General features: G+C 44.4%; 2 protein-coding genes across 2 annotated transcripts; both read left to right on the top strand.

The window, feature by feature from the left end:
* The first annotated feature begins 42,938 nt into the window (after window positions 1-42,938).
* On the top strand, window positions 42,939-121,480 carry CERS3 (ceramide synthase 3). The gene is made up of 10 exons (XM_030320256.1): window positions 42,939-43,111; window positions 55,048-55,165; window positions 60,442-60,560; window positions 67,514-67,571; window positions 68,460-68,510; window positions 72,975-73,067; window positions 75,947-76,075; window positions 78,302-78,408; window positions 90,463-90,616; window positions 121,195-121,480. Exons 1-10 carry the CDS (start codon window positions 42,939-42,941, stop codon window positions 121,357-121,359), a joined length of 1,167 nt encoding a protein of 388 aa, XP_030176116.1. The 3' UTR covers window positions 121,360-121,480.
* Window positions 121,481-165,977: 44,497 nt separating this feature from the next.
* ADAMTS17 (ADAM metallopeptidase with thrombospondin type 1 motif 17) lies at window positions 165,978-511,662 on the top strand. Its single transcript, XM_032593574.1, has 24 exons — window positions 165,978-166,056; window positions 166,545-166,915; window positions 178,665-178,830; window positions 229,723-229,895; window positions 240,357-240,440; window positions 241,176-241,333; window positions 248,628-248,671; window positions 301,405-301,510; window positions 339,906-340,046; window positions 342,249-342,399; window positions 369,465-369,566; window positions 370,613-370,758; window positions 377,962-377,978; window positions 378,609-378,628; window positions 385,538-385,661; window positions 393,720-393,847; window positions 406,255-406,375; window positions 423,777-423,857; window positions 433,319-433,476; window positions 436,370-436,529; window positions 439,082-439,217; window positions 492,518-492,722; window positions 497,033-497,185; window positions 511,164-511,662. Exons 1-24 carry the CDS (start codon window positions 165,978-165,980, stop codon window positions 511,422-511,424), a joined length of 3,285 nt encoding a protein of 1,094 aa, XP_032449465.1. The 3' UTR covers window positions 511,425-511,662.
* Window positions 511,663-533,609: the final 21,947 nt, after the last annotated feature.

Raw genomic sequence — 533,609 nt, 5'->3', positions numbered from 1 at the left:
CAAAAAACCCTTACAGTTAACGCCATGTATCCCGTCCTAATTACGAAACCCACTAGGATGCTTTTTTTTACGATCTGGGAAAAATAGTGATCCCTCTCTAAATTTCCCATTGACATTGAGCTATACCAAGTAGTTTGACACAAACTAATACAGTTACTTCCCACACTGGGTAAAATACATGTTTGTGGAGAGCTGGTATTGCTTGTACTTTTTTTCCGCTTGGAACTTTAGCTTTGTTTGCAAGGAAAATACAGTTGTTGGTTTTTTGTTTTTTTGTTTTTTTTATACTTAGAAGAACTGAGAAATGGGAGGTGATCAGGGTATGATTTCCTTCCTGGTGAGAAAAGTTCAGGTATTTTTAGTCTGGCTTCAGACAAGAGTCCACCTAGTCATTGAAAGCCACAGAGTTTAAAACCTGCATCTATATTAAAGATATCTTCTAATATGCTTGAGATTGTCTGCGGCTTCATGGCAGCACTTGTTTTTTTAAAGGCTCTATGTCTCCCGTCGGCATATTTCTCCCTTGAGTCTCATGAGACGAACACACCAACAGCACATTTATGATTGCTTATGACTTTGTTTTTTTAAGGTATTCAATACGTTGTAATAAGGACTGGTGGCTTTCCCAGAAGCTGAATTATTTTTATTTGCTAAGAAGAGAAAAGTATATTTTCTATCTCTAAGTTGCTAGGTGTTTTTTTTTGTTGTTGTTCATTTCTGAAAACAAAACAAAAGAGTATTATAGCTTTCTTGTATAAAATAGAATTGGAATTTTGACTGTCAAATCTCTTGTAAATGACAAAATTCTTTCTGAGTTTGCTTAATTTCTACAATAAAGATATTTCCCTTACTCTCTAGATTGTTGACAAGTAAATCATTTTTGATGTCATGTGGCATCTTTTGCTTGAATATGGCATATGCCCTCTTAATTGTGTGTCACTTTTGATATGTATAAGGAATGATTTGATGATTACATGGAAGGGAAGATAAGTGGTAAGTGGAAAATAATATTAGTTGGCAACAGCTTTTCTACCATATGGGTGAGTTTCATTGCAAACTAATAGGAGAATAAAAGTAACATTTGAGAGAAATCACAAATAGCCCAATTCTCTCCAACGTCCGCATGGGCAAAAAAAAGAACATCAGCACACCTTCAGATGGAGATTTGGAAATGGATCTTGAACAGTACTCTGCACATCCTAGATTGGCATGGAGAAAGAAGAAGCCACTGGGATTCCATCAGAAGCATTTCTTTTAACAACGTCGCAAAAAGTACATTAACAAGACTACTTATTTTGTTCTTTAGTGGTCTGTTGTGAGGGATGGAAAAGGCCCATCTCCAGTGAAGATGTGTCATTACAGTGGTTATAGGTCAGTGACAACATATCCACTGCGGGAGACTGGACTGACAAACATGGGGACATGGCATTTGGAATAGTGATACGTAGAACATATGATGCTGGAACCCTTGTGCAGTGTACATTGTCTACCTTGACCCTGCAAATTGAGCTGGGAACCAGCTGGTGAGAAAAACCACTGTAGTATCTAAAGAAAAGTGCATGGGGATCATCCAAGACCAGGGGTTTTGGATGATCTATTATGTGACCTTGACAACTAAACCTTTTGGAATGATTTCTTTGGCCTGACCACGTACAGTTGACCCTTGAACAATACAGGTTTGAACTGCACAGTTCCACTTCTATTTGGAATATTTTAAAAAAATAAATACAGTACAGTACTGTGAATGTATTTTCTCAATACATTTTCTTAATAACATTTTACTTTCTCTAGCCCACTTTATTATAAGAATACAGTATATAATACATAGGACATACAAAATATGTGTTAATTGGCTGCTTATGGTATCAGTAAGGCTTCAAGTCAAGAGTAGGCTACTATAAAGTTTTGGGGGAGTCAAAGTTATACATGGATTTTTCTACTGCACAAGAGTCAGCACCTCAAGGTGTGCTGCAACACCACATTTTTCAAGAGTCAACCATATAAACAGCAGATAAATAAATCAATTTTATAATATAAACACAATCAAAAAGTTTTTAATAATCCCAAAGTTATTCCTTTTTATTCAAAGTATAACATACATAGTTTTAACCTTACAGATGATTTTTCTTGTCATAAATTACATCTTTGCTATTTCAGTTTATTCTTCCTCGATGTTTCCTTTGTTTTTTCTTGGGTTGCATATGGGTTGTTAGTAATTTATATTTATTTGTACAAATAATTTGGATTTATGTCTTGTAGTTAATTAGAAACATACCTACTTTTTTTTTAACATACAAATCATTATCTTTTTATGCTTTCAAAAACCATGTTCGAAAATTCCTTTTTCTAGTCATCAAAACCAAGACCAAAGCCATAAGCATAGACTCCATTCTGTGTAACATTTTGCTCACTTTCACTTCCTTGCTCCTCCAGCTCTCTGGCCATTGCTAATGTCATCTGAACTCATAAACCACATGGCTATTCCCAATAAACTTTTACCCTACGTATCTTCTACAAATTTTACTTTTGCTTTTTACATTCCATTTTATTATCATTACTATATTTATTACTATTATTATATTTATCACTTAGTCTTCATTCTCCTTTCCTCTTCTGTCACAAGTGTGTCCAATGAGCTCATCTTAATTTTGATTCCTCTCCAGGTAAAGTTTCCAGGAAGGATGACTGGTGTATGGCTCTCAGCGACCGAAGGTGGGTATATTTTCTGAGACCTTGCATATCAGACCGTGTCTTTTGGTTGCCATTCCTTTTGTTGACCTAAATGACTTACCTGGGAATAGTTTTTTGTGTTGCAACTTTTCTTCACCTGTTGCCATTTTGCCTCATTGTTTTCTATCCTTAGTTGTTCTGGAGGAGAAAGGCAAGACCATCCTCACTGATTATTTTTAGGGTTAACTGTGATTTCTCCGGTGGGTGCATCCCAGATAATTTCTTGTCCTCAAAAGGTAAAAATTTCCTGAAACTCTGTCTAGATCTGGTTCTCTTTTGAGTACTCTTGTCTAGAACATGTCTTATATAACATCCTAGATATTCTTTATGTTGTCATTTGTAGATTGAGTTTCTGCTTTCTTACCTCTATGCTTATCTTCCTCCCTTATCACCTTGATCTTTGTTCTCCAGTGCATTCTGAGAGAACGTCTGAACTTTTTACATCTTTGTACCTGATCTGATTTTCTCCAATGTCAGTTCAACTCATTATCACTTCCAAAGCAGGTTTAAATCTGTGATTACTTTTCCACGTCCTTGAAATCTTTCCTCCATCTCTATTCATACGGTGCCTGTATCCCAACTCCTTGCTTGCCATTTTATCTCATCCCGAGCTCTCCTTGATGCCTTTTTATTTTTATCTCATGGAAAATGTAGTAAGACCTAACAAAACAAAACAAAAAAAGTAATAATTGAGTTACTGATTATTAAGAACATACATTTCCTAAACGTTTTTGTGTACTTAAATAGCAAAACAGCTATCATTTTCTGAGCACTTAATTTTTACCAGGTATCATACTAAATACTTCAGAGACTTTCTTTCATATAACCCTTAGGACCCCCTGCAAGGAGGAATTATTACCCTCATTTTACTCATGAGGAAAGGAACATTTTTTTTTTTTTTAATTTTTTTTTTTTCAACGTTTATTTATTTTTGGGACAGAGAAGGACAGAGCATGAACGGGGGAGGGGCAGAGAGAGAGGGAGACACAGAATCGGAAACAGGTTCCAGGCTCTGAGCCATCAGCCCAGAGCCTGACGCGGGGCTCGAACTCACGGACCGCGAGATCGTGACCTGGCTGAAGTCGGACGCTTAACCGACTGCGCCACCCAGGCGCCCCAAGGAAAGGAGCATTTTAAAAGGCTATGAAAAAGCATTTAAAAGCCCAAGGTCACATATCCCAAAGTTAGTAAATTTTAGAGTCAGAATTTGAACCCAGGGCTGCCTGGCTCCAAAGCCTTTTTTCCTAACCACTACACAATATTGTCTCCTGTATAAATGATTTTCACAGGTTCATATTTTAGTCAAATATTCAAAGAAATAATGTTCCCTCTCTTTTGCTGGAGATTTTTCATTGCTTCATTTTATCTCTATACTATGTATTGATCTATCTCTGTTAATTCAACCTTGTAATGAGAGATCACCACCTACCTGGGCTTACAGAATTATTCCAGAACTGCTTCGAGCTTCCTCGCCCTGCACCCGGAAGTTGTGGACAGTTTGTAGACCAGTTGCTACTTAATCTCTGGAGAGGTTGTGTAATGGAGTAAGAAGGGCGCCGGGTTTGTAATTATTAGAAACCCAGATTAGAACCCCAGCTGAGCTATGTACCAGCAGGACAGCTCGGGCAAGTCACTCGGCCTGTGGTACAAGTCTGTGTTACAAGGTCAGTGTGCCCATTAACAGAAGTGCAGCCCAGGTACAGTACCTGCCGTGAACCTGGCGCCCACACAGGAAGCTGTTGTCATTCCCTTTGCAGTATTCTGATGGCCTGTTGGGCCTCCCCACCCCCACCCCGCCTCCCGCGCGCCACCCGCCACCCCTCCATGGCGCCCCCTCCAGCCTCGAGGGGCCCTCGTCCCAGGATGCACCGCTGTGCTGACCCCTGGCCCTGGCTCTGCGCATTGGAGTCCCGGCTCCGAGCAGAGGAGAAAGGTGCTGGGGAACGATGTGGCTCCGGGGCTCTGGGGGTGGGGGTGTACGCGGGGCAGGCTGATCTCCCTGCCAGAGCCGATGCTGCGTAGGCTGAGCCAGGCCCCTGTCCCCACGCAGGCCGAGGACATGCCCTGGGTTCCTGTCCCCACGCAGGCCGGGGCCCTGTCCCTGTCCCCTCTCAGGTCTGAGGTCGTTCCCTTGGTCCCTGTCTCCGCCCAGGCCTTGTCCCCGGTCCATATCCCCACGCAGGCCCTGGCCCTGTCCCTGCGCAGGCCCAGGCTGTGTCCTGGGCAGAGTCGCCTCCCCATCTTGCTGCAGCCCACTGGTACTGGGCCTTGCAGAGTCAGTTAGGCCCATCCCAGGCTGGAGTGCCTTTGCCTTCGTGGGTTTTTGTGAATCGCTGGGTTGGCCCCATATTTTCTGGATATTAACCCCACCCAGGTGAATAGAGATCTGGCCCAGGTTACTGCTCTTTTCTGTGGTAGGGGGCTCAGCAGGGAGCTGCAGACACTGTCCAGAAATGGACTTGAGAGCCTAGACTTGATCCCACAAGCCTATGGCCTTTGTGCCTCTGGCCGGGAAGCCTCTTTGAGTGGGCTTGATTTTTGTCAGGTAAAAGTTATTATCCCTACTTTCAAAAAATACTGAAAATACACGTTTATTTACTCTAAAATTCAGGAAAATGTATCAAGTGTGCAGCATGTGCTTAGACTCAGTTGTAGGTTTCTCTTCCTAGTAGTCATAGCTTGGAGACCAAAATTATGAAACTTGAAGCTTATCCAAATTTGTCTTTTATCTCATCAGAAAATGTCTTTAAATTAACTGAAATGAAGGGGGAAAAAATCTAAGTAGTATGTAGAATTATAGAAAGGGTAAAGCAATCCAATTAGGTAGTTTTGGACCCTATAAATTGTGCTCTATCACCCCATAATGGGTCAGTAAACTAGTATAGTAGGTCCAGACCAGCATTTTTTAAAGAGTCAATACTAGACTAGAATAGATAATAGATAGTATGGATAAGTATTGTTTTGTGAAACTTTGGTTTCAGTTATGTATATTTGTAGGTATATTTGTGTTAGGTCATGATGTAAAAGGTATGTACAAAGGTATTGTGGGTTACATTTAAAAATTAAGTTACTGGTTTAGACCAGGATAAATATGTTACCTATACAGAAAGTATGCTTAGAGTAGTAATAACCTATCTTAATTACAATTATTTACATGATTGGAACTCTGGAAGAATCAAATGGTATTTCTGTCCTCATTAGCTCTGTGTGTTTTACATTTACTTTACATGTATTAGCATGCCATGTATCTGGGTATCCGGTCCATCACATTCAGTATAGATCATTCCTGATATGTAAGGAATGGAATGGGAGAATTGCTTCACTATATGAGATCAGTCACTGGTGGTTAGCAATTATGGGAGCCACAAGCCATCATTGTTACTGTGAAATTATGCATGATTTACACATACCTCTGTTCCTATTGTGTGACTATGTGAGGATCTTTGCTTTACATTGTCCCTGCTGAAACTCAGTGATGACCTGTATTAACAGTCCAAGAGTTTTCTCATCTGTTCTGGTTATTATGTTACTGTCTTGGAAAACAGGACCTTGATGCAGAGCATATCTGAGGCCAAAGTTTTACTGTTGACAATCAGGTGGTCTTCTTCTCAGCTTTGAAAAAAGATTTCTTAAAAATTTAACTAAAATCTGGGGCACCTGGGTGGCTCAGTTGGTTGAGCATCCGACTTCAGCTCAGGCCATGATCTCACGGTTCATGAGTTTGAGCCCCGTGTCAGGCTCTGTGCTGACAGCTCAGAGCCTGGAACCTGCTTCAGATTCTTTGTCTCCCTCTTTCTCTGCTCCTCTCCCACTCCCTCTCTGTCTCTCAAAAATAAATATATAGATGTTAAAAAAATTTTAACTAAAATCTGAAGCCCTTGGTGCTCATTATAATAATTATTTTCATATTTCGTATTTACATTTATCTGTTGAATGATTGGTCGGTTGATTTTGATTTTAAGGATTTAAATAATGAAAAGTTTGAACCAGAGTTGTTGGGGATAATTTCCCTGTATACAATTTATCCACAAAAGCAACTGATGGGGGGAAATGTATTTGCTTTAGAACTCCACCACAGGGAGTCTGGAAATGACCAAAGAGTGACCAAGGTGGTCCAATAGCCACTATCCCACAAGTAGTCAACATTCTTAACCTCAAGTCTGGGCTTTGTTTCTAGTGCCTCGTGGAATAACCAGTCTTTTGTTCATAAGCAGGCAGATGGGTGACAGTCTTGTTCATGGAAATAAGTCTTAGTTGGCTGACTTCATGAAACTTAGTCCGGCTTTTAAAAAAGTTTAGGTCAGACATTTACTTTTAATTTTTTTAATGTTTATTTATTTTTGAGAGAGAGAGAGACAGAGCATGAACAGGGGAGGAGCAGAGAGATAGGGAGACCAAGAATCCGAAGCAGGCTCCAGGCTCCAAGCTGTCAGCACAGAGCCTGACGCGGAGCTTGAACCCACAAACCACAAGATCATGACCTGAGCCAATATCAAACAGTTAACTGACTGAGCCACCCAAGTGCCCCTAGATATTTACTTATAAATGGCTAGTATTCTCTTTTGCAAATGTGCCTTGCAGACAGTTTAATATGATCAAGCAAACTATTGTTATTATAACCACACTTATAGTTGTCATAACTGCTATGATGTAGTATATATAGTATATAGTATGATGTAGTACGTACAACTCCATAGATGTATGAATGAATGAACATTATAAATTATTCATGGAAACATTCGGTGATGCATATTATTAGTTTTTAGTGAAACTTAATTTTTATACCTGGTTTTTTTAAAGAGGAACTAGGGGCACCTGGGTGACTCAGTCAGTTAAACATCTGACTCTTGATTTTGGCTCAGGTCATGATCCCACAGTTCGTGAGATCGAGCTCCGCATTGGACTCTGTGCTGATAGCATGGAGCCTGCTTGGGATTCTCTCTCTCTCTCTCTCTCTCTCTCTCTGCCCCCCTCTCTCTCTTTCAAAATAGTAAATAAACATTTAAAAGAAAGAAAGAAAGAAGAACCAACATTTGGTGTTTCTTTCAGGAAAGATACGAAACATCTGCTGTGTAAGTGAATAGAAATCATCCTATCTCATTGAACACTTTGTGGCAGTACCCAGTAGTGAAACAAGTTATGTGACATCTGAATTTCTAATTCAAAACCAGTCTAATGTAAAAGAGGTCAAAAGGGGTTCTTTTTCCTGATGTGAGGTCTCAGTAGAAGGCAGTGAAGGACGCTTTGTAATCAACTTGGTGTATATAGTATTGTGCTCATATCCTTTTAGTGTCTTCCAAACTGTTAGACCCCAGCATTGGCTGGGTAGCACCGCTGACCTGTGGATAGTCTCCCAAAGAGGGAGAAGAAATGGGTGCTGACATTCAGGGAATGTGGTTGCCTTTCCAACCTTAGGCAGAGCTTGAGACTGAGTAGCTAGAGAGCAGAGGCCATAGCTGCCTTGTTCATTGTGATTTTCCTGTTTCCAGGCTCAATAAATAATTGTTGAAGGAATGAAAATACTGTGGAAGGAGGAAGAGCGGCAGCAGAAGGTACCTATAGCTTAAAACGTAGGGGGAAGGAGTGTTATCAGATCCTCGACTAATATTTATTGAGGGTCTCCTATGAACCTGGTAGTGTTTCCAGGCTATCTGGGCTCATAGGGTGTTTACAAGTGGAGACAAGGCACATACCTGCATGTGTATGCGTGCATACATACACACACACTCATCCAGTTGTATGATGGAAGGATTTTGTTCTATACTGGTAAGAATGGGGCTGCATATAAAATGGACCTCATGGTGTGATTCAGATAAGTGTAAAGGCTCAAGTAAGAGAAAGGGTGATTCAGGTTGATTAGAGAGGCAGAATTTCCCAGAGGAAATGGAAATGGAGGTCTTGGATGAGGAGGGATTGATCACAGGTGGGATGCAAGCGAAGGTCAGAGTGAGCATAGCTACGGGCTCAGCCCAGGGACTCAAGGTACTGGAGTACAGTGGGGATGACAAGGGAATAGCCTAGGTGGGGATCCCATTTTTGAGGGGAGTTTAGGAAATCAGCTGTCATAGAAATTTAGATCAAATGTAACCAGCATAAAGATGCCCTAGATTCTGGAGGAAAGAAGTAAGTTGATAAAGGCTGTGTTTTGAGATTACTTGGTAGCAACATGCAGGAGGATGGCTCTACCTCAGGAACCAGAAAGGAAAAGGGAAACAGCCCCCAAGGATTGGGATCTCAGTACCATTCTTGGTTGTACTGGGATGTTCTGGTCACTGTGGGTGCTTTGGTGGCAAAAAAGCAGCTGATGAAGGGAAATGTACTTGGTTTAGAACTCCATCATAGGGAATCTGGAAATGACCAGAGAGTGACTGAGGTGGTCGGATAGCCACTATCCCACAGGTGGTCAGCACTCTTAACCTCAAGCCTGGGCTGCATTTCTGGTGCCCCATGGAATAATCAGTCTTTTGTTCACAAGCAGGCAGATGGGTGAGTGTCTTGTTCATGTGAATAAGTCTTAGTTGGCTGACTTCATGAAACTTAGTCTGGCTTGAAAAAAAAAATCATAACCAAGAATTTACAAGCTGAAGAAATGTGCCCATTTTGGGGTGTCTCAGGCTAGCCAAGCAGATCTTCTCCTGGTTCCTTGTTGGCAGGTAGCATGTAGGGTATGGGGTAGGAGGGAGAATAGAGTAAGGGGGCAAAGATAGATGGTAGTCTCCTTGAGGTCAGGGACATTGTCTCCATCTTTGTATGTCAAGCACCTCGTATAGTATATGTGTTGAATAAGTGATGGCTGGATGGATCAGGGGCATTTTGTTTCCCATTATCACACATAACATGGTATTGACAGCCCATGTGTTTATTGAGACACTCATCTCCCTCTTATCTCCTGTTGCTTCCTACCTATTGTTGACACAACTCATATAAGTCTATTCAAAGCACATGGACTATTTACTTTGATGCCCAACACGGTGCTGGATAAAGGAGCACAGCTGTTGAAGCTACCAAGCTGTACCTTCACAGACCTAGACAGTCAGGGGATTGGTTATTTGGGGGATGAAAATTTTATTTACCCTTCTGTCTGCTTCCTGATGCCATATTATACAGTCTTAGCTCTTCATCTAAAATCTGCAGCTTATGCTTGCATGCATGTAGGATATGAAATAGTAAATGTTTGAGAGTTCATCTCCTCTGTGGTCCCAATTTGTCCGATGCAGAGCCTATTGTACTCTGTACAACAGGTTTGTGAACACTTATGCTCATCCATATGAGTGTGTGTCTGTATCAGTTTGGGCAATCATGCTATATTTTTATTCTTGAGATCCTTAGCTCCCACAAAAGATATGATGTGCCTGGCACATGGTATGAACCCAATGAAATACTTGATCAATGAGTTAATGAATAAATGTGTGTGTTCAGAGAATGGTAATGGGTGCTACTTGGAGTCTTACTCAAGATTTAATTGGAGAATCTATGTCTATGTGCATGAAATAAAGTCTATTATAAAGTAACATAGGAATAAAGCTTATAGATGAAATAAATTAGTAACAGCAATTATAATTATCATCATAGCTAACGTCAACAGAGGTCTTACTATATGCCAGGTGCTCTTCTATGGACATTACCTCATTTACTGTTTTTACAACTCTGAGGCATTGCTGTTATTTTCCTCATTTTTCATGTGAGAAATCCAACGGACTGAGAGGTTAGGTGATTTGCCTGGAGTCACACAGCTAATAAGCATAAGATCACATAGTTAGCACAAAGTGGAAACGGGTGTAGCAACAAGAACTTTCTGGAAGAGGCAAGTTGAGATGAGGGCTGCCTGGTCACCCACAGCCACACTTGTGGCCAGGGCCATATGCAAAGACCTTCTGGCCATCTCTCAGTGAGGGCTGTGGACTGAGAGGCAGGCAGCTCACAAGACAATATACGATCTGGCTGGCAGACAGCTCCATGGCCTTCCCAGAGTATGAGCCAGATGGATTCTAAAAACCCTTTGCTTTAAGTACTCAGAGTGTAACAGACCTAAGTCTTTGAGGGAAAAATCTCCCTCTCTCCCAACAAACTCAGACTAGAACTGGCCATCTTCATGACACCCAGTACCCACCTGTAAGTTTTGAGAAAGCCCAATGAACTACCTTTGAAAAAAGCAACTGTCTATTATGGTAGATAGGAAGAGACTCAACCATAAATAACCAAATTAAGTGTACCCACTCGGCATTGAGTGCCAAGAACTGTTCTGTCCCCAGAGGACTCAGCCATGAGCAAGTTAGACAAAAATCCCAGCACTCATGGAGCTAATGTTCTGATGGGGGAGATGGGTCACAAACAAGTCAATAAGAGGTCACATGTGTTATATGATGATGAGTGTGATATGAAGAGACCTAAAGCAGGAGAGGGGAAGGAGCTTAGGGGGTGGCACTCAAGTATGAATATATGAGAACCATCAGTTCTGATGATCTCTCTTTTGTTTTCTCACTTTCTCTCAAATTATCTGCCAGGAAATCTTTTAACACTGGGCCAGGGGGAGTGTGGAACCTGGTGAGTGGGGGTAATAGAGACTCAGTTCAGATTCTATGCAGGCATACCTGTATTATTGTGCTTTACTTTGTTGTGGTTCACAGATCATGCATTTTTTACAAACTGGAACTTTGTGGCAACCTTGCGTGTAACAAGTCTATCAGCAGGCACCATTTCCCAACAGCATTTGCTCACTTGGTGTCTCTGTCACATTTTGGTAATTCTCGCAACAGTTCAAACTTTTTCATTATAATTATATTTGTTATAGTGATCTGTGATCTTTGATGTTACTCTTGTAATCATAAGACAGCGGACTTGACCAATAAATATGTGTATTCTGACTGCTCCCCCAACCAGATGTTCCCCCATCTCTCTCCCTCTCCTCAGGGCTTCCTGTTCCCTAAAATATAACAATATTGAAACTAGGCCAATTAATAACCCAACAATGCCTTCTAAGTGCTCAAGTACCAGGAAGAGCCATGGGTCTCTCACTTTAAATCAAAACCTAGAAATGATTAAGCTTAGTGAGGAAGGTGTGTCAAAATCCAACATGGGCTGAAAGCTAGGCCTCTGGAGCCAGCTAGCCAAGCTGTGAACACAAAGGGAAAGTTCTTGAAAGAAATGAAAAGTGCTACTCCAGTGAACATACGAACGATAAGAAAGTGAAACAGCCTTATTGCTGATACAGAGAAAGTAAAACTTTGTCTGGATAGAAGATCAAACCAGCCATACATTCCCTGAAGCCAAAGCCTAATCCAGAGCCAGGCCCTCACTCTCTTCAATTCTGTGAAGGCTCAGAGAGAGGAGGAAGCTACAGACAGAACGTTTGATGCTGGAAGAAGTTGGTTCATGATGTTTAAGGAAGGAACCCATCTCCATAACATCAAAGTACAAAGTGAGCATCAAGTCAAGTGCTGATGTAGAAGCTGCATCAAGTTCTCTAGAAGATCTAGTTGAGACAATCAAGGTGAGTACACTAAACAATAGATTTTCAGTGTAGATGAACCAGCCTGCTCTTGGAAGAAGATGCCATCCAAGATTTTCACAGCTAGAGAGAAGTCAGTGCCTGGCATCAAAGCTTCAAAAAACAGTCCAACTCTTGTTAGGGGCTAATGCAGCTAGTGACTTTAACTTGAAGTCAGTGCCCACTTCCATTTTGAAAATCCTAGGACACTTAAGAATTAAGCTAAATCTACTCGTCCTGCCCTCAGTAAAGGGAACGACAAAGCCTGGGTGACAGCACATCTTTTTACAACATGATTTACTGACTATTTTTAAGCCTACTGTTGACACTTATGGCTTAATAAAAAGATTCTTTTCAAAATATGACTGCTTATTGACAATGCACCTGGCTACCCAAGAGCTCTGATGGAGATGTACAGTAGGATTAATGTTGTTTTCATGCCTGCTAACCCAATATCCATTCTGCAATCAATGGATCAAGGAGTCATTTCAAGTTGCAAATCTTATTGTTTAAGAAATACATTTCATAAGGCTACAGCTGCCATAGATAGTGCTTCCTCTGCTGGACCTGGGCAAAGTCAACTGCAAACCTTCCAGAAAGGATTCATCATTACACATGCCCTCAAGAACATTGTGATTCATGGGAAGAGGTCAACATATCAACATGAACAAGAGTTTGGAACAAGTTGACTCCAAACCTCATGGGTGACTTCAAGGGTTCAAGACCTCAGAGAAGGAAGGGAGGGAGAGCAAGAATCCCAAGCAGCCACCACAGAGCTCGACACAGGGCTTGAACCCATGGACTGTGAAATCATACCCTGAGCCGAAACTCAGTGAACACACAAATGATGCTCTTTAACACTGGGCCAGGGGGATTGTGGAACCTGGTGAGTGGGGGTAACGGATACTTCACTGACTGAGCCACCCAGGTGCCCCTGCCATCTCATGATCAAACGTAACTGGATGAAAATCTGCCTCTTAAGGATAAGCAAAGAAAGTGATTTCTTGAGATGGAATCTACTCCTGGTGAAGATGTTGTGAAGATTTTTGAAATGACAACAAAGGATTTAGAATATTACAAAACTTAGTTGGTCAAACAACGGCAGGATTGACTCCAATTTTGAAAGAAGTTCTACTGTGAGTAAAATGCTATCAAACAGCATTGCAAGCCACAGAGAAATGTTCATGAAAGGGAGAGTCTATCGATGCAACAAACTTCACTGTCATCTCATTTTAAGAAATTGCCCCTGCTGCCCCGCCCTTTAGCAGCCACCACCCTGATCAGCCAGCAGCCATCAACATCGAGGCGAGACCCTCCACCAGCAAAAAGATTAGGACTGGTTGAAAGCTCAGATGATACTGTATTTTTAGCAAGAAAGTATTTTTGAATTAAGATATATACATTCTTTAGATATAATGCTATTGTACATTTAATATACTACAGTCGAGTATAAAGATAACTTTTACATGCACTGGGAAGGCAAAAAAATTCCTCGACCAGCTTTATTGAGATGTTCACTTTATTGCAGTGGTCTGGAAACCAAACCTATAATGTTTCTGAGGTGGGTCTGTAATCTATCGTCCATTGTGGGGATTTAGGCAAATCATCCAGGGAGCTTTTTACACCAAGAAGATGTAGTGTTCAAATTGAGTCGGTGTACGTATTGTTCTAGGCATTTGTGAAGACATCACCTTGTCCCATAGGAGGTTTTCCATGTACCTATTTAAAGAATACGCAGTTTGGTAGCATTTTGACTTAACATATCTGTCTATCAGAAAAACCTTTGCATTTGGAAAGTCTGTGAAAATGATAAGATGAAACATTATAAGGAAACAGTGTTTTTGTACCTAAAAGCCCAGAAAATTGGACTGGTTAGGTTAAGATCAATGTAGCCCAAACTGTACTCATTAAGTTTCTTGGAAGGGTTTCTCTCCTTTGAGGTAAAAGCAGGTCACTTCTTTTTTTTTTTTTTTTTTCAACATTTATTTATTTTTGGGACAGAGAGAGACAGAGCATGAACGGGGGAGGGGCAGAGAGAGAGGGAGACACAGAATCGGAAACAGGCTCCAGGCTCTGAGCCATCAGCCCAGAGCCCGACGCGGGGCTCGAACTCACGGACCGCGAGATCGTGACCTGGCTGAAGTCGGACGCTTAACCGACTGCGCCACCCAGGCGCCCCTAAAAGCAGGTCACTTCTATCAAACTTACATTTCCTTCTCTAGAAAATTAGGCTCAGAATTGGTTTGCAATGTAACATGCAATTTAAATATCAGAAATTGCTCCCCGTCCCTTTCCTCTGTGTCTATACCCTGGACACCCTCTGCTCCTGGCTAGCAGAACTTTGGACACAATTTCTAGTTCTGTGCTTTCCTTCTGTGGCCCAGAGTCCATTTTCCAGCGTCCTGCTTATGCTGTGTTTCTCTTGTGAGTTCCTAAGTGGCCCTCCGGACTCCTGACTAGGTTTGCCTAGGGTCCTCACTGCTCTTACCTTATCCCCCTCTCCTGTTTTACTCTTTGAAATATTCCCAGTAGGTGTTTTAGACACTCACTCACTTCAGTAACAGTTAGTAACAAGTTTGCTCTGCGTGTTAAAACCCATCCATTTTGCAATGCAGCCCCTGGCGGCTCCCCGTGAAACTTTGTCCACTAATATCAGGCTTAACTGCCCACGTTTAATTGGCAGAGGTGTGATGTTGACTTTCAAAAAGCAAATCATTAAGATTTAATAAACAGCATCTATTTATGAGGACTTAAAATGTACAACAGATTTAATGTCTTAACTGGCTTCTAAACTTTTCTCATAAAATGAGACAGTTAAGTGTTACCCAGGGAAGAGACACCCACACACGCACGTTACCTGCTTCCTGGGATTACATGCTTCCTGGGGTTCTCTCTCTTCTGTTAGCAGTGAACTGATACATTCATCATGAGGCACAAGGGGGAAAGGGAAAAGGAAAGGCATCACCTTTGGAGTCTTTGAAAGAACCATATTTGTATTTATTTGTCTTCCTCAGAGGAGTTGTGCAAAGACACACTGGGCTGATGTGCACGCACACAGCTCCCCCCATGTCACAACCCACAAACCATCAGAATTCCCCACTTCTATCCCTCTGGAGGTACCCCGTCGCATAGATTGTGCAACAGGTTAAGTTTTACCTTTGTCCCTGAAGGAAGAAGGGACTACACCCTGACAGTGACTCAGTACAGCATATGATGATGGGATTCTTCTGGTTATTGAGGAGGTACTGAGCTCTGCCGCTTGCAACCAGGAACCAGGCCGTCATCCATGCTAAGAAAGCTTACAGGGAAAAGGTAGCTGGTAGAGCTTTATCAGTGGGGAAGAGAGACACGATAAAGAAAAACAATTAGGAAGGTAAGCTGGGTGGCAGTTGGAGAATGATGGACTAGAAAGGGATAGTAGCCTGGGGTCAGGAAGACCAGGCAATTCTACGGAGTCGCCTGGTAAGACATGACCAGAATCTGAACCACACAACCTGCCTCACTTAGTGACCACTCTGCTGGGAGCTCAGCCCTCCTGCCAGATGAGCTTTAAGATTTCCGAACCCTGTCATAGCCCAAAGAAAGTCTGGGAAGAGGGGCGCCTGGGTAGCTCAGTCAGTTGAGCATCAGACTTTGGCCCAGGTCGTGATCTCTCAGTTCGTGAGTTTGAGCCCCATGTCGGGCTCTGTGCTGACATCTCGGAGCGTGGAACCTGCTTTGGAATCTGTGTCTCCCTCTCTCTCTGTCCCTTCCCCATTGTGTGTATGCACTATCTCTTTCTCTCTCTCAAAAATAAATAAACTTTAAAACAATTAAAAAAATGAAAGTCTGGAGAGAAAAACAGGGTAGGAAGAATTCAGTGAACGAGGGTCCCGTGAAAGGGCCTTCACCAATCCTCCATCTGTGAATGGAATTTCATTAGTGAAACTTGAGAAACTGTGGAGTCTGAAACTGGCCTCCCCTCTTCTCTGCCTCTAGTTAATTTTTAATTTGCTGTCATTGATTAGCTGACAGGAGAAGAAAGGTGTCTCTCAGCAGCTGAAGTCAGCCGATGGGAAGGGCCTTGAACCAGGCCCTCAGAGTAGGCGGCCCGGCCGGAACCGCCCAGGAGGTGAGGTTTGGCTACGAGGGGGTGCAAGTACCAACTTGTGAAGCTTCCTTGCTCGTCAAAGCACCTTTAAATAATCCACGCCCAGAGTTGTTTCATCTTCAGGCAAGAGAAAGTGAAAACGTCCCCAAAAGGTCTAATATCTCAAATAAACACTGTAAATGTAGGCATACTTGTCTTTGAAATTGGAGCGCCTCAAGCAGACAGACAATGTTTGTGTCCTGCTACTAACAGGTTCGTCTTTCGTTGTCTGTGACGGCTGTTCTCTGAGGCTGACGCGAATATAAACAAAGTGCATTACCTCTGACTATTCTGAAAGGAAAGGGCGGTCAGACTTTTATTTTTTGTGACGTGGTTCAAAAAGTGATATTCCTCACCGCCACCCCCCCCCCCCTTGCTAGGAAACAGGCAGAGAAGTAGTTGCCTTTCTGCGGATGGGTGGCATGCTGTTGGTGGTTGTGGTAGGGATTTAGTTAGTCCAAAGCTCCGCCAATATTCCCAGGCTTCTAGAAAGTGCTATAGCTGCTGTCAGACGCGCTCGGCGAGTAGAGTAGGGTTGTCAACAGTGTTTCAGGTTTCTCTCCGCCACATAAACCCCTTCCTTTTAACGCAAACAGTAAGACCACCTCGTTTAGTAGTTGGCCAATGACGGTGAGCACCAAAACCAACAATGATGAGGCAATCGTGCATTTGTCATCCCGTGTCTGACTGAGTTCCAGTCCTCTCCTCTCCCAAGTGGTGAAACAGGAAGCATCCTCCCGTCAGGAAGAAATTCAAGGTGCCATCCAGTAGCTTTGCCTCACGTCACTGATCGCCCTCAGTCGGAAATCTTGACTTGCAACTTTAGAGGGTGGGTCTCTGAAAGAATTTCAGAGCTTACACAGAGATGAGGTGTGTTGCTCTCTGATGAGAACGAAGCCGACTGGAACGCTGGAAATCTGCCTCTGACTGCTCCTCACAGGCAAGGGGCATCTTTTGTGGGCTGAGATTTCAGAAAAGGTAGGCACCATTTTGCTGTTGTTGTGGACGTTTGAGAGCTTTCAAACCACGTTGGCCTTGACTGTGTGTGTGTGTGTGTGTGTGTGTGTGTGTGTGTGTGTGAGAGAGAGAGAGAGAGAGAGAGAGATGATCAAAATGCTCATTTTTGGCCTGATCATTTGAATCCCATTGCTTGATGACTTTTACTTCAAAAATATTCAGTAGTGGAGAGCAAATGTTGAGTCCAGACTTCTCCTCGTGACCTGTATCACTTGCTCTCTGGCAAGTGTAAATGGATTCATTGTAGGGGTAGGAAGTGGAGTGGAATCAGGGAGTGGACTCACATGAGGCTGAGCCCTCAGTCAGTACAGCTTGGTGTATTCGGAAGGAGAAATGGAAAGGGTGACCACAGATCTCCAGGTGGCATGGCCAAGGCCATCTCAGACCATTTCGGCATGTCTTAAGTTTGGAACAAGGCAGGACTTGCTCACCTCACAGCGGCCAACTTCTCTAAACCGGCTCTATCTTGGATGAGACCCTCTCCATGCTGTGTGTGTCCAGAGGGCATTAGCTGATTGGTTATAAAACTGTCAGCCTTGGCTAGAGGAACATAATAAAATTTTCCTTTTTTCTAACTCATGTACACGTTTAGTGAGGATATTCTTTGAAACAGTGTTGTTTCCTGAAAAGCCTTATGCAGAGCAAGGGAAAGAAACCTATGGGACTCACCAGATGATGAATATTCATTTATGTGTTAATCCTCAATATCCAAGTACTTTCTCAATCACGAGTGAGGTTTCTGACTTTAAATAGCACCTTTTCCTGCCTTTTCCCCTATAAGCTTTTAAAAAAGGGGTTGCCACTTAAAAACTTCATCAGTAGAATTTGCTGAACAAAGGGGCAAATTTTTTAAAGGGGGAAAATAGATAATAATTGCATAATCTTCCCTTTAAAAATACTTCTGCCTTTTCCAAAAGCAATCAAATTAATTGACATAGTTTGGAGACAATTCTGGGTCGGTAATAACCTACATAATTCTGGGTTAGTAATAATCTACATTTATTGAGTCCTTGCTGTGCATAAATGCATTGCCCATTTAATTCAGTGAGACAGAACTTCATGTTCTGAAGTTTTCCAATGAGGACATTTCAGCTTAGTGAGAGGTATAGTAGCATAGCAGAGAAGTGAGAAAGCCCAAAGTCTATTGCACACAGAAATACATGATTGGAGCCTTCTCTGTTCCTATCCTGTTCTGTCAGCCCTTCAGAAACCTTGTCCTATAGAGGGGTTTCTGAAGCCATGATAATATGTAAATATGCCAACCTGGTATCTGATAGCAAAAGACCAAAAGTCAGTCTATAATTTGCTTCTGTTGGGGTGAAGGCATGGTGTGGTGAACAGAACATGGGCTAGAAAGGCAGACAGATCTAGATTTGAATCCCTGCTTTCTGCTTACTATTTATGTGACCTAGGCAAGCCAGTGAAATTCTTCAAACCTCAGTTTCTTTATTTATAAGCTAATTATTATAATATCCATCCCGCAGGGTTATTTGTTATAAAGGATAGAAAGACAAGGTATGCAAAGTGCCTTCCGCATGACTGACAAATGATAGGCTTTTGATAAATAGTATTCATTTCTCCAGTTATTTGCTAATGTTTTCAGTGTGCTGGATCCTGTTCTGGGCTCAGGGGTATCAGCAGTGAGCAGACAAGACTGTGCCCTCATGGAACTGACCAGTGTTGTTTATTCTATCATAGTGTCACTGACTTTCCTTGAAAACCAGGTGGTGATTATTGAGATCTTCTGTGGTGGAGCTGATCTGGCTTTGACACAGCCTATGAGGCAGAGTGGTAAACATCCTATGCAAAGAGCCCCCCAAAGCGTAGTAAAATCAGGCAAAAAGCAAGAGCATCAGATAACTCTTTTGCAAGTATCAGTTTGTTGTGCTAATCTTTGCAGAGTTAAAGGAAAGATATGTTTTTACACACTCCTTCACACACACGCACACACACACACAGAGTTCGTTTGAGTTTTCTTAGGCCCCCAAGACATTGCCCGCAGGCTGTGCATGGGAGAAGGGTCCAAGGTCTCATAAAACACAGAGTGTAGCATGGCAACCATTCATTTACCTTGGGCTCTAGGCCATCTGTACAATAGCCTTGGGCTTTCTGAGGCATCCCCAATGTGAATTTAGGGATGGAGTCCAAAGAATGAACTGGAGATAATATACCTTCAAAAAAGTGGATTTGAAGAAGAGTATTTGATTTATTTACTGGCTAAAAGCCTATAGTCACGTTCACCAAATGGGCTAGTTGGCATCAAGAATGGTGCTTTGACAATCTCTCCCTACAGAGAGATAGAAGAGAGGAACAGGGGTGCTCCCTTTGGAATCAAATGCAGGTCTCCCTTCTCTTAGAAACACCTGCACACCCAATACACCAACTTTATTGGTCCTACACAGCCCAAGTTTGTTGTTTTGTTTATTTGGTGGACTCAGAATGATTGAAGAAATCTTTGTGACAGCCCTTAAGATTGCATCTTGCAGTGGGTTTTTTAGATGAAAACAGAAATCACGCTAAAAACCTAAATTAGGGCTTAGGCATAAAACCCTAATATGGCAAGTGAGTGGAGATATTAAGAATCTTCGACCTTGTACAACACTGTAACAGCCAAAATTCTTCACAGGGCTTTCTGTTGATGGAAGACAGATGTTTGGTTATAAATAGACGTTAGCAATCACTGTCTTTTAAAGACAGTTATTTTCAAATTTCATTATTGTCATACCTTAAAGTCTGAGAAAGCCCACTAACAAATAGATGGTGGCTCTAGTGAGAAGGGGATTTAACTTGGGTGACCTTGACACAAACTTCACCTTTCCTAATTATGAGAATTGAAAATTTCTCAAGCTGTGAGTGTCTACATTCCTCGCAAATATAAAGAAATGTAAAGTCAAAGGGATTTGGTTCATTTTAATAACCATTTCTCCTCCTCCTTCTTCTTCTTCTTCTTCTTCTTCTTCTTCTTCTTCTTCTTCTTCTTCTTCTTCTTCTTCTCTTCTTCTTTTTGTTTTGTTTGTTTGTTTGTTTTTGTTTTTTCCCCCCATCTGGTCATTGGAAAGTCTGTGGAGACAGTTCATGCTGCATTCTTAAGGAGACTAAACTCAACAGACCCAAGGCCTATCACATAGCTGGTATTTGGTTTATAGAGGTTTCAGTTCAATGGAAATCTTCCTTTTTATTGATCTCCAAATTCTATCTTCAGGAAATAGCAAAAAAATGGAGATATTTAATGAAAATCTCCAAATCTCTTTAAGACTGGCATACATGGGGTAGCTGGGTGGCTCAGTTGGTTAAGCATCCGACTTTGGCTCAGGTCATGATCTCACGGTCTGTGAGTTCGAGCCCCACATTGGGCTCTGTGCTGACAGCTCGGGGCCTGGAGCCTGCTCCAGATTCTGTGTCTCCCTCTCTCTCTGCCCCCCCTCCCCCGCTCATGCTCTGCCTCTCTCTGTCAAAAATAAATAAACATTACAAAAAAAATTTTTTTTAAAGATTGGCACACACACACACACACACCACAGTCTCTCTCTTGCACACATACATTTACGTGCAGGTGCATAATATATAAAAATAAAACCAAAGGATACATATATTGTGTGTGTGTGTAACCAAGGTTTATTTCTCTTTCTGTCATAGATGGTTCTTCTTCCATCTTTGTAGCTGGGCCTTCTGAAACATGTGACATGTGGTCACTAGGACTGGAGAAGGGAAAATGAAAACAGGTCTCCAGGTTTTTAATTTTTTTTTTGAGGTATAACTGATACAGAACATGGTGTGAGTTTCAGGTATATGACATAAGAATTCAACATTTGTATCTCTTATGAAATAACCACCAAGTATATCCCTCCTTTATCTTTTAATGGGAAAACTGTGAAATTCAGAGATAAGGCATGCATTTGAAGAGACAAAATATTACATTTGGAGAGACAAAATGTTACATTAAGGGGCTTGAAATCATTTTTATTTACTATATCCATGTTCTAAAATGAAGTACTTAGGGAAAATCGTATGCCACAATCCATTTGTTCTCTACAGAGTACTTGTATGCAAGAACAAAGTCTTTTCCTCTTATTTTGATTCCCTTGCCAAACATATTTTAGTGGATAGTCAATAAATAGTTGTTGATTAGATTGATCTTGACATAAGCCGAACATTAAAATAATCCTTTCAAAATTCAAGCAAAAATTCTGAGAGCATTTTCTTCAATAACGAAGGTTATTTAACATCATTTAATAGCTAAATTGGCTTCAATTTCTTCCCCTCAAATTTTGTTTTCTTGTTTGACATCCCATTAAAACTTGAAAACCATAAAATCTGCTGATGCTGAACAAATCTCAAATTATGCAGATTAGCAATTTTCATTTGTAATGTTCACATCATGAATTCATTATCATATTCCGCTTTGGGTCAAAGTTGCAGGGTTTTATAATGAGCTCCTCCTGTCCTATTAGCTGTAAGTGGCTTTCCCTGACTTGTTTCAAATGGAGATCTGCTTTGGTCTGTAACCAATGGTATAAGAATAAAGCTTCAGAGCATTTCTAGATGACAACTATAAGATAACATGCAAGCTGAATTTTCCCAAGTAATTGGTTCACAGATTGCACTATTGTAGTAGATTTCAGACCTTTTTGGTGGGGGGGGGACATCACTGATGGTAAGAAATACTTTTTAGATCTCAATTTAAATACACACACACACACACACACACACACACACACACTGACCGAAATGAAAGTTTCACAGAACAATACTGGGTATGTATTGATGTTTTCTCTTCTATTCCATCCCATTCCACTCCATAAGATTTCTGGTCATAGCTACTAATAAATTTTGTGACCTACTAGTAGTGGTTCTCAATACTGGCTGAATGTAAGAATCAACTAGGGAACTTAAAAAAAAAAAAAAAAAGGAAAAGAAACTAAAGCCAAAGTCACAGTAGACCAATGAAATGAACTAGAGATTCTAGACATAAGCCTCCATCTATTTGGACTCTTGATTTATGATCATGTTGATACTATACAGAAGGGATAGGCATTTGAATATACAGATGGGAGGAAAAACCTAGAATCCTGATTCTAACCTCAAAATTTATGCACATCTGAATGTTAATTCAGGTGTGGCAGGTAAAACTATAATTTCTAAATCTGCATTGTTCTGATATGATAGCCACTAGCAACTTGTTGCAATTGTGTCCCTGAAATATGGCTGGTCCAGTAGAGACAGGTTATAACTGCAAAACGCACACCAGATTTCAAAAACTTACCAGAGAGAAAAAATTCATAATGTCTCATTAATAATTTTTATACTGGTTATATGTTGAGATGATAGTATTTGAGATATATCGTGTTAAATAAAATACATTATTACAATTAGTTTCACTTTTTTTCTCACTTCCTTAAATGTGACTAGGAGAAAACTTTCAGTTACATATTTGGCTCCAACTATTTTTCCACTGGACAACATCATTCTTGATGACGAAATAGAATATATTCATGACCTGGGGGCAGGCAGTGATTTTTTTTTTTTAAAACAAGACACAAAAAGTACTAGCATAATGAAAAAGATCTATATATTGGACTATCCTAAAGCGAATAGCTTCTTTCCATCAAAGCTTACTATTAAAAGAGTAAGAGACAAGCTGCAGAGGGGAAGGAGACATTTGCCATACATATAAACAATGAAGAGTCATGTCCAGAATCAGTAAACAGGTCCATTAAAAAAGGTAGACCAACACAATAGAAAATAGGGCAAGAGATTTTTTTTAATGTTTATTTTTTTTTAATTTTTTTTAATGTTTATTTATTTTTGAGACAGAGAGAGACAGAGCATGAACGGGGGAGGGTCAGAGAGAGGGAGACACAGAATCTGAAGCAGGCTCCAGGCTCTGAGCTGTCAGCACAGAGCCTGACACGGGGCTCGAACTCACAGACCGCGAGATCATGACCTGAGCTGAAGTTGGCCGCTTAACCGACTGAGCCACCCAGGCGCCCCTAATGTCTATTTTTGAGAGGAGAGAGAGAGAGAGAGAGAGAGAGAGAGAGAGAGAGAGAGAGAATCCCAAACAGGCTCCATGCCATCAGCACAGAGCCCAACACGGGGTTCAAACTCACGAACCGTGAGATTATGACCTGAGCCAAAATCAAGAGTCAGATGTTTAACTAACTGAATCACCCAGGCACCCCTGGGCAAGAGATTTGAACAGGTACTTCACAAAAGAGCATATCAAGATGGCCAAGAAACATGAAACGTGCTCAAAAATATGAAACAAGGTACTTCCCCTGATTAACCATTAGGGGGATGCAAATTAAAACCACAGGGACGTACCACTACACACCCACCAGAGAGGCTAAAATTTGAAAGACCGCAGAGGTGTTGGTGAGAATGTGAAGCAGCTAGAACTCTCATACACACATGTGGGAGTATATATTGGCACAACAGCTTTAGAAAACTATGTAACTATATGCCCTACAGAAATGCATATGTATGTTTACCAAAGGTATGTTGGAGAATGTTAACAAATAGTAGCATTATTTGTTACAGCCCCCAATTCAAAACAACCCACATTTCCTTCAACAGGAGAATAAAAAAATAGATTGCGATATAGTTATACCATGGAATACTAAACACCAGTGAAAATGAGTCAACCACTGTTACCTGCATTAACCTGGATGTATCTTAGTCATACATGTTGAGGGAAAGACTCTACATGCAAACGAATGCATTCAGTGGGATTCTGTTCATATAAGTTCCACTAGGCAACATTAATCCTTACTGTTAGAAGTTAGTCTAGGATAGTTGGAGAAAGTGGGGTAGTGACTGGGAAGGGACACAAATGCAGGGGCTAGGATGCTGGTAATACCCTGTTTCTTGGTCTGGCTGTTGGTTCTAACACAGGTGTGTTTACTTTAGTGATTTGTAACTTTACTATCCTACACTGTGCTTTAATACATATGTTTGTTAAGCAACAATAACAACAATACTGATGACAGGATGGCACCTTCAGAGATCCTGATTTATGTGGTCTAAGGGGAGAGCTTGGCTTAAAAATATTTTCCAGGTAATTCCCATAGAGAGCCAGAGTTGAGAGCCAGTGCGTTAATGGGTCACAACTGGCTCCTTCAAACACCATGCGCTGATACAAACTATAATCATTAAATGAGGCTGTGCTAGGCTCATATTATCTTTACTTGCACTGACTTTGAAGACATAGTTCACATTGATAAATCTTAGAGACATAAGGAATCACAAAGTTAAATGGCTTAGAAAGCAAAGCAGGTAACAAATTAGCAGTGATTAGCAGGGCCTGGTGATTAATCTTGTGCCTCCCTTAAGGCCTGCAGGTCCTATGATTATTTCCAGATCTTCTGGTCTTTTCAAATGAAACTATAGATCTGGATTTTTATGTGAAAATTCCTAAATTTGAAATGTTGGCTCAAATTGTTTTAAAGCGCTATGTAGGTCCCAAACTGATTGGGAGGTCCAATTCAGCCTATATCAAGATCTGCCACCGGTTTGTAACCCTGACTTAAAGTTTTAGAGTTAGAAGGAAACTTATGGGTATAATTGTGTAGACTGTTAATTATGTTTCCCTTTTCTGCTTCTGCAGGGATGCTGTGAAAGTGAAGGCGAAACTTTTATATATATATACGTATATATATACACACGTACATACATTTATAGTACGTGAGTTCCTCCGCAGAAATCTCTCATTTATACTCAAGGTAATTACTGTTCATTTTATTTGTACATTTACTGTTTAATTTATTTTACATTTTGTTTTATTTTATCTCTACTGTGTTTTCTTAGCTGTGATCTTGGAAAACTACAGCTGTGACCCAAAGCTTTATTATTGTGTGATATTGTTTTATGTGTTCTGGGGAGGAGAGGTGTCTGGGCAAGGCAAGTGCCGTGTTCTTCTGTATGAAATACTGTAGGTCCATATTCTGGTTTTGTTTTTTGTTTTTTTGTTTTGTTTTGTTTTGTTTTGTTTTGTTTTGTTTTGTTTTGTTTGGAAAAAAACAAGGGCCCAGGAAGGGCCCAGGGCAGGAGTGTGCATGGAATTAGGTGGCCCTCAGCCTGGCCCTATCCCCCTTCCCAGCCCCAAAATTGTCCTGCTGGGCTAGAAGCCCAGGGCATATGTGTGCAGATGCCCCAGTGTAGGCGCCCAAGTGTGAGTTCCTCGTCTCCTCCCCAACAGTCTCCTTTTGGCCATCCCTAGGCCTAAGGGTATGTTGTGCTGTCACTTTTTTGAAGGGTACACCTGGAGAAGTGTCCATGGAGGCCTTGGAAGTGGACTTAGAGGTTGTTTAGGCATGGAATTCTAGGGTCCTAGGCAGCCCTAGCGAGTCTAGAAAGGGGCTATGGTGTATGTGGGGGCATGTAGCCTTGGGCCTATGGACTCTTCGCCCAGTGGGAGACAAGTGTGGCCAGAGGAATGCCAGAGTGGCATCTTTTAAAATAAGGCCAGGGTGTAAGGGTGGGACTGCTCCTGGGCATGAAGCTTAGGGCCCTTTGTACACAGTTGGTGCTTAATGATATCACTAATTGATGCATGACAGAGTGACAAAGGCTGAGCGATTTCAGAATTGCCATGGACTATGTAAATGTGACTCCTCTCTACCATCACGCCCTGTAAACATCCACCTGACAGCATGGCAAAGGTTGAAATTGCTTAGATTTCATAAGATGACTGACAGCTGAGTAACATTCCCAACCTCATAAACTAGCAGGAAGAAAAATTTACTGAGAAACAGCTTCACTTGGCAGGGAAGAGAAGCATCTAGTGTTCTCCCCACCCTTGAATGAAAGGACTTCACTGAGGCTCCAATAGGGATCTCTTGGAATATTTTAAGAGACTCCACACAAGTTTAGTGTCTCTCTCTCTCTCTTTTTAATATTTACATATTTTTGAGAGACAGGACAAGCAGGGGAGGGGCAGAGTGGGGGTGGGGGAACAGAGGATCTGAAGCAAGTTCTGTGCTGACAGCAGAGAGCCCAGTTCAGGGCTGGAACTTGTGAACCATGAGATCATGACCTGAGCCAAAGTCAGACTCTTAACCGACTGAGCTGCCCAGATGCCCCTAGAGTGGTGTCTCTTTCACTTATATTTCATACACTTCTTGCACTTGGGATCTTTGCTGTTGAATATCATGCAATCCTTTCATTCACCATCTTTCAGAGCATTGCTGTCTTTCACATCGGCCTTAAGACATCCATATTTAAACTTCACTAACATGAGTGAAACAGAGGAACTCTGAATCCCCCCGTCCAGCACGTGAAGCTAGCCGCCTGCCCTGTGGGTCCTCTCTACTCCAGTTCCACCACCGTCTCTTCCCCTAGGTTCACACGTTGCCCTGCTTCACAAAATTCGGATTAGTCATCCCCAGTAGCACTTCAGCCAACTATATTTCTTGGAGAGAAAAGTCTTAGCTTAAAGAAAAAGGTCTTTAAAAAGGAAGGCTTAGGAAGCCGTAGACCTCAAATTAGGATCAATAGAGGAGTAGCTGGAAAATCACATTGGCACATGACCGACGTATGTCCCCCAGGGAAAAGGGAATTGACTGGGTGCAAGATGTGGCCTTGACATAGGGAACTCTGTATATGTTAGCACAGTGTTTTCTCTTGTTTGTAGCATAGATTTGCATTAATAGACAGAAATCAGAGACTGAAATGAAAATTATGTTTTGGGGAGAAAGTTAAGGATACCCTTTTGGAAAGAATGTATGTTTGAAAAGTCTGGTGGCTCAGTAGGCTCGGGTCATTACCCGAGGTCTTGATTTCGGCTCTTGATTTTGGCTCGGGTCATTACCCCCTGGGTCATGGGATCGAGCCCTGTGTTGGGCTTTGAGCTGGGCATGGAACCTGCTTGGGATTCTGTCTCTCTTTCCCTCTGCCCCTCTCCCCCACTCACACTCTCAGTCTCTCTCTAAAATATAAAAATAAATTTTAAAAAGTTCAAAAAAAAGTCTGGAAACCTAGGGAAATTTTTATTTTTAAATAATGTTACATTTTCATACAATATATACAGGATGTTTTTCCCTCCAGCCACTTTTGCAGGCAAAATTGCTCTAAATTTGAAGCCATGGATTTAATCATTAATCAAAAGCTGTAAAATGAATAAATGAAATATTTTCCCTATGTTCTAGACTTTGCACATGCCCTCCCTAAGTCTCTGTCTCTGTCTCTCTTGATCTCTATTGTCTCTCTGTCTCTGTCTCTCCCGCTCTGTACTTAAATTGCGCTGTGCTGATACAGTGCAGAGTCCGACTGCGGGCTCGAACTCACAAACCCTGAGATCGTGTCCTGAGCCAAAATCAGGAGCTGAACGTTTGACTGAGCCAGCCACGTGCCCCTTATTGTCCTAAATTTGTTGTGATTTCGGACTCAAAGAAGAAGGCCGTTGCGAACATGCAGTTGGGATTTTTTTCCTGCACTCCTTCACTACCTCTGGGCCCTATACTGTAAGCTTCCACACCCACCACACCTCACCCTCCTCTGAAGATTTCGAGAATCTTTGTCATCTTGTTCTTTTCCAAAGACTGCTTCATTCTGCGGGGGCAGCAGGCTGTGTGACAGGAAACCCTGCCTTTAAGTATTACATAAGCATATATTTTAAAACCATTAAAATCTGGGCTTGCTTCATCAGTGTGCCTTAGTAACCCCATGTCCTTCCCTGAAAGTAATTTGGCATCCTCCTCATCTGTGAGAGGAATGTTCCAGATTCTTTCTTGATCAAGATGGGGCCCCACACCCTCCTTTAGGTTTTACTCTCTTTCATAAAATGACTCCTTTGGTGACACTGCCCAAGACAGGTTCTAGTGAGGTAAGAAATCCCTCTGTCACTGAGGAACTGAGTTACCACGTCAAGTGACACTCATCCCTCAGAAAAGCTGTCGCCTTGCCAACACTTAGTCTAGGCAGCCTTAACACTGATGAGGGTATTGCAGGAAACCAGTGAATGATGGCTGACTATTGGGCCACCTGGAAGACCATGGCGCCATTGATGAGGAAATGTAAATAGTGACAGTACTAACACCTACAGCTTATTGAGCACTTCCTGGACACCCCAAGTTACACAAAGTGATTTAGACACATGACCTTATTTAATGCCGACTTAGACTGTAGAGAAGTAAAAAATATTGTGCCTATTTTGCAGATGAGGAATTCAAGGCTTAGAGGAAGTCATGCACTCTCCTAGCTCAGGTATCGGGAAAGGGTGACGATGAGCATTCAGAGTCCCAAACCCCTATTCCTTGGTAAGCCAATAGGCCTAGGGTTGCCCCATGTCCTGTCCCAGAAATTCTACCACGGTGTGTCGTGGTTGGGGGGGCTGGGGTCTGGGTATCACCCTAGGGGAGTCTGATGATCGGGAAGGTCTGAAATAGATGACACTGTGTAGTATTGCCTCTGCAGGACTGTCTCCAAGTTTTCTGTTTGGCAAAGTTTGTGTCCATCACATAGGCTTCCCTTACTGAAAGAAAGAAATGGAACTGGTTATCGTTTCCCAGCAGTGAGCAATGTGCAGGTTATGGGGAGAACGTAGTTGTAAAGGGGCAGGGGTGTCTCCTTACTCTCCCTCTTTTTAAAATTAGCATTTAATCCTACTGTCTAAACCAGCCTGACATCGGATTCTTGGCCAGACCCGGTAAGGGTTAAGATCATAAGATACCATGACTCTGTAACATGGGTCCAGCATTCTGCCGTGTTCAGGTATTTCTACATACCGAATCACTCTTAATCTGCAATAGGTCTCTGTGGAAGGCAGGACTGGCACCATGGAGCACATGGAGCAAACAAAGATTCAGAGGGACTGAGTTGCCCAAGTTCACTTAGTTTTAGGAGGCAGGGCTGGCACTCGAACCTTGGGCTTTCTGACACTAAAGCCATAGTTCTTCCTCAAGTTTTGCGACTGGTTGAAAGACAACGAGCTACTTGAGCTGGTGTGTGAAGCACTACATTCTTTTTTTTTTTTTCTTCTTTTTTAATTTTTGATTATATTCATCAGTTACGGGCCTGCAGTTTGTGGGACGGTCTTGCTGACTCTTCTGACTACATGGCGGGGAGGCTCCTGCAACAGCACCCTTCCGCGCCACCCAGGAGGGCTCTGCAGACATGAGGCCAATCCTCTGGTCTCTCAAATGGGAGAACTGAGACAGGACCAGGGCGTCTCCTCAGGCTCTTCTGTGAGTCACCGTCAGCGAGCTTCCCAGCCCCCTTCTTGCCTACATCACTCACTTGTGCCTGTGACTAATAACAGGGTAATTTGTGGAGCAAGATGGGTAACTGACCAGGCCAGGGAAGAGAGCTTGCAAGAAAGGACTCGGTGGAGAGGAGCAAAATATTTAATAGCAGTTGGAAAGGAAATGGTGATGTGATGTTAACTGGGTTAAAATTTCTTTACATTGCAACAGCATTGCCTAGTTACCCAGCTATTCATTTACCTTTTAGACTTCGAAAGTTAACTTTAAAAGAATGGGGGGTGGGGGTGGGGAGGAATTCTACCTTTGAAGGCAGAATTATGAAAAATCCATCCTATGTAACTTTCTCATAGATTCCCTCCCAATCATCTCTCAGCCCGTTTTCTTTGAACCCTAGGATTTACATGCTTCTAAGATCTGTCTATTCCGTAACTTTGCTTCACATCCTTCTGATTTCAGTCATACCTGCTTTTCTGCAAGTTCCTAGCCATGTGACTGGTCTCAGTAAACATCCTTGATCAGGGCCTCGTTTTTGGCCCTGAGCTGGACTTTGGCAATGTCTGTCAATTAATGACTGGAACAGAGATAAAGCAGAAATGTGATAAAGTTGAAGAGGCATCTGGAAGAATTACATTTTGGTGAATCCTGTCTCCGTAAACTGCATTTTCTCTCTTATCTTCATTACCTTTGGCATCTCAAGTCAGTTTATATAGATAGATCTTTCTACTGGCTATGGAAGCACACTCTATTTTCTCTGAAATTGTTAGAGTACAAAAGATATTCTCATAGTTAGCTTTTGCATCTTTAAGAAGGCTATGAGAAGTTTTAGGTAGGTAACAAACTTGCCTTACTTCAAATCAGCCAGTAGCTTTTGTAAGTGAAACATTTACATGAAAAAATGATTGTCTTAAAATGTTAATGTGAAACAAATCACCTTAATAACACCTTTTAGTAATGGGAAACTGTGTGTGTATTGGGAAAAAGCTGGCTTTCCTGGGTTTGCTTGGACAGTGCACCTGTATTTCCCTGGGACTCCGTTTCTTCATATGTACAGGGCTGGACTGGATGATTGTATGGTTTTTAGAACAAAATTTACCTTTGTTGATTTGAGTCATTAAGCAGAAATCGGTTATAAATTTTCCTAATATTGGATCAACAGTAACAAATTGTCAACAGTAACGATAATTTAAAATTTTCAACACCAAGAATTTTACCATTTTTTCATTCCTTCTAGTTTGCCTTTACACACACACACACACACACACACACACACACACACACTGAGATGTATATGTATAAAGTAGTATAAAAATGAGATGATATACCATCATATCATTATAGTATAGATATAATTTTGAATTTTGGGGTTTTTTTTACAAGTCTAAACACTTCTCATGTTGGTAAACATCATAATTGTTAGTCTTAGCTGAATGTTATTGCATAGAGCTAACATTTCAAAATATACTTAAACCTTTCAGATTTTTAAAAATCATTATTATGAACACTGAGACTGAAGTAGTATTTATTAACTATAGCCTAAACATATTTTTTGTCCGGTTTCACATATATTCCTAGGTAGGCTTGAACATTTTGGTGACTTCTAAACTTATTACTCTAAAGGGTGGTATCATTTATGTTTTTTTTAAATGTAGTAGTTTTAACTATATCACAGCACTGTATATTATTTTTAAATAACTTAATTTAAGAGGTGTCAGTTAAAGAATTTAAAGTTAAAGAAGAAAGTTCAGGGGCGCCTGGGTGGCGCAGTCGGTTAAGCGTCCGACTTCAGCCAGGTCACGATCTCGCGGTCCGTGAGTTCGGGCCCCGCGTCAGGCTCTGGGCTGATGGCTCAGAGCCTGGAGCCTGTTTCCGATTCTGTGTCTCCCTCTTTCTCTGCCCCTCCCCCGTTCATGCTCTGTCTCTCTCTGTCCCAAGAATAAATAAAACGTTGGAAAAGAAAAAAAAAAAATTAAAAAAAAAAAAAAAAAAGAAGAAGAAAGTTCATTTTAGCTCCTCCTCTTCAGAAGGGCAAATGATATTGAACAGCTTGACTCCAATTTATTATTATTTATTATTATTTATTTATTATTTATTAAGAGGCATGTAATAAAGTGATTTACAAACATTTACTCACTCACAGAGTACATTACCACCACTGTTTTGTAGATGGAGAGATTGACACTGACATTAAGTTAGCTGTCTGGGGGCACATAGTCAACTGTCAGAACCAGGTCTTAAATCCAGGCAGTCTGGCTCCAAAATCCATGTGCTTGACTGCTGTGCTGTATACTGACTCCCTTAATATCTATTGAGCACTTACTGTTTGTACACTTACTGTATGCCAAGTTAGGGATGCTGTTGTGAGCAAAGCAGGTGTCCCGCCTATTCTTGTGCATCTTGAAGTCTAAGGTGGGAGCCAGAATCCAATCAACATACAAACATGTAATTACAAATTTAATACAGGCTGTGAAGGAAAAGAACAGGGGGCGATGGCAATATTTGGTTTAGATTTGGAGCAATGTGTGGTGGGGGGCAGGGGTCATGGAAATCCTTGCTGGAACTCTTAGGGAGGCTTAAGTTGGGGCTTGAAGGATTAGGAGGAGAGAGTTGGGTGAAGATGGGGAAAAGGAGTCCTGGCAGAAGGAATAGTCAGTGCACATACTGGGAGGCAGGTAAGAACTTTGTGTTTTGTTCTCAAGAGTCTGAAAGCAGACCTGACTTGCGGGATCACAAAGTGAGGAACATGGGAGGCACAAGTCAGCCTGGAAAAGCAGACAGGGATCGAGTGGCCCAGGGTCATTCCCAGGAGACTATGCAGAGGTGAGGGCGGGCCATGAGGAGCTGCCTCCAAACAAAGGGGGTGCCGCTGGGACCCTAAGCCTCCGGCAGAGCCATCCCCACGTTGGGTTTTTCTGCACACAATAGCAAACAGTAAGTTGTGATTTTCTAGGAATTAAACTTCATTGGCTCAATATTTAAGTTAGGAAGCGGGCTATTTAAGCTAGGAACGCAGATCAAGGCATATTGTGAAATTTTATTACAGAGCCAAGAGAAACATGGCCTGAAGAGAATGGCACTAGGGGATAGCTCTGGCTTCAAAGAGAGCTTGACCCCATACAGATGCCAAGTGCCTAGTTGGCATTTTAGGAGTTTATTAGTTTTGCTGGGAAAATATCCCAATTATGTTTACTAAACAGGGAGAACTTATTGCCCTAGTGGAAAGTGATGGCTGCTCATGGGGACATTAACCTAAGCCTTGGAATGGAGAAAGGAGCAGAGGAGGAGAAGCACATCTTTCTGAAATCTCCAGGCATCATTTAATCTGTAACCAAACTCTACACACAGTATCAGAAGGGAAAAATGAGAGGGTTCTCCCTTCTGCTTTGGAACTTCAGAGGCTTTTTTGACTTTTTGATTTTTTTTTTTGTTCAGAATAACTTTAGCTTCTGTTAATTCATATTAGATTAAGCATACTAGATTAAAAATTGGACTTTTCCACCAAGGCAGTCTGGGCCCAATCAAGATTGGAGAAAATAAAGGATTGGCCAGTAGGAAGAACTGTATAGAATGCAGGGATCACTGCTGTAGGAAACCCTCATGACCCCTGGGGCTGAGCTAGAGCATGCAAGGAAATGCCACCCTATCTGCACCGCCCCCTCCCCCTCCGCCAGAGGCACACCTGTTGGGGAGGACACAGAGGAATTACCAGCAGAATAGGCTGGAAAGCAGCCCCCTAGAACTTGCCAGGAATCTGCCCTCCAGAATGCCGGGGAGACCTAGTCACTGGAAAGTGTCTCACTGGCAGCACTCCCCAAGTACAAAACTCCCCAGGGAGAATCTGCTGGCTGCTCAGGGCTCCTGGAGCCTTTCACTGGAGCCTTTTCACTGACTTTCACCAGAGTCAGGAAGCAAAACCCTTTCATCCTGCAACATCCCTCCACCATCCTCTATTGATAGAGCTCCAGGGCCAGCTGGCAAAGGGAAAATAGGAAAGGAAGCAGACCCGTTCACAGAACAGGCAAAAAAAAACGGTGGATTTGCAGTTGAGAGGCAATGAATTGATAATTGGCACAGGCTCCATACAAGAAGCCCTGTAGGCAGAGCAAATCCTGAGCATGCTACCCAGTAGGCAAAATACTAATGGAAATACAGGTCCCCAATTGACTTATTATTTTAAAAAGTCCCCCAGAGTTTTTAAATTATTGAATTTAAATTACTGAGCTCTTTATATATTCTAGATACAATGTTTTCCTATTGCAAATATTGCAAATATTTTCTCCCAGTCTATATAGGCTTCCTTTTTGTTCTCTAAGTGATATTTTTGTTGTTTTTGAGCAGATGTCTCCAGATTTTATAATCTACCTGGAAAAAAATATAACACAATATGGCAATATAGTTCTTATTTCCTTCTCCTTCATATTTTTCTCTATATATGAGAGTTACGGTCTGAGCTGTTAAAACAAAAAGGACCCAAAATTCAATGGTTTCTTGACAACAAGAGTTTCTTTCTCTTGTATGTAACTGTGCAGACATGTGGTAGGCCAGGATAATGGGCTAATTGGCCTCAAAGATTGCTTCTATCCTGTCATCCCTATTTCTAGTTATTAGGATGGAAGAAAGAGAGAAACAGAGACACACAGCTTGGTATTTAGGGAGATTACTCAAGTGAATTCCACTGCTGTGTCATTGACGTGGACACAGTCACGCATGGCCAAATCTAGCCACAGGGGAGGTTGGGCAGTGTCTCACATGGCAGGACAGCCACATGCCCAGGGAAAACCTGGGGCCAGGGGTATATGGGGACTGTAAAAGGAAGAATCATTGAATACCCAGGACATCCCGATACCCCTCAATGACATCTTTGAGGTGATATCCTGGTTGTGTTTGCAAATGCTCTGTATTTTTCTTTTTTTTAAGCTATAGGTCTATCTTGAATTTCTTCAAGGCTTTAAATTGATATAATGGTAAAATTTAACATGAGAGAGTTACTTATCTTATTGTAAGTCAGTTACTTCTCTACACAGAGTATAGGTTATGTTTGTTTGTTTATTTATTTATTTATTTATTTATTCATTCATTCATTCATTTTTCTCTTCAGTTTTCTCACTGCAAGCCCAAACATTTATAGGCTTTTAGTGCACTAATTTAATCACAATGAATATTCCTCAGAGGTAAGTTAGTCTATCACTTGCATTGTCTTATCCATTTGAAATGGCACAATTTATTTATTTTTAAGTTTTTATTTATTTTGAGAGAAAGCGCACCAGAGCACGCACGAGAGGGGAGGGGCAGGGAGAGACTCCCAAGCAGGTTCAGTGCTGTCAGTGCAGAGCCTGACACGGGACTTGATCTCACGAACTGTGAGATCATGCCCTGAACGGAAGTCAAGAGTCAGAGGCTTATAACTGAGCCACCCAGGCGCCCCTTAAAATGCTTTTAGAGCTGGAATTTATAGTTGGCTCAGTCCTTACGCCATTGACAGGAAGCAAGTAGCTGCTAATGTTTTCCTATGTGTTTATCTTGAAGGCTTAACCAGTTTTTTTGGCCAAGTTAGTAGAATTCATTCCAAAGAAAACACAAACAGATGAAATGTAGATAAACATATTTACCTGATCCCTTGCACCAAATTTTAAAAATTGTTTTGCAACTAATAAAAATGAGATGGTTTTTAGATAATTAAATTACATGTCACTTTTGGCTCTAGCGTCACTCCTTGATTGTTCAAAAGTCTATGCCAGCCTCGGCAAACCTTCTGTCCATCCATTCAACAAGTCCTTACTTAGTGTGTACTGTGTGGCAAGCCTCGGGTGTACAATAGTGAACAATCCAGGCACACTCTTTGCTCCTCTGGAGTTGCCTTTCTTGTTAGCAGAGGACCCTGGTCCCACTGTAATCTGGCCGGTCACCCAGTCTCCAAAGCTCTCACCAACTCTCATATCCTCCAACACTAATAATACTCTGAGATAGTGAACATCGATTCAAATGGGCCTTTCCATCACTTTATTGCTCAGAAATACACCGTAACTTCAATTAGAGTTTTCTGCCTAGTTTCCCATTTCTTGTCACTGGCCTCTGAGAACTGTGTTCTGTTCTGTAGACTCCCTCTCTTGTCACTCTCCTCTCTCCAAGAGATATGTTCTGTAGCGTTATCTCCTAAGGTGATGGGGTTACTTACAGTCGGTACTGCATGGATAATTACCAGAATTTGATAATTTGCCCAAAACTTCAGCCTAACTTGGAGTTCTCACCTCAGCAAGGGTTCAAGCGCCACATTTTTTTTAGTACTTTGCAAAAATGTTGCTTCAAATAGTGATGAACTTGTGGTCCAGATGGTTTTATTTCTTCAGTCCTAAGGTCAAATTTAATGGTGTTCATTTGAGAAAGTGGCTCAGCAGGCTTCTTTCACCCTGTTGGGGTTCTGTATCCATGAGGTCAGAAAATCATGAGTCATAAAAACCCACATTAGTTAGATTGTCTTCCTGCAAACTACTGGCAGCTGCAGCCGCAAATAGGGTTTGAAACTTCCACAGTATTGGCAGGTGGGAAAACACAGCTGGACTGTGATGCTTCCTCCAATACTGATACTTCCTCAAAGTAAAAGGAAATAAATGCAGGTATTTGTCTTGCAAATATTTCTTACTTTAAAAAAGAGCTTCAGATATTTTTAATGTAAATACTACGGTTCCTTCAGATATTTTTATATAAATAGGAGTTGCAGTACTCAGAGAATGGACGAGGGATGGGAAAGGGGGACTTTTGAGTAGCAGATGAGAAAAAAAAAAAGAAAGGCACTGGGAGTGGCCAACGAGTAAAATACATTTGCTTAAAGAGCGTACCAAGCAGAGACAGAAGAGTTGTCAACAGAGCTGACAATATTTCAGTTGCCAGAAAGGCCTAGAGCTGAGCTAAAGGAATGGAGAGGTGGGCTGCGAATTTGCCATGGGAGTCAGTGGGCTTCCCAGACTGTCCCAGACGCCACCGGCATAGAAGCCTTGAATGACAGATTCATTGTTGCCAATGCTCAGGATTGTGCTTACAGCAGTAACCTGTGTAGGCTTTTAAAAATGCAGGCTTTTCCTGGGATGCCTAGGTGATTCAGCCAGTTGAGCATCTGGACTCTTGATTTCAGCTCAGGTCACGATCCCAAGTTATGATCCCAATGTCGTGCCACATCAGGCTCCCTGCTGAGCATGGAGCCTGCTTAAAATCCTCTCTCTCTCTCTCTCTCTCTCCCCCCCCTGCCCCTCTCCCCTCCTCGAATGTGAGCTCTCTCTCTCTCTAAAATAAAAAAATGCAAGTATTCCCCCATGTCAGTGTTTTCTAATTCTCTTTCCACCTGGCTATTATTGAAATATTGCTATACTTCATTAACACAACATAAAGATATCGCTTCACTGGCTGCACAGGTAATATATCTTGTCGTCTACCACGCATCTTTTTAAGGCTGTGTCAGGGAGGCCAGCAGTCTCTTTTACACTGAACCAAAAAATACCTTACACAGTGATTATTAAAAATGCCACTGTGATTTGAAACTTAGGCAGTGCAGGAGCCAAATGGAAGAGGGAGAGAAGAAAGGGGATAAATAAGTGCTCGTTGTCTGCAAGATGAGATCAGAGGGAGGAACTGACAAATGCTACAGGCTGCCTGCCCCTAGATTCCTGCTTCTCCGTGTAAGCCCTCTTGGTTAGAGGCAACAAAATACACCTCTCTCTTAACCATCTTAAACACAGGGCTTCATTGGAAGCAGCCCACAGCCCTGAAGGAAGGCCGGTGGACCAGACTTGAATGACAGTGGAAACCAAGAAACCGGGGGTGGGGGGTGGGGTGGGGGGATGGGATCAGGAAGGCCAAAAAGCTAAGAGATGACAACGATCTTTTCAACAGCAGCGGCCTAGGCAGGATGCCATCAGCTGCCGCTGGATATCGCTGTCTGCTGCAGACTCAAAGCCCCGAGAAAAGCATCCAACTGGCCAAGCCTAGGCCATCCCAGCCAACTGTCAGCAGATGGAGAACGGTCCATGTTGGCTCTCTCAGTGGGAAAGGCAGTGCTCCGCCCCCTCCCCCCCTCCATTGGTGGTGATTTCCCCTGCTGCTCTGAGAGCCAGATGCTGGGCTACCTCCAAAATGGCATGTCCGATACACTAGGGTCAGGGAGAGGTGGCTATAAAGGAGGCCAGAGGTACTGGCACAGGCTTGTGGCCGTAGGAACAGCTAGCGGGAGGCTGAGGGACCGTGACCTGTTTCTTGCTAGTCGACCCAAGTGGCCCAGAGGATTGGAGACTGCTGGCCCCGGTTTTCTTCAGCTCATTTCTCTGTGTTTAGCCTCTGATCTCATCCTGAGAGAAGTAACAGGATGGTAGAGAGGCTGGCTGGAGGCATCGCCTGAATTTTTAAAGCCCACTGCTAGAGCTGAAATGTGGGCTTGTGGATGTCTACCGAACACCCTTACACCCAGGGAGGCGATCATCTAGGACAGCCGCTTCTCCTTCAGGGCGGTTAGTCTGTTTTGCTTTTTAAAGCATGCTATTTCTTTCCCCCAGAAAGTCATGAACTTTAAATCATGCTGAAATCTGAATCTGGATATAGTCTTTCCTTCATTTAATTACTTTTCTTGGTCCGTGGACACAAGCTTGACACAGGTGAATTTGGGAGGTAAAACATAAGCCCCATAAATGAAATAATGGGAAGCTTTAGCAAAATGAGCTCTGGGTTAAAAGGGTTGAAGCGGAGGAGGTTTCTTTTTTTAATTTTTTAAAAGTTTATTTATTTATTTATTTATTTATTTATTTAGAGAGCAGGGGAGGGGCAGAGAGAGAGGGAGAGAGAGAGAATCCCAAGCAGGCTCCACACTGTCAGTAAGGAGCCTGATGCAGAGCCTGAACTCATGAACCACGAGATCATGACCTGAGCCTAAATGAAGAGTCGGACGTTTAACTGACTGAGCCATCCAGGCACCCTGTGGAGGAAGCTTCTTTCCTGTTTCTTTTTTCTTTTTTTGTGATATAATTCATATACCACACAATTCACCCATCTAAAGTGTGCAATTCAACATTTTTTAGTATCTTCACGGTTGTGCAGCCAACACCACATTCAATCTTTGAACATTTTCATCAGCCCAAAAAGAAACCCTGTACCCATTATCAATCACTCCCCATTTCACCCCACACTCCCTTCATACACCCTAAGGAACTAGTAACCTACATTCTGTCCCTATGGATTTACCTCTTCCGGACATTTCACATAAATGGAATCATACAATATGTGGCCTTTTGTGTCTGGCTCCTTAGCACATTTTCAAGAGCCATCCATGTTGTAGCATGAATCCTTCCAATTCTCCTACATACCCTCTTGAATGCCTACATGTAGAATTGCCGGGTCATACGGTAACTCCACGGTGAACGTTTCAAGGAACTGCCCGACTGTCTTCCACAGCATCTGTACCATTTTACTTCCCACCAGCCATGTCCTCCACATCCTTGCCAACACCTGTTATCTTTATGATGATAACCATCCTACTGGGTGTGAACAGTACCTCTGAGGTGGTTTTGATTTGCATTTCCTTCATGGCTAATGAAGTTGAGAGTTTTTTTCATGAGCTTAGTGGCCATTTGTGTATCTTCTTTGGTGAGATATTCAGGTTCAGATTCTTTGCCCATTTTTAAGTCGGATTATGTGTCCTTTTATTATTGAGTTGCAAGAGTTCTTTATATAGTCTAAATACAAATCCCTGATCAGACATATGATTTTCAGGTATTTTCTCCCATCCTGTGGGTTGTCTTCTTCACTTCCTGATTGTGTTCCTTGGCGCACAAAAGGTTTTCATTTTGATGAAGTCCAATTTATCAATTATAAAAATTTTGGCATTTGTGCTTTTGGTGTGATATGTAAGGAGGCTTTGCCTAACCCACAGGACTGCATAGACCTATCTAGTCTTCTAAGAGTGTTTTAATTTTAGCCCTATAAGGGTCCATAAAGGCCTATAAGGTTTGTGCTTCATGTTGAGTTAAACTTTGTGAATGGTGTGAAGAAGGGATCCTTGACTGTTTGAAGCAGCAATAATTGATGTTTGGTGGCAGCACATAAAAAAGAATGAATAAATAATTAGATTTATTTTTTTCGCAGTCTGAGCCACATTTTCCAGGGGGCCACCCTCAACTTTTGTATTGTTTCTATTTCCCTTTAAATGTTTTAAGCTGTGGGATATTAGCATTACTATGGCTTTCAACATCTTGGTTCATTGCTTGCATATGAGGCACAAGGGCATAATTTAGAGTGGCAACTCCTAAATAGCTGTTGTAAACTATTTATTTAATTGTGTTTCACTCTGGACAAAATAATCTGTGCTGCCTGGAGTTGCATTCTAGGAGTGAGCGAACTATTTTGTATAACAATTACTATAACAATAGCAAAAGAAAAAGTAACTCAATCACCATTGCTGTTTGTTCCCTGAACCCTAGATTATTAAATTAAAAAATTTTTTAACATTGGTTTATTTTTTTGAGAGACAGAGACAGAGTGCAAGTGGGGGAGGGGCAGAGAGAGAGGGAGACACAGAATCCGAAGCAGGCTCCAAGCTCTGAGCTATCAGCACAGAACCCCACCCGAGGCTCGATCCCACAAACTGTGAGATCATGACCTGAGCCCAAGTTGGAAGCTTAACCGACTGAGCCACCCAGGCACCCTTAGACTATTAAATTTACAGCCAACAAAGTTATGAACATACTGAGGCAAAGTTTTAGGGAAAAAAAAAAATCTCTCTGCCCTTGCAGGTGTAGCTCATTCTGATGTGGTGAAGGTCAAGGCCTGGCCCAAGATTTGCCCATTACACAGAGCCTCCCATGGCCAGAGTTGGTTTCTGAGATCTGTAGGAAGTTTGAATTTCAGCTGGAGTTGGACTCAAGGCTTAGGCCTGTTCTTTTACTGAGCTGTATCTGGCCATGCATTCAAAACAGATTACCTCTCTTCATGCCTTCTTTTGGCCAGTTATGTCTGATGGCCCAGGCAACCGAGCTTGAATCACCAGTTCCCTTCCCAAAGTGTGTGACTTCCCCTTCCTGACTACCCTCTCCCCTGTTCTCACTGCCTCCCTCTGAGTCCAGAGCCACATGAGTCCTGACTCAGTCATAAGCTCCCTGAGTCCGGGATCACCCCTTTCCTTTCTGCAGCCCCACAGCCTGATAGGGAGGAAATATCAACTAGTCTTTCTTGATTATCTTCATTCCATATTTGCACAACTGCAGCTATATTCATAGGACTCATCCTCCCCCAGAGTAGAAATCAGAGTGAAATGATTAACACATGAGAAAGAAGGCAGCGCTTCTCTTTCTGCACACAAGCCTTGCAGCTGTGGGTGTGACTGAGTTAGTGCTACTTCGGATAAGCACATCTCTTAACATCAGATGAGAGACGAAATGAAGCACGGAATTATCTCAGCAGGCTTCAGCTGTTGCTTGGGGTGTGGATTTTTCAGAAGGATATTGGGGTCCACACTCCGGAATTCTTCCTCACCTGAAGTTGGAAATCTGTAACGTCAGGACTCCACCCTCTGATCCTCACCTCTGATTGAGACTTCCTGCCCTCCGGGGTCCTTAGTCCCTCCCATCATACTTGTTCTTTGACCTCTGCTTCTTGGGGTTGTCTGTTTCCCCCTTCAACCTCACTTCTCTCTTAATTCTTTGTTCTCTACCTGGTCGGGATCTCATGCGTAGTCTTATGTAGGATGTTACTATCAGCATACTCAATGCCTGATTCCAGCACTGCAGTGCAAGCCTTCCCATTTCTGACTGTACCCAGCGCTTGAAACTCCTAATAGCTCTCCAGTCTTCCTGTCTCCTGAAACGGACTCCATACCACTGCCAACCAAGTAGCCACATATGTGCCTGGCCTGGGGGCTCACGGGGCCTTAACATCCAGCCCTCAGCCCACTGGGTAGAAGGGCTGTGTCTGCCCAGAGGCGACACCATCCTCCTATCTGCAGAAAGACACCATTTGGGCTCACAGAGGACCTGGCTGCCAAGTGGCCTTTGAAAAATATCTGACCATTTTACTCCTTTGCATAATACTGTTCAGTGGATGTCATTAGCTAAAGTGCAAGCTACTTAGCATGGGTCTCACACCCTCCATGACAAAGTCCTACTTGATTCACCAGCCTTTTGATGAGAGTGACCATATGATTTATTGGCCAAACTAGAGCACTTCTGAAAGTAAGGGGGCACTATTAAGAAACGTGCCAAGGCAATGAACTTAGACTGTGGGGGCACCTGTGTGTAACCATCCCACACCTTGGATTCTTACACTGTAGTAGTACCAAACTGCTGGTCGTGTTCAACGGGAACTGCAATATTTACAAATCAAGATGTTTCAATAGAGTTACTTTGACCACCTTGTGATCAATCTGCGGACATTTTGATTCCTTTCTCTGATTAACTATTAAAAGACGAAATCAAAACATCCTCAAGGTCAATATGTCAAGACTAAAAATTGTTCATAGCTAAAACAATGAGATTAGGACATCTAATTCTGTTTTCTTCTTTGTTTCTGGTTATTTGATCATAGCATTTTTCCCTCCTTAAAACTTCTATTTCCCACTCCCATTTCCTGCCTTTCCCTGGTTTATCTCCACTATTGTTCAGGACATCTCAAGGATCATCTGTTCCAGGGATCTTTCTCTGACACTTCCTGCTGGGCTCAGTGCCCATCATCTTGTTCCAACAACACCCTGTGCCTTTTTTATTGTACCTAAAAAAGATATGTCAAAGTCATCTATATATTCAGGCCTGCCTTGCCCACAAGACTGTAAGGTCCTCAAGGCAAGAATGCTATCTTTTCAATCTTTGTATTTTTAGTGCCTAGCACAGTGGTTGACAAATAATAGAATCTCAATAAATATTTGTTGGCATGAACAGATTTGAGCTCCTTATTGTACTATAAAATTAAATATACTTGTTCTTTATTTCCCAAAGAAGTTCTCAGGGTACTAATGTAGATTTATACATACTTGGAGCTTTCATGAGGTTGACCATGGGCGTGTTGAAGTTGTAGAGATAGATTACTGTTAAATTATTTTTCATACCATAGAGTCATAGAAGAGGAAGAAACATACCCATGATATCAATGTATGTTGTGCCAAAAGTATGAACAGTGGTATGTTAAACTTCAGTTTGCCATGCCACAGCCAAAAGTGTTCTGAGAGTATCGGCAGAGTAATTCTTGTTTAATGCAATGAACAATCATGAAACCCATTGAATAATAGGATTCCATTTTGCCTTGTCTTCAAAACTCTCTGGCATAGGTATTTTGAGTAATGGTGTTCGATGTTATTTTAATTTTAAGTATTTGCTTTATAAGCCTAACATATTCTTTTTTCCATCTCTCTAGAATGTTTCAGACGTTTAAAGAATGGTTTTGGTTGGAACGGTTCTGGCTTCCTCCAACAATAAAGTGGTCAGATCTTGAAGATCATGATGGACTTGTCTTTGTAAAACCCTCTCATTTGTACATGACAATTCCGTATGCTTTCGTCTTGCTGGTTATCAGACATTTCTTTGAAAAGTAAGTAGTATTTGTGTGTCTTTCCTTCCCATTCCTCTTCTTTGCCCCAACTCTGGAATACTGGAATCTTTGTAAGAACGTTAAATAATCTGTTGTTCAGAGGTGGCCATTAATGGGCTACAGATTTCTGGGGGAGTTCATCAAATAGTATATACACCAAACATTATCTAGAAGCTGAACAAATGAAAATTAGGAGCACAATCTCCTCAAGTGTGTTAGTTTCACAGTGAAGAAAATTGAGGTCAAGAGATGTTAAGGATCATAGGACTTATTAGTGCCAGTGACAACGTGGGGACCCACTTCATCTTCCATGTCGCATGCTGTCTGACAAAGGATAAATGTTCCCAGAAGGTCAGTGCTAGAAGAGTCTGTGTCACTTTAGAATGCCTATAAAATAGCAAAAATGGCTCATTAAAGACCAAACTTAATATTTGCTTTATAGCATAATTTTAAAGGTTTACTGAAAGTTTTAATAAGCAGTCCTTCATTCCAAAGTATAAGGAAATCAAAGAAAAAATATCAATTTGCTTTCTCAGAAAAAGCAAACTTTTCTTTTTCTTTAATTTAATTTAAATAGATACTGCTTCCAACCTTTTTATTAAAACTGTGCTTGTGTTATGATAACAGGAGATAAATGTTCATCTGTAATCTCCATGGCTGTCTCTATTTCAAAAACTGTTATTAGCACATTAACTTTTTTGGAGCAAAAAGAATATTTGAATGTCAAAGTTGGAAAAACTTAAGACAAAACTTGATAAAGATCATTTAGTCCAAGACTAACTGTAATTCAGATCATATGTTTATAACCATTTGCAGGGTCCTTATCTCAAGAGTTAGTTTGACCAACTCTGCTTCATAGACTCTCCAAAAGGTTTTTGTGCAAATAACAACTTTACTTGGGCCAACAATGTGCTATTGCTATCGAGAGGAAGAGGAAGCCCCTGGATACCACTTAAACTTTAGCTGGAAACATTCGCAAATGTTCTTCCTTTTTGACCATTAATTCCACTTTTTACTCACATGTTTGGATTTGTCAAAGAATGCATAAATAAAGTAGGATTTGCTGCTGCACGTCCGATTTAGCAAATTACTTTCTACTACCCTGAACTCCTTGCTTGTCTTGCATAGCATGTGGTGATCTTTGAATTTGGCATCCAGGTCTTCTCCTGATTTGCACTGCTGATTTCCCACTTCTCGGTGGACAGCTCCATTTTTTACATTTTGATCAGGACTAGAACTAGAAAATTCTTTTGGTTGCCAAAGCAGCACAGCTGTGGAGGACCAACTTGCTCTGTCTTAGCCTAGGCTGCTCCAACAATAATCAGGAAGGAATCCAATCCTCTTGTAATTCCTAGGACCATTCTTGCTTCTTCTCAAGGGATTAAGTATGGTCTATGTCATTTTTCCAATCTCCTCATGTAGCTTTAACTCCCAATAATTCACCCTTAGCTTTTTCCATTCACTACAGAAAATGATGTGTTGGTCCACTAGCCTCACATCTCTGTTTGAATGCAATAGAAGTAAGGAAAATCTAACTTGGAAGTGAGATTATGTCTTTTGAAGCATGCATTTATATCTTTTTCAAGGTTTACCATATCATTTGCATTAGATTAAACCACATATGTCATAAATAAAATATTGCTTACACCTTGCATTTGAATAGAAACTTACAGTTTAACAAGTACATAAAATCACAACTGATGTGATCTCAGTCAAGAAAATAAGAAGTGAGTAACCTGGCCAAGATCACAGTTAGTATTCAAGGGGTAGATTTGGGACATGAACTGACATGTTATGACACCAAGTTCAGGGCTGTTGGGTTTTTCTTTTCCCATTATACCAGTACTTCTTGGACTTTCACAGTACAATACTCCTGATGGCAGACAAGAGTTAGTTAGTATCTCTTGAAAATACAGAAAAGATAAGCTAGCAAATGTGAAATTTTCTGAACTATCTTAAAAACTCATGTAAATTTGATACTGTTTCAGCATCTCCCACAATGTATTTATCACACGAAACCTTTCTTCTTTGGTCCTAGACTGTGTTTATATTACACGTACTCATTCCATGAAGTGACCAGTAGCTGTGATTTGGCTGGTTCATTTTTATCCCTTAGTGCTAGCCAGGAGCCATTTAAGATCAGAAAGTGATGTCCCTTCCTAGAATAGCAAGAACGGAGAGAGAGAATTGATAAAGAACAAAGAAGTAGATCATTTGAAAGGGACTGACATTTGCTTTGTATTTTGGACTCCTTTTCCTTCTAAGTTTTAGCTTGTGGCATATATGTATGTGCATGTTGTTGTTGCTGACTGGGGTTGGTAGTGGGGAGTCCAGCACAGCACTTTCTAACCAGTTTTTCCAGACTCTTCTATGCATTCCTTTATGTGTCTGAAAAGTGATTTAAAGGGGATCTGAGCCACTCAAATTTAAATACTTGTGGAATAAACACATTGTCTCAAAGTAAATTGTGGTCCCAGAAGGGTCAAGGCAAGGACGGAGGTGGTAAAGTCAAAAGGTAATCTTTTTTCTTTCATTTAATTGTGCCTTGAATACACTCCCCATTTCTACCATTTCTACTGAGCAACATAAGCTCATGATGGGCTAATATGTCCTCATTCTTCAAAGAAGGAAAGGTGGAATGACCCATCTGTAGCCATTTCCAAAAGTTGAAGAAGGATTGTTATTAACTGTCCTAAATTGAAATAGTCTCAAAGTATGTACATTAGACTCAAATGTTATCTGAGACTTACACTGCTCCAGATATTTTGTTCTCTCATATAAACCCCGGCTTGGGGTGCCTGGGTGGCTCGGTCGGTTGAGCGGCCAACTCTGGCTCAGGTCATGAGCTTACAGTCCATTAGTCTGTGAGTTCGAGCCCCACCTCAGGCTCTGTGCTGACAGCTCAGAGCCTGGAGCCTGACTTGAGTTCTGTGTCTCCCTGTCTCTCTCTGCACCTCCTCCACTCGTACCCTGTCTCTCTCTCTCTCTCTCTCAAAAATAAATAAACATTAAAAAATTTTTTTTTAATAAATAAAATAAACCCCGGCTTAAACTCTGTTCAAAGAGTCTTTGAATCCTTCGTTAGCAACTGGGAATCGACCATTATTATGCCAGTGGGTTATTGTTTCTGTTTAGGAGAAGTATTTAATTTTTTTTTATGTTTATTTATTTTTGAGAGAGAGAGAGAAAGCAGGGGAGGGGCAGAGAGAGAGGGAGACACAGAATCCAAAGCAGGCTCCAGGCTCTGAGCTGGCAGCACAGAGCCCTACATGGAGCTTCAACTCACAAACTGCATCATGACCTGAGCCGAAGTTGGACGCTTACTGAGTCACCCGGGTGCCCTGTTGTTAAGGAACAGTATTTAGACTTCACATGCTTAATATCTGCCTAGGGCTGCCTTCCTTTTATTCTATAAAAGAATATTGAAAAAAGGGGAGGGGGATCTCAAATTGCTAGGCTTTTGGCTCCCAGGCAACTGATGAAGTGCCAGATGAAGAGGGGGCTGTCTGGGTGTCTGCATGGGGCCATCTGAAGGCTCAGTTCTGCAATAGTAGCAAACCTGAGAGACTCATTCCTTGGCAATTAACCTAACATTGAACCGTTTACATGGGAGCAGAAGTTCGCATTCTTTTTTCTTCCTCTTGGACATTTTTTTTTATATTCCATATCCATAAAATGAAAGTTCAGGCAAGTTAATCTCTAAGGTATTTCTACAGTTAAGACCTGTCTCCCTTCTCTTTTCAGTTTATCAAATATTTTTATACTCCATTCTTTTCTCCTTTTTCAAAGCAGAGTTTTAAATTAAGTGCCTCTTCATAATTATTTGTACTTACATCAGATGAAGTGATTGATTTTCCAGATTTATTTGAAAAGGAAAGATAATGCTAAAATAGAAAACTATATACTTCCTGTGTTTCATCAAAAATGTTATTTCTGTCCTTGAAACCTGGGCATCTTAAAAAAAACGAGACCATATTTCTCTTTTTTGGTTAAATTAATAATTTTAATACAGGTGGGTTCCTCAGATCAGGAAGTATGCTATGGATATGTATATTCACCCATTGTATATATTTATCCATATACTAATCTCCCACATGACCCTCTAGAGTGGAATGTTACACTTTACTCGGCTTTGAGGTTGGTTGTATTCCTTTACTGCATAAAGCTTTTTTTGGCTCAATTCTGCTTTGCTTTTAAAATTGTTCCTAATTTCTTCATTTCTAACATTTGAAAGAGCATTGAGTGACTCTGACTGAGAACATTGCCATATTAAAACATTGTATATTTGTGTTATTCTATTAGTAAAAACAATGAATGTTTCCCTCCCAATAAAACGTTTCAACTCGTAGGTTGGACAAATGAACAAATTCCATTATTTATCCAAAACCTTGTCAAATATGTATTTGAAGACTTTGTTCGTTTCAAGGACATCTTAGTTTTTGTTTGATTTGGACATTTTATGTGAAGGGAAAATTAATCATAGTTCTCAAATCATAGCATTCTCTCTTTGGTCTGTGTAAGACCTCTTGACTGATTGATTTGAATTAACTCTTTTCATTAATTACCTTTCATCCTTGTTTCCTAGTCCCATTCCTGCCCTCTGGGTTCTAATGGATTTGATGGCTTTTTGTTTGTATGACCCAGCAAAACATATGCATAAACAAAGTGCATGTTATCGTTGGTTGACATAAACGGTATTGTGATGAGACCTCATTTTCTTTCTTCTTTGTAAAAATGCAGCCTTGTGTTTTATGATCTATCCACATTGCTCTATGTACATGTGGTGCATACTTAGTTTGTTTTTCTATGTCTTTGAAATGTATGGGCCATTTCCAGGAGAATTCAGTCCATTTGGAAGTTGGATTGGCTTATATATTTTATCAAATTGTTTTAGAAAAAAATTTATTCAACTCCCACGGTCATAAAAAAGTGAATTGAAGAGCTAAATGATCATTCATAACCAAAAATTTCTGGCGTTTAATTAAATACAGAAACCTCTAAGTAAGTACTAAAATAGACTGACCTGGCAGAAGATCGAGCCTTTGTTAGAACTGAAGAAAGAATAGGGACATATCGTTATTTTTTAAGATCAGCTTTATTGGGGTATGATTTACATATAATAGAGTTCATCCAAAACTTGATGCCTTTTAACCACTATACAGTCGTGTAACCATCACCACAATTATGACATGGAAGATTTCCATCAGCTTAGAGACTTCCCTGTACCCTGTCTGGTTTATCTTCTCCCTTCCTACTAGCCCCTGGCAATCACTGATATGCTTTCTATCAGCATAATTTGCCTTTTCTATTACTAGAAATGTAATCATGTAGATCATAGTCTTTTGTGTCTGGCTTCTTTCATTGAACATAATGCACTGGAGATTGTTTTCATGTTGTTGTATGTATCAGTGATTCCTTGTCATTGCTGGGTAGTCTTTCAACACTGATACACCACAATTCATTTATCCTTCAACTAATTGTTGGAAATTTGGATTGTTTATAGTTTTTAGCTATTACAAATAAAGGTGCTATGAATATTTGAGTACAAGAATTTATAAGGACACATGTTCTTGTTTCCCTTGGTAAACTGCTAAAGTATTTGCTCTTCAAAAGACATTGTTAATGTATGTCTATACATACATACAATGGATTTTTATTCATTAATAAAAAGGAATAAACTCCAAATATATCCCCAAATACAAATGGACCTCAAAAACATTAAGTTCAGTGAAAGGAGCCAGATATAAGCAATCACATATTATTTTATGATTCCATTACATTAAATATCCAAAAAAGACAAAGTTGTAAAGGCAGAAAATAGATTAGTGATTTCCTGGGGCAGGGGTGAGAGGGAACAAGATTAACAGTAAATATGCATAAGGGATTAGATCGGGACAATGAAAATCTTCTAAAGCTGATTTGTGGTGATGATTCTAAACTTGGTAAATTTACTTTAAAAAACACTGAATAGTATATTTGGAAAAGGTGAATTATATGATATGCAAAAATGCCTTAATGCTTATTATTTTTTTTAATGTTTATTTATTTTTGAGAGCCAGAGTGTGAGTGGGGGAGGGGCAGAGAGAGAGAGAGAGACAGACAGACAGACAGAATCTGAAGCAGGCTCCAGGCTCTGAGCTGTCAGCACAGAGCCCAAAGTGGGGCTCAAACTCATGAACCCTGAGCCGAAGTTGGATGCTCAACTGACTGAGCCACCCAAGGACCCCGCCTTTGTGGTTATTTTTAAAAATGTAAATAGAATGAAAAGACAAGCCACAGCCTGGGAGAAAATATATGCAAAACATGTATCTAATGAGGGACTAAAATTCAGAATATATAAAGAACTCTTATAATTAAATAATAATAAACAAAAAAATTACTTGATTTTTAAAATGGCAGAAGGCTTGAATAGATAATTCACCAAGGATATACAAATGGCAAGTAAACACATGAAAAGCTGTCCAATATCCTTAGTCATTAGCAAATGCAAATTAAAACCACTACACCCTGGAAATTAACAAAAATGTCAAAGTTCCTCTAAAAATTCTGTCTTCCCTAAAGGCAATCAGAAAACTAGCAAAATTGTCAAAATAAACTTTTCCGAATTCATAATTAACAATCCAGGGATTGTTATTTAAGAAAAACAACTGACTCTTGGAAGGAATAGCAAGCTTTGTGGCATATTAACTTCCCTATTTCTATCCTTCCTTTCCACCTCTGTGATAGCCTTGAAAAACCAACAACCTGTAATTTCAGTGGAAACCATCACCTTGGCAGCCATTGAAGGGAGCAGAAGAGAGTTAGAGCTCCTTCAAAGCATAATTACCAGAGAATTATCCTTACCTGACCTGTCTTGTGGTTGCCTAGAATACAGTACTTATAAGGCTGTTGTACTGGATCTGACTCAGAAAAGTCTTTCCTTGAGGGTGCTTGTCTAAAACAAGTAGAGGCAATAGTTTAACTTTGAAACTGCCTGAGGTAGTAGATAACAATTGGGACAAACAATAGATTAAGCAAAATACTTAAAAAGGAAAACTGGAAAGGTTCCTGGGTGGCTCAGTTGGTTAAACATCCAACTCTTGATTTCAGCTCAGGTCAGGACATCCCAGTTATGAGACTGAACCCCACAATGGGGTTCCCACTGACTGTGGAGGTACTTAAGATTCTGTCTCTTTCCCTCTCCCTCTCTCTCTGCCTCTCCCCTCCCCCCCGTCAAAAATAAAATAAAAATAAAATAAAATAAAATGAAATAAAATAAAATAAAATAAAATAAAATAAAATAAAATAAAATGGAAAATGAGATGTCCATAGAGGGCTTTGAAAAGATCGGACATATTCTTGGAAATCAGAAGGCCACTTGAAGTTGTAGAGCTTTGAGTATGCCCAGGGCTATCCATGTGCCCAGGAAAGATCTGAGAAGGCCCTTAGCTCTCACCTCTGGATGATCTTGAGGCTCTGTGCAAAGAGAAAGTGAAGGCTAAGGCAAAGTTGGCAACTGCCTAGCTGAGTGCTGAAGGTGTGTCCCAAAATGTATGCAGAGCTCCTTGGCAAAGACTGAGAGAATTATTGGTTCCAGGCATTTAAGGAAATCTATGTCCAATCATGAAATGATACCTAAACTAATCCAATAGAGACTCCACTGCCCAAACATGACGAAGAATACAGACTTCACAGATCAGTTCAAAAGAGGAACTAAGTAAACAAATGGACAATGATAACAAACAGCAAAACAAACAAACTCTGAGGAGAGGGACAATTTCATTTCTAGAATTGACACATCATATTATTTAACATGTCTGATTGTCAACAAAACTTATAAGGCATGTAAAGAAACAAGGAAGAATGGTTCATGCACAGGAAAAAAATAGTAATCAGTAGAAAGTGTCCCCTACAAAGCCTAGATGTTGGACTTACTAGACAAAAACTCTAAATCAGCTATTTTAAATATGTTCAAAGAACTAGAGAAAACCATGCTTGAGAACTAAAGGAGGGAATGAGAACAATGTCCCACCAAATCAAGAATATCAATAAAAAGATTATAGTTAGAAATTATAAAAGAAATAAGAAATTTTGGAGTTGAAAAGTACAATAACTCATGAAAAACTCACTAGAGGAGTCCAACTGCATATTTGAGCAGGTAGAAGAGTCATCAGTCTGAGTAAGAGAAAGGAAATAAAAGAATGAAAGAAAATGAAGAACCTTGGAGAGATGTGGGATACCAGGAAGCATAACGACATATGCATAATGGAAGTTCCAGAAGAAGGGGAGAAAATGAATAGGATAGAAAATATTTGAGGAAATATGGCCCAAAATTTCCCCAAATTTGATGACAAACATTAATATACACATCCAAGAGGCTAAACAAATTCCAGGTAGGGTAAATTTAAAGAGATCAGCAGCTAGATACATCACAGTCAAAAGACAAAGACAATGAATCTTGAAAGCTCGAGAGGAGCATCTATCATATACAAGAGATCTTCAATAAAATTAAGAGTCGATGTCTTATCAGCAACCATAGAAGCCAAAGGCAGTTGGAAGACATATAAAAAGTGCTGAAATGAAAAAAAAAAGATACTATCAACTGAACAAGCTATCTTTCAAGATGGAAGAAAAATTAAGACATTCTCTGATGAACAAAAACTGGAAGAATTTGTTGCTTCCAGAGCCATCCTACAAGATATATTAAAGGAAATCCTTCAGACTGAAATTAGAGGACAGAAGACAGTAACGTGAATCCACAGGAATAAATAAAAAGCACTTCCAGTAAAGTCACCTACATAAGAAATAAAAAGGGGGCGCCTTAGTGGCCTAGTTCGTTAAGTGTGCAACTCTTGATTTCATTTCAGGTCATGATCTCACTGTTCCATGAGTTTGAACTCCTCATTGGGCTCTGCACTGACAGTGTGGAGCCTGCTTGGGATTCTCTCTCTCCTGTCCCTCTGCCCCTCCCTGCCCTCAAAATAAATAAATAAACTTAAAAAAAAAAGAAATAAAAAGAAAGTATACACACAGTTTTAATTTATAACACATTTTCCTCCTATCTGATTTAAAAGACAACTGCATAAAACTGAAATCATGAATCTGTGTTGATTAGCATATAATTTATAAATGTATGATTTATATGATAATAACAGCACAGAGAGGGGAGGTAATGAAGCTTTTGTATATTGCTAAAATTATTTTGGTATTAATCTGAACTATGATGTTATAAATGAAAATGCCAATTGTAATCCCTAGGTTAACCACTAGGAAAAATATTTTAAAAGAAGAATATTTTAAGGAAGAGAGAATTAAAAAGATACACTTAAATATCTAACACAAAAGGAGATAGCTTATGGAAGAATAGAGAAATAACAGACATAAGATATATAGAAAACAAATAACAAAATAACAGACCTAAATCCTGTTTTATCAGTAATTAAATATAATTTGCATTAATGTAAATACTTAAGTATTTAATGTAATTAAATACTCCAACTAAAAGGCATAGATAGGAGAGATGGATAGAAATACATGATCCAACTATATGCTTTCTAGAAGAAATACACTTGAGGTTCAAGGACATAAATAGGTTGAAAGTAAAAGTATGGAAAAAGTAAGCAAACAGTAACCAAAAGAGAACTGGAGTGGCTGTACTAATATCAGACAATTTAGACTTTCATAGATTTTTAAATTGTTACAGAGACAAGGACATTTTATAATGTAAAAGGGCAAATATATCAAGATGATATAATAATTATAACCATATATGCACCTAACAACAAAGTTGTGAAATACATGAAGCAAAAACTGACAGAATTGAAGGGAGGAATAGGCAACAAATAGCTGTGAATGTCTATATCTCACTTTTTAAAATATTTATTTATTTCTTTATTTAGAGACAGCGCAAAGTGGGGGAGGGGCAAAAAGAGAGGGGGACAGAGGATCTAAAGCAGGTTCTATGCTGACAGCAGAGAGCCCAGTATGGGACTTGAACCCACAAACTGTGAGATTATGACCTGACTGGAAGTCCAACCCTTAACCGGCTAAGCCACTCAGGTGCTCCTATATCTCACTTTTAATAATGCATAGAATTAGGGGAGAGATTAAAAAGGAAATAGAAGACTTGATCAGCACTATAAACCAACTTGATCAACACTACAGACATCTGTAGAACATAGCACCCAATAACAGTGGAAGACACATTCTTCTCATGTGCACAAGGAGCATTCTCTAGGATAAACCATATGTTAGGCCATAAAACAAGTCTCAATAATGTAAAAAAATGGAAATCATACCAAGTATGTTTTCCAATCACAATGAAATGAAATTAGAAGTCAGTAGCAGAAAGAAATTGGGAAATGAGCAAATATGTGGCAATTGAACAGCATACTTCTAAATAACCAATGAGTTAAAGGAGGAATCATGGTAAATTAGAAAATACTTTGAGATGAATGACAAAGAGAACATAATATCAAAACTTATGAGATGCAGCAAAAAACAGTGAGCAGAAGGAAATTTATAGCTGTGAACACCTATATTAAAAAAGAAGGAAGATCTCAAATCAGTAATCTGACCTTCTACCTTAATAAACTAGGAAAGGGACCCCTGGGTGACTCAAGTCATGGCCTCAAAGATCATGAGATTGAGCCTCACATCAGTGTCCTTGCTGTTTTGGGGATTCTTCCTCTCCCTCTGTCTTTGCCCCTCCCCTGCTCACACTCACGCTCTCTCTCTCTGTCTCTCTCTCTCTGTCTCTCAAAATAAATAAAATAAACATTAAAAAAAAAGAAGATGCTAGAAAAAAAAAGAGCAAACTAAACTTATAGCAAGCAGAAGTTAGGAAATAATAAGGATTAGATTGGAAAGTCAGTGAAAACCAGTACACACCCAGTAGAATTGTTGAGATTGAAAAGACTGGCAATACCAAGTGTTGGCAGGGATATGGAGTAACTGGAACTCTGGCACTTTACTGGCAGGAATGCAGTGTGGTACAGCCATCTTGGAAAACAGTTTGCCAGTTTCTTATAAAGTTAAGTGTATACTTGTCCTATCAATTCCACTCTGAGATATTTACCCAAGAATCAGGCTATTTTTCTCATAAGTTGGAACTTCAGGTAAGAACACAGTAATTCTTTTTTTTTTTTTTTTAACGTTTATTTATTTTTGAGACAGAGAGAGACAGAGCATGAACGGGGGAGGGTCAGAGAGAGGGAGACACAGAATCTGAAACAGGCTCCAGGCTCTGAGCTGTCAGCCCAGAGCCTGACGCGGGGCTCGAACTCATGGACCGCGAGATCATGACCTGAGCCGAAGTCGGCCGCTTAACCGACTGAGCCACCCAGGCGCCCCTAGAACACAGTAACTCTTTAAGAGAATATCACCAAATAAAACTTTTCAGAACTGCACCTGGGTGGCTCAGTTGGTTAAGCATTCGACTCTTGGTTTCAGCTCGGACCATGATCTCATGGTTCATGAGTTCAAGCCCCACACTGGACTCAGAGCTGATGGCGCAGAGACTGCTTGGGAATCTCCCTCTCCCTCTTTCTCTGCCCTTCCCCTGCTCGTGCTCTCTCTGTCTCTCAAAATAAATAAATAAACTTAAAAATATAATAAAATTATTCATTTTAATCCCTAGGAGTCTTAAAACGAAACTCTAAGTGAAATGGCTTATCCTAATTCCTGGATCTTATAAATAAATATATTTGGGTGTACATAAAGTAGATTTGAGAACAGAATGCAACTTATTTTTTTAAGTTATTGCTTGTATAAGAGGGTCTCAAAATTTGCTCTCCTTGAACTTCTTTGTCAGCCAGAGGTTGGTTGTAGATAGCCCAAGAACAACATGACCCAATGACTGATCCTTCATTTGGAACCTAAAGTTACAGCTTGAGTTTTCTGGTGTCATTGTGGGTTCATTCTCAGATTTTGGACTTACTTTCTTTCATATTTTGTAGGTTTATTGCCATGCCTCTAGCAAAAGCATTTGGCATTAAAGAGGAAGTTAGAAAGAAGATTATACCAAATACCATCTTAGAGAATTTTTTCAAATGTTCCACAAGGCAACCATCTCAAGTAAGTACAAAGTCTTTGTTTTGGGATTAAAAAAAAAAAAAAAAAAACAACTCCTTTCTTAATGTTTCAGTCACCAGTGGTTTACCTCATCTGTACAAGATATCTGTTCCAGTTAACCATTAAATGATTTGATTCATTTGGATTTTTTCCCTCTATTGAGGGCATATGTTATATGTTTGGAATGCATTCCAGACATAATATAAAATGACAAGTAAATATTATAATATAAAATAACCAATGTTCGTAGCTGAACTATTGTGTTCAACTACAGTGTTTAACAATCAATGCCATAATTTAGGTATAAAGATCAAAATTAAATTTTGGAGGGTAGATATGCCAAGTATACTAATATATACACAAAGTACAAAATATACTTATACAAAAGTATACTAATCATAAAAGACCGTTGTTAAGGCAGAGTAGCTCCTATCTGAGACTTCTGATGATTGTGGCACCATTGATATACATTGCACACATTTTTAAAGTCTTCACTGGGATGGCTTTTGTGAGAAGGGGCACTTTATTTTATCCAAGGCCTCAACACATTCAAAAATGTGCTGTGCTCCTACGATGCCCCAGAGATAGAATTTTTAGGAAAGTCAGAATTCTATTCACAATACAAGGTGCACTTAAATGAGATGTTGTAGTGCACTGCTTGTGTGCATAACATTAAAAAAAAAGGTTTTGATGTAATGGCTGTAAAAAAGATAGTGTCTAGGCAAGTCTAGTTTCATTTTCCCACCATAGTTAAAATGAGAGATGGAATACAAACTGTTTCAAAAGTGGCACACCCTTTATGATGACTACAGACAGCAATCACCGGTAATTTTGGAAGTCGAGAGTGTATGCTAACACAATTTAGAATAGATAGATTTTTTTACAGTTTATTTATTTTGAGAGAGAGAGAGAGAACAGGTGAGGAGCAGAGAGAGAATCCCAAGCCAGCTCTGCAGTACGGAGCCTGATGCAGGGCTCGAACCCACGGACCGTGAGATCATGACCTGAGCTGAAGTCAAGAGTTGGTCAATTAACCGAGTGAGCCACCCAGGCGCCCCTAGGATAGGTAGATTTTTAAGGGTGCTGAACTTTATTTGCTGAATTCAGTTGTTTCATGATAACTGTTTCTATTGTTGGTCTGGTGGGCTCCCTGCCCAAAGAAGGCATGTGGAAGTCTGAGCACATAGCATGAGGCATCATGTCCAGAATAGTTCACAGCTAGCCAGCACTGTCTGTAACTCATTCTGCCCTCAGCTTCTGTCCTGGAACTCTTTGTTTTTTCTAAAATGAGGACAGTCTGACAAGCCATTTCCACGTGTTCTTTATTTCCACCTGCTGTAAATGACTGCTGTTGTTTAATTCAGTACTGTTGTTACTACTGGTGATGATAGTGCCCACACATCATTTCACATTTCTTGAAATGTGTTTATGAGAAATTGGGACTCTTTCAGAGAGTCCCTATTATTTTTCTCTCTTTCTGTTTGAGGACAATGAACTTGGGTAATACCTTATATAACACATAAGGAACTGTGCTATGCTACCCATCACTTGCTATATTCGTTATAGCAAAACCTTCAGGTCAGCTTTTAGGAAATTTAAAATTATGTAGAAAATTTTATCTTTATCAAGTCTCCCTGCTGTGGAGAGAAAAGAGCCATGTGACAGTTGAAGAAGTACTAACATAACATCTTGCACAATTTTCTGTGCATTGGAGGTATTGTTTTATATATCAATAAGAAAATACTTCTAGAGACTTTTGTTTGCAAGAGGATTCTATCCCAATAATATTAGAGTGTATGAAGCCAGTATTGTCAAGACTGACATTCAACCAGATTCATCTGTGCTCTAAAACAGAAAATAAATTGCTTCAAATCATGTTCGAGTGCTATTTCTAGATGCAATTTATTAAGCAGATATCTGTAGAAATGATGGGATAATAAAATTGAGTTGTTCCCAGATTTGAGAAGATTCCAGTATGAGAGCAGGGACTTTCTTTTGCTCACTGCCGAATGTCCAACATCTAGAATGGTGCCTGGCACTTGTGAATAGAGGCCCACTAAATATTTTCGAATGACTGAATATATAAAACTTTTATAACAGTCAAACTAGACCCAGAACCCTTTCAGTCTACAAGCAAATAGGATATAGTGCTGCAGCATAGCAGTATATGTCCTACTGTGGACCAACCAACAGCATTTGAAGCATGTCCTCTGTTTCGAGGAATCAATTCTTGCTTGCAAAGTATTTCAGAAGTAAAGGAATGCTTTTTCTTAAATGATTTTCAGCCCATGGTGTCCTTTCTGGGTTCAGCCATAATCTCTGGCACTGATGTAGCACAGGATAGTTTGCACAGCACGTTTTCCCTCAGGAGCCCCCAAATCCTGTAACCATCCCCGTGAGGTGATACAGGAAGCAAGCACTTATGCTGTTAGCACCCCATTTCCACAGGGGGTCAGAAGAAGTGCTCCGGGCTACCCAGCGATGAAGTAGCAGAACTGGGTCCTCTGCTTTCAGTTCCCTGTCATATTTTGTTATGGAAATTCTGTGTTCTTGCTTCCTGTGAGGGAGTTTGATGCACATGGGGCTCGTGGGTTAGGGAATCTAGACTTCCAGAGTTGTCCAGCACGAGGTCCTTGCTGTGAGAGCAGAGGGATTGGACAAAAAGGCCAAAGATGTCCATCTCCAGATGTGTTCCTACGCCTCTATTCAGTTCACACCGCAAGAGGGGGACTTAACAGTGCAAATGTCCAGTCACCCCCAAGATAGATCCCCAACAAAGCCCCCCTTGATGTGAGCCTAGCCACATTTTCCCTCCTTTCCTCTTCCTATGTTTCTACCCAGCCAGACTTCTTTCTGTTCCTCAGGCATTCCCTGTGCATCCACACTCTCATCTCCAGACGACCTCACGTGCTGGACCCTCTGCCGGGACACTTCCCTTCTTTATCCTCTCGTTCTCAGGGCATTTTTCAGGGTATGTGTGACTTCCAGGAACTGCTTACACAGAGTTAGGTCCCATGGTATCCTAATCTTCCCCTGTCTTAGCACTCTTGGTATTTGACTGGAATTCTTTTATTTTCTTACTTCCTCACCAGACAGACTGTACCCTGTGAAAGGGAGGCCCACATCAGGGTTGCTCATTTGGACCTCCAATGACTGGCACAAGGCCTGCAAGAAGTAGACACCAATCAATGGTTTTGCCAACTCAGTCTCCTCAAGAGCACAAAAGCAAAACAACAACAAAAACAACAGCAGGTGAACCCTTGGCCTATAAAAAGAATAGGTATTAGATAGGGCAGTTTACCAGAGTATAATATGGGCTATATCCTGTTTTTGTTTTGTCTTGTTTTCCTTCTTGCAGATTAAATCACAGGTAGCAATTTAGTAGGGACACAGAAGCTGCAATTAGTCTTTTGCCAGTCTTTAGCATGAGAGCTTCGTTTTGAATTTTATCTACTGTTACCTTGTGCGACTGAACAATTATGTGAATTATGCACAACAACATAGCAGAAACTGTATGACTGAACACAGACTATTGGGTGTCCTGCCACTGGGGAGGCTTTGTTCGGCCCTTGCAGTGTTGATCCACAATTGGTTTTTTTGTTGGGTTTTTTTTGTTTGTTTTTTGGTTTTTGTTTTTTTTTTTTTAATGTTTATTCATTTTTTGAGAGACAGAGAGCCCAAACCAAGTGGGGGAGGAACAGAGAGAGGGGGAGACACAGAATCCGAAGCAGGCTCCAGGCTCTGAGCTGTCAGCACAGATGCGGGGCTCAAACCCATGAACTGCGAGATCATGACCTGAGCTGAAGTCAGATGCTTAACCGACTGAGCCACCCAGACACCCCCAAAATTGGTTTTAAATTTATTTTGATAGGCACCTGGTGGCTCAGTCGGTTAAGCATCTGACTCTTGGTTTGGGCTCAGGTCATGATCTCACGGTTCGTGAATTCAAGCCCCGCGTCAGACTCTGCACTGACAGTGCAGTCTGCTTGGGATTCTCTCTCTCTCCCTCTTGTTGTGGCCCTTCCCTGCTTGCACACCCGCGCTCGCTCTCTCTCTCTCTCTCTCTCTCAAAATAAATAAATAAAAATAAAAAAGAAATTTACTTTGAGGTATTAGTCATCAACATTAAAATCCCTGGTGATTTCACATAAAAGCTCTGTGTGTACACTTGGACTCTGGGAACCATCAGCCAGGGCTTGTTCACGGCCGCACTCTTGGGGGAGGGCACGTGCTTTTCTGTCCACCGCATCTGTAGCTCCTGCTTGTTTCCTCCACACTGAAGCTGAGGGCCAGTATGAAATTTTATTTTTTTCTAGTGACGAGAAAATGGAAATATTTCTTGTACTGGTGTTGGAAAATGAAAGATCAAGAGAGCAGATGTTTCAGAAAATTACAGAGCTAATTTCTCCGTGCTGGCTGAAAGAACTGTGGGTTTAATGTATAAAACCTGCCTGTGTGAAAAGAATACAACTTCCAATCCCACCACGAAACAGACCTGGTCCACTCAATCATGTTTGTTTCTTGTCTGGCCCAAGGAGAACTTCGAGTTTATGACCTTTGGGCTAATCGATCATCCATATTATTTCCAGATTTAAATAATAATTTCTGCCTCCCAGAAGAGAAGCCATCATCACTATTATATTCTGCAATCTTTACTTTTTTTTATGATTGGTATTATTTTGGATTCATTTGAAATAGGCTTTACATCTGATTAAATGTGAAAGTGATGGCCAACACCTGTTTGTGTCTTTCCTGTATTATCTTTTGGAGCCATCAGAAAGATCGTGTGAAAGAACAGAAAGTGCATTAGCCTAAGTTCTTGTCCTTGCTTTCCTATTAACTTTAGGTCTTGGAAAACTTACTAACACCCTTGGTGTTCCAGCTTCTCATAGGAAAGATGAGGCAGTTGGATCTGATCAACATCTAAGCTATGCTTCTCTACCTGGTACCTGGGAAGCCCTCGATAAAACTTAGCTGATTGAGTGAGCTCACATCTGCAGCTTGAATGTATGGGTTGCTGCCAACTTACAGAGAATTGATCGTTTTTAGTAACTCAGAGTGCTGGGACACTAACAGCCTTTTTTTTTTTTTTTTTTTTGCTGTGTATGTGTGTGCGTGATTCCATAAGCAAAAGAGGCAAATTCACTGGCCCAAGATCTAACACACAGTCTCTCTCCTCTCCAGTGCACAAGCTCTTGTAACCCAGTTGCACTGTCTCTTGACTGCTGGCCAATATGACTGCTCTTTATCACTTGTTCATTCATTTTATCGCCTTTCAGGCTGATATTTATGGACTGGCGAAGAAGTGTAACTTGACAGAGCGCCAGGTGGAAAGATGGTTTAGGAGTCGGCGGAATCAAGAGAGGCCTTGCAGGATGAAAAGATTCCAAGAAGCTTGGTAAGTAGGACAGTTCAAGCTTTTGAAATGTCATGATTTTACATGGAGCAGGATGGTCATTTCAGAAAGAACACTGAAGTTGGAGCAGAAGAAGGGTTCGAACCCAGCTCTGTCACTGACCAGTTGGGTGTTTTAGGCTAGTCACCCATTGACCTTCTCTGCTTCAGTTTCCTTCTCCATGAAATGGGGCATGCTATGAGCTCTCTGAAATGAATAGGACATATTATGTATTCACCTTGAAGTCCAGAAAAATAATACAAATGTCTTAACTGGTGTTTATTTTTTCTAAGGTAGAGGTTGGCCCTGCTTCACAAGACTTTATCACCTGTTTCCAAGCACATTCCAATTATTATATCACATTATAAGAGCAGAAAATGAGACAGTGTCTGTTTCTCTGTCTCGCTTGGCTCCTCCCCCCCCCCAGCCCCTCCACCCCTTGCCTGTGGACTGGATGGCCAATTCCTCTGGGTTTCCCAGTTGGTTTTAGCAGAGGAGTCAGGGTAGGCTAGGGTACCAAGTAAGATTTTTCAGAGCTGGCTACTTTGAATATGCTCTGCAGGCAGTGAGGCTGCATTGCACTTATTTTTGGTTTAATTTGGGCTCTGTGTTTTTTTTTTTCCCCCTCCTGTAGAATTTTGTTGTACTTTGGGTTACTCCCTTGGTGGCAGAAATTGATACCTGTGTGAAAAAGGAAGACTAGGTCATCACTCTTACTCTTTTCCTCCTCTTTTGTTTTCCTTTTTTCTTTTTCTTGAGAGAGAGAGAGTGCATGAGTGGGGGAGAGGGGCAGGGAAGAGAGAGAGAGAGAGAGAGAGAGAGAGAGAGTTTCAAGCAGGCCCCATGACCAGTGCAAAGCCCGATGTAGGGGCCTGATCCCACGACCCTGGGATCATAACCTGAGCCGATATCAAGAGTCAGATGCTTGGGCACCTGGGTGGTTCAGTCGGTTAAGCATCCAACTCTTGGTTTCAGCTCAGGTCATGATCTCATGGCTCATGAGCTCGAGTCCCACATCAGGCTCTGGTCTGGTGGTGCAGAGCCTGCTTCGGATTCTCTCTTCCTCCCCCACTCACTCTGTCTCTGTCTTTCTCAAAATAAATAAATAAACTTTAAAAAAAAGAGAGAGAGATGCTCAACTGACTGAGCCACCTAGGCACCCCCTTTTCCTCTGCTTTGCATCCAGACAAATGCTCATTTATTGGGTTGTGTTTGATTCCACATTGTATACACTAATAGCATCCCTTCCTTCTCCCTCTTTCTTACAGTTCTCTCATTGCCAGCGATTTTCACCAGATATATTTTTTTTATTTTAATGGTGAGGTGAATAGCGACCTGATGTAAGAGTGTCAAATAAATAGAGTCTGAGGCTAAGCTTTAATGGCTTCCTTCAGTTTACCTGGATATTCCTGACTGATGTGATCTGGCTGTGATGCTGATCGTGTGTAGGAGTACAGCCCACGTCTTCAGGGTGTCTCAAAACAGTAATTTCTCATCACTGGCTTCCAATGGAAGTTCAATGTGAATGTCCTGGTTTGTTTTCTTTTCTTTTTTCTTAAGTGTTTATTTGTTTTGAGAGAGAGAGAGAGAGAGAGAGAGAGAGAGAGAGAGAGAGAACGGGGGAGGGGCAGAGAGAGGGGGAGACACAGAATCCAAAGCAGGTTCCAGGCTCTGAGCTGTCAGCATAGAGCCCAATGCAGGGCTTGAACTCACAAACCGTGAGATCATGATCTGAGCTGAAGTCAGACACTTAACTGACTGAGCCACCCAGGCACCCCTCCTGGTTTGTCTTCTAACTAGCTCTTTGATTTTTAGCTCTTGAGAGATTAATATTGTTGCCACTGATGTCAGCTTGGCATGACAGAATCTCTTTAAACCATTAGTGCAAAACACTAAAAAGTCTCATATTACGTATTACATCTTCCTGTTTGCCTACTGTCATTCATTAATTTTTTTCTAGCAAATGATTCTTATCTTAAATAAAGTCCCCAGGCAGGAATTAATTGTCTACTCCTGAGCTGGATCATGCGCCCCTGAAAGTCTGTGGTAATTTCTTATACATTACAGTGCCTTACAACTTAAATTTTTTTTTTTAATGTTTATTTATTTTTGAGACCGAGAGACAGAGAATGTGAGCAGGGGATGGGGAGAGAGAGAGGGAAACACAGAATCCGAAGCAGTCTCCAGGCTCTGAGCTTCCAGGACAGAGCCCCACGCGGGGCTTGAACTCATGAACTGTGAGATCATGACCAGAGTCGAAGTTGGAGGCTTAACTGACTGAGCCACCCAGCTCCCCAACAGTGCTGACTTACAGTTTATAAATAATGTTTCAGCCTCCCACCAACGGTGTGAAACAATCAGGAAAGGTGGAGCTAGCTCTGTGTAAGAAATGAAAATTTTTTCAACTTACACAGCGCCTTATGTCAATGAAATCTCAATAAAAATGGAGAGGAAAAAAAAAGAAATGAGAAACTACAGGTCCATCTTCTTAAAGGAACTTGCTTGAGATAACCTAGCTGTTGGCCGGGCTACTGCACTCATATCTTCTGACTCCTTTTGTGGTACTCTTTCTGCTCCATGGTACTGCCCCTTGACACCTAATGCTCACCTCTTAGCAAGGAGAAACCCACCATATCAGCTAACTGGTTGGGTCAACAAGGCCTAACACTTGGGAATCTGGCTGTCAATTAGCCTGCTGAAAGTCAGCCTAATAATTCAGGCCATGGAAGGGAATTTCAAATTGTCAACTATTCATCAGTCAGGCAAAGGAGAGGGTTATGTTGACTGTCTTCTCTGTATGCGGCACTCTCCCACATTGGGTGGAGTTCTAGATTTTAGGAGGGAAATAAAAGTGGAAGGCCTGGTCACTCGCCTTACACAGCTAATCAGGGAGACAAGACTATCGCTTAGGAAACCACAACATCCATCCAGTGATTCCACCCCGATGGTGCATGAGCCTGTATACCTGTAGTTCACGGTCATGTTTAGATGCATTGTGGGCATTCAGAGGAGATGGTGTCAGTAAGCCTGGATACGTTAGAGAAAGGGAGGTCAGACCAAGAGGAATGAGTTGGGATTTCCATGAGAAAAGAAATCAGGATTGGAGAGTAGCATGTTTCAAGTAAGGCAAAGACACAAAGCAGGAAATTCTACAATGTGTTCAGGAAGTAGGAGAGGGCCAACAAATAAAATTTAAGCTTTACCTTCTTCTTTAGAAATGTCACAAATTTCCTCTAAGTCAGAACACTGCTATTATAGACTAAATAAATAGACGAAAGCAAAATGCCAAGCTATTTAATTACACTTTATTGCACCAGCTATGGGATGTGCTATGGGAATCATAGGAAGAGATACTTAGCCCCAGGCATTTTGGAAATCTCAGGAAATTTATTTCCCAACACCAAGCTTTTACAAATTATTCTCCAACAGGCAGAAACTCCTCTATAATATAAGGATGAACACCTTAAGTTTACTGTATTGTTTCCTTGGTTACTTTCTTTTTTTTTTTTTTATTGAGGTATAGTTGACATATAATATTAGATTAGTTTCAGCTGTACAACATGGCGATTTGACATTTATATACATTCCAAAGTGATCACAACAATAAATCTAGCAACCATCTGCCACCATATAAAGTTGTTACAGTATTATTAACTACATTCCCTATGCTGCACATTGCATCCCCGAGTTTTACACACTTAATAACTGGTAGTTTGTACCTTTTAATCTCCTTCCTTTATTTCACCCATTCCCCTATACCCTCCCCTCTGGCAGACACCAGATTGTTGTCTGTATCTGTGAGTCTGTTTCTGTTTTGTTTTATTTGTTTATTTGCTGTGGGTTTTTTTTTTTTTTTGATCCTACATCTAAGTGAAATCATATGGTATTTGTCTTTCTCTGTATGACTTATTTCACTTAGTATAATACCTTCTAGGTCCATCCACATTGTCACAAATGACAAGATTTCATTTTCATACATGTTCCGCTGTGTGTATGTGTGTGTGTGTGTGTGTGTGTGTGTATATATATATATATATATATATATATATATATATATATTCCATGTGCCCATGGACACATTCCATTGTGTCCATATATATCACATCTTCTTTGTCCAGTCATCTGTTGATGGGCACTAGGTTGCTTCCATATCTTGGCTATTGTACTTGGTTACTTTTTAAAATAATGACCCCTAAGTCCTGTTCCTCAGAATTCAGGATTTTAATCCACACTGCATCCTTTATTTTTAAAGCAAATTCCATATTACCTGACCACTTTTTAAAATAAGCATTTCCATCTAGCGGTGGGAAGTTTATTATGAAAATACCAGGTAATTCCCAGTACTCAATACCTGGAGCATTCCTCTGGCTGGGTGGGCTGCCATCTTGCCTTAGCTGACGCTGGGGCTGGTCCCTGCCTGCTCCACTGGGCCTTGCCCATTCCTGAGCCCTGTCACTGCCCTTGTCAGCTTCTGTTGCCATTGCCCGAATTTACTCTGTCCAGTCCCCCTGGCTGTACTTACTGTCTGAGCCTGACCAATCAGTTTCTGGATTTCCTCCCCCCTCCCACCACCACCAAGAGATCGTTTTTCCTTGCAATTATATTTGTCTGCGTCTTTCCTGGGAGAAAGGGAAGTTTTACCAACGATTTCATCTGAAGCCAGTGAAACAACATTGGCCTTGTCATTTGTCTTATAATTAGTGAAGGGCAGCCGCTCTCAAACTTCTTGGTTTGAAAGTGTCAAAGACCACAAAGAGCATTAGCTTGTGTGTGTTATGCCTACCGATATTGGAAATGAAAGCTGAGACATTTATAAAATATGAGAGTACACAAGCACACAGTGTATCAGCTCTTAGAGCAAAGATGGCACCCCACGTCAGGTAGCCTCTGGAAATCACTGTATGCTTGTGAGGGGATGAGTGAAAATGGCAATAACACGGTGGTGGTGTTATGAAAATATTTTGATGCCAGGAATCCCTCGCACACACCTTGAAACCCCTGGGATGGTGTAATGCAACCTGACAAGACCAGTCCAGGAAAATGTTGACACTTGGGTTTTGTGCTTGCCTCTGATGGTCACTGCACAGCCTCGGAGAGTTATCTGATCTCTCCCAACCTCTTTTGTCCTTTAGTGGTAGCCACCTTATCTGCCCTTTATCCATAATGAGGAGCTAATTACCGTTCCTAGTCCACAAATGTGAAGATAGAAATGTGATAACATACATGTGCTTAGCACAGCGCTTGGCACAGAGTCAAGAGGTCAGTAGATGTTGGTATATAATGAAATATATGTGCTATGTACCCATCACGGACTTTAATTATTATCAACTGAAGGCAATCCTGTGTCATCTGTGTCCCTGACCTACTTTTCTCTCCTGGCACAGATTGTTTTTTGTGGATAAATTTTTTTTCTTTCAGTTTTACTGAGATATAGTTGACATACATCACTGTGTAAGTTTAAAGCACACAGTATGATGGTTTGACTTTCGTATATTATGAGATGATTACCACAGTAAGTTTAGTTAATGTCTGTCATCTCATCCAGGTACAAAAAAGAAAAAAAAAGTTTTTTTCCTTGTGATGAGGTCACATGACTACTGTCTTAGCATCTTGTCAGTACACCAGACAGCAGCATCAACTATCATCATCATGTTGTACATCACATCCCCAGTATTTGTTTATCCCATACTGAAAGTTTGTTCCTTTTGACCACCTTCAACCAATTATGACTGAAGATTACTTTTTAAAAAAAAAAATTTTTAATGTTTATTTATTTTTGAGAGAGAGAGAGAGAGACAGAGTGTGAGCGGGGTAGGGGCAGAAAGAGGGAGACACAGAATCTGAAACAGCTCCAGGATCTGAGCTGTCAGCACAGAGCCTGATGTGGGGCTCCAACTCATGGACCTTGAGATCATGACCTGAGCCGAACTTCAGATGCTTAACCAACTAAGCCACCCTGGTGCCCCTTGAGGATTACTTTTGACACAAATATCAGACATTATATGACTTCACTATAAATATTTCAGTATGTATCTCTAAGAGATACTCTGGTTTTTTTTTGTTTTTGTTTTTTTTTTTAAATTTTTTTTTTTCAACGTTTATTTATTTTTGGGACAGAGAGAGACAGAGCATGAACGGGGGAGGAGCAGAGAGAGAGGGAGACACAGAATCGGAAACAGGCTCCAGGCTCTGAGCCATCAGCCCAGAGCCTGACGCGGGGCTCGAACTCCCGGACCGTGAGATCGTGACCTGGCTGAAGTCGGACGCTTAACCGACTGCGCCACCCAGGCGCCCCGATACTCTGTTTTTTTAAACAAAATTGCAACACCAGTATCATACCTCAGAAAAACTGTAATAACAGTAAATATTTAATCAGTGTTCAGATTCCCTTGATTGACTCATAATTTTCTTTACAGTCTGTTTGTTTGAATTGGGATCTTAATAAAACCCACACAGTACAGTTGATTGATATGTCTTCTTAAGTCTCTGTTCATACATGAGGAAAAGATTTTCTTTCAAAATCTGCTTTTCAGAGACAAGACAAAAATCTGGCCACATGGAAACCTTTTCACTGGGGATTACATGGGGTGCAAATAAACGATTAGATTAATACTAATGTCAACCCATTGTCTATTGTGTGTCAGGAACTGGGTCTATTGTATGTCAGGTATGATACTAACGGTAATAATAGTAGTCACCTGTTGTTGCTTACTTCATACCAGATGCTTACTTTTCACAAATTAGCTTCAATTCTTTCTGCAGTTTGAGGTAATTTTTGTCATTCCCATTTTATAGGTGAAGAAATTAAGGCTAACCTACAGTTTCAGCCATTTAACAAGTGGCAGAGTCAGGATGTCACATTAGATTTGTCCGTGCATTCTTTCCAAACTGTCATACAAAGTGCGTTTCTCCTCAGATGTCAATCACCTTCACAAGATTTTTCTTTCTTTTGGCAGCTGGCGATTTACATTTTACTTAATAATGACTGTTGCTGGAATTGTATTTCTTTATGATGTAAGTTGTCTCTTTGATATTCTTTGACTGGAATTTGTCTTTAATTTTAAAAATTCTTGCCTGTGAATTCCTTGGGAAATAATATTCTCAGTAAAATAACCAGCTTTTATGCCTTTAAACTCATCCTAATGTCTAGAGAAGTCAGAAACCCTCAGGCTGTCTTTCAGAGCCTTTGTTAAGCTTTGAATTTGCAAATACTATTTTTTTTTTTGCAAACATAAGTCTTAAACCTAATCTCTCTCTATTTCCACTTGCACAACCCATGTGCCAGCTACCCCTGAACTACTAACAATCCACTGAACACACTGGTATATCCTCACTTTTGGATTTTAGCACATTTCATCCCCTTTTCCAGAAACTTCTTGCCCTTCCCACCCCTATCTACCTGCCAAATCCCATCCCTGCCATATCGAATCCCACTTGTTCTATCAAGACTCGGTACTCACTCATCAGAAACCTTCCCTTCCCATATTACCTTTGCATTGTCTGCTTAAATAGTTATTAAATGATTACCTCATTAAGTGATAGATAGTTCACAGAAAAAAAAAAATAACCAGCTTTTAGAGATTTCTTTCAAGATATTTTTATTGCTGCAGAAACAGCAATCTGGTTCGGAAGTAATATTGTTAGAGGTTTCGCTTGTTTGAATAATTCCCTGCATGAGACAGCAAGGTGTGTGGTCCCAGATTCACTGGAAGTCATGAGCATCACAGATATGTTGTATGGGAAGATGTACAAAGAGAGAGAGTTTCAGCAGGAGCAACAGTTTACTGTGCATGTGTGCCCCCATCAGTGACATCAGGAAGAGCTTATGTTTTCTGCTGAAATCTGCCTTTGACTCCAAAGACTTATTTTCTCTCCCTTGGTTCCTTTTTTTGTCTTTTTCAGAAACCTTGGGTTTATGACCTGTGGGAAGTGTGGAATGGCTATCCCAGGCAGGTAAGTCCCCTGTGATACGCTCCCTCCCTTATGTCAGCTTTGGGCCCCTTAAATTGTCCTATGAGTTAGGTCCGAGCCCCCTTCCTACTCTCTGTCCATGTCTGTGCAATTCTTTGGCTTTTTCTCTACTGAAGCTTACTCCTTCTTATTCCTTATTTACCCATCACATGTGTTTTTCCTTTAGTCCGTTTATGGTTAATGCAATTACATATTTGAGTTTAAATCTAGTATCTTAATATTTATTTTCTATTTGTATCACCTAGTGCATTTCCTTTTATTGTACTCTCTTCTTACTTTTTTATGGGCCAGTCAAGTTTTTGAAAAAAAAAATTATTATTCCACTTTTTTCTTTATATTAGCTTTTCAGTTAGCTTTTATTCTTTTAGTATTTATCCTAGAGATCACCATGTGCATTTTTAAATTAATGGATGGAGTCTAATAAAACTTCGTGCTCTTACCTCTTTCCAGCCACTGAACAGTCATTAGAATACTTTGTATATATCCCCCTCCTATTTCCTCCTTCAAATATTTAAAACCTGACAAGTCATTGCTGTTACTGTTTTGTAAATCAGTTAAATCTCCCTCCCAATGCTATGCCTTGTATCTTGCTTTTCCATGCTTCCATCTGGGATGATTATCCTTCTGGCTGAAGAAGTCCCTCTGGTTTGCTTTTCTGAGATGTTATCACTTGGCCTTCATTTTTTAGAGGATATTTTTCCTGGGTATAGAATTCTAGGTTAGCAGTGATTTTCCTTTAGCACTTTGAAAATGGCATTCCGTTGCCTTCTGGATCCCATAATTTTCTTTAAGAATTCAGCTGTCAGTTTTTATTTTTGCCTCTTTGAACAAAATGTCTTTTTTCTCTGAGTTCTATATCTTGTCTTTGTGTTTCACATTTTATTATGATATGCATAAATGTGGTTTTCTTTGAATGTATCCTCTTTAATGTCCATAGTACTTCTTGAATCTGTGGTGTGATATCTTCAGTCAGTTTTAGAAAATTCTCAGCCATTGGGGCACCTGGGTGGCTCTGTCAGTTAAGCATCTGACTGCAGCTCAGTTCATGATCTCACAGTTTGTGAGTTCGAGCCCCATATTGGGCCCTCTGCTGTCAGCATGGAGCCTGTTTCAGATCCTTTGTTTCCCTCTTTTTGCCCCTCCCCTGCTTGCTCTCTCTCTCTCTCTCTCTCTCAAAAATAAACAAAACATTTTTTAAAAAGAAAGGAAAATTCTTAGCCATTACTTTAGTTCCTTTCTCTTTCTTTTCTCTTTCTGGAATTCCAGTTACAGGTGTACTAACATGCTAGACCTTTACACTAAGTCCCATATGTCTCTTTTGCTTTTTCCAGTGTTTTCCATCCTCTTGCTTCTCTGAGCTTTAGTCTCTTGGGAGTTAATCCTCCACAGATTTCTTGCATTTTTGCATGTCAAATGAAATGAAGCACTGCCTGCCTTTTGTTCTGTGCTATCTTCTCAAGGATGTTTATATAACAGACAACCTGGGAAAATAGAAATGTCTCCTTCTGGAGCAAAGGGTAGGCATGTTACCATCTATTATGAAAGATTCAGGTTTCCTAGCTCAGTGTTCCTCTCTTGTAATACAACCCATTACATGTGCAGATGTCATCTGACCCTTTTTTTTTTTTTAGCCCTACATGAATTAAGATGGGAGAACTGGCCCAAATATTGATACTCTGGCAACTACTATTACTGTGAATAATAAACTATTCTTTATCTCTGACCCAGGAGTTTCATATCTTCAATCATTATCCATGAAACTGTGGCAAGCTATCCTGCAAGTAGGGTAAAATCTCAGATCCTTCACAGATCTGGATATATTGTATTTCGTGTCCTCTAGTTTGCTAGTGTCTTTTCTAGCAGTGTCTAAACTGCTGTTAAATATATCTTATAAATTATAGTTACTCTGTTTTCCAGTTCTCAAATTTTCATTTAATTCTTTTTTTAAATGGATTCCAGTTCTTTACTGAAATTTTCCACATATTAACCAAGTTTTCAAAGTTATTTTAAAGTCCTGGTCTGATGAATCCAATGTCTTCATCACCTATGGGTCTGTTCTATTTTCTTATTCTTATCTCCTTGTGCTTGATAACTTTCTATTGAATGATAGATATTGTATATGAAAAAGTATAGATGCTCAGGATAATATTGTCTTCCTCTTGAGAAGATTTACTTTCACTTCAATTAGTTAGAATAGAGACAGATCACCTTCATCTTATATGTGATTGAGTTGATTCAAGGTTGATTCCAGTCTTTTTGAGGGCAGATGTATTTACAACTTACCCATATTCCTAGGATATTTTCCTAGTGGTTTTAATAAAAGACTACAGCGTTTGCCAGGACTCTTCTTGCTTGGCTGGCCCTGATTACCAATTTGCATCCTAGCAGTATGAGATTGCCAAAAGTCCATTTAACTTCTTCTACTTCTTAGTCTCTGGGTCCATACTGCTTATAAATTGACAAATACTCACTAATGCTATACACAGGTGTAGTTTTCTTTGAATTTATCCTCTTTAGGGTCTGTAGTACTTCTTTTTTTTTTTTTTTCTTCTTTTTTATTTTATTTTATTTTTTTTTTAAATTTTTTTTTTCAACGTTTATTTATTTTTTGGGGGACAGAGAGAGACAGAGCATGAACGGGGGAGGGGCAGAGAGAGAGGGAGACACAGAATCGGAAACAGGCTCCAGGCTCTGAGCCATCAGCCCAGGGCCCGACGCGGGGCTCGAACTCACGGACCGCGAGATCGTGACCTGGCTGAAGTCGGACGCCTAACCGACTGCGCCACCCAGGCGCCCCTGTAGTACTTCTTGAATTAAGGATGCATTTGAAATAAAGGATTCACTTTTAATGCATTTTTCTCTTTGAACTCTTAGCTTCACAGGTTCTGGATGCCTTGGTTGCTCTTTGATGCCTTCTCACAGATATTTTTATGCATTTTACCCGGATTTTTTTTTAGTTATTCTCACTAGGAGAATTAGTCTCATAGGTGCTTGTCTGACATAGAAGAAAGCAGCAGCTGTCTCATTCTTTTATGGCCTTACTGAGGATGATTAGTTGACCAGAAAATTATTCCTTTTAATATGTTAGCTTCAGTATTAAAGAATCAAAGGTTAGACCATAAGATACTCAGGCATTATGTAGGCCAAACTCCAGTCTTATTCTTCTGCTTCCAACTTACTCTGAACTTCTTAGGTATGTTAGTTATCTATTGGTACCTAACAAACCATCCTCAATACATGTCTTAAAACAACAACCATTTATTTGCTCGTGATTTGGGTTAACAATTTGAGCTGGGCTCAACTGAGCAGTTCTTTCTGTTCCATGTTGTGTTAAATGAATTCGTGCATGCATTTTTCAATTGGTTGGTGGGTTGATTAGGGGATGGTTCATGTCCCTGGTGTCCTCATTCATATTTTTGGCAGTGGGCACCTTGATCCTCTACTTTGTTCTTATCAGCAGGATAGCTCAGGTTTCTTACCTGGTGATTATAGACTCTCTGCTTGCATCATATTTGCTTATGATCCCTTGACCAAAGCCCAAGATCAAGTTCATGGTCACACAGACTATACCAGTGCATGGATATCAGAAGGTGAAATTCACTGGAGGCATTAATGTAACAATCCATTACACCAAGTAATATATCAACTTACCTAAAATAGGCACCCCACACACATACACACACTATAACATTATTAAGTAAAATTCTAGATGTAGAAATTTTTTTTCAGAAGACATTTTTGGAGTATTTAAATAATTGTGTATATTTTATTACTGCCCTTTTTTAGAATAGGCCAATTCTGATTACTTAACTGTCACCAGTAAAGAGGTTAGGACATCAAATTTTGAATAGTATTCACGAAACATAAAACAAGGTAAATTATGGGAATAGCAGAACAGACTGGCCAATATTCTTAAGTAAAGATTTTTGAATTTTTTCCTAATTTAACTTTTAATCAACTAAAATAATGCAATCAAACCTGTGGTAGTTTTATTAACTTTTTTTTTTAAGTGTTTATTTATTTTGAGAGAGTGAGAGAGAGAGCATGCATGTGCACATGTCAGTGGGGGAGGGGCAGAGAGAGAGGGAGAGAGAGAATCCCAAGCAGGCTCTGAGCTGTCAGCACAGAGGGCTTGATCTCATGGTTCATGAGATGATGACCTAAGCCAAAATCAAGAGTCGAGTGCTTAACCGACCGAGCCACCCAGGCACTCCATAGTTTTATAAACTTTTAAATAAAACATTTAACTTGATTTTGGAATTTTTATCTACCCTTTTGGAAATAAAATGCCTTGAAATATTATCTTTGATTCCTTTTCAGAAATTGAAATCTTAAAGCATTGTAATTTTGTGGAATTAAATAGGTATAAACAATAGTTTAATGCCTTATAATGAGTTATTGATGATGCTAAAGCAGTGAATTTTTCTCATTTCTCATTTTCCTCAGCCCTTGCTGCCTTCTCAGTACTGGTACTACATTTTGGAGATGAGTTTTTATTGGTCTCTGATATTTAGCTTTGGCTCTGATGTCAAGAGGAAGGTAAGTATCTTATTTACAAAACTACTTATTGTACTTCTTCAAAAATTTTTACCCTCCCCCCCAAATCTTAGTCTTTAAATTGTATTCTTCCATGTGTGTAATTTCAGTTCATAGCATTTTTGCACTTTATATAGCACATAGATTAATGCAAATCTTGCTCATACTTCGGTGCCTTAGTGGGTTTTTGTAGTGAAACATTAGAGAAACTTTAATGTGGAAACCCCCCCCCACCCCCGCCTTTTGTTCAGTGAGAAGAGAACTCTCCGTTATGTGATCTGTTTTTTTCTTTTGGTTTGGGAATTTGATGTTCTTTAGGTCCTAGTAGTTTTAATTCTGCGGCCACATCCTTTAGTTGATTACAACCCACCTTATGTAATTCTTTGATGTACTCAAAAGGTTTTAAAAACATGCTGTCCTTAATTCATCCAAGATCTTTACAAGGGAACTTTGCTTCAGGCATGATTAGTTTTGCTTTATATGCAGGGAAATTGAGTTACAGGCATGCTAAATGTATCCTCCCACATAACAAAGTGAGGCATTTTAGGAACTGTTTAGGAACCATTTGCTGGTAAAGAAAACCATATTAGAATCTCAATGCAATCACAAGATTTCATCATCTATGTTAGCAACACATATCAAATGATACTCTTGGCATATACTTCATATGGTATACTCTATTTAAAAGTCAGTTTGTAACAAAATTTGTGTGATAAATAAAGTTAAGTTGAACTCAGTTTTAAGGAGATAAGACCAATTGGCTTGAATAAATGATGTTTGGGGGTGTGATGGTGTCCACTGTCCACATTAAGGGGTTCAATCAACTGCAGTTAACTGGAGATCTAACAGAAAACTTCTGGAATGTAAGTATAAGAACATATTATGAAAAAATCTGATAGAAACAATCTCATTCCCACACACTTAATAATAGCTGTGGATTAACTGTCATTAACTTTAGTTTGGGCTAAGAATACATCAAAATGAAATTGTTTGAGCCATTTTCTCAAGGGAGAGAATTGAAAATAATCACTTTTTAGAAGGTCTTCATAGATATACTAAGGTGGGTTGATCCTATAACGATCCTGTCTTTCTCCCACCTTTGATTTTTCAGTAGTTGGTTTCTCTTTATTACATACAAGTGCATTGGGTACCTTTTCAAAAATTAAATGTAAATATATGTCATATATTTGTAAATACATGTCTTCAGAGACATACGAGACATACAACTATCGGGAGGGGGGTAAAACACAGGCTCTGGAATTGGAACGCCTGGGTTTGAATCCGTGACTTCACCACTCACTAACATCTCAAGCTAACTGGCTAAACCCCCTGATCTTCATTTCCTCATCTGTAAATAGAGCTAAAAATAGTTCCTGTCTCTGGTTATTATGAGAATTAAGCAGATTCACCCATACAAAGCACTTCTTGGTATACAGTAAGTGCTCAATAAGTTAGGCTGTTATTAGTAGTATCATATTTACTCTTTTACTTTGGCTACAAGGAAACTGAAATCTTTAAGTTTTTTTAAAACATCTTTATTGAGGTGTCTGCATACTACAATCCATTCATCTAAAGTACATAGTTCAGTGGTTTTGAATATATCCACAGAGCTGTGCAATCATCACCATAGTCAGTACTAGAACATTTTTGTCACCCCCAACAAGAAATCCTGTACCTTTTTGCAGTCACTCCCCATTCCTCCTAACTTCCTCAGCCCTAGGCAACCACTAATCTACTTTCTGTCTTTGTGGATTTCCCTCTTCTGTATATTTCGTATAAATTGAATCATATAACAAATCGTTTTTTGTGTCTGGTTTTCACTTAACATAATGTTTTCAAGGTTCATTCATGTTGAAGCATGTATCCATACTTCATTCCTTTTAATTGCTAAATAATAGTCCACTGTATGGATATACTACATTTTATTCATCTATTTATCACTTGATGGCTATTCGGGATGTTTTCTTTTTTTGGCTGCCAGAAATAATGCTGCTGTGAACATTCATAGGCCAGTTTTTGCATGGAGATATTTTTATTTCTCTTGGGTATATACCTAAGAGTGGAATTGCTGGGCTATATGATAATTTTATATTTAACCTTTTGAGCAACTGCAAGGTAGCCGTAGCATTTTACATCCTACCAGCAACATATAAGCATGCCAGTTTTTCTACCTCCTTGCCAACACTTGTTATTTTTCTTCATCATTTTTATTATAGCCATCCTAGTGGGGATGAAGTGGTTTTGATTTACATTTTCTTGACAGCCCATGGGTTGAGTGTCTTTTTTGTGTACTTGTTGGCCATTTGTATATTTTGTTTGCAGAAAACCTTTTAAGGTTTTATGTTCAATTGTAATAGCTTTCTTTAGCCTAGATTTGCTAATATATTTGTTACACTTTCATTTGTTACTTGTTTCATATGCAGCAACTCTTATTTTAATGGTTGTACAGTTTCACTATATTGTGTATCTGTCTTTTTCCCTTGTTGGAATTAGACAGGGAATAAGTGATAGATGTAAATATACACAGGAATATACTCATGTGTGTATGTATATGGGATGGGATGTGTATGTATATCCAGTGTGAGGCAGTGGAAAGATGTTAGGAGATGTTTAGGATTTAGATGACAACTATTCAATGCTGTCTCAGAGTTCAGTGACTTCAGTGATGCAGATAATATGTGCTAGTTTCCCTTGCAAGGATTGTGTTTAAGAATAAAAGTGAAAGCATTTTACAAATTTCAAAACATTCAGATGTAAGTTACTGGGTTTTTTTTTAAATATTATTGTTGTTGTTGTTGTTGTTGTTGTTGTTGTTAGCTCTTCCAGTGATTAGGAAATAACTGCATTTGCTTAATAGCCGCTATTTTCCTCTCATTATATAGGATTTTCTAGCTCATGTCATCCACCACCTGGCTGCTATTAGTTTGATGAGCTTCTCTTGGTGTGCTAATTATATCCGCAGCGGGACCCTCGTGATGATCGTGCATGACGTGGCTGACATTTGGCTGGAGGTAAACTTTTGCCATTAAAAAAAGTAATAACAATACCACGTCCCGGGTTTTTGTGTCTCATCCCAGGAAGAATTGTCTGTGAGTGATTTAGCAGGGCTCTCTGTCGTGAAAACACCCGAAGTCTGAGGATGTCTCCGGGCTTAAAGAAAGGAAATCTTTTAGTTTTTAGTTTCCATCTTTCTCCAGGGTACTTGAGAAAGGTTAACTCATGGAATCCCACTTGCGAAAGTCGCACGCAGATACTAGCTCAGAAAGTACACTGATGTCTTCCTGAGGAAGGAATGAACTCTAATCTTTGAAAAGGAAACCTTGCATTTGTGGCATTATGGATTCTTAATATTGGATGATGCCATATATTTCCTTAAGCCAAAGCTGAACACCCATTGGATGCTTGCACTCCCCCACACGGATGGCCCTCCAGCTTTAAGGAATGAGAGCTGATGTTTATTTAAATGACATTTCTTTTCTAAGGAAGGAATGTTTTGGAGCAGGGGACATTAAAGCAAGAGTCTTCTTAATCCCAAACAACACAAAATATGAGAAACAAAACAAAATTAGGATTGTTTTCTCTACATGTTTCTGTTCTGTATTGGTTCCCGTTTGCCCTGAGGCAGTGATCCGAGGGTCCTCTTCCCGGCCAGCTCTCCTGCTGTACTTAGGGTCACATTTCCCAGAGCCACTTAGTGTGTCCTTTAAATACCTTTGCTTATAATGCAGCTGAGGAAAATGATGCCAACCCGTTTCATGTTCAGGATCGCCTGAATATAGGTTGGTATGGAAGAAATTAAATTTGATAGGATCTTGTTTTTCTAGAGCAGCGTTGACCAAACTTTTTGGTGAAGAGCCAGATAGTAAATCTCGCTTTGTGGGCAACATAGGATCTCTTGCCATATATTCTTTTTGTTTTTTATTTTCTCATACCCCTTTAAAAAGTGAAACCCATCCTTAAGGAGTGACAAGCTTTAGCCCATAGGCTGGACTGTAGTTTGCTAAACCCTTTTCTAGATGTAACCAGAAGTCATTTGAAGCTATTTTGAAGCAACTGGCTACTGTTAAAAAAATATCAGATGTGCACAGAATTTTGTTTCTTCTATGCAATTGCAGTTAGACATGTAAATCCCATTCTAAAGGTCTAGATTATTCAGGGCAGCAAATGGCTTAGCAAAAGAAGGATTATGCCAGTTTTCCCATGTATCGCTGTCTGAATGTAGCCATCTCTGTTATAATTACCTCCTTCTCTGATCATATCTCGGTAACCCTGCCTGTAAATTAAAACCATATTGGCCATGACTTAAGAATTTTATGCTACTCTGTTGCTTCTAAGCCCTCTAGCCTTTGGTGTACGTCCATTGTAAAACAGCTTCACTGTGTTGTTAAAAGGGAGTTAGCTGTTGGGACTGGGAATAAGCACTGGGCTGTCCCTGTCCACCCTCCCCCACCTTATCACTGACACGACAGAACTCCCTGGGTGATTTGGGCAAATCACTTAATGCTTTGTTTTCTGTCCTCAGCTGTAATATGAGAAGTCATATCTACCCCTTAGGGTATATTGTGAAATTTAGCTCATTACTGTTTGAAAATGTTCTGGGGTTCTTAGGTGAAAAAAAAAAAAGAACAGAAGAAAAATGAAATGTCAAACTCAGAGGTCCCTTCGTGAATAAACTATGAAAACAGCTTCATGTTGTTAGTGATCATGAATCATTTCTGATTCACAAGCCATGATCTAACATGAGGTTCAACGAGCAAGGCCAGTACCTTCCACCAGCTGGGAAGAGGCAGCATGAAGTAGTGGAATGGGACTCATTTTTTATATTTTCCAGAGGGTGCCTAGCCCACAGCTTCCTTGAGTAGTTGGTTTTAGTGTTTGTCTTCTTGGGCAAGTTCTATCTGAACCCAGACGTGGTACAACTTTTGCCCCTGTTTAGACCCTCCTAAAGATGGTGCCTATTGATCTTTCAGATTCCTCAAGAGAGCCGGTAGGTCGTTTTCTTAGCTCTTTCTTTGCAAGGAAAAATAGCCCCAATATCTATGATCACTCTTACTCAGAAGGTGCCTTTGCCTTCTTCAAGCATCTTCCTGACCCTCTAGTTTTCCACATGTTCAAGTTTGGATCCAGGACCCAACCCTTTAATGGTATCATCGTATCATTTTGTTTATGAATATTTAATTGAAGAATTTTATACGAAATCACTTTATCTGAACGCAATTGCTTTCTTTTGTTTTCAGTCTGCGAAGATGTTTTCTTATGCTGGATGGAAGCAAACTTGTAACGTGCTGTTTTTCATCTTCTCCGCCATATTTTTCATCAGCCGCCTCGTTGTCTTTCCCTTCTGGTGAGTAGACAAGGTGCTGTACCATGACTTTGGTCACTGTGCTGAGGTGGCCTTGGCATGTTGTCAAAGTCAGAGTGTTGCCCTCTCCTCCTTACACTGATGTCCAGTTGTTTGTGCCAAGTTCAGTTGGAAACACTAATGTGAAGGGGCCATTTTTATAAATAATTAAAACAACACCTTCCAGCGTGGAAAAGGGTTATTACAAAGGGAGGTGGGAAATGTGTAACCCAATGGGTAAGCAGCAGCTCTGACTCTATGTCTCGTTTTGTGAATGTGGATCTTTGTGATTAACAGCTTTTCCAGTTATTCAGTGAAATATCATTGGCCAATCAGCAGCTCTTTGAAAGAGAGGCATGTTCTATGTTAAAAATAACAGTAATTGTGGTCACCATTAATTGAATGCCAGACACTGGATTAGGCCCTTTGTATAATTTGGCTCTAGTCTATACAACAAATCATAAAGATAGGTATTACCAGTCCTACTTCACAGATGAAGAAAGTGATACTGATTTCATTCTCCATGATCACTGGCCCTAACAAAGTTCTGGATATCTTTTCAATATTGATCGGCTCTCGATCAGCCTGTTGATTTTATTTAGTCAAGGGCAAGGATTGAAGAACTTATATAGTGTCTCCCCTGACAGTCATCCCTTTGACAAGCATAATTTTCCACGTGTTGATTGACAGAAACCAGAGGACAAATGTGAGGAAGTCTTTGATGGTTTGGAAGAAAGAACTTATAACCAGCCATAGTTTGGGGCCGGACTAGGAGTTTCAGATCCTCTCAGCAGAAAAGTTAATGTCATTGAAGATCCTGGGTTGCAGGGGAAGGGGATGGAGACCCACTTCCAGGCCTGGTTCCTAGTAGGTGCACAGCATCCTTGACTAGACCCCAGGGAAGTCTAGTCAGAGAGGTCAAGGGATGCTGCCCTCCCTATGGAAACCAGCTACAGCTTTAAACATAGACCAATATCTCACTTAGACATTTTCTGGAGAGGAGCAGCAGAGTATGGTAGTTAAGTTCATGGATGCAAGTTGGGCGTGGATTCAAATTCTGGCCCCACACTTACTACCTGTGTAATCTTGGACATATTAGATATTTCCTTGTGCCTCAGTTTTCTCATATGTAAAATGTAAGTGTTGTCACAAGGCTTAAATAAAATAATACATATAAAATAGTTCAGAATGACATCTGAAACATAGTAAGGACTCAGCAAATGCCAGCTATGTTTGCTGAAGTTATTAATAATTCTCCAAGAATTTGAAGTTTCATCTAGAATCATCTAGATGATTCATCTAGAAGTTTCACCTAGAATCAAATGTGAGATCCATCTTTGAAATACTCTCCTTGGTTGAAGAATCACATTATCCTCACTTTTGCTTTGGTTGAGCAAGTGTGTTTATGAAATTATAATATTGTATGATAGCAATTATTGATAGGATAAGTATTGACTTTCAGGTAACTGTTGACTTACGGCTTTTCAGTGTGAATTTTATGATGCTATAAATCCAGCATTTGTCCATCGATTCCTCTTATTATGTTCCAAAGACACCATGCGTTCCAGTTATCTGTTGCTACATAATAAACCATCTGTACACTTAGTGGCTTAAGACAGTGTTTAAGGAGCTTTTTTGGTAAAGGGCCGTAGAATAACTATTTTAGGATTTAAGGGCTACATATGGTCTCTGTCACATATTATTCTTTGCTTTGTTTTGTTTCTTTTACACCCCTTTAAAAATGTACCAAACCCACATGATCTCACAGGCTGTAGAAAAACAGGTTGCAGGCCAGATTTTACCACCAGGCCTCAGTTTGCAGACCTCTCTTTTAAAAAAACAACACTTATTGATTATTATTATTATGACTTACGGGTTTGGGAGTTGACCAACCTCAGCTAGGTGGTTTTCATTTAGAGTCTCTTCATGTGGTTACAGTCAGATGTGGCCAGAATTGGACTCTTCTTAAAGACTTCCACACTCCACATGGTTGAGATAACACGCATAGGATCAACTGGTTGATGCTGATGGCTAGTTGGGACCTCGGGTAGGCCTGTCAGCTGGCGTACCCTCCATTGGCCTGACCTCCCCATAGCATGGCAGCCGATTTCAATGGTGAGCAGCTCATAAGAGAGCTAGGCAGATGCTGTGTGTCCTTTTATAACCCACCTGCAGAAGTACCATCATGCCACGTCCAACCTCTTGTTCTTCATTGGATCCAGGTGACTAAGCCCAGCTCATATTTGAGGGAAGGAAAATTAGACTCCATTTATCCACAGGAGTAGTTTCAAAGAATTTGTGGGCATATTTTAAAAAGCATACACCGTGGAAGCTCTCGGTGCAGGGAACTCTCTGAGAAGCTTCTAAGTGTTGCTGCTGTGGTTGGCTTTTGATTTAGCAATGAAGGACATTAACCTCAGACATTCCCATGATGTCTTAAATCAACAAGCAAGCTTACTCTTGCCCAGAAAACAACCAAACATCATGCTGGGGTTGAGGGATTGTGGAGGTGGTGTGTTAACTTTCCCACATACCCTCGTCTTTAAAAATCGTAGATTTAAGTCATTCCCTTGCCAGCATTTCTGCATTTCAAGGAGAATTAGTTGCATGTATTTGGCATTTTCTTGATCTTGATACTTCGCTGACTTCACCAGCCCACTGCAGAGGGCAGCCAATACCACGGTTTGCTGTCTTCAGGGAGTTGGATTGCAAATAAACCAGTATTAACAGACTTGACTGTAAAAATCGTTTTGCTGGTAAAAATTTTTCTGCGCTGACGTTGACTGGTCCTCATTGGAAGGTTGAGGAAAACTTCACCAAGCTATTGGAAGTTTGGGTGATTGGTTCTTGATGGTTTTTGAAAGAATCAGTTGCAGTGTGTTACTCTAGCTTAAATAGTGTTCCCATCAGCTTGAACGTGTTATACAATCATCTTGCGGTGCCAAAGAGGAAAAGTCAGTTCCTTGTTGTTAGCCTGACTCCAAGCATCTGTCTAAAATGTGTAACTGTAGATTAATTTTTCAAGGATATTTTATTAGTTCAGTTTTGGGGGGGGTGGAATTTACTACGGACCAAACAATGTGCAGATGATCGACCTATTTCCAGATTCAGACATTTTTGAGGTGCCGTGGGAGGCAGCTGGCCATCAGTTGCTCTGTTCCTACCAACTGTTTTTGTTGCACCTTTTGTGGTAAGATGAAGGGCTGAGTGGGGAGAAAGCTGACCCCTCTGAAATGTATCCAGAAACTTTGAGAGAAAGAACTAGAGCTTGTCCATTACACATGTCTTTCCCTTTCTTTCACTTTCCCTACATTTTCCCCAGCCTCAAGCATATTTGCTGTTGTCTGATCGCTTTCTCTTTGTATTAGTACAACTGTGCCTTCTCTTCTCTCCTCCTTTTTTCCGGAATCTTACTTAGCCAGTTCTCACTCAATCAGTGTCAGCAAGAAGTAATTACATTCTTTTTTAAAATACTGTTCCTCTTGGGGCGCCTGGGTGGCTCAGTCCGTTGAGCGGCCGACTTCAGCTCAGGTCACGATCTCACAGTCCGTGAGTTTGAGCCCCGCGTCGGGCTCTGTGCTGACAGCTCGGAGCCTGGAGCCTGTTTCGGATTCTGTGTCTCCCTCTCTCTGACCCTCCCCCGTTCATGCTCTGTCTCAAAAATAAATAAACGTTAAAAAAAAATTTTTTTAAATAAAAAAATAAAAATAAAAAAATAAAAATACTGTTCCTCTCAACATTAGGCAGGAATTCCAACTGGCCTTGGTCAAATTACTTTAATCTAACTGCCTACTTACCTCATTTGTTTGCATTTTTATTCAAAGCCATTTAAATCTCAGGCTTATGTTTTTTACACTTTATTACCAACTGTTGTTTTAAAATAATGACTTCTAAACTGTTGAATTATTGGATGTACCTATGTATTGGAACAGTATCCGAACACTTCCAGGGAATCATTAGGCTAGAAAGCCCTTCCTAAGTTCAGGTAAACAACTTCCCTGACTCTCGAAAATTTCCTCCATAAACAACAAGAACAGATAACAATTTAGTCCAGGCTGTTCCAGCTGAAGGAAAGGAGCTCTCTGTCTCAGCTGAAGTTTACAGGTGGTGGTGCTGGCTCACTGCACTTCTCCATTTCTGGAACTCACAAGACACAGTTCCTACTGTGCAGGAGGTCACGACGGTGGTAGAAGAGATCTTTGTATCAACTACCTCATCTATATATGTGAAGACCATTATATTATGTGATCTGTCTACTGGATGTTCAAAAAAAAAATTTCCAACAGTGAGTAATATTCAAATAAGTAACTTCCTGACCTCTAAGGGTCCACATGCTGTGGTAACTTTATATTCCCTATCACTGGCTCACTGGGCTTCAGCCTGCAGCTTTTGGTGATCTGGCTCTCACTGGCATAGAAAAATGGTACTCTGGGAAGCCTCATGTGAAAGGGAATTCTGTGAATGATGTGACGATATAAATACTCGGAATGGCTATCAGAAAGAGGACAGTTTTAAAAAAGACAAGACAAAGCTAAAAGCGTAGAGCAGTGCATTTAGCAGACACTCATCGGAGGGAAACAAGAATAAGGACACAGTGGACCTTTCCCATTGTCATAAGGCCTGGAGCCTCTGTTCTTTTTTTTTTTAATGTTAATTTATTTTTGAGAGAGAGAGAGAGCGCAAGCAGGAGAGGGGCAGAGAGAGAGGGAGGCACAGAATCCCAAGCAGGCTCCAGGCTCTGAGCTGTCAGCACAGAGTCCCACGCGGGGCTCGAACTCACTGACTGTGAGATCATGACCCGAGCCCAAGTCTGGCACTTAACCGTTTAAGCTACCCATGTGTCCCTGGGTACCTCTGGAGCCTCTGTTCTGAATGATAATGGCAGAGCATGGGTCCAATTGTGCCATGGTGCCATGCCCTCATGGGAAGGTACAGTGCCCTTCGCATAGCCACCAGAGGAAAGGAGGGACCTGTGCAATGCAAGAGTGGCTCTGCTGAAGCTGGGGCCACTCCCTTGAGCCTTCGCTGCAGATGAGTATCTCGAAACTAGACTTTCCAGTTACATACTTTATGAGGGAGACCGTGAATTTCACTGCCTGTGTTTGTTCAGTGTCTCATTCGACAGGGTACCCTCACTGGAGCTCCTTCCCTCGCACCCCACATGCTTGGCACTTCTGCTGTTCATAAGTTCATAAAGGACAACCACAGCACTCACCCTTCTTCAAATCATGGTATTTTAGAAAAGGGGCCTTTTACAGAATTTGGTCATTTATATATTTGGAAATAATTCCAGGCTTACAGGATAATTTCAAGTATGTTACAAAGAGCTTCACTGTATTCACCCAGATTTACTAGTAAGTATTGTGTCCTATTTGCTTTCTCCTCCCTTCTCTCTCCCTACTGCCCCATCACTCTAAGCGCGCGCGCACACACACACACACACACACACGCACACACACACAAGCACGTGTGTGCATATATATTTTTTCTAAATCATTTGAAAGTTGCAAGCATCATGTCCCTTTATTCTTTCGTTCTTCAGTGCGGATTTCCTAAGAACAGGGAGATCCTTTTACAGAATCACAGGAATAGTTGTCGATTTCAGGAAATGTAGCAATCTACCATCGGTGTTTCAGTTTTGTCCATTGATCCAATAATGCCTTTATTGCTTTGTTCCCTCCTCCTGGATCTGGCCCAGGATCACATTTTGCCTTCAGTTGTCATTCCCCCAGGGACAGTTCCTCACCCTTCCCGTGCCTTGTGTCATCAACATCATTGAAGCATTTAGACCCCCGATTTATTTTCCAGGTGAGGGGTTAAGATATTTCTGGGCTCACACAGCTAGTTATGAAAGAACCAAGACAAGAAACAGGACAGTTGAAACTGAGAACAGATATGTTTCAAATTAAATGACTAAACTGGACAGCTAAAAGCAGGCATAATTTGCCTTCCCTAAGTATTTATTAAGTTTTCTTCAACTACGCAGTCACTTTGAAATACAAGACATCCCTGAAATATAAGGTAGGCAATTACTCACCAGTAGAACCAGTATTTGTTATCCTGAAAATGCTTAGGGCTCACCCCCATGATTAGCAGAAGACCTTTCTGTGCATTAGGAAAATACAACTTGTGGTGGCTGCCTTATCTAGCCCAGCAAAACCAGCTACTATTTATGCCAGCAATGTGATCTTTTCAAGCCACCAAAGCTGCACTGATTGCCGTAGAGTGGAGAAGGGAAGCAGAACCAAAGCGGGGAAAAGCCAAGGTTCGCAATCCTGGGGCGTGGTACTCCTGCCACCGTTTGGACAGATTAAAGGCGGTGGACGGAACAAAGTGGCTCCAGGAATCGAGGAGCGCAGCGGTCTCGGGGCATCCCCTGTGAAGTGAGAAATTCCATGTAGCCCGGAAGGTAAACAGGTGTTGGCGTGCTCATTCATGTGCCAGCACACATGACACACATGCGTTTGGGACAAAACTGAGGAGGACAAAGTGTTTATTTTGCCCTTCCTCCCATTCTTCTTTTAGCAAAGGAGGAGAAGAAATTGGGATTGAGAGACTGGACCATCCTTAGTGAGCACACTGAGACCAACAGAAGGAGGTCCTGAAAATGTAACCACAGCCCCCAAACCTGCTGTTCCTGGGGCCACAGTGGCCACCCCCTTTGGAGCTCCTCTCCACTTCTGTCCCCTCTGTCCTCCCGCAGAGAATGTTCTGACAGCACAGGGTCCCCACTCCTCTGGAGCTCCTCTCCCTCTCCTGAGTGGCTCCCCCCTCCTCTCCCTAAACAGAAACTCCAGCCCAGGGAGCTGCACTCCCCTCCCACCCCATAAGCCACCTGTAGTGGGAACGGGTGGGTGGAAAAGCAGTCATCCTCACAACAGTAGTGACAGTAATAGTCCCAGCTACCATTTTTCGAGTGCTTCCTGTATGCTAAGCTCTTCCCATTTGTCAACTCCTCTAACCCTCACAACAGTCTGACAGTCTGATGAGGGGAGTGGTGTTGTTTTGATCTGACAGAAGAAACCATGCCCAGAGCAGTTCTGTAACTCGCTGAAGACAGCAGGAGAGACATGATCCTAATCTACCAGGTTCCAGAGCCCACGCCTTGTCTCTCTCCTCTCTGCAGCTCTCTCAGAAGGCATTTGCATTTTAATGGTAGTCTCCTCCATTTCTAGGACTCCACAGTTTGCAAAGCTGGCCGTGTGTCCCCCTGGAGCCTCCCTGTCACAGGGGTAGGGGGTGACTTCCACCCTGTCCCAGGACCAGGAAGCTCAGTGACATGTGCTCAGGTTATGAGGCAAGAAAACAGCCCCGGAATGGCCTCAGCCCGGGAATCCTGCTCTGCTGAGTTTAGTCCTAGCGTATCACTCCCCTTTCTACATCCAGCAAAGCTTCCTGATGCCATGACATGCAAGGCCAACATGAGATGGCTCCATTCACCTCTCCACTGGCATCTCACACCGCCCCCCTCTAACGGTCCTCTCCCTTAAGCTGCACCGGTCTTGTTTTAGCCCTTGACTTTTCCATGATGCCTCCCACCCGAGGGCCCTGTACATGTGGTTCCTTCCAACCAGAACCTTCTTTTCTGTGTCTTCCCTTTAAGAATAGAGAAATAGGGAAATCGCAGGTCAGTCAGAACCCTTTTTCTTTCCTTTGCATGGATCACAATGAGTAACTGCATTATTCACATTCCCTGGTAGAATCTGTAAAGTGGATGCTTTTGAGTAGTTTCCTTTACTGTTTTTGATACTGACAAATCCCTATCGGGGACCTAGTAAGGAGCAAGCCCCTGGAACAGGTGAAGGGAGGGTACAGAGATGAAGACGTACAAGCATCTATTAGTACAAGGCAGGTTGAATGAATCAGGCCAAACGCTCTAAAGGAGGAGGTAGTGGGGGAGCCTAGAGAAATACTATACATTCAGAGGTGATCAGAACAGCACCGAGACTTGTTACAGAGGCTCCCGTGCTTGCTTTGATGGGTGAAAAGAGTTTTAGCTGAAGATGGGAAGGGCGGGGCGCCTGGGTGGTTCAGTCAGTTAAGAATCTGACTTCGGCTCAGGTCATGATTCGGCTCAGGTCACCATTCGAACCCCGAGTCAAGCTCTGTGCTGACAGCTTGGAGCCTGGAGCCTGTTTCAGATTCTGTGTCTCTCTCTCTCTCTCTCTCTCTCTCTCTCTCTCTCTCTCTCTTTCTGTCTCTCTCTGTCTCAAAAACAAATAAAACATTTTAAAAAATTAAAAAAATAAAAGGGAACAGGTGAGGACATTCTAGGCTGAGAGAGTACAGAAAAAGGCACACAATTCCCCAAAGATCCAGCAAACCAGAATGACAAAGAGGCTTTCTGTACATTCTTTCCTGAAATCCCTGTGAATACAGGCCCCAGAATGTGAGCCTTAGCACTTCAGGGATTTGGGTCTGTTTTATTCATTGCAACATTCCTGGCTCCTATGAAGTGCCAAGTAGCACTTTGGTAGGTGCTCAATAAATATTTATTGAATGAATAAAGTAGATAATCATTGCTTCCATTTTACAATTGAGAAAATGCACAGAGAAGTGGATCAAGGTTACATAGAACCAGGATTTTAAGTGGTAGAGCTGGTTATGTTAAGAACATATAGGAGGGGTGCCTGGGTGGCTCAGTCAGTTAAGTGTCCGACTTCAGCTCAGGTCATGAGCTCCCAGTCTGTGAGTTCAAGCCCCACGTTGGGCTCTGTGCTAACAGCTTAGAGCCTGGAGCCTGCTTCGGATTCTGTGTCTCCCTCTCTCTCTGTCCCTCCCCCACTTATGCTCTGTCTCTGTCTCAAAAATAAACATTAAAAATTAAAAAAAAAAAAAAGAACATACGGGAAAATATAGTTTATAATGATGGAGGTGAGAAAGGCCTTTTAAAGTGTAACACGGAGGCTACCTATAAAGGCAAAAATTGATAAATTTGGTTACAAAAATATTTTAGAAGCTGATTTGCCACCCCGCCCCCCCAAAAAATAAACAAGGTTGAAAGAATGAGACTATGTGATGATATTTAATATGATTTTAAAAATAATGTTGTGCTTGATATGTAAAGAACATTTATGAGTCAACAGAAAAAGTAAACACCCCAATAGAAAAATGGACAGATACCATGAAGAAGCAGCTCACCAATGTATAAATCAAAGTAACCAAATAAAATATATAAATATATACACACACACACACACACACGTATATTCATTTCACAAGAAATACAAATGTAACTATAAACAATGTGATGTTCTTTTAGGTAGAGGCTGACAGAGTACAATGTTGCTCAAGATCTAAGGAAGCAGGTGCCCTCATACATTGAATGCAAGACTATAAACTGGTATGGTCTTGCTGAAAGCAGTCCTGTAACATATTCTAAAATGTAAAATGAGTATACTTTCTGATTAAGGATTTTAGCCATTCTAATAATCAAACGGTTCTATCAAAATATCTTTACAAGTAATTCTTACAGTATTCTCTATAATGTAATGAAACTTTGGAAACAAATAGCTATCAATAAGGGACTAGATAAATTATGATATCTGTAAATAGATTTCTGTGCAGCTGTTTAGAGGATGGCATATAGTAGGGGTTGGGAAACTCTGGCTCACAGGCCAAATCCAGCCCACTGACTATTTTTGTTAATAAAGTTTTATTGGCCCACAGCCACACCCACTAGTTGATGTATCTCTACGGCTGCTTTCACACTACAGTGGCAGAGTTGAGTAGTAACCGTAACCAAATGGCCCAGAGGCCTAAATTATTTATTATCCGTCCTTTTACAAAAATGTTTGCTGATCCCTGATATATAGATAGAGTCATTGACACGGAAATCTCCCTGTATCATATTATTTAGTCATAAAAGCAGGATACAAAATCACATGCAGGGGCGGCTGGGTGGCTCAGTCGGTTACGCGTCCTACTTTGGCTCAGGTCATGATCTCGCGGTTTGTGGGTTTGAGCCCCGCGTCGGGCTCTGTGCTGACAGCTCAGAGCCTGGAGCCTGCTTCGGATTCTGTGTCTCCCTCTCTCTCTGCTCCTCCCCCGCTCATGCTCTCTCTCTCTCTCTCTCTCTCTCTCTCTGTCAAAAATAAATAAACTTCAAAAAAATATCTTTAAAAAAAAATAAGGCTTCCGTGAATGCCAGTCCTTCTTCCAAAACAGGAATCCTGAATATCTATTTTCACTTACGTTTCCATAAAAAATGTGGAGAATGTCAAAACTGCCTTAGGAAATGTGATTTTTGTTTGGACCATTCTGTTGCATCTGAGAAGTCTTTGAACAAAAAAAAGGATATTGGCCTGATTGGAGGTTTGGCCATTCAAGGGTCCCTGGAGGTTGAGATAATTTCATGGCCATGACTTTGGGGCAGAAAGGGGCATTTTTTTCTTTAAATAAACATTTAAGGGGTACCTGAGTGGTTCAGTTGGTTAAGCGTCTGACTTCGGCTCAGGTCACGATCTCACGGTTCGTGAGTTCGAGCCCGCGTTGGGCTCTGGGCTGACAGCTCAGAGCCTGGAGCCCGCTTCGGATTCTGTGTCTCCCTCTCTCTCTGACCCTCCCCCGTTCATGCTTTGTCTCTGTCTCAAAAATAAATAAACATTAAAAAAAAAATTTAAAAATCACATGCAAAGTGTGTTTCTGTTATATAAAATTATGTGATGATGAGGAAGGGGAAAAAAGACTTAAAGACTTAAAGAATGTATTTTTAGGAGCAATGACTTCAGTTACGTTTACCAAAATGTACTGGGTTACCTGTGAGTTGTGAGATTTTAGGTGACTTTTACTTAACCTCTTTATATTTTTCTATAATTCCTAAGTGTCTAAAAATGATTGGCATACATAAAATGGATAAATGGCTATTATCTTTGTTATACAGAGTTTAGAGTTCATTTAATTACTTTTTTTTTATTTGTTTTTTTGTTTGTTTGTTTTTGAGAGAGACAGAGGAAAATCAGGAGGAGGGACAGAGAGAGAGGGAGACACAGAATCCGAAGCAGGCTCCAGGCTCTGAGCTGTCAGTCCAGAGCCTGACCTGGGTCTTGAACTCATGAACTTCAAGTTCATGACCTGAGCCGAAATCAGGAGTTGCATACCTAACTGGCTGAGCCAACTAGATGCCTCATGAATAGATTTTTTAAAATTTATTTGTTTTGAGAGAGAGAGAGAAAGAGACCAAGAGAGAGGGAGAGAGAGAACAAGTGGGGGAGGGGCCGAGAGGGGGGGAGCAGAGGATCTGAAGCTGGCTCTGTGCTGAAAGCAGAGAGCCTGATGCAGGGCTTGAACTCACGAACCATGAGATCATGACCTGAGCCGAAGTCAGATGTTTAACTAACTGAACCACCCAGATGCCCTTAGATTATTTTTATAATTAGAATAATATACTTACAAGTCAACCTATCCAGAAACTCTAAGATCATGGTAGTGTATGAAGTTTGGGAAGGAAACAGGTAGCCCTTCACACTGTAGTTATATCTGAAGGCACTGTGCATTCTGGGTCATCAAGGGCAGTTCCAATGATGTCCGGGAGTCTGTTCATGAAATCAATAAAGTATGCAGTTCACTTCAGAAAGTGGAAGTAATAGAATCATTGCTTCTTTAAAAGCCTCTCTTATTGGAAAATTTACTTGCATAAAATCCCCCATTCACCTTTGCTGTCAAATAAATGAGATTGTGTTATAAGGCAATTATAACTCCATGTAAACATGCATTATCCTATTTGTTCTACAAACCCCGGGAAGCCTAGTAGGGTTCTGTATACTCTTCTGTTTGCAAAGAGGAAACCCAGGTACAGAAACTTCGGAGTGGAGGCAGTGTGACAGTAAAAATTCCATTTGCTTTAACTTTTCTCCCAAGAGGCAGACTGTATTTTTGTGTGTGTGGCTCGCCAGTGATATAAAAGGTAATGTTAGTATACTGTTTTCCCTTGAGGATTTCCTGGACGTGGTTAGAAATGAATTAAATGTTGTATGCCTTGGGAGAAAAAGTATTTGTTTTCTCACTGAAAATTCACAAGTGCTTTTTAACGAAATACTCCTCTCTGGTTTTTTTTAGGATTTTATATTGCACGCTGATCCTTCCTCTGCACTACCTTGAGCCTTTCTTTTCATACATCTTCCTCAACCTCCAGCTCATGGTCCTGCAAGCCCTTCACCTCTACTGGTGTTACTTCATCCTGAAGATGCTCAAAAGATGTATATTCATGAAGGTAAGGGCTGTCTGAGTCTTACTGTTCTTAACGAGTGGATTTCATTGCTAGATTGAAGGTGAGGCCCAGGTGGTGGAACTTTCTAATTAATTAATAGTTAACCAGAATTCTTTATATTTTCTTGATTTGATCATTATTGATTAAAATGTATCTAAAAGGTAACTATCTTTTCCATTAAGTAGGTCTCTAAGGTGCTTTTAAAAAATTGCTTTTATTAGAAGACAAGTAATTTTTATAAAACTTTTATCCAAATATTGATTGCTGCTTCTTAATTTATTTTTATTTTTATTTATTTGAGAGAGCACAAGCATGAACAGGGGAGAGGGGCAGAGGGAGAGAGAGGGAGAAAGAATCCCAAGCAGGCTCCACACTCCGCACAGAGCCCGATGTGGGGCTCAATCCCACGGCATTGGGACTATGACCCGAGCAGAAATCAAGAGTCAAACCCTCAACCAACTGAGCCACCCAAGTGCCCCTTGGTTGTTGCATTTTAAAGAATGTCCTAATAAGTCTAAATCTGGTCTGGTTTGGGGTAAGCTTTATTGTGAAAGTTGAGTAGTATTTCACAGCCTTATGGTTACCTTCACTGAACACTTAATTTGCACATAATGCTCTCCCTCTGAGCTTTCTCCTACATCTGAAATATTGTCTCTCATTTGGCTATGCTTTTTCTCTGAAAACAGCTTCTTCTCTAAGTAATAAAAAATTAATAATACATTTTAGACAATAGAAGTTTTTGTTTGTTTGTTTTGAATTCAGTTCTGGGATTTAATCCTAGAACAGAGGTGGGGAAGGCTTCAAAAATGAGTAAGATATGATTACTGCCTTTGGGGAAACAACCCAGCATCTGGGGTGGGGGGAATATTTACCTACTAGTGACCACCTATATTGTGGAAGACAGAAACTAGTTGACTCCAGGGGGGGAACCAGGGAAAGTTTTATCGAATAGACAGAATTTGACTTGAGCCTTTAAGGCAAGTAAAAGAATAAATAAATAAAATAAAATCATAGTTCCTTCTTTGTCTGGAAATCATACTTTTTAAAAAAAATTGTTTATTTATTTATTTATTTTGAGGGAGAGAGAGCAGGAGAGGGGCAGAGAGAAAATCTCAAGCAGGCTCTGTGCTGTCTATGCAGAGCCAGATGTGGGGCTTGATCTCACAAACCGTGAGATCATGACCTGAACCAAAATCAAGAGTCAGACACTTAAGATTCAGCCACCCAAGTGCCCCTGGAAATCATACTTTTAAGGGAGTTTTATTTAAGGATCTTTCAAGGTGGAAGTTACAGTGGGCCCATTTTTGGTGTCACCGTTCATGTGTAGTATGACACTGTATCATCAGAGGGAGTGGCTTGTAATGTAACTGGTATCCTGTCAATTTATCTGATAAGCTCACATTTAGATCAAGCGTTCAATTCATTTGTTTTCCTATTTTAGTAAATGTGCCTCAAAGATTATTGAAGAGTTGACAAATGAAATGGACATTGCAATAATCGACCTCTGGGTTTTCTACCATCTCTTAGCTTCTAGATCTAGACAGAGGTATAGGAAATTGCATCTGGATTAATCTCAAACCAGATTCTGAAAGTAGTGTTTGTTTGTTTAAATAAATTACTGACTTGAACTTGTTTTCTTGAGAGTGGACTCTTTCCCTTAAGTAGGAATGCCCAGGAAAAAACAAACAAACAAACAAACAAACAACTTTCATCCAAAGATTCTAGTTTATTAATATTCTAAATAGTTTTCTCCTGACCTCTGCAAAAGTTATTTTACCTCTGAGCGACTGATAAAGTTAAAGGGACTGAGATAAGGTTAAGAAGTTGAGTATTTAGACAATTTGCACATCCAGGGGCTGGAAGGAAGGCAGGCCACTGAACTGAGCCTGTCCCACCACTGAGTCAAGCCTTCCTGGAGCGCCCGTCCCTAGGCAGAAACGGTTCCCTTAATGGCTGGTGAGTGACAATAATTACAGGCCTGGAAGGGATCCAAGCAGAACAAAACTTGGAGACCAGGAGGTACTCTTGTTTGGTTTCAGCATAATTTTTCATATTTCTGACCTCTAATGTGTTGTACCAGGCCTGATTAAAAACCCAGTGCGTTGGGGAGCCGTGGACAGGAATTCCCGATTTCTCATGCTGTACTTTGGAAAAGCTGTTTCCAATTGCGTTTTGACAGCAGTAGTGGAGGCCCCCGCAGCCCTAATCCCTGAAGTTCTTATGACTTCAGCTGGCTTGCATGCACACTCTGTTTTCCATAGCGGTGGCAAAACTGGCTGTGAAATCAGCTTATTCCTCCAAAGCCGTAAAGTGCCTTTTAAAGAATGCCATTTGAAGGCACAGTTGCATTGCAAAGGGGGAGGAGACAGATAAAGGTGGGAGTTGACATTCTTAGAGGAACAACTAACAAGCCAGTTTTCAACTCTATTTAATACGTAGTTAGCATTTAATGTACAACTCAGTTGTTACTAAGGTGACTAATTCTTGGATATTTAAAAAAGGGAATTGCAGAAGTTCTCAGGCCTCTTAAAACGTCTTTCAAATCTTATAACAGAGGTTGGGAATTTGTCTTTTTAAGCTTCCAGGCCCTTAATGAGTATTTTTGAATATGCAAACGAATACGTCATTCAAGGGAACAAACCACAAGGGCGTGGAAAGTCACAAAATTGTTTATTAACCTTTTTATGGCCTCCACGGATTTGCCTGGTAGGCTGGCAAGACAAAAGTGATTACACATCCTAAAAATAGCAATTTTGGAAATATCCATACCTTATTTTCCCTAAATAGTAGGGTCACTGCACGTGTATGACGAATGAAAACCTTCTACCGTTTGCTCCTGTTGTTGAAGACCTTAAAACAACAGAGGAACCGAAGTGGTTCCTCTAAACTGGGGGGGGGTTTGTGAGGAACTACTAACCCACACATCACATTGGGAAGTATGACGGGCTGATACATCCGTCTTGTCATTCTCTTTGCAAACACGAGAAGTGCTTTCAGAGGAAATTGGAAGGAGGGTGGCATGCTTTCGTTTAATATTACTTCAGAGAATTTGATCATCCTTCTGGTTTTATTTTCTTCTTTCTAAATATCACACTGGGTGCTGGCCAACTCAAGCATGTCTCTCTGACATCTTAGGCTGGTGCACAGCCAAAATGCAGAGGGAGGAGCATTGCACGCAGCCGTCACAGCCAGGACAGGGCAACTGGCCTCTGGCAACCTGCCCCAGCCATCTGCTCCGGACAGGCAGCATCTCTTCAGTTCAGAGATGACACTTTATGTGCGGTGAACTCTTTTAGTTAAAGAAAGGAACTCTCTCAGAAATAGGGGAAACTGAGGCCTCGACCAAAGTCACACAGTAAGTTTATGGCAAAGCTGAGACTAGAACGTGGGTCTCTTAACGTGTAATACTCTGCCTTTTCTAATTATTGTTGCTTTGAAATAACCAGAAAATTAATTTAAAATACTTGTAGGGGTAAAAAAATAGTCCATAAAACAACTTGAGTCATCAAGATAATAGAATAAAACCCAGCACGAATCCTTTAACTTGTGCTTGAACGTTCTGAAAACATAAGAACATGTTTTGTATTTACTTTTTTAGTTTCAAATCACTTCCTTGTGAAGCAGGCTCTGTGTAGATTCAAATCTCTGCTTTCTCATTTGCTGGCTGTGTGATCTTAGGGATATTACTTCCATCGATTGCCTGAGTTTCTCCACCTATAAAATGGAGGTGGTGATATTAACACCTGCCTTGTAGTATAAAGCCCTTAGAAGGGCATCTGGCACATGGCAAGCACATGATAATGTCAGCTACCATTGTCATTACCATTATTACTATTAACTCAGGTTCTTTGTGCCAAGTCATGGAGAGCCTGTGACTTCCAGGTAGCCTGGCACTTGGCTGTCAGTCAAGCCCTCCCTCCCTTCCGCTTAGATAATGCCGCAGCTGAGTCAGGCGTCAGTCCAAGGGCTCCCATGAGCCCTTGCTAAGCCGTCTTCTGCCAGACAACTTTTGGGACTCACATTCTGATGATCCTTTTTGACACACTCCGATATCAGCATGTTGGGGAAGAAATACAAAATTTGTAACATCTAGGAAACCTCTAGGTCTCTTTTCGTGGTAGTTAGCAGTGGATGTAAAACCTGCCCTTTGCTGGACAAGAGGTAAAATATCACAAAGGCTGGCAGTTAAAATAGCGTATTATAAAAATGCTATCAGTTTACATTTCCATAGTTCCAAGTATTTATATAGATTAACTACTTTACCAATCTATTGGGGGCACCTGAGTGGCTCTGTTGGTTAAGTGTCCGACTTTGGCTCAGGCCATGATCTCATGGTTCTCGAGTTCAAGCCCTGCATCAGGTTCTGTACTGGCAGCACGAAACCTGCTCGGGATTCTCTCTCTCTCCTTCTCTATCTTCCCCTCCCCTCCTCGCATGCACACGCGCACACATGCTCCCTCTCTTTCTCTCTCTCTCAAAAATAAGTAAACACTAAAAAACATTCAAAAAACCCCACAACAATCTATTGAAGAAGCAACAGTAGAGTTTATAAACTTGTAAAAAATAACCATGCAAAGTTGCTTGGCTTAAGGAATTTCAAATTTGAATCTTCTTCCACACACTACATTCAGCCGAGCCGTGAAATAGACTTGCAGAACTGGGAGAGACCACTACGCATCCACCAGGACACCATGACCCCCCTCCTCAAGTCCTTCCCACTGTACTGCAGTGTACCACTCCCTTGCACATCAAACTGTGCTCTGTGTTTCCTAGAGGAAGAGAGGGGGGTGAGTGACGAAGTTACATGACTTACCCAAGGTCACACGGGACTGGGGTTCATGCCTGCAAAGCTTGAGACTTCACAGCCCATGTTGCTCATGTGCTGTGCTCTCCTGCCTCTGCAGCAGCTCTGTGTTTGTGAACGTACGTCCTCCTAACATGAGTGATATGTATTTAATATGTGTGTGTTTATATGTGTTTCCCTGCATGTGCATTCAGTGGATGTACACTCAGTCCTCACAAATTTCATTATCTTTTTGTTTATTGTTTGGTGAGTTTTAGTAAACGTATAGACCAAGCAGCCAATACTCTATTAAGATGTAGAACATTTGGGGCGCCTGGGTGACTCAGTTGGTTGAGCGTCCAACTTTGGTTCAGATCATGATCTCCTGGTTCGAGGCTCTGGGCTGACAGCTCAGAGCCTGGAGCCTCCTTGAATTCTGTGTCTTCCTCTCTCTCTGCTCCTCCCCCACTCATGCTCTGTCTTTCTCTCCTTCAAAAATAAATAAACGTCAAAAAATAATAAAAAAGAAAGATTTAGAACATTTCCTTGACCCTATAACGTTCTTAGTGCCTACTTCTGGTCATCACCAATTCCCACATTGGCAGACACTGTTTACTTTGAGAGAGAGAGAGAGAGAGAGAGAGAGAGAGAGAGAGAGAGAATCCCAAGCAGACTCTGTGCTCAGCTCGGAGCCTGACACAGAGTTCGATCCCAGGACTCTGGGATCATGACCTGAGCTGAAATCAAGAGTCGGACACTCAACTGACTGAGCCACCCAGGCTCCCCAGAAACCACTGTTCTTATTTCTGTCCCCATAGACTAGTTTTAACTTTCTTAAACCTTATATAATCGAAGTTACACAGCATGCTGTTCTCTACATTCTTTTACTACAAACTTCATAGTCTTATCATGACTTTGCTCACTTGTCATTGTCTCCTTGCCAGTAATCCATGAATTCCTGCTCTTCATAGAGAATGCTCTTTAGAAAATCTCCCTAGGGCTATCCCCATTAGGGGATTCTGTGGCTTGAAACAATCATAAATTTGAGTTTTTAGAAACTTGAAAGTGTGGAATTGTTTAAAGAAATCAGAGTAGAACAGGCAACCATCATGGCTCTAAGGTAATCACAGAAGGGAAATGTATCCTGCGAGGCCTGTGAGCAAACCCGCCTCTTGCCAGCTCCCTGCCTCCAGCAGGATTCCTGTTGCTTCGCCCTGGACTAGGAGGCCTCGGAACAGATGCCAGGGCATAGCCAGAGCACTAGGATGGCAGTAGGCACTCAAATCCTGCCTCTCTTTCCCTGTCCCAAATATGGCCCCTGATGTTTCCTTGAACCACTGATCATATCTTGCTGAAGTTGAAAAGGAGGTGAGGGACGGGGGAAGATCTAAATAAGAAGAGATAAAAGATGCTCTGACAGCTTTCATACCTGATTTTAAAAACCATTTTACGAAAATGGAATTGAATTTTATATATTCCTGAGAAGAACAGATACTCCATTTAATTAGTAGAGAAGTAGCCGCATGCACATGCCCACTAACACATGTACACACAGAGATATCTTATATGGGACTTGAGTTTCTTCTTTTTTATTTTTAGTTTATGTGTTTATTTTGAGAGAGAGAGAGAAAGCACAAGTGGAGGAGGGGAAGAGAGAAGGGGAGAGAGAATCCCAAGCAGGCTCCATGCTGTCAGCGCAGAGCCCAACGCAGGGCTCAAACTCACAAACCCCGAGATCATGACCTGAGCCGAGATCAAGAGTCAGATGCTTAACTGACTGCACCACCAGGCACCCCTGGAACTTGAGTTTCTGTTTCCATCAGCCTAGACAAGGAGACAGGAACAATTTATGGCTTGTTAATAAATCTACACATTCACACCAGGATGTGAAAGTGCTATTAATGGGCTCTTGGGCCAGAGAGCCTGGTAAAAACAGGGGTAGGGGGAGAGGTGCACTGTTTCTGTTAATATCCCACAAATCTCTGTGGTCACACCCTCCCTGCGGTCCCCATCCCTCCCCCACCACATAAGTCTCAGAAGAGAGCTTTATGTAACACAAAAGAAACCTTACTCCCGAAGATTCATTCAGTTTATAGATAATGGGTAAAATAAATTAATTTGTACGACATTTTCATTTTGATGTATCACATGGGCCTTAGCATCATGATGCCTTTATCTATGTTCTGTTTGGGGCATAACAGGTGTGACATCCGTGGGACCCTGGACTCTCAGTGGGGGCTGTTTTCTGCAAATTGTGTCTGCTTGCCACATACGGTGGACTCTGGAAATCCTAAAGAGAGCATCACTGGACACACACACTCTTCCTGTGGTCCCACAGCCCATTTTGCATGCCAGCTCTGAGACTTTCATTTCAATCAGACCTCAGTCTCAGTGTTGTTCCAAGAGACTTGGGCTTGTATGTACACTTCTGTAACATTTTTAGAATTTCCGGAGATGATGGTCGTGTCTTTCAAGGGAATGGGGTTGGTTGTTCTCACTCCATGGTTGGATTTGGGACCACCAATCAAATCTCTAGAGCATTCCACCAAGGCCCAGCCATGGTGGGGTCACAGGCTAAAGTCAGAGCTGATCCTATAGGAGCTATAATGGGTGACTACTTATGTCATGATTTGGTAGGAGCCTCTAAATCTACATGCACATCCCCTCAGAAATCTCCTTTACCCACTTCTCTGGGCGCAAGATGATATGAAGAATGTGTGGAAAGTCCAGGCTCTGGGATGACCCTGGGCTCCTGGCTGTCCAGAAGAGAGTAACAGGTAAGGGCAAAGGTCAGTGAAGGTGTAGAGGAGATGGAAAAAAACTGCCTACATTCTGTACCATTCTTGCTTCCCCGACTCAGTTGCGTGCGTGCGTGTGTGTGTGTGTGTGTGTGTGTGTGCACATAGAGGGGGATTTCAGGGGTGCTGTGGGACTCCACACCCATGAGGGGATGAAGGGAGCTGAACTAAGCAGAGGTGGTGCTGTTACAGCAGAGGCCTCAGCCAACCCTAGAGAAAACCCTAGAGCTGGGTAGCCCTCCAGAGATGTCCAGTTGTGGCAAAGAGGCTGGACCTCTGTCCCCTGACATTAACCTATCGCTAAATGTGTGCTGCCCTGTGGGGAGGGAGCTTAACTCCGGACAAGGCAACTCTCTTCAACCAAGGATAATACCAGAGAAGGACATTCCTGGAGCCCCCAGGGCTGGGGGTTTAGAACCATGGTTCTGAGGGCCTCCCACCTCTTCCTGCCCCATCCCGAACCTAACAGGAGTCCCCATGAAGAGGACTGCGTGTACCTCTATAGGCAGACTAGGCATCGGAGAGCATGGGCTCCAAACACGTAGAAGTGAGGCCTTGGAAAAGTCATTTATTTATTATTTTACCTTCTGTTTTCTCATTGGGGGTGATAACTGCCCAACCTACTTTACAGGTTAAAATGCCAACGTGAATGAGATGGCTCTCTAAACTTCAAGGGGCAGAGAAATCTTTGATTATAACCATTGCAGTAAACATTCCATGGTTTCCTAGTCAGTCATTTCCAGTTACTTCCTGTCCCCCACCCCCCACTAGCAAGACACTTGTTTCTCTCATGCAAAAGTCCTTTCTGAGCTGTGGAAGATCAGTCACCAAGGAGGCCATCCAGGAGGCACTGAAACAGTTTGCTGAAGTGTCTGGTGAGAAAGGGACACTCACAGGTTTCTGGAGAGGGAAGGTGGGGAGGCTGCAGGAGGCTGAGCCTCTGGACACTGCCCTGTGGGGTTTGGAGTCAGGCCGGGCCTTTCTGAGAGTCTTTAGAAATGTGTCGGGTGCCAGGCACTGGAGGTGGCAGGTCTGGTGGCTCTGCGTGTCTCCTCCACTTGTGCCCCGTCACCCCTGGAGAAGGTGGCCCTCCCAGCTCCCACTTTCTACAGGCAGTCCTGGCACTCACACTTGCATTCCTCCCCAGGAGTGATATGTGTTCTGGAAGCATCTCTGCAATTGGCAGGTCTGCATCTGTCTCAGGGTTTCTCCACAGTAGCACTGGTGACCCCTGGAACCAGATGATTCTTTGTCATGGGGGCCATCCTGGGGACTGTACGGTGGTTAGCAGCACCCCTGGCCTCTCCCTGCCAGATGCTGGTAGCAATCCCATCCCTAGTTGTGGCAACTTGAAATGTCTCCAGATGTTGCCAGATGTTCTCATCCTGTTTGAGAACCACCACCTATCGGTACACATGTCCATTTCCCTTTCTGTAGAGGTGCATCATGTTTTCTTCCCCCAGCACACGGTATTTTTTATAGAAGTTTCAAAGGCTTCATTTTATTGCATTATTTATTTACTCCTGTGCTTTGTGCTGTTGTCATCATGCATTTTAATAATATATAATAAATGTCATATGTTTATATATGAAAATATACATCTACATATAAATATTAATTACACATTACTACAAATGCCATATTATGTTGCTATTTTTTTGTTTTGAACATTTAATTATTTTCTAAAATGATAAAATTTTAACTTTTTTAATATTTCCCTTTATTCTTACCATTTTTGGCTCTCTTCATATTTTTACTGGATTTAAGATACCAGGGTTTTCTTTATCTTCTTCTTCTTTTTCTTTTTACTACTTTAAAGAAGCTGCTTTATTATCTTCTGCCTCACATGCTTTCTGATGAGATGTCTGTTTTATCTTTGTTCCTCTAAACAAATATGCTCTTTGTTGCGGGGGCGGGGGGGGCTGCTTTAAAATTGTTCTCATTAGCACTGGTTTGCAGCAATTTGATCATGATGTATCTTGATAAGATTTTTTTTTTTTAATGTTTATTCTGCTTGGAGTTTGTCGAGCTTCTTGAACCTGTGGGTTTCCAGATCTCATCAAACTTAGATTTCTACAAATGTTTCAAAATTTCTTCTGTTATCCCTTCTGTTGTCCTGTTCTTGTGGCACTTGCATGACCATTTCATTGGCCCAGAAATCAATGATATTTTGTTCATTTTCAGTCTTTTTATTTCCCTTCTATGCTTCATTTTGACTAATTACTAGTGCTATGTCTTCACAATCTTTCAGTTTTTCTTTTGTAGTGTCTGATCAACAGTTATTCCCATCTAGTGTGTTTTTTAATTTCATATATCATATTTTTCATCTCTATAAATTATATTTTGGTCTTTTTTGCATCCTCCCTTTTTCTTACTATGTTTGTGTTTTTCTCTACTTTCTTGAATATATGGAGCATATTTATAAAAGCCATTTTAACATCTTTGTTTGATAATTCCATCATCTCTGATATTCTTGGTTCTGTTTCTATTCATAGAATTTTGTCTTGGTTATGTGCCATATTTTCCAAATTCTGTGCAAGCCCGGTAATTTTTCATTAGATGCCAGGCAGTGCTCACTTCAGCAGCACATATACTAATATAGATGTAAGACATTTTGAATTTTACATTGTTGGATGATGGATTTTGTTGTATGCCTTTAAATAGTATTTTTGTATGTAGTACAACTAGTGTATTTTGTTTTTGTATGCAGTCAAGGTGTTGTCATAAGTTTGATGCTTTCAAGGCTTGTTTTTAAGCTTTGTTAGTGTGAAACCGAATAACCATTGGTCGATGGCTATTAATTAACAGTGAAGTCCTTAGTGTTCTCCTTGATGTCCATATACTAAGAGTTCTTTTTGGGGCACCTGGGTGGCTCAGTCAGTTAAGTGTCTGACTCTTGATTTTGGCTCAGGTCATGATCCCAGAGTCATGGGATCAATCCCCTCATCAGGCTCTACACTGAGTGTGGAGCCAGCTTGGAATTGTTTCTAACACTCTTCTCCATTCACACTCCCTCTCTATATATAAAAAAATAATAATAATAAAATTTTAAAATAAAAAAAACATTAAGGAGCAAGTGGGTGGCTCAGTCAGTTAGGCATCTGGCTTAGGTTCAGGTCATGAGCTCGAGGTTCATGGGTTCAAGCCCTGCATCAGGCTCTGTGCTGACAGCTTAGAGCCTGGAGTCTGCAATTCTGTGTGTGTGTCTTTCTCTCTCTGCCCCTCTCCCACTTGCGCTCTGTCTCTGTCTCTCTCGCAAAAGTAAATAAACATTAAAAGAAAGAAGAATTTTTTAAAAAAATTTAAAAAGGGTTCTTTTCACTCTGGCTGCTGAGCAGACAACAAACTGCCACCCCAGTATGAGCTCCAGGGGTTGTTTTTCAACTTTTTTTCTGGTGATTCTTTGCCTGGCCTTTGGTAGTTTCCTGACATACACACATTGGTCAGTGCTGAGTCAAAGACTGAAGGGAATTCCACTAAAGATCTCTGGAGCTCTCTCTCTGCATATCTTCCTTCTCTCCAGAATTCTGTCCCACAAATACCTGCCTGGTGGTGAACTCCAATTTCTATTTCCTCAACTCAGTGGCACCATGGGGCTCTGTTTGGTTTCTTCACTGTGCTTCAGCTTAGAAATGGTAAGATGGTATGCTGGGACAGGCGAACGGCTCCCCTCCTCCATTTTCCTTTTCTCAGGAATCACAGTCCTGAGCTACTTCTTGAACAGTGTCTAAAAACTATTTTTATATTTTATCCAGCTTTCTAGTTGTTTAACATGCTAGGATAATCTATTCCCTGTTTTTCCATCCTGGCCAGAAGCAGTTGTCACAGTATTTTATTTTCTAAATAACAATAGTTTATACACTTCCTGAGATAGCCTGTTTCATTTTCAAATGAGCATAACTGTTAGGTAGCTCCTCTTTATTCCTGATCTTTCCCTCTAGGCCAATGCTGTCCAATAAAAATATAATGTGAGCCACATATATAATTTTAAGTTCTCTAGTAGTGTCATTTAAAACCATAAGAAACAGGTGAAATTAATTTTAGCAATATATTTAACACAACATAAGCAAAATATTATCATTTCAATTTTGCCTGTGGTATATTTTGCCTGGTGTGTATCTTAATCGGGGAAGGATTATAATCATATTTACAGCTAATACAGTGATTCAGCAGTCAATACAAAAAACTAGGAATGAGACCTTTTTCATTCTTTTTTTTTTTTCATGTTAAGTCTTTGAAATCCAGTGTGGATTTTACACTTACAGCACATCTCAATTTGGACTGACCACAACTCAATTGCTCAAAAGACACATGTGGCAAATGGCTACCACATTGGATGTTGTAGCTCCCAGCTCTAGAATAGCCATTGTACTTCTCTCCTCCTGCATCTGAGACAGATGGTGGGATATGTTCTCATGTGTGATCTGTTCTCATGGGGCCCCTGGTGTTATGCTCGATTATACTGTTATGCTTGATTATACTATGCTGGCTGTACCCACTACCTTTCCTTTTCCACTCAAGAAGTTTTCAGTTTGTGAGCAATAGAGGATAAAAGCCAACCTATTGTCTTTTAAAAATTTTTTTTTAAATTATTTAGTATTTATTTATTTTTGAGAGAGAGAGAACAAGCTGGGGAGGGGTATAGAGAGCGGGGAACTGGGGATCTGAAGTGATGCAAGGCTCAAACTCACAAACCATGAGATCATGACCTGGGCCAAAGTGTGACACTTAACTGACTGAGCCACCCGGGTGCCCCCCAACCTATTGTCTTATTTCTATTTCTCTTCTGTGACATCCTTATTTTTTGTTTTTTCCCTTCATTGCTTATCTCCAAGTACCACATCTTCTTTATATACCTGATTCTCCCCAACAAACTCTGCTTCTCTGAGTGACACTTCCTGTCTGGTACACTTTGGGGCTCCTTCTCTTTAATAAGGGCTATGAACTACCAGGTCCCAGCCTGTGCATTTATACTTTCCCTTTCTCTTTCTGGAGGTGATTTTGTCTGCACTTCTTCTAGGTCAATACACCCATTCTGCTCATTCTTCCAACCTTCCCCTCTCCATGTTCCCAGCACAAGTTAGAGGGCTGAGGGAGCTCATTCGAATTTGTATATATATATTTTTCTTCTTATAGATACCCAAACAGTGTTCTCTCTTCCCCAGGAAAATTGAAGGCATTTGATGCTGTATTTGTTTTTGGAAAGTGAGGGAGAAATGTGGAATCAGTCTACGATTGTTCTCCAAGCCCAGAAGTCCTCAAGTAAATCATTTGCACACAGGTGCTTAAAACGTTTTTAATAATAGACTTCTTCCTCCATTCTCACATGTAATCTTGATGATGTCTCAGTATGGAAGCTGCATTTAGCAGCACAGAACTGCATGGTAGCCATTAGATATCAACCATATGCCTTACTATCACCCGCGTGGCTCTGCTTCTGTGGATTGAACATCTCCAATTCTTTTAGGGCACTGGGTGGCTCAGTCAGTTAAGTGTCTGACTCTCAGTTTTGGTTCAGGTCATGATCTCATGGTTCGTGAGATCAAGCCCTACATCAGGCTCTGTGCTGACAGTGTGGAGCCTGCTTGGGATTCTCTCTCTCTCTCGTCTCTCTGCATCTCCTCCACTCTCTCTCTTTCTCTCCCTCTCACTTTCTCTCTCTCAAAATAAATAAATAAACTTAAAAAAATGTTTAAACATCTCCAATTCTTTAAACTGTACCTCATCCCAAGGTATGCTATTGAGCTTTTTCACCTACCTCTCTCATTTCATTTTATCCAGATTCTCCTTTAAATGAGCATCAGTTTCTACACATGGTCTAACTAATACAAAAGCAGGTCTGATGTCTCATTTTGTGAAAACTCTACTTCCATCGATGCAGCCTAGTTTTGCTTCGAGTTGCTGATAATCACATTACATTGTTAATTTATAGTGAGCTTGAAATTGATTAAAACCTCTAAGTCTTTTTCACATGGGCCAAGTCACATTTCCTCCATTTGGGGATTGTCTGGTGATGGTGGTGATTTGTGATGGAAGTTATATTCCTTCTTATTAAACATCACTTTGCTTAATAAGCTTATCATTTGAATGTTTTGCTTAAGAATGGAAAAGTAGTAGGGGCCCCTAGGTGGCTCAGTCGGTTAAGTATTCGATTTTGGCTCAGGTCATGATCTTGCAGTTTGTGAGTTCGAGCCCCGTATCGGGCTCTGTGCTGATAGCTCAGAGCCTGGAGCTTGCTTTGGATTCTGTGTCTCCTTCTCTCTCTGCCCCTCCCCCACTTATGCTCTCTGTCTATCAAAAATAAATAAATGTAAAAAAATTAAAAAAAAAACAGAATGGAAAAGAGGACATTTGGTGATGGATGCTTAAATGTTCCTGAGGACCTTTTGTCTAGGACGTCTGTTATAAGAATTCAGGAGTATTCTACATAAACCGTCTCATGAAGAAAGTCTTTATTATTTTTCCTGATATATATTTTCATCAGGTGAGGATTGTGATTATATTTAGGGAAAATACAGAGTGAGGTATACTGCTCACACTGACAAGAAGATCTCCTAGGATTTCCACTTTTTATTTCAGATGAACTTTTTACACATTAGCTATGTTGACTACACCTGACCAGAATGACCTGTGGAGCCTTTAAAGAAGGACACTCATGGCCAGGTCCTAACTCAGACCATTTAAATCAGGATTTATGAGACAAGGCCCAGACATTGGAAGTTTTTAAATGTTTATTTACTTATTTTTTTGAGAGAGATAAAGAGCAAGTGGGGAAGGGCAGAGAGAGAGAGGGAGACGGAGAACCAAGCAGGCTCCATGCTGTTTGCACAGAGCCCGAAGCAGGGCTTGAACTCACAAACTGTGATATCATGACCTGAGCTGAAACCAAGAGTCAGACGCTTAACCAACTAAGCCACCCAGAGGGCCCTAGACATTGGAATTTTTGACTGACTTCTTCCCCTGATATAAGTGATTCTGATCTGCCTCTCAGGTTGAGAGCCACTAGAAAGTCGAGAAGTCCATGTATGTGTGTATCTGTGTGTCTTCTCCACTGGTGGACAGATGTCCATGGATGACTCTCCATTTATTGTCTACTTTCTAAAAACCAAAGATAGCTGCATTTCTCCCCCACATGTGTGGAGTTTGTGGACATGACCTCAACAAATACTCCCATCTTGCAAATTTTAACAAGAGCAGCAGACTTTCATGTCACATAGGTGTTCAATGCTAAAACATTCTTACAAAAGAAAACTCAGACTATTGAAACACTTGGAGATTATTTCCTTTGTGGAAACCCAGAATTCTTTAAGTAATACATTTCTCTGGAGAATTAAAGGCCTGACTCATTTTATAAGATGATTGACTAATTATTTGTAAACAGCCATCCATTATAGGAAGTGAGACATATTGGTAATTTTTTATTGCCTTTCTGGATTAAAAAGACTCATCTTAGGGGGTGCCTGGGTAGCTCAGTCAGTTAAGTCCAACCCTCAGTTTTGGTTCAGGTCATGACCTCATGGTTTTGTGAGTTCAAGTCCCATGTCAGGCTCTGAGCTAATGGTGCAGAGCCTGCTTGGGATTCTCTCTCCCTCCCTCTATCTCTGCCCCTCCTCTGCTCACGCTGTTTCTGTCTCTCTCAAAGTAAACAAATACACTTAAAAAATTTTTTTAAAGACTCATGATATATAGATACTAAATAAATAAAACTTATTTAAAATCATGGAATTTTCAAACTAGAAAGATCCTTAGGTGACTCGCTGCACCTCTTTTCACAGAGGGCAGCAATCTAGGGAGAGTCTGTGGCCTCAGAAACAGCCTGCTAACCACAGTGGTGACTCTGCCTGGGCATCACCTAGAGCTGGTTAGAAATGCAGCTTCACCAGGGGAACCTGGCTGGCTCATTTGGTTAAGCGTCTGACTCTGGATTTTGGCTCAGGTCATCATTTCACAGTTCATGGGATCGAGCCCTGCATCAGGCTCTGTGCCGGCATCGTGGAGCCTGCTTGGGATTCTCTCTCTCCCTCTCTCCTCTGCTCCTCCTTCCTCAAAATAAATAAGTGAAAACTTACAAAAAAAAAACCCTCAGAAATGCAGTATCTCAGGTCCCACTTCTGAATGAGAGCATGTACTTCATCAAGAACTCTGGGTGATTATATGCCTATTAAAGTTTGAGAAGCCCTGGTCTAGAAAATTCAGATCCAGGTAACTAACAGTAACTGTCCCTGTGTAGCTAGGTTTGATAGAATCCAATTTAAATTTAATGCAGCCTCTTTGAGGAAAAAAAAAAAGAAAGAAAAACCCAATTGTTTTTTTCTGTGACCTTGTCATTTTGGATCATAAGAACTAATATAACAAAAAGGAATGTATTTGGGTAGTAGTTCAGAAAATTGAACTCTTTGACTGAATGCACCTCTTTTTCTTTTCATACAGTTGAAGTGAAAAGTTTGCTTTCAAAACAGCATAAAATGCTTATTATATTGTCCTTTGTTTCATTGCCAACTGTGGATTTAGATGTGGAGCCATTCAAAAAGCAGTGGGACATTATGAGTCATTCATGACCTCCTGGGCTTTTGACATTAATGTAGAACCACAGATTCCCAAGCCCAGAGTTTCCTTAAGGCATTTCAAAAACACAGCTCTACAATTTTATTGAAACCATAGCTGCAGATGTCTTTCCCAGAGGTATACGGAAATGCTATGGCAGAGATCATTCATTTACTTGAAATGAGCATTTTATCTCATTAGCATTAGCATATTTTTTCCTCATTGTCAATGTTTATTTTGCTTGGTAATCCTTGCAATCAGTTTTTAGGAAGACAGGCCAGGGCCAGATGTTACCTTCATTAACAGGGAAATCATGATTAATTGATAAAGATCTTATATTCCAGTATCTTAAAATATAAGAAAAAGTTACACGAAACAGTAAAGCCAGAAGTATAGATATCAGGGTTTGATTTACATTTCTTGTACGCCCCCTCTCCCACTTTTTTTTTTTTTTTTGGTGGATATGAAAGTGATAAGTCATGTATGACTTGGGTGGTGCTGGTTGTGTTACACACATTAATACAACTCAGATTTATGGCTACAGATGGGAGTATATTCTCTAAGATAACACAGCACGGGGAGGGGTTCTGATGTTGTGTCATATGAGGACCTGTGGGAGGAAATTGGAATATTTAGCTTGAAGAGGATTTAACTGTCTTTAAATGTTTGAAAAACTGACCGATGTTTGAAGGAAGTACACAGACTCCTTTTGGACAATTACTGTAGTTATTGGAGATGTATGAGCAGGAGTGTGGATGTGTCAACAGAAACTAGATTAGATGAGCCTAAATGTCCCTTCCAAACCGGGGGGCCGTTGGGCACTGATCTTTCTTAAGTAACACCCCTTCTGCATCTCCAGTGCAAACCCTCCAATCTGTGCCACTGCTCCCCTGGACTACAGTCACAGCCTGCACAGCCTCTACCTCTGGTGTCTCCGAAGTCCTTCCAGCCCCTTCCACACAGCAATCAGGAATGCTGTTATATAGCAACCAGCTCCCCCCATTAGAGCAGGAGTTTTCTGAGTATAGACGCCTTGTCTGTTTTGGTCGTTGCTATCTCAGATGGTGCTGCACAATGGCTTCTGGTTGGACTTAGAAGTAAAATATACCTCCTGACCGTGATCTTTGAAATTGATAATCCGGTCCATGCTCACTCCCTGACTTCATCTTAGGACATGCTCCATAGTTTCTCACTATGCTTCAGCTGCATTGGCCTTTCTGATCCCTCAAACGTGACAAGATTTTACCCCACCTCAGGCCCTTTGCACATACTATTTCTTCTTGAAACGTTCTTCACCCCACTCTTTCCTGACCACTCCTACTTACCCTTCAGGTTACAACCTCCGAGTTCCATTTCCCTGGCACAGCTACCTGACGTCACCCCATCTAAGTGAGATCCCTAATTTACACATGGTGGTTTACTCTACTTCATAGTAACACTTATAAATGTGTAGTTCTATATTTATTGTTATTTGTTTGAGCTCTTAGCATTTGGCTCTTCTAGTGTAAGTTATCTGAAAACAAAGACTATTATGTCCTTGATGCCTTGCACAATGCACTGGGCTCAAGAAATAGTTTTTGAGCCAGTTGTTCTCAGTGGGGATTTTGCCCTCCAGAGACATTTGACAATCTCTGGAGACATTTCTGATTGTCACAGCTGTATCTAGTGGAAAGAAACTAAAGAAACTTACTGCTAACCATCCTAAATGAGTAGAACAGTCCCCACACCACGAATTGCCAGGCTCACAATGTCAAGAGTGCCTAGGCTGAGGTGCCTGGAATAGATGGATGAACTTCTTTCTCTTTTGGCTGATTCCACTTTGTGGTTGGTGGTGTTCCCAAAGTATTTCTTGCTTTCCCACCTACCATTGTCATTCTATACAGAGGGAAGGTAGGTTATGCCGGAACAGCCAAACTTGCTAGTTCTTCAGAAGCCAAGCTCCGTGTAATTAGCTGGGTAGCATTTCTTCAGATGTAAATATTGGTGGTTTAAAATTATTCAAATGATAATTCCAAATGGTTGCCAGCCATTTCCTTTTGAAATCAGGCAACTGCATTGGGAAAGTTCTGATGAATGGAGAGAATAAGATTGTAGCTTATTTTTCAGTTGGAACTGGGTGAAAATGAATACATTTATAACACTACCAACTTTCCATTCCTTCATGGTCATGTACAGTTTGGGTTGGGAAGGGAATAGTGGTAGGGTTGACCATGCCAAGCAGTCATTCTTGGTTCCTTTTCATTCACTTAGTGACCATTTCTGTCTTGTCATTTCTTCTCTTCTTAACTTTGTCGAATGTTGGGTCTAAGCAGCAGAACCGTTCATGTCCTGGAAGCAGCTAATTCTCCCCTCCTGCCCTTCGCACATACCTTTCCCTCCCCTGGAATCACAGCATCCAAGTTTGAGCTACACAGTTTCCCATCTCTAGTTCAAGCAACTGTACTTAGGAGGAAGTCTTCCAAGGTTGCTACTTATTGAAACATTTCTTTCAGCCCCATACAGCGCTTCCCAATCTTCCTTCCCTCAGGGCACTGAAAGACTGATACTTGCACAGCATGCTAGGGAAAATCGACGCTACCGTCCAAAGAATGAGGAGACTGGGGCTCTGGTAGCTGCTCCAAGATCTAAAGGAATCAATGTCTCAGCATATTTTAACCTTTTCCTGGCACACCAGTTGGGAAACTCTGGTATAGAATAGCCCCACGATACTCTAGTTGCTATGGGCCATAATAATGTTATGTATTCCATTTTGAATGTGAGCTGGTGGATTGGGGTTGCCTAAGAACAAGTTGTATTTTGTCTACCACTGGAGAAGGACAGTGGTGAGATACTTTGTGAATTTTCCTTATTCAGAAATCTCAGCAACAATGGCAGCATGGCTCCTCTGAGCCAAGGCAACGGCCCTGTCCCGCAAGAACTCTCTGAAGTGGTTGTCATGAGTCTGCTGCAAAGTGCTCTAGGTCAGGAGGGGGCTCTGGGGATCCAAACCTGTGTGGCACAGCTCTGCTGACTGCTGTGCTACAGTTTGCTGAGCCCATGGGCCAAGCCAACGCAGAATCTAGATCCTGGCCACAGGGATTTGATGCAATTTGGAAATTGCTGAAGACAAGGGAAGAGGTCTGTACCAAAGAGCCCCACTGAGTGTGATGGGCTGGGAAACAAGGTCTCCCATACAGGGCAGGACTGAGGATGATCTGGAGGTTTTTGTCTGGAACAACTGAATGAATGGAAGTGCCATTTGCTGAAATAGGGAAGACCGGAGAAGAGGTGGTGTATGAGTTGACCAGCATTTGATAAGCCCATTAGGCAGCTGAGAGGAGATTGTCTAGCTGTGAGCATTTGAGTTTGAAGCCAGGGAGAGAGGTCCACACGGGGGTATAAATTTGGGAGTCAAGGTGGGGGTTTCTGCTGTGGTGTTAGATTCGTTCATTCACTCACCCATCAAACAGATACTGAGGGCCTACTGCACACTAGATGGAATCACCTAAGAGAAACTAGAAAGAAAGATTGTATTCCCCTCTCTCTCCCTGCAAAGAGAACCACTGAAGCTGTGTCCTTCCACCCATGCTTTCATATGCTTGTTAGACTTGAATACAGTCAAAAATATGGAGTATTGCTTTCTTATTTTTAAACTTTACATCTAGTATATATAATTGTGCATCTTGTTTTCTTTATCCATGACATTCACATTGATACATGTTACTCTGTGGATCAGTTCATTTAACTCCTGTACAGTTTTCCACCAATCAGATACTCCACACTCTGTTTAGCCTCCTGTTTACAGTCAATTGTACCATAAACATCCTTATATCTGTCTCCTTGGGAATGTATAATGAGAGTTTCTCTGTAGGGAGGATTCCCACGTCACCTTTACTGGATGCTGTCAAACTATCTTTCAAACCCCACATCCTCACCAACACTCACTTTTATCGGACTTTTCAATATTTACCAGTTTGATGAATGTGAGATTTTTTTTAATCTCATTTTAATTCTCATCTTCCTGATTACTAATAGTGAGCATTTTGTATAGTTTATTTGTCACAAATGTTGCCTCTTCCGTGAATTGCCTGCTCAGATCCTTTGTCTACTTTTCTGTCACATTGTGTTTTTCCCCCCTTCTTAATGGAGTGTAGAAATTCTTTGTTGGATGCTAATATTTAAAACAAACTTGAACATTTCAATTTTAATACACATTTTCTATGACTATATACTTAATCCTCCACCTTTCTATGATTATTTCTTAAACGATGCTTACCTAAATCCTAGTGGGTTTTTTTTTTCCCAAAATCGTTTTGTATCTTTGCCTTGTTAGATTGTCGAATTTCCAGGCCATAGAATCTAAAGCTGTTTCTAAAGGCCATAAAATATGGCAGTTTAGAGAATGCGCTAATTTTAATGGTTCTAATCCCCAAAGCAAATTACATTTACGAAACCAAATCATTTTCCACATCCATCGCAATTGGATGATTATGACAGAGTCTGGTACATTGTAAATTAATTTTTAAGTAATACAGAGAATATGAAAGACATCTATGGTTGTTATCAAGAACCATGCGGCTGCTGCGGGGCTGTGTCGCTCAGCTGGGTGCGATGGAGTCTTGAAGCTCTTATTTAACCTGGAAAATGAACATGTTTGACAAGACACTTTCTAGAATCCACCTAGCCCTAAAACTGACTTCTTCTCTTAGAAGCTCATTTTTCAAAGCCCCCATAAGCCTTAGAAAAATGAATTCATTTCTTAAGGAAATTAGAGACATTGATAGCACCAAGTGAAATGAAAAAAGCCATCAGTGGAAAATAGAATGCACACTTGGCCTTTGTACGACACGGGTTTGAACTGTGCTGTACTGTGAATGTATGTTCTCTTCCTTATGATTGTCTTAATATTTTCTTTTCTCTAGTTCATTTTAAGTATACAGTATATAGTACATGTAACACAGAAAATATGTGTTAGTCAACTATTCATGTTATTGATAACATTTCCAGTTAACAGTAGACTACTAGCAGTTAAATTTTTGGTGAGTCAAAAGTTATACGTGGATTTTCAACTGTGCAGGGGTCAGTGCCCCTAAACCCCATGTTGTTCAAGGGTTATATTCTAGCTTACACTGGTGAGTTGGGGCAGTTTAAAAAACAACTTTTGTGTCTGGCTCTGAAATTCAAGAGGAAACATTCTGTGTACACAGACAAGCCAATCTCAGGGTATGTTTTCAGGGATGTGGATCCAACCTCCACAGGACATAAAGGGCTAGGTACTATGTTGACTCGCACTCAGAATTATAGGCAGCTGGTGCTGTGATCTTGATCCTGGCATTCTGTGTCCAAGAGATCTGACACCAACCGAAGGTAATTACCATGTACTATTACAAAGTCAGCCAGTTTTTTGTGAGCTCCCCAAAAGAAAAGGAGACTAGCAGAAGCTGGAAGTGTGTTCATTACTTTAGGGATCAGATGCTTGAGTCTTTGGACATAAGTCAGTTCAGCTCTGTGCCCCCATTCCTGGCACCCACTCTTCAAAGGGGTATTTTGACTTCATGACTTTAATTGAGGAAGGCCATTTTTATCCCAATTTCAGAGCTTTCTTTCTTTCTTTCTTTCTTTCTTTCTTTCTTTCTTTCTTTTTAATGTTTATTCATCTTTGGGGGTGGAGGGAGGAACAGAGAGACAGGGAAACACAGAATCCAAAGCAGGCTCCAGGCTCTGAGCTGCTAGCACAGAGCCCGACACAGGGCTCAAACCCACAAACCATGAGATCACGACCTGAGCTGAAGTTGGACGCTTAACTGACTGAGCCACCCAGGCGTCCCCCAATTTCAGAGGTTTCTATTTCTTCTAGTGTATGGGATGCTTCCAAACTGACTGCCAGTCTCCCTTCACAGTGGCTGTGATTTCAGCCCATCCTCTGAACACACATCTTCTCCGCCCTCTTGGAGTGCCAGGCAGATGACATTTGCCAATATTGATGCCTTTTGGTGATGTGGGGGCTCCAGAGCCCCCATTAGAGCTAGTAACACGATCTCCGCTACATACGTAACCTGTCCCTCATTCTTTCCACCACCGTTTTGTGCAACCAAAGGTTGCTACCAGGTGAGAAGGGGATTCTTAAAAGACTTTGCAAAAATTATACTCATCCACTTCAATCGTGGAATGAATAATATTGTTAATAACGTGTTCTAGAGGGCCCAGGTCATTTCTGGAAAAAGTTCAGTTGCATATAGATATCTTTGCCAATTCAAAAGAGTGCTATCTAAAGCGATCAGATAGTGATGTGCTCCCTGTAACGGCGGCTGCTGAGACCTTCACTGAGAGGCAGCTCAGGTGGGCAGATCACGGTGAGCATGTGAGCCCATACGCTTGGGCAAGTGGGAGAACTGAACCAAGTAGCTGTGACCCTTTGGCTGCTGATCCAAGGTCCAGTTCACTCTTCAAAAGGTTCTGGGTCCTCTTTATGCGTGCATTTTCTTGGGCCTTTAATAATTTGTGGTAGGGTTTCAGGCCAACATTTGCATGAGACAAGTTCTACTAGCCCAGTGACAACTAAAAGTGTGCAGAGAACAGTGTAGGGAAAGGCAATGCAGGAAAAGAAATGGGCTGATTCCAAGAGACAGACTCAATGCTGCTGTGTAAGCAGAGTCTTGGCACTCTGTCAAAGCAGACAGGTAGTGTTCCAGAAAACACTGTGGCTTGACCTTTAGCAAGTATTTAATTCCTTGTTCCACTAGAGCAAGCTTGATTTGTTTTTGATTTCTGTTAAGTGTTGTAATTGCTGGGAAAGATTTGTAGTTGTGAAAAGGTGCTTTGCAGAACATGCATTATGGTTTGCATTTTAATATTCTCTGATTTGGGCTATTTAGAAAAACCTCTTTTTTCTGGCATACCCGAAGTCAGCTTTTTTCAAACTGTGGGTGGCAGATCAGTAATCCAGTTTCCTAGGTCTCAACCACCGTTTTTGCAATGAAACAGAACAGAACAAAACATGTCAGTGTTTGTCTCACAGAGTAAAAATAATTAATTAGGGGTGATTTTCATTATTTCCAATTTTATGCTTCGAAGTCAGTCCTGCTGGTACCAAGGGCAGAGTCAGAACAGGGTGAGGAGGCATAAGGAGACCGCTGGTGCTCTGTTCAGTAGGAAAGGAGAGGCAGCTTTCTTATGCAGAGAACTGACCTCAAACAGAACTGAGCGTCTGCCTCCTGGGTGCTCTGTCTCAAGTGTGTGTGCATAAAACTCCAGCAGGGGTCTGTAGAGCACTGCAGTTCACAGTTTCTAAGCTTAGAGTAGGGTTTTCATCCGATCTGCCTTTCTTAGCTGTGTGGCCTTCTAAGTTACTTAATCCCTCTGAGCCTCAGTTTCCTCTCTTGTAAAGTAAAGAGACTGGCTCCTATGTCCTAGGGTTACTGTGAGGAGGGAATGTTATTGTTCACACTAGCTGCTTGGTCCAGTGCTCAGCACATAGACATTTAGAGCATGAGTGTCTATAGCAGCCTTATCCACAATTGACAAAACCCGGAAGCAACCAAGACGTCCTCCAATAGGTGGATGTGTACATAAACTGTGGTACCTCCGACGGTGGAATATTCCTTAGCAATAAAAAGAAATGAGCAATTGAGCCATGAAAAGACATGGAGGAACCTTAATGCACATAACTAAGTGAAAGAGGCCAATCTTAAAAGACTACATACTCTATGATTCCAACTATATGACATTCTGGAAAAGACAAATCTGTGAGGCAGTAGACAGGTCAGTGGTCACGAGGGGTTGGGGAAGAGGGGGGAATGAATAGGTGGAGCACAGCGGACTTTTAGAGCAGAGGAAAAAAATCCCTTTGAGGTTTCCACTGCTGTTACGGTTTTATTATAGACGGCATATACAAGATAAAATTGAATATAACATGAGCTTTTAGCAATACTTTAATACCCATAATTTCCGATTTATATTATGTAAGCTTGCATAACATGCAACCACTTGTACATTCATCTAACAAACTCTCACTATCCAAAAATCCTTTCTGAGCTTGATGCATCATCTAGGGCCATGGTTCTCAATCCTACTGGACCCGTATCCCATTCGCTAGCCTGAAATTAAATTCCCAGGTTAAGGGGGCGCCTGGGTGGCTGAGTCGGTTGAGCGTCCAACTCTTGATTTCAGCTCAGGTCATGGTCCCAGTGTCATAGGATTGAGTCCCGCGTTGGGCCCCATGTTGAGCGTGGAGCCTGGTTAAGATTCTCAATCTCTCTCTCTCTCTCTCTCTCTCTCTCTCAAAATTAAAAAAAAATCCCAGGTAATATAACTCACCTATAATCATAATTTCAAAATTAATATAATGCCACAACTGTAATAGAAAAAGATATAATAAGAGGCATTTCTGATAAAACATTCATTTCATGTGTAACCTACGTGCAAAACTACACTCAAGAGGATCCTGGGGTCAACAGATGCCGTGCTTGCTCATGTGGAGACTCACCATGAATGGGGCAGCTGTAAACACAGACTGATGCAGGCATGTTGTGCTGGGACTCAACTTCCCCCCGGTAGTGTTGTGTCATCTGTGACATGGTTTTCTGAAATTATGAAGCCCTGAACAAAACAAAGTATAGCCTTCCTTTGAATTGTGTACATAGTTATGTTCCTGGAGAATTGAGAGTATATTAAAACCACACAAGAATTACCATGCTTGAATGTAAAATGGAATTAGGTTCTAGGCTTGGATGATTAAACACAGAAACACAGTTTCACTTACACAGAGGTCTGGCAGGATGCTAGGATGTCAGGCACATTGTAGGATATATGGTATCTCTAGCCACTGCTTACTGAAAATCAGTGATGCTCCCCAACCTTTGTGACCATTAGACGCCATTAATTTCCAGAAGGCTCCACTGGTCCAGGACCCCTTCCTAGAGGTAAGAGGGCTGGAGATGTGGCTTGGGGCAATGGGAAGCATCTTCTAGGACCAGTTCATATCTCAGCTGAAGTAGCTCCTTAAGTCCTGGAGAAATGGGACAGTAGATGCTAGTCTGCTTTTCTGGAGAGAAATTTATTTCTTTATTCTGACTCAAATTTCCCCTTGTTCCCTACAAAAATCTTTTGAAGAAGGAGACTCAAGGGGCGTGGTCCATGAAAGCAATCATCAGCCACGCATGATCCTTCCCTGAAGGACCCCATCTGCAGAGGGGAACAGCACTTCTGATCCCTGCTCCCAGCATATCATAAAAAGGTTGCCTTTCTCCATTGCATAACAGATGAGACACCAAGTTTATGCCTCCATGTTTACAGTGAGCCTTTTTACTTTAAGACCCTTTCTGTGTTGCGGAAAAGAACCTATCGTACTGAGAAAAGCCCATGATGTGACATTTCTGTGATTAAGGCAGCAGAATATGGGTATGTTGGTTTTTTTCAAAAGCCGTGTTTGCAGGAAGATTGTACACAGAGGAGGTATTCTGTTACATATACCCAGAGGTGGTCAGGTTTAGTCTGGAGGTCACAAAAGGAGAAAGTGACTCATATGGCTATAGATGGCATCTCAAAAAATGGGGTGTCAGGAACCAGCCTTCATCTTCCATGTTTTTTTTCTTTTTTTAAATTTCTATTCGCTTTGGGGGGGGCAGGGGGCATGGAAGGGGCAGAGAAATAGGGGGATAGAGGATCTGAAGTAGGCTCTGTGCTGACAGCAGAGAGCCTGATGAAGGGTTCGAACTCATGAGCCAGGAGATCGCAACCTGAGCTGAAGTTGGATGCTCAATCAACCGAGCCACCCAGATGCTCCCATGTTTGTTTGTTTGTTTGTTTGTTTTCTTTTCTAGTCTAAGTTTAATAGAGATGTTTGTGAACTGGTTTAGAGGGGTGCGGGGTCATGGCCAACCCTGGCCTTGCCCAGAGCCTGAGTTCTCAGTATTGTTCTAATAATCCATACCATCTTTTCTGTTTTGGAATGAAGCCTGATCTGTAGCAATGTCATTCTTCTGAGAGTCTTCCTCCCAGAATTTCTCTGAGAATACCTGAGAGAGGTGGGGGAGCCTATACCCCTTCATTAAGAACTGCCCTTGAAAGAGTCCCTGCATAAAGAAAATAGAACCCATCCTAATTCCCGACAATAAGAGCATCTTGACAACCAAAAGGCCTACATGAGTAATACTTTACTTAGCAAATGCATATTGGGAAAACCGTAGTATTTGCTATCTGAAAAGAAATACGATTAATTTTTAAACACCATTGGGAAAATTGACTTTTTCCCATCTGTATAAAGTTTGATGACTCTATACACAGGTATAGATTTGTGTAGCCATCACCGTAATGGTGCCCCTGGCATCCCTTCTCCATCCAGATAGGTGGTCTTTTCAAGAAGAGCATGTAAATGTGATCTCGCTGTTAGTGAGTTCGAGCCCGGTGTCAGTGTCAGTGTGCACTCGCACTGTCAGTGAGGAGCCTGCTTAGGATTCTCTCTCTCTCTCTCTCTCTCTCTCTCTCTCTCTCTCTCTCTCCCCCCTTCCCTTGCTCTCTCTCTCTCAAAATAAACTTTAAGAAAAATGTAAAAATCATTTTTTAAAAAGAAGAGAATGTTAATAATATTAGTATATCATATGGTAGGTATCCTTTTAAAACTAATTTATTTTCACTTAGCATAATGCCTCTGAGATTCCCCCAATTTCTTGTAAATGTCAACACTTGTTTCTTTTTCATTGGTAAGTAGTATTGCATTGTACAGATGCACCACCATTTATCCATTTACTGATTGAAGAACATTTGAGTTGCTTCCAATATTCGCAGTTATGAATAGAGATGTTATAAACATTTGTTTTTATGTGAACATAATGTTCATTTCTCCAGGGTGGATACTCGGAAATAGGATTGCTGCCATATATAGTAAATGTATGTTTAGCTTTATAAGTAACTGTCAAACTATTTTCCAAAGTGCCTGTACCGTTTTGTATTTCCATCAGCAATGTGTAAGAGTTCCTTCCAGTCACTCTGCGTCCTTGTCAGCACTTGGTATTGTCAGTAATTTTAATTTTAGGTATTCTAATGGGTTTATAGTTGTATCTCATCCTGGTTTTAATTTGCATTTTGCTAACAGTTAATGATGTTGAACATCCTTTCAAATGCTTTTTGACATCCTGTATCCTCTTTAAGGAAATGCTTCTCTTTGCATATTTTGCCCACTTTTCAGTTGGTTTGCTTTTTTCTTATTGTTGAGTTTTGAGAGTTCTTTATTATGCATACAAGTCGGCTATGAGGTTGGCAAATATTATTTCCTAGTTTGCACCTTGTCTTTTTATTCTCTAAATAGTGTTTTTTATAGTGGACTTCATTTTGATGAAGTCCAGATTATTGTTTTTTTCCAATGGAGTTTGTTGTTGTTGTTGTTGTTGTTGTTCCACATCTTGGAACCCCTCACCCAACCTAAGGTCACGGGTTTCTTCTAAAAGTTTTATAGTCTTATATTCTACATTTAGATCTATGATCCATTTTGGGTTGGCTTTTGTGTAAGATATGACACTTAGGTTAAAGTTTAGTTTTTTGCCTATGGATTTCTAATTGTTCCAACATTGTTGGAAACACTATTCTTTCTCCATTGAATTCCTTTTGCACCTTTGTCAAAACTCAATTGGCCATATTTATGTGTGCCTATTTTTAGATTCTCTATTCTGTTCCACTGATCTATGTGCTTATCCCTTTGCTAATACCACCCAGCTTTGATTACTATAACTTTATAGTAAGTTTCAAATTTGGGTAGTTTGAGTCCTCCAATTTTATCAGAATTGCTTTAGCTCTTCTAGTTTCTTTGCTTTTCCATATAAATTTTAGAGTTGGCTTGTCTGTATGTACAAAAAATCTTGCTGAGATTTTAATTGGTATTGTGTGGAATCTGTAGATCAACTTGGGGGTAATTAACATTTTTACTATGTTTAATCTTCCAATCCATGAACATAGTATATCTCTCCAATTATTTAGATCTTTGATTTCTTTCGTCAGAGTTTTATAGATTTTACATACAGATCCTATATGTGTTTTGTTAGATTTGTACCTAAGCATTTTATTTTTTGGAAACTTTTGTAATGTTACAGATATTTAAATTTCAGTTTTTAGTCAGACATTGCTAGTCATGTTAGTTTCCTGTGGCTGCTGTAACAAAACTTGATGGCTTGAAACAGCAAACTTGATGGCTTAAAACAGCAAATTTATTCTTTCACAGTTCTGGAGGCCAGAAGTCTATAATCAGTTTTGAGCTGAAATCAAGGTGTGGCAGGGCTGTGTTCCCTCCAGAGGCTGTAGGAGAATCTGTTCTTTGTCTTTTCCAACTTCTGGTGGCTGCCAGTATTCCTTTTTTGCAACCACATTACTCCAGTCTCTAACTCCATCTTAACATTGCCTATTCTCTGTGTTGAATCTCCCTTTGCCTCTCTTATACACTTTGGATGGCCTTAGGGCATTCCTAGATTATCCAGGACAGTCTTCTCAAGATTCTTAATCATATCTGCAAAAACTTTACCATATCGGGTAACAGTCACAGGTTTTTAGGGATTAGTACTTAATATCTTTGAGGACATTTTTCAGGCTACTACATTATTGTTTAGAAATGCAGGGCACCTTGGTGGCTCAGTCAGTTAAGCTTCCAACTTCGGCTCAGGTCATGATCTCGCAGTTGTGAGTTTGAGCCCCATGTCAGGCTCTGTACTGACAGCATAGAGCCTGGAGCCTGCTTCGGATTCTGGGTCTCCCTCCCTCTCTGCCTCTCCCCTGCTCATGCTCTCTCTCTCTCTCTCTCTCAAGCAATAAAATAAACATTAAAAAACATATAGAAATCCAGATTGTGTGTGTGTGTGTGTGTGTGTGTGTGTGTGTGATTTTGTGTGTTAACCTTGTGTCCTGCAACTTTGTGCTAAACTCACTTATGAATTTTAGGAGCTTTCAGTAGATTCTCTGGGATTTTCTACATAGATAATCATGTCATCTTCAAATAGTGACGCTTTTACTTCTTTCTTTCCAATCTGTTTGACTTCTGTTTCTTTTTCTTACCTTATTACATTGACTAGGACTGCCAATACAATGTTGTATAGGAGTGGTGAAAGTAGATATTCTTGCTTTGTTCCTAATCTTAGGAGGAAAGTGTTCGGTCATACATCATTAAGTATGATGTTAGCTTCTATTTCTTCTTTGCTGAATTTTTTTGATCATGAGTGGATGTAGAATTTTGTCATATGATTTTTCTTCATCAACTGATATATATTTTTCCTTCTTTGGATTATTAATAGGTTGAATTACATTCATTGATTTCTAAATATTGAAACAGGCTTGCATTACTGGGACTAACCCCACTTCATTGTGATGTATTATTATTTTTATACATCGCTGGTTTTGATTTGGACTATTGTGTTGAGGTTTTTTATGTGTATATTCATTAGAGATATTGGTCTGTAGTTGTTTTTTCTTATGCTGTCTTTTTTCTGGCTTTGGTATGTGGGTAGTTCTAGCCTCAAAATAAATTGGGAAGTATTCCTTCTTTTTAATGGAAGATATTGTGGAACTTTGGTGTTATTTATTCTTTATATGTTTCATAGAATTTGCCAGTGAAAACTTCTGGGCCTGATGATATTCGTTTCCAGAAGATCTATAACTAATTTAATTTATTCTATAGTTATATGACTTTTTTAGCTTACCTATGCCATATTGGGTGAATTTTGGTAGTTTGTAGTTTTTGAGAAATTAGTCCATTTCATCCAAGTTGTCAAATATATATGCATAATATTGCTCATTGTATTCTGTTATTTTTATAATATTTGTAGTATCCATAGTTGAATCCTCTTTTTATTTTCTGACAAGTTGTGCCTTCTCTCTCTTTTCCTTTGCTAGTGATTTATCAATTTTATGGATCTTTTCAAAGAACCAGCTTTTGGTTTACTGCTTTTTCTCTATTGTTTTTTCTGTTTTTGGTTTCATTGATTTCTTTATTATTTCCTCCCTTTTGCTTGCTTTGGGCTTATTTTGCACTTCTTTTTTCTAATTTCTTAAGGTGGAAGCTCAAATTATTTGAGACTTGTCTTTTTAATATAAACATTTAATGCTATAAATTTCCTTATAAGCACTATTTAGCTACCTTTGACAAATTTTGATATGCTGTAGTTTCATTTTAATAAAAATGTTTTCTAATATCCATTGTGACTTACTCTTTGATCCATTGTCAAGTGTGTGTTGTTTAATTTCCAACTGGTTTGAGATTTTCCTATTTTTTGTATTGATTTCTAGATTAATTCCATTATAATCTGAAATATACTTTGCATAATTTCAATTCTTTAAGTTTGTTGAGATTTATTGTGTGACCCATGATATGTTCTACCTTGGTGAATGTTTGGTTTTTGAAATTTGCATTTTCTTTCTGGGTTTGGGATTTGGGTTTTCTTAATCACTCAAGCCTCTTTCTGGAAGGTTGTCAGTCACATCCCATTCCTTTCTTTCTCTAGGACACCCACGATGTGCGGAGTGATGATGAGGATGGGTATGAAGAGGACGAGGAAGAGGAGGAGGAGGAGGAGGAAGAAGCCACCAAAGGCAAAGAGAGAGACTGTTTGAAGAATGGCCTCGGGGCCAACAGGCATCTCATTCTCAACGGTCAACATGGCCGTTAGGTTGAAGTCCATGCAGCTACCGGGTCACAGTGTCCTCTAAGGGCTGCTGGAAGCCAGAGTTGCTTCCCCCTCCACAGCTGTGGCCTACAGGAGCCACAGGAACCCCAGATTCTGCCCTTTCCTCTTTTCAACCACTACCTTCCTCTCCCCCTGAGATGTATTTAACAAAATGTTGTTAATTTGTGTTAAAATGTTAAATATAGCATCCCTATGGATTTTACTGCAGTTAGGACTCAGACTGGTCAAAGATTTCAAGGATTTCTCCAGAGGCCCATTTCAGTTCAGTTGTGTTCATTCATATATGTGAGACTGGTGGTTTTCCATGCGCTCACGTCATGCCAGTAGGACTTTGCACCTTGCCACCTTGCTCACTCTCAGGATTACTTGGGAGGTTCTAGGGGAACCCACTTTTTCAGGTGCGTTCAGCCACAGAGAACAGCTCATTGCCTCCCAAAGTGATGTAGAGGACGCAATGCAACAGTGGCAGGACCAAGGGAGGTGACCAGGCTTCCAGGGCTCACTGGCCACTTTCTGATGTGGGTGGTTTTTTTAAACCTTCCAAGCCTTGGTGTCCAGTGGGAATAGTAATATTTGCCTGGCCTACCTCATGGAGTTGGAGTAAGGATCAAATGAGATAACAACAGAAGGAAAGCGTATAACTGCCAACTGCAATGTGACTGTTACCTGACCCTGTTTTCACTATGATGCCAACTCTGGGAGACAGAAACCTGGCTACACTTGGCACTGAATAGGCCTGAACAAAAGGCACAATCTTAAAAAATTTATTTTAAATGTGTCTGGAGATACCCAGAAGTGCAAATATCCAGAAGGTTGTTTCCATTATATTTGGTAACAGCTACCCAGGGATGATTCTCAAATTCCCCCAAATTCTCTACCCCCAGGTCCCCTGGCCAGTGGAGGCAGCCTGGGCCCCAATTCCTTATTGTCTTTTGCTGGCCTCTGACTTGCTTCCTGAGAAGGAAGCTTTCCTGCCCCTGCCCCTGCCCTGAGCCCCTCCTTCAGGCTGGCAGAGCTGCCCAGACAGCAGTAGGATCCCTCTGGGGGCCTGTCCCGGAGAGTCAGACCCAGGGCAGGCTGCTCACCTAGCCATTATTTCCCAGAAAACCTGAGCCTTTGGGGCATGACATGCGTGCGAGCTGTTGACCCAAGTGAAATCTTAGAAACAGAAAGAGGATGCCACGCTCTTTCATCTCTGCTATGCAACCCAGACTGCTCAACAGTAAGACAGAACAAAACAAAAGGCTGCAAAATACCCCCTGAGAAATGTCCAAGGACAAGTGTTAGAGTCAATGGCAGCTCTTGGGGCTGCAGACCACTCAGGGAATACAGATACAGATACCAATACAGGCTGGTGGGTCAGTAGCCTGCTGGCGGCCCCCTCAGGGGGCACATCTGAGCCCAGAGTGCAGGGCAGACCTGAGACTTAGGGTTCAGCTGGCTGAGGAGAGGCTGAGCCTTGCAGAGGAAGAGCTTGAACGGAACACACAAATACCCCTCCACACACACACACACCAATCTCTCATACTTTGGGGGCCACATTTTGCACTTTTGTCCCATTTGCTTGGGGCCCCTATTATAAAACCAAGCGGGAGTTAGGGCTGTGAGGGCTGGCAAGACATCCACACAGGCCCCCCTGATGCGGGCTGCTGCTGCTGAGTGGAAAGGCATGGCCCAGCAAGGGGTCCCCGGTTTTTATTCTTTAATAAAAAGATGTTTTTAAAATCTTCAGGATGAACAAAGACAAAACTCAAAACCCTTGCTAATTCTTTCCCCATCAAGATCTCTTCCTGAAGAGTCATTAGAACAGAAAAACCTATGTCAAGTTTTCTCTGCCTGTTCTTTGCTTTTATGAGTACGACATAGGCATCATATGTACAATGTTTTAATATAAATCTAGAATGCTTCCACTCCCTTTAGGACATAGGTGTTAAATTATTAATATTATATTATATTATTATTATTGGTGGAAGAAAAATCCCATTGAGACACTATGTTTTATGTTTCCAGTTAACAGACTGTTTTTTTCCTTGATTTATTTTGGTCTTGTCTCTGTACCAAATTATCTTCTCAAGGTAAAAACATGTTTATTGGCTGCTCTAGCCTCCAGTTCTTTTTTTTTTTTTTTTCTTATTTAAATGTGAAAGGTAAACTTGATAGGCCAACTTCAGCTCTCTCTGATACAACCGGAAGCACTGAACTACCTCTGGAAAGGTAGATATGCATTTTTGTAACATCCTCTATGGCTTTTGTGGTCATTTTAAAGGTCACCTCTCTTCCTACCAGAACCAAGGGCTCACACTATGCCAGATGACTTTATAAAAACACAGTCCACTGTGCCACCAATGTTATCATAATGGTGAAGACTTACAATAAAGCAAAGACAGAATCCGGAGGAGTAGATTCAGCACACACATTGCTTGGCTTCTGAGAGATCATTATCGCTCTCACCGACAAGTGGAAAAAAAAAGATTTGCCTCTAGAAATGCCCTGCCGGAAATCAGAGGGAACAGGGAGAAGGGTAGAACCAAGTTAGGACACTAAGGCTGCTGCCTTTGGCGTATCAGACTCCAGACAAGAGGAAATAGGCCTGACAGGGGTGACCCGCTTGGCTGTAGACAGTGCGGACAGACCAGTGTGGGCTGGGGTCTAACCTGGGTCATGGCATCTGGGGCCTGTGGTGCAAGGCAATGTTGAAGTGCTAAGAAAGAGGACTGATCCGAAAGGAACTTTCTTGACCACATTTTCACTGTGACTGTAGAGCAAGTAGACATTCAACAGATAAGAGAATGTTACGAGCAACTTTATGTCAGTAAATTTGAAGGCGTGAACAAAATGTGTAAGTTCCTAGAAAAATGCAACTTGTTAACATGGGCACAAAAAGAAGTAGATATTTAAATAGCCATCTAAATGAAACAAAATTCAATCCAAAATTTTGAAATCCACTCCTCTACCCCCTACACACACAAAATCTTTAGGCCCAGATGGTTCATCCAGTGGATTCTTCCAATATTTAAGGAGTAATTAACACAGGTATTATACAAACTTCTGTAGAGACCAAAGGAACACATCCATACTTGTCTCATAAGGCCTGCATAATCTCAATACTAAAATCTGAAAAGAATATTAGGAGGCAAAAACCCAACAACTATTAGCTAAATCATTTGTGAACATAAGTACAAAATTCCTCAACACAAACTGAATTCAACAATATGTAAAGAAGAGAATGCATGACAGACAAGTTGGGTTTATTTCAGGAAGTTGTGGTTGATTTATTATTTGAAAATCAATGTTACCATTTTAAAAGAGTAAAGGAAAAAGCCATATCTTCAAAAGCTTTAGATAAAATTCAACAATTATTTATTTGAAAAAAAAACTTCACAGAAAAGTAAGAAGGAACTTCCTTAACCTGATTTAATAGCACCTTCAAAAAGCATCAAGCCAGCATAATATGATGCTATAATGGCCAAATACTGAAAGCTTTCCCCAAAGGGATGAGCACTGAGACAGGGATGTCCATTAATGATGCCCATCATCCTGAATATATTCAACATTGTATTTTTCATCCTGCCTAATGTAATATTTCAAGAAATAAAAATTGTGAGGCTTGAAAAAAGTAAATAAAAACTCATATTACAAATGAAATGCAAAACATCCCACGCATAGTGTGTGTGTGTGTGTGTGTGTGTGTTTAAATTTATACAGAAATATGAAGAAACAAGACTGGCTAAGACAATCTTTAAAATAACAAAGCAAGAGAACTCATTTTACTAAGTACCAGGACATACTACCGAAAAAGATAGTAAAGCAGTGTGAGATTGGTATGAGGATAGACAAATAGAATAAAATTGTATAAAGACCAGGAACAAACTCATGCATATATGCACAGTTGGCTATCTTAAGGATAAAAATTAAACTTGATCCTTACCTAACACCATATACAAAATAAATTCCAGGTGTTTTTGTAGATCTAAATGTGAAAAAGCTTCCAAAGGAAAACATAAGAGGACATACATCTTCATGACCTTAAGATAAGCAAAGGATTCTTAAAACAAAAAGCAATATGGGGTGCACCTGGGTGGCTCAGTTAAGCATCTGACTTTGGCTCAGGTCATGATCTCACGGTTCATGAGTTCAAGCCCCTAGTCGGCCTCTCTGCTGACACTGTGGAGCCTGCTTGGGATCTTTCTCCCTCTCTCCACACATCCCTTGCTTGCACGCTCTCTTTCTCTCTTTCTGTCTCAATAGAAATAAAACTTAAAAAAATAAAGCATTACACATAAAGGAAAACATTAACAAATCAGAGTAAATAATAATAAAGAAATTCTATTTCTCAATCGACACCATGAAGAGAGTGAAAGGGAAAGCCATAGAGCAGGAGAAAATATCTGCAATACTTAAAACTGACAAGACTCATATCCAACACATATAAAGAACTCCTACAAATAAAATCTGACAACCCAATTAAAAAAAAAATCAACAAGGCACTTAACCAGATGCTTTACAGAATACCATAACAGTTAAGTAAATATATGAAAAGGCGCTCAATTTCATTAATCATTAGGAAGGCTTTGAAAATGTTTGTCATTTCCTAAAATTGGATGTATGTGCATATTACAATCCAGCAGCTTTACTACCAGGTGCGTATCTAAAAAGCACATACATGAACCTCAAAAGAATGCATATGCATGTTCTTATCAGCAGTGTTTGTGATAGCCTAAACAAGTCATTTCCAAATACCCATTAAGAGTAGAATGGGTAAGTAAATTGTGGTAGACAGTAAAACCTTGGTTTACGAGCATAATTTCTTCTGTAAACATGCTTGTAATCCAAAGCACTTGTATATCAAAGCGAATTTCCTCATTAAAAAAAATGGAAACTCAGATGTTTCATTCTACAACCCAAAAATATTCATATACAAATCATTACAATACAGTAATATAATAGAAAATATTAAAGAAAATAGAAAATATAAAGAAAATCAAATTAACCTGCACTTACTTTTGAAGACCTTCACAGCTGGTGTGAGGGAGACAAGAGAGAGGAGGGTTATTATGACTTTCACTGTCACTAATGGAATCACTGCTATTGGCTCAGTGGAATCTTTACGTGCAACTTTAACAAGGAATCTATCCAATGACAGTTGCTTTTGCAGCCTTTTGAGGATTTCGCAGAAATGTGACTTTGCATTGTCGCTAAACAGATTCATCCCTCGCACTGCTACAGCCTTATTCGGTGGTGCTTTTCTACAAAACTTTGCACTGTCTCCCACATTTTACACATCTCCCTAATCTCATTTGAAGTGACGGATTCCTCCCCCCTTTTCTCCTCCTCCTCTGCAAACAAGATGCAGATGTAGACTTCTTATAAAATCTTGCAATTTTGGCCAGTCGCATATCTCATTCGTACTTCTTGACTTCTTAACTTCCACTGTAATCATCTCCTTCTTCTCACTGCCTTTCTTTTCAACCTTTTTCTTTTTAAACAAATTTTTTTCAGTGTTTATTTATTTTTGAAAGACAGAGTGTGAGCAAGGGAAGTTTGGAGAGAGAGGGAGACACAGAGTCAGAGGCAGGCTCCAGGCTCTGAGCTGTCAGCACAGAACCCAATGCAGGGCTCAAACCCACGAACCATGAGACCATGACCCAAGCCAAAGTCGGACACTTAACTGACTGAGCCACCCAGATGCCCCTCAACCTTGTTCTGCCTGGGGGCCATTGTATATGCTTGCACGGATGTTGACTACAGTACAGTATCAATAAACTCTTGTCATATACTGTATTTAACATAACTGGTAATAAGGTGATAGAGGAAAGGGTCTATATCTGCAGGCAGCCTGACCTAGACTGAAGCAAAGCATTCTTAAGCTCACTTTTGGATGGAAAAGCAAAGGACTGTCTATAGGTGCTTCGCAGTGACAAAAAATACACTAGTATTAGTTGTGGGCACCTTCCAATGTTCTGAAAAAAATCACTGATTTCTGCCAAACACCTTGGCCTGAGACCAAGCATCTGAGCATAGGAGACCATCACCCACATTCTCGCAGAGAGAGACCAAGAGAAAGAGAGAGAAGAACCATTGGCACAACCGTGATCAAGTGATATTCAGCATCCATACTATTCATATTGCAAGACATTGCTCGTTTTATCAAGTTAAAATTTATTAAATGTGTTTGGTAGTCTTGTGGAACAATTGCAGAACAAGTTACTGGCAATCCAAGGTTTTATTGTATTTATATTATGGGATACAATATAGCAATGGAAGTGAACTGGTATTTACAACAATGTACCTTCATCTTCCTATCTGTTTTTCAAAAGAAGCTAATGGAAAATGAATATATAATTTACATTTCCATCTTTTCATAAAGTTCAAAAACAGACAAAACTAATCTATGATGGAAAAAGTCAGAGGGTGCCTGGGTGGCTCTGTTGGTTAAGCATCCAACTCTTGGTTTCAGCTCAGATCATGATATTGCGGTTTTGTGAGTTCAAGCCCTGCATTGGGTTCTGTGCTGGCAATGCAGAGCCTGCTTGGGATTCTCTCTTTCCCTCTCTCTCTGCCCCTCGCTCATTAATGCTCTGTCTCTCTCAAAATAAATAAATAAACTTAAAAAAAGAAAAAGTCAGGATGCTCGTTACGTTTGGGGAGAAGAGAGATACTGTGCCCAGATTGGGTCAGAGTGGGTTTTAAGGTACCAGTGACTTTCTGCATCTTGACCTGGATAGGGCTTACATGAGTATGTTGAGTTTGTGATAGATCATCAAACTGTACACTTATGGTTTGTATGCTTTTATGTAGGTATAAGTTTCTTAAAAAGTTGTGAAAATGAGGGGCTCAGGTGGCTCAGTCGATTAAGCATCTGACTCTTGGTTTTGGCTTAAGTCATGATCATCTCACGGTTTGGTTCATGAGATCAAGCCCTGCGTTGGGCTCTGCACTGGCAGTTTGGGATAATAAAAACAACGTGATATAGGTGTGCCTGGGTGGCTCAGTCGATTAAGCATCTAACTCTTGGTTTCAGCTCAGGTCATGATCTCACAGTTTCCTGACTTCCAACCCTGCATAGGGCTCTGGGCTGGCAGTGCAGAACCTGCTTGGGATTCTCTCTCCCTCTCTCTCTTCCCCTTCTCCACTCATGCTGTCTCTGTCTCTATCAAATAAATAAAATAAATAATAAGGTAAAATAATAAATGCACATGATGCACATAATGTTCATGTACATGCCTTAGGTCTTTCTCCCTCCCTCTCTCTCTGTCCCTCCCCTGCTCACGCTTTCTCTCTCTTTCTCAAAATAAATAAACTTTTAAAAAATTGGTTAAAAAAAAGAAAAGTTGAAGGGATCTGTTATATTCACCCATATTGTTACTCATTCTGTTGTGTTCTCTTCCTTCCTGGTATTCTAAGTTTCCTTCTTTTATCATGCCTTTCTGTCTTGAATATTCTCTTTAGACACTTTTTTGGGGTAGGTGCTGATAATTTCTTGCTTCCTTTAGCTAAGGAGGTTCTGATTTTCCCTTCATTCCGAAAGGATATTTTTGCTGGGTATAGAATTATAGAATAAATAACTATATAATTATAGTTAGTTTCTTTCAGCATTTGAAAAATGTTTCCTTCCAGTTTTTATGGTCTCTGATGAGAAATCTGTCCTTATTTGAATTGTCTGTCCCCTATTGATACATGTCATGTGTCTCTTGACACTGTAAGTTTTGTCTTCAGTTTTTAAAAGTTTGATTATGACACATGTTGATATGAATTTCTTTGGATTTATCCTATATTGTGTTTCCTCAGCTTCTTAAATCTATAGGCTTATGTCTAACTGAATGAAGAAAATTTTCAGTCATTATTTATTTGAAGACTTTTCCAGCCCCTCTCTTTTTTTTCCTTTCCCATCTGGGAGTCCAATGACACACATATTAGCTCTTCTGTTACACTTACACAGGTCCATGAGGCTACCTTCATGGTTTTGTTTGGGGTTATTTTGTTTGTTTTTAATGTTTATATTATTTTTCAGAGAGAATGTGAGCAGGGGAGGGGCAGAGAGAGAGACTCTGAAGTGGGCTCTGCGCCAACAAGCAACGAGCTTGACATGGGGCTCAAACTCACGAACCATGAGATCATGACCTGAGCCAAAGTCAGCTGCTCAACCAACTGAGATGCCCAGGCACCGCATGTTTTTGTTTGTCGGTTCACTCTATTTTCTCAGGCTCCCCACCAGACTTAGGCTGATACACTGATGCCACCCTGGCTGGTAGGGACACCTCATTGCTTCCCTATGTGGCTTCCACTGACACTGCAGAGCAGGGTGAGTTCTCATTATTGATAGAGTGTAGTGAAAGTCCTATTTCACTCTGCCTTCTCTGACACCAGCCCAGTGTAGGGAGGGGGGCAGTATGCCTTGTTACAGCTGCTGAAAATCTAGACTTCTCCACTGATCTTTGCTGATAGAAGTAGGGGAAAAGCATAGTTTTTCCCATAGTGTTAGAGTAGAGAAGTTATTGTCATTGCTCAATGTCTTGCTAAACTCTCTTTTCTAGTCTCTTGGTTAGAGAGAATGGGGCTTTTGGAGGGCTGTCTGTGCCTGTGATTTGCTAGCTTCTCCAGCACTCAGTCCTGGATTTATGAGGTAGAAGGAAAACCCAAGGAAGTCACTACTGTTGTTCCTTGGATCTTGAGGTCCCTAGACAGTCTGCTTTCTTTTCTCCACCTTTCAGTGTCTTCTCATGTTTGCTTGATGTTTTGTATCCAGGGTTTGTAACTGTACTTAGTGGGCAGAATAGGAAGAAGTGCATTTACTCCATCTTGTCTAGAAGTCTTCTCTTGTAATAATTAAGTTTATTCCATTCATATTTATGGGTATAACACTTATATTTGGTCTAAGTTCTCTCTTATTTTCAGATTTTAAATTTCTCCTCCTTTTTATCTTTTCTGTGGGGATTATTTTGCAGTGCATGTAGGTATGTGTTTCCCTTCTGTGAATCTGGAAGCTTTACAGTCATGTTAGACTTCTGAATGGTTAACTTTATACATATTATGTGTGAGGTTATAATTTCAGATATTAACTAGAGTTTCCTAGCTTCCAGTCTTAGTAAAGCTCTGGCTCACACCAGGAAACTGGGGAGAGACTTCCTGCTCAGGGTGACCCAGACCAAGAGCTATAGATAACATTTGGCTCTGGCAGGGCCCTGAAGAAGGTTAGTTCCTCCTTTTTCCATGTTAAATGTCTTGAAAGGGAAGTGAAATCTGGTTCAAATTTCTAACATGGAAACCTTGGTGTCTACCTAATTGTGGATGTGCTCCTTTGGAAAACGAAGAGATAATTGGGGTCAACGAATATATATTTTAAATAGTACAACTTGGGCATTTTTCTTACATTTTACTCACCCTGCAACCACTTAGGAATATTTTGTGTAACAAGGTTTCATTTTCTATTGGAAATCTGCATACATTCTGGAATTGCAGAAGGGGGAAACCAAATCCCTGAGGAGGTCTGGGGATTCCGAGTCTATGGGGAGCTGGTTCCACCCACTGCCTGCTGACCTTGGGGAAGGCAACACTTTGTCTTCCATCTTCCACTAGTCCCATCAGTAAGATGATTTTATTGAACTTTCTTTTCTGTCCCAGGTGTTAAAAACAAAACAATAGGCCATTACTGAGGATCCCTGGATGGGCCAATGTTTATTTTTATTTATTTTTTAAATATTTATTTATTTTTGAGTGAGAGAGCACAAGCAGGGGAGGTGCAGAGACAAAGGGGGACAGAGGATCCAAAGCAGGCTCTAAGCTGACAGCAGCAAACCCAATGTGGGGCTTGAACTCAAGAACTGTGAGATCATGACTTGAGCTGAAGTCAGCCAATCAACCAACTGAGCCACCCAGGCACCGCATGGATGGGTCAGTTTTTAAATGAAGAAACCTAAGTCCACCTAGGAGAAGGAACTTGCCCATTGTGACTAAGTCATACTAGGTCCCATCTGGGCACCTTTTGGTAAAGGACTCGGGTCCTTTGTGATAGTGACAGAGGCCTGGCAGAACACAGAATCCATACAAAGGGGCTGAAACTTTCCCACTTGAAATCTGAACAGGAAACCCCACACCTTCCCCTCAAGACTTGGCTCTAAACCCCCACACTACAAGCAGCTTTCTTACTCTGGCAGTTTTCTTGGCTTTTTACCCCCACCTCCCCACCAGTGATAGCCATATATCTCCAGAGGCTTACCAGCTAATGTCCCTGGGTCCCTGCGAACAGCCACCATTCAGTCCCAGTACCTGTGAGCAAGTAACTCAGCCTGTCTCACACAGGCTGGTGCAGAGAACGTTAAGTCATTGGTAAGTAAATCTGTCCTATGTCCCAGTGAAGCCTAGACCTGCCTAGACCTGTGAGTTGCCATCTGGCTGCTTCCCCACATACAACCTGTTGATTTTTTTTTTAATGTTTATTCATTTATTTTGAGAGAGAGAGCAAGAGTGTGTGCCAGCCTGGAGAGGGGCAGAGAAAGAGAGAGAGAAAATCCCAAGGAGGCTCTGCACTGTCAGCACAGAGCCCAACATGGGGCTCTATCTCACAAATCATGAGATCATGACCTGAGCCCAGATCAAGAGACAGACATTTAACTGACTGAGCCACCCAGGCTCCTCACAACCTGTTGTCACTGTCCTTTGTCCTTAGGGCAAATAAAACCTTCCACCAGGTGGCCCTCAAGCTCCTGTTAAGGAGAAGGGTGAAAGTGGGTAGAGACAAAATCCACAGGCTTTTCAAGAGAGAGGGTAGGTCACAAAGAGAAAGGAATAAATCAGGAAGCCTTGACCAGGGTTGCTCTGGGAAGACATCTGTCCCTGGGCTGGTACTGTGGGTGCCCAAGCAGTTTGGGATTTGGGACAATAGTGCTTGAGATCCTTGGCCAGCCATTCTTCCACACTGGGCATCACCTCACACGTGCTATTCCCATTGGTCTCTGTAAGTGGTGGAAACATCCCCTGGAACTCACTGCCTTACCACATGAAAGAACTGGTCTTCCATGGGCACCCTTCCTTTTTATAACAATGACATCAGTGAACAAACCCGTTGATAGACAGGAGCCCCTGGGCCACATCCTTGGGCTTCTGCACCAGCCCCATGGGTTGAAGCAGACGTGGTAGAGACCTCTCGGAACAGACATGGAACGGACTGCATGCACGCCTTGCCCCCAACAGAGGCTGCTGGGTTGGGTCTCAAAGTCTCTTTGCCCCAGGCTTTCGGATGCTGCTGTTCAGAGGAAGGCGAAGGGGTAAGGGAAGGACTTTGTAACATTTACATTGAGATCCTAGGATATGAATTTGATCTTAGAAGACAGAACTCAGTGCTTCTCACTGCAGGCTGTAAATACCACTGAAGGGTCTGGATGCTGTTGGGGCTTTGTATCCAACACACTCTAGAGTAGGAGCCCTTAACCTGGACACAACCGAGTCATCCTCTGCAGAGGCAGAAGAATCTGTCCCCTTAGGCATCCAAAGACAGCCCTTCTGGGGTCAGGTTAGAGATAAGAGGGCAACAAGTCAGATGGTACATTAGGATAACTCAACAGAATATGCATGGTGGCCACCAAGGAAAGGTATGGGAAGGCCAGGCCCATGGGTAGGGCTTGCTTGGGATTTACTATTAAGGTTAAACTATGAAGCCACAGATTATTTATTTTAAAAAGAAAAAAAAAAAACGGGGCACCTGGGTGGCTCAGTTAGTTAAGCGTCCAACTTCAGCCCAGGTCATGATCTCGTGGCTTGTGAGTGCAATCCCCACATCAGGGTCTCTGCCGACAGCTCAGAGCCTCGAGCCTGCTTCTGATTCTGTGTCTCTCTCTTTCTGTGCTCCTACCCTGCTTGTGCTCTGTCTCTAAAAAATAAACATTAAAATTTTTTTTTTAAAGTGGATTCACTTTTTTATTTACATAATTTCATCTGTGATATTTCATATAATTTCACCCAAATGATGAATTATAGATCATCAGTGTGCAGATGAGGAGACAAGGGTTCGTGGGGAGCTAGGTAAAGCTGAACTCCATACAACAGAGGATGGTTTCTGGAGTCTGGTGTCCCCACTTTGGAGTCACAGCACACCGCTTATGAAATATGCAGCCTGGGGAAGGTTCTTCATCTGTGTGAACCACTATTTTCTTGGTTCTAAGAATAATGCTTTCCCCTAAGGTATGTTGTAAGGATTAAATGAGATCTCTTTTGAAATGACACAAAAATAGTACTAGCTTTGTTTCTGAAATACAGGCAGAAGTCACCCATCTTGTAAATGGCAGAGCTTAGATTTAAATCTGCACTTTTGACTGATCTCTAAGAATGATACTCTTTGCATTGACGTGATTAAAACATATTTATCGAGGCCTACTATGTGTCATTCCAAGACACACATTATCACAAAACACACCCCAACCTTGCTCATGCTAAAGAAAACAGGTGTATCAGTCAGAGAAGCACTGAAATCACTCAAGGTATTTCAAACAGAAGAGATTTAATGCAGGGAATTGGCTCTAAAGGGGCTGAAGACTGAGAAAGGCCAAAGGGACACCAAGTCACCCAGAGATAGTAAATGCAGGAAGTGGATACAAAGGCTTCTCCAGAATGTAAGTGCCTGGAGGAGAGGTCCCCCCTGGGATTAATGCATAAATTCCCAGAGAATTGACTCTGCACTGCTGGCCCCCACACTCTGGGTAGGTGATAAGTCCAGGCAGCTGCTGCTTGTACCACTGAGGAGAGGAGACCCTGTGGCCGGTTCTTGAACCTCTGAGAAGGGGACACAGTGCTGGGACCTCCATAGAGGAAGCCCAGGCTGGCAGGTGAAAGAGGCAGAGGGCTGCAGCACCTGGGTGGTTCATTTGGTTGAGCATCCGACTCTTGATCTCAGCTCAGGTCATGACCTCACAGTTCATGAGTTCAAGCCCCACACTGGGCTCTGTGCTGGCATTATAGAGCCTGCTTGGGGTTTTCTCTCCCTGTCTCTCTGCCCCTCCCTCTCTCTAAATAAATAAATAAATAAATAAATACTTTAAAAAAAGAAAGAAAGAGGCAGAGGGCTGGCACTCTGTTTCTCAAAGGGGAAGCACTTGGCTCTTGCTGGCATTTCTGAGGGGCTCAGTTGAAGCTGGTTCTGAGCACTAGGGCCAGGCTGTCAGCTGCTGCCAACAGAAGCTGGAAAATAGGGGGGCACCTTGGTGGCTTAGTCATCTGACTCTTTATTTTAGCTCAGATAATTATCTCTTGGTTCGTGGGTTGGAGCCCCCCATGGGGGGCTTTCTCTGTCTCCCTTTCTAGCTCTACTTGGGATATCCTTACTTGGGATTCTTGTTTCCCTTTCTATCTCTAACTTTCTTCTGTTCACATTCTCTTTCTCTCTCTCACTCTCTCAAATAAACAAACATTAAAAGAAAGAAGCTTAAAATTAGGAAGGAGCATCCTTCTCACTTCCTCCTACATTCCAGTTAACTAATTAGTTAACTAGTTCCAGTTAGTGCCTTCCTAAGTATTCCTATAAGCAAACCTAACAAGAAGCCAACTGGCAAGGGTCTGGGATGTGTAGTTAGGAGAGAACCGGCCTCAGCAAGACAGAGCAGAGTTTAAAAGGGGGCATTTAGAGCTGAGCGGTAATAGGTAAATAACACAGCTTCTCCCTCTGACAACTCAGCACCCACACAGGACCTTCTACACATATTTAGAATTCCATACAACAAAGATAATGTCATGCTTCTGCCTAACAAGATGCAACTGAAAAAGAAGAGATAAAAATTAGTACAAATACACACACACACACCAAGAGCAAGCAACAAAGACATTTATTTACACAGTGCTATAATCCTCATTACAGTCAAAGGACCAGTATTCATAATTTATAAATTTCCTTAACAAGTTAGGACATTATCACTCTTTCTATTCCAGAAGAATGTGTGGAAGATTGGCATTAGACCTTTTTTTTTTTTTTTTGAGAGTGAGAGACAGAGAGAGACAGAGACAGAGACAGAACAAGCCCAGGGAAGGGGCAGAGGGAGAGGGAGAGAGAGAATCTTAAGCAGATGCCACACCCAGAACAGAGCCTGATGTGGGGCTTCCTCTCACCATGGTGAGATCATGACCTGAGCCAAAATCAAGAGTCGGACGCTTAACCAACTGAGCCACCCACACACCCGATATTTTCTGCCTTTTTGATATGAGTATTTATAGGTTTTTCAACCTTTCTTCTGTCTTACTATAAAGGCTATAAATTATCCTTTTACAGATGGCTTTAGTAAAATCAGAAATTTTAATACATAGTTGTTTCATTGTCATTTAATTGAAAATATATTAAAATTTCCATTATGACTCCATTTTGGCCCATAGGTTACCCAGAAGTATATCTCTTAATTTCTAAACACATATACATTTCCTAGTGATATTTTTATTGTCATTTTCTAGCTGAATTGCACCAATCAGGGATTATGCTCTATTAGGGTTGGGATTGGGGCCTGCGTGAAATAATCCTACGACTGCGTAAACATTAAATTCAACCATCCCATAAAGAACACTGCAGTTCCAATGGCTTCATTGGTGAATTCTACCAAATATTTAAACAATAATAATGCCAGTCAATATATATACTTTTACAGAGAATAGGAAAAGAAGAATCACTTCCAGTTTCCTTTACGAGACTATAATAATCTTGATTATCTAACAAAAACATTGTGAGAAAGGAAAATTGCAGGCCGAGCTCACTCATGAACATGAATTAAAAAATCCAAAACAAATTACGAACAAACAGAATTTAAAAATTTAAAGACTTATTTTAAAATACACCATATGAAGTTAAGTTTATTCTAGAAAAGCAGGAGTGGTTTAACTTTAAAAAATTACTGTCCAACAAAGGGTGATGAGATAATTGGTGAGGCACATGCAAAAAACAAACACAACAAGAACTTGGATCCACATCTCTTTATTAACTCAAAATGATCATTAACTCAAAATGATCATAAATCTAAACGTAAAATCTAAAACACAAATTTCTAGAAGAACTCATAGAAGAATATCTTTGTGACCTTGGAAGAGACAAATATTTTTTCAGTACAACCCCAAAAGCTGGATCCATAAAAGAAAAGAAATGATCAGCTGGGTTTCGTTACAATTAAGAATGCTTACTTTTCAAAAGACATAGCTAAGAAAACAAAAAGACAAGCAACAGAGTGGGAGAAAAAATAATTTCAGATCACATATTTAATAAAGGGCTTGTATCCAGAATACATAAAGAACTCTCAAGCCTAAATATTCAGAAAACAAACAACTAGATTTCTAAATGAGCAGATCCTCAACCAAATAAGACAGATGAATGGCAAATAAACACATTAAAAAATACCCAACATTATCAGTCAGCAAACTAAAACCACACATGTTAGAATTTCTCAAAATGAAAAGACTGACCATTGTAAGTGTTGGCAAGGATTTGAAGCAAGTGGAAATCTCATCTGCTGATAGGATTGTAAAATGGTACAGCTGCTTTGGGAAATCATTTGGCATTTCTTCTTTTTTTTTTTAATGTTTATTTTTGAAGGAGAGAGAGACAGAGTGTGAGTGGGGGAAAGGCAGAGAGAGAGGGAGACACAGAATCCGAAGCAGGCTCCAGGCTCTGAGCTGTCAGCACAGAGCCCGACGCGGGGCTCAAACTCACGACAGTGAGATCATGACCTGAGCCAAAGTCGGATGCTTAACCGACTGAGTCCCTCAGGAGTCATTTGGCATTTCCTAAAAAGTTAAAGACTCATCTACCATATGGGCCAGTCATTCTACTCCTAGGTACTTACCTCAAAGAAATAAAAGCATATGTCTATATAAATATTTTTATAGGAATGTTCATAGAGGCATTATTTGTAACAGAAAAAAACTAGACACAACCCAATGTCAATGAACAAATGAATGGTTCAATAAACTTGGATTATCCATAACTAATGAAATGCTACTCAGCAACAGAAAAGAGTAAACTGTTGATACACATAACAACATGGAAGAATGAATCTGGAGCGAAAAAAGCCAGACAAGAAAGAGCACAAACTCTGATATTCCATTTTTAGAATATATATATATATATATATATATTAGATATACACACACAACACAGATACATACATTTATATATGTACACAGATATATACATACATGTACGTATATTTATTTATTTATAAAATTGTACACAACTTAATATGTGAAGTTTATTATGTGTCAATGTTACCTGAATAAAGTTTTTAAAATTTTATGAACGTTGCATGTAAAAAAAAAAAAGTCAATATTGTTCTCCCTCCATCTCTGGGTAGGATGGAGTAGGCCTCAGCCGGCTAATGTTCCTGCTGACAACCAACTAGAAAAGGTGAACAAATTTTTAAAACATTTTTTTAAGTTCATTTATTTTGAGAGAGAGAGACAGACCATGAGCAGGGGAGGGGCAGAGAAAGAGGGAGAAAAAAATCTCAAGCAGGCTCCACACTGTTAATGAAGAGCCTGGTGTGGGGCTCGAACCCACGAACCATGAGATCATAACCTGAGCCGAAATCAAGAGGTGGTTGCTTAACTGACTAAGCCACCTAGGATCCTCTGGGTGAACGCATTTTTAAATCCTGTGTGCAAAAGCACTGGGAAGCTAGGAAAACAATGAGGGCTGAAGAGAGTGGAAGTTGGGGGGAAGACAGAACCTCAGCTAGGATACTCCCCTGCCTCTCCCTGCAGGGAATTTGGTTGCATTTGCTCCTCTGCTGCCCGGGCTGCTGCCCGGGGCCAGAGAAGCCAACCTGGCTTTGGGCAGCACCCTGGAGTGATGAAATATAAAGCTGAGGGCCTCAAGCCCCTGGCTGGTGTTTCCTGGAGACATTTGCTGAATTCTGAAGGCACGCAGGCAAGAAGCTAATGAGTGAAGAAAAAACTTTAGAAAAGCAGAGAAATGGACCAGTGCTTGGGCCAGAAAAGACTCAGGAGGGAGAGAGGCCCTGGGGGACAGTAAGTAAGAACCAAATGTCCTCAAGGGAAGAGTGAGTTGATACTGGCTTGCTGAGATTAGTCTTTCCCTGGGGACACTTCTCAGTTTGGGGTGAGTGAGGGTCCCAGAATCCATGGGGAGATGCCAGAAGAGGGCTGTTTCTGTGGGACAAAGAACTCAGCACAAACAACTTTTTGTTTAGTTGGGGCTGGACTTGCAAGTTGCAGACAGATGCCCAGATGGACCCTTGAGATGTGTGTCAACTTCTGAAACCACACAGCAGGACAAAATGCAAGGACATTCCTGTAGTGCCAAGTGTGGTGGAGAAAATCATCCTCCAAATCTCAAAGGAGAGCCTAGACGGGGGGACCCAAATGCAGACTATTTCTTACCAGCTGTAAGTTATTTACAGCGATACACTTAATTTTTTTAAGTTTATTCATTTATTTTGAGAGAGAGAGTGTGTGTGCGTGCACGCGCGCCCGCGCACACGAGTGGGGGGAGGGGCAGAGAGAGAGAATCCCAAGCAGGTTCTGCACTGTCAGGGCAGAGCCCAATGTGGGGCTTGAGCTCATGAACTGTGAGCTCATGAACATGTGAGATCATGACCTGAGTTGAAATCAAGAGTCAGATGCCTAAACCAACGAAGTCACCCAAGTGCCCCTACAGGGATACACTTTAAATACAAAGATGTAGAAAGTTGTACTAAAAGCAAGGGAAATCATTTATACTTGACCCTTGAACAATGCAGGGGTTAGGAGCCCTGATCCGTCGTTAGCTAGAAGTCCACATATAATTTTGACTCCCCCAAAACTTAGCTACTATTAGCCTGCTGTTGACCAGAGGCCTTACAGGTAACATAAACAGCTGATTATCATTATTTTGCACATCGTCTGTACTATATCCTGTATTCTTACAATAAAGTAAGCTAGAGAAAAGAAAATGTTATTAAGAAAATCGTAAGGAAAAGAAATACATTTGCAATACTGTACTGTAGTCATAAAAAAATCCACATATAAGTGGACTGGTGCCATTCAAACCCATGTTGTTTAAAGGTCAACTGGACTGTAAAAAAACAAAAAAGAGAAAGAAAACAACTCTCTAAAAGCAATAAAAAACAGGTACTTACAGAACTAAAACAACAATGGACAAATTCACTCAAGTGGAAGACTCTAACCCACCTCTCTAAATAACAGAAGCAGAACATTAAAAAAGAGAAAAAAACTAATAGAGATATAAAAGATCTGAATAAGACAATCCACAAACCTGACCTAGTTAATACACAAAGAACTCTTTACCAAACCATGACAGAATTCGCATGTTTGTCAAATGCCGATAGAGCACATATTAAAATGGACTATATGTGGGCCAGAAAGAAAGCCTCAATACACTTCTTTTCAACAGGACAGAGTATGTTCTTGTCCACAGGGTAGTAAGCCAGAAAACAGAGCCATGGGAGAGTCAGAAAATTCTCAACTGCCTGGAAATTAAAGACTCTGCTTATAAATAGTCCATGTGTCCAAAGTTCCAAACAAAAATTTGACAATATTTTAGCATGAATGGTAAAGAAGAGATCAAAACATATGGGCAGTAGCTGTTAACAGTGCCAGGAGGAATTCTGACTTCATATGCATATATATACATGAAAGGCCAAAAGGCAAAAAAAAAAAAAAAAAAAAAAAGCAAAAACAAAAACATAAACCCAGTGTCATTAGATGCCATCAAAAGAGCTGTAAGCAAAGAAATCAAACTTAAGTGAGAGAAAGGAAAGAAACAAAAAAGACAAGCCAAGTATTAATGAAGCAGCAAATGGATGGGTATTAGAAAAATCAACAAAGCCACAAGTGGGTCCTTTGAAAAGAATAATAAAATTAAAATCCTCCTCACAAACTAATTTGTTATTGTAAACTTTCCTACAAAGAAAATCTCAAGCCCAGATGGCTTTCTTGATGACATTTCCTAAATATTTAAAAAATAACACCAATTGCACCTAAATGCTTCCAGATAACAGAAAAAGAGGAAACATTGTAGCACTTTCATGAGACCAGCATGATCTTGATCTCAAACCCTGACATGGGTGTTCTGACAAAGAATTATAGCCCATCTCTTTGATGAACGTAGACGAAAAATCCTTACTAAAATAGTAGCAAATTGAATCCAATGATATATAAAGAAGATAATACATCCTGACTAACTGGGTCTTATTCCAGAAATGCAATCATGGTTTGACACCCAAAATTGAATTAATGCAACTTATCACATTAACAGGAAAAAATGAGAAACAAATAATATGATGATGTTACTATATGCATTCTCAGTAGAGATGGTATTACTCCAAAAGGGATGAAAATTGGTTTGTGCACCAACAGATACACACACTATATCTGTAGTATGTATTGGTGAGTGTTGAAGATGTTCTCTCTGAGATCCAGGGTGAAACAAAAATGCCCTCTATCATTATTCCTATTCAGCATTGTCCTGGAGGTCCTAGCTAATGAATAAGTTACAATGAAAAATGAAAAGGCAGAAGAAATGGGAAGAAATAAAATAATCATTATTCTCAAATGACATTATTATATACATAGAACGTTCAAAGGGTCTACTTACAAACTATTAGAATTAGTCAGTCAGTGAATCTACTAAGCTTTCTAAATGTAAAGTCAACCTACAGAAGTCAATTGTACAGACCTGCCTCAAATTGCGTTGGGGCTACATCCCAATAAACGCATCATTAAGTTGAAACTGTACTTAATACACATAACCTACTGAACATTATAGGTTAGCCTGGCTCATCTTGAATGTGCTCAGAACACTTACAGTCGCCTACAGTTGTGCAAAATCACCTAGCACAAGCCTATTTTATAATAACGTGTTGAATAGCTCATGGAATTTATTGAACACCACCCTGAAAGTGGAAAATATGATGGCTGTATGGGGACAGAATGGTGGTAAGTATATGGATTGTTTACCCTCGTGACAGCATGGCTGGCTGGGAGCTGGGGCTCACCGCCACTGCTCAGCATCAAAGGAGAGTATTGTACCACCTTATCACTGGCTCAGGAGGAGATCAATATTCAAAATTTGAATTACTGTTTCTACTGAACATGTAAAAAATGTTAAGTTGAACCACTGTTAGTCGAAGACTGTATTTTACATACCAGTAACAAAAGATAGAAAATCAAAATTTAAAGATTTAAACCATTTACTATGACATAACAATGCAAATATATGAGAATAAAAATATAACAAAAAATTCCGGGACCTCAGTATTGAAACCATTATGACATTATTGTGGTTATTGGCTCAAGGTTAGATGAAGATACATGAAACAGAATAGAGTCTGGCCCCAGACCCACACATGCCTAGGAAGCTGACCCAAAGCACAATGGGGAAATGATGGTTATTGTATCAGTTTGTGTCCAATCAGGACACGGAAACCCAGTGACTTAAAGAAGGGAAGTTTAGTTCTTTATAACTGATTAAGCTATGATACATGAGATAACATAAGATATAAGAGGATGCTGGGGTGAGCAAGAGTACTCAGGGAGGAACAAACTTGGGAGAAGGGTTCCATTCTCAGACTGAGGCTCAGATTTCTTCAGATAAGGCATGGTTGGAGCCCCTGGATGTCAGAATTCTCTGGTTTTCCCCAACCAGAGCTGGACGACAGTTGCTGGGCAAGCAGGACGCAACCTCTAGATTGCAAGTGAGCCACAGCTGAAGGCCAAGTATATAATTGTACAGAAGGGGGCACTGGTGGAAGTGAGAGGTCGGAATGTGCAGTGCCTGTGTCCAAGGGAGCCATGGAAATTTGAGCACCAGGCTGGGCTGGTATTGCCAAGTTGCCGAGAAAGTGGGCTTATGGCTTAGGCAAACACCGCTGGATGTCCTCAAACTCACACTGCAGTCACTGAAAGCAGCAGGAGAGGTCCCTCCCCTTTCAGTGTCCCTCCAGTTCTTTCTACTGAAAAAGGGTAGCGTGGAGCTCACATAACGGAGAACTGCTTAAGAAGCTCTGTGCCCTACTGCAGAGAAGGCATTGAAATGTGTAATTGGAGCTGAGAGGCAGTAAGTTGATCACTGGCACAGTTATTTTCAATAAATAATACAGGTTCAATTGGAAACATAAATAGAAAAATATCTTTTCCCCATTTCTGCAAAATTAATTCTACAGATAATTAATCTAAATGTCAAAGATAAAATAACTCCAGAAGAAAACATAGATTTGGGGAACATTTCTAGATTTTAGAATGGTTTCTAGCTTTTAAAAATGTATTATAGGTTTTTGGAAGGAAACATAGGTGAAAATCTTCAATATTTGGCAATAGGCAAATGTTTCTTAAGTAGGACACAAAAGCACTAACAATAAAGGCAAAAATTGGTAAATTGGACGTTAAATTGGTAAATTGAATCAGCTGTGCTTCAAAAACCACCATCAATCAAGTGAAAATAAAACCAACAAAGTGGGAAAACATATTTGCAATATATCTGGCCAAAAATTCATATCCGGAATATGTGAGGAAAGCTTAAAACTCAACCAGAGAAAGAATAGAAAATGGGCAACAGACTTGAATTAGCACCTTACAAAGAAAATAGCTTAATGGCCAAGAAAATCTAAAATGTAAATTTTTTAGTTGTCGTAGACTCTAAGTCTAAAGTTCTCTTTTGCCTAGCAAGAGAGCGGACGCAGGATTAAAAAAAGAGAGATGGCTAATGTCTGGAGGAAAAAGACAAGAGCCTTGCCCCATATTTATTCAGATCAGAAGGCTTGCAAACGTGACGGGCATGTACAAAGAGACAAAGAAACTAGGAACATTAACTTGTGGATGTGAGGGGGGAAAGGGGATTTTGAAGATATACACTGTTTGGGGTTTGGGTCAATATAAAAAAAATCCAGGCGCCGGGCAGATGGGTAGATGGTTGTTAACAGCAGACAGGAGACGCCGTGCCTGTTGACCTTTGCTAGCCTAGGGGATGAGACAGATAGGGGAAATAACCTCAGAGTTAACAAGACACCTTTTCTTTTGTTAGCCATCTCCACTCCGGGCTGCTTTGCCTACAAGCCCAGCGGTCCAAAGTCCAATTCACCAATTTGCCTTATCTGGCCCTATTCTCCTATGAAAGCAGCTTTCTGCTATAGTACTAAACTTGGGGTGCTTTCACCCTGAATATCTAATCTTGTTATTCCTATGTATTGGGCACCTTTGTGCCGATTCTATTTCAGGCCTTTGCCTCTATTTTGGGGAGTTCAGCATCCCCTCCCTATTTTGGGGTGCCTTTGCACCTCCCTATTCTTGGCACCTTTGTGCCTCCCTATTCTTGGAGTGCCAACCTGGTTACCCAAACTCGGGTGTGAGCATTTTATGACTTTGTGTTTCTTTATGCCTTGTTAACCCATTGGTGTAGGCCTGGGGGATTCCTAAGTTTATCCCCCACATTTAGTCATTAGGGAAGTGGACATTAAAACCACTACTGATGTACAATTATAGATGCACGATACTGGCTAAAATTAGAGTTATTTTTAAATTTATTTCTGGGCTCTCAAGTCTACTCCCTTTATATGTCTATTCTTCCAAACGTGTTCCTTTTCAAAATTGTTCTGCTATTTGGATCCCTTGTATGTCCACATTACTTTTAGGGTCACCTTGCTGATTTCTGTAAAAAGTCAACTAGCATTCTGATAGATATTTTGCTGAATCTGTAGATCAGCTCCTTCATACAATTGACATGTTATAAATATTGTCTTCCAGTCCAGGGGCACACAAAAATTTGTATACAAATGTTCAAAGCAGCATTATTCATGATAGCCAAAAAGTAAAACAAAATGTGTACAGCCACACATTAGAGTTATTTGACAGAAAAGAAAAAGAAAAAAAAGAAAAGAAATAAAAGTATTGATACATTCTACAACATGGATGAACTTTGAAAACATTATGCTATGTTAAAGAAACATTGTCACAAGAGACTCATCCCATATACACAAAGTGTCCAGGATAGCTGAACCCATGGTGACAAAAAGTATATCCTCAGGGTAGGGGTGTCATGGAGAGAATAGGAAGTGATGGCTAATGATAACTGGATCAAGATTAATTATTCTTTTTTTATTTATTTTAGAGAGACACAGTGAGCAAGTGGAGGAGAGAGGCAGAGGGAGAGAGAGAAAATCTTAAGCAGGCTCCACAATTGGCACAGAGCCCAACGAGGGACTCAATCCCATGATTTTGGGATCATGACCTGAGCTGAAATCAAGAGTTGGATGCTCAACCGACTGAGCCACCGAGGCACCCCAAAGATTAATTATTCTAACATTAGATTGTGGTGATGAGTACGCAGCCCTGTGAATGTACTAAAAAAAACTGAACAGTATGCCTTAAAAAAGTCAGTTTTGTAATATGTGAATTATATCTGAATAAAGCTGTTAAAAACAAATTGTGGTAATTTTAGACAGTGAAAGAATAAATAGCAATGAACTGCCGTTGTACGTAGTATGATGTGTGCATGGACCAAACATGTGACTTATGTCAAAGTAGCTACATACAAATAGTGTGTGATTCCATCCATGTAAAATCCAAGAATCACAAAATTAAACTATAGCATTAAAGTTAAGACAGCAGTGATGGCAGGTGCCAATGGGGCTCCTGATCTGATGGCCATGATCTTGTTATTCTATAGGTTGATTATATGGGTCTTCACTTTGTAGTGGTTCACTGAGCCTTCCATTTACATTTTGCCCATTTTTCATATGTGGGTTATACCTTAGTAAAGATTTTTGTATTCGTATTTTTTTTAAGTTTATTTATTTATTTATTTTGAGAGAGAGAGACAGAGTATGCGAGCAGGGAAGGGCAGAGAGAGAGGGAGAGAGAGAGAATCCCAAGCAGGCTCTGCACTATACTATGAGTGCAGAACCCAACTCGGAGCTCGAACTCATGAACCCCAAGATCATGACCTGAGCTGAAACCAAGAGTCAGATGCTTAATTGACTGAGTCTCCCAGGTGCCTCTACTTTAGTAAATATTTTTAAAAGTACCTGATAAGCAAGCGTTCTTGAGAAAAATCAATGTGTCCTGATTCCAGAGTCATTATCTTCCAAGCAGCCATCCTCTCTTTGGAACGGGCAGCCCTTCACTCGACACCTGTCTGTAGGACACAACTAATTGGTCACCCTGGTGAAAGACTCCAGCCTGCCTGCTTGTCCTGGGATGGGCCACAACTGAAAGTTCTCTCTGCTACCGAGGCCCTGGATTTTCCACCAAGCTTAGCTGGACAATGTAAGTTCTCACCTATAGGTGACCTTGAGGGCTTTTCGAGAAAGAAAAGGCTGTGATAAGCCCAGATGCTTTCGAGTTGGCAAACACCCTGGATTCTATCTTTGACCAAAGGAACTTGGCTAGGTTCCACTTGCATTTTGCCAAAACCCCCTCTTATTTTAACTTGAGAAATTTCATTGAGAAACTTGAGATACTGTGGATCCCAAGGTCAGCTTCTTCCCAGGAGTGTTACTTCTTCCATTTTGCTCCCAGGGATATGGCACAGTCAGAAACCAGGAACACCTTGAGCCCACTGTGAGGAACAACACCAGGGGCCTGGCACCTAGGAAGTTCTCAAAGGGGTACCTGGGTGGCTCAGTTGGTTGAGCATCTGACTTGGGCTCAGGTCATGATCTTGTGGTCCACGGGTTCGAGCCCCACATCAGGCTCGTTGCTGTGAGCACAGAGCCCGCTTCAGATCCTATCCCCACTTCTCTGCCCCTCCCCTGCTCGCTCATGCTCTCTTTCTTTCAAAAACAAATAAACATAAAAAAATGTGTGCAAAGCGTCTCTAGAAGTGATGTCCTTCCAAGACAGTCACACTGTAGTACGTGCTCTGGTCTGCCAGCCTTGTTTCAGGATTTTCACACTTTGTGGACATTCTCTTTCTGGAAATAATTGTATCAGTCTTGGACCGGTTGATAGCTCCCTTCTTTTCTACTGTTTTTAAAAATTTTTTTTATGTTTATTTATTTTAGAGAGATAGACAGAACGTGAGTGGGGAGGGGCAGAGAGAGAGGGAGACCCAGAATCCGAAGTGGGCTGTAGGCTCCGAGCTGTCATCATAGAGCCTGACGGGGAGCTCACACTCACAAACCATGAGCTCATGACCTGAGCCGTAAGTCACCCAGGAGCCCCCCACCCCTTTTTAATGTACTATACTTGCTCTCCTTGGAGGCATCTGGTGAGAGCCTGATTGTTCAGTGGGATTTAGTGTTAATTTTTCTAACAACATGATACTTGAACTTGGACATTTTTTGTCTTCTAGGTTTTTAGAGGATGTGGGTTTTCTGAAGTTATGGTTGTTCCTCATGTTGTTCTGTATTACTTTTCCAAGGATGTGTCTGGAGATTTGTATTTAAATGGCTGCCATTACCTTGACTGCATAACTCTCTTGTTTTTAAGAAGAAGCAGCCAAAACCTGGAGATAAGAGTCATTGGTCAAAAAGTAACCCAGTGGAGTACAGCAGAGCTGGGCTTGAAAACCAAGCAGGATGTTCTTGTTTTATCTTGTAAAGCTTGTAGTGTCAAGACAACCGTATCACTATACATTTTAATTTGAAAATGAACTTCAAATGTATTTATTCTCAGGATGTTCTATTCAGCCTTTCAGTGGATTGCATGATGCCCATCCACAGCAAGGAGGGCACCCTACCGAGACTGCCAATTTAAATGTGAATCCATCCAGAAACATCCTCACAGACACACCCAGAAACAATGTTTAATCCAGTGACCCATGGCCAGTCAAGTTGACATGTAAGATTAACCATCGCAAAGGGTCTGCTAGCAAACCTGTTTGATCTTGGCCCCAGAGGAAGATATTATTTGTATTACACAGGACAGCCAACAGATCTTTTTGATACAGAGATACTATCTCCACTTCCAAGACATTGTGTCTTTGTTTCCTTGTTTGTACAAATACCCTTAAAAAGATAGTCTGGAACAGAAGTGATCAATGTTTTAAAATTCACAGAAATGCAAAAGGCCTGTGAGAATTGTCTTCCAGCAGCAACAGCTAGCCTACAAGCCGAACTTATTAAGCATCTCATTCCTTACCCTACATACTACTGAGGAAAGACCAACATCTAGTCATTCTCTGTAAGCTTAGTGAGGTAAGACTTGTGTTTCCAGGGCTTGCTTGTGATCTTGCTACGATACTTAAAAACATTTTTTTTTCTTAATGTATATTTATTTTTGAGAGAGAGAGAGACAGAGCGTGAGTGGGGGAGGGGCAAAGAGAGAGGGAGACACAGAATCTGAAGCAGGCTCCAGACCCTGAGCTGTCAGCACAGAGCCCGATGTGGGGCTCAAACTTATGAACCGTGAGATCGTGACCCGAGCTGAAGTTGGACGCTTAACCATTTGAGCCACCCAGGCACCCTGCCATGATATTTTCTGAGAATGGCCTCTTGGGAAGCTCTCAGGGTACCCAAAACCAAACTATGACCTGGGGATTCTGTTTAGCAACTTTTCTCCAGAGAGCTTCTCCCTAACAGGGGTTATTCTGCCATTTAGTTTTCTAAACTTCAACAACATATTATGTGGGGATACATACTTAGGTATGAATTGAATGTAAAAGTCCAGAGAGCAGTTGTCTATTGGGAGAGGAGGAGGTGTATGAATCTAGGGAGCATGGGGGACAGGGGCTTAGTGATAGGTTCATGGGTACTCATTTTACTATTTGTTAAATGTACGCATACCTTTTATGTACACTTCTGTATATGGGTTTTATGTACACTTCTGTATATGGGATGCATTCTACAGTTTAAAAATAATGTAAGCACAACAGGGCGCCTGGGTGGCTCAGTGGGTTAAGCGTCGGACTTCGGCTCAGGTCACAATCTCGCCATTTGTGGGTTCAAGCCCCGGGGTCAGGCTCTGTGTTGACAGCTCAAGAGCCTGGAGGCTGCTTTGGATTCTGTGTCTCCCTCTCTCTGTCCCTTCCCTGCTCGTGTTCTGTCTTTCTCACTTAAAAATAAATAAACATTTAAAAAATGTTTTGTTTTGTTTTGTTTTGTTTTAAATACAAATAAGGCACGAGTAGTAGGCACGAGTAGGCACAAGTGAGTAGAGCTTTGGAGTCAGAAACTCCAAACTCTGCTCCCCACTATCTTAGGCTTTGGTGAACTCCTCTTAATCTTTGGGAGCTCAGCTTTTTTGTAATTAATTGGGAATAATTGCAAATGCAGCAGAGGTGTGGACTTTGAACAGAGGTTGGGATTTGGTCAGGGTAAATGACAGGGAAGGCTGGCTCCTTCCCCTTCCCAGTAATGGAGTTTAGCTTAGGGTGACAAAATAGGGGGGTGAATGATGGGTGTTTTTTACTCTCCCCCCCAATTATATTAAATGGGCCATGACAATGAATTCATTACACCTATCCCTAAAAGGCAAAAAAAAAAAAAAAAAATCTGGAGCAATTATAAAGCGATATATTATGGGCTTCTGGCGCAGGATGGACATCCAAGAACACAGTGGTCAATGTGGTCACTCTGATTAGAAGTCTTAGAGAAAATGCCTGGCTGGGGTCCACCTTGGGAAGAGTCTGTGGTCTCCTGCAGAGGCCAGCTCAGCCTCCTCAGGCCCCCATAACTGGCAGCTCAAGCGCACTGCTCTCACTGGAGTCATAGAGGGCCTGGGGGGAGGGGGGGGGTGCAAGCACAGGCAACCTAGAGGGAGAGAGAACAGAGCAAACCAAAAAGAGTAAATGAGAGGGACACCTGGGTGGCTCAGTGGGTTAAGTGCCTGACTTCTGCTCAGGTCATGATCACGCAGTGTGTGAGTTCAAGCCCTGCATCAGGCTCTGTGCTGACAGCTCAGAGACTGGAGCCTGCTTGGAGTTCTGTGTCTCCCTCTCTGCTCCTCCCCCACTCGTGCTCTGTCTCTGTCTCAAAAATAAATGAACATTTAAAAATTATTTTTAAAAAGAGTAAATGAGAGAGAGGGAGAAAGGGTGAACAAGAGAGGGATGGGGTGGGAGATGGGGGCTGGGGGCGGCGGGTGAAGAGAGAGAGCAAAGGACAAAAAGCCAGAGGGCCAGAAAGAGAAAGAGGTGGGTTGGGGTAGTGGGGAGAGAAAGCGGGGACAAGGGCAGATCCCGGGAGGTGGAGCAGATCTCCAACAGAGTGTTCGAGAAGTCCCCTTCCTCCTCCCCTCTCTCCTGGCTCCTCCCAACTCAGCCCTGCCTTCACCGCCCCCTCTGCCCCACTTCCCGACGTCCCGCGCTCTTTCCCAGCCTCCCTCCCGGCTTCCCTCTCCACTTCTCCTACCTTCCAACCGCCGTCCCGCCCCCCACCATCCCTTCTCTGCACCGCTGCATTCTGTCCGCATCTCGGTGCACGGGTGGCTCTGTCCATCTGTCCTCTTGGAAGATCCCCAAGGTATCTTTGAGTGCCCGTTTGACTTTCGCTACGGGGACTGTGTATTATCACAATACAAATATTTTCGGACGGAAAAGAATGGGAGCAAGCCTCCTCGAGAGCAAGTCGCAGCGCCCGCCAAGTTCAAGGGCTCCCCCGATCCCCCGCCCGCGCGCGCACACACACACGCACCCCTGCCAGGCTACCCCAGCGGCCCGGCTCTTGGCCGGACGGTGGAGAGCTGTGCAAATGCTTCTGGAGATGCTTCTCGCGTGTGTGAACTTCCTGCTCTGCGCCCGGGCCAGGCTAAGAAGGCGGAGCGGGCGGGCGCGCGCGCGGGTGGAGACGAGGTCCCGCGGGTGGAGACGAGGTCCCGCGGGTGGAGACGAGGTCCCGCGGGTGGAGACGAGGTCCCGCGGGTGGAGACGCCGCCGCCACGCGGGGGAACGCAGAGGGGCGGCTCCTGGAGAGCCCCGGGCCAGCGCCGCGGCCTCTCCTCCCGGCGCCCGGGAGCGGCGGCGGCGCACCTGGCCTCCCGCCTCTAAGGAAGCGGTTTTGGGCAGAGGCTGGGGTTGCATCCCCGCCTTCGGTGCCCTTCTGCGGCTTTGGGGGACCCGGTGCAGCGCGCCTGACTTGGTCCCACCCTTTGCCCAACTCCCACGTCTTACCCCCTCCGCAGCTGGGGCCGGATGGTCCCCGGGGAGAAGTAAGACGGAGGAAAACACGAAATCAGGTCCAAGGGGAAAAAAAGAGAGACAAAGGGACGGATTTTCCCCCTTCTGTTCTTGGCAACAACTTCCAGAGGCTCCAGGAAAGGGGAATTTGATAACCCATGTAAGTTCACCCTTAGATGCAGCCCAGGCCTTGTCTGGCCCTTCGCCAGGGGCGTGTTTGCCAAGCCCAGCTTGCGAGAGGCCTTTCTGCAGACTCCATGTATCTTTCAGATCTGTGTGTCTGGCTGCCCCCTCCCCACCTCGTCCTCCTTTATTTTTCTTCCTCCCTGCCTTCAATTCTCTTTCTCTCCTTCCTCCCTCCAATTTTCCCTTGCACCACCCCTCCCCTCTCCCAGGACAATAGTGGACAGATTGGACTTAATCATACTCTCTGCACGGTATCATCATTGGGCCCCCCAACGCCCCTCTTTATTATTTTCTTTTTAATCCTTTACTTCCCACTCCCTGATAGAGGAATTCAATCTGCATATTTAATGTATGTCTTTCCAGCCCACTCTCTGTCTGAATTCAATACAGTGTTGATTTGAGCTTTAACTACATAAAAGTATCGTCAACATTTCATCCCATTTGTATTTTAAATTCAACATTGCTTTTGAAACGACTTTAGTGAGCTATAGTTGACATACAACAGACTGCACATATTTCAGGCGTGTCCTTTGATAAGCTTTGACATAGGTATGCATCCATGGGACCACCGCTTCAATCAACATGATGAGTATAGTTAGCACTCCCTACAGTTCCCTCCTATCCCTTTGTATTTTCTTCCATGTACCTCCCTGTGCGGACCCCTTCCCCAGACGGCAATTGATCTGTCAACCACAGACGAGTTTGCATTTTCTAGAATTTTATGTAAATGGGATCCTGGATGCTTAAGCTATGTATTGGTTTTCTATATGTGGCTTCCTCCACTCAATTATTTTGAGATTCCTTCCTATTGTCACAAGTATGAATAGTTCATTCTTCTTTATTGCCAAGTAGTATTTCATTGTGTATTGTGTGTACACGTCACTGTATACTGTGTATTCTACAATTTATCCATTCACCTGTTGATGGGCATTTGGGTTATTTCTAGTTTTTGATTGTTACGAATAAAACTGCCATGATCATTCATTTACAAGTTTTTGTGTGGAGATATACTTTCATACCTAAGAGTGGAATGACTAGGTAGGCATATGTTTAACTTTTAAAAGAATTGCCAAAATGTTTTCCAAAGTGGTTGTACCATTTTACATTCTCCTGGTAGCGCATGAAAATTCCTGTTCCTCCACATCCCCACTATGCTTGGTATCATTTTTTCTTTTTTTTGTTTTAAGTCATTAGACAGATACAGAGTTGTTATTTCATTGTGGCTTTTAATTTGCATTTCCCTAAGACTAATGAAATTGGACATATTTCAGGTACTATTCATCTGTGCTTCTTCTTTGGCAATATGTCTACTCAAATCTTTTGCTCATTTAAAAAAAAATTTGAGTGTATTAGTTCAGGTATACAACACAGTGATTTAATTTCTCTTCAAGTTATACTCTGCTTATTAATGTAGCCATTATCTGTCACCCTACAGTGCTATCACAATATCACTGACTATATTTCCTATACTGTGCCTTTTAGTCCTGTGATTTAATCATTCCATAACTGGAAGTCTGTATTTCCCTCTCTCCTTCACTCATTTTGTCTACACCAACACCTTCCTAACCTTATGGAAACCATCAGTTTGTTCTCTGTATGTGTAGGTCTGATTCTGCTTTTTGTTCATTTGTTCCTTCGTTTTTTTTAGATTCCAATATAAGTGAATTAATATGGTATTTATCTTTCTCAGTCTGACTTACTTCACTTAGCATAATACTTTTTAGGTCCATACATGTCATTGCAAGTAGCACAGTCTCATCCTTTTTATGGCTGTGTACTATTCCATTGTTCTTTATCCTTTCACCAATCAATGGACACTTCGGTTGTTTCCATATCTTGGTTATTGTTAATAATGCTGCAATAGACATAGGGATGTGTGTATCTTTTCAAATTAGTGTTTTCATTTATAAGGGATAATTACCCAGTGTTGGAATTATTGGATCATATGGTATTTTTATTTTTAATTTTGGCGGGAAACTCTATCCTGTTTTCCATAGTGGCTGTATCATCATGCTTGTAAGCCTTCTTATCCTAATAAAACTGGAGCAAGGACCCTTACTCAGGGCTCTTGTCTCCTCCCGGACATTAACCTCTTTTGCATTTTAATCCTGCCTCTGCTCTCTTGCTGGACAAGAGAGAACTGCAGACTCAGTCTACGATAGTGATACCTGCAGCTTTGTTCTTCTTTCTCAGGATTGCTTTGGCTATTTTTTTTTAAATTTTTTTTAACGTTTATTTATTTTTGAGACACAGAGAGACAGAGCATGAACAGGGAAGGGGCAGAGAGAGAGGGAGACACAGAATCTGAAACAGGCTCCAGGCTCTGAGCTGTCAGCACAGAGCCCGATGCGGGGCTTGAACTCACGGACCGCGAGATCGTGACCTGGCTGAAGTCGGACGCTTAACTGACTGCGCCACCCAGGTGCCCCGGGATTGCTTTGGCTATTCAAAGTCTTTTGTAGTTCCTTACAGATTTTAGTATTATTTGTCTAGTTCTGTGCAAAAGGCTGTTGGTATTTTGATAGAGGTTGCATTGAATCTATAGATTGCTTTGGGCAGTATGGACATTTTAACAATATTAATTCTTCCAATCCATGAGCATGGAATATTTTTCCATTTGTTTGTGTCATTTTTAGTTTCTTTCATCAATGTGTTATAGTTTTCAGAGTACATGTCTTTCACTCCTTGGTTAAGTTTGATTCTAGATAGTTTATTCTTTTTGATTCAATTGTGAATGGAATTGTTTTTTTAATTTCTCTTTCAGCTACTTCATTATTTGTGTATAGAAATGCTACCAGTTTCTGGGTATCTGTATTGTATCCTGCAACTTTACTGAATTCATTTATTACTTCTAGTAGTTTTTTGGTGGAGTCTTCTGGATTTTCTAAGTATAGTATCATGTCATCTGTAAATAGTGACAGTTTAACTTCTTTACCAATTTGGATACCTCTTTTTTTTTTTCTTGTCTGATTGCTGAGGCTAGGACTTCCAATACTATGTTGAAGAAAGTGTTGGCCATTGTTTGAAAAATTGGATGTGTGTTGTCTTATTATTGAGTTTTTTATTATTTTAAAATATATGTAACATAAAACTTATAACTTTAGTCATTTTTAAGTGTACAATTCAGTAGCCTTAAGTACATTCACAATTACCATTACCACTATCTATTCCCAAAACTTTTTTTTATCATCCATCCATCTATACCCATTGTACAACTCTCCGACCCCACAGCCTTTATTCTATATGCTGAGCTATATGGTAATTCCATGTTTGACATTTACAAATTTTTTTAATGTTTATCATTTTTATTATTTTTGAGAGAGAGAGAGAGTGAGTGGGGGAGGGCCAGAGAGAAGGAGACACAGAATCTGAAGCAGGCTCCAGGCTCTGAGCTGTCAACATAGAACCTGACGCGGGGCTTGAACTCACAAACTGTGAGATCATGACCTGAGCTGAAGTCGGACACTTAACCAACTGAGCCACCCAAGTGCCCCTATATTTGGCATTTTGAGAACTGCCATATTTTTATACAAAGGCTGCAACATTTTATTTTCCCACCAGCAATGTATGAGGGTTTCAATTTCTCCATATCCTCATCAACACTTCATATTTTCCATTGTTTTGAGAGTAGTCATTCTAATGGGTATGAGTATTTCATCATGGTTTTGATTTGCATTTCCCTAATGATTAATGATGTTGAGTATCTTTCTTTCTACTTACTGGCCATTTGTGAAACTTCTTTGGAGAAATTTGTGAAACATTTGGAGAATGTAAAAGTTCAAATCTTTACTATTTTTGAATAAGGTTATTATTGAGTTTTGAGAGTTCTGTATATATTTGGGATAGAAGTATCCTATCAGATATATGCTCTGAAAATATGTTCTCCTGGCCTGTGCCTTATCTTTTCATTCCTTAATAGTGTTTTGTGTAGAGCGAATGTTTTTAAATTTGGTGAAGTCCAGTCTATCAATATGCCCTTGGATATTGATAGACTGAAGTGGATCATTCTTTTGGTGACCTATCTTAAGAAGTCTTTGCCTATACCAAAGTCGTAAAGATTTTCTCCTGAAAGTTTTAAGTTTTACATTTAGGTTTATACTCCATTTTGAATTAATTTTATACATGATGCAAGGTATGCCTGTTAATTTTTTTTCCTATGGATTTCTGAATTTTCTAGCCACATTTTTGAAAAGACTATGCTTTCTCCACCTTTGCACCTTTTCCAAAAGTCAGTTGTCTGCATATGTGTGGTCTATATCTGGATTCTATTTTCTGTCCTATTGATCTCTTTTGTCTAACTTGATGCAAATACCATGCTGTCCTGATTAGTGTAGATTTACAATAAATCTTGAAATCACATAGCCCACCAAATTGTTCTTTTTCAGAGTTGTTTGCTAGGACTTTTGCATTTCCGTATGAGTTTTAGACTCAGGCTATCAGTTTCTCCAAAAGTCTGCAGGGAATTTGTTTAAGGATGTATCAGATATGTATATCAATTTGGAGAGATTTGACATTTTAGCAATAACAAGTCTTATGAATATTGTACATCTCCCCAGGCATTTAGGCCTTCTTTAATTTTGCTCTGTGATGTTCTATAGTTTTAGTATACACGTCTTTGGCATCTTTTTTAAGACATATCCCTAAGTATTTCATATTTTTTGTGCTATTGTAAGTGATATTTATAGATTTTAATTTCTGGTTGTTCATTGCTAATGTATAGAAATAAAATTGAAATTTAATTTAAAATTTTTTTAATGTTTTATTTATTTTTGAGATAGAGAGAGAGAGAGAGAGAGAGAGTTGGGGAGGGGCAGAGAGAGAGGGAGACCCAGAATCCAAAGCAGGCTCCAGGGTCTGAGCTGTCAGCACAGAGCCTGACACAGGACTTGAACTCATGGACTGTGAGATAATGACCTGAGCCAAAGTCAGTTGCTTAACTGACTGAGCCATCCAGACACCCCTACAAGAAATTTTTATATTGATCTTGTATTTTGGATCCTTGCTAAACATACTTATTAGTCCTTATAACTTCAAAAAATTTTATAACTTATAGCTACAAGTGTGATCATATTCTCTGTGAATAAAGGCAATTTTATTTCTTCCTTCCCAATAGAATTTTTATTTATTTTTCTTACCTGATTTCATCAGCTAGGCTACAATCAAGTTCCAGCTCAAAAGGGAGATAACCTAGCTCACCTTCTCCTTTTACAGATGAGAAAGTGGAGGATCTGAGGAGAGAAAAATGTTGCCTTAAACTATACAGACAGTGAGAGACAGATTTACTACCCAGTCATACGACCCATTCATAGGCAAGTGAACTTCCTTTTTTTTTATTTCCAGTTCCCCCCCCCCCCCCCCACTTAATGGCAGGCATGACTCTGGTGCCCCAACACGGATTCAAATCCCAGTGTTACTACTGACCTGCTGTGTGGCCTCAATGAGCACAATGCTTATTTTTATCCTAGTGCTATGGCCCCACCTGTAGTGTGGTTAATAACAGGGTTATGATGAGGCCTTTGCACCTCACTTGCTTCTTCTTGCTTTCAGCTGTTAGATGCTGTGTTGATGGTCACCACTTCCCACAGAGGAAGCAACAAAGCAGGACGGAAGTAGGAACCATATTCATCCACCGTCTCCTTGGGATCCAGGGGGGAGATTACATATCTTTGTTGCCATTATATTTTCATCCATGAAGTGGGACTCTTTACACCTCATGGGATGCTTGTAAGAAATGGTCAATGTTTTAGGAAGTTATAACTTTTTTTAATTTTTAAATTTTATATTTTTTTATTTTAGAGAGAAAGAGTGCAAGCTGGGGAGAGGGACAAAGTGGGGGGGGGGGAGAGAGAGAAGAGAGAGAGAGAGAGAGAGAGAGAGAGAGAATCCTAAGCAGGCTCTACATTCAGCATGGAGCCTGACATGAGGCTTGATCCCATGACCCTGGGATCATGAACGTGAGCCAAAATCGAGAGTCAGTTGCTCAGCTGACTGAGCCAATCAGGCACCCCAGAAGTTATAACTCTTAAGGAAATATTTTACTAAGTCCTCTTGGGCAAGTCATTAGCATTTCTCAGTTCACTTTCCCTATCTGATAATGATGAAAGATCATGTGTTTTCCCTGACAGAATTATTGTAAGATTAAGTAGTTTGTGGATATTATGTGATACAAATGTACCCTACTTGAAAACACAAGGCAATATGCTAAGTATATTAAAGGTGGGAATACATTGGAATTTTTAAAGATTTACTTTTTTTCAAAATACTATATTCAACAAAGAAAGCAAATGATAGTTCAGGAAAGTTCTTGAAGTCTGAAACAATGACACCTCCTCCAATTATATCTCCATACTCACTCCCTTTTAACTATTTCTGTTAGTTTTTCTGATGGCTTCCTTCATGTCATTAAAAAACTATTCTTGGGGCCCCTGGGTGGCTTAGTTGGTTGAGCGTCCAACTTTGGCTCAGATCATGATCTCACGATTCGTGAGTTCAAACCCCGCGTTGGGCTCTGTGCTGACAGCTTAGAGCCTGGAGCCTGCTTCGGATTCTGTGTCTCCTTGTCTCTCTGCCCCTCCCCTACTCACAGTCTGTCTTTCTCTGTCTCTCAAAAATGAATAAACGTTAAAAAATTAAAAGAAAAAAGCTATTCTTTTTTTTTAAGTTTATTTATTTTGAGAGAGACAGAGACAACGTGAGTGGGGGAAGGGCCAAGAGAGAGGGAGAGAATGAGAATCCCAAGCAGGCTCTGCACTGTCAGCACCGAGCCCCATGTGGGGCTTGAACCCACGAACCATGAGGTCATGACCTGAGCCGAAACCAAGAGTTGGACGCTTAGCTGAGCCACCCAGGTACCCCTAAAACACTATTCTTATATCAGTGTTTTTTAGATATCAAGATTAGACATACCAGTTGATTTACTGCTACAATAGATAAGGATTTACCTCACTTTTATCACATTCTTGTCCCAGTATAAGAGATTTTTACTTCTTTTATTGGTTGCCTAGGTAAATAAAAAACATATATATGTATACCTTTACTTCTTATTTTATCAACCACAGGTAGTATCTTTGGATTCTCCGCTTTGGAAGGAGAGGGTACTTGCCCTCCACACTTTTCTTCATTTTTTTTTTCCCCTTTTAACCTCCTACCTCCCTTCCTTCTTTGTTTATTATTTGTACATTTTCCAGGGTGATAACTTTTACAGTTGGTTCTATATCCAGAATGACTTATTCTGGAATTTCTTTCTGGTTGACTTGAACAGTTGAAAATCATCTCACAGTGTTTACATTATGATGACTATGCATGTATTATGGGTATATTTCCTTTGTGTATGACTCTCTCTCTCTTTCTCTCTCTCTTTTTGTTTTCAGCATTTCTGCTTATGTTCTGGGTGCTGAGACTCCCAGTTTCTCTTTGATGGTGCCAAACACATGTAGGCATGGGTTCAAGCACCCACACTGATTACTTTCCAGGCAAGCCAGTCAGTCTTGTCCTTGGACCTGGGCCAAGGCTTAGTGAAGGAGCCATGGAGGGTGACCAACCAGCTGTCTGGAGGCTCTTGTGAATGTGGTTACCCTGCTTACCCTGCAGGTTGCTTCTGGGTAGACTGAACTCCTAATGGCCACCTCCCGCATGCCACCATTGAATGAACATTTGCTTACAAAACTTTAATCTATCTTGGAGTCAATTTTAGTATGTGTTATGAATCTGTATTAGTTAGCTATTGCTGTGTAACAAATTATCCACTCTGCCCCCAAAAACTTAGTGGCTTAAAAAACTAATTATAGTTTTTTTTCTCTTGTTTTATTGTGTGTCACGGATTCAGCCAGGGCACAGTTGGGATAGTTTGTCTCTGCTCACAATGTTTGGGGTTGACTCTAAGGCTGGGGCCTGAAATCATCTGAAGGCTTGACTGAGGATGGAGAATCTGCTTTCAAAGTCGCTCACTCACATGGTTAGTTTGTTGGTTCTGGCAAGTTGGTTTCCTTTTTGTTGGGCTTTTTCACAGGGCTGCCTGAGTATCCTCATGATATAGTCACTTATTTCCACCAAAGTAAGTGATGAAAGAGAGAAACAGAAAGAATAAGAGAGAGGGAGAACAATAGGCAGAGGGTGTATTCTTTTTATGACAGAGTCCCAGAAATCACAAAGCCTCACACTCTGTCACTCCCAATACATTCTGTTAGAAATAAGTCAGCGAATGTAGCATACTTTCCAAGTCGGGGAATTAGGTTCTGTCTGTTGAAGGGAAGGGGGTCATAATTAGCCAATATGCAGTTGACCCCTGAGCAACGGGAGGGTTAGAAGTGCTGACTCCTGTGCAGTTGAAAATCCACATGAACTTTTGACTCCCCCAGAACTTAACTACTAATAGCCTCCTGTTGACCAGAAGCCTTACTGATAGCATAAACTGTCAATTAACACATAGTTTGCATGTGATATGTAGTATACACTGTATTCTTACAATAAAGTAAGCTAGAGAAAGGAGAACGTTATTAAGAAAGTCATAAGGAAGAAAAAATACCTATATAGTACTGTGCTGTATTTATATTTAAAAAATCGGCATGTTAGTGGACCTGCCCAGTTCAAAACTATGTTGTTCAAGGTCAAGTGTATTTTACAGCCATCACACAATCTAACTTGGGTTTTGTCTGAGTTTCTAGACAGCTGTCCAATGCCATATATTGTATACCGTATCATCACCACACAATTTGAGCCGTCATCATTTGCATTTATACTGAAATCAAACATAAATTTGGGTCAATTCTGTTTTTCAGCCTGTGTTGCATCACACTTTAGCCTAGCATATCAGACAAGCCGCTTTCTTGAGCAAACGGAGAACTGGGACAGAAAGAGATCTCTGGGACCTTGACGGGCAACGCTGAAAGAGGAGAAAGACATGAGAGAGGAGAACAGTGTGTTGTGGAACAATGGAAAATATGCTGCTTCTCTCGGTTGTTCCCTGGGGAGAGGAATCGGTGTCCTCACCTCTGACACTAAAGGCCCTCATTGTGCTAATTCAGACACATGGGGGCTGCAAAGTGCTGCCTTCTAGTCAGGCGGTGCCTCTGGTGATGCTCAGAAGGAGCTGGAGATAGAGTTGTCTTTTCAACAATGGGGACACCGAAAGGCTTTGATGCACACTCTGCTCCAAAAGGCAGGCTGAGATCTGGGGCACAGCCCGGGGGTGGGTAGGGCCAAGATATTGGGAATGTGTAGGGCAAGTAGCAGACCCTCACTGAACAAATAGCTAGACTAAAAAAAAAATCACTTGTATTTTTAAAAAGATGTTTATTTATTTTGAGAGAGAGAGAGTGAGAGAGGAAAACTGTGAGCGGGGGGAGGGGCAGAGAGAGAGAGAGGGAGAGAGAGGATCCCAAGCAGGCTTCACATTGTCAGTGCAGAGCCCTGCGCAGGGCTCGATCCCACGAACTGCGAGATCATGACCTTGAGCCGAAATCAAGAGTGGGATGCCTAACCCACTGAACCACCCGGGCACTCCCCCCTCAAAAAAACACTTCTCAAAGGAGTAGTAACTTGCATCTGTTCTGCAGTATCACCCTGCAGGCCTGTTTGAGTGAGGAGGAATGGAGCACAGCAGGAATTTCCAGATGGGGCCATTCCTGGAGTCAGGCAGGAATGGTCCCATGTGGGAAGGGCACTCATTCCTGGTGAAGCAGATGTGGCCCAGCACACTGGTACCAGGGAGGAGCATGCAGACCCCACAGGGAGAGGGTAGCAAGATTCACTCAGGGGATTAGGATGCTGGCTGAGTAGCTGCATTTCAGGCCAGGATCCAGGCTCAATAGGGAAAGGGTGAAATATAAATCAGAAAACCTTTGCCTTGGAAGCAGGAACGGCGGCATTTCAAACCAATTCTGGTTTAGGAAGACAAGACTGATGCTGGATGCCCCCTGCTGGAGAGGATGGGCCATCTCGTTGGTTGCCAAAGGAGGGCTTCTTGTCTCAAAAATCAAGTGAATTGAGTCTCAAAGAGGAGGTTGTAGTGTGGAATCACCTCACTTACCCTCTCTCCTCAACCCTGCCACTGCCTACTGATCTTTAGGCCTCAGGACCCTTCTTCCACCTACACACAGATCGAGTCAACACATGAGTCTTGTCCCCTGGACTCACCAACGAGCAGCTCAAGAAAGCCCTGAGTGAGGGATTCAAGAAGATCTTATTTGGCCCGAATGCCTACGGTTCTGTTTATGCTCTGCCCGGGCTGTGGCTCAGGCCCTCTATTTCTAAGTATGGGCTTTGAAATGGGTGGGTCTTGGCAGAGCCTTGCTTTCACTAACAACAACAGTGATGGTCTCTGATGCCTACCAGCATCCAAACCCGAGTGTCCACTGTGAAGCATCTGGAGAGAGGCCAAGAGACGCAATATACCCGACCTTCTGGGGGTCCGTTGCTGGGCAACATGATTGGAAAAGACCACTGTCCACCAGAATAGAGCCATTCACAAAAAAACTTGTGGACATGCTGAAAAGTTGAATTTTGTCAACTATGGGCACAACGAATTGTTCTCAACACCAGACCAGGAAGATGGCTTTCCTTACACCAGAGTCAGATCACCACTGCCACCTGTAGGCGTTTTGTTTGCTTATTCGTCTCATTTTAATCTCACCCTGAGTTCTCTGCTCCATCCAAAATGGGATTAAGCTCTGCCCTTACACAAAATTAAGACAAGGCAAGACAAGGTATGTTAAGATGAAATGGTAATGGCAATTACCAGCCAATGGTAATGGTTTCTTTTTTAAAGCATTCTTTTATTGTGGGGAAATATACATAACACAAAATTTACCATTTTAGCCATCTTAAGTATGCAGTTCATTAAGTACATTCACACTGTTGTGCAGCCATCACAACCCTCCTCCAGAACTTTTTCATCTTTCCAAATGGACACTTTGTACCCATTAAATAACCCATTATTCCCCCTGCAGGTGGTAATCACCTTCCTACCTTGCATCTCTATGAATTTGACCATTCTAGGTACCTTGTATACATGGAATTGTGTTTGTGTTTTAGTGACTGACTTATTTCACCTAATATAATGTCCTCCTTCAGATATATGTGCAAAAATGGAATTGCTGGATCACAGGGTAGTTCTATTTAAAATTTTTTTGAGGAGCCTCCATACTGTTTTCCTTAGTGGCTGATCCAGTTTACATTCCCTCCAACAGTGCATGAGGGTTCCTTTTCCTCCACATCCTCATCAACACTTTTTATCTCTTGCCTTTGTGGTGACAGCTATCCAAACAGGTGTGAGGTGATATCTCATAATGGTTCTGATTTGCTTTTCCCTGATAGTGAGCGATGCTGAGCATCTCTTCATGTACCTGTTGGCCATTTGTAGGTCTTCTTTGGAAGAATGTTGATTTGGGTCCTTTGCCCATTTGCAAATTGGATTATTACTTTTTTTTAAGTTGTGTGATTTCCCTATATATTTTGGATATCAACTCCTTACCCCATATATGGTTTGCAGACATTTTCTCCCATTTCATTTTGTTGGTGGTTTCGTTTGCTGTGCAGAAGCTTTTAGATTTGATGTAAAATCTACTTGTTGAGTTTTGCTTTGTTGCTTGTGCTTTTGGTGTCATCCAGAAACATCATTGCCAAGAACAATGCCAAGGAGCTTGCTCCCTGTGCTATGTTCCCTTGTTCTGTGAGTTTTATCATTTCAAGTTTTACATTATGTCTTTAATCCAATTCAAGTAGATTTTGGTGAGCGGTATGAGATAGGGGTCTAATTTCATTCATTTGCATGTGAATATCCAGGTTTCCTATCACCACTTATTGAAGAGACTGTCCTTTCCCCTCAAGTATTCTTGGCTGCTTTGTCAAATATTAGTTGACTGGAAATACCTGGGTTTATTTCTGAGCTCTTGAATCTGTTCCATTGGTCTGTGTGTCTGTTTGTATGCTAGAACCCTACTGTTCTAGCTATATTGGAACTGTTCTAGCTATATATATAATATATATTATATACTATAATATAAAATATAATATATAATATAGCTATATTACTACAGCTTTATAATATAGTTTGAAACCAGGAAGTGGGATACCTCCCCATCTTTGTTCTTTCTCAAGGTTGCTTTTTCTATTTGGGGTCTTCTGTGTTTCCATACGAATTTTGGATTTTTGCTATTTCTGTGAAAAAATGCCAGTGGAATTTAGATAGGGATTGCATTGGACCAATAGATCATTTTGGAAGAGAGGCTTAAACTTCCAATGGTGACTGATGAACACAATGGTGAGAGGCAAAGGGGATTCGGACTCATTGAGGCCAGATTAAGACCGTTAGAAGGTCTGTCTGTCAGCTCCATGTGCTTGCTTCTAAGTTCTGCTTTTCATTGTTGAGGATGAAAGTCTTCAACCTACGTGCCGTGGCTCCCTTATATTTTTTTAGGTTTCCTGTTAGATTCTGCCGAAAAAAGGCTCTAGCAGGAGATCAGATGGCAAGAAACAGAGATAAGGGTCTGGTGTTTGAAGTTGCTGGTGTAGCAATGGGCACGGGGGCAGTCTACTTCACACGTCTGATAGATCCAGAACCAACTGTGACTGTGTCTTCAATAGTGCAGCAGAGGCAGAGGCCCCTGGGGCTGGAATGCACCACAGGGGCAGGGGCAGCATTTAATCACTGAACTTATGATTTCAGCTCTTCCTAACTTTTGTAATCAATTCTCCATGTTAAACTCCCCTGCTTGAAATACCTACAATGGTAGCAGTTATCCCACCTGGACCCTGACATATATCCTTTCATGCAATTTAAAATAAAAAGAACACCAAACCTTAAAAAAAAAAAAGTTTGGTGTGTATCCTTCCAGACTTTTCCTATGATCTTACCATACAAATGATTTAATACTGTGTGTATTTATGGAAGTCTTGACATTTTCATGTGCATTATGCTGCAACTTGATTTTTTTTTTAATTTTTTTTTCAACGTTTATTTATTTTTGGGGGACACAGAGAGACAGAGCATGAACAGGGGAGGGGCAGAGAGAGAGGGAGACACAGAATCGGAAACAGGCTCCAGGCTCTGAGCCATCAGCCCAGAGCCTGACGCGGGGCTCGAACTCACGGACCGCGAGATCGTGACCTGGTTGAAGTCGGACGCCCAACCGACTGCGCCACCCAGGCGCCCCTTGATTTTTTTTTTTAAATTTGACAACCAGTCTTAGAGTTCTCTCCATGTTGTTATAAATATGAGATTATTGCATGCAATTGATGCCTTGTGTTTTATTAGCCATTTACGTAATGATGGATATTCAGGTTTTCAATATTTTTGCCCTTTCATAATGCACCGTGGTGAACATTCTTATATGGATGCCAGTGTTTCTCTGTGGTAGTGAACCAGAAGAGGAATTGCAAAGTTGTAGGGTGTGTAGCATTCAGATTTTACTACGGTTTGCCCAGTTATTCGTCAAAAGTGGCTGTGCCAATTTACACTCCCACCCACGGGCAGGAGAACGTCTCCAAGGCTTGATATTTCCAAGCTCTTTGGTCTTGGACAGTCTGGGGGATGGAACAGTATCTTGCTGGTGTTTTAGTTTGCATGCTCCTAAGGACTGATGCATTTGAGCATCATGTCGTAAGTTGATGATGACTACCTCAAACGGCAGAAGTAATTGTTCTTATGAAGCACAGTGGCTGCTGTTCCCTGGCTTTCAGGGACAGGTCTGCCCCAGGAGGCTCTTTTGCTAACAAAGCTGCATCAAAAAGCTCACCACGATTTCTTGTGCCATCAGCGAGGGGCTGAGGCTGCTGTCAAGGGGGAGGGAAAAAGCTCCAAGCCTTTTTTGGACAAGTGTGGACGTGTGGTACCTAGCAGTGAGTGGCAGCCTGTGGAGCTAAGTGGCTAGCAGCGGTCAGTCCCTGTGGAGGGCAGGGGTAGACAAAGCAGGAAAGGATTCTGTCAGCCATACCTTGGAGGATGCGCAGAGTAGCGAGTTTGCTACAGTAAAAGCAGTGGGCTTTATTGAGAACCAGGAACACAGTTGACTCCTGGGGTTAATTAAATGTCATGGAAGCTGGACAGTTTTCATCACTGGATTCCTTCTTTCTAAAAAAAATTTTTTTTATTAGTTTATTTTTTGAGAGAGGGAGAGAGAGCAGGGAAGAGGCAGAGAGAGAGGGAGACAAAATCCCAAGCAGGCTCCACCATCAGTGCACAGAGCCTGATATGGGGCTCAAACGCACAAACCATGAGATCATGACCCGAGCCAAAATCACCAATCAGAAGCTTGACAGACTGAGCCACCCAGGCGCCCCACCTCTGGATTCCTTCGGATAAATTTTAGATTTTGAAAGGCCCCAAGCAGAATCCACTAAGAGTGCTGTAATCTCTCTGCTTTGAGAAAACAGTAACAGGCAGGACACGGAGTGGAGGGGGGGAGACCCGAGAACGGGGAGTGTTTCAGTTAATTCTATTTTGCTTTGTTTTCTACAAGATGCTCCTTGGGAAGCTAAAGGAATCATCTTTCTTGCAAACCGCAGTTATACTCTGGTGGGAACAGAATGAACTCATTTTGTTGCTGGAAGATTCAAGTCCAGGCTTTGCCACTTTGTGCGAGTTTCCTAACCCATAAAATCGGGCTAATATGGCCTCCTGCCTGCCTTTGAAGCCCCTTGCTGTTCATTGTAAGCAGCACCGGGCTGGAAGTCAGGACTACGCTCTAGCTCCTGTTCTGACAGAAACTCACCGGGTAACTTAGCAAGCTCCTTAAGGTCTCTCTCCCTCAGTTTCTCAGTCTGTAAGAGGGTGTGATCATGCCTGGACTACTGGCTTCTGTGAGGATGAAGAGGACAGGAGGTGTGAGGGGTTTGGATAAACACCGCCGTGTTGTATGTAACCATCAGGTGTGCAAGAAGTATACAGCGGCAGACAACCCAAACTAGTTTTACTCTAGATGCGGAGAGAATATGGTTTTATGGTTGAAACCGGCCTGTCTTCTTGGCACGCGGGGCAGCAGGGTCAGAGAGCATTTTGACAAGGAGAACAAACTCTGAAGACCCAGTCAGGTGTCCTCCCAAGTCCTCCGGGCTAGCGCAGCTCCAGGAGGCTCCCTCGCGCCACCTGGTGTCCCGTCCCCGCCACTGCCCAGAAACCACGTGTAAGAAAGTGCTTACAACCTAACTACGCACCCTGGTTTAGACTTGTCCTAGCCAATGGGGAAGCGGGAGGCGGGGCAGGGGAAAGCGAGAGTCCAATCGCCCCCTGTCTTCCGAGGAGAAGGCGGGGCTTGGGATTTACCACGTTGGGTTTGTCCGCAGCGCTAATTACTTTTTCCAAAGGCTGGAGGGCTTCACTCCGGCTGGCGCCGCCGCCTCGCGAGCTCCTGCTCCGCCGCGACCTTCTGGGGGGCTGCTCCTCCCGAATACCATGTGTGACGGCGCCCTGCTGCCTCCTCTCGTCCTGCCCTTGCTGCTGCTGCTTTTTTGGGGACTGGACCCGGGCACAGGTAGCGCTCCCTCGCCCACCGCCCCTTCCTTGCTCGTGCCTCTCGCGGCCACCTTCCATCTACCCTCCCGAGGCATCCTGGCGGCCCCCGCCTGCCTGCGCGGCCGGGGTCCGGCGGTGGACCGCTGACAGCGCTCGGGGCCGAGGGGGTGCGGGCCGCGGCGGAGGACCGGGCTCCAGGCGGCTCCCGGGCGGCAGCGCAGCCGCCGGGTCTCCGGATGCCTGTGCCGCGCCGCTGGCCCCGGAGGTGCTCCGGGCGGCCGGGCTGGAGACCTTCCCCGGGTGGCGCGGGGCCCGGGCGGAGGCGCCGGCCGGCACAGAGGTGCCGGGGTGAGGGAAGGGAGGGGAGCGCCCGCCCGGGGCCGCGTTGTCCCCGCGCTGGCTCAAGTGCCCGGCGCTGGACCCCGTGCGCGGCGGGCGGCCGGAGGGAGGGCGGGCGGCCGGGCGGGCGGGCCCCGCCGCGCTGACGCGTCTCCTCTCTCCCCGCAGCTGTCGGCGACGCGGCGGCCGACGTGGAGGTGGTACTGCCGCGGCGGGTGCGCCCCGACGACGTGCACCTGCCGCCGCTGCCCGGGGCCCCCGGGCCTCGAAAGCGCCGGCGCCCCCGCGCGCCCCCAGCCGCCCTGCGAGTCCGGCCCGGCGAGCGCGCCCTGCTGCTGCACCTGCCGGCCTTCGGGCGCGACCTGTACCTGCAGCTTCGCCACGACCTGCGTTTCCTGTCCCGGGGCTTCGAGGTGGAGGAGGCCGGCGCGGCGGGGCGCCGCGGACGCCCCGCCGAGCTGTGCTTCTACTCGGGCCGCGTGCTCGGCCACCCCGGTTCCCTCGTCTCGCTCAGCGCCTGCGGCGCCGGCGGCGGCCTGGTACTGACCGCGCCCCCTGCGGGTCTGCGCGTCTTTCTGTCATGGAGCCAGGGGTGGTCCCTGGGGGAGGTTGGGATGAGGTGGGGGTGCCTCGGCGGGAAGTTCAGCCTCCAGGGGTGCTCTCCTGCCGTCCGAAGGGAACCTCGCCTCTTCCCGCCCTGACCTTTCGGAGGGTGTCTGAGCAAAGGGGTTGAGAAGGGAAGCGTCTAATTATCCAGTGCCGCCTTCTGGATAATTAGATCCAGTATTGATCCAGTAGCCAGGTAGTGAACCTCTGAAGTGCACAGGGACTGCGCTGTTCGGGGGTTGCATAAGAGGGTATGCAGCAGTCCGCTCAGGGGAGCACCGGTGTGGTGGAGAAGAAACCTGTCAGGCCTCTGGACTGAGGGGAGCACTTCACCCAGGTGTAGAGAGAACACTATTGATGTCCATCTGCACAGGTGTGTATGTGTGCGCCTCCTGGGGAACACTTTAGGTGTATATCGCATCTATTCTTGGATGTGGGGGTAGGGTAGTGAGCACTCATTCACCTTCCTTCTGTCCTTTTGAGTGTTTACCCAGAGAAGGAAAGTTTGGAGGGGTTCCCTGCCAGGTCACTACACTTCTCTTCTTAGCTGAAATGTGAGAACCAAGAGAGGGAGTGTTCATACCCTTGTTCCCTTATACCACAAGCAGCCACCCTCAGCCAGGCCTGAGGGGTGCTTACCATTGGTGATAAGACCCCCTTCCAGTCCCCAGAAGCGCCCTTGCTGTGGCAGTAGCTACCCCATCCTGGGGACCCTGCTCTGCTACATTTGAGGCACTGTGATAGTGCTCGGAGGGGCCGGGGACGTTCTTGTGCACCTCTGCCCCGCTTGTGCTCCCGCTTGCTCACTGCATGCTGGTGCCCAGCCAAATGCTTCTCAGCTCCTCCATTGTGCCCCCTAGGAGTGCACATGGCTGGCAGATGGGCTGCCCCACCACAAAGCTTGGTATCGGCTCAGAGCATGAAATGCACAAGTTGTTTCTCTATCTCCTGTCATGATCGGCCTCTGGGGATGCAGCGCCTGCTATTCTTTTGCGTCTGTTCTTCCTTGGCAGAAGAGACGGCTTCCCCCACCTTTGCCTTATCTTGCTCCACCGTCTAGAATTCTCTAGCCCTTCCCCCACACAGTATGCAACAAGTCCTCCAGAATCTGCAGCAGAGCCAGAGAGCCTGGGGGTCCAAGTCTTTATGTAAGACTTCTGCTTTCTTCCCAGCCCTGTAGAGGAACTCTGGGGGTAATTTCCTAGGATTGGCTTTCACTGATTCTTCTTGAAAGACTTTTCTGAGTCCTGATCAGCATGATCTGCTTTTTGCTGGCCTGGGAGAAATTGGCGTCTTTGGTTAAACAAGGAAAACGGACCGTGGAGGGAGCCTGTTAGGAGCTAATGTGGAACAGGGGGCAGAGAATGTGGGCTGTGGGTGAGGAGTCTTAAGTAGGAGTGAGAAAGTCTCAGATCACCGTAGGACTCGGGTCAAGGCTGTATCATGTTCTGGGAGGGACTGGAAGGCCCACATCATTTTTCCTGTTTTTGCCAAAGTGTTTAAAGTCTAGGTCACATCACTGTACTGTACATGGAAACATCTGAATCCCATTTGCTGTGGTTTAGTGAGTTTCTCTAGAGGTCAGAGTTTATACTTCTTGGTGTAAAGTTTCCAGCGAGGAGCTATCTGTGAAGGGCTGAGGGTGGAAATCTGGATACCGTGGATTCCAAATCCTCACAGAGTTGAAAGCTGGGCCCTCTCACAGGTGGCATCTGAGCTGCCAGAGAGGGTTCACTTCAGTCCTCCGGTGTTCGGGAAGGCTGTCCTTCCCTCCAGCACCATGTGAGGGCGCTGTGCTTTAGATAAAGGAACCCCGCCAAGAGGCTCAGTTCAGCGTATGCCAGCCGCCGGTGCACCTCTAAGACTTGAGATTCTAAAATTCCTGCGTGAGCAGACGCCTCTGTTGTTTAGTCTGCTGTGTTCATCCTGTTCGTATGAGCTGGATGTCGGACACTTCTTCCCAAGTACACTCTACGGAGGAAGGCTGGAGGCAGGAAGGGAGAGACGGCAGCGTGGTGACTTGGAGCGGGCCCCTTGGTTGCGGGGTAGCCCTGGAGACATGTTGGGAAAAGAGAGCAGCAGGATCTCAGGCTAACCACGTTGGCATCGCACTCTAGCTTGCTTTGATTTTGGTGCTCACGTGCACTTGAGGCAGTTCAGGTGGGTGGCAATGTTGTGTTAGTCGCTGTCGACCCTGGTGGAAGCACTGAGAAGTGGGGATTGTGGTGTGTGTGGTGTGCTCGTCAGGACAGGATGCAACAAGGTGTGGGAGAGGAGCTATTGCAAGTAGGAGATTTAAAAAAAATTTTTTTTTAATGTTTATTATTTTGAGAGAGAGAGAGCTCGAGCAAGGGAGGAGCAGAGAGAGACGGGGACAGAGAATCCGAAGCAGGCTCCAGGCTCTGAGCTGTCAGCACAGAGACTCACACGGGGCTCGAACTCACAAACCACGAGATAACCAACTCAGCCACCCAGGCATCCCTCAAGTAGGAGATTTTTAATGTCCACAGATGGGAGCCTTCCATAGCTTCTTTGTATCTAAAGATCATGTAGAGCCCCAGGGCTGGCAAACGTTTTCTGTAACAGACCAAATCGTCAATATTTTAGGCCTTGTGGGCCATATGGTCTCTGTCACGGTTAAGTCCACAGTGTCCTTTTAGCGCAAACGCAGCCATAGACGGTAAATAAACAGATGGACGTGGCTGTATTCAATAAAACTTTATTCCGACGTTGAGTAGTAATTAAGTCCTGACGCATTAAACATCTCCCAAATGGCTTAGTGTGGAGTGTTTGGTGCACAGGCGGGGGAATGTTCTGTTCCCCTCTGCGTGGCATCTGTGCTGTCTTCCGAGATGTTTGTTATCGGTTTAAGGGAAGGAGATGCATGATTAGAATAGATAATTGCTTGTTTATGGGGCATGAAGCGCAAAGCTCGTGCTCCATTTTGCCCCTCCTTCTTTGGACTGTGGGCAGAGGCATGGGCCCTGGGATGTTCTCCCTGTCTCTGTCTTATCTTGAGAAGCCATGCAGGCTGTGCTTCTTGGCTCTTCAAAGACCATAGGTACAAGTATTAATTGTTTTTTGTTTATGCTTCTTCATTTTATTTACATTTCAGGGAGTCCTTAGACATCACGTAAGTTTTTGGAAGGGTTTCTATAGCCGTATGATTTCAAAGCAGTGAACTTTGGGCATGTGAGGAAGGTATTTCCACCCCCAGAGAGTTTATGTAAGTTTGGATCAGCTGCCTCCTGGGAATCAGACCAGCTCATAGAAGGCTAGCAGAATTGGAATCAGGTTAAACTTCACCCGAGCAGGCTGCCGAGATGGAACTTTAAGGGATAGAATGAGTGTCAGTCTTTGGAAAGGCTGTGTTCCTTGTCTGAAATGAGTGAATGAAGGGGAGGACACATGAGGACAGAGAGCAGGGGAGGCGCCTGCCAGCGAGTTTGGGCTGCTGAGTGGTGGCCTTTCTTCCTTAATGGATGTAAGCTCAGGGGAGTCCAGCCACCTGAATCTGTCCATCGCTTCTGGGCTGAGGCCGTGACCTGCCTGTGGCATGCTGTGAGAAATATTGAGATCAGACAGGACACCCAGGAGCTCTGGGCTGTGGGACTTTAAGAAGCCATGCCCATTTTCCAGGCCACCCCAGAGGGACAGAGAGGTCAGGGATGTTCCTGCTTTCTCTGGAGTCACAGCCATACTCCACAGAACCCTTGCTTGGAGTCTGTTTCATCCCGGTTGGTCACTGGGGTTGACCTGATGGCCCAGTTCAACCTGGCTCTGGCTGGTTCGCTTGATCGCAGCGCAGGGGGCTGTTTTGGTAGCACATCATTTATGATCTCCGTGAGAGCGTTGCAAGAATGTTCTTCTCTGTTCCATGAGCTAGACAGATAAGGACAGAGTGGGGCTGTGGTCAGTCAGTGAGCAGGTGGCTCGGAAGAGTTGGGGACTCCATTCTCAAGAAAGCAGCCTGCGTTTGCGTGACTCCTCTGATGAAGGGGCAGGTGTGGGAGGTGGCTGCCTCTCCCTTTAGAGTTCTCAGACTCTATTTTGATTGATTATAAAATTGCCCAGCTTTTTGATACAGCACCACTTGATTGCATACAGCCGAATAGGAATCCGCCGTGGCAAAAGTTGTATGGAGACCATTCGGAAGGGAGCAAATAGCACAGAATACAGTGTCCGACATCATCCTATTGGTACAGGTGTGGGGAGAGCACAGCATCCTAAGTGATTCATCAGCTAAGATTACTGAAGAACTTATCACATACAGCATAAATGTATCTGGAAAATGCATACACATTTTTAAAGTGTTGTAAAAAGACAACAGTTGAGTGGCTGTTAGGGAAGGTAAGGAAAATAAGGGAAAAGATCGTGCGAAATTTGGGAGGCATGAAGGATTTGAAGGGAAGACGTTGAATCGGAGGATTCTGGGGCATTCCACCTCTTCCTCTGAAGAATGGTCATGTGACCTCATGGTGACTTTCTACGCTCACTGCTCACGGGGATCACCTAGGCCGCGTAACCCTCCCCAGTGTCCTACTGACGGCACGTAACTAGATTTCCCCATCTGAACTTTTGTTTAGTTGGCAACATCTTAAGAGAAAGAAGTGCAAGATGAGATGATAAACCAAAGAGGTCCTAGACTGATTGCATTCTTGGGGCTTATTTCCTGAGCTTTGAAATGCTACAGCTGCCTGGTTTGGGACGTGTGCAGCGGGGGATGTTTTTGCAGTCAGTACGTTGGAGGGAACCATGCAGAGTCACTGGCTATCCTTTCCCCCGGCACGCCTCTGCACACAGATGCACGGTCACGTTCTTGTTCTTTAGGAAATGAGGCTGCACGGCCGTTTGGGGCCGTGATCCTAAGTGAGCCACCTCCTCTGAACGTTCCCGTCTGCAGCCAAGATGACGGGTAAATAACATCAGCCTTGTGTGGCTGTTGATAGAATGAAGTAAGATCGAGTCTGTGAAATCATTTAGGGAGAGGGCCTGGCACATTAAGGCATTAAAAACAGGTTTCTTCTGTTGCCCTACGGGGCCCAGACTTTTCCAGTTATAAATCAACCAGTCAGTCAACACTGTTGCCTAAATGAACAGATCATTATCACACACCTGCCCTGTGTAGGACACTTTGTGGGGGCTCAGAGAGGAATACAAGGTGGGCCCTGTCTCAGAAGGTAATCCAGGTACGCCCAGGAAGGAAGGTGTACTGGAGCCTGCATGGTGGCAGAAGGGTGGGGTGGGGTCTTCAGGGAGAAGCGGGATTGGAGCAAAGGGGGTGGGCTCAGGTTCTAAGAGGGTGGAGACACCCCAAAGCCTCCAAAGCCAGGTTCTTCGCCAGATCAGGGGCCCATGAGGCAGCTGCAGAATGGGGGTGGGAGTGGTAATTTAAGGCGATGGTAAGAGATGAGCTGAACAGACAGGTGTGTGGCTTAGACCAGGCGGGGGCCCTGGGTACCAACCTAAGGCATTTGGAATTTGTCCTAGAGCAGTGGTTCTCAGCTTTGAGCTGGAATCCACCTTCCCTGGAGGATTTGTTACCCTGGTGGCTGGGCCCCACCGCCAGCACTCCTGATCCAGCCTGTCTGGGTGGGCCCGAGAGCTTGAATTTCTAACATATTCCCAAGTGCCGTTGTTGGTTTGGGACCACATTTTGAGGATCACCGGCCTAGAAGCAATGGGGAGCATTTCTGGCTATTGACTGGGGTCCCTGGTGATAGCGTGGAGGAGGCACTGGAGTTGGAGAGCATTCAGAGGCCCGAGGAGACAAGCTTAAGCCTTGAGTGGTGGAGATGGGAAGGAAGATTATGCAGGAGAGATTCTGAAGAAGAGCTGAGTCTTTGTGACCAACTCTAGGGATCAGAAAGAGGGAGAGCCTGGCAGTGACTGGCCCATGTTAAGGCGGGGGAAGCTGGCTTCAGAAGGAAGACCAAGAATCAGTTTAGGCACCTGGCGTTTGCAGAGGCAGCGGCTGGACTTTGAAAGGGGGCTCTGGTTGGCACTCCAGGAGAGAGGCAGTGGGACTCGATGGGGGGGCGGTTGGGGAGCCCCTCTTCCGCAGGAGCTCCTCTGAGCACCCCCTCCCCCACAGAAAGTTGGAGGCAGGTACAGGCAGCCCTGAGGTCACAGGATTCTTTTTCCTTCTTGGAAGCAGACTTGCTCACGCAAGAGGCAAACTAACAACCCCATTTGCTTCATACTCTCAAACCACCCACGCTAGCCCATGGATGGGGAGGCGGCGACCTAAGACCCACACCAGCTAACCAAGGAGCCACAGCCTCCTGACGAAAGAGCTCGGAGGGGGCTCCCCAGGTACCAAAGTTCCAGTGGGGTCTTTATGGGACAGCAAGGTCTGCAGTCACGTGGCATCCTCCCCTCAGACAGGTGTGTGCTTTGGTTCTAGAGCATCCATAGGGCACACTTTTTGGTTTTTTTTTTTTTGCATGATCTTAATTTTCTACGTGATGCTGAGAAGTTGTGCTGATGTTAGCAGATGATGAAAACCCGTGTGTCCTTCGTGCATTTTCCACGCTGTAAGGAGAGGCAGTTCTGCTTCGGAGGGTGGGGTGGAGTTCATGACACCTGATTTATAACGCTTTCCTAACACAGTGCAGAAACCCTTCAAAGAAAGCACCAGAACAAAGAGAATTGAGAAGGAGCCACTCTGAACTGTTATAATATCAGGTTATACCTGATGGCATTTTATTTGACACACATTTCTTTGGTGGGATACCACATCTTAGAAAACTTGAGATTTCTCTTTTAAGAACACCATTTCATGGAGGGTCATTGTATCCTTTAAAACCAGGCAGCCTCAGGGCTTCCAGTCCTATCTGCTACAGGCATTCCTTTACTGTGGTGCCTCTTCAGATGAAGTCCGCAGGCCTCTTTCATCAAGCTCATAACTGCTGTTTCCTTGGCCTTGGAGGAATATCCCTGTGTCTCACCTCTCAGCACAGCTGGCGACCAGAGGGTTAATGCAAATCTAAGCAGCTCTGCCCTGTTTCTGGGGCCACAGGGCAGCAGTGGGCTAGAAGCCAGGGGGCAGAGCCCCATGGTCAGAGGAAGGTCCAGGTTCATGCAGGCAGTTTAAATCCGGGCTGCCTCCAGACAACTAAATCAAGTGCATCGCCGGCACCCATTTAAAAGCTAGCACAATGTGGGGTGGGGGAGGGGTACCTGGGTGGCTCAGTAGGTTAGGCATCTGACTTCAACTCAGGTTATGATCTCACGGTTTGTGGGTTCGAGCCCTGTGTCGGGCTCTGTGCTGACAGCTCAGATTCTGGGTCTCCCTCTCTCTGCCCCTCCCCCTGCTCACATTCTGTCTCTCTCTCAAAAATAAAATAAAAACAAAAAAAAAAGCTATCCCAATGGTTTTCAGCCCTGGCTATACTTTGACATCTCCTGGCGAGCTCTGAATACCAGTGCTGGAACTCCACCCCCCGGGGATTCGGATTCAGTTGGCCTGGAGTGGGTGCTGGGCATCAGGAGTTTCCAAAGTTTGCCAAACAACTCCAGTGTGTAGCCGGGGATGAGAATCACTGAGTTAAGGAGACTACAGAAAGTTCATGCCAGTCCAGCCCATTTGATTCTGTTCCACGCCACTCACATTTTCTTGAGGAACTGTTAGGTGGCAGACACTGGAAAAATAAAGGAGGAATAACTGTGATCCTGTCTCAGAGGAACAAACGATTAGGTTGTGACAAATGCCCCATGACACAGTGGGCAGTGGGCTGCAACACAGAGTGCCAGGGAGGAGGGAGGGCTTTGGGAGGAAGAAAGGAGGAAGTGGGAAGGTCAGGAGAAGATAAAGAGGGCTGACCAGTATTTGCCCTCGGCCTAGATTGCGTGTGAGTAGGGGCATAAGCGGCACTTTTCAGCAGAACGTTTTATCATTGGTAATGTGATGGCAGGATGAGCATTAAGAGACATTTCAGGGAGCCTAGTGACAGACTGTGAGACTGGGGGAGGGGCAGGGCAATGTCCTTCCTTGTGCCCGGCTCCTTCCCTCCTGGGTGCTGGTCCAGGCCACATCTCTGCTTGCAAGTCAGGTCCCAGGCGGGTAAGTAGCCGCCAGGGAGGATGCAGTCCATCAGGCCACATAATCATCTTACCAGTGTTCCCATTTCCTCCCTTGAAGGGGTAGGAACCAGCATGTGGGCCCCTCCAAACAAGACCTGCTGAGGCAGAGCTGCAAGGGGCTAGATTATGCTTGTGTGTATGTACCTGCCGGCTTCCTCACCAATGGGCCATGCTGTATTCTTGTATTGCATTAGAACTACCTGCTAGCTGCCTTTTTTTTTTTTTAATTTATTTTGAGAGAGAGAGAGAGAGAGAGAGAGAGAAAGAGAATCCGTGCTGTCAGTGCAGAGCCCATTGTGGGCCTCAAACTCATGGACTGTGAGATCATGACCTGAGCTGAAATCAAGAGTCTGACGCTTAACTGACTGAACCACCCGGACGCCCCTGCTAACTGGCCTTTTACGCTAGCTTGTGAATGCAAACACTAGACTGGTCTGGAAACTGGCCCTGAAAGTGCTAGTCTCAAGGGGGCCTGTGGCCTCCCAAAGCCAGAGCATTTCAGGGAGAGTCCAGGTTGAGCACATCCTCCAGAGAGCACAGGGTTCCTTCCACGTGGGGCTCATCCCACGTGCTGGGCCATCCCTGCCAACTTTATTTCGACACATGGAAGTGTTTGCCACGGTCACGGAGGTGTGTGTTCTGCGTTGAGGCTTTCTTTAGTTGTAGCTGCAGTGGAGCCCTGGATACCCCCACAGCCACCTTCTGCATCCGCTTCAGTCTCCCCGAAGTATCTTCGTGAACAAATTCAAGTTTTAACTTCAAAGGAGAGGGAAGAAGGCCGTGCTTCCCTGCAGGTCACACAGTGCCACTTTAAGACAGTTTTATTTGGGCAGTAAAATCTCGGAGTTGTTCTTGGCAGAAGTTCTAATGAAATGGAAACCTTGAGATCTGTGTAGAGCTGTAAGTACGGTCTCCCCCTGTGTTTTGGGGGCTCAAAGTTGTAGGCGATCTTACTCGCTGATCTGATGTACTTGCAGAGAGGCTTGGTATCCAGGCATCCTTTCAGAACGTAAAGGAGTTCTACCATTTGGCTTGAAGGAGCTCTGTCCTTGAGACCAGAGGACTGGCTGGGAGGGAGAGCAATGCTTCTCAAAGCCTGGTCCCTGGCCTGGTGGGGTGAGTATCACGTGGGGACTACTTAGAAATGCACATTCTCAGGGTCTACAAAGACGTCCAGGTGATTTTCATGTGCAGCTGGAGTTTGAGAGCCCCCGGTTCAGTATGACTTGGCCTTTGGAGAATAGTATAGAAGAGAGAGAAGAGATGATGCTCATTTCAGCCTAAGACTGATCTGCTTGATCTACTGAATCTGGTTAGCCAAGATGGTCTTGGGCATCCACTCAGAGGAGGCACCGGGCACTGTACAGACCAGTGTGCAAACATGGGTCCTTCTCCAGCCCTGACCCAGTCGGGTTCCTTGTGGGGGGTTTACCTTGCTTTATTGACACCTCAGAAGGGAAGATAGCAGCTAGTATCCCAGGGAAGGAGCACAAACTGGTTTCGTGTCATCAGCGTTGGTTCCAAGGGATAGGAAAGTTCTCTGTACTATATATATTTATTTTAGAATTAGTATTCACTCTGTTAAAGCAGCAAACTAAAAATCCTAGGTCTTAAATTTTCCTTTCAGTTTACAAATCACGTCCTATTTAGGGGCGCCTAGGTGGCTCAGTTGGTTAAATGTCCAACTCCTGATTTCAGGTCAGATTGTGATCTCATGGTTGGGGAGATTGAGCCCAGCGTTCGGCTCTGCACTGACAGCGTGGAGCCTGCTTGGGATTCTCCCTCTCTCTCTCCCTCTCCCTCTCCCTCTCCCTCTCCCTCTCTCCCTCTCCCTCTCTCCCTCTCGCTCTCTCCGTCTCCCTCTCGCTCTCTCCGTCTCCCTCTCGCTCTCTCCGTCTCCCTCTCGCTCTCTCCGTCTCCCTCTCGCTCTCCCCCTCTCCCCCTCTCCCCCTTTCCCTTTCCCTCTCCCCCTCTCTCCCTCTCTCCCCCCATCTTTCTTTCTCTCCCCCGCCCCTCCCCTGGAGCCCATGTTCTCTCTCTTTCTCTCTCTCTCTCTCTCAAAATAAACATTAAAAAAAACAAAAACAAATCACATCCTATTTATAATCTAGCAAGTTTTCCAACGATTTTTGTTGAAGTATAATTAAGATACAGTTATTAGTTTCAGGTGTACAATATGATTCAATAATTATGTACATTTCTCTGTGCTCATCTACATAAGTGTACTCTTAACCCCTTTTATCTAGGAAGGTTTTTGCAATCCTTTTCAAGGAAGCTTTAGATAAGATTTGGCCCCCCCTTGTAAATTTGGCAATTAACAACTTTTAAACCTTTAAATCTGCATTGAGAAATTTAACATATGCAGTTTCCTTGTCAAGTTTTTTCATTGGCTGAGGAGCCCTTTGTAAATACTCAAGTATCCAAACCTAATAAGCTAGTTCTATAAACATGGGAAGTCTCAAGTTGTCTTACACATTCTAATATTGCTTATAAACCTAATAAGACTTTAAAATCAAATCTAACTCGACTTTAAACTAGAATCACAAATCTAATTCATTGGACACTGTCAAGTTCTCTTAAGCACTGCAAGTTCATTTATTTATTTATTTAGTTAGTTATTTAGTTAGTTAGTTTTGAGAGTGAGAGAAACAGAGCCCAAGCAGGGAAGGGGCAAAGAGAGAAGGAGACACAGAATTTGAAGCAGGCTCCAGGCTCTGAGCTGTCAGCACAGAGCCTGATGCAGGGCTCAAAGTCACAAACCTCAAGATCATGACCTGAGCCAAAGTCAGATGCTTAACCAGCTGAGCCACCCAGGCATCCCAAACACTGCAAGTTCTGAACAAAATGTACGAAACCCCTATCACAAAGCTATTCCTACCACAGGACTGACTCCTTTCTTCCTTCCCTCCCTTCCTTCCTTCCTTCCTTCCTTCCTTCCTTCCTTCCTTCCTTCCTTCATGTTTGTTTATTTGAGAGAGCACGCAAGTGGAGTAAGGGGCAGAGAGAGGGACAGAGAGAATCCCAAGCAGACTCAGCACTGTCAGTGCAGAGCCTGATGTGGGCCTTGAACTCACGAACCGGGAGATCATGCCTTGAGCCGAAATCAAGAGTTGGATGCTTCACCAACTGAGCCACCCAGGCACCCCAGCCATCCTCTTTAATTCTAAATATCCCCGGGAATAAGCTGCAGTTTTTCCCATTAAGGATATAACCATCATTCATTCCCAACAGTTTTGGTATTGCTTCCTCAAGTGGGCTTTTGGAGGGTGATTTAAGGAATAATTTTTAAAAGGAAGTTTCTTTTTATTAATAATAAAGTAATACATTTCTTTTGAAAGTGAACCTGGAAAGTGGGTGCTGTGGTATATATCTCTGCACCCCTGCACCGCCCCTCCCCAAACACAGCCACTGGGTGGGATGTTTCAAGTCACACAAAAGCTCGTTCTTGGGCTCGGCAAATCGGAGCAACCCTCAGAGCCAAAGCCCAGACGTGGGGACCAGGCCATAGCCAGGTGGCTTTGCTGCCCTCGGGTTGTTGGCGTCGTGGGTGTGTGTGAACGAGGCTGACTCATGTCCCGTTTCCCTCTTTCTGGGCAGGTTGGCCTCATCCAGCTTGGGCAGGAGCAGGTGCTAATCCAGCCACTCAACAGCTCTCGGGGCCCACTCAGCGGACGAGAGCACCTGGTCAGGCGCAAATGGTCCTTGACACCCAGCCCCTCCACCGAGGCCCCGATACCTGGGCAGCTCTGCAAGGTTCTAACAGGTGAGTCTGGGAAACCTCACGACTGACAGCACACACCATTCAGCACCGTTGCATGTCCCCAAATGCACTGAAGTCATGTGAGCAAGAACTCACCTTTCCCGGTACTTTGAAGCTGTTTTGTTTGTTGCCCCTAAGGCCACTTCCTTTTCCTCTTTATGTGGATTGGTGTTAGCATTTCGTGCATGATTCTAATAAGTAGCTTGGGGATGAGAACCCAGGGTTCTTGCTTTCTGTGCTTCTGTTTGAGCCACCTGTGGCTTATCAGGTGTTTAAGAATATGTCACAGTCACTGTGAAATTGACCCTGCTGTGTCACTGGCCGTCTTCCTGTGACTGTCCCCTGATGAAGATGGATAAACTGCTTGTCACAGGTGGCATTTCCTCCTTGGAGGGCATGGGACCCCATGGCTGACGTTTGGGAGTTGTGCTTTTGACATTTAAAGACTTACCTGGATAAAGAAATGTAGTGTCTTGGTTTGGTATTCCAATGACCTTGGAAATATTTATTTATTTTTGAGAGAGACAGAGTGTGAGCAGGGGAGGGGCAGAGGGAGAGGGAGACACAGAATCCGAAGCAGGCTCCAGGCTCTGAGCTGTCAGCAAAGAGCCCGATGCGGGGCTCGAACTCACAAGCTGTGAGATCATGACCTCAGCCGAAGTTGGACGCTTAACTGACTGAGCCACCCAGGCGCCCCTAAAAAATACTGTTTAATAGGAAGCAGGGGTTTGGGTAAGTTGGTTGGTTGTATGTTTCGGCTTGATGTTGGTGTGTTATTTTAAGCCACTTGACAGTCTCGGTGGAGCATTTTTTAAAAAATCTGCTTTCAAAGTAAATGTTGGTCATTCCACATCTAAGTGCACTTTCTGCTGCTAATGTGAATATATTGTTTTAGAGGCAGGGGGAATAGCAAAGGCAGTAGGACTCAGCACTGGCTGTCCATGGGCATCACCTGGGGAGCTTTAACAGTCACTCAAGCCTGGGTCCTGCCCCCCCAGAGAGCTGCTTTAATTGGTCTTGGGCACAGCCTGGGCATCTGGTGATTTAAAACCTCCCCAGGCAGTTCTAATGTTCAGCTGGTGCTGAGAATCACTGTGCTAAGGAGTATTAGACGTGAGTAATAGCACCAGTGGGCCATCGGAAGTGGGTTTTTGCAGGTGAGAACCACCAGGCAGGGCCCCACAGTGAAGTCCAAGGGCAAATACGTTTTATTCTCACTTTTGCCTCTATTCAAGTGGCTGATCTCATGGAATATTTGTCTCATTCCCCCCGTTGACATCCTCTTTAGGGGCATGTGTGATACCAAGGATTGCTGACCAAATGAAACATTGTGCTCAGGTTTGCATTTTTGTCTCTGAGGCTGGCTACAAGGCGCCCTTTTGATAGAGTGTTTAGCCTGTAATGAAGGAAAGGAACAAAAACAGGGTGGGGAGGATGTGATATAGATGAAGTTAAACTAAGAGCAGCCTTGTGAGAAATTTCTGAATTTGCTTAAAAAAATCCTCTCCCCTTCCCTGCCCCCACATCTCCCATCAGTGTGCTGTGCCGTGCCAGGCTCTGGCCTGGGTAGGTACACGGACACGGGAGAAAGGTGTGTATTTCCCTCCTGGTCCTTCTTGCTTTGTGTGAAATACGCTGTAAATTTTGTTGCTGTATTGAGACAGACAGTGGGCCTTCTAATCAGTTTAGCTAATTAACAGTCAATTAGGCCCTATCTAGTGTGAATTAACTTTCTGGGAGTTCAGAAATTTAATTTAGAAATTGAGAAAATCAATTTACTGGGAAACCAGCAAGATAACATTTTTGTTTTCCTGGACGTATGAATCAGATTAATCATCCAAGATTTCCGACGGGAACATATTCTCTAGGGATGAACATGGCTGTCAGATGTGGCATTGTGCCTTGTCTTGGATCTTGTGTTGCCCCAACTTTGGACCCAGACTGGGAGTAACCAGCTGGCTCTTGCAGGTGAGGAGTGTGGTAATTTTTCCTCCTCCGTGAAGCACTCAATTTACCTGAGAGTTGAACTGTGGTAAGCCACCCTGTTCTCTTCAGGGACAGATGGACTAGCACAATGGAGGCTCCTGGGAGGACCCACTGCCTTCTTGTAGGTACTACTGAGGTTGCATTTCTTTCTGGCAGTCTTTGGGGCTCCCAGGGAGAGGACAGTCTTATCCTATCACCTTTATTGCTCCTTATCTTTAGGACCTTATAAACTGATCCATAAAGCATCGCTCCAGGTTGGAACTTGGCATGAAAAATATGGAGTCTGTGGGCTTTTCTTTTCTTTTCTTTTTTTTTTTCATATTTTTCTTTTTTGTCACAGCACGAGTTTTTGAAGGTTTTGGGGGCTATTCCCAACAACTAAATTGGCAGTTTGGATATTTTTAAATGTGTCTCAATTTCGACTTCAAAACTTTTTGTCTTCTATGCTTATTTTAATTTCTCCATTGGATTCTGTTTAGAATCTCCCCACTTAGCATTTTCATGGACTTTAGTAACAGTTTCAATCTCTGTCTTCTCCTCCATCACGGTAGATGTAACATGTCGATGGTTGAGGTAGATGGCAGAATGTTAAAACTCCTTTGCCGCAAGGCACTGTCAGAATAGGAATCCTACAGTGTTTCGGGTGGGCTCTTTATAACCCAGATATGCCATCTGACAATGGTACCTGCAAAGACATTGATCTCTCTTTTTTTTTTTTTTTTTAATGTTTATTTATTTTGAGGAGAGAGAAAGAGAGAGCAGGGGAGGGAAGGTGGGGGAGAGAGAGAGAGAAAGAGAGAGAGAATTCCAAGCAGACTCCGTGTTGTCAGCACAGAGCCTGATGTGGGGCTAGAACTGTGAGATCATGACCTGATCTGAAATCAAGAGTCGGATGCTTAACCGACTGAGCCACCCAGGCGCTCTAGATGTCTGCTTTATAGTTCAAGTTGTTATGACTGTTTTAAAAGATCATTACAGTTGTTTTGTAGTATTGTTTGGTTCATTTATATAGCATTATAAAGTTAACTTTAGTGAGTATTTAGAGGATGCCACAAGTCTTTAGAAATTGTGTATTGCTAATTTGTGCCATAATTTGCATAACAACTGTGTTTATAATCTGCAATAAATAATTGGTTGGGGCTTGTGCTTTGCATCCATTAAGATTCATTTGGTTGGAAATGACAGAAACCAAACTGGCTTAACCACCAACACCACCACTGCCCTGGGCTCTTGGAACTGAGGAGCAGAGCAGGAGGTTGGACCTCAGGTAGGCTACGTAGGTGGGGCTCCTCAGAAGTTGCTTCTCTCTCTGACAGCCTGTCCTCAGCCAGCTTCTCTTGTAGTGACAGAGAGGCAGCAGGGCTCAGGAGGTAAACTCTACTGTTGAGTCTGGAGATGAAGTGGGTTGATTCGGATTGCAACTTGGACTACTTCCAGCTTGTCACTGGTTCACATGTCTGGAGGCAGGACCAAAAGAGCTTCGGTCCCAGCCCTCACATCACCACGGAGGTATCATTCTGCTTTCTGTCCTCATCCTGGCTTCTCATGGGCCACCATATCGGTAAAAATCTGGTGGAGTAGATTAGGGGCACCTCTACTCCAGGTCTGACCCGTCATTTCAGCTCACATGGTTGGTCAGAATTTGGCTGTTTTTTTCCCCCCACACTTCCGCAAGATCCTCTGTCTGATGCTTCTTAGCTCCTTATCTCATCTGTGGTCCAGGGATAAATGTGGCTAATGGTCTTTACTTACTTAGGAAGAGTTCCATCCCTCCGAAATTTGGTTCTACTCTAAATGTCATCAAGACCTCAGCTGCCCAAGTGGATAAAAATGAGGGGCACCTGGGTGGCTCAGTCCATTAAGCATCTGACTCTTGATATCAGCTCAGGTCATGATCTCATGGTTAGTGAGATCTCGCAAACTGTGAGATCGAGTCCTGCGTTGGTATCTGTGCCGATAGTGCAGAGACTGCTTGGGATTCCACCCCCACCCCTCTCTCACTCTCACTTTGCCCCTCCCCACTCATGCTCCTTCTCAAAGCAAATAAATAAACTTAAAAAAATGACTTCATAGTTTATACAGTATTTTGTTGTTTCATGTTCTTCTACGTCTTAACTGGAAGAAGAACCCAACATAAATGGAATTAAAATGCTACTACTTAGAGTTTCTCCATCTTAATATTTTAAGTGTTTATTTACATATAAAAACATTAACTCCAAAAGCAGACACTGATCATTTAAGAATTATGATTCCAAAGGAAAGAAAGGAGAACATGCTAGAAGCCTGACTCTGTCTTTCTTGGATGTGACCCCAGGAGAGTCCCTTGATAACTCTGTGCCTCTGTTGTAATTTGTTAGGGCTGCCAGAACAAAGTACCACAGCCTGGGTGACTTATACAATAGGCATTTATTTCCTTACAATTCTGGAGGCTAGAAGTCCAAGGTCAAGGTGTTCGTAGAGTTGGTTTCTTCAGAGGCCTCTTTCCTTGGCTTGTAGATGGCCACCTTCTTCCTGTGTTCTGACATGGTCTTGCCTCTGTGCGTGCCTGTGTCCTAATCTTCTGTTCTTATAAGGGCACTGATTATATTGGATTAGAGCCTATTGATGACATCATCTGCACTTAATTACCTTTTAAGACCTTCTCTTCAAACACTGTACTCTAAGTTGCTGAGGCTTCTAGTACACAATTCAGTCCATAACCACCTCTGTGTTGTCCTCTGTAACATTGACATGATGATACCAGTGTTGTCTGCTTCTCAGGGTTATTGCTGAAGGGGAACACGCAGATGAGGAGTGATGTTAGACTTCCAGCTGCGCTGGTGTGGGGCATATTCTTGAGAACACTCACAAATGCCTAGAGGGTAGAAAACAAATTTAGAAGAAATTAGAAACAGGCTGTGTGAAGAGACCCTTTCTATTAAGAATAGATGTCATAGTTGGCTGGTCATCTGTTCATGTATTTTTCTTGATAAACAAATACTGAAGGAGCTGCAGAGCCTCAGACAAGGTAGAAAGGATTGAGCCACTCTGACCTTCAGTCCCATCAGCTAAGTGATGCCATCCACCTCTTAGCGGTTTTGTGAGTGTTACAGGAGATAATGCACTTGTCACTTAGCCACTAACAAATTTCCACTACTGTTGCAGCCACCGTGCTTATAATTATTATTACTTGTACCCCCAGTCTCTGTTGTCAGGGGACCACTTAATGCCCTTGGTTCTGTATAAAGTGGGAGAGAAAGAGAAACCCTATAGGGCACTAAGCTAAGAGCCAAAAGCTTCCCTTGTTCTTCTTGAATCTGTCATTCTTGCCCCTTGAACAAATCCACAATGAAATCAAAGAATCTCAGTGTGTCTAGACCAGAAGTGACTCTTTGAGGTCATCTGCTTACATTTTTCCTCTTGTTTTTCATTTATTTAGCCATTAGGTATTTGTTGACCCTCTAGACACTGGGTACATTGTGGTAAGCCTGACACAGCATGGTCCCTGCCTCCGGGGAGCTTATGTTTTGGTGGAGGAGATAGGGCAGAAGGAAACAAATGTAGTGGCTTTAAATTATTTTTAGATCTGAAGTACTTATGACAGGCAAAACACACACACACAAAACCAGAAGTCCATGAACCCAGTATTCAGACTTAACCAATGTTAAGATCTGCCCTATCTGCTTCAGAACTTTTTTCTTTTTTGAGAGAAATTAACATTTATGGATATGACTGAGTATCTCCCCGGCCCCATCCCATGTCGTCCCTCTAACTTACTCCTCAGAAGAAACCACCATCCCAAGGGATACATTCAAGACCCCCAGTGGATGCCTACAACCGCAGATTGTACCAAACCCTGTACCTATGTTTTTTTCCTATATGTATGCACCTATGATAAAGTTTAATTTATAAATTAGGCATAGAAAGGGATTAACAGCAACCGTAATAAAATAGAATGATTATGACAACAGGGGTGCCTGGGTGGCTCAGTCAGTTAAGTGCCCAACTCATGATTTTGACCCAGTCATGATCTCATGGGTTTGTGAGTTCGAACCCCCATATCAGGCTCTGTGCTGACAGTGTGGAGCCTGCTTGGGATTCTCTGTCTCCTGCTCTTTCTGCCCCACTCCTGCTCATGCTCTCTCTCTCTCTCAAAAATAAATAAATAAACATTAAAATAAAAACCAAAAAACTGTTATATGGGACACCTGAGTGGCTCAGTCGGTTAAGCTTCAGACTTTGGCTCAGGTCATGATCTCATGGTTTGTGAGTTCAGGCGCTGTGCTGTGCTGACAGCTTGGAGCCTGGAGCCTGCTTCAGATTCTGTGTCTCCCCCTTTCTCTCTGCCCCTTCCCTGCTTGTGCTGTGTCTCTCTTTCTCTCTCAAAAATAAATAAATAAATAAATGAATGAATAAATGAAACATTAAAAAAAAAAACCTGATAACAACATACTGTAATTAAGTTATGGGAATGCCTTTCTAGCATGTCCCCAGTTAGGTTCCCGTCACTTTGTTGCCCTGAACTCTGTCCTTTGTGTCTTCAGGCCTGAGGACCACAGACCTCCTACTGGATTGATTATAAGCCACCCTTTATTTATTTATTAAAAAAATTTTTTTAAACGTTTATTTATTTTTGAGAGAGAGAGAGAGAGACAGAGTACAAGCAGGGGAGGGGCAGAGAGAGAGGGAGACACAGATCTGATGCAGGCTCCAGGCTCTGAGCTGTCAGCACAGACCCTGACGCGGGCTCGAACTCACAAGCTGCGAGATCCTGACCTGAGCCAAAGTCAGACACTTAACTGACTGAGCCACCTGGACGCCCTTATAAGCCACCCTTTAAGGCATGACTTTGTGGTATTCTTCAGCCCCCTGTGCTATTCTTTTCTTCCTAGCCTTGCCCACCCCCTACCCCAGAGTCTTCCTGCATTGGCTCACTTTCCAGCCCTCAGGTCATTGGGTTTTTATATTTTGTTCAAATTTATAATTGCTGTCTACAGGAGGGTTAGGTCTAGTAGAAGCTTGTTGGCAATATTATGTTCCATATGATACTGATTCTTTAGCAGTGGTTGAGATTTGCATTGTGGTTTAGAGTATAGGCATTTTTTTTGTTTTAATAAATGTTTTATGTGTAAATTTAAAAAAAGTGTATTCTTTAATTGCTGTGAACGGTGTTCTGTATATGTGTTCATTAGCTCTAACTGTTGTGATGTCAAATCATCCTGTCCTCATTATTTTTGGCTGGCTTGATGTATTCGTTTTACCAAGAGGTATGTTAAAAAGTCTCATAACTTTTGTGGTTTGGCCAATTTCACCTTTCAAATCTATCAATTTTTCACTTTATGTTATGAGGTGATAGTGTTTGACGTATTCAGGTGTAGGAGCCATATTCCTGGTGAGTTATTCCTTTTACTATCATGTAATGGGACTTTTTGTTTTTTTTTTTTTTTATCCCTAGTAAAGCTTTTGGTGTCCTAGCTATTTTTACATAATATTAATACTGTCAGAGTTTCTATTTTGGTCAATGTTTGCCTAATGTTTCCTTTTCCTTTTATTTTCAGGCTTTCTCCATAACGGTGGCTTATATGTGTTTCTTAAAAGTATTATGTGACCTAATTTTTTAAAAAAATGTCCAGTTTGAGAATATCTGTCTTTTCATTGGCAATGTTAGTGTTTTTACATTTGTGGTGTTACTGATTTATAATTAGGTTTATTTCCACCACCTTATATTTTGTTTTCGATTGACGATACTATGCTTTTTCTTTGCTTCTGTATCTTTTTGTTGTTTTTCTTTCTTTTGATTTCACCAGATATTCTCAATTCCCCCTTCTTTCTTCCATGGATGTGGAGTAGATTATAAACTTTCACATTATATATTTTTACAGTTAGAGTTACTTAGACTTATTTATATATTTGCCAATTTAATCAGTATTATTTCTTGCAACCTACTTTTCTGTGTCTAAGATCCTTCTGGAAATAACTCCTTTTTAAAAAAATTGTTTTTTACTTTTAGTTTTTTGGGGTATAGTTGACACGCAATGTTACATTAGTTTCAGGTGTACAACTTACTGATTTGACAAGTTAATATGTTATGCCATGTTCTGTTAATGTCGCTATTACAGCATCATTGACCACATTCCTTATGCTGTGCCCTTGATTCCTGTGACTTACTCGTTCCAGAACTGGAGGCCTGTAGCTCCCTCTCCCCTTTGCCCACTTTGCCTCACTTTCCACTCCCTCCCCTCTGGCAACCATCAGTTTGTTCTCTGTATTTATGGGTCTCTTTCTGCTTTTTTGTTTGTTTATTGTTTTTTAATCTTGGCGAGGGTTAAATTATTATCTTTGTTTTTCCCAAACTGCCCTGATTTCACCTACACTCTTGGTGATGATTTAGCTGAATATAGAACTCTAGGTTTAGCCTTAACTCTCATCAACACGTTGAAGATATTATTCCACTGTCTTCTGACTTCCGTTTTTGCTACAGAAGGTCTTCTGTCCATTCAAATTTAGATTCTGTGCAAGTAACCTGTCTTTTCTCTCTGCAGGTTAAATCATGTTATCTTTGTGTTTATAGTATATCTATGGCAGATTTTTTCCATATTTATCCCATTTGGGACCCACTGTGATTGTTGGATGTGAGAAATCATAGCTTCTGTCAGTTCTGAGAGAGGCCCAGCCTCTGTCTTAGGGGCCTCTTCTCTGTCATCAGCTCATTCCCCTCCTGGAACTCCTACTCAGTAGATGTGCACCTTCCTGTTCTTTCCTCTGGTTTTGTTTTTTTAATTTTAAAAAAATGTTTATTTATTTTTGAGAGAGAGCATGAGCAGGGGAGGGGCAGAGAGAGAGGGAGACACAGAACCTGAAGCAGGGTCCAGGCTCTGAGCTGTCAGCACAGAGACCAACATGGGGCTTAAACTCATGAGCTGTGAGATCATGACCTGAGCTGAAGTTGGACGCCTAACTAACTGAGCCACCCAGGAGCCCCATTTTTTTTTTAACCTATTAGGTCTCTTCTGTATTCTGGATTATTTCTTCTCATTGGTCTTCCAGTTCACCAGATTTCTGTTAAATAGAGTCTAATCTCCATTTAATCGAACCACTGAGTTTTCAGTTTTAGTGTTGAGAATCTAGACTTCTGGAAGTTACATTTTGACTCTTTTCCAGTTCTGCCTTGTATTTTTCATAGTGCCCTGTTCTTTCATTATGATTTTATCCTTCCCTTTATCAGATTGGTAATTTTGTCCTAATTACTATTATTTTTTAATGTTTATTTTTGAGAGAGAGAGAGAAAGTGTGAACAGGGGAGGGGCAGAGAGAGAGAGGGAGACACAGAATCCAAAGCAGGCTCCAGGCTCTGAGCTGTCAGCACAGAGCCTGATGTGGAGCTGGAACCCACGAACTGTAAGGTCATGACCTGAACTGAAGTCAGATGCTTAACTGACTAAGCCACCCAGGCATCCTTACCATAAGTATTTGAAGTCTCTTTTGAATTATTCCACCTTCTGAATTTCTTGGGATGTTGATCTTGCTGTTTGTCGTATTGGCCCACTCACACTTACGCTGGACCATTTTCTATGTGGATTATAATTTTATACTGTGCTCAGTGTAGACATCTATGTACCCCACTGCCCCATCCTCTGCAGGGGTGCTCTATATGTTGGGTTACGGAAAAATCTCTACTGAGTAATTTCACATGCGCTTCTGTCAGATGCCCCAGGACATTTTCACCAGTCCCAATGTGATTTCTACTTTCACGTTTTTCCTTAGGAAAACCTTGAGAGTGACGTGTATTTGTGTGTAGCACAGGCGGGGGCAGTTTGTATCTGAGACTCTGCCCGACATTCCACTGGAATTCAGGGCTGTGTACGGAGACAAATTTCTCCCAATTTCCCTGTGCCTGTGGGTGCAGGTGTCCTGCCCCTCCGGGGCCCCAGCCACATCTCTTATCTCACGGTAGCAAGTGTAACACTGGCCCCTCACCCTTAGGCCAATATTTGGGCCTGATGTCTGCTAGGTTCTCGTTAACCGTCCCAGGTATGGAATTTCCCAGCATCTCTGTGCCATTCTTGATGACAGGGACCCTTCAGAGGGGCCGTGGGGTGGCTGGGACCCACCCCCTGGGGGCCACAAGTGTGAGGTGCCTCCCTGCTGCTCAGAGAAGCCTCCCCTTTTGCTCTTGCTGCTTTGGCCCCTGCCCCTGGTCTCCAGGGCACTCCTTCCCCTGCTGTTATTCATTTAGGGAGCTTAGTTTTCTGAAACTACAGCCTGGAATGGCAGCTATGGCCAGGCGGCTTCTGCTTTGGGCCCAACAGAATGCCCGTGGCAAAGGAACACAAAGGCTGCCTTATGACAGTAGCTTTAGAAAAAAACTGCATTAATACCTAGTAAATCAGCACACCGGAGTCACTCACTGCTTTTCATGGACCGAATAGAAGCGCTGTCTCCTTGGTCAGTGTTGTTTGAAGAAGATCCTCTATGATTTTCATATTCTGTGGAACTTGAGTTTATTCCCTTGGGCCAAAAGGAGCTCCTGTAATGACCTGGCAGAGTGTTTCCTGGGCCACCTGTGGCATTTCTGATGTGTGCCCACCACCTGCTCTGGAGGGATCTGGCGCCCGTGTTAGGCTGGGCAAGGATCCGCCCTGGAAGGCCAGGGGGTCAGACAGACCCTCTGCCTCTGTTGAGGCTGGGGACCCACATCCACATCTCCTGGCTGCCTGATGCTCCTAGGGGGCACTTTGGAGATCACCAGATAAGTGTTTCTTGTACTTCAGAGCCTTCTTAGAAAAGCCCATGGGGCCCTTTGGCATCTTGAGTGTTTAGTAATAATTGGTTTTGCATTTGCTCTTGTGTTCTGACTGAGTTCTCACAAGCTCGAGGGGCAATCTCCAATCCTGCCATTTGCTTTATGTGAACCATGTGTTCATCCAAATGCCTTTGATCTCATTTTTATTTCTTTTTAAGACAAATGACTGAAGAACTCTTTTGGGTTTTTGTCGGGGCTGTTTGGGTAGCAGGAGGATGCTTGGTAATCACTTTGGAAAGAATAAAATTAAAACCCAGTAATATTGCTCTATAAAATCATCATCATCATTATACTATTATTATAATTATTGCCATTATTATTCCCTGAGGCTGTATAACTCTGTGGATTTGGAGCCTGTAAGATGCTGTAAAATGGACACTGCCCGTCCATGTGGCCTGGGAGTGAACGCAGCCAGGGGGATGGGGCCCGGCAGCTTTGGGCAGCATCTGATACTGCTTCCCTGTTAATTGCTCTTACTCCTATGCTTCCTCATCTGTAAAATAGAGGTAATATTTTTCTCAGTATCTTCATTTCACCCGGGTGCTAGGAGTTAAATGAACTAATGCCGACGGACTTTCATTGAGTAGACAGTATTCTTAAAACATAAGGTGTCTTGTCTTTATGGAAAAGGTCCATAGAGTGGGTTCTCTAAAATCCAGGCCTCAGATGAGGGCTTGAGTACAGGTGGTTAGATTGAGAGAGGGAGGAGTCCCAGGAAGCAGGAGAGAGAGACCGGGAGGAGCAAAACTTCCATTGGAATCCAATGGAAAATCCAGTGGAAGGTGAGTGTGCCAAGGGGACTGCTGCAGGCAGCGGGGCGTGGTTCCTACAGCAGCAACTCTGAAAAGTGCATGGAAGCATCCAGAGTGATCTCAAGGATGCAGATGGGGCAAAGCTTGGATGTTACCCAGCACTTCTTGTCTCCCAGATTTCCAACTGCTCTTGTGTAGGCCAGGCAGGCTTCTTAGGTATAAGAGCCTGCAAAAAAGGAGAGGCCAGGGCCATATGCTTGAGGAGGGGCGCTGTTGGCACAAGCTGACCATCACAGTGGTAGCAGAAATTGGGGTGACATGGGGTGCTGCAGGGAGGATACCAGAAGAGACCCTGCAGGTGTCCTGGCTGGGAGGCAGCATGTAGTGGGAGGGATCCCTAAGCATTTAAAAATGTTAACAGTTAAAGAAAGCTTGTTACCTTCTAAAAATTCCTATATATTCAGTTAAAAAAATTCTTCCCACCGGAATAATCAGCTGACCTGTGGTATATTCTTCCCTTCCCGCCTCCATCCTTCCTTCTTTAAAAAATTCTGGTCATTCAGCAAAAGAAGCCCCGAGATCTCCAAAGGAGTGGACAGATCATTGCACACAAGGGCCTCCTGGAGACTTGGTGAAGGCCAACTGGGAGGGAAGGCCGTCTTGCCTGGGGGACTCACCCGTGCTCTTGCGGTCCCGTCTGGAGGCTCTGATTCTGGGCTGACCAATGGAGACTCAGGGAAAATGGGCAAGCCAGGCCTGGAGGCAGTGTCTGAATGAGTCTCCGTGTAAATATTCTTTTGCTTTTAAGCTTTCAGTGACTGTGTGGATATTTCCTACAAATTGGCTTGAACATATTTTATTCTTGGGTCTCTGCCTTAAAACTTGTAACAGGCCCTGTTATCCAAGGCGGGAATTTAATCGCTTGACCGATGTTTATTTGAGACTGTGTGTCTGGCCCAGTTGTGAGCGCTGGGCATCCTGTAGTAAACAAGAGACCTTATCTGGTCCCTGCCCTCATGGAGCCAACATTCCAGGAGATGATTGCAGACACTCGAATGGCAGACTGATGACCGGTCTCATTCTGGATGTGCTCTAGGGAAGTGGGCCCTCTGTCCTCACTTCACCCCTTCCTCCTGTGCTAACCTAGGGGCTTCAGACTGGAAGGATGTTCTTATTCCCAGTGGTGCTTGCTGGGCGGGGTAGAGGGAGAAAAGAAGGGAGTGAGAACCAAGCCACCAGACTGATGTTGTGACTTCACCAACATCAAGTGAGGGGTGTCCAAACCAGGGCTGGGGGTTCGTTGAGTGGCACATTGCTCCTGAGATTGGAATCTGATACATGGGGGAGTGGGGGGAGTCATGCCTCCCGCACTACCTGCCCACCTGCTGACCTCAGGTATGGCCTTCCCAGCCTTCTTTTACTGTTCTCTGGTTTCCTTTTACCTCTGGGATCAGATGCGGTCAGTGGAACTAAAGCGTCCCCCTCAGAACCCAAGCCTAGTTCATTTTCTCAGTTGTATTTTCCCAGCATCATGGACACATTGCTGGCAAGGAATGCTCCCCCCTCGTCCGCTCTCCTGGCCTCCACATGCCAGCACTTGCCAGGGTGCACCTGTGCTCACTGCCACCCTTCCTTTTTCTCACTGCCTTGGGGTCCTTATCTGCTCCACCCTGCTCCACTACTCTCTTCCCAGACTGTGTCTTGAGCCCTTCGTCTTTCCTTTGATCCATCTACACATCTCTGCTGGCCGGCTGCTGTCACCACCTGCTCTCTGGAAGTTGGTGTTTCCCAGCCAAGTCCCTGTCTGACAATGCCCACTTGCACCGGCCTAATTCCCAGTGTTCTGACTCCCTGTCTCCAGCCATCCAGACTCAAAATTGTTTGCTCCGCTATCCCTGCCCTCTTGTATTCCTCCATATTTTTGTTAGCTGCTTCTTTTGATATAGTTGCAAAGAGCGTTGGTGTACCCATTACTCACAGTCACTGATCATTAACACTTTGTCTACTCGCTCTGTAGCTTGCTTTCTCTCTTTCTCTCTCTCACCCCCCTTCCTCTTGTCCTCCCTTGATCCCTCCCCCTCTTCCTTCCTGCCACCCTCCTCAGCGCGCTCTCCCCTACACACACTTTTCCCCCCTGAACCACCTGAGGGTAATTTGCAGACATCGTATCCTTTTACCTATAAATACTTCCATTTGTATCTTCAAACAACTCTTACTAACCATCGTATAGCTAGCAGACTTGGGATATGAACCATTGACACAATGCCATTATCTAAAGTACAATTTATATTTGACTTTTGTTGGTAGTCCCAATGAGGTCTTTAAGCCATGGTGTTTGGTGTTCTTTTCTTGCTCCAGAATCCAATCTAGAGTCACACGTGTTGTGTTTAGTTGTTGTGTCTTAGTCTCCTCCAGTCAGGGTCAGTTACTTAGTATTTGTCTCTCCTAATCTTCATGCTTCTTTAAAAAACACAAGTATAGCCTAGGTTTTTTTGTTTTTGTTTTTGTTTTTTTTTGGTCAGAGGTCTCTAAATTTGGTTTTGTCTGTTGTTTCTTCATGATTGGGCACAGGTTATGCATTTTTGGCAGGAATACCACCAACGTGATATTGTGTTCTTCTCAGCACATCTTATCAGGAGGCCTGTGCTGGCAGTTTATCCCGTTATTGGGATGTCAGCTTTTACTATTTGGTTCAGGTTGTGTTTCTAGGTGAATCTGATGTAAGGTTTTGATCTTTACATATATAATTAGCAAAATTTTGTGGGATATTTATGAGACTATGTGAATATTCTGTTCTTTAAAAAAAATTTTTTTAATGTTTATTTTTGAGAGAGAGAGACTGAGAATGAGTAGGGGAGGGGCACAGAGAGAGGGAGACACAAAATCCGAAGCAGGCTCCAGGCTCCGAGCTGTCAGCACAGAGCCTGCTGCGGGGCTTGAACCCACAAACCACAAGATCATGACCTGAGCCGAAGTCAGATGCTTAACCGACTGAGCCACCCAGGTGCCCTGTGAATATCCTGTCCTTCATCAGACTTTCGCTCACTAGTTTTAGCATCTCTTGATTCTCCACAGACTCAATTATTATTGTGGGGGCTTCAAAATGGTGCTTTTCTGAGTCCGTTATTTCCTCCACATTTTTAATCCTCTTCTTCCCCATTTATTTATATTGATGTGGGCTTGTAAATTCTTATTTTAGTCTATGGATACTCATTTATTTACTTATATTTTTTTTAATGCACAGATGGTCTCAGATTTGTCCTGTGAGTATACTTTTTAAAATTTTTTTAATGTTTATTCTTAGAGAGAGAGAGACAGAGACAGAGTGCAAGCAGGGGAGGGACAGAGGGAGAGGAAGACTCTCACAGAGTCTGAAGCAGGCTCCAGGCTCTGAGCTGTCAGCACAGAGCCTGACACGGGCACGAACTCACGAACCATGAGATCATGACCTGAGCCAAAGTTGGATGCTTAACTGACTGAGCCACCCAGGTGCCCCTGTGAGTGTGCTTTTTAAAATCAGACATGGATGTTTGATTTTCTAAAGGTTTTTACAGCACTGGGGAGACAGGGATACATGTGACTATTCTTAGATGTACTAATATGGTATATTATGTAAATTATACCAACCTTGAATTCCTGGTATAAGTCTCACTTGGTTGTAGTGTATTATTTCCTTAAAGTGTTATTGTTATTTGCTAATGCTTTATTTAGGCTTTTTGCATCCATATTTGTATGTGATGTTGCTCTGTCATTCGTGTGTGTGTGTGTGCATGCACGTGTGTGCGCTTGTGTGTGTGCACATGTGTATGCGTGCTAGTGTAGAAGCTTTCCTTTGTTTTCAGTACTCTGGAATGATTTATGCATCGTTGAGGCCGTCTGGTCTGGGAAGGCTTGGTAGAATCATCTTTGGAACCATCTGAGTCTGGTGCTTTCCTGGGACTGTAGTTCCTTTATAACTTTCCCTGTTTCTTCTATAAAAAAGTTGATGTACATTTTGTATTGCTAATGGGATCAATGTTGGTGAATTTTGTTTTCCTAGCAAATTTCGTCTCGGTTTCCAAATTTCAGTGCATCAAGGTTCCCCCCTTACTTAATGTATAAAATAGTTATTATTTCTTGTGGTTCAAACTAGATTATGAATGTTTGGTCGCAGGGCCTACTGTGACCAAAAGGTCTACTTTGGCTTATGGAACTGTATGGAATGACCCCTTTGTGTCCGTCTTTGTACTGCTCTTGAACACCCATCATATTTTTGAAGGCCCACCTTAGAGGGTACCTATTCCAGGAAATCCATCCTAATTGCCTCACTTAGTTTTCTGGAATCCTGAGGTGCTTTGTCTGTGTTCTGAATATCACCCTCATCTCTGTCCACTGTTTGTCTTAGTTGCGTCCAAGGCCCTCTGGCTAGAAGACTCATGTATTACTTTCCCATTGCCGCTGTAACAAATTACCACAAACTTAGTGGCTTAAAACAACACAAATATATTCTCTTACAGTTATGGAAGTCAGAAGCCTAAAATCTGTTTCACTGGGCTAATGTCAAGATGTTAGCAGACCTTCATTCTTTCTGGAGGCTCTAGGGGAGAATCCATTTCCTTGCCTCTTCCAGCTTCTAGAGGCCGCCTGTATTCCTTGGCTCCCAGCCCCTTCCTTCATCTTCAAAGCCAGCAATGGGCAGTGGAGTTTTTCTCATGCAGCATCCCTCTGATGGTTCTCTTCTTTGTCAAACCTCTGTCTGTTTCCCTTATATAATAACATGTGTCATTACATCAGGCCCACATGGGTAGTGCCAGATAATCTCCCCGTCTCAAGGTCCTTAACTTAATCCCATCTGCAAAGCCCCTTTTACCATGTAAGTTAACATTCACATGTTCCAGGGATCAGGCTGTGGACATCTTTGGGGGGGTGCATTCTCCACCCTACCACAATCATAAATATATTTCCAGTGTCTCTATGAAACATTTCACAAATGTGTTTCTCCCGTAAGGCTGAGCATTGCAGCATCTGCTTAGTAATTCTTTGTTTTCCTCTGTCAGTTGTCTTTTGAACATATTCTCTGAGAGAACACAGGAAAACTAGTATGGGACACGCACATCAGTCCTCTTCTTGAATATTCCCAGTACTTGACTGAGAAAGAAAATCTGAAATTCCAGCGCCAAGAAAAAAAAAAAAAAAAAGGATACCAGGGTATTTTTTTGTGCGTGTGTGTCTGAATCCTTTTTCCCACATGCGGCTCCACCAAGCAGAGGGATCGGAAGAGAAGTGTTGTCTTTCCCCAGTTGTCTCCTGGGCTCTTATGCAACACACACCCGCCCCTCCTGGGTAACTCAAAGCAGAGAAGGCCTCCAGCTTAAATAGGAAAATCTGCTTCGAGCTGCAGACGGATCAAGAATGCATAGTTTATTATTTAAAGTGCACGCTGGCTGGGGCTGTCCAGGTGGCTCAAGGAAGCTCCTGGCAGCCAGTCCAGCCCTGAGGCTGGAGGAGGGACCGTGGCCCCCAGAAGGCGTGGCCCAGGCGGCAGAGTGAGCGCATGGCCCCGAGGAGGCGCTGACTTGATGTTCCAGGGGCGGTGGGGGTGGAGATCCAGGTCCTGCCAACTCCCGCAGAAGTGTCTGATTTTTGAATCAGCAGTGTTCATGGTTCATGTTCCCTCCAAGGGAGAGAGTGGGAGAGAATGTGTGACTGAGTGAAGGAGCACGCCCGGGCTTCCCTCCCAGCAGGCAGACTCTCGGGCCAGGAAGTCCGACACAGGGAAAGGGAAGGGGGAACAGACGATGTATTTGGAGCAACTGTTTGGTCTTTTTCAGAAATGACTTTAGGGTTGCATTCCCCACCCTGCAGAAAGGTCTAGTCTTTTCAGTACACTAATTTCTCACGGAAAAGCCCAGCAAAAAAAAAAAGAAAGAAAAAAAAAAGTGTCTCATCAGGACATCTGCTGCCCAGTTTTCTTGGGTGCTTTCCAGCCACGAATGCAGTGGGTTCATTTCGCACAGCCTTCTTTCAAAGCAACGGGCAATTTCTTGTGCACGAACAGACAGGGAATTTGCTTGCTGGAACGGGTATGGGGTTGCACAAAATGCCTTCAGGCCGAAGGAGCTCTCGTACCTTTCTCAATCCATTAGCAAGTCGTAGATCAAATTCCCTGTCACTGTGTTTGGACAGAGCTGGACAGTGGGCCATAGGGGAAAAGCCCAATAAAGCTGATAGTGTTCCTACCCAGTTGAGCAGAAAATAACGGGCATCACTGGTGGGCAGCTGTGATGGTGGTGTGGATGGGACCTGGGACCAGCTCTGAAGGGCCAGAGCCCCCAGCAGGGGACACAGAGAGACCTTGCCCACGTCCCTGGGGTCCCAGGGATGCTCAGGGCCTGGGTCAGGGGTAAAGGGGCTTTTCTTCTCTGCAAGGAGACAGCCATTATTTAGAGATGGAGCTTCTAGGCCATGTCCCCACGGACCCCTTAGGTAGTCCATACTTGGCCTTCTGGGCTCTCACAAAGGGAATGAGCCTTCTTTATGTCAGCATTTAATGAACTACAATTTTCTCCCAGAAAATAAACCATTACCCATCACTGCCAAGGCCGGCTGCTACTTTTCTGATTCTGCTTTTGGGTGAGTTTTGATTTCCCTCGACTGTCTCCAACCTCCTGACCTTGACACAGTGCCTTTTCCTTGTGTGGAGCTGACAGTCAACAGCGGGGATAGCTGAGCATTTGTGTTTCATGCCTTCTCTGTCCCAGAGGGTCTTGTCTGAGTCATATTTGGACTGATGGTCCCCTTTCTGTGAAGCAGTTAATCATTTTGTTGGTGTGGAGTGTTCAGAGCAGCATTGAGGCTGAGGCCCTCAATTAATTTCTGTCAGGGGCCTTGTTGGCTTGTCTCTGAGTTTGAAAAACTGTCTCTTTCAGTATAAATACGCATTTTCCAGCGACGAGTGATATCTTGGCTGTTCTAGGGATGTGAGCATCTGCGTTTCAGGCCATTAGGGGAAGTGGTGTCCCTTGCCAGCAGGTTGTCTGTCCCAGATGCCACCCTGTCACCTTTCAGACCTGGCTCTGGTAGGGTTTTTGGGTCTCTGTCCATCCTGTACGAAGGCGGAGATATTTCACTTGATTGTCTCAAGGCTGAGGAATAGTACAGTTACTCTTTTCTCCAGTGTCATATGACCCATACCTCGTGAAGTGTTTAGGAATTCCATTTGAGAGCCCCTCTGGGGACGCCCCGAACACATTTCCTCTTCCTCTGTGTTCACATCATCCCATGAGTACCAGGCCCTCGAGGGATGCCGTGGTGGATGGCGGGGAACATTGAGAAAGAGCTTAAAGAAGCGGGCTAAGCTGCACGGAATCCGGTTACCCGACCCAAGGTGGGCACTGATGGGATGGGAAGGGGGATTTGGGAATGCTCACAGGAGCATGGGGGTGGGGGGGTGTGAGGCTTGAGCTGGGCCTTGGACATGACAGGACTTGAGTGGGTGTGCTGAAGAGATGATTCCAGAGAAGGGGAACCATTCCCATCACATGTCTCTTTGTACACTGCCAGCATGCCCGGGAGCCCGTAGGGCCTGGAAATCTCATTCGGCCGGCAGGAATTGGTCTGGAAATATGGAGAGGGGCTCATGGCAGCCAGGAGAGTAAGTGCAGAGCCTGGGGTCAGGCAGCCCTGAACTTGAGGCCTGGCTCAAAATGCATATGTACTGCGTGACCTTGAGTAGGCGTGTCTCCCCATGTGATTGTCGCCAAGGTACTGTCCCTGGCGGACCGCCGGTGTGATCCCCTGGGCTGTGGGACAGCAGCATCAGGGTGGAAGTTCTGTTGGCATGCGGCTTTTAGCTATGGTAGAAAATGGGCATCATGTGATTAAAAATTAACTTTCCTTTGGGACACCTGTGTTGTAAAAAAAAAAAAAAAAAAAATCAGTGTTCTTCCACAAAATGCCCTGTTGGCGGTAGAGACCAAATAATTGCTAGATTTGGGGACACGATGACTCAGGAGGAAACAAAAGCAGGGACTGGTGGCCCTAAACCCAGTGTGGTTTCCTCACCTCTTCTGACCAGCACCCAAGATGTGTATCCAGGTAAATGAGACTTGCCCCTGGGTCCCCGGGGGGTGGATTTTCCTGCTGCCCAGTCAGGCTCCCACAGGGATCTCACACCAGATCATCCAGTGGAGAGAGCAGACTGGGAGGGGAAGCCAGAACAAAGTTGGATAGCTAAGCCAGGATTCTGTTTTTATTTCCCATGACTTTTTTTTTTTTTCACGATTCTGATGCTGACAATACAGACTTCTTGAAGATACTCCAGTTTTAACCATATTAAAGAATAGTTACTTGGAGTTCTGATGTACCAGTAACTACCTGAAAAGGGAAAGCAGTTAGCAATAGCAAAAAAAGAAGGAAACTTGCAAATTGCAGGAAGAATGTAATTCTGATTTAATTACAGGCCGCGTGAGAGACATGGTGCTCTCTTGAGGAGGCCTGAGACTCTGACAGTGTGAACAATGGCATTTGGCCACTTGCTTTCTCTTTGGAGATTCTGTCCTGTCTTCTCCGTCCCTCCCTGCCCTTCCAGTCGTCTGTGACAAGCAGCCTCTAGCAGCCTGTGTTCCAGACAGCTGAACATCATTTCTGGCTGCCAGATAAAATAAAATGTTTTATAATAACTTTTTGACAAGGCTCTACTATAAAACATTTATGTGGTGTGTATGTGTGTGGGTGCGACTTGTCTGTGCATGTGGGGGGAAAAAAAAGTCGAGGTTGTTCTCCTCCGGGAGTGTGATGTTCTCTGTAATGGGTGTCACTGAAAAGTTGTTTAAAAAGTGAGATTTTGGCAAAGTGAAGCAAATTTTAAATTAAGTACATGAGCTTACCATTTAAAGGAAATCTGGAGCGAATCCTTCTGTAGAGGGAAGTTTTTGGCGGGAGATGTACTAGCTTCTCAGAATGTACTTGGTGGTTGCTTCTGTATTTTTCATAAAATGGCGTAATTGTCTAGATCAGATCTGTGATAATGGGGCTGCCTTAGTGGATGCTCTTATGTGTGGGCAAGACGGTTTCCCGGGTGTGGCCTCATCAGGTGTGTGTGGCTGGGTGCCAGGTTTAACTCCTGGCCCAGAAGGCAGGCTCACGTGCAGGACGGTCTGTGGGAGCTCACACTCTGTTCTGGTCCTTGGGGACACGGAGGACATCAGCCACACGCCTGGCATCATGTCAGTCACATTACATCCGTTATCTCCTCTTATCCTCCTTTTTTTTTCTAAATATAACCAAGATATTTTATTATTATTATTATTATTTTAATTTAAATACCAGTTGGTTAACATACCGTGTAGTCTTGGCTTTAGGAGTAGAACCCAGTGATTCATCTCTTACATATGACACCCAGGGCTCATCCCAACAGGTGCCCCCCTCAATGCCCATCGTCCATTTAGCCCATCCCCCACTCACCTCCCCTCTAGCAATCAGTTTGCTCTTCGTATTTAAGCTTGAACTCTGTATTTTTTCTCTGGTTTGCCTCCCTCTCTGTTTTTATCTTCTTTTTCCTTCCCTTCCCCTATGTTGTACTTCTCAAATTCCACATATGAGTAAAATTGTATGATATCTGTCTTTTTTCTGACTGACATTTCACTCTGCACAATACTCTGTAGTTCCATCCATGGTGTTGCAAATGGCAAGATTTCGTTCTTTTTTATGGCCGAGTAGTATTCCATTATATATATATATACACCACATCTTCTTAATCCATTCATCAGTCAGTGGACGTTTGGGCCCTTTCCATAATTTGACTGTTGTTGATAGAACTGCTATAAACATTGGGGTGCGGGCAGCAACGTCTTTGACCTAAGCCATAGCAACTTCTTACTCGACATGTCTCTGGAGGCATTTTACCCTTCTTTAAGTGCTCAGTTCCTTCCATCACTGCCAAACTACATGGTTCCCATTACAGCCCAATAAACATGGAGGAGCCTTTAGGAATTAGAGGCAGGAGGAGCGCAGCATTGATTGGGTCTCTTTCTATCTCAAACTAAGCAAAAAAGAAAAAGGAATTTATTAGCTTATGTGGAAAGCCTTTCAGGCGTCACTCATGAATGGAACCTGGGTTTTCAGTGATCGGTGTGGCGGGACTTTACTGCTTTCTCCTGCTGTCTCTTGCCTCTGTTTCCTTCCATGGGGCTCCAATCTCAGCAGGTCTTCCCTGACAGTAGCAAAGGAAACCCCAGCAGCCGCATCGCATGTAGCTCTTCCTGCCCAGGAACCGAGTCACCTCCGATTTCATAAAGGGACTCACAGGATCCTGCTTGGGTCACATGCCCCGCCCTGGACCAATCACTCTGAAGAGTTGAGTCCTTCATTTTGCCCACATAACACGGTCAGCATGCAGAAGCAGTGGGAGGCTTGTGATAGAAGCACCCCACATGTCGTATGGTCCCCAAAGGCAAAGAGACATTCTGTTGTCAGAACAGGGCACAGCCTCAGATGGCCCCTTAGGTGGCACAGATCATTTTGCCAATCTCTGCCTTTTTCTCCTGGGTCAGACTCCAGGGGTGGCCTTTGACAAGGGGTCTGTAAAGTGCAATGCCCTTTTTAGCTTTCCTCTCCATTCTCCAAGGGTAGTGGAGAAAAGGAGTTCTATTCATGCTGGGGGGCCATGCCTCGTGAAACACTATTCTAAGAGCAGTGCTTTGGAACGGTGTTCTTGTAGAGTACCCAGGCCCCTAAGTCCAGGTTGCCACAAGTAATATAGGTAGGCACTTTGGGCTTTGGAAGCATAGCAGGGCATAGGAGTTGGCACCATACCTAGGTTGGCACGGGAGAAACCCAAGAAATTACTCCGTTTACCTCTGCATCAGTCACTATTGCTGTGTAACAAGTTACCCTGAAGCTTGGTGGCTTGAACCTGCCTTTTTAATACACTTACAGATTCCTTGGGTCAGGAGTTCAGACAGGACATGGAGAAGATAGCTTGTTATCTGCTCCACGGTGTCTGAGCCTCCAGCCTGGGGAAGATTTGAAGGGGGGAGACAGGGTCGGGGGCAGGCTGGAGTGATCAGGAAGCCCCTTCGCTCACATCTGGCACTGAGAGTGAATCACTTCAAGGAGGATCAACCAGAGCATCTACACGTGGCCTCTGCCTGCGACTTGGCCGCCTCATGTTATGGTGGTATTCTGCTTGTTCCGTGGCCAGTCGGGGCTGCAAGTGCATGAGTTCCAGCAAACCTGCCTGGTGCTGCCCAGCCTTTTTGTCTCAGCCTGTGAAACCATAGAGCATTGATTCCACTGTGCCGTGTTGGTTGAAGCAGTCACCCAGTGCAACCAGATTTAAGGGGGGTGGGGACAGACCGCACCTATCAGTGTCGAAGAATTTAGAAGCCTTACTCAAAGCCACCACGACGCACCTGAGGTTCGTGACGCTGCTAATGATGAGGGTCCTGTTCCATTGTGCGGGGGTCACAGACAACATGAGGAGAGGTGTACCGCCTTCCTTCTTCCAAAGGGAGGAGAGAACGTGTTGGGTGCTTCTCTCTTCAGCCCTGACTTCTTTAGAAACTGTTGGGCCATCACCGGTGGGTGGCAGAGCTGAAGCAGGGCTTTGTATCAGAAGTGTGGTACTGCCCCACTGAGTATGCTTAATCAGTCAACTGATTATAGCTTCAAGTATGCTAAACTGGACGTGTGTGAAATATACAATCTGAGAAGTTTTGATGCGTGAACACACCAGTGAAGCCACCACCACAATCAAGATAATGAACATGTCCATTACCCCCTGCCAACTGTCCTTGTGGACCCTGTAGCCTCTCCCCTGTCCCTCCCAGCATTTCCCCTCCTCAGGGACCACTGATCTGCTTTCTGCTACTCGGTTGGTGTCCATTGTGTAGAGTCTTGTGTATATGGAAGCATCCCGTGTACAGTGTATATTCTCATTTGTCTTTCACTTATAGTTATTTTGAGATACACATCCATGTTCTTGTGTGTATTTTTAGGTTATTCCTTCTTATTGCTGAGTAGTATACCATTGCGTGGATAATCCAGTTTATCTGTTCGCCTATGGTTTGACATTTGGGTTTCCAGTTTTGAGATATACTATCAAGCCACTGTGAATATTTGTTTACAAGTGTTTTTATGGACCATTTTCTTTTAATTCTTGGATAAGCATATAGCTGTGGAGTGGCTGGATCATAAAGTAAGTATGTATTTACATTAAAAAAAATTAATTTAGGGGTGCCTGGGTGGCTCAGTTGGTTAAACGTCTGGTTTCGGCTGAGGTCATGATTTCACAGTTTGTGAGTTTCAGCCCCGCGTCGGGCTCTGTGCTGACAGCTCGGAGCCCAGAGCCTGCTTCAGATTCTGTGTCTCCCTCTTACTCTGCCCCTCCCCTGCTCATGCTCTGTCTCTCTCTGTCTCTTAAAGATAAATAAACATTAAAAATTTTTTTTAATTTTAATTTATTTTATATATAGATAGAGCACAAGGGAGAGGGGCAGAGAGAGAGAGAGAGAGAGAGAGAGAGAGAGAGAGCAGGCTCCATGCTCAGCATAGAGCCCAATGCAGGGCTTGATCCCATAATCCTGTGATCATGAACTGAGCTGAAGTCAAGAGTTGGACACTCAACTGACTGAGCCACCTAGGTGCCCCTTTTTAGAAAGTACCTTTTTAACAAAGTACCAGACTGTATTACAAAGGGTGTTTTCCTTTCCTTTCCTTTCCTTTCCTTTCCTTTCCTTTCCTTTCCTTTCCTTTCCTTTCCTCTTTCTTTCTTTTTTTTCTTCATTTTTTAAAAAATTATTATTCTGAGTTCCTTGAATTTCCATATGAATTTCAGGATCAGTTTCTTCAATTTCTGTAAAGAAGCCAGGTGGCATTTTGATAGGGATTGTTTCGAATCTATAGATCAGTTTGGGGAATATTGCCATTTTAAGAATATGAAGTCTTCTGATCCATGAACATAGGATACCTTTCCATTTAATTTAATTTAATTTAATTTAATTTAATTTAATTTAATTTAATTTAATTTAATTTCTTTCAGCAATGTTTTATAGTTTTCAGAGTGTAAGATTTTCACTTCTGTCCTTAAACATTTTAGTCATTTTGATGTTGTAAATGGAATTGCTTATTCATTTCATTTCTAGTTTCTTAATTGCTACTTTATAGAAAAAAATTTTCTTTATTGATCTTGTGTCCTTTAATCTTTTATTAATTCAATATCAATTCCACTCATTTATTAGTTCAGAGAGTTCGTAGTGGATTCCTTAGAGGTTTCTATGTATTAGGTCATGCTGTCTGTGAATAGAGATAGTTTTACTTCCTCCTTTTCAATTTGGATGTCTTTTATTTCTTTTTCTTGTCTCAATGCCCTGGTTAGACCCTTCAACACAATCCTGAATAGAAATGGCAAGAAATGACATCCTTTTCTTGATCCTGATCTTAGGGGGAAAGCATTCAGTCTTTCACCATTAAGGATGATATCAATTGTGTGATTTTTGTAGGTAATCTTTCGGGTTGAGGACGTTTCCTTTATCCCTAGTTTGTTGAGTTTTTATTGTGGCTGATATTGTGGTTGATATTTTATTGTGGTTGATATTGTTGTTTAGAGGTGCTCGATTTTGTCAAATGTTTTTTTCCTGCTTCTATTGAAGTGACTTTGTGGTTTTTGCCCTCTGTTTTATAGGTATTACGTTGTGTTACTTTTTATTTTTGGATGTTAAATAGATTTTGCATTCTTTGGGGAAAATCCCAATTTGTCAGGGCATATATTCCTTTTTTTTTTTTTTCTTATTGCTGGACTCAGTTTACTAATACCTTGTTGAGAATATTTACTTTTCATAAGAGGTATTGGTCTATAGTATTGGTCTTTTTCTTGTCATGTCTTTATCTGGTTTGGGTAATCAGGGTAATAATAAGTATAATAAGTGCCTCGTATAATAAGTAAGGAAGTGTTCCCTTCTTTTCTATTCTTTGGTAGAGTTTGTAAAGAATTAGTATCAATTTCTGTGTCAGTGTTTGGCAGAATTCACCAGTAATCCATCTTTGCCTGGCTTTTCTTTGTGGGTAGTTTTTAAATTACTAATTCACTCTCTTATAATAGGTCTGTTCAGATTGTTTATTTCTTCATGAGTCAGTTTTTGCAGTTTTTGTCTTTCTAGGAATTTGTCCATTTCCTCTATGTTATATTTGTTGGCATAAAGTTGTTCATAGTGTTCCTTTATAATCTGCTGTGTTTTTGTAAGATAAGTAGTAATGTTCCCTCTTTTATAACTGATGTAATGATTTGGGTCTCCACTCCTCCCCCCACCCCCACCCCCACCCCAACCAATGTAGTTAAAGTCTGACAATTTTGTTGAGCTTTTCAAGGAGCCAACTTTTGGTTTAGTTGATGTGTCTGTATTGTTTTTCTATTCTTTATTTCATTAGTTTTTTTCTCTAATTTTTGTTATTATTTTTTCCTCCTGTTTCCTTTGGATTTCGTTTGTTCTTCTAGTGTCTTAAGGTAAAGGTTAAGTTATTGAGTTGAAGTCTCTTGGTTATTATTGTTGAATTGTCTATTTCTCCCTTTAATTCTTTTTGTTTTTGCTTTGTATATTAAGCAGCTCTATTAGGTACACATATGTTTATAATTGTTTTGTCTTCCGGATAATTTGATGGTTTATCATTATAACATGTCCTTATTTATCTCTAGTAACAGTTTGTTTCAATTTGCCTGATAGTGCTATAAGCCATTTCCGCTTTCTTATGGTTGCTTTTTGCATGTTATATTTTTCTATTCTTTTACCATTAACTATTTGTATCATTTAATGTAAAGTATGTCTTTCAATAACTGCACTTAGTTGGATTTTTGAAGTCTGTTCTGCCAGTCTCTGCCTTTTAATCGGATTAATCCACTCACATCTAATGTTGTTGATATGGTTGGATTTATGTCTGCCATTGAAATTTTTGATTTCTACATGTTGTCTTTTTGTTCCTCTGTTTCTCTTTTTTGCTTTATTTTTTTATTAAGCGAATATTTTCTAGCCTAGCATTTTAATTCTATTAATTATTTCACTGTGCATTTTTAAGTTATTTTCCTAATGGTCGCCATAGAAATATCATACATTTTACCAGAATTGACTTCACATTTACTAACTTAATTCTAGTGAGATATAGAAATGTTGCTCCTATATAGCTCTATTCTCTTCTACCTTTTTTGTGCTGATATATACGTGTGTGTGTGTGTGTGTGTGTGTGTGTGTGTGTGTGTATTACATATATCACCATGTTACCTGTTTTGTGCTATTATATATATAATGTATATATACGTATATATAGATATGAGAGAGTTTATTATATCAACCTTATTCACCATTCCTGATTCTCTTCATTTGTTTTTGTGGGTTTGAGTTACCATCTGGTCCCCAAGACAACTTTCCTCTCACTCAACTCTTTTGTGCTGATTGTCAAACATGTTACATTTCTGAAAGTGCAAACTGTATACATAATGTTTTATACAGTTTATTTTTATTTTTTTTTATTTTTTTTTTTAAATTTTTTTTTCAACGTTTATTTATTTTTGGGACAGAGAGAGACAGAGCATGAACAGGGGAGGGGCAGAGAGAGAGGGAGACACAGAATCGGAAACAGGCTCCAGGCTCTGAGCCATCAGCCCAGAGCCTGACGCGGGGCTCGAACTCACGGACCACGAGATCGTGACCTGGCTGAAGTCGGACGCTTAACCGACTGCGCCACCCAGGCGCCCCAGTATACAGTTTATTTTTAAATTGGATATGAGAAGAAGGGGAGGAAATATGTAGTTATATGTCTCTTATAATTACATATTCACCTTTCCTCTTTTTTGAGTGTCTCGATTTGAATTAGTATCTGGTGTCACTTGTTTTCAGTCTGAAGAACTTTCTTTACTATATGTTGTAGGCAAGTCTTGTAGGAACAACCTCTCTGTTTTTTATTAGAGAATGTCTTTATTTTGCCTTTATTTATGAAGGATAGTTTTGAATGTGTCATCCCACTGCCTCTGGCCCTTATTGATTCTGATGAGAAGTTGGGTGTTAATTTTATTGAGATTCCCTTACACATGACCAGTCCTTTTTCTGTTGCTGCTTTCTAGATTTTATCTCTATTTATTAATTTTTTTTTTTTGGCTTTCATCATTTTCACTGTATGTCTGGGTGTGGATTTCTGTTTTTATTCTATTTGGAGTTTGTTGGGCTTAGCGTATGTAGATTCATGGTTTTCATCATACTTGGGAATTTTTCCGTCATTAAATCTTCAAAGATGTTTTTCTAGTCCTTCTACTCTCTCCTTTCCTTCTGGTATTCCCATTACATTTATATTGGTATGCTTACTGTTGTCCTATGTTCTCTGAAGGCTCTGTTCACTTTTCCCCTAGTCTTTAGATTATACAATCTCTATCAATAGGTCCTTAAATTCACTTTTTATTCTTCCATTTTAAAGATTTAAAGTTTTTTAGCCCCTATCACGAAATTTTCATCTTCGTTATGGTACTTTTCAAATCCAGAATTTCAGTTTGGTTCTGTTTAACAGAGGTAATTTGTATCTCTTTCTTGATATTCTCCATTTGATGAAACATTGTCATCATAGTTTTCTTTACTTCTTTAAGCATGGTTTCTTTTAGTTCTTTGTACATTTTTATTGTGTCTGCTTTGAAGTCTTTTATTTCTCTCATCTGGGCTCTCTCCCAGACAGTTTCTGTTACTTGCCTTTTTTTTATGTATCGGTGACACTTTCCTTTTCTTCGTATGTCTCATATGTTTTTGTTGAAAACTGTACATTTTAGGTAATAAATATAGGAACCTGGATACTGATTCTCCTATTCTTTTTTTAGGTCTTGCTTTTGATGTTGCTTGCTTATTTATTTGTTGGTGACTCAGACTATTTTGGTGATTGTTTTTTTTTCCCTGTACAGAGTGAATCCTGTTGTTTTGCTCCTCAGAAGGAGCAGGCTTTGGCATGTGTACAGTCTCACTGAGATGGCAGTGGTTTAATCAGGGCCGTCTTTGACTTTCTCTTTCCATGATCTTTCTGTTAAGCTGTCTCCCCCATTTGATATCACACCCAGCATGTAGGTTTCACTGATTGCTGGCTTATCACTCTATTATTTTCAATAGTGCCCTGGACATACTGGCTTCAAGTTTGCTCCAGCTGAGTGCAGGTAGGGGTCATTTTTGTGACAACCCTTTAAGATTTGTTCTAACTCCAGGAGGGCTGTCCTCACCTGTCTCCCCCCCGCCCCTTGATTCTCTCTGATGAACTAGGTGGCCTATCGTTTAGCTTCTGTTAGATAAAAGGAGCTTCCAGCCTCATATTTGCTTGCTACTAAAATCTGCATTGTTTCTGGAGAGTGCCCTTAGATTTGAATATTTCCACATTGTGTTTTAAATAACACCAGTTCTTCTGGGGAAAGCATGCTGCCTTTATCCCTGGGGAAAATCTCAGAGCCATTACTCTAGGCAGTAGGCAGGTTGGTAATCTATGATCTTCTCAGTTTATCTCTTCTAGCATGGAATATATGCCTTATGAGAGAGCTGATGTGAGGGTGATTGGTGCCTCTAGTATTTTCTGGGGATAGAGCCACATTCTTCTGAGTGGTGGGGGCTTGGTGAAGGAAGGGAGCCTTGACCTTTTGGACGTACTCATTAAGAATTAGACTCTTCAGTTTGGACTTGGAGGGGATGAGAAATGCTGGTGGCCTGCCACTCCTGGTGAAGTACCATACCCCTTGATTGGCAACTGAGGGGAAGAAGAGCCAGTCTTCTTGGACTCACTCATCTGGAATGAAGCTTCCATTAAGCAGAGCTAAGATGGGAGGGAGTGAGTGGCGGCTCAAATGTCACGGACTCTTGTTCCTACTGTGGTGTAGTAGATGCTCTTGAATAAATTTTCCTTCATTTCCTGAATATCCTTAGGAAAACTTCCAGAGATCTTCGAACCTTTTTAATAGTTTTCCCCAGTGAGCTCCTCATACTTTCTTCCCAGAAGTGGGACACAAGTAACTATTTCTAGCAGCTCATGGACTGAAAGAGAAAAATGGCCAGGTTGGGAACCAATGTTGTCATAAAATTGGCTCTTCTAGGCAGGAAGTCTAAGTGTCATAAATCTGAGGTTAGGTTACCCGTGGCAGTGTGCTAGTGAAGGTGATGACTTAATTTAGACAGCATTGAAGTGGATCTTCTGAAGTACAGTCTGTGATCTAATATTCCTTAAAGATTTCTCAGAGCAAGAGAGGCCCCCTGTTGGATGTGACAGGGAGTGTGGGCTTTTTCTCCTGTTGACCAGGACAGCTGGCCCTGAGAAGAGGGCATTCTAGAAAAAACTCATTGATGTCATTCCCAGAGCTGGGAAGCAGGTTGGTCATGGCAATAGCAGGTGACCTGTGGATTTCCCTGGCTGGACTTTCATCTTCTCTTGGGCAGTGTCCAGGCAGGGAGTGGGTTGATCTGCAGTGGGACTAGGGCCACAAGTGGTGAGCTCATGTGGCTTCTGTGCCCCATCCGAGGCTCCTGATGGGGACATGTAGGCAGGCATGATTGCAGATTGAGGCATATCCAGAGCTAATCCCAGACCGCTGTGCTAATTGGTGACACAGGGTGGTCACCACAGGTGAGGATCCTGCTGGAAGTGGTCAGGTTACATGGTGGCAGAATTTCATCCTGGAAGATTGCTCACTGGTGACTTTATGTTGGTCTGCTCCTATAGGCTTCTAGATCAGAAAATCAGTGTGGTTTCCAGGGATGCAAGTAGCTGGAGTCACATTAAGCAGAAACTCACCATGTAATTCATAGAGGGAGGCATCCTCCTGCAACAGAACAGTCCTGGGGCCACTTGGTACAAGCCAGGCTTGTGCAGTGAATGATTGGCTCAGGTGTGCCAGGATCAGAGCAGAAGTGATAAAAGCCTGACTCAAAAGGGATGTGCAGTAAATATGGGTGAAAGGACATGGAGGCAAGGAAGAGAGGCCATGAATGGGCTACCCTGCCTCTGAGAGATAGGGCAGGACAGTACCATTAAAAAAAGGGGGGGGGGGAGGGGCGCCTGGGTGGCGCAGTCGGTTGGGCGTCCGACTTCAGCCAGGTCACGATCTCGCGGTCCGGGAGTTCGAGCCCCGCGTCAGGCTCTGGGCTGATGGCTCAGAGCCTGGAGCCTGTTTCCGATTCTGTGTCTCCCTCTCTCTCTGCCCCTCCCCCGTTCATGCTCTGTCTCTCTCTGTCCCAAAAATAAATAAACGTTGAAAAAAAAAAATTTAATAAAAAAAAAAAAAAAAAAAAAAGGGGGGGGGGATAGGGCATGTCCTGAGGAGGTACTGGGACATCTCAGCGTCCAACACATTGCCAGCATTTGGAATTGTCATACAACAGTGTTATGCAGTATTATCTCTCAGGAATTGAATGCTAAGGCTATTGGGCTTAGGACTTACTGAGCCTCTTATAAAGCCTGTGCCACATTGCTCAGGACAGTCCACTGGCGCTTGTTATAATCTGCAGTGGCAGCAGATTGAAATAAATCCCCCTGGATATGATGACACATTCAGATTAGGAAGCCATAGAAATGCTCTCTTATTAATCTCTGGATGACTAGGGTATTACAAAGCATGCTTGCAGCATGACCTTGAGTTTAATACCGGATCTAGCAAGCAGTCCTTCCCACTAAAACCCATATGAAGATCGAAAAGAACAAAAACATATTTAGAAAAATGAAGGGATTTTTCTTAATTCTTTAAGAAATTATTAAATTTCACTGTTAAAATCAGTGAGGACCTTCCATTGACTATAAAGGATGGTGGGTCCAGATCGCCAAGGACAGTCAGTGGCCTTTTCAGAGTGGCCAAACTTTGCCTGTCCAAACGAGGGCAAGAGAAAATATTTTTCCACCTCCACTCATTTTTCCTTGGCTTTGACATTCAGGGGATTTGGGATACTTAGGAAACTGGTCAGCTGTCCTTCTTGGTTTGGCGTTAGCCGTTGTTTTGTAGCCATTCTGTAGCCAATTCCAGGACAGCCCTGTAGCAGGAGGTGTGACGCTGGTACTTCGCATCTAGAGTTGCCCTGTGGACAGAAGGAGGCCTGTAGATCCATATTTAAGTGCCCTATCAGTTCAGAATATATAGTACCAGTGTTTGGGGAGATTAAGTTACTATCCCAGCCTGGCAGAGCCGACTGTGCAGAAAGAATTTATTTCAGGGACCAGAGTAAATCTTAGAAAAGTAGTATGCCAAATGGGAAGCAAAAAGATAGGGCTTTTAAGAAGCAAAAGACTATAGAATGAGATGTAAAAACAATAGCCTTAGAATAAAAGGGGCTTGGTGAGGTAATGAAAGCTTATAAAGCTCAAGTTTGCTATAACAAAATTAAAACCCCAAGCAGAAGGCAGTAGTGCACAGGAATGACACTGCCCTTTGAAATAGTGATGCAGAGAAAAAATGTGAGATGCTTCCTTGGGACACAAAACAAAGAAAGCAGTAAGAAAAAAAAATACACTGTAGAGAAAAAAAAATGCATTATAGAAAATGGAAACCCAATTTAAGTATATCTGGAGAAGGAGTCCTCTTCCCCCCAGGTTAGATTAGGAGCAGTTAAAAAAGATTTGTAATGAATGAAGACTTTTGGAATGTTTTTTAAAAAAACCCAAAAAACGGGGCGCCTGGGTGGCTCAGTTGGTTGAGCGTCCGACTTCGGCTCAGGTCATGATCTCACAGCTCGTGAATTCGAGCCCCACGTCAGGCTCTGTGCTAACAGCTCGGAGCCCTGGAGCCTGCAGATTCTGTGCCTCCCTCTGCCTCTGCCCCAACCCACTTGCATTCTGTCTCTGTCTCTCTCAAAAATAAATAAACATTAAAAAAAATTTAAAAAGTAAAAAAAAAACAACAACTTAGTTTACAGGATAAAAGACTTTCTGTGTTCTGGTCAAAATTAATATACATAGGCCCACAGTTATTTCTCCTGGCAAAATTTGTGAATTACAAGAGTCCCAATAAAAGTTATGCCATCCTCAAGCAGACAAAATGGGTGACTCAAAAGAGACGAAAATCTGGCAGGCCTCAGAGCTGTCCAAGATACTAAGTCCTAGAAGACAATGGAACCAAGGTGGCAGTGCTGGGGTGAGAGATGGTTATGTTGCTCAGCCAAGTTGTTGATCAGGTGTGAGGGCAACCGATGGTAAGAGTTTCGAAACTCTACACCCCACATGTCTTTCTTCTAGGAAGAATTTCCTTTAGATGTAATTGCAGGTGATTCTGAACTGAAGCAAAATCGAGAGACTGGAAATCGGGAAGTCATGATGTAAAGAGTTGGTGTTGATGATTGAAACTGGCTAGAGTTAAGCCTAACTAACGGATGCAAATATAGTTGCACATGAAATGCAATAATTGAAAAATCAAGGGAAGATCGAAGACCTAAATGTGAGAGCTAAAACTATCAAACTCTTGGAGAAAAATATAGGTATAAATTTTTGCGACCTTGGATCAGGCAGTGATTTCTGAGATACAACACCAAAAAAAACCCCACAAGTAACCAAAGACAATATGGATAAATTGGACTTCTTCACAACTAAAAATTTTTGTGCTTCAAAGGACATCATCAAGAAAGTGCAAAGACAGCTCACATGATAGAAGAAGATTTCTCCAAATCATAGATCTGATAAGGGACTTGTATTGGAATATATTCTGTAGCTCGATTATGAAAAAAGAAACCTGCGTTTAAAAATGGGCAAAGGACTAGAATATACAGTTCTCCAAAGAAGCTATACAAATGTTCAATAAGCACATGAAAAGATGCTCAGCATCGTTGGACATCAGGGGAATGGAAATTAAAGCCACAGTGAGATACTATTTCACACTCATGTGGATAGCTATAATTAAAGAGATGGATAATAGTGAGCGTTGGGGGGAACATAGAGAAATTGGAACCTTCATACACTACTGCTGGGGATGTACAGTGGTGCAGCCACTTTGGAAAACAGCCTGGCAGTTCCTCAAAAGTGTAAGCATACAGTTACCATATGGTCTAGCAATTCCACTCTCAGGTATAGACCGAAAGGAAACGAAAACATTTGTCCACATAAAAACCTGTGCATGGATGTTCATAGCAGCCTTATTCACAACAGCCAAAAAGTGGAAAACAACCCAAATGTCAGTCAACTAGTGAATGGATGAATAAAATGTGGTACATTCATACAGTGGAAACTTATTTGGCAATAAAAAGGAATGAAGTACCAATACATGCTACAATACGGATGAGCCTTGTAAACTTTACTGTAAGTGAAAGAAATCAGACAAAGGACCAGGTAGCATATGATTCTGTCTATATAGAATGTTTAGAATAGACAAATCTAGGAGGAAAGAAAATAGATCAGTGGTTTCCTAGGGCTGCAATTAGGGAAGACAGAAATAGGGAGAGATTGCTAAAGACTATGCAGTTTCATTTTGGGTGATGAAAATGTTCTATTGTGGTGAGGATCGTATAATTCTGAATATACTAAGAAACCATTGAATTGTATACTTAAGATGGGTGAATTTTATGGTATGTGGATTATATCTCAACAAAGCTGTTGTGAAAATTAAGAAACAATATAAAATATGAAGTACAATAATAGTTTCATAATAGTCTGTACCTCAAGTTTAAGAAATATTCATAAATCTGAGAAGTAGAAGGAATATGGGAGAAAAAAAGAGAAGCTAAATTCTTTTCTGTACAAAGGGGAAAGCCAAAATTCTATGTTGATATCGATAATGAGAAAGCTGTATAAAGAATGTTTCTCAAGATTATAAAAGATAACTCACTAATAGAATTGCCTCCTCAGTACTAGAGATGAAAACTCTATGAAATACAGTTCACGTAGGAAAACACTGGGAGAAAAGGAGCTAAAAAGAAAACATTACTAATTTTAATAATAAATATAATGGCATTAAAATCCTCTTTTCAATGACAAAGACTCAGAAATGATACCCAAGAAATTACTTTAAGTGCATGGGTAAAGATTTAAATATCAAACACAATTAAAATGGTAACATTGAGAATATATTCACTTGTCATGGTACACATGTGGAAAATTCTTTCATTTGCTCTTTCATTTGCTTATTTTAAAGCTATTTGTAAAAAAAAGTTAGGGAGGGAGCCAAACCAGAAAAGACTTAAAAACAGAATAAACTGAGGGTTGATGGGGGGGTTGGGGGAAGGGGAAGTGGGTGATGGGCATTGAGGAGGGCACCTGTTGGGATGAGCACTGGGTGTTGTATGGAAACCAATTTGACAATAAATTTCATATATAAGAAAAAGCTATTTGTTGAACAGCTACTACATGCTAAGCTCTAGGTATCCATGATGAATAAACTGACCTAGGTGCTGTTCTCATTGAGCTTCCTTTCCAGGGGAAGAGACTAATACTATACGTAGAACAATTAAATGATTACCGGCTTTGAGAAGTGGTCCCAGGAAAAAGGAGAATGTGCTATGTGACTTAGATGAAGGAAGCCAAGGAAAGTTTTCTTTGAGGAAGTGGCGTTTGAGTTGTAAGTACCGGTTAGTCATGTGACTGTTGGTTAGCCGGAGTTATGACTTGTTCACAGGCCAGGATGTGGGAAAGAGATGAGGTGCTTGAAGTCATGAAGGCAATAATGCGGGGGCCTCCTTGGATTTTAGAGGAAGCCACAGGACAACAGAGGGAGGCTGTTGTAGTGAATTTTTGAGTTGGCCTGACAGAGGTTTCCATCGCCTCCATGGCTTCGCTGGTTGGCTCACCCTGGTGGAGCCCAAGGCTGCTTTGCATGTGGACGTCCAAGAAATGGTTGAGCTGGCCATAAGAGAACAAGTCCCCTCTGGGTGACGTGGTAGGGGCATTGGAAGGGTGGGAGCAGGAGTCCAACTAGTAAGAGTCACCCTGGTGCCAGGAGAACTGCGCCCATGTTCGGGTTTGCCCTGGAGCATCCCGGGCATTTGGAAAGGAGGCTCTTTACTTGGGAAACAAGCGTAGTCTGGTGACTGGTTCTGGGCCAGAAGAGGAGCACTTGGACTTGTTTTCCCACCTGTACATCAGGTATTTTGAGCTCTTTTTCCATGTGTTAGGGGACATCTGGAGCTTCTGTGAAACCCAAGAGGCCTTTAGAGGAGTGAATGCTGTCTCACTGCAGACTGCTCTGGAAATATGTGGGAATTTAATACATTTGGAAGAACCCCTGACACCTAAGAGCTCTACAAAGGCCAAGGAGATTGTTTTTTTCTGTCTAAGGCTCTAAAAAAGAGGGCAAAAGGATCCTTTGATCCTTTGTTCATCATTCATTCACTTCATTCTCTCATTCACGTATATATTCCAGAACGGCGACTAAAGCCTGACGGTGTATCAGGTGCCCTCTTCAGGGTGGAGATACAGAAATAAAAGGGGCAGTGTCCACCCTCAGAGCCCTGAAGCTTGGGGGAGATGTCCTACCTACCATGCTAGGGTGTGCTGAGTGCCACAGGGGTGTCGGGGGGAGGGGTAGAAGAGCCTTTTGCTTTATTTTAGTTTTACATTTGAGTTCCTAATCCATAGTGTGGCCTGCGCTTCTTGCAGAGGTGGAGGAATTTCTGAGCGATCTAAAGTTTCTTGTGTTTCCTTGTCAAAGATGAAAGACCATCTGTCTAAAGGAACAATGCCCAGGATTCCGACGGGGGAGTCCAGGTGCAGAAGACAAGTGATTTCTTTTCAGGCTTTTGTTTGCCCTGTCTTGCTCTGGTTGAAACATGAGCATGTTCATGAATTTCTTCCCCCAAGCTGTGCGTTTGGGGAATGTTCTTCTTCATCATCATCTTCTTTTTTTTTTTTCTTTTCTATCACTTTAGAAGATAAAACTGTCAAACGCCAGTAGGCTTGTGTATACACTTTCAGCAAGACTTAAAGCACGTGAGCATTCCGAGAACTTGTCATTGTTTGTTTCAGATTTGCCAAATGAATCTCCATGGACCCCCCGCAAGGATTGTCCTTGCTAGGAATTGCCACACTGTCCTGACCATACGGTTATACACGCACCAACTCCTGCAAAGGTGACCTTCCTAGTCCACACTTCTTAAGGCGGGAAAGACAATGAATATCTGTTACGGGCTGAATTCTCTCCCTGCCATGCATGTGGTGAAGTCCTCATCTCCGGTACCTCAGAATAGGACTGTATTTGGAAGGAGGGTCTTTAAAGAAATGATTAAGTTATAATGAGGTCATTAGTGTGTGTCCTAATCCAGTATGACTGGTGTCCTTATAACAAGAGGACATTTGGGGTGCCTGGGTGGCTCAGTCAGTTAAGTGTCTGACTTCGCTCAGGTCTTGATCTCATGGTTCACAGGTTTGAGTCCCATGTTGGGCTCTGTGCTGACAGCTCAGAGCCTAGAGCCTGCTTTGGATTCTTTGTCCCCCTCTCTCTGCCCCTCCTCCACTTATGTTCTCTTTCTCTCTCTCTCTCTTTCTCAAAAAATGAATAAACATTAAAACAAAAACAAAAACAAAAAAACCCCAACAGGACGTTGGCCATAGATGCTTACAGGGGAAAGACCTGTGAAATGACAGGGACAGGATGGCCATCTGCAAGCTAAGGAGGGAGATGTCAAGAGAAACCCACCCTGTCAACACCTCTGTCTTAAACCCCCAGCCTCTAGAACTGTGAAGAAATATGTCTGTTGTTTGAGCCACCCAAGTGTGTGTCACTCTGTAATGACAACCCTGGGCCAGCTACAGATCTGGGGCTTGGCTAATGCCTGTTGAATGGGAGGTCGTGTTTTCTCAGTTGGTGTAAGGTGGGCATATTAGAAGCCTTATTCTTCCTGGTTGGGAGTCTGTGGATTTCCATTTGTGAACATGATGAGAGGGAAAGACTGGTAGAAATTGAGTGAAGATGGCAGCCCTCCATTGGCCTGGGTTTCCGCATTGGATGTGCAAGTTCTTGCCATCTCAGGGAAATGGCCCCTCTATTCTAGTATATTTCAAGTGCATCCCTGTTTCTCTGCTCCCCGACCTCACCAAAGTCTGCACCATTTCCTCACCTTGCCTTCATCCCTCCCTGGTCTGGTTTCAGGGTATCTTAACTCTTCTCCTATCTTCCTCTGGTAGGTAGATTGCTCACTGAGACCTTCATGAGCCCCTCTTTTGTTCCATCCAATCTCTCTTGACCTGGCTGTGTCCTGTGTTGAGGATGCTGAGCAACCCTCCCTCCTGAGACTTTATTTTCTTGGCTCCTGTGACTCCATGCTCTGTACCCCTTGCACCTCATGTGTTCCCCCCACCCCAGCCTTTGCCCCCTGCGTGTTGGTTCAAGCTCTTCCATCCAGCCATGTAGTTTTGAAGTCCCTAAGAGATTGGTCTAGGACCACTGGTTCCTAAGTGCCAGTTGGTCTCTGATCTCACCTTGCTGTTAAGCTCCAAGTCTGCACATCCAACAGCCTCTCCACTTGGGTACTTCAAGAACATCTGAAATGTATCTAGCCTAAAACCACACTGTCTTTGTTTTTGTTTTTGATTTTTAACCACCTGACCCTGAACCAGTGGTTTCTGATTCTGTGATTAACACAACATTCAAAGTGGGAATCATCCTTGGTTGGGAATCATCCTTGCTGATTGGGAATCTACTGTGTGCCAGGCACTGCCACCATGTAGGTGACCATCTAGAAGGAACAGATGTTAACCAAACGCACAAATGGTGCATTCTCCTTCCTTCCTTACTGGCCCTCCTTCCTTACTCATGCAAATATCCCCAGTACTGTTGGGGTCACCTTCTAAGTTTTCACCTTCAGTTGCCCCCCTTGTCTAAGTGTGGGGCCCATCTCCCTGAGCTCCTGAAGTAATTCAGCCAGTGTCCCTGCTTTCCATGGTGGCCCCTAGAATCTGTTCTACCCACAGCAGCCAGGATAACACATTCAAGGGCTTCCCACTGCTCCTGGGGTGAAGAAAACCCTGAACACATGCCACACTTGCCCCTGCCTGTGGCTCAAGCCTCTTTGCCAGCCACACTTTCTCTTTCACTTGGCCCTCTGCAGGTTCTAGAACATGCCATGTTCTGACCCGAGGGCCTATGCACATGCTGTGCCCACTGCCAGGACTGCTCCCAACTTCTCTCTCTCCACCCCCATGTTAACTCTGGCCCTTCTGATCTTGGCCCATGTGGCACTTCCCCATGGAGGCGAGGCTAAATTGGAACACCCTCCTTTATATTCTCTCATGGCGTTATCTATTCTTTCTTGCAAGCATGTGTTGCATTTATAAACTTTCATACATTTGTACATTTGGTTAACATCTGTTCCTTCTGGATGGTCACCTACATGGTGGCAGTACCTGGCACACAGTCGATTCCCAATCAACACTTATTGGCTGAATACCTTTCAACCTCACCCGTAGGCAGTGGTGTTTGGCAACTTGGTATAGGACTCTGACCATGGGTCAAAGGTCCAGTTGGGGCCAACACACATTTCTTGCCCTTGGCCCTCCTGTGTCTCAGGGCACAAGTATAGCTTATACTTCCTGAGTAATGTAGGGACTGATTTTGGATTCCAAGATTGATCAGTTCTTCATTTGAGATCTTTGACACACACACACACACACACACACACACACACACACACACAAACACAACTCTTATTTTCCACCTTTCTTTGTAAGGAATTTACGTGAAAAAAAAGCCTTTTATGAAAATGACTTGGCCTTGGGGTAAGTTATTTAAAGAATTCATACTTGGAGAGAAAAAGTTTTTTTTTTTTTTTTCCCCTATTTGAAAAAAAAAAGAGCAAGAGAGAGAAGGTCATTATTTTTCAAGGATGTTGGATTTCTGCAGCTGCCGAAAAGTTCACCTGGCTGGGACCTCTTCTGCACACGTGGAACCATCGTTTCCAGTTGGAAAAGATGGCTTTTCTACAAACAGACCCTTTGCTTTGCTTGAAAAAAAAAAAAAAGTGATGGGAACCTGTTGATTTTATTGCAGAGCACAGTGTGTGTAAGTCTGTGTGTGCAGACTTCTGAAGCTACGCCTTAAAACCCACTGCTGGCTCACTGGTTGTTCATATTTCCTCCTCCATTGCTTTTCCCCACGTTGACTCTGAGTCTGTGCAGCACTGTCCCCAGGTCCTTGGTTGTGACAGTGACAGGCTGACAAATCTGTGCCATGCATCCATGTTTGTATTCCCTTCCTGGAGCCCCCTAGTGATTGGTTTTTATGAAATGGTGACTCAGAATGTAGGGTAGCATTCCTGTTCATGGCAGTGTTCTATGGTGTGGAAGTACACATCCAATCCCTTCATACTCCAATGGTGAAAAAATGAATCCTTAGTTCCAAAACGGGGAAGTGCGAATGAAATCTAGTAGGTAGTTTAAGGACTGACCCTCTCATTGTAGGCTCTATGCATTTGTGTCTAGTCAAGAAAATGGAGACAATGCTAGGTGTTCCTAACTAGAGGGATTTCACATGGAATTGGTTATAGCCGTGCCCAAGTCGGAATGAGCAGAAGGGGGAGCTGGGGTACCCAGGAAACAGCTGTTGCCCGAGGGCTGGGGTAAGAAAAGGAAGAGGTGCTTTTCTAGGACCAAAGAGCTTGGGGTAAGTGTCTGAAGGGGTATCATACCACCAAGGGGTGTAGCCAAGCTGGTGTCACTACGGAAGTACCTCTGAGGGGGTAGGGGAGCTGGGCTAGGAGTGTCCCAGGAGCTGGAGGCTGGATCCATATGGTCCAGTAGTACTGCTTGAACAGTGCCACCCTGAGCTGAGAACACAAGGAGCCTCTTCTCTCCATCTGGTCCCCCTCTGGTCTCCCTCTAGTGCCCCCTGTTGGTGAGCTGAACAGAAAGTCAACTGGCAAAGGGGTCTGGAAAATGTAGTTTGCAGGCTTTCAGCCCCAGAGCACAGTGCAGAAGGGGAGCTGAGAGACAAAAGGCAAATTACGCATGCATGGAAAACAGAGACCTTTCTATTAAGTGGCACCTTTGAGGGCATCAGGGTCAGGTCCAGGTGAATATCTGGAGCTCTCAATTCCCAACCTGAGGGTGTTTTCTTTTCTTTTCTTTCCTTTTTTTAAATATAATTTATTGTCAGGTTAGCTAACATACAGTGTATACAGTATGCTCTTGGTTTTGGGGGTAGATTCCCATGATTCATTGCTTACATACAACACCCAGTGCTCATCCTAACAAATGCCCGTCACCCATTTTCCCCTCTCCCCTGTCTGCCCCCCATCAACACTCAGTTTGTTCTCTGTATTTAAGAGTCTCTTATGGTTTGCCTCCCTCTCTGTTTGAAACTCTTTTTTCATTACACCTCATGGTTGCTCATTTTTGGAAAATGGGGCTATTGGATATACAGTTGAAACAACACATCTTACTGTTTCTCGTGCTGTAGCAGTGGTGGAATTGGTGAGGGTCGGTGTGCAGAAAGCCCGCTCGCGGCAGCACTAGGTGTCTCCTCGCAAGGAGACGGATTTGTACTGTTTTCCAAGCTCTAATGAAAAGCATTTGGTTTTCATTCTTCTATCCAATGTGAAATGTTATGAATGTTTCATGGTTTAAGTAGACAACTTCACGTAGAGTCATGTTTTATGTTCTATCACGTTTGGGATGATTAAAATATTCCCCCCTCTGGAATGTTGGAAGGTTACATTGGGATGTTGAGCAGGAGTTACAGGCCACTCCCTCACTCTTCTTGAAGCTGTTGTTTCTGGATTATTTTAATTTATTGTTGCATGGTTGAGGATAGCCTTGAAGAAATTTGTTCATGCCCCCTGCACCCAGGAAGAAATATCAAAGGCAACAAGCTGATTGATGAGTGTCTAGACTAGAGGTGCTGGTAGATGGAGAATATGAGCAGCTAGACCCCATAGAGCACATATGAGCATCCAAGTTTCCTGTTTGTTTCCAGGATCAGGCAAAGCTTAGAAATCAGCGTTTAGACCCTAATATGCGGTTAACTACCACAATAATAGTAATGCAATGCTAAAGACAGAAATAAGACTAGCGGCATGACTTGGATGTGGTATTCTATATCTGATCCCATGTTGGAGGCTGAGCACACATCTCTTAGTTACTACCCACATCCACCCTAAGAGAGAGGAGTAATTATCACCTTGGTTTATTGATGAGGGAACTTGCCCATGGTCACCCTGCAAGTCCATGGGCAGATTCCAACCAGCTCTATCAGATGTCAGAGCTGTGGGCCTCTCAGGACCAGGTTGGCCACCTCCTTCTTAGGTGGAGGAAGCCACTTTTGAGAATATAATTCCGGAACATTTATGTTAAGTTCCCTAAAAATTAATCTTGATATTAATTAGGAAGTTCAAAGAGTTTAACGAAATTCATTCAGCTAAGTATAATTCTGGAATTCCTACTGTGCACCAGACAGTGCCACGTAGGCACTGTGGCGGGTCCAGAGGGTGACGCTTGGGCTCGTGAATTCACAGTCGACCCCAGTAGGCAAGCATCGACCCTTGAGATTGGCTGACCGGATCTCCCACCAGCAACAGGCCACAGCAGGGTGGGGTGCTTTCAGGCACTCTTCGTGGACCCCAGAGCCTCACTCTCCTGCTTGATCTGGTCTGGGAGGCTCTGTTATTCCCACAGTTAGGTGTGTTCTATAGATTTGAATGAGCTTTTGACGTGGCAGTCCAGAAAATAAAAAATTAAAAACAACCTGTTCACATGTCCTGCATGGTAGCCCAGGCAGCCTACACGGGGGGGGGGAGCCACACACCCTTGGTGCCTTGGATGGGTTGCCAGGGAGACCTCTCTTGGGGCTTGTACCATCAGGCGAATGAGTGGGTCTTACCTGCCAAACAGCACCTCTCTTATTCCAGAAGCTACTGTCACCATCTTTGACCTCACACATCCTTTCTAACCCAGGCCACTTGCTGTCCTCCTTTTCTGATTCTGCCCCACTCTTGCCCTCCCCATGTTATGCTGGCTCCCCGGCCCTCCTTGGACAGAAAGACCATCTAAGGCTGCTGCCTTGGGACACAGGGTAGGATTTTTCTGGAATTCTTTTTGATGCGTGTTTAATTTTAGGCTCTTTGGTGTTGCAGAAGGTTCCTAGCCAATAGAAGTGAACAGAATTCATGATCACATTTGCCATAAGACATTACTGAAAACACTGCCTTGTGGGGTGCCTGGGTGACTCAGTCGGTTCAGCATCTGACTTCGACTCAGGTCATGGGCTCTGTGCTGACAGCTCAGAGCCTGGAGCCTGCTTTAGATTCTGTGTCTCCCTCTCTCTCTGCCCCACCCCTGCTTGGGCTCTTTCTCTCAAAAATGAATGTTAAAAAACAACAACAACGGGGCGCCTGGGTGGCGCAGTCGGTTAAGCGTCCGACTTCAGCCAGGTCACGATCTCGCAGTCCGTGGGTTCGAGCCCCGCGTCGGGCTCTGGGCTGATGATGGCCCAGAGCCTGGAGCCTGCTTCCGATTCTGTGTCTCCCTCTCTCTCTGCCCCTCCCCCGTTCATGCTCTCTCTCTCTCTCTGTCCCAAAAATAAATAAACGTTGAAAAAAAAAATTTAAAAAACAACAACAACAACAACACTGCCTTGTACATCACCAAGAGGACCCCATGTGAAGTCTTATTGGTATCTTTATCTTTATTTTAGAGGTTGGTGTTAGGTCAATACTGCTTTTCCCTGAGGAATGGTATTTTTCCACCTGTCAGAGGAGAGCGAGAAAACTCACAAGCACGCATGTTTACCTTTACACACACACACAAAAAAAAAAAACAAAAAACTTTTCCCTCATTTCAGAACACTCAGAACCAAATTCTGAGGTGGAATGGACGGGCTGGACCATTGACCCTGGAATCCCCATGAAGTGGGTTCGAGGCCCAGAGCTAGGTATTTAACAAACGTCTTTGTGCCTGGGCTTGTTCGTCTGTGACTCTGGCTGTGAGGAGAGGAAACCAGCAGTGTGGGTAGCAGTGCCTGGTGCTCTGTGTGCCTTGGGCTAACATCCCACAGTGATGGTTTTTTTGTTTTGCTTTGTTTTGTTTTTTTGGTAGTTTAGAGCAAGTTTGCAGGAGGGCAGAGAGAGAGAGAGAGAGAGAGAGAGAGAGAGAGAGAAAGAGAGAGAATCCCAAGCAGGCTCCATGCTGTCAGCTCAGAGCCTGATGTGGGGCTCGAACTCACAAACTGAGATTGTGACCTGAGCCAAAACCAGGAGTTGGCCGCTCAACCCACTGAGCCACCCAGGCGCCCCCACCCCCACCTCCGCCACAGTGATTTTTATCACCAGAGCTGCCATAGTGACCTTGTTAGCATATTTGGATTTTTTTTTTTTTGGTTATTAATGTCTCTAATTTAATTTCAATCTATTTTGGGGGTACGTCACCTTAAATCTTTTATGCTCAGCAGTAAATCGTGAGGGCGCGTAGAGTCTCTCTCGCTCTCTGTCCTCATTTCCCCCACACGGTGTTCCATCAGCCAGAGCTGGATCCTATTTCAGTGGAAGTTGAGGGAGTGGCCATTTTTATAAATTCCACCTTGGCCTATTTTTCATGCCACTCAGAGGGAGGAAACTCACCTGTCAGCCCTCAAAGACTGTGCAAGGGTGTGTTTTGCACCGAACTGGGATATCCAGGTCTGTCACTGTCCCGCTCCAGGGGATGTCACCTCATGGGGTGCTGGCTCCGCCAGAAGACCCCAAATGCCGCTTGCAGTGGACGCACCATCCCACCGTCCCACACATATCAGTTCCTCATGGGGAGTGATAGCCTGGCTCCTGGAGGCTGTGGTCGGGACCTTAGCTGCAGGCTAGGGGAGCACACGGAGACCCAACACAGAGACTGTGTTCCTTACGTGCTGGCAAGGCAAGTGTGATCTTATCTGTCCCCAGTGCTCACACTTGGCTGGTGCATTTCCTCCAGAAAACCTTCAGATGGAATAATTGCTCTCTAGGAGCCATTCTCTGAAGGGTGCCCTCGGATAGCCTAGGGCTGTTTGTTCGCATAGGAACCAGGTGTGAAAACAAGAAGGTTCTCACCAAAGTGATTCCCTGGGGGGAACCTTATCTTAAAAATCAAAATCCTCACACCCAAATTGTGGCTTGGGAGGACTGTCTTACTGTCTCAGAAGGTTTCTCTGTGGACAGTTGTGTTCCTGTGATGGTGAGCCCGGGCCTGCCCCTTCCTCCTCCTCCTAACTGCAGCATGGACTGTGTGCTCCCTCTGTTGAACTTCCCGTGGCTCCCTCATTTCCTCCTCACCAGCTTTGAGAGGAAGTCTCAGGTGACCCGCCTGGGGGGATACCCTAGCTGCAGCCTCCGCAGGCTCCTCTGTCTCCTTGAACAACAGCAGTCAAGCTAAGCTTTACTGAGCACTTACTATGAGCCAGGTGCTCTGCTAAGGGCTTACATCTGGGATCTCCTTTCAGCCCCACAGCAGCCCCTTGGGGAAGGAGCTCTGGTTCTCCCTGCTTCATTGATGAGTCATCGGAGACTAAAAGAGGGTGAGAGATTTATCCTAGGTCAGACAAAACAATCGGGGAGCCAGGATTGGAATTCATGTGTTTTGTCTTTAAAACCACATCTTTAACCACAAGGCAACTGCCCACTGCCACCATCAACATGCGCCTCATCATAATACAGGTGCCATTTATTGAGGACTCGTAACATTCCAGGGAATGTAGTAAGTGTTTCATACACATTTCACTTAATCACTGCACACCGGGGCTGTGGGTGTGGTTATTCTGATTGGAAAGATGGTCACATCAGGCTTGGAGAGAGTCTGCAACTTGCCCAGCATCCCACCCACTGGCTCCTGGTTAAGCTGAGCATGCCCTCTGGTCTGCCCCAGACCACAGTCCTCCTTTGAATTCTTGTCCTCAACTCTGTGGCCCTCAGGGAGCAGACCTCCCTGCCCTCTGTGCTCACTCTGGGCAGTGGGGCCTACATCGCCCCCGTCCTGCCAGTGTGGATCCCCCTGCCAGCACTGGAAGGGATTCCTTGCCCCAGGGCTTAGAAAGGTCTCAGCGGTTTGGGTGCAAATCACCCATCATCTGTATCTCAAGATGAGAATGAGGGGTGGGTAGCCTTCCTCTGACCACAGGTAAATACTTTGCAACATGTCACAATGGCACCCAGGGCTTCTGATGGGATTGCCTTTACCCTGTGCTCAAGAGAGCTGGAGAAAACCCGTGGTCAGCGCGGCGAGGTGAATGTCTGGTTCTGGAGTCTTCCGCTGTGCCCGTGTGCCCAGGTGCAGACATTCTTGTATCTGGACATTGAGTGCTATGTGTGGGAAAAGTTGACGTTTCTGGCTTGCATGACAACAAGGTTAAGTCTGAATCTTTCCTGTAACTCTGTAAGCATGTTGGACCAATTCCTAGCACTGACACCAGTCTCGGACTTCTCGGCCTGAAGCGCTGTCTGTCCTTGGTCTCGAAGGACCCAGTGGCCTTGGGCAGCTGCCCCCATTTCCTCTGCCATGTCTGTTTTCTCTCTAACTTGCTTCTCCTGCTGGCACAAGCTGGTTTGCCTCTCCCTTGGCACAAAGGTGACCTGAGGTCTTGCCTGGAAATGAAATTGGTAGAATCACAGAGCAATTCAGGGATGGCTTCTGGCTGTTAAACTCTCACACAGAATATTTTGTGATCCGTGTGTTGTTTTTCCTTGGGAAATACCTAAATACTCTATTTTTAAACTAAAGAAATATTTAATTCATGCGGAGTTAATTTACAACTGAGATTTTTTTTTTAGCTTGCCAAGAGCAAAACTCATAACTAAAATGACAATTTATGTATTTGCTCAACATTTTCAGTAACCCCAAATTCTTATGATAAATAGTGATGGGAATATTCTAAAAGTCCCACGCATAGAATGCCCTTTGTTTTGTCTTTTTCTCTTCCTCCTCTTGTTCTAGAAAAGACTTGGTCTGGGGGTGGGGGTGGTGCCTAGGTGGCTCAGTCGGTTAAGCATCTGACTTCGGCTCATGGTTTGTGGGTTCAAGCCCCACATCCGGACTCTGCTGACAGCTCAGAGCCTGGAGCCTCCTTCGGATTCTGTCTCCCTCTCTCTCTGCCCCTCCCCGACTCAGGCTCTCTCTCTCTCTCTCTCTCTCAAAAATAAATAAACATTAAAAAAATTAAAACAAAAAAGACTTGGAGTATCTTCCATAAGTACGTAGAATTTTCTTTTTTAATGGATAATTGGGACAAAGGGAAAATAAATGTAAGAAAAATAATATGAAGCCAGAGATTGAAAATCTACCCAGTCAGCACCAGCTCCAGCAGTGTGCCGGCAAACAAGACCACAGGGTGAACTTAGAATGATCGCTGGTATCTGTAGCAGCCCGAGAGGGCCAGGGACCCCACAGGCTGTGGTCTGTCCTCATCAGAGGGGTGTGGGTCATTCCCACAGTGGCTGGAGACGGCGTATTACTGAGCCCAGCATGGAAGGCCCCGCAGATGGCTGCATACCTGCCCAGCTTGAACTTTGACCTCTCCCATGAGATCAGGATCCAGCACCCTTGTTATTCTGAAATTGGTATTGTTCTTCTTCCTTTTCATGATGCTTACAACTTGTGAATATTGGTGTTGATGAAGCGTGTCTGTTAGGGTATATGTATGCAGTTTGTGGCATTAAAGGTAAAAATGTATTACGGTTCTGTTCTCGCTGTAGGGAAGGAATAACCATCGTGGAGCTCCTGGTAGAGTGGCTGACGAGAGGGAGGAGAAGGGAGGAGGCAAGCTTCCGTTCACCCTGCTGTTCCCCTCCGCCACTACCCCCCAGGAAGGACACGGGCATGGAGAGGGAATACAGGTCCTTGGTCTCTTATCTGCAACTCCCAAATCCAGGATTTTCGACACTCATTTTGTGGAAGGCCTGCCCTGCCCTGATAGGAGGCTATGGAGCATCTCTCCTGACCCCCTTTTTCTCGTTTCTCTGCAGAATTAATAGTGCCTTTGATAACCGCTCGCTGCCCTAGACCTCAGGGAAACTATTCAGTATGTGGCACACGCACCGCATGGCCTTGCAAAATCTGAAAAATTCTGAATTCCTGCAACCTATCTATCTGCAGGGGTTTGGATCAAGGCATCAGGCCTCTGCCCTTGAATGTGGGGACAGGACAGAGCACTGGGGTGTGTCTCTGAGTCCCCAGCCAGCCTGGCATGGTTCTGGCCTGACAGACCAAATTAGCAACGCTTGGTGAGGGGAGTGCAGGCAGCCCGGAGGGATAATTATGCTATAGCTACTGCAGGGCCTGGAACAAGCTAGAGACCATCCAAGGGGAAGGAGCACTATCGCTGAAGGCTGCTCAGAGTCGCCGTGCACGCTGTGTGTTTAGCATGCAGCAGCAAAGTCAGTTTCATCATGCTCAACACAGAATCCTTTCCCGCTAAGCTTTCTTCGACCCTCCTACTGTTATGTTTTAAGTTCAGGTGGCAATGAGGACCATGTTGGCACACATAGGCAGGGCAGCTGGAGAGAGTCAGAGCCGAGGGGGGAAGCTTTGGATTCTAGGGCCGAATTCACCACTGCCCAGTACTTGGCTTCAGCTTTGTTATGTGGGAAACAGGGATTCTACTCACTCATTCATTCATCCATACATTCATTCATTCATTTACTCACGTGTGCATTCATTCAATGACTATTTATTTCACACCAAGTCCTATGCCAGGGGCTGGGGGGGTGGGGTGGGCAATGAATGAAAGAAATGAGACCATCTTAGTGAAAATCCTTTAACAACCACAGAGCACCTGACCATTGTGTTGTACCTGTTACTTAGTATTCTGGGCATATGCCAACCCCCAGCATCGTGCCCGTTGTGACAGCCTATTTATTAGCTCTCTGTGGCCCATCAGGGAGGGAGGGGCAGGTCTTAGGAGTCCTACTTTGTGCTTGAAAGACTGATGCTCCAGTGCAGCATTTTGATCTCTTGAATGTTTGGGAGCAACCCTGCCGTTCTGGTCTGGGAGTGATGGGCTACTCTTCTTCAAGACTGTTCAGCTCTTACGTGTTTGAGCTCGCCATCTTCCAGAGAGATATTGCCAATGTGTCCTCAGGGCCACGCTGAAACTGTAGCTCTTCTCACGTGAGAACCTGAAAATATAGGACACTTTGCAAAGAGAAGTACTGAGCAGCCCACTTAGGGAGGAATCTGCAGGTGAGAACAGGAGTTGGTGACTCCAAGAGGGGAGTTATCAAGAGGGGAGTTAGCACCATGAGACAGAGCACCATGTGGCTCCTGGCCGGTTGCCTGGGAGCACGTGGGTGTGCTCGTGACAACAGAGCTCTTGCTTGGTAGCCCATCACTTCCACAGTGTTGAAATGGGAGCAAGGGGGTTTGTTGCAAATTTCCAAGTTGGACAGATTGGTCTGATCCAGGCCATGAGCACCCAGCAAGCAAGCACCCTGAGCACAGAATTTGGAGATCATGTGTGGTCCGTCTTCCTTGCATTCAGAGATGATCTGGTTGGTGAAGATAGGTATATGGGTATTGATTTTATAGATATGTGGGTATAGATTTTACAAAGAGATTTTTAACAAGCGGCCTCTTTCATTCTGACTGCATGCAAGGCAGTGCCATCTGGGACCTTGCCTGTTGACTTGAAATGGACTCTTCTTTCCCTCGTTGCACTGCTGAGGCCCAGAAGTCTCGATGGAGGTGCGCCTGGCTCTGGGCGAGGACAGACCCATCCTGTGGGGCCAAGGCATTCATGTTTTTCATCTTGTATTTCTGTGGCTAACTTTGTTCCCCCATGCCTTCTGTATTGTTGAGAGTTTAAAAGTGACCTCTGTATTTTTCTCAAACTCAACCTTGTTATTTTAAATGAATAGAGTAATTCTAGTTTATTATATACATTTGAAAACTACAAATGGAAAAGAAAAACGAAGATCATATGTTCCCTATCATTCATGTTTTAGTTATGTTCTACCCAGGTTGGTTGGTTGTCTATCTGCCCATCTGTTTATCTGTCTATTTTTTATTTTTAAATTTATTTCCTCCTCCTCCTTCACCTGAAGATACTTGTGTGCTGAGTCTTTGCAGAATTGGGACCGAACTGTATATGCAGATTTATTCCTGCTTTTCTCTACATCACTAAATCACCTTCACAAACATGCCTTTCACAGCTACATATTGTGTTCCCATTGCTGGCTCTCTCTGTGGTTGGATGTTTAGATTGCTTTTCAGTTTTCACGATTATAAATTATATCATACAGAGTATTCTTGTTTGTTCATTATGACCCATATCTCGGGCTATTTCGTAGTGTGCATTTGGGGCCCTGGAATGATCAGGTCACTTTATGAAGCCAGTTTGTGCATATGGGGCTGGGTTCGCTGCACGAAAGTTGTAGCAGGGCTGACTTCTGTATGGTTGAGTGCTAAAAATGGGAATGATAGCTAACAAATTTAAGCACTGCCTTTCTGTTTACATTTGGATCCTGAAAGTACACACTATTCATATCACACTTTGGTGTCGGTCAGAGGGGTTTTCACCAACAAAGTCTAGGTTGCCCTCGCATGGCAGCTTGAATGCCTAGACACTGCGATATGGGCTCTAATTAATAACAACACCTGCTTATCAAAGTGAGATCTTACAGGGCATCAGTTTATCTAAAGAGTCAGAAGAGGGGTCGCCTGGGTGGCTCAGTCAGTGAAGCGTCCAACTCTTGATTTCATCTCAGGTCATGATCTCACAGTTCATGAGATCTAGCCCCGTGTCAAGACAGCACAGAGCCTACTGGGGATTCTCTCTCCCTCCCTCTCTCTCTGCCCTCTTCTGTGCACACATAGACACACACACACATTCTCTCTCTCTCTCTCTCTCTCTCTCTCTCTCTCAAAAATAAATAATCTAAAAAAAATCCAAGAGTCAACAGAGGATTAATAACCTTTCCCTGTGTTGAGGAAAGGACACACTTACTTGCATTTTGGCTGGGATGTGTGTGGGATGCAATATTTTTTTCTGATTATATTTTGTTTTCCTTTGAAATAATGCTTTGTAATTGCTAATGTTTATGGCTCTTTACTCATGACTCTCAGAACGGCGGCCAGAATGTCACCTCCCTGGGTCCCAGCCGTCAGCAGCGGGTAGAACCCTTTCTATGCCGTTAACCTGAGGTGCTTTCTGATCTCTCCCCACTGGGCCTAGGCTTCCTTTTCCTCCGCCAACTGTGTCCTGCTGTCTACCTTCCTCTGATGGGACAGATTTTCTCTTCCCTGATATTCAGTCCCTTTTGCCTCCTCGGCTGTGATGTGGACAGGTGTGAGCCATCTTCTGCCCATCGGCTCCACCTGTAGCAAGTGAGCTCAGGTCCCCCGCCCCCCACCCCATGACGGTGGAGGTCCATCTCCCGGCCACTGGAGACTGATCCTTCTCTGTGGGAGGCTCAACAGAAGTCTGGCTTACCTTATGGCTTTGGAAATCAAAGTGCCAAGGACTGCATGAATGTCTCCGTTGTCTTCTAGAAAAGAAGAAGCCAAGGAGGGGCAGGCCGTCCCAGGACTGGCGGGAGCGGAGGAACGCCATCCAGCTCACCAGCGAGCACACGGTGGAGACCCTGGTGGTGGCCGATGCCGACATGGTGCAGTACCACGGGGCAGAGGCTGCCCAGAGGTTCATCCTCACGGTCATGAACATGGTGAGTCTCCAGTCGGTGTTCTGACCCAGGGGGCTCTGTTTCCTCCTGGATGAATGCTCTGTCATTGTCTTTTCCCCAGCTAAGGAAGAAGCTGGGCTGAGGGCTGGAGACACACACCACCCTGTGACCCCTGAGCAGGGAACTGAAGGGCTTCCCAAGGGAGAGGGCCCACCCATCGCCCCTGCCCTCATGCGTTGTTTCGGCGCCTGGATCTGCCCCGTGGTTGTGCCCTGCCTGCCACTCTTATCAGAGGTTTGCCAAAACCTTTGTTGAGTGCTAGACCCCCTGGATTTGAAGTTGAGTGAGTCAGCACCCATTTTAAGGAGTCAGTGGTCTAGTAGAAAGAATCAGGATCAAATTTTAATGTGAATCGGTTCTTGCTGTGTGCCGTGAGGGCTGGGGGAAAGCGCGGGGGGAGGTTATCTGTTTGAGTGTACCAGGGAAGGAGCTCAGAAGCCTGTGTCTACATCTGACTCAACGAATGAGGATAGAGGGAAATCTTCACATGATGGCTGGGCAGGGGAGGGGCTGCACTCCTCACAGTGGAGATACAGAAAGACTTTTGCATGCATCCCAATTCTACCTATCCATCCGCTCTCCTAACAAGCATCTCTGAAGACCACTGGCACTACGTTAGGTGTTGGAGATACAGGTGCACAACAGACCTGGTCCTTCCCTTGGGAGGTGGTGGTATCGGCAGACAGATAAAACACCATCTTACAGATTTATCTGCAAGGGGCCACTGGGGCCCAGGTGGAGGGCTGCTGAGCGATCATCCTGCATGATGGGCACTTTGGGAAAGAGCTGACCTTTGAGCTGAGCGAGAGTAAGGGTTTGCAAGATCAGGGTAGGGGTGACAGGTCTCGCAGCAGGTGCGGCAGGGGCTGCATTTGTGGGCGGGGGGGGGGGGATGGTGTGTGGTATGATGTGGCTGCAACAGGGAATAGGGAAGCCTTAGGGGAACAGTTGGGGAGAGCTGGTAGACATCCTGAGCAGTGGGGCCGCTGAAGGGGGAAGGGAGGAACGGCCACAGCAGCTGTGCCCCGCCTGGGGGAGGGGGGCATTGGAGTTGGAGAACGTGTAGGTGAGAGGGAGCTAGGGGGCAGGAGTGAGGGTGGAGGCGGGGGTCAGGCAGGGAGGAGGGAGGTGCTGGCCTGGGTTTCTGAGAAATATGCCTGAGTTCTTCATTTGCACAAACCCAAGTCCTCCTGGTGGCTGCTTAATGATGGGCTGCTGTGCTTTGTCCTGCCCCGAGGAAACCCGGGAGGATGGCTGGTGGGGCTGGCTCCACACCAGACCCTTTCATCTGTAGTTAATTTCATCTCGTTTATTGTTTTTAATTGTCCAGAGTACGAGTGCCAAGAGTAAACACTCATTATGGCAACTAAAGTAGTAATGAGGCAAAGCTTCTACTTTGATATTTGCTTTCATAATTTTATCGTCAGCACAGCGGCAGCTGTTTTTTTATCAAAGGCAGGGAGGGGGAGGTACGTGGCAGTGTTGCCCCCCACCCCCCTCCCCGCCCCCCAAAGCTGTAAGGCTGAAGGACAGAGACTGAGTGGTCCTCTTGCTTGGCTTTAATTCCACGGCCTTGGCTTCTCTTCCACTGCTTGTACTAAGACGTTGGAGGCTCCAGATCCCATCGCTGAGGGCAAATCTGGGGCCAGCCACATTAAATTGGGATTTAGATGTTTTCTGATGAGGCCTGCCTAATAAGAGCAGTGCCGCTGTGGTGAGCAGTGCCGCTGTGGTGAGAGGCATATGGCATGTGTATGCTAATACTGAGCCCTCCAGTCACCTCCCGTGCGGGCTCTTGGCTGGGGTGGCGAGACCAGAGAGCAAATGAAGACGGAGTCTCCTGACCCAGTCACACAGACTCTCAGCACCGAACACTGGTTTCCGTCACTCTAGTGGTGGTTAGCTCTTCAGCAAGTTTAACGACGGGTTGCATTCAGACGCTGCCCCTTGTTCGGAACAAGACCCCCCTCCACCACTACCATCCTTCAGTCCCTCAAAACCCTAGTTTTGAAAGAATTCCAAAGAACTCTGTTCTTCCTGTGGCTGTTGTAGCCAAGGGCTTTCTGTTAGGAAGTAAGATGATCTTTAAGCCAGGAGGATGGGAAAGGATTGTGGTCGGGATGAGGAACCCTGTCATTAGCCAAGCCTTCAGGTGCCGTGAGCGGGAAGGTGAGGCCAACCAGCCCATCTCTCTCCCGCCATAGTGTTTACTGTGGGGCTGCAGGATCGAAATGGCTCTGTGTGCCTAGCTTCCGTGGATTTGGGGGAGTCTGCTGGAGTGGCTGCCACCTTCCTTGCAACACGTTTCTCTCCAGGCTGAGGGAAGAGCATCACTGGGTCTCACTTGGGTCTCTGGGTAGAGACCTGCCAGTCCACGCTTGCCACTCTGACCCTTGAGGCTAAATCTAGGCAGGCTTCTGGGCACTCGTGGGGACTTGGTGTATGAAAACACGTTCAAAGCTGGGGGGATTTGGTGTCACGTGTCGACTCCCAGTTTTCATAGCGTCTCATGGTTGTGACGTGTGAATTAGATCGGTGTCCGTCAGTGGCCTGATGGCACGTGTTTGAGAGGAGGGAAAGGAGTGGATGTCCATGATGAGTGGCTGGGTTTTTTGTCCTCATCATCTGACCTGGTGGATTTCATTGTTTGCCCATCTTACAGAGAAGGAAGTGGAGCCTTACGGGGGTAGTGACACAGTCAGGGTGCATGGCAAGTGAGTGAGTACATAGCAGGGCGAGCACGCAACACCAGGGTGGAGGGACCCCTGTCTCACCTGTTCAAGGTGACAAGCATGTCTGGGGCCTGTTGTTTCTCTCCCTCTCCACCCTGGTCTGCCCATCGTTACCTTTAGCCTTGACGACTGCAGGAGCTGCCTTGCTGGGCTCCTCACTTTCATTTTCTTCCCTCTTGAATCCTTGTCCCATGGCCAGCAAGAGGTTCATCCAACAGAGTTAGGACTTTGTCACTAAGCAGCCCTAAGCCCTTCTGTGGCTTCCTGTGCAGTTGATGCAGAATGTCCCTGTTTTGCATGGCCCTCCCAGGCTGTGCAGTGGAGACCTGCCTGATTCTCCTGGACTTCATTCACTTCTCCACCTCAACACCAAACTGTCACATGGGCCACTGTTTCTCAGCTGCCCCAGGCTCTTCCCTCACTCTCTTTGGCCTCTCTTTGTCAGGAATGCTCTTCTCCCCACTCTTTATCAAGCTAGCTTCTCTATCTTTAAAGCCTCTGGGTAAATATCCCCTCAGAGGGGCTCTCCTTATAGACCCCTCTGAAAAGGCCAACTGTTTTCTTTCTTTTTTTTTTTTTAAGCTTTATTTCTTTCTTTCCTTTTCTTCCTTCCTTCCTTTCCCTTTCTTTCTTCCTTTTTCCTTCCTTTCCCTTCCTTCCTTCCTTTCTTTTTTCTTTTCTTTTCTTTTTTTTTTTCTTTTCTTTTCTTTTCTTTTTCTCTTTTCTTTTTCTTTTTCTTTTTCTCTTTTCTCTTTTCTCTTTTCTTTTTCTTTTCTTTTCTTTTCTTTTCTTTTCTTTGACAGAGTGTGTGAGTGGGTCAGAGAGAGGGAGAGAGAGAGAATCCAGGCAGGCTCCATGCTCTCGGGGCAGAGCCTGATGCAGGGCTCGATCCCACGAACCTCAAGATCATGACTTGAGCTAAAATCAAGAGTTGGTTGGATAGTTTAAGTGTCCAAGGCCAACTTGTTTTCTTTATCATAGCAGGCTGCTTTTGTACTTGGTCCTTATCTTGAGTTATAATTTCATATTTATTTGCTTTTTAAAAACCATTTTGCTGTGGAGATTTGTTATGCTACTGAATTTAAGCTGGTATAAAATCAATTTAGAGTATTATAACTTTAGGATGTTAAGCATAATCCCTACAGTAAACACAAAGAAAATAGCTACAGAATATAAGAAGAGAAAATGAGACAGGAATTAAAACAATTTCACTGTTAAAAAAATCAACTAAACACAAAAAAGTCAATAATGCAGGAGATGAGGGACAAAAAAGGCTATCAAGTATAGGGGCACCTGTTCAAGGTGACAGGCACGTGTGGACCTTTACCTAATATAATATACAAAAAATTAACTTGCAATGGATTAAAGACCTGAACATATAAGAGCTAAACTATAAAACCCTTAGAAGAAAGCATAGGGAAAAACATCATGACCTTGGATTTGGCAATGACTTCTTGGCCATGACACCAAAAACACAGGCAACAAACGAAGAAATAGGTAGAGCCGACTTCACCAAATTTAAAAACTTTTGTGCATCAAAGGACACTATCCACAGAGTAAAAAGGCAACTCCTAGAATGAGAGAAAATACTTGCAAATACATATTTGACAATATCCAGAATATAGAGAACTTCTAAAAGTCAACAACAAAATAAACAACCTGATTGAAAGATCAGCCAAAGGACTTGAATGGACATCTCTCCACAGAAGATCTGGAAGTGGCCGATAAGAGCCAGAAAAGATGTTCAGTGTCGCTGATCATTAGGGAAATGCACATCAAAACCACAATGAGATACCACTTCATTACCTTTAGGATATTTTTTATTTATTTATCTGTTTATTTCGAGTAGAGTCGACACACAATGTGACATTAGTTCCAGGTGTACAACATGGTGATTTGACAACTGGGTGAGTTATGCTGTGCTCACCACTGGTGTAGCTACCATCTGTGACCACGCAACACTATTGCAATACCAATGGCTATATTCCCTATGGTGTACCTTTCATTCCCTTGACTTGTTCATTCCCATAACTGAAAGCCTGTATCTCTCGCTGCCTTTCTATCGTTTTGATCGAGATGCTATTATTTCAAAATCTACGTAATAGCAAGCCGAGTGGATGTGGAGAAATGGAACCTTCGTGTGTGTTGGTGTCACGGTAGATTGAGGCAGTGCTTATGGGAAAAAGACCAGTGGTTCTTCCAGAAAAAAAAAAAAAGGTAAAAATAGAATTATCATGTCATCTAGCAGTTCTGCTTCTGAGTATATACCCAAAAGAAGGGAAATTAGGGCCATAGGCAGATATTTGTATGTCCATGTTCACAGCAGAATTGTTCAGAGCAGCCAAAAGGAGGAAGTAGCCCAAGTGTCCATGGATGGATAAATGGATAAAGTGTGGTTTATATGTGCTATGGAATATTAGCCTTAAAAAGGAAAGAAACTCAGACACAGGCTACGACATGGATGAATCTTGAAGATACTCTATTAAGTGAAATAAGCCAGTCACAAACACCCAAATACTATATGCTTCCACTTATATGAGGTCCTCAGAGTAGGTCAAATTCATAGAGATAGAAAGTCGAATGGGGGCTGCTGGGGGCTGCCAGGGGCTGGGGGAGGGGGCATGGAGAGTTCGTGTTTAATGGGGACAAGGGTTTAGTTTTGCAAGATGAATGAGTTCTTGGATGCATGGTGGTGATCATAGCACAATAAAGTGAATGCATTTAACACTACTGAACACTATTTAATAGTGGTTAAGATGGTAACTTTTATGTCATATGTATTGACTGCAATTTAGAAAGTTCACTCACTAATTCAGCTCTGTTTACTGGGTACTTCATGTGTGCTAGTCACTCTTCTAGGGTCTGGGGCTAGAATAGGGACCATGACAGGTCCCACTCCTATGGAGCTCATGCACTGGGACCAACAGACAGCGCTCAACATGACAAACGGTAATATTTGTGTGTGAATTTTATAAACTGCGATATGAAGATCCAGGCGATAGCAAGCGAGTGAGGAGGTCAGGACATCTCTCTGAGAAATGAGTGATGTTCCCCTTAGAAGGGAAGAGGCACTGAGGAGCCAGCCAGTGGAAGTCAGTCTGGCATTTGGGAGGCACAGAAAGAGGAGGTTTCTGGTGGGTGATGGGGGAGGGGACACAGTGAGAGGCCGTGGCAGCTGGCCGACCTCACAGTCTGGTACACCAGGGCATGGAGAGTGGACTTCGCTTCAGGCACGACCAGAAGCTACTTGTAGGGGTTTAAGCAGAAGAGTGGCATGTGCTGATTTGTGTTTTTTAAAAACCCCCTGGGGGCGCCTGGGTGGCTCAGTCGCTTAAGCCTCTGACTCTTGATTTCTGCTCAGGTCATGGTCTCGCAGTTTGTGAGATCGAGCCCTGCATTGGGCTCTGTGTGCTGACAGTGCAGAGCCTGCCTGGGATTCTCTCTCTCCCTCTCTCTACCCACCCACCCCCCCCGCCCCCCGCCCCGCTCATTCTTGCTCTCTCAAAATAAATAAACATTAAAAACAAAACAAAACAAAAAAACCCTCAGCCTGACTCTTATCCCAGGAACTGGAGTCCTGCCCCAGGCTCTGTGTCCCCAGCAAACCGCTCATGTGCACGGGTGCACATGGAGGGAGAGACCTCTGCCAGGCTGGGTCTTTCCACCAGCAGCAGGCTGCAGAGTGGTCCTCTGGACCTGGCTTTTGTCAGTTTTTCAAATGTGCTGAAGTGCCTTCTTATGTATGTATCTCGGGTTTCCCGCGGTTGGGGGTGGTAACGACACAGGAGCAGGAATATTTTCAAGAACAAATTGCCGGCGGAAGCAGGTGGCGCTGACAGCAGAAACCCTGGGTTTGGGCAGCCAGATTGGAAAATGGGGCCCCTCGACGGAGCTTTGGTTGTTTTTAGCTTCCTTAACAACCATGGAGTGAGATGAAAACCTGCGGTGTTCCAGGCAAGCTCTGTTTGGAGGAAAAATGACATCAATTTCACCCCATTACCATGTGAAACAGACAGGAAGCCTCTCTCTGGTGCCCAGAGAAACTGTCACAGTGTTAGAGCACTCCCCGGTCCTCACACGCCAGCAGTCATCCCTGAGAAGCCACTGGGGGGATTGTAAACTGCAGGTGGCCGGGCCCACCCCCAGGGTCTCTGGCTCAGTGGCTCTGGGGTGGACTTCAGAATGCATTTCCAACAAATGCCCAGGTGCTACTGCTTCAGGGACCCCACTCAGAGGCACTGTGCTAGAGAAAGAGTTCTTTACCACATGGGGGTCTGAATGGGCACCCAATGTGATTGGAGGGTGTCAGCCGCGGTCCCTGTCTGTCCTTGGGGAGGCTCCAGGTAGCACAGGTAGGTGGTGCTCTTATGAAACCCCTGCATTGGCCCTTGAACAGCTCCTCTCCATGTGTCCCCATCACCTGCTTCTTCTCTGGCCCTGTCTGCCCCTCCCTGCCTGTGTCCCCAAGTCGCCCAGGCAGGAGAGCTGCATCGTGGTGCTGGCAGTGGGTCTACCCGGCTTGGCCCCCAGGCTGCCAAGGAAATGTGACAAATGCAGTCAGGGCTCTGAACACTTGCCAGGACGCAGCCAGAGCTGGACGCCGGAGACAGAATTTCCAGACGATTGGCGGTGCTGTTCCTTTGCCCAACCAGGTGTCTCCCTAAACATCGTATGGCTGCCGCCTCCAGGACTTCTCCTGAGCTTGAATTTCCATGGGGAAAAAAAGATGAGGAGACTTCATTACATGTCTTTGGGGCCTGCTGCTTTGTGTTTGTGGCTGCCATCAGATTTTCGTCTGGCTCTCCTGGCTTGGCTCTGGGTCTCCACGGAGATCCTGTGCTCCGCTGAGCTCTGTGGGAACATGGTACGGTGCCCACCAGGTGACGAGGTGCTCTAGCTGTGGTCAGGCTCCCAGATCTGTTTTCCTGGATGTGAGTACCCTAGGCACACGTCAAGGGGAAATGCCTGCCTTCGGTCTTGCTAGAGAATGTCGCTAGGGCATGAAGTTTCTTCCAAAAAAATTAATTAAATTCCAATTGTGGTAAAATACATACTAAATTTACCATCTTAGCCACTTAAAAAAAATTTTTTTTAAGTTTAGTTGGAAGAGAGAGAGAGAGAGAGAGAGAGAGAGACTGGGGGAGGTACAGAGAGCGGGAGACACAGAATCGGAAGCAGGCTTCAGGCTCTGAGCTGTCAGCACAGAGCGGGATGTGAGGCTCTAGCCCATGAACCAGGAGATCATGACCTGAGCCTGAGATGGGATGCTCAGCTGACTGAGCCACCCAGGTGCCCCCCATCTTAGCCATTTTTAAGTATACAGTTCAGTATTGTTAAGTATATTCACACTGTGCAACCAAATCTCTAGAACTTTGTCATCTTGCAAAATTGAAACTCTGTACATGAAGCAGTTCCCATCTCTCACCCCTTCCTCCCAGACCCTGAAGTATGAAGGTTTTTCTTCCCCTCTGTCTCACATCCTTTTTACCCCATGGGAAGCGACTGAGACTTTGGGGCTTATGGTTGTACAGGATGCACAGAACTGTCATCAGCCCAGCAAGGAGGAGATGGAACGTTCTGGAGAGGCAGATTGTTCCTATGGTTTTGCTGTCCTGAAATTTGCACTATTTCATGCAGATTCTTTATGCCTCCTTTATGTGCTGTGTCTCAGTACTGTTGAGAAGTGCTTTACTGTGTCATTCCTTTAAACCTTCTTTAAACAATATCTTTTAACATCTTTGGCTGGGGTTGACATTTTAGGTGATGAGTAGATTGCACCTTGAAGCCCTGTGCAACTTGCATTTTCTCCCTCAGAACTTCAGGGTTTCATTCTTACTATTTTTTTTTCATGTTTTGAATTGAGGTTTTCCAGTTTGGGCCCAATCCTACTGCTGAATATTTCTGGAAAAATTTGAATTGCAGCCATTGGGTGGTTCTCAAAATATCAAAACAAGGAAAAAGTTATGTGTTTTCCCCTTCTTCACCCAGGTTTGGGGATAGGTAATTAAGACATGACTTCAGAATTGGCCTACAGATGGTCCAGTGTGAAAAAAAAAAGAAAAAGAAAAAAAAAAAGAAAAAAACTGCTATTTTGTTCTTGAGGGGAAAAAATGGGGGGTGGGGATTAAGAACAGAACAACTAAACGTGTTCTGTTTTTCCTTGTGGGAAAGAATATTAAATTACACAAAGATTTTATTTTGCTTTAATAATAGTTTTCAAAGAGTAAGATCTAAGCAATGAGACAGCTAATTCCTTTGTCACACAGATGCTCAAACATCATGCGTGCCTGGCTTCTGACGTTTGTATGCTAGACGCTGTGTCCAGCTTCATGTGGCCTGAATTAACGGTGACTGCCCTGTCTGCTCTGGTGCTTGCTTTATGTTGCCACCGATGTACCAAGGAACACAGTACCAGCTGGAGAAAGTTCTAATGTCCCTGCTGCAAAATTCTGCCTCCTAGATTGTGTCTGTCAGAAAGAAAACAAAGTAGAATATTCAAAACCATGTGAAATAAGAGAAAAAGAAAAACTGTATGATCTCACTTATATGTGGGATCTAAGAAGACTGAACTCCTAGATACAGAGGAAGCGATGGCTGGTTGCCAGAGAAGGGGGTGGGCAGTGGGCAAAGTGCACTTTTTCAAAAGGCTCTCCTCGCTGTTCTCTCTATATCTTAAACACCTACATGATCTACCCCTGGGGCACCCCCTACCTCCTGCTTTGTCCATGTTACAGGAAAGGGACCCACGGATACTCACATTCAGTGGGCTTTTCCCATCCAGGTCAACTTTGATTCCTCTGCCTTGTTTGAGATTTCTTATCTCTCTTCCCCTTGAAACGCTTTCCTTTGATTTTTTTTGATATTGAGGTCCTTATAATTAGGTTCTACCAACAAGAGGTGCAAAACTGAGGGACAAATCCTCTTTTATTGCTGTGCCTCTATCTCCATGACGTGCCGTGGTTGGAATGAGGACTTTAGGGAATAAAGAAGGAATATGGTCTTATTGGCTGGACAAGCCTGGATATGAATTGGGGTCATTGTTGACTGACTGGGGGTATTGAGCAGGTGGTGTTATCTTGGTGAGCTGAGGGTGGTGGAGATAATGTCAAAGAGAAAAAACTTGATGGGTTGTGATGAGGGTTAGAGATGACACAGGCTGGCACATGGCAGATGGCTACAGGCATTGACCTCCCCCCTCCCCTACATGAAGGTCCCTTTCAACCTCCTGCATAAAAGCCAAGAATGGGAGTTTTGAGTTTTCTATCAGAATCGTCTAATATCCATTCCTCCTTTCAGAATCTGCTGTCCTATATCTTTTTAACAACTGATTTCCAATCAACAGTGTGCCTTTCCCTCCACATCCTCATCAACACTTGTTATTTCTTGTCTTTTTGATACTCATCATTCTGACAGGTGTAAAGTCATATGTCATTGTGGTTTTGATTTCCCCTGATTGAGCATCTTTTCGTGTGTCTGTTGGCCATCCATATGTCTTCTTTGAAAAAATGTCTGTTCACATCATGTGCCCCTTGGATTATTTGTGTTTTTTTGGCATTCTGACTGATTATGATTAACTGAAGTCCATAGTTTATTCAGATGTCATTAGTTTTTATCTAACATCTTTTCTCTGTCCCAGGATCCCATCCAGGATACTGCTGTATTTTTGTTAATTTTTATATTTACACCACATTTCTTTTTTCTCTCTTGACAGGTGTACAATATGTTTCAGCACCAGAGCCTTGGAAGTAAAGTGAACATCCAAGTTACCAAGCTTGTCCTGCTACGACAACGGCCTGTAAGTCCCCAGGGGTGCCCTTTAGAGTGTGCAGATGGTGCAACTGGTCTTGAAGTTTCCTGCTTGCTGTTGAGAGCTCAGGAGGTTGTCAGTCTCCTCTGTGGTCCCTGGCTTTGCAGATGGCAACAGCATGCCCTGGGCCAGGGCCTGGGGATGTCCAGAGCAGGGAGGGCAGGCACTGTGACTCGAAGCTTGGTGTGCACATAATCTGCTTGGAATCTCGAGGGAGCCCTGAGCAGTGGACCTGTGCACATCCTCCCTCCACCCCTAGCACATCTCACATGTGCAATCTGGATGGGGAGGTCTTTGGAAGCCCTCTGGAGCTTCCAAATTTGGATTCACTGTAGAGTTGTTTTCTGGTCTTTCAGTTGAGTGCATTCCCATGTGATAACGTCGCCTTGCAGAGGCAGGCAATGAATTTGATAGTGGGAGACTAATGCTTGGTTGGGTACACTGTTCAGTTTGCCAAAAAAAAAAAAAAAAAAAAAAAAAGAGAGAGAGAGAGAATAATAACACGGTCTTCATTTGAACTTACAAATAAGGCCCTGGTGGCCTCTCTCTGGGTCTCTGCATCTTCTATCTTCCTACCGGCATTAGGTTTGTATCTGGAGGAAGCACATCATCGAATGACATCCCAACAAGCAGCTGTCTCCACACTATATTCTGAACATGAACTCAGGCTTCCCTGGGTGTTTGCTTCTTTAACTGCCCTCCCCCACCCCTGATTTACTTTAGGCCAAATTGTCCATCGGGCACCATGGTGAGCGGTCCCTGGAGAGCTTCTGTCACTGGCAGAATGAGGAATATGGAGGAGCCCGATACCTCGGCAACAATCAGGTTCCAGGAGGGAAGGACGATACGCCCCCTGTGGATGCTGCTGTGTTTGTGACCAGGTACAGCTGGATTTGGTCTGTAGCTGGAAATGTGATGGGAAAAAGACATTTCCCTCTTTGGAGGGGAATAAAGGGCTATTTGCTAGGAATTCAGGCTTGGAAATCAGACCTGGGGCCGCCTCTCTGAGCCTCAGTTTCCTCATCAGTAAAATGGGGATAAATGATAGTACCTACCTCTGAGTTATGAGGATTCAGTGAATGTGGGAAAATGATTTTCTTTTCTTTTTTTTTTTTTAATGTTTATTTAATTGAGACAGAGAAAGAGAGAAAACGCTAGTGGGGGAGACCAGAGAGAGAGAGAGAGAGAGAGAGAGAGAGAGAGAGAGAGAGAAAATTCAAAGCAGGCTCTGCAATATCAGTGCAAAGCCTGATGTGGGGCTTGAATTCACGAACCACAAGATCATGACCTCAGCTGAAGTTGGACACTGAACCAACTGAGCCACCCAGGCATCCCTGGGAAGGGTTTTTCACAGTGCCTGGCCCAGAGTAAGGCCATGATAAATGTTAGCCATAATTTCTGCTATTGCTGTTATTAGTATAAAAGTACTGAAATCCTGATTACCCAGGAGTCCCAAGCAATTCATCTATTACCTCTCCCCTGCACCAAATATAATGTTCACTGGGAAAAAGCTAACTTGTGTTTGAGGCTGCCTCCAAACTGGCTTAAACACACTATTATGGGGGCCGTGGATACCCCGAGTTCCTGTAGGAGGAGGTCCACTTCGGCACACGTGTGCTGTGCGCAACCCCATCCACGGGACCCTCTCAGGACAACAGCAGTGGGCGGAGATGCCTGGGGAATTCACATGGCGGTTCTACTTGAAGTAGGGAGCTGAGCTTCTTTCCAGACTACAGAGGTGGACTTTTCCAGACTGGGAGGGAAACCAGGGGCCAGCAGTGGACAACAGAAACCAGGGACAGCCTTGTTTCCACATAGGCGGCAGCAATGTTATCTTAGTCTGCCAGGACTGCAGTAACAAATTACCACCAACTGGGTGTGTCAAAACAACAGAAATTTAGTCTTTCACCGTTTTGGGGGCCAGAAGTCCAGGATCAAGGTGTGGGCAGGGCTGTGCTCTCTCAGAAGCTCTAGGCAAGGATCTTTCCTTCTTCCTAACTTCCAGTGGTTGCCTGCAGTCTGGCATTTTTGCCTTGTAGATGCATCATTCCAAACCTCACCCTTGGAATGCTAAACTTCCAAGGTCACTACTTTGAAAGTGGTTTGTATCAAAACTATATAAAATGTACAGGTTCTGATGTTCGTGAGAACTTTCCCCATGTAGTGTCTTCCCTGAAGTTTCATTGCTTGGCTGGGTCAAGAAAGCACAGGCAAGTGGTCTTGGTTTGGGAAGAGTAGCCACTGCTCCCCTCCCCTTTTTTGTCTAGAGGCAATAATAAATGTCACTGAAATCGGTGTTGACAAAGCTTCTGGATGAGCTCTTGCACAAAATGCCATCTGCAGACGTGAATGCACCCTCAGCCTGAGAAGGCTGCCAGTTAGGCTTTCTGGCTTTCTTTTCTTTTTCCTGCTTCCAACAAGCCTATTTACTGTATTGGAAATATTTAGTATAAACATGTTGGTTTTCTACATCTCACACCCATCAGGATGGCTGCTACCAAAAACAAACACAATAACAAGTGTTGGCAAGGATGTGGAGACATGGGAACCCTTCCTTGAGCACTCCTGGTGGGGCTGTAAAATGGTGTGGCTGCTGTGGAAAACAGTATGGAGGCTCCTCAAAATACTAAATACAGAATTACCGTATGATCCAGCAATCCTGCTTCTGAGTATATACCCAAAAGCATTGAAAGGAGGGTTTCAGGGGCGCCTGGGTGGCGCAGTCGGTTAAGCGTCCGACTTCAGCCAGGTCACGATCTCGCGGTCCGTGAGTTCGAGCCCCGCGTCAGGCTCTGGGCTGATGGCTCAGAGCCTGGAGCCTGTTTCCGATTCTGTGTCTCCCTCTCTCTCTGCCCCTCCCCTGTTCATGCTCTGTCTCTCTCTGTCCCAAAAATAAATAAACGTTGAAAAAAAAAATTTAAAAAAAAAAAAGAAAGGAGGGTTTCAAAGAGCTATTTGTGCACCTATGTTCCTAGCAGCATGACTCATAATAGCTAAAAAGTGGAAGCTGCCCAGGTTTCTTTCGATGGATGAGTAAACAAAATGTGGTCCATCCATGCAACGGAACATTGTTCAGCCTTACGAAGGAAGTATGTCTTGTCACATGCGACAGCATGGATGAACCTGGAGGACATTAGACTAAGTGAAATACACCAGTCATAAAAAGACCAATGTCGTATGATTCTATTTACATGAGACACCTAGAACAGTTAAATTCCTGGACACAGAGTGTAGAGCTGGAGAGAAGAAGGAATAGGAAGCTAGTGTTTAATGGATATAGTTTCAGTTTTGCAAGACGAAAAGAGTTCTGGAGATTAGTTGCACAGCATTATAAATGCATTCAACATCACTGAACTGTACACTTGAAAAACATTTTAAGAGAGTAAATTTTATGTTCTGTGTAATCACAATAAAACAGTTTACAATTTTTTTTCTGGTTAAGCACCTGGGGGGGCCGGGGGTGGTGGTCCTGAATGCATGGGGGTGGTTCTGAGTATGGGTGCTGGGGAGGGGGGGATGTCTGGTGGCCCCGAAAAGCGAGGTTCCTTCCGCTGCAGGCAGCACCAATGCAAAGGCATCCTACGTCTCGGTTCCCCGAGGCCAGCTTGGGGCTGGGATTCTCTTTCCCGGTTTCATGCTGACATCTGATGAACTACCTGAGCAGTCGAGGTGCTTCCTCTCACCTGCTTCTGCGGAGCTGCTGGACCGAGTCGGCCAGTGCCCAACCCGCTCTCTGGGTCCTCGCAGCTGTTAAATGCAAGGCCTCCCAGAAGGACAGGGGAGGCAGCGCCAGAGTCGGGGCTGGGAGCCGAGTTGGCTGCGAGGCATTGTTTAATAATTAGAGGCCGAGAGCTGCAGTTCCTAGGTTGGGATAATAACGGGCTGATGTTTTCACGTGGAAATTGGGTGCGAGACAGCAGCTGCTCTTGAGAAACAGCCCCTTCCTCCCGGAGTAATCTGAGCTGAGGATCTAATCACAGCTTGCACAGACCAGGAGGTGTTTAGGGGCCAGTGTCCCCCAGTCCTGGGACTGAGACTGGCTAATGCAAGGGTTTCTTCTCTGCTCCCCCCCCCCTTATGCGCTGTGGCTGAGCCCTAGAGTGCATTCTCCTGGACATCCACCAGCCCTACAGATGGCCAGCCGCAGAGATGTGAGCATGACATCATGTCCAGCAAAAGCTGCTGAGCCAGAAGCCACAGAAGCTGGCTTTCTGGCAGCTGTGGTCATGTCTGGGGCTAGAAAACACCTCTGAGTGAACTGAGTCTGGGACCATGTGGGACCCACACAGAGGACTGGGGTCCAGGAGGCTTCAGCACCTGGCACAACTTTACCTTTGGCCATGCATCTCCCTCAGGAAGCCATGAAAATAGGATTTCCCCCCAAACCCAGCTCTGTGCTCCTGGGAAGCACCTGGAGCAAACATGCAGGGCCAGCTTGGAGCTCAACCACAGGTACACCTCCTGCCATCCCTGAACCTTCCCCTCCATGTAACTCCATCCCACTCCCCGGGAATCGTCTTCTCTTCAGACTTTGACCAAGAGGGTCTCTGGCTGGCTTTGCTCATGGTGAGGGCTCAGTGAGTATCTGTGGAGCATCACGTTACATTTTCCTGGGGTTTCCAAACCAGGAAGCTTGCTGGGCATGTTGAAAGTGGTCTGGAAATGTATGTCTGCCAATAATAAAGGAGCCACTATTTATTAAGCCCCAACTGTATGCCAAGGCAATCGGTTATGCACAGGATTAGCTACATAAATTGTGGGGCCCAGTGCAGAAGGAAAATGCGGGACCCCACATGACAAAGACTTTCAAGATGGTGATAGCAGAACAGTAAAAACCATGTTGCAGGACGGGAAGCTTGTGAGCACACAGGCACGAAGCACACCAGGTCACAGAGGTCCACACAGCCTTCCTTCTCTTGAGGAACAAGCAGCGGAAAGGGAATGGACTAGAGACTGTAGAGTTGCGTTGGGACCTCACTTGAATCCTACAGCCCCTGAAAGTGGGTTTGGCATGAATTTGCGGTGGGAGCACCTGAATATGAAGCTGCCCCTGCAGCAACATGGCTTGTGTTTTCTCTTCTGAGAAACAACCTTGGCAGGAAGGAGAAAGAAGAGTCAAATTTTGGCTGACTCTTTTAAGCCAGAATTTTTTTTTGTTGTTGTTATTACTTTGAGGATGAGAGAGAGAGAGAGAGAGAGAGAGAGTGAGAGAGAGAGAGAGAGAGAGTGAGTGTGTGTGTGTGAGCAGGGGAGGGGCAGAGAGGGAGACAGAGAATTGGAAGCAGGCTCCAGGCTCCGAGCTGTCAGCACAGAGCCCGACGTGGGGCTCAAACTCACACACTGTGAGATCATGACCTGAGCCGAGCCGAAGTCAGACACTTAACCGACTGAGCCACCCCCGTGCCCCTCTTAAGCCAGGGTTCTAATTGAGCTTGCCTCTGTCCTCTGTGAGCGACTGCATTTCCTCCCACTTCCTCAGGTGATGCAATGGATGATGTTGCAGGGTCCATCATTTGAGATCACCTGTTTCCCTTCAGGGAAGTCATGGGATGAGAGAATACACAATGCTCCTGTCAGCCAACAGCGCTGGCTATCCCCAAGATGGCGCCCGTGAAGTGGGCACCATCTTCTTGGTTCTGTTTAGTTCTTGACTGTGAGACTTGTGGTCATGTGTGATTTCTCCTTTTGCCCAGGCTTCAATTGCTCACTCTGGGAAACCCTGGAACAAGGCATTGGGCCAGCTTGGTTATTTAAATGGAAGGGGTGTCAGATCAAGAATGTTGAGTTGGGGTCAGATCCATACCAGAGCGGCGAGCATCTATATGTCCCTAATTTTACTTGTTAGTTTTTCTCTCTGCTGCTACTTCTTGCACCTTCTACTGCCTATTACTTAGTCTTTTAAAAGGTCATCTTTTTAAAAGTTTTTGTTTTAATTCCAGTTAGTTAACATGCATTGTTATATTAGTTTTAGATGCACAGTATAGTGATTCAACACTTCCATGCATCACCCTGTGCTCATCACAACAAGTGTACTCTTCAATCCCCATCATCTATTTCCCCCCACCCCCCAACTCTGGTAACCATCAGTTTGTTCTCTATAGCTGAGAGTCTGTTTCTTGGTTTGTCTCTCTCTTTTTTTCCTATGCTTGTTTGTTTTGTTTCTTAAAATCCACATGTGAGTGGAATCATATGGAATGTGTCTTTCTCTGACTGGCTTATTTCACTTAGCATTATACTCTCTAGCTCCATCCATGTCATTGCAAATGGCAAGATTTCATTCTTTTTGTGGCCAAATAATAATCCATTTTATGTGTATACCACATCTTCTGTATCTATTCATCAACCGATGGACACTTGGGCTGCTTCCATAGCTTTGTTATTGTACATAATGCTGCTGTAAACATAGGGGTGCGTGTATCTCTTTGAATTAGTGTTTTTGTATTCTCACTACTGGGCATTTACCCAAAGAATACAAAAACACTCAAAGGTCATCTTTGACAAAAACAAACAAAAACAGACAAACAAGAAACCTCAAGGCTTCCTTTTATGGCTCTTGTGGTTATCCTCTCTCCATTTCCATGAAAGTTCCCTTGGTTTTGGGGTAAGGTTATGAAAAATGTGGGGTTTTTGAAAATTTCCTTTTTCCCTTTATTAAGATTGTTTTAAAATTGATGATAAAAGTAGAAGGTCTTGCTAGGAAAAAATTAGAAACTTGTAGTAAGCAGAACCCACGGGCGCTGCTGACAGGATTGGTCCCCACTCCTCCTCGATGTCTCCCTGGCCAGTTTCGCGGCCACACCTTCCAAGCTGCCCCAGCCTCTCCCCCAGGCTTGCCGGCTGTCTGGCACATCTGGTTTTGTACATCAGGACTCCAAGTGGAATCTGTGGGTCTAAGTAGGCAAGTGGAGTCTTTGACAAGCTTCAGGTGAGCCTGAAGCAAAGCCAGAGTCAGGAACGCACAGACTTTTCTCTGTTTCCAGGGGATCCCACACAGCACTGAGAGGCATCAGGCACGGGTTACACTTTGGAGACAGATGCAACAGAACACACTGCACATTGGATTGGGATTGACATGGAGGGAGAAGGAGAGATGACCATACAAAGTTAGGTTGGGAGAGTACCACATGGCCTTCTCTGTCATTGTGCCCTTTGTGAACAAATGGGTCAGATCCTTCCCTGAGAATAGGTTGTGACAGAGGGTAGGAGAAGAATTGAGGACACTGATGCCAGGGGACAGAGCGTCAGAAAGGGGAAAGATGGCCCAACCCAGACCTGCCGTGTTCTTCCGTAACTTGGTTTAGTGTCAACCTTATCCGGCTGGCTTGTCCGGAAGAACTTGGAAAGTGAAATGAGACGTGGCTTCAGAACACACCTTGTAAACCTGAAGGAATTTAAGGGAGTGGGTGCTTTCTCTCAGCCCTCCATGGGCCTCCATGAGAAGATGAGCACGGTGCCCTGGAGGACCAGGCCACTGCTCTTCATGGCCGGTCCCAGGCAGGGCACTGCCCCAACCGCTGGTCTGGTCAGCCCCTAACTGTGGGAACTTTGGGAAAGTATCATGGGAACTCTCTGGTTTGGGAAAAGAAGGGCCCAGACCTGTTGTTTCACACATGAGTGGCTAGAGGCCACAGCGAACCCCTTGTACCTGTGGAACTAGAGCTGGACCAGTGCTCTTCCCACACAGCCACACACCCGGGGGATCCTCGGAAGCTTTAAAGGGCATAACTTTCAGACATTACTTTTGTTGTCTTCTCCTGTAAGTGCCATTTGGTCACTTCAGCATCTAAGGCCAGTTGCTGCCCACGTCGAGGAGCTGTGGAGGTCACTACAGTTTGACGATAGTGAATATTAATCGTCTCTGATGCATGATTTGCAAATGTCTGCTTCAAGAACTTTCTCAGCTGTTGGGAGGGAGTCCTCCCAGCAACTGAGTGTTAGGTGGAGTCGTTAAGCTATAAAAGGGGGCTTTATGTGGGGAAACTGGGCCTACGAGGTGGGCACTGTGGATGGGTTACTCTTGACAGGTGGCTAATTGGTGTTCTTCACTATAAGCTGGGCCACCCGAACCAGTAACAGAGTAGGATAACCAATCGGGCTTCATTGACAGTGTTTTCTTCTCCCATTCTTGGGGGCCACTGCATACACCTGACCAGGTCTGTCTTTGTTTTTTTTCAGGACAGATTTCTGCGTACACAAAGATGAACCGTGTGACACCGTTGGTAAGTCTAGAGGCAGAATAATAATAATTTAAGGGGCTGCCACCCCCCTGTGATAATCTGGAGACTTGGTAAGACTTCTAGTCTGGAGGAACTATCCTCAGACACACTCTGCCTTTTCTGTTGCCTCTTTTCTTATAAATTAGTTCTTTGACTTTATTTCACTTCATTTTTTTTTCCTGATAAATGTTGAGGTTGCTCATGGCAGAAGGTGTCCAAACAGATGCTTAATAAGGAAGGTATGAAAAGTTAAACCATAGAAGGTGTCTCCAGGGGCTGCCTAAAGGTGACTGTGGCTGGGGACACAGTTGGCACTGAGCCTCTTGGTCACTCATGCAGGAGGGGAACCCCCCCCCCCCACCAAGTTAACACAGTTATCATGAGACAAAAGCTTACCGTTTACTCTCGTGCATGTGGGTGATCTTTACCAAGTGTCATACAGGTGACTGTATGGGGGTGAGACACGTCTCCTCTGCCAGTCTGGGCACCAGGCTCGTTTCCTTCTGGTCAAATGGTACTGAGACCAACACGTGGCGCTGACAAGGCACATTTTTCTTCTTCCCCTTCCCTCCCTTCCTCCCTCCTTCTACTTTTGCTTCCTCACTCAGCTTTTTCTTCCTTTGCCATTTTTTTTCTCTTCTATCCTCAGTTGTATCTGGCTTGTTGTTGACATGTTGTAGGTTTCAAACTGGAACCAATCTTTGAGCATAGGAAGAGGGCCCTTGGTTAAGAGGAAACCCCAAGACGGTTTCCAATTTTGACTACTGTAGCACTAACCTTTATCCACCAGGAGGTTGAAATATTGTACTGCCAAGAGCAAGATTCTGAACGTGATGTGCTTTGAATTGTAGTAAAACGGTATGGGATTGACAAATATATATTATTGTGGAATTCAAATGTTTAAAAACCTGTGTTTCCTAGGGAGTCCTGGCAGTGGGTAATCCTGAGCCTTTGGGCCACATATGAGCTGGGTGACCTTGATCATTTTAAACTAGGTGGCTTAAAAGGCCCTACAAAATCTGGTATGATGGGGGGTGCCTGGGTGGTTCAGTCTGTTAAGTGTCTGACTTCAGCTCAGGTCATGATCTCACTGTTTGTGAGTTCAGGCCCCTCGTCGGGCTCTCCCTGACAGCTCAGAACCTGGAGCCTGCTTCAGATTCTGGGTCTCCTTCACTCTCTGCCCCTCCCCCACTTGTGTGCACGTACTATTTCTCTATCACTCAAAAATAAATAAATAAACGTTACCAAAAAATCTAGTATGATGATAGCTAGCATTCATGTCACATTTTAGAGTTTTTGAAATGATTTTTTTTATCTTATATTCCACCAGTCCCCTAAACAAATCTGGGAGACAAGTGTCAAAAACTGCCCCACCAATCCATGCTTCATTGTCAGGGGCTGTCTCCATAAAGGAATCGCTATGCAAATGCATCATAAAATCGGCTCCAACAGAGGGATAGCAGACACCCGTCGCAGTCCAGTTGGGGCTTGAGGAAGACCAGTATCCCTTGGCAGAGCCAAAAAAGCATGTACTATCTCAAGGAGTGGCTGTTCCTTCCCAGCATTTGTTCACAAATCAGCTTCTGCACTTCTGCCCAGCAGGGGGTGGGGGTTGAGGCTGCTCCAGACCCCTCCCACTCCCTGTGCTAGCCTCTGAGGAGATACCCGTTGCATTGCCCTTGCCTGAATGTCTTTCCCAGAAGACTATGTACCAGGCAGAGCCAAGCTCTGCCCTTCACCTGTGTGACCTGGTACAGGGCTTTCAAGTCTTGGTCACCACTGTTGATTGATTGATTGATTGATTGATTGATTGAATGCATGCATACACGCAGATGAAGGAATTGCAGGTTTTCTTTCATATGATTTATAGCTGGCTTTCTTTTGAGTATATAATTTTCACATCAACCATCAATTGTGATTATGTACTCTATTTCAGACCCCCTGTTAAAGAGTGAACAGCTAGTTCTGTCTTCCTTCTTTCTTCTGAACTGGTTCACCTTGCTACTTAAGTCCCATCTGCTAAGGCTATTCTATTGAAGTACCATAGATTGGGCTGCTTAAACAATGGAAATTTGTTGTCTCATGCTTTTAGAGGCTGGAAGTCCAAAATCAACATGTCGGCCCTGTTGGTTTCTCCTTGAAGCCTCTCCCCTTGGTGTGCAGATGGCTGCCTTCTCCCCCATGTCCTTAGCTGGTCTTTCTTGTGTGTGTCTGTGTCCGGACTGCCTCTTTTTTTTTTTTTTAACTTAATTATTTATTTTGAAAGAGAGAAGGAGAGAATCTCAAGCAGGCTCCTCCCTGTTAGCACAGAGCCCAGTATGGGGCTCTAACTCATGAACCATGAGACCATGACCTGAGCCGGAACCAAGAGTCGGACACTTAACCAACTGAGCCACCCAGGCGTCCCCTGATCACCTCTTCTTTCACGGATACCAGTCATATACCATTAGTGCCCCACTCTCATGACCTCATTTAACCTTTGTTACCTTTTAAAAGCCCTGTCTCCCAATACATTTACATTGGGAGTTAGCACTCCAACATAGGAATTTGGGGGAGGGGGGCACAATACAATCCATAGCACTATTCATTTGACACTTTGCATACTGCTGGGGAAATCTTACGTCCTTATGTGACCTCCCAGATGTGTGTGTCTCATTTCCTCCCCAAAGTCTTTTAATTGCATGGACCAGCTGTAATAATTCTTTATGTGACAGCCAGTTAGCTCAGGGCTGAACTAGCCCCGTCTCTTACTTCCTTATTGCATGCTCTTTCCAATACCTCAGTGATTTTCAGCTTTTACAAAGGAAATGAATCCCTTCCTTGAAAACAAAAAATAGTTACATGGTGCTTTTGTTTTAATGTGTCATAATTTATTTGTACTATTAAGTCAGTTCGTAAGGACAATGGTGAGTCCAGGAAGAGAAAAATTTGAAAGCTGGGGTTATGACAGGCTTCTAGCAGTCTCATTTGATCTGTTTCTGTGCTTTTTTAACTTTTTATTTTGAAATAATTATAGAATAGCTGAAGGTTGCCAGAGTAATTCAGAGAAGTCTCTTGTACCTATCACCCCACTTCCTCCCATGGTTACATCTTATGTAACCATAGTGTTATTTCCAAAACCAGGAAATTGATTGGCACAATGCAATGAGCTAGACTACAAATTCTACTCAGATTTCACAGGGTTTTTGCATGAACCCATTTTGGGGTATGTTTTTACATATGGTTCTGTGACATTTTATCCCATATGTAGATATTCATCCAACCCCCAGGAGAGTCAGGAGCAGAACCAGTCCATCACCTCCAAGCAACTCCCTTGGGCTGCTCCTGTAGAATCTCCCTTCCGCCCTCCCTGCCTCCCTCCCTTTCTCTAACCCCTGGCTACCATGTATCTGTACTCCATCTCTGTAGTTTTGTCATTCCAGCATCCAATTTATTTTTGTATTTTGTTTTGATTCCACGGAATGGAAAAAATAATCTGAATCACATAGATATGTGGTTGCCAGTGCTAAGAGATTTTGAACAGCTGCCTTGAAATCTCAGGATCCAGCTCTACCAGGAGGGCTGTGCCCTGGGTTCTGCAGAAAATGAGATAATGTGGTACCTTGAGAAACTTAGGAAAGCTTGGGAATCGCCAGTGTTTTATAACTTGGCATATTACAGTGTTTTTTTGTGTGTGTGCTTTCTTGTTTTGATTAGGGTATAACTTACATATGGGAAAGGGTGCAAATCTTGGTGAAATTTTAAGTTATGCCTATGCGCTTTTTTGGTATTTATTGAAATAGTTTTAAAGCTGCATTTTGAATTCTATTTTAACCTATTTTTAAATGGTGGTAAAATGTATATAACATAAAACTTATACATAAAATCTTAACCATTTTTAAGTGTGTGTTTCAGTGACATTAAGTACGTCTACACTGTTGTGTGATCATATGTATGTAGTCTCAAAACCACTACTCAGATTAAGGTATGGAATGTCATCTGACCCCTTCACAGGTTCCCTCCTATCCCCTCCCAGCCACTATCCCTCCGAAAGTAACTTACTGTTGTAAATGTTTTATTACTGTCCTGTAAAGTAGCTTAAAATAGATTTAAAAGTTAAATTTGAACGATCCATTTGGAGAATCTCTGAGGTAGTTAGTAGAATTTGGGGTTCTGTTAAAAATACTTCCCCTCAAAAAAAAAGGGGGGGGCGCCTGGGTGGCTCAATTGGTTAAGCATCTGACTTCAGCTCAGGTCATGATCTCACAGCTCATGGGTTCGAGCCCCGTGTCAGGCTCTGTGCTGACAGCTCAGAGCCTGGAGCCTGCTTCGGATTCTGTTTCCCCCTCTCTTTGCCCCTCCCCTGCTCACACTCTGTCTCTCTCTCTTAAAAAATAAACATAAAAAGAAAATTTAAAAATACTTCCCCTCTACATTGTTCCATCTGCATTAGCCCATTTCAGCAGACCAGGACCCTGATTGCAAGGAGCAAGCAAAAAGGGCGTTTATCAGAAAGGGGCTGCCATGATGGTGGCAGATCTGGTGGGAACACAGCACCCTAGGCAGCCCTGGCAGGTGAGGCCATAGACACCATGCAGAGGTCAGTGTTGGGGCCTGCAGGGAATGGCCTCCATCTGTCTGCACAGCCAGCTGTTTTTCACCAGCTCCCAGGCCTGCCCTAGGTCACCTGCACGGGATGTGAGGGGGGCTCTGGCTCTTTGGGCTTGCGCAGGGGGGGCTATACTGCTTCCCACAACAATGCATGGGAAGGAGTTCTCCATGGGGAGGGGGGGTGGTCTGCATGCGTTAGCCAGGAGGAGGGATGGATGCTGGACATTCCAGAACCACCAATGTTCACTACTCCTTTCAGTAAAGATTGAAATATGAGAGACCAGCATATCTGCAGCTTACTGTCTGTGCACATCACAAGGGTCTTACTAACAGAGGCAAGGGGAGCTTCCCTGGCCCTAACCAAGGTGGTCCCGACCCCTGAGGGGGCTCGCCAAGATCTACCACACTGGATAGGGATTTGCCTACACAGACTGAGTGAACATGATTTTAAAACCATCATACCTTATGGACCCTCCCTCCCAGCTCTGGAAGGAAAAGGGATGGCACCATAGAGGTTCTGCTGATCTCTACCTTGGAGGAGGACACACACAAGAAGAGACAACTCAAGGCAGGAGGATCTGGAAAAACAGCTTCACCCCTAAGAGAAGTAACTGTCCCCCTCACTGGGGGGGGGGGTGCTTACTTTGCACATTACAGACCTTGCCTTTGTGGGGGTTGGGGGTGGGCTTTTCCTTTGTTGAATTGGTTCACCCTGAGCCATTGGCTTTGCTGCCAGCATCCTGAGGAAAATGCTGCCCTAGGTGAGAAGGGGTGAGGAGTGCTCAGGAGTGTGAAAAGGCAAGACCTCTGGAAGCCTTTGTTGGCCGTTCACATTCCCACATTCCTCTTCCCAACACACATCTCTGCAGCCTGGATGACCAGACAGATTTCGGTTCCATGGCATTTGTCCTGCTCCCACATTTAGCTGTAAACTGAGCTGTGGTGAATTTTTTTTTTTTTTTGATAGCCACCTTATTCAAGTTTCACTAATTTAATTACTGGGATTTATATTTTTCCTTGTTTGCCTTCATTTTTTTAATTAATGGAAAAGCCTCCTTTACCCGTGCCACTGCCAAGTCAAGGGATGTGATAATCCTGCACAAAGGACAATGGAAATAAATGTTCGGTGGCCTCGTGAAGTCTTTCATACACAAGGCCAGGGAGATGCTGCTGAGGGGCTCCAAGATGGGTCCATGCTCTGGGGCCCTGCTGCTCTGCACTGAGGGTCCCATGGCTATCCCTGAACTTGGGAGGAAGGAGCCCTTCCCTATGTGGCCCACAGCACTGGTGCTGAACTCCCTGATAGGTGTGGGCAGCCCAGTGGGGACTTCATGGATATGGCCACTGACCTCCACATAACAGGTCTGTCAATGAGGGAGGAAAGGCAGAAAGGGGCATCACCCACCAGGATGAAGGTTTGGGGGAATGATATTTCTGCTTTGGAGGTCTGTTTCAATCCAACCTACACAGGGCCACGGAAGGAAGATGTGCTGGGGAACCAGTGAGAGACGAGGGAGGGTGGGGCTAGTGTCCTAACACTGCACCTGTTGGGTTTTTATTAAGTGCATCAAGGAGTTCATCAAGCTCTGAACTATGTCATGTCTAAGTAGGGCTTAGGCAACTGGTGCTGTGGCTGAAAAAAGTATGTAGATCCCCCCTGCCCTCTTTTGTGGAATTTCCTTCAGAGTGCACATTCATTTTTATGTGTTTTCATGGTAGTGTTAAGTTTTCATTCTGTGAGGGTGTGTTTGAATTGTAGAGATGTCAAGGTTCTGTTTGCTGTATGAGGCTGGAAAATTTGTTTGGGATAAAAATACAAAAGTTTTACTCATTAGACTTGAGCTTTGGGTTTCTTTGTTTCTGAGAGCTTTCCTATGGGTTTGTTTGCTTTATTTTGTTATTCCTTATGACCTTACAGAAGTTAGGGTTCCATTTTGCCACAAAATTGTTTGTCAGAAGTAGTCTCAGATGATTGCCTCTGATTACCCCATTGAATGAATAAGTTCTTATGTGTTTTCCTTATAACCCCACCCCATGCTGGGCACATGTTGCTTCAGTGTCAGGCTTACCCACACTGTGTCCTTTGTGTCTACTCTGAGAGGCTTACAGAGGAGAAGGCATACCATTCAATGACATGTTAGTTGTCCCAAATCAGATGACCTTAGGTCTTCGGCAAATTCATCTGTTTTTTAGAAGTTATATTGGTATTTATAGTTAGGCTCTTGACCATGATATGTGATTTTTTAGAGGTTTTAGGAAAGGTTTCAATTTTGGAAATCAAATATGCATGCATCTAGCAATCAGGGATTCAGACTGTTTGGACAAGTGCTGCCTTCCTCATCATACAATAAAAAAAAAAAAAAAGTCCATCCCCATAAGAGGGTTAGGAAAGTTGCATTTTGTTAATGTTAGAGCTTTGCTCCTCACAAATTCAGCTTGGATTTCTCAGCTAATAGAGTTTCTGGGAAAGCTAAATAGTATATACTTCAGTAAGCTGGCTTCTTCTCTCACTCATTCAGCTTTAAATGTAGGCATAGATTGTTTTCTCAAAAATGACAACTAAGTTGTGTCTGGATGTTGGAGAGGGTCTTCTAAAAGACTTTCCTAAGAGCCACCATGCCTAAAGAGAACAGAAGTGGACAAGAACGGGGTGGCCCTGGGGAGTTTCCTGCCTGTTTACCTCTGCACAGCTATCCTGTGGTGTGACTTGAAAATAGTATCTGGGAGAATAAAAAGGTGAATGAATGTGTGTGTGTGTGTGTGTGCGCGCACACATGTGCACATACATGCCTTGAAACACATGCCTAACTACACACATGTATGGCAGAAGTGCATAGTATGTGTGCATACTTCCTGTATATTGAAGTCTGGAGGGGCTTCCTTTGTGCCCACAAAATTCTGTGAGTTCCCTAGAAGGGAGTCGCCCCAAGAAGGCCTGCCTGCCCTGGCGATAACACAAGAACCCAGGGCGGGAGCTTTCTGTTTGGGACTTGGCGGGAAGTCCACACGGAAACCAGTTGCCCCAGGGGACCAAATTCAACTTTTCTTCTTCCTTGTGCCAGGGTCATGTTCAAGGTTACATAATGGCTGAAATTTTAAAATGGTGAAAATACATGGGTCTGTTTTGCATGGGGTAGGCTTCTGCCAGCCCTTTGGAGATCGCAACTCTATTTATTTTGGAACTACACAGAGACCAACAAAACACGTAGCCATGGTTGATTGCCTTTGGGGCTGGAAATCAACAGGGCTGAACAGGAAAAAAAACCTGGCCCCTGCAGGGTTTCCAGATGTGGCCCTTCAAATGTAGGCTTTGAAATCCTCTTCTATGTTCAGCTCAGAAAGTGTGTACCTTGTGTCCTTCCCCAAGACTGCTGATTAGCCCCTTCCCAGGTTCTGTGCTCAGGTGGCTTGAAGGGGATTCTGAAACAGATGCCCTTGCAGTGACCTTTCACCTGCACATAATGTCGGTAACATTGGTGTCAGGCCACAGTCTGCCACCCTATTTATCACGGGCCTTGGCATGATATGGGCAGAGGCTGGCTGTCTCCATTGCTCCCTCTATGTCTCCATTTCTCATGGCCAGAGGAGTGCTTTATGATTAGCTTGGCATGAAGTGGGATGCTTCATCTCATTATGGTACTGCTCTTCCTCCAGTCATGCAATTCTCAGTCCCAACCCTTTATTAACTTTGTGAGAAACAATAACAACAAAAACCCTCTCTGAATGGGGCCCGGGGCAGGGAAGAAGGACAGGGAGTAGAATCATAAACAGGAAACGAGGTCTTTGTGAGATGCCTTTTGTGTGATTGTGAATCCTTGAACATTCTTGGAGCCTGCATGCCTCCTGCTCATTGAAAGCCTCAGGAGTGAGCAGGAGGTGAGGAGATCAGCTTTACGTCTGCAGTAGGTCCAGTGAGAACAAAGAATGGGAGAAGTGCTCCCACTGCTGCTTTCTTTACAGTGTGACCCTTGTGGTGGTCTCTTATATCACGCAAAAAGTCCCACCATCTTCACAGTGAGCACTGAACCATCCTCAGGGACCATGGTTGGCTTAGTGTGGTGGTCTAAGCATTGGCCCTGTAGCTAGACCTGGGTTCGAGTCCTGCCTCCACCAGTGTCCTTCCATGAGTCATCTAAAATCTCCAGCTCTGTTTTCTCATCTGTAAAATGGGAATAATAATGCCCAGGGTTATTCTCAAGGTTAAACAAGATGATTGATCCCACTCATTAGGATGGCTGTTGCCCAAAAGAACCCCAGAAAATAGCAAGTTATGGTGAAGATGTGGAGGAACAGGAGCCCTTGTATAGTGCTAGAGGGAATGTATGGTTTATCTGCTATGGAAAACAGTATGGCAGTTCCTCAAAAAATAAAAATATCATCTAGGAATTCCTTTTCTAGGTATATACCCAAAAGAAATGGGACTTGAATAGTTATTTGTATGTTCATATTCATAGCAGCATTATTCACAAAGAAGCAATTCAGGGTATCCTTTGAACAATGAATAGATAAACAGATAAATAATGAACAGATACGCACACACACACACACACACACACACACACACACGGGAATTACTCAGCCTTAAAAGCAAAGGGTTTTCTGAAATATGCTATAATGTGGATAAAACTTGAAGACATTAGGCTAAATGAAATAAGCCTGTCACAAAAAGACAAATAATGTATGTTCCACTTATGTGAGGTTCCTAGAGTCATCAAAATCCCAGAGACCATGTAGGATGGTAGTTGCCAGGCATTCAAGAGGAGGAAGGGTGAAGAGTTAGTGTTTGATGAGTGTAGAGTTTCAGTTTGGGAAGATGGAAAAGCTCTGAAGATGGATGGTAGTGACAGTTGCAAGACAGTGTTTGTTACACAGCAATGTGAGTGTCTTTAAAGCTATTGAACAGTACACTTAAAAATGGTTAAAATGGTAAATTTCGTGTTATATATACTTTATCACAATTTTTTTTAAGTGAGATGGCCAAAAGAGCTAAGTTATGAATTTTATTCACTCCCCCTTCTTCTCAAAGATTTCTTCTGAGAAAAATTAATCAGGATGGGAGAAGTACAATTCCCAGAGAAGGAGGTTCTTGTGCTTTCCTCCCTGGGAGGCCGAGTGGGAGGTGATGAGATAGAAGAGGATGAGACTCTAGGTGGGGGGAAGAGTGAAGAGACGAGAGAGAATTCTGAGCAGCATTGCTAGGGGGTTGAATTGTAGTGCCTTCATTAATATTCTTAGAGAGATGCAAGTAGGGGTTAGGAGGCCTTTTGCAAGTTTCTTGGTTGCTAGGTATGCTTCTTTGGCTTAGATTCTAGGGTCAGATTGGACCATGCAGGCTCTGAGACTTAGTGAAGTTACTGCTGATATTTTTGGCCCATGGGGCCATCGTTGTCTGTATCTGGCATTAAAGTCCTCACTTGATAGTTGAATCAAGAATTCACTTTTCAGTGACTGCTCAACTGTTGGACTCATGGTATACAGAGCTGGGGTTGGTCACATTCAAGCCATGTGGTCAGTGCTCAGAATTAACCACAGGGTAGGATGTGTGTGACCTTCCAGAGGCAGAACTACAATTTGGGGAAGAATGTTTGTGTGTTGCTTGTATATTTCAGGTAGTTTACCAGAATCCTGTGGCCTTTGTGGGCTCTTAAATGGAAGGACCCCCAATTCTCCTGTATGAAGTTGAAAGTTGGCTCTGAGGTTTCTAGCTCACTTTCTATAAATATGAAGCTTAACACTTAGGAGTGCTTCAGAACAGGAAGAAGAGATTATGTCAGGCCAGCCTGTTGGTCTGTTCTGTTGCACAGATACCAGATCTGGGCCTGGATGTTATCTAGGGTTTGGATTCAAACAACCTTTGTAATTACTGGCATGGACAACTTGGATCAGAAATTCCTGACGAGCGCTGTTGTGTGGGGGAGGGGGGGGTTTCCACTGATACATTGGAAAGGCTAGGTCCTGGCTAGGAAGGGGCTAAGTCTTGATTAGGAAGGGACTGAGCCATGGTTGGGAAGGGGCTGAGCCATGGTTAGGGAGGGCTGAGTCCTTATTAGGAAGGGCTGAGTCCCAGTCAGGAGGGACTGAGTCATGGTTAGGAAGGGGCTGAGTCCTAGTTGGGAAGGGGTTGAGTCCTGGTTGGGAAGGGACTGAGTCCTTATTAGGAAGGGCTGAGTCATGGTTAGGAAGGAGCTGAGTCCTGGTTGGGAAGGGGCTGAGTCCTAGTTAGGAGGGACTGAATCATGGTTAGGAAGGGACTGAGTCCTGGTTAGGAAGGGACTGAGTCCTGGTTAGGAGGGACTGAATCCTGGTTAGGAGGGGACTTGAGTCCTGGTTAGGAAGAGCTGAATCATGGTTAGGGAGAGCTAAGTCTTGGTTAGGAAGCCGCTGAATTTTGGTTAAGACATGTTGCTGACACGGTCCAGGGTGTTATGGAAAGACTGCTAGCTGATGTCCACACATATTTTTTCTCTCTGAGTGATTAAATTTCCCTGCCTTCCTAACAATAGGTGTGGCTAAATGACTGCCTTGTCCAGTGGGAAGGAGAGTAGAAATGATTTCTAGCCATGGCCCTTACAAATCTCTCTGAATAGTATTGGAGGTTCTTTCTCCATTGGATGACTGGCAAAGGTTCCCCAGGGAGCTGCAGCCATGGACCCTAACACATTGGATGCTATGTGAGTGAGAAGTAAAATGTGTGTAGACTCTGAAATTTGACATCTTGTCTGCTACTGCGCTTACCTCTAATGACCAAAAATGCCAGAGTCTGAGTACATATAAGACTCTGTCCTTGAGGTACTTGGCAGTCCCGATACAGTGAGGACTTCTGCTCTGGGGCACTGACAGGACAGCAGCACCGTCTCCACATTCAGGCTGGAAGGAACAAATCTGGCAGGTGTCCCATGGGGTGTGGGGAGGACAAGAGACAGAGCCCAGAACCTTGAGCATTCTTCCCATGAAGAATTAAAAAGCAGTCTTGGAGTTGGAGGGGAGGAAAACCTATTTTTCTTCTACCAGTCTTAGGTGTCTTGGCTGGGTGCCTGTCAATTTGACTGACAGAGGATAAACTAATAAGAGAAAAGCAGACAAGTTTATTAACACATGCAATGCACATGGGAGCATTGTGCAGTAATGGGTAACTCCAAGGGTAGTTAGAACTCAGGCTTATCTAGCATCTTTAAAAAAAAAACAAAAAACAAAAAACAAAAAAAAAACAAATACAGTTTTAGAGAAGTGACCAGACAGAGGCAAAGGACTTTGGGTTTCTGTAGTGACAAGTCTTAGGAAGACCTATGGTCGATAAGGGCTGGTTTAAGCCTGTGTTGATATATAGATTCCTCTGGTGCCATCTCTGGGCTGATAAGGTTCTAGGGTTATCTCTGGTGATTAACTTCTATGGAAAGGAGAAGGAGGCACCTTTACAAATGCATGTTCTGCTTTTAGGCAAATGGGGGAAGGACAGAGATTTTCTTGTAACTGCTTCATAATTGCCTTCATTCAAAATAATCCTTATGCCCAAATGGCACATTTTGGGGTGGTGTATTCTACGACCCCTCAGACTTCACCATGATCTTTGGGGAAATTCCTTCCCTTGTAGAAGGTATTGAGGGCAGAGAAGGGAAGAGAAGTGCAAAGATTGCTGTTCCTTGAGATCAGTACTGAGGGCCAGGGAGCCCATCGGTGCTGAACAACTCCTATCTCTTGAGGTGGTCTAAGTGTGGATCAGCATTTTCCCAGCTTTGATCAAGAGTCCAGAACCAGTCTTGGGCTGGAAGTAGAGCCCAGAGCCTCTCACGTGTCTGGAAGGCAGCAGGTGGGCATTGAGAGGAGTCCTGTAACAACTGGACCACCCCGTGTGAGGGGAGCAGATTCACTGATGAACCAGCATGACCTAGGGCTTTAGGGTTAGGGCATGCTGTGACTGAGGGTGAAGAGAGATGTCCAGTGATGGTTTTAACCTGGAGACCACCTCCTCCTTCACTAGCCAGGGGCCTGGGAGCCAATCCTGAGGATAGGGCATATTTCCCCAGAGGGTGTACAGTCTCCTGCCCTGAAGGTAGTAAGGCCCTGATGGATGAGATTCACATTAGATTTCTTTGTCAAGTTGAGTAAATAGTGGTGTTGTGTCCTTGTCCATCCTCTTCCTGGCCACATTGGCGTTCTCTCTGCAGTGCCCTGGTTCTCAGTCCAGTAGCACCAGGCAGGTCAAGGAACCTAGCATCTCAGTAGACATCCACATGTGGACAAGATGGCAGCCTCTGTGGTCCTAGAGCACTTCTTTGGGGCTCCCTTCTCCAGGGCTGGAGAGGGTCCCTCTTCTTTGCTCATGTCCACAAATGGTAGCCTCTTCTAGCTCTTTATGCCCTCTTCCATCTCCTGTTGGTCAAGGGCATTGTCTTCACCAGCTTGGGCTGCTGTAGCAAAATACCATAGACTGGGAGGCTTAAATACAGACCTTTGTTTTTCACAGTTCTGGAGGCTGGAAAGTCCCAGATCAAGGTGTTGGCCAATTCTGTGTCTGGTGAGGTCCAGCTTCCCAGCTTGCAGATGACCTCTGTGTCCTCACTAGTGGAGAGTGAGCCAGTGAGCCTGGTCTCTCTTCCTCTTCTTACAAAGACACTCATCCCCTCATGCAGGCTCCACCCCCGTGACTCATCTAAATCTGATCACCTCCCAAAGGCCCCCACCTCCTAAAGCCATCCCACTGGGAGTTAGGGCTTCAGTAAATGGGAAGGGGGGTGCTGCAAGCATGCAGTGCATAGCAGGCAGCAGCAGGCAACAGTTTAGCACCTCACGAGCCTGGGAGTGGTGCCAAGATCCAAGCCTTCTTTGAACTTCCCTTGGAATGTGGAGGAGCTTTGCTTTCAACAGAGCCTTCTGCTCTTCTGCTGTATCCTCACACCGGACCCTCGTGGCCAGATGGCGTCCATGCTGCTGCTCATCCTGTCGTCTGGTGGTGACAGAGCTGCAACTAGGAGCAGCTACCGTTTGTTGGGAACTTGGACATCAGAGACTTCATGCTTTTATTTTTTATTTTCTTAAGATGTTTATTTACTTTTGACAGAGAAAGAGCATGTACACAAGCAGGGGAGAGGCAGAGAGAGAGAGAGAGGGAGACACAGAATCGGAAGCAGTCTCCAGGCTCTGGGCTATCAGCTCAGAGCCTGACATGGGGCTCGAACCCACAAACTGAGATCATGACTTGAGCCAAAGTCAGACGTTTAACCAACTGAGCCACCCAGGAGCTCCCAGATCCTTCATGCTTTTAATTCATTTAGTCCTCCCGATTCTCTGAGGAAGTGCTGCTAAATTTACATATGGGGAAACTGAGGTACAAGAAGGTAACTAACTTGCCCAGAGCCACATACTGCGTGTAAGGGGTGGAGCCAACCCTTGACCCCAGACAGTTCAGCTCTAGTCTTTTAACTATATTTTGCCTTTCAATAACCTTTGAAGTGAAGTATCATTATTCCTGTGAGCAGATGGGGACACTGAGCCCCCAAAAGGATACATTTCTTGTCTGAAATTATACCATTAATGAGTGACAGCTGGCATTGAAGGAACTCACTGGAAACCCTGAGGGTTTAACTCCTATCTCTCTTGCCAGATCTGTGCCCATTTGTTTTCTTTTTCTGCAATTATCGATTGTCCATCATTATTTTTACCCAGTATGGCCTTTTTGCCCCCTGTCTTTATCATGCACTGTTTTCGGAATAGACCTGTGTCCTCGCAGACACTTGGCTTCTGCAGGCTTTGCATTTGTATATATTCATTGAGTACCTGTTGTGTGCCTGGCTCTGCTCCAGCTCTGGGGATCCTGGATGTGCAAAACAAAGGTCCCTGTCTTTGTGGCGTGAACATTTTAGTAGAGGAGATGGATATGTGTGATCTAGAAGTCATCTTAGCAGGAGTAGAGGTAATCAACAAAGAGGAAAAATAGAGAAGGGAAATGGAGCTTTGAGGAAGAGGGCCTTCAGATTTCAGCAGGAGTGAGTGGATGAAGACTTTGGAGAGAGGGTGACATTCAGAAATCAGACTCATCACCTGAAATCTGTTTGGCAGGCCAGGGCTTCTAGAGGTGTTGATGTTAATTATGCCACCAGTATTAATCCCTAAGAGCAAAGGAAGGGTCCCCAGGGTGACCAGCCATCCCCCAGTGAGGACAAGCAGGGTGTCCCCTGGCCCATTCCACCTTTGCTTTCCTTATGTAGGACTCCTGGCTCTGCTTCTTGGCCACAGTCAGACCTGAGTGTGGATCCTCATGCTGGTATTTACTTGACATTGGTATTTACATTGACATGTCACTTAATGAAGTCAGGATTCCTCATTTTCCCTGTTTGTAGGAGACCTCAACATCCTCCTGCAGGCCTGCTCTAAGCATCACATGAGAAAGTGCCTGCGGGGGACCCTAATAATGGTGCTGCTCTGAATGCCTGCTTCCCTGCCATTGGCTATAGGCCTTCCTCTTCCCGCTGTGTGGGTCTTCTGGGAAGGGTGCTGGGGCAGGGTTTCAGAGCAGGTCAGCGTGACGGCTCCTCAGGCACGAGTCACCATGTGAGCAAGGACAGTGGAGACAGAAGGGAGCAAGGGCTGATGTTTATTGAGGTTCTCCCACCTGCCAGGTGCTTGTGTCCAAGCTAACGTTCCAACAGACAGATGGAGAAACCAAGGCTGAGTTAATCTAAGTTGCACAGCGGGAGAATGTAGGCCAGCCTGACACCCAACTTGTGCTTCTGCCAAAGTGGGTAGCTGACTCAGGGGCAGGGCCTCGGGGACCCAGGGAGCCCGACGTGCAAGTTTGGATTTGAGTCCAGGGCAGGAGGGAGTGGAAGTTTCCAGCACAGCCTCTGGTTTCCCCATACCTATTTCAAATCCCAACTCTGCTAACAGTAGAGACCTGGGCATGTCTCTTGTCCTCACATTTCACTTTCCTAGTCTGTAAAATGGGCATAATCGTAATTCCTCCTCACGTGGTGATCGTGGATGAGTCAGTGTAGATAGAAGGCCCAGCACTCATAATAAATGTGCCGTCTGCGCTAACTCTGTGGGTCTTGTTTCAGTGCCCCCTGCCCAACAAGTGTCAGAAGAGGAACTGGAAGTCCTTGGTGCTGCCGTTCAGGAAAAGAGATGCTCAAAGTTAATGGTTCTTAAAGGGTGATCCCAGCATTCGGAGCACCTGGGAAGCAGGAAGGTGGTAGAAATGCAGTCTTGGCCCCATCCACGCTCTCCTGCATTAGAATTTCTGCGCAGTCTGTGTTTTCACCAGCTCTCAGGGGATTCTGATGTGCACTCAAGTTTGAGAACCACTGATTAAGCCTTGGCAGTACTGGAGAAACAGGAGGACTTAATTCTGTTGGCTCTGTGTGTGTGTGTGTGTGTGTGTGTGTGTGTGTGTGTGTGTGTATGTGTTGGATGGAAGGAACAAGGAGATCTGAGCTCAGGGAAGCTAGATAGATACCCTTAATGCAGCTGCATTAAGTTACCAGGGAAGCAGCACTGTGGACCCCCTCCCCAACGTCAGCACCGCTGGCTTCCTTCCCGGAGCACGCTCCGAGTATTCTGGCAAATAGAATTCTCTTCCTATCACTGCTGAAGAAGACACTTTCCCTAAACACGATTATACCATTTTTCCTTCTCCACCCCCGCTTCCCCCTGCCCCCCACTGAGAATCTTCTGGCTCCCTGCCTCACTGTGGGGCCATTTGGGCCTGCTTCTCAAATTGCCAAAAGGTGCTGCTTATATAGCATGCAGCTCCTTGTTTCGTTTTCCCACGGCATTCCAGGGTCGTTGTTTTTTTTTTTTTTTTTCTTCTTCAATTCTATGAAAATGATTAGTGGTTTTTGCTTTTGTTTTTTTGGAAAAGCCAATTCAACTTCATGCTTCCTCTGTTGGGTTCTCACTACTTTCCTCTTGGTTGGTCTCCTATTATTCCAGATATTTCTTACTGTCCCCTGTACCCCATGGTTACAGAATCAAACAGGACCAAATAGCTGTGCCTGGTCGTGGAGGGGCTGCCTCAGGAGCCCGCTGCTCTCCACCTTGGCCGGGCTGCTGATTAAATGGAGGGGTTCCCAGAGAGGCAGGGCAAGGGGAGCAGCGGGAGCCCCAGGGGCTGGCCTCTACCGGCTGCTTACAGCATTTCCTTTGCCACAGAGCTCCGGTTGCCAAGGTAAACATAAGTTTTGAGATAAAGTGGAAACCCCAAGAGGTTTTTATCTTGGAAAAGGAAATCAATAAGACAGTCTCGGTGTTGAGCCAAGCAGCCTTTTCCCTCCACGCCCAGATTTGCACAGCCTGCGTGTAAAAGAGAGAGCTGTGAATTTGGGATTATGTGTAAGGCCAAGGAGGCAAGTCGCAGAGCAGAAGAAGAAGGGGCTCTAGTGCGGCCCGCCGGCTCAGCTCCTCACCAGTGCGACCTCGGGCTATTCCCTTCACCCTCCGCAGCAGTGGAATCGTGGCGGGGTGCCTGCCGGCCTGGCGGTGTTGTCAGGGCGGAGGATGCGAACAAATGTGAAGCATTTGGCGTTAGGCCTGCCTGCCTCGTGGAAAATGGTGGCTGTGACCTTTCTTAGCCTTTTCTGGAAGTCAGCTGGCCGTCCGATGGTCTGTTTCAGGAGGTACCTGATACTTCTAAACCACCAGCAATTCCCACCTGCTGTGCCTTCAAAATACATTCTGAATCAGACCTCCTTTAACCATATCTGCTGTTCCTCCTTGGGGTCCAGGCTTCTTACCCCCACCTGCCGGGTCTCCAGGCCTCTGTGGTGACCTCCTGGACAGCTCATTCTTATGGGGTAACCAGAGGGTTCCTTTTAAAACATAGATCATGGACATTCCTTGCTTAAACTCCTCCAATGGCTTTGGATAAAATCCAAAGGCCCCAGAACACGTAGCCCTTGGCTCCCTTACTGACCTCACCTCCCAGTGCTCATGGCCTTGCTCACCTGTGCCTTCCATTCGTTCCTCCCTTGCTAAGCTTTCCACTGTCTCAGAGCTTCTCGCTTGTGTCACTGGGCCCCACATTCTCTCCCCCTTACGTCTTGATGGTTCACTCTGTCCCTTCCTTCAGATCCCTGTTCAAATAGCATCTAAGAGAAGCAGAAACAGCCTCTCCATTTCCTGCTTAATCAGTACCCCAGGTTGCATGGGTATCTGTGTGCTGTCAGCCTCTGCAGCAGGAGCGCAAACCCCAAGAAGACCCTTCTTTGTCTTTGTGTCCCCATTGTATTCCCAGCCCCAGCTTGTGATGGCCCCATGAATGTGTATTGCATAACCAAATAGATGAATTAAAGTGAATTTGTTGACCAGATAAATTGGTAGTGGTGTTCAGAGAGATTAGAGGTTCATGACCCACCACGAGAGAGTTTTCAGCCCCATTTATGACTCCAACTTACCATCTTAAAAAAGGATACCCAATGCAACCTTCCAGTGCGTTAATCTTCCATAAAGGAGCTTCAGATGCAACTGCTATTTGTTAAATATCTAGGTAGCTTCCACATTTGAGGACTAAAACTATGCAGTGGGCCTTGGAGGTTAAGCAGGGTGTACCTCCAGTGGGGTGTACCTGAGGTGGCCCTTCTACCTGTGAAACTGTGGGCAGTTGACTGAACACGTGCTGCCTCAGATCTTAAGTGCAAGGGAAATGGTGTCTGTGCACAGACGTGTTGTGAGTATGAAATGAGATGAAGCTGGGCTGTGTGGTCTGCGGGTAAGGCCCGCTCAATCTGCAGTAGCCCACATCACCCTTACCACTCCATGGCAGCAGGTGGTCAGGAAGTGGGCTGGGAGAGCATGCGGCAAGAGGAAGGATGCAGTTCTGGTAACTCTGGGCCTGACACTTGCCCACATAGCCTTCCATGGCCAGACAAGCTTTCCCAGCACAAGCAGGGAGGGGCACAGCCAAAGTAGCATCTATGTCCCACCAGCATGTTTTCGATCAAGAAGAGAATAGGCTTACCGGGAGCACATATAACCTCTCCGTGTGACTTGAAGTTAGTCTAGGAATACCAGAGAGTTCATTCTGTATCTGGCACTGTTTTCCTCTCCCTCAGGCTTCCAAAGCCCAGGGATGCATCCACACCCAGGACTTGAATGTCACCTCTGCCTTTGGGGAGATGATGCAGATTGGGGTGGGGAGGTGGCTGTAGGGGAGAAGCTGAGGCCCCCCCCATGCTGACTCCACACCACAGGCAGGAGGGGTCCCACCTGGAGGGATTGGCTTTCTGTGCTACTTTGGGGCTATTTTGGCCCTATTGGAGAATGTTTTGCCTTCTGAAATTTGCAGTGAAATCTGGAACTGCCTTCTGGCCAGGTATCCCCAGCCCAACCCAGCTTTTCTGCTTATTTTATTCTGAGCATAAATCCCTTCATTACTTCAGCAGAGGGAAAACAAGTCTTGACCCTGAAAGCAATTCAAGTGAGGCTAAGGTCTCCTTGATTCACTTTTGCTGACTTGCTGAGTTCTAGAGTAACTGTAATTTATAAGTAGAATGAAGGTTCAGGAATTAGACATGGAGACTAATGAAGAAGATTGGTGCCAAGGATTTTGTCTCTGTGCTCAGTCCAAATTTGGGCTCAAAAGAAGAAAACTGACAAGGAATTCCTATACATCATTGAAGTCTCTGGGGGATTACCACAAGATTACATAATATAATCGTTAGCTGAATCAAAGGCCAAAAAATGTATACTCAAAGCTCACAAGAAAGCAGCAGACAGTCGACCCTTTTGGACAAGATTTAGTGAGTTCAGGGGAAGCCTGCACCTGACCAGCCAAGCAAGTGATTCCAAATACCTCCTGCCCTGAGAAGGCCTCGGGGCATGCTGGGAAATTACTCATCCTGTGACGTCAGCTCTGGAGAAGGCCTTCTAATCCCAACTAAGAGACCAGGTGGTGAAATACTTAGAAAAATATGGTTTGATCACACGTAGTCCTTCGAGAAGGGAGCAAGGTCTCCTGTCAGTAACTGGACCCCTGATCTGATCGCCTCCCATCCCGGCCAGGCCAGCAGTGGAGAGGTGCCACTCATTCCTCTAAGAAGGCGATCATCATCTGTGCAGTTCCAGTGGCCAGTTTAGGAAGTAAGAAACTTTGGCACACTGGGAAATGTACTTTAATGAAACGAGAATTAGCTGGAGAGTTAGTTGTGTAGGGGTCATGGCCAAGAGGCATTGCACTGAAGCCTCAATTAAACTTTCCATTGGATTATCTGATGATAAGTAGTTGTGCCTTTGGGATTTTCTTGTCTTTGATAAATGGCATGAGTTCAGAATTGAACGCGACACGAGCCATAACATAACACAGCGCTGGAAATAATGAGGCACGCCATCGCTAGATACAAAGCACTTAAATTACCCTGATGGAAGTATTTATCTTAAAGACTGCTTTGGATTATTTCCCCCACTAGGATGTGCGGGCTCTCCATCTGCACTCTGATGGGGAAGGGTTTACAACTTCAAAATTCCTTTTGGTGCCAACAGAGTTCCCGGTGCTGGGAGTGGGGGGAAGAGTGGCTGCCTTCCAGGACTTACCTTGCTGAGATAATTCCCCGCCCCCCATCCCAACTCCTTCCTCCTCCCTGCAGATGGTTCTTGTCCCCTAGCTGCTGGGAGACAGAGTGATGGCCTCCTAATTGGGTCACCAGACAGAGTCAAAACACCTGTGCAGTGGTGTTCAGTGTAAACAATGGGCTTCGATTCTCCCGCTAAGATATGTTTCCGTGTGTGTGTATATTTTTAAATCTACTCTTCTAATTATCTTTTTCCTAGTGTAACTGTTATCCACAAGGTACTTTTCAAAAATTTTTTTTAATGTTTATTTATTTTTGAGAGAGACAGAGACAGAATGAGAGTGGGTTGGGGCAGAGAGAGAGGGAGACACAGAAGCAGAAGCACAGAGCCTGACGTGGGGCTCGAACTCACGAGCTGTGCGATCATGACCTGAGGCGAAGTCAGAGGCTCAACTGACTGAGCCACCCAGGCGCCCCCCAAGGTACTTTTCATGTAAACAGTAAAGCCAGTATTTCCTAACCTTTTGTTGGATTGCTACATCTGGTGGAAGTGTTCAGTATCAGTCTCTCCTGGGCTAACCCGTGGCCAGGACTGAGATGGACGTTATGAAGATGACTCTGGACCCTCAGACCCTGTGTCTTTCAGGAGCTTTTTATTGAGCATACTGTCACTATCTTCAGACCATTCTAATCCAAACCGGTTTTCTCTATACCTCCGTCTGCTCTTGAGCCAGTGCTGGCCTCAGGAATAAGCACCCCTCCCCCGCACCTCACACCCAACCACCCATGGGTTTGGGAATCACTCACATGCATCCCTGGCATAGACTGCTTCTCCTCCAACTCTGTCCATATCTGGAAAGTGTTATCTTACACACCAGGATCTGCTACCATTTCGTCTACCATTAGCCCCGGGTACTTACTCATTCAATGGGCTCTGTAGAATGTGGCAATCACTCTGAGAATGTCAGAAGGCAGTGGCCAGCAAGGCCAGGCAGCCTCGGCCCGCCATGAGTGCCCTTGCTAATGTTTCTGAGGGGTTTTGCTGTGAAAATTCGATGGTTCTCCTTACATGCCTCATTTTCGTTATACCCGTGCAGGCTTGACCAGGAAGCTTGACCAGGGCTGGGTGGTTAGAGGTCAGAGCAGAGTGATTTGAAACCCTTGAAGTCAGCTGATGGTTTGCCAGCCTGTCTGCCTTCCTTCAGTGAGGGAGGCTGATGCAGTCATGGTTTCCTTGTGTCGGTTGCTTTCCATGACTCTGTGCAGCAGTCTCGTGCTGGCTGGGCAGCCCATGTGACCCTTCTGTCTTCGCCCTGTGTGCACCTGCCCTCTGCATCTCAGCACACCACCACCTTGGGACAATTTTCCTCACATTCAGCAGAAAGCCTTTGCCTTTGCTCAGGTGGCCGGAGCTTTGTGCCGAGTTCTCCAGACTCTGTGGGCATGGTTGGGGGTTGGCAGCTTCAACGGCATGCGTGGCCTTTGAGTGGCTGCTTCTGGGACATCGTGTGGTTCTGTGCAGTCAGCGTGGAGTGGGCTCTGGACTGTAGTCCGGGACAGTGGGGCCTCTTCAATTTAGTGGGGCCAGCCTTGTTGTGGCTCTCAATCCATGGAGTGTCCTTGCACATGTGAAGTCAGTGCTCTGGCGAACAGGTGGGACTGTGTGCTTCAGAGAACAGAAGCCACCAAGCTGAGAGTGAACTGTGCTACAGACCAGGACATGAGCAAAGATTAGTCAGGACTCACGGTCCAGGTCAGAGGAGTAGGGCAGAATATGAGACCATGGGACTGGAACCTGGGCCACACTCACCAGGTCACTCAGCCCTGGGAATGGATGGGGAGAGGCACTTAGGAGGAAGGAAGGTGTTTTGATAGCCATTGTCTGTGGAATAAATGGTGAACTGCTGGGCCGCCTGGGTGGCTCAGTCACTTAAGTGTCCAGCTCTGGATTTTGGCTCAGGTCATGATCTCATGGTTGTGAGCTTGAGCCCCATGTCGGGCTCTGTGCTGGGCGTGGACCTTGCTTGGGATTCTCTCTCTCTGTCTGCCCCTCCTTCATGCATGCACACTCACGTTCCCTCATTCTCTCAAAAAATTAAAAAAAAAATGGTGAACTGCTGAGTTGGGGTCTTTAGGGCTAACACACAGTAGCCATCTTCCCCTCCCAAGTTTGGAGCCAGTGGCAGCCACAGCTCCTACTGAAGAAGGTGACTGAGGAAAAAGCCCTGAATGTCACTGAGTGTTTCACCCAAGAATGGCCAAGCTTCATCCCCTGCAGCCATCGTGGCAGAGGAGAGGCCATGCTGTAAATGATGAGCCCACCCCAGGGCCTCATTTTCCTTAGATAGAAAGGTGAGCCAGCAAGGGTAGTGAGCATGTGAACTCCTTCCCCCAGACCCTCAGGCAGGCAAGCCACCCACTTTTACTGGGTAGAACCTCACCGCAGCTGAGGTCTGTCCACATGGAAACATGGCGGATGGAGCATCCTAAAAGAACCCTAAAAGATGGAGCCCTAAAAAAAGAACACACTGAGCAGGACAGTCAAAAGTCCAAGCCTCTGCCCACCTTACGTGTTCAGTGGTTTTTTTGTATCTCACACCAAGACCTCCACTTCGGCCGACTCAGGGTCCTGGACCTTGCCTTCCTGCACAAAGTATCCTATACACCATCACCCTCGAGCCTTCCTCTTCCCCTTGGGCCAGTCTGACTTTCAAGGGCTGTTTTGTTCATTCTCTAATTAACCGTGAATTCGATAGTGTTCATTTGCATGTGCTACCTGTCAGGCTCTGAGTGCGCTCCCGTGGTTACGGTGGTGTGTAGACCAGGGGAAATTCCTGATGTCAGAACGTTTACATTCTAGTTGGGGAGGCGACATAAAAGAAATGGTCATACAGGTAGGTATACACTATAAACTGTGCTAGGGTTTATGCAGGCAAAGTTCATGGTGTTAAGAGAGTGTACTTACAGAAACTGTCTGAGTCGCATGAGGGTCGAGACCTGAAATGTGAGGAGTCCACCATGTAAAGAGTTGGGGGAAGAATATTCTAGATATGGAGACAGCCCCTTCTGAAGGCTCTGAGGCAAGAAAATGCTTGTTGCATTCGAGGGACAAAAAGGAGCCAAATGGTGACAGATAAGCTAGGAGGGAGGTGAGAGGCCATACCAAATGAGGCCTTGTAGGTGCTGTTGGAGGCTATAGATTGTATCCCCTGCAGTGATTTATTGTTAAACAGCCTCAGGCAGAATGCTGTGACCTGATTTACTTTTAAGGGGTTGGAGGTGGAGTGGTGATCAGGAGGAAGAAGTTATTGTAAGACGATGGCCGTGTGAAGACACTGCTAGCTGCTAGCTCCATGCCTAACAGCCACGCCCTCATACCTCACCTGCCCGAGTGCCCACCCTCAGGGGCTGATCCAGTCATCACAGGTGATTCGCTTTGGCCAGATAATCCCTTGTACAGCCTCCCTTGCAGCAGTGGTCCTGTGACCACATTTAGAGAAACCTACAGGAGAGCCTGCTGGGAGCTTTAGAGGAAGATTTTCTTCCCTGGGAAGCTGCTGTGCAGGGATCGTGCCTGGAACTACAGCAGCCATCTTGGGGCCATGAGGGAAAGGCCAGCAGTCACAGACTTGCCCACCCAGAGCTATGCCACCACCCACTATCTAATCAACCCGGAACTACCCACCTCCAGACCCCTGTTTTGTGCAGCGATGTTGTCTCTATGAACGAGACACAGTCAGCTAGCTTGTTTGTCACTCACAACCAAATGCATCCTAACTTATATGTCAGAGGAGATGAAGGAAAGGGGGTATCCGAGATAGCCAAATAGAAATGATTTCATAATGAATTGGAGGTGAATGGGGAGGGAGGGAGAGGGGCTAGTGAGGATTTCTGTCATGACAGAAGGTAGATGGCAGGTGGGAGATGAAGGATGAAGGATGTCGGTCTTGTTCACCAACCAGCACCTGGCTCAGCATCCAGTATGGTAGACAGTTGTTACTTGGGTCAAGTTGAAACACTTTTGATTTGGAGCTGGACCTGAGGCTGGGGTTTGGCTTTAGACCAGGAGAAATCCAGGTGGAAGTGTCCAAGAGGCATGCTACATGGACCTGCCTGAGATGGCAGTTGGGGCTTATTAGCACTCAGGACTGGAGCCATAGAAAGGGGTGAGGTCACCTGGAGGAGCCGGGGCGGGGGGGGGGGGGGGGAGTAAGGAGATGGTCAGATGCAGACACCTCTCCCCTTCTTCTGATCAGCCCTCCATTTTTTTTTTTTTAATTTAAATTCAAGTTAGTTAACATGTAGTGTAGTCTTGATTTCAGGAGTAGAACCCAGTGATTCATCTCTTACTTATGACACCTAGTGCTTATCTCAAAAAGTACCCTCCTTAATGCCCATCACCCATTTAACCTCCCCTCCAGCAACCTTCAGTTTGTTCTCTGTATTTAAGAGTCTCTTATTTATGGTTTGTTTCCCTCTTAGTTTTCTTATTTTTCCTTCCCTTCCCCTATGTTCATCTGTTGTGTTTCTCATATTCCACATATGCATAAAATCATGTGATATCTTTCTCTGACTTATTTCACCTAAGTGAATACCCTCTAGTTCCATCTACGTTGTTGCAAATGGCAAGATTTCATTCTTTTTCATCACTGAGTAGTATTCAATTGTGTGTATATATATATATATACACACAACATCCTCTTTGTTCACCAGTTGATGGACATTTGGCCTCTTTCCATAATTTGGCTATTGTTGATAGTGCTGATCAGCCCTCCCTATATCTTTAGTCATTAAATGATAAACGTTGCCTGTCACTTAATTGCATCAAATCACATATATTAGGTTGAATCAAGTGACATTGTCACTTTTATATGTCGACGCCATTGACTATCCGCAATTTCAGATGGTTCAGCCTAATGTTTCTTGGTACCAAGTCTGTACCAGATACTGTCTTCTAGGTCAAACCGACCAGTTTACCATGGCTTACTTTCTATTTAAATGTATTCCTGTCATTCTCCTGCATAAAACTAGCCCCTAGTTTCCTCCACGCCCATAGGGTGAAATCCCAACTGAGATGAATCTTCCAAGGCCTTTTATTGTTCACCCCTCACCTGCCTCTCCAGAGACTCCTCTTTTGATAGAAACCTCCTGCACTTCGCTCTCCAGATCACGCCCCAGATTTTCAAACGTGGTGATGGGATTATAGGATTTCTTCAGGGTCATATTTCCTTTGAGTATCTTGTCTTTCTTGTGCATTTCTTCATACTGCAGATTCAGCTGCACCGGAAGTCTTCTCTTCACTTGACGGTCTAGCTGTGGACGATACCAGTGTTTGCTTCCGGTGGTGACATGGTCCCTCAGACTCCACCTGTTTCCATGTTTCATGATTCTGGGGTTCAGGCCAGAAAGGCCCTGCACCCTTCCACCCTTGGCTGATTCCCTGCTTGTCTTTGGAGACATAGGACTCCCGTCTTCCTCTGTCTTTGATCATCCCTCATGGGCTGACACAGCTCCACTCTCGGCCCCTCAGGTGCAGCAGCCATCAGGTTAGGGGAACTCTTCTGGGTTCCCTTTGTACCCTCTTAGGTCCTAGTTTGGTCCGTGCCCTGGCACTTGATTGTTTTAAGGAAACCACATGCACTTTCTGCCACAAGAGAGAAATAATTCTTTATATGCCTCTCCAACCTTAAAAAAAAAAAAAAAAGATTTTTTTTTTAGATCCCTGTGTGAAATTTTTGTCCCTTTGAAGGCTTTTGCCAAGATGGTTGGACACTTTTCAACAATGGAGCAATCAGTGGCTGTGTGCTTTGCTGCAAATGGAAGAAAATTGGTTGCTTGTGGAACTCAGGCCGCAAAGGACGCGTTCTCCAAGGCTGTGAAGTTGGTGGTGGATTTTCCCTGCAGGGACATAAGAGGGATGACAGGGTTCCAGCAAGGCCACCTCTTAGACCCGCACTGCACCTGGGGACTGGGTAATTCTGGGTGCTCCTGGGTCCAAGCAGAACTTTGGTGGTGACATCTGTGGGATTCTTGAGTTGCCTGCCCAATTCTGTAGCTTCCTTTGCTGTTCCTTCCCCCCAAAACCTGTGGGTGGCCCCATAAGGGACAAAGAGTAGAACTATCCAGAGCCTGGGGTTACGCCCGTGGGGCTTTCTCTGGAACTGAAGGGAGGTCCCCTCCCTGGAATGTCAGTGCCTGAGGCAGCCAGTGCGGGACAAAGAGCTTTCTGTGTCCCTCTGTGGCTGCTTCCTAAATGTAAGCCTTCGGGAACGTCAAGGCAGATCGGAGGGGATGCTGGGAAAACAATGGCCTTTCCTGACCTTTGCACTTGGGGTAAAGAACTGGGACATCTAAGAAAGGATAACTTTTTGCCTCTTTACAATCACAAGCATTTTTCTGTCTCCAGTCAAATCCTTTTGAGTTCCCTCCTTGGAATTTGTGGGGACTGAGTAACGTTACGACAGCGTAACCGTGTCTGAATCTCAGCCAGTTCTTCCACCCTGGGGTGTCGACATCTGGCTGCAGAGGAAGAAATCCCTACTCACGAAAACTTCTTCGTCCGTGGAAGCCCCCCTCAGGTGCATATGCTTCCCCCACTGCACTCTCCACACTCGGACACTTGCACTGGGCATGTCTCTGCTGTGTAATTGCTGAGCAAGACCAGAGGGCTGCAGCCAGTGTAGACACCCTTGCACATGTAGGTCCCTGGAACAGAAGTCATTGTGATTCTTGTGAGTCTCCTTGTTTGGGAGCTGGGTGCTCTGCCCTGCTCCTAACGTCCCAGGAAGGCAGGGTCTAGCTGTTGGCCTCATGAGAGCAGCTCGGGACCAGCGCAGGTGGATAGCATGTGAAATGCTTTCACACCCCCTGCAGAAATCGCAAACTAGGTACCTAGAGGCTGCCTCTGGCCTCAAACGTGTTTTGTTTACCTTTTCTTTTCCTTCCTTCCTTCCTTCCTTCCTTCCTTCCTTCCTTCCTTCCTTCCTTCCTTCCTTCCTTCCTTCCTTCCTTCCTTCCTTTTTGAGTTTAGCTTTTCTTATTAGTTTTCCAGTATTTACCAAAAAAGAAAACCACACCGTGCTTTTCTCGTCCCTGACTCTCCGGCTTTCCTGGATAGGTTTGGCAACTCCTGGCCCACATCCTGGATGACAGCAATCTGTTCGAGCTGAGCAGTGGCTGCCCCTTTAGACAGTTTCCAGTTTGCCACAGTGTCTGCCTTGACCTCTTGTCTCTCTGGCGCTATTTGGTGAAGGGCAAATGCCATTCATTTGCAAATTTGTGCAGTTGCTTTCCTTGTGGTACAGTTAAGAGGAAACTAAAATGTTGCTTTACCTATGTCTTTATAAAAGGTGGGAAAATGAAGAGAAGGGTCAGTAAGGCTGAGCGTTTCAAGGAAAAAAATGTGAAAGATTGTATTTTTTGGTAGAGTTAAATCACAGAAAATACCCGTTTGTAGTGAAAAGGCCAGCACAGTGTGTTTGTGTCAAAAGAACACAATTCACAAGACATTTAAGGGAACCTGTGTCACCCATGGGATACTCAGCTGGTCTTCACTGGCATTTGAGTTGTGACTGTTTTTTAAAGTTTATTTATTTATTTTGAGAGAGAGCGAGCGAGAGAGAGAGTACACGCATGTGCGTGAGAGGGAGAGAGAGAATCCCAAGCAGGCTCTGCACTGTCATCACAGAGCCCGATGCAGGGCTCAGTCCCCTGAACCACCAGATCATGACCTGAGCCAAAATCAAGAGTTGGACGCTTCCCTGACTGAGCCACCCAGGTGCCCCCTGGGTTTAGGACTCTTGCCCTAAAAGGGTCACCTCTCAACTGCAGCCACATTGACATCATGGGTGGAGTAGTATGCTCAGTGTGCAGGTCTGTCTGCTTTGCTCAAGAGCATTTGGCATCCCTGGCCTCTGCCCACGAGTGACCCCACAGTCATCATAACGCAGTATTTCCAAATATTCCCCAGGTGGAGGAGCACTGACCTCCAGGGCTTGCCCCCTGGAAGGGGCCAAACACGGCAGGTTGTGCCCTGGGATAGCTGTCGACAAGAGTGGAGGGACCCAAGCCCATGAGTCTAGTGTGGGGAGTGCTCGCAGGCGGTGCAGGTGCGTGAGTCACCCGAGCGCCGTGCTCCCCCGGCTCAGTGCCGAGGCCCGTCTGAGCCGCCTCCTCCTGCAGCAGGGCCATCCAGCAGAACAAAGCCATATTGTTCTTATCACACCTTTCTGTTCAAACGTGCCATGATCCCTTTGATCCAAGTGCGCTGGCAGGAGCGTCCGGCTTGTCTGCCAGTGTGGTATTAAGAGCGATCCAAAGCCGGACGGATGCCCAGACTTAAGGCAGAGAACCGTCTGCACAAAATAGCACCTCCTCCGTGGTTACCTGACTCTTTGCTTCTTCCCGGGATCTATGTTAGTGTGTACACCCCGGCCACAGTACGTTGTTCTGTGTGGATTCGTCTCTAGGGGCTATAAGGAAATGGTCGCGGTGGAAGTTGATGGGTTGATTGCAGTGGTAGGTCAGACTACCACCAAAGCAGTCTTAAGGCTAAGGCGCTGTTTGGTTTACTAGAACAGTTTGGGGCATGTGCTAGCCCACATGGCCGACCAGGTCCCAGACTATATGGGTGTCATCTGGGCCCCGTGTGGTGGAGCTGAGAGCATTTCCAAGGCCCTCAGATAGTGCCTGCATGGTGCCTCTTGGAGACCCCAAGCCACTGTCGGCAGAGGCAGAAGAAGTCTCTAGGTCCTGCCAACCCTGAGCACAAACAGTGGGGCCTTATTTCAGGCCCTGCTAATAGAACCTAGAGTCCTTAGAAGTAGATACGATTCCGGACAGTTGTACACCAGCCCTCAGACCACCCACAAACCCCTATACCGTGACACCCTTTTGAGAAACAACATTCTGGAAAGATTTGTGATCTCCTGAGAACGATGTGGAAGTTGGAACATATACGGGGTCTTCGGCAAATAGTCATGATTGACCCAGTACCTGACAGGTTTTAGAACAAGCGAGAATATATTTAAAGGGGAACCTATAAGGATACCTTGGGATATCTGTTACCCCAGGGAAATGCTTCTGTTTCCTCAAAAGGACAACAAAAGCAGAATAAAATTTTTACGGTGTGTTATTTGTATTATTTTAATTGAGAATATTTGTATACATCTCGTAGGCTACTGTTTGAAGAACAGCACAAGCATTTGCCCATTCACTTGGCAGTATTAAATTGGAAATCAAGAAGCATATCCTGGGGCGCCTGGTGGCTCAGTTGGTGGGGCGTCCGACTTCGGTTCAGGTCATGATCCCACAGCTCGTGAGTTCGAGCCCCGCGTTGGGCTCTGTGCTGACAGCTCGGAGCCTGGAGCCTGCTTTGGATTCTGTGTCTCCCTCTCTCTGCCCCACCCCTGCTTGCTCTCTGTCTCTCAAAACTGAATAAACATTAAATAATTTTTTTAAAAAAAGCGTATCCTCCATTCTTCAAAGAATTAAATATGGAAGTACTGCATGAATTCATAAATTCATAAATTCCCAAGAGTGGACACTACCCAAATATTACATGAGTTGAGGTATACCCACACAATGGATCATATTATTCAGTGAGAAGGATTATGAATTCAGGCCACAGCAGAGATGAATCTTGAAAATGTCAAGCAGAGTGAAAGAAGCCGGGCATAAAAGGTCACATGCTGTATGATTCCATTTAGAGGAAATGTCTAGAATAGGGAAATCAGAGACCATAAGTGGATTAGTGGTTTCCTCAGACTGGGGGAACGGGGAGAAGGGAGTGACTTCTAATGAGTACAGTTTCTTTTTGGGGTGATGAAAATATTCTAAAATTAGATCCTGGTGATGGTTGTACAACTTTCTGAATATACCAACACCCACAGAATTACACATTTTAAAAGTCGAATTTTATGGTATGTGAATTGTATCTCAAAAGGGTAGATAAAGCAAATAGAAGAAAATGTCACCCGTTATTGATTCTAGTGGAAGGAACAAGGCTGATCATATTACTTTTCTTTCAACTTTTCGGTGTGAAGATTTTCACAATGAACGGTTCATGGGGGGAAAAAGCAAAGACAAGAAAACTATATGTTTCTGCTCTAGGCTACTGAGGCACCCACATTTGAGATGGATTTGAGTTGAAAAAAAAAAAAAGACACAGAAGAAACTATTCGATCCTCAAGCTACTGAATGCTATTTTGGGGTTAGTCTGACCCTGGTTGAGGAGTCTCCTGGTAGAGAGGCCTGACTTGACACACGTCTGTTGTCCAGCCAAATTGAGCCAAAGTGTTCAATTTATGAACACTTGAAGAGTGTTCAAGGCCATACTTTCACTTCATCGGGTTAGCACTCCTGGTTAAATACACGAATGAGTGTATTGGGGGTAAAACTGTACACATCAGAAATGATCATGGCAAGTGCGTCAGGAATAGGTTATGCACCTAGGACATAAGGACATGCGTGTAGGTCTCGATTTCCTCCTCTGCAAAATGGAAATAATAATTGCACCTGCTACATAAAATTGCGAGGCAGCATGTAGAAAGTGCTTATCACAATTCCTGGCACACATTATTTAAGAAGTTGTTATGTACCGAGTTCAGTGGATGGTAAAAAGAGTTGGAGGGAGATGGAGAGCTAGGGGAATTAGCTGAATGATTTCCATCTTGTTTCAGAATACTTCTGGATCTCTAGCACCCCAAGATCAGGTGATGGATTCAGTTCCACCTGGAAGGGTGACTTCCAAGGGAAGTCAGAATTATTCTTCCCTTGGCCATCTCCTGAGCATAAAGCTACCTTGACTTCTCCCTGGCTTCTCTCCTTACCTGCCTCCCCCAACCCACATTAGGATGATGACTGAGACCACCTAAAAGACATAGTCGCAGGACTTCTGGGGATGCTGGGTGCCAGTTTACTTCTGTCTGCCATCATGATCCTGGGTTTGAAATGAGAAAAGCCCTAAGGAGAGTAACATTACCTCCTTATGTAGGGGCAAGGTTGTGAGTGGTTTTTATTTTCCTGTTCCAAGTTCTTCAGTGTTTTCGAGAATGTCTGCTCTGATAAACTTTTTTTAATTAGGAAAAAGGGCAAAAAACCTTTGCAGGATAACATTTTAGAAACAGCTTTATTAAAATATGATTTTATTTTATTAATAGAGTAAATTATTTTTATTCATTAAAATATGATTTGCATACTATAAAGTTCACCTGTTTACAATGTTTAAACTTCAGTGTTTCTTAGTGTATTTATAGTGTTGTGCAACCATGACCATAACTTAATTTTAGAATGTTTCCATCACCCTAGACAAAAACTCTGGACCCATTGGACGAAGGCCATACTCCCTCCTTACCCCCCACCCCCACCAAGCCCTAGCCAACCACGAATTTACCTTCTGTCTCTATGGATTTACCTATTCTGGATGTTTCATCTAAATGGAATCATACACTTTGTGGCCTTTTGTTTCTGGCTTCTTTCACATAGCATAATGTTTTCAGGGTCTATTCATGTTTTAGCATGTATCACTTCTTCATTCTTTTTATTGCCAAATAATATTCCATTGCTTGGCTATACTACATTTTGCTTATCCACCCTCAGGAGATGGGCATTTGGGTTATTTCTCCTTTTTGGCTGTTATGAATACTTCTGTGAACATTTATGTAAGAGTTTTTATGCAGATGGTTTTTTAGGTCTCCTGGGCATATAATTAGAAGCAGCATTGCTAAGTGGTGAGCTAACTCTATGTCAAACTGTTTTCCCAGGTGTCTGCCCATTTTACATTCCTACCAGCAATGTGTGAAGGTTCTAATCTCTGCCTCCTTGCCAACACCTGTCTTTTGAATTACCGTCATTCCGGTGAAGGTGAGGTAGCATCTCCTTGTGGTTTTCAGTTGCAATTCCCTGACAGCTAATGATGAGCAACGCTTCACATGCTCATTGTCCATTTGCAGATCTTCTTTGAGAAAAGTGTCTGTTCTGCATCTTTGCCATTTTTAAATTGTTTTTTCTTCTCCATTATTGAGTTGTAAGAACTCTTTATATATTCTAGGTACAGCTCCCTTATCAGGTGGGTAATTTGCAAATATTTTCTCCCAAGGCAGGCACTGCCCTTTTCACTTAGTAAGAGTATTACATGGAAGCTTTTCAACTTAGATAAAAGTCAGCTTGAGTCTTCTCTTAACACTTGTACTTTCTGGTGTCAAACTTAAGAAGTCCTTGCCTAATCACACGTCACCCAGATTTACTTCTAAGTTTTCTTCTGAGAGTTTTATCATTTTATCTCTTATGTTTAGGTCTACAATCCATTTGGAGTTAATACCTGTATGTGATACAAGGAGCAGGTCTACATCCATTTTCTTGCATCTCCAGTTGGTACACGACCATTTATTGAAAAGACTATTCTTTCCTCCACTGAATTGTCTTGGCCTGGATGATAAGTTGGTGGGGAAACCCAGACAGATATTTTCTCCAGTGGAATATGAGATATCCTACTTCTTTTTTCCTTTCAGAAACATACTTCTGAGCTATAATACACACTCCCAGGATAAGTCACTATTGTCTAAGTTATAAGTTTAATGTCAACTCTTCCTCTTGAAAGTAGCATTTTCTGACTCAGAAAACTAATTTTATCAATTTTTAGAATTGTGTTTGATCAGATACATAGGAGGCTTATAGCAAGGAGGTAAGGTGACTTCAGGGAGACAACAGAACATGATGTTTGCAAGGAGTGCATTCAGTATGCATTGTAGATTTAATCTTAGTAAATATCTTTATTCAAGTTTTAGAAATTCTCCTATTTCCAAACCTGAGAAGGTTTTTAAAGGGTTTTCTTTCCCTTTGGAGCCCAGGGAAGTTATCAGGCATGCCTGGTGCACCAGGATGTAGATAACTGGCTTGTAGAAACATCTGGATTAAGCATCCTGGTAGCTTAGTGGACACAGGCAGGGTCCAGGCAGGTAGAAGTATCCCCAAAAGGAGTTCTTTGAGCCCTGTGCTTGAAAGGACTCAACCCAGGGGTGCTTGGGTGGCTCAGTTGGTTAAGCAACTCTTGACTTTGGCTGAGGTCATGATCTTATGGTTCATGAGTTCAAGCCCCACATCGGGCTCTGCACTGACAGCATGGAGCTTGCTTGGGATTTTCTGTCTCCTCCCTCTCTGCTTCTCCCCCACTGCGGGGAATAGGCTTAGGAATTCCCTGAGCTTGTTAACAAGGCATAAAGAATTAGAAAGCCATAGGATGCATACACCCAAGTTTGGGTAAACAAGATTAGGTAAATAAGCTTAGGTAAATGCAGTATAGGACAAAGGTATAGGAATGGGAAATCTCAAGATGAAAACATCCAAGATGAGGTAAACAAGATTAGGCATTCAGGGTGGAAATGCCCCCCAACTTAGTACAATAGCAGAAAGCTGCTTTTATAGGAAGGAAGGACCAAAATAGGTAAACAGGTAGACAGGACTTTAGACCGCAGGCAAAGTTGCCCAGAGCAGAGATAATTAGCAAAAGAAAGGTGCCTTCTTGACCCTGAGGGAGCATGCTCTGTCTTTCTTGTCCCCTAGATCAGTTCAAGTAAACAGAGGTGGTGCCTCATGTTTGCTGTAAGCAACCTTACACCAGCACCAGAATCTTGTATTGACCCAAACCCCTAACACCGCATATCTTTAAAACCCCCTTCCTCCCACACCCATGAGTTAATGTTCACAATTTTCTTGTCTCTTTGTACACGTCCATCACATCCATCACACTTGTAAGTCTTCTGGTCTTAATAAACATGGAGCAAGGACCCTTATTCGGGGCTCTTGTCTCCTCCCAGACATTAGCCTCTCTTGCATTTTCAATCCTGCATCCTGCTGTCTTGCTGGACAAGAGAGAACATCAGACCCAGAGTCTATGACACCTCACTTGTGCTCTATCTCTCTCACCCTCTCTCTCAAAAATAAACTTAAAAAAAAGAAAAACAAAAATGGAAGGAATCAGTACAAAATCCAAGTTGAAATTGGGTCAGCCGAGGAAGCCCGGATCAAGAGTGAGGAAATACAGCATGGTTCCAAACAATGGAAGGGCACGTTGATAGCTCTTGCCACCAGGCTGCATCCTTGCCCCCAGAGCATGTAGAGGAGTGGCCCCGAAGACCACTGAGGATGGTGCTTTCCAAACCCCCTGTCATGTTGATAAAAGCATTTAGAGGCTTAGCACATCTTTACACTGGCAACTAAAGCTTATAATTGAGAAATTGTTGTATGCTATTTGGCACAGAATTTTAGCTTGATAAATACTTTTTGTTAAAACTTCTTTTTTTAAATTTGGATTTGGTAAAAAATAATTGCAGTAATAGATAATACTTGTTCTGTGTTTACTATGTGAAAAATGCTTTACTTGCATTATTCATTTAATCCTCAAACCATTAGTTAGGTATTAGACTCATCTTACGAATGGGGAAAAATGCTTGGAGAGATTAAGTAATTGCCATAATCACCCAGGTGGTAAATGGCAGAGTGGGATTCAGACACAGACCTGAGTCCAGAACTGTCTTCCCCAGCCCCTCAGAGTCAGCTGGCCTAGAGAGAAGTCTACCCATGGTTTATATCCCCAAGAATGGCCAAGGCTATGTTGGATACAGTGGCTTCCAAGTCAGCCCTGCTTGAATAAGCACAATCCCAATTCTCTTATGGAGAGTCAGACAGTATCCTTAATCATAAATTCATAACTCTGAGTTTGAGAACCGTCTTCGGAAGAATTGGGTCTCTAGTGGGGTTCATTGGCCATTCTGCCATGTCTTTGAGCAGGAGAATGGAAATGCACTAGAAGCTTTTTTCAGGGAGGTATTTGCCCTTACTTAGAGAGAGAAGCCCAGGGGCCTTGTGGACCATCCCTTATACCCAGAGAGGGACCTCTGCTGCCTTGGTCACTCACACCAGGACAGTCAGAGACTTTTCTGACTATCAGCTGGAGGGACAAATGGCCCACCAAGGGCAGTGATGACCGGTGTGGGTGTCCCAGAGGTCTTCCAAGTCTCTGATGGTTGTATAAAGACTCCACGTGGCATTATCTGTGCTAGAAAAGCTCAGGTGATAAAAGAGGAGAGTCCGTCATAACCTGAAATCAAGGCTAGAAATGTCCCACTACCATGGCCAAGGGACAGTCACAGGGCTGGAGTTATGAAAGGAATACCAGATATTTGGGGTCTCGATCAGTTTGGTAGATGTTCCAGACAAAATCCAGACACGAACTCTAAAAAGGAGTTCAGGAAGATTGTCACTTAATCTCATGAACAGCTGATCCTCCGTCAACCTCTTGCTTTGTTTTGGGAAATTTGCTCTGCCACCTTCTGGTTTGATTCCTGCGTTCACCAGTCCGTCTGATTTATTATTTATAAATGCCATAAATTATGGCATTTCAATAAATGACTGGCATTTCAAACCAGTCATCGGGGCTGGCTTTGGCTGTAGCCAAAGCCTGCCCTGCACGGTACAGCGTCAGGAATTTTCAGTTTGCATTCTTGGGTTCTTATGTTTTTGAATGGAAGATCTTCTAAACCGAGAGGGTTGGGATTAATATTTATTTCATGATACCAGACTGAGGTTCAAAAGATCAGTGGGACAATAGAATGGAATGGGGCAGTTCTATCCCACTAAGACACCGTTGCAGGTGTGTGATAAATTGTTGATGGGACAGTTTCACAGCAAACCTCCACGTCTCCATGGTGTCGTTGTTCCCATAGTGATAACCTAAGCCCATCTCAGAAGAAGTCTGTAGCATATTTGGAATTGGAGTGACCAGTTAAGGGAGGTAATACAAGAGGCATTAAGAAATGGTTTCAGCATCCTATGTGGGTGGCGGGCCGGGCAGATGAACCCAGAACATTCTGTGGTTTCCAGTACCAGGAAGAGTGGATGGTGGCCAGGCCAGCAGTGTGGTTAAGAAATGCCTTAAAAATTTGTGTGCAATTTCATACTTTCTCAGCAGATGGTCTTGAAGGACTTACCCTTTTATAAGAGGGATTCTCCCTGCCTTGTCTCCAAGTTTTGGTTGGTTGTTTATGTTAGACCAATTTTGAGGAGGACTTAAAGAAAACCAAAGCTCTGTTCTATTCATGTGCTGGTGTTGTCAGGATGTCAGGTGTGCTGTGGACAGGATGAAACAGGATAAATGCTCCTTTGACCTTAACCTTGAAGCTGATACAGCAGATGCTGACATAAGTTTTATGAATGAGAATGCTAATTTGTCAGTATCCTTCAAGTGGAGAGCGAAATCAACAAATGGCTTTTATGTTGTGTTTCTACTCTTACTAACCCAAAACAAATTCATTTTTAAGAAATAGTCATTTGCAGAAAACAAAGACAATTTGTAACAAATGTCACTTGTACTCTGTTGTATGAGGTCCACTTCCACATACGTGCAATTCCCTGATCCAATAAAACACTCTAAGATACAGTAAAAGTCCTATAGTTAAATGCAGCCCCAGGGAACAGATAGGGGCCTTGTCAAAACAGAACAGTGGTTTCTTTGAAAAGTTCATATATATATTTCAACACTCTGGGTTATGTATTTGTAAATCATACACATGTGCATGCATATCCCCCAGCTGTTTTTTTTCTTTCATTGTTAAATTCTTTACAACCACAGTGTCCGTTATAACTTGAATACTTAATTTAAAGTGTTTTCTCAATAAAGTGCATGCACCTAATTGACAAAATCCACCTTCCAATGTTTGTGCTGCTTTGGCTGCTCTTTTAAAAGTAACATTGTTGGTGAATAATGGGAGTTCGACCCTTACTCGTCTACTCCATGAGTCAGTCAGTTAAGATCTGGCAAAGAAAAGCACATTCTGCAAAACGTTGGTGGTTATCACCTTCTGAGGAATGCTTGGGTAGTCCCTGAGGGCTGAAGGGTAATTTTCTCAGGATCTTTTGGTCTGACTTGGCTGTCCAGAGAGGATTTTTTCCTAGGGAATGTCCTTGATTATATTCTGGGATTCCTGTGTTTAGTGTTTTTAACTTTTTTGAGGTTATGGACCCCTTTGGAAATTTGAGGAACGCTATAAACCTGCCTGCGAGAAATACACACATGTACCAAATTTTGCACAGTTTTAAGGGTTAAAGACATCTGTATTAGAGTCTTTTGAGTTTATGTTTTAATAGAAAACTCCCTGGGCTTTGAACAGTAGTTGGCAGGCTTCTCCTGTAGCCCCTGGAATGCGTTCTGCGCAGACCTGGCTGTGTGTCTGTCTCCCCTGCCTGCCTCCAGCTCCCTGAAGCAGAGGTGTCCCTCTGGGGACTGACAGGGGGACCTATAGCCAGCCTACCTGGTTCAGTGGGTTCTTCTCCTTGTAGCATGAGCCTGGGACAGTGGCTCATCCTGTGGGTGCCTTAGTTTTCTCACGGGCCAGTGAGGATGGTAATAGCATCTTTTTGTAGAGTTGTGGTTGTATGTGTGCACACGTGCGTGTGTGCATATTTGTGCATGCATGTGGACATGTGTGGACGTGCCCAGGTGTTCGGAGGGGGGAGGATTGCAGAGATTGCTGTCACCAGGGCCAGTGGGTAGGTCATGCCAGTGCAGAAATGCAGTCTGGTACTTCCTGGGGTATAGCCACTTTTCAATGCCTGCACATCTTTCAGCTTTTCTGGACAGGCCAGATCGCTCTTGGAAATGGCCTTTCTACCGGTTTTTACTCTCATTAACAGCATCCAAGAGTCTTTTTAAAATTTTTTATTGATTTATTTTGAGATAGAGAGAGAGAGAGAGAGAACAAACAAGCAGGGAGAGGGGCAGAGAGAGAGAGAGGAGAGAGAGAATCCCAAGCAGGCTCCTTGATGACAGACACACGGGCTCAATCTCACAGACCATGAAATCATGACCTCAGACAAAATCAAGAGTCAGACTGTTAACAAACTGAGCCACCCAGGCACCCCCAGCACCTGAGAGTCTTTAATCCTGACGACCTTGCTAGGTTTTATCAACATGCTGGGTGCGAGTGGCTATTTTGCACTTCTGACTGCTAGTGAGGTGGAAGGAACATCTTTTACATTTTTGCTTGGCCATGCGAGCCGCAAGTCACTTCATCCTGGCTGCCCTCTGTCTTGAACTTTGTGATGCCTTTTGTCACATAGACATGTCCCGTGTGGATTTAACTAGGCTTCTCAGTCTTTTCCCTTATGATTGCTGCTCTTTAGGTATTGCTTTAATTTTATTTTTATTTTTTTTTTACTATCTAAGATCATAATGGCATTGCCCTGCATTTCCTTCTGATAGAATGCACAAGTTTGGTTTCCACATTTGTGTATTTAATCTGCTTAGAGTTGGTTTTTGTGTATGGTATGGCAAGGCGGAGAACTTAATTCATTTTGTTGCCCTGCAGGTCACCTGTTGCCATAGCGGTTTATTAAATGGTCCGTCATTTCTGTGGTCCAGATCCTGCTTGTGGGCACCGTTTGCCAGCCTCTGGTGCAAGTTTCAGACAAGGCCTGTGGTACAAAAGCCCTGAGATTGAGTCTCAGCACCTTTACTCGATGCTTGAACTTGGGCAAACTATCGACTTCTTAGGGTCTTGGTTTCTTCATCAGTACCATGGGGATAATAATAGTATGTAGCTCATCAGGTGATTATAAGCATACAGTGAGATAATGTATGGAAATCATCAGCACAGGGCCTGGTGCGCACATGGTAAGTGTTTAAGAAATGTTAGCATTCACCAACATCTTCCTCCTCCTTATTTATTCCTCCCTGTTCCAGTTGACCTCTCTGAAGCAGCAGAGGCTGGTGTTATATGAAGAGTAAGCTGGCAGGGCTGGCATGTGTTCATTCATTTGTGAACTTAAAAAAAATTTTTTTTAAGTTTATTTATTTATTTTGGGAGAGACAGAAACAGCGTGAGCAGGGGAGGGGCAGAGAGGCGGGGAGGGAGAGAATTCCAAGAAGGCTGTGCACCATCAGCACAGAGCCCGATGTGGGGCTCGAACCCTCAAAATTGTGAGATCATGATCTGAGCTAAAACCAAGAGTCAGATGCTTAGCCGACCAAGCCACGCAGTCTCCCCCACTTGTGAACTTTTTGAGGATGTGTTAACCTACACTGTGGCATGCAGGTCAAATTGGCCAGAGAGGCTGCTTAGTGTCTTTACAGACGTAAGGTTTGTTCAGATGCCTGGGCTACCATGAACACAGGGCTTCTGCTGTAGTAAAGGTACCATGATGGGCTCTGGGCACCTAGAGGAGGAGAGAAGCATGCCCTGGCAGGATTGGAGAAGAATCAATGGAGGAGGGCACACTCCAGTCTGGTGTTTTAAGGACTAGAGTGGGGAGACACAGGGAGGTGACCCCCGAGGAGATATGACTTAAGTCCACGCTTAAAGTGATGGCAAAGGTCTGGGCTTGGACCCAGAGATAAAGGAGTAAGTCTCCAAGTCTGTGAGCAGCAGGAAATGACAGCACTTGATGATTACTGAGATGGGGTGGGGGAGGAGAGAAAGAGAGGTTCCCTGGGTCTGTGAGCTTTTGAACTTGGAAGTGGGGGACGGGGCAGCTCGAGAATGCTTACTTTGGAGTAGCAAGTCCTGTTTGGTATGGGCTGCATCTGGGGTAAAGTGTGGGATGGCCAGGCTGGCCAGGCTCGGTAGAATGCCACAGCAAGGCTTGAATCCCCAAGTCTTGTCCTGGAGATAGAGCGTAGGGACTGTCAGCACAAAAATGAGATGGAAATATGTGGAATTGCTTAAAAGATGAAGAACACTTACCTATTCTCTGCCTTTGACATTTTAGATAGAGACACCGACATTCATGCTATTTTTGCAGTCCGAGATAATCCTGAAACTCAATGTACCTGCTGTGGTCTGAATATTTGTGTCCCTCCCCATGCCTCCCAAATCCATATGTTGAAATCCTCATCCTCAAGGTGATGGTGTCAGGAGGTGATGAGGTCACAAGGGTGGAGCCCTCATGTTTGAGATTAGTGCCCTTAGAACAAGCCCCACAGAGCTCCCTCACCCCTTCTGCCATATGAGGATAAAACAGGAAGACTGTGGTCTGTGACCTGGAAGAGGGCCCTCACCTGACCACAGTGACACACTTCCAGGATCCGGAACTGTGAAAAATAAATCTCTGTTGTGTATGAGCACCCAGTCTGTGGTATTTTGTTGTAGCATCCTGAACGGACTAAGACAGTAGCCGGGTGGTTATGAGTTGTGTCCACAAGCTCAGAGCAGCAAAGTGACTTCAGCCCAAAGGCAGGGCCTGGGAATTTATACCATCCACTTTCAGCCACGCCAGAGGCTGGGCATCTTCCTCATCTGCCACGTCCACCACAGATCCGCTTGTTTCCTCTCCACGTGCTTGGCACTCTCCTGACTTCATGGCATTACTCTTGTCAACATTGCTTTTTGAGAGGCTAGATTTTATTTTGTTTTTACGTCAAATGGAATGACAACAGCAGACTCAGAGCCCCACCCAAGCCTCCCTAGGCCATCAGAAGAGAGGGCTTGTCATGGTCGGTGGACTAGCTCATGAATGTTGAGTCAAAAATGACAGCCAACTTCCACTTTGGGTTACTTTCTCAGTTGAGGGAGATGTAGTGTCCTGCCAGTGGGGGATTTACGGATTTGGGCTCAGGAGCTGGTGCACAGAGATGCCCTGGGGCTTGGCCTGACCTTTCCCCGTCCCCCCCCCCCCCCCCCCCCCCCCGCCCCAGCCCCATGCACAGCCAGTGAGCCAGGCCCACCCTACAGGGGCGTAGAACAAAGCACAGTATGGAAGCGCCTTTGGTGCTGCTGTTGACCCTTGTCCTGGGGTCTCACTTAGATTTCACAGTGTATCCCCAAGAGGGTGACTTTGCTGGGCTAAGCATTTAGCAGGAAATGTGGTTTCTTAATTATTCTGAGAAAGCTTTTCTTTTTTTCTTGTGTTTTGTTTTTTTTTTTTTTTTTTTCTTCTAACTTGGCAAATATTTCTATGCGTGACCTCGTATTTTATTCTGACTGTGGAAATACAGCTATTAGTATGAGAGGGAGTGAAGCTGTTTATCAGGGCTGTCTCAGGCAAGTTTCGAGAACATATCGTTGCAAGAGTCCTTGCAAGACGATAAAGGTGAATTCTAGAAACAGCACATATGGTCTGAGAAATACAGGTAATACAGGTGAGGTCTGGTGATACTGATAAACCCGACCTTGACTAGTTAATACCTCTGTGATTAATTAACTAATTATTAGCACTGTGACTTCATCAACCTATGACCCTTGAATGCTCTCAATACAAACTCTGTTTCCCACCCCCGCCCAGCTTTATTAAGGTATCATTGACAAACAAAATTGTAAGATACACTTTTTAAAGTGTACCATGTGATGTTTGATATATGTATACATTGTAAAGGAATTCCCCTCAAGTTAATTAACATATCCATCACCTCACATATTTACTTTCTTTTTTTTGGGGGGGGTAGTGAGAACACTTACGTGCCATCTCATTAGCAAATTTCAATTAAACAATACAGTAGCATCAATGGTAGTTGCCATGTCATACATTAGCTCCTGAGAGAAGACCAATTTCCATCATCTAAATTGGCCAATAATCGTGGTCATTCCCACACTGTTAAATCAGGTCCGTACTTTCCTATTTCACTTGTATGTGCATCTCTTTATAGTTTTTTTTTTTTAATTTTTTTTTAACGTTTATTTATTTTTGAGACAGAGAGAGACAGAGCATGAATGGAGGAGGGTCAGAGAGAGAGGGAGACACAGAATCTGAAACAGGCTCCAGGCTGTGAGCCATCAGCACAGAGCCTGACGTGGGGCTTCAACTCACGAACTGCGAGATCATGACCTGAGCCGAAGTCGGACACTTAACCAACTGAGCCACCCAGGCGCCCCTCTTTATAGTTTTTAAAATTCAATTGGAGTCTAATTTACATAGAGACAGGTCCATCTAAGTGTACTGCTCAGCAAATATTTGCAAACTGAGCACCCTGTATCACCAGACCACAGACTAGGAAACCTGACACTACCAGGCCCTGGGAAGACTCGCTCAGGCCCCTTCCGTGTCTGTTCCCTCCGGGGTAACCAGACCTGACTTTTTAAATTGCTTCGGTGAATTATGATAATGGGAGCGTCTGTGTGACAGTCCCCCCCACCCCCACCCCCGCCTGGTCAGCCACTGGAGTTCGTCCGCCAGGCAGACGCCCCTCCCCGGGCCCCATCTCAGTCATGGCTCCTCTCCTCCCACACGTAACCACTGTCTGGCCGTCTGCACCGAAAGCTCCCGTGTGTCTCCTGGCTCGTGCGCTCGTCGTTTTTGAATGAGTCAAGGTGAAAAGAACAACCGCGTTTGTGTTTCCCGGCTTGCTGAGCTTGGCCCTGTGCACATGGAGTGCCCCCGCTGCTGCCGGTTCCGCTTTCATTGAGAGTCACTGAGCAGAAACAGCAGCAAGGCTCCCTTTCCCTTGCTTGGCAGAAATTTGGGGGCCTGCTGTGTGCCTGGTGCGGCTCCCAGGTTCCCACGCAGACCCAGAAGGTCGGTTCCCTAGCTCCCTGCCCCCTGAGTCCTCTCCCTGTCCCCTCTCCCTGGGGTTCTTTGTAGTTCCCTGGGGATTTGAAGAGAAGCTTTGAGCCTCCCGCCCTTCAGACCTGGCACACCGTATCACTTTTACAAGCATCATTGGAAACTGGCTCTTCCCTCAGAGGCTGTGCTGGTGAACTTTTTGAGAGCATTTCAGAGGGACGGGCAATCTCAAGATGCCGATGCTGTGGATGGCGGGGGTGTGCCTTTGGCAAAACCTCATCTTCTCCCTTCTCCCCAAGCAGGGGGACCCCAGCCCCAACCCCACTGCCACATGACTGAGATGTCAGCTCTGTGCCTCCAAGTGCCACTGGTTGAGGGGTTTTATGACCTTAAACACAGAGAGCCATAGATACATCCTTGACTCCCAGAATGCCACTCTGGGACTACCACGCGTTTTTGCTGTTTTGACTGATGGCCCGTACAACATTCCAGACCGGTTTCCTATTACCAAACTGTGTCCTAAACAGGGAGCCCGGTCCCCCAGCATGTTGGGCAGCTCTGGTGTCATCTGGCACATGAGGATGGCGAGTTCCTGTGTCAGTTACTCACGTGAATAAGGGAGACACGGGGCACTTGCATCTGTACCCAGGTCACATGCTGGGTGTATTCGTCTGCTCAGGCTACCGTAACGAAATATCCCATCCTGGGTAGCTTAAATAGCAGATTTATTTTCTCAGGTTTTCAGGCTGGAAGTGCAAGACCCAGGTGCTGTCAGGGTCGATTTCTGGTGAAGCCAATCTTCCTGACTTGTACACGGCCATCGTCTCACTGTGTCCTCACATGTGCTCTCTGTGCGTGCATGGGGAGAGAGGTCTCTGGTGTCTTTTCCTCTTCGTATGAGGACACCAGTCATATTGGATTCCATCCCATCCTTATGACCTCACTTAAACTTAATTACATCTTTTTTTTTTCAATTTTAGAGACACACTCTGAGAGAAAGAGCCTGTGAGTGGGAGAGAGTGGCAGAGGGAGAGAAAGAGAGCAGGCTTTATCTCACAACCCTGGGATCGTGACCTGAGCCGAAATCAAGTGTTGGGTGCCCAGTCCACTGAGCCACCCAGGCGACCCAAACTTAATTACATCTTTAAGGGGCCTATCTCTGGGTACAGTCACACTGGGGGTTAGGGCTTCAGCATGTGAATTTGGGGGGACACAGTGCAGTCCTCCATGCTGGGCATGATGAACGTACATGAGATCCCTCTTATCAGCCACCAGTCATTTTGCCTTCTTCTTCTGGCTCTGGCTGCCACCACGATTTAGCTGTCTTCCCATGTGGCACTGTCTTTGGGCCCTCTAACAAGCTCAAACAGAATGGTGGAGAAGGGACTATGACTCAGGGCACATCCTTTGGCCATGAGAAGGCTGAGTCGGGAATATGTTCTCTTTCCAGGGAGCACTTGGTTCCCACAGGGAGCACTTCAATTTACTCACAGACCCTCCTTTGGAGACATCTGGCCCTGTGGAAGCCTTAGCTGTCCCTTTCCCCTCATGGAGGAGATATTTTTAGACAAAACCCCCCACATGTCCCTTCAGCCTCATTCGCACCTAAACCCCACCTTTCCAGAGGGAAAGGGAGAGCATTTTAACCTACCGGTAAAGGGAAAACATTAATGGGGAGAGAAGAAGACAGAGGAGTCTTAAAGCTGTTGAAGCAGGACCATCAAAGTTCCTTCTTACATTATTGGCAAAAATAAATGCCAAGCAATCCAGTTGATAACAACGCATGAAAGCATCCAAAATTCATTTGCATCTGTTGCTATGGGAGTGTAGGCATCAACCTCATGGTATCAGCTTACAGGAAGAGTGTTCTGTGTCATCTGCCTGCGACCATGTCCACACATGCACACTCATGTGTGCACACACACAAACCCACACACGTGCACGCACACACACAGGCACGGTTGCTGTGCTACAGAGGTGCAGACCTTGAGCAGGCTCAGTATTAGGTGGTCGTGCTTCCGGAATGGCAAATGCCAGAAGATGGGTCGGCGTCCCTGTCGTGCTCAGGGAGTACATGCAAACGTGCATGACACCTGGCATGATACTGTCATGTATAGGTAGCCCAGGAAACACTTGATGAAGTATTTGTTAAAATAAGAGATCTTCAGGGATGTCTGGACAGACCCCCCCACCTCCAATGTCCTGAGGTGGGCCTGCTGGGGGCCCTTTCTAGTGGGTGTCCAGGCCTCTTCCAGAAGCCCCTGAGCCTCTGTGGAGTCCTCCAAGGAGAGGCACCTTGCTTATTTGAGGAATGTTAAGTCTGAACTCTAGAGATCCCCTCCCACGTGATGCCACCCCCCCCCCCAGGATACAAGTGCCATCTTCCCTGGAGGGTGGGAAATCTGCAGGATGTCTCCGTGCACTTGGCTCATGTTGGTCATGGTCTATTGAATATCATCAGTTGCTTCTCTTCCCTCCCCTGTCCCAGCACGGTTGGGTTTTCTAAGAAAGCAGTAAAGTGTTAGGATAAACTTTTTTGCTTCGAACTTGTAAATCCCCAGGGAGAGTTGACCCCTACACTTACTTAACTCATCAAAATGTTGTTGGAGCCATGGCTCCAGCCCTGGGACCCTCCAGTCCACTCTGGGGACTTGGCTCTGTGATTGCCTCACCAGGGTGGCATCTTTTCCCAAAGTCCTGGATCCTGGAGGCACTTGGGAAACCTTGAGTAAGAGTGTATAGTTCTCCTTGACTCTGACCATCATCAAGAACCCCCCTTTCTCAAAACTGCAGTTCGTGTGACATTTGGACTGGCTAAGCAAGTTAGCCTGTGACCCAAAGGCTGCTGGGCCATGGCTCCCAATTAGCAGAAAGCCGTATTGCACGGGGAAGGCTGGGAAGCTTCCTTGGGATGCGTCTGTATGTCCATTGCCTGTCTTGGTGACTCTTCTCCCCACCTCACTCCCAGCCCCACACAGCTATTCTCTTGTTCCAGGGAAGGTGTCTGACTCGATGAACACTCTGGCATGAGGTTTTCTTTTCCTCCATTGCACCTTTAATGTTCTACTTAAGAAGGCTTTGCCTCCCCAAGGTCAGAAAGATTTAACTTCTATGTTTTCTTCTAAGAGTTTTATAGTTTCAGATCTTACATCTAGCTCTGCGATCCACTTGGAGTTAGTTTCTGTGTACCACATAAAGAAGGAGGTGTGATGTCAATCTTGGGCATGTGGCTGTCCAGGTGTCCCAGCACCATTTGTTGAAAAGGCTCTTTTTTCTCTGCGCTGGATGGTCTTGGCACCCTTGTTGAAAACCGATTGACTAGAAATGTGAACGTTTAATTCTGGACTCCCAGTTATGGTCCAGTGACCTAAATGTCTGTTTATTCAACTACTACATTGTTTTGGTTACTCTAATTTTGTACTAGTTTCAAAATTGGGAATGTTGAACCCTTCAGTGATCAGGCTCGCAAGCTATTCCCTTTGTGCATTTACTGCTTCCTTTAGCCTTGAGTAAGTTGCTGAATTTTTCGGCTTATTGACATCCTGCTCGGTAAATAGGTGTGTAGGTATCAGCACTTTTGAATTACAGTGGCAGCCTCTGCAATGCTCACGTTTAAGGAAGGAACTAATGCCCCTCTGTGAGCCATGGCCCTCACCCTCTGCTCATGGTGTAGGAATAAAGACCTTGGCTAACTCATCTTCCTTCCATAGTAGCTGACCCCAAGGGATCCAGAAAACAAGAAACAGGGAAACTGGTATACATACTGGTAGTGGAATTGCTAAGACAAGGCTAGGTCTGGGAAGGCTTATCCAGCTGTGCTCCTGGGAGATAGGGGCACTGAGCTGGGGCAGAGAGCCATCGACAGGGCCAGCTCTGGAAGGCGGTGCTCCTCAGTCCCAGGAAGCAGGGCTGTGCCGCTCAGGCCACTTCTACCAGCCCTCCAGAGCCTTCCCGTTAATGTTCTGTCCCAATTTTTTGAAGCTGTGCCTGTCTTTCAGCACATCTGAGGCTTTGTCCACTCTGTGCAGAACCATTTAGGAGGTCAGTGACTTACAGTGGAGGCGATGGCCCTGTGGGCCACTCACCTTGGAGAGGAAACAGAAGCAAAAGTGCGGAGGAGGACAGACCTGAGTTAACCAAACGATTTGGATAGTACAGAGTTCAGAAATGAACGTGACAGTTAAATGTAGGCTGAATTTCCTGATTGCAACTGATGAGGACTCCACTGTGTCTGATAATAGGACATGATTTTTTTAGAATACAGTTCATTGTCATCACTCAAGGATTCTTCATTGGTGAATTGCCTACTTGCTAAAATTTATTTGTGACTCCAAAATCAGTCTTTGTAGTGCTTATGTGGTCATTTTGCAGACGTGTGCAGAGAAGCAAAAATTTGAGACACCAAAGAGGCACGTTCCCAGATGAACAGGGTGACCTTTTGCCTTCTCGTTCCAGCTGTCTGTCATACTGTACACAAATGGCTTTCTTGTGGCCTGTCTGGTGCCACTTTATTTTATTTTTTTTTACATTTTTGTGCTTTTTTTTTTTTTTTTTTTTTTGGTGTTTTTCCTGTTTACAGTGGCTTCCAAGAATAGTGCTTAAGTGCTGTCTAGTGGTCTAAAGCAGAGAAAGGCTGTCATGTGCCTAACAGAGAAAATACATAAGCTTTATTCGGGCAGGAGTTATAGGACCGTTGGCCATGAATTCAATGTGAAGGAATCAACCATATATTAAATGAGGTATCTGTGAACACAAACACATAACACAAGGTTATGTATTAATCAGTTGACAAAGATGTTGTGACTAGAAGCTCATAGGAGCCTAACCCTATAATGTCCTCTGGGAGCAATGACTATGTATTTGAGAATCCAGTGTTTACACTGACTTTTTAGAATCTACCTACCACTGATAATAAGAATCAACTGTAATTCCTTTTCTTTTGTCACATACTAGACTGTAAGACTTTAGCTCTTTTAAAATTTTTTTAAGTTTGTTTATTTATTTTGAGAGAGACTGAGTGAGTGGGGAAGGGACAGGAGAGAGGGAGAGAGAGAATCCCAAGCAGGCTCTGCACTGTCAGCATGGAGTCTGACACGGGGCTTGAACTCACGAACCGTGAGTTCATGACCTGCGCTGAAACCCCAAGAGTCGAATGCTTAACCGGTGCCCCAAGACTTTGCTCTTAAATGCTGTTTACACATTCAGCTCATACTTCCAACTGCTTAGCAATATTTACAAGAGCACGAGGACATGTCCACGAGCCTGAATGTGCAACTCTGTCCCAACCACTGTGATTGCCAAGTGAGTAGATATAAGTTGCTTTCTCACAATTGGCAGTATTGCGTCCCAGTGATAACCATAGTGGTGTTAGTACTTTGAGCAGTTGGTAGAAGAAATTCGACCGTTTCTTTCAGAGGCAGAATCCAAGAAGGTCTGAGTAATGGGCAACAAGGCCAACAGCTGTAAACTGTTTACACGTGACAATTTGCTGGATAAATCAGAGTTTATACAGCTATGTGTTGTTTACTTCTTAAACCTAGAAAGAATATGGTCAACCCAGAGTTTAAGAATTCTGTGTTTACACCGTGCAGTTTTCTACTGAGAAAGAAAATAATTAAATCTCCTCAGCCAACTTCCTCTCCAAAATTGCAATCCTATCAAGGAAAGGAGGAGAAGGGAGAATGTCCACAATGTGTTGGCATGGCTGGGAGGGTAGGTTAGGAGACAGGCTTTTCTGAATGAGTCAGGTAGACTTCTCCAGGCATCAGAAAAACTCTTTACAGCCCATCAACATTTCAGATTTTTATTTATTTTTTTAAGTTTATTTGTTTATTTTGAGAGAGAGAGAGCATGAGCAGGAGAGTGGCAGAGAGGGAGAGAATCCCAAGCAGGCTCTGTGCTGTCAGCACAGAGCCCGACGTGGGGCTCGATCCCATGAACTGTGAGATCATGACCTGAACTGAGATCAAGAGTCAGATGCTTAACTGACTGAGCCACCCAGGGGCCCCAGCATTTCAGATTTTTAAAAGTGTGTTTTGCTTCCCTAATCTGCCAGAAGTGTAGCAAAGATGGAGTGAGCCGCTATTTGGATACAATCATACACTCAGTGATGCCTTGACTGTGACCTCCCTTCATCTCTGCTGTCTGAAGGGCCACATACTCAGGATCAAAATTTGGAGGGTATTTTTTTGAGGCAGGGAGTGGTCAGGGAGGTCGCTCCCACCTCTGCCTCTGCTATAAGTCACCTTGGATAAATGGAATATAAGCAAGAACTTTGATTTTCATGGCAAGCACATACTCATTATATTAGGTTTAAACCAAGAGAAAAAGAGGGGCACCTGGGTGGCTCAGTCGGTTGAGCGTCTGACTCCAGCTCAGGTCATGATCTCACAGTTCATGAGTTTGAGCCTCGCGTCGGGCTCTGTGCTGACAGCTCAGAGCCTGGAGCCTGCTTTGGATTCTGTGTCTTCCTCCCTCTGCCTCTTCCCCACTCATGCTCTGTCTCTCTCTGTCTCTCAAAAATGAATAAATGCTAAAAAAAATTTTAAAAAAACGAGAAAAAGGAAGAAAATTTAAGATTTATAATGACTTCACCATGTCCTAGAGGTAACTGTTATTATTGTTGCATATATGCCGTGAGTCTTTATCTTTCGTTTTAAAAACGTTTGGACTTGAACACCTGAAACCTTTATTTTATGCCCCCATCTCTGCAGAAACACACATTAAGATTTATGAAAATTGTCAAAACCCCCAAAGATTATTCATTGTTGTTGGTCACCAAAGCTTTGGTGAGGGAGGCCGAGGGTTTGCCTGGAGAAGCCCTGGTGTTGGAGAAAAGAGAGTCCTGCCCTTGGATCCGGGCCTGGGCTTGGTCAGCCCTATAACTGGTGACTGGGCCTCCATTTCCCTGTCTGTAAATTGGGCCAGTAACCATACCCGCCAAATAAGGGAGGGTCCCGCGTGCAGAGCAGTGTTTGTCCACAGAGAGGACCCTAAGACCCCGTTGTCTGTTTCCCTTTTATCCCAGGGAGCTCTGTAAACGTGTGTTGTTTGATGTTTTTAAAATTTCAAAAGTAAGTTCTGTGATTTTTTTATGTGTGTGGAGAATTTTAAGTCATGGAAAAGCACCACTCTAGGGTCTTACTGTCTGAGTAGGGAATTCCAGTGACCAGGGAAGGCCCCTCTGGTCCCACACCTTCAGCATCGATGTTACCAGAACTTGGGCTTACAGACCTCATTTTTTTTAACAGGAAATCACCGTAGAGAAAAGTGGTATTTCCTCATTTCTTGACAAGTGCCAGTGTGGGGCTGGGGCAGGTTTTCCAGGTTGGTGCCTTTGCGTCCTGAGGTGACAGGTGTCTCTCCAGGGCTTCTGCACACCCTCCGCCCCACACTGCTGTTCTTTCCAGGGAGCATGGAATAGCAGTAGCTTTGTTTCCCGTGGGAGCTCATGGCTTAATGACCATTTATTCCCCGAAGCTCTTACTTTGACAACAACGTGGGATTTTCTCCAGACTTTGTTTTGTGACTTCTACGCATTTCCACACTGTGGCACATAAATGCTCAAGTCCCCTGCACTCCGGATCAGGGGCCGTCCTCTTTTACACGCTTTGCCTTGCTCGCTCTTATGACCAGGCTGTTCACGATTGGACTACGTCACTGAAAGCACTAGACCTTAATCCACCTTTGTGTGAGAACATTTCTTGTAAATAAACCGACCCTTTGTTTTCTAGTTTAAAAAAAAAATCATCTGGGCCTTGGAAAAATTAAAATGCAATTATTGGAAGGCTCCTTGCTTAGCCGTTTCCCTCATGTCGCGTGTTACCTAATCCCAGTGGAAACTCAGGACTGCCAGCTCTGGGTGCTGAGTGCGGCAGAGGCCAGGGGACGTGTTTCTGTGGCATTGAAGCTGCTGGTTCAGCACACGCTCGTGGGACAGCAAGCTCGGCACAGCTGGCTTTAGATGCCTCCTTCCCCCATTCACCAGATGACTTCTCCCGGGGACGACCACATCTGATTGTTCCAATTGATTCATTGACCCAGGAGGCCACAGTCCGGGCTGGGAGAGCACTTCTGGGTGTGCATCGGAGTGTGTGCGTGTGTTGTTGCACGCACATACCATCAGCACTATGTAGAAGCGTTCCACCTACTCACTGCTGGACTTGGTGTAGCAACCCACAAAGCATTTTTAAACAAAACCAGAATAATGACCTTGAAGGCACCGAGAAGCCAGAGCATGTCCTTTCTCTGCTTGTCATTTTTCTCCTTCCAATAGTCTGCATTGCCGGATTATGATGTCCACGTGCAAAAAAAGCATCTTGAGGCCAAATAACATTTCTTTTTTTTTTTTTTTAATTCTGCAAACTTGGCCAAGCACATTGCATGTTTCCAAATAAAAATAGACATACCCCGTGGTGCCGGCTTGGTGTGCCGAATGTGAGTGGAGTCTGGGAGAAGCATCTCCCTGCAGAGCAGGGATGTGGGCGCCATACTTCTAAGGGGTTCATGGGGGACAGTCAGGAGGAAGGAGGGGGTGTCCGGTGTGTGGCTGAGGTCTACCTCAGTTAGAACTTGATGTCAACAAAGAGGATTGGATTAGCTTTGGGGGAGCAGAGAAAGAGGCTCATTTTTAATTAATTCCCCCCCGCCCCCAACCGCCCCATCCATTCTCTTCCACCTTCTGCCAACTCGTTCCCTCCCCAACTCTTGTGCCCGCAAGGCAGGTGTCAGCTCCAGGGATACCCTGTGCACGTTGTGAAAGGGGCCCTCTGAATGGGGCAGCGTGTAGCTTGGCGGTTGATGGCGTTGTGGGTGGAAAAGAGGTGCCTCTTGCTCTGGTGGCCGTAGTCCCTCCCAGGGCACAGGGCTGTTGGGCAGAGTCAGGCTGGGAGAGCCTCCAGCTAGCCAGTCAACAGGCACCACTGAGAGGCACATGCCTGCCCCCCACCCCCCACATCCTTTGTGAACTCACAGCAGGAGCAACACTGAATCTTCTTGGGCGTGTGACCGGCCAGCCACTCTGTGCCACCACCCACTCATCCATTTCACGGTGTATGGAGGAGGCAGGTGCCGCAATGCTTCCAGCCCTCACTCGAGTTCTGTCCCAAGCCCTGGGAGGGGGTGGGGTCCACGGACTCTTTTGTTGAGATAAGCCCTAGGGCCACCTGGATCTGTAAGAGATGCCTGTCCTGGGCGCAGAGATAGCAGAAGCTAACAGGAAGTGCAGAGAGCTGCCGTGGGGCAGAGGCAGCCTGCAGACAGGTGGCCAGTACGTGCCTCAGATGTGCCCAGCCTGGCCAGGGCCCTCCTGTTGTATACACACCTTTCTGCCAGAATAACCTTTCTTCCCTAGAAGACTTCCATCTGCCCACCAGAGGCCGTGGCAGCCTCCTGTCCCTCACTCACCCCAGTCCCCCACATCTGTCTTGCTCCCAGTTGGCTGGGTTGGGTTCTTGTCTCAGGGAGGGGCCTAAGGACCCCAGTCAGGTGTGTGTGCAGAGGAGTTGGTCCACGGGGCGCATCCTCAGTGATGATTTCCAGGCCCTCACTCTTCCACGGTCCTCTCCCTCCCTTGGGCTCCCTGTTTCATTTTCTCCCAAGGATTCCTGAAACATCTTTCTGAATATTCTGCCCAGCTCTCCCTGGCCTGCTTTCTGGGAGCCCCACTGCTTCTCTGCTTCCTGCTCACACCTGAGAGCATTGGCCCTCAAAGGGCTAGGGCTGGGATGAGGGGAAGAAGGTGCCCAGAGTGCAGGACTTAGGGAGATGCTCCCTCCCTCCCTCTCTGGGCCAGGTGCCAATCCACCTTACCTTTCACCTCTGAGCCTTGGCTTCCTTCTGTTACTGCCATCGTGGGTAATTAGGATTAAATTAGATAATGTGTATACACTCAGCACATTGCCTGACACCGCTTAGATGCTTAGGAGAGCTGCATGGTGGCTATTATTGTTCATTATTTTTAGGTGAATCCAAAAGCGGTATGCTCAAGCCCATCCCCCACGTGAGCTCTGGAATGACAGCTCTAGCCCCGTGGCCACATCATCCTCCCACTTTGCCCCTCCTCTCTCAATCATGTGTGATATTGATCGTATGGACTTGCCCCACAAGGTCAGGGCCTCCCACGTTCTGAAGAGGATGTGTTTTGTGTCTCTGCTGCAGGAATTGCTTACTTAGGAGGTGTGTGCAGTGCTAAGAGGAAATGTGTCCTTGCCGAAGACAATGGTCTCAATTTGGCCTTTACCATCGCTCATGAGCTGGGCCACAAGTAAGTATCAGACTCTGTGTTGTTCTGCCTCTTCCAATTCCTTTCTGAATATATATATTTTTTCACTTGAATTCTGTAAGTTCTAAAACAGTTCTGCTCTAAGCCTTTGCTTCTTTCGTAACACAGACCTGGGTCAGCAAGCCTGGGTCCCAGCCCTTCAGGGAGCCCCAGAGATTACTGAACAGATGGTCTCTGAGAGTTGAAATGTTAATTCCGTGTTCATGTCTATTTTGTAGAGGGAAGAAGTTTTTCCCAGAGTGTCCTCTTTGGTTGCATTTCCTTTCCTGGACCAGCACGATCTTTGATTCACTCTAAGTATATCGTTCAAATAATGGGATTTGTCTTCATAGATAAAGTCCAGCTGTCTGAAGGTAGAATGTCAGTGTCTTAGGTTTAAAGAATTATCAGCTACTGCCTTTGTACATGGAAATTCTTCCCTTGAGGATGGGATAGCCATTGGACCCCAGAGCCCAAAGATGTTCTAGAAAGGGTCTTTTCAGAGGAGGAAACAGAAGGTCAGAGGGGTTGAGTGGCTGGTCTATGAGTAAGATCACCTGCAGGAAGTCTCAGGTGGCAGCCAGCCAGCCAACTCTAAAACTGTGGCCTGAGTGTTGACTGTTTCTCCTGCAATAGGTGTCTGTTTTGTTTTTCTCTGAAGGAAAAATTGTGGTATGACTGCATGAGAACTTAAAAAATAAATAAGCAAATTGAGGAGGTCAGGGCATGAAGAACAATAGGAACATTTATATTGGGTTGACTCGAACAAAGTTAAATGGAAATCTAGTTCTTGGGGGAATAAATGTACTGTAAATGTTTCCTAGTGATCTATGGACTACTAGATGCCTGGGACCCTAAATGTGAACTCAAGCTGCTTCTTGAGTAAAGCCCATCTATAAGGAGGAGGACAAAAGCAATTTCCTCTAGGATTAGCCCTATCTATGGCTAGATATAGATGTATATTTCTTCTCCTTCTCCTTCTCCTCCTCCTCCTCCTTCTCCTCCTCCTCCTCCTCCTTCTCCTTCTCCTTCTCCTTCTCCTTCTCCTTCTCCTTCTCCTTTTCCCTTCTCCTTCTCCTTCTCCTTCTCCTTTTCCTTTTCCTTTTCCTTCTCCTTCTCCTTCTCCTTCTCCTTCTCCTTCTTCTTTGTTTTGTTTATCTGGCCCCATTCTCCTGTTTTTCACTCCTGTAGATGGGTTTGGTAGTTGACTTTTCTATATCTATTGAGTATCATGATGTGAGCACAATGAGTGATAAAACACTGGTGACAGCACATTGCCTATACCTTTTTACCTACCGGGAAATAATTTTTAAAACTAATGGTAATCAAATATATTTTCATATTTCTGGTTTATGGAAAAAAAAAAAAAAAAACAAGAGTGGTTGCTGAGAGAAAAGTGTAAATCAGTACGACTTTGGCAAACACCTTCCCGCTATTCAGTGACCCACCCAGCCTGTCACAGTTCCTCGGAACCAACTACCTAATGGTTTTGAGAATACAGTTGTCAAAACGTTTCCCAGCATGTGGGTTGTCGTGGACTTTTGAATAGATTTCTATGAACTGCAATATTCCTTGCAGCATTTGGGGCCAGGGCACATGCCAGAGTGCTTTTTGCACCCACGTGTGAACACGCACGTGCTGCACAGAGGCCTTTCTCCTTGGACAGTAAGAACACAGAGGGCCATTTTCTCCCTGTGTGATCATGCTGGGTCACTGGCACCTCAGCACAGGTCTGCAGAAATGAATGGTTAGATTTAGTCATATTCCAGTAGCCTTTAGGTACAGTCTGCTTAAATTTCTTGGAGGGCTCTTTATAGCTTGCTATTGAACTCTAATTACCTACAAAAACAAACACCTTATTGTTAATCAAAGCCAATAAATTCTGTTAGCATTTGGCCCTGCCCCTAGTCTGGTGATTATGGTTTTCTCAGAGAAAGTCTGTTGTCTCTGATTATTCATGAGCACTGGGAAGTGGGTCCCCCCGGGAATGAAGCCACATTCTCTCCATCTGCAGACCCTTCTGGTCAGCCGGGCTCCGAGCTGCAGAGCAGACTGTGTGGAGGCCTAACAAGAAGGCTCAGCCTGCACTCTTTGTGAAACCACTGGCCAGGCTGCTTCACAGATATGAAACCTGGAAGCTGTTGTATATTTTGAAATATAGCAACTTAAATTTCCGTGTTTTCCGAGTAATTTAACTCCGTGTTCCTTAAGTACAGGTGAACTAAGGATAGGATGGTATTCTCAGTGGACCTAAGCCAACTGGTCCATGTTCTTCAGGAAGATTTCTCAGTGAAAGCTTTAGAAAATGAGAGTACTCTTCTGCATACCCCTAGAAAGTCCCCAGGGGACTCACCAACTGGTGTCCCTAACCTTTTAATACTGATAAAGTGAAACTTGTCTTCTGAAGGAGGGGTGTGTGCCCTTGCACGTGGGCACACGTAAGCATGGCCCTTCTGTTGTTTACCCCAGATACCTCATATGAGGATCTGTGAGAGCAGTTACCCCAGCTCTGAATGTTAGGAGAAAGGTGTACTTTCCACATGAGCTACTCATTGCATTTATCAGACAATGACGGTCGCATAAGTGAACCTGATTTTCTTTCTGCTTTGGCTGTCAGAAAACGCAAAGCAAATGTCAGGCTTGTTTTCAGACTCATTTTCGTAAGTCCCAAAATTGTGGTTTTCTCCCCTTTTCTGGGTCTCTTTGTATGAACGGTTGTATTTTACATATTACAGTTCAAAAATAATTTTTTGGTACTGTAAATTGGCTCCGATCCAATCTGCAATCAGATAGGTTCTAAATTATGAATTAAATGAAAAATTCTTACCATGATAATATCAATAATTCTGCTTAGGACAGGAATTAATAATGTACTAGTGATGGTTATGTCAAATCCAATCTCATTTATTGAACATCTACTGTGTTAGATACTGTGCATTCATTATGCTATTGATCAGTTCTGTGGGGTAGGTATTATTTAACTTTTATAGATTAGGGAACTAGTATTACTTTTTAAAAATTTCTAGTCTCTACTTGATATGATTTGGGATCCCCTTTATGATAATATACCCATATGTTAGGGCTATTAAAGTAAGGATCCACGTTGTAAGAGAAGGGTAATAAGGAGACAACTTTTACATCTCCACAAAACCAAGGCACCTTCAGATTGCTACCAACCAAGGCAGAAGGGACAGTCAGTGGCAGAAGAAAGCCAATGTGTCAGCAAGAGGGGCTTCCCTACGAAACTCAAGTACTGTAGCTGCAATCGACAGCTTTCTGGTGATTACCTGGTAAAGAAGTGGGGTGGAAAGACTCCAGGCCTGGGTTTAGATGAGGACTGAAGGATTTGCAATTCCTGGTGGGGGTTGGAGGATGAGAACCTGGGAGGGGCTGTTCTGCACTTCCGCTAGGAGGACGAGTTGGTGCCACACAGAAGCTGTGATGGACCGTGACTTTGACTTTGAGGTTTTCTAGCCTTCATGACCTTAGTTGCCTTCTTGCTCGTGAAAGACTGCCTGGTAGGCAGCTGTATGTTTACCTAGTGAACAGAAATGTGGTAGCGTGCATTTGGGAAGGCATCTGTCTCTCTGTCTTGCCATGATTGCTTGAGAACCCAGCTGAAAATGAGGGACTACTTCATCCTGCAGTGGCCAGGAGAGGGGAGTAGCTCCTGAATGCTAGAAGATGGCCATGATGGACCTCTCTTACTCCAGAGAGCTATAGCTGACACCTGGTATTGGTTACAACTGAAATTGATGAAGTGGGGGCCAGGGTGTGCCTTGAGAGACACAACCCAGCTGGGCCAGCACTGCCCAGGTGTTTTCCCATGAGAAACCAGAACAGGGTACATTATGGTAGACCTCGGTGTCCAAGATGTTTATCAGTATTTGGCTTTCAAGTTAAAGAAGGACAGCTAGAAGCAAGCATTTGTTTCTCTTGGGCAAACTCATGCTTTTGAGGCTCAACCTTGATCGGCCATGGGAAGGACTCTCCCCTGCCGAGGATTAGAAGCTCAGGTCCATGCTGATGGCCCATGAGAAAAGCAAAAACAAAATCAAGGGACACCCTCACAGATCAAGGAGGAAGTTGCTAGTGGCTTTAGTATAATATTAAGATAATTGGGTATAATACATCAGATGATATTGGGCGCACTCAGGGTGGTAAACACCTGGGTATAGTATATATAATATATAACGTATAACATATAACATATAACATATTATATAATATATAATATATAATATATCTACCGGAATTTTAGAATATATTGTTTGTTGTGATTTGGAAGTTTTAGTGTAGAAGGGAGAAAGTAAGTGGTTCTAAGACAGCTGGTTAGAATGCCTTTTGTTTGGGGGAAAATGGCATGATTAGGCCCAGGGGAGGTACTTGACGGCAAGAGCCCTCCCTAGCACTGTTGGAGGGCAAGAGGGCACAGAGCTGAGTCTCAACTGAACATTTGGGGCCTGGGGAGACCCAGAATGCCATGCACGCAGCTTCTCAATCAGGTAAGACTGAGAGCTCTCGGGAAATGTCTAAACACAGGCCCTTCTGGGTGGGGAGTTGAGAGGGGGAAGGGGAACCACATAGTGCACACTTGGCCACCCACACACAGGGGGGAAAAAAAAGACAGGACATATCTTTATATGTAGAAACAAAGAGCTTTCTCTTGCAGAAAATAAATCTCAGCTTCTGTTGGATTTAGGAGGCTCTGTTAGATAAGCCTGAGCCAGATCAGTTCCTGCCTTGAGTCAAACTATGTGACTTCTCTAACCCAAGTACATCTACAGAAAGACTTCCTGACAGACCCACAAGCCACGCCCCATGTTTGGGCTCTTGCTGCCTGTTCTCCAGGTGGGCACTCTCCCCACCTGCTCTTCCAGGGATTTTTTTTTTTCACTTCCATATGCCCTTTCTCAGCTCTTCCCATTCTGGAATTTATCTTGTCTCTGGTTGGTCGGCTTGGGTTGTGGCCTCTGCAAAATGTTCTCTTCAGGAAAGCTTGGGGCCCTGGTACAGGTGACAGCTGGGTGTTGCTGCCCAAGGGGGGCTCCTGAAGCATTTATAAGTGGCAGGAGCCTGAGTTTCACCTGACATCAATTAGAACACACCCTCTGGGGGAGAAGCAGCTCAGGAAGGCCCTCCAGGAGATTCCCGGGACATTCATGGCTCATAATAGTACTCAGGCTTCATTGTTGCTTTTTGGCCTCCTCTACCTTCTTGCTTCTGTCTCAACCCCTTTCTCCAGTCCCTCTGGGCCACCCTCAGGTGAGCCACATAGTGCTAGATATGGTCCTGCTGTCCCGGTCCTGGCTTGCCTCTCGGTCACCCTGAAGCCCACGCCCTTCGCTGCTTCCCTAACACCAAACCAACCACATGCACTCACAGTTGGCGAGGCAGGTGAAGAAAAGCCCAGCCATCCTGACAGTGGCAGTATGTAGGCAGGGTTAGTTCTGTTACCTGTCGTCCGACACCTGCTGGGAGACCTCACTGAGGGCCCGGAACAAAGCGTCAAGAACTTGGTGATGGGAAAAATGTGAATGTGATGGGCAGAAGCCTGGAAATGGAGGAGCAGAGGTAGAAGGAGGCCCACAGGAGGCTTGTGCCCCATCGAGGACTGAGGTGCTGAGTACATGAGTACTCAGAAATGGAGAGAAACGCAGGACTGAGGCGTAGAGATACAAGTGTCCTGATAAGGAGTGATGTTTGGTGATCTAGCAGCCATGTGTGCACCTGTAGGCATGTGGACAGTTATAAATGGGCTCGGTTGCAGCAATATGTGGGGCACGGCTGGGTTCTCAGACTTGCTCATATGCCCATGGCCCTTAGAACCATGCCCATCCCCTGTTTTGGAAACACGGCCTGACTGGCCGATCTTGGAAGGAGTATTGAAACATGAACAGAGCAGGGACTTTGTTCCCCAGCTCAGTCCTATGAGTACAGGGCAGGTGGGATGCCACCACATGTCTTGAAGTAACAAGTGGGATCTTCGGCCCCAGGCAGGTCCCATGTGAAGCTTGGTATCCTCCAATAAAGACATTCCCTAAAAAGCTAGATCCAGGCACTCTGGATGTTTCCAGCCAGAATGTGACAGTGTGCAAATGAGCTCAGGGCAGTGGATGTTGGAAGGATGTCTCATTTACACATGCCTGGGGACATGCTCGCCTGGTGTGCAGCACAGAATGTCAACTGAATCCCATCCCTGAGAATCGTGGCTTATGGGCAGAGAGTGGGTGAGTGTCCAGGGAGGGCTGGGGAGCAGAGGGAAAGGGGAGGTGACAGCTGTTCTGGGGGAGGAATGTTCTTCTAACTGGAGCCGACACAGTTCAAGCTGAAAAGAGTGGTCTCGAGTCCAGAACAGGAAGTAAGGAAAGCCATTATCCAGATGTGTGAAGAGGGGAAATGTTTGTCTGTGATCTGTATTAACAATGAGCTGCCAGGCGCAGTGTGGGGGAGACGCAGAGTGAATGGAGGCCAGATGTGATCAGGCAGGTCACCTGCCCGCGGACGGCACCGGCAGCCACTGCTGTTGCCCGAACCCTTTGCTGGGGGTCTCAGTCTGGTAGGTGCAGCATAGACATCAGATGGGCCAGCCTTATAAAGAAGGCACAGCAGAAAGAGGATTTCTGGAAATGTCATAACTGCTTAGAAACCCCGGAGGAGGGGGAGTGTGCTTTTGTTCTAGTTAGAGTTAGGGTAGTCGTATTCACATAAAGGATCAGTCTTTCTCACAGAACAGAAAGGGGGGGGGCAGTATGTGCCCCCAGGAGGTCTGCAGGGTGGTTCTGGTTCTAGAGCAGGCACAGGTTCTAGAGCAGACCCTGGGTTTTCAGAAGGGTTCCTCCCGGGTTCTCTGGGTCTTACCCTCCGTTCCCACTCAGCTCCCACAGCCTCCCGCGGCATCCCCCTCCAGGCTGAAGGGTAATCCATGGTGCTAGCAGTGTTCAGGGCTCTCAGGTTTCACGCAGAGGAGCTTAGAGGGATTCCTGAGTACGATTTCCTCGGCATTTGGCCCCTGGATCAAAGTCAGTGTGTGAGCATCCGCAGGGCGCGGCAGTCTTATCCAAATTCCAGAGTTGTACAAAGCGTTCAGGCCTCATTGCCTTTCATTTTATCCTTATTTCTTAAATTTGCCGCCGGAAGCTGCAGGGTCTTTGACGTTAATTTACAAGCTACCTTCCTCCTCATGTTTTCACTGAGCTAGTGACCTGTGACTTCAGAGGATACAGTGCCGGAGGATTTGCAAGGCAGGCCTGTGCCCTGCACAGCTTCTATGAGCCCACTCAGCGTGGCCCTGAGCATCTCTTTCATAAAAGCAGTTTCCTTCTGGCCCCTTCCAGACGTGTGATTTTGAGTGGGAGGTGCAGTGTCCAGAGCAGCAAAGGCATGTTGTAACCGATGGCTGTATTTATGTGGCTTGTCTGCCCTGAGCTAGGATTTCTCACTGCACAGTCTTAACAGGAATTGCCCAGAACTTACTAGGATGTCCTCTGCAGTCTTACCCTTCACGCTGAGTCGAATGTGGGGACAGAACACTTATTCCAGTTGCTTGGCGAGCCCCGAGCCGCTGTCCTTAAGAGGACCTTGACCACAGCCTTCCCAGATCTGCCCAGGCCAGGCCTGGGAGGGGAACACAAACAAAGGGAAAAGCATTAAAAGCTCTTCTGCAAGCAGACAGATGTGGTCCCACCTGCATCCAGAGCAGCCAGTCCGCGCAGCTATTGGCCGGACGTTATCGCTCTGATGGAAAATCCAGCTGGATGTGGGGCGCCTGCTGCCCCCAGAGAACCATTACTGTAACAGGGAAGGCTACAGAAGCTGTTGCGAGTGTCTGTCTCTGCCCCAGGAATTCTTTGCATTTAATTGTCGGTAGATTTCCTTACCTAAAAGGCTGTGGTCCGGGATGGTGTTGGAGGAGAATGGGAGGAAGTCTGACTTTGGCTGAAGAACCAAATTCCGAAATCCCCTCAGAACTTCCTTACGTTACAGACTATTCCAGGAATTAGATGAGATCCAGTTTTCTCGTTAGATCGCCAGAACTTCTGGCAGCTTCACCGAAGTGGCTTTTCTCCCGGTTCTCAGAGCAAGGGACGTCCACAGTCCTCTTAGCCTCATTTCGCCAACGGAGAGTTACCTTGCTTCCCACGGCTCTAAGTGGCCAGAGACATCGAGCAAAGCCCTTTGCACAAGTGAATAAATGTGTGCTGAGGCCTAGCCCTTCCCACATGGGTCCCCTGGTGACTGGATTTACCCACCTTTACCTGGAAAGACGCCCTCTGCTCACATGGCTAGGGTTTTGTAAGGACCATGGGAGGTGGCAGGGGTATATGATGGAAATTTCTCTACAGGTGGAGTTTTCTGTTAGGGGCTGATTATTTGTGACCCCCCAGAATTCATAGGATGACATCTAACCTCCATTCTGATGGTATTAGCAGGTGCTTAGGTCATGAGGGTGGAGCCCCCATAAATGAGATAAGTGTCCTTATAAGAAAGGACCCGAGAGCTAGCTACTTCTTTTTCTGCCATGTGAGGATGCAAAGAGAACATGGCTGTTTGCAGCCTAAAAAAGGGCCCTCACTAATCTTGGACTTCCAGCCTCTACAACTGTGAGAAATATCCATTATTGATAAGCTGCCCAGCTTATGGTATTTTGTTATAGCAGCCCAAGCTAGCTAAGAGATGCCCTCCATTCTCCCAAGGTGTTTGGCTTCATGCCTGAAATCCTTGTTTATCTACTGCCCACTGCTGATGGAAAATTCCAGACTAAAGACCTGAGGGCAGCTGCACATTCTCTAAGACCTTGGGAACTTTGCCACCAGCATTGCCAGCAGCATGTTCTAGGAAAGAGCCCTTCTCATTCTTGTCCATTTGCAGGCACACAGGGTGTGGAAGTAGTGGTTTTGCCAGATGGTGGTGTCAGAAAGGACCAGCAGAAAGGGTCAAGGGGAGCCATGAGATCACACATCTTGTTCCTGACGTCAGAGCAGAGCACAGAAGTTGCCAAGGGCCCATGTGAGGATCTGGGAATGGCCTGTCTTGGAAAAAAAACATAAATAGATGGATCTAGAAGGAGGGTGGTTATAATTTTCTTAGCAAGTCACTGGAAGCATTACAAAGACATTGTCTTGTTAATCATAGCCACACTTCTGTGGTGTTGAGAGGGGGCAGGTGTGAAGTAAGCCCGGTGATTACCTGACGCTCACTTATGATTATCATCCGGAGAGAGAATAGAAAGGAGGCGGCTTGGTCAGTTTTGACCCGAACCAGAAACAGTCTTGGGGCTGGCAGGGCCCCTGAGCTGCTGATGCTGCAGGGTGGGGTGGGCGCATAGCCACTGGGAGATGCTGGACCCTGGGACCCTGGGATGTTGTCACTTGGGGGGCAAGCCTGCACCATGGCCACGACTCCCCCCTCCCCCAATTCCCACCCAGCTTCCAACTGGGTAGACTGTTAAAGAGAAGGAGGGAGGGTAAGAAACAGTCATGGCCTTTGCAAGTCAAACTTGATAACAGTGTCCCCACAATGAGGACGTAGCAGGTCCAGTAGGACACCCACCATGAGGCAGCTTTAAACACACTGAGGACTAGACAACCGGCACCCTGTGCATTTCCGAGAGGCACGTGCAGGGTGGTTTCTGGTTAGAGGAGCCTTCCTGACAGGAGCACATGGGTTCATTGGGTAAGTGACACCTAATGAACCGACGGTTGACTGTGTGAGCAGCTCTGCGGTGAGGAGAGCACATGCACTACTTATTCATCTTTGTTGCACATGTTCTATGACCGCCAAGGGGAAGCAGGAACTGCCCCATCAGCAGGACGGAAAAAAAAGGCCAGCTTGCTGTTGGCTGTCTGGTCCATGCAGAGCTTGGTTTTGTCAGCAGAGCAAGCTCCCAGAAACCCCACTCCTTTCCTCCCCCACCCAACCCCAAACCGAATTGTCTTTTCTGACTTGACAGTTGTCACCTAAAACCCCCCTATCCCATGCCCAGTCCAGAATCTGGCAGAGAAGCATGAGGCAGCCCCACTGTGATGACAGTGCACCAGGAACGGACTGGAGAAACACGTGCAACTGCAGCTAGCCAGTGCCTTGCTCTTCAGAGTGTGGTCTGAGCACCAGCAGCATCACGCCACCTGGGAGCCGGCTAGAAATGTGGGGATCGGGCGCACCCGGTATTCTTGATGCAAGACAGCTGAGCAGGGCAGTTCCAGCACATCCGAGTGGTAGCCCTGTCTGCCGACCCCATCTCAGCGGATGCTGCTTCTGGCTGGATGCTGTACCTGCCAGCTGGCCGTGAAGGGAACATGGATGTTTGTTTCATTTGTAAGTTTTTCCCATGGGGCAGTTTTTTGAACAGCCTTCTTGCCCTGGTTTTGGAATTTCTTCTGTGACCCTTCCTTTCCACCCATGCTTTGTTTAACACCCGTGCCACGCCAGCAGGCGCCGAGGGCTCTCCCGCCGGCGTCCAGAGCTAGGCTCAACTTGCTCTGGAGCTTGGACACCAGCTTACTTTGAAGACATGGTTGGAATGGCCACTACCCATCCTATCTGTTGAAAGAGACCCCACTCCAGTCTAAATATTTAACTTGGTGCATCATAAAATCTGGTACATTTTTGGCTATCCTCCAGAATGTCCAACTCTTGGGTCGTGACAGACGTCTTGGGGAATGTGCTGGTCAACCAGAGTTTGGTCTGCCCACAAAGTGGAGGTTGTGCCATGTGAAGATGGAAGGAAGAGGCAGGACTGAAACACTGAACAGGAATGTCAAATTATCCCTAAAAGCCCCAAAGCAGGGAGTGGTCTTTGACATGCTCAAAGGGCAGACGAGGGTCCTAGACTTGGAAATGCTGGCATTCATGTCTTGCCCCCTCCCAGTCAGATTTTCTTTGGGTTTTGGTGGCAGAAGCAGATGCCTGAGTGACTGTGTTTGTCCTAAAGACGGCTTCTTCCCATCCTTGCCACCAGTGACACATGTGTGAAGACTCCATCCCTCCAGCTGCCCTGTTTGTGGAATTATACAGGTGGCAGGTATTAAAGGCATCATTGTCTCTCTTCACATTTTCCATTGACTACTCAGTCCTAGAAGACCTCTAGAAGACCAGTACTATGTGGAATGCTGCAATCCAAAGGTTTAGAGTGAGCCCTAAAGCCCAGGTCTCTTCTTGCTGCAACATGTGTTGAGTCATGAGAAGCTGGTCTGCCCCTGGGGCTTGAGTCTGGAGATCACCTGGCATCAGTCTTCAGTACTTACTGTTCTCTGGTCCTTGTGCATACAGTAACTCCTGCAAAGTGATCACAAAATTCACTTCTTCATGAAAGATGGCTCATTATGATGGTTGGTTACCCAAGTGGAAAGCAAGTTAAAGAGCCCCCCTCATATCCCCGACACACACAAAAGCAATCCTAATTCCAAACTTGTGAATTTGCAGTGGGTTATAAAGCCCCCCCCCCCCCCCCCCCCCGCTTTTGAAAACCAGGGGCACTTTGTGTTTTGAAGAGCCACACCCTGCAGGATACTGCCTTTTGTAACTTAATTGCCTCTATTGCTGGACATACTTAAGACCTGACTGCCTAGTGCCTCCCACCTGGTTTTCATACATCCTGAGATTGTACATACACCTTGTTCTGTGAGGAGCTAAAGACCCAGATGATGGAGGAGGTGATAAGAGATCAACCAGCTGCTTCACATGATTTGGGCTCTCTTGGCCCAGACCGATAGAACTTGTTTGCAGATGAGAGTGCCAGCCCACTTTGATAATTGTGCAGAAGCAATGAAGGAGAAGCAAGGTGTGCCAAAGACTTAAATAGGCAAATGGCATCTTGTAAGAGGGAAATGAGACAAGTGGTATACATTTTAGACTTAGGTAATTTGTAGGAAAGATTCCCAAATGGCTCGTCAGACATAATTTGTGAGCATTCAGAATTAGAAGAGGCAATCCTAGAAGTCAGGCAAGAATCTGTGGATAACCAGCCACACCCAAAACAGATTCTGCAGAGGCAGGGAATGTAAATTTCACCAAAGTTTCTGCAAAACTCTTAACATTCCAAATGAGAAGTAGGGGGAACTGTAGGTTGGATACTCCTACAAATGAACTTGTAACTGCCGGACAGCCTTACTCAAGGCATGGTTAGTAGAGAGGTGTGTGTCTGGGAGAGAAGCTTCCTTCTGCCGTGGCGCTCCTTGATTTAACATTTTGGTCATGACCTGCTTGCAGAGAGGGATAGCATGCTCATCAGTCATTGAGATGGCACAAAGATGGGAGGGAGAACAGTGTATAAAAATTCAGAGTACACAAAGTCCATGACCACCTTGGAAAAGTGGCCAATGCAGCAATGCATGATGGAGTTTCATTTGCACCCATTTCTCTACTACTGTGATTATTTATATTTTATAGAGAGGAAAATGAGGCCTAGGGACCTTCCAATGGTAAGTGGCAGAATCCAGCTTCAAGCCCTTTTTCGGTGTTCAAGTCTGTGCACTAACCATATGCCTTACAGCTTTCCAGATGGTATTTAATTTGATTTAAGCCCCAGATGAACCAGACATAATGCACAGGATGGTAGAAACATGGCCTAATGGCAGCATGTTTGAAAAGCTTCTAGTCACTGCCAACAAACACGTCTGTCTTTGCTTCCACTGACAGACATTACTAATTGATCCCAGGACCCTTTTCCACTGAGTCCCAGCTCATAATACTTCCTAATTCTGTAGGCAGCCACTGCCCATAGATTAAGCTTGACACAAGAGATGAAGCAGATCTCCTGTATGTAAGGGGGCATGGTTAGCTACATGCTTACAAAACCAGGGCATTCTTAGACCATATTAACATGAACCTCATCTCCAGGAATGAAGGAGGCAGTTGGAACTCTGCTCCGCCCTTCAGAAGTTAAGTAGGAGACTTGCATTCAGTATTAGGGGATCTGTTTTAAGAAGGACATCAGGAGCCAGGACCATGCCCATATGCAAGGGAGGGGGATGATGAAGGAAACAGCTGGAAGAAAGGAGCATATATGTGAACAAGAGGTATGCAGAGGGACAGAAGCACTGAGGGGGCCACATGAGAGGCTGCCAGGACACAAGAGAGCTCTGCATGGCCCCCGGGGCAGAGCCCAGCCAGTGTGCTCAAAACACAGGGAAAGCGGTTTCAGCACAATGGAAGGAAGAAAGTTCTTAAAATTCGAGCTGTCTAGAAACTCGTGAGGCAGTGCTGGTTTCCTCCTGCTGGTATTTGCAGAGCTGGCCCTCCAGCCTGAGGGTTGAAGGAGCGGTTCTTGGAATATGAGAATGGCTGAACTGATCTCTGATCTCACATCAGACTCTCATGGTTGATTCTGTGACCCTCGGATGGCATAGGAGACGAAAGGAACCAGGATCGGGGTGGTGCACAGACCCCAGGGCCAAGCTTATAGCACATATACACCTCTGTGAAATAGGAGCAAATCTCACGGGTTTAGTAAACAAGCTTGTTTTCATTGTTTTTACATGTATTCATTAGTCGGATCCTCCCTATCATCCCACGGGTTCAGTACTGTCATTCTCCCCATTTTATAGGTAAGGAAACTGAAGCACAGAGAGGTTAAGCAACTCACCACAGCTCTGTGGTCCAGCTTCTAGGTGGTGGAATCCAAATTTGAACAGGGAGGCCAGAACTTGGAGCCCACGCTGCTAGCCCTGGGTACCCGGCCTCTGGCATGGGGCCTTCGCACCCTCAGCGCTACCACAGGCACTGGTTTCACGTGAGGACATTTTCATAATATTAGGGTGCTTTTGGAAGTAAGATAGTTGGTAATAGGCAATTTTTTGTGAAGTGCAAAATATCAAGTGCAGAGAGGTTAGCAGGTGATGATAAAAGTCTCCTCAGAGCTTCTGCCCAGATTTGCAATCCAAGCCTGCAGCTTTAATTTAGGCTTTCAGGGCGTAAATCCTGGAGGCAGCTTTGTCCCACGTGAAGCAAGTTACCAACCTCCGTGTGTGCCCTCCCCACCCAGTCTCCCCATCTGTATAATGGGCATACTGATTTTTTTTTTCCTTCCTCACAGCATGGTCAGGAGGATTAAAAGAGACAGTAGGGACTTCTGATACTGGAATGAGATGGTCCAGAGTCACTTTTCCATACTCCTATCCTTTATTTATTATTTTTTAAAGTTTATTTATTATTTTTTGAGAGGCAGAGACAGAGCATGAGCAGGGGAGGGGTAGAGAAAGAGGGAGACAGAATCTGAAGCAGGCTCCAGGCTCTGAGCTGTCAGCATAGAGCCCAATGCGTGGCCCGAACTCAAGAACCATGAGATCATGACCTGAGCCGAAGTTGGATGCTCAACCAGTTGAGCCACCCAGGCGCCCTGATACTCCTGTCCTTTAAATACAACCAAATACCTTGGAAATGAGTCCATAGACAAGCACTTAAAAGGCTATGAAAGCCGAATCTTAGCGCTTGAGGAACGTGCACAGAGTGAATTCTGGGGTTTTCTTTTTGCTTCCCACACACAAACCCTGGACTGAATACCTGGAGCCACACAAAACCCAAGAACAGCCTGCTCTCTCTAGCCAGTGGGCTGGGAAAGGCAAAGCCCAAGAGAGAGCTCGTGGGGAGCCCTCACACACGCTCCATAAACAGAGTGCAGTGTGCCCACTCGTAGCTGCAGCAACAACCCCTAATGTCACCCCAGCTCCTGCCTCCCAGCCAGGACATGGGTGGGCAGCTGGATCTGCCGGCGGCTGCAACAACAGCGAAGGCCTTTGTCACCCTGCCCCCTGCCCCCACCAGTGGCATAAGGAGACCCAGGCCCAGCAGGTCCTCCTTCCCACACCCCTCTCCCCCAGAAGGTGCCTGGTGACCCCAGGTGACATTTGACAAGTTCCCTCCACCTCTGTGGTTATCACCACCAGGGACTGAACGGGAGCCCCAGCAGCACCAGGAAATCAGGGCAGACCAGAAGAAGGGTCCTGAACACTGTAGTGTCTTTGGAACCGAAGCTCACAAAAGGAGGCCAGGGTGACTGCCTGCTAAAATAGAAGACTTAAATAGGATAAGACTTACCTAACATCAGAGCCAAAATATCCAGGACCCAGTTGATGAAAATCAGCCATCCTACCAGGACCGGAGAGTCCACAACTTGAACGAGAGGTCCATCAGCAGACACCAGTGATACATGTTGGATTATCTGACAACAATTTTATTTTGTTTAATGTTTGTTTATTTTGAGAGAGAGGGAGGGGGAGAGAGAAAGGGAGACGGGATCTGAAGCAGGCTCCACACTAACAGCACAGAGCCCGACGTGGGGCTCAAACTCACGAACCGTGAGATCATGACCTGAGCTGAAGTAGGACGCTTAACCGACTGAGCCACCCAGGTGCCCCTCTCAGAACAATTTTAAAGAATAAAAATGTTCCAACAATTAATTATAAGTTAATATAAAAGGACTGAACACACCATCAAGCAATAGGATCTGATGCTTATAGAACATCTATCCAACAACAGCCAAATACACATCCTTTTCCATGGATGCCCATGGAACATCCACCAAGATAGATGGCAACAGCACCAAATACTGGCCAGGATGGAGAAACCAGGTGGGATGTAAAATGCTAGGGCCACTCTGGAACAGAGTTTGGCAGTTCTTTTTAAAACTAAAATTTACTGGGGTGCCTGGGTGGCTCAGGTGGTTAAGTGTCTGACTCTTGATTTTGCCTTGGATCATGTTCTCGTGGTTCATGGGTTTGAGCCCCATATCAGGCTCTGCACTGTCAGCACGGAGACTGCTTGGGATTACCTGTCTCCCTCTCTTTTTGCCTCTTCCCTGCTTGCGCTCTCTCTCTCTCTCTCTCTCTCTCTCTCTCTCTCTCTCTCTCTGTCAAAAATATATGAATAAACATTAAAAACCCTAAAATTTACTATACAACCCGGTGATTGCACTCTGGGGCATCTATCCCAGAGAAATAAAAATTTATCTTTGGGGCTCCTGTGTGGTTCAGTTGGTTGAGGGTCTGACTCTTGATTTCGGGTCACGTCATGATCCCAGGGTTGTGGGATCAAGCCCCCTGCATCAAGCTCCGTGCTGAGTGTGCAGCCTGCTTGAGATTCTCTCCTTCTCTTCCCATCTGCCCCTCTCCCCCTCTCATGCTCTCTTTCTAAAATAAAATAAATCAATAAATAAAAATAAAAAACTTACTTTTACCTAGAAACTTACACATGAATGTCTATATTAGCTTTTCATCGTAGTAGCCCCAAATTTGAAACTACCCAGATGTCTTTCCATGGGTGCATGACGACACGACTGGTAGAGCCTCCGTGTTGCAGAATACTACTCGGCAGTAAAAAATGAATGGATTATGGATACACACAACCATTTGGATGAACACCTAAGAAATTATACCGAGTAAAGAAAATCCAGTCTTGAAGGGATGAATACCACATGATCCTATTTACATAACATTTGTGAAATAACATAATTACAGAGATGGGGAACAGACAGGTGGTTGTTTGGGTTTAAAGGGATGGGGGAAAGGGTGAGTATGGCCGAAAAAGGGTAGTCTTGTGGTAGTGCTCTGATTTCTCGGTTGAGGCGGTAGTTACAGGAAGCTGTGTGACAGAATTACACAGAACCACCTCCATGCACAGAAAGTGTGTATATAACTGGTGAGATCTGGAGAAGCACTATGGATTGTCCCAACGTCAACTTCATGGTTTTGACGTTGCACTGCAGTTATTACACAAGATGTTGCCATAGTGGGAGGCGCAGAACCTCCCTATATTTCACTTTTTGCTGTCTGTGCACCTTTAATTCTGAATTTTAAATTTCAGAATGAGAGAGAATGTCTTAAAGATATTTTTAAAACGCAGATATCCAGGCCACACCTCATGCCAATTAAATCAGGATTCCCACAGGGAGGATTTTTCTGAACTTCCTTAGGTGGTTCCAACAAACAGCCAAGTTTGAGGGCTGTTCTCATTAATGTTGAGCACTTGCCATTATTGTCTTCTTCCTCTCAGTCATCGTGGTGGCTGCAGGAATAGAGCACTTGTGCTGTGCCGCACACTGTTCGAAGCTCCCCGCATCCATTGGTCACATCGGTTCGCTGTCAGTAATAACCACTCTTCTGCATGTAATGCCCCCAATTTCGAATCTGAGAGACCACCAAGGAGCCGATACCAAAGCAAACACACGAGGGTTTATTTACAAGCTCGAGCTTGGGCCCAAGTATACCCGACACAGCGGAGCAGGGACTTGGACCCCTAGGTTAAAAGGTGTAGCAGTTTTATGGGGGCCAGTGGCCAATGAGATTGTAACACACACAGAAAGTTGCACATTCATGTCAGTCCACACGCAGGTGGCCAATTGAATTACAATTTACCCTATAGTAACTGTTTGAACTAGCCTATCACTCTGGTCAGAATTGGTGCGCAAGTTTGGCGGACAAAAGGCGGGGTTTACATTCTTTGGCGGTTAGGGGTTCCGCATTCCTATATGAGCCGGTTTCCAGTAAGGGTGTGCTCAGCAGCTTGACTAGGGTGGGGGAGTGTCTTAAGCAATAAGTAGGTCATGTGGGGGTTATACATGAGATGGTGAGTGTAGCACAAAATGGAGTTAGTCTTGCTCTGCTTGTCCAGGGGTAGGGGATTTTTGTAAAATACCTTGGGTCCCGCATGCATTCCCTGCCATCATTCTATGGCCTTCCCCATGTGGGCAGGTGACTGTCTCGTGAGCCCGGAAGCATAGAAGATGTGGAGCTCCCTCATTCTTACACAGTGACGTTGCTTTTGAAAAAGAGCCTCTGCTGTCACGGGTTCTGGTGTGGTGCTGTCCCTTTGACTTTTCCCTGTGATGACAGAGAAAAGGCACTTGGACATTGTTGCTGAGTGTGTTCCCTGCTTCTGAAGAGCTCTCTCTGTTTCCAGAGAAGGTCGGGAGGAGTTGGCTTTGGAAAGCCTTCACTCATTATGGTCTTTGGGGTTTCTCACATCTCTTCCTTCTACCCGGAGATGGTCCTTTATGGTTTAGACACATCTATGTTGCTGTTGTGGTGCCTTCTGGAACCATAATGGAGCAGGGAAGGTGGGGAGCAAGAAGGTAGGCCCTAGGCCCCCAGGACTTGACCAGCTGAAGATACAGCTTGTAGACAATTCTTCTGGACACTTAGGGTGACTCAGAAAGAAAGATGTGGAGGCAGAGGAAATCCATACCTGTGTGGGTCATTCTGACTTTGGCCTCATGGCCCAGGCACAGGGCCTTTACCTTGTTTTTGGAGGATATTACAGCCTTGTTCCAGGGAATTCTTACAACAAACAGCAGGTCAGTCTATCACTGTTTCCACCACCTTGGGCACTCTCTGTCTCTGTTTCTCTCTCCCTCTCTCTCTCTCTCTGCCCTGCACCTCCAGCTGTCTTCCTTCCAGTGCCCCAAAAAGAAAAGCCATGGCCACAAAACAGTATTTGCAGGGGCGCCTGGGTGTCTCAGTTAGTTAAGCATCTGACTCTCAATTTCAGCTTTTAGGTCATAATCTCTCAGTTCGTAGGTTTGAGCCCCATGTCGGGCTCTGCACTGACGGTGCAGAGGCTGCTTGAAATCTTCGCTCTCCTTCTCTTTCTGCCCCTCCCCTGCTCATGTTCATCCTCTCTCTCTCTCAAAATAAATAAAGAAACTTAAAAAAGTATTTCTGTGCCTGTGACACTGACAAGCCTGAGTCTGTGTTGAAGCTGGAGGGTGAAGGGACAGAAAGCATACGAAATCTTGCAAAGCAGAAAGCAGGGCCACCGCATTGACTCCTGGGGGGCCACTCACATCGGCAGCAGTGTGGCCCCTGCAGCTGGACTCGGTGCTGACGCGATACGAGGAAGACTGAGCATGAGCTGGTGACTTCATGAGAGTGAGAATGAAGTGACAAAAGGTGACCTGCGAGGAGAGGTGACCCCTAAGGTCTGGTGTTTCCATCCTGCCCTGGCACACCTTCCCTCACCACCCCCTGCACATCAGCTGCTGCTCTGCCTCAGCCTCCTTTGCTGCACGAAGGATCAGTGCATTGGTTCCTTTGCCTAAAGAATTGGGATTCTCTTGAAAACCTCAAAATGCAGGGGGCGGGGTAGGGGAACCTATGGTATTTGCAGTGGATGAGCCCTCTGATGCCTTCAAGTAGGTGAAGCCTCCCTGACATCCTACCTGGAGGATACGGCTTGGGCGGTGGAAGTGGCCAAAGATGCGGACGGATGGCTGGCCCTTGACAGCTCCTATTTCAGACCAGTCAGCCTCCGCCCCATTGGGGTTGCCAGATTTGACGCTGATCTGTTAGGTTTACAGAAGGGTTGAAAGCAGACATTTCAATAAAAGCCAGTATCAAAATCGTTTTTTGAAAAGGAGCAGGGATGGCAGGACACTTGGTACCCTTGCTCTTTCTGTGTCCCTGCCTCACTCCAAAAGCGTGACAGAGTCCCAGCTAGAGCCGGGTCGCGTGTGGCTGGGTGAACAGGCAGCCTCTGCCCTGGCCTCAGCCGTGGAGACCCTGCAACAAGGAGGTTACTCTTCTCTGCTGCTTTCTGCCTGGGGCTGCACATTCTGGAAGATATGGGACCTGCCAGAACCACCCTTTATTGACACCTAGGGGCTTTTTGTCTGGAACACCTTTCCTTTTACATCTCAGATGGGATTCTGTGGGGAGGGCCTCTTTTCCTGTTTTAATAACCCATTATCAACTACAAAGTTGCCGCTAGTAAAAATATCAATTATCGCTTATGCAATACTCCTGGCATTGCTTGAAACCGCATTCCATCCTCTTAACATGATAGCTGCTCTGAGCCAAAACTCAGAGAGGGTTTGAGGACAAGCTGTGTACACAGTCGTTAAGGCGGCCAAAAGAATATATTTTTATCCTGTAAATTGAATGCCAGTTAAGCAGTAGTGATTACTGTAAGAAGCTATAATTTATACTAGGAGAAGCGAAGATTTCTCTTTTAAGATAAAAAGTATTGCTTAAGAGCCTCAAAAAAAAAAAAAAAAAAAAGAAAAGAAAAAGAAAGGGAAAAAGAAATGGCAGTAACAAAGCCCCCAAGGTCTCAACTGTGTTGAAATTTCTCAGACAAACCCTTGGTGTTAGAGAAACAATGAGTCTATATATACAGGACCCAGAATACTTCACGGAAAGTCACACAGACTAACATTTAATAATTTAGCAATTGGGGGAGTCCCATTCCCGAAATTGGTCTGTTCCTTAGAATCTTCACCATCAGGGTCGAATTTACAGATGATACGTTTGGGCCTTGTAGTGTGTGTGTGTCCAGAATCTACCAACAGTAATGCGCTCCCTCGGTCTTGCCTCCAATCTGGGAATCCAGGCAGAAATAAAGTACAGTTAGGATTTTGACTTTGACTAACCAAGAAGGGTTTGTCCCTAAACCTTTTGTTGCTTGGCCAAAAGTTTGATGAGAAGTCCTGCTCTTTCTTACCAATGTGGGCTTCTCCCTGGAATGTGTGGGCAAGAGGAGGGAAGAGCAAAGGAGGGCAAGAGTGTGATCTCAAATATTTGCACTCCGTCACAGCATGAAGAGTGAGGGTTCTGGTCCGTGCTCACTAAGAAGGCAGGCGTGGGGTCTGTGCATGGAAGCTGCGTGGAGGCCCATCTCCGCTCAGCATAGGAAGAAGCTGTTGTGTGGTCCCCTGCCACCATCTTAATGGACAGCCTGTTTCTGGAGGCAACGTTCTTAGTTCTGGAGGTACACCGGTCTCACTTGGGAGCCTCTCAAAAATACAGGTGCTGGCCACAGGCTCAGGAATCCTGATTCACTTGGTCTGAGATGGGCCCCAGGTATTGGTGTGTTCAAAGTTTCTTAGGTGATTGTCACCCAAGGCCAATGTGGGACACTTGGTAAAACCATCAATAGTGGCTCTCAGCTGTGCATCCCTGGGGAATTTAATAGAAATGCAAATCATTATCCCCCTCCCTGTCACCCCATCCCCAGTCCCCTTAGACCTATTGAATCAGAAACTCTGGGGTGGGGCCCAGCCCTCTGAGTTTTCACAGGCCCTGATAGGGGATTCTAGTGTGCACTGAAGTCTGAGAGTTGATGAGGTTTTTGGGGTGATAGTGGGTTCATGGGGTCCGGAGCCGATGACCAAGAAAGAATTCTTCAAGACGTCTTTGCTGCAGAAAGGTGATTTATTGAAGCACGGGGACAGGACCCATGGGCAGGAAGAGCTGCCCTGGGACATGAGGAGAGACTGGTTATATACTGTGGGGTTCTTAGGGGAAGTCCAGGGGAAGTTTCCAGTGAGATTTCCATATGCTGAAGAAGACTCAGAGGATACTGGAGGCCTAAGGTTGTTTTTCCCTCTAGCAAAGCATTAAGACAGGAGGGAGTTCCTGGGGAAATGTTTTACTCTGCCAGCCTCAAGTATTTGTTAGTGGGTTATAAGGAAGTTTAGTTCTATCTGCCATTTTCTTCTCCTTTGTTTCCCACATTACTATGGAGGGGTGATGGAGACATAGGTCCTGCAGGACTATGATCTCTATTAGTTAGCCCTTTGTTTTCCCCCTTTCCTTTGTTCTTGGGCAGCCTGGAGTGCCTGAGAAGGAATATCACACATATTGCACCTGGTGGGGGGGGCAGGTTGCAGCCTGTCAGCTTGCCTTATGCTCCTTCATCAAGAGCCACTTGGTCAACACTGTGGCAGCGGTCCTAATGGACTTGACCATCACTGGGGAGCATTTAAAAATCTGACACTCAGGTCATGCCTCATACCAGTGAAATCAGAACCTCTGCTGGTGGGGTAGTGTTTTCTAGGGATCGCCTGGAGATTCCACTGCATGACTGTGTTTGAGAGCCAGTGCTCTGCAGAAATTGAGCCAGGTCCCTCTTGGTTGCAAGACTATAGAATTGGTCTCTGAAATTCTCTGTCTCTAGTGCTCAATTTCATTAGGTGGGACATAACCTGCTTTACAGCTGGAGAAGAAGGACAGGGAACCCATTGTTGCAGATGGAAGGTGTGGCGGCTTGCTTCTGATTTATTACACTTGCAGGAGGAAGGACCCACAAGAATTCTGTGATGTTTTCAGACTGACCCTGCCACCTAAATATAGCAAAGAGACCCTAGACCCACGAGGGTGAAAGCTTTTAGGGGAAACTCTTAGATACACTCAACTTGGTTTTGTTCAATTTATTCTATCACTTATTTTATTCTATCATTTATTATTCTATCACTTAACTAACACTTATCCGCACCTTCTGTGTGGTGAGCACCGGGCCAGACTGTGGGGAGGCTCTGGGCTGTTTTGAGGAGTAAAGAAGAATGACAAGTTTTGCCTTTAGGGAAGTCTTGAGAGAAGGGCCATGGTGCTTGGCAGTTCAGGCTAGAGGGATCCTTGGGCAGGGTCAAGGGCAGCTACAGAGAGGCAGTTATCTGCCCTCTGGGCCTTACAGAAAGAAGAGGACTTCAGCTGGTAGGAAGTGTGGGAAGGGACATCCACAGAGAGGTGAAGGGCCTGAGCAAAGGCCCTGGGGTCTTTGTGGGAGTGGCCCCTGGGGTCTTATGGGAGTCATACAGTGCTTGCTGTGGGGCTGCAGTTGTTTGGGGCTGCACCCCTCTCAGGCCTGCTGACCCATAGCATACATTTCACAGTTCTGTGAGGAAGGGAGGGGGATACACATGCCTCCCCCCACATTTTCAATCCAACCGCCCCCCCCCCCGCCCCAGGAAAGGTGGAAAAGGCAGAGTCCAAATAATTAGGCCATAAAGCCCCTCCTGATGTGTGGTTTTTAAGGAAAGGAAGGGGTTGATGGTCATTAGGAGCAGGAAGCAGCCTATCCTTAGGGTTTCTGCTGCCTGGAGCATCCTGTGCCCTTTGATGTCCCTCAGGGGTCTTTGAACTTGGAGAAGCTGCAGGTTTTCTCTGGGCAGCAGGTCCCTCCTGCAGGTCAGCTAATCCCCTCCTCTGCACTGCCTTTGAAGGGGTTAGGAAGTGCTGGGGGCTGGTTTCCAGTACCCATTAACACAGCAGCCCCTAGAAGAATTAGTGACTGAGATTGCCACTGGGGTGGGGGGGTGGGGTGGGGAGACTCCGTTTTCATCTCCTACCCCCTTGTCTCTTTTCAATTTCTACCATACACTTATCCAAGCCAGGCCTTCTCCTATCGGCTGAGGAAAACCCTCCCTTGAGAAATCAGGCAGTTGCCACCGTTTGCGAATGGAAAGCTTATTAAATCCAAGCTTCCAAGCAAATCAAAGTTGCTAAGTCTAGGTGGACTTGAAAATACTCTTGTTTAGGTAAGGGATGCCAGTGGTTAAAAAGGAGAAAAATACTGTCCTTCTGTTCCTTGGTGGGGGTGGGGGAGGCCAATACAAAACCAATGAACGTACGGCATTTCTTCTAGGTAAATCTAAAAGATGGTCATTTGAGGCCTGATTATGAGGTTTTCCAACACTACACCAAATTTCATCTTCAAGTCCATAGAGGACCTTTGAAGGATTTCTAATGTGATATCCTCTCAAACTTTAGACACTGTTTCCCATTGCTGTTCACAAGGTGGCTGGGTTGGATTAAGGCAGAACCTGGGAGGTAGACCAGAAATCTGATTTCAGACCAGCTGGCAGGAAACCCTTGGTTCCTGGAAGTGTTTGCTGCTGCTGGCAGAAAGGTACTGGGTGGGCATCTCTCTTTGGGCTCTGGTTTCCACCCTGGCTCAGACAGAGGAGCTTCAGGAAGCCTTAATGCCTCAAATCTTGTGGCTCTTTAGAGCCTAGGTCTCAACCAGAAAAGGAGTCAGTATCCTGAGTGACAGTCTCCTAGTAATATCTTTTTAATGTGCAAAATTTTCAAATATCAAAAAGGAGAGGATGGGTAGAGATCACAAAAACTTCAAGGTTCCCCACCCTGATCTCACGCTCCTTGAGTCATTCTCCAACCTTAACGTGGCCCCCCCCCCCAGCTTTTCATAACCCTGGATATGTCTGTGTCCCTCTCCTGCCCATCTCCTCTGAGCCTCAGGTATTTATGGGAAGGCTGGAGGGTAGGGTGTGTGCTAGCAATGTCTCAGATGCATGCTTCAGGTAAGAGAACTAGGAGGTGTCCAGAAGGAGACCAAGTCTGAATCCTCTCCTGAGTGTCTCAGTCCCCAGAGAACCAGAGGTGTGATTCCTCCAAGCTGAGCCCAGGAAGGCTCTTGGCTGCTGCCCAGCACCTGTTCTCCGCAAGGCCATGTCCACACTCTGTAGGCCCCTCTTCTCCATACTGTCTTACTGGCATTGCCCTGACAGTAGACCTTGAGCCCTCCAGTGCCTCTTGGCTTTCCACTGCTAATCCTAAAAGGGGTTTTCATATCCAGTCCATAGTATTCTGAGGGCTCCCTGCCAGCCCCTCGACCTTCAAGACAAGCCACTCCTGCATGGGTTAGCAGGTCCCATCGTTTGCTCTCCTTTGGGTGTGGAGGCAAATTTCATCCTCAAAGGGCTGGGCCATGCATGCAAGTTCAGAGTATAGACTGCACAGGCTCAAATTGTGCTTGACCATTTATCAGCTATTTGACCCTGGGCAAGCTTCTCATCTTCTCAGTTCCCTCTCCGTTGGCCTCATTTCCCTCCTCTGTGAAGTGGGGACAGTAAGGTATCCTGTGAGTGAGGCAATATATGTAACGGGTACTGGAACAATGAAAACACTGTTTCTTTGCTTTTCTGGGTGCTCTCTCCTTCTTAGGCGGGAGGCCACCATCGTATCGCATCTGCTTTCCCAGTTCCCACTGTTAGCGTCCCATTGAGCATCCATGTTCAGAGAGAGAGCCACCTTTGTCTGCACCTTTGATGCATGTCCCATGGGCACATGGGTGCTTTGAGCCGTGCCTGGTATGTGACAGGCATGGAGTTGGTGTTGGTAGATGAATGAGCACACGATTAGGGTGTCAACTTAGGGCCTCCATATCCTCTGGGCTTGCCTGGCTCAGACCGTAGTGAACGGCAGCCTTCAGCTGACACAGGAGGGTATGAATCTCCACTCTGGTGAGTGTGGTGAGCAAAGCCTGCCCTTGGATCCCACCGTTTTTTACCCTCTTTGCCTCATCCACTACCACAGTGCCCAACACACCTGCCATTACAGTCGCTCCTCTGGATGGATGTGCTGAGGCTGACTGTGTTAAAATGCAAACTGCTTTGGGGAGCAGGGAAGGAAAGGGAAGGTTCCTCTGAATCAGGGACTCAAGGAGGACAGGAGCAGACAGGTAACCCTGGGTGTTGGATACTGGAAGTGGAAAGAGAAGGAACCACATTCTTCTCCCTTCTCTACCTCACTGTGGAGCTGGGCAATGGAGATTTGACCCACTGCAGAGGGACCAGGAGATTTGACCTTGGCTCCCTGAAGTGCTTGCCTCTGTGGCATTGTGCAGAGCCCAGCTCTGTAGGATTGGAAGTGGCCATATATTTCCCTAAAACTGGGATAGTGCTCTCCATTTGCACATCAGTTGTGCCATCCATTGTTAACTGCAAGTTCCTTCTTGACGTCTGGAGGGTAGGATGGATTAGCCCAGAATTTACGTCTTTGGAAGGTTTTAGCTGTCCTTCCATTTTCTGCCCTATTCCAGTCCGGTGTCTGCAGCCCCCTTAAGCTAATTACTCTTTAGACCAAAAAGCAGAAAGCATGTGTTTGTCTTTCTCACCCAACCTCCCAGTTTCCTTTCACAAAGTAAGTGCCGTGATAGGGACAGCACAGTCTTTCCTTGGCAGGACCTTGGGAGCACGTTTATCGAAAGAGAAACACTTTGTGCTGTTCAACTTCTCTGTTATGGTCTTGCTCGCCAAGCTGGGCACGTGGTCTCCTTGTAGATCCACCCGGGAACGAAAGTTTGGGGTTGGTTCCCCCATCATTGCAATGCACCTTTGGCAGACCAGGAAAAGTGAGTGGAGCTGAGACCCACTTACGCTGAATCAGCCTGGGTTCTCAGAACGCTTCCTGATGCTGGCAGGCCAGGTCCTCGGATGCAGAGGGGATCCCGCAGGCCCAGCCAAGAGGGTCCTTGGTTTTATGCAGGATGGAAATCAAATAGGAGTCAGCACAGAGTTCGTTGAAGATTTAGAGAGAGGAGATACAGAGCATCTGGGAGACTCAGAAAGGAATGGAGCACAAGTCTTTTCTTTGGGGCCTGGGTTTTTTTTTTTACTGAGGGTGATAGTCTGGTATAAAGTCCCCCAGGCATCCAGGAACCAGTTAGAACAAAGACAAGGGTCTAGGTGTTATTCCTTGGACCCAGGGCTCTTGGTGTCCTCCAGCTGTTTAGCACCAGTGGTCTGGAATACACACATGGTAGCTTTGTCTGGTCATTCTCACTGGTTCCTCCTTAGATGTTGCCTGTTCTAGAGAAATCATTAACTCCCTGTCCCCTATAAGGAGGACATACACTATTTGTACTATGAGGCATGGGTAAAGTGGAGTGAGGGTTCAAGTCCTAGCAAGAGTAGAAGCAGGAAAAGGGGCAACAGGCAGATTTTTTAGGGAGTCTTTCAGTTTCCCTACCTCATTCCCATGCCCCATGCATGCCTCCATCAAATACAGCTAAGCCAAAGGAGGACCCACCATAGACTTGATGGAGAACAGGAGGCCCAGTGAACCATCATGCAATTTGGGAGGGTGGGGGGAGCACATCACAGGGATGTCAGCCTTATTATGCTGCTGGCCTCTGGAGCTGATGGTGTCTACATGGGCTTCACAGCATTCTGAACTTCAACAGGTCACACCAACCCTTGGCTGGGAGCATCTCTGCATTGTAGGCCCAGAGCAGGCCACAGAAGGGACAACAGCTCCGAGGCCAGGATGGCATTCATTGTGTCTATGATTATTTTTGGAAGAGCTCAGTGCTTTTGTAGTCTTCCTTTGAAGTAAAAATAATGGTTTTTTTTTCCCCAGTAAATGTTCTCCTTTTAAAAAGCTAAGGAGAACCTCACAGAACTTAACATCTTACCATTCACTTTTTCAATCAGCAAAGGCACATTCTTTTATGTCACTCCTTGACTAAATGGATTTGATACTGAGAATGTCCCAGGTTTAGTTGCACAGAAGAGGCATCCCTCTTTCTGTTGGAGATTTTATTTGCTCTCCAGGCACCTTCTTGTCAAAATCGACTTAGGCTGATGTTCTTTCATTTTCTTGGATGCTGTGAAAAGCTCTCAGAGGATATCCAGGCTCTTCCAATACCTCACCCTCCAGCCCAGGGATTTGGAGGACTTTTCACAGGTGGTACCAGCAGCATAACCAGCAGCAGGCAGAAAAAGTAGGCATAAGTTAGGTCGTACAAGAAGTCACTATGAGACGATGTGTGGAAGTTTCCCTTCTCTAAGATGGCTCTTAGCTCCTGATAGCTACGCCTGGCCACTAATTCTTCTCCAGGTGTGTCATCAGCTTGTCTTCTTTCTCCCAGAATCTGTAAGTCTGTAAGTAATTTGTGGACATGGATATACTCTTACACCAGTGTATGATATCCACAGCTCCTAGCACAATGGTGGTATTCAAATTAGTTCAATGGCATTATTGGCTACAGCTGTACGGTCCAACGAGTTGGCACTTAGCCACAGGTGGATCTTGAAATTTATCTTAAATAAAATTTCGTATCATCAGAACTTCCATTCTTTGGTCACATAGCACATTTTAAACACTCAGTAGCCACCTGTGGTCTGTGGCCATGTTGGACAGCACACAGGGAGATTTTTCCTCCATTACAGAAAGTTTCACTGGACAGCATGGGTCAGAACGTATTGATTTATCTGTGATCCCTGCCAGACCGTGAGATTTCTGCGGGCAGGCCTGTGTGTGCCACTCCTTGCTGTGAAACTGGTGCCCCAAAAATGCCTGGTGCAAGATTATGTTCAGTCAGCTCTTATTAAAAGACTGAATAGCAACTCTACCTTAAATTGTATTCAGTTCTACAGATTAAGAATCATGAAATGATTACATCTTGAACTAGAAAACCTTGTTTTTTTTTAATTATTATCATTTTAAATGTTTATTTATTTATTTATAATATAATTTATTGTCAAATTGGCTTACATGTAACACCCAGTGCTCATCCCAACAAGCGCCCTCCTCAATGCCCATCACCCACTTTCCCCTCTCCCCCACCTCCCCATCCACCCTCAGTTTGTTCTCTGTATTCAAGGGCCTCTTATGGTTTGCCTCCCTCCCTCTCTGTTTGTAACTATTTTTCCTCCATCCCTTCCCCCATGGTCTTCTGTTAAGATTCTCAAGATCCACATATGAGTGAAAACATATGATATCTGTCCTTCTCTGACTGACTTATTTCACTTGGCATACATAATACGTTCCAATTGAACTGGAAAACCTTTTAATAGTCATCTGGTTCAAGCTCCTCACTTCCCAGCTGGGAAGACAGTCCTGATATGATTGGAACCTTGTCTTAGGTCCCCAAACTAATTAGGGCAAATCTTTAACACTAGCAATGACCTCTTTCTCCTTGGACCATCACTCTGTCCACCATGTTAAACTCTCTTAGTGTTTACTTTGAAATGGCAGTGAAGAAGTCCTGAAATGATCATTTAGAAGAAAATGTCCTTAAGTTGAGCCAGTTTACCTAGAAGTCCTCTAGAGCAGGTGTATTCAGTGTGCATGTATTAATAGCATTTCCATTTGACTTGGGACCAGTGTAAAGGTGCCCATGTGGTAACTAACAATATTTTACATTGTTTTGGAAGTCTACCAAATTTCATAAGGCAAGAAATGAGGTATACACATTGAAAGGGAAGAGTCAGAGTGGTCGTTATCTGCATGTTGTAAAAGACTCATCTGATAGGAGCGCCTGGGTGGCTCAGTCGGTTGAACGTTCGACTTCAGCTCAGGTCATGATCTCACAGTGCGTGGGTTCAAGCCCCGCATCAGGCTCTGTGCTAACAGCTCGGAGCCTGGAGCCTGCTTCAGATTCTGTGTCTCCCTCTCTCTCTGTCCCTACCCCACTTGCACTCTGTCTCTGTCTCTCTCTCAAAAATAAAAAGCATTAAAAAAAATTTTTTTTTAAAGAATCATCTGACAGACTATTGCAAACAATAAGTGTTCATCATGGTGCAAATCACAAGACCAATATAGAATAATCTATGGCTTTCCTATACATAGGCAGATCAGTTACAGAAGAATGATAAGCAAACCTCATTCCACACATCTGCCAGAGATATGGAATACCCAGGAATGATGCTAATAAGAAATGTAATACCTTTCTTTACAAAATAAAACTTTGCCAGAGGTCACTTAAGAAAGCCTGAAAAGATAAAGAGGTGCCTGTGTCCCAGGATGGCAAGACTCGAAACTTTAGTGATTCTAGTTCTCCCCAAATTAATTAGTTCATTGAGTGCAGTCCCAAACTGAAAGGACTTTTTGTGGAACTCAACAAGCCAAACGCATAATGGGAGTAAAGTTCTTAAAATATCTGAGATAATTCTGGAAACACACACACACAAAGAGGAAAGAAGGAAAATTGGCTTATTAGTCTGTTTACCTTGTCATAGGTAGAGTTTCTGTTTTCTTCTAAATGTTTATTTATTTATTTTGGGAAAGAGAGAGCTCAAGCAGTGTAGGGGCAGAAAGAGAGAGAGAGAGAGAGAGAGAGAGAGAGAATCCTGAGCAGGCTCTACACTGTCAATGCAGAGCCCAGTGTGGGGTTTCATCTCACCAACCGCGAGATCATGACCTGAGCCAAAATCAAGAGTCAGGGGCTTAACTGGCCGAGCCACCCAGGCGCCACACAGATGGAATTTTTTCTTAACACTTACGGCCTTTCCATCCGAATCAGTGCTGTCACTTCTAAGTAGTCACCTTGGGAGGGTACATCCTTATTCTATCAATGTAGCTACCTTTCGTAGCATCTTTGGAATGCCTACCAGGAATCCGCTTCAAATGCCCTTCTCCCCTTTTATAGAATATCTTCCCGGGTCAGAAACCCAACATACCTTTGTAGATATTTTTTTTGTAAAATTTTTGAACATCATTTGATTGAAGCGTACGGAAACATTCGCTCTGGACGCACTCACAGAATGCTTTAAGCAGTAAGGGCCCTATGCACAGAAGGCTATGGGCGTCCCAAGAAGGTGCCTCTCATTTGTTCATGTGTTCATGTTGGGGACCATCCCATCCTGGAGTCATCCTTGTGTTTATGAGGCAGAGGAAGGACACCACAGGTAGCCTGTATTCTGGGTGCTTGGTGAGCTGTCATATGGACCTAGATGTTCACGTGCTGCTTTTGTTCTATAGCCATTTATCGAGCCCTGCCATGTGCCCAGCCCTGCCCTGAGACCTTGTGGAGCAGGGAAGCGTGGCCCATGTCACAGTTCAAGGACTATCTTTGTCATGGGTTGGGGAGGTGAGGGCAGGACCAGAAGCATGGGGGCTGGAGAGCCAGTAGGAGTTATCAGAGCCAGGAAACGGTTTTCACTAAGATGGCAATAGCTTCAGCCCTCCAGGCCTGTGTGCCTCAAGGCTTCACCAGCCCCAGGCTGCTGGATGCACAGAGAAACAAGCAAGAGTGTGACTGGTGTGTGCTTTCAAACCTAGATCTGCCGCTGGGAGATGTAAAGAAACAGGAGGCTGTGCCATGGGCCCCCATCTTCGTGCTCTTCCTACAAAGGGCAATGAGTGGTATAGACCAGTGGTCATCAGTGATTATCCTTCACAGGTGTCCTGGGGGGTGTCTGCAGTCTTGGACGGGATGACTTCCTCCCAAGAGCAGTTGGGCTTCTGGGGCTCCCACAAAGCTGCTCTTCAGGGACCTTACTCCAGTCCCTGCACCACATCTGCCAGGACAGACCTGTTCTATTCAGTTAGCTCACTGCAAAAGAAAAATGGATTTTTTTTTTAAGTTTATTTATTTTATTTTGAAAGACAGAGACAGCACAAGTGGGGTAGGGGCAGAGAGAGGGGGAGGCAGAGAGAGAATCCCAAGCAGACTCCACACTGCCAGCGCAGATCTCGATGTGGAGCTCGAACCCACGAAGCTGTGAGATCATGACCTGAGTGGAAACCAGGAGTCAGACGCTCAACCAACTGAACCACCCAGGCGCCGCAAAAAATGGAATTTAAAGGCATTTGACAGAGTAGCACCTTTTCCGTTCACCATGAGCCCACCTTCCCTTTGGTGTGGCATCTCCCCACCTCCCTCGTTAACTCTGTGGCTCTCTGAGGGCACCGGGTTTGCAGTTTGGGGACTGTAGCCTTCTTCCCTCAAGCGTGTGTGTGTGTGTGTGTTCCCACGTATGCCTCACTTCCAGTCCTTTAGAATACAGACTCCACGAAGGCAGGGGTCTAGCCTCTGCCAGACTTCTATTTGTAGAAGATACCTGATGAATATTTGTTGAATGAAGGAACAAATAAATGAGTGGCATTAAGATTTTGTCCCTGTGTAGTCGTAGATGAGGAATTGGAGGTGCACCGTTGCTGGAATCCTCATCCAGGTCTGTGCGACTCCAAAGCCAGGACCCTCAAATATAGCACTTGCTTCTGCATGATGAGAATGGGGTTTCATATCATCTCTTTCTTTTTTCCTTTTTCTTTTTTCTTTAAGGTATGTTATCATTGAAAACTTCACCTTGTTAGCAGATTCTTTCAGAATTCATTTTATTTCAAAAGCCTTTAACAGGAATTACGAGATGACCACTATCCTGAAACACACACGCTCACAATCAGACTTTCATTTTGACAGTTCTTGAGAGAAACCCAAATCTTGATACCCTTTACTGGGTGTGTATGTTTTTTGGCGTGTCTACGCTTACATCATCTACTAGGGTTGAATTGTAGTCTACTCATAAACTATCTACTTGCAACAGAAATTTTTTTCTACATAGCTTTTTTTTTATTAAGTTTTAAATTTTAATTAAATTAGTTTAATTACTTTAAATTAGTTAACATACACTGTTATGTTAGACTCCGGTGTACAATGTAGTGATTCAGCAATACTGTCCCTTACTCAGCATTCATCATGATCAATGTGCTCTTAATCCCCTTCACCTGTTTCACACATTTCCCCCCACCCCACCTCTCTAGTAACAGTTTGTCCTCTAGGGTTGAGTCTGTTTCTTAGTTTCTCTCTCTCTCTCTCTCTCTCTCTTTCCCTTTGTTCATTTGTTTTCTTTCTTAAATTCCACATATGAGTGAAATCATATGGTATTTGTCTTTCTCTAATTTCACGTAACGTTATACTCCCTAGCTCCATCCATGTTGCCGCAAATGGCAAGTTCTCATTCTTTTTATGGCTGAGTAATATTCTATTCTATATGTATACACCACATCTTCTTTATCCATTCATCTGTTGATGGGCACTCGTACTGCTTCCGTAATTTGATTATTGTCGATAATGCTGCTATGAACATAGAAGTGCATGTGTCCCTTTGAATTAGTATCATCTCTTTGTTTGCATATGTTCATTAAACTATCAGAAAATTGGAAGCCAGCTGCTCTGTGTGCAATGTGTCCAAGCAGAAGGGAGTCTATGGGGGAAGGTGCCAGAAGGGGAGAAGCCTCATCATCGAGAGCCACCGTGCCTGCTGTGGCCTACCTGGCCTGGAAAGATAGTCTCAGAAAAAAGAGTCTGGCCTGGTGTGTGACCTGAAGCACATCAGCCTAGTTTTACAGCCCCAAAGGGGCTCATCAAGAATGAAGGAAGTGGGGCGCCTGAGTGGCTCAGTCGGTTGAGCGTCCGGCTTCAGCTCAGGTCATGATCTAGCAGTCTGTGAGTTCAAGCCCCGCGTCGGGCTCTGTGCTGATAGCTCAGAGCCTGGAGCCTGCTTCAGATTCTGTGTCCCCCTCTCTCTCTGCCCCTCCCCCACTCATGCTCTGTCTCTCTCTGTCTCAGAAATAAATAAACATTAAAACAAAATAATAAAAACAAACAAACAAAAAAGAATGAAGGAAGTGTTTGCTTTATCTGGAGGGTACAAAGATACAAATGGAAATAGAAGTGAAGATACTCAGGCCAAATGATGGCCCAGTGATACTGCAACTGTTTGTACAGAGTGTATTCTTAAACAGGAATAAAAGGTGAAAATAGTTATCAACATTACCTTTAAAAATTGCTTTTCGGAGGTGCGCCTCAGGCACCCGACACCAAGGCCGTCACACCTGATCTTCTGCCCCTGTTGGAACCGGCAGCCATTTCTTCAAGCATCAGATAAAATTTAAACTTCACCTGTCAAGCCTTCATACCTTGTGCCCATGTTGCATGCAAATGTGTGTTGTGAAACACCAGAATCACCCTCAGCGTCGTGCTGCACTCACACAGAGCGGCCCAGAGACCTCCTGAGAGGAGGGCAGATACACAGAGCTGTCCCACTGTGTTAGGGGATGCACGCTCTTGCACACTCACACATACATGCACGCTCTTGCACATGCACATGTACACGCTCAGGGACCAGAGTGAGGGCCAGAATCACTCAGGTTATGCACGCCTTCTCTCTTTTCTTTTTCTCTCTTGACCTCTCTCTCAACACAGTCAATTGCATTTTTGTTCAATGAAAAGTTAGAGCCCGTTTGATGGGAATCTTCTGTATGTATAAACACACAATACACAAGCCCAGGCAGAAGGAGGAGACAGACCTGACTCATATACTTGACATCAAAATCCCTTATACGTAAATTCAGGAACTTGAGTGTTTTCATTACTTTTGTGCTCTGGCGAGTGAAGAGAGACGGTGTATACTGCATGTGTCTTAACCATTGTCAGCTGCTGCGATATAATCCACTACAGCAAAGCACACTTAACACCAACGCTGTGCTGATCATTATTTACCCACTGGTGATCCAAACTTCATGGTGACTTAGGATCATTCTTACTGTGATGATCCTGTGTGTGTAGGAGGCAAAGCTGAGTCTGTAGAGACCCCAGATCTACTCTGCTGGTTGCATTGCTACTGAATCCCTGAAGACTGATAGGCTCATTTCCTTGGACAAAAACAGAAACAAAAACTCCTCTGGCGGGGAGAGGATTTTGATGTTATTGTTGCCTACTTGTTTTGTTCCCTCTGAATCGGGTTATTGATGATCATGACAATTTAAGCTGCATAAATGAGTGCGACCTGTTACCCCTAGTGACTTTTAATACTTGCAAGTGACGTTTCTGAGTAGCTGAAGATTGAGGGCACAGTGTGGTTCTTGTCAAAGAAGTATTGACAGTCGAGAATTTTCCTTCCAGTATAAAGCTGATGTGTTAGTTGTTACTGTTAAGTAATATGAATTAATACAAATCTAACTACTATTTCCTAGAAACTGCCATGAGCCATCCCTATTACTGCAGCATCCGTGAGCACTTACTGAAAATGGACTGTCAGTATGCCCAGAGGGCTAATAGGGTTGGCCTGGGTTGGCCAGCAGCCCCTTCAGTGTGGAGGCTACGTCACGGGAGCCATTTCCCCAGGTTCCCTGTTTGGAGGGGAGGTGGGACCTCATTGTATACCTGTTGTCAAAATCCCAAAGCTTCTGAGAAACAGACTCAGAGCCAGGTAAAACCAACACTTTCAAGATGGCAGATATACCAAACCTAAAACACACAGCTGTCTCCATGGTTTTCAGGATTTGGGGTGAAGCTAGGAGGGGTGAAACATTATAGGGATTCTCTTAGAACTCCCTGCATGGTACATATTGGATTTCCTAAAGCTAATACAGAAGCAATGTGTTACTTGTTTTAAGATAAAATCAACTCAAGGCCATTAAGTTGTGATTGTGTCTAATAAATCTCAGTCACATGTGACATGAGGCATGTCCGTGTCCTTAACCCCACTGTTACTTAGAGTCAGAATTACTGTGTTCGCTTAATGCTACTCCTTCTTGTTAAATATAATGTTGCCAGAAGTAATAGATGCCCTGGGACATAAACCTAAAACAACATACATTTCTCAGTCAAGTAATCCTGAATTTAATCTAAAAATAGCCTAAACAGTAGTTTATGTAAACCTCAAATATCAGGACTCCCAGCCCAATGCTAGTTCATCAAACTGTAAATTTATGAGGCACTTAGTTAGCATTTGAACATTTTAAACTAGATCAAGCATGATCTGTGTTAGAAACAGGCTCCAGAAATCCAAGAATCCCACTCTTGGCTGATCTTGCTGACTGGAACATTCCTTGGGGAAGTCCTTCTCTGGGGCCAGCGTAGTGAAACACCAACATAGCACACTGTGTAGGCATATGGTTATCGACGGCATAGTCAGCTTTTCTGAGCACTGTTTTAAACATAGTTTTGTCTCCTGAGAGACGAGGTCCTCTGGCCAGCAGAGTCTGGCAGTGTGAGCAAAGGAACCTCTTTCATTTTACGACCAACTTGACCACGAGAGAAAACTTAGAAGTGGTCACAGATGAAACATTCCTCCATAGGTGGTGAGGCCATTCTGCCAGGACTTGGATCTCCTCCCGTTGTGGTTTCCCAAACAACATCCTTGTTGTTTGAAAAAACCCATCTGGTGGCCACTCAGGGGATCCCAGCCCAGGATGATGGGAACCAGCTTATAAAAGTGCAAAGCTAGAAGAAAAACTGACTCACAGGTTGGTTCTCTGTAGGACTATATTCCCCAAGGGTGACAGCAGACCAGTTGCACCTGGTCTGTGCGCCGTGCTTACACCTTGTCATTGAAGATAGAATGGAGCCACTGTTTTCCTGAGACATTTTCTTTCTGGAACCTGTACACATTTAGCAGAGTTCACCGAAATCCATCAAAATTTTCAGAAGATCTGTTTATTTCGAAAACCCTATCTCTAGTTTCATTTAAAGATATCAGATAAAACCCTAAGACAAATTTAAGATGCCTTTTAGCATCCTTTGCTAAAGGCACTTGAAAAACCAGCCACTTCCTTCAAAAGTTAATACAAAACAGGGACGCCTGGGTGGCTTGGTCGGTTAAGCATCCGACTTCGGCTCAGGTCATGATCTCACGGTCCATGAGTTTAAGCCCTGCATCAGGCTCTGTGCTGACCGCTCAGAGCTTGGAGCCTGTTTCAGATTCTGTGTCTCCTCTCTCTGCTCCTCCCCTGTTCATGCTCTGTCTCTCTCTGTCTCAAAAATAAATAAACGTTAAAAAAAAAAAAGTTAACACAAAACAAAGAGATGATAGGCAGATAGACAGATGGATAGCTGTAGATACCTATTGGCGTAGATAGATAACAAGCAGGGAAAAAAACTAAAAAGCTGAACAATGGTGCTAAAAAATAGGACTCATTTTATTCAGTGAAGTAACCAATAGAAATGTGTCTAAATCACTCCTATTGGTCAGATTTATCTGACAATTTCTTGGCTCTTCATTTAACTTGAATTGGACAGATACCTGGTTTCTTGGCAAGAGGGCAAGACTGAATCTAGCCAGAGAAGGCTTTCATCATTCTGTTGAGCAAGACGCCATGGTACTAGACTTAGTGCCCTCGTAATGGACATGGATTCTCTGATTTTTGTGGTGCTTTCTCCATTATTAAATAGCTAGTTTATTCAATAAATATTCACAGAGTGCCCACTCTGTGCCAGTCACTGGTTGAGACTCCACCAGGGATAGAAAACTGCCCTGGGGAGTTGGAAGCGCCTTTTGGGAAATGCAGAGGGAGAGAGTGATGTCTAGGAGAGCGGTCTGGACCACGGGAAAACATGGCCACCAACACATGGGTCCATGGCACCACAGATAAGCTTTCTTCTGACAGGGCAGTAGTTGGTCAATTGACCAATTGACACCCCCCCCCCCCACCAAAAAAAGGTTCAAGTGGAGAAACGTAAAGAAATTATACTTAGGTGCCTTAAACATTTGGTTTAAGCTTAAGCCATGAAAATGTTAATTTTTTCACCAATATTGCAGTGGCGGTGAACGCTTTTTCTTAGAGGGTATGTGTCTGCTGATTGCCCTCGCACGTCACCTTCTTCACACAAACCACGAGTTATAATGAAATGAGTTCAAATTCCAGTTTCTTTTTCTTTTTTAGATTGGGTAGAACACAAAAGATCCTTGTGAAGCAGTCTGGACCAGATTTTTGTGATATTTTTTCCTCTCATCTCTTACACTTGTCTTGCCCACATCCAATTTGGCAGTGGGCTATTTTTAGCGAGCTAAGTTAGTTTTCATGAAAACAACTACTCTTGTTCTTGTGTTTCATGTATTAATTGAAATAGCAAGTATTACTGACATAAATAGGGCTTAAGAATAAATTCAGTTAAGTCTTGATAAGCATTCCTTTAACTCACAGGAGCAGATATGTGGGTGATCAGAGACTCCCCTGCCAGTCTGAAGATTCAGGAGCACGAGTGCCAGGTGGTGTGTTTTCCAAGGACTAGGATAGCTTTGGCTAATCCAGCTCCCCATGGTATTGGTGAAGGGAGTGTCTCCATTGGCAAGAGTATGAGAGTGGCTTGGAGGGTGTGCAGAGTAAGAATACAGGCAGGCCTCTGTCGACAGACCCCAGGATTAAGCAGCAAGCAGGGGGCATTGATGGAAGATGGTCAGAGATGTATGATGGAAACTGGAAAATGAGGCTCCAGAGAAGCCTTTAGAACCTCTTTTTGTAATTATCTCTGTTTGTGTTGTCTCCTTGCCCAGGCAGGCAGTGATCTGGAGTCAGGGATGGCATTTTGTGCACCGTTGTGTCTTTGTAGTCCATTAGCTGGCACTTGGGAAACCTCTGATAAATATTTTTGAATGAAAGGAAGTACATGTTTTCTCCATTGGGCTTGTTGGCAAAGGATGGGCGTCCTTCTGCACAGTGAATCTCTGCCCTGGATATCACAGGTCAGCCAAGTCTGGGCCATCTGATCTTGTATGTTCTGTGCCTCAGGTTACCCCAGTGACAGCATGTGAGCAAACTAAGATCCTTGTTCAGCTTCTAGTGTGCGGTCAGCCACATACATCTAGACAGGCATCCTGGTGTCTATTAGGTACAACTGGGCATGGAGGCCACAGGTATGATGTTGGTGGACCCAGGTTTAATGATGTGAAAGACAGAAAAGCCACATTTTCCACTGATTTGAAGGTTTATACCTATGATATTATTATATAAGTCAAAGTCATGGGTGGTTCCCATTAGACCTTCCCATAATGACTTCTCCATAGGGCAACAATACACTTAGATCATTAACATTGGTCTATTTTAGTGTCACAAATAAGCGTAACCATCAGAAGTTTACAGTGTAAGAACGATAATATCACAGCATTAATGTAATTTTTCATTTATTCATTTACTTAGCAAATGCTCCTTGTGTCTGCTCTGTCTTCGTTCATTAAGTAAGGAAGTCATCGCTCAATGTCTCTATAAGCTCGTGGTTGCTGGTCTACTTTGTTGAGAATAGCGTACTGGGTATCAGCCTGTGTCACTCTTTGTGTTTCAGACCTGATTTAAGTTAGCATAGTATGCTGGAACCTGGAACTGCAGATGAAAGCCTATAGCATAAGCGTCCGTCTCTCCTTTTCCTTTCCCTCGGGCAGCTTGGGAATGAACCATGATGATGACCACTCATCCTGCGCTGGCAGATCCCACATCATGTCAGGAGAGTGGGTAAAAGGCCGGAACCCCAGTGACCTCTCTTGGTCATCCTGCAGCCGAGATGACCTGGAAAACTTCCTCAAGTAAGTCCTTGAATCATTCCGTACAAGCACTATAATAGAAAATATTTCTGGGACGCGTGGGTGACTCAGTCGGTTAAGCCTCCGACTCTTGATTTCACGGTTGTGAAAATGGTCTCACAGTTGAGAGCCCCGCATCAGGCTCCACCCCCACTCTCAAAAAAAATAATAATAATAAAAAATATAAAAAAAATGTTTCTAAACAAGTGCTTCCAGAAGACATAATAATAATTGAGGTCTTAGCAAGTGTGGGAAAGAGAAATGAATCGCTTAGAACTCTGATCTGGCCTAAAGAGGTGGTCAGTGCAGAGTCTCCTATATCTAGCCAAAACTTCCTCCCACGTGTGCATCTGCTAGGATGCTGGGCACCCAGCTGCTACTCGTAAATGCATTATTGATTGACAGAATATCAGCACAGTGACCAGGACTTGAAAAGAACCCCATTTCGTTTCTCTGCAGTACTTTGACTCTGAGTGGACACCACCATAGCAGTGTCCTTGGCTGCTACAGAAAAAGTCACTTCCTTAATGCTCAGCCTGCTTCCCTTGATAGGGGGCACACTTGCTGGGGAGCGGGGCTTGCTCACCTCCCCCCTCACATATAAGGATGGGCTGTGTTTATCTCGCTGCCACCTTCTTTCCAGAATATATCTGCATCATTCCACTTGCAGATTGCTACAGAAGAGCTGGCCGTCTGATTTCAGACCTTCGTCAAACAAAGTCTTTGCTCAGGTACCATAAGGATCCCTTAGTGTCAAGACCTCAGGGATAAACTTACAGATTGACGGGTAGACCCCGATCACTTCCGTACTTAGTTGTATTCATCCGTCCACCACATGGAGATGGAAGGAACTGAGTCTTACCTGCATATGGAGCTTTGCGGTTCAGTAACATACCCCCGTGAATTCGGGATGCAGAAGCCGGGCATCACTCTGCCTTCTGTCCCTATCCTGGGTCTTCTTTCATGATATTTCCTGTGGGTGGAAAAATTATGTGCTACACAAGGCTTAAAAACGGATTCATTAGTTTTAATAGCGTCTATTTCTTCCTGAGTACTTGTTATCACAGAATCTCCATGAAATGTTGTTGTAAGCCTCTTGACATTGTTTCATTTTCCCCAGAAGGGTCAGTGAAACAAGGCAGGATATTTTCATTTGCTCATATACACATTGCTGGTCCCACCGCCTTTCTTAAAGTGTTGTGTGTGTCTGAGCCCGGGGGAGGTGGCCAGCGTCGGCCTGTGTATACTTGCGTGCAACTCTCTTCTTCAAGAATCTTGGGGTGAGGCTGGGTTTCCTTTCTACTACCATCTGCCTTGCTTTTGGGAATTGAAGAACAAAAGCATTCAAATATTTAACCTCCTAAGGGAGCCACAGGCTCTTAGCCCCCAATTCAGTTTTTCAGAGTTGTTCTCAACATCTGTGAATGTTTCCATCGTGATGGAAATCCTGACCTCCTTTGCAGATCGTGCCTCCAGCCAGTTTTTACTGAGGGCAGAATGTGTGCTCAGGTAGCACACCTAGACCAGTCAGCTGCCATGGCCTGACACAGGCTCTCCAAGAGAGTCCGCAGAGTTGGAAATAAGCACTTTGTTTTTTATTCAAAATAAAGGAAAAATGACCCTAGCTTCTATTTTTTTCTTTATTCATGATAATTTTGCTCAAAAATGTATTCTTTTGTTTTAATGTTTATTTATTTAATGGAAAGATAGGAAGCAGGAGAGGGGTAGAGAGAGAGGGGAAGAGAGAGAGCCCCAAGCAGACACCACAGCTGTCATCACAGAGCCGTACACGGAGCTCAAACCCACGAACTGTGAGATCATGACCTGAGCCAAAACCAAGAGGCCAAAACTATGAGTCGGATACTTAACCAACTGAGCCACCCAGGCACCCCTCAAAGATATATTCAAAGAAAATACTGTGGGAATCGATTTCAGAAATAGATTTTCACCCAAGAAAGCTCAAACTTGAGAAAAGTACGTTAGCCTCACGGGGTGTTATTCCCAGGCCCTTTCCTATTTGCTAAGCCCTCATTGTCTTCTTAGTAAAGATCTGCATTTGGCCAGGTAGAAAAAGAGTCCAGTGCCTGGGTCATCTTCCCATACATAATTCGGAGATGCGTCCTTCTCCCCTTCTCTTGAGTGACAAATCAAAACAAAAACCTGGGAAGTAGCCTTATAAGTCAACTTGCCCCTTGGCTCTTTCAGGTCAAAAGTCAGCACCTGTTTGCTGGTCACAGACCCCAGGAGCCAGCATGCGGTGCGTCTCCCTCACAAGCTGCCAGGCATGCACTACAGTGCCAACGAGCAATGCCAGATCCTGTTTGGCACCAATGCCACCTTCTGCAGAAACATGGAGGTAAGCAGCCGCGGGAGGACCGGCTTGGGATGGAGCGTCTGGCTTCTGTTGGAGGACACAGGTATCCATACTCCACACACACACGTGCACACGTATATGCACGCACCCGTTTGCTTACCCTGACGTGCATTTACGTACGCCCTCGCGGGCATTTGCATACGTGCACCTGTAGAGAGCCACACGTGTGCACATGCACACATGCAGTTACATGCGTGCATAGACACACTTCCACACACAGGAAGCTTTTTTTTTTAATTTTTTTTAAGTTGATTGATTCTGAGAGAGGGAAAGAGCGAGCAGGGGAGTGGCAGAGAGGGAAAGAGAGAATCCCAAGCGGGCTCCGCATTGTCAGTGCAGAGCTCACACAGGGCTCGAACTCACAAACCGTGAGATCATGACCTGCATATGGAGCTTTGCGGAAGTCAGAAGCTCGACCGACAGAGCCACCCAGGCGCCCCTGTCCTAAGGCTTCTAAACGTGTGTGAGCCCGATGAGCCGTCACCACAGGTTCCCTGGGTTGCTGTCCTCAGTGTACAGATGGTAACGCCAAGCCTCAGAGATTCAGCGGTCATTCGAAATGGCTTGGTTAGCAGGTAGTAGAGCAGGGATTTGACTCGGGTCTGTTCACCCCCAGAGCACACACTTTCCCCACCATGCTGTTGACAGCAGGCCGTGGCTTGGCCACTTTTGTGGGTGCGGGTGCTGGGGTAGAGGCGCCAGGACCTGGGGCAGCACAGTCTCCATGCCGTGGACCAGGTGGAGGCCACAGCAACCTGCGTTGGCAGTTGGCTCAGGTCGAGGAGCAGAGCCTGTGCCATTCTGGAGCAGAAGGACAGAAGCAGAACTAGCTGGGGATATGTGGGACTCAGGAGCCACCCAGTGGCAGTTGGCCTGAGGGAGGGCTCTCCAAGTGCTGGAGCTCAAGATGGCATCTGGTCCCAGGGAGGGAGGCTGGAGGGCTGGCCATGTTCCCCGAGCGAGACCCCAGCCCAGGGCAAGACCATCTCCAAGATAGACACACCAGGGACTGTGCCTCTAGAATGTGACCCTGGGGACGCAGCCAGCAGAACGAGTCAGCCTGGACCGCGGGAGGCAGGAGGCGGCCTCTTGAGAGCTTCCTGGCTATGTGGGAGTTGGTCTGGGAAATCAGGGTGGAGTCCCCAGTCCATCGTTTGGGGTGCAGAAACCCCCAAACCAGGCTAGCACCTCCTGCTAGCTGTTTCCCCAAAGGGCATTTGTGCCCAGCGTTGTCCTCCCCCATTGCCCTGCGGAGGTGCCAGCAAGGGTCCCGTCCAGGCTGAGTAATGGAGAGCTGAGTCCCACTTTACACCCCTGTGCCTTGTATCTTCTGCCCAGCAGCAGCAGGGTTGAAGGACGCCTCTCTGAGGAGATGCAGTGGGCCCCAGGACTCGATCATCCCCGGCTGTCTGCCCCTGGTGCCTGATGTGCTCACCATCAGCCTCGGCCATTAAGACTCTCCTTCACATACCATATGCCAGCCAGGAGGCACCCTGTTTACCCTTCCCAGCCTTCAGTCCTTTAAAGTACCTGCTGATGCAGAACCATCAGAAAGGGCGGTTTCAAAGGGTCCTCGGATGGTGTGGTGACAGCACGAAATCCATGTGATTAAAACCCCAGGGGAGGACCCTAAGCATTCAGGAAGAGTAGAAACGTCCTGGGCTCCTGGGGTAGAGAAGAGGGAAGTGCCCAGCTGAGTCATGGGACACAGAGCAGCCACTCTGCCCACCATGGAGTCTTCTCGGGGCTGGTGGGTTGTTGCGGGCCAGGCTGTACTGGCCCTACCAGGGGCAGGATGGATGGGGAGTTACGGAGAGTGGGGCAGAGACTGCCTCCTCCCTGAGAGCTGCAGCCACGTTTGCCTTTTAGGAGCCAATTGCACACCAATTGAGCCAGGAGGGACAGGAGGGGGGAGGTGCCTATGCTAGGGGCTCATGATTTCCCAGGCAGAGAGAGTACATGGAGAGTGAATAGGAAGGGTCAGCTTCCCATGCACTGTCACATGAAACCCTGACTGCAACCCTTGAGGCAGAGGCTTTGAACCCCATTTAACAGATGAGAAGACAGAGGCTAGGAGAGGTTAGGCAGTGGGCTGAGATCACCCAGCCAGGAAGGAATGGGCCGCAGAGTGAGCCCAGGTGTGTCTATTACTGAAGGAGAAAAGGAAAGCTACATATAGTCATTCAAACACAGACCCCGAAGGGGAGGAAGGTGACCTGGTATTTTATTTTCCTCTGCTAGCATCATTTTGCTAGAAGACAGTGAAAATGTCAACAAGTAATGATCAGCTCAGCTGTGTCACTTTTTATTCTCCCTAGAAGCTCAAGATACAATTACATAAAGTGAAATCTTCTTATTTTGTAAGTTACAGGGAAGCTGAACATTTTATTCCTACGCCTCACCAGGAACCACAAAATATGTTCTCGTCCTTGCCTTTTCCTGAGAGTGTCACCAGTACTAAAAAATAAAATGGGCATTTTCCTCCCCCTGGTACCTAGCAGGAGCAATTCTTTAGGGGAGTGAAAGAGCACCTGTTAGCACAGCTGACTTAGATGGCCAGTAGCCTCAGGGAAGCTGGCAGAAATTGTCCTGCTTGCGAGGCTAGGGTGCTGCCTTCATTGTGAATCTCACAGATGGCGGTAACTTCATACAAATGCACAGGAGGCAGTGTCGGAGAACAGAGAGACAGAAGGCCAGCTGGGAACCAAGAACTTTGGAAGTGCTGGCCCTAGGCCTGGGACACACCATATGACTCAAAGCCAAACCAAGACAGCACCCCGCTGTGGGATTCTAAGGCTTGTCTTATCATCAATTTCCTCGTGTTGTACCTTTACAGGTCCATGTTTCAGTTGGTGTTCAGTCTAACAGGAGAGCGTATATACGTCGTATTATTCCTTTCTTGTTCCCGTGTAACACTGACTCTTTGATGCTGGCATGAGTCCTTCTTCTTCCTGGTCCTCATTTCCTTCTGCACTCCCCTTCCCCTACTCTGTTCCAGTTGAATTGCCTTTCCACTCTTTCTTGAACCTGGAAGGCATGCTCCTAGCATGGCCACTTTGCTTCATGCCGGCTGTTTCCTCTGCCTGGACGCTCTTCTCCCACTTGTCCCCGTGACTAAGTCCCTCATCTTTTTCTTTTTTTTTTTTTTTTTTTTTTTGATTTTGTTTTTTTCCAAGGTAACCTTCTCAAGGAGGCCTGCCCTGACCTGCTATTTAAAATTTCAACTGGGTAACCCTCCCCCATCCACTCTTAGAGCACCCAGGACTCCTGATTCCCTAAGGGAAAGCCCTGTATTCATAAACTTAACCCTTTTTGGATTTATTTATTTTTGAGAGAGAGAGAGAAATCAGGGGACATGCAGAGAGCGGGGTGGGGGGGACAGAGGAAAAGAAGCAGGCTCTGTGCTGACAGCAGAGAGTCCCATATGAGGCTTGAACTCACCAACTGCAAGATCATGACCTGAGCCGAAGTCGGGCACTTAACTGACTGAACCACCCAGGCACCCCCGTAAACGTAGCATTTTTCAATATGCTGTATAATTCATTTGTTTGTCATGACTACTGATAATCTCCCTCTTCTGGATTATAAACCTTTCAAGGGCAGGAATTTTACTTTTGCTCCCCAGTGTTTTCCACCTACCTTGGTCAGTGCCTGGCACATAGTAGGTACTCAGTAACTATGTTTTGATCTGGGATCCATACATAACCCTAAACAGAAAATTTAAGTTCTTATGTGACTTTATCCAACCACTGATGACCCTGTGGGCAAGCTGAGTTGAGGAAAAACTGTTAGAGACCTCCCTGTATAATTATATCGATTCTCTAAGCCTCAGTTCACCATCTGGTTCACCGGCGTATATGTAAGATTCTGTCAAATATCTTGCAGGGGTCAATACAGATCTGTCCTGTGGCTTCCTCCCAGGGCAAGAAACTGTCCAAAGCAGCACAGCAGATCTGATAGTGACTGACTACAGGCTGGTTCCTAGTGACCACCTCTGTGTGTCTTTCTTTGTGTACTAGTGCCCTCATTGGTAAAAATCCAAGGCTCCTGGTGAGTTAATTAATACACATAAGGCGCTAAGAACCGGGTCTGTCACAATGCCAGCACCCAAAGTTTTGAGCTGATATGTACGTTATTATTACCTTTCTGGATAACACTGATTCCCATCTGTTGGAGCACAGAACTAATCTGTCTGTGTACATCTCTTAGATCAGCATTTCTCTGTATTGAACTTCTGAGGGCCATGGAAAATTAAGCATTATGTAAAAACTGTACTCCTTTGGTAGCCAGAGACATCCAGAACCAATCAGAAAGGTCTTTTAATCCAGTGCCACACAGGTCTTTATAACCATTATTATTCTTTAATGCCCTTGAGGATTAAAGTGGATCTCACATTATAAAATGATCATGGCTGCAATGTTGCCTTTAAATTTCTTATCTTGACTTCTGCCTTTGGCCAAGACAAAGTAAAAGGGGCCAGATTTACCCTCCCACCTGAAGCAACTGAGAAATCAAATGAACTGTATGTAACAGTGATTTTTCATGACATTGCACATCAAGCAAGGAAGAATTATGATCCTTGAGAGATGTGAAGCACATAGGCTGAGCCCCCTAGTTGTCCTGGCTTACTGCCTGGATGGTCTCCAGGCTATGACACAGGGAGGGAGAACTGAGAAGAAGCAAGTCTTCTTGAGTTGAAGAAACAGAGCTGGGAGTACAAGTTGTTCACAGAGCAGAGTACCATAGAAGAGAGAGTTTTATAAAAAGAGAACCTCAGAAATCTGCACAAGACCTCTATCAATCTTCAGCTTAGTACTCAGCAAATACATTTATGAGAAAACTACCCAAGGCCAGGAAAAGAACCATCTGAAAATGTTAGAGGTACAACCTCTGGAGCTCACTTAAATGCGCATAAGGGTGTTGCATCAGTAGCGTGGCAAAATTAGCCCTATACTGAATGCTGATCAGTGCCACCTACGTAAGTTTATAAGCAAAATCTGAAAAAATTAAATGGTTTCCAGGTGACGTAACCAAGTCCTAGAACAAAGCTCAAAAATATTTGTAGAAATACAAAACCATCCAGCACTCAATAAAATAAAATTCACAATGTCTAGCATCAAATAAAAAATTAGGCCTTCAAAGGAGCAAAAAAATATATCCATAATGAGGAGAAAAATAAATCAGAACTGACCAAGAAAGACACAGATGATAGCATTAACAGACCACAGGGCATTAAAATAGTAATTATCATCAGGTCCCAGGTTCAAGAAGGTAGCAGAAAGATTTAACACATTAAGTAGAGATATGGAAGATATAAAACAGATCCCAAGGAAACTTCTAGAAATGAAAACTACACTGTTGGAGATGAAAGAGATTCTGCATGAGGTTGCTGGGAAATGAGAGATTGTAGAAGAAATGATTGGTGAACTTGACAAGGTGATTGAAACTATCCAAAGTGAAACACAAGGAGAAAAAAATATGGACAAGAAAAAGAAGATGGCATCCGTGATCTGTGGGTCTTTAAGTGGCCTAATACATATGCAGTTGACACCCCAAAAGGAGATGAGAGAGAATAAGGACAAAAATAATGTTTGAAGAAACAATGCTAAAAAAAATTCCAAACTTGATGAAAATGATAATCCCACATATCCAAGAAGCTCAGTGAACCCCAAGCACAAGAAACACAAAGAAATCCAGACCAGCACTTATCATAATCCAACTGCTTAAAAGTAATGATAAAGAGAACGTCTTAAAAGTGCCAGAGGAAAAAACGTTATGAACACATAAACAGAGGTAAAGAAGATAGTGTATTTCTCATTCAAAACAATGTAAGCAGAAAAGACGTGGAGCCGCATCTTTAAAGTGCTGAGAGAAGGGACACCTTGGTGGCTCTGTCGGTTAAGCAACCAACTCTTGGTTTTGGCCCAGGTCGTGATCTCACTGTTTCATGGGTTCAAGCCTCATATCGGGCTCTGTGCTGGCAGTGTGGAGACTGCTGGGGATTCTCTCCCTCTCCCTCTCTGCCCCTCCCCCACTCAAGCTCTCTCTGCCTCAAAATAAATAAACTTAAAAAAATAAAATAATAAATAAAGTACTGAGGGGAAAGAAAAACCTGTCACATTAGAAGTTTACACCCAGCAAAAATCTCTTTCAGAAATTAAGGTGAAATGGAGTCTTTTTATGATGCAAAAGCGGAAAAGCTGAAATGTCGCTGGCCAACCCATGTTAGAAGAAATGTTAAAGGAGGGACAGCTGAGTGGCTCAGTCAGTTAAGCCTCCAACTTTGGCTCAGGTCATGACCTCCCAGTTTGTGGGTTTGAACCCTGCATCGGGCTCTGTGCTGACAGCTCAGAGCCTGGAGCCTGCTTCAGATTCTGTGTCTCCCTCCCTCTCTCTCTACCTCTCCCCTGCTTGTGCTCTGTGTCTGTCTCTCTCAAAAATAAATGTAAAGAAAGAAATTTAAAAAAAAAAATAAAGGAAGTCTTTCAGGCAGAACAAAGGAATGAAGAACCCTGGAAGTAGTGACTGTATGGGTGAATATATGATATATTTAAATATGTTCAAATGTCTTTAAAAAGGATCACTGATCATTTAAACAACTGTCTTACAAAAAAAAAATAATAAGAATATAGTCATGGTACATATCCAGCGTCCTAATCCCCAGAACCTGTGAGCTTTATCGTATATGACAAAAAGGTTAAAGATCTTGAGATGGGGACATTTCCTGGATTATCTGGGTGACCTGATGTAATGAGAAGGGTCCTTACTAAGGCGGAAGCAGGAATCAGAATAGGTAGGAGGAGACATGATAGCCAAAATGAGAGGTGGGGGTCATGCAAGGAGAGGCCATAAACTAAGGAGAGCAAGGGAGTCTCTAGAAGCTGGAAGTTCAGAGAAACAAATTCTCCCCTTGGAGCCTCCAGACGGAACCAGCCCTGTTAAAACCTTTACTTAAGCCCAGTGAGACTGATTTTGGACTTCCAACCTCTAGAACCGTACAATGAGACATTGGTGTTATTTTAAGCCACTGTGTTTATGGCAATGTTTTTTAGAGAAGAAGTTGGAAACACTAATAGCTTTGCCATAGGAAACCAATACAGTAATTCAGAGTTTATAACATATGTAAATGTAAAATGTGTGACATACACACAAAAGACCAGAATGGGAGAAAATGGTCATATACTATTGTAAGGTCTTTATGCTATGTATGAGGTGGAATAATTGCACATAAAGACAGACTGTGATAAGTTAAAGATATATAATACCAACTGTAAATCAACCAATAAATAACACAGCAAAAGTATAGCTAATAAGCCAACAAAGAAAAACAAAATGTGAGCATATATCACTTATCCCTGTGACCCCTTAAGTATATTAGAACTGATTATGTAAAGGTGAATTATAAGTCCATAGACATTTATATTCCATTATGCTAAGAAGCTGTTGCAATTTACATTAGGGCCCATGACCTGTTCTATTTAGTTGTGGGTCTCCTCGTAGCCCCGTGCTCATCCCATGTCTCCAGCTGTCGACTTCTTCACAATAATCACACCCATGACGTCATGACACGTCAAGGTATCTCTGGTTATTTCAGAGGCAATTCTCAACAAAATTCTGTGTATCACAAGGCCCCCTTTAATAGGAAAAAAAAAAAGTTACTACTTACTAGATACCATGAAAAAGAAAGAAAAACACTCCAAGCCAGGAAGTTTAGAAGAATGAATATCATAAAGCCATTAAAACTCCAGAACTCTGGGGGTGCCTGACTGGCTCAGTCGGTTAAGCATCTGACTTTAGCTCAGGTCATGATCTCACGGTTTGTGAGTACAAGCCACACGTCGGGCTCTGTGCTGATAGCTAGAGCCTGGAACCTACTTCGGATTCTGTGTCTCCCTCTCTCTGCTGCTCCCCCGCTCATACTCTGTCTCTCAAAAATAAATAAACATTCAAAAAAACAAAAAACCCTCCAGAAATCTAAAGGAATCTCTCCCTTTACAAACTGCATTCATGCATGGCAGTGGGAACATTGTCCATGTTCTCAGGTCCTGGCTCCCTCAAAGACTTTAGATGGCGAGAAGTTCATTGGCAAGCCCCCCAGCTGGCATTCCTGTGCAGAGCAGTAGGGGGTTAGGTTGGAAAAAGACCTACACATCAATGAGACAAATAGGGTGTGTGTATCTTTTATCTTAGAAATTCCTAGAACTTTAAGCCTATCACACAAAAGAAAATAATAATGAAATGTAACAGAGGTTGGAAACTGCCAAGGGAATGAAACCATGAAACACATCAGTGCCGAGGAGTTGAACATTTTCTTTTTTGCTTTCTGGAATATGGACCCATAAAAATAAGAAGAGAAGGTACTGGAGAGATTATATTTTGAGGAAAATACTAACCCATGACTCCTGGTGGGAAGAGTTTTCATTTTGCTTCTGCCTTTTATGAGGAACAAAAGCTTATCCCTGGCAGAAGGTAGAGGCCTGTCGTCCCAAGAGGACTGTGTTTCTCATGAACACATCTTTATTATTGTGTGGAAGCAGGGGTTCTGAACCAGGGTCTGCGGATAGATTTCAGAGGGTTTGTGAACAAGGATCATGAAACTTTACATATTTTGTTATCTTCAATCTGTAACTGAAATGACTACGGTTAAACCATGAACAACACAGATGTGAACTCTGTGAATCTACTTATGTATGGATTTTTTTTTTATAAATCCAGTACAGCACTACGAATGTACTTTCTCCTACGATTCTCTTAACGTGTTCTTTTACTTCCAGTAAATTTCCTGTAAGACTACAGTATGTAATACATGTAACATACAAAATATGTGGTAATCAACTATTTGTGTGATTGGTAAGGACTCCAACAGTAAGCTGTTAGTAGTTCAAAAGTTACATGTGGATTTTTGTTGGTGTTGAGATTGGCATCCTTATGCCTGTGCTGTTCAGTGATCGGCTGTATTTCCTTCAACCGTAGATGTTGGCAGGAAGCCACAGCAGGGTTAGCAGTACCCGTGACTGTCTTGTGATTAGGACTCACAGATCTTTTCATATTGTGTGACAGTTGTAGCTGCTATCTCAAATTATCATTTACACTCACCACTACTTTATTTTTTATTACACCAATTTATTTCTTTATTAATTTATTTTTTAAATTTAAATCCAAGTTAGTTAACATACTGTGTAATAATGATTTCGGGAATAGGATTCAGTGATTCATCAGTTACACATAACACCCAGTGCTCATCCCAACAAGTGCCCTCCTTAATGCCAGTCAGCCATTTAGCCCATCCCCCCCCAAACACCCCACCAGCAACCCTCAGTTTGTTCTCTGTTATTTAAGAGTCTCTCGTGGTTTGTCTCCCTGTCTGTTTTTATCTTATTGTTGCTTCCCTTCCCCTATGTTCATCAGTTTTGTTTCTTAAATTCTACATATGAGTGAAATCATGTATTTGTCTTTCTCTGATGGACTTAATTCGCTTAGCATAATACCCTCTAGTTCCATCCACGTTGTTGCAAATGGTAAGATTTCATTCCATTCCATGGAAGTAATATTCCATTGTATATATACACCACATCTTCTTTATCCATTCATTAGTCAATGGACATTGGGCTCTTTCCATACTTTGGCTATTGTTGATTGTGTGGCTATAAACATTGGGGTGCATGTGCCTCTCTGAATCAGCATTTTTGTATCCTTGACCTACTAGTGCAATTGCTGGGTCATAGGGTAGTTCTATTTTTAACTTCCTGAGGAACTGTTTTCCAGAGCAGCTGCACTAGTTTGCGTTCCCACCAGAAGTGCAAAAGTGTTCCCCTTTCTCCACATCCTTGCCAACATCTGTTGTTTCCTGAGTTGTCAATGTTAGCCATTCTGACAGGTGTGAGGTGGTATCTCATTGTGGTTTTGTCCCCTCTACTTTAAAATTACAGGGACGCCTGGGTGGCTCACTCGGGTAAGCATCCAACTTCAGCTCAGGTCATGAATCCACAGTTCATGGGTTCGAGCCCCATGTCAGACTCTGTGCTGCCAGCTCAGATCCTGGAGCCTGCTTCGGATTCTGTGTCTCCCTCTCTCTCTGCCACTCCCCCACTCACGCTCTGTCCTCTCTCTCTCTCTCTCTCTCTCTCAAAAGTAAATACTAAAAAAATTAAAATTACAGGGGCACTAGGTGGCTCAGTCGGTTGAGTGTCCAATTCTTGATTTTGATTTTGGCTCGGGTCTTGATCCCAGGGTTGTGAGATAGAGCCCCATGTTGTGCTATACGCTGAGCATGGAGCCTGTTTAAAATTCTCTCTCTCTCTCTCTCTCTCTCCCTCCCTCCCTCCCTCCCTCCCTCTCCCCTCCCCCTCCCTCTGCCCCTCTCCCCTGCTCGCTTGTGTCCTTTCTCTCCCCTCTCCCTACTCCCTCTCAAATGAAAAAAAAAGGAAGAAAAATATTTGAAATTATGGTGGTTATTAGACCCATGGGCTAGATCTTCTTAGGTAACGTGCTGACAAAGAAATACATACATGTTACAATATTACGAACTGGTATTTATTCTTGTATTTTGAATTATAGTTAAATTTGTTTCCTTGGCAATCTTGTGAATTTTATAATAATGCACTGACAAATATTGTTCTGAAAAGGTGTTTATAGGCTCCCCAGGTGCCTCGTAGCACAAGGCCAGGTGCCCAGCACTAGGCATGTCAGGCCCCCGTCTCTCCCCAACAGGAAATGCTAGCTTGCCCTGAGCTATTTTACTCTTTAGCTGGAATTTCAAATACACAACCTCCTGACTGGGTCTTTGTATATGTTCTTCAACACAATTCATGGCCATTTTAAGGTCAAACTTATAAGCCATTTCCTCTCTCAAGGGCATAGGGTAAATAACTTCATAAAAATGATTGCTTTGGGAACAGCCTCGCTTCAAATATTAACCAGGTTTCTTGCCTTCTTAAATATTTGCATACCAGAGAACCAAGAAAAATTAAAATATAGTCCATTTTCATGTCTAGGGCCCTGGAGATCCCCACACCATCACCATTACATCTGCAAAATGCTGGTATTGTAAGCCTCAAAGCTGTCTATGGAAATATGAACTACCAAAAAAAAAAAATTGGCATCAATAGCTGGCATTTGTTGCAGTAATTATTGGCAAATATAGCTGTCTCCTCTTTTAGCCAATGGTAATGTGATGTTTTTAATTCAATAAAGCATTTCAAGAAAGTCCAAACACAAAAGTTATAAACATTGGATGGTAAATATTTATGACAAAGGGGAAATGAACTTTATGCAATTAGCCCAATCCATCTTTTTTATGATTACAAGTTCCTCCTGTCTTGGTCAGGAAAGTCACTGGAAATCAAAGTCACTATGTAACAAGCCTTTAAAGCTGTTGAGTCTCAGATATCCTGGAAGGTGCAGCAGAGGGTAGGAAAGGCAAACGTAGGCATCACCAACTGAAAGAAAGACTATGACATTGCTCCCGGAGAAAGAGCAAGAAATAGGGAGCTCGGGCAACGTTCCGACAATGATCACAGCCTCATAAAGCCCTCACTTCTTTCCAGCATGAAAGATATTTGTCTATGCCCCCTCATCACCCCGGTTCCTGGAGATTCAGAGTTGAAAGATGCTATGTAATGACCACTCATCCCTTTACTGGACAAGCTTCTCGGCAGCACGTTCTGCCATCATTGCCCTGAAGCCCATGCCTGACTGCCCTACCTGGAAAGGAAGGTAGTTCTGGGAAATGATGAACACCAGCCTTATAACTGACTTGAGCAAAGGTGTGCCTACATGTCATGGCATTTGCACTGGCCTAAGATGTGCATGTCATGCTATTTTTTTAAGTATTGAGCACAGAAGCCATAGGGCCAATTGTTTCAGGAAGGCGAGAGTGTCTAGAATGGTGATAGACATTCGAGGGTATTGTGTGTTCTTTTCTACCTATTGTTTGCTCCTTCGTTCTTCCCATTTAGTTCTCTTGGCCTGTAAGTACAGGGTGGAGGTTCTGTTCATAACGCACAATGGTTCAGAAGGGAGCCTCCCAAGTCAGGCACCCAGGGTCATGTCTAGCCTCTGCCTCTTCAGCAAGTTACACAGTCTCTTCTGCCTCAGTTTTCTAGTCTGCAAAATGGGGAAAATAGCTCTGCTTAAACATCATAGGGTTATTACGAGGGCTAAGTAACAAATGAGTTAGAGTGCTTAGGACTTAGTATACACTCAGGAAAGGTTAGCTAGTACCATTTTTTCCATCCTGGAGCCAGTGGTAGTGGAGCAGATTATGTAGCTGGCAGTCTTGTTGGCCGGCTTTTCTTTTCTGCATCTTTCCTTGTGTTGTCCTTTCCGTTCCTCCTGCTACCCTGGAAGCCCCAGGAATTGCTCTCCAGCATCAGTATCTCTCTCTTGGCACACCCCCAGGCCCCAGAACGGAAGAGCTCTTTGCAGACTTTCCCAGATCCCATAGAGATTCTCACAGGCATCTTGATGGCTAGAGACCCCTGTGGGGTCCAGGAAGCTCAGGGTGTCACATTCCATCTGGAACTACAGTGCTCTTTTCTCTGATGTTGGTCACTTCTAATCCTGGCGGGTCATTAGAAGCGCCTCCCAAGAATGTCAGAAGTTGTAACGTCCGACTCCAGATCTTGGGCCTTTGAATCTCTGGAAGACTACTTCCCCGGTGGATCTCACACTCAGCTGGGCTTGGGAACTGCTGATTTAAATGAAACCTGCCCCTTTAATGCTGCATACCTGGCCGGAGTGGGCAGCTGGCCGGAACCAGAGCCTCGCCCTGCTGCTCTCAGACAGACAGAGCCGCGCGGTAGGACGTTGGGTTGGGTGCCAGGTTGAAAGCTGTCCTGCCTGCCTCAGTCTCAGCCTACTGCCCAGCATCTGCAGCCTCTCTCAAAACTGTTGGGCTTTGGCAGCAGATGGCCCCAATTTTCCAGAAGTGTTTGGAAGTTTACAGTAGACTGCCTCCTCAGAGAGCTCTCCAGACTTTGCAAGTTGTGTGTTATCTGCCATTTCTTGCCCACCCCCCCCCATCTACACCCCTTGCCAGGAGCGTGACCGGGTGCCCTGACCCTGCCTTCGCCCGGCAGCGTCCCCCCTCCCCACCCGCCCTACACACAAAGTGACCCCAGCCAGGTGACCATTTCTGCAGCCCACAGGACATGGAAGGAGTGACCAACCTCAGGACTCAGGGAGTCTTCCAGAAGTGGGGCTGGCATGCCAGCCTGGGGGAGGACTTCAAACTGCAGTAGTACTTGTGGAAAATTTGGATTTAGTAACTTTTTTTTCGTCCAGCTCTTATTGTATCTCCCTTTTGGCTTGTGTTATCAGCAACAAATTTCTGAGGCTTTTTACATAACCATTGCCTTCAGTATTGCTTTGAGACAGAGCTGTTCTCCAAACACTCAGTGGGTGCCCAGTGGAGGGAGAGGATCAAAACAGCCTTCCCAGCACTTAATACAGACCACCGCCAGTTGAAGAAAAATGGCAAAGCCTTGAGTGCAGGAGCAGTGCTGTCTTCCGAGGGACTCAGACCTTGCCTGTGTTTTCCTTCCAGGGGAAGGAAGCTGGGCATTGGCTCGTTTGTCCTGCAGACGCTTGAGTAATTCTGCTGCAAAATGTAGTTGATGCTTAAGTGTGGCCAGGGAGGTAACAGATGCTAGAACCAGACAGCTGTTTCATTTTCCTTGTTCTTTGCCCTGGACAGTGGCTTTCCACTGCTGTTTGATCTGCTTTGGTTTGGTTTTGAGGGTTTTTTTGTTCATTCTGTTTTGCTTTCCCATCTGACTTTATTTCCCTCTTTTTTTTTCCCCCTATAAAAATTTATTCTTTCCCAATTTACCAAAAAGTTTAAAATCCAGGACAGGATAAAATCCTGTGTATTACAAACGCAATTCTCCCTTATCCCTCTTATCCAGGAGTTGGTCTTGAGCAGAGTGTCCTGCTTTCGGGTGCAGGAGCAGGGAAAACCTGTGTGCCCCCGCCCCTGATGTGGCTTCAGTGGCTGTACGTTTCCTTTGAGCCAAGACTATGTTGCCTGGCAATGCTTGCAAATGCAACATTGTGGGCGGAGGTCCCAGAGCATTCCATTCTCCTGCAAACACAAGACGATGATGGGCATTCCTGCCTGGTTGGTACAGAGGATGCGAGGTTGCAGGGGGAGGAAGCAGAAGAGGAAATTGGGAGCCATCAAGAGACAGTATCATAACCAGTGAATAACGAGTATGTGTTGTAGGGCCAGGAGATGTCCCAGCTCTGCAGTCCCAGTCTGCAAAGTGTGACTTATGACAGTTTCTGTCTCTCAAGGTTGGTGTGAGTAGTAATGAAGTACTTAGCTTAATGCCTGATCTCTGTAAGTGCTTAGAATACGACAGCTCTTCCCTCACACTATCAAAGCTGTGCATTCCCTCACTAGTGAATGTATTTGTTCATTCATTCATTCATGCGTTCATTTGCTCATTCAGCAAAGCTTTTTTGGGGTATGTTCAATGTGCTTCCAGACATGTGCCAGCTAATGCAATGAGGAGGCACTAAAACACAGCTGGTGCCCCCCGGGAGATCATGATGGAGGGGAACTAAGTGGGTAGGAGGTGAGACACGTAGGGTGGTCACTCAGCAGTTGAGTGTGAAATGCGTATTGAACCCAGATGGGTGCTTGCTGGTCGGAATAGAGGAGAGGAGGGAAGACTTCACAAAGATGGGGCTCCTGGATTTGGCCTTGAAGAATACAAAGGATGATTTCATGGCTCTCTCTTATTTATTTCACTTCTGGTTCCTTCCCCGGACTGAGCTGTGTGAGGGCAGGCAGCAGGTGATGCTTACTGTTCACTTCTCCAGCGTGGCATGGTGCAGTCTGCAGGGAGGTGGGCCTGGACGAGGGGCCGGGAGGGCTCTCCCAGCAGAAGCAGCAGCCTGGGCAGGGGCACAGAGGAGCTGTGGGATGTGGGTAGTCAGGTGCAGTTAGCACAGGGGTGCGCAGACGCAGCAGGCAGAGGAGAGGGGCAGGAACGAAGTGAAGAGTGGGGCTATGTCGTACGGGTTTTCAGTGAGTCCCAAAGGGAGTGGTGGGATGGGTTCAGTTGAGATCTGTGTCTTCAAAAAGATTTTGCAGCCATATTGAGCCCGAGGAAGACTGCATTCACGAGACCTGCAGGAAATGACTGCATTTGTCCAGATGAGAGAGGACGAGGACTTGAATGAGGCAGTGGCATTGAAGATGAAAAGAAGGAATTCACTCTGGAAAAGCCACATTGCCAATCTTTGAATTTGTCTCATCAGTGCTTTGTAAATAGGCATGTGGGTACTAGATAATTATAGCAAAGACCATCTCTACCACAGATGCTTGGTTATCAGTGTGACTTGGGAATGAATTTGTTTTCTGAATAAGAAATCTATGCACAAGGTGTGAAATTCAAAATCTGTATGTTTGCATATTTGCTTTCCCCTTTTTCATACAAATATTAGCATCCTACCATACTGTTGCGTATCTTTTTTTCCTCTTAACTACGCTTTAGAGTTGTTCAGTACCAGTGTAAATAGAGTTGCCTCATCCTTCCCTCCCCCCCCACCTTTACTACAGATTGTGTTATTTTTTTAACTTTTTGTTGGGAGGTAGCTTTAGACTTAAGAAGAGTTACAAAACTAGTCCAGAAAGCATATGCCTTTCCCCCAGCTTCCTTCTGTGTCAGCATCTTACAGAATCATAGAATCATTATCAAAACCAGGTTGTTAATCCCAGTACAATGTTATTCACTAAAGTGCACGCAGATTTCACTGCTTTTCCCACCAATGTCCTTCTTTCTGTACCGGCATCCTGTTTTGCATTTAGTTGTCCTGTCTTTCGGTCTCCTCCGGTCTGTGGTAGTTCCTTGGTCTCTGTCTCTCATGACCTCATCACTTGAACAGTACTAGTCAATTACGTTTGCAATTTGGGTTTATCTGATGTTTCCTCATGATGATATTGAGGCGATGCATTATTGGGAAGGGGCCCACCATACATCTTATGGCAGTGGTGCCCCCTTATCTGCAGTTTTGCTTTCCATGGTTTCAGTTACCCACAGTCAACCGCGGTCTGAAGCGGATGACCCTTCTGACGTGTGGTCAGAAGGGCACCCGTAGCCTCTCATTATGTCACAATGCCCACATCATGAAGTGATGATGTTCCTTTATCTCATCACGTGGGCATTTTATCATCTCACATCCATCACATAAAGAAGAAGGATGAGTACAATAAGATATTTTGAGAGAGAGAGGCTACATTCACATAACTTTTATTACAGTATATTTTTATAATTGTTCTGTTTTGCTACTGTTCTCTCTCTCTTTGCCTAATTTATAAATTAAGCTTTGTCATAGGGATGTACATATGGGAAATAACAGTATATATAAGGGTCCATAGGGTTAGTATTGTCCATAGTTTCAGGCATCCACTGGGGGTCATGGAACACATCCCCTATGGGTAAAGAGGGACTGCCATACTGGTGATGTTAACCTTGGTCACCTGGCTAAGGTGTTTTGGAGGATTCTCCACTGTAACTTACTTTTTTTTTTTTTTTTTTGTCATTACCAGTGAGTTTATCTGTAGTTTCCTGACCTCAGCACTCTTGACATCTGGGCCAGACCATTCTTTGCGGTGGGGCTTATGCACTATAGGATATTTAGCAACGTCATTAGCCTCTTCCACTATAAGTCAGGGGCCTCCCCTAGTTGTGACAACCAAAAAATGTCTTCACACATTGTCAAATATCTTGCAGGGGGGCAAAATCACCCCTAATTGAGAACCATTAATCTACAATATAAATGCCTACAAGTGGATAAAAGGCTATTTTTGGATGTATGTAATTTTTGGAGTTTTATTCATCTATGTATAACACAACATGAAACACAGAAAAGTTCAAATCCTAAGTGTACAGTTACATTCTTTTGTGTGTGTGTGTGTGTGTGTGTGTGTGTGTGTGTGTGTGTGTTTAAACTGAACGCACCGGTATAACCTACACATCAAGAAATACAGCATTTCTGGGACAACTGGGTGACTCAGTTGGTTAAGCATCTGTTGATTTTGGCTCAGGTCATGATCTCATAGTTTGTGGGATTGAGCCCCCATTGGGCTCTGCACTGATGTTGCGGAGCCTGCTTGGGATTCTCTCTTTGCCTCTCTCTCTGCGCCTCCCTAACTCATGCTCACATATATGTTCTCTCTCTCTCAAAAGAAATAAACATTAAAAAAATAAATACAGCATTTCTTCAATTCCAGAAGCTTCCCTAAAGTTCCCTTCTACTCTGTAACCCTCAGCAGTAATCACTCTTTCCTTTTTTTTTTTAATTTTTTAATGTTTTTATTCATTTGTGAGAGACAGAGAGAGAGAGTGCTAGCAGGGGAGGGTCAGAGAGAGAGGGAGACACAGAATCTGAAGGAGACTCCAGGCTCTGAGCTGTCAACATAGAGCCGGATGCGGGGCTCAGACCCACACACTGTGAGATCATGACTTGGGCTGAAATCAGACACTTAACTGACTGAGCCACCCAGGTACCCTCACTGTTTTTCTTTGTGACCCCACAGATTAATTTTGCCTGTCTTTGAACTCTAGATGAAATTATGTACATGCCTCAGTCCTTGATAAATATTGTCAGATTGCTCTCCAAAGAGGCTTCTCTATTTACACTCTCATAAACAACATATGGAAGTGCCTGTTTTCCCATATCTGCTTAGCCTCTCAGGTCTTTGCCAATCTGAGCATTTAGGAAATGAGTCTTGAGGGTTAAATGACACTTTCTTTATTGATGCGTTTGAACATTTTTTTTTCATATATTAAAAAACCAGTTGGGTTGTCTTTTCTGTGGACTGTCTTTTTAAATCTTTTGGATTATTGATTTTTTTTAGTGATTTGTTGGAAATTTTATAGATTAAGGAAATTGGCCCTTTAGATGACATATGAGTTACAGATTTTTTTTGATGTTTGTTTTTTACTTTTTTAAAATCATTTTATGTCAAGCAGAAGTATATGTGTGTGTGTGTGCTGTGTGTGTGTGTGTGTGTGTGTGTGTGTGTGTATAAAGTCAAATATATCAATATCTTTAGTCTTCTGGCTTTTATGTCATGGTTTGAAAGGTCTTTCCCATTCCTAAATTGTAAATAAACTTAATTTGTATTGTATCTTCTAGTACTTTTATGATTTCATTTTTATGTTTAAATCCTTAATACAGCAATCATTTATTTTAGTGTAAGGTGTGAGGTAGGGATCCAACCTCAGTTGATTTCCAGATGGCCCCTCAGGTGGCTCCATACCGTTTACTGATTAATTCATATCTCCCCATAAATTCTAAATGCCATCTTTATAATACATTATACTTCTTTATTTCTCATTTAAAAAATATATTTCTGGATTTCCCAGCCTGTTCCACTGATATAATCATGTACCTCTTAATATTTACATGGCCATTATTTTATATTTTAATGCACTAACCATATGCTTTTTCACAGTTTTCCAGGCTATTATTTGTTTGTTTCTTCATATGGTCTTTAGAATCTGCTTGTTTAGTTCCAAATTATGTTGGTATTTTAAATTCCATTATATTACTTTAGAGACTAACTCAGGGAAAAATAATACCTTTATACTTTTGAGTTTTCCTACATAGTATTTCTTTACATCCATTCAAGACATCCTCCCTCCCTCAAGGAAATTAAAAATTTTTCTTTATGTATATTTTATAAGTTTCTTAATATATTTATTTCTATAGTATATTTTTTCTATTTTAATGGTGTCTTTTATTCCATTATATCTTTTATTTTGTTTTTTATTTTTTTAAATTTACATCCAAATTAGTTATCATATAGCGCAACAATGATTTCAGGAGTAGATTCCTTAGTGCCCCTTACCCATTTAGCCCATCCCCCCTCCCACAACCCCTCCTGTAACCCTCAGTTTGTTCTCCATATTTATGAGCCTCTTCTGTTTTGTCCCCTTCCCTGTTTTTATATTATTTTTGTTTCCCTTCCCTTAGGTTCATCTGTTTTGTCTCTTAAAGTCCTCATATGAGTGAAGTCATATGATTTTTGTCTTCCTCTGACTAATTTCGCTTAGCATAATACCCTCCAGTTCCATCCATGTAGTTGCAAATGGCAAGATTTCATTCTTTTTGATTGCTGAGTAATACTCTGTTGTGTGTATATATGTATATATATACACACACACACCACAGCTTCTTTATCCATTCATCCATTGATGGACATTTGGGATCTTTCTATACTTTGGCTATTGTTGATAGTGCTGCTATAAACACGGAGGTGCATGTGTCCCTTCAAAACAGCACACCTGTATCCTGTGGATAAATACCTAGTAGTGCAATTGCTGGGTCATAGGGTAGTTCTATTTTTAGTTTTTTGAGGAACCTCCATACTGTTTTCCAGAGTGGCTGCACCAGCTTGCAATCCCATATTCCATTATATCTTTAAAACTGGTTGTATTTGATATTTATAAAGAACTTTGATTACTTTATGTCCAGCCATCTGACTGAATTCTTCTAGAGATTATAATAGTTCTTTAATTGAGTCATTTGGGTTTTTAGTTATATAATTCTATATTAGCCCCTAATTATCTCTCTCATCTAAAATAAAAAGTGTGATAATATCCATTCTTTTCTCATCTAAAATAAAAACAGTGTAATAATATACATTCTATACATCAGAAGCATTAATGAGAAATTCTTCTGATGTTTCTCCATGAGATAGGTATTTATCAAGTGAAGAAAGTATCCATTTATTTATATTGTTAAGAACTTTAATAAGAGGTTATGATTAAATTTTAGTAAATGTCTTCTCTGCATCCATAATGAGGAATGGATGAGTTCTGTCTTTGAATTATTAATGTGGCAAATTATATTAGCAGATTTTCTAATATTAAACCATCTTCAGGTTCTCAGAGTAAAGCTTTCTTGGTCATGGTGCATGCTTCACTTTTATTTAGGGTTTTTACAGTAGCGTTCATAAATGAGTTTGGTATGAAGTTTTTCTCCTTTCCTGCCCTGTTCAGTTTGGTTTCAAAGTCATATTGATTAATACAAAGAATAAGGAAAGCTTTCCCTCCTTTTGTATGCCATTAAACAGTTTGAATGCATTGGTATTATCTGTTTCTTAAAGATTAAATAGAATCCCCCTATGGAAAATACTGCTAAGAAACCATCTGGGCCAGAGGTTTTCAGAAAGGGTAGCTCATTGGCAAGCTTCCCTAGGTCTTCTGTATTAACTAGTCTGTATACATTTTTAGTCTATTCTCAACAATAGATCTATTAATTTATATGCTGTTAGGAAATCATCTCATCTTAAGCTTATGTAATAGAATTGAGCTCAGTGATCACTGATTATTTTTTTTAATTTCCTCTACATTTTGATTATTTTCTTTCCTTCTTTCTTTCCTCCTTTCCTTTCTTTTCTCTCTCTTTTTCTTTCTTTCTTTCTTTCTTTCTTTCTTTCTTTCTTTCTTTCTTTTTTTCTTTCTTTCTTTCTTTCTTTCTTTCTTTCTTTCTTTCTTTCTTTCTTTCTTTCCTTTCTTTTTCTGTTATTCCTGCTTTCTCCCCTTTTTCTTAAATAGATTAACTAGCGGTTTATCCCATTTATTTTTCCCCCAAAGAGCCAACTCCTATTTGCCTATTGTTTTTCTTCTTCCTAAATAATAAATTTCTCCTTTCCTCATCATTAATTTATTCTGCTTTCTTATAGATTTATATTTTTCCCCTTTCAAACTTTTTCAAATGGATACTTAATTTATTTTCCTTCTTGTCTATGAGTATTTGAGACTCTTCCTTCATTTGTCATGATATCTAGCACTTCACCTTCATTTTTTTCTTTATCATTTGCAACTTTCATTATGACTTTCCCATTAGCCCAAGAATTGTTTCAAATGACATCCTGTGATTTTTGCTGCATTATATGGATGCAAAGCAAGCTGGTAGTTTCATCAAATGTACAAGAGGAGGGCGTTACACTTACAGTATGAGTAGCAGGAGGAGGGGTTGTTGGGCTGTAATAGAAGACTGCCCCCCACTAAGTATGGGAACTCATTATTCTATATGATACATGTTCTATGTCAGCTATTTTCTTCTCAAATACTTCCTCTCTCCCATTCTTTCTATTCTCTCCTTCTGGGACTATGATTAGACACATACATCAGTATTTTTCTTTCTTATCTCTTAACCCATTTTTTTTTTAGTACTTCCCAATTCCTTTTCTCTCCATACTGTACTGTGTATAATTTATTCACATCTATTTTCCAGTCACTCATTCTGTCTTTCAATGATGTCAGAATCTACTGCTTTTCTTCAACAATTATACATTCAGTTTTTAAAAGGTTCTTTCTAGTTTCTTTTTCAGATTAGCCTGGTCATAATAGTATCTTCCTGTATGTGATCTCATCTTCTAGTTCTTTAAACATTTTATAGATATTCTATATTCTGTATCTGATCATTCTGTTATCTAAACACTTTGAAAGTTTAAGTCTTGTGTTTGTGTCTTCCGCCAGCTGTCATTCATGTTTCCATGTTTCATTGTAAGTTTACTTTTATTGACTACCACCGTGGAATTGTGAGAGGCTGAATGGTGATTTGCTTTCCTTCAGAGAGAATTTATATTTGTCTCAACCAAAGCCGGGGATGTCACCAATCCTTCCAGATTCCAGACTTACTCTCCCAGCTGTAGTATCAAGATCATTGCTGGCCCTCAAGGGAATGCACCTCTTCTATGTGCTTACCCCCAGATTGGACTATGTTGTATGTATGTACAGATATAGCTATGTGTGTATTTTGTGTTTGCTTTCTTGAATAGTTCCTTTACTTCTGGTGAGCGCAGCAATAAGGATGATATTTTATTACAATACCTCACTGCTTTTGTAATGGATGAGCAGCCCTGCCTCCCACAGACTATTTGGTCTGACATTTGCTGGAAGCAAAAGGTGCCTTAGGCCAACTTCTATCTATTTTACTGTATCCTAATTCCTTGAGCATGATAAAATAGATGAATTTCTACCTTCAAACCCCTTCTTTCCATTCCCTCTACCCCCCAATTTAATTATTTTCTTAGTGGTTAACATTTTACCTTTAAAAGCTCTTATATCTCAATTACTATATTTATCTGTTATGTTTTGTTACTCCCCCAGCCAAAAACGATAAAGAAATTGATGTATATGGACAATCTCATAAAACCTTCTTTTCTAGCCTGTTCTTATACCTATATTATTTCTGCCTCATCTTAGCTTATAGCCTCTGCGTTCTGTTGTCTAACTTCAGTCCCCACGTTTCAGTCAATGTCTTTGATCCATGTTCACTTCTAATCCTTGGGTTTTCCCCTCATTTCTCTGCTCGCTGAATTTCATCCTCTAGTATTGTCTCCCAAAAAAGATCCAGCTCTTTATAGGTTTGAAAATAATTTTCCATTACCTAAATATTTGGGCAACACTTCAGTTGCTACAAGTTGCTTGGGTTACATTTTCTTTCCTTGTGTCTTTCTGAGCATTGTTCCATTGCCTTCCAGCATTGAGGGCTGCCGTGGAGAAATCTGCATGTAGCCTGATACCTTTTCCCATTATCAGTGACTTGGTCTTTTTGCCTGGCTGCCTAAAATATTTTTTGCTTTATCTCTGAAATCCAGTAACTTTTATCAGGACATGCCTCCGTGTTCATGATTCTTCGCCATTTTCCCTGGAACAAGGCTTTGCTTTTCAATCTGAGACTGAGGTATTCTTTCATTTCAGGATAGGGTCTTGAATTTATATACATTTTTTAATGTTTATTTATTTTTTGAGAGAGAGAGAGACAGCATGAGCAAGGGAGGGGCAGAGAGAGACGGAGACAAAGAAGCCCAAGCAGGCTCCACACTGTTAGCACAGAGCCCTACACGGGGCTTGAACTCACAAACTGCAAGATCATGACCTAAGCCGAAGTCAGATTCTTAACCAACTGAGCCACCCAGGCACCCCTTGAATTTATATTCAAATACCTTTTCTGTTACATTACTTTGGTTCTCTCCTTTAGGAGAGACCAGCCAGCTGTGATGGTTAATATTTTATCTCATTTGACCTGACCATCATTTCCTTGAGTTCTTATGTATTTTCCTTTTGCAAGTGCAAAAAGTGAAAAACCAGGGGTGCCTGCATGGCTCGGTCAGTTGAGAGTCAAACTCTGGATTTCAGCTCAGGTCATGATTTCACAGTTCATGGGTTTGAACCCTGTGTCAGGCTCTGTGCTGACAGTGTGGAGCCTACTTGGAATTCTCTCTCCCTCTGCCCCTCCCCTACTTGCTCTCTCTCTTTCAAAATAAATAAATAAACTTAAAAAACAAGAAACAAAACCAAAAAAAATGCAATTACTTTGTTCTTAAAAAATAATAATGCACATGTGCTTGCACATTTTTAGCCATTTTATGATCATTTTATCCAGTGAGCGAATATTCTTCACATGCTTTCTCCTTCCCGTAACTTCTCCCTTTTTGTACTAATTAGTACAGATCCTGTGATGATTCTTTCTATGTATTGTTCACCTCTGAGTTATTCCTGGACCAGCTATAGATAGGATGTTCATTTTGGAGAGTGTCAGGGCTATTTCCAGGCTAGCAGGCATTCTCCTTATGAGACCAGTGTGTGTGTCCTGACCTAAAGAGACCAGCAGTTGCAAGACTATCCACCATGCAGTCTTTCTCCTGCTCTGAGGAATGGCTCCCCCCACACGTGGTCTATCCTTGTACTTTCCTTGTGAAGCCCTGATTTTCCCACTTCTACCTTGTGATAGGTTGGTCCAGAGAATCTTCCGTTATCAGAGCATGCATTTTTCTCTCTTGTCTTCTCTCTTTCAGTAAGTGGTTTTACCATAAATAGTATACTAAGCATGCATAAAAAATGCACAGGTCATACACTTAGAGCTTGATTCTTTTTTAGAATGTGAACACACGTGTGGATCCACTACATAGGTCAAGAACCAGGATATGAACCTTGATAAATGAACTCCCCAGTCTGGTGCTTCTGACCAACTCAGGCCCTTGACCTCCACAAACATGTGCCTGTTCTTTGGGAAGAAGGAAAAAAATAGAGAAAGCCCTGCCCTACCTGCCTTCCACAGCTGTCCTCAGGATGACAGATGTTAGAGGACTTTGTCCTACAGATGGCAGAGCACTAGGTCATTTGGAAAGCATGACATGAATGCCAGCTATCTCACAGGCACCACAGTGACAAGCATTAATGCAGTCCATACCATTTGTCCTGTACTCACAAGGAATCACAGAAGGGCAGAAGGGTGATTGCTTAGCTTGGGCACACACGGCAGTGCTGGTAGCTGAGCTGGGATCAGAGGCTGTAGCTCTAAAGTTGCCTTTTCCGCTCAACTCCCTTGTCTTTGTTTTTAAACTAAACACAAAAAGGTATCCACTATCCTGACTCACAGAAAACGATAATTTTATCTTATTTGTTTTTAAACCTCATAAAAATGGGATACACACATTTCTGTCCGATGCATACGTCAGAGTGGAATTGTTGAGTGTTAGAATGTGCATGTCTTCAGTGTTAGTAAGTACTGCCAACGAGTTTTCCAGAGTTGTTGAACCAAGTTAGAAGCTCAGCATCAGTTTTAGAGCATTCATATCATACCACATCCTTGCCAACACTTTGTATCCTCTGTCTCTGTCATTCTAGCCATTCTGGTGCATGTGTACCAAGTGGTAGTGGCTGATGAAATTAAGCACCTGCTCATATGTTTATTGGCCATCCTTATGCTTTGTTTTGTTTTGTTTTTTAAGTGATCTCTACACCCAACGTAGGGCTCAAATTCACAACCCCAACATCAAGAGTCACACGCTCCACCAATTGAGCCAGCTAGTCACCCCATCCTTAAGTTTAAATGCCCTTGTTTGTAAAGTGTCTGTTCAAGTTTTTTGCCCATTTTTCTACTGGGCTATTTTCTTAATTGTCTGTGGGAGCTTTCATGTTTTTACAGATATTCTTGATACAAATCCTTTGTTGGCTCCATGCATTATAAGTATCTCCCTTTTATTGCAAATATCCTCTCTCACTTTCTTATGGTTGTCTCTTGATACACAGAAGTTCTTCATTTTAACATAATATAATTCATTTCTTTTGGCCTTTATGGTTACTACTTTTTGTGTTCTTGAAAGTCTTTGCCAGACTCATCTCCTTTTCTTTGATGGCTAGAAAAGTTTTATGGGAATGCATGGTCTATAAAGCGCATAACAAACCGTTCACACCGCCTTCCTCCTCGCCCTCTTGATGGGACAGGTGTGTCTCCTAATCCCAAGCACTCCTACCCATAAATTACCTGCCGGGTCAGCCTTGTTCTCATGAACACATGTCCACGCGCTGACACCACACTCTCGAAGAGCTCCAAGGTCAAGGTGCATGGAATCAAACATTTAATGAGGTGCAGTCTGTCTTTATGGGACCAGCTGGGGTTGTGCTCAGAGTTCTCATCTTTTTACCGTTCTGCTGAGAATTGAACAATAATGGGAACACAGGGGTTTTCCTGAACCCACGGGCACACTATTCCCCTTGAATCATCAATTTCTTTAAGGGCACAGAGTGGCTTTGACACACTTGAAAAAATGAGCAAGAGCTTGTGCTCTGTGAGCTCTTTGTCAAAGCCCCTCCAGCCCTGTTTTCCTTCCCTGTTTCTCCTTTTGTCTCTTCAGCTTCTAAATATTTTTTGACTTGAGACAGCACAGTGCACACTATTCTATGCAGATGTTTGAGATTACTTGGAACAGCAGAACTCTACACGAAGCACAGCACACCCTTTGTGAGCCCCACTGTGACTATCCTGAGCAAGGACCCTTGACCCTCACCCTGCCCAAAATGTACCCGCATGTGCCCCGGCCATGCCCGGGAGGGTGATATCTCCCTACTACGGCTCAGGCCTTTTCCCCGTGTGCTTGGGCTTGGCATCCCAGAAGTGCTGTGTCTTTAAAAGAGCCTTCTGTACATCTGTTCTCAATTTTCAGACCACGAGGCGAGGATTTGGGTGCAAGTAGTTTATCTGGGAAGTGATCCCAGGAAGCACCGTGAGGGGGCAGGGAAGGGAGAGGGGGGTGGCAAGTCCAAAGTACACTGATGGGCAGGCGACTGCATGGACAATGGGACCATCCCACCGGGACCCTCAGAGAGAAGTGTGGCGCTGGCCTCAGAGCCATCGCACCCAAGGAGATGGAGTGTCCAGCTCCCATCCCCATGACCGAGGGTTGCTCCGTGGTCAGGGGATGGCCTCCAGCAGAGAGACTGGGGAAGCAGCAGCCGGTGAATGTGCTGTCTTCTCCGAGTCCTGCAAGGGAGACTGAAGCAGCCAGGGAGGACACTGGCCATGTATCCAGCTATTTTCATAAATAGTCCCATCTTGAGCACTCTGTCTACATGCAGGTTTCCTATTAATACAAATGGGAGTATTTAAATGCCTATTCTCAAGTAGAATTATTTCAATTATTTGTGCAGTTAAGAAATTCTTTAGGTGAAACACTATAAGAAATTAGGCATAATGCAGCTGAGCTAGAAAGCAGGTGACCACAGGGAGAATGGAAAGCCTTCTTTAACCCCTTGGGGTCTCAATTCTGGGCCTGCACAGTGGCCCCTCCAGCCTCAGCTCTGAAGCTGCCTTTTCCGGCAAGCCCTCCTTGGTGAGGTTAGGATAGAGAGATTCCTTTCCTATGCACTCGGTCTGACCCATGGGTGTCTGCCTCATACCTTCCTACATTAAATGGAAAGTATGTGTTTGTTACTGGCTCCCAGCCTGCGCCCTGCATGGGACAACTCCTAGGCCCTCAATAGCTAATGCAGGAATTGCCGAACTGAATCCCCATGAGACAAGCATGGGAAATAAAGGCACAGAATTTTGTTGAGTTAAAATGAACCAGTTGAATGATGCACATATTTTTTTTTCTTCACATCCAGACTCATGACCCTCCTTCCCTTCATGTTTCAAATTCTCAATCCAAACCAGTCATCAAGCCCCACCTTCCGCCCCCAGTAGTGACCTGTGTGTGGTGCTCTAGGCAGTTACCTTCCTTCCCTTGTCAGCAGCATCTGATGTGCGCTGGACTGTGGTGCCTGGTGGAAGGAGATACGTCCTGCAAGACCAAGCTGGACCCTCCCCTGGACGGCACTGAGTGTGGGGCAGACAAGGTAACCCCCGCCTCCCACTGCCCTCCCCCAGCCCCCGTCTCCTGAGCATTAGGCGTCTCTCCTGAAGGGCAGTGGTCTGTGCTTTACTCAGGAGTACCTGAAGCACCCTCTGGGCTGCCCCAGAAATGCCCATGGAGCCCACTCTGGGAAAAGAGGGGCACCCACATCACCTCTCCTTTTTCTGCTGATAAGATACAAGAACCACTTGCTATTTTTGTTCAATCGACTCTTTTTGTCATACAAGTGAATTTACTTAAAACTTGCACGTCAATAAACCATACATAGAAAAACAGGATCGCTTGCCATACACAAAGGGCTATCATAAAATAAATTCTATGAGAACTGTGTTGCTCACTTCTAGCTCAAGTTTAAGAGAGCGAGCCTGTAGGCCTGATCTTCATTAACCGGAGAGATTGGTGTTGGAGAGGAGAGGTGTTCAGGGCCAGCAGACACAGAGTTCTCTTAGTCTTCCTGCAAGGAATGAATGAGATGCCATGGTTGGGAACCACTAAATCACCTGTCCTGCCCTGGATGTGCCACACACGTTGGGAAATTTCCATTTTAGAGGATTGGCTTTCCCTTATCCTCAGAGCCAAGGTTCACCCGTGTGGAACTTACGGTGTCATCTCCGAAGCACCAAACCCAACTTTGAAGTTCAAAACCACAAAGCCAGGAGACTCAGCCTTCCAGAGAGATGCACTCCCAGTCAGGAAAGTTGGCAGAAACTCAGGTGTCTCCGTAAGCCATGTGAACTAATCCTTTTTCTGAGAACTTAGAAAACTCCAACGGAGCACACGTCACGCGGGATTTTAGGGCACGCTGCAAATGCCACAGGTGTACAGGTGTCAGGTTGAGTGAGGAAGGAAGGTCGCTAGAGCTAAGAAGCATGCATGCCCCAAAACGGTCTGCTCGTACGTGAATTACAGAAGGCAATTTGGGACGGCAAGGTGCTTTTTCACGGGGTGGGAATCGCAAGTTACCGGGTGAGTGAGCAGGTTTGATCCTTGGGCACTGAGGGCCCCTGGGGCCCCCCTGCTGTGTTTCAGTGGTGCCGCGCAGGGGAGTGCGTGAGCAAGACACCCATCCCGGAGCACGTGGACGGAGACTGGAGCCCCTGGGGCGCGTGGAGCATGTGCAGCCGGACGTGTGGGACGGGAGCCCGCTTCCGGCAGAGGAAATGTGACAACCCCCCGTAAGTTCCCCTTGAGCAGGCATTCTCCAGGGTGCCTTGATCGGGGTTTCCCAGCAGCAGCTCCTCCTGCCTTAGGCAAAGGAGGGTCTGTCTCCTGCGAGAATTTGAGCGGAAGTAAGACCAAGTCCCTCCAAGGGCCACGGACACAGGGTGTTGAGTGTGTCATAGGCCACCTCAACTTCGACAGAGCTCTTTCTGTGAGCACAGATACCCTGAGTCCCATGGCTCCTTACTCCTCACGTGGGCCTTGCTAGAAAGCTTTCCTGAGACAGCTGCATGACACACTGCCCTGGCCTGCAGCTTCCTTAGGGGACCTTCTGGGGAGGCCTGTGGACCTTCGAAAGAGAGGCTCACCTTTCGATTGGCTCTTAGCTGATCTGGGAGCTGCCTGGCTGTTGATGAGTCACAAAGCACCTGGGGGTTCAGCTGTCCTGTACATGCAGATACTTTTCATGGGTCCTTTTAGAACGATTTGAGAGAAAATTGTTTTTTGGGTTGTTTTGTTTTGTTTTGTTTTGTTCTTGTTTTTTATCTTATAAGCTTCCTTTTATTGACCTAGAAGACACCATGACCCCTCTTGTTCTTGGCACATTTGCTCCAGAAAGCTCAGGGGTAGATGTTGTGCTTAATTATAAAAATTCCTTGCCCACAGGTGGTTCTCGTCTCCTCTGAAATTTCCCATTTTTAGTATTTCTTAAAAGAGTCTGTTTCATGTCCTGTGTGCCATCAGCTTCATCACATTCACTTCAAAAAGAGCAAGTTATAAATTATCAGTGAAAAAGAAATGCTTTATATCCATAATTAAGTCATGGTGATGAATAATTAGCAAATCCCTCCTGTGTTTAAAAATCATGAAGCCCAGGCTGTATCCCAGACCAATTAATTCACAAATTCTGGAGATGGGACCCAGGAACTGGATGTTTTAAATATCTCCAGGTGAACCCAATGGCCAGCCAAGGTCAAGAACTTCCCGATTAAAGGAAAACATGCACAGAGTTTAGTCAACGTCAAGAACACTGTTTTTCCCCCAGTAGTGCTATAAGAATTGGCATCACATACTGTGTCTTGTTAAAACTTTTCCTTCCGGTATTTAGCAGAGTGGCTGAAAAATAATAGGTGTGTCTTTAATCTTTTAGGAATGACTTCTTAATTAAAAGCATAGAGGCTATACTGGGATCCTCCAGAGAAACAGAATCAACAAATATATGTATGAATCTCGATGAGAACTTGGCTTATATAATTATGGAGGCTGAGGGGGTCCCACGATCTGCCATCTGCAAGCTGGAGACCCAGGAAAGCTGGTGATGTCATCCAGTCAGGTCTGAAGGCCTGAGACCCAAAGGAGCTGATGGTGAAATCCCAGGGGAGGGCAAGAGAAGATGAGAAGAGAGGTCCTAGTGGGGGTAGGGGGCGCAGGGTGCGTGTGTGAATTCCTTCTTCTTCTGCCTTTTGTTCTATTCAGACCTTTAGGGATTGGACGATGCCCATTAGGGAGGGCCATCTACGTTACTGCGTCCACAGGTCCGCATGCCAGCCTCATCCAGAAACCCTCACAGACACACCCAGAAATAACCTTTCATCTGCACACCCTGTGGCCAGTCACATCAACACATAAAAGTAACCATCACAGATGTGTAGAAGGTTAGAAAGCCTGTTTTGCTAAATGGTGAGAAATGAATAGAGGTTTCCATTTATTCATGGCTCTGTGAGGAAGTTAAAATAGTTCCGTCTCTGGCCCTGAGAAGAGAGCTCTGGATTTGGAATCAGGATGTGGAGATTTAGGCCTGGCTTAATTGTTGGTCGTGTGTCCTCAAGGAAGCCCCTTCTTCCCTCTGGATACCAGTTTTGCCATTAGAGGGAGCTGGCACAGTATGGTGGGAAGAGCTGGACTTCAAAGTGAAACAGAGAAGGCTTCAAGTCCCAGGGCCACTCCCTATAGCAGGTGATGGCTATTACCTGTGTCTCTGTCTGAAGTTGGAATAATTCATGGGCATACATATAACATACATGGTCTGTCTTTAGTATATGGTCCTTCTCTATATTAGCACTAATGGAAGATTGGGGATGGGATGAGACTGTGTGCCCTGCCCCCTAACTCACAGCACTGTTTGAGGCTCAGAGGAGGGTGATTTACATGGAAAGGCTTTGTTGTAAGACTTGTAGCTGCCATGGATGCTTCATGTTTGCATCTGGAGCTCCTGTACTCTAGCCGAGGATTGGTCTCCTTTGGCACAGCATTCCACACCAGATGTCACCCAGGAAATGTCATAGTAGGGGCCTATCAGAACCTTTAAATGCCCAGAAGGACCCTGTGCCCAGAGACGGTTGACAATTGGATTGTATTCAGGTAAGGACAACCCTTACAAGAATAAGATGTCATCGATGCTGAGCAGATGCATTGGGCACAACTTTTAAGGGCCCTGACTTTGTTTTCTTGGCATGATGTTGGCTAAGGCATCCCCCATGCCTTGGCTCTACCCACTGTTCTCATCCCAGCTGCTTTCTGCCCACCCACTCCTAAAGAACCCCTAGTTCAGAAAGCCAAGTTAACGTGCTTCCCTGGCCTGGCCTGCTGTGGGATTTCATGGACTGGGTCCTCATGCTATCCCTCCACACCCAGTGGCCTCAAGAGAGAGGCTGTTCCAGAAATCCCAAAGTTGTAAAAATCTTCCATTCCTCTTCTTTATCAGGTGCCCTTCCTCCCCACCCAGTGGTGGTCATGGACTTTATCTCTCCTTGCCCTTCTTCCTGTGTTTTATCACTGAGGAATGGGGGGGATTTGTCAGGCTACCACAAACAGGCCACTGAGGGGTATGCAGGTCTTAGCACATCAGATGGCTATGGGCACTGACACATCCCTGAGAGGGAAGTCTTTATGTCTGATCTCTGTCATCCAACAACATCCCGTGGGGCAGGCAATGGTAGAAGGACCAGAAAGAGAATATTGGTGTTCTCAGGTCTCCTGGCTCCTGTGCCCCTTCGCAATGACACCTTTCCAACATGGTGCCTTCACACACCTTGAGAAGGCTCTGACTCTGGACTAAGGACTCAGCTAGTTATAGGCTTATAGTGACAAGCAAAAACAGATTAAAAAGTCCTCGCCGACTTCCCTTGGTCTTCTCCTGGACCTGACCCTTCCCAAACTGATCTCTCCTCCCAGCCCACTTCCCCACTCAGTTCATAGCACCACCCTCTGTGACATTGCCACAGTCCAAAGCCCCTGAGTCTGTGAGTGGTCCTCTTGTCCCCTCTCTTCCTCCTCCGTGTCCTCTCAGGGGAAGAATAGCAAATACAGTGAGCCCACACCGTGTGCCACGTTCCCTCCTATGCATTTACAGAAAGTGAATCATGTAAAAATGCTGCCCTATGAGGATAGGTATTCTTTTTGGCCCCACTGATTAGAAATTGAGTGGTAGAAAGGTTAGGTAACTTGCCCGTGGTCACACAGCTGGTTTAGAACCTAGCAACGAGGCTCCATTGTTCTTTCAGACCTTTTGCACTGGCCTCCCTGCTTCCCACATGCTCCTTGTCCCCCAGATTCATTTCCCACACAGAGCCAGAGAGATCTACTTAAGCATAAATCCAGTTATATTTCTTCCTGCTTCAGCCCTGTCAATCATTTCCCTCTGCACTTAGAATAAAATCCATACTCTTGACCATGGCCTCTGTATTCATTTCCTGAGGCTGCTGTAATAACTGACCACAACTTGGTGTCTTAAACAGAAATTTATCCTCCTCTCCCCATTCTAGAAACCAGAAGTCTGAAATCAAGGTATTGGCAGGATTGATTCCTTCTTGAAATTGAAGAATTCATCCCACCCATGCCTCTCCCTGACCTTCTGGTGGCTTCCGGTGCCCTTTGGCATTCTTTGCCCCTGTAGACTTGCCTCTGGTCTCTGCCTCTGTCTTCACATGGTCTTCTTGGTGTGTCTTCTCCTCTCCTAAGGACCCCTGTAGTTGGATTTAGGGCCTACCCTAATTCAGGATGACCTCATCTCATGATTAAGAGATCCTTTTGTTTTGTTTTGTTTTTAATGTTTATTTATTTTGAGAGGGAGACACAGAATCCTAAGCAGGCTCCAGGCTCCAAGCTGTCAGCACAGAGCCCGATGTGGGGCTTGAACTCATGAACCAGACCATGACCTGAGCCAAAGTCGGATGCCCAACTGACTGAGCCACCCAGGCACCCCAAGAGATCCTTAATTACATCAACCAAGACCCTTTTTCCAATTAAGGTCACATTCGAAGGTTCTGAGTAGGATTATCTTGGAGGGGAAGGGGCCACCATTCAACTCACTGCAGCTTCCTTTCTGTCCTCACATACAGCACTTCAGGCTCCAAACACTTGTCAGTATTCCTTTCCCTCTCCCCAGCTTGTCTGTGTCTCTCCTTGGGTCTCTAACTAAATGTCCTCTCAGGCCTCCTTCCTGAGCACCTTGCACCAGACTGGGTGCCTGCTTTACCCTCTCTCTCAGCACCCTCTTTCTACTTTACAGGTATGATAACAATTTGTAATTACTCTTTTGTACTTGCTCGCTTGTTTTCACTCTGTCCTCCCCCTGCTGGCCTCTGGGCTCCATGAAGGCCACACCTGTCTGGGCACCATTCTCCTTTCTGTGCTTATAGCAGAATGGTCCTCAATGATATGCGCTTCCTACCTCATCACTTGGATGCATGCTGGCTGAGAAAAAGCAGTCTCTGCTTTTCTACTGCCCCAGAAGACACACTTCATACTGTTCTCCCCCCCACCTAAACACAAAGGTTATTGTAAATTATTATGCCAAGAAGGTAGATCACCAGCTAGCCCCCCCTTTCTTGTACTGTCTCACCTCACTGAGGCCTAGATGCCGTGAACAGCCATGAGTGGGGTTCAGGTTCCCCTACGCATGAGGGTCACCTTCTCACACACCTGCCCAACCCTGGCGAAGTTGTAGGCCACAACTAGGGAGGCTCAGGGCCCTCTCAAGAACAAAGTCCAAAATGTAGCCCAGCCTTGTTTACTCCATGTGACAGAAACACTATGTCTTTGCATTTGTAATATTTATGCCTTGGTAGCCTGTCCAACCTTTCGTAATAACAGCATAGATCTGTTTTCCGTTCTGGAAAGCAACAACAGGCTCTTTCCCCCAGGTAGTTTCTATAAGGTTCCTTCCCTTTCAGGGAACCACCCCAGGTGAATGGGAAGAGAAGGGCCCAGTCCTTGGGTGGGTGGTTTAGCGGCAGCCCTAGGTGTTTCTGGGGGAGATGCAGACAGCGTTTTACGAAGTCCAGGCAACAGTTGTTAACCTGCTTTGGCAGAGAAGCCTGACGTGGTGATTGTTACAAAGCACAGCTGATCGAGGACCTGGAGCCAATCTCTGACCAAAACAATGTCCTCTGCCTGGCTCACTCCTTAAATCACCAGGCTCGCTGCCTTGAGATTTCCCAAGGATGTCCGAATCACACTGCTATGAACATCTCGGACTTGGAACGCTCCCACCAACCTCTCCCTACCCAACTCCCCCCCCACCCCACCTCACTTTGTATTCCTGGCTCCTTCCCCGTCTTCTGCAGCTGGTTTGTTCACTGTCCAAAAATACTGGCAAGAGAGTCCACTCCCCCACCCCACCTTTTTCTCTCTCTAGCCTTGGTCTTTACAGCTCTTGGAATTCGTATTTCTTGCCAGCTGACATCAAGGCCTTGGGGACCATCCGTGTTTTTAATCCAGCTTCCTGGGCTCGCCCCTTCCTGCCATAATTTTGTGTCACTGTGGGTGGTAGCTTCTGCCAAAAGACTGCAAGGCAGAAAGTTCATCTCCAATTTGAATTCTGGTACCCCATCAGGAGGCTTGTGTTTCAGGGAGAGGGCTGGAGAAGTAGGGTCAGGAGAAAGGGTTCAGATGGTCTTGTGTGAGAAGCCCGCTCTGTCAGAGAAGGACCAGAAGGTGAGTGGAGCATAGATATGGAATGCGCTGGGGTTAGCACACAGCATCACCCCATGAGAATCCAGAAGGAGAGCAGTCAGCCTCCTAAGACCAAGCAGGAAGCCTTGGGGTGGGATGTGAAGCTATATGCCTATACTTGCTTTTTGCTTCCAAAGCAAAAAGCCCCCATGTGTCTACTTTCAAAATGCCAGTGACCTGGTGTTCCCATGGATGTTTTTAAAAATCTCAGTCTTCTACACTTGAGCCTAAGTTACATGTGTTACTTGGATACCTTGAAGGGGAGGCCTTAAACCTGGGATGTCTGCTGCCCTGAAAGGGTGTTAGCAGCCCCACCCTACCCCTGACACCTGGAGCTGCTGTCCGTTAAGCAGTCTGTGCTTCCAGATGGTGAGCAGGTCTGAACCACTTTTGTGACTTTATCTTATAATCTATCTTCATTGAGTAGAACAGAGCAAAAAACATGTGTCACTCAGTTGGAGTGTCTCTCTTCCTCTTATCCTGATTCTATGTGTTTATCCACCCCTGAGGGAAAGTGCCTTGGGTTCCTGTTCATCTCAGTGACCCCTTGTCTTGTCCCTGCTCTGCCCTGGGGTCTGCCCAAGGCACTTCAGACCCCGTCCTAACAAGCCACAGTCCTGCCCTGCAGGAGCTCACCTGTCTCTCCACACTTTCAGTCTCTCACCAAAGCCTCTCTACCTTATTGTTTGTCCTTATTTTTAAACATCCTTATCAAGGGGGGCACCTGGGTGGCTCAGTCGGTTGAGCGTCTGACTTCGGCTCAAGTCGTGATCTCACAGTTGTGAGTTCGAGCCCCACGTCAGGCTCTGTGCTGACAGCTCAGAGCCTAGAGTCTGCTTCAGATTCTGTGTCTCCATCTCTGCCCCTCCCCTGCTCATGCCTCTGTCTCTCTCTCTCTTTCTCTCAAAAGTAAATAAACATTAAAAAAAAATCTTTATCAAGGTATAACATAGAGAAATGGGCACCTGTTCTAGAGCATGCTTCCTGCTGCAGTACTGCCCATCTAGTCAAGTGTGTGTGTTGGGCAGGTGTATGTTCACAGCGGGTAGGAGTCATTGCCTCCTAATGTGCGTGTATGTGACCGAAGGAGGGTGTGGTTTTGCAGAGCAACCCTACCATACCCACTGCCGTGAGCCACAGTGGGCTTCCACTTGCTCTCAGCGTCGCCAGTGCCCCATATTGTCAGTCTTTTCCATGTTGGCCTTTCTGGTGGGTGTAGAGTGGTATCTCCCTGGGGTTTTCGTTGGCATTTCCTTTCCAAGTAATGAGGCTGAGCATTGTTTGTGTCTGTGTTTGCCATTTGGATATCTTTTCTTATGATGTGCCCATTCAAGTCATTTCATTTTATATCTGATCTTCTACTTTATTCATGTTTATAAAGTCCCAACAGAGGGGCGCCTGGGTGGCTCAGTTGGTTAAATGTCCAACTCTTGGTTTCAGCTCAGGTCACAATCTCACAGTTTCATGAGTTTGATCCCCGCATCGTGCCCTGCACTGACAGGGTGGAGCTTAGTTAGGATTCTCTCTCTCTCTCTCTCTCTCTCTCTCTCTCTCTGCCCCTCCCCCCCACTCACGCCATCTCTGTCTCTCCCAAAATAAATAAATAAACTTAAAAAAACCAACAGAGTACAAGTAGAAATTGAGGATTGATGTGGGAGAAGCCTCTTGAAAAGTCCATCACATCCCAGCTAACTATACTCGTAGGTCAGGCTTGCTTCAGCCTCACAACAGCTGATGGGCAGCCCCCTTGCCAGCCTGCTCCTGCTGCATCCAGAACCTCTTGGGAATCACACCTCTTATCTCCACCTTTTACCCACTGAGCTTTGTTCTAACATATTAGATCTTTGATTTCCTCATCTGAAGGATGCAGGCAGAAACCCCTTCAGATGTCTTGCATAGATTTATCAAGGTAATGGTTCTAAAGAACAGGTAACAGGTAAGCCCTCTGGCCATATTAGTCTATAATTGCAGTGTATGTGAAAGTGCCTCTTTATATATAAGCTCTTCACCTGTGTCCTCAGCTGACCACACCTCACCTCAAGATGAGATTTCAAATTACTGTGTCATATCCCCATCTATTTCCGTGAGTCCTTGTGGGGCTATGGAGCCTGGCAGGCTTGTCTGTGCCTTGCAGCCCTCTTAGGAAAGGCTGAGGGAAGGACATAGGCCTACTTTTAGCCCTCAAAAAGGAACAGTTCTTTTCTACCAGAATTCTGTTATTTCACTTGTCCCTCATTTTAGCCATGTCAAGCTTGGTTTCTGTTGTTTTGGTTTTCCTAGGTGTCTTTTTATTTTATCCATGCCGCGTAGCCAAGAGAATCTTACCAGAGTGAATGAGAACCTCAGCCCTCTGCTCCTCAGACATGGGGAGGGTGATCTCTCCTGCCTGTGTCTGCCAACCCCAATACAGCATGCCCTAAAGCCCTTGTGTCCATACAAGTGAAGCTTGGCACACTCACATGACGTGGGTTCCTTGGTGAAGTTGGCCCCCTCCTTCCAAGTCCTCCCACCACAGAACTTCAGTTTGTGGACCACCCTATCACACACACCCTTCCCACACATTGATTCTCCTCTCTCTTCCTATATGGAGGGTGTCTTTCTGTTGTCTCACACCAGTGTATACCTGGGAAGCCATCACTGGTGTCATGGTAGCTCTCAGATAACCCAGATTATAGACACAGTCATGAAGAAGGAAGGGACTGACCATGGATTGACATACTGGGATGATTTGGGTAAGAAATCATGCTACTCATGGATTGCTTCTCTCTTTTTCCTATGTTGTTCAAATAATGACCCAAAGGAAAACAAGAAAAATCAATGATTTGAGTCATTTTCTTTTTGAGCAGGAAATTTTAATGTAAAAAAAAAAAAAAAAAAAACATTAGCTATAACAGGTGATTGGACACATGGGAATTAACTGCTAAGAGATAAAGAGAACACCGGAAGAGCACTGAAAGAGCAAATATAAAAGTGGCCACTGTCATTGGATCTGAGGCAAAGTACCCAAAGAAGGAACAAATACAGATGAAGGTGCCCATCTCTCTCTCCCTCCCTCCCCTCCCTCTCCCTCCCTCTCTCCCTCTGCCTCTCCCTTTCCTTCTCTCTCTCTCTGTCTCTCTCTCTCTCTCTCTCTCTCTCTCTCTCTCTCTGTCTCTCTCATACACACACACACATGGGTGAGATTCCTTGGACTTTGTTGGAGTGGATGAAACTAAGGCTCATTGGATGAGGGAGAAGTTTGCAGAGATGGCGCACTGGTGGAACCCTCTGGAAAGTCACACTAAGGGGTGTTAGGGAAAGCTATCTAAGGGGAGAAACTACACCTGAAACCAGGCTGGGAATTTCCCCAAAGCATTGGTGTTCTTGGAAGGTGCCCTATGGGATGAATGCTGCCCTAGGGAAGTAGCCTGCATCACAGGCCACTGCAGGAGTCTGCTGAAAGGAATTAATTACCAGAACCAGAGAGAAAAGTCTGTTCTTTCTCTAGCATCACTCTAGTGCTTACAAAGCTTAGCATCATGCCTGCTTGACTGGAGATCTTTAATTCCTTATATGGCCTTAAGTCACCATCTAGCATTTTCTCATTTGAACTGTGAAGGACTCTCTAGTATTTTGTGTAGAGCAGGTCTGGTAGTAAAAACAAACAAACGGGGGCACCTGGGTGGCTCAGTTGGTTGAGTGTCCGACTTTGGCTCAGGTCATGATCTCGTGGTCTGTGAGTTCGAGCCCCAGGTCGGGCTCTGTGCTGACAGCTTGGAGCCTGGAGCCTGCTTCGGATTCTGTGTCTCCCTCTCTCTCTGCTCCTCCCCTGCTCATGCTCTGTCTCTCTCTGTCAAAAATAAGATAAACATTAAAAAAATAAAAACAAAAACGTCCTCAATTTTTACTTATCTGGAAATGTCTGAATTTCTCCATCATTTTTTTGAATGACAGTTTTGCTGGATATAGAATTCTTAGTTGATAGATTTTTTTTTCTTTGAGAACTTTGAAAGTATAAAGCCACTGCCTTCTCGTCTCCAAAGTTTCTAATGAGAAATAGGCTCATAATTTATTGAGATTGTCTTGTATGTGGTGTTTGTTGACTCTCTCTTGCTACTTTCAAGATTCTCTCTCTCTCTCTCTCTTTTTTTTTTTTTTGACAGTTTGATTGAAAAATGTATCAGTGAATTTATCCTACTGGGATTTTGTTGAGCTTCTTGGATTTGTAGATTCATGCCTTTCTTCAAATATGGGAGGCTTTCAGCCATTATTTCTTCAAATAATCTCTGTTCCTCTCTCTTCGCCTTCTGAGACTCCCATAATGAGTATATTGGCTCTCTTAGTCATTTACCACAGATCCCCTCTGTTTATTTTTCTTAATTCTTTTTCTTTTCACTCCCAAGACACAATAATTCAGTTGCCCTACATTTAAATTTGATGATTCTGTCTTTTGCCTGCTTAAATCTGCTTTTGAACCACCTGGTGAATTTTTCATTTCTGTTATTATATTTTTCAACTCTGGAATTTAATTTTTTATCATTTCTATCTCTACTGATACTCTCATTTTCTCATACATCATTTTTATTTATATCTTCCTTCAGTATTTTGAGCATTTTTAAGACAGTTGTTTTAAGTCTTTGTCTAATAAGCCCAACATCTGAGTTTCCCCAGACCCAGTTTCTGCTTATGTATTTTGTTCCTTTGATTGGACCATACTTTCCTTTCCCTTTGTATCCCTTGTGATTTTGTTGTTGTTGTTGTTGAAAACTGGACATTCGAATCTTATAATGTAGCCTTGATAATCAGCTTCCCCCCGTCCCATGATTTGCTGTTTCTTTGTTGTTAAAAAGTTTCTCTATGCTGGGGATCAACCTTAAGTGAAAGTATAAGGTCTTCTCAAGCCTTTAATGAGACTTCATCTTTCCCTGAGCATACTTGGTGGCTTTCTAAATTTTCCCATATGTGCAGTTGCTTCTTAATGACTTAATCCTTAAATATCTGATTCCCAAAAGGGAGAAAAGAAGGGAAAAATGTATTGCTCATTGAAATTCCCTGGAAGTCACTTCAGCTCAGAGGAGTTGCAACAATGGTGGCCATCCTCTGTCCCCACATCTCAGAAATCAAAAGTAGCACTGAATAATCAGAACAGAACCCCAGTATTTGGAGAATAAGGTTCTCATTGTCCACCCTGGCTCCAGCCAGCCACATCAGGAATACAGGCACAGCTGCCTGCTGTGGGGCTGGAGTGTGGAGGACAGATAGCCACTACCACAATAAAGGCTGAAATTTATCTAAATTCACCACAGCTTACCAGCCAAACTTTTTCCAGTAGGTTGCACGCTTTCAAACAGACTCCAGAATTTCAAAATGGTCACTTCAAACAGTTTTTGCCAAAACAATTATCATCTAAGTGGAGAAATGGATCCCTGGTGCTTCCTCCTCCACCATCTTCCTGACCTTGCTCTGTCTTTTGGTCATTTTTTAAAAATTTTCTTTTCTTTAATGTTTATTTTTAAGAGAGAGAGAGAGACAAAGCATGAGCAGGACAGGGGCAGAGAGAGGGAGACACAGAATCAGAAGCAGGCTCCAGGCTCTGAGCTGTCAGCACAGAGCCCGACATGGGGCTCAAACTCACTAACCACAAGATCATGACCTGGGCCCAAGATGGACGCTCAACCAACTGAGCCACCCAGGCGCCCCTATCTTTTGGTCATTTTAAGATAAATTTTGATAATATAGTTCAACTCAGTCTAACTACCGTTTGTTTGTTAACGGTTTGTTAACGGTTTGTTAACTTGCCTGTGCAAGTTCCTCTGCTAAAAGCTACAGAAAAGTAGGAGGAAGACAGTAATCTAGCTCACCATTTCACAAGGTTGATGATAAGCAGTATAGCAGAGAACCAAGCCGGGTCAGGACAGGCAGGCTCCAGGTAGAAAATAAAAAGAGGCTGAAGGGTGGAGGTGGCCTCAAGGATGGACAGAGAGTCGGGGTGGGGGGTGGAGAAGATGGGACAGTGAGCTAGATGGGTGGCTGAAAGGGGACTTGCCCGTGGGAGAAGGGACAGGGAGAAGAAACAAGATAAACAGAGTTCAGGAAGAAAGCACCCTGAGGCACATGAGGAATCCTTCCAGACCCACTTTCTCCTGGATCCAGGAGTTTTCTCATCCTGTCTAATCTCTCCACCAACCTACTATTAACCATAAAGTTAGTTGGTTTATGAGGGTCAGTCAGATGCAAACCTGGAAAAAACAATTGACACAGGTGGGTACAATGGAAGCTAAAATAAAGCTCAGTGACATCTCAGGAGTGTAATTACATGATGTGCACAGATCTCAGTTCACACCCTGAAGTGTGTAGGAAAACATAGCTTTCTTTATTTTTCTAGAAACCAATTTTTCATTTGCATTTGTGTTTTTGATTTTTTTTAATTTGTGTTTTTGAACTCCATTCTAGTCCATGTTGGATTCTTAATCACTTCCGGAGTTTTTGCCCCATTTTCCCTGAGTCTGCAGCTAAGTTCAGTGATCCTTGTGTCGTCTGGTGTTTGTCCTCTAGGGCTGCCATGACCAACTGCTACTAACTGGGTGGCATAAACAACACAAGTTTTTTCGCTTCTAGTTCTGGAGGCCAGAATTGCCAGATCAAGGTCTTGGAGGATTGGTTCCTTCAGAAGGCTGTGAAGGAGAATCTGTTCCTTGCACCTCTCCTAACTGCTTAGTGGCTTGCTGGTGATCTTTGTCGTTCCTTAGAGTATAGAAACATCACTCTGATTTCTGTCTACATCTCTGCATGGTGCTCTCCCTCTGTGTTTCCATCTCCATATTTCCCCTTTTTATAACAAGACTAGTCATATTGGATTAGGAACTCACCCTGCTCTGGTATGATCTCATCTTAATTAACTACATCTGCAGTGGTCCTATTTTTAAATAAGGCCACATTCTGAGGCATTGGGGTTAGGACTTCATATGATTTTAGGATGGACACAATTCAACCCAGAACTTCTCACCATACAGCATCTGTAGCCTTACCCATCCCTTCTCTGATCCCAGCCATGGGAACTTGTCTATTACAAAGAAGATGTCCTCCTGCTGGTCCGCATGGCTTTTCCCCTCTCTGTTTCTTCCACAGTGTGCTTTGTGGCACAGGAACCCATTCATCTGTTCACACTTGGTATGCAGGCCCTAGGTTCTTGGGGAGGCTGTCTGAGACTCTCTCTATGCCATGCAATCATTTCTCTGAGATCCAGCTGCCTGCCTTGTGCTCTGGGAAGGAAAAAGAACAAAAGGTCCCTCTGTTCTCAGATCCTGTAAACCTCAGAGAGGTTCTGCTATTTCCTAACTTGGAGATCAGAACTCAGGGTCCCTCTCTAGATCCACCAGTATGTACCCTCTCACAAGGCTGTCACCATGCCCAGGTGAGAGAGATGTTGTCTGGTGTATATGAAATGGTCATAGGGGTATGAAAGAAGCCTTTCTTCCCATTCCAGACGTTTTCTCCAACACATTTATGCAGACAAAGAGCTGGAAAACAATGGCCCATGGACCAAATCTGGTTCATCACCTGGTTTTCTAAATAAGGTGTTATTGGCGCACAGTTACGCCCTTTTGTTTATGCATCATCTCTGGCTCCTTTTTTGCTACAGTGGCAGAGTTGAGTAGTTCCTACAGAAATATTCACCATCTGGCCCTTTGCCAAAAATGTTTGTAGAGCCCCTGGTGTAGACTTTTGTGACACAAAAGCCTGAGGACTTCTGCTGTGATATATCTCCCCTCATGTGATCAGAGGGTGGCCTCCAGTTGTCTAAACACAAGGAACGGCAAAGGGAGGAAAAGAAATACTTAGTATGAAATGGTTAATGTGTCAAAAATATCTTGCCAACAGGTAAATGCAATTTGTGAGAATCCATTGAGCAAAACAATTGTGATTTGCGTTCTTTTCTCTTGAATGCTCAATTTCAGTAAAAAGTACAGGGAGAAAATAGCGGTACTCCATCATGGTGATTTGGGTCTCGTGGAAATGAAAGGAGCCACTGAGGTTGCTCGGTTCAGAGCTTGATGGGGACACCCCAGGGCCTCATGGAAGCGGTGGGCAGAGCCACGTTTCAGCCACAGCTGGACCAGCGTCCTGTTGTTCCTCCTCAGTGCCCCTCACACACATGGGCTAGGCCAGAGAACACAGCTGAGTCTCCGGAACTGCTTAGAACCCCAGTCTAAGCACAGAGCTGGGACCCATGCCGTGTCATTGATCACATTTGGTCTCACGCTTGCCCCAGCAAAGGTTGCAGAGCCTGGATCTGACCAGTCTCCACCCAAAGCCCATGAACAAGTTAATTAATCATTCTGATTCTTTTTATTATAAAGTAAACGAGCTATTTACTCATACTTAGCGACCTCCAGAATGTATGCAGGAGCCATTTAAAGGCCTTTGTTTTATAGAAAAATAAAACAAACAAACAGACAAACAAAAAAACCCCACACACTAAAAATTCCCCTTTGGGTTTTCAGTGTTACGGATGGCCAAGTTTTAGGTTCAGATGAAAGACACAATTTGTGGATCTTGCCGAACTTATACTCACTGTATTCTATTTCCAGATGACCCTGATTTACAGTTCTTGGATGCATTTTTCTGATGGCTCACTTAAACATGCCGTCAGCACGGGGCTGGGATCGCCGAGATATGGTGTGTAAGAGCAGAGGGAGGGTGCTTTGGAAACTTTGCCTGGCCCCTCCCCCTTTTGGCAAGAGAGGCAAAATCCAAACGCCCCTGCTGTTTCCACAGCACTGTCTGGTTAACACGGACCTTTCTCTTCCTTCTAGCCCTGGGCCTGGAGGCACGCACTGCCTGGGCGCCAGTGTGGAGCACGCCGTCTGCGAGAACCTTCCCTGCCCCAAGGGCCTGCCCAGCTTCCGGGACCAGCAGTGCCAGACGCATGACCGGCTCAGCAGCAAGAAGAAGGGCCTGCTGACAGCAGTAGTGGTTGATGGTAAAGGCATATGGCACGTCCTTTCACAGTGCCCCCCCCTTCTCCAAGAATGTAAACACCTCCTGGGAAAACCCACAGGGACCCCCTTCCCAGCAATCCATCCAACAGGACGCTCCAGTCCTGCTACCCCAGGCAGCAGTGGGCCCGCTTCTCGAGCAGTGGGGTTGAACTTGGATGACCCAGCCCTGGGAGATTTCTTAAAAGCAGCTGTGAGGCGGGCAGCAGACCAGAATTGTCCTGCACCCCCATTTGCAGCGAGGCGGGTGTGCTGGCGGCCTGCCGCACAGTGCCATGTGCTGAGGGGCCCAGGGCCAGCTTTGAGGAGAGCAAGGCTCTGCAGGGACAGGATGGTGGGTCTCTGTGTCTGCTGTCTCTATTTCCAAGGTTGATGCTTTCTTGCATTTCTTTCTCGGTTCGTTTTGGGGTTGGCTTTTACTCTTTGCCTAGAGTGTTTGAAAAAAAAAAAAAAAAAGTTTGGAGGCCAGTTCACAACTCGCCGAAGACGATGATAGGCACAGGTCACGTTTTCCTTCCAAGAGATTTCTCCCAACTCAATGGAGGCTTCCCCATGGGCTGCTGCAGGCATTTCTAGTGGCTGATAAACTTCTAGGTGGTATATCTTGTCTGTAGGATTTGTGATGTCTATTTATCATTGATAAAGACTGCCTTCCCCCCCAACCTCCCCCCCCCCCACCCACCCACCCACACAGCCTCCTGTGGCCATGGCCTAGTTCAGGGTTTTTTAGACTTTTGTCTCCTGGAGATAAGACTGTATTGTAATGATGACAATATGGTCCTATTTGTTGAGCACATCATATGCCAGGCACAGGTTAGCTCTGCATACATCATCTCAATTAATATGCATAATGAGCCATGCAGAGAGGAGAGGTTATGGGTCATGGGACCTATCTGAGTCCCTGCAGCTGATAAGAAGCAGGGAGGGACCCCAGTTCTGGAGGAGGTGACTCAGAAAATAACCAGCTATCATCTGGCTTCCCATACTCGAGTAAGAGAGCATGACTTCAGAAGTGTCAAGTGAAGAGGCTTTAATAAGAACTGCAGTAACAGAGTCTCTAAGGCTTCTGTAGGAGAATGAAGTTCCTGTGCCAGGTCTTAGGTTTCTTCTTTGTGGTTTAAAGAACTTCTAAAATCTACATGCTGCAGTCTGTTCTTACAGGGTCAAGTGTACCTAGCTGTAGGGGTAGACCCAGGCATCACAGGGAGTAATGGCCTCAGACCTGTCGCTTTTAACCCAGCAACCTGACCCACGTGCTTTGAACTGAGTTGTAAAATAACATGAGATGCTCTAAATCATCGCAGATAATACCGACCCGCTCAGCTATGGGCTCATTTAAAAGCATCTGGGAGCTCCCCAGACCTTTTCCTTTTTAAAAAAGAACACCACCGTTTGGAGCTGTGTGATTATAGGTATACCATCACCTAACCAAGACTTCAAGAGAAAAGCGGCCTCCGTACCCTCAGCTGTTTCTGCAGACCAAGGAGAGAGGAGGCCGAGCAGACTCACCCTCCCCAAAGGAACACATGCAGCTGGACGCAGGGGCTCGCCCAGGATCCTCACTTCTCTCTGCCCGGCCATTCCTCAGATGCAGGAAGACACAGGAGGCTTCCACATGTCACGAGCACATTCAAGCCCCTAATCTGGAGGGAGCAAGCCCCAAGCAGAAGCTGTTTCCAGCACTGCAGTCAGTTCTGATGCGGAGCAGACTTGTTTCCAAACCATCAGCCATCCCAGCCTGCTGGGTAAAGACTCCTTAGGCCCTCTGTCGTGTCCTCTGCTGCTTGTCAGGAGCAAAAAGAGGTCAAATCTAAGAAAGACTCACCCATTTCCACCCAGCTATGCACACAGAGTTGTTATTCTTTCCTTGGTCTGCTTCAGCTTTCAGTTCTCTTTTATTCGATGCAGAAATCCCACTTAAATGGCTGGTTTTCCACAGATTTCTCCAAGTCCAGATTAAGCTTCTATTTTACTTGTAACCGCTTTTGGATCACTGAGCTCTTTAGTTCTCTTATCATCACAGTGGCTGAAACTGATGTCTGCCCTGGAACCCCCTCCAAAGAAGCTTCTCAGGGCAGCGATTTGGGGAAGCTTGCCGGATTCAGAATATGTTCTTGCCCACTCACTTTTCATGTCTCTCTACCAAAACCATCAATAATTATAGCCAGAGTGCTACTGCCTTTGATCTGGAAAGTGCTACCCTATTTGATAAGGACAGCTAGCGGGCAGTATGCATTTTGTCTTTGAAGGAGGGACCCCAAGTTCAGGGCTTTGCAAGGGTAGCTTGACACCTCCTCCTCCGGGGTGGAATTGTCATGACTTCTTGCATATTTGGTTTCATTTCCCTGTCAAATATAAACAGAAGCCAGCATTTGTGAAAGGAGCATTTAACAAGGATGAAAACAAAATAATAAATGGCCAATTCAGAGGGCAAGGGGGAGAATACAGATTATAAGTGCGTTCTTCTCAAAAATCAGCTTATAAAAGGCCCAATTCTAGCTCAGCCGTGATGGGAACGATTCCTGTGGTCGGGCTCTGGGCTCTCTCGAAGCCCATTATGACTGCCCTATTCATAGCATTGCTATCACTGCGGAATTCTTTGGCGAGTGACGCACAGTTCAAGAAAGGGGAAGCTATATTTTTTCTTTTTTCTCCTGCTGAAAAAAAAAAAAGAATTCTTGCAGAGGTAGATTTTCCAAGAGAGGGTTCAGGACCACAAATCCATACCACCTCCAAAAGAAGACAAAGGCTCTCCTTAGAAAATAGTTCTGGGTGGGAAAGCCTTTAGACAGAAACCCATTGAGATGCCCTGTTGCCAGACCCACCCCATTTCTGCTTTCCCCATGGAATCTCATTTAAGTAGAAACCTTCAGGAGTTCAGTCCTTCCCGCCCAAGCCAGCAGGCCACATGCCCACTGAAGTGTCGGAGGGCTTGGCGAAGGCCATGTCTGGACGTGGAGGTGCATTCCCAGCGCCTCCCCGGCATGGCAGAAGCCACTCTGGGTCTTAGCCTTCCAGGGGCTGGAGGGTATGATGGTTAAGGACTCTCTGACTGCAGTTCGGCCAAGCTGACTCCACTTGCTTAATGAAAAAGAGAAAGTTGTTGCAAAGATGAAGGGTGTCTCAGATCCCGAGGGCCCGGATGAGGGTCTGAGGCCAGGGCCTCTGAAAATATCTGAACCCCCTCTCCATGCCCACCACAACTAATGTGTTTGTGAGTTGTATCTTCCTGCCCCCCACCTTCAGACTGGCTTTCTCATGATTTGTCCACATGCAGGCTGATGGGTCACCCACAGCACCTTTCCTGATAAAGGACCTTTATCCTTTATCTGAGCGCTTTGGGGCCAGATATGGCCAAACATTTTTGGTGTTAGGTAACAACAGTATATCGGCCGTATATTACTTAATACTCCCAGTGGAGCCCTGGGAAGCACCCCACAGTCCAGGGACGCATGTGATGTCTCTACCAAGTAATCCATGAACAATCTCTAATGAGGATACTGCACACTACCAACAGCCTCATGTCAGTCAAGCCCGGTTTGGCTGCCAAATGTGTTTGCCACAAATATAAGAACATGCTTGCAGTTTCCAGAGCTTTTTGGAATTCTGGATTATGGATAAGGGGGTATAGACTTATTTCAGATCCATCAATCATGAACAGACACAGCTGTTCCATATCTGAATTTAGTGCTGATTTTTTCAAGAGGGAGACTCTGATTGGTCTACCTGTGGCTACACTTCGTCTAATCAATTGAGGCGTGGCTATGAGGTTGTGGTGGAGAAAAAGAACTGAGTGGCACAACTACAGTCAAGTGGCTGCTTCTGGTCCAATCAACTAAGGCTTGGCTTTGGAGTCATGGTGGGCAGCTTTGGGGATAGGGGACAAAGCAGCCTCCTCAGCATGTACCCCCCCACACAAGATAGCCAGCCAGAGCTGGAGTGAGCACTTATGATGGCCTCAAAATTCAGTGGTGTCTCCACCTTAGTAAGACCTTGTAACCACTTGGCAGAGAGAACAGCAAGAGTGCCAGTAGCCACAAGTGTCCTTTTCATCATAAAGCACCAGGGGGAGTCCTCCAGGCATCCAAAGAGCAGATATGATCAGGTGGCCCTCAAGCCCCTGAGCTCATCTCCCCTGCCCTGTGTGGTTTCTTCATCAAAATATGAGTCCTGGAGACAAGTGGGCCAGTGAGAGACCAGGATTTACAGCAGACAGTCCAGCCTCAATCAGAATTTCATCTTGGCACATATCAGCCAAGAGGGACACTCTAAGCTTCTTTCTTTGGGGTGTGTGGTTGTATAGCTTTTAAGATTTGACCTCCTTCTGTACTACTAAGAATGTAAGATACTGTGCTCAGAGAAAATCACAGCACCTTATTTATCTGGAGGTTAATTGCCCATCCAATGGGAATATTCAGGGAATTTTGAGGGGCTTCTCCTCAAGTTTTATAAAGGTTGTCCAGAGTCCCTTTGGGAGAGAGTACTACACCTTCCTAGAGGTGTGGGTTACCCTAAATTCTGAGCACAGACCTCAGAAAAGGAGATGGACAAATGGAGTTTCAGTCTGAGCAAAGGAAGGAAGTGTTATGTCTGAATGCTGTTCTGGAGTCTGAGTGCCCCCAGACTTCCCAAGCCAAGGAGGACAGTGTCTGCAGGTGCAAGAGTCCAGTGTGGATGGAGTTGAGTATACTTTCTTGCCTGGGGTCATTGCTGAAAATCCTCCATTTGAGGTCAACCCCCCTGCTTTGGAGAATCTCTACTTTCCTGTTTACACCAAAGGGCCCCCAAAAGTCTTCACCCCTCGAAGTCTGGTCTTTCTAACTTGTCTCAAAAGACCCTCTACTTTTTCACCCAAATCCCATTTCCATTTCTGCTCAAGTCAGAGTATATTCAGAAGCCAGAAACATTCATGAAACTAGTGGTTTGTTTTCAGTAACACCATTTTGTCTCTTGGTTTTTTTGGCCCCCAGTGTCCGAAAGAAAACTAGGCTGGCACAAAGAGGCTAGGGTCTGGCCCTGCCAGTCAAGGGACTCTGGGTAGCCTGTACCTTTCCTGAGCTTCACATGCTCGTCTATAAGATGGAGCAATGACAGCACCCACCTGAAGTGCACAGGTACTACTTAGCATGCTGCCTTGTACACGGAATATAATTAATGTTATTTATGATTTTATCAAAATCATCACCATTATTACTGCTATTGTACAAATCACTTCAAAACTCAGTTATGCCAAGTATTGAGGCAGTTTAAAGGTAAAATACGTAGTTTTAAGATTTCTTGGACCCAGGGGACCCTTCCTTCCTTACAATGTAACATTAGAGGAAGCCTACCTAGGATGTGAAGAAGATACACCCGTCAACTCAGACTGGGGGCTGTGGTGCTGCATTCTCCCAGTCGTTCCCCAAGGTGCTCACAGGAAACCTCAAGGTCCCAAAGAGCACCTCAAAATTTTTGTCAGATGAGCCTCCCAGAACCTGATCTCAGTTTACATTTTAGTCTCCCATACCTCTTCCACTGGCTGCCTTCCTGGGTCATTCCACTTAAATGGAGGGACAACTGCCTCTAGCCTGCTAGCTGGGAAATGGGTCATTCTTTCCACTTAATGCCCTGTCCTCTGACAGCTCAGGTCCATTTCATGTGGCTTTTCACAGTCTGCCTCTTCTGGGATTTGCTGTGTACTTGTCCCTTAGACCACCAGGGCCTTGAAAAGCATACACTACTCATCTTTCTTTCCCCACAGTGCCACAAGAGTGCCTTGTGTGGTGGAGGGGCTCAATTCCTGTTTTTTGAATGAATAAACATTGAAACATCATTACTTTACTTACCTGGGAAACTACTCTTCACAACAGTTTCCGCCCACAACTAACTGGAACAAACAAGCTGAACATTTCTACTGAACCTCTGTAGCTTCTCTCTAGTGTTATAAGACAAGACATCCCACTGGGCATGTTGGTCAGCAGAGCTCCATGAGAGAGGAGCTTTGGAAAGCTGCTGAAAATGGTGGTGGTTTAGTGAATGTCATTCAGTCATGAAAGCTGCAGAGCCTGGGTGAGACAGCACATCTGCTCTGACAAGAACTATCCAGCTGGAATGTCAAGGTCTTCTGAGGCCAAGTCAACTCCAGAAGCCTTTTTCTACCCCTGCTCTTCCTCACCTGAAACCAGTCGAAGGACCCAGTGGAGAAAGATCATGATGGAAACAAAGGGCCTGACAGAGGCAGCACAGACGTGCTGCTGTTTCTCTCTCTGGAGGTTTCCTTGCAAAATAATCACATAAACATCATTGGAATTAGGTGACACAGAGAGAGAAGGGTGCATTCCTCTTTCTCAGTTACATACGGAAGAACAAAATCCATTTATTTATTAAAAAAAGAATCTTGATTTTTCTGTTAAGATCAAGAACGAGGCAAGGATTTTTTTTTTCACCAGTCCTTTTCAACATCATACTGGTAGTCCTAGCTAATGCAATAAGACAAGAAAAGGAAATGAAAAATACACAAATTGGGAAGGGAAAAATAAAACTACCTTTGTTTGCAGATGACATGATGATTTATGTAGAAAATCCCAAAGAATCAACAACAACAAAAAAAACAAAAAAAAATAGAAGAAAAGAAAAAAACTCCTGGAATTAGTAAATGATTATAGCAAGGTTACAAGATATAAAGTAAATGTACAAAAATCACTTTTGTGTATACCAGCAATAAGCAAATGGAGTTTGAAATTAAAAGCACAATACCATTTACACGAACACCCAAGAAATGAAATATTTACGTATAAATCTAACAAAATATGTATAAGATCTATATGAGAAAAACTCTAAGGAATGAATTTAAAAAATTAAATGGGGAGAAATTCCATGTTTCAATGGTTCATGACAAGAATCAATATTGTCATGTCAGTTGATCTTGTCAACTTGACCTATAGATTCAGTGCAATCCCGATCAAAATCCCAGGAAGTTATTTTGTAGATATTGAAAAACTAATTCTAAAGTTTATATGGAAAGATTAAAATATTTACCAAGTCCTTCTGCAATCCAGGTCCTGGACCTGGCCTGAGGACAAGAGAGAAAATCTCAGTCCCTTTTCCTCCAGGGGCTCCAAGTACTCTCAGTTCTTCAAATCCAAAGATAATAATTAAAATCCATCCCTTTCAAACTCTTTTAGCAATGGAACTCACCTTATAAGAAACCCTCTTGTATATAGAAGTTACTCAAACAATTATAAAACAATAGGATAATAGTTAAGGGCTTTAATGGAGGCATAAGCAAAGTGCAGAGGGAGATTCCATGTCAGAGATGGCATGAGAGGAGAGAGCTCTGGAGTAGAAGCTTCTAGGGTGATAGGAATCTCCCAGAAAGCTACGTGCAGAGAGAGATTTCCAAGCAGAAGGAAGAGTTTTGGCAAAGGCATGAGAGCTTGTCATGTTCTAGGAGCTCTCTTGGTTCTGACATGACCCTTCCAAGTTGTCCTAGAGGCTGCTATGTTCCTGTATTTTACTCCTGCTCAGTTTCTTCCAGGACCTTCTTGCTACATATCTCAGCCCTGCAGTTTTTATCCAACAGCCAGTGGAGCACTAAAGCTTTTAGTAAAAGCCACTGCTATAGAGACATCCATGGGGCTCACACCCCCTCCTACCCAAAGGCATTCTGATTCACCTTCTCCCCCTTTCCAGCCCCCGCAACAAGAGACGCTCCTAGTCCCACCCTTCATATATATTCAACTCACTTAGATGTTAGCACACAACAAAATGCTTTTTCAACCTGGTATTTTTAATGTCTTAAAGAAAAGGAAGAATAAGATGAATAAAAGCCCACAGAGCCCTCACCCACGTGTTGTTCACCTGTGCCTGAGGGTCTTTCTCCATTTGTTGTGTTGAGTGTTCCAAGGGGCAGGTCCATGTCTCTGAGCATGTGCCAGGTTCCTGTGACCTTTATTCCACGCTGACCTCTCATCATTTGGGCCACCATCCGTATGCACCTGCACCTTGCATGGCCCACAAACCACTTCCCACATCAATGTCCACCTTCCCCTTTCCCTCCTCAGATAAACCATGTGAACTCTACTGCTCACCCCTTGGGAAGGAGTCCCCGCTGCTGGTGGCCGACAGAGTCCTGGATGGCACACCTTGCGGGCCCTATGAGACTGACCTCTGTGTGCACGGCAAGTGCCAGGTGACGTGTTTTCCTTGTATCTTTGGTGGGGCTTTCTTTGGAGGGGAGCCTCCCTCACCCCAGAAGGTTTCAGGGAGGGGCAGAGCCCTGGGGAGGGAACGGATTTTCTCCATAAGGCACCCATGGTGCTGTCTCCGGCAGCTTGGCACCCCTCCCTCCCTCAGCAGTGACTGAGCATGAAGCTTATCTATAGGCCAGCTGGGAGTTGAGGTGGCTGGAAGAGTAGTGGCAACATCATAATCTCAAAAATCTTAAAATAACTTTAGCCATTCCGATGAAGGGAAAAACAGGTAGAATGCTAAGGTAAGACTGGAAGATGTATGTGCATGTGCTTTTGGACAAGCTATGTTCTGTTCAGCTATAAAAGATCTCATCGAGCTAAGCAGATTCCTTCACAGGTGGTTCAGTATGCTGAATTGAACGTGCTGGGAATTCAATTCAATATGCTGGCTTTGGGGACAACTGCAATTTAGTCCCCAAAGCCATCCTGGTGTTGGATGTCTGCAACTCATTAGAATGATGATAAGTAACATTCAAGAAGACAAAAGGAAAAAGAGAGGGAGGGAGAGGGGATGGGTAGAAGTGCACCTTCCACCTGCGTTAAATCTGCCTGAGCTGGAGGCTCACCTGAAGCTGGGCCCTCCTGACGCAAGGCTCCCTGGCCCAGCGTAACGGTCCTATTTGTCCATCAGAATGGCCATCCTCCTGATGTGTACAGCAGCTGGAATTGGGGTAGGAGTCAAGAGGGTGTGTGCCCAGAGGGCCATGACTCAGATGATGCCACCCTCCATTGTGCTGTATGTGCCATATTTCCTGCTGACTCAGTTGGGTCTGCACCTGTCAGGAGAGAGTCCTTGCCTTCAGCCACAGACATGTGCCCTCCTCATGGTTGAGGCCAGGCTGCCTCAGCTGTGTCCTCAGCAGGTGAGCCCACTGAGAGCCGGAGGAGGCGGTGGCTCCCAGAGCCCTCAGCAGGCAGATGGATAGCAGGGTTGCTGTGCATTTGGCACAGAAAGGAAAACCAGGGCTTGCCTCTGATTTTCACTCTTCCTTGTTTGGCCTTCATCGACCAGCAGCTGCATCCTGAGACTAATAAGCAAGGAGTCCACTGACCAAGGGCTTCTGAGGGGTCTTCTCATTTTGCTTGGAAAAGAGAAACCGCATCCCAGGAGCCATGTGGCTACTGATGCTTCGGGGCACCCACACCTCCCAAAGTCAACACCCATCTCTGTTGTCCAGATTCATGGAACTATTAAAAGCATGTGAAAAATTTTAAAGTCTAGGGGTCACAGGAGAGAGAAACTATTATTCCCCCTAACTATACTTACACCAGAAACTTGCCTCCAGGCCTGGGACCGACTGACCCCATAAGGTAGTGCGTCTTGTTTGTTCTCTCTGCTTCCCAAGCATGGCTGAGGGCAGCGTTTTGGAGACAGAGTAAAAGGGGAGGCAGACAGCAAGACACACAAATGCAATCTCTAGGGTGATTCCTGGGGCCATTTCAACCCTAGTGGGTTTTTTTTCCCTGCAAAGTCCAAACTAGTCCCCAAACGGGATTTTCCAGAAAAAAAGCTTGACAATATCCAGACCCCTCTGGCCCTGCCTAGCTTTGTTATCAAATCCAGATATGCATGGGTGACAGGCACTAGGTGCCCAAGAGTCTTGGCAAGGTGTCCTTCTGGGGAAGGAGGCCGTGATGGTGGTGGAGTTGGACCCTCAGGGCTGCAGTGTTGTCGTGGAGAATGTGCAGGGCCTTGGGGGGTATGAACACAGGTCTTATCATTGTCACCAAAATGAGGAATTGCCGGCATTTCTCTATAAATCTGCTAGCAAATCAAGTGGAGGATTTTTTTCTTTCGTAACTTACACACTTCCAGGGCCCATCCTACAGCGTGGCGATGAACATTTCTTTAGGGACAATTTTCCAAGTAAAAAGCACTTGTACCCTTTAGAAGGCACCATCTGAGCTACCTCTGGGCTGTTGCCAGCATCTTTTGCAATGTTCTTGCCAATGTGCAGACATTTCTAAGAGTCCTGAAATTTTCTGGCCAGTGGGGTCAATGTTAAGTGGCCAGACATGATTTCAGCTCTAAGTGATCAGTGCCAGTGGGTCCCTTCTGTGACCTTGGTTCTTTTTTTTTTTTTTTAATGTTTATTTATTTTTGAGAGAGAGACAGAGCACGAGTCGTGTGGGGGGGGGGAGGGGGGAGGGACAGAAAGAGAGGGAGACACAGAATCTGAAACAGACTCCAGGCTCCAAGCTGTCAGCACAGAGCCCCACGCACAGCTCAAACTTCCGAATTGGGAGATCATGACCTGAGCCAAAGTCGGACATTCAGCCTATTGAGCCACCCAGGTGCCCCATGTGACCTTGGTTCTTACTGCACACTCTTCAGTTAGGGAACTTCCCTGCGCCATGATAGCAAAATATCCAGTTTTTCAGTCAGAACAATATGGGTGAGATGCCACCCAAAGTCTCTACCAGGTCTCTGCCAGCCTTCAAGCCAGAACCTGCCCTACACTTGGGCGTGATGGCAGTAACATGGGTACACCTGCCTTACCATTCCCGGATGCCGCCCCTTCCCTAACCCCCACCCCAGTCTCTCTCAAATGCCTCAAACAATCATTGCATTTACTGACAGCTGATGTGAGACTAGCACTAACCAAGCACCACTGCTCAGCACAGGAGCACTAGGGCACACAGGTACAGACAGTGGCCCCTCTGGCCATGCTCTGTGGCAGGTGGGCAGGCTCATGCTCATCGGAGCCTTGCCCCACCTGTCAGTTCTCAGAACTGCCATCTCCTCTGCATGGATGTTCCCAAGTACCAGCTGCCTCCAGGCAGCCCACCGGTCCTAGCAGGAAGACCACCATCCTGGTAGGTGGTAGGAGCATGCACCCATAAGCACCTCATGAAGTTAAATCCCTGCAAAACAACTCACTTTTTGACGGAAGTTAAAAATACCACCTGTGATTTTTCTAACAGCACTTATTCCTCTGAGAGAAACTATAAAGGTTAAATTTAGCCCCTTGGGAAGTCCGTTCTCATAAGAATCCAAATGAGTAAAGTCAGAGTTAATAAAGTTTTATAAGAATGTTGAGCATACTTAAATAAGAGTATAAGAAATTAAATACAAGTACAGTATCGATACCTAGTTACAGTAATTGCCAAAGTAGAATGTTTTGGATTCCTGTGGTACTTGTGAATGAGTAAGGCAAAGAAAATCCGTTAAAGAGAAGAATAGTAATAAAAAATCTTGAGTTTAGTGAGCAAAGGATCTGTACCTATTCACCAATACTATTATCTAATTATATTGGATAAAAGGTAGAAATCATCCACATTTTATGTAAGACAGCACTTACAGAAATACTGCCATGGTTCACTTACTAGCTTTTTCCTCTGTTCCCTTCAGCTATAAATTTTGCTATTTTAGGGTGGCAGAAGGAGTTCTGGGAAATTTTGAGAAGCACGGTGACGAGCTGGTAGGGAATGGAGGGGACAAGAGGCTCCCACATGGCATTTTGAGCAGATTCCACTAAGCTCCACAGAGCAGGCTGATTCAAACCAGAACACGAAACATGGAAATACCATTTTATTCTGCTTTTATGAGGACTGAGTGGAGTTTCATTTCAGTGAGTCACAAATTATTTCACATGCTGAAATGAAACTTAACAGCACTCATAAAAGTGGGAGCGAGCTGGGGAAAGAAACACAAACATTGTCTATTTTTCGGCAAGTCTGTATAAATCAGGACTCCCATCATCCGCAGTGCCTACTGTTGACCTGCAGAGACAAAGAAATCAAGTTCATACGTTTCAAATGTACAACTTCCCTCAGAGCTACTGACCTTCAGTCGATGAGTCAAAGTGAAGGGTAGATCTGAAGATAACCTGAGAGCAGGTACACTTGGCTATTCTTTAAGGTCTCACCAGTTCACGTACACTCATAGGCATCCAATTAGGGTCCCACTTCTTTGAGATCCTTACTTGTATGCATATCCTGGGCTTGATAAACACCCAAAAGACTTTCAGGTCCCATAAACTTCCTCAGTGGAGGGACTGTGTCCAATTATCTGTGCTCCACCAGCCGCTGGCTTGGAGGAGAGCCTTTGATTACATACTGAAAAGAGAACAGCAGTGAGTGGATGCATGGGTAGATGGCTCCCCTGCTCTTAGGACTCTAGTGATTCTGGAATCTGGAGCCCATTTCAGTGAACCATTTTCACTGTCCAGTGTTTCTTGGCCTCCCATTTTGTGTATAGTGGTCCATTAGGCAAATAGAATTACTTGTGGAATTTAGGAGAATTCTAAGACTCTGGCCTCAGAGTCCCCCTGTGTGAAGAAGGAGGTAACAAACATGGGAAAACCTAACAGGTGTTTGTGCTTATGCCTGTATTTCAACAACACCTTCCTTGTTGCTGCTTCTCCCCATGTCACAACACTGCAGTTGACATCTCTGAAGTGTGTGACTTTTGGTGCCGAACCTTTACTGACAGCAGTGCCTAAAAAGTCTGGAGTCATTCCCTGCACCCCCCTTTGTCTAATTAACTTCCCATTGCAACTTCTGGATTAAGCTGGCAGATGGAGCCTCACGTGGGACTCCGCTAAACCGATGGTAAACGCAGAATAGCACAAACCATGATGGTGAAAAGAAGCAGAGGCCCTTTGACAAAAGAAAGATACCACCTCTTTGTGGAGGGTGGAAGTGAATGGAAGTTTCGTTGAAGGAACAAAGCAGCCGAGGCCAGAAATGAAACGAGGAGAGTCGCAATGGAAAAGAAAGCAGAATGCTCAAGGGAGTCTAGGACTTGAGAACAGAGTGTGGGAGTGAGGTGTGGGCTGAAAATTGAAAGAAGGCAAAGGGTCATACAACATGGCTGATCACGACTGGCCCTGCACTTGGAGCTTGATGGGCTGTTAGGTGATAAGCTCAATGCAAAGTATCAGGGGGCTCCTTTCCAAAGTCGTGTGATAAACTGTATAAGGACAACTGAGGCAGATGTGCGACCTCGGCACTTGAGCACACACTCACCCTCCTGAGTTTAGGGGTGAACTCCAGCTTTCCTCCCACCAGTCCCAAATAGAAGCCTGCCACATGACCCCTCCCACCCCCAAATATAGAGCCCTTTCAGCCTACCTTTCTGTACCTCATTCTCAAATACGAGTGGTCAACTGGAGATCAACAGCTATTTGAAGAAAACCAGCAGCAGGAACAAGAAAGACCAAGAATAACAAACAGAGAAACGGACCCTGGCAGAAAATTGGGATAATCATAGAATTCTCCACAGCTAAATTATCAATCAAGCATGTGGACAAAATAATTACGAGACACAGAAGAACTTAGAAATTTTATTTTCCATGCATCCATTCTGAAGAAATTATGTGTAGTTTAATAAGACAAAGGTAAAGTGAAAAAAAAAAAAAAAAGATAAGCACAGTAAGAATTGGTGCAACTAACACAGAAGCCCAGGAAACACTGGGCTGGGGGCTGTGCCGCTGGCCTAAAAGCATTCAGTTAAAATTAAAACAAGAAGTCAGTGGCATCCCTCCAACAGAAGAGACTGAATGAAGCATAGTTGGAAGATAGCTATAAAGTTAAAGAGTGCAAGTGCTTCTATTCCTGGTCAAAAGAAAACAAAAAAACAAAGACCATGCAAACCTATATGAGAAAGTCCCAGTTCAAATAAGAGACAATAAACTTCACCACTGGGGAAGGGTTGCTGGCAGGTTCAGGGTGCAGAAGAGAGAGACAGAGGTCCCATTCTGAAAATCAAAGTCTCCTGATCCCAGTTTGCCCAGGGCCCAGCTCGGTAAGAAGCCATCATTCTTGTGCATTTATTGAACACCTGTGATGTGCTTAACACCATGCTGGCTGCTGGGATCAGGTGTGGGGGACAAGAATACAAGAAGTCACAAGAAGTCTTAGAATTCTCCTAAATTCCACAAGTAATTCTATTTGCCTAATGGACCACCATACACAAAGAATTATAAGACACCACCCTCCATGCGCTTACGGTCTGTCCCGAAGATGAGACTTAAGCAAAACCCTAACAACCAAAGGTGAAGTCATAATTGAGAGCCAGTGAGATTTGGTTAAGACATAGCAGAAAGTATATAGGGTAGAACTGGGTTCATTCATTCATCAAATATTTATTGAGCACATTTCACGTGCTAAGCACTAATGTGTGCTAGACGTTCAACGGTGAGCAGGACTGAGAGGGTCCCTGTCCCCATGCAATGTGCAGATGAGAAACACATAAACTCAAAAACATGGTCTCTCCAAGGACTGGTCCATGTGAAGAAGAAAATGGTTTCATAGATTGAGAGGGGGATTGGAGCTGAGGAAGACTGAATGGCATGGTGGGTCTCTCCAGGGAGATGGCATTTATGGAAGATCCAGCCTCATGAAGACAGAACAGAATGATCCAGGCAGAAGGTGGCTCCAAGGCTGGTAGGTTCCAGAAGCAGAGGAGATCTGGGTGGCAGGTGCTGGAGGAGTGGATGTGAGGGCAGAGGTGTCAGGGCCCACACCCTACAGGGCCTCAGGCCATGACAGGAATCTAGATTTCATTCTGTCGGGAGTGGAGGGATTGAAGCAGAGGTGTGAACCCACCTTGGTTATGGAGAATCAGCTGTGTGGGGCCTGAATGGAACCCAGGAAACCAGGCAGGAGGTTGTTAGGGTGAGTCATGTAGCTGAGAGGCAATGGGACTCGGAGGAGATTGGGTTCAGTGTGCATTCAGAGGACGAGGGAGGAAAGCTGAGGTGACGAGCAGGTGTCATGGCATCGTGGAGCATCTTGAATCCCTAAGTGTGGACGTACTCCACCATGGGTCTTCTCATCTCTTAGGTGAAGATCAATCTGGCAGCAGAGGGGAGGAAACAGGTACAATAGGTCATGTCCCGAATGGTGAGGGTCTAAACTGGGCTGTGACCATGAGCGTGGAGAAAAAGTAGACACTACAGTCTATTAGGGGACAAAGCCACCAAGTCAAAGAAGATGGAGAAGTGGCCACTATATGTGGTGACCAGGAGGTTGTCTGTTGCTGGTGATCTTCTACCGAGCAGGGGCAGGATTCTGCGGGCAGAATCCAGGTTTCAGATCACCAAAGATGGATATTTCTCACGTCTGGGAGAAATGGCTGCACTGTCCATGGCTCATCCTGTCCCCTCCTCCAGCACAGCGTGCTGAGCCCTAAGGCCTTTCTAGGCTTTTTGTGTGTTTCACAGGGACTGCCTCTACCAAAAAAGAGCTTGTGCTTTCCCCACCAGTTCCCTATCATCTTGAGCCTTTGATTAATTATGCCCCCGGCAGTGTCCTCCCCTGGTGTCCTACATACCCCAGTTTGTTAGCAGAACAGGGCTCAGACCTGCAGATGCTGACCAGGAACTTTAAGACCTGCTCTGAAATCTCAGAAATTGGTAGCAGGAATGCCTAGTGTATGTGGAAAAGTAACTGCTAGGGATCGCTAGGAAAGCATAGGAAGATCCTAGAATTCATTGTTTGGAGTTTGCTTTGGTTTGGTCATCTTGCCCTCTTAGAACACCAGTCCTCATAAATACAATTGTTAAAACTCCTCTAACATTCAGAATTAATGAGTTGTATGCTTTGGTAACTTCCATTTTGAAAAAAAAAAAAAAATCCCAGTCCCTTGCAAAAATATTCTATGTCACTTGCACTAACTGTGGGGCAAAGGGAGAAAATGCCACTATTGGCAGGTTAGTTTGACTTCTCTTCTTTGCCTCTGTGATTTGCTGCTTCTTAGACATTGACATCCCTTGTGTGCCCTGCCTTCAAACACACTAGGTGCCTAAAATAATACCAAACAGTGGGCAGAACATACAAACCTGTCCTGACCCCTTGAGTGTCTCGAAGAATTAATACAAAGGGTGACCATGTGTCCTTGTTTGCACATGATCTGAGAAGCCCACTGGGGCAGACAGTGACCCACTGCATGGGGGCGCTGCTTGATATTATGGGAGAACCCACCTGTGGATGACCCTCTGGACACTGGCTCTCTCTGCATGTTTCACGAAGAGGGACCAGGGGAAGGATGTGGTCCTGCCTACTTTCTCCTTCCCTATCTTCCTTTTTTGGAGATGGCAGGGGTTCTGTGGAAGGACAATTACCTTTTGAGCCCTACTGTGCTCAGATAAGGTACTAGCTGTCCCCCATCCCCTTAGGGGGAGGATGGTCTGTGTGCTGTCTCCATCTGTCCTGACAGCACCCACCTGTCACTAGGGTCCCAAGAAGTGAGCCAGAGGAGAGGTCATTTTTTTTAACCTCTGAGGTTGAGGTTGAGGTTAATATTCCAGTTTATAAAATGGGTAAACTGAGGCTCCTATCCAAATCTGTAATTATCCTCAGGATATGCATAGTGACCACAGCCTTGAGGATGACATTTGTGGAAGAGAAGCTTATGGCCTACCTGCCTGGGTAATTTAGCTCTAATCCAAAAGGCAGTTAGCCTACAATTTGAAATCATGTCTGAGTTACGTTTGCTCTTAGAGGTGAAGTTTTAGCAAAGGAGGCTGGTTTTTAAAATTGAAACAAGATGCTGGGTGGGGAAAGGGGAGAAAAGAGCAGAGCACTTTCCCCCTGTATCCAGCCATTGACAGTTTTACACATAAGGTGATGTGAATCCTACAAGCAAGGCTATCAAAGGCTCCAGATCTGAGTTTCTGTTTCCCTGGTGGAGAGGGGTAGAAGTGTAACCACCCTGTGAGCAGAAGGACTGAACAGCATCCAGATGATCCGTGAGGCCCTCAGTTGAGGGCATTTGGGGTTTTGTAACTAGACAGTGTGTCATGGTGGAGCCTCCCATGGATCATTTACCTGCCCTGGGCACCTTTGTAGGGGGGGATCTGCTTCCTGAGAGTATAGGGGAACCCGCCTCTGTTGTCCTTGTTGCTCTGCTAGCCTCCCCCATGTGCCTCCAGGATACCTCAGCCCAGAACTGCTTCAGCTCAGGGGTGACAGAGGATGGAGGCAGCAGTAGTTACTTTCCCAGTGGGAACTCATGCCTCGGGTCTTTCAGTGGCACGGAGGGTATCAGTTAAGTAGACACTGCCTCCTCGGGACACAGAAAGCTCAGCGTCTGTGGCAGTGGCCGTCTCCATAAGGGGCTCTATCTCTGAGCTCCAAACCTAGCCCAGTGGTCTCCCAATCTGACCTGGGCCCACAGCATTGCCTGAGAACGCCCTGGGGATGGCAGATTCGTGGGCCCCACCCTAACAATGGGTGACCCGCCCAGCCCTCCAGGTGATTCTGGCATGCTGGAGTTGGAGAACAGCTACCCCACGTGATCTTGTGGCTCTGGGCCTGGGAGATCTTTGGTCCACCCTAGAAACTGACCACTGCTGGTCAGACTGAGAGGAGTTGTTCCCTTTAGGTTCTCCAGAACATGCAGAGCAAGACTTTGTCTGAAAGGGCATACCATCTTCATAGACTAATTTTAGCTCTCAAGAACAATTGTCCCAATCAAAAAAATCAGCAGGTGATCATGTTTCAGAAAGGATCCTCCATTGTCTCAGATCCAGATCTAAGCCCATGCGCTTTAGATGCTTTATTTGGCCCCCTGAGAGGAACAGACACTGATGAGGATGGGCCGCACCGGCTTGCCTGGAAACATCCTAGACTCTCAGAAAAGAGGCAGGTGCTAGTTCTGTGCAGGCCAAGCATGCCCTAGCGGCCCCACAGACATCAGGCCTTGCTGGGCTCCCAACTAACTTGGACTTCTTCCCAGAAAAAAGGGAAATCAATGCCAAACATTGTATCTACTTAAACTCTGGATCCCCTGAGGTCTAAATCAGTACTGGTCAGAGCTTCGCTGCTGCATTGTGTACATGTTCTTTTTGCCACGTTTTGGGAGCCGTGGCGAGAATATCAGGAGGAGTAGATTGCTCCCTAACTTGCCTCTGCTTGTTTGGGGCCAACAGCGTCTCCTGCCAGGATTGGCCATGAGGGCACCTAGTGCTGGTCTGGCTGTGCAGGTGCTTTGCAAGTGCTCACTTAATCCACAGCCTTTTCTCCTTCTCATTTGTCTCTTTCCACCAAGGTCCTTCTTTCAGGGGACTCTGGGAGAAGTGGTTTGCTCATCTAGGAAGGCGTGTGTTCTCCTAAGCGCCCTTCCTCCCAGTGGGGTCTTTGCCCTGTTCCTCCCTGAAGCACCTCCCATGCCTGTCCTTCCAGCTTCTCAGTGAACTCCTGCTCTGGAAGATTGCAAACTGCACACTTTGCCTCCTTGTTCTGATCGCCTAGCCAGAAGGCACATGGCCTTTTGAAATTCTGGCGCAGATGCTCTCCTCACTTTCCTTTTTCTCGCGTTCTTTTAGCTTCTTTATTCTACATTCTTGCAAACCCAGCAGGCTTTGGGAAGGGGCCCTACCCTCTCCAGAATGCCTCCCAGTGACCCTGGTCCTTGACTGAAGACAATCAGGGGAGATTCCCAGGCAGCCAGGGCTGAGAGGCAAGAGGTGAGGTACTGCTCCTGGCCCCACCAAACAACTTGCTGTGTGGCCTTCGATTCGTCAGGTGCCGTCATTGTGGCTGGGGGAAAGGTGGTCTGGACAAAGTGGGATGCTAACTTAGAACATCTAGAAGCTATTTAATCAGGAAACCCTAACAGAGGTACCAGATAGGGATGGCAAGCCAGCAGGAATGTGGTTAAAAGATAAACAGGAAGTCCACATCGTTAGAGTCTGGAGCTCAGAGCACCTGAGAGAGAGGGAAGCCACATGTGGCGACAGGTCAGGATGACATGAAAGAAGCCAGCGTTTGGGGGCCGGAAGCAAGCTGGAGCTTTAGAACCCAAAGGAGCAGCACAGATTGACAGCACACGTGCAGCCAGGGCCCTTGCTGACCATGCTGGTTGAGCAAAATTTTGGATCATGGCTGCCTTGGATTCTTAGCCCATATAATTTTGTATCGAGCAACTTTACAATAATCAGCCGGCAGTCCCGATCATGAATCTAGGCAGCTCCTGCAATGTTCTCCAGGCTCCGGGTCCACTGTGGCAGCCTGTCTTCCTCCAGGCTGTTCTTGGGTGCAGCCAGGTGTTGCAGATGGCATCTGGGTCTCCATGATCCCCAGGCCCACCCAGACCTGCCGGGCACAGGATCCCACAGTCTGTGCCTTGACAGCCCTCCTAGAGAGGCGGATGCACATTCCCGTTGAAGACCCACTCCTATCACCCAGCTCTACTCCACGCCCTGTTGGAGTGGGGTGCAAGGAGGGAAGCCCCTGGCCAGACTCACCCAAGCATCATGGGAAGGAGTGAAATCACCTTGGCCTGAGTTATCTGGCTGTTGACTTCCTTATGGCCTGAACCGTCAATCCCTAATGCAGGGCACGGGGCAGTGGAGAAACTCCGTTCTTGTTCTGGAAGTACTCACTTCAGGGGGGAAAGCGGAGTTTCAGCAATTTAGCCAACACATACTCCGTGTTCGCCAGAATATAAAGTTAGATGTGTTTTTTTGCGGAATATAAAATTCTCACGCATTTTTTTTTTCTTTTTAAGGAAAAACAAGAGTTCACAATCTTTTCCCAGTTTTCCCACACTGACTTGGGCTGTGCCACCCAGAACCACTCTGGGTCAGGTTACTCTTCTCTGCCCTCATACATGCCTTTTTGAAAGTTTTGGGAAACATGGGTCTTCTTGGGCTCAGTCTCTACAGGGAAATGGGGGGGTCTCATGTCTTCAGCCATGTCTCAAGGAGCTCTGGGCTTCCTGGCCTCGACAGAAAAGTTGGTGTCATTTGTGTATACTGTTCTGTTGGCTGTTAGAACCCAGATACAGGTGCCCCACACAGCCCCAGGGAAACATGAATTCTATGAAGTTGTGGCCACACCAGTGGGTGTGTGGGAGTCAGAGGTATGGCCTCTGCCTCAGGAGGTGCTAGAAAGGCCAGGCTTCAGGCCTCGGTCTGACTTCTGAGGCCTAAATATGTGCCTTCCTGGGTCCCCTCCTCTGTAACAAATAATAAAAAATATGTCTGGCAACTATGTGGGTATAAAAACAGATATAATACAAGCTGGATTCTATTCATTTTTTTCTCTTCTGATTTTGATTTTTGTTTTGCATTTATTTATTTTTGAGAGAGGGAGACACAGAATCCAGAGCAGGCTCTAGGCTCTAAGCTGTCAGCACAGAGCCCGATGCGGGGCTCGAACCCACAAACCGTGAGATCATGACCTGAACTGAAGTCAGATGCTTAACCGACTGAGCCACCCAGGCGCCCCTTCTCTTCTGATCTTGAAATAAAATATTTTCGTGGGCTCTGAGAGTCCGGCAGGCCCCAGGCACCATGCCTGCCAGGCCTGTTGGAGAAGTCAGCCCTGTAGAGATTCTCCTGGAAGATCCCTCTGAGTCTTAGACACAGAATAACCCGGCCCTTTGGTTGTTCAGAAAATCGGCTGTGATGGCATCATCGGGTCCGCGGCCAAGGAAGACCGGTGTGGGGTCTGCAGTGGTGACGGCAAGACCTGCCGCGTAGTGAAGGGCGACTTCAGCCACTCTCGGGGCACAGGTGAGTGCGAAGCCCGAGGGACAGGAGACCCTGGCCATGCATGGGGGGTGGGGAGGGTGTGGGTGAGGGGGAGCCCCGAGGGTTACTGCCGCTGCAGGACAGCCTGTAAGTGTTTATAGATTTTAATTCCTTTACCCAAAGCCAATGATCACACACCTTCTAGTTGATAATAGGTGACCTGGCCCTTCAGTTTTATGATTTCTGAAAGGCAAAGAGAAAACATTTTAGCCAGATTATCTTTAGGTTCCTAGAAGCGAGCAGTTTCCCTATGGTGGCCAGTGGTGCTGCCCTGACCTGCCCAATGGGCTCCCCTGCGCTTTGCATCAGCCCGTCTTCCAATGTGACACTTGGCCAGGTCGTTTTTACCTATAGACGGAAGATTCTCTGAGTGTTCTGTCAGCTAAAGTAGGACTGCATTTACACACATCCCTAAAACACGCATGAAGCCGAATGTTCCGGGAAGTCTGAGCTGCCTCTCTGGCAACTGTGAATGCAGAAGAGAGGAGTCTCCTGTTTCCCAGATGTAGACCTCCCCCAACACTGTGCTTACAGAGGTTCATCCAAGTTCAGCTGATGGGTCTTTGGAGGCTTTCTGCTAGAACTATCTTTGCAGCTATGGGCTGCTTAGCCCAGAGGTGGGAGATGGTTTCTGATCGCCTGTCCTGGGGGACACTAGCTTATGATGTTCAGGGATGTGTCTGGGTTGACACATAACGAGGGGAGCATGAAGCAGGCAAGTCCTCTGGGGAAAGAGCTCTTCTCAAAGCCTTAGCGAGTGTCCGCTCCCCCAAGTGCGACATCACCAAGGTAGCTTGGTGGGTGGAGCTGAGCTGAAAAGTCTCTATTCAAATTTGAACGATTACTTTCCATAGAAGCTTTTCCCTTCAATTTTACCCCACAGGGGAACACAATCACAGGTAATCCTCTCTGTCCCACAGAACAGGCCTCTGGGAATGAGGCAGAGAGGAGAAGTCTGTGCGTGCTCCCCCTCTCCTCTATCTGGATAGAAGACCTGGTCTAGCGGAAACATTCCTTCTTGATACCTTGCAGAAAGGGCAACCTATTGCACAAGGATTTTGCAGGATCTGGTGAAAGCAAAACCAGAGGCAAATGTAAGCACAAAATTTAATTTTAAAATTATGCTTAGGAAGTGCATTTCAGGCCTGGTTTCTGGATTTTAAAGACAGGTGCCCAGTCTACAAAATAGGACACTTGTGTGAGAATCTGTGCCTGCTGCGTGGCTCCTGAGGTCAACTGAGGAAAGTAGTGCTAGAGCAAGTCAGTTTGGGGGGAAAGTGCCCTCCGAAGCTACACCTTCCGGGACAGTAGTCACAGGCCACTTTAGGCTATTCAAATTTTAGTTATAGGGATGTCTGGGTGGCTTAGTCAGTTAAGCATCTGACTCTGGATTTCATCTCAGGTCATGATCTCATGGTTCATGAGTTTGAGCCCCACCTGGGACTTTGCACTGACAGTGAGGAGCCTGCTTGGGGTTCTCTGTCTCCCTCTCTGTCCCTGCCCCACTCGAGCACACACGCGTGTGCACTCTCTCTTAAGTCAATGTTTAAATTTTTTTTTAATTATAATTAAAATTAAACAAACTTAAAAGTTCAGCCCTCGGTCCTACTAGCTACATTTCAAGTGTTCCATTGCCACACGTGGCTAGTGGCTCCTGTGCCAGACAGCACAGAGAGAGAACATTTCCATCATCGCAGAAAGTTCTCGAACAACACTGCTCTGGAACGTTGGTGATTTCTATTTGTTTTGACATGTCTAATGGCACTTTCTCTGTTTGGATCCCCAGCTCCAATCTGCCACGAGACTCTGACCTTGCCTACTTAGCAACAAAACCTCTGCAAGTTTTAGTACTGATTTTTTAAAAAGTGGGGGAGAGATTAGAACCTTTTATTTAAATTGGGGCACCTGGGTGGCTCAGTTGGTTAAATGTTCTACTTTGGCTCAGATCATAATCTCATGGTTTGTGAGTTTGAGCCCCATGTTGGGCTCTATGCTGACAGCTCAGAGTCTGGAAGCTGCTTCGGATTCTGTGTCTCCCTCTCTCTCTGCCTCTCTCTCTGCACCCTCCGTGGGTGCTCTGTCTCTCTGTCTCTCTGTCTCTCTCTCTCTCAAAAATAAATAAACATTAAAAAAAAAGAACCTTTTATTTAAATCAAATGTTGTTCAGTAAACTGAACTAACTCTAGTTGCTCCCTTATGTGGAAGGCAAGTTGAACACATCTGTGCCCGCTCCTGCCCCCAGGGCAATTCAGTAGAACACTAAGGGTGGTTCTTTCACACACCTTTGAAAATCTCCACTGGAGGCAACATCGCAGCTCATTTCCAAGAGAACCCCAATGGGGATAAAAAATGTTCTCTGTTTTTTCCTGGAGTCTAATCTGCTTGTTGACCTTTGATCTCATCGTGAGTAGATGCATTCTTCCAATCACAGTAACTTTTTTTTTTTTATTCTTGCCTCCCCTTTCTTCATCCTACCTGTTCACAGGAGGAATGTGGGCAGGAATGTGTAGGCTTCCTCCCAGGGAGGTCAGGATTCTGGGGCTCTGGCAGCCAGTCCCCTGTGGAGGGACAGAGAACCACTGGAAGCCTCCTGGGGGTAGCTGCCCCCACCCAGGCCTGTGTTTAATGTGCTTCCTTCCAGCTTCTGGTGCACAAAAGCCTTAGCAAAACTTCAGAGAAAGATAAGCACCCATAGCTTCACCCACCTGGAAAAGTTCTGTCCTGAGCAGTTGCCAGATGTCACATCTTTCTTTTAAAGTCTAAAGTTGTTTTTCCCAAGTGTTCACCGTCTGTGAGCAGAAGCTTATATCATTGTGGATTCTGCTTACAGAAGATGTGCATGAAATGCTCACTCACACATACATGAATTGCTATTTCACATAGTTTCATCAACCCTGTAATCATGGTCTGACATTCTGGAATGCACATATACAGAGATACTGACAAAGGGTCACCAATAGTCCATTTACCCAGCAAACATTTATTCAACACTACTACATTTTAATTTTTTTAATGTTTATTTTTGAGAGAGAGAGAGAGAGAGAGAGAGAGAGAGAGCATGAGCAGGGGAGGGGCAGAGAGAATGGGAGACCCAGAATTCAAAGCAGGCTCCAGGCTCCGAGCTGTCAGCATAGAGCCTGACACGGGGTTTGAAACCACGAACCGTGAGATCATGACCTGAGCCGAAGTTTGGACGCTTAGCCGACTGAGCCACCCAGGTGCCCCAGTGCTACTATACTTTGAGCATGAGTTGTACAGAAATAAAAGCTAGAGGTTCCCCAAGTCGGTCACAGTCGAGGGAGGGAACCCCCAGGCAAGCAGCTTGAGTGTGAGGCCAAAGCATCTCAGTGGGGGGTGCTGCGGGGCCTCAAATTCTCCTGGGCCACCTGGCCCAGGCCTGCTGAAAGATGAGGGTGGTCCCCAAGCCCTAAAAGGCCAGTAGAAATTAACTAACAGTGGGGGGTGGAGGAAGGGCATTTCAGGCTGAAGGAAAAACCCAATTTAGGACTGGTATAAAGCCCCAGGTCATGTAACATCTGGGTGACTCCAAGTGCGGCTGGATGGATTCAGTAATCCTGTCAGTTTAGATAGGAAGGTAACTTTCATCTTAGCCCAGCTCCTAAAGATTGGGAAAAGGAGGAATGTCTTATCACCCTTAAGGGTAAATATCAAAAAGAAATACCATACCAGAAAGATAACAAGTAATCAAATTCAGGATTTTTGCCCAATTATCTGAAGTCCTGACCCTTGCCTGAACCCTTCTGGGTTTTTTCACCTAAGTGCTTGAGCTGAGAATCCAGAGCAGACCCACACAGGGACTGTGTCCACATCCCCCAGGGTATCCCCCTCTTGGGTCCTTGAGAGGTCAGTGTTGGCTGTTTATTACACCCCCTGGCCTATTGACTCCTGACTTTGAAGCACTGAGGCCCTCAGCAACTCGGCTATAGGAGGGATCTGCTCGAATTGGCTGTCGTATTACTTCCTGATGGATGGAGGGCTTGCACATTCTCAAGCCTTTGGTTGAGTTCAAACAGTGGAGTTTTTTAATTTAGAAATTTGGAAGTTCTTGGTGTGCTGCCTTCACCTCCTTCACTAAATTGTCATTGTGACATTTGTATCTTTCTCCTGTGCTCCTCCTCAGTGCTACAAAAATGACTAGTACCCACGGAAGTCCCCACCAAGAACCACTCTATGGGTTCCGAATCGCATTACACTTGCTCTCAAAGAGAACCTCCTTAAACGATGAATTTTTAAAAGAGAAGGTGATGTCATCTGTCCCTTTTGAGTGCGGATGGATCCTCAAGTCACATATTTATTTATTCAGTAATTACCTTTAGAACCTCTGTCACGTGCCAAGTCTCTCGGTGTGGGGTATGCAGGTTCTGTGGAGAAATTTACCCTCTATGATAACAAATAATGAGCCTTCTCTCCACCATGATTAAGAACGCCAGTCTCAGTTCTGGAACTGCTCATGTAAACCAAGTACAATATACTTCTTTTCCTCAGTCAAGAATAATCCTTGTACGAAGGTGTCCACGTGTGTGATGGCAAAGGCTGTTCCCAAGTGTTTCTCATGTAAGATGTTTATATATTATGTGCAGTACCAGTGGTTACGTGTGTGGTGTGGGATTCTTTCCTCGCTTACATGCCTGAATATTTTCTGAGCACAGTCGACGGGAATGAGTCATGCATGAAGCCACGGATAAACACAAAGGCCAGTAATCACTTACGTATAATCGATGTGTAGGACTGATTGCGAAAAAGAAAAACTGTAGAGTGAAACCAATTTTAAAGCTATAAAAGGTAAAGGGTTATGAGATTGGAGACCAGAAACATGCATTAGTGTGCCATGGGTACGTCTTCATTCTCAGCCACAACTGACACTTCGGCAGAAAATGCGAAGACGTGCCAGAGAATTTGCCGAAGGTGGCACTTTCTTCCATAGCGAAGTCTCCATACCACAGGGTTGGTTTCCCAAAGGGCAGGGGATAACATCCTCCTGGTCTTCATACTAGAGATAAGGTCATGGCCTTGCTTTGGCCCACCTACACTGACCTCACATTCTGGGAACTGCACGAGGGTATTAGTCTGGCCCCCCGGGCTTCCCAAACAATGAGGTCTTTCCAGTTAGACCCAGAACAGCCCTTAGGGATAAACATAAAGATAGAGGTATTCTCATAAACAACTTTTGTAAAAAGGGAAAACTATAAACTTACACAAAAGCCTAAGTATTTTATAAGAAAACTACAAAAAAAAAAATTGAACTTTGGTTTCTTTTACATGTTTGATACAATCTTGTGAAAGAGCTCCAGGCCACATAGCCAGAGTTTTACCTGCATTCCATCATGGTACCTTGCCAGTTTCTTTCAAAGACAGTTAATGTTACTAAAAACACAAAAAGTGATCATCTAAAAGCAAGGCTACTTGGGGAATTCAGACAAAAATTATTTTGCAGGGGAACACGTTCATAGCCTGGTGATATTAACTCCTCAGAAGATTTAAGATCGGTTTCAAGTCAACATCACACTGATGTTCCTTCTAACTACTTGTTCTTACAGCAAAAATTACCTGTCCTCCCAGGAGGATGGCAAAGGCATTGAATTTTATCCACGGCTTCCTCATGAACCCAAATCACATCCCTCTAACTGGATTTCTCCTACTTGATTGCAGAGACTAGAATGAAAAATTATTCCAAAGATAAAGTCCTGCTATGCTACCTCAAATGTGACTTTATCTTGTGAATTCTTAGAGTAAATCACCCCCCCCTTTAATTATATTTCATGCCTAGTCAACATGTGGTATCTGGCTTCTGCATAGGGGGCCATCTGGTTTGAGGGATGATAGCAGGGTGCTCTGGGACTTGGTGATGGGACTCTTACCATTTCTGGTCACTTTTTACACCAACTTCAGCATGGGCTTTGAGCTGTGAGTCAAAGTAGGGGCCATCAGACAGAGGACAGTGAGGTAGAGGTGGTTTCCTTGGTCTGTGGACAAAACACTTGCCTTCCATTTCAGGGATTGTCTCTTTCATTGGTTCCCTGCATGTCATGAGCAGAGGAGCTCATCTTAGAAAGAAAGGTTAGCAGAACCCATGAATGGCAATGATTCCTCTGCCGTGTTACTTAGGGGTCACCTGAGGATAAGCCTCATCTACCCTGAGCTTTTCACTGCTCATCTGCTCTACCCCCCAGGGTTCTTGACAGAAGAGAGAAAACGGGTGCCTTTTCGGTATTATTATTTGTGCCAAAGTTAAGTTTAAACACAGGCATGGTGACCAGACATTGGTCGCAAACATACTACCTTGCTGGGGAATGTGGAAAATGAACTAATCTGGATCTTGGTGGATGTATCCATTGCCTCAGATTCTAGCAGCCGAGTAATGTTCACACTAAGGTTTGTTAGTCACAAAATAGAAAGATTCCATTAACAGCAGCTTCTCTCCGAGAATACTTCAGCTCTCCAAGCAGATCCTTATTCCCGGGTCAGTTCTGTGGTTTAAATGGAGATTCCTCTCCAGAAGGGTTTGAATCACATTGACCCCAAAACAGTTTTTGTCTCTGCTTTTGACATTTTATTGTCTTGTATCCCTAGAATCCAATAAGTCTTCAAACTCCCCCAGAAGGAATGGATTTCGCTGAGAGAAATCTGTGCCACAAAAGCCAATGTTGTAATCCTAAAAGATGTGTTTTGTTGTTGTTTGGTTTGGTTCTGTGTGTTTTGTTGTGTTTTTGGTGGCCAGACTTTTCAAGTAGAGAAGCATTACTAGAGTAAAAACTGTTTTTAATCAAAAACCCCTGCCTCACGCTGTGAGGACTGGACAGTGCAGGGGCCGCGTGCAGCAGGCTGTTTGGACGAGCCAGCACTGCCCTTCCCCGTGGCTGGGGGAAGTGTCTGGAAGGAATCACGTTGGAGGACCACACCCCGGCTGGTTCCAGTCATCCTGCCTGGGAATCAGGATGGATCAGGGCACTAGAAGTAAGACAACCGCTGCCCTCAGGCTGAACTGTGTTTACATCTGGGGAGTCAAGTAGAACATGTATTTCGGAAAGTTCTGGGGCTGGATCTGTAGTAACAATGCCCAGACATTTGCTGTCTGTGTGGCAGACGCTACCAAACTTTCCATCAAAGATGGCTGGTTGAACAACAAGTACTTCCTGTCTTCCTGAGCTCAACTTAAAACGAATGAAAAGGAGCCTATTAAAAGGTCTGAGGAGAACAAGGACATCTCAGGTGGACATTCATACACATATGAATCTGAATTAATAGATTTGGATTTGCCACAATAAACAAGACTCAATGCGAAAGCCCCCCACATCTCAGTGGCTTAACACAAAAGTTTATTTCTTGCTCATGTTACATGTCCAGCATGGGGAGGTAGGAGGGTGTGTGTATTTGGGCCACTCATGGACCTGGGCTGACAGATTTTATTGTTCAGATGCCACCACAGCCACCTTGGCAGGAAAAAGGGAACACAACAAATCAGGTCCTGATGCTCTTAAAGCTCCTATGTGCACCTCAGTTTTACTCACATTTTTAAGGTCAAAGTATGTCACATGGTCCCACAATTTTAAGAATGTAGGGAGATGCATCCTTAACATTTCTGGAGAGAGACCTGGAAATATTTGGTGACCAGCACCACGGCACACAGCTCCTATAGCTGACATTCTGCTATTCTGGTTGTCAGCCCTCAACAATGGCTCCCTGCCCCTCAGCTGAAAGCCAGCCCTCGTGGTCACCAAACCCCATCTGTATATACAAAGACAACCCATCTTTGGCCTCCTTCTTGAAGGAGTCTCAACACAAATGGGAGAGCAAGGTAAGATGAAAACTTGGGAAAAGATCACTCAAATAATAGAAATACAAAATCTCTACCAACTGTTCTTAAAAAGATCCAAGATGCGACTATATTCATAAAACTAGTATGGAATGTTCTAAGAAGAAACCATCAGAAAACAAAAAGATCTCAAAAACATGACTCTCAAAAATATGTAATAAAGAGCTTCATAAAAAAACAACAAATGACGGAAAAAATGTTTACAATAAGTCTAGTAAGTAAAGAGTTTGGGTTCAAAACATTAAATATATATTGATAGGTACTAAGGTGTGTGTGTGTGTGTGTGTGTGTGTGTGTATATATATATATATTAAGGTATATATATATATTAAGGTATATATATATATTTTTTTTAATTTGAGAGAGAGAGCTCCCACGAGTGGGGGAGAGGGGCAGAGGGAGAGGGAGAGGGAGAGAGAGAGGGAGGGAGGGAGGGAGGGAGAGAGAGAGAGAGAGAGAGAGAGAGAGAGAGAGAGAATCTTAAGCAGGGTCCATGCTCACTGTGAGGACCCCAATGGAGGTCTCAATCCCCCAACCCTGTGATCATGACCTGAGCTAGAATCAAGAGTTGGACATCGACCAACTGAGCCATCCAGGTGCCCCTAAGATATACTTTTAAAATTCCTGCTCATCAAAAAAACAAACAAACAAAAAAAAAAAACCAGCCAGTAGAAAACATGGGCGATGCTTATCAACAAGGCAGTTAACTGAAAAGGATATGCAAATAGCCAACCAATATATAATAAGATGCCAAGCCACATCAATAGTGAGGGAAATGCAAATGAAATCTCCAGCATATTTTTTTTGCACCTATTAGATTAGCAAATATTAAGATTTATGGACTTCAAGCTGTATTACAAAGCTGTAATCATCAAGACAGTATGGTACTGGCATAAAAACAGACAGATCAATGAACAGAATGGAGAACACAGAAATGGACCCACAAACATATGGCCAACTAATCGTTGACAAAGCAGGAAAGAATATCCAGTGGAATAAAGACTCTTCTGCAGGTGGTGCTGGGAAAACTGGACAGCGACATGCAGAAAAATGAACCTTGACCACTTTCTTACACCATACTCAAAAATAAACTCAAAATGGATGAAAGACCTAAATGTAAGACAGGAAGCCATCAAAATCCTTGAGGCGATGGGGCACCTGGGTGGCTCAGTCGGTTAAGCATACGACTTCGGCTCAGGTCATGATCTCTTGGTTCGTGGGTTCGAGCTCCACATTGGTCTCTGTGCTGACAGCTCAGAGCCTGGAGCCTGCTTCAGATTCTGTCTCCCTCACTCTCTGCCCCTCCCCCAGTCATGCTCTGTCTCTCTCTTTCTCTCTCTCTCTCTCTGTCTCTCTGTCTCTCTCAAAAATAGACATTAAAAAAATTTTTTTTAAATCCTTGAGGAGAAGGCAGGCAAAAAGCTCTTTGACCTTTGCCACAGAAACTTTTTACTTGACATGTCTCTGGAGGCAAGGGAAACAAAAGCAAAAATAAGCTATTGGGACCTCATCAAGATAAAAAGCTTCCGCACAGTGAAGGAAACAATCAGCAAAACCAAAAGGCAACCAACAGAATGGGAGAAGATATTTGCAAATGGTATATCAGATAAAGGGTTAGTATCCAAAATCTATAAAGAACTTATCAAACTCAACACCCAAAAAACAAATAACCCAGTGAAGAAATGGGCAAAAGACATGAATAGACACTTCTCCAAGGAAGACATCCAGATGGCCAACCGACACATGAAAAAATGCTCAACATCACTCATCATCAGGGAAATACAAATCAAAACCACAATGAGATACCACCTCACACCTGTCAGAATGGCTAACAACTCAGGCAGCAACAGGTGTTGGCGAGGATGCAGAGAAAGAGGATCTCTTTTGCACTGCTTGTGGGAATGCAAACTAGTGCAGCCATTCTGGAAAACAGTATGGAGGTTCCTCAAAAAATTAAAAATAGAACTACCTTACAACCCAGAAATTGCAATACTAGGTATTTATCCAAGGGATACAGGTATACTGTTTTGAAGGAACACATGCACCTCAATGTTTATAGCAGCACTATCAACAACAGCCAAAGTATGAAAAGAGCCCAAATGTCCACTGATGGATGAATGGATAAAGAAGATGTGGTGTATACATATACAATGGAGTATTACTTGGCAAGCAAAGAGAATGAAATCTTGCCATTTGCAACTACGTGGATGGAACTAGAGGGTATTATGCTAAGCAAAATTAGCCACAGAAAAACAAATATCATATGACTTCACTCCTATGAGGACTTTAAGATATAAAACAGATGAACATAAGGGAAAGGAAGCAAAAATAATATAAAAACAGGGAGGGGAACAAAACATAAGATATTCTTAAATATGGAGAACAAACAGAGGGTTACTGGAGGGGTTGTGGGAGGGGGTATGGGCTAAATGGGTAAGGGGCTTAAGGAATCTACTCCTGAAATCATTGTTGCACTATACGCTAATTTGGATGTAAATTTTAAAAATAAATAATAAAAAAAGAAGATTGATAATTTCAAGTATTTAGAAGTCTATGAATAAACAGAAAACCTCATATAGTGTTGGTTGACTTATCTATTAGTTAAGCTGTTATGGAGGGTAATTTAGCTATACATAAACACATAAATTGATGTTTATTTGACCCAGCAATTCTCACAGCTGACTGGTAGGATGTCATATATATGCACAATAAGACATGTGCAAAGCTGTTCACTGCAGTATTGGGTTTTCTTTTTAAGCATCTTTGTTGAAATATAATCCATACACCGTAAAATTCACCCATTTAACATGTGCAATTCAGTGGGTGTTTAATACATGCACAAAGTTGCACAGCCATCACCACAATCATCCTAAAAAGAAGTCCTACACTCATTAGCACTCATTCCCCATCTCCCTCCTACCCCAGCCCTCAGCAACTACTTTCTGTGTATATTTGTCTCTTCTGAACATTTCATATAAATGGCACATATGGTATGTGGGCCTTTGTGACTGGCTTCTTTAACTTAGCATAAGATTTTCAGGATTCGCCCATATGAACCATCACAGCCATGTATCAGTGGCTTCCATCTTTTTATTGCTGAATAACATTCCATTGTATGGTTATACCACATTTTTTAAATCATTCATCAGTTGATGGGTATTTGAGTTGTTTCTACTTTTTTTTAGCTATTATGAATAATACTGATGTGAACATCTGTATTTGCGTGGACATGTGCTTTCATTTTTCTTGGCTATATACCTAGGAACAAAATTGGTAGGCCATATGGTAATTCTGTTTAATTGTTTTGGAAACTGCCAAACTCTTCTTCAAAGTGTCTACCATTTTACATTCCTGCTGGTAATGAATGAGGCCTCCATTTGCTCCACATTCTCTACAGCTCTTCTTGTCTCTTGTTTTGGTTATAGGCATCTTCGTGGGTATGAAGAAGTATCTCACGGTGGTTTTGATTTGCATTTCCCTAATGACTAATGATTTTGAGAATCTTTTCATGTGCCTGGTGGCCATTCATACCATATATCTTCTTTGGAGAAAAACGTCTATTAAAATCCTTTGCCTATTTTTAAATTGAGTTATTTGTCCCTTTATTATTGAGTTATAAGCTTTCTTTATATATTCTTGGTATAGTTTCTTTATCAAAATGATTTACAAATTGTTTCTTCCAGTGTATGAATTTGCTTTTCACTTTGTTGATGGTGTCTTTGGAAGCACAAAGTTTTAAATTCTGATGTAATCTACTTTGGTTTTTTCCTTTAGTTGCTTGTGCATTTGCAGTCATATCTAAGAATCCATTGCCTAACCCAAGGTCAAAAAATTGTACTTCTGTGTTTCCTTCTAAGACTTTTATAGTCTTAGCTCTTAGATTTTGGTCTTTGATCCATTTTTTGGTTAGGGTTTTCGTATCCTCTGACATAGCTGCATTCCTTTGTATGTGCATATCCAGTTATCCCAACACTGTTGAAAAGACTATTATTTCCCCATTTAATATTCTTGGCACCTTTGCTTTTAAAAAGTCAATAAAGGATTTATTTCTAGATTCTCAATTATACCCCATTAATAAAAATGTCTGTCTTTATGCCAGTATCACATTATCTTCATTACTGTAACTGGCTAGAAAGCCTTAAAATCAGTTAGTGTCAGTTCTCCAACTTTGCTCTTTTTAGGTATTGATTTCTGTATTCTAGGTCCCTTGAATTTCCATATGAATTTTAGGAGTAGCTTGTCATTCTTGTCAAAAATACAAAATCAAAGAGCTGGAATTTTTATACACACTGTTGATCAGTAAATCAATTTGTGAAGTATTCCATTTTAACGTTATTAAGTCCTCTGATCCATGAACATGGAATGTCTTTCCACTTATTTAGATCTTCTTCAGTATCTTTTCAACAGTGTTTTCTAGTTTTTGGTGTAGAGATCTTGCACATCTTTTGTGAAGTTTATTCCTAAGTATTTTATATTTTTGGCACTATTTAATTCATATTGTTAATTTAATTTTTAACTGTTCAGCCCTAATGCCTGGCAATCCAGTTGATTCTTGAATACTGATCTCATATCTTATAACCTTGCTAAACCTGTTTTAATATGTTTTAGTGTATTCTTTAGGATTTTCCTTATATATAAAATCTTGACATCTGCAAATAGAGATGTTTTTACTTCTTTTCTAATTTGGATGCCTTTTAAAAAGCTTTCTTGCCTAATTGACATGAAGAGAACTTCCTATGCAATGCTACATAGAAGTACCTAGAATGGACATCCTTGTCTCCTTCCTGATTTTAGGGGGAAGGCTTTAAGTATTTCACCATTAAGTCTGATGTTAGCTGTGGGTTTTTCTAAGAGCTGTTTATCAGGTTGAGGAAGTTCCCTTTTATTCCTAGTTTGTTCAGTGTGTTTATCATGAAAGGGTATTAAATTTTGTCAAATGCTTTCTCTGAATCTGTTAAAAGGATCTTGTGGTTTTTTGTGTTTTATATAGATTTCATTGATTCATTTCCATATATTAAACTAACCTTGAATTCCTGGAACAAATTTTATTTGATCATGGTATACAATCCTTTTTATATGTTGCTGGATTAGATTGCTAGTGTTTTGTTAGGGGTTTGTGTGCATATTTTTATATAATATAACATTGTTTCTAACAATGACGAATTTGAAACAAATGTCCATCATTAAGGGAGTAGTCACATAACTACATAGCAATTTAAATGAAAAATGAAGTATAACTATACACACTCACATGGATCTCCAAGAAATAGCATGTTAAAAAAAGTATAATACAATATTTAGTTATAATGTTACTCCTAACACTTATGTAAAATATAGACAAATATAAATATGAAAATGCCACACAGTATATTTTTAGTTTGCATGAATATATGTATAAATAGTAAAATATCTGAATGAATATACACCAAACTGATGGTGGCAGTTCCCACAGGAAGGGGAGTGAGATTAAGAAGACTTGAGATTTACTTGTATTATAAAATTCTTATGAGAAAATATACATGTGTATTTGTATAAATTTAAAATATATTTAAAAAATTAACTCACTGATACACATAAACTTACATCCTAATAATTTTTACTGTAAATCAAGAAAAAGTGCTGTTGCCTACAACACTGTCCCATCCTTGCCTACAGTATAAGCCTACCGCAAGCAGCTTATACAATTAGAACTTGTGTCACTTAAAAACTAGTAATCTAGAAAGAGAATCAGAGCAGTATCCATAACTGCAATAAGAAAGGAATAAAGGACAGGAGAACAAATGAATGGTTAAAAAAAAAATAACCACCAGCAAAGTGTTACCAAGGAGAATATGAAAATTGCAACCAAATGTTACTGTTATAAATGCCAAAAACTGATTAAACAATAGCCTCAATAAAATAAGAACTGATAACTAGGACATAAGACCCCAATGAAGATATGGTGAAGTGGCAGAGGGAGACAAAACATGACTTGTCAGAGCTGAGGAAACATGTCAAGGAAGAAAATGAATCCATCACAAAAACCAAGTCCCTGTGGAAGCAAGGAAATTGATATTGCTGAGAACACAAGAAGAAGCACGGAGGACAAGATTGAGAAAAATGAGCCAAGCAAAATGCAAATGAAAAAAGCATCAAAAGAGTAAGAGATTAAATGAACACAATGGAAGAAAAAGAAAATCAAGCCTAATTTGGTGTCCCTGAAAAAGAAAACCAAACAAGTATAATAATAGTATACCTTCATGTCCCGGGAAAAAATTATACTAAATGGTGACTAGTCCAGTAGATATCAGATTTTTAATATAAGACTCTAGTAGGCATTCAATCCCAATTTTAGGTAACCTAATGAAAAGAAAATATCAGATTGGCCTCAATCTTCTCCTCATTGACATTCAATGGAACAACGCCTACAGTGAGCTCAGAGAAAGTGTGAGCCAAGAGGGATGCCTGGGTGGCTTAGTCGGTTAGGCGTCCGACTTCGGCTCAGGTCATGATCTCTCAGTCCGTGAGTTCGAGCCCCGCATCAGGCTGTGTGCTGACAGCTCAGAGCCTGGAGCCTGTTTCAGATTCTGTGTCTCCCTCTCTCTCTGACCCTCCCCCGTTCATGTTCTCTCTCTGTCTCAAAAATAAATAAACGTTAAAAAAAATTTTTTTTAAAAGTGTGAGCCAATAATTTTATAGCTATGAAACTGACATTCAAGTATAAAAACAACAAACAATAATTTTTAACTATATTACATTTCAGAAAATATAATTCTCACAAGCCCATCACAAAGAGTGCAAACATGAGGGACATAAGAATTTGCTGAAGAAATTGTGGCAGAGGGGACACATAATGAACATTAAATTAATTTTTAGGATTAAGAACAAAACAACTGCAGGAATTATCTTAGCAAAAAATAAATGTTATAAATTAATACAGTGTAGGATTCATACAGTAAAAATTGAAAAGATGTAAGAAAGTGGAGCACAGTGTAGTTATGCTGACTTCCTCTTTTTTTGAGAGAGAGAGAGACAACACATGTATGCACGCAAGCAGGGGAGAGTCAGAGAGAGAGCAAGGAGGAGAGAGAGAGAATCTCAAGCAGGCTATCTACTGTCAACACAGAGCCCGACACAGGCTCAATCTCACAGCCATGAGATCATGACCTGGGCAGAAAATCAAAGCCAGACGCTTAACTGACTGAGCCACCCAGGAGCCCCTCCTCGTCTTTTAATACCCAGGGATTAAAATATTTCACTTACAGCTGACAAATCACATAATAGAAATGTAACTATAACTAAAGATTTACAGAAAAACATCAGAACAGAAAAGAAATCACAATTAACTAAAATGTGTTGGTGAAGGAAAGACAAAGCTGAGATACTGACCCACATGCCATGTGAGCCGTGACCAGTGTGATTACAGTTCAACTGTCCTGAGGTCTTCAGATTGTTTGGGGAAAACAACAATATGATGACCTCAGCACAGGCAAAAAAGAACTTGATTCACTCCAGTACCTCTTTGTGACAAAAACTTTTAACAAACTAGGATGAAGGGGAACTTCCTTAACCTGATAATTGTTACCTATCACATTATCACGCAGACCTCATTTTCAGTGGGACAACTTTGGAGGCATTCCTGTGAACATCACGAATAAGGCAAGGATGACACAGTCCCATGTTGCATGCAACGTGATTTTGTAAGTTCCAGTCACGGTGGTGAAAGGAGAAGAAATTAAAACCGTAACGATTAGAAAGGAAGAAATAAAACTGCCATATGAGCGGATGTTTCAATTAGCTTTATGGAAACCAAGCCAAAATAGACAAATTATTATAAATAGTAATAATATGTAAATAATGAAATGGTAGCTAAGTGCAGGATATATCTTATTAAAGAAACATACTTTCTACCATATCCTTTTGTAATTTGAATTTTGCACCTTGGACACATATTGCCTAGCAAAACTCCATCTTAAAGTTGTCCTTGACCTTTTAAAACTACGTACAATATCCTATTCGTGTAAAATGATGTACGTATTTTTATGTGCATTAACAGATGCTGAAAAGGCTAGCCACCAAAATATTACCTTTTTAGGGGTCATTTCTGTAGTGCAATGTGGTACAGGTTGATTTTGGGTTTTTTCCCCCTTTTGTGGTTTAAATTATCATGTACTATTTTTATAACGAAAATGAAGCTAGTTTTGCTGGGAGAAAATGAGGGAGTAAATAGACCCCTCAAAAATAGATATTTCCATAATCTCTACATAGTTGGGCTCAGAAATCTCTCATTTTTAAAGCTCCCTTGCTGATTCTGATGATCACATTTAGGAACCACAGTGGAAGGATTCATAATCTAATTTGGAATGATCACCTAAATTGCTGAAGCAAACACGCATAACCCTTGTCCAAAACCCAAATGAAAATCATAACAAAATGATTACCAGCCTGCATTTCAGAATCTCACCGATAGTGTTGGGTTCCTTTATTGACACAGTTAAACCAGGCATCCGCTGGTTGCTGACCTCCTCCCTGGCAGCCTCAGCCATTTCCTCCCTGAATCATTATCATCCACCCACTGTCTGGGTACAAGTCGGGTCAGAGTATGGGCAGAGGAAGCCCTCTGGCCTCTGAAGGGCTCCCATTATAGCTGGAAACACTCAAGGAAATAGACAAAAGCATGCACTGAGAGAGTTGCAGAAATTCCTGAAGGTCAATGGAAGTAGGAAATGGGGCACAGTGTGGTAAGGAGTGGTTTTGTCACTGGGGGAGTCACTTCCACTATCATTCCACAGATTCAGGAAAAGCTCAAAGTCCGGCAAAGACCAAAGGAACCTCCAGCAGATGAAGTGACCGGGGGCTCTGTGCATCCATGCTCCCAGGAGGGGCTCTCTTAGTCTGCTAGGATTCCAGGCTGCCTTAGTCTGGAGGGCTGCTGTAACCAAGTACCACAAACTGAGTGGCATAAATCACAGACCCTCACTGACTGTCTCACGGCTCTAGAAGCTAGCAGTCCAAGATCAAATTGTGGGCAGGGTTGCTTCCTTTGGATTGTTGTAAGGAAGAATCTGCTTCGTGCCTCTCTCCTAGCTTCTGGTGGTTTGCTGGCAATCTGTGGTGTCCCTTGGCTTGTAGATGCATCATTCTGACCTCTGTTTACATGGAGTTCTGTGTGCGTGTCTGCATCCGGGTTTCCCCTTTTTATAAGATTAGGTGCCCACCCTACTCCAGTGCGATCTCATCTTAACGAATTACATCTGCAAGGGCCTAATTTCCAAATTAAGTCACATTCTGAGATAGTGGGGGTTAGGACTTGAACATAAGAATGGGAGCGGGGGAGAGACAGCTCAACTCTTAACACATACAAATGGTGCTGTCTGGAATTTGGGCAGCTGGGCAGTGCTGGCCATCAAAGAACAACTCTTGGTTGGTTGACTTGATTTCTCAGAGCTGGACCATCCCATTCCACAGGCTCTGAAGTTACCATAGGGGTGGATCTTTCTGGGGGGTTCTACATGGACCTCTGATGGAGGGTGGAGGTGTGCTTTACCTGTATCTTGTCTGTCACTACAGGTTATATTGAAGCTGCTGTCATTCCAGCTGGAGCTCGGAGGATCCGCGTGGTGGAGGATAAACCTGCCCACAGTTTTCTGGGTAAAATGAAAATGATCTGATCCGTGGTTCATGTTCTAAGGTTTGCATGATCAGGCTGATTATTTGGTCCAGCATCATTCTCCCAGGCCACGGGTTTTACACCGGTATTTGAGACATAAAGACAGAAGTAATCAGAGCACTCCACACAATGTTGTCGTCTTTGGCTAAAGTGCAGCCACCCCCAAAGTAGATGGGGTGGGGGAGAGCAGGAGGAACCACCAGCTTTGGATATGTCATGGAAGATGACAGAGGAAGGAAGGATGGAATTGGGGTGGCGAAAGCCTCCCAAAGTAACCCCCAGAGAACTCAGAGCAGCCTTAGCCTACACAGCATAGACCCGTTGCCTGGCTTGGAGGGAGCCCCTGGAGGCTGTTGATGGCTCTGGGGATGATTTCTTAGCTGGAAAAAAGAGTAATAGCCCTAAATCCAATGGAAGCACAAAAGAACCCTGGTTTTCACTAAGTGTTGTGTACCCCAAATTCCTAACAGCCACCTCTATTGACTTCAGGCACAAATGCCTGCATCTGTCTGCAGAAGGATTGGCTTCCATTCCAGATTTTTCCTCATTGCCTTCAACAGAACCATACTTAAAGCCTAAGAAGAGGGGCTCCTGGGTGGCTCAGTCAGTTTGGGTGACCGACTTTGGCTCAGGTCATGATCTCACAGCTCGAGCCCCGAATTGGGCTCTGTGCTGACAGCTCAGAGCCTGGATTCTGTGTCACCCTCCCTCTCTGCCCCTTCCTCCCTCCCTCCCTCCCTCTGTCTGTCTGTCTGTCTGTCTGTCTCTCTCTCTCAAAAATAAATAGTTTTTAAAAAAAAATTTTTTTTTTTAAGCCTACGAAGAATTGTTCAACTGAACACCTCCTTGGGCACAGAAGTCCCTCTGAGTGTATCCTAAGCTTAGCTGCCAGCCTCTCCATTGGCCCTCTCTAAGGTCTGCCCGGCACTTGAGCACCAGAGTAGAGTGATGTGCTCTTTATGCAGCTGTGGGGACCAGCAGGGTGCTCAGAGCCTGCCTCTACTGCTAGTCCCCTGGGATGGGACATGCTGTGACCCGTGCCCTCCCGCCAGCCCTTCTCCTTCCTATGTTCTGTCTCAGGTTGGATTTCAAACTGGAGGTGGCTGATCTCCTACCCAGGTCCTTCTCCTGGGCTTTCTCATAGTATAATCTCCTCCGTCTGTGTTGCAAGGTGCCGTTTGAGATTGAAAAGAATTTATAAGACACGATCTCTCTCTCTCTGGCTTCAAACTTAAGAATTAAGTTTGGCTCAAATGAAGCTCCTGGTGAAATGCTTTTAGTTCAGCTTTTATCGCTAATTTTTTTTATTAATTATATAATTATCCACATTCCTGCCTTTGCAGCTTCAGAAGGATCTAGGTCTTTCTTTGAAATGGTCTTACTTGAGAAACTCCAAGTCTCGTTAGACAGACATAAACCTCTCTTAGGCAAGTTTCCAACGAAGACCACTGTCCTGTCACTTAAGAAAACACTTTGCAGGCACTCAGATAATCCTCACACATGTGCTTTGGGGAACGGCGGGAGTAGGGACAGGAGCTCTCATTCCTGAGTGCCCACACCAGGGCTCACCAGCAAGCAGCCGCCTGGGGCCCCTACTGTGTCCCAGGCAACCCTGTCACCTCCTCTTCAGATTTCTCTTCTGCCGTCCACTCTGCCTCCGTGAGGCCACCGCTGCTCCTTAAGCCGGGGTGGAACCTTACAGGTTCATACTCAAATCCGTCTCCATCAGCCCTGTGGTTTTTCCACCTGCCTGGCGTGGACGCTGTCCCCGTCTAGCCTGGCCCCCTCATTGCAGCTGTCTGAGCTGTCGCCGCAGATGGAACAGTGCTTATACATGCTTTCCAAAACAGCCTTGTGCTGCTGCTGGCAGCTTCCTTGGAGCTATGGCCTTTTTACCAAATTCTCAAAAAGCCCACCCCCGCCCCTTTCCTCCCACCTGAGGAAATTGGGTCAGCCTCACTGGCATCTGTCACCTTGGGTCACTCCCAGATGTTACCCTTTCCGACTGGTTCATCAGCCCTTGCCTACCTGGAAAGGACATGTCTACCCCCTGGGGTCACCGGGTGTCTTTGGGAGGCAGACATTGCCTTTGACCCTTATCTTATTCAAAAATCATAATCTCAATATCCCCAGAGCTGGCACAGTTCTAAGGTCAACTTATTGGCTGGCCAGCAGGTGCCCCTGCAGGTGAGTCCCTTGGCTTCCGGTCCTGGCTTCCGAGACGTCCCAGCCCCAGGTTTCTGTCCAAAATAGGAACGTTATCTGTGCTTTTCCGTGGCAACCTAAGAATGACAGAAGGATGTCAGAATCCTTTAGATTGTTCAACTTCTGTAGTAAACACAGATGTTTTGCTGGAACCCACTTTAGGGCCAAGTAAATAGTGATGCTGCCCATGGCGGGGGGGGTGGGGGGGTGGGGGCGAGCTCTCCTATTGGCTCCTCTCAGCTCCCAGAGCCTGTGGGCCACACATGCAGGTAACAGGAGCATCGACGTTTGTGGTTCCTAGTCACTGAGCCCTGCTTGGCTCTGTAGACCTGACCCCTAACCGCCCCCCATTAAGTACTGCAAAGTATTGCTTTTCCTATTTCGCTGAGGAAGAAACTGAGGCTCCAGGGATTCAGCAGCTTGTCCAAAGGTCCTCATTTCATCTGGGCCTGTGGCAATCCACAGAGCCTCCTGGAATTGCTCTGATGTGTTCCATTACAGCCAGAGATCAATAGAGGGAAACGACTTTTCCCTGGCTAACATGCGTTAAACCTGCCCATTGCTGTGACTTATTTATGTGGACTTCAAAGAAGCGAACCACCAGCCCAAGGAAATTGGTTCAGTGTCTCAGGACAACTTCCCCAGAAGCACCGGGCCTCCTGCAGAGGGGGGAGCCAGCTTTTGTCTTCTTATCTTATTCATAAATTTTAATCCCAGGATTCCAGGGCCTGGTGTGTGAGCAAGGGCAAATCCGAAGGTGGTCCATGCTCATTATGTTTCTAAAGTTAGTTCAAACAAGCCTTGTTTCCACTCGGGGCTGGGTGCTTTGGAAGTCAACCCAGTGTAACTTTGAATTACTCTCACATTTGCTGGGAGCAGTTCCTGAAGAATTTCACCCCACCTACCTTCAGCCCACGCTGCCTGGCTTTCTGCTCAAAACCACCTGGAACAGGAAATGCCTCTGCAGTTTGCATCCACAGCTAAGAACAGAGCTGGCAGAACTGTGAGTGGAAATAAAAGGAACTGACTGGATGCCAGGATTAGAAGTAGGTTGACTGTGGGTCAAGTCTTCCAGTGGAATCCAAGAGGGAGAAGGACAAAAAAGAAGCAGCTTCTGCACAGCGCCATGCAAGAGGAGGCATGGGGATGGGGTTGGACCCCTCATGCCTGCCTCCAGCCAGCTATAAGGAGGAGCTGTGCCCTCCCATCAGGAACGTCCCCGTTCCCCCCCCCCCACCACTTGCTCCCCAGTGAAGTCCAGGGATGATGTGTAGATGTTCACAGGGCAAAAGAAGGGCCCTGGGATGGAAATGGACATTTGCCACGTGACCTCACGTTCCAGGCCGTTAAGGAGGTTTCGTTCTTCACAGGTAGCGAGAAAGAGCACGTGCTCATCCTCATCCCTGCAAAAGTCTCTCCAAAAGCTGCCAAAAGGCTTCTAATGGCTCCTGAGCCAAATACACAAAAGCAGGCGCTGGTTCTATCTCAGACGGTGGCTTCAAACATCCAGCCTCTGACCCAGGCAGAACCAGCAAGCGAAACTTTGCTCCCCAGCGAATCCGAACTTCAGACAGCACAGATCCCATCAGGTCGCTCAGGATTTCCCTGTGTTCTGAACTCTATCGTTTGCCTGTCAAATCAAAGCATCTGTCTTCATTTCAGTAGCCCCTGTTGAGTTTCTAGGCCTAAAAATCTCAAACTGCCTACGACAAGGGGTGTCCTTGCCCATACCCATCAATGCCTCAGGATTGAGAGGGACAGGAACTTGTGGGGCCCAAAACTTGTTTAACTCAGGGGCCCTCTTTAAGAAAAGGAACACCACATTATGTACAAGGCCTTGGAAAGTATTCCTGCAACTTGGGGGGTGGGGGGGCCCTGGTGCTTCCTCCTGGCGGGCTCTGGCAAACCCTGCAGAGTGAAGGAGCGCGCTCAGGGTAGAGGCTGCTGCGATGGGCCAGGGGTGGTCTGCGTTACCGCTGTCTGGAGCTGACACGGCCCCAGGACATGGTTTTCTCATTGGACGCACAAGGAACCTATTTACTCACTGCTGATAATGATCTTGATGTTCGGAGATTCTCTGAGGCCACTGTCCCTCCCTTTTGAAGGAATCTCAGGTGCTAAATTCCGATTTCAGCAGGAAGTTCCAGGGTCACCGCTGGACCCCAGCAAAAACCTTGCAAATTTTGAATCTTGCTGACTAAATTACTCACCCGAAGTCAGTAGGTTTGAGGCGATCTCCATGCTTCTTGGGATTGCTGAGCTCCTACTTTTAACTCTGTGTTTTTCCTCCCACTGCAAAATTCACAAAGTATGGTCATCACGATCAAACTGTCCTGAGGATGGGGGTGCCAAGTGGCAGTTGCGAACCCACGTTTGCAGTGCCTGGAAGCTTGCAGCCGCCCGTGGAGGTGACCACAAGCAGAGCTTGGACACGCAAAGTTTATTCATTCTGGGGACGTGAGAGCCCCACCCACCCACCCCCAAAGCTGTGAAACTGGGAGACTTCACCAAGTCAGCAGCTCCACACCAGGCCCTCCAGAACAAAGACAGGCACTTCCAGAGCTCATGGGGGTGCCCTAGCAGCGGCATGTGGCTTGGAGGAGGTCTGCGTTCACTGAGGGCACACAGATTACTTGAAATCCTCCATGGTGGGGGCATTGACCCCATGGGAGCAACAAGCACTCTAGATCTAGGCTTCTTTCCTAAGGGGGCTGGTTACCAATGTTCCACTGACTGACGTGTTCTTCCCCAGTCGGCTGCTGGCCTTGTTCTAGCATAGCCTGCTAGCCACAGCCTGCCCCCTCACTTCCTTTCCCCCAATTCTTTGACCACACCCACTCCTCCAAAGCAGAGGACCTCCTGCAAGGTCTCCTCCACCTACTCCTCTGGTAGGGGATCACCTCTGGTGATCGGAGGCTGATGAGCCCCAAGCCCCAGCTGGCTGGACATCTGTCCCCTGCATCTCACCCACAGTGGGTGCCTCTGCCAGCAGAAGCAGGGCTCCCCAGGCTGGCCCCCACACCTCTGCGCACTGTTTCTGTGGATGGTTTCATAATCATCTCCAGGTGTGCCCTCCCTCACTTTTCCCAGTCCTTCCCACTCCTGACCCCCCAGATGTTTGACTTCTGGCATGGAGGCCGGGTAGCTTTCAAGTTTTCAGTTTATAATTCACTAAGTCACTTTAAAGTGCTTCCCACAAAGGGCGGGGAAATGCACAAACAAGGCTGAGTGAGAAAGAGTCACCTCATCCTGAACATTAGTGTCGGACAGGAGCAGAGGCCTGGGAGACAGTTTAAGGCATAGATAATGTCAGACCTTCTAAATCTCTGGCTACTAAGCTTAACACTAGTAAGGATCCTAGTGTGGTTTCTAGGAGTCCACACTAGTAATCTTTCCCAAACCGCTCTGCCCCTATCATGGTTAGTATTTTTTTTTTTTTTAACTGACCTCCAAAAAGCAAATGTGAAAGCAAAACCCAGTTCTCAGTTGCTGAGCATCAGCTTCAGGCACAGCTGGATCCAGGAGCTTTAAATGATATTATGGGAAAATATTCTCTCCCCTGGGCACTGCTGTCCTCTCTCAGTTGACCTTATTCTGGGGGCCTCTTCCCATGTACTGGTAACCCAGACTTACATCGAGTCTCTGGGCAATTCTGTGGTAAGAAGGCTGCTGCTTCCCAAGGTGAACGAAGTCTTGGGACTGACTCTCACTGTCCAGGGTTGGGTGATGGGTCCATGCCTGGAACTGGGGTGAGTTTGGGGTCTGCCCAGCATGGCTAGAGGAAGAACATATCCCCAAAGGCAACCCCAGGTTGTTACTTGAAGAAATAAATGCCAGACAACAACACACGATTCATAGCAGCCATAACCTGAGAAGAAGGTCAGGGCCCCAAGTCTTAAACCCAAGGCCCCATCCCTGGGCACTGAGTGGGGGAGTCAGCAGGTGCATGTGGGTAGGCCGCGACAAGGAGCACAGTCACCCCAGAGTGCCTCTGGTGTCTGTGTGGGCAGTGGGTTCTCTGAGATGGGCCCAAGCATGCTGGTGGTCAGCATGTAGCTCTAAAGAAACTCTTCTGTTCATCCCTCTAACCCCAAGTTACAGGGCGGGGGGGGGGGGGGGGCCGGGAGGGGGGGTCTTGACATGCTCAAATCCCCCACCCCAATAACAGGAACACTGAAACTTCTCTCCCCTTCTCCACCCTCTACAGCCACTCTTTACCTCACCTCCTTTGCCCAGCCAAACTTCTAGGGAAAAAGAAAATTCCTTTGCCTCCCTCTTCTCCACACAGAGCCTTCCTCTCTCCACCAGCCCACCACAGGAACATCAGTCATGGCCGCCCAGGTCAGGATCCATGTCATCCAGTCCTTGCCTACCAGGCACTCCCAGTCCACTTCTTCTCCCTGCCTCTGCGTTGCTTTCAGACAGTCTTCCCCATCTGCCCCTGTCCCTGTCCCCCGCACACACATATGGGGGCCCCGAACTCACCTCTGCCACAGAGTCTATGAAACTGTTGTGTTCATCCATTCTCTCACCTTCCATACAGGGAGCTGGCTGAGGGCAGGAGCTGTGTGCTTAGCACCTGCTAGGAGGCCCTCAGAAAAGCGTGAGGGGCTGACGGGGGGGGGGGGGGGGGGGGGGGGGGGCATGTGTGGGTCACTCCCTATGCTTCCCAGTCTTGTTCTTTTGGAGACAGTTCTTTCTGAGACTCTGGCCCCTCCTCTGGCCTGTCTGCCACATCCCACCAGCCTGCACTGATTTCTGAAACCAAATTTTCATATGCATGTGCAAGAACCAATTTTCCAAACCTATGGAGAAATTAGAACAATGAACACCCATACAGGCTTCACCTAGATTCCCCAATAATTAACATTCCTGAACACATTTGAGGCTGTTCGTTCACTGGAAGCTTTGGAAATCTGCAAAGTTAGTGATTTTTAGGAGGGTATATGGAATGTGAGACCCTGTACCCATTCGAGCCTGGAATTTGTCCTCTTTAAAAACAAGGGTGACATTTGCCCATCTCGGCATTTTTCCTAAAACTCTCGACTGAGGTTATAACCTAAGGAATATGGGGATTTATATAGCCAGAATGGTAAGGGTGCTGAGCTTGGTCTGTTTAGGTTCAGGTGTCTACTCGTAATAGCTGTGTGACTTTAGGCAGGTAACTTAACCTCTCTGGGCCCCCATTGCCTCATCTGAGGAAAGAGCAAAATGATCCTTTACCTTGGAGAGTTGTTGGGAAGGTTACATGGGTAAAAGTACGTGAGGGGCTAAATCAGAGCACATGGCCCTTAAATGGTGCCTTTAGGCGGTGGCTGAGGAAGCAGAAATTGTCAGTATCCTGATACTCTCACTTCCTTTCAGGAGCCAGGAAATGTCAGTAGCAGGTAGAATTTCTTGAAGGGAAACATTTGATTCCAAGAAGTAGAGCCTTCTCTCTTCTAAGCCTTCCCTGGAGTCCTGTAATCCTCAACCGCTCACTCTGCACAACCACCCTGGATATGAAACCCCAACTGGAAGTTGCTCTGCTGGAAAGCGGCCCTCCCTGTTTCTTTCTCAGTTTCTCTTGGCAGTTCCTATAAGCAAGGAGTCCTGAGCACGCACGTCCTCTGCGTGTGCCAGGAGAGCCTTGCTGGGCGGGAGTGAGGGCTGGGACCATCATGTCTTGGAGATGAGGAAGCAGAGGCCCAGCGTCTCCCAGGTGCTTGTGGCCTGGCCAGGACCGGCTCCAACCAGATCCTAACCCAGCCCGGAGCTCACGGATTCCAGGTTCACAGGAAGCCCCTTTTTGGCTTCAACTCTTATTATGCAAAATCGGTATTAAATGCAAGTGTTTTATTTCTGGCCTCGGTAAGCAGAGAAGAGGGAGCAGGGTAGAACGTGATTTCACTGACAGTGGACGGAGCAGTGTCCCCAAGCCATTGGGGGCATCGGGGGCTCCAGCTGTATTTACAGAGACTGAGGCATTGCACTCTGGGTGCCCTGAAGTTTCATTTTTGGGGCGGCATAAGACTTGGTGTCACCTACTGTCATTTGCCACCTTCTCCTAACTGCCAGAGTAGTTCTTTGCTTTCCTAAACAACAAAACAAAACAAAACAAAACAAAACAAAACAAAACAAAAAAACGGGCTTTCACCACAGAGTGCTCTCCTCATGAGAACGACAGGACTCCAAACCTAAGCGAGGAGACACTAACGAGTCACCGTCAGCCCTCAGACCATCACTATGTGGCTTGTGTGGAAAAACCACAGTTTTGCTCCGGCCGATCAGCACACTGTTGGCTTTGTCTCTTCCAACACATTCTGTACCCGGTGGAGCCGTGAGCCAGCAGAGTGAACCCGAAGCCCACGGAGCCCTAGTCTCACAGCCCTGGTGGAGCTCTGCCGTCCTGTCTGTGGGCAGCCCGGGTTCCCGGACTCGACCGGGAAAGAGTTAAAAGAGTCACGGTGGTTTCTTGAGGAGGCATCCACTTTACTAGTGCAGGGCTATCAAATCCTTAAGAGAAGCCGGATTAAGCTGTAACTTTACGGCTCTTCTTTTTTTATTTTTTCTTAATTTATATTTGAGAGAGAGAGAGAGAGAGAAAGATAGTGCACAAGCAGGGGAGGGGCAGAGAGAGAGACAGAGACAGAATCCGAAGCAGGCTCCAGGCTCCCAGTTGTCAGCACAGAACCCCAAACGGGGCTCAAACCCACGCGCCATGAGTTCTTGATCTGAGCCGATGCCGGACGCTTACCCGACCGAGCCACCCAGGCGCCCCTGGGCTGTGACTTTAAGAAGCCCCAGGTAGGTAACAGTCAAATGAGTTGATGCGTTTTGCTAAAGCAGCAAGTCCCTCTTGGTAGGCTTGGGCACGTTAAGATAGAATTCACCCACCAGGCAGGAGACCCTCTCCCCTGGGAGTTTAGGAACTGTGATTGTGCTGTGTTTGTCTCCACCCTCTGGCGCTCCTCCCCGCACCCCCACTGGGTGGGTGGATTCTGAGGCAGCCCACACTTGAAGCTGCCGCTATTGCAACCGCTCTTTCTCAGGTTTCTCCACGTCCTGTGGCCCTTGGGCTGTTTGCCCCCTGTGAGCCAGGCTTCTGTTGCCTGTACACAGAAAACTCACCTTCTATCACTGCACGCCACCCTCCTCCCTTCCCCTGTAGAGGCGGAGGCTGAGACCTCTGCCCCACCACTCAGGACACCCAGACTGACTCCCCCTGGTTCCCATGGTGTCCCCTTTTTCTTCCTAGCCCTGAAAGACACCAGTAAGAGATCCATCAACAGCGACTGGAAGATCGAGCTCCCCGGGGAGTACCAGATCGCCGGCACCACTGTGCGCTACGTTAGAAGGGGCCTGTGGGAGAAAATTTCTGCCAAGGGACCAACCAAAATACCACTGCATCTGATGGTAACTTGCTGTGCTTTTGTGTTTGTCTTGAGCCTGGTTCTCCAAGGGGTCTGCTGGCTCTCTTCTTCCCTGGGACCTGGGGAGAGGTTCCCGAGGACCTGGCTCCTGGTGGGTTACCTGGCCACCTGCTGCTCAAGCCTCCCCCGCCCCCTCTCTCTCTCCATCTTCTCTTATCTCATCCCTTTTGCCACATGCCTGAGAATTTCCCCCTCCCAGAACTTCGCCCTGGCTCTTCACTGGCAGAGAGAGTTACCATCTTTTTCAAAAGGAACCGCCTCCAGGAAGGAAATACTTCGCCATGTGGCAGCCAGGGAGAATTGGCCTCATCGAGCAGACAGCCTCACTCGGAGTCTGTGTTTTTATATCAGATGGCACAGATCCGCCCCACAGTTTGTATATCCACATTGGAAACTACCTTTTGGAAATGAACTGTTGACTCTCTTTCCAAACCAGCGTCGCTCAGATTTTCCAGACTCGGCTTGCAACAGGAGTTCGGGAATCGGGAAGGAGAACCAGGTTCTACAGGAAGATTTACTCCCTGGGTAGTCAGCCCAGGTTGGGGCAACCTTGTCTTACCTCTTGTCTCGGGCGGGCATCCGGTGTAAACCACTTTATCATCGGTCATACATCCTTGTAAAAGCATTAAAGATCTCCAGAGAAGGGGATACCACCATTTCTTTCTCAGGGTCCAGAAGTTCTCATGGCTAACTTCTGATAGCTCATAATTATTGATTCCATGTCTCATTCCAAAGAACGGATTTTGTGGCAGCTTGTGCGTCTGTAATCAAAGCACATTTTGTCCTCTGTGCTTGCCAAAGTCTCCGCTTGGAAATTTTTTTTTTTTCCTCCATTAATTTGCGGTCTCTGGCAATCTGCAGCCGTTCAAGGTTAGGTGACAGCCAGAAGATTCCCTGGCCACTTCTCAGGGAATCCCCTGAGGAGACCAGCTCTGCCTGCGAGCACGGGCACCCAGTACAACATCACCCATGATGGCCCTACCCCTGCTACACCTTCTGACGAGATCAGAGTGAACTGGTTTCCATGCATGACTTCAACCGTCCTGCAGCCTGCCCGTGCAACCAGCACTCAGCCCACGAAGTCCACTGTAGACGCAGCCTTGCAAGTTTGATTTCTGGGCCCCAAGAACCTATACTGAAGCCACTGCCCTGCAATAGATTACTGGATTAGAACAAATCCTCCTGTCCTGATGTAAGAGGAAGCATAAGACGAGATAAAAGCCATGCAGCACTGTCACCTGTTAGCACATGAATCTGCTTTATTATCAGACCCTAAGACGGGTATATTTTCCTTCTTTGCCCAATGCTTTCATCAACTGTGAGTGAACCGTCAGCCCATCAAAGCAAACGCGCAGCCTGGACTCATGCAGACCATGCCTGATAAGACTCAGCTGAAGTTCCAACCCTTTTTAATATTTATTAATCACTTTTCTCTCTTGAAAAATGATTACTTCAAGTTTTTAAATCCAGAAAGGAGACGTGCCCCTCTGCCTCTAAACAGAAGTCTGCTGTCCCCAAACTGGGGTGCATACATTGCCTGCAGGGTCAGGAGTGTCCATAAAAGGCACGGGGACCTGCATTTGAAACCAATTACACACTCACACACACAAATTATACGTGGCTGCAAAATTGCATGAAATTGGTTTCATATGGATTCTTGATTCACCAGTCTTATTCCCATACTGAGATAATAAAGATCTTTTAAAGAGGTTTTTTTTATCTTTTTTTTTTTTTTTTTTAACTGGAGGCATTTTTCCAAATGCATTACTGCACGTCTGTTTCTTGGAGAAGTGGATGTGCATGCGGTTCAGGCTGTTCTTAGCACCTCACCCCCACCCCACCACTCAAGCTCTGGGAGGGGTGGGAGATGCTCAGGAGCTGTGCGGTCCCCTCACCGGGTCCAGGCAGGTGGAGCACACCCGCCTGTAGCTGTCTGCTGCTTCTCCAGGCCTGGAAGTGAACTTGAGAGCTGCCTTGACCCAGAAGTACCCACTGGTTCTGAGTCTAGCCCAAAGACACGTCACCTCCAGCCAGGCTCCCGCAAGAAGGCTTGTTTTGCACCAAAGCGTGTGTGTCGAGAAACAAAGCTGAGAGAGCACTTCTGTCTTTACAGGGCTTGTGATGCCTTGTCATACGAAGAGCAGGCCCATCCATCTGCTCACTCACCAGGATTTCAGACCCAAGGGTCCCCAAGCTGCAGGATGGCTCCCCGCCCCTCACTTTGAGCTTTCAGCCTCGAGCCAGGCCCCTGTCACCCCGTGGGCATTGACATCCTAACTCCTGTGGCAGCAAGAAGGCTCGTGCGTCCTTGGACTCCTAAACAGAAGTCCCCAAGGCTCCTCTGTGGTGGGCTGTGTTTGCCCTTGAGCCTGCCTTCCATGTGCCAATGACCGGCGCTAGGGGACTGAAGAGTGATGTTCATTCTCAAAGAAGTAGAATAACCCTACTTGTTCACATGCCTTTTTAGGGAAAAACAGTATGTTTGTGTCTTTCTTGCTGCAAGGGCAGCTTCGTGGGTGAGTATGCGGAAACAGGCTCTTTTCTCTGCACCGAGGGGCTCTCCACATAGAGTTCAGTGAGAGCCCGCAAATTTGCCTGTCTCCAAATTCCTCGTCCAAACTGGTCCTGTCTCCAATGGGAAGGGGCAGAGCTCCCTGCTGATGGTTCACATACACTCCAGCCCCTGAGTTGAGTATCTGAGGAACCCAAGACCCAAATAAGGGGGTGCCCCTAGACTGAACGTGTTTTGAAACCCAGAAACGAACTGGTTACCCTGGTAGAGAGACAGCCCCAAGGGCGGCCTGGTTTGCAAATTCAGCAAGCCCGGATGCTTCCGCTTGATTCCAGAATGGCCTTTTATTTTGCTGCTGATCCAGGTGTTGTTATTTCATGACCAAAATTATGGAATCCATTACGAGTACACCGTTCCTGTAAACTACACTGCCGAAAATCAAAGCGAGCCGGAAAAACCCCAGGACTCTTTGTTCATCTGGACCCACAGCGGCTGGGAAGGGTGCAGCGTGCAGTGCGGAGGAGGTGAGCATCCGGGGTCACGTGCCCATGGGGTGTGGGGTTTTGCTCAAGGAAGGTTGTGAACTCGAGGCACTCGGCAGCCAGTGCCCAGGGCACAAGAAAGGCTGGCCATATCACCTGTATTTCCCGGGAAACTTAAGCACACCCCTCTGAACTCTCTCTGCAAAACACTTGTGTAGCCTTCCAAACTCCTCTGTGTTGGAGCTGTGCCCCCAAGGCTGCTTTGCCTATGGCCCAGGGCCCTTGGACTCTGACCTGAGTGGAGGTTTGGCCGCTATGCAAATACATCACAGGTATGACAGGTGAGTGACCCTGGGAATGAACGGGATAGACCTTCACTTGTTACTGTTTGGTGGAAATGAACCAGATGTGTTGCCCCAAAATACTCTTTCCTTTTTGACACAACAGGATACAGCAGAAGGAAAACGCCCCACGAGTCTGATGAAACATTCCGAGCATGAGTCCTGGCTGAGTTACAATTTGCTGCCATATATTAGCAAATTACTTACCCTATCTATACTAAAATGTTCTCACCTCTCAAATAGAGTGATCGGCCCCTATGCCTACTGCAGGGAAGGAACTGCCATACTGCAAAAATTAGTATCGGCAAAAGGCACCATATTCATTACGGGGAGCAGTAGGAAGCCATTCTGAACTCTTAGCCAGCAGCCCCTTGGGACAGGGTAATTTGTCACCCTGATAGGACACACAGCCCAGTGATGAGAGGTGGGACACTGGATGTATGGGTTTTTATGGGCACAGAGTTAGGATGGAGAGTTCACCTAGACTCTGGAATGCCAGCCCAGAGAGTGGGATGGCCCCACCAATACCCAATCCCACATGGCTATTGACCACTAAGATGGTGTTTGTCAGGTATCTGATATGTAGAGGATTGCTTACCATTTAGTGACTTGTCCCATTTCTAATAGGTAGGAATTCTATCCATAACATCATTGGGCCATCAGACACTGCCAGGGCCAGCTGTGAATTCCTTCCTTCTCCTGCACATCTTGGCTAACTGCCCGTGCTGTTTGTTCTTAGCCTGTTCCTCAGGCAGCCCTGGCAGTTGGCATAGCTTCAGGAACCCTCATCAGCCCTGTCGTTGTCCCACTTTGCACTTCTCCCTAGGAGCCCCCCATCCCTCAGCTGTCCCCCTGTGCCAATGTCCCTGCAACCTCCAAATCCAGCAACTCCCATATCCCTAATTGCCAGACTTTTTTCTTGGGCAAACGAAGCATGGCCCAAATGGAGCAGTTAGCAGGCTCCCCTCAGCTGGGGGCGGGGGCGGGGTACTGTTCTGTCACTGTTGGCCCAGTGGCATTCTTTTATGACACCAGTGACTCTCAGGTTGTCAGATGACAACCGATGACTCACCATTGTCAGACCTGCAGCCAAAACGAAAATGTGGCTTGAGACGGCCCCATGCTTCTGCACTCACCCAAGGCTGCAGTTGCAGGCAGTAACAGTTGATGGTGTAATTCAGGACTCCACACTTTTGAGGCATCCCTAAAGGACAAATTCTCCAGGAGACCAAGCGAGAAATCTGGGGTCCAAATAGTTGTCCTTGACATCCTCTTAATCTTTTATTGCCATACTTCCCAAATAACAATGAAAATAAAATACAGCTAACATGGAGTGTTAACCCTTGCCAGGCTCTGTTCTAAATACTTTATATGTATCGCTTAATTTTAACCATCCCTGGAACACCCTAAGGCACGGGGGTTAAATAAACCAGCCTGGTTGAGAAGATCGAGGCACAGAAGCATGGTGGCTGGCTGCTGATACGGTGATCCTTATGCTAGTGATGGAGCCAAGTTTGAAGCCAGGCTGCCTGACTCCAGAAACTACCCTCCCTGCTCCCTATCATCTGCCTCCGTGGCAAAGTCATGACCAAGCAGTGTGTAGGGTGCTTTGGGGACACCCAGAGAATGGCTACACCCATCTGGGACAACCAGGTAGTGAAGTTCCCAAATGCAAGTGATACCCTGGACAAGTAGTAGTTGGCGAAACAGATTCTCAGATTGGCTCGAGATTGCCTGCCTGGACGATGCAGGTCCGTGTGTCCTTCAGACCAGCCCCTCTGCTTCTCACTTCTCTCCAACACGTAGGAATTCTGTAATAGGGAGCCGCGATCTTCTGGTGAGGGCTGATGTACAGGTAATTAATCAAGACCAGACCTGCATAGACTTTAAATATCAAAGGAACGGATAAAGAGATTGGCAATCTTTGTTGGAAATTAAAGAGCTAAATCAGAACTCTGGCCTCAATGAATCCCAAGCTGTCTAAGCACATAGCTAATCTGAGGTGTTGCCTCTTTCTGATCCTGTTCTAGAATCTTCCTCCTGCCCCATGGTGCCCCTTGTCATGTCTTACACACCCTCATCCCTAACCTTATGGTTCTTTCTCTCTGACAACCAATAAAGCATTACAACAGCCACTTTAAAATGGCAAACTGATCAAAAGACGCACCTGAATGTTCCTCCATCCGCATCAATGAACGGCCTTTCCAGGTGTGTGTAGCCATAGCCTCTCAGTTCCCTGTGTTTGGTTTCCAGGGGAACGCAGAACCATTGTGTCCTGCACACGGATTGTTAACAAGACCACAACTCTGGTGAATGACAGTGACTGTCCTCAAGCAAGCCGTCCAGAGCCCCAGGTCCGAAGGTGCAACTCACACCCGTGCCAATCACGGTAAGTCACTGTGTTCTCAAACTTGGACCCTCCCGGGTCGGGGTAGAAGCACCTATGAGTTGGGGGGTGAGATACAGTTAACACCACAGTACCTCTCTCTGCCACGTTCTCTTGTTGTTGGCAAATGATTTCTGCTTGCTCGAAATACTGACTTTCTGGCGAGAGGTCTGATAAAAATGTACAATACTAGCTAGAAGGTATTTTTTAGCAGGCCACTAAGAATATCTCATGCAGAAAAAATCATCACAGGCTTTCAACTGATACATGTCAGCTCCCACCAAGTTATTTTGTCTTGGAGAAAAAGGAAATCGAAGTCAGAGTATGAGAACCCATGAGTAAGTAACACAGGTTAGTGTCTGTGGTTGATCTGTTTCAGTGGCTGAAACTAACACCAGTGAGTGTGGATCTTGCTGTACATTGTTTAGAACCCATCAGGAGATCTGTTGCCAACCCCAGCTTTCGTGGCCATGTTTCTCATGTGCTCTGGAGTGAATTTTCTTGGGCTGTCAACCGAGATGAATTGTGTGAAACGTGTTTGTCAGTTAAGCCTCCTTATTTCCAGCCATTTCAGTGAGACTTTGCATAGCGCTGTGGTTGTTAGAGTGTGTAATATCACCCCTGGCCTCCCATTCTGCTCTGGGTTGCGGTACATGGTTTTTGTTTTGTGGTTCTCTGCATGTTTTTCTTTTATAAAGAAGCTGGACTTTTGACATGGCAGCTTTTTAAGACCAACTTGTGCCTCTCACCTGGTACAAAAGTTTCGCAAAGCATTTTGGTTTTCGTGCCAACCTCCTTTGCTTTGTCAAACTGGTAAAGTGTGTATGAGTGAGAGAGGGAAGATAAGAGGGAAAGCAAGAGGTGAGACTTACTCTGTGGGTTGTGTGTGGTCCATGGCAACTTAAGGATGAAGGTGGGTGGCAAGGGGAAATAGGTGAGGGGGATTAAGAGGTACAAACTTCCAGTTACAAAATAAATAAGACATGGAGATAAAAGTCGCAGCATAGGGAATATAGTCAATAAGATGGTAGCGGTGTTGTTTGGTGACAGATGGTGACTACACTTATTGTCGTGAGCAATATGTAGAATTATTGAATTGTTATGTTGTACATGTGAAACTAATATAGTGCTGTATGTTAATTATACTTCAATTTAAACGAAAGAATAAAATTCCACCCTAACACTGAAGGCCATGAGGAATGGCTCACTCTCAAAAGTCTCCCTGAGCATCTTTGGTATGAGCAGCCATCCCACAAATGCATCAATTGGTGAATGAATCAACCACACACACCCAGGACCAAAGAAGGAAGGCCTTGCCACCGTGAAGACTCAAAGATCAGACAGGTCACAGAGACAGCCCAGCTCTGTGACGTATTGGAAAGTAGGATAAGTGAATCTAGAAGAGGAGAGGTCAGCATGGGCTCAAGGGCATGACGGAGCAAGAATGATCTTAGGAATCCATTCAAGAATCATTTTATTTTATTTTATTTTATTTTTTTACATTTATTTATTTTTGAGAGACAGAGTGTGAGCAGGGGACAGGCAGAGAGAGAGGGAGACACAGAATCAGAAGCAGGCTCCAGGCTCCAAGCTGTCAGCACAGAGCCCGACGTGGGGCTCAAACCCACAAACCGTGAGATCATAACCTGAGCCAAAGTCAGACGGTTAACCAAGTGAGCTACCCAGACACCCTTTATTTTATTTTATTTTGTTTTATTTTGTGTGTGTGCAAGCAGGGGAGGGGCAAAGGGAGAGAGAGAATCCCAAGCAGGCTCCACGCTCAGTGCAGAGCCCAATGCAGGACTCGATCTCACAACCATTAGATCATGACCTGAGCCGATATCAAGTCAGATGCTTAACTGAGTGAGCCACCCAGGTGCTCTAAGAATCCTGTTTTAAAATCATTTATGTTTTCAAACTATTTTAGTGTCCAAATATTTCTAAAATTATGCACATAAGCCAAATAATATAAAACATGGAATCAGAGTTTCTCTGATTGAATTGAGACACATATGTGATGGGGAAGAGAAGCTCAGTGTACTCTTTCCTTCTTCATATCATAGTAGGCCCACAGTGTCTCTGCAGAATGCCAACGAATAGAATTTAAATGATGGGGTTACTTTTATTGGACCACCTCTCAATATTCTTCACTAATGATACTCCTAACTGTGCTGAGCACATAACCATCTTTGGTAGCAGTGTTGTCCAATTTGAAATGTGCTGTAAAAGTATACACCTGATTTCAAAGGTTTAGTATGGAAAGAGATTGTGAAATATCTTAGTAATTTTTAATACTGATTACATGTTGAAATAGTTATATTTTGAATACATTGGGTTAAATGCAATATATTAGTAAAATTCACCAATTTCTTTTCAATTTTCTAATATGGATAATAGAAAATTAAAATTACATATATGGCTCATGTGTTAATTCTATTGAACTGCACTGCTATAGATTAACATAGCAGTCACAATGTTCAAGATACAGTCCAAAATTACTAGACATACAAAAAAAAACCCCAGAAACATGTGACCCATACATTAAAGGAAACTGACTCCAAGAGGACACATATATTGAGATTAATAGATAAGAATTTCAAAGTAGCTATTATAATTATGCTCAAAGACATAAGAAAAAATATAGCCACAATCAATGAACATATAGGAAACCTAAGCACAAAAAAGAGACACTCTAAAAGCAAACAAAATTTCAGCACTGAGAAATATAGTGTCTGAAATTTTTTTAAAAAAATCACTCGATGGGCCTAACAGCAGATGATGAAAAAAAAAAAAATCAACGAACTTAAAGATAGAAGAATAGAAATTATCCATCTGGAAAATGGAAAGAAAAGATTGTTGACAGTGACAGAGACTCCGTGATCTGTGCCATAATATCAGGCATCCTAACATAAATGTAATTAGAGTCAGAGAAGGGGAAGAGGGGAAGATTAGGGCAGAAAATAATCATAAACAATGACCAAAAATTTCCCAGCTTTAGTGAAAGACAGAAGGGAGGTAATTAGGTTATGCCTTGAGCATTTCAGCTAGATTCCAGATGAATCCAAAGCTCCATAACAAAGCTCTGTGATCATTACACCATATTACATGCAACACCTTTATGATTTTGCCACACACAGATATTCTAGGAAGGAACTTTGTTGCACTGTGAAACTCTAACAAGAAAATCATGTCGGAAAACACCTACAAAAGTCACATCACCAAGCATGAATTAACAAAGGTATAAACTCAATAATTCAGTGCTACAGAGCTGCTCTAAGTTTGGATGGAGAACATCGAGTGTGTGTGTGTGTGTGTGCGCGCGCGCGCGCGCGCGCGCGCGCGCGCTCACAGAGCGTTCTGACAGACCACAGGCCTGCAGTCTCACCGTGGTTGAACACAAGTTCAAGCCAAACACACTTTAGACTAAAAGTAAGCTCAGAGGCACATTTTTAGTATCTCCTTAGCACGAGGATTAGCAAACTTTTTCTGTTAAGGGCTAGATAATAAGTAGTTTTGGTTTTACAGGCCACATAAGGTTTCTGATGTCTGTTTTTCTTTGTTTTGTTTATAACCCTTTTAAAAATGTAAAAACCTATTTTCAACTCCTGGGTTGTAGGAAAACAGTCTGCAGGCCAGACTTGGCCCCACCTTAGATTACTGCTTACCCTTGCTCTGCCCTCTGGGACTCTGGGACCACAGCCTCAGCATGAGCCCAAGTTCTAAAGGTACTGCCTCAGGAAATACGTGTTCTTATTACACAAAGAAGAACATGTTGTTATACCTAGTTACTTTTTATTGCCCAGTTGTTCAGTACTCTTTTTAAAAGCACCCAGCCTGGCGCGCCTGGGTGGCTCAATCGCTAAGCGGTTAAGCTTCCATTTTCGGCTCAGGTCATGGTCTCACAGTTTGTGAGTTCCAGTTCCATGTCAAGCGCTGTACTGACAGCTCAGAGCCTGGAGCCTACTTCAGATGCTGTGTCTCATTCTCTCTCTGCCCCTCCCCAACTTGTGCTCTCTCTCTGTCTCTCAAAAATAAACAAATGTAAAAGCACCCAACCTGACCCTAAGTGCACGGTACAACATCAGTAATTCCCCTCATCTGGCATGTATTTGTTGAGTACCATCCCATTCACCAGGCCCTGTTCTAAGTACCAAGGTATTTAGAAGTAAGAAAGACACACATGTTCCTTGTTCTCATGTGACTTGGTTTCTCCCTCCCCCTCTCTGACCTACCTTTCTGGGTCATCTTTTTTTCCTCTCTGACCCCCTTCCTGACTCTGTAAAATCATATGAATCAGACTTAAAGAATGAGTGGAGTTTCCAAGAGCAGAGGATAAAATGAAATTGATAGAAGACAGCACCTGAAATTTGTCTCAGAGCCTAGAAAAGAAAGCCTGGATGCCTCTTTTAGTCTGGTTTTATTTGTTGTTTGTTTGTTTATATTTTAAACCATCTGACTTTGTACTGATTCTTAAAGTGTGGACTCATGAAAATGAAGTGTCATGGCTTATCAAAGAATATTGTTTGAAGAAATGTGATCTGATAGATTTTAAAATTCCTATAAATCTTAGTAATATTTATTTATATTTAAGCACACAGATGCACACACATGTATGTATATACACACATACATACACTATATATGCAAATGTTATATAGAGATATATACATATGCACATATGTATGTACACACACATATATTTGAACAATAAAACTTGAATTCTTGCATAGCGTGATCTAGTTGACCTGTCTTCAGAACATATAGCAATATGGACGAAGGTGAAGAAAAGTGAAGAGATTGGCCTCAGAAAACTAGTGCTAAATAATCAGAAAGAGATTTAATCTGTAAGTAAAAACTGGACCTTAGTGAAGGGGGCGAGTGTGGAGATGTATAGCATCTGGAGAATAAATGACTGTTTCAGGTGGGATGGGCATGACTGGAAGACAGAGCCTGTAACCTGGAAGGAGAGCCCAAGATCCCAATGGTGTAAATTTTATTGAAGGAGCCAAAATGCAACTCACTGTTGAATCTGGCAAGGTGAAAGAGCCTTTCTATATTATTGTTACTCCTTGACCTTTAAAACAACAGCAATGTTTGTCTTCTCCCTTATATTTTTCTTTATTTCCCCTGATCTTTCTTTAATTTTCTTCAACCCTCTTTTTCCATCAAGTTCCCGACAGTTTCCTTTACCTTCCCAACTGCACACCATTAGCACCTCTTTATTCTAATCCTGCCCCTAGCTCTGTGGATACTTCTCCCAAACCCTGCCATAACCATACGGAATCTGGAATCTGACACGCAGGGCAGATGGCCTCTCTCCAGCATCTTGCACACCAACACAAACACATCGGCAAATCTGGCCCCGACATTGGCAGGAGAGGCAGAAATCACAGATCAGCTCAGCTGTTATGACTGTGGCCAGCAGCCTTCACCTTGCTGACCACAGTCTGCAGGGAAGAGGCCCCACCATCATTTGGCATCCAAAGAGTAACACCGTGTGCCAGCTCCTTAAGACCCAGTCCCAGATAGTGCTGGAGTAAGGAGGTGGGGTATGACAGGGAGATGGGCTCATTCTGGAACACATAGCTCATGCTTCACCAGATTTAATATGTTTGCAGTCTCTTAGAGCTTATTGGCCACTTGCAAAGGCCATTCCAAGCTATTAGATGTTTCCCATAGTATTTATGATTTGAACTTCATCCCAGACAGTACATACTGTACTGTACATTGAATTACAGTGATTCAGAAAAGAATATCTAATATTGTACTGCCAGTTGAATTGAATAGTCATCTGTAAGGAAGTGTATTTGGATTTTAAATTTGTCCTCTTTGCTCATTATCTTAACCAGGTGTGCCTTGTTTTAGTTAAAATGGAATGGAACCCCTCCTGTTTTTATGAAAGCATATTCATGTGTGTGTGTGTGTGTGTGTGTGTGTGTGTGTGTGTGTGTGTGAGATCATGACTTAAGAATGAAACCTAGAACATGTGGATCTTTAGACACAGCCAAAATCTGAACAGAAACATTGTTTAATCCATTTCTAGCCAGTCTAAAACGTTAAGCTTTTAAGTTTCCTGCTTTCTTGGAAAATAAAACAGGTAAATCTAATTGCCACATCTCTATCTACCATGCCCTGGATGTGGGAGGCCAGAGGAGGCCACCTTTGGCACTGACTGCCCCCTGTGGCAGAACAGGAGCCCATGATGCAGGACTGTTCATGGGCAGGAGGGCAAGGCCTATGGTTGTATGTTACTACAAGTCAACAGTGATAGCCTGGGGATCTTCAGAGTGGGACTCCCCTCTTTCAGGCTTGGCCCACTTTTCAGACACCTTAGCATATGTCCACAGGTCTACGATGAGGGGCACCCCACAAACCATATGAAATAACAGTGCCTGAAAAGGAAAGATAGCAAACAGCATTACTGATCTCTTACATGCCTTATCGGTATGGGAATGGTGAGGAGAAATTTAGATGGATTCCAGATCTGTTTTCCAACACTAATCAAATTCCAGAATTTCACTCATATTTAAATTAAATAGTAAAGCTTTGAAGCCTTTAGTTATTTGTTTAAATTAGGAAACATTCCATATGGAGAAAGAGAAAGCATTTCAGAGTACTATTTTGAATTTGAAGATGCAATTTTCTTCTTTTCCGCCATACTTAACCATTTGATTATTTGAACATCCCTGTCCTTTGATTATTACAGAGGACAAGAGAATTCCGAGATATGAGTTCCACAGGTAACAGAATTCTCCTGTCAAGAAATATTTTACATGTAGACCCTGGGGTCCATTAAAAGTCCTTCTCTCTTTCTGACTTTCTGAGTATTAAAATATAAAGAGCATTGAGCACTCAATGTTTGCATTGATTTTTTTTTATGCTGCAATTACAAAAAAGGACAAGTAAATTGCAAAGTTGAAACTCAGTCTGAGGAATAAAAACAAATACAACCAAGATCACAGTGAAGAAATGAGAGGGAAATCTGTACTCTCCACGTTCTAGGGGAAAAAGAAAACATCAGACCAAGAAGGAATGGCTCTATAGTGGGAGTAGACAATGAAGTATTTCTGACTTGTAGAATCTCTGGAGATATTTCAGAACTGAGGTTGGGGTATGCTTGGTGGCAGCTTCCCAGATTATTAGCCCCTTCTCATGAAAGCCACTGATGACAGTTCTGTGCTGGCTGGCTCTCTTACAGGAATAAATAGTCCATAGATATAACTGATTTTTTCTAGAAAAGTATTATTCTTTCCTCCTTATTTGTATACAAAGACTTTTCGAAGTAAAAGGATGGAAAAAGATGTGTCACAAAAAGAAACCATAAAAAATCAGGAGTACCTTGGGGCGCCTGGGTGGCTCAGTCGGTTAAGCATCCGACTTCAGCTCAGGTCATGATCTCATGGTGCGTGAGTTCGAGCCCCGCGTCGGGCTCTGTGCTGACAGCTCAGAGCCTGGAGCCCGTTTCAGATTCTGTGTCTCCCTCTCTCTCTGCCCCTCCCCTGTTCATGCTCTGTCTCTCTCTGTCTCAAAAATAAATAAACATTAAAAAAAATTTTTTTTTTAAATCAGGAGTACCTATACAAATACCAGACAAAATAGACTTTAAAACAAAACAAATTGCTAGAAATAAGTATTTTATAATGGTATAGAGCAGTCCATCAAAGATATAACAATTATAAATGTGTCTGTACCTAATAACAGAGCCCTAAAATATACAATATAAAGAGAAAAATAGTTCAACCATATTAGAGACTTTAATGCCAGACTTTCAGTAATGGATTTTTAAAACTAGAAAATATCAATAAGGAAGTATAAGACTTGAACAACACTATAAACCTACTAGACCTAAGAGGTATCTATAGAGCGAGAGCAGAATATACATTCTTCGTATGTGCGTGTGAAACATTCTGCAGGATAGACCATCATCTAGGCCATTTAATAAACCTCAACAAATGTAAAGGGACTGAAATAATGCAAAGTATATTCTCTTACCTTAATGGGATAAAGTTAGAAATCAACAACAGAAAGAAATTTTGGAAATTTGCAAATGCATGGAAATAAAAAAAAAAAAAGCACAAAACTTCCTAAATAGCAATTGCATCAAAGAGAAATCATGAGGGAATTTACAAAATACTTTCAGATGAATGAAAATGAAGATACAACATATCCAAGTTAGACAATGCAGCTAAAGTAGTCCTTACGGCAAATTTTATCGCTGGGGGTGGGTGGGTGGTGATATTTGAAACAGAGAGTAGAGGGGCGCCTGGGTGGCGCAGTCGGTTAGGCGTCGGACTTCAGCCAGGTCACGATCTCGCGGTCCGTGAGTTCGAGCCCCGCATCGGGCTCTGGGCTGATGGCTCAGAGCCTGGAGCCTGTTTCCGATTCTGTGTCTCCCTCTCTCTCTGCCCCTCCCCCATTCATGCTCTGTCTCTCTCTGTCCCAAAAATAAATAAACGTTGAAACAGAGAGTAGAAAAACAATAAAAAGTCAGACCAAAGGTTGATTATATGAAGAGAACAAAAATAAAACAATGACATTTAGCTAGATCAACCAAGAAAAAAAATGAGAGAAGACTCAAATTACTAAAATTAGAAATGAAAGAGGTTATAAGGGAATACTACAAACAGTTGTATGCCAATAAATTTGATAACTAACATAAAATGGACAAATTCCTAGAAAGATACAAGCTACCAAAATTGAATAAAGAAGAAATAGAAAATCTGAATAGACCCATAACAAGTAAGTAGATTAAATTACTAATCAAAAAGCTTCCCAAAAAGAAAAACCCAGGACCAGTAGCCTTCACTTGCAAATCCTACCAAATATTTAAAGCAGAATTAACACCAATCCTGCACAAACTCTTCCAAAAAAATAGAAGAGGAGGGAATACTTCCCAGTTTATTCTATGAAGCCAGTGTTACCCAGATAATAAAACCGGACAAAGACATCACTAGAAAAAAATACTACAAACCAGTATCTCTTATGAGCATTGATGAGGGGCACCTGGGTGGCTCAGTCGGTTAAAGTCGGTGGCTTACTCAGTGTCAGCTCAGGTCATGATCTTTTGTGAGGTCAAGCCCCGCATCCACCTGTGTGCTGACAGCATGGAGCCTGCTTGGGATTCTCTCTCTCCCTCTCTCTGCCCCTCCCCCATTTGCATGCATGCTCTTTCAAAATAAATAATTAAACATTAAAAAAATATTGATGAAAAATCTTCAACAAAATGCAAGCAAACCCTATCCAGCAACACATAAAAAGGATTATACGCCATGACCAAGTGGGTCTTATCCCAAGAATGCAGGGTTGATTGACCATTTGAAAATGAATTAATGTAACACATTATACCAATGAAATAATTTTTTTAAACATGATTATCTCAATAAATGCAGAAAAAGCTGTTGACAAACCCAAGACCTTTTTGTGATTTAAAAAAACAAACAAAACAAAACAAAATTCAACAAACTAGAATTGGAAGAGAATTTTCTCAACCTGATAAAGGGCATCTATAAGAAATCCACAACTAACATCATACTTAATGGTGAAAGACTGGATGTTTTTCCTCTAGGAACAAGAATAAGACACAATATTCTGGCCACTTCTTTTCTACATTTTACTGGAGATTCTAGCCAGGACATTTTTTTTTTATATGTATGAAATTTATTGACAAATTGGTTTCCATACAACACCCAGTGCTCATCCCAAAAGGTGCCCTCCTCAATACCCATCACCCACCCTCCCTTCCCTCCCACCCCCCATCAACCCTCAGTTTGTTCTCAGTTTTTAACAGTCTCTTATGCTTTGGCTCTCTCCCACTCTAACCTCTTTTTTTTTTTTTCCCTTCCCCTCCCCCATGGGTTCCTGTTAAGTTTCTCAGGATCCACATAAGAGTGAAACCATATGGTATCTGTCTTTCTCTGTATGGCTTATTTCACTTAGCATTAAACTCTCCAGTTCCATCCACGTTGCTACAAAAGGCCATATTTCATTTTTTCTCATTGCCACGTAGTATTCCATTGTGTATATATACCACAATTTCTTTATCCATTCATCAGTGGATGGACATTTAGGCTCTTTCCATAATTTGGCTATTGTTGAGAGTGCTGCTATGAACATTGGGGTACAAGTGCCCCTATGCATCAGTACTCCTGTATCCCTTGGATAAATTCCTAGCAGTGCTATTGCTGGGTCATAGGGTAGGTCTATTTTTAATTTTCTGAGGAACCTCCACACTGCTTTCCAGAGCGGCTGCACCAATTTGCATTCCCACCAACAGTGCAAGAGGGTTCCCGTTTCTCCACATCCTCTCCAGCATCTATAGTCTCCTGATTTGTTCATTTTGGCCACTCTGACTGGCGTGAGGTGATACCTGAGTGTGGTTTTGATTTGTATTTCCCTGATGAGGAGCGACGCTGAACATCTTTTCATGTGCCTGTTGGCCATCTGGATGTCTTCTTTAGAGAAGTGTCTATTCATGTTTTCTGCCCATTTCTTCACTGGGTTATTTGTTTTTCGGGTGTGGAGTTTGGTGAGCACTTTATAGATTTTAGATACTAGCCCTTTGTCCGATATGTCATTTGCAAATATCTTTTCCCATTCCGTTGGTTGCCTTTTAGTTTTGTTGGTTGTTTCCTTTGCTGTGCAGAAGCTTTTTATCTTCATAAGGTCCCAGTAATTCACTTTTGCTTTTAATTCCCTTGCCTTTGGGGATGTGTCGAGTAAGAGATTGCTACGGCTGAGGTCAGAGAGGTCTTTTCCTGCTTTCTCCTCTAAGGTTCTGATGGTTTCCTGTCTCACATTTAGGTCCTTTATCCATTTTGAGTTTATTTTTGTAAATGGTGTGAGAAAGTGGTCTAGTTTCAACCTTCTGCATGTTGCTGTCCAGTTCTCCCAGCACCATTTGTTAAAGAGGCTGTCTTTTTTCCATTGGATGTTCTTTCCTGCTTTGTCAAAGATGAGTTGGCCATACGTTTGTGGGTCTAGTTCTGGGGTTTCTATTCTATTCCATTGGTCTGTGTGTCTGTTTTTGTGCCAATACCATGCTGTCTTGATGATGACAGCTTTGTAGTAGAGGCTAAAGTCTGGGATTGTGATGCCTCCTGCTTTGGTCTTCTTCTTCAAAATTCCTTTGGCTATTCGGGGCCTTTTGTGGTTCCATATGAATTTTAGGATTGCTTGTTCTAATTTCGAGAAGAATGCTGGTGCAATTTTGATTGGGATTGCATTGAATGTGTAGATAGCTTTGGGTAGTATTGACATTTTGACAATATTTATTTTTCCAATCCATGAGCAGGGAATGTCTTTCCATTTCTTTAAATCTTCTTCAATTACCTTCATAAGCTTTCTATAGTTTTCAGCATACAGATCCTTTACATCTTTGGTTAGATTTATTCCTAGGTATTTTATGCTTCTTGGTGCAATTGTGAATGGGATCATTTTCTTTATTTGTCTTTCTGTTGCTTCATTGTTAGTGAATAAGAATGCAACTGATTTCTGTACATTGATTTTGTATCCTGCAACTTTGCTGAATTCATGTATCAGTTCTAGCAGACTTTTGGTGGAGTCTATCGGATTTTCCATGTATAATATCATGTCATCTGCAAAAAGCGAAAGCTTGACTTCATCTTTGCCAATTTTGATGCCTTTGATTTCCTTTTGTTGTCTGATTGCTGATGCTAGAACTTCCAGCACTATGTTAAACAACAGCGGTGAGAGTGGGCATCCCTGTCGTGTTCCTGATCTCAGGGAAAAAGCTCTCAGTTTTTCCCCGTTGAGGATGATGTTAGCTGTGGGCTTTTCATAAATGGCTTTTATGATCTTTAAGTATGTTCCTTCTATCCCGACTTTCTCAAGGGTTTTTATTAAGAAAGGGTGCTGGATTTTGTCAAAGGCCTTTTCTGCATCGATTGACAGGATCATATGGTTCTTCTCTTTTTTTTTGTTAATGTGATGTATCACGTTGATTGATTTGCGAATGTTGAACCAGCCCTGCATCCCAGGAATGAATCCCACTTGATCATGGTGAATAATTCTTTTTATATGCTGTTGAATTCGATTTGCTAGTATCTTATTGAGAATTTTTGCATCCATATTCATCAGGGATATTGGCCTGTAGTTCTCTTTTTTTACTGGGTCTCTGTCTGGTTTAGGAATCAAAGTAATACTGGCTTCATAGAATGAGTCTGGAAGTTTTCCTTCCCTTTCTATTTCTTGGAATAGCTTGAGAAGGATAGGTATTATCTCTGCTTTAAACGTCTGGTAGAACTCCCCTGGGAAGCCATCTGGTCCTGGACTCTTATTTGTTGGGAGATTTTTGATAACCGATTCAATTTCTTCGCTGGTTATGGGTCTGTTCAAGCTTTCTATTTCCTCCTGATTGAGTTTTGGAAGAGTGTGGGTGTTCAGGAATGTGTCCATTTCTTCCAGGTTGTCCAATTTGTTGGCATATAATTTTTCATAGTATTCCCTGATAATTGTTTGTATCTCTGAGGGATTGGTTGTAATAATTCCATTTTCATTCATGATTTTATCTATTTGGGTCATCTCCCTTTTCTTTTTGAGAAGCCTGGCTAGAGGTTTGTCAATTTTGTTTATTTTTTCAAAAAACCAACTCTTGGTTTCGTTGATCTGCTCTACAGTTTTTCTAGATTCTATATTGTTTATTTCTGCTCTGATCTTTATTATTTCTCTTCTTCTGCTGGGTTTAGGCTGCCTTTGCTGTTCTGCTTCTATTTCCTTTAGGTGTGCTGTTAGATTTTGTATTTGGCATTTTTCTTGTTTCTTGAGATAGGCCTGGATTGCAATGTATTTTCCTCTCAGGACTGCCTTCGCTGCGTCCCAAAGCGTTTGGATTGTTGTATTTTCATTTTCGTTTGTTTCCATATATTTTTTGATTTCTTCTCTAATTGCCTGGTTGACCCACTCATTCGTTAGTAGGGTGTTCTTTAACCTCCATGCTTTTGGAGGTTTTCCAGACTTTTTCCTGTGGTTGATTTCAAGCTTCATAGCATTGTGGTCTGAAAGTATGCATGGTATAATTTCAATTCTTGTAAACTTATGAAGGGCTGTTTTGTGACCCAGTATATGATCTATCTTGGAGAATGTTCCATGTGCACTCGAGAAGAAAGTATATTCTGTTGCTTTGGGATGCAGAGTTCTAAATATATCTGTCAAGTCCATCTGATCCAATGTCTCATTCAGGGCCCTTGTTTCTTTATTGACCGTGTGTCTAGATGATCTATCCATTTCTGTAAGTGGGGTGTTAAAGTCCCCAGCAATTACCACATTCTTATCAATAAGGTTGCTTCTGTTTATGAGTAATCGTTTTATATATTTGGGGGCTCCGGTATTCGGCGCATAGACATTTATAATTGTTAGCTCTTCCTGATGGATAGACCCTGTAACTATTATATAATGTCCTTCTTCATCTCTTGTTACAGCCTTTAATTGAAAGTCTAGTTTGTCTGATATAAGTATGGCTACTCCAGCTTTCTTTTGGCTTCCAGTAGCATGATAAATAGTTCTCCATCCCCTCACTCTGAATCTAAAGGTGTCCTCAGGTCTAAAATGAGTCTCTTGTAGACAGCAAATAGATGGGTCTTGTTTTTTTTATCCATTCTGATACCCTATGTCTTTTGGTTGGCGCATTTAATCCATTTACATTCAGTGTTATTATAGAAAGATACGGGTTTAGAGTCATTGTGGTGTCTGTATGTTTTATGCTTGTAGTGATGTCTCTGGTACTTTGTCTCACAGGGTCCCCCTTAGGATCTCTTGTAGGGCTGGTTTAGTGGTGACAAATTCCTTCAGTTTTTGTTTGTTTGGGAAGACCTTTATCTCTCCTTCTATTCTAAATGACAGACTTGCTGGATAAAGGATTCTCGGCTGCATATTTTTTCTGTCTAGCACACTGAAAATCTTGTGCCAATTCTTTCTGGCCTGCCAAGTTTCAAAAGAGAGATCAGTCACGAGTCTTATAGGTCTCCCTTTATATGTGAGGGCACGTTTACCCCTTGCTGCTTTCAGAATTTTCTCTTTATCCTTGTATTTTGCCAGTTTCACTATGATATGTCGTGCAGAAGATCGATTCAAGTTACGTCTGAAGGGAGTTCTCTGTGCCTCTTGGATTTCAATGCCTTTTTCCTTCCCCAGTTCAGGGAAGTTCTCAGCTATTATTTCTTCAAGTACCCCTTCAGCACCTTTCCCTCTCTCTTCCTCCTCTGGGATACCAATTATGCGTATATTATTTCTTTTTAGTGTATCACTTAGTTCTCTAATTTTCCCCTCATACTCCTGGATTTTTTTATCTCTCTTTTTCTCAGCTTCCTCTTTTTCCATAACTTTATCTTCTAGTTCACCTATTCTCTCCTCTGCCTCTTCCATCCGAGCCGTGGTGGTTTGCATTTTGTTTTGCATTTCCTTTAAAGCGTTTTTCAGCTCCTCGTGACTGTTCCTTAGTCCCTTGATCTCTGTAGCAAGAGATTCTCTGCTGTCCTGTATACTGTTTTCCAGCCCAGCGATTAATTTTATGACTATTATTCTAAATTCACTTTCTGTTATATTATTTAAATCCTTTTTGATCAGCTCATTAGCTGTTGTTATTTCCTGGAGATTCTTCTGAGGGGAATTCTTCCGCTTGGTCATTTTGGATAGTCCCTGGTGTGGTGAGGGCCTGCAGGGCACTTCCCCTGTGCTGTGGTGTATAACTGGAGTTGGTGGGCGGGGCCGCAGTCAGTCCTGATGTCTGCCCCCAGCCCACCGCTGGGGCCACAGTCAGACTGGTGTGTGCCTTCTCTTCCCCTCTCCTAGGGGCGGGATTCACTGTGGGGTGGCGTGGCCCGTCTGGACTACTTGCACACTGCCAGGCTTGTGATGCTGGGGATCTTAGCCAGGACATTTAGACAAGAAAATGAAATAAAAGGCATCCAGATTGGAAGTGAGGAAGTAAAACTACCTCTCTTTACAGCTGTCATGATCTTGAATGTAGAACATTCTAAGGAATCCACTAAAAAAAGTATTAGAACCAATAAATTCAGTAAGGTTGCAAGATATAAGATCAATAAGCTAAAATCAATTGTATTGCTATACAGTAATGATGAACAAACCAAAAATGAAGTTTAAAAAATGCCATTTACAATAACATCAAAAAGAATAAAGTATTTGAGAATAAATTTAACAAAAGAGGTGCAAAACTCATACTCTGAAAACTACAAAACATTGTTAAAAGAAATTAAAGAATATCTCAATAAATGGAAAGATGTACCATGTTCATGGCTTGGAAAACCTAATATTGTGAAGGTGGAAATATTCCACAAATTGATCTACAGATTCAATGCCATTTCTATCAAAATCCCAGCTATCTTTATTGCACAAATGGATAAGCTGATCCTGAAATTCAAATGGAATTGTAAAGGGCCCTGAATAGTCAAAAAAAATCTTTAAAAAGAGGAACGAAGTTGGAAGACTCATACTTCCAACTTTAAAACTTACTACAAAACTACAGTAATCAAGATAGTGTGTTACAATAAAGACAGACATATAGAACATGGTATATATTTGAAAGTCCAGAAATAGACCCTCACATTTACTGCCCATTGACTGTTGACAAGGTGGCCAAGAGGATTCAATGAGGAAAGAACAGTCTTTTCAACAAATGGTATTGTGACAACTTTATGTCCACACATAGAAGAATAAAGATGGGCACCTGGCTCACACATATATGAAAATTAACCCAATGATCAAAGACCTTAAGAGCTAAATGTATAAAATTCTTGAAAGAAAGCAGGAAAAAAATCTTTATTATGTATGATTTATTAGATATGACAGCAAAAGTACAAGCAAAAAAAGAAAAATAGATAAATTAGGTTTAATCAAAATTATAAACTTATGTGCTAATAGGCTCCCACTGTGTCCTGAGATACCCTGAAATATCAAGAAAAATGAAAAAAAATTAAGCAAATGAAAAGACAACACACAAATGGGAAAATATATTTTCAAATCATCTATCTGATAAGAGCCTTCTACCTAGAATATATAAAGAACTATTACAACTCAATAATAAAATGACACATAACCCAATTATAAAGGATCTGAATAGATATTTCTCCTGAGGAGAAGGGAGAGAGAAGGAATTGGGGGTTGGTAGCAAAAAGGCATAGAGTTTCTTTTTGGCATATTAAGAATATTCTAGATTGTGGTAAAGGCCACTGAATTGCTGAATTCTGTGGCATAGTTATATCTCCATAAGGCTGTTAAAAAATAAACACACAAGTGCACATTTTAAAAAGTGCAGGCTCTTTCAGCTCTAAGCAGAGGCCTCTAGCTGGTTCCCATGAATACAGAGGCTGAAGGGCCAGCCCCAACCCAGAACCCAGGTATCTCAGAATATGTGGAGCTCAAGACAGGAGCATTGGCTGAAATACCTTAGGTGTCACCTCTTAAACAAGCATCACCAGATCTTAATTTAATGGCCACCATTATCATGCATGGGCTGCTGATCTCTTCCATTCTCTCCCACTACAAAATGCCAGATCTCTCCCTGAGCCTCTGGTTGGAGATTCTTGGGTCAGATCATTTGATGGGTGCATTCAGTCGCCCTCCCATTGATCCTGTTTGAATTGACCTTTCCCCTCAGCTATCTCCCAAGCCTCCCTGTGTCCTCTATGCCTTTCCTCCAGAGAGCTTTCTAGTAAGATATGTGCCTAACATTGCTGCCATTCCCCAAACACACTGGCAAATGAGGCTGAAAGTCCTTTTCCCCATGCCAGCCATCATTCTTGTGGCCTTACCAAAAAACCATCCCCTATTATCAAATTAGTGAAGCCACACAAGTAAGCAGGCAGCGTTTTCAATCCAGAGGCAGTGAATCCCACTCACAAACTAGTGCTTTGCATTCCTCTCAATGGGGGATGGGGAATTTGGGGGTGACCACCTGTGTCTCTGAGCAGTGGCTTGTGCATCCATAACATGAAGGGAATAACTACCAGTTGGTACTCCATCACTTTATTTACTTGGTCATTTCTTTTTAGTATCTATACAATGTACTACCATGTTCCAAGTAGTCTAAGTAGCCAAATGATTTGATACTGGCTTAATAGGCCCCTATCCTACCTTCATCACAGAGTTTAGTACTGGACAAGATGAGAAAAGACTCAATAAACAGAAAAGGGAAGCCAGTCTCTGAAACTAGGAGTCCCTACTTCAAGGGTCCTTCTAGAGCACACAGACCTGCCCATTCTCTTGGTGGCCCCTAGCCTACCCAGATCAGTCAAATACCACCCTGGGGAAAGCCCTGTCTCTCCCTTTCTTCTCACCCATGGCACCTCTTCTCCAAACCTCAAAGCAGAAACATCACAATAAGAATGAACAAACCGTGTACATGGTTGAGACAATTAAAATGAGAACTTGACATACTCTGTGGTGAAAAATTGAGAGCTTTTCCTCTAAGATCAGGAACAAGAAAATGATGTCTACTCCCACCACTTTTATTCAACATAATTCTAGAAATCCTAGCCAGAGCAATTAGTCAAGAAAAAGAAATAAAAGGTATCCAAATTATAAAGTGAGAAGTAAAACTGTCATTGCAGATGACCTGGTACTACATATAGAAAACCCCAAAGATTCCACCAAAAAAAAAAACAAAACCTGTTTGAACAAATGAATTCAGTAAGGTTGCAAAATTAATGTACAGAAGTTTGTTGCATTTCTATACACTAATAATTATCAGAGAAATTCAGAAAATAATCCCATTTATAATTGCATCAAAATGATAAAATACCTAGGAATAAATTGAGAATTATAAGACATGGAAGAAAAAACAAATAAATGGAAAGATATGCCATGCTCATGGATTGGAAGAATTAATATTGTTAAAATGTTCATACTACCCAAAGAGATCTCCAGTTTCAATGCAATCCCTATCAAAATTCCAATGGTATTTTCCACAAAACTAGAACAAACAATCCTAACATTTGTCTGGAACCACAAAAGACCCCAAATAGCCAAAGCAGTCTTGAGAAGGAAGAATGAAACATCACACTCCCTGTTTTCAAACTATATTACAAAGCTATAGTAATCAAAACTGTGTGGTAGTGGTATAAAAACAGACACACAGATCAATGGAACAGAATAGACAATCCAAAAATAAACCCACACATATATGGTCAATTAATTTACGACAAAGGATCCAAGAATGTACAATGGGGAAAGGACAGTCTCTTCAATAGATGGGGAAACTGGACAGCAACACACAAAAGAATGAAATTGGACTACAATCTTACACCATACACAAAAAAGAACTCAAAATGGTGTAAAGACTTGACTGTAACACCTGAAACCATAAAACTCCTAGAAAAAAAACATAGGCAATAAACTCCTTGCAATCAGTCTTGATGGTGATTGTTTTGATTTGATACCAAAAGCAAAGACAACAAAATGAAAATTTAATAAGTGGAACCACATCAAACTAAAAAGCTCTGCCAAGGAAACCATAAAAAAATGGAAAGACCACCTACTGAATGAGAGAACATATTTGCAAATCGTATCTCTGATAAGGGGTTAATATCCAAAATATATAGAGAATTCCTACAACTCAATACCAAGAAAAAAAAATCCAACCAAAAAATTGGTCAGAGGATATGAGTAGACATTTTTCCAAAAGCAAACAGATGACCAACAGGTACGTTAAAAGATATCCAATGACACTAATCATCAGGGAAGTGCGGTTAAAACCGCAACGAGATATTACCTCACACCTGTTAGAATGGCTATTAGCAGAAAGATAAGAAATAACAGGTGTTGATGAGGATGTGGAGAAAAGGGGACCCTTGTGTTGGTGGGAATGAATATTGGTGCAGCCGCTATGGAAAATAGTATGGACGTTCCTAAGAAATTAAAAATAGAAGTCCCATATGACCCAGCAGTTTCACTTCTAGGTATTTTTCCAAAGAAAATGAAAACACTAACTCAAAAAGGTGTATACACTTTGTTGTTCATTGCAGCATTATTTACAATAGCTAAGATATGGAAACAACCTAAATTTCCATTGACAGATGAATAAAGTTAATAGATAGTAGAATATTATTCAACCATAAAAAAGGAATGAAATCTTGGCATTTGCAACAACATGGATGGAATTTGAGGGCATTATGTGAAATGAAATAAGTCAGAGAAAGATGAATACTGTATGACCTCACTTATATGTAGAACCTAAAACAAAAACAAAAATTTTTAAACACAGAGAACAGATTGGTGGTTGCTAGAGGCAGAGGGTGGAGGGGTGGGTGAAATGGGTGAAGGAAGTCAAAAGGTACCTACTTCCAGTTATAAAATAAGTCCTGGGGATGTAATGTACAGCATGGCTCATTATTGTAGCTATTATAGTTATTATAACTATTATTATAGTTAATAATACTGTATCACATGTTTGAAAGTTGCTAAGAGAGTAAATCTTAAAAGTTCTCATCAGAAGAAAAACAATTCTGTGGTCACATATGGTAACAGATGTTAGCTAGACTTACTGCCATGAACATTTTGCAATATAAGCAAATTTCGAATCATTACGTTGTACACATAGATGTAAAAATAAAAAAAGAAAGAACTCGACAGAGGCTTTGGTCAGGACTCCTTCATAAAAAGACAGGATCATTCTTGCTGGATTAGAGTAATGCATATGCTCTGAAAATACCCCAGCATTTATATTAAATTGTTTAACTAATGCCTTACAGTGGCATTATGCATCCATTGCTTCCTAAGAAACCACTTGAGCCTTTCTAGAAGGACCCCAAATAGGCTGGATCCATAAGTCTTCCAAGGGGTACCTGTGAGAGGTGGCATCATGGGACTTAGGTTATTTCTGAGCATCTAAAGCAAAGCTGTGTACCTGCATGCCTGGCCTTTGCTCAGCCTTATCACACTTATAAAAACTAAGCTCCCTCAGTACCTTGAGGATCTTTTTACAAATATCTCAAGTGCTTGGGGTTTCCCTATGGTACACAGCATTATTCTTGTGCTTCCTGAGAACAGGGGGGGTTAGCTGGAAGATATACCAGCTTCTCCTACTCCAAGGAAGCTAGCCTTCCAGTTCTGTGTGCCTGCACAGTTAGGCTAAGGAGCCATTGTGTCAAGGAAGGAATGGAATGAAGGATTTCTTTGGTAGGCCAAAGACATTGCCCTGGGAGGGAAGAAATTTTACCTTTTTCTTAACCTTCTTCCTGTGTCCAAGTGAATTTATAGAGTCTATTTCTGAAAGAGGTTTTATTTTTATTTATTTTTTAATATCTTTATTTTTGAGAGACAGAGCGTGAGTGGGGGAGGGGTAGAGAGAGGGAGACACAGAATATGAAGCAGACTCCAGGCTCTGAGCTGTCAGCACAGAGACCAACGTGGGGCTCGAACTCAAGAACTGCGAGATCATGACCTGAGCCAAAGTCGGATGCTCAGCTGACTGAGCCACACAGGCACCTGCCTGAGAGAGGTTTTAATCCTGGTGGAGTAAGGCTAATAGTAGGAGTTGGGCACACAAGGAGGCAGGATGGAGAATGGGTGGAGGAAGTCAGTACAGGGTGAAGCCATCCCTGGCCCTTTCCCCTGTTTGGCTCAGAACCTTTCCTGAGAGAGTCGTAGAGAACAGCTTCAAATGTCACAGGAAAGGGTTCACAATTTGAAATATGTAAGATTGCTACAAATGCCAGTTCAGTTACTGGCAACGGTACATGACAGTGTCTTTTGTTCCAAGACCAGCTGTGGTGTTCGCTTCCACAGGGATTCATGATTCTCTTAAGGTAAGAGTGCGTGTCTTGCCTCTGAGTGTCCTTACCTCTTGGAATTATAGATGGCAAGTCCTGTGACCCTCCTACCAGCTGGCTGGCCAGGCCTCCACTATGTGTACACACTGGTGCTGGTCACAGCAGCACTTCCCAAAGCAGGGCCTGTGGCAAGTTTAGAGGGAGGAAGAACTTCATGGTCACATCAGAAAGGGAAATGGGATATCACACAGAGCCACATGGGGCTCATCATTGCAACGTCCCTAACTAGTACACTTTTGATGTGCCACTGCACCCTGTGAATTGCTGTGAGAACTCCGTGCCCGGGCTATTTCCCCAGGAGAATTTCGATCTTGGAAGTCCCTCTTCCTAGAGTTTCTAGAGGCAGGTGCTCCTGGCAGAAGGTTCAAGGGGCCACCACCCTGCAAGGTGACCCTATGCCTCTCCCAGAAAAGTACACTCAGTACTCAGACCTCTTTCTTCCACTGAAGAGATGATCAAGTATGGCGAGAGGCAGCAGACCACCCAGTTAGCTAATGACATGTCTACAAATGGTACTTCTGACCCCACGAAACTCCCACCTGCTCCAAAGCCCTGGCAACAGCATAGAAATGCAACAGAGGTGACCTCAGACCACCAGCTTCTCTAACACACTGGGTTCTGTCTTTAGTGAAGCTGGACTCAGGAAACATGTGCATCAAGGTTCTTTGGTCCCAGGCAATGGCAACTGAATCTACAAATGTAGCAAAAAGATAAGAGTACATAGAAAGGACGTGGAGTGGCTCCCCACATTGAAGAGATGCCGAACAGCATATCTTGGAGAAGGGATCTTGGAGAAGGGATCTCGGAGCCAGCTGCAGGCAACAGGCTCCACACGGCACTGTGAACTCACTGCCTCCCCTCCAGGTTCCCTGATAAAGTCTGATTGGCCTGATTCACCTCACATGATCCGCCCAAGCATGGCGTAGACACCAGAAGGAAAACCAAAAAAGGAACACAGCAGCAAGCAGGCGGAAACAGCAGACTGTCCTCCACCCCGAACACGTAGGGCCATGCTGATGTCATGACCAAAGCGAGACTAAGGAAAACCATCCAGTAGACGCTGTCCAGCTAGTGTGAGAGCCCGCAAGTCTATTAACAGGAGGGCTACTGTACTGGAAAATTCCTGTGTCCCGGTAAGAAAGGCAGCCTGATGAGAATGTTACTCTTGGATGTGAACTTTCAACATCAGCAATTGTACGATTCTCAAAGCATGAGAGTTTTTTTTCCAGACTTTTAGTGATGGGTGTGGTATGATGTTACCAAACCCAGGCTTCTCCTGGTTATTTTAACCCCCAAACAAGTACCAGCACAAGTGCCAGTTCCTGGAGTGTAACCGGATCAGGTGTGACGGCTGAAAAGAAATGTCTCTGGGTCCAGTGATCTCATCAGCTGCTGGTTAAACTCTATTCACTTGTCCTTCTGCTTCCCTACTGACAATTCAGTCTGTTCCTATAAATCTCAGAGAAACTTCTTTCCTTCCCAAAAGAATGTTTGAAAATGAATTTATTGTAAAAGCAGAGAATCTTTTCTTAACACCTTTATTGAGATATAATTCACATACCATTACAATTCATCCGTTTAAAATTGTACTTGAACTCACAGAGCTGTGCAACCATCACTCTAATTGAAGAACATTTTCATCACTGCAAAGAAAAAAAAAAGAAACTCCATACTCATTAGCAAACAGATGGGAAAAAAAACCAGACTCATAAATACAGAGAACAAAATGGTCTTTGCCAGAGAGGTGGAGGGTGATGGGGATGGGTAGAATCGGTAAGGAGATTAAGAGGTACAAACGTCAAGTTTTAAAAGAAATCAAGTCGTGGAGATGAAAAGTATGGCATAAAAATATAGTTAATAGTATTGCAATAATGTGTGGTGACTACACTCACTGTGGTGAGCACTGAGAGTAACATACAGAATTGTTGAATCACTATGTCGTACACGTGAAAGCAGAGAATCTTAAAACTGAGAAGTTGTGGGGCGCCTGGGTGGTTCAGTCAGTTAAACATCTGACTCTTGATTTGGGCTCAGATCATGATCTCACGGTCTGTGGGATCAAGCGCCGCATCAGGCTCTGTACTATTCGTGTGGAGCCTGCTTGGGATTCTCTCTCTCTCCCTCTTTCTGCCTCTCTCTCTCTCTCTCTCTCTCTCTCTCTCTCTCTTCCAATCTCTCTCTCTCTCTCTCTCTCTCTCTCTCCCAAAATAAATAAATAAACATTTTAAAAAACCTGAGAAGTCGTGTTCTTCTTGATATGATGTAAATTATGGAGATGGCAGAAATCCAGAGCAGGGTAGGAGGGGTCCAGTCCATTCCTGCCTGTCGGTGGTGAGGTGAGAAGGGAGGGAAGGGCTGGTCATCTCACTTTACAGATGAAGACTTTGAGAAGAAACTTACCCAAGGTGATACAGGTAGATAGCAGAACTCAAACCAAGTTTTCTGACTTTAATTCCTGCTATACATTCCTATTTAAAAATAGTACAACCTGCTTCTACCATAGCATGAAAAGGAACCTTTGTGACCAGGCCACCTTTAAATAGATATTCACAAGTGGGACAAGAGAAGGCAGTGGATAGCCTTGGAGCAGACTTCAGCTCAGAGTGAGGGGGTTAAAAGGAAGCTGTGGTGGCTCCCTTCTCTGGACGTGAAACATGCAGCCAGAGGTTTGAAGTTTTGCAGTTAAACACTACAGCAGTTTTGCTAAATGCCGTACAGATGGTTCCCAACTTACCATGGTTTGACATGAGATTTTTTGCCTTTACAGTACTGTGAAAGCAACACACGTTCCGTAGAAACCATACTTAAAATTTTGACTTTTAAAAAAAATGTTTATTTATTTTGAGAGAGTGTGAAAAGGGGAGGGAGCAGAAAGAGAGAGAGAGAGAGAGAGAGAGAGAGAGAGAGAGAGAGAGAGAATCCCAAGCAGGCTCCACACTGTCAGCACAGAGCCCAAAATGGGGCTTGATTCCTTGAACCATGAGATTGTGACCTGAGCAGAAATCAAGAGTAGGATGCTTAACCAACTGAGCCACCCAGGCACCCCACAAATTTTGACTTTGATCTTTTCCTAGGCTAGTGACACATGATATGATCCTCTCTCATGATGCCGGGCAGCAGCAACAATCCCCAGCTCTCCATCAGCCACACGATCTTGAGGGTAAAGGACCAACACATGTATGACCATTCTGCACCCATACAACCATTCTGTTCTTCAGTTTCAATACAGTAACCAATAAATCACATGAGACATTCAACACTTTATTATAAAATAGGCTTTGTGTTAGATTTTGCCCAAGTGTGGGCTAATGTAAGTGTTCTGAGCACTTTTAAGTTGGGCTGGGCCATGATATTCAGTAGGTTAGGTTTATTCAATGCATTTTCAGCTTAGGGTATTTTCAACTGATGATGGTCTGTCAGGACATAACTCCATCATAAATTGAGGAAGACCTATAGTTGTTCAGTTTTCTGGTTTGTTCTTTGTGTTGTCTGGACTCATGCTGGAAATGAAATTAAAATTCAGGACTTTGGCAGCTAAAACAGGAGATTCAAATATGAAGGTGGCTTCCCAGAGGCCTGTGTATGTGCCAAGTTTTGGGGGGCAGGAAGATATCCTTGCAGGGATGCTTTCCTGTGAAACCAAGACAAGTCACTCTTGACCCCCAGCTAGCCAATCACGGGCCTGGAGAGGCTGCAGGAGAACCTCACACTCACTTACTGAGACCCGAATGAGCAAAGACAAAATTTATAGCGACTAGACCAGTAAGATGTGGTCTGTGGCCCAGGTCTAAGATTTTTCTGTGTTAAAAGCTAAGCCAGCCCATTTAGGGATCAAATTTGTAGCCTCTAACACCTCCAGTATGTCCACTGTGGCCAAACAGTGAGTTTTCCTATGGCCAAGTATGAGGTATGGGCAAGGCACATCTGTCACTCCTGCCAAGTAGTCTGCATGGCTCTGTTTATTCCTTTGTTTATTGTTCCCCTTCTTTATCTTGTTCTCTTCTCCACAAGGACAAGGACCTTGTCAATATGCCATTCATTCAGCAAATATTTGTAGAGCACCTACAATGTGCCATGTGGGCAGGGAACACTTGGGTATGCTGGTCTCTGTCCAATACCCAGCAGTGCCCAGAGCTTAAGAGGGCTAGTAAGTTGCTTGAATGGATGAATGGATTATTTAATATGCAGAGAGACAGGATTCCTCATCTCCTAGTAAAGCAGCACTGTGTTGAAGATGAGGTTTCGTTCAGCACCATATGCATTTACCCACTGTGGAGCACATGTCTGAGCTGGATAGGTGTTCCATTGACAAGGGGGTGGAAGTCAGAGGCTGGTTTGGACCGCTGGTGTGTGCTCGACTAGCCCCTGGTTAAATCATTCACCCATCCTCAGTGCAGCCCATGGTGGACTTTATCCAGGCCCACCTTGACCCCTCCCAGGAGTCCTTCTTATCCATTCTGTTAGTATCAGTTCCTGCAGAAGTTCCTTAGATCCGTCCTTCTCCCAGGCATGCTTTACTCTGGCCTTTATTTAAATAGAATAGTTTTAAGGTTGGGAAGAAAAGATGATTACTTCCTTATTGTGTAGAGGTACCAAGACACACAAGTTGTTAGGCTTGGTAACTGAGGACAAGAGTAAACTGCTCTCTCCATATTACCCAGGGGCAGCCTCTCATGGGGGTTATTGAGATCACAGACTGGTTGGTCAGTTGCAGCATGGGTCAGGTTCCAGCACCCACCACTAGCTACAGGCAAACACGTGGGTAAGTTACATGATCTTGCCATCTATAAATTGGGAAGTTAGAACCTCTCTCATAGAAGTCTTGAGAAGATTAGATGAAGTAATGCCTATAAATTCCTCCATCCCAAGTAAGCACTAGATGAATGCTGGCCAAAACCATCATCACTGCTCAGCTACAAAACTATATTCATGATAAACATCAGCCAGCTGTTGGACCCCAGCATTTTATGGATTATCCATCATTTCTTAAGACACAAGACACACATGCACCCACCCCTCCCCCCCCACACACACACACATGCACGGACACACACCACGTTTTTAATAGTGTATAACTACAAAATTTAAATAACCTGTGCTAGTATTTGCCTGGTAATAAAAGATTGGGGGAAGGTCCTGGTATATGCTAATGTTCCCCTTCTTGTCAGAACAAGTTTATATAATTTATATGTATTTCAGGGTAAATTGAAATAACAGAAAAATCTCGAGTGGTTCATTTCTGACATCATGAATGTTTCTGAGCGCTGTGTTTGTGAACTCCAGATAATATTATCAGCAGGATGGAGGTAGGACTTGGGGAGGAAAAGGGATTATATGAAAGGGTTTCCGCGTCATCCAGACCCCACGATTGGGTTACTGGCATGGTGCGTGACTAGAAGCTTCACAGGTGTCTCATGCCCAGGTGGCTCGTTACAAACCAAGCTGGAGACATTGTGGGGAGTAAGTAATAAGGTTACACTTGACATGGATGGATACAAAATGCTGGAACCTGCCAGCACCTCTGCCTGCTAACCTGTATTTGGAATTACACACCACTGAAGGAAGGAGCCTGGTGAAATATAAGTACATAATTTCCAAGAGGAATTCCTGATGGCATTAAGGGCAGAAATTAGCACCATGGAGGTAATGAATGTGCTCTGGCCCACACCCAGCACACAGCTCAGGAGTGTTTTCCCTTCCACAACTCTTAATCCGCTTCCTGGGAAGCAAACGCAAACTGGCCACTTGGAGAGAGCTTTACACTAAATCTTGAGAGCAGGGAGGGGAAAAAATTTCAACTGCACCTGCCCAGTGAGTTGTCAAGGAGAACAAAAGGTGACCTGAGGACCAGCTATTTTCACAGAGCTAATCAGAAATAAGTCAGAAATCAGGTGATTATTTTTTTAAGTTTATTTATAATTTTTTTTAGAGAGAGAGAAAGAGAGCAGAGGAGAGGCAGAGAGAAAGGGAGAGAAAGAACCCTAAGCAAGCTCTTTGCTGTCAGTGCAGAGCCTGACATGGGGCTCAATCCCATGAACTGTGAGATCATGATCTGAGCTGAAGTCAAGAGTCAGATGCTTAACCGACTAAACCACCCAAGTGCTCCTCAGGTGATTGTTTTTATAGCATATGTAGTGGTTCTAGTGCACTAGGATCTCCTGGGGGCTTATTAACTGACAGATAACCAGGTCTACTCCCAGAGTTTCTGATTCAGTAGATCTATAGATGGACCTGAGAATCTGCATCCCAGTGATGCTTTCCAATGATGCTGGTCCAGGCACCACACCAAAAGCCACCAACATATGGTAACAAAGGTTACTTGAAATTTTAACTCAGGAAGTATGATGAGAATAACCAGGTTTGATGGATTAGGTCCCATGACTTGAATTTAACGGCAGGTGCCAAAATCCTCCATTAGAAAGAGGGTGTGGACGATCTAGGAAGAAAAAGTAGTCTGTTAGCTCATCTTCTGAGGGCTGGAGGACGAGGGGGCCCAGACCCCAGATCATTGAGGGGAAAGAGCAACTGGGGCTGGAGACCCTAACCAGGTCAGGAAAGCAAGCAGGACCATCAAGGAGGCTCTGGGCCTTGCATGGCAGAAGCTTTAGTGACATGATGGCCGTAAGGGGTGCAGAGAGCTGGTCACCCAAGCTTATAGACAAAGCATTGCCCACTTGCTCTTCTCTCAGATGAAGGTGCTGTGAAAGGGTCCACCACCCTCATTTTAATCCTTACAAACAAGAAAAGAGTCATTATTATATGACAGTGACAGAAACCTAGGAAGCAATGACTAACCATATCATTTTTTCAGTTTGTCACAGTCAGGAAAGGAATTCAACAAGGTTAAGTACAGACCTCTCTGCTTTTGGAAAATAGAAGAAATAAAGGTCAAATTAGAGATAGTTCTGAGCTGCTAGCTAAAGAAGGTCAGTACACCTTAAAAGGTAGGGTGAATTCTGGAGGATTTGATTCTGACTCCATAATCATGGACAGACATAACAAGACATACAAGGGGAGACAGGTGAAGACCCAGGGAGCTACCCAGGAGCAGAACACCAGGAGAAAGGGACATGTGGCCAGAAAACAGGCCGGTCAAGCAGAGGCCTGCCAGCTAAGCCCTGTTTAGAAGGGTTCAACAAAAGCAGCTTTTTGTTGTTGGTTAAATTAACCTTCAAAGTAAGAAAAACTGGGAAGGATAAAGTCAATATATTGCTTTTTAACAAGGAGAATGAGGTTAAAACTGGAACAAGGCAGAATAAAAAGCACACCAACATGTGTGTGCATGACAGCCAAGGACGATATGGGGAACGTAGAGCATGAGCCCCAGGAAGCAAAGTGTGTCCAAGTTGAAGGATGAGAGCTCAGCTGCTGGGTTCCTGTCCCATCACAGCTCCACAGTTGCCACTGGGGGATCTAGACCAGACCACTCAGCCTCCGTAAAACGGGAGACACAGCACCTACTGCAATAGGGCTATCAGGAGAATTATATGAGTTAGTAGAAATAAATTGCTTAGGACAGTTCCTGGCACACAGTAAGTGCTAAATAAGTCATTTTTATGATCACTGTTGTTATCATCATGATTTTTCAGAAGTGTCCAAAACCCCATTCCAGAAGGAAATCCAATCCAAGATGCTACAGAACTCTACAAATGTTACCTCCAAATCTCTGCTGATTGGTTCTATGAAGTCATGGCTGATGAGAAAGGGGCCAAATTCTGAGGGCGGGTTTCAGTTTCCCAAATGGATAAATGGGCAGGTCCAAGGAATTCAGCCTCAGCCTGCTGTCAAACCCTGGCACAACTAGCAGACAAATTAATGACTTGGGAAGATGGTTTATGTGCATTTTAGGCAGAAGGCTGCATGCATGCCCCAGATGAGGGAGGGTTTAATGAGAACACCAGTGCCTGTAAGACAGTGTTATTGGGGTGGTGGGTCAGGTCAGCAGAGCACTTAGCAAGTCTCCATGATATTACACTATGGATGAAGCAGGAAAACAGGGGCAAGGTGATGGCTCATCACCATGGAGCTACAGCTAGATCCAGGTCTCCTTTGTGTCCAGGGAGCATGTGACTGCTCTGGCAAGGGTCCATGGTGGGGACTGCCACAGGACCAGGATGCACCACAGAAGCCTGTGGCTGTTAAGTGGTGGGGCTTTTGCCAGAACCAGGGCACTCACTCTGCTCTCCCTTGCTTCCATCCCCCCACCCACGCCTTGTGGCTCCAGTGACTGACACACCCTGCCAGGATTTGTGTAGAGGTGTGTCAGTTCTCAGTGATCATAAGAATATGAATGGGGTCAGGACAGGACAGCAGACCAGGAAGGAGAACGTGAACAGGAAGAAGAACATGAACTGAAGATTTTATATCCAGCAAAAGTGTGCTTCAAATATGAAGCTTTAGAAAAACAGCCTTAAATATGCAAGAGCTTAGGATACTGTATCCATGACCCTTCTTGAGGAATCTACTAGACCAGAACTCAGCAAACTTTTTCTAAAAAGGGAAAATACTAAATATTTTAGCTCTGCAAGCCATATGATCTCTGTCATAACTATTCCACTCTACCTTTGTAGCACAAAAGCAGCCATAGACAGTATATAAACCAATATGTAGGACTGTGTTCCAATAAAACTTTACAAAAACAAGAGTCAAAGGGATTTGGCCCTCAGGCCATAGTTGGCCAGCCCCTGCGTGATAGGATGCTCTTCCTCTAACTAGGAGATGCCTAGAGACATTTTGGTCAAAGGACTGACTGTGAACATTTTAATATTTGTAAAACTAAGACTAAAGCAGATGTGTATACAGGAATATTAACAATGAAGATACAACAGTTATGAATAGTTATGCCCCAAATAACATAACAACTTCAAGCCTAAACCATGGGATATGCAAAGGGATTAGGAGAGAAATTTATTGGGTTTAAGAGAAATTAACACACCATTAGCAATGCGGGACAGATCAAGTGGCAAGTAGATATAAAATAAAGAAAGAGGGGCACCTGGGTGGCTCAGTCAGTTAAGCATTCAACTCTTGGTTTCAGGTCAGGTCATGATCTTACAGTTTCATGGGTTTGAGCCCCACATCAGGCGCCAAACTGGAAGGTCAGAGCCTGCTTGGGATTCTGTCTCTCTCTCTCCCTCTCTCTCTTCCCCTCCCCAACTCACACTGTCTCTCTCAAATAAATAAACTAAAAAAAAAAGAAATATTAAAAAATAATGAAGGATATAGAAGATCTAAACAACACAATTGATAAGGTAAGTAATATATCTCAAACACTACACCAAGATAGTAGAAAATCACCTTTTTCTCAAGGGTACAGAGAAGACTCATGAAATCTGATCATATATTTGATCACAAAGAAAGCATCAAAGCTCCATGAATTAGAGCTAGTACAAATAAGACCCTCTTAAGACCCTCTGATCACAAAGCAATAAAGTTGGAAGTTAATAACAAAAAAGTTTTTTAATGCAAAAGCCCCCTCTACCCAGAAATAAAAATATACAAGATACAACACCCACATATGGAAGTAACTCAAAAGTGGGAAGACTGGGGGTGTCCACTGACATTAAACATCCTAAGCGCTTAAAGCTGTTCCTTCATTCACTCATTTGACAGACTTAACTGAGCACCTTCTATGTGCAGATGTTGTGTCCAGTTGAGGCTTACCTAAGATAAAGAGGCTCCCCTCTGCCCTTCAGAGCTTTCTCTGGGTGGAAGAGTCTAAGAGAAGCAAGGCAGCTCCAGCCCCTATAGGAAGAGCCCATGACTGGGGACACAGGACAAACACCCTGCCAGGATATGTGTAGAGGTGTGTCGAGGTCCCAGGAAGCAGTGATTGGGCTTCATCACACCAGAGCTGGGTGGAGTATGATGGGAGAGCCCACCTTGCTCACTGGCTACATGACCCTGAGCAGGGTACTTCATAGGAACCTCTCTTTCCTCATCTGACTAGGGATCCAGTGAGAACTACAGCACATGATGACATCTGGCATACAGAAATGTTCGATCAGTGTTGTTATTGACTGGAAGCTGGCCAGGTTATAACTGGAGCATGTATCTGTTAAGGCCACATGCTAAGGAAACATTGACCAGCTGGGTGTGTCCAAAGAAGGAGATGGGAGTCAAGGGCAAGTGTCCTGGATACTGCTGCCTCATTAAGAACAACTGAAGGGTTGTGTATGTTGGTTTAAAAAAAAAAAAAAACACTAAAGACAGATATAGAAGGATTTCAGAGACCTTGCCCAAGTGTCCTTGGGCACATACTTTAAGCATCATCATCTAGAGAACAAGTATGCCTATGCTGGTGCTTCAGCAGCCTAGTGGGACAGATGTCAACAGTCACAGTGCAATGTGCTGCCATCATACACAGATCCTAGCAGTTCCTGCTGGTTGTCTGAATACATCACTCATCACCTTGGATCCAGGACTTCAATGTCTACCCTTTGGAAATCATCCAAAAAATGGACAAAATTGGCAGCTACCCAAATGTCCAACAAGCATGTGCTAGTTGAGTAATTTGGCTCTATCCGTGTGACGGAGTGTTATGCAAGCATTAAAAAATCACTCTTGAGAAAGATTTTTGATCATATAGGAATTGCACCTGCTCTCAAGAGTGAAATAAGCAAAATACAAAATGACTTGTTTAGAGTATGACATCAACATTGAAGAAAATATGTTTAGGTAGAGACTAGGATCATATGTGTTCTTTGATCGTCTTGTTTTATATTGCCATGTACCTTCCAGGTTTTCTACAGTGTGCATGGATTATATTTATAATTTCTACTAAGTAAACAAAAAACATGGCTATAGGAGAGATTCCTAAAACGAGTAAAAGTGTAGACAGAGATTCCTCTAGAGACCAGCACAAAAATCCTTTCAAGAAACTCCAGATCACTTCTCAATTTTCTTCATTGACAACCATGAATTCAATTACACTCAAAAAACATTTGTTGGGTCTTCAATGAGCACAAAGCTCTATGCTAGAAACTTCCCATCAAAAGTGGACAAGAATAATCCACACAGCAGAATGTGACCAAGGCCTTGGAGCATGAAGGGAGAGGAATCTGGTGACCCCAGGTATTTCACCAGGGGGAGGAACATTCTCTACAACTTTCTAAATAAAACTTTATCTTGTTCACCTAAAAATTGACAACATGCAACACTTACAGCACAAGGGAGAAGATGTCACAAAACTCAGTTTGACAAGACTTATCTAAAAGTCTGTCCTCTCAGGTTCTGGAAGGTGTAATGGGGACAGCCAGTCCTATGTGCCTCTCTTCATGATATATCCTTAAAGCCCAATTAGAGACACCTTCACTGAACAGATACTTAGGAAACTTTCTTAAAATCAAGGAGAAGAAGCTGTGTTCTGGTGAAACAGATCATTCTGAAATACTTGCTGAATAAAAACCTCAAAAGTATGTAGGTGATTTAATGCCATGGACTTAATAAATCCAGGAATAAAATTAATTTCTTTCCTTTCTGTTTGGAGGTCTCAGGGACATGTTTTCTGTAGCTCATTAGCTATTAAAATTATTAACAAATTATTATTTTCAATTGAAAGTGGTTATGGTATTCATTATGTCCTCTCATGCCAAGACTTTATGCAATTTGCTCAGAACATGAATTATCCAAAGCAATCCAAAGTTTCTAAATCATTTTGGAACAGGTTCACCGACTTTGGCCCAGCAAGGCACTCCGGGCTGAGTGGCTAAAGGTCTCCGTTACATAATTTATTGAGAACTTAATTGAGACTAATTATTGTCCCTCATTTGCTTGCCTGAAGAAAATCTGCCCAGCATCTGCTGTGACTCCATTTAGTTGGGATGTTTGAATCTTTCTGTGAAGTGAAATAAAGGGCATGAATATTTTATTGTGGATTTATCTCACTGTAACTTTTTATAGGAAACTGCTGGTTGTTTTATTAGCCAGCAGCGTTAATACACAGTGTCTCTCCAACGTGCTAGAGCCAAAGTTTAGGGTGTACTCAGAACACACTGCCTTCGTGAGATCCACGCCTGAGGAGGAAGTGGGCAGGTCTGTGAGTGGTGTGGCTAAGTCAGTGTATTTGGTGTGGGGTGAAGGAGAGCACAGATCCTGGGCTGTTCTTTAATGTGCCAACTGAAGACCTAAGTCATCCCAGAAGGGGATGTAGGACAATAACAGGTTGACCATATATGATTAATTGCTGGCAATTAATGCATAGGAGCTATTCACCCCATTTCACAGAAGGGAAAACTGAACCTGGAGGAAGTTTATTAGCCAGAGTCATCAAAGACTTAGCCAAGGAGTGGTTCTTGATTTCAGCGCAGGTCACAGTCTCACAGTTCATGAGTTCAAGCCCCACGTTGGGCTCTGCACTGATGACATGAAACATGCTTGGGATTCTCTCTCTCTCTCTCTCTCTCTCTCTCTCTCTCTCTCTCTCTCAAAATGAATAAGTAAACTTAAAAAAAAAAAAAAAAGACTCATCCTGGGAGCCTGAACAGCAGAACCTGCTGCCTCCTAGGAGGTTCTCAGCTATGCCAAGGTGAAGATATTCTCAGGGGAAACCATATTATTCAGACCATTTAGGAACCATAGAAGTGCCAGAAGTAGAAGAGGGCACATCTAGAACCCATAGAAGAGTTCATGGTGAAGGGTAGACACTTGAGATTGGCCAACTGAGAGAAATGAGGAGGGTGTGCCAAGCAGAAGGAACAGTGCCCATCCACATCTCTGGGTCAGGGAATATGAGACAGTCTGGGGAGGGAAGGAGTATGTGAGGCCAACCAAAACCCAGGGGATAAGACTGGGTTCCCCTTACCTTAGATCTATCCTAATTCTTATTTTCCTTAACCCAGAGTCTTATTTTTGTTGGCTTGCATATATTCCTGAAAACATCTGCAATCTTTGGTGGAATGAAGGAGGAGCAGGGCTGAAGGAATGACTCAAGTATCAGACTGAGCCTTGATTGCCAGGCCCAGGATGTAAAAAACAATAGGTCCTAGGGAGCCATTGAAAATTTCAGAGTGAGAAAGTCACATGATTGAAGCCATGGAAGAAGTGCACAGATCACTTGAAGGGAAGAAGACAGGATAACAGTTAGGAGGGTGTAACAATACCCCAGGCAAGGGTGGCCATGGAAATGGGAAAATGAGGCAGATTGGAGATTCCTTGTGGAGGTTAGCTTGGCAATGCTTGGACATGGCTGAGGGAGCATTCTGAACTGCCCGCTGGATCCTCACCCTGCATGGCTGCTCTCTGGGAAAGAAGGGGCCACGGGACTTGTCAGTGGGGAAAATAGGAATGGTTTATGACCACACCCACCCAGAGCCAGAGGTGTGGTGGGATTCCCTGCTGTTCTCTCAGCTGTCGATGAGAGACAGAATTCCCAAGGTGGAGAATCAGGGGTCCTCTGTATCAAAGTACCTATGGAAACTGTGGCATAAGTAAGGTCTGGAAAAAGAAAAATGAGCCATGGGAGCAAAAGAGCCAAAGACTGAACCAAGGGGAGGGCCAGAATCCAGAGAATTGGGGAGAAGGAGGCCACAGAGACCAGAGACAGGGTGGCAAGAGCTGTCAGCATCTAAGGAGTCAAGGAGAAAGCCAGCAATAATCAGGCAGAGTGGTGGCCAGTGTCAAACGTGTCAAAGACATCAGCTGGATTAAGGATTTTTAGGATAAGTTATGCTCACCAAAGACCCTGAGTCATTTCATTTAGTGCAGGAGGGTAGACATTGCAGGACACCAGTCACTGAACAGTATTTGGGTCCCGCATCACCCAGCCTTCTCCCCCTAGGCCTGGCCTGGATGTCTGTCACCCCTGAAGAATTTTTTCTCAGGTTCACGGTGGGCACAATCTTTCACAAGCCATAACCAGCAGAGCCACCACTTCTAACACAGCAGCATGGTGTGAGGCACCAGGGATTTGAAATAGACCAACAGAGAGTCACCTTGGAGGTTGTTGTTGAAGGGTCTGGCTAGCTCCTGTCTGCTCTGGGGCAGTCAGGGAGCACTTTTGGTGGGAGGGGTGCAGGGAGCAAATGTGAGGCTTGCAATTAAAGGTAGTCGTGGGTGGGGAAGCGGGCAGAGCTATAAATTCTCTTGCTCATAAATCTGTGTGCCAGAACCCTCCCAGGGCGAGCTCAGAGCCAGAGTCAGCCAGCTCTTCAGGCTGGTCGTGCTGGAGCCCTGCCTCTGTCCCTCCAAACACAACGGCCTTTCCCCTCTGTACCCCTTCCAGAAGACGCAGAGCTGGCTCACTGCAGCTCTTGAGAACTCCCCCTAGGAACATTTTCAGAGAGTCTTGTGAAATTCTGAGCATTTTCATAGCCAAAGTGGGGCAGCAGCGACGGAGGAATGTTGGGGAGGTCTGCTTGCATGTTTTCACGTTGAATAATTTTGTGTAGCTGCGACGGCCAGGCAGGGACTCCTGCTGGTGTTAATCAGGCCACTGGGTGTTTTCTGCTGCCCGCTTGGTGCAGGACTTTGGTGTTATTTCTGATTGGTACTACTCAGACTGTCGTCTTGGGAAAACCATGTCACATCATTAATCCAGGGGAGTCTTTTTTCCTAATCTTCTTAGGACAGACTTCTTGGGGCTAACCCATTCAGCCGATCAAAAGATAAACTAGTATGTGCGTGGAACAGGAACGTGGGGACCAAAGCAATGATGGAGGACCCTTGTGGCAGGCAAATGGTGCAGAGTGGCCTCCTCAGGTAAGAGGTGGAGGAAAATACACATCTCGCTACTTGGGTTTAAAGTCTGAACCACCACAGCCACCTCCCCGGAATATTCAAGTGTGAAGTCCTAGACTGGAGACTGCAGGGCCAAATTCCACAGCAGACATGGCTTGGCCCACACGGGCATCTTAAGGTTTTAGAATCCACTTCCAACATTTTTACATAAGGAGATTGCAAAAAGACTCTGGATTTTCGGCTTTGCTTTTAAAAAGGAAGGATATGGCAGCACATGACCTTTGTGGCCACAGGGTAACAGATGTCTGCCCCTGGGCCTGGGCACCATGTTCTTGTTTGACCACAGCTGTGTCCACTGTCTGCAGTCAAGGTCAGTTAGTACATACTGACCTGGCTCTGGTGTGTATATGTATTTTTCTTGTATGCATATTCATATATACAGAAAAATACTGAGACTAATAAACACCTATGACTGCACCTCCCCATTTTAACATCTTCACAACTGCCATTTTCATTTCCCATGGTTTTTTAAATTTATTTTTTAATGTTGATTTTTTTGAGAGAGAGACAGAGCACCAGAGGGGGAGGGACAGAGAGAAAGGGAGACACAGAATACCAAGCAGGCTCCAGGCTCTGAGCTGTCAGCACAGAGCCTGACGTGGGGCTCGAACTCATGAACCGCAAGATCATGACCTGAGCCAAAGTGGAACGCCCAACCGACTGAGTCACCCAGGCACCCCGTCACTTCCCATGTTTTAAGTAATAATATATTACAGACATATTTATAATCCTCCCTGACCCCTCCAGTCCTATTCTCCTTCCCTCCCTTTGGTGTGTATGCTTCCCACCCAAATTTTCAAACATTTACTGTATTTATATATATCCACAAACAAGAAAAAGTATAATCTGGCATGTTTAAAGAAGGTCATAGCATATGTCCATTCATTTTGCCTTTGGGATCTGTTCATGTTGCCACTGTGGCTATGGTGCATCTATTTTCTGGACTTTGTATTATTTCATCTTATGTATTTTAGTCATTCTGTCATTGGTGGACATTCAGAGAGTCTGCCAGTCGAGGTTTATATAAACAATTATGCAGTGAACATCCTTATCCAGTTTTCTTGTGCACGTGTGCAAGAAACTGTACCCATAGAAACTGAATTAAAGTCACAAGATGTGTGCAGCTTGAACTTTCTCAAAGGGCTTACTTATAGATACCATGTCACCAACACTGGAGGAGCTGTCATCACTCCAGTCATGGCCAAATTTTGGTTTCATCAGACCTTTTAGTGTTGCCAGTCTGGTAGGCAGGAAATGGTGCATCACTATTTGATTTTTTTAACTCCACTGCTCTGTAGTGAGATTGAGTATTTTCACATGTTAAGAAGATACTGATATTTCTTCCTCTGTGATATATTCTCCTGTTCTTTGACCATTAATTTGTTGGGCCATTTATCTGCTCCTAATTGGTTTATGAGCATTGACAAGAAATTGATTTATACATCCTGGATTATAAATATCTTCCTGTCTTTTCATCTATGGTGTGTTTGAGTAAAAGCTGTTACCTTTGAGTAGGTTGCATTGATTAACTTTTAATTGAGGATTGTGCTTCTTTTGTCTTGTTTGACAATTCCTTCCCTACCTTGCCAGTCATAAATACATTTCTTTACATGTTCTTCTAGAACTTTTAAGGTTTGGCTTTTCTTATATATAAGGCTTTAACCTATCCAGAATGTCTTTCTCTGTATGAGTTGAGGCAATGCATTTATTTCTTCCAAATGATAATCTGTTGCTTCTGCATTTCATAATGGGTAGTTTACTCCTTTTCCATTGATTGACAAGGCTGCATTTATGGTGACCAAGGTAACAAAACACATTGTGTGTCTTGAGCACAAGAAAATTACATTGGAAGTAAGCGGTAAAAAGTAGTGATCCATCTTACTCTATATTTTCAGAAACTAGAAATATATATAACTCATGGGTTAAAAAGGAAATGGTACTGGGGCTCCCAGGTGGCCAAGTCAGTTAAGCATCCAATTCTTGATTTTGGCTCAGGTAACGATCCCAAGGTTGTAGGATTGAGCCCCACATCAGGCTCCACACTGAGTGTGAAGGCTGTGTAAGATTTGCTTTCTCTCCCCCTCTGTCCCTCTCCCCCACTTGCACGCACTCTCTCTCTCTCTAAAAAAAAAAAAAGAAAAAGAAGAAATGGTAACGAAAATTACAAAACATTTAAAACTAGCAAGCATTTCTTATTTCCTTCTTTTCCTTCTATTAGTTTTTCTGTTCTTCTGATGGTTACCCTTAAATGTTTCCCATATATCTTAATTGTCAGAGTTTTAGTAAAGTCCAGAGTTACTCAGAATCACTACCCTGTTCTCAAACAACACAGTGACTTTGGCACATGTGACCCCTTAAGTACCCCCAATTCTCCCCATTATTATGTGGAGATTTGGTGCTACTATTTTGAAAAAATAAAAGTGCTACTTATATGAAAGTTAGATTACTTAGATGAAATGGACAAATTCCCAGATGCACAAACTATTGAAACTGACTGAAGAAAAAAATAGATAACCTGAACAGACCTATAACAAGAGACTGAGTTAGTAATCAAACTTCCCACAAAGAAAGGCCCAGGATCAGATGCCTTTACTGGTGAATTTTACCGAACATACAAAAAAGAATTAGTATCAGTCCTTCACAAACTCATCTAAAAAGCGGAAGAGGAGGAAGCACTTTACAACTCATTCTATAAGGCCAGTGTTACCCTGATAACAAAACTAGACAAAGACATTACAAGGAAACTACGGACCAGTGTCTCTTATCAATAAAGACACAAAAATCCTCAACAAAATATTGGTAAAATGAATCCAGCAATATAAAAGGGATTATACATCATAACCAAGTGGAACTCATGCCAGGAATGCAATGTCAGTTTATCATCTGAAAATCAATTAAGGTAGCATACCACATCAACAGTATAAAAGACAAGATCGCATTATCATTGCAATTGACAAACACAAAACAGCTGACAAAATGCAATACTCATCACAGTCAAAGAATTCAACCAACTAGGAATAGAAGGGAGTTTCCTCAACCTCATAAAGAACATCTATAAAAAACCCACAGCTATCATCATACTTGAGGGAGACTGAATGTTTTCCCCCTAAGAGAGGAACAAGACAAGAATGTCTGTTTTCACCACCTATCTTCAACTTTGTACCAGTGGTTCTAGACAGAGAAATTAAGCAAGAAAATGAAGTGACATTGAAAAGGCATCTGGTTTGGAGTAGTGAAACTGTATCTATTTGCAGATGACACGGTCTTATATATATAGGAAATTTCTAAAGAATCCACTAAAAAGCTACTGAAACTAATATATGCATTGAGCAAGCAAAGTTATTACATATGAAATCAATATTCAAAAATCTATTACATAGCCATACCCTTGCAATGAATTATCTGAAAAGGAAATTAAGAAAGCAGTTCCATTTACTGTAACATCAAAATCAATAAAATACTTAGAAAAAATTTTACAAAAAAAGTACAAGATTTCTACACTGAAAACAAAAAACATTTTTTAAGGTTTATTTATTTATTTTTATAGAGAGAGAGAGAGAGAGAGCAAGCATGAGTGGGGAGGGGCAGAGAGAGAGGGAGAGAGAGAATCCCAAGCAGGCTTTGCATTGTCAGTGCAGAGCCTGGTGCAAGACTCACATTGTGAGATAATGACCCGAGCTACATGTCGGATCAAGAGCTGGATGCTTAACCAACTGAGCCACGCCCCAACAAAATGTTATTGAAGAAGTATTGAATATCTAAATACATCCCATGTTCATGGACTGGAAGACTTCATATTGTTAAGATGGAAATACTCTACAAATTGATCTACTGCTATAACATGATCTCTATTAAAATTTCACTATTATATCTATAAAATATAGGTATAGGTTGCTATAACGCAATCCCTATTAAAATTCCAGCTGTCTTTATTGCACAAACAGATTTTAAAGTTTATGTGGAATTGCAAAGAACCCCTAATAGTCAAAACAATCTTTAAGAACAGGGGTCCCTGGGTGGCTCAGTTGATTAAGCGTCCAAGTCTTGATTTCAGCTCAGGTCATAATCTCATAGTCATGAGATTGAGCCCTACATCAAGCTCTGTGCTGAGTACGGAGCCTGCTTGGGATATTCTCTTTCCATCTCTCTCTGCCCTTCCCCCACTTGCACTCCCTTTCTCTGTCTTTCTCTCTCTCTCTCTCTCTCTCTCTCTCTCTTTCTTTTTCAAAATAAATAAATAAACATTAAAAAATAAGAACAAAGGTGGAGGACTGAAAAATTATTTGATTTCAAAAACTACTACAAATTTAGAGTAATTGTATGACAGTATGGTACTGGCATAAAGAGAGACCATAAAGAACAATAGAATATAATTGAGTGTCTAGAAATAAACCCTTACATTTACTGTTAGTTGATTTTTGACAAGGATTCCAAGACAATTCAATGGGTAAACAGAACCTTTTCTGCAAATTGTGCTGAGACACTGGATGTTTACATGCAAAAGAATGAAGTTGGATCCCTAGCTTATACCATAGACAAAAGTGAACTCAAAGTGAATCAAAGACCTAAATATAAGACTTAAAGCTTTAAAACTTACAAGAAAACATAGGCATAAATCTTCCTGATTCCAGATTAGGCAATGGTTTGTTATATATGAGAGCAAAATCACCACAACAAAAGAAAAAAAAATAGATGACTAGACAGTATCCAAATTTTAAACTTTTGTGCTTCAAAATCATTGAGAAAATGAAAATATAATTAAAAGAATCGAAGGAAAATTCTGGAAATCATATATCTGATAAAGTAGTCATATCTAGAATATATAAATAACACAACTCAGTAACAAAAAAGACAATCCAATTAAAAATGGACAAACCATCTGAATCGACATTTCTCCAAAGGTCTGCAAAATGGCCAATAAGCACATGAGTAGATACTCAGTATCATCAGCCATCAGGGAAATACAAATCAAAACCACAAAGAAATCCAACAAATGGTAAATACATATAAAAGAATGAAGTTGGACCTTACTTTATACCATATGCAAAAATTGACTCAAAGTGGATCAAAGACCTAAATGTAAGAGATAAAACTGTAAGACTCTTAAAAGAAAACGTAGGAAAAAAGGGTCAGGATATTGGATTTGGTGATGATTTCTTACATATAACTAGAAAAGCACAGACAACAAAGTAAAATGAGATAAGCTGGACTTGATCAAAATGAAAACCTTTTATGCATCGAAGACAGTATCAACAGAGTGAAAGGCAGTCCAATAATGGGAGAAAATATTTGCAAATCATATATTTGTTAAAGGAGTAATTTCCAGAATATATTTTTAAAAACTCCTATAAGTCAACAACAAAAAACAACCCAATTTAAAAATAGGCTAAGGACTTGGTTATGTATTTCTCCAAATATGTATTTCTACAAAAGGGGGCGCCTGGGTGGTTCAGTCAGTTGAGCATCCAACTTCAGCTCAGGTCATGATCTCACTGTTCATGAATTGAAGCCCTGCTTGAACTCTGTGCTGACAGCTCAGAGCCTGGAGCCTGCTTCAGATTCTGTGTCTTCCTCTTTCTTCCCCTTCCCCACTTATGCTCTGTCTCCCTCTCTCTCTCAAAAATAAATAAACATTTTTAAAAAAGATACAAATGGTCACTAAGTATATGAAAAGATGTTTAACATCACTAGTCATTAGGGAAATGCCATTCAAAATCACGAGATAATCACTTCACACCCGTTAGGATAGTTACTATCAAAAACAAGTGTTAGTGAAGATGTGGCAAAATTAGAACCCTTGTACATTGCTGATTGGAATGTCAAGTGGTGCGGTCATTGTGAGAAACAGCATTATGGTTCCTCAAAAAATTTAAATACGGAATTACCATATCACTTAACAATTCCACTTCTGGGTATATATGCAAAAGAATTGAAAGCAAAGACCAAAAAAAAAAAAAATACAACCATGTTCATAGCATTATTCACAACAGCCAAATAGTGGAAGCAACCCAAAGTGTCCATCAATGGACAAATGAATAAATGAAATGTATTACATACATACCATGAGCCTTAAGAAGGGAAGAAATTCTGACACCTACTACCATAGGGATGAGACTTGAAGAAAATTATGCTAAATAAACCACTCACGGAAGGACAAATATTGTATGATTCCATTTATATAAGTTGTATCATATAAGTTGTCATAGAGACAGAAAGCATGATGGCTTCCAGGAGCTGGAGGGAAATGGGCATAGGTAGTTATTGTTTAATGAGTCCAGAGTTTCAGTTTGGGAAGAAGAAAAGTTTGGAAGATAGTGGTGATGGCTGTACAGCAGTGTGAATGTAGTGAATGCCGATGAACTGTACACTTAAAAGTAGTTAAAATGTTAAACTTTATGTTATGTGTCTTTTGCCACAGTAAAACCAAACTATAATGAGATACCACGTTACACCCACAGGATGACTATAATCAGAAAGACAGACACTAGCAAAAATGTATAAGGATGTAGAGCACTTAGAACCTTCATTAACTACTGCAGGAATGCAGAATGGTGCAGCTGCTTTGGAAAAGTCTTAAATTCCTTAAATTGTTAAACTTAGAGTTAACATATCATCCAGCAATTCCACTCCTTGGAATATACCCAAGAGAAATGAGAACAGCCATCCATACAAAAATTATACACAGATGTTCATCATAATATGATTCATAATAGCCAAAACATGGAAACAGCCCAAATGCCCATGAACTGATGAGCTGATAAATGAAACGTGGTAGATCCATGCAACAATATTATTTATTCAACAATAAAAGGGAATTAAATACTGCTCCATGCTACAACATACATGACCCTTGGAGACATTATGCCAAAAAAAGAAGCCAGTCACAAAGAACCACATGTGATGGGATTCCATGTATATGAAATGTCGAGGAGAGGCAAATCTATAAAGATGGAAAGTAGATTAGTGATTGTGTAGGGCTGGGAGGGATGGAAATAGGGGGTACGTAAGATGGCAGCTAAGGCATAGGGATTTCTTTGGGGGGTAACTAAAGTGTTCTAAAATTGAGTTTGGTGGTGGTTTCACAACTCTGTGAATACATTGAATTGTCCTCCATATGTGGATGAATTATATGCTATGTGACTTACACTTCAGTGGAACTGTTATGATTCTTCCACTTACTAGTGTGTGACCTTGGGCAAGACACTTAACCCCTCTGTGCTTCAATTTCCCCATCTGTAGGATGGCTTTATATAGGACCATTGTAAGGATCAAGTAAGTTGAATCATGTCAGGTGCTGAGAACATTGCCCAGTACAAAGGAAGCCATCAAAAAGGATTAGCTGGTATAATATCTAGAAAAACCATTTTTTCATCAAGTTTTTTATTTTAAGTCCAATGTAGTTAGCATACAGTGTTATATTAGTTTCAGGTATACAATATAGTGATTCAACAGTTCTATACATTACTTAGCTCTCATCATAAGTGTAGTCTTTAATCCCCATCACCCATTTTGCCCATCTCCCCCACCTCCTCTAGAGAGACCTTTTTTTTTTTTTTAAGTTTATTTACTTTTGAGAGAGAGAGCACAAACAGAGGAGGGGCAGAGAGAGGGGGGGGACAGAGGATCTGAAGCGGGCTCTGCACTGACAGCAGAGAGCCATACACAGGGCTTGAACTCATGAACCGTGTGATCATGACCTGAGCCAAAGTCAGACCCTCAACCGACTGAGTCACCCAGTCTCCCCGAGAAACTATTTTTAACACATTTTCCCTTAAACTATATTTTAGCTAAGTGTGGAATTCTGTCCATCATTCCTTCCTTCCTCCCTCCTTCCCTCCCTTCCTTCCATCCCCCCTCCCTCTCTTTGCCTTCTTTTCCCTAGCAAATGAGAACCAACCACAGTGATCCAAAGACCCTTTCAGGAAAATGGGGAAGGTTCTCGGGCTCCAGCCAGTCACTCATCTTGGTTCTCAGGGCTGGACTAACACCCTCAAGCCCACAAAAGCTCACATTCACAGACTAGCATATTCGTTCCTCATTATGCCCTTCAGGTTTTCATTTCCTCCTTTAAAAAAAACAAATATGTGAATAATATTACTTTTCGGGGGAATGTATATGAGAACTCATAATTCTCAAGTCATAGATGGAGAAATGCTGAGCTGGAGCCGAACGTGCGGCTGTAAAGCATCACCCTGGTCCCCTCGGGAGAGCATCACAGCTGGGCCTGTGAAGCCCCTGTTGTCCCTCCTCACCCCGCTCCTTCTTTCACAGACATCTGTTCCATAAAAGCAGCCACGTATCTTCAGAGACTATAAATGACACGTGTTGAAGTCGTGTTTTGATTGTTTTCTTAACGGAGTTGTTGGCTCTAATCTGGCTGGAGACGCAAGAGTGACTCGGGCAGATGGGAGTCTGCTGCTGCCTGAGGGTCCTCTGTGGTGTTTTGGGGAGAGAGTCCAGGAGGTCCGGCACTTGGCCAGCTGGCCTCTGCCATGTCTCCTGACCCCCAAGCGTGCAGCACACGCAGTGACCGAAGCTTCAGGTGTGCTGGGAAAGGCCTTGTCATCCACGGGAAGGCAGAGCAAGGTGTATGCGTTTCCTTGGCTGCACCCTCACAGCCCAATGGACAGCAGCCCTGCACAGGGGAGGAGGAGAAGAGACCCACATCCCTGGGGGCCTCCTCCATGCCAGCCATTTCCCTGGGATCTTACCTCCCATGCATTTATCATCTGGGCCTGGACCATGTAAACAGAGATCACGTGGGCCAATCCTCCACCAAAGCCTGTGAGAGGAAAGGACTACCGACATTGTGCAGAGGTGGAAACTGAGGCTGAGTACTGATGTGCCCAAGGTCACGTGGCTGGTGAGTTGGTGAAGACTCGAGTCCAGGTCCTGAATGTGGGCTTCTGAGAATTTGAGAATGTGTGACTGAAATACGTGGGCACCTTTGATTTACAGGTATCATGGGGAGGTTAGTCAGGCGTACCCTAACCAGAAGCATAATTGTATAAGTGAAAAACAAAGCCCCTGGATTGGGACACAGAGGACCTCCCACCACACACACAAACCCCCACTACTTAATAACTGGTGGGTCTCGGGTGAGCCTGGTCACGTGTCCTAGTGGTCTCTCCACCTGTAATGCAGAAAGTCCTTCCCCTGGGAGCTCTGGGAGGTGAAAGCAAGATGGCGGCAAGGAAGGACCAGGCCACAAAGCAGAGGGGTGACCATGCCCACACAGAGTATAGTGCTGACCCACCAGAGGGCAAAGGTGAGCCTGTGCTTTCCAACTTTCTCTTGACAAAGAGTAAGTGAGAAGGGAGAGCTTCGATCTGTCTGGTTTTCCAAATCAGACTGCCTGGGTCCTCCACGGCTTACAGATGGACACGATCGTTCTCAGGCCAGACCCGTTTTCAAGGTACACGAGCCAGTTGGCCTGAACTCTGCCACCAAATCCCAAGGGGAGACAGTGGCGATCCCTGTCATACGTTCTCTCTACTCACCCGGTCCCTGACCCGTGTCTTAGACGTTATGCAGGTCTCTGACAGGTCTCCCCCTCTGCCATCTGTGCTGGGATGACTTTTCCCAAAGCCACTACCAGTGGGCAGGGGTGGCCCCTCTAGACAGATGTGTCCATGAGAGAAACCTCCCTGTCTGTTCTGGATCCGTTGCTTCCACCCCTCAGTCCTCAGGTCTAACCTTCTAACTCAGCCTTCCTCCATGTGCAGCCCACGGGCCCAGAGCCTCAGTGAGAGTAGTGAGACGTCTTCCTTACCTCTGCGGTGAGGACAGGCCTGGTTTCCAAAGCCTGGGCATTATTACTCCAGGACTGAGAGTCTGTGGACCCCACTGTGTAGGCATCAAACCAGACTTATTGAAGGGGCATTCTCGAAGTCTGTCTTCTCTACCCTCAGTCAACCTTGCATTCACAGTGCTGGCACCCTCTTCTCCCTGGGACCTCTCCTGTGTCAGCAACACCTCCTTGTGGCTAAATCCAGAGAATGCTTTTCAGGCCTCCTCCAACCCTACCCTGTCCTGGCTTCTCTTGAACAGCCCTCCCACCCTCCCTGGCCTTGCTGGCTGCTTCTTCTCTGGCTCCTTATTCCAATCATAGATGCTTGCATCCCCAACCCCTGCCATCTGTCCCCCATCCTCTTTTCTCCCTGTAGAAGCTCCCTGGGTGAGTTGTTCTTATCTTGCTTTCTACCATGACCTTGTTGCTGATGACTTCCAACCCTGTGTCTCCACCCCAGATCCCACCCCTGAACTCCAGAACTGCACATTCAGACCCTTCCAAGTACCACTCAGCTGCCCAGCGGCTGCCTCAAACTGACCCTCTCAAAGTGGTGCCCACCCTTCTGCCCCCAAGCTAAATCCTCTCCCCATGTTCTCCCTTGCAGTGGAGGTACTGTTGGCCTCCTCTGAGCCCATTGGAATCCTGAGCTTGACTCTTGCCCCCTTTACCACCTTGACCCCACATACCCAAAGCCCTTTCAACCCCACTCTTGAATAGTCTTATATCTGTTTTTCTGCACTACTGCCTCAGTGAAAGTCATCATCTTGTCCCAAGATTCATGGTTACCTGAGACACCCAAGGCAACCTCTCTTCCACCCGCCCTTAAGTACTCCAAGAACCAGCCATCCCAAACTGGGCAGCTGCTTGCTCGCACTCTCTCTCTCTCCCCTCCCTCCCTCCCCCTGCTGCTTAAATATCATGGGATCATGGGCAGGCTCTCTCTATGAGAGCACCAGTCCTGCTTCTTTGGTTGGCCAACTTCACATTGACCATCAGGACCCAACTCAAGGTCCATTTCCTCCACAGCACTTATAAGATAGTGAAGAAATTGTCTGTTTATATGTTTCTCTTTCCCCCAAGGACCACACACTTGGCTGAGATGTTTCCCATCATTCTTTTTATGCTGTGATGTTTTACACGTGGCCTATAGGATGCTATGCCTGACATTTGTCTCCATAACAGTTGCTCAGATTATCACATACTGGCATCTTGTTTTCCTTACGTTGGTTAATTTAACTAATGTAGGGAACATTCCTGGCACAGAGCTAAGCATAGATCGATGCTCAGCCAATATCAGATCCTTCTTACTGATGCATTTTGTAGATGCATAAAGTTGACTGAATCCCTTAGACACAACACTTGTTAGCTTCAACACATCTTGTGTTGAAATACATCTCACAGTTTTTTGTTTTGTTTTGTTTTGTTTTGTTTATAGTTTGAAGTTGTTGAAAATGAATGACCTACCAGTGTTCTCTCTCTGGCTCTCTATATTTAAGATTCCCTAGATAGTCAACATAAAATAACTGTGTCAAAAGAACTTGATCCTAAATATGTCATTGTTTCTTTGTAACAACTAAGTCACATTGCAGCGGGTTTCACAAGATTTTTGCCTAGTTTAAATCTCAGCCAAATCAAGATCTGAACAGAAAGCGAATTTTGAATAGAAGCTGAAATTTTCAGAACTGGAATGTAGGCAGAATAGTGCCCCCCACCGGAGAGATCTCAGTCTTAATTCCTGGAACTCCCTTTACATGTCAAAGGGAAATTAGGGAAATCAGAGGGTTGCAATTGGAAATAAAGTTGTGTGATGGGTTGAACTGCATCTCCACCACCACACATACACCAAAAAAGACATTGAAGTCCTATCCGTCAGTATTTCAGAATGTGACCTTGTTTGGAAATAGGGTCATTACAGCTGTAATTAGTTAAGGTGAGGTCACACTGAGGTAGGGTGGGCCCCTAACCTAATATGATTAGTGTCCTTCCAAAGACAGCTATGTAAGGACATGGAGACACAGGGTGAACATCACGTGAAGACAGAGGCAGAGATGGAGTAACACACATACAAGCAAAGGGACACCAAGAATTGCCAGCTGTCATTAGAACCTAGGAGAGAGACATAGAACATCTTCCTCACAGCCCTCAGAAGGAAGCAACCCTATGACACTTTGCCTTCTGGCTTCGAACCTGCAGAACTGTGAGAGAATAGCTTTCTGGTGTTTTAAGCCATCTAGTTTGTGGTACTTTTTCCAGCAATAAAAAAAAGCAAACTACTACAGCTTGCTAATCAGTTGGCCCTAAACTAGATTATCCTGTATCATCTGCTTGGGTCCAGTGCAATCACAAAGGTTCTTAAAAGTGGAGGAAGAAGGCAGACGAGAATGTTGGAGTGATAGCATATGAGAAGGGCTTGGCCAGATGCTGCTGGCGTTGAAGATGGAGACAAGAGTATACGCCAAGGCACTGGGGCAGCATCTAGAAGCTGGAAGAGGCAAGTCTTCCCAGAGCATCTGGAGGGAACCAGCTCCGGCAGCACCTTGTTTTAGACCAGTGAGATCCATGTCAGATTTCCAACCTCCAGGAGCATAAAATAATAAATCTGTGTTGTTTTGCGCCATTAAGTTTATGGTCATTTGCTGCAGCAGCAATAAAAAAAAAAAAGAAAAAAAGAATACAAGGTCTCAGGCAGTGACTGAGCTGCCTGGAGGATCTGATGAGAAGCATCGAACTTGAAGTATGTGCGGAGGATCTGAGTCTGTTTCCTGCTGGACAGGAAAGGAATTCAGTCCTTCCAGACTTGAGAGCAACCGAGGAAGGGTGGCCCGAACTAAGGAAGTGTTAATGGGGGCTTCCTGAAGCATGAATTTTACTGCTTTTAAGAAGATCTACAAACTCAAACTTAGCTAATAAATGTCACTGTTAAGGTTTTTAGAGGACATGAGTGAAAAAACAATCAGGCTTGAACTGCACTTGTAATATGAATTGTTTTACGGAATCACAGTTCCTTTCTCCCATTCCTGGACTCGGGATTAGTGGGACTTCACTCTGATGTTTACTTGCATGATGTTCCTCTCCCACAGAGGACCCTCCTGCAGACTTCCTGGCTGCTGGTAAAATGGTTTCTTTCAGCCACCAGCAACAGAGTTTCCAGAAAGTCATCTTTTGCTCCCCCAGCCTCACGGAGGGAATGTGGCTGTTTGTCAAGATGAGCAAAAACAAGTCTAGCTGAAAAATAGCTCTGATCCCCTGCAACTTGTGTGCCTGTGTGGGGCAACAGCTCTCCTGGAGCTGGTTGGCACGCGTCTCAGGCGGGGCAACAGGCGCTCGGTGAAGACGCCCTTCAGGGATGCTCCGCGGTTACCTGATGTCTGCACAGAGCTGAGCACCAGCCTTCTCACCGGCTCATCATGGCCTCCCTGGGACTTGAGAACACTTCACTTCCTTTTCCTTCTCTCACTTACTTCCTGTTCCTAACCATCACTTCCTTAAATTCTGAAGGAGCACCCGGCTCTTGGCTCAGGTCGTGATCTCATGGTTCGCAAGATCAAGCACAGAGCCTTCTTGGGATTCTCTCTCTTCCTCTCTCTCTCTGCCCCTTCCCTTCTCACTCTCTGTCTAGTTGGGCACTTCGTTGGGATGAACACTGGGTGTTGTATGTAAGCAATGAATCACAGGAATCTACCCCAAAAACCAGGAGCACACTGTATACACTGTATGTTAGCTGACTTGATGATAAAATATATTAAAATTTTTTAAATTCAATTGTGATGAAAATACACATAACATTTACCACCTCAACCCTGTTTAAGTGTACAGTTTAAGTGGCATTAGGCACATTCACACTGAGTGCCCATTACTACCGTCTGTCTCCAGAACCCCACCTCCTGCTCACATACAGCTCTGTACCCCTTAAACACTAGCTCCCCATTCCTTCCCACCTGATGGCCACCATCTTACTTTCTGTCTCTATGAATCTACTCCAGTTACTTCATGTAAGTGGAGTCCTTCAGGACTTGTCCTTCTCTGACTGGCTTATTTCACTCAGCATGATGTCCCCATGGCTCCTCCATATTGTAGTGTGTTTTCAAATCTTCCTTTTTAAGGCTGAATGATATTTTGTTGTACGTTCTCCTGAGGTGTTGTGCCATGGTTGCGTCTGGATAACCAGATCCCTGTGCGGAGCTGGGAAGTGGGAGGGGAGAAGGAAGGGTGGAGGGGCAAGGAGATGGGAATGTGCCATTAGCTGCCCCACGTGTAACTTGCAGGTGTGGGGTCATCTGTGAGAGCCACAGGAGGTTTGGAAGGGTGCCTTGGCCTCAGACAGAGCTTGTTTTGAATCTCAGCAGATCCTCAGTACATCTGACAGTAACTATCACCCCAAGGACAGGAGCAGGGACAGCGCTTTTACACAGCCCCAGGGGACAGAGAAACCCCCCCCCCCCCAGTTAAGGAGCAGGGCTGACCATAGATCAGTTTCATGCATGTCTACATGTGTGGGGCTCTGTCACCCATTCCTCTGCCAGACTCTGGGCAACAGCAACAGGGGACATTGCAGGGGGTCAAAGGATTCTTCTGGAAAGGGGAGGAGGGACGCATAGGCTGTTTTCCATTCTGTCATACTGCTGCAAAGCACCCAAAATGCACAAGAGACACCAGAAGCAAAGGAAGGAGGAACGGGGAAGATTGGCAATCCCTCACAGCTCTATAAGAATCTGATCCCCTCGGGTCTGACTCTTCCAGTCAGTGATAGAACAGGAGGCATAGGAGACGTCTGAGGCAGGACTGCTAAACCTCTCCCAGCTCTTCCCCATCGCCTTGGCTGCCCAGATGGACCTTTGTGTGGATCAGAGTCAATTTGCATATTTCCTAGAGCACATGCTCTGGTTGTGTGTCCAGGGATGGAGACACCGGCACCCTCTGGCCAAGAGCCTGCAGGTGACATTCTCATGAGTATGACGCAGTGGTCCCAGTTCCCAGGGGTGGCCTCCAGGAAGCACAGCAAATACAAAAGACAGGAGGGGGACACAGCTCTGTTCACAGCTGGGGTCAGCACAACAGCAGGTGTCATCAGCCTAAAGCCTGACGTTTGTATTCACAAAGTCAGTTGCAAAAGGTCAGGACAAAGGGGATCTGGCTGAGAGTCCTCTAAGTTCTATTTTGTTTGGAAAACAGAAATGGCAAGGAGCTGAGCTGCATTAATAAACATGGAGCCTCCACTTAAAGAGAGAGAAAATCATCACATTCTCTCCTGCTGCTTTCAGACCCCATCTGGGCCATTTTGTCCATGACAAAGCAATCCATTTGGAGAACAGTAGTGACTGATTAGAGAATTAGAAGGGAAAGGATTCAGATCTGCCACATGCAAATTATTTTGATCAGGATAAGAGAAAACTTACAAGGGGAACAACAGAGCCATCTTCAAATATTTAGGAAGGTAATCATGTCACTCCAAAGACCAGAACAAGGAGAAATGGGAAGGATTGGGTTTAGTTCTTACAGTGTCGTTTAAATAGTTGTCAGGTGCTGAAATGGGGGCAAGATTTGCTCACTGCCCTCTGGGACTTCATCTCCTCCTGCCGAGAAGATAAGGAATAACAATTGCTACAAGTTATAAGGGCTGATGTGTGCCAGGTGCTGCTGTAAGCAACTTACAGGCAACATGTCACTTGTCCTCACACCCCAGGGTACACACACTCCTTTGCATCCCTTTCCATCCTGCAGTTTATGCAAGGGGTCTGGGAAGAGAAGCTTCCCTGGATTTATTCCCTGGGGGCATAGAGGACAGGGATGAGCTCTTCCAAGGGGACTGAAAGTCAGAGGAGGTGGCCTGAGCTTGCCCTAAGGGATGAGGAGGAGCAGTGGAGGGAGGGGCCCGGGGAGCTCCCTCTTCTCAACATTTACCCCAACCACTACCACTACCCCCAGCTGGTACAAGTTACCCTCATCCCCTGCCTGGACTGGTGCAGTGGCCTCCTCCCTGGTCTCCTTGCTGCTGCCCTGCAGGGCATGTCACTCCTGTCTCCAAACCCCCTAGGACTGCATCTTATTCAAACAAGAGCCACAGTGGCCAGCCAGGGCCTGTAGAATCTCCCCCTGTACCTTCTCATGCCCCTCTCTCCGCTCCTCCCTCCTCCCTCCTCCCCCCTTCTCCAGCCACACTGGGCTCCTTGCTGCTCCTCAACCCTGCTAGCACACTCCTCCCCAGGGCCTTTGCACCCACTGTGCCCTCTGCCTGGAAGTCTTCTCTGCTTACTCTCTCGCTTCCTTCCAGGCTCTGCTCACACGTCAGCTTATCAGTGAGGCTGTCCCCGCCAACTTGTGTGCTCACCCCCCTCCTCCTCCCCGACCTTCCCTACACTGCCCTACTTTTCTCTGAGGCACTTACTACCATGTGGCATCTCCTCTATTCATATATGATATATGTTATATATAGTTTACTGTGTTATATTCTATTGTATACATTTGTTGATTTACTGTGTGTCCCCATTAGGAGGGTAAGATTTGTAGGGCAGGGCCTTGTCTTGTTCACTGCCTCATCATCAGAACCTAGGACAGTGCCCAGCACATGGGAAACCCTCAGTGAATGTGCCATGCTAGGATGGGTGAATGAGCAAGTAAGCTAGAACTGGAGAAGAATTGGGGGGGGGGGGGGGGGCACCATCCAGTGTCCCCTCAAGGACCTGCCTGTGGAAAGGCACTGCTGATATATTTTTTTAGGGTTTTCTTTAAGTGTTTTATTTAGATAGAGAGCATGAATGAGGGAGAGGCAGAGAGAGAGGAAGAGAGAAAATCTCAAGCAGGCTCTGCACTGTCAGCACAGAGCTCAACACGGGGCCTGATCTCACGAACCTTGAGATCATGACCTGAGCTGAAATCAAGAGTGGGACGCTTAACCGACTGAACCACCCAGGTGCCCAACACTGCTGTTATTTCTAAACAATAGGATAGCATAATCAGATTTGGTTTGAGCAGCTTAGGACTCGATGATGATGAAGAGGAGTGTGTTTATCAGACATGGCCATAGATTGAGCCATTCTGTCAATATGGGAGCTCCTGGGAGCTAGGTGGACTTGAGGGTCATGCAGGGACCAAACAGGAGAGAGTCCTTTTGTGTCTCCAAAAGGCCATTCAAAGCCCCACTCAGTGTCCTGAGAAATCATGATTTACAACTTCTCAGCTTCCTTCCAACACCACAAGGCCAACAGGAGCCATGGCGGAACCGGGGTCATTGAAAGATAAGGCAGGTAGGCCAAGTTCTAGTCAAGCACTTGCAACAGCTCAGTTCTGTCACAGCCCACAAGTTGCCTCCTCAAGAGTGACAGTCCCCACCCAAAAGGGCTATCCACTCTTTGAAAAGCAGGGAATACCTGGTCCTGGTGTGTTCAAGCTGGCCCTGGAGTGTCCCTTGTCATAGGCTATACCAGTCTGGTTTTGTTGCAGTGACAAACGAGCCCGGTATCTCAGTGGCTTGTAACAAATGGTGTCATGTTATTACAGAGCTCAGCTGTTGGAGCATCCCCTGTATTGGGACCTGCTGCTCTCATGGCAGAGGGCAGGAAACAGGGAGAACCAGAGCCAAACCACATAATCACACTCAAAGCTTCTGCTGGGACATGGCCAGCTTCATGTCCACTCACACCCCATTGAACAAAGCACGTCATAGACAGTGGGTGGGATATGGAATCCCGCTACAAGGAGAGTGACCACTTGGGAGCAATAATTGAATCAGCCATAGAGGTGTTGTGTGCAGAAGGATTTCTGTTTTGAATAAGCTATTGAACTACTCAACTCATGTGGCTTCCTCTGCCCTAATACTTCAGAATTATTTCTAAAGTTGATTGCAAAGCTCTTTGAGTCTATCTCCCTCTCTCACACTACAGACCCAAGATGCCGTGATCTGTCCAGAAGGCCCTCCGGGGAAACTGGCCTTTCCACCCAGTTATTTTTTCACTGTCTTTCCTCCTCCTGGACAGGTGGGTGGCAGGCCCATGGAGCCCCTGCTCAGCGACCTGTGAGAAGGGCATCCAGCATCGGGAGGTGACCTGCGTGTACCAGCTGCAGAACGGCACACATGTCACCACGCGGCCCCTCTATTGCCCGGGCCCCCGGCCAGCACCAGTGCAGAGCTGTGAAGGCCAGGACTGCCTGTCCATCTGGGAGGCGTCTGAGTGGTCACAGGTGGGTGCCTGGGCTGTCGCCAGTGCTGAACCCACCAACAGGGCCTCTGTGCCTTGTCCGCCACCCAATTGGTGCCTTTCCCTCCATGGTATTTGTGACTCAATATCACATATCACAGTCCTCGCCAACCCCCAGATAACCAAAAGAGGTATTCTAGTCACATATTCTTAAATTCCATCTGAGATAACAATATGGCTAAACAAAGCATGGATAATGTGGTTTTGATCATGTATACATTTTTGATAATATATATCACAGTTTGATCCCATTTCCTATGACAATTCTCATGTAAAGTTGGATGGATGGATGGATGGATGGATGGATGGATGGACGGATGGACGGATGGATGGATGAGTGTGTGGATGGATGGATAGATGGGTAGGTGTGTACATAAGTAGGTAGACAGACAGAACAACTGACCAATCTTTTAATTTTCTTTCAACACATTTGAACTTTAGTGTGATCAGATTGGTAAGGTGGTATCATAGGCTTTCTTTGAACTCTGTGTCAGTCTTTGTAGATTGTAAGAGACAAGCAGATGCTGGAAGGGACAGTTTTTAGTGTGCAAGTTGGAATCACACACCTCATGCCATAAAACATGTTGGAAAGAGGTCAATTAAGCCTTAAGTTTTAACTTAGGCTGAAGAGTGATTCTGGAAATATTTTATCTTTGGTAATATCATCTTTCAAGGCTTTGCATTGACTTTGCATTAATGATTTTGACTGTTTGGCCATAAAACAAAAAAATAGCTGAACAAAGGGCAAGTTTCCCTCAGATCCCCCATCAAATGTGTTCTAGGAAAGTCAGAAAGGCTAAATCCAAGACACTCTTCAGTGTGGAAAATATTTTTAAAGTTCCTTTTTATTGCCAAACAGTTGGAATTATTTTGAATAAGAAAGTATTCAGCCCATTCTTAATGAACGAAAAGTCTGCCCTTGGCTGCTCTGAAATGGGGATTACTTTTCAGACGGATCTTAACATGTACCCATTTAAAGACTTGAGTCTTTAACCTGCCCGTTATTATATTTTAGAGAAAAGAGAGAGTTTCAAATTTTGATTTTTTTTACATGTACTAAGGTTTGTAAGTTAAACGTTCAAGGGACCTCTTTTAGGGAGGGGGGCTACTTGCTGGAGGGGTAGAGGCAGGAATGCAGTCTTCCCCCAACCCACCTTGAGCCTAAGATCCTTGATCACCAGACTCCTGATCCAAACAAGATTTACACTGTAATCAGATCAAAGCCATACATTTTCCATTTGGATTCTTTCTCATAGAAAAAAGAGAAAAAAAGTCCTTACCAAAATAACCAAACCTGACATTATCAACTATCACCATAGTGTTAAAGAATACCAGATTGAAAAAGGTGAGACAACTGAAGCAAGATTTAAAGAAATATCTCTAGGGGCACCTGGGTGGCTCAGTCGGTTAAGTGTCCAACTTTGGCTCAGGTCATGATCTCACTCACGGTTTGTGAGTTCAAGCCCTGTGTCAGGCTCTGTGCTGACAGCTCAGAGCCTGGAGCCTGCTTTGGATTCTCTCTCTCTCTCTCTCTCTCTCTCTCTCTCTCTCTCTCTGCCTCCCCATTTGTGCTCTGTGTCTCAAAGATAAATAAATGCAAAAAAATTTTTTGAAAAAGAAATATCTCTAATTTCACATCTGTATCTTTGCGCATATGTGATCCTAATGCTGAAATAGCATCTGTACCTATCAGTCTAATTCTGGCTCAGCCCAGCCTTGAGCCAAATGCATCTTTCTGCACATTGAACTTGGAATCAAATCTCGCCCCCATTCATGAGATGCTCACCAAACTCATATTTCTACTACTTGACCACATGCTGAATCAACCCCTTTAATATTTCTTCTGGAAACAAATGGGTTTACGTTTCTGATGGCAGAGAAATGTATTTGATCAACAAGGTTGCCCTTATTCAGCCAGCAGTGTTGATCACCCTTACTGTCTACACCCCACCTTCTTCACAGCTTTGCTAGAATGAGGAGCAGAAACCAGGAAGGAGGCAAAAGATAGTGACTCTCTCCTGTCCTGGGCTTCTGGTCCCCATCCCTGGATCAGAAGCCAAGGGGGAAACTGAACATGGCCCTCCTAGGTCCCCCAGAGGAAACCCCACCTGCAATGCTGCCCCTTTCTCAAGGCTTAAGGCTTCCAGCCAATGCTGGTGGTCAGAAGGGCTGAGCTAGGGTTTGGTAAAGAAACAGACTGGACACTAGCATTTGAACTTCAAAGGAAAGGGATAGGGAACACAGAATAGAGTAAGACAATGCAGAAACTCAGGCATAAGTGGTAAGTAGGCTTCTAGTTGGAGAAAGAGCCAGTGGTGTGGGTGCCGGTGCCAGGGAGGAGCCCGCACGTCAAATGGTGAGGGTGGGGCTGATGAAATGGTCATGGAGCATCACCGTACAGAGAAGCAGAAGTTGAAGGTTGACTCAGGAACCCAGGCTCCCTGCAGCAGCCCTCCTGGCCACAACCCAGCCTGCCCAGGAAGGTAACACCTGCCATAGACCGACTCCTTGTACCTGAGGTCCTGTTAAGCTGTCCCTCACCCATGCACAGGACCAAATACTCATGCTGTCCAGCTCCCCGCTAGGTGACCAGTTATGAAGCCTGTGTATTTCATCTAAAGTTTCTTTATTTACCTTGAGAGAGAGAGAGAGAGAGAGAGAGAGAGAGAGAGAAAGTGGGGGAAGGACAGAGAGAGAGGGAGGGAGAGAGAATCCCAAGCAGGTTCCTCACTGTCAGTGCAGAGCCCAACTTGGGACTCAAACTTATGAATTGTGGGATCATGACCCTGCCTATATATTTCTTCTAAAACAAGCCAATCTGAGTTTCAAAAAGAAAAGAGGGAAGAAAGGAGGGGAGGGAAGGGGAGGGGGGAGGGGAGGGGAGGGAAGGGAAGGGAACAGAAGGGAAGGGAAGGGAAGAACCCCAAGGGGCCTGTCAGAGAGCTAAATGGGACAGGGAATTCATTAAAAAAAATAAATAAATTAAGGTAAATAACATTTTGGGGTAAACATTAATAATGGAAATATAAAGATAACATTTGATCTCTATGTGCATTTTTTCAGGGGACACAGTAGAACTTTTTAAAAATCAAGTTTATTGTAGCTCAAGAATATCCCTGCTGTATATTTCTGATAAATCAAGCAAGTATGAAAACAGGCATTCACATTGCTAGGGCTCCATGTTGGGGCTACTACACTCACGAGCTGTCCCCACCATAGCTCTGGGACCCAGCAGTTGGGAGGAACTTTCCCAGGCACCCTGGGTTTCCTTGTGTCTGTACATCTTGGCAGAACACTGCCTTCAGCTCCCTGTCACGAGTTCCATGTTTGTTTGCGTGGTGGGGACAGGGCTTCCGCACCCGGCAGATATGAGGGAGGGCTCCATGAGTCTATGGCCATGTCTCCTCTTGCTGGCCAGATCATGCACGCTGTCAGACCTGTCCTCCCAAGGTCACAAATCTGCTCTGCCTGGGCTTCCTTCTGCTTGGTGTGGAGGTGGGTAAGCCCTCTTTGAGCCCGGGCAAGGTCCCTCCCTGAGCTCACGGGGAGAAGGCTCCAGATACACCCCGCAGGACCGCACTATTTACATCTTGTCACTCCATCTCTCATCCCTAACTCAGTGTATCTTGCTGCCTGGGGGAATGGGAATCTTGACCTCTCTCAGGACTCACCCATGATTTGTCATTCCTCAGGCCCTACTTGGGCCCCGTCCCCACACTGTCTCTCGAAGTGTCTCCCAAGAAGTAAAGTAAAATGCCACAGGGAACATGGCTCCATCACACTCTTGGCATCCATGCTTAAAACAGTCATCGTGGCTCTCTGCAAGAGCTTGCCACCTGCCTGACGTGAAAGTCACCTGTGGCCTGGCTTTGCGTCTCCCCCCTTCTCCACCCTGGACCTGTGCCTTTGCCCCAGGCTGGTCCAGGCAGAGTGCATATAGCTGCAGGCCAGCCGGGAGGAGCCAGGGGCCTCACACATCTTTGCTTTGGTGTCTGTCCTCAGCAGCATTTGCCCCTTGAACTCACTCACTGCATTGGTCTTTGGGACCTGGCAGCAGGCCACTAAATTCTTAGTTTGGTCTTCTGGGTGCCCCTGAGCTCTCCCTACTCCCCCCATCACCAGCCACTTGGCTGGAGTCACATAAGGGACCAGGTGCATCAGACTCCGGAAGACCAGGATCCTTTTCACCCTTGCGTCCCCAGAACTGGGTCTGGCACATAGGAGCGACTTAACAAGCATTGATGAACTTGAGCTGAATCAGACCAGATTAAACATCCAACCGGTGTCTTGCAGTGCTCTGCCACCTGTGGTAAAGGGACCCAAAAGCGAACTGTGACGTGCACCAACTCGCAAGGAAAATGCGACGCGTCCATGAGGCCGAAAGCAGAGGAGGCGTGTGAGGACTACTCAGGCTGCTACGAGTGGAAAACTGGGGACTGGTCCAAGGTGAGTCCAGCGCGCCTGCGTTTCCACCCTGCAGGAAACTCTAGAAACAGGAGCTCAGATCTCACCACGCGCCTCGATTCAACGAGGCGGTCCCAGTCTACCCAGGCAAGTGCGCTTTCTCTCCAAGCTGTGCACCTGCCGGTGACCCCAGGCTGCGTGCAGTCGGAAGGAAACCGAACGCCCCCCCGAAGCACGAAGCAGGGTGCTCCGGGTGCCAGTTGGCTGTCCTGTGCTGCGTGCTGGCTGTGCCCCAGCATCCTGCGGGGGACTTGGCCGCCGGCCATGGCAAAAGCCTTGTGAACACACAGGAGCCTTGGCTGAGGCAAATGTGGAGGGGGCTCATGGGCAAACAACACTTCCATTCACTTCAGGACCCTTGGGTGAGGGCCTGGATGATGCAGGGGCGGATAGGTATGAGCCTTGGGGGTGGCAGAAAGGAAGAGCCTTCTTCCAGAGCCTGGCCTGCACCCCTGGGGGACAGAGAGGCTTAAATAGCACAGGAATGTAAACCCGATATAAAAACTTCTTTCCTGCTTAGCCCTTCTTTTGCTCATTCACCTGGTATCTGTCAACCTGTTACCTCTAAAGCCTGTTTACCAGGGGCTGAGCTAAGTCATCACATGTGAGCCCCAGCCAGTACACCTTCTAGAGAACATTTTCCCAACACCTGTAGAATTTCTTTTTTTTTTTTTAAGTTTGTTTATTTTGAGAGAGACAGCGGGAGTGGGGGAGGGGTGGAGAGAGAGGGAGAGAGAATCCCAAGCGGATTCTCACAAAGCTGGGATGGGATGCAGGGATCCATCTCACAAAGCTGCAAGGTGACCACCTGAGCTGAAACCAGAAGTCGGATGCTCAACCGACTGAGCCACCCAGGTGCCCCAACAGCTATAGAATTTCTAGTGACATTTGCTAATGTCGGATTTTCTAAGAAAATTTCTAATGACAGCCTAGAGTGTGTTTGTGTTTCTTTTTGGTCTTAGCAACCGAAAACTCCCTGTTTGTTTCTCTCGATGCCTCTTCACTCCTGGGTTGCACACTGATGGCCCGAGAGCCTCTGGTGTTTGCATGGCCTGCACAATGTCTTAAACATTTTAGAATTAGTTACTAACATTTAAAAACAGGACAATTCCACCTGAAAGTCTGGATATGGGCCCCTGTCTGGAAATCTGGCAACAGGGCAATGTGGCCTGCGTCCTCACGTGGCCACCACAAACTGGGCCAAGCAGGCCTGGTACCTTCCCCCAGACCCTGGTCCTCCAGCCTCTCCCCAGGCTCCTCCAGCCACTATGCATTTTGATTTACCTGCCTGGCCCAGGCAGTACCTTTCTTTGGTTTGTGCCTCTGCTTTATGGAAGGAGAGATGCTTTGGCCATTGGAAAGCAAAACTTCCCCAAATCTGGTACCCAAATGGCCACCTTCCCACAAGTCTGAATACAAACTCCTGCAAACTATTGGAGTGCATAAAAGCCAAATTCCTCCGGTTCCAGTTTGCTGTCTGTGCTGAAATGCAGCATCTGGATAACTGCGAATTTGGGGACGACCAAAAACACCCCCTGTTTATTTACGCCCTGATCAGAAAATCTGACCAGAGCAATAGAACCGAGGCCAGTAGGTCCGGTTTCTCCATGAATGTAATAGCGCTTAGTATGGAGTTGCCAGGCTGAGTCTTATTGGAAGAAGTCTCACTTGAACTTCACTTGAAGGCTCTTGCAAAAAAAAAAAAAAAAAAGTGCCATTAGAACCTAGAATCCTGTGAGAAAGACGTCAAGGGGCTGAGTTACAGCTCTGACTCACCACTTAATGTGTCTTAATCTGTCTGGCTCTCAGTCTCTTTATCTCTGAAATGGAGAATCATTAACACTGGCCCTGGCCATTTCGCAGAGACGCCCCGAGCTTTCAAGGTGCTAGTATATGTGACTCAGCACTTGGACATCTCAGCCCGTTTTCCTGCCCCAAACCTATCACCCAGGGCTCACACCATTGTGAGGCACAGTCACCAGGACTAACCCATTCTGATCTCATCTAACTTTGTCTTATCAGTAGGAGTACCCAGCCTTTTATACAACCGTACCCAAAACCGTCTCGTAGCCAATCATGTCAGACCCAGCTTGACGTAAACAGGCTATCAACAGCTTGGGTTCTAACCAATAAGAAAACATTTGTGGGTGTCCTATGTCAGAACTGTCAGAAGATGTGGAGGGACAACTACCCAACATAGTAAAATAACATCATCTGGACTCCAAAAGTCCAGGTGTGGATTGGAATAAAGCGGTCATTATACTCGGGGAATTGGAAGGGTCCTAGTGGTCACCACCCTAAGTGCATGGTGTGCTACTGATGGGTGGCTTCCATGGTCACAGATATCCCTGCGCAGGAAGCAGAGGGGAGGAGTGGTCAGTTAGGGCCTGGGCTGTGTGCACCCATCAGGGTCTCAGGGCACCTGGCATCATTTCCCCTTTGAGGTTTACCTCTGTACCTGTGCCCTACAGCCAGGGTCATTAGCCCTGGTTCACTGAAGAAGCAATAGATGCTCCAAGACTGAGTGGCATGCCCACACCCCTCTGGCAGAGTCCAAGCTCCTGAACCCCAGTTCAGAGCTCAATCCAACCAGTGGACACAGAACAAGAAGGGCTGCGGAGTCCCCGTGACGGTGCCTTTGAGCCACAGCATGCCCTACACATGTTTGTTGGCTCTCCAGGGCTTGGCTTTCTCCAGCCGTTATAGCCATCTGGTTTTGAGAACCAGAGGGACACTTTTGTTTCCTGAAGTACCATGAGCTTCCTGGCGCTAGGAGCTGCAGAACACCAGAAAATGAATGTGACTAGTGCCTGAGAAGCTTAGCACGGCACTGCCCCAGATCTAGTAGCTCAGGCTTTCCCTCCTCCGGTGTTCAGGGGCGCTTCCTTGGCTAAGGACGCTGGTATGTGGTCCAGCCAACTCCCACACACAGCCCACCAGGTAGAGCCTTTAGCTGGCCCGCTTCTCTAGTAGCCAGACCATGGCGAATAACACCTCCCAGCTTTCTGGAAAGGAAGGCATTAGAAGGCCACCGTGCCCACTTTTTACCACAGCCAGCTTGATCAGTTATCCCTGATCAAGGAAAGTAAAAACAAGAAAGAATAATGGAACGGAATGATCTCGGCTGCCATCCAGGGCTGGTATCTGCTGGCATCTGATTGGTGTGCACAGAGCCTTTGGGGAGAGTACTCAGCATTTGTGGGTGCCACCGGCCCCCTCCCCAGCACATCTGGCCAGAGCCAGGACCCAGGCGCAGGCTCATACTCCCAAGCTGAAAACTCGTCACGGACACTGAACTGGAAGTCTGTGCATGCATGAACATACTGGGAGCAAGTGTGGTGGGGCAGGAGCTGCACAGAACTCAGCCGTGGGACCCCCACCTTGTTTGCCTCACCACCACTCCCTCCTGTCACCGCCATCCCTGGGTGGGCTGGCATACACAGTTACAGAAATCTGTACAGTTAATAGAAATCTGCCCATGGTTTTTCCCCATTTCTTCTCTGGAGAAGTGGAAAGGATCCCGTGGGGATTCTTGTCCTCTCTCACTGGGTGATCAGGTCAGTGTTGGTGGATTCCACTGGATGGTTCTTACCCTGACATTTTCACTTATTTAGACTAAATGTGCTTTGTGAGTAACATCTTGTCTCTGCTCTGTGGCTTGTGCACTGTCCCCTTGTTGCATGCCTGGGATGGGTGCATTTTTTTTAAGTTTATTTTCTTGAGAGAGAGAGAGAGAGAGAGAGAGAAAACAAGCTCAGGAGGGTCAGAGAGAGAAGAGAGAGAGAGAAAGAGAGAGAGAGAATCCCAAGCAGGCACCAAATTGTGAGCACAGAGCCCAATGCAGGGCTTGAACTCACGAACCGCAAGATCACGAGCAGAAATCAAGAGTTGGACACTTAACTGACTGAGCCACCCAGTCGCCCCAAGGGTCAGTGCACTTTTAAACCCTCTCCGTTGTAACCAGCCTCCAAACGTCCCCACATTCCAGACTTTGAAGGCTTCACACAAGTTGCCCCAAAGGAAAGTCAATAGAATTTCAAGGGCCGTCAGGGCATCAGTGTGTCTGGAAGCTTTGACATTTTGCATCCAAGCAGTCTCCTGTTACTTGGCCCCACGGGTGCCGTTGAGAAAGATAAGCCGTCTCCAGGGAGGTGAGGGACCGGCCAGTCCACGGACATTCCACAGGTGCCATCCTGCACTCACTGAAATAAGAAGGACGAGTCACCCCTGAGAAGGGGCTGGCACCCATCCCTTCCTGTAGCTGGGTGGGGGTGCCTGAGAACAACACCCAGAACCTGGGGGAGGCAGGGCCCCTCCCCTTCCCCCAGCCTCAGCAAATGACTGAACCGTAACCGGGGTCCCATATGAGGGACAGGCTTCACATTCCCATCCCTGCTGAGGGCATTATTACTGCTCTGCCATGTTTGAAAAATGGCCTGCAGCTGGCTACCCTCCTGGGATATTAGCTATTTCCAGATCTGTGCAAATCATTGTTTTCACCCGCTAACTGCTGGGTATTCAACCCGGGGGGAGGGAGACATCACTTAAAATGGGAGAGGAGGAAATCGCATTTCTTTCTAGAATAGCATGACTTTTGATCAAAAGTTGAGATGTTTCAGTTTCAAGACCAGAGGCATTAATCACCGCTGAAATGACGGGATGTTTCTAATTAGAAACAAATTATTCTGGAGGGATCATAATGGATGGTGTTTTTAAAGAAAACCGTTGGCTGTCTGTGTTAAGAGTATGGCTGTTCCCTTTCACTGAAGAGATCAAAGTGACCGTTGACTTCCTGGTGCCCGCGAAGGTCCCATGGAAGGGGGCTGGTCTAACTCCAAGGCCTCAGTCAGGCCCCAGGTGTGCCCCTCACACCCGAGCCCCAGACTGATGTGGAAATCACAGCACCTCCCAGGGGCCATAGGAGGTCAAAGGAAGAAATAAGCATGAAGAGGGTGTGAGCTGCAGACCCCCAGGAAGTCTGGGAGAGCCTCTCACTCAGTGGTGGAGGCCTTACTGTGCTCTAGGCAGGGAGATGGGGGTTTCAGCTCCACGGCCTTAGCAATGAACAGACCTTGCATCACGAGAGGGGCTTGTTACGGGAAGTTTTTCAGCCCACACCCCACTTCCAAAGCTTGCACCTGTTTTGGTGGGGTCTGACCCCACTCCCCACTCTGCAAGGCTGGTCTGCCTGCCAAGCTGGGGGCCGGCAGCCAAGACTCTGTGATTCAACCAGCATTTCCTGAGCTCCTGTTCTGTACCAGAAAACCCGCTCTGGGCCCTGGGGGTATGAGAGTGGATAGTGACCCATCCAAGGTACAGACCGACAGGGAGCCAACTGCAGAAGGCCACCCTGAGTCCCACTGGGCCAGTATGAGCACAGTGCTATGGGACCCAGGCAGCCTCTTCCTGGGAAAACTGTGGATGGGGATGCTGGCAGGGGGTGACACTGCTCCTGTTGGGACCAGTGACAGTGGCCCCTGACATACACCAGTGCTTTAAAATTTACAAAGCACATTCACTCATATTATCTCATTTGACCCCGTCCTCATTTTACAGATGAGAAAACTGACTCAGAGTGGTGATGTGGCTTTTTTCCCCAAAGTCACACAGCTAGAAAATAGCAGGGCTAAGAGTCTGGTCCCTGCCTTCTGGCTCTTAATTCACCTTTCTTCCAGGTGCATAATAACCTCAGAGGCTTAGATTCCTAACCTGAAACGGGTAGGAGATGACCTATGCCTGCAGCTCTAATCATCATAGGCATATGCTTGGTATAAAGTCAAGTGTCTACCTGCCCTTGTTTTGTTTTGTTTTTAATATTTATTTTTGAGAGAGTGCAAGCAGGGGAGGGCCAGAGAGAGGGGGACAGAGGATCTGAAGCGGGCTCTGCACTGACAGCACAGAGTCCGATGCAGGGCTCAAACTCATGAACCGCGAGATCATGACCTGAGCTGAAGTCAGACACTCAACCGACTGATCCACCCCCCTCCCAAAAAAACAAGTCAAGTATCTCCCTGCTCTCTCTCCACACCACCCCCCATCTAAACCTGTTCTCCAAGGGCTCTGTATCAGTCATTGACATAATGTCAATCCCTTGCCTCTATCTGCGGTCCTACATGTTGTCTACCCTTATTTGTGAAATAAAAAGTTGAGTCCTTATTAAAAGAAACTTGCACATCAAAGAGGAAGTATGTGAGACATTGGGGATATCGGGGCCCTTCTCTGGGGTGTGTGAAGCCATACCACGCGGGCAGCCAGCACTGTGGGCGAAGAGAGAGATAAGCCAATTCTCTCTCTATTTGACATTACTCTGAGGAGCATAAGCAGCCAATGAAAGGAAGGTCATCAGATCTCAACGCGTTTCAGGCAGGGGCAGAAGGGAGAGAGGACAGAATACCCCCTCGGTGTGGAGCACTTTGCGTGGGTGAACAGAGCCTGCCACTGGGTTGTGGACTTGCAGAGAAAAGTCCAGGACCCATACCTGCTCATGTGAGAGAAATGGGCTTCCTGTAGAGCAGCAGAGTCACCGGAAATTGCCAGGAGAGGTGCCCGCATGAAGTGAGCTGAATAATAGCTGATGCCTCTGACCCCTCCATTCACCTAGTGGTGTCCTTTGTCAAACCAGCTGCCTTGGTGTGGAACAAGGGATCCGAGAGAGGGGGTGGCTCCCCCTGCATTGCAGCCTGGGTTTTAACCACTACCTGGACCTAGTCATTGAATCAGAGGAGCTGCTGCCCCTAAGGAACATTTTTGTTTCGACACATGCTATGTCACATGCCCTAAAGTAGGGTAGACGGTCAGGATGACACAGGTCCACACCTCCCACTGGGCTGTGGCCTCCTCTAAACTTGAGCCAGCATCACCCTCTGTCAGCTGGGTCTAGGGGTACCCCCCTATAGGGCATCTGTAAAAGCACTTAGCCCAAGGCCTGGCACAGGGAGATCACCCGGGAGGTGCTTGTTTCTATCATCATCATCATCATCATCATCATCATCATCATCTTGTTATTTTTGCCATTGTCTTCTGCTGCAGCCACAGATCTCTGGTGGAATCCCATTTCTTCCATGGGCCTATCAAATATGTGTTATCTTAAAGCAGCTCTTTGAATGTGGTTCAGGTCCCATAAAACAGTGTGTGCCCTGACCCGGTGTATGGGCATGGCAACAGCGTGGCTAGGAGGCAGGAGAGGGGTTGCTGCAGCATTTGCTGGGCTCCTGGGCCGGCCTCCTCCAGCAGGGTGGAGCATCTTGTGCACAGTCACTGACGGGCTAGGAGAGGTAAGCTACCGGAGTGATAACAGCCTCTGCCCAAGGACACACAGAGTGGCCAGGCAGAGTCCCCTGTGCTCCAGGCTCACAGAGCACAGTCCAGAGCTCTTGCAGATCCTCAGGAGTCAACTTGGCCTTCTGGCTCCCGGGCTGGCGTGGCCCAGCCAGAATCTGTAGGTCGCCAGGTTGCAAATTCAGAGGCTTGGGGGAAACCCGAAGCTAAGGCTGAGGCTAGAAGGGAAAAACAGTTTGCGAGGGAGTATGAGTTGAAGGGTGTGTGTGTGTGTGTGTGTGTGTGTGTGTGTGTCTAAGAAAGCATTTCCAGTTTCAAGGCTGGAGCAAAGACAGTGGGGATTTTCATTACTGTTTAAAACCTGCTATTTCAGGTTTCAACAGCTTCCGATGTTTGCATTGCTCAATGCCAAGTCGGGGGAAAATCTGTCAAAAATGCTTTTGAAGAGCTTTTGACATTTCACCAGCCAAGTGCCTCTCAGACACAAAATGGAGTTTTACCTGGAGGGTATTCTCTTCCCCCACCCCCTGCCTCATTCTCTGCCATCCACACCCGCCCCGGGGGCGGGCTGGCCCCTCAGAGACCAGGCTCCGGGAGAACGGGAGAACGTGGGGGCGGTTACACCGCGCGATGAGGGCTCCCCCTTGCCAGGCCTCCTGCTCACCCCAGAGCCCCGGGGAGGAAGCCAGCCCACCCGCCCCCCGACTCTGTCGGAACCCCGGGCTCATGCAAGCACCAAACATTCCTGCAGCGTTTTCCCCTTCCTGAGGTTTTTACAACCTCCTTTAGCTAATTCTCAAAACACCCCTTTGGGATTCCGTGTTATTTATAGTGGTGATTTTATAGCTGCGAGAAGTGAAGAGAAGGAAGTCCTCACCGAAGTGGAGCATGTCATCAGGGTCGGGCCTCTGTGGGGTGACAGAGACCTGGATCCTCCCCTCCGGGGAGCGGTGTGGTCCTGGAGGAGGCCGGGTGGGGGGCCTGGAGCTGTCACTGGGGAACAGTCACATGGACGCCCTAAGCCTCACATTCGGCCTTTCTGAAAGGCAGTCCTGTGCCCCTTGTGGTGCCGTTCACGCATTCGGTGTGTGTTTATTGTGCGCCTTCTATGTTCTGAGCACTGCCCTGGCCACAGCCACTGGTAGTAGAATGATTAACAAGGACTAACGAGAATGACGTTAAGTCCAGGGCCCAGCCCTCAGCGGGCATGCAGAAGGTGGACCTGGCTGCTATTACTGCTATTGTCACCATCATTGTCATCAAGGAAGCAGAGGCGGGAAGCCTTCCACCATGTCCTTGGGTCTGAGGGACCACAGGCCTTCCCACTCTTTTAGGGAATCCTCTTTTTCATAGCCGCACCAGAACTAACACCACAAGCCCATGAGTAAATTCAAGTCGAAGATTTCTCTTTGTTGCCGTGAACCTTTTGCTCTCTGTGCACCAGAACTTTTGATTTTGTTATTGCATTTCCAGTGAAACTCCCGCTGCAAGTGTCTTTGACTCCCCATCCTAGCCAGGGGAGGGCCCTGAGATCGGTGGCGGGTCACCAAGCCTAGTCTCTGATGTGCGGCTGCGGCCACTTGCTGGGGAGGGGGCTGCCACTGCTTCAGGTCGTCTGTCAGGGAGCTTTTCTGCTGGATTCATCCCTGCTCCATTTCTATCTTTGTTTCCCGAGTCTCAGGGAGCCACTTTAAATGTTAACGTAATGAGCGACCTGAAAAAAAAAAAAAAAAAACCCAACAGTGAAAAGAGTGCTTCTAACAAGACCAGATCTGTTTTTTCACAGATCTGTTTCCTTGGATTTTAAGAGCCTGAAAATGGCTTCACAGCAATGCTTGGGGCTAACCCGGTGCAATCTGGAGACACTGTGGTCTCCTCACTGTTTAATTAAAACTGAGACCGAGGGGAGGCAGACAGAGATGGAGTCCATTGTCTGCGCCTGTGTTATCCTGAATGCAGCAAGCTCAAGTTACATACAAGGGGATGCTGTTCAAAGCAACCCTTCAGACCTGTCTGCAATCACATTTGTCTTCAGGGTCAAATCAGCTTCTAATTGTGCTCTCAGAGGTCATCTGGCTGAGCTGCCAGATCAGGGCCAGGAGCCGGGCAAGGGTGGCCCCGCAACACCTGTCTGTGGCGGCCTGGTGCCAGGCAGGGCATGGCCGCCCCACGGAGAGCTAAGCAAGTTGGCCAAGTGACTCAGTGTGTTTTCCTGGGCTTGAGGGACTCCCTGGTCGGCTCTCTCTGTTCTTGTCCAAGCGCTCACTGTTAATAATAATAGCAGCACTTGTTGAGGGCTCGCTCTCTCCCAGACTCCCTGCTGGTCACCCGTCCAAGTGATTCTAATCACTGAAATCATTCTGCAAGGAGAGTTTTATTATCCTCAAGCCACAAATGAAGAAACTGGGGCTCAGATAGGTTAAGTAACTTGCCTGAGGTCACACAGCGAGTAAGCAGGGATGGAGTGTGCTGACAGGCCTGTGCTGCCCCTATGGCTCTGTCCCCAGTAAAACCCCAGTCGGGGAGAGTGTGGTTACCCATGGGTGTTCGGCAGGGGTGGGTAGGCTTAGCACCACCCGGACTGAAATGGAAGTTTCTTTACCTGCCACTTGGTTACATGCTTGTCTTCTCACCTGAGGCATTGAAGCAGCCTCTGTGGGGCTGGCTCACACACAATTCAGGTGGATAAGCAAATGCTCTAAGGTTCTCAAAAGTTCTTTTTAATGAGTACAGGACTTTCACAGCCCACCGCTGTGGGAACAGCAGAGTTCCTAGGACTCCAGCTAAAATTTAGCCAAGCCTAATCTGAGAGGCAAATCCCTATGAGGGGCAGGGCCTGCAGGGTCCCTACATGCCCCCACAGTAGCGGAGGGTCGGCCCCCAGCCTGTCACCTGGCCCTGCCTGGCTTCACAGAGGTGCTGGAGAGCCATGAGAACAGACACTTGAGTCTCTATGCAGGATCTTTGGAGAGAATTCCATGATCTCATGGAACAGTTCTTTTCTCCAGACTGGGAAATTAAAGGCCAGTGACCCATACTAGGAAAGATAATGAATAAGAGGTGGACCTGGGCAGTGACCTAGCTTTTCATTTCCTGGCTCCCAGAGAGGCTCCCACCAGTGCAAGCTGTAATTCGTACAGGAAGATGGAATTTGGTCCATGGAATGGGGCAGCTGGGGTCCTGTCCCTCCTCTGCCACTCACTCACTGTGTGACCTTGGACCAGACACCCCCACTGAGCTCAGTGGCCAGCAGCCTCTAGATTGCTGTGGAATGTTCCACCTTATTATGGAACCTTACAAGCGAACCCACAGAATAAGCAAACACACCATCTGCATGTGCAGGGGGACATCATGAATGCTCTCCCTGCCCCCACCCAACCTCCTGGCCCCAGAGCATGTGAAACATGACTCAGAACTTTCAGAGGAGGAAATCATCCATCAAGGTCACCCTGAATACCTGAGTTTTACAATGGTCATTGATCATTTTCAGGCAGAGACCTTTGTCAGTTTTGCGCTTGGTGTGAATAGACCCACAGGATTGAGTTCTTGCCCTGATTTTTACGTACATAATAATGACACCTGCAAAAGACATCGAAGCACTTCCTGAGGTTCCTGGCCAGGAAGTAACTCACCCCTGGCCGACCGCCTAGCCAGCAGGGCTTTGGGTACCTCGCGGCCAGGGGGTGCCATCAGGAGCAAGATAGGCATAGCTTTAGGCACCTTCTCCATTAGGCTGTGCTGTTTCCTGGGGCCCCAACCACCACCAGTCCCACCCTGGGTGGTCCCCCTCTCCAAGGAATATTAAGACACCTAATTCCTAATTCTTCCTTCCGGGTGTGTCTCCTATAGCAGGTGGCTCCAGGGCCCATGGTGCAGGTCAAGATCCGATGAGAAAAAGGATGTTGATGTCACTTGTAGATCAGCCTGCAGATACCTCTTTTCCTCACAAAGGCAGTTGAGTGCCAAATAGTCACAGGAATCTGGTCCCAAGTACATGGTAATCCCATTTTCCCAGGAAGTAGATTTTATTTTATTTTTTTGATTTTACAACCACCTTACATATAAAAAAATCTTTAATGGTATAGGTGGGCTAGTCAAATGTCTCCATAAACTATATAATTTATTCAGGTAGTTACACATGCATATTTAAAGGTATATAATAGGGGCGCCTGGGTGGCTCAGTCAGTTGAGTGTCCGTCTGACTTCGGCTCAGGTCATGATCTCGTGGTTCGTGAGTTCCAGCCCCACGTCAGGCTCTGTGCTGACAGCTCAGAGCCTGGAGCCTGCTTCGGATTCTGTGTCTCCCTCTCTGTCTGCCCCTCCGCTGCTCACACCCTGTCTTTCTCTGTCTCAAAAGTAAATAAACATTAAAAAAATTTTTTTAACTTATTAGAAATGTTTGCTCATCTTGCAGAGCACTAGAAGAACAAGTTACAATCTAAGGTTTTACGGTATTTGTATATGAATATTCAACTACTTCAGTGTAAGAAGAGAGAGTTCATTCCACTACACAGGCCACTGGGCAGAAGTTCAGGATAAATCAGAGGTTCTCAGCTCTGGGTGCCCCTTCTACCTATATTGATTGATTGTCCTGGGACACCGAGGTTTTTAGAAGCTCACCAGGTAATCCCACGAACAGATCCCAACCTGCTGTCAGCTCCCCGCCCCCCCCCAGAGGCCCCCCAGGTATAAGTCCTGTTGCTATGGCAGCCATCCTAAGTTCAAGGTCTCCTGTTGGTGGGACCTCCTCATGTGACCTTGTTCCTCCGCCTCAGCAGCCCTCAAACTTCCCTTGTGCTCCAGTGCCAACCCCCAAGGTCTAGGGTGGGGCCCAGAAGTCTGCATCCATTAATGCACAGTGAATTCTCAAGCCCGCAAGCAGCCCATGCCTAGTGTATCCAGAAGATAGGATGTGAAGCAAGACACAAAGCGGGGGCCCTGGGGCCCGCCTTGCCTGTTGGGGAGCGTGCCTGTTCTGGTTTGAACATGCCAGAGCCCACGGGGGGTGTCACTTGTGGTTTTCCCACCTCCTTTGTGATTTGCAAAGACCCCTTCAGAGCACCATTCCCTCTGAGCCTCTTTATCCTTCTAAAGTGAAAACGAAAACAAAAACCCCACATGATTCTGCAGAGGAATTCACCTGGCACACAAAAGCTCTTTGCGGAGCAGACGGTGCCCACGTGGTCACAAGTGGTACCAGCAGTCTCCCATCAAGCCTGTGCCTGGTGACTCCTCGCAGACCCCTGGAGGGAAGGTCCTCCCTCCAGCACAGGCCAAGGTCCGGCCCAAAGGGGAGGAGACAGAGAGGCACACTCTCCGGGACGGCACCTGGCGTCGTCACCGCATGTGGCATTCGGAGGGCAGGCCCCGCTCTCCTTTCTCCACCCCGAGGTGCCGGTATTAACTCCAGCTGGGCTATTGCACCTGAGGCCTTTGCTTTATTAAAGTTTTGCAGAGTGCTCTCAGAACCCCATAAATCACGGGTTGCATGGGCGCTAGGGGACACCAGATGGGGAGAAAGTGCATAGGAACCTGGCTCTCTGGCTGGAAGCGACCAGCTTATTGGAGAGACAGTTCCAAGGGCTCCTGGGAGAGCGCGCAAGTGCCCAGGAGTTCGGAGAGCAGGATCAGGGTGGCGGAGCTGAGTCGCTGACAGTCTCCCTGTGGAGCACTTTAAAGGGATGCAAAGAGAGACAGGACTTGGGAAAGTCCTACCGAGTCTGCTCACTGGGAACCTGGGATGTCTGCTGAGCTACGCCAGGCAGGTTTTAGCAAACCCAGGTCTACCAGCAGCCCGGGATTTGGTGTCTGAGTTAAAGCTGTCAGCCACAAACAGTATGAGATTCTGTGACTCTGTGATGCGAAAAAAAGGTTGCACTTCGTTTTCTCCACCTTGATTCTGAGCCCCGACCCTCCAGGCTTGCGGGAAATTTGACTCTGCTCATGCCTGAGCTCCCCTCCACAACCAAGACCAGGCAAAGACCCCAGAGCCTCCGACAGCACAAAGCACTGGGGAAGACCCACTTGGTCATCAGGCCCAGTGCCTCCTGGGTGCCATCAGGCCACCCTGTCCACTGTCTCAAGGATTTCAAAAGCCCAGTTCTCTGCTGGGAATGGGGGTAGAGAGGGTGGGAAGTGAAATGCAGGCCTCATACATTAATGTTTTAGCAACTGTCTCGCATCTTAGCTCGGGCTGCTGGGGTGAAACTCCATAGACTAGGGGGCTTAAACCACAGACATTTAGTTCTTATGATTCTGGAGGCTGAGAAGTCTAAGGTCAAGGTGCTAGCAGATTTGTTTCTTGGTGAGGGCCCGTGTCCTGGCCGTGTCCTCACACAGTGGAAAGACAGACTCTGGTCTCTCTTCCTCTTTATAAAGACACAGTTCTCATCGTGGAGGCTCTGCCCTCATACCCTCATCTAAACCTAACTACCTCCCAAAAGCCCCACCTTCAAATACGATCCCATTGGGAGTTAGGGATTTGGGGAGACAAAAGACATTCAGTCCGTAACATCTTGAAGCAGGTTTCTGTCAGACACCTGGGATGCAGTGAAGCCCCTTGTCCCGCATTATTTCAAGCCCCTGGGAATGACACCGAGGGGCAGCTGCATTGCAAAGCCATTGTCAAGGACTCCTGGGCGTAGGTTAGGCCCCCAGCTCAGGCTGTCCCTGTGTCTGGCAGTGCTCCTCAACCTGTGGGAAGGGCCTCCAGTCCCGCGTAGTACAGTGCATGCACAAGGTCACCGGCCGCCATGGCAACGAGTGTCCCGCCCTCTCGAAGCCAGCAGCCTACAGACAGTGCCACCAGGAGGTCTGCAATGACAAGATCAACGTGAACACCATCACCTCCCCTCGCCTCGGTGAGTGGCCCCCGGTTTCTGGGGTGGGGAGGTGGGAGTTCTGTAAGCCAGAAAGCCCCCTTTGGGCCCTAGCTGAGCCCTGAAGAGGTCTTTTGTCAGCTCTGTAGAAGGTTAGAGGTTTCAGAGGTGGGATTTCGTTCCTTGTCATGAAAAAGACGTCTGCTAGCGGCAACCTCAAACACAACAACGGCTCAAGCGTCCCGCTTAGTCCCTCTGCCAACAATGAAGAACACGGGAGGGTGGTCTTCAGTTAATGTTTTTGGGCTCCTGTGCACGAGGAGGGCAAAGGGAGGTGCGTTCTTCCAGAAGTGAAGGAGCTGGGGCGACATTCACGAAGCCTCGGTGGCGTTTGCATGGGATGCTCCCCAAGCTAACGCTTGAGAAGAAAACAGAGGTGTTGATAGGGTGGAGTATTTAATTCAGTGGCACAGGAGGGAGAAGAGGAGCATTTAACACTAATCTGGTGATTCCTTTTGACGGTGTCCGCTTTTCCAAATAGAAATCCCTGAGGAATATTTTCCTACCCAGAGCCCTTTTCCCTAACGCTGGAACACAGCCAGAATGAAGAGGGTTTCTAAGTTGCTTCACTGGAGGGTCTTTGAACTTGCAGAGGGACACCCCGGGCTTTTGCATGCACACACCCCCTTGGTATGCTCCAGAGACCTCCCTCAGGCAGGACATTCTCTCTGCAGGATGACCCTGAAGGAGATTCAGGCCATTTGCTTAGGCTACGAGCTTATGCTTTGGTGGCCCTTTGATGTCCACCGCCCCATGCCGTTCTGTTTTATGAATGCCAGCAACGATGGTGTCCTTCTCCAAAAAAATAACAGCAAGTGCCACTTAGGTGAGAAGCAGGGTGCACAGTGCCCTGGCCCTGAGGAAGCAGCAGGCAGACCCATGCTCTGCCACGGGGTCGGGTTAGACACAGGAGCGTGTCCCCTGTCGAAAACAGCAGCGTCCCGTGACCCCGGCAGGGGGTGTATTCCCTCCGTTCGCGCAAGGCTCCAGTGTGCTTGTCGGTGAGGGCAGCTCCGGAGTGTGTCAGACCACAGGCCGCCCCTGCGCAGGCATCCTGATGTCCCTGGGCCATCCGTAACCCCTGGGCTTTCTGTTTCCACCGTCCCTGTAGCCGCTCTGACCTACAAATGTACGCGGGACCAGTGGACAGTGTACTGCCGGGTCATCCGAGAAAAGAACCTCTGTCAGGACATGCGGTGGTACCAGCGCTGCTGCCAGACGTGCAGGGACTTCTATGCGAACAAGATGCGCCAGCCACTGCCACCGCCACCAAGCTCATGACACGTGGCCCAAGGGTCCCTCGACGCGCCAGCGCGAGGCCTGAATCCTGATGACATGGCTAGTTGAAAGCCTCCCCACCTAAGAGCGCACCAGTCCTGCGGCCGGGACCCCCCTCCCCCAGAGCACAACGCCGCTCCCCCCACCAGGCTGTCCCGAGAATCCAATCGCATAGAACTTGAGCGTGGACTTGACGTTTGCTGTTAGTGCTTTTGTACTTAATATATTGTTAATGGCCACTGGATGGCTTTCTCCGGTAAGGAAAAAAATAGGCATGAGTCACAAAATTATTGTAATTTCTAAGGTTCTGTGTACCTCAAAAGGAACACCTCTGACAGACAATTGTCAAAAGAAAGAGACGTCACTGAGCGCTTCTGTCCAGCTTTCTTTTGACGTTTGAATTCCCGGTGCTTGATGTGCCGGGGGCAGGGGGACTATCCCCCCAGTGAGACATTCCACATTCAAACAGGCTTTATTCTGAAAGCCGGCGACACCCCGGAAGGAAGGACAGATGTCAGTGAGCCTCTGCCAATGGCTCCCCCCGAGAGGGCCAGGGTCAGCACTTAGCCTCTCAGCTCATCTCTGAAAACATATTCTCTAGATCCTAGGCCTTCTCTTGGAAGTCTTGTCCCTGACAGTCTGAATCTGTATCAGCCAAAGACACCAGGGCCACATAGTTTTGCGTAAAAACCTGTGTTGGGGAGAATATTCTGGAAGTGTTTGGGTTTGGGCAGGCATCTAATTTGTATACTCTACTGTCTACCACATAGGGAAACAGAAAAGTCTTTCTTCGAGGTGCTATGAAATGGGACATCTGTTCATTTGGGTGATGGGACTGTTCCCTGGCATAAAGGTGAGCTCAGGACAGCTTTGTCAGGGGTGTGTGGCCCCTCTGCATTCTGGGGGCCTCCACTCTTGTCAGTACTTCATAAAGCTTTGCACCTTAGACATGGCTTCCCATTGACCTTGGCCATCTATCTGAAGTTGATTCTTTTTAGAAGCTCTGCCTCCTTTGCCCTGGCATGGGACTGGTTTCCTCCAGAAGCCCCTCGGCCTGGGGGGCCGAGATCACTGCACAAGCACCGAGCCTTCCCACAGCCCAGACCTTGGGGGACCCATTATTGTCATGCTGTCGGTATTGACCCATCCTCTTAGTAAGACAAAGATGACCCTCAGAAAAGCACGAAGAAGGTCTTTCCCTCCTGCAACCTATCAAAACAGAGGTGTGCCCTGTCTAGAAGTCTGAGGAAATGACAAGAACACAGAAGATGGTAGGACCCTGCCCACTTTGGGAGCTGGGAGAGAAAGACCCTAGATGCCAGGAGACCTGTTTTGCTCACCAGCTTGGTGGGTGTTTGATGGGTGCTTATGTTCAAGGACTTTACCATGACAAACCCACCTTCTCCCTTATTGCAGACGGGGGAATCTCACTTATGCCAATGTCCCAGGGATCATCTCCAAGTTCTTCCTGATTTATTGGTGCTGTGTTTATGTATCTGCTTTGGTTTTTGATGATGTCACAACTTTAGGGTCCATTAGCTTAAATCAGAAAGAAGACAAAAAGAAAATCTCCTGCCTTCTCAACCCCGTCTTACAGGCTGTTTCAATTTATGATTTCTAATATTCCAGAGATAGAGACGTGGTAGGGATGACAAGAGATTTGTGCGATTCCTCTTGAATCAACGAGAAGTATTTGAGAAGCTTGCTTGGGTGCTGTGATTGAGAGAGTGCCAGGATAGCGCGATCCACCCTGCAGTGTAAACCCCGTCAGTGTTGCAGCACAGCCTATGCAAAACGCTGTCCTCCCCAGCTCGGGTTTGGCCACTGACAGACTCCCCCAAACCCCATTTCTGCAAAACTCTCAAATTCTTGGGGAGCTAGGGTTCCAAAATGGGCTGTGCTTCACCATGTAGTGTCAGAAAGCAGCCTCGGGGGCTGAGGAGCTGAGCCAGGGCGGCCAGCTAAGGAACCCACGGGGCCCGCCCAAGCTGGGCATGTACGTGCCCCTAGGCTAGCACTTTCTCCGATGCCTGTGAATATTCCCCCCGACTGGCTACCTTGACTATATCAACTGGATGCATCTGGCAAGGGCCCCACCCTCTCAAAATGCAAATAATTGATTTGGTTATTATCGAACACCCACTGGTTCCCCCAGAGTCCATGTCTCTCTGACCTCCTTTAGCTCATGCTGGCACTTGCTCTGAAATTCACCAGCCCACCTTCTGTTCATGGCACAAGCAATGATTGATTTTGGCGAAGCCATGATGGCACTCTTGTTCCACTTTGTACAGAAGACATTGAAACCCTGTGATCACAACAGTGACGTTGCTTTATTTACAATACCCTGTACTGTCACTCAAGTACTGTACCTTTTTGATTGCACAAACGCGTTACTAACGACAGAGTCTTACGACCTTATGGTGCTACTTTTGTGGGTGCAAATGAAGCCCTCTCACTTGACCATGGCTTGACATTATCAGAACACAGGGAAAGATCCTCAGCAGCAATAATCTCATTGCTTTGTTCTCTTTTCTCCATTTCAGAGTCAAATGTATATATTTTCCATTAGTTAACTTACATTACGTACTGTACCCATGGTATTTTTGTTTTACTTTTTGGTGCTGGTTTTGAAAGAAAAAAAAAGAAGACAAACATTGGACACCACTGTAAATGAAAAATTAATCATTTCATTGGAAGTGAGTTGAACATGTTAATAAAATGTTTTTCCATAACAATTTTAAGCTGTCTGTGGAGTACGAGACAAAAACCAGTCCTCCAGGGCTGACAGAGGGAGGCCTGTCCTTCTGCGAGTGGTCACATAGCTTGCCTGGAACAGCGTCCCGACCACAGCTGTGGACAGGGTCAGAGGTCGCTGGTAAATGCAGTTCTGGCGGGTGGCTGTGTCTCCCTGCGTGAGCACTAACAAATCATTCCATCCCAGGCCTCACCCCTGTGTTGTTGCAAAACCGCGGGTGGGGACATGAGGGTCTGGCAGCTGTGCTGTCAGTCTGTGTCTGATGCAGAACAGCAGCCACCTTGCTCACGGAGACGCCCGTGCACCATGGGGGTGCAGTGACCCCTGCTGCAGGGGACCCCTCAGAGCTCCAGCCCTGGTCGTGTCAGAATAGGCACCTGCTCCCTGCAACCCTGCTTGTCTGTCTTTAGCACCCCTGTCCCCAACCCTGCTGATGGTCCATACAGCTCCCCTCTTCGTGCAGGTGTGAGCAGGGGTTCTGGCCCCACCATCGTCCCAGACTGAGGACACAGCAAGGGTACTACACCACCAAAACTGAGATTGCTGCAGTTATTGGGACCCTGTCTTGGCCTGACCGGGAGCAGGGATGTCACCTCTCCTTCTCATGGAAGTAGTTACATGACCTCATGTAACTACTCAAAATTTACACAGGGTCTCATCTCCTGGCATCAAGGAGAAAGAGCTCCCCAGCCAAGAACTTGGAACTCCATTCGACAGACAGCACTTCCTTTTACCATTGGAGCAGCCCCCAGAAATCTCGTGAAATAAAGACTGTTTGTTTAACAGATGACAAACTGTCCACGGCCCCCCAGTTGCCAGAAAAGCTGTTGCTTGTCTTAATTCTCATTAATGATCAGCCATCCACCTCAGGCACCTGTTAGTATCTTCTCCTCCTTTCTCTGAGTTCTGATCTCTCTAGAACTTCTAACAGCCCTGATGGTTTGTGATTTCTCCATAAGCCGCTTAGACTCTGGGGTGGTCCTCAGCCATTTCAATTTCTTGGGTGAAATTGACAAGCGCTCAATCAGCAAGTGTTGAGTGGGTTTCTAGTAGGAACCAAGCACTCCCTGGAACTGATGAGAGCACAAAAGAACAAAAGACCAGCTCAGAAGCCCACAGCCCCATTGAGCCGACAAGCCTGGAGTTCAGAACAACAGAGAATGAGCTAGAGCTGCAGGAACTCCAAGGAGGGAAAGGTCAGGACCTCCTTTGTGGGTTCGTTGATTGACCTCTGGACACGGGCTAGAAGGGTTAGGGGTGGAATTTCCATGAACTCTCCAGACCACTGGCACTGCCCCCTGTGCTGCATTAACACTATTCTCAGGTCACCTGACCTTCAGGTATCCCATTGCACAGACGTTTTCACACCTGTCCTCAGCAGCCCTCTCCTTTGGGTCATCCTCTTCTCCCTGTCTATGGACCCACTGTGTCCTGACTTTTCTCCTCCTCCAACTCCTTCCTAGATCTCCTTTCCTGCCAACTCTATGTGATGGAATGCCCCAGGGCTCAGCCCTAACCCCCATCTCTCTATATACTTTATCCCTAGGCTATGTCACCCAGACCTGAGACTTTGACAACCATGCACATTCTGGTATCTCCCAAATGAACATCTTTGGCCCTGACCTCTCCCTTGACCTCCATATATATACACGACCTCTCCATGTGCACAGGCAAGCCCACAGGAAGCTCTGATACTGGGATGGCCTTTCAGAGGTGTGCCAAATCTGAGACTTGGTGGGGATAGCTTACCTCCTGGCTCCCTCCATGTGGCTTTAGCTGGGGTGGTTCAAAGGAGGAGAGGCTGGGGTTATCAGAAGGCTCCCATGCTTGCATATCTGACAACCAATGCTGGCTCTAAGAACCTCAGCCAGGACTGTTAGCCAGAACACCTACAAGTGACCTCTCCAAGGGGCTGCTTGGCAGCCCTGAGGCACAATGGCAGGGTTTCAGTGGCAAACACTCTGAGAGAGACCATGGCTCTCCTGACCTCATGTAACTACTCAAAATTTAACAGCATCACGTCCACCATCCTCTAATAGTTGAGGAAGTCACAAAGGCTCATCTAAGTTCAAAGATTCTATGTCTTGCTGGGGGCAACGGCAAGACCCTGGAAGAGCAACTGAGATGAGAATTTGTGCAGCCATTTGGGGGAAGAGCCATATACTCCCACATGCAGAATATGCTCACCTTCCCCCCAGTGTTCCATCCCATTTCAACGTCATGTTCAGGCTCAAGGCCCTGGATTTCACCATCTAAGTCAGGTGCAGGTACAGGTAGGCAGCTTCTTGAGCACTATTTCTCTCAATGTAAAGACCATGAAACTCAGAAGGGACATTATCTCCTCCCAACCTCCAACACCCAAGAGAAAAGAGTGGGATGGGCACAGGAGAGCCGATGTAGATACTCTCTGTTTAAAAAGGAGGGGAAGGGGAGGCCCATAGAAACTACTGTCCGTAGCAGTTCTAAAGTCCAGCATGGCACAAGTGGCCTGTTCCATTAGACCCAGCCCTACTGCCTGGGAGTGATTCTCCCAGAATTGCCTCCAGAAGCCAAAGATGCTTGCCATTTGCTGCGATTCATTCCTAATGGTAGGGGAAGCAAATGCAGTCAAGGGCCCTTCCCTCTGCTGAGGACATGCTAACATGCTCCAGACCTCTGGACTCCTAAAAACTTCACTGATCCGGTGTGTCCTTGAATATTCACAGTGCTAATCTCCCACCTGCTAGAGCACAAGTGTCTTTATGAAGGCCTCCAATTTACACGTCTCTGCTTTGATTAACATGACATCGTGGATACAGTGGATCACTGTGGATTCTGTGAAGGGCCTGTACAGTCCAGGCCCTCCGGGGCTATGTTATAACAGAGTGTTAAGGTAGCCCTGGAGAAGACAGTACATGATGGCTACTGTTGTCTGTCACACACGAACATGACCTACTCTGGCCTTCCTTTCTGATAGAACTGGAAAAGGATGCATTTCCTAGCTTAAAAGTTGTATACCTTGTATCTTGAAGCTGGTTAATCTGCTCTGGAAAGGATACCACATCTGGCACAGCATACTCATTGGTGACTAATTCTTGGTTAAGACTGTCATGTGATAGGACCAAATCTAAATTTCGCAGGGGCCAGACTGATGACTTTTATGGGGACATGGTGGAATAACCTCCCCCTGCATTCTTTCGGTCTTTAAGCATGATGCTGAAATACACCATTGCAATATTGCTATTTTGCAATATTGCTATTGACTCACTTTCTTGCCTGGAGAGAGGGAGGCAGGATCACAGGCTTCCACTTGGCCTTCCCCACTATAATGGTGCCTTATTCCACAGGACGAGGACTAAGTTCATCTACCCCAAGTGCCCATTCAGAGACAGGGGAAATGATCACTGGGTGGTCTTAAGGAACCACTGGGCCCACTATGAATCAAACCTGGACCAGGACTCCATTCATTATCTGAACCTCATCCCCCTTCACTCTAGAATGGGACCATGATAACACTCTGGGTCCCCAGCAGCATTGTCAACTTGGATCCCGTGTGCAGCATGTAATTGACTAAGGATTAAATTAATCATCCTCAGCACTCTTACTGCTTTTTGCCAATGCATCAGGGACACTCAGCAATAGCCATTCAATTTCTTCACTTTATCATTTCTATTTCCCTGTGTCTTTCAAATGACTGAGACATTATGCCACTCGTACTGATGTCAGGGGCATGAGGTCCCTTGATCTAGCTGGCAGGAGATGCAACTCCAAAATCCTATTTTAGGGCCTGCTTCCTTAGGATCGCTCCTGGCACCAACTGCCTTAGTTTGCATGTTTGGGAACCAGTATCTGAGGTGGAGATCTGTGGAGGGAGGTTCACGGGGAGGTGCCCTCGGGAACACAACAAAGGTGCGAGCACATCAAGGTTGGTTGGGCACAGAGAGATAGGGAACCCTGACAGTCACAACAGGAGCTCAGCTGGTGCCATAGGGAGTTTTGAAGCTGGAATGGCCCTTCAAAGTTGTCCCACACTAATGCAAGGGGGCGGGCCTGTGTATTTCGCTGCCAGCTGCCCTGGGGAAGGTGTAGTCTTAAGAGTTAGCTCCCTTCTGGGATGCCTGGGTTGCTCAATCGGTTAAGCATCTGACTCTTGATTTCGGCTCAAGTCATGATCTCAGGATCCTGAGATTGAGCCCCGCATCAGGCTTCATGCTGAGTGTGGACCCTGCTTAAGATCCTCTCTCCCTCTCTCTCTCTCTCTCTCTGCCCCTCTTGTGCTCTATCTGTCTAAAAAGTAAATTTAAAAAAACATAAAGAGTTATCTCCCTTCTGCCAAGGGCAAGGCCTGGGGACGTACTCTGCTGTGAGTCAGCCAAGACTGAGGGAGCTGGGAGAATGAGGGCCTCGATTCTGGAGGGAGATTTGTGTAGCACAGCACAACTCCCACTGCATGCCTCAAGCTTAGATCTTACAAAATTAAATTCTCAATTTCCTCCCTCTTATAAACTCCTTCCAGAGGTTTCTTCGTCTCAATGGCACCACTATCCACTAATGAGGTGGTTGGGGGGTGGGCTAAATGGGCAGTGAACATTAGGAGGACACTTGTTGGGATGAGCACTGGGTGTTTTATGTAAGTGATGAATCACTAAATTCTACTAAAACCCAGACTACACTGTACGTTAAGTAACTCATATTTAGATAGATGGATGAGTAGATACATACATACATACATACATACATGCATAAATACATAGATGATAGATGATAGATTGATAGGTAGATGGTAGATGATAGATAGATGATAGATAAGAAAAAGAAAAGGCAAAAAAGAAAAAAAAAACTTCAAAGTCATCCTTGTTTCCTCAGTTTCCCTTTTTATCCCCAGTCCAGTGCAGCCATAAATACCATTGGTTCTGCCTCCAAATTATGTCTCTAATCTGTCTGCCTTTCCCTCTGACTCTGCCACCACTGTGCACCACGTCACAGACCCCCACCAGGACCCTGCCTCCTGACCATCCCTCTCCCTCCTTTTGGCTCCTTCCAATATGTTCTCCACACCCCAGTCAGAGCAATATCTCCCAAACATAAACCCTGGCATCCTCCCCACTTAAAACCCTTCAATAGCTTCTCGCCTCTGGAGTTTTCTCATCTCACAGCCCTGTGTGATCCTGCCCCTGCTGTCCTCCCTCCCACGTGGTCATTCTCACATATACATCAGCCACACAGCCTTCTTTCTATCATCCCCCACCCTCTTCCCCGCTTTGGGCCTTTGCAGGTCCTATTGCTTGTGTTGCCCCAACCAGCCCAGACCTTCCCGTGGCTGATTACATCCTTCATGCCTCTGCTGAAATGTTATTTATTCCTCAGACTTTCCTTGAACGCCATCTGAAGTGACTTCCCAGTCACGGCAGCCATCTTTATTTCCTCATCATATTCCTCATCATATTTCCTCATTCCTTGCCATAACCTATCATGACTCCCTTGACCTGATGCACTACCATATAGTCTGTCTTCCCACCTAGAAAGTAAGTGCCACGAGGGCAAAACACCCATGCCCCTCATGTATCATCAGATCCCTAATGCCCAACACATGCAGACACTAAGCGAACATGTTTCCCCTTTGCTAGTCACAATGTATATTGTTTAGATTATTTTTAGAAAAGTTCAGATTGTACCACAAGGTGTTTTACTGGATAATAGAAGTGCACTCTGAATTCAATGACTTTTTTTTTTCTTGCATATACCTCAAATGATACAAATATTTGGACAACTAGCTGTAAGTCAATGAAAACAAGATGTTTGCAGTTTTTCAAATTCTCCCCCTTGTCAGCCACCCTTTGCCAACAGAGACAGGTGTTTCCAGATGGTTGCCGTGGTGATCTTGAAGCTGTTTTCTCTCCTTTTCATTTTATCTTTGGAACAGGAGAGTGACAGATTCAGGAGGCAGAGAGTCTGAGGTTTGGTGAGGATCTTTGTAAAGCTTGACGTGGCGCCACCATCTGGTGTTTCTGGAATAAAAGTTTAACCATCAGGCTCATAGAGTTGTCAGGACAGGTCCCCATGCCTGGCAGGATCCAGTGCAACGTGGGTGCTCACTGTGGGGTTTCCTTGACCAGGGACACTTGTTACTCCCCCATGCACTATGACATTGTCATCCCCTTGGTTTTGAAGCCCTTCTCAGAAAAACAACCCCTTTTTGAACCCGAGCAGCTTCAGCATTCCAGGGGATAACTCTCAAAAATGACCAAGAAATTAGGTTTTCCTCCTGGAATTTCTTTTTCTTTTTAATGTTTATTTATTTTTGAGAGAGAGAACACGAGCAGGGGAGGAGCAGAGAAAGAGGGACAGGGGATCCAAAGCAGGCTCCATGCTGACAGCACAGAGCCCAATGCAGGGCTCGAACCCACGAACTGTGAGATCATGACCTGAGCCAAAGTCTGACACGTAACTGACTGAACCACCCAGGTGGCCCTCCTCCTGGAATTTCTTAGGAGAATGCTAGGGTTTCCCTTGGAAAAGACTATGTATTCAGGTCTGGGGGACTCAATCCTTCTGTAGGAAAAATGTAAATGGCCCAGTAAATCAAAGGGTCCCTTGGTAGACAGACCCTAGTCAGGCCGAAACAAAACTCCTTTCCATCAGAGTGATGAGGATGTGGATCAGGACACTACCAGGGCTGTCCGGGTACCCACCCAGTGACTAACACTTCCATAAAATCCAACACGTAGAAATTATGTGCACAGACACATAGGTTGGCCTAAATGAAGCTCAGGAAAAAGGAGTGTCCCTGCAGTCTCCAACAGGCTCCTCCCTGCTCCTTCCAAAGTCTCTCTCTCCATTCAGAATGTTCTCTTCTCCATGCTTTCCACCTCTTTAGCTTATGTTCTCCTTCAGTTTTATTTATTTATTCCCTCTCTCCCTTCCTCTACCCATCGTTCCTCTTTTCCTTTTCACTTTCTACATTTTTCCCATTCCCAAGTTTCAGATGATTGTCCACTTCTGACTTTGGCCCCATTGTTGATGTAGAAATGTTCACTGAAGGCCCACTAGGGGCAGCGAGCTCCTCCAGGGACTGAGTTTCCACTGAGTCTTTTGATTGCCAAGTACCCTTTACAAATGCACTCTCAAACCACTCACCCAGGATCCTTGCAAACTAGCTGTTCTTTAGAAGTTTCAGAGGTCTCTGGGTGCTCACTTCAAGCTTAATTCTATGTGTGCCAATCGCACGTGCAACAATCCTTCAGCTAATGATACACATCAGCAACTGGCTTTCTGGCCACTGAGGTTAGTTTTAATATGCCAGTGGATGGTTATAAAATAGCAATTCTGGAAGTTCCATCCAAGGATTGCTATGTATTAACACGTTATTAAAACAGTATATTGCAAGGTCAACATACTATTGTAATTGTTGACCTATCAAATATGGAAAAATTTTGAAAATTCAGTGGAAGCCAGATGCTGTTTTATTAAATTGGAATACAGTACAGGGAAGAGAGAGTATTGCAAATGTTCAACAATATTGGTTTGATGTGTTCATGATTTTTTCCAATGTTGTTTTTTATAAAATAATTATATGATATATTCACATATATTATATTATACTTCATTTGTATTCTGTAAGCACCTAGTAGACGTACGTGCATAAATACAATGCTTACATGTGAAGTGTGACCACACAGTTGGTTAACTTGAGACAGTCTGTTGTGGCTTATGAAATGGCCCTAGAGCAATTTCAGCAGGATCCCTGTGTCCTCTGGAGCAGTGGCCACATCACTCAGGACAGAGGCTTCCAAGGCAGAAGCAACACCCATCTCAATGTACAGATCATGAAATATAAAATTTATATCATGACTTCTATGCTAAATGACCATTTTACAGTGTAAGTCAATAAACTTTTATGGAGCAGTGTGATAGCTGTAGGGTGGAGGAAAGGATACACAGTCCCCTGTCCTTGGAGAATCATAACAATATGTTGTTGTACCCTTCTGTTGGCAAATAGTGGCTCTGCCCAAATGTGGAAAAATATTTAAGTCACTTCAAAACTAATAGGGCTGTTGGCTCAGCATTTAGGATAAACAAACCTCTGCCCAAGAAGAAATCAGATTGCTGTCTTTCGGATGGCTGTAATTCAGTGAAGCCAAGTTCTCAAAGTTTGAGTGCCTCCCTTGTAAGCCCCATCAAATAAATTCTGCACCTCCAATATTGCACTCATGACAAATGTCACTTCATAATGGCATTACCTGTGCTTTTCAAGCTGTTGACAGGTCAAACCACACTGGATAGTCCTGTGGGGTTTTATCTGTCTAGAACACACTGCCTGGCCATGGCAGATGGACATATCTCTCTGCACACAGCCAGTTGCAGATGTGAGCTAGACTCCTACATGGCTATTTTAGGATGCCGAAAGAGAGAAATCAAGGAATAACATACATTTTTAAAGGAACTGGAAGTCATGAAACAAAATCAAGAGGATAGGAAAAAGAGCCAACAAGAAAACTCATAATTGACAAGCAGAATGAAAAAGTGAAAAACACTGGATAAACTCTAGAGAAGAAGGAATCAGAATATTCATGGTTGGAAGGTAGGATTGAAGAATTTCACATAAAAGACTATATTGAGAAATGAAGTTTTTCTGGGTTTTTTGTTTTGTTTTGTTTTTTTTAATGAACATGTCATTAAGAAAGAGTGAAAACAGTTTGAGAGGTATCAACTTTTGTCTGATAGGCGCTCCCAAGATGAGAATAGAAGAAATGGCAGAGGAGCCATCTTTGAAGAGATACTCAGGATGGCCAAGAATTGAAGAAAGACATGAGTTTTTATATCAAAAGGCACTGCAAATAGTGAACAAAATAAGTAGAAATCGATCTGTACCTCACACATAGTAGTGAAACTGCAGAAATCATGGATGAAGAGCAAATCTTGGAAGCGGCCAAAGAGAAAAGCCAGGTAACCCCTGTGGAATAACAGCCAACTGATGGCAGATGTGAGAAGGAAATTGAATAATATCTTCAAGGGCTGAGAGCCCTGATACCTACTTCTGCTTAGAAGTGTCCCATGGAACATACAGTAGGAAGCTCATCTTTGCCCTTCTCCAGAGTCTCCTACAATGGGCAGGAGTCAATTCTCACATTCATGGTCCCTCTCCAAGCCTACTCATCACAATGAGTGACCCCACCATCCACCCCTTCTTGCAAAAGCCAGAAACCTGAGAACCAGCCCATAGACAGAATATCCCCAAGTCCTGTCATTTTCTGTCTTAAATTCCTTTCAGTCTGTCCTTCTTCCCCACCCCCACCCCCAGTGGACACTGTTCTGGTTCAGGCCCATTTCAGTTGCCTCCCCACTAGCTTTGCCACCTCTGGCCACCATACTAATACCAAAATGACCCTTTGAGGTCTAATTGGTACTCTCTTTACTGCTTCGCTGCTCAAAGCTCATCCCTGGCTCACTCTCAAGGCAACATGCTGCCCCTCCAGCCCTGTCCCTCCATCTCCCTCCATTCTCCTCCTGCCCATGCTTGCCTATGGACAGCAAAGTCTCTAAGCCAGGAATCTGCAAACTATGGCCCATCAGCCAATTCCTTCCCACCACCTATTGTTAAAGTTTTATTGGAACAAGCACACCCACCTGTTTATGTATTGTCTATGGCAGCTCGATCACTACAAAGATAGAGCTGAGTAGTTGAACAGATCTCCTCCCAGGGCTAGCCAATTCCTAGATGCTTGGTCATCTGAATATCCCAGGATAGACTATCCAAGAGTGTGCTTTCCGCACACAAACCAACAAATCCCCAACTACTACACCACACACCCAATCACCTTCTTTGTGAGGCTCTCACTTTCATACTCCAGGCCACTCTCCCATGCTCTAATCACCAAAGGACCAGGTATTGAACAACCAGGGACAGCCCCAATGCTCCAGAGCCCACTGGTATCATTCAAACTAGGCAATCTTAATTCTGCTTACCCTGCCTTGCTCATTTCTTCCTGCAGAAACCACAGTAAAGACTTTTTGCCTACATCCACCCCCTAACACTTCCCCATGTGGCCCTGCACCCTCCTTTTTAGAACTGTGAATAACAACCTCTCTTTTTGTCTCTTGGTCTGCTGGTCTTGCTCTACTTTAAATATTCCGTTAATACATTATATCAGGAGGATTCAGGCAGGACCCACATGTGGATACTCTAGGGCCTGTTTGCCTGGCTGGGTGGGTTCCCTGGGAGGGGAGTAGATGGGTCAATAGGTTGTGTTTAAGCAGATGGTCAACAGCCATTTACCACCCTGCCATGTTCATCCCACCCACTCTCAGCTGACCCATAGCCTGTTCTTCCTTCTTAAGTTGGGAAATCAGCCTGACTCTCCTTGAAAAGAGAAAACACTAATAAATCAAACTCCAAAATATATATTCTTATCTTACTATCATGCAGGCTTCCTGGGGTCTTTCGAACCTTTGGTCTACCCACCCTGGACCCCAGCCTTCGGTAAGCCTACAATGCACATTACCTTCTCAGAACTAAAAACCGCTCCCACAGAGGCCTGGAGGAATGCTGGCTACAGGTTCTAGGTCCTGAGGCAGATTTATGGGTGAAATCACCTCAAGATGAGGTCCTATTTGGCTTTGAGTAATTCAGAGTAACCAGGGCCATCCGTCAGCACAGACTGTGCACGGCTGTGTTCAGCACCAGGAAGGCTGAAGCCAGGGAGGTGCTCTTGTCTTTGCCTCTTGCAGTGACAAGAACACAGAGTGACTTGCTCTGCTTAACAGAGCCCAGGAAAACCTCATAGAGAGGGTACTTGAAGGAAGAGTTAGGATTTGGCAGCCAGGAGAGAGAAAAGGGCATTCCTGGTAGAAGGGACAGAGTGCGCCATAGAACAGAGATGGATGAAAAGTTGCTGGGACACAGGGTGCATGTAGTGTGGTGGAAGTGACAGGAGTTGAAGCTGGAGGTAAAAACCAGTATGTTTCCAGTTTCACGCCCCCTGGCCCTGGTGCAGATGAAGGGCTCCATAAAGATTCTGGATGAATGAATGAGGACAAGAGGTAGGACCTTGATGCCTAACAGCATTTTTGCCTTCTGCTTTGATCAGACTGTCTGGGCTCCAAGCAGAAAAGGACACCTAATTAGACTTTGCTGCTTCTGAGAGACTATGCCAGGATTGCCAGTTTCTGAGCTGAGCTGGAAGAGCTGTTAAGCCATGCTTCTAAAATAAATAGCTTGTACTGTTTGTCCCTCCAAGACAAAATATGGTTTGTAGAGCCTGTTTTATTATACCTTGCAACATACACATGCAACGCATTAGCCAGCAGACTCCCCCACCCCACCCCAGGTTGTTTAGAGAGTAATGATGTTCGCCAAGGTCACACAGCACTGTAGCGGTGAAACTGGAAGCAGCAATGACCCTCGGCCCCTGTCCTAAACTGGACCCCCAGTCCTTGCTTTGACCAAGGGCCAAAAAGACCCACCAAACCACGGACTGAGGCCTTATCTGAGGTCTGGGCCCAGGCAGGGCCTCCTCTCCTCCAGGGTGGCTGAGATACCAGTTCCTTCAGACCGGCTGCAGCCAGCTCACAGCGTTGTGGTTCTGTCCTCCGACAATTGTCTCCTTTGGGGGACAGGTGGAACTACAGCCCCTGAGGAAGCAGAGATGGCTCATGTATGCCTGAGAGAAAGCGGGGAGAAGGAGAAGCTGGACCCGAACAGTAATGGGCCTGCTCTAGCCCCATGGAAAATGTTCAGGCGGTAATATTTCACAGCTGCATCCCATGGAGGCTCCTTTCACTGAACAGGCTTCCATGGACCCTTCTGAGGACCCCAGAATTTTTACCTGATTCCCAACCCCTCATTCTGGTGCTAGAGAGTTCCACTCAACAATGTTAACATTATTTATTGAACCCTTGTTATGTGCCTGGCACTGTACTGGTTGATGTCCATCTGGCAATTACCACCTGCACGATAGTGTAGGCTCTGTGCTAAGCATGCCAGAAGTCAAGGGACACAGTGGTAAATGTGACAGACACAGCCCTGCCCTCATGAGCATATAGTCAGAAACCCTTCCATTTCAGAAGGCAGTTGCAGTATTTTTGTGGAAAGACCACAAATCTTAAAGATACCTGGATTCAATACAGAGATGATCTTCTTCCCATCTGTGTATTAAATGGCATTAATGTGGAAGTTTGGATTTATATCAAGACTGGATGCCATGTGCCTAAGATAGTGCCTGGCCAAAACTGTCAAACCCGTTATACATCTTTTAACCACATACCTACTTCATGGATCTAAAAATACTGATGATGCCTGGGGTGCTGGGTGGCTCAGTTAGTTGAGCACCTGACTCAATTTCAGTTCAGGTCACAATCCCAGGGTCATGGGATTGAGCCTCACATTGAGCTCCATGCTGAGAATGAAGCCTGTTTGGGATTTTCTCTCTCTGTCTTTCTCTCTCTCTCTCCCTCTGCCCCCTCCCCTGTTCATGTTCTCTCTCTCTCTTTCAAATATAAATGAATGAATGAATGAATGAGTAAATAATTCAAGGATTTCTTCGGGGAACACTGCTGTGAGCCTCACTCTGTCCCTGTCAATGGGGAGAGGGAGACAGTACCTCCTACTCCCCTTAGGCCTAGGAAAAGAGGCCAAATGGGGACCTCTCAAGGATTCAACACATACCCAGAAGCTTGAGTGGCACAGTAGACTGCTGCCCAGCTCACACCAGAGAAGTAAAAACCTTGAGAGAGAGATGTATCAGTCCATGCAGGCTGCCATAACAAAATCTCTCAGACCAAGTGGCTTAAATAATCGAGATGTATTTCTCACAGTCCTGGAGGCTGGAAGCCCCAAGTCAAGGTCCAACAGGGTTTGGTTTCTGGCTATAGCCCTCTTCCTGGCTTACAGACAGCACCATAGTTCCTACATGCTCTTCCCTCTAGATGCTGAGCCGGGAGGGAGACAGGGAGAGAGGGAAGGAGAGAGAAAGGGAGTGGAAGAGAGAACGAGCCTCTGGTATCTTGTCTTATAATGATATTAATCCTACTGGATCAGGGCCCCACCCTTATGACATCATTTAACCTTAATTACCTTGTTACAGGCCCCATCTCCAAATACAGTCACATTGGGGCTTAGGATTTCAACATATAAATGGGGGTAGAGGGACACAATTCAGTTCATAGCAGGTTGCCTAGCTGCCTTGATGGCAAAATGAAAGAGAGGTTGATGCACCAGGATCAGCCTACATTTCCAGAGTGTGCAGAGTGTGTGGGCTCTATGTAAGAGAAAGCCAGTTTGGGGTGGGAGGGTGGTCACGGGGGAGATTCAGGTCCTGTCCAAGAACATTATGTGGTGAGGGCACCACAAGGGCCCAACTCTAACCTGCCCATATCCAGGAGCTAAGGAAAGAGCCACAAGTCAGCCACAGATGAAGGAAAGATGTCTTCCACATAGCCCTACAGATGGGAGATCCCAGCAGATAATGGGACAGTGGGTGTGTATCTCCAAGCAACCTATTAAAGTGATCTAGGAGGAAAGTCAGCCTTTAGTGCCCCCGAGGCCCAAAGAATGCTTATATTCAATAGCCACATGAGTACCTGACGAGTGGGAACTTTCGTACTCCCCTTTTCTCTCCACCCTCCCCAAGCAAATGGAAGAAGAATGCCAAGTGAGAACAACTCAGGAGGCTTATCGTGGACCCCTCTTCCAAGGAGGTTTCCAGCCCAAGTGAGAGAAGGAGTAATCTCAATTTTAACTAAGTTCAGAATTTAGATTATTAAATGAAACTAGATATTTTTACTGCTGAATTGAGAGAAGATTTTGTAGATTTGCTTGACTTGAGAATGTGACCAGAGAACTGTTTTTATTACCTAGGAGAGACCAGAAAATTCATGGGCCAAAGTTTTCATCCAGGGCCAGGGAAAGAACCAGTCCCACAATATGGATTTACAGGAACAGTGAAGAGGCAGCAGTAAGATGATTCATGACCACCCTAACTCCAGAATTTGTGTGTGCTCAGTGCCACAGGTACATGTGGTACATGGTTTTCTCATCTTAAAATAAAGATAATACAACCTACCATGAAAGAGTGTCCTGAAAACGAAACTATATACTTTAGTGTCCACAAAACACCTAGGACAGAGCCTGATACATAATAGATCCAAAGAGACGGAAGCCAGTGTTATTGCTGTTCATGGTAATAACTGGACCAATAGTGTGAAAAAGCACCTTAGCGGTTTCCCCAACCCCAAGCTTGCTTTGTTTCCTGCCCCTCTAAAGTTGACTCTCATGTTTAGGTCACTTTCCAGGCCTATGGGACCCTGAGGAAGTCCCCAACTGCAAGGAAATCTGGCCCCTCTCTTCAGCCTAATACAACTTTTGAATTTTATGTGGAAATCTTAAACCTCTCCTTCTCATTTGGTCTCCATTTGGATCTTTGAAAATACAAGATGTGCTGTATATGGTTTCTCCCCAGACACATGCTGAATACTAATCGCTGTTTTCCAGAAAGCTCAGCATCTGGGCAGCTATCTAGCCCCTGGGATCACCAATGGAATTGGACTAATACCAAGGACTGGTTACCACAATACGTCATTCACTCATGAATACCATTAAATGAGCTTTGTTTCAAGAAACCTTAAACCTTCGACTTTTAGCTCACTTCAGTCTTTTCTCAGCATTCCAGAACATGATTAATGGTGACACCATGCCACAATTAAGTTATACGTGGCTCAAACTCTAATTCACAATTAATTAGTCCTGTAACAATGGCCCTGAATAATGTGGTGTTAATGGCCAACCCTGGTGGTCTGCTCCTACCAGATATCCATTACTAAGTCTACCCTGCGTTTTACAACATCCCTACTGGAGCCCCATATCTACTCAAGGGGACAACTGCTTTATTTAATGGCTGCTAATTATGAGCAATTGGTAAGAGTAGAATAGAAAATGTAGAACTTACTACCGTAGCCTCTAGAGACAAGATAGAAAATACGATATTTTTTAAAAGTCAGTTTTTCCTCAAGTAAATTATGTTTCTATGGCTTGGAAGATAGGTGCCCTCACATTGTACTTGGGATGAGGGCAGGGGGAGGAGACACTTGGGAACCATGACCTTGAAAACTGGCAGAAGTCAATGGTTGTGCAGATAGAAAGTTAAATTCTTACAGGCCCACAGAATGAAATAAAAGGATGCCTGAAACTGTGGGGAAAGGAAATAAATTAGACAATAAAGAGGAATAAATAAGAAGGCAGAAGAAGCAGGTGGTAAAAAAAATGTGAACCCACATTAGAAATAAAGAGCTCTGGGGTGCCTGGGTGGCTCAGTAGGTTGGGCATCCGACTTCAGCTCAGGTCATGATCTCGCGGTTCGTGAGTTCTAGCCCTGTGTCAGGCTCGGCGCTGACAGCTCAGAGCCTGGATCCTGCTTCGGATTCTGTGTCTCCCTCTCTCTCTGTTCCTCCCCTGCTTGCACTCTGCTTCACTGTCTCTCTCTCAAAAATAAAGAATAAAAAAATTTAAAAAAAAAATAAAGAGCACTGGTAAAGGTAACTACATAGGTAAATTAAAAAGACAGTTACCATGGAATGAGTGTGTCCTTCCAGAAGTCACATATCAAAGCCCTAATCCCCCATGTGATGGCATTTGGAGGTGGTAATTGGGGTCAAATTAGGTCTTCAGGGTGGAGCCCTCATGTTGTATTAATGCCCTTACTTTTAAAAGGAAGAGACATGAGATCTCTTTCCCCACCATGAAAGGATAGAGCAAGAAGGTGGCTGTCTGCAACCAGAAAAGGGTCCCCCAAAACTCAACCATCTTGACATCTTGATCTTGTTCTTCCCAACCTGCAGAACTGTGAGAATTAAATGGTGTGTAAGACATTCAACTTATGGTATTTTGTTATACCAGCCTAAACTAAGGTAACAGTATGATTTTATCTTTTTGTTTGAAACTCCTTTCTTCTCCCAGAGGATTGATGAAGGAGACATTTAGGAAGATGATTTAAAAAGCAACCTTGTGAAACAATAATTATAAGTCTGTTAATGGGTGCACAACGTATACAGCTGTGATTTGTGAAAGTAGGAGCTTACAGAAGGTAAGAGGGACCAGAGTTATATAGAAGCAAAGTTTTGTACACCATTTAAAACAAAAATTGTTACTAGAGACAAGGAATTGTATAATGATAAAAGGTTCAATCCATCAAGAATATCTAACAATTATACACATATTCACACCTAACAGAGTCTCAACATAGATGAGGCAAAACTGAACAGAATATAAGAGAAAACTAGAAAAACTAACAGTTGGAGACTGAAAAATCCCACTTTCAGGAATGAATACACCAACTAGACAGAAAATCAGCAAGAAAATAGAAGAGTTGAACAACACTATTAACCAATTAGATCTAACAAATATCTGTAGAAGCTTCTACCCAACAACAGAATACACATTCTACTCAAGTACATATGGAACATCATCCAGGATGGCCACTAAAAAAGTCTAAATAAATGTAAAAGGATTCCAATCAAAGCATGTTCTCTTAACACAATGAAATGAAATTAGAAATCAGTAACAGAGAGAAATTTGGAGAATCAACAAATAAGTGAAAATTAAACAACATACTCCTAAATAACCAATGAGTTAAAGAAGAAATCATAAGGGAGATTGGAGCATGCTTTGAAATGAATGAAAATAACTCAAAATTCCACAACTTACGGGATGCAGTTAAGCTAGTTCCCAGAGAGAAATTCAAAGCTATAAGTGTCTACATCAAAAACGAAGAAAAATGTCAAATAATCTAATCTTCAACCTTAAGAAACTAGAAATGATGAGCAAACTAAGCTTAAAAGAAAGCATAAGGTAGAGAATAATAAAAACAAGAGTAAAAATAAAAATAGAAAAATGAGAAAATGAACAAAATTGAAAATTCTTTGAGAAGATGGACAAAATTGAGGAATTTTTAGCTCCCATGATCAAGAAGAAAAACGGAGGACTCAAATTCCTAAAACCAGGAATGAAAGAGGTGACAGTATTACCAATCTTACAGAAACAAAAAGTATTATAAGCAATATTATGAATAATTGAATGATAAAACATTAGATAAACTGGATGAAATGGACAAATTTTGAGAATGACACAAACTACCAAAACTAATTCAAGAAGAGGTAGAAAATCTGAATACATCTACAACAAGTAAAGAGACCTACCTTTAGGTAGCTAGCTAGCTACCAAAAAACTTCCAACAAAGAAAAGGCCAGGACCAGATGGCTCCCCTGGTTAGTTCTACCCAATGTTTAGAAATTAACATTAAACCTTCACAAAGTCTTCCAAAAAACAGAAAAGGATGGAAACATTTCCTAACTCATTCCAGGAGGCCAGTATAACCTTGATACCAAAACCAGACATGAAAACAAAAATTATAGATCAATATCCCTTATGAATATAGTCCTCAACAAAACACCAACAAACAGATTCCAGCAGTATATTAATTTTACACCAGTATATACAGTATATGATTTTACACCATAGCCAAGTGGGATTTATGTCAGGAGTGGAAGGTTGGTTCAACAGACAAAAATCAGCCAATGTAATTGTATTAATTCATATTGCTGCTATTACAAATCACCACAAACTTAATGGCTTAAAAAGCAACACAAATTGGCTAGTATCTTCAAATATCTGTCTCTCTTCCATCATCATGCCACCCTGTCTGACTCTAATCCTCTTATCCTCCTTCTATAAGAACCCTTGAGATTAAATTGGTTCCAACCAGAAAATCCTGGAAAATCTCCCCATCTCAGGATCCTTAACCTAATCACATCTATAAATTCCCTTTTACCATGTAAAATAATATATTCATCGGTTCTAGAGATTAGGACTTGGACATCTTTGAGGTGTCATTATTTAGCATACTACATATTAATAATATAGTAATAGGATGTTATTGATATTAATCAATTTGATAGATTTAAATATTAATAGAATAAAAGAAAAAAATACCATCATCTCAATAGATTGAAAATAAGCATGTGACAAAATACAACACCCTCTCATGATAAAACACTCAACAAACCGGGAACAGAAGGGAACTTCTTCAGCCTGACAAAGGGCACCTAAGAAAAGCACAAAACTAGCATCATACTAATGGTGAAAGACTGAATGCTTTCTCCTTAAGATCAGGAACAAAACAAGGATATCTGTTCTCACAATTCATCTCCTGGAAGGTGGCATTTCCCTTTCTAAATGGACATCCTGTCC

This window comes from Lynx canadensis, chromosome B3, assembly GCF_007474595.2.
Source record: "Lynx canadensis isolate LIC74 chromosome B3, mLynCan4.pri.v2, whole genome shotgun sequence".
In the NCBI taxonomy this organism is placed as follows: domain Eukaryota; kingdom Metazoa; phylum Chordata; class Mammalia; order Carnivora; family Felidae; genus Lynx; species Lynx canadensis.
This window is presented reverse-complemented; position numbering and strand designations above follow the sequence as displayed.

Coding starts and splice junctions, on each gene's coding strand:
- ADAMTS17 (XM_032593574.1), top strand. CDS start 165,978: ATGTGTGACGGCGCCCTGCTGCCTCCTCTCGTCCTGCCCTTGCTGCTG. Junction 342,400..369,464: donor CCTTCTGCAGAAACATGGAG/GTAAGCAGCCGC, acceptor CCTTGTCAGCAG/CATCTGATGTGCGCTGGACT. Junction 369,567..370,612: donor CTGAGTGTGGGGCAGACAAG/GTAACCCCCGCC, acceptor GCTGTGTTTCAG/TGGTGCCGCGCAGGGGAGTG.
- CERS3 (XM_030320256.1), top strand. CDS start 42,939: ATGTTTCAGACGTTTAAAGAATGGTTTTGGTTGGAACGGTTCTGGCTT. Junction 43,112..55,047: donor ATCAGACATTTCTTTGAAAA/GTAAGTAGTATT, acceptor CATATTTTGTAG/GTTTATTGCCATGCCTCTAG. Junction 76,076..78,301: donor TGGCTGACATTTGGCTGGAG/GTAAACTTTTGC, acceptor TTTTGTTTTCAG/TCTGCGAAGATGTTTTCTTA.